Raw genomic sequence first — 540,144 nt, forward strand, 5'->3', positions numbered from 1 at the left:
GATACTCAATACATTGGTAACGTTGTAACTACGCCTCGTGCATGAAGCATTCACTGTGAACGAGAGATGAAATAAAGTATGAAACTGGCCGGTTGTTCCAGAACACAACCGCGATCCAACAATCCAGATCAAAAGCGATGATAAGAACGTCAACTGAGTCAGCCTGTCCCCGATGTTCTCATGATTTGCGAGTTCTAATCGTTGTAATTACGAGCCATCAATCAAAGAGACGTATGATAAACATGCGACTCTCGATTCTGACCAATAACTGGTCAACGTTGTCAATCTTAACGTACCGGCTGCGAATTCAGAAATTAGTTTGAGCGTGGGCGTAGTGTTTATGAATGTTCTGTAGTGCCTTTGATCTTCCAAGGTGTCACATTTACGGTATTTAATTATTGCTATATTTATGTTTCGTGCTCCAGTTTTGAAAAATAAAATTTTATAAATTTAAAATAGATGCCTGTTTTTCTTACCTATATCTTGTGCGTATAATGTACCTACAGTGATAACTGAAAGAAAAGAAAGAAAGTAATTTGATAAATCCGGTGTAGCAAGTTGATATAATTAGTTGATCAATCTAATTTTTATGTAATAGCATTCATGGATGGTCCTAACAAAGCTGACTAATTATCGTGGCGCGGCATGTCGTAAAACAGTGCATATTGACGGAATATAGAGAGGCCGGCACACAGTGCTTAATGACATTAATCACATTGATTTATTGTGGTTCCGAGTTATTACAGGCCGGGCGTAGGGGCTAGTGTGCGTGCGTCCACATAGAAACGATTCACTTGTCTATGTGAGCTTCTTGTGTAAATGTAATAATGTGACACATACAGTATGTTGCATACTTTTCTAATCAAGATTAAAAAAAAAACATATTTTTAATTTATTTTTGCTTGCAATGGCTGCTCTACTTATCTTTGAGTGAGCGCACTCATTAACACTAAATTGTAATACCAATCTAAAGTTCGTGCTCTTACAATTTACATCTCTCTCATTTATACGTTTTATCCTTACCTATATTTTAAGCTATGAGGCGTTTTGCAAAATAAATGTATTATATTCCTAAACAAGAACACCCTGGCTATCTATCGTGTCTCATTTCACGGACGTATCGGTTGTGTGCGTGTATGGCATTAGGCAACAATTTACGCTGTTTGCGGCGTGTTAATATTGATTGGCTCGCTTTATTTCGACTCGCGCGAATCTGTTCAAAACTAGCACATCTGATGACTTTAACTTTTGCTTCATTATTCTAATGTGTACTGCATATAATCCGTATGAAAAAAACTCCATACACTTCTATTTTTATATCTATAGAGACGTTATTATCCTGACTGAGCTCTCTAAATAATTGATGTGTTTTTAATATTAATCTATTGGACACACTGATTAACAGCCTGTTTCCCGTAATTGCAAAATGCAATGCTAATTTCAAATTAATTATTTATGGTTATTGGAACATCAGATTTGTATTTTGTATGTTGAACGCAGAACGATGCATATAAAGATACGATCTACAGCAATAACTCATGGTATGCAAGTTATATTATGAGCGTGTTTCTAGGTCCTTCAAAGTTACAATGTGCCACTTAGTCCATGGGAACCGTGGCAGTACGTACACTTTACGCATCGTGTTTACAAGGAAAGTCAACGTGCGGACTGCGATGACCACGTCTTCGAGTCGCGAACGAGCGCCTCCCAGCATATCAATCACGTTATTATAATTTCATAACGCAACGCTTGTCAACGTAAATAATACGCAAAATTTATGTTACGAGGTTCTCACCGTTCGACGGAGGCACAATGAATACTTAATACACCATCATTAATATAAAACAGAGAGCGTTCCACTCATATTCATTTGAGAACGTGGATATAAATTCAATTAAGCAGTTAGTATTTAGCGACGGACGCCAACGAAGTTTGTTATAACTTACGTCAAGATTGCAAGCAATAGTCGCCTCTAAGTGAATACATTACAGATCGTATTGCCGATTAGGAGTTTGATTTAAACCGTAATTAGTTATGGCGCTGGTACTCCACGCATCGACTTAAATGTAGTACTTACTCCTTTTAGTCGTGAGCGTGTACTTATTTGCATGAGGTGATTTGAATATTTTCATTGTATATTTCACCATTTCTTACTTCGATTTAAAAAGTAATTGAATATATTTTATAATATTAGCGATGGCTTACCATAAATAGTATACACCGCAGTGGAAAGAGGCACTTGTAAGGCTATAATATATATTGTAATATGAATCGGCTTAGACGGTAATGTTATTAATATGACTATTCTCGGTATATAAATTTATATCGTACTTCATCAATTCTTACCAGACTGAGAATGTTTCTAGTTAAGAATAACTAAGTATGTATAGAAAGAGAGAGGCTCGTGTCCAGTGATAGATTTTAACATTTTGTACCTACGTCATTTTCTATGTAGAGATAGAGTCACAAATAAATTTGCGTATTAGAGTTAAAATATCCGATTATTCTTAAGTATTGATTACCTACGCTTAATGTGTTTCTTTTTTATTATGACTTGGTTGCCGATACGATGTCTATTGCTATTTAAAACCTAAAATCTAAATGATTTAATTTTGCGAGCACTTTTTTATTTGAACACTTAGGATCCTAATTTAATACTTAAAATTGTTTACTCAGTGCAAAAGTAAAGCCAAAATAATTTAATAAAGTAGAAACAGGACTTCATATTTTGAGTGATTCCATATTGAGTGAAATATCTAATGTCGATATAAATATCAAATAGCGAATAGGGATCAACCCCAGCCATGGTAATGAATAATGATAGACGAGCGGATTGTCGGTCATCATTAGAGTTATTTTATTGGGATAATTAGGTAGCCCTGCAACACTAGATATTTTGTTATCGCTATTGTCGAAGCATAGCAATTTAACTTTTCGAACATTTTCATTATGTTCTGCAAAATATTTTACTGTCCGACTACAGCATAACAATAAAATGTCGTCGTTGAAATAACTTCATTAAAGAATGTTATAATTGACTTACAGTAGCTAGGTACATCTACCCTGAACACACTATAACTTATAGCAAAATGAATCGCGTGTATAAACATTCCATAATAATTTTATACTAGTCAAAGAATAGTATTAATGAATAAAAAACAGGTGATCCGGACGAGAACCTAGAATGCTAAAACTGCCCTATTTAATATTTCCAACAGGACGTTGATATTAATGTTGATAAACACGGACGGCCGACATCGCGGTCGGAAGTGGCTTCATCCATCATCCTCCCGCCCTGGATAAAAACGCTCGTTAGCCTCCCCCTCCCACCTCCTTCATACCCTACCTGCCTCTCTATTAATGTTCCACTCAAGTACCTCTATTACGGCTGTCATTTATTATATCCATTTTAGCGGATTGCCCGATCTCGTATTATTCATTAGGGAATGGTTGATTGCTATAAACGCGATATAGATTGACTTTTTTCTAAACCAAATAAAAGGGTCTTGCATTTATATATTGAACACGCGATTGATATGAATCCCTCAGCTGGCCTTATCGAAACCAAAGCGAAAGATGTGAATTTGTGTAGGTAAATCGCAAAGCCACAGTTCCCTTTCCCGCTGAACAGGAACTATATAAAACGTCAAAATAAATCTAAAGCCTCGAGGGTATTTTCCGAAAGGAAAGCGGAGATTGAAGAAGGGGTGACAACTCGAATCCTTGGAAGGCGAGAATCGCTTAAAAGTATGCGGAACCCGTCTCGCGTATTAAAATTATTATGAAACCACCGCGCCGCGATAAGGCGGGATGATACCGACTTAACACCCCTCCCCACCCCCCACCGCCCGCGCCACTATCGCATGCCACTCCGATGCCTTTCCAGTATATCTACATGAAAAGTTGCGTCTACGGCTTATACACAAGTTCGCCGTGTATAAGTGACAAAACTTTGTAACTTCGTGGCCTTATCTAAACATCTTCAATTGTTGGTAGGTATAAGTATTTTCACTTTTCTATTCAAGTATTCACCTAGAAGAAAGCAAAAGACTCGTTTCAACCCTTTAATATCTAGATATATGTACCCACATAAAAATCGTTTTCGGTTATTCATATTGAATTAACATCGAACTACTAATTCCTGAACTTCCAAAATCTTATTAAAATTCGTTTGAATGGTTAAGTTGAAACTTGAAACATTAACCAGATGGAGTTATTCAAACAATGCCAACGTCGAGTAACTTTATGCAGAAGCTGCAACCGTAGGTATGTCGGACAACAATTATAACTTTGGCCCTGGACGCGGCGGTACGTTCCTCTGCAACAAATAAAATATGTCCACGAAAACGCGCGAAGGGGTCGCAAAGGGAAATTTCGTGTACGAGACAAAGATAAGCTTAACCAGCACGAAATTATGAGCGTTTAACTGTTTCTAGCTGGAGAATCTGGCACGGGCGCTTCGCCGGCTCGCCAGCGCGCGTTATTTACGAGGGGGTGGCGCGCCCCACGCCGCCGCACCGAGATAGTGCCTACCCCGGAAGAGCGCCGTCGCCGCGGCCGTCGCGCGCCCCGCTGCCGCGCCGAACTGACCTCTTGAGCCGGCAGCACAAGCCACACTTCGTGCGACACGCAGCACGCTGCCATTACAACGCTACGGTTCTGCTGGCCCTGAGCGCTGCCATCGTTGTAGCTGTTGCACTCCGAGATACACCGACTTCACCTCTATTACCAACACTTTAAAGCGAAATACCGCCACTATCGCCCGAAGTCGCTCGAATACAACGAGCTCTAGCGTTTTCCAACGTTATAGGTAGTGAAGATGTCTAGTATTTCTTGTTTATGATAGCATAAATATGTTCGCTATGGTAGCTAAATTTATGCTACGATGTCAATGTAGTAGCGTATACTGCCATGTTACAAAAAAGGAAATATACTACTATCGTATATTGTTAACTTTTCTTGTTTTATTTTAAATTTAATTATGGAGTAGAAGTGTCGCCTTATTCAGATCAACAATACATTTCAATACTAAAAAAGATACCTGTGTCGTTTCAATGTAGTTACCATTACTTTACATTTATTATATCTTTTAAATTAAAACGGTGAAAACAGTCTATCTATATCAATTATTCTCAAGTGCATAAAAACACTCTAGAAATACTTTATAAATGAACAAACCTGTCAATGCAAAGTCATAAAGTTCCCTAAGTGAAAATAATAGAGAGTGAAAAGGAAAAAAACGTATGAAAGTGTCCAGGGCATTATTTGCCGCAGAACCATTAGGGTAGACTGGGTACGGTTGAAACAATTTCACTTAAAACGACCATAACTTTGCTGTTTATAACCCGAGCGATGAAAAATATACATTAAATAAAAGAGCATGTATCTGTCTACTAATAGGCGCTATGATTTTAGTTCCATGTGTATTATTTTTTAAAATAGATCAAATTAAAAAAATAAATCCGATTTGTTTCAACCGTCCCCATACCAGGGGCGGTTGAAACAGTGATTGGGGTCAGTTGAAAAATATGCGAATAATACAAAATATAGCATTAAAATATGTTTTATTGATTGTTTATTTTAAATCTAACAATAATTAAGTAACTCTTTTACAATAAGGTCTGCTCTCTAAATATGGTTACATAGAAACAAGACATAAGTAACTATTCCTCATCTTCTGATTATATCTCTTCTTGTATTTTATTTATTTTTTGCTTCTTCGGTGTTACTTTTACATTTTCCTCTATCAAATTTCTTTCTTTTTCCTCTATCCGATCGCTTCTTCACTTGCTTAGCTCTAGTTCGTTTCAATATTAATTCTTGCTTTTTTCTTATCTCTTCCTTATCTTGTGTGTCAGTGTAAATAGTAGATTTCCTAAGTTTTCAGCCTCTATTATTGTACCTTCTATTGTTATATCCTCTATTATATCCCATTTTTTTATTTTCTTGCTCGCCAGAGTCATCTCGCATTAGAATTTACCTTAGAAGCGAATAATTGTGCTTCTCTGCCACTTTTCGCAATGATCTCCGGTTTTCACTTCCTCATATGAGTCTTTGTACTTTGATAAGTCTATTTATCTTCCCGAAATCTCTCTTACACGTACTATCGGCATTTAAAAATACAAAAAATAATTAAAACAATGTTTCAACCGTACCCAAAAAAAATGTTTCAACCGTCCCCAACTCCTACTTTAGGTAAAATACAGTTATAGTAATTGTAACAACAATGATACACAAAAACTAGTCACAATGTCATATTCCACAAGATTCACTTCAAACAAAAACGCACACTTAATACTGTGACTAAAATAGATACGCCAATAATTGGAAAAATCTTCAAGCAAAAATACTTACTTTTGGTCATAAAAACACAATAGGGTCTTATAAAATCAGCTGAAGCGCACGGAGATCGACGCAACATTGTGGTTCGTATTTAGAATAGTTGTGCGCTTCATTTTCCCCTTGGACCCCTAACCCCCCCACCAACGGTTTGCGAGATATTCGTGTTGTTTCAACCGTCCTTTGTTTCAATCGTACCCAGTCTACCCTACTTTTGATATAAACAAAATAACAAAATATGAGCGTCCGGCCGTTGAGTGCCCCTGGCCACTTTTATATTTCATGAGCTAAGTTAACTGGAGACATTTTACCGCGACCATTTGCTTTTATCATAATATACAGTTGGTGTATTATTTTTCTGTGAAAATTTTAAGTGTGAATATGGCATACTTGGCGATTAATTCAAAAATGAATTAATAGTTGTAAGTACATATTTTGCATTTATACTGTGTGAGGATACATACGTAAAATTAATACATAGTTACTAATATTAAAATTTAAAATTTCACTATTATAAATAAGAAAATTTAATTATAGTTGTTTTCATTGACCCAAATGCTGAACTAGAAGTTCACATTCGAATTAGACCTCTTACTTACTTCTCAGACCTACGAAAATAAATAAAAATTGATCACAAAACACTACTTTAATTAAGTAGGTAATATTTTAGATAAGTACTGAGCTGATTATAATCTAATAGAATATTTTTATTATTGATCAATTTATATAAATATTTTAAACATTCTGAATACCTACACTAAAACAATGGAAAAAGGAAATATCTATCAAAGAACATGTGATAACAACAATGACAATACTACAAAAAAACGTAGTCGCGAAAGCGGTGACAATAACCCTTTAGAGGTCGAGGCGAGTAAACAGTAACAAGGCGTTAAGCTATGTCAATGCGGAGGGAAGCCCGCTAGAGCAGCGAGCGACGCAGGTCGGCGAACGAGACGCAACGCGAATTGCGGCTTCGTGCACGATCCGCTCACCGGATACCCGCACGACTGCCCGTCAATCACTGTCCAAATGTAATAACTTAATTTTGACAACTCCAGCCTCTGAATTCCACTGCAAAAATCACTTCATAACATCACATGAAACGCGAACGCCGCAAGCGCTCACCCACTTATTACCGCTTCAATATGCGTTCCTTCTGCCCGCGTAATTCTACTCGATCGACATACGGCTTCATCGCACAATGTATCATCTACGGTTTATGGCCGTGTAGGAATGTAACGTAAACCGCGTGAAAATGGCGATAGCTTTTCAGAGGGAGATATTAAAATGCATGGAAATAAATTCGGCGTCGCATTCGGTCGTACAGCTTTGGGGGTGCAGTAAAAATAAACAGCGACGCCATTAGAACTCACTTCCATATTCAAATTTATGAACGCGTCCGCAACGCCCGGCCGCCTCATGCCACCAGCTCGCCGACCGTTTATACCACTGATGTTAGGACGCGCGTATTGTTATTGTAGGTATTTGAAATTTTGAAGGATAATCTAGCTAAACATTCAATACTAAGCAATAATTAGGTACTAGAGTTTTTACTGTAACGGTTTTAAAAAGTAACAGTTTCGAGAACTATTAGGTAGGCAGGTACCTACAGGTGCTAAAAACATAACCATCTAATCTAATCATTTGTACATACATTAGTAACTTAAAATTTCTGCGCTTCTTGAAATTTAAATGTAGAGCCGTCCGCGTCTTGGTCACCAAAACATGTGAAATATTTCTACAAAACATATCTATACCTAAATCAATTTGGATTATAGTCACTTTGCTACGTAGATAAGGAAATTCCTGTATTCACACTTTATATACACTTTAGAGATTTCGTTGTAGGTAGAGCAAATATAAAGATTTCCATAATATTGTCAAAAAATATTCATCATAATTCCTAACTCAACGTGAAAAACATCATAAATAGAGTTAGCATTAATCGCATGACGAATGCTCTACCGACGAACAGTACCTACAGGGCACATGCTTTAGCTTAAATAAACATACGTTTTCAAAAATTTGTGTATTTAAATCGAATGCGACTTGTGTTACGGCTATTTCTGTTTAACAGCCGCACTGATGGATCTGAAATAACACCTTTACCGTTCACAGAACTCGCATTAATTCATAGGGGATTAGGTGTCATCATAAACAGGAATTATTTAGTCAACTGAGGTTAAAAACAACAACAGCTCACACTAATTACAAATGTAAGTCAAATTAATAGCTTGCAATGAACAAGACCAGTTTAATAGTTTTCTTTAATGAAAGAAATCGAAAATTGTGTATATCAATTTTGTAGAGAAGGTTTGGTACCTAATAACTAACTTAGGTACCTATACGTAGGTACCTACGTATTCACTGAGAATTATTTCTGTAAATTATTTATTTGAAGACCGAATTGTTTTACATATTTGTAAACCAAATCAATATCTTAGACAATTGATATCGACTTAGGTAAATACAATTCAATGTTAATTATTATTGAAAACTAATAAAATAATCTAAAATTTGTCAGGTGCTGAAATATTTCTAGGGCTCGATATATTCAATTTCATGCACCACCACATACTACGCTTCACATAAATGTATACATAACATTTGTAGCAGGCAATAAATGCACTAAAAAGTACACTAACTACAGGTATATTCACATCGCCACATTAAAGTCCCGAGCCGAAGCGATGAATATTCAATACAAACAGACAGATATAAAAAGTCAGTTGATGTTGATCGTTAATTAAAACTTTATTTAATTGATTTTATCAGATAGCATACACAATGTCGTCTTACTAACTCAACAGAATTTATCAATAAAAAGAAGCAGGCCGTTGTAATCAAGTACCTAAATGAAATTTAGAGTTCGTTTAAAAATAAACTATTTTGAAGTAAATATTTAATTTATATTTTGTGCCTTGTTTAAATAAATACACGTTATAACCATTAAAATACATTTATTAAAAAATGGAGATGAGGAGATTGTTCTCAATACTAATTAAAGATTTTTGTTGACATTTAACTCCTAAACAAACAAGATATTATGAAGTCTATTTATTGATAGCTCTACATGTTTGTTTTGCATGAATCTATTGCTGAATAGTGCATAAAAGTATCCTAGTAGGTACCTATTGGAATAATTTATCCATCTCAATAATATGCTAATGAACTTTTATCTAATCCCACTATCAATAAATAATTTGTACCCCCCCCCCCCTTTATTTACATTTCAAACTCCAGAAAGCGCTGACACGAACAATATAATATGTACCTACAAATTATAAATGTCATCAAGTAATGTTATAAGTTTAAATGGGAGGCAAAAGTTTTTAATAGGGCCAATTATAAAGCGGTAGCGAGTCACACGTCTCGACCCGATGACTGGCAGATTCGTCTAAATTGCTTCTATCACATTAATATTGGATTCGGCCCGCCCCGGGACTACCGTACGTACCTATATCTGTTTAATTTAAAGAACACAAAGCGATTGACATGGCTCCCGGCATCCGCTTTTTGATAAGTCGCAGTTTCAAAAATTAAAATCGATGTCGATTTAGCCAGAATCTAGTTAGTTGTCATTGTAGTATTCGACACAGCTGTCGTTGCTCATGACTCAGTGAAATGTTCGCTTTTCATTTTTACTATTTTAATTGGATAGATTTTCGATTTTGATATGGCTAATAAAAAGTAAAGAACTAATTATGAATCATAGTTAAATTATTATAAGCGAAATTAATTTCTTTCAGGTATTCATTCTATAATTAGAACTCTATGTAGTTAGGTAGAGTTTGAAAATTAGAAATAAATATCTAAATGAGCTTAAAGTTGTAAAGAATGTATCCATCTATCATTCAAAATATTATCTGGACTGGACTAAGATATTTTATGTGTGAGTGAAATTAATAAATTGGTAGGTAGGTACCTAACATTATTGCAAATAATATTTGTATATTATTCGATAACAAAAAATAATGATATTTTTCTAAATAGATACAGCACAATTAATTTATAAGTTTTTATTAGATAATGTGTGCTGTAAAACTTAGAGTATTTATATTTTTAATCTATATTTTTTTTAAACATAATTCAAGGAAACATTTAAAATAAATCAAAGAAACCCTTCATTAAATAACGCTGACAAAACATGATAACATTATTACGCTAGTACTGGATCACATACTACATTGCACCTATGTTGCCAATGAAAACAAATGTACTAATTCACAAACAAAGGATTATAACTTACAAAGTGTAGCTTCAATTAGCGAATGTGGGAGGCTTCGCGGGGCGAACGTCGGTCGCCATCTAGCGGGCGTCAACACCGCCCACCCGCGTCTGGAGCCCGCGGCCGCGGCCACATGTCACTTATGAATATGAGGCGTTATGATTATGAAATATGCCCCGCCCTGAATATTGAATATGGAGGAGGGAGAGCTCGGAACGCGTGCGAATGGGCGAAGTTTGATTTATGAGCCGGGCGCGGCCCCGCCTCCCTGTCATAACCGTATACCTGGTGCGCGCGCGCGCGGCCGCCCGCCGCCCGCCGCCTCGCGCTCAGTCCCGCGTCAGATGGCGAGAGGTGCGCTCCTCTGACCGTCCGCACCGCACTCCGAGTCCGCACGCCGCCGAGCCCGTCCGCGGCCGCGAAGTGAACTGTGTCCGGGGCGAGCGCTCCCTGCCATGCGCTGGCCGTGAGCCGCCAGCCAGCGCCTCTCAACATGCCGCGCGTGAAGCCCGCCTGCGTCCGCCGCGTCTCCATCGGTACTTACTTCTTCACTATCGACACCCAAACATCACCCGACTGAAGGACTGTGAAGTCTCCTTCGGGAGCATAAATCGTGTTACCGCTTTTCGGTTTTTGAAAGTTTCGTTTGTCATTTATTTATTAAAATGATTCAGTTAGCGACGATAAAATTTGGCATTCATCAAAAAGTGCGCAAAAAAATTCGGCCTCTGCGTGGTGAGTAAACAGTGTAGTGAATTGTTGAACCCGGTTATTTCTGATATTTAGCGTTAGGCGGCTACTGATGTATGTACGAGCTTTCTTCATTTTTTAATATGAATTAATTCGCTTTTATTTTATCATAAGCAGTCAATATTTCATTTTAACTTAAACGCTCTACCATTTTGGCTCTACCTTTTCCCGACCAAAAAGTATTACGGCAAAATTTGCATTCAAAACAATTTTAACTGAAAATAAAATCTTACCCTTTTATTTTCTTAGTTGATTTAATATGAGCCATTTTGGTAGCACTTAAATTCATATTAAAACGATGTATTTTTCTCTCCAATGAAATTAAAACAAATACGCTCTTCATAAAGAACAGTAGGTACCCACTGTAGCTATTCAAAAAAGTTTATAAAAGCCTTTTGTATGTTACTCATAAAAGTAACTAAATGCACACTTATGAATAAATTGCTTTTCTTTGTGGTTTCACCACACTCTTGTTGAAACTATATTATGCGCAAAAGCATTTGTAAGCTTTAACATTTTTCAAATCTTCGTAGAATTTTATTCAAACATAAGTATTTTATAAAATCTTAAATCTTATCATACATCATTAATGTCAAACATATGCCATAATAAAATAATACAACAAAGAAGCAATATTTACTCAAGATTTTGTAATAATGGAATTAAACGAGTCTTCTTGGACAAAAACCAATCAAAAATAAAACGTTAGAAGTTCTGCGGAAAGTTTACATTTGAGTGTCATAACCCCGAAAAAGTATCACGTTTTGATAAAAGCCTTAAGTGGCTGTATATTAGTCGAATGACAGGCCGTCAAATTTTTATATATGTGCCGCTACACTTCTTTATTGCTGTTCTATAAAAAATTTAGTGAGCTTTTTATCTTCCAATGATTGAAACAAGCTGCATAACTAGGTATATTCTCGAAGAAATATTTGATAACGAATTTGATGGCTCCAATATAAATTGAAAAAGCTACTAAGCGATCAGGTTCTAATCCGTATTTACTAAAATGAAATATTGATACTTATGTATATTGCGTCCATTTACCTTGAATGATGAATAATAATTACACTTAATGTATAAATTATAGACTTTCTGTAAGTGGATTAATTACCATCGTGTTTCAAATTATATAGTTTTATATATTCAAACGGCTATAATATTTATCGAGTAGGTATATAATCAACACATCATGAACCGAATCTATGATAGATCACTATTCAAATAAACAGGAAATCCTAATTTTAGCTTATAGTTAAACATCAACTGAAAAAGTGGCTTTGATTGAAACCGATTTAAATAGCTTCTGGACGATAAAGACACATGAATATATGGGCATATTATTTTTTGTCAATAGGTATAGTGGATATTGTCGAGCGGCATTATTTATTTTTAATGCAAAACGTTTTTTGCACTTCCCAGTAAGGCGCACGTCGCTGTCGCAAGCCAGCGCTTTGAGTCGCCGCGCTGGCCGCAAAGCTTACACCCAAATTGCGATAAACAGACACCACTAATCCTCCTTCTTACAAACTAACTATTAACCACACCGGTATCTCGATACAAATGAGACATTTAAGCCCTTACCGCAAGATTATCCCGGATTATTATGATGTTTTGTGTCGGTGCTCACTTTTCGCTCGCTTTTCAATGTAAACATTTACAAACGCTATCGATAAAATATAAGGGCCTGCGTAAAATCTATGCCTTCAGATAACTTTACTTTCTAATATAATAATTATGATGCGGACATCAAATGGACATTAAAAACTCTTTGGTGAAAGTTGAAAAATCTATACGATAAGCAAATTTATGCGTTTACGCATTAAATATTTTAATAACCTGATATTGAGTACTTGTGGTATCTTAAGTTAAATAAATTTTCTATATTCGAATATGATAACGGAGAAGACAATCAAGAAATCGAACGATACATTAAAAAAGCTCTTGATAGAGTCAAATTCTTATTAAATATTAGTGTGTTAGTAATTTGGTCATAATTCGTGTGTTTTTAAACAAAACAAATGGTTTATTATATAATTACATTAAATGCCGACAGCAATAGGTATTTAATCCTTATGTTTTAAATATCAGAAATTACCTATGCACTTGAAGCCAGTAAAGTGCTAGGATAATTTGATAATTAGTAATTACCAATTGTTGTACTAATTGTGTTAAGGTATAGGTACATTAGGTATTATAAATAATAAATTTTGATTAAAAATGTTGTAATTTTCAATTAGAATACAAAGTTATATATAATATAGGTATCTATATTTGAATCGTAACAATGGATGATTAGTGATGCTCCCAAACAAAGGTCGAATAGATCACCGTCACATTGAATTTCATATACCTACATAGTTATAGTTAATATTAATTACAATGACCACACTATTCTTCAAAATAAGATACCAAATTCTAGAATATCGCTTATTATCATTCGTGTCAAGTCATCAGTTCAAACGGTTGGGTAATTTAAACAATATTAATTAAACATTATTATTTGAATCTCATTTATTTTTTTCATTGTTTGTGTATTCTATTGTAAAGCTAATTTGACCCCAATATATACTGTCTATTGTTAAGGGACTCATATAAATGATAACTAACATGAATTTGTTTCCCTAACTTCAATCAGAAATGGAAAATGGAAAATATTAGTGTAAACAATCTGAACGATAAGGTTCCTATAGAAAATATAATGCAGTCGTTTGATATCCTGTATATAATATAACCTACATAGATATTATTTTACGATTGATATATAGATACCTAAAGGTTTGTCTTTTAAATATAGTAAAAGAGGGTAGTACTTTCACGGAGTTATTTGTTTTTGTATTAATTTATAGATAAGGTACCTATATGAATAAAACACACATATCAAATCAATCAAATCAAATCATTTATTTATTTCTCCTCACAATTCCCAGTCACATAAAATCTACATGCATACAAAAGGAGGAGCTGGTGTCTGAAATGGGTTTTAACAAATATACTTAAATAATAAATTATTATTAAAAAACAAATAATATGCCGTACATTTATAAAAGTAGGTACCTAGATATTCTAAAATGGTGTGTTATCTGCTCCCTTCGTTATTATAAATCCTTCTGAATTTAAAATCTATTAATAATATGTGTAGGTACCTACAGTGTACACATTCGGAATACATATAAAAACACTATTACTTACAGTTTATCGATACAGTATTAATGACATAAGATTAAAGCTCAATTTAATGCACCGTGATTTAACATAGAGTCGATAACAGGGATATATTCCATTTTTTTACATTTATATAATCCGTTAGAACATTAAAACGTTCAAAGTCTAATAAAGATTATCTCGTTTACAATGTGCATTACCTATACAATAGAACAATTTTATATTTATTAATTTCTCTACAGCCTATTTTTGTCAAGAAGCTGTTACCAACCATTTAGAACTGTCCAAATATATAAATATCCTATTAAAATATTTCAATGAATAGCGTATAGATCACATAATATTATCCTAGTAGATATATTCTGCTTATAAAAGATCAGTGTATCTATGTATGGAAATAAAAATATGGTGAGAAATGAGAATAATTTAACTTAAAAAAAATGGGTTATGAAAATCATAGTTACACGTGCCTATACAAAACATAAACGTTCACTTTACATTCACTTCCGTAACAACTTGTTACAACACAATATTAGCCAGTCAAAGATAATCATAAATTCAAACATAATAGAATAAATCCATACATCTATAATATTACCACATGTATAGTGTATACCTAGGATTTGATTTTGAAATAATAACTTTTGCAACGGGATAAATTGTGACAAAAATATAATATGATATCTTTCATATAAGTGGTCAGATATTAAATAAGTAAGAATATTAAAGTTTTTCATGCATTAAAATATATTTTTGTTCTTGATTATAAATTATCAACCATAAAGACAATAGGACCTATTAGGTATTCTTTGTATTTCGTAAAATAACATTATTTCAAAAACGCTACGCTACTAAAATTTAGCATACTGAATTAATTAGGTAGCTGGTAGGTACAATAAATAAAGTATGTTTAAATTTGGAAAAAAAAGTTCGAATACTTCGCGCTTTACTGACTTTTTTTAACTTTTAATGTTTTTTTTTTTTTTGGCTTTCTGCTATATTAGATACAGATAAACTGCGAGTCAATTAATATTTATCTACTATTATAATATTATTGACTATGTATATGTTCATTATCTAATAAGTGAATTATATAGTTTTACCAAATAATCCTATTTGGTAAAACTATACTCACATAAGCACCTCTGCAATTAATACCAAAAAAGTAATTTGCTAGCGATAACGTCCCGTAAATATAGGGCCTAAACTTAAAATTACTGAAAGATTTTTCTTGATTCTTGGCTATGGTTTAGAATTTAAATTTATAAATAGAAAAATGTTTTGAATTGAGAAATTTAAATAAATTAAGAATTTAATTTTCGATAATAAGCTCTACAATATAACATTGAGTGATTATCAATTATTGATGATTAGTAGAAGTCTGCCTACCGACAAATGTACTGAATAAAAAAAATGACAAAAATTATGAAGAAAATTATGAAGCGTTATACCTACTTACACCTATGCGAAATTAATATAAAGTATTGATATTTATTTATTTTGTATTCAAAACTTGCAAGGCTTAACACAGTAAATTTTAAAGATTCTTACATAAAAGAAAAACTTCGTCATTCAATTAATATAGTGATCATACAAATTCGTTACATAATTTATAATTATGTTTGAGGTAATCTCATGATTCCAATTGAATAGTTTTAGACGTATCTATTTTTATTTCCTTTATAAGCAGTTTAGTATTATTATATAGGTACTATAAAACTATCTTATTAATTATAGATGAAGGCAACGCGCCGCCTTGTTGTAAAAAATTAAAAACGTAGAAACAAGCCTTTCATTCTAAGGGGCTCTCTTATTCTGAAATTGAAATAAAGTCATAACTTGTAATCTAAGGTCATATCACATCACCTATACTTTTCAATCTATACCTACTAATATTATAAAACTGAAGAGTTTGTTTGTTTGGTTGTTTGTTTGATCGCACTAATCTCGGAAACTACTGGTCCGATTTGAAAAATTCTTTCGGTGTTAGATTGCTCATTTATCGAGGAAGGCTGTATATTATAGGCTATCACGCTATGACCAACAGGAGTGGAGCCACGGCCCACGGGGGTGAAACCGCGCGAAGCAGCTAGTCGTCAATAAATATAAAAGATGTGACAATTTTTGCTCTATCTAATCTAGAGTTTATTTTAATGTAGTTTGAGTTTATTTTAATGTAGTTTTAACAAAAATAAAGATTATACAACGACTTACGGAAATCATTTTTTTTAATTAAAACTAAAGATTAAAAGTCAGAATAGTAATAAGCTACCTCTTTGAGGCTTGAGCAAAGTGCGTAACGTATAAATTGAAGTACTTACTAAGAAAAAGAGCCTAGATTTCAATATAAATTACGCAAATATATGTCTTCACTATACATTTTATAATTTTATTACATGTAAGGTCGTTATCGTTTCTAGCTGTTCCAATTAATATAATTATTTTGTACATGTACCTGAAGTAGGTATCTACTACTTTCATGTGCGTCATCATCGTGTATTTTGTTATAATATGCAAAAACATATAATTAGTTAGATATACTTGGGTTTGTAATACATATTCGAATTAAAAAACAGCACCAGAATGTTTTACATCATCGCCTTGCCTTCGAGTTATTTACATAATACTGTGTGCCCAGATAGTTTTTGCATATTAAGTTCTAGTTTGGACTGTAAATGGTTATTCTAAATTAGTAGAGTTATGTCGAGCGTAAACAGTATGGTCTCGTTAATAAGGACGGTAATGTAAAGGCCTATATTCAACACATCATGACTGACAATATTCCCTTATGACCTTTCTTTCATTGAATAAATATATAATTATAAATAGTCGCCATAGTAGGACAATAAATATTTCTAATCGTTTCTATTTTTAGCCCTTTAATTTACTAGTTATACAAGTATTGTTATCGTCTAGTAGGCAATTTTATAACTACTCACTTTATAATGATAAATTGATTGCCAAATTTTACCACGTCGTTATAAAAATTCTGGATATTTATACATTAAAAAAGTACAGTATACTTACGTTTGGTATGTTTTTAAATTCCTAATACCTTATGTAAATAATTATGATTATCATAATAACTGTACATTAGTGTGATATTTTTTTATAAAAATTTTCATACCATGATATGAATTCACTTGATAGAAAACTTACGATATCGAATTTATATATATATAAATTATACTATTTTCCACGTTTCTGTTTCTAAAATAAATGGAACTTCATTAACATTAATTGTAAAGATAAAGAAAACGACATCAAATACGTAGGTTCTATCATTCATGAATAGAACTTTATAATATTACAGTTGCACATTTTCATATGTAACCTAAAATAGATATTCGTCGGAATCGCAACAATAACGATTTCTTTTTGTTTTAGGTGAAAGTTCGGGGTCGTGTTCTGAAGAAGAGATAAATAATGTTCTACCGGAAGATGGCAGAGACCGTCCAGAGACGCATATGTGTCCGCGATGTCAGGAACAGTTTGATAACTTTAACGATTTCTTATACCATAAGAGACTTTGCGATGAAAAAGCAATTCAGATGGGTGAAGAAAGAATGCACTCGGATCCCGAAGATATGGTTGTATCAGGGGACGAAGAAATGGATAGTCCTAACAAAAGACTAGAACAAGTAAGAAGGCATCGTCAAGATGCAGAAAACAATAATAGCCTCGAAGACGGAGAGGCTGAAGTACCTGAAGCTGATGTTCCACCAGTTGGATTACCCTTCTCGGTGGCTGGTCATGTAACGCTAGAAGCATTACAAAATACTAAAGTTGCAGTTGCACAGTTTGCGGCTACAGCTATGGCCAATAATGCAAACAATGAGGCTGCTTTACATGAGCTAGCAGTATTACAAAGTACGTTATTTACCCTGCAACATCAACAAGTTTTTCAACTCCAGTTAATAAGACAATTACAAAATCAGTTATCATTAACTAGAAGAAAAGATGATCAGCAGCCAAGTCCACCACCTTGTGAACAAGAACCGACCGCTCCATCGACGCCAGTTCGCTCACCGTCGCCGCCTCGTCCGCCACGGGAGCCATCTCCTGTTGAACCAGCTCCTCCTACTAGCCAAAGCTTGCCATCAACCCACTCGCACATTACGCCTAAGATGGAACCGATATCCATTCCTAAACCTCCGACCTCATCTCCACCTATGATGTCTCATCCACCCTATAGCTCCATTTCTTCATCATTAGCATCTTCAATAATCACAAACAACGATCCTCCACCGTCCCTAAATGAACCAAACACACTTGAAATGCTACAGAAGCGAGCACAAGAGGTACTTGATAACGCATCTCAAGGACTTCTAGCGAATAATTTAGCTGATGAACTGGCTTTCCGAAAGTCAGGAAAAATGTCACCGTATGATGGAAAAAGCGGAGGGAGAAATGAACCTTTCTTTAAGCACAGGTGCAGATACTGTGGAAAAGTGTTTGGAAGTGATTCGGCGCTTCAAATTCATATTCGATCACATACTGGAGAAAGGCCGTTTAAATGTAACGTATGCGGATCAAGATTCACTACAAAAGGAAATCTTAAAGTTCATTTCCAAAGGCACACGGCCAAATTCCCTCATGTTAAAATGAACCCGAACCCAGTGCCAGAACATTTAGACAAATATCATCCTCCGCTATTAGCGCAGCTGTCTCCGGGGCCTATACCTGGAATGCCACCACACCCTCTCCAGTTTCCACCAGGTGCGCCTGCACCTTTTCCGCCAAGCTTGCCATTATATAGACCAACGCATCATGACCTACTTCCTCCACGGCCACTTGGAGATAAACCACTGCCACCACATCCACTTTTTGCAATGCGGGAAGAACAAGATGCCCCTGCTGATTTAAGCAAACCTTCTGCACCCAGTCCTTCCCGGTCGACATCAGATATGTTTAAGTCAGAACCGCAAGACGAAGAAAGTCAACGAGATTCCAGTTTTGAAGAAACTGACCGAATATCACCTAAACGAGAGCCCGAAGAAAATGAGCCTGTTCAAGATACAGAACAAGAGCGATATCCATCCACCTCACCCTATGACGATTGCAGCATGGACTCAAAATATAGCAATGAAGATCAAATCGGCCGAGAAAGTCCACACGTGAAGCCGGACCCCGATCAACCGGAAAATTTATCAAGTAAGAATCAGTCGATATCTGGACCAATTTCAATAGCTACGGGACTTCGTACTTTTCCGTCTTATCCACTATTTCCCCACTCTCCTCCAAGTAGCATCTCCTCAGGTAGTGTAACTCCATTCCCAAATATTCCTAACAGTATAATTGACCCAGATCTCTCTCGCGACCCCATAATATACAATTCTCTTCTACCACGTCCTGGTAGCAACGACAATTCATGGGAAAGTTTGATAGAAATTACAAAAACTTCAGAAACATCTAAGTTGCAACAATTAGTCGATAATATTGATAATAAAGTATCAGATCCTAATGAATGCATAGTATGCCATCGCGTTCTTTCATGTAAAAGTGCACTACAGATGCACTATCGTACTCATACCGGTGAACGACCATTTCGATGCAAGTTGTGCGGTCGAGCTTTTACTACAAAAGGGAATTTGAAAACGCACATGGGCGTCCACCGAATTAAACCTCCCTCTCAAATGTTACACCAATGTCCAGTTTGTCACAGAAAGTTTACTGACCCAAACATTTTACATCAACACATTCGAATGCATACGGGCGATCGTTGCAATATTTCTTTTGACCAAGGCACCCGAGATACTTGCGATAGTCAATCATTCAGTAATAATGACTCCGATATCACAGACTATTCTCCATTTTGCAACATCCCTACTCCTACCTTTCCAACTCCCTCCACTCCTGGCGACCGAAGGGCGGACTCCCGCGGAACCGACGATGAGAGCGGCCGTGAAGAGCGCGAGCTTACTACTCGGGAGTTCGACGATGAATCTGAAATAAAGGATCGTCGAACTTCGCCGCTCTCCGTCTGCGCCACGGCGTCCGAATGCGAAATAAAAACCATCACCACAACGGCTTCCCTCCCATCGGCGACAGGTTCGGAGAGCGGGCGGAGTGCGCGAGCCTCGCCACCGTCGCCCTCGCCGTCGCCATCGGCCCTGTCGACGCCGCCGCGCCTGCCGCACCACTCGCCGCTGCCCTCGCCGCCCACGCCCCTGGCTGCGCTCGGTGCTCTCGGCGGATCGCCCTTCAGCCCGCTCGGACTTGCTTTTCCTCCCGCAGGTATGCGAAAGCGGGATCTTAAATAACCGTCCGCCCCGGTCGTCCACATTTCCATTCCCTACATATTGTCCTAATACTTTTTACTCTAATATTACCTTACCGGGTGCTTAAGGACATGATGGCTATGATTAACAAGTAATCTATCTATGTTTTAAATGAGATGCTCTTATTGTGACCCGGAAAATAACAATTAAAATGTTTTTCTTTTCCTTGTCTAGTGCGTGGTAATACGACGTGTACCATCTGCTACAAAACCTTTGCCTGCAACTCCGCATTGGAGATCCACTACCGAAGTCACACCAAAGAACGTCCGTTCAAGTGCACGGTCTGCGATAGAGGCTTTTCAACAAAGGTTAGTTTATTTTTATTCTGTAAATATATTTCTATACATATTTACTAAATTACCTACTAGATAGTCTATATTCTATATTTAAAAAAGTGGAATCAGAAAATTATATTATTCAAAACGAAATTCCTTATTTCTAATCGTATAAACTCCTATCGAGTATCTTTGGCTCGAAGCCAGTTCATACTTTATTGTTACACAAATAGCGACACATATCTACGCGTTTACGACGTTTCCTCTAATTTTCACAACATATATAATGCCTTATTGCCGAAAACAAACGTTTTCAACGTGTAAATGCTGTATATAAATGTTGCCATAATAATTGCATACGGGTTTTCACATTAAGATTATATTTACGCTAACTTATAAGATAAAGTCGTCCGTCCGCCCGGTTTACCAAAAACCAACTCAATGTTGGTGTACGAAACTGCATACTCCGGTTTCATTTCATCCAAGTTTCAGTGCATTAATTTTGCAGGCTGTAATTACAAGTCTCTAGTCGACGCCTCTAGCTCGCATAAGTTTCGGTCGTTATTCGTTGTCTTCCTCTCTCGAGCCCAGACTTGCTGAGTAATTGACGACCAACTTTACAAACTTGTAGGCTCGTTTATTCTGATTTAATCAAATCGTATTGTATTAACTTCCTTTTTGGTTCGATTATTTACTTATTGTATATTAGACCTTATTTATTGCGCAATTGAATGCATTTCTTAAGTGTGCTTAGGCCGATAAGCGTGTCTACATTTTAATTTATGGGCTAACAGCTCATAATTATAACTTAATTAAATATCTATAGCAATTGTGCAAGAATTATTTATTAAGGTACCTACCCATAGTAACTCTACAAAACTATTTAGGTAAACATAATTATAAAATACCTACAAATTACAATGTAGGTAAGTACATATTAATAATAATTTTGCGTTTTGATTTCTGGCATCACTTTATATACCTACTGATAGAAATTAGAAAAATGACTCAGATAGGCACGCTTAGGAATGCATATCTTTTTGTCTGACGTTTTCCTTATTCATAGGAATCATATTCGCCCTTATATCCTCATCACCTTAAATGGTGGTTGAATCCTTTAAACGGCTTTCATTACGGTCTATTTATGTCTTAGGTAAGAAACCACTCAACGGCATAACTTGACTTTCGCCGATTTACCGGCGAGCCGTGTTCACTTGACGCGCTCAGATATGCAACACTCGCTTTACATTAAAGCGCTATTCTAGATATTACATCACCTTTCTATTGTTATTTCCTCGATTCCCCGTAGGTATTGAATGTTACATTTGCTGCTTCAAGCCTCGGATTTATTTGTGTTATTTTGTACGTGTCTCAAGATAGATTAAATACTGTAGATATATTAAAAGGAAAACGTAGGCTTTTGTAAGAAATGCTTTTTGTAGTAAAGTTATTTCAGCCCAGATAAATTGATCGAATGATTGTAAGATATTATTATGTCATTATTGATTTGTTTTGGACCGAAGACAAAAAGATTAGGTAGGTATAAACTGTTTCAAGTATTTTGCTCTCCCCCAGCGATGATAATAAAGCAATATCAGATTAAAATAATTAATGCAATACTTAAGACGGTGCAAAGAATATTTCTGCTTTTATGGCAAATCAAGTTTTATAATCAGTTCGGCCAATATTTCAAGCATAAAGCTGCGCTGCGTCGCGGACCATCGTCGCCACAAAAATGATAAGTCATAAAAACAACGTCACGGAAAACGATCGGAATATTAATTCATGTCGTAAAATATTTATTGCTTATAAATCCTTGAGCCTTTACCTACGCCTCTTCTCATAAAAAGATTATTTATGCTTCACAAAATAACATTTTTTTCGTTGTTTCCCTAAGTGTCTATGCGGGCCTTATCAATAAAATGAGTCTAAAAGTTTATTTTATGATGGCGCCGCAAATTCACTCAGATACTATACTATATCTTTATCTGCGTACCTATTGTTGGAAATATCTAATAAAAATATCTAGAGTAATTTCACCCTGATAATATAACACATAATAATATACCTACTGCAAGTAACATTTCTTACATTGCCGAAATATACCTTTCGCAAAATTTCCCTAATTATATTAATTACAAAAACTTAAAGTATGCATAAAATATTTTAAATGTAGTGGCCACCCCGGTTTCATGCAGAATGGTTACGACGACTTCTCAGTAAACTTACACATAAACCGCTTACAAATATTTTATCAGAATTACCTACATAAAATTATTATAGCTCAATATTGTCTTGTTTGCGTTAAAACAATGTGATTTCACAAATAACAAATGGCAACTGATATTATTTTTAAATTACATTAAAACTTTAATATCTACTTATAGCTGGTTTTACTATAAAATAATATCATTTTTTAAATCATGACCCACTTCTTATTCTCTGATACAAACATCAAAATTTATGAAGATATAATTACGTTTTTATGATATTGTGCAACGTTGCATGCACAGTAAACATAACAAATAATTATTAAGTGCAAATTTGTCCGCATGATAAGATTGTACCTGTTATATTTTAATGCATACAACTGCAATAAAATATTAAATATATCGACTTTACCGTAGCGTAGCAGAATGTGAATGTCAGATCGGTTGTAGAGAATATCGGGAAACAAGCAGCGAGGCCTTATCGAATAGTGTCTGCTTACAAGCACATTTAAAATTACAATAAGTGTCGCCAACACCCGTACCGATGAAAGTTCACGCGCCAAACTATGTATTATCGATTATTCTGATCACCGTTGCCAGTTTATTGACTCCAAATACTCTTCTAACATTAAGACTATCTAAGTACAATGCAATTTTTCGAAAATACATGAAAATATGATGCGATGATCGAAAAGGAAAATAGGTATATTCATATTCACCAATAAATGCCCAGCCATAATGGAAGGAATGGATTGGATATCATAAATTATAATAATTAATAAGTCACTGTATTACAATACGTGATAGGTACTAGACCTACACATATTTTAGTTAATATTATGTAATACCTACATCACGAAACAAAATGTATCTATTTATGAGCATAATATTTTAAAAATCTTTATTAGTAGGTATAAAATTATGAATCAGCACTCAAGTCAAAATAGATAATTATTTTTATAAAACAGAGATAAGCCCGTATAATGACATTTTTATTGTCTTTTTTATGTCCCATGATATATTTATTCCCTTAAATTTTAAATATTATAATTCAAGATTCAAATTTTATTATTTTTATAACCAGTCATTCTAAGATTCTTCTAGATTACGAACCTTTTAATTAAAATTCGGTCTCTAGCGTCGCGTAACTCGTACTGATATTACATATTATGTACTAGCGCGCCATCTGTTACTGAATAGCTAAACTATTTCTTAAGAATTAAAGAAATTTTTAATTTAACTACCATTCTTTATCTATAATAATTGTAAATTATTAATTTAATTTATTGTAAATTAGAGGTACCTATGTAAAACCTAATTATTTTAATTCGAAATCAAAAGTTAATTTACAAGATAGGTAAGTAGTTACTCACGAATTAATTCATTTACAACTGATTTTAATTTTATTTAATATAGTATGAATAAATAGAATAGAATATACCTATATTCATACCTACAGGGTTTAAAGGTTTGAGCGTTTGGCATTGATAAATATTATTAAAATAACTTAAAATTTTTAAAGCATTTTAATGTAAATATTATATCTTCTCAATAATAATGAGTTAAGGAACATAAATCAAGACATCGTCAATGCATAAGAATTACCTAATTAATAACTACAAAGTTACAAAGTATCATGTGACCTCATTTTTAATGTTCATAAACTCTTATAAATCACTTTGTGTTAAATAATCCGGCGCTTCACTTTTTTACCGATTATTTTTTATTTTAATTGAATAACTACCTAACTACTTACCTAACTATATGTTTTATTGAAAAGATGAATAAAATTTAAGGGGACAACTGAATTTAGGTATAGATATTTTTTTGTTTACATAAAAAGGAATTCTAAACGTAGTAAGGGCAGTTAGATATGTATTTTACAAGTACCTACCTATTGCGCTATATTTTGAGTATTTTTACAAAAGTCGAGATTCATAACGAAAGGTAGAGATTTTGCTAACCCTCTGTGTGTACCTAGACATATTCTTCTCGTTGGTTCATAGATGATAATTTTAACTCTTTTTATTATCCAATTTATTGCTTGACTTTTCCCCCAATTAGAAACTTTATGTGAGCTGAGCGTGTGTGTAAATTTTGCGTGTATTTGTGGTTCCAGAGCAGTGGCGGTTGCCAATGCGGCAGGCGCGCGCGCGCTCCTCGCCCGCCACACGCCACTGCTTTGGACCTCTGGAACGCCTTCGTCTACCCGGTATGAGAGAGTGACGCCTGAGCGTGGCCTCTATAAAATCATTATTTTGCTTCTGCACTTAACCGCCCCAAAATTGCATTCATATTAAGCAGTGAGTGACGAAATCTCAGAACTAATCGTTGCTTCTTTCGATAGGGTAACATGAAGCAACACATGCTCACGCACAAGATTCGGGACATGCCACCGGGCTTCGACAAAAATGGAAGTGGTCCTACGGGAGCGACGAGCGAGGACGGCCGCGATCCGAGCCCCGAGAGGCGCTCCTCGCCCGACAAGATGGACTTGAAGCGGTCTCCGCCCGCGCACCCGCCGCCGCCGATGAATCACCCGCCCCCGATTGACATGCCGCCTTTACCAAAGAGACTAACAGGTAATTGTTATGATACAACTCGACGGAGCAAACGTTACATGAATTTAAATGCACTTCGTGTAACAATTTTGTCGATGGGGTAGATCTTTTGAAGTATTGAACAGATTTTAATGGAACTTGTTTCATAAGTTTATAGGAATAGGTATTAGACATTCAATAAACTAAGTTTTGGTAGATTTTCATCGGATATTTATTTTAAGAGCGAAGTTTATGTAGAGTAATATTAGTATTATGTAGGTGTTCCTTCCTTCCTTATAACTTATATGACTGTGTACCTTCCTTCCTAATAACTTATATGACTTATATCTTATTAATTGATAAACTCAATTTGAAATTGTTTAAAGACTTAGACCTTATAGTAAAGGTGCTATAAATGGTAACAATACTTATCGTAGGTAGGTATCATCAAATGATTTATTTTCGTCTGTAACATACAATAAAAGTTCAATCTAAATAAGTAGGCCGATACTTCACATTTATTTCACTTCGCCGTGTCCTCGCTATACTGACATGCTGGGAATATTCAGTGCTCTTTATTGGAATTAAATACCATACGTAGAATTGTTTGAATCCGTACAACTTAATAACGTGATTGAATGCAATATTGATCAAGAATGGTTTGTTTAAGTTCAAAATACTCAGATCATTGCTCTTTACCGTATAAAAATATAACACCCGACGCACTGTAAAAATAATAAGATGTTAAATTTCGTGTTTAACACAGACGCACACATGTCTAATTCGCTTACACATGCAAATAAAGATTAAACTCGAAATACATAAAATACATTGCAATGTAAACTGCTTGATTAGGACGAAATTTTGCATTCAGGGAAGACGTCGTTCAAACACTTATTATGAGGACAAGAAATTTTGCTCCTATGTCAATTACCTACATTACTACCTATATAGGTATAATATGTAGATAATGTGTACATTCTTTACCTGCATTCGGGTCTAGGGATAAATTAGCCATATTTATCCCTATATATTCATTGTAACCACATAAACCTTTATTCCCCAGTACCAAGTGCGCCAGTCCACCCACCGCCGTCAGCGTCGTCGAAGCATTTATGCGGAGTTTGCCGCAAGAACTTCTCGTCGTCGTCCGCTCTGCAGATCCACATGCGAACCCACACTGGGGACAAGCCCTTCCGATGCGCGGTCTGCCAGAAAGCGTTCACAACCAAAGGAAACCTCAAGGTGAATATTGTTTGAATATAGCTAAGTTTGTTTTGTTGTTGGTAATTTAAATTATTTTCAAACGTAATATTAGATATTATCATATTCAAAACAAGAATTTTATCAACGTAGATAGGAGATAGGTATGTACCTAAGTTGGAACTAATTTTATTGTATTTGTATTTATAGTTTATTTATTTATTTTTATTTATAAGCTTTATTGCACACAAACAGAAAATACAAATTTTACTTTTTAGTTTGTTCTTTCTACCGAACAACAGTTACAATTTTAAAACAAAAAATAACTCATCAATTAATTATAATAGTAGATTTTTAAATTAATGATTATCGTATGTAAATTAAACACGCTCCGAAATATAAAACATTTAATGTATATTCCAAAAACACAAATGTATTCGACATTCTAGAATATGAATTTAATTCCTTCCATACATATTTTATCGAACATGTCATGGGATCGAATAAATAGTTCATCACTATATACGCACTCAATTGTATAAAAGTTATTAGCTAGATATGACCACTCAAAAATGTTTACTGTGGCTTGGTGCCACAGTTAATCATTTATTTGCTGTACAATCAATAAATCAGCCATATAAATACCTTTATATATATTAAGGAAAAAGAACAATACACATAGAGCACAACACTATTTTCTCTCGAAAACATGTATATCATATCTAACCTACAAACAACTCTCTACGTACTTACACATTTAGCAAAAGTTCTTGAAAATAACCGTTTAAATTGATGCAGGTGCACATGGGCACGCACATGTGGAGCGGCGGCGCGTCGCGGCGCGGGCGGCGCATGTCGCTGGAGCTGCCGCCGCGCCCGCTGCACGAGCCGCACGACCTGCTGCGGCGCCCCGACCTCTTCTACCCCTACCTGCCCGCGCCTTTCCTTAACGGCATGCAGCAGAAGGTAAGCAGACCACTTTTACGTACTTATCTAATAGAGTAGGTAGCTGGTTATTGTCAAAGAATATAAAGCTGTTTCTATTAAAATTGAATCTTCTCATTTTATTGGATCAACTCTGTAGCAATCATTCAATCAAGTTAAATTTCCATTATCGTTTAATCATCCAAAAGGCCCAACTAAAACTATAATCTTTTTGTCCACAGCTGAATGAAATATCAGTCATACAACAGAGCGCTGGACAGAACGGCGTCGCTGGTAAATTCCCAGGCCTGCTCGGATTCGGTGCCTTCGGAGCCGGAAGGCCCGGCGCAGCATCGCCACTAGAGAGGCCGCCGTCATTGGAGAATGATGAGCGCCAAGCCGCTATGCGTGAACTTGCCGAACGAGGTCGGGAGCTGGCTGAGCGCAGTCGGCAAATGCGCGAGGAGAGCGAGCACTACCGCTCGCCGCCGGCGCACGCGCCGCACCCCCCGCCGCCCGCGCAGCCCTCCCCGCCCGCGCCGCACCACCCGCACTCGCACCCGCTAGCGTCGCTCCCGCCGCCCGCCCGGACCGAAGGCCTCACCGTTTGAAATGATATCGCCGAGTCGATATATCACTCTAATAAACCTATCGATCGACGATCGATCCGATAAGCCGTGCATCAGCCACTAGAACTCCTGCAATGCCCGATCACATTCCAAATAATCGACTCTCAAGTCTCAGCGGGCTACGAAGAATCTCTAACTTGCTAATGGCCATTGACCATACCGAGTATTCTCAATTATGTACAAAGATTAAACTTGAGTACTCAAAGTGAAGGACTGATATATGAAAAAAAAAATGTTTTATAATAGCGTAAGCTAACACGCTAAGTGTATCGATGTATGTATCGAGTCGTTATTCCAAGTGTTATTACGCCTAGTATTACTATAAGTAACTTATATGCAAGAGTACGGGCCTGGGGCAATCCGGGGCTCGTAAGAGTCCCACTATTATGTCATTACTCTGTGATAGTGCACATGAAGAGGCTGTGTCTTATGGACAGAAGTATGGAAACGGTATCAGATATATTGGATGCAGTCGAATGTGCTATAACATCAAAAGTAATTATAAATTATCCCAAAAATTAATTAAATTCATAAATCTATATATCGTAATAATTATGTAAATAAAATGTATAATATTTAGGTTCGTAAGTAAAATAGTTTAATTAATTATTATGCTATATCTATATTATGTCTCAACTGGAGTGCGATATGCATGATTTCTTTAATACCACATTCCAATGTGAAGAGATTCTTTAGTAAATTATTGAAGTGTATCAAATGCTGATGCATTATCAAATTTCAAGTAGGCAGCAAAGTATTTATAAGAATCTTCTTTGGCAACGAAAAATATCTGTATAAGATTTTATTGATGAATGCATTATTTAAAGGAATGTATACCTTATTAACTTATTCTCGCTCTAAGTACTCAATATATTTACTATATTTAATTACGGTAACAGAGGTTAATGACATATTCATATCATGTAAATTAAAAAGTATTTGCATTTGAGGTCTACATAGATTTAAGTGTTTTAGAGTCATAGCTATATTGCTTTAGGATATTTCGACATATCTTTGTAAAAATGTATGTTACTTATTTTCCATAATAATGAAAGTGTGAACTTCACAGACTGACCGTTTATTTACGAAATTTTGTTTCCAAAAATGTGCATTTCAATGTTTGTAACTAAAAGCCGAACTGTAATACGATTATTTATAATATTATTATGTTTCATAGTGATGTGTTTCGTACTTCTAAATAGATGTGTATAAATGTTCAGCTAAATTATTTATATTGTCAAATCATGCATACACTCTTAGAAATAAATGATTGTGAGGCGATAGGCCTCTACAACAATTTAGTTGTCTAGTATAAATTCTCATAGCACCTACAATTTAATTTTCATGTTGCGAATAGATATAGCGTAGCGTTAGCCATGAATATGATGTGTCATGTCCATGTCAGTATAAATAATCAATTGTAAATTATTAAATGTTTATGTAAATGTCCAGAAAGTATTCAAATTATTTAAAAAACAATTATTATACTAATTAATTTTCTTTTTTGTTCTCCTTCTACCTTATCCTTCGTTTTTATTTTGTTTTAACATCCCTATCACCATCAACACCTAATACTACACGAATATTCGTATCAACTAAGTTACTTGAACTAAAATGACAAAATAAAAGCCCAGATATACTTAATTAAAATTTTATTGAAAAGTTTTACAGTATTACACTATATTAGATAGCTATATAAGAATACGGTATATTTCGTGACTACATTCAAACTGCAACCAGCAAAAACATTAATTTTTAATGGTGGATGTTATCCAAATTAAATGAAGCTTTAAAAAATATTCTGATTAATCCATACTCAAAATACAAACATCCAGGGTGATCTTACACATTTACCTATTGACGTAAAGTAAAGAAACTAGGCTATCTTTTAAAAGATCGACAAAAATGTCCGAGCGGTGTTGTATCAAATATTCATTGAAATTAACACCTTATTCACAGGCAGTAATGTTGAAAGTCCATTATTAATATTGTATTTATTCTCACGCATAGGCAGAGTTTTACCTCGGACAATTTTTCGCTTGATTGTGAGTCTAGTAGTTTCTATTAGATAACTGATGCACAACTACACAGTTTTATTTCAGACAATTTTGAGTGATTGCGTCTAGTTTTTGTACGTCAATGCGTTTATCAAACAATCATTTACCCTGCTCATCAAAGCTTCAAAAAACTTTCACCAAACAACAGTAGAACGCATCACAAAACTACCAGGGCAGCATAAACAACTAGAAGTTGATAACACTAGCGAGTTTCTTGACTCTATTGAGCAGCAGGTCCCCCTCGCGTATGGTCGCCTGGTACAGCTGCGAGCGGTCCGCGTCCGCGCCGCGCCCCGAGCCTGTCACTACGCACCCGGCTACTGCGTCGATGCGGCATTGGAGTCGACCCGCTGCCGTGAAACTGGAATAGGGAAATTATTATGGACTTAATACTAGATAAAAAATTCATTTTAAGTAAAAAGAATATAGGAAAGTATAGGCAAATTATGATACACGAGTGACACAAGAAATCATCTAAATACATAAGTTAAAGAAGGTAGTGTTATGCGATTCAGCTAAAAAGGATTCTACGCTATTTTGTGACATCATGATATGTTCATTCAAAAGAAGAAATAATATTGTAATAATCTTAATTATGAAATAAAGTTTGCATTCATTGATTTTTATGTAAGAGTCAGAATATACAAATAAACCGTTGTTGAATTGTAAAAAATGACACTTAAATATGTTTTTCAAATAACATTTGGCACAAAGGTCATTGACGTTCCTATTCTTACTTGAATCACATAGTAAGAAAAACTATTATATTAACTATTTATTTGAGACAAACCGAGTACTTAAACAATTTTTTTTATACAGCAGATACCTCTTAATTTATATAGTAGTATTTTTGGCACAGAGCTTATCTTATATATAAAATTCCCGTATCACAATGTTGTTGTGGACCGATTCTCATGAAATTTTCTGTGCTTAACGGGTAAGTCTGAGAATCGGCCAACATCTATTTTTCATATGTACCACGGGCGAAGCCAGGGCGGACCGCTAGTATATTATATAACCACCAAAGTTTTTAAGAATGTTTGAATATTTGTTACTTTTTCACGCGAACCTTCACTGAACGGATTTTGTGGAGCTTATGGCCGTGTACGCGGTCCGTGCGCTGTTTGGCTCAAATATGTGATTTTTCAAACCAGATTGTCCATCAACCACTTATCTTACAAACATATGAATTACTAATAATTTTAGGAAATTTTATTGTCTATATAGTTAGTTAAGAGTTTTTTTCAATTAATACAGTATTTGTGAATACCATCAAGATAACTGAGCCGATGATTACTTGATTTCACTTTTAGTGTCAATTTCGAAGCTAAAAATATCTGAAATTGCTGACAGATCTAACACACATTTTTTTTTAACTAACTGCAAAAATCCTTATTAAAATAGTTAGTTAAAAGATTTTTTTAATTTGGACTCCTAACTTACGAAATTAAAATCCGAACAATGTGAATTTTTTTAGAAATTATAGTCGACAAAATGATTATTTTCACCAAGATATTTGACTTAGTTGAATATAATTTATACATATTGCAATAAAAGAACGTATTACTTATAAGATAAAATTTAAAAAATCAACTAAGGTACCTCTATTATTTTTCTACAATTTTTTTTAAAGAACTATAAAACACTGCGCGCGACCCGATTAAAATCAGTCGGCAGCGAGCCTTCCCAGAGTGAGGACATGTTGCTCGGCGCTCTCCTGTGGACCTATGCTGTTCATAGTAAAAGGATAGCGCAAGCCGCGATCTATCGTAATAGATCGCGGAGATTTTGACTTGCGTTAAATTGAATAAGCCCTCTTAAGTATGGATAGTAAAATTGACTTGATTAAAAGTATATTTTTTAAAATAGTGACATCTTTCTGCCCTCTGAATTAACTTATTCCACAACAAAAACAAAAAATAGGAGTGTTTTTTAAATAAGACTAAACATTAATCAATTACAATAACTTACAAATTTAAAAATATGTTTAATAAAAATGGAACAACAGGAATAGTTAAGTCTTGGCTTCTAACTATTCCTATTGTTCATTTTTTTTTTACTTATATTATAAATACTTGTATTATAATGTACATTAATAAATTTATTTCATTTCATTTCAACTTACGTAGAGATCTCCTCTTCAATAAACTCCCTCGTCACACCAAACGTGTCTGCAATATTGTCCAAACTGAGCGAGCGGTACGCACGAAGCAATTGCACGTACGCCTTGATGCGCGCCTCGCGAACGTAGTGCTGGTAGTGGGGTCGGAACACTGGGTCCACGCAGATCTGAGTTTCCACCTGGAATTGTAATACAAATAATAAAGGAACAGTATTAAATATGAAACTCCTCTAAAAGGAAACAAGTGCAAGTTTCATTAAATCAGTTCAATGCTTCAATTTCATGTTATAGTGATGAAAGCTATACATGTTTTTTTTTTATTAAAATGAAAGCAATCATAATCATAAAGGAAAATTGTAAAAAATTACTTTTCATTTGTGACTATGGCATGCCATCATAAAAAATTGTATAGTCAATCAAGGCACTTGTGAACAAAAAGCCCACGGGAACGGGAACTATGTGAGGATAGGAGTAAATTATTTTCATTATTAATAAATTAATTGGAAGTTGTTTGCAATCAATTGTGTGTATAATTATTTTACCGATTTACTCAAAGATAAGCATAAAAACACTACAAGACTCACCCAAGCGAGACTCTTCATGAAGTCAGCATACCGGCACTCATGCAGCGACTCCACCAGCTCCCTGAGCTCCGGGAACCTTGAACGTAGAGCTTGTACCGCTGCCCCTTGCTTCCGCAGCGCCGCTTGTAGCGCGTGACGCTCGAGAGCGAGCGCACACGCTAACACGCAGTATTGGATGATAGTGCCTGGAAGTTAATGGGCAATACTTAAGGGATATGGGGAAATACTTGTAACTAATAAATTATTTCATTATTTAAACTGTAAAGGAGCTATTAAAGTGTAACAATTTTTAGTCTTTAGTCAATTGATATTTGTGTTTAAGTCAGACATTGATTTGTTAAAGGACTGTTATCCCTATTGATAATTATTGTTAATGCAATCTAAATCTTGCGCTATACTATGGCTTGGCTTTCTTGCTTATTTATTGTCATCTAATCCATTACCTAAACTTTAATAGAAAACAACTTTTTAATTTTTTGCCTACTCTTCATGATTCAAATGACAGTAGTACAGCTAAATGAACAGGATAATAAATCATATCACAACATTATATCTAGCTTATACTCACCAAAATCAACAAGTTCATAAGATTCGAATGTAGACACACAATCAATGAATAGATCAGCAGCATGACTGTAGTCCCTCACTGCCAAACAGTAAATAGCTTCATATGCCTTTAGCTTATTCCTGGAACGCCAGTCACCACCTTTGTCTACTAGCTCATGGGCCTGTAAAAAGGTAAAAAAAGAATTAATATAAAAATAAAATATTTTTCGGAGGCTCAACTAAAAGCTAAAACTTTTTGCATTAACATTCTCTCCAAGACATATTTATATTTATTTTTGATGATTGTATTCTTCAAAACTAATTAAAAATTATTTGAATTACATGCAGCAAAAAGATTAAGAAAGGGAATATGAGATAATTTACATTAGTCTCTAATATTAAATTTGTTTTGTTAATCATAGAAGGATTTGCTTGTTACCAATCTTCTGTTTCATAAAATAGATCTTTAGTAAACATCAATCAATTTCTGCCAAAGCATGCTCACATTAATTTCTATTTGATAGAAATAAAAACAAAATTACAAGACGCATTATGTTTAACTAAATTTACCTTATTAATTGCCTTTCCCATATCCTTCACATTACAACCATGGAAATAAGCAATTCTGAACAAAGCAAATATAGCATCCAATCGCCTATTGGTTGTTAATGTTGAGTCTTCATATTTAGTTGTAGCTAAAGCTGTTGCATTTTCTTTGTCGCCAATTGAACAGAGGTAATCCAATCTGTAATGTTATGAAAAAGAGATGAGACGACATACTAATCTTACCCTATAGATAAATAATAAAATAATGCCAGGTTAAATTAACTTTGCACTTAAATCTATAAATATTCTCATAACTTCTGAAGCTGTAGGTATGCTCATTAAGTGCTGATGTAAAAAAATTAAAAAGTTATGGAAATTGTCAATTCAAAATCACGTATTTCTTGTATGATTTAGATCACATTATAAAATAAAGCATTCAAAGTGGAGAAATACTTACCGATCTTGCCAGACAGGAGTCTCTGAATCATCTTCTTGAAACTTAGAGAGCCTGTCTTCATTTTCTTTTGTCATTTGATCATACAGCTTCTGATCGAAATTCCATCCAAGATCCGAGCAAACCTCTTTATAATATGGTGCCATATGACCAGCCTTTATACCCTGAAGCAACTGTTCGCTTAATGCGGAATCATTCTTAAACTGTGGTAATGTTAACTTGAACTTAATTCCGGCTAATGCCATGTATTCCGGAGTTTTGCCCTCAGCTGAAAGCTCCATCTTAGTTTCTGGTCTTTTCTAACACGAATTATACAAGCACTTGAAATCTATTAACAGAAAATATTCTTATCACAATTATTGGATACAAATATTGTTATTAAACTGTACTTCTTCAAAATGTTACGAAAATATGGTTTGACAAAATGATGTGACAATTTTCAACCAATTCAATTTTGCTTTGATTTTGCTGATCCTCATACTTTTTGTACAGATTACAAACATAAAACGGACAGAAACCACAGACGCATAATAATATAACACTGAAAAAACGTGTGGATTTCTTAAATATTAAAGATAATGAAATAAAAGATCGGGTTTATATAGTACTATTTTTTTAATAATAAATCAAAATATAATAATAGTTTATAAATAATGTTAAATAAAAATAAGAAATAATTAATAATTAAAAATAAATTAATTAACAATGTTAATATAATAATTAACAATTTTATCAATTCTATACCTACCAAAATCTTCAAAAATCAATTTAGCGGTTAAAATATAATATCGTTACGTTACATACTTTACATTTACACTATAATACATTCGCATTCATAATATTAGAAAGTGTATGATACAAAACACACCACAAAATTATTTTTAATACATTTTTAAAAGAGTTTTAATTTTAAAGTTCAATAAATAATATGTTAAAAATATAGTTCTTCTTGTAAACTATCGAGTACAGCGTTGGTCAAGTCACATCATTACGATCACGTGGCGGCAGTGAGTTGCGCGAAGGGTGCGCGAGCGAGCCTGCGCGTGTCCACCTCCCACTTATCCTTCACCCCCGCGATGCTAGATTTGTTTTTAAAAAAATAAATACACTTCGATAGCACTCAATCACGACTACGAGCGCTCACGGCGGGAACGTCGTGTTGTTCCCACCTGTGCCTACTGTTCCCACTTCGTTGTTCGCACTCTATAGATAGTATATTTTAAACTATACTCTAAGCTGAGTAGTCTGTGCAGAATACAATTTGAAAATGTCGAAAATGTCTCTGTGTGGTCTATAGAGGGTCTATAATCTATATCACTTTATTTACTAATATTGACATTGACATTTGACAATAATGTCGTCAAACTTCAAATTCTATCGATAGTCATAAAAAATTGAATTGTTGTTTATTTCGTTTTATCAGTGCAAAAGTTTATATTTTCTTAAAAAAAAATAAAAGTCCAAATAAATTATAACAAAAGCAATATTACAATGAATTTAAGTGATCTTGTTAGTAGCAGCCATCAGTCTATAAAGATTGTACCTTCTATTGAAGATTCATTACAAGAGATGGGATTAGATGTTAATCTTGACGAACAAACTATTCTTTGGTTTAATCAACTACAATTAACTTGGATGACGTGGAGAAAAAGTCCAACTGTGGAAAACCACTTGAAATCCTTATACCAATTTGACAATCCATTTAGAATAGCACTAGTATGTATAATAAAGTGCCAAGAGTTTAAAGATTGTAAGCCTAAGACTCTTCCTTTTTATATAATTGAATCCTTACAAAAATGGTCTCAAATGAATAATAGAATACCTGATGAATCTTTAAAACTTCCAGCTTTTCATATAACAACATTACAAAGAAATCAATACTTCCTCAACAAAGTTGTAAAAACTTTTGATATAAAGACAATTAAACACAAAGTTCTACCACAAGTAATAGATATGATAAAGAATGACAATTGCAAACAAGCAACACAATTTGTAAGTGCTTTAGAATTATATGATGAAATACCAATAGAAGATTTGCTTTTTCCACTGATATTACAGGACAAAATTAACATTATTGATGAATATCTTGCTGAATCACCAAGTCAAGTCAGACCTCTATTAAAATTCTTGGATTCATTGCTTGATAAAAAGTGCAATATTAAAGATTATTTTCAAAAATTTATTGAAGATCATAAAGTTTATAATGTTAAACATGAGAAGTTACACCATAAACCCCTTGGAAAGTTAGTAGCCCGCATCTGTAATAAGTATAATGTTCCAATTGAGACATGTAAAAATTTGAGTAAAAATCGAACATCAGGAGGGCTAAGGTATTTAATTTATCAAAAATATGTAGAACACAATGTGAGTGCTTCAGTGTGGGATGATTTGGTCAAGGACTCATTAAAGAAAAGTGAAGGATGTGCTGAGGAATTTATAAACATGTTAATTGACTATGATCATAATGAAGCTTTGAAATGGGCAACATATTTAAATATACCCGAAGATAATCTACCTACAGCACTCCAAAACTTATCTGTTAAGGATGTTCCCATTGAAGAAGAAAACTGGGATGTTGTATCAGATCCAGCACAAAAATTTTATGAACTTTCCTTACCAGAAAACTGCATCATAATGATAGATACAACTGAAAAGTTCTATGATGTCATGAATCAATTAGAAAAATGCAATTTAGTCAGCATTGATTGTGAGTGGAAGCCATCATTTGGTGCAGCACAATCACAAGTTGCCCTTATTCAAGTAGCCACTCCAACATGCATTTATCTCATTGATACTATTATTTTCAATGATAAGCAGTATTCCAGCTTCTGGCACAGGTTCAATAAAGGTCTCTTAGAAAATGACGAGATTATAAAATTAGGGTTCGGTCTTGAACAAGATTTAAAGGAAATTAAAGCTTCCATTATTGGTTTGTATAATATCAAAATAAAAGGTGAAGGATTATTGGATTTATCCCTGCTTTGGAGAACACTTATTGATAGTGGCCTCTCATTTCCAAACACATGTGATATTGAAGGAAAAGGTCTAAGTTCACTGGTACAAATATGCTTTGGAGTACCACTGAAAAAAACTGAGCAATGTTCTAATTGGGAACTCAGACCACTAAGAAAGACACAGATACACTATGCAGCCCTTGATGCCTATGTATTATTAGATATTTATAGCTATCTCCAGAAATTGTCTAATGAATGTAATATAAATTTTGAAGAGGTTTGTAATGAAGTTATGTTGGATAAAAAAGCGAAAATTGTTAAGAAGCCAAAAGCTATTCATAAGTTGGAGGCAACTGCATGCACTTTTGTAAAAGAACCAAAACATTTAAAGTTGCTTGTGGAACCAGAATTATCACGTTTGGTGGCTTACCTAAGGTACTGTGGAATTGATACAGCAGTAATTTCAACATCAATGGTATGGCATGATTCAGTAGGTTTTGCTATGACTGAAGATCGTTGCATTGTCACAACTAAGTTGAAATTGACATCTACATCTAAGTTTCCCCAAAATTGTATTTTAGATGTAGGTAAAGGAACTGTTAAAGATCACTTACAAAGAATTTTCACATATTTTAATGTTTCTGTACATGAAAAAGATCTTTTTATGAGGTGTGTTTATTGCAATGGACTGGGTCTAAGACCATTGAATTGTGATGAGCTTTCAGATATATACAATAAATCTCAAACAAGTGTTGTGTCAACGGCTAGTTATAATCGTTTTAGAGATGATAGTTATGATGAGGATTATGACGATGCATTAGATAATTTTCTCAGTGAATCTGATGATGAAGAGCCTTGTATATATCCTCCACCAAAACAGAATACACCTTGCACTACCAGTAAAGGTGCCACTATAGATCTGAGTAGTATACAAAATGTTTATTCATTTGCACAAACACATAAGGACAAATCTATTACTCTTTGTGATGATTGTGGTAAACTTTATTGGGATGAAGATGACACATTCAAATGCATCAGGAAAGTAGTATTACAATTACTAAATCTTAGTGTTTAGACTTATTTTATACTATAATTAATTGCCAATAGCTGAATAGGTATGACCAGAACATCAGTTCATTAAAATAACTCAGTATTTTAATAATTTAGACTTAGATGTTTAACTGTATGTACTTGTTGACTTTATGATCGTAAAAGATAAGATAAGAAATATGAAATTAAGATTCTGTTCTTTTAATGTTTATAAGAATTTATAATAATTTTACAATTACAATCATAAAAAATGTGCAAATAAATCATAAGAGAAACTAACTTAGTGTTATAAAATCTTTATTTAATATTGATTGTAACAAAGTAAGGCGTTGCAATTATTATTTGTAATATTTTTTAAACATTGTTAATGTAATAAATAAGGCCACCATTGTGTATCTGAATGGACTATCAAATGATATCAAATATGAAAGTAAAAACGGTATCTAAATAGACATAGTTTACACTTGCACTTCCAAAAACCGATTTAAAATTAACTCTATCAAGCCATGATTTTATACAGAACATCTATAAAATTTTAAAGATCTGATTATACAATAAATTTACTTATGCATTTGTAGTTTGTACTAGTACAAAATCAATATCATTTATTAAAGTATTACTTTGATATTATTGTGTTTCTTTTTAAATTGTTCTATATCTTTTAAATCTAAATTATTTCCTTGTGTAATATTCAGTTCTTCCAACTGCAGTGATGGAAATCCATTCAATGTTGTTAATTTGTTGTTAGATAAATTAAGTTTCTGCAAATAATAAAATATTTTATAAAACATGTTTAGAATAAACAATTAGATAGTACTTATTTTTCATTAATGATCCTACTCACCTTGCAATGTTGTAATTTAATGAGACTTGGCAATACTTTAGAAGTCAAGTTTTGGTTTGAAAGGTCTACATCCTCGCAAAAGCTATAGTATTGCAAATGAGGTAAGCTGGTTAGATTTCTAAACGCAACATTATAATCAATGTTCATCTTCGTGTAATGTTCCGGAAGAAAAAATTCTATCAACCATTTAGATTTAAGGTCACTGTAATAACCTGCTCTTTGTTTATCGAGTTTCATTAACAAGTCCAAGTTGCCAATTATTTCTTTGTGATACACTTTTGAATCAATGCATTGCAAAAAGAAGGTAGTTGTTAGAAGAGTCCCTGGAAAATAAAAATGACAAATAAAAACATAGCACTTGATTACAGGAGTAAAATCTTATATATAAAATTCTCGTGTCACAATGTTAGTCTGCATACTCCTCCGAAACAACTGGACCGATTCTCATGAAATTTTCTGTGCATATCGGGTAAGTCTGAGAATCGGCCAACATCTATTTTTCATATGTACCACGGGCGAAGCCGGGGCGGACCGCTAGTTTTATATAAATATGTAGAGAGTGAAGAGTAATATAAAATAAAAATATACCAAATTATTTTCTTTATCATCTTAATCTATTATATTATAATCAAAAGAAAACATATCTAATTAAAATATCCTTACATCTGTTGTCAGGTTCTAGAATAAGTAACTGTCGACATGCATCTAACTGCTCATTCAGTTCTTCTAACACAGAAGCAGAGTACTTGTTTTGAAAGTTTATTTTATTCTTTCCTACATAATAGCATGGCTTGTACTCTTCAAGTTGTATAACTTCTTTTTCATCATTGCTTACATTATGCTCTAACTGAAAAGAAAAAAAAAAAACAAATTAGTAATAAATATAAATACAGAAAGACATTCAATTTCAGATTTAATTAAATCTCCAAACATACCTTTATAATTAATTTATCAGTAATAATTTGGTTGTGTTTAAAGATCCACAGGTCATCATTTTCACAGCCAGTACATGAAGACCATTCACCATTTACTTTTACATCATTAATAAATAAATTAATATTAGAATTTATATAATCTATAGAAACAGTGTGACTAAAGGCCACAGATGTCTTTGTTGCGGTTATAGTGCATACTACTACACTTGTAGTAATTTTAACAGCACCTGAAAAAAATTAAAGCATAATTTAAGTTACAGTACATAACATTAATAGAAATTGTTTTTAAAAAGTACACATAATATTATGTAGACTCTAGGAATTACCTAGTATAGTATTATATTATACTAGCTGCTCCGCGCGGTTTCATCCCCGTGGCTCCACTCATGTTGGTTGTAGCGTGATGATATATAGCCTATAGCCTTCCTCGATAAATGAGCTATCTAACACCAAAATAATTTTTCAAATCGGACCAGTAGTTCCCGAAATTAGCGCGTTCAAACAAACAAACAAAGAAACTCTTCAGCTTTATAATATTAGTATAGATGTGGCATTACTTTATTTTTTTTAACATAAATTATTAATTTTTTTTAAACTTTTTTTTTGTAAATTATAAGTATTTAATTAATAGCTATTATAATCAACCTACTGCTTAGTGCTTACCTAACAACCACCTTTGGTAAAACCAGGCACTTGTGTCGTCTGGGTCAGTAAATGCAGCACTTAGCACCATTTTTAATTCATGTTTATGATGACTATCTTGTATAGGTCTTCCTCCTAGAAAATAAAGAAGTATTTATGTTAGGTGAAGTGTTTACAATAATTGAACTAGATTCATTATAAATAGTAATCTTATGATAAATCCTATTTCTACTGTCACTTTGTGTAATGAACAAATCCGTTTTTAGAAACATACAGTGCAATAGGCATGACGACAGTATCCATAAATGACCGTATTAGTGTTTTTAAGGGAAAATGTATAATAAATAAATTCAATATAGTGACTTAAAAATCTTAAAAACACTAAGATTAATGAGATTATATAAAATAAAACATTGAAATTCTGCAGTTGGCCATTTTGACTAAAACACGCGTGACGTCACGCTTAAGTAAACAACTCACGTCAGATATATTTTGTTGTTATGAATATGTTGAGAATACGCATTTTTATTTATTTTCTATTGTTTCACGTATGCTTTATCGACTCAGAACAGCAATATAATTGCGAATTCACGAATACGTGGTTTCGGGGTTCTCCGCGTCAACTTTATACAATCATTTCTTATTATTTTCTCGCTTAAAATAATTACTAACACATTTTTGAGTATTATTTTAATGTGGATTCACACTGCAATACTGCACACCACTTATAAACTTTGAAATTCGTTTCTATAACACATATTAAATAAATATTTCTTTAATTTTCTTCGCAATGCATACAAATAATTACGTATTTACTAAAGAGTGACGTCACGCTTACGCCATGACACCTCCGAGCTGTTTTGGCACAGTTGATAAATATTTTTTGAAAAATGGCTTTTATCTTCGTAAAATTTAAGTATATTACTGAAATATAGGGTTTTTCTTGTATAGTAAACGTATACACACATAATGGAAGAGGATTTCAAAATCTTTCGTCATGCCTATTCATTTAAAAATACTATAATAAATATGTATTTGATTTTATTACCTTCCAAATCTGGATATAATTGCAGCAACATCTTACTTCTATAATGCCAAGCAGAATAATTTGAAAAGTTTTCATGTAATTTTTCTGTGGTATAATCAAATTCTTCTTTGAGAGATGGCTTACATTGACTAACAACAAATCTTCTATAATCCCAAGTATGAACTAAAATGGTACACAAATAGATTATATATTATGTACATAGTAAGTATACTTGAGACATGATAAAAAATAAGATGGTCTCATTTTGGTTACAACATTAGCCTTAATTACCAACATAAGAACAGAAATAAGTGTTAAGATTATTAGGAGTATCCAAATATTCCATTTCCAAGTTAAAGTAGTTAAGTAATACTTACAGTTTCTCTCATCTAATTTCAAGTAAGTATTGCATAAACCAAGCTCCTTCTTCCAATCTGGATCTGATCTAGTTGTAAGGACCCACTCTCTTTGATGCCAGGCACAATATGATTTTGGATTTATTTTTAAACAATACTCTGTGAGGCTTAATTCAGCATCATAAAGCTTTGAAATTTCTTCTTCAGTTTTATTATTCCTGAAAGGGAAAAAATATTTTCAATTATTTATCAAATGTTAACCTTAAGCCCAGTTTCTTAAGTGTAGTCTAATGAACAAGTTAGACTTATAGAATACTAACGGTCCGCCCTGGCTTTGCCCGTCGTAAATATTTCGCAATAAAAGGTAGCCTATGTTCTTTCTCAGGGTCTAAAGATTGTCTGTGCCAAATTTCATCAAAATCGGTTGAGAGGTTTAAGCGGGAAAGCGTAACAGACAGACAAACAGACAGAGTTACTTTCGCAGTTAGTAGGGATCTAACATAATATTAAATTAACAAATTGTTTGTAGCTTAACTACAATTTGTATTTCTTACCATTGATTATATCAATATATATAGTAATAGTAACACACTATAGTAATAGTTGTACTTTTAGCAAAACATACCTAAAGTCAGAAAGAATTTCTCTTCTTATATTCCATAAAGTGTAAATATCAGGATTTGAGCTTAAGACATTGCCAGTAAGATTTAACTGTTCCTCGTCCAGTTCTCCTTGTTTTCTCTACAATGTAATAAATAAATAAATTAACAAAAAGACATGTATAAAACCAAAGTTCACTGCTCGGCTACCTACTTTATATTGGATTTTTTGCATTGCATGTTTAAAAATTTTAAGCTTTTCTTGCCTTTCTCTCTCTTTCTTGGCCTTTTCTTCTTCTGTAGTACGAACCTTTATCCGTCCGTGCTAAAAAGTAAAGATTCATTCAAGAATAATTACTGTCTTAGTGTCTTATTCAATGAAGTAAGAAACATAAAAAGAGTATAAATAAACTAAGTACCATTTTCAATATTTTATTTATTTTAGTATTGTGAATAGTACGTGAACTGGATTCTAATTTCAAACAAACTAAGATTAATCTAATTAAATTGCAAGAGCCGTAAAAACATGGAATTCTAACAGATATTTAATCTGCTGACTTATAATACATAATATGCAATTGATTTTTATGTGTGTATTACAATGACAATATTGTATATAATAAAATATTATTATAATATTAAAGTTATATTAATAATATTCTGAAATTTAGACTTTTTAATTTATTTTAGTGACTGGCACTAACGTATCAAAATGACAAATGACAAACTACAGCTGACACCAGCAATGACTGAGCACAGAGTTTAGTATACGTACCACAGAGTACCTAAAAAGTATTTAAGTATTCATTGATTTCAATATTAAATTCCATCTTATTTATTAAGCTATTGCATAGCTTCTATCGCGGGCCTTGAGCGCGGGGACCGAATCCAGAAATTGCGTGACAAAAAATCCCACTCCGACAGGCACGGAGGTGTGGCTTGAAGGCATGCTATGCAATAGCTTTACCGCTGCAGTCCCCGAGTGCCACGCGTATTTTTTAATGTCTGATTGTCTACGAATGAGCAACAGCAAGCTTTTTACGTATTAAATGCAATGTGGAGGGGATTACTGCGCGTAGCTTAGAGTATATAATATTATATATTACAGTATAATATCTTCTTTAAATTACATAAAATTAAGTCGGGTTTTCCTTCCTGACGCTATAACTCCAGAACGCACCGCACCAACCGATTTCCACGTTTTTGCATTCGTTGGAAAGGTCTCAGGCTCCGTGAGGTTTGTGGGTTTATATAATAGCAAAGAAAAGGTGTCTCTGTTGGCGAAACGGAGTTTACCCAGTTTGCTAGAATGTATATATGTAGGTAGAATAAATACGAGCTTTTTCACTAATATTATTTGGTTTTCACATTATCCGATCCTTCGGCTATCGGCGTCTGACACCGATAGCCGCAGAATTCCCCTGGAGGGTAAGTAGGTACTTGAAATACTGAAGATAGCAAATTTTGCTGAAAATCTCTTTCAGCTATATAGACAAAGACAAGCAAACATGCCGAATCACAGAACAATGGTAGTTTTCCAATTACAGCACTAGAGCGCATTATGCGGCATAATGCTTAACGTAGAATGTTTCAACGACACTCGACAGCGACGCTTCGCACAATCGAGCACTCTTAAAGCACTATGTCTACCTAGGGCAAACGCTCCAACTAGGTGGGAACAATTTCGAGAGAGAAATCAACAGGAGGATACAGCTGGGTTGGGCAGCTTTTGGTAAACTGCGTCGAGTCTTCTCGTCGTCACTACCACAATGCCTCAAGACAAAGGTATTTAATCAGTGCGTCCTACCAGTCATGACCTACGGAGCCGAGACGTGGACCCTGACAGTACGACTGGTCCACCAACTCAAAGTCGCTCAGCGAGCTATGGAGAGAGCTATGCTCGGTATTTCTCTGAGGGACCAAGTCCGAAACGAAGTAATTCGCCAGAGAACAAAAGTAACCGACATAGCTCAACGAATTAGCAAGCTGAAGTGGCAGTGGGCCGGTCATATGTGCCGCAGAACGGACAACCGCTGGGGCACACATGTCTTAGAGTGGAGACCGCGACTCGGCAAACGTAGAGTAGGACGCCCTGCAACACGGTGGAGTGACGACGTCCGCAAGGTTGCCGGTCATAACTGGCGGCAAAGAGCCAACGACCGGGCTCAGTGGCGTGCATTAGGAGAGGCCTACGTCCAGCAGTGGACATCTAAAGGCTGATGATTGATTGATTGATGATTGAGTCGCATTATGCTCTATTATGTTATGTAATTGGAAAACACGGTATGTGTGCCGAATACAAGAAATAAATATTTAGCAATGAATCTTTGCCTTAATGAATTTTAAACTTAACCTGTATGTCAGAAAAGATTTGATTGACAGTTTGTTGACAGTTGATACATTGACACTTGAGATTTCAACAAACATCAATTTACTTTTTGGATTTTGACATTTTAATAGAAAAAGTCTTGAAAAAGTACCTACCTAGGTACCTAGTTTCACAAGACTGAGGGCACCATTTACAATTACAAAGATTTCTTTATAAACGAAACGGATATTTTATTTTGATCTTCATAAGATAAATGAAAAGAGTAAATAATGAATAATGCACCACAGTTTTCACTACGATGGAATAATTATGTTAGCCACGTTACAGAAGCTTTTAATACTTTACGGTTTGAGAATGATTTAGTGGATGTGACCTTATGTTGTGATGGTGGTAAAATTAAGGCTCATAAAATGCTGTTATCAGCATGTAGTAACTATTTCAAGCAGATATTTAAAGAGAATCCATGTCAACATCCTGTTATTATATTCAGAAATTTTAAATACGATGATCTTAACGCAATCATAAATTTTATGTATCACGGTGAAGTTAATATATTTCAAGAGCAGCTGGAATCATTTCTCATAACAGCAGAACTTCTAGAAGTTAAGGGTTTGACTGATAATTTAGAAGATGAAGGTTATAAGAATCAGCTAAAGATTTCTGACAGTGCTTCCTTGGATTTGACAAAATCGAGACCAGAGACATCAGTTGCGACATCTGTAGATGAACCTATAAATTTAGCAACTTTACATCCCAGCAGAGATGAAAATGTTCAAAGCAATCCACTGCCAATACCCACTGAACAGGATGATGATGGACTTGATTTACAATTGGACTCAAATAAAGAATTAGTTAACCCGAAAGTAAGACCTTCTGTCCCACCTGGAGATGAAATGCAAATTGACATTCAATCTACATCAGCTGAGGATTTATCAGAGAAAAATAATTCTGGTATGTATAAGTGTTCCATTTCATGTTATATTTGATCATATTATAAGCAAGCAGATTATAAAAACCATTCATCAATCAATAATTTAAAGTAGAGCATAAGCTTAGATATGTGTTAAATGTGATAACACTGATTATATATCAATCAGATTTCTATTAAGTATATAAATTACTAGATTTCCGCCCGCGTTTGCAAAGGAACACCCGCATAGTTCCCATTCTGTGAAAACTATCCTATGTGTTAATCCAAGTTACCCTCTATATGTGTGCTAAATTTCATTGTAATCGGTTCAGTAGTTTTTACGTGAAAGAGTAACAAACATCCATACATCCATACTTACAAACTTTCGCCTTTATAATATATATTAAGAATATTAAGACTAATTCAACACAAAATTTTCCCTTATCTCTCTCTCTCTCTCTTGTTAAAAACAGGCCATTAGTTCATCTCATAAGTTTATTATTAAAATACAAACCAAGTGAGTCTCTATATTATATTGGCTCACTATATTCAAAGGAGGCCTTCTGTTTTAATGTAATAAAACAAAGGGTTGTGTAACTATGTATTACATGACCACCACAAATATTTGTCTGTGTGTTTCAACCAAATGTTAAAAACTTCTTTTCTATTCAGGTTTTTTTAAATTGTATCCCCAATCACATATAAATCTTTACAATTTTGTTAATATTGACCCATGTTTATAGGCATAATAGGTGTTATCTTCCGAATTTTATCACGTTTTGATTCATTGGTATTGTTATCAATGTAATTTATTTATATAACAATAATTTTATTACATTGTTGTTTTGATAAGAATACCATAAACAAATATGCTGCTTGAAAATTTAACTTTTAGAGATGTTTAAAAATTGGATTCAACTAAGCTGTATTCACCATTTCTTTTAGTGTAGAAATATATAACATAATATGTATAAAATGGTTAGATTCAAAATAGATACAGACAGAACATAATATTATTATTGTAATGCCATTCAGGAGACTTGACCAGTCCAAAAGGCACACAATAAAATCAAAACTTTTAGTGAATTTTTTATAAACCACACTTAATTTTATGTTGTGTGTGACTAAATTCCAATGTAATCCTATCTACTGTTCAGTAAATAATATAATATTGTTATTTCAGAATCGGATCTAGCCAAGTTTCGCTGTCAATTATGTCCAAAAGGCTTTAAGCACCCTACTTCATTGACGCTACATAAAGATTCACATGCTGGTAAAACTCAATGTCCTGTTTGCCGACGCTCTTTTTCAAGATCTTATGATATGAGGAGTCATCTCCAAAGGATTCATCAAGGAAAACAACTGACAATAAAAGCAATTGCTGCAAAACAATTTCCTAACAATATTTAGTATATGGCAAAAAATGACTATATTGCACATAGTGCATTCGCCTATTAAATAAGCACACAATAATTTTTATAAGTAAATATAGAATATTTTATACATATTTACTTTTTATATGTCACAAATAAATTTGCTCAGCGTTGTAGCTTTGGCTATTTTTGTACTAGTCTATATTGTTTCAATATAATTGTTTAAAATATATTTTGTTGTTTAATTTATAAAATGAAGAATGCAGCTGTACCTTATTGTGTTTATGGCGAACGAAACGGATTTTGAATGTATACCGTATAACGGATCTTATATATATATAAATAGTTGAATTTTGAGGCGGGGGGTAGATGAGAAATCTTTTGCGACCCTCGAGTCCTCGGGAGAAAAAAGCGGGTTCAAATCCCGCCTGAATAATTTTCACGCAACTTAGGTAGTTTTAAATTGTGTAAGTAATCAAATAATGAAAATATTTAAATCTATACTACTCTGTGATACTACTAATATAAAGCTGACAAGAGTTTGTTTGTTTTTAAAAAAAAAAGGAAATAAAAAAAGACGGGTTGCACTCCGGGAGGTGTGCGTTACCCAGGCAAAATGTTTTGCTTTAGAGAGATGAGACTTAAACAAATAATTAGTGTATCATGAGGAGCAATTTGTTTACTAATAGCAAAATTTGTTTGAATTGTAGTTTTTAAGTTATTTAAGAAAAACAAATTTTGCTGGAGTAACGTTTGAAACGTTACCCAGGCAAAATCGTCTTTCAAAAATTAGTTTCAGCACGGAACCAAATACATGAATAGATAGCTTTTGTTGAGTAGTAAATGTTTATAAATAGCAAAATTTGTGTGTGGTATAGTTCTTTAGTTATTTAAGATTTTGCTGCGGTAACGTTTTGGGATTTCCCAGATCTCGAAAACGGCTCAACGCAGAAGTTTGAAAAAAATACCAATAAAAGACCTCAATTTGTTTAAATTTGTTTAATCATTAGTTTTTGATTTGGTTGACGTAAACCAATGTAATTAAATGGTTTCAAAAATCAGAAGAAGCGGGTTTACATGTAAACCAATACACTTATAACCAAATAAACAGCTGTAAAAAATACCCGTGGTTCGACGCTTGTTTACATCAGAAATATTAGATTTCATACTTTACACATTAAGAAGATAAAAACAAATTTGATTTATTTTAGACTGGTCGTACTTTAGCGATCAAATACGCAGTTCCCATAACATTAAGAAACATGGCATACTTTAAACAAATTAAAATGATTCCTGAAAATTCCTTCCTGTTAATTGCAGCTTTGAATTACGGCTCTAATGAAAGTTATCTCAAAAACAAGATTATGTCAGCAATTCTCTAATGAGCCGACCAAATTGAAAAGGTCACATAAAAGCGACCGCACCATACATAAGCGCAACCATCTGAAATGAACAGGATAATATAGATATTTTGTTAGTACAGTTGAATACAAAAGTTTTCTGGTCAGGTTAGTTAAAATAATAAAATGGTTAAGATTCATTATTTTTATTTAAAAAATCAGTCTCATACAAATTATATGTATTGCTTTGCCTTAGCATCAACATTTTTGAGTTTTGTTTACGACTTGCTTGAAAAAAATATTAATTTTTTCCGATTATCTCGTATTATTAAGTGTAATACTTAATAGAAAAGGGTAAGGGTAAAAGGTCTAATTGGAATATAACGTTTCCTATGGTCTAACTTGAATATTTTAATTTATTTTAATTTTGAAAATAAATCGTTTATTTTTTAATGATTTTTAATTATTTTTACTTCATACTGAAACACAACTGTACTGTAAAATAAAAACATTTAATACTCACATCGTTCAAAGACGTCGTCGTACACACACACATAAACCACAAGCACTTCTCTCCAAAACACTTGGTTCACGACTGATTGTTTCATTGGTTCGGTCGGAGCTAGCGTACCCATAGATAGAGCGTACTCAACTACTCACAGCTAAAGAGTAAGTAAGACAAGGCATATAGCTGTTGCGTTGCATTGCACACAGCGATGCGCGCTGCTCTGACTAGCATCAAGAACGTTAAAACGTTTTTAGCGTGGCTTTGCGTTGTGGTATCAAAATAAAACATTTGGTTTAACAGAAACAACAAATTAAGTACTAAAAATATAGCTACATGTATATATGTTTGTATTGTTTTAAATCACACTATAAATTATACACTATGATATTACACTTTTATTAACTAGTAAAAATTGTGTAATATGGTACTGCACTTAAAAAATATTAAAAAATCGGCTTCACGAATAACGTTTTTCTGCTTAACTGTACAAAACATCGGTTACCAAGCTGCTAATTTGCGAAGATTACCCGTACGTACGGTGCAGTCGCTTTTACGTGACCTTTTCAATTTGGTCGGCTTATTAGAGAATTGCTGACATATTCTTGTTTTTGAGATAACTTTCATTAGAGCCGTAATTCAAGGCTGAAATTAACAGGAAAGAATTTTCATGAATCATTTTAATTTGTTTAAAGTATGCCATGTTTCTTAATGTTATGGGAACTGCGTATTCGATCGCTAAAGTACGACCAGTCTAAAATAAATCAAATTTGTTTTTATCTTCTTAACGTGTAAAGTATGAAATCTAAAATGTCTGCTGTAAACAAGCGTCGAACCACGGGTATTTTTTACAGCTGTTTATTTGGTTATAAGTGTATTGGTTTACATGTAAACCCGCTTCTTCTGATTTTTGAAACCATTTAATTACATTGGTTTACGTCAACCAAATCAAAAACTAATGATTAAACAAATTTAAACAAATTAAGGTCTTTTATTGGTATTTTTTTCAAACTTCTGCGTTGAGCCGTTTTCGAGATCTGGGAAATCCCAAAACGTTACCGCAGCAAAATCTTAAATAACTAAAGAACTATACCACACACAAATTTTGCTATTTATAAACATTTACTACTCAACAAAAGCTATCTATTCATGTATTTGGTTCCGTGCTGAAACTAATTTTTGAAAGACGATTTTGCCTGGGTAACGTTTCAAACGTTACTCCAGCAAAATTTGTTTTTCTTAAATAACTTAAAAACTACAATTCAAACAAATTTTGCTATTAGTAAACAAATTGCTCCTCATGATACACTAATTATTTGTTTAAGTCTCATCTCTCTAAAGCAAAACATTTTGCCTGGGTAACGCACACCTCCGGGAGTGCCGGCAGAAGTGAAAACTTGATTATTAACGTTCAGCATGTTTGATATTTTGGAATGGTATCCGTCTTACGCATGGATATATAAGGGCTAAAAAAAAAAAAAACATCCGTCTAATGGCTGGTTCACACTTTGATTAGTGTGAGTGCAGGTGATTAGTGCGAGTGCAGGTGTGTAGTGCGAGTAGTGTCCAATTCAACTGCGAGTGCAGGTGATTAGTAGGAGTGCAGGTCAATGGTGCAATTCGCGACGCTACACACTACGCTAAACACTAAACACTAAACACTCGTGTCCAGACGTGTTTAGGCAGGCACACTGCGAGTGAGGGGGAAGGGAGGGCGCGCGGGACGTGGCTACTCGCAGTCCACTCGCAAAAAAATAGAACACGCTTCTATTCACTTTACTACACAGCCTACTAAACACTTGCACTAAACAGTCGCTGTCCACACGTAGTTACTAAACACCTGCACTAATCACCTGCACTCGCACTAATCAAAGTGTGAACCAGCCTTTACGCTTTTTCGATCAGGCCACGTGTCCTGACGCGAGTTTAAGATTTTATACCCAACGCCGCTAAAGAAGTTTTCACTTCAAAAATTCTTTCGTCCCGCGGTTTTACTAATAAAAATAAGAATAAAATATTTTATGTTATGAACTTGACTACAATATCTAGTATGTATAGGATTATAAACTTACCAACTATCAGTATGATTAGGTATAATAATCTAGTAAGGTACTGCACAAGGCGTTTGTAGAAAGATGAGTTCTGGGATAGATGGCGTTGAGTCAGTTGTACAAGTTGTATAATATATTATTAATAAACATTAAGAAGGTATACCTTGGTAGTATTAATACGAGTTACCTATTAATAAATTCAAATATTTACGCATCTTTTCAATCGAACGACGCGACGCCGACACGCGCGATTATAAATGCACAATTTTTTATCGTGAGCTAATGCATAGAACGTCTAACATAATATTATTAACCGTAAGTACGATTATCCGTTGTCGTATGATAGGTATGTCACCGTAAAATTGTGAAAACCGTTACATTATTGGTTATAATCTCGAGATAGATGCCCGTAAACAGTCGAAATTTGGTGAATCGTAACGTATACGTACTGTTTTTCCCTTAGAGTATATATTACAATAGTATAGAGCGAGTGTATTGCACAAATTGCTTATTGCACATCGTAGGCAGATGAGCTATAGATACTATATAGATGTGTGTGTGACAAATAGGGATGGGTAGGTATCAATTGCGTGTTGAACTGTCGATAAGTTATGTAAATAAATATGTATCATAAGTAAATTTTATGTTCAATAAGTTATTAAAGGAAAAATATACGAATAAAGTATAAATATGTAATTTTAAATTTGTCTACCAACTGAATAAAGTTTGTTTATTCCATTTGAATATTAAATATTATATATGAAATTTTCTTGTATTAATTATAAGTACTTTAAATAATTGGAATATCAGAAAAACGTGAGTACTTTTTAAATAATAAAGTTAATAAAATAAAAGATCAGGTTTAGTGCTATTTCTTTAATAATAAATCAAACCATAATAATAATGTTTTAAAAATGGTAAAAAATATTAAGAAATAATTAATAATTTAAAATGATAATATAGTTAATAAATAATATTAATAATTTTTTTATTTAATTTTATCCATTCTACTATCAAAATCTTCAAAATCAATTTAGCGGTTCAGAAAATATATCGTAACATTACATACTTTACATTTACATTCGCATTCATAATATTAGAAAGTGTATCATACTAAACACACCACAAATATATTTATAAACATTTTTAAAAGAGTTTTAAATTTTAAGTTAAATAAATAATTTGTTAAAATATAGTTCTTCTAGTAAACTTTATATCGAGTACAGCGTTGGTCAGGTCACATCACTATGATCACGTGGCGGCAGTGAGGCGCGCGAGCAAGCCTGCGCGTGTCCGCCTCTCACCTACCCTTCACGCCCGCGATGCTAGATTTATTTTCATAAAAATAAGTATAACAATCGACTTACTGATGGAATGTGATAGTGGATTTCAATTTTGTGTATTTTCTAGTATCGTTTTTGCAAGATAGAACAGCACATTTCACCATGTTTATTCGTAATATGAAAAAAAATCCAGAGCAACGCACTTCGTGAGCACTCAACCACGACTGCGAGCGCTCGCGGCGGGAACGTCGTGTTGTTCCCACCTGTGCCTACTGTTCCCACTTGGTTGTTCGCACTCTATAGATGGTATATATACTCTAAGGTTTTTCCCTTTAGTTTCTGTGATATCTGTGGTTTTTCCGGTAGATTATAAACTGTCGACACGAAACCGTTTAATTGTGAAATACACATTCGATAATTATTATGATGAGTTAGATTAGTTTCGGTTTATTTAAATACTAAGTACACATAACACAGAACCTAGCTACTACTTATTATACTGTGACAGTACCTAAACGAAGACCCAAAAAAATGGCGAAGACGCAAACTTCACCGATGCAGATGGTCGTTTGGGAAACCGGAAACAGGAAAAATAATATAATACTTTTCTGAAAAATAATGCATTAAATTGCAAGTAGGTAAATGTTATGTTATAGGCATAGAGATCTATCTGTGATCTGTGGTTATAGGCATTAATTTGTCAATTACAATCTCTTGAGTTAAGTAGGTAGGTAGGTACATTATTATAGTCCACAAATTTATGATACTTACTTTATTAAGTGGGTAACTATATGGTTTTTACAACGGCGACATTGTACATGGGAAAAACATAATACCTACGATATTATCATTGATATTATAGGCAAGTTATAGGCATTGTTATTAGTCTAAAGTTTTAGACTCTAAATCAAGGTGTGCTCGTACCTACTATGCGTAGGTAGGTATGATCGCATAAATTAATTCTACTTGTTTTTTATTTTTTTTTATTTCATTACGTCATTAGAGTCAACAGTTAGGTATAATACCTATAATATAGGTAGGTAAACAAGTCGGTAGTTGAATATTTATTTGATAGCTCGGTCCGTACTCCGTAATCAACCATTTTTTTTAATAATTAGGTAGGTAGTTAGTTATAATATAATAATTATTACAAACAATAGAATATAAAATAATAATTACATAGTTAGTTAGGTACAAGTTGTAAAAATGTACAATACCTAGGTATGTACAGCATGTGGTACCTACAGATAGGTTATAGTAACACAATAATTTATCTCTCACATTTTATAATCGTAGGCTTAAGCCTACGATTTCCATACTAGGTAACTTAAATCTTAATGATTTAAGACTAGGTACCTAGGTACTATTAGGATAAGAAAAGTAGATAGAGACAAATGGTCTCTGTGTATAATTATTTTTATAAAATAATCGGGTTGCTAATTGCTATACATTATTTCTTAGCAGTTAATTATTTTTCGAATTAAAGAAACCAGTAAGAACAGTAGATCGCGGCATTCTTATCCTATAGGTTTATTATAACTCTATAGCGTGCTGGAATAGGGGTGGCTTCGGCAAGGCGGGGGTGTTACGGGCGAAGTGCGCTCGATACGCGCGCGCTACAACTTCACTCATCCACCATCCAGTCGCATTCTGACGCCCCTCGCGCTTGGTTGCTGTCAGCCGTCGAATCGCTCGAAACGATCATACCGATCACAAATCATTATAAACTTTAACCATATGTATGTATTTCTGTGATAAGTGAAAAATGTTTTGATAAACCCTTGCTAATGGAATTACGTGCGAAAAAGAAAATCTAGAAAGGAAAAGTCGAAATTAATATTTTGTTTACATTTGGCACACATGTTTGTTGTATACCCATTAGCAAATTTAAATATGTAATTATATTGTGTCAAATCTAATTGCCATTGATTAAATTTGGGTGGTGGTTAATTATAAAATGAAAGTGTTCCTATGTGAAATGAAATAGGTATGATATAATCGGACTGCTAGATTCGTGTTTCTGGAGCTACATAAATTTTAATCAAGCAATTCATTTATTATAGTGCGAAACACTTACGTCCAGTGTAGTGTAGATTGGCAGAAATAGCTTACGCGTTCTTTATTAAAATATGTGAATATTTGATGGTGTGTCGTGAACAGGGGCGCATACAGTTTAGATTCGTTCGCGAAACGTCACGCGGCGGCGCAAAAGGGGGTATTGATCGGCGACGGCGGGTCGCGAGACGCCGGCGTTGCCGCCAGCCGCCTAAATAAAGCTCTGCATGTGTGCCGCCCTACGCCGAAGTCGTCGCCGACAACTCTGTCTTGCGCTTTTATTTGCCATTACACATTTCTCTCGGTCTCTTTTAACATTAGTTAAAGTTATTACCCACTTGTTTATAATCTTTACGTACTAGAAATAATAATATAAGTTATGACAAATACCTAGGTATGTAATAACATTTTAAGACAGTATTAAATTGAATACAATAGTAGGTAGGTACTTATGTATGATGCAATTATATACCTACGATCTTTCAAAGTTCACTTGTATTATAGTTAGGTACCTAGTAATATAAAGATGCTTGCGTGCCAAATGTAAACATAATTATATCTACATACCTACTTCGCATTTCACTGTTAGGCGTTAGCGAATAATATCAACACTTAGATAGGTATAATTTTAATATATCCAATGGGATTGCTTAGATATTTTTTTCTTTTTATAGGTGGAAATGTTGGGATAAGTTTGAAGTCTTCTAAAAGAGCAATGGGGCGCATAGTAGGGGCCCAAGGGGCACTGCTTTGTATCCTCTGCATAGTGCTAGAGTCTAGCGCGCTTATCCTCCTGCCGCACGATGTTCGCCCTGGTCACGCCGTACGCCATTTTGCCGGGAACCATTCGAGATATACCCTGCTCGATCCCGAGTACACTTCATTCTTCACGCTTTTGGACGATGGCCTACTAATGACTACAGCTGACCTTGGACCTCTTTTGAATCAACCATTGAATCTCGCTATATTGGAAAGTACTCCATATAGTAGTTCAGCTCATTCATTACATTTGTTTGTTATGGATCGAAAGAAAATGCTTAGTTTCTCTACTATTAATGGATTGCATGGAGAGATTCCAGAAAATGCACCTGAACGATCTGTAGTGGACCTGCCTCCGATACGAGCTACAGCTCTTGTTAATATTGGGCCCATAGCATATAAAATTATAAAAGGCAATGAAGATTCCATTTTTGCTCTACGAGAAAAGGATAACAATCAAAATTATAATCTAAAATCTGTAGTAACAGAAGGAGATGTAGAATTAGTTGCGCTTCGTACATTAGATGCTGAAACTAAGAATTCCTATAATATTGTTATCCAAGCCACCGATTTGCACGGAGCAAGTAAGGCTAGTTTACCAGTTTCAATCACGGTCTTAAATGAAAACGATCACGAGCCCTTATTTGAACAGGAAATATACTATTTCGCTGTAAATGGAACTCTAGACAAGAACCTTAATAATGGAACTGCACATTGGCAAAGATTTTCTAATATTGGTACAGTTCATGCCTACGATGCAGATGGCGATCGAGTTTACTATTCTATAAAGACACCTACAAATCTGGCTGTAATTGTACCTCAAACTGGCGAATTGATTCTTGCTGGCGAACCCGACAGCTATGAAGCAGAATTGTTGATACTTGCCCATGATACCGGTACTCCCTCTAGGAAAAGTAAGCCAGCTCAGGTATTCCTAGAGTTCATTATTCGTGAGCGAAAAGATTTACCTGCACTTCATCGAGAGAAACGACGTGTTACTAGAGCCGTTCGTCCTACGAAACGCATAGAATTCACAGAAGGTGACGGTGAAGTTGAGGGACGTGCAGTCTTTACGCTTGAAAAAGAAACTGATCGTGAAACATTTAAAATTCGTGATGAAAATCCGTGGGTTACAGTGGAACCTAGTGGTGTTGTAAAAGTTAAAAAGAAGTGGGACTTTGAGGAGCTCGGGCCCGAGAAGACAATCGACTTTTGGGTTACCATCACAAATGCTGGAAATGGAGGTAAGTTATTTTTATATTACTGTTTTTATTCGAATATTTCACTTTTCGTTTTCTTTATTATAGAACAAAATGAGGATGAAGTAAGGCCTTCGTCATTAATATTGCACTGATTCTTAGAGGAAGGAGAGATAATAATCAACATTTCTATGCCTATTTAATATTACGCGCTTGCTCAAGCTCCGTTCCTGGTTGACTCACAGAATGAACACAAAATAAAAAATGCGTTCCTATGTCACTATAGAAATCAAAATATTTTTTTCAATCGGTTAACTAACTAGGTAATTACTTTTTAAGTTTTTTTAGCAAACTTGCATACAATCAAATACTATTTTCTCTATATCATAGAAATGCGTCAGTAGGTACATATTTTTTTAATGTTATGAGCGAATCTTAATCAAGTAGGTAATAAAACTTTGCCAATATCAATCCAACCATCACAAAAATTAGTAGGGTTAAGCAGAATTTTTTTTTGTCTCGAATAGATTTCACATGCAATTAATAAGTGAATACTTACCTACTAACCTAAAAAATTTACTCACATACATCTCATATACGAGTGTAAATTTTTCAAATGTAATTGCACACCAAGTTCTAACATAACCCTTGAGCTTTAATAACTTACTCGTGACTAACACCTGTCGTATCGAATTGCCCACTCAACCGTTTTATTGTGCGTCAGGTTATAGAGTCCCTCTGCGACGCAATCTTCGGTGCATCCATCAGTCATTCATAATGATATACATTAGGTATTTAGGTCTATCGTATATTACGTATAATCTATTTTATTTATACAGTTTATATCTATTATATTAGTGAACGAGATGAGATTATGAATTATTGTTTAGTTTCATTTTTTAGATTTCATCGATCTAACTTTTTTGTGATACCATGTATGATACATGTATTTACGTACCTACTACCTACTAACTTCCCGCCCGCAATTAACATCATCTGAGATGCATGTCATTTCCTCGTACGATTTTCAATTCCCTAGGCCAACCCCCTTCTAGTTTAAATAACAATACAAAGATATGGCTTTATTAAAGATATAAAATTATTCCATAGGTTTTTTAACATCTTATAATTTTTCCGTCAATAAACTGATATATTCATAAGAGAAACATATTATAGGACCGAAAACTCTACTCTGTAATCTACATGTACTTTAAAATGAGATACAGTTTTATTTATGACAATATTATTGCAGAAACTAGAACGAGGCGAGAAAAGTTATTGCCAAGAAAGCTTAGTTTGTGAAGACGTTGATTATACACTCAAGTTTTAATGCGTTATTAAAAGTTCACTAAGGGCCTTGTTATGATAGACATTACTGTAAAGTAACTATTAGGGGTAATTTGTATTTGTATTTTGGCTTGAAATTTAGATATAATTTGCTTGTTTTAGTTTCTAAACTATGATAGACATAAGTTATGTTATTGGTGAAATGTAATTTTGGGTTAATATTTACCAGTAAATAATGTGACGACTATTTGATGACAAAAGCGTCTTTTGTATTAATTGTATAAATAATATAGTGTGTTCTAATCTTTTAATCGCAATAAGCTATAAATTACTTATTAATCTGTAATGATAACTACAACCACATTATAACCAAAGCAGAACAATTTTAAATACACGTTTACAATTAACCTACCTATATATTCAATATTCATTTACCTCATACAACGTAATCAAAATAATAGCAGCAGTCCGATTTTATTATATGGCTTCTTTAATAGCAATAGAATGTGACATTAATAGCGTGTCCCAGTTCTTTTGTATGAACAGTAGCACGAGACCACAGACAGGTGTGCTAGGAATTCCCATTAAAAGTCATAAATCTTAGCCGTGGAATGGATGCGACAGGTTGCGACCACCGTGCTGAATGCGTTGATAATCGGGGACCTGTCGCACGGCCTCAGTTTTGTCGATTCTTTACGCCAACCCCCATGATCACGATGCAATCGTGTCGTGGAATGCCACATTACTTTGTAACTAGAACGATAGCGTCGATACCTCACACTTAGAAACCAAACATTTTTAATTTATTTTAATATTACGTTAAAAAAGCTCGGGCGCGGGCTTAAACTCCGAAAGTTTAGTAATTATGAACCAGAGGGAACCCAATTTATCTAAGGGCTTAGTATAGGTCTAACCTAAATGTGTTAATGTTTGTTTAGCGAAGGACAAGGTCTAATTTTGTTTAAAAATACACGAGACCGAGCACATTATTAAATCCTGTGTTAGATACATATAAAATGTACATAAGATGTATTTGGTATTCATGATTAACGATTGTTATTGTGTCTTAGAAGCCCCGTATCGATTATTATTATGCATCTATAAAAACGCGTTGCCTAATTATACGTTCCCAGTAGATGATCCTTAGTGGGTGGCCGTCTTCGGGTTATTACTCTAATCTAACTCGGATATCAAATCTTTATTAACCTTCATTTTTCGAATGATGCGTCTTCACTAGTTCGAGGTTACATCTTATAATAGTGGTGATACAATCAACTAGAAAATAACGTTTAAAATGTAATAAAATGTCGTGTGCAATTCTAAAATAATCATATTCAACTATGTATTTAATTTTAAAAACTGTAGCTGTTAACATATTTTTTACGTATAGATAAAGTTTTAAACTACTAAAATAAAATTGCTTGTTGTTTCTTGCGACGCGGACGTAGATCTTTAACATTTAATTTTCAATTTCACAATTTCTCAAGTATTTCTATAAAATTAAATTGCTTTGAATTCAAAAGAATACACACAGAAATGTGCTTTTACTCAGAAAAATGACAAAGCGCTTCTTAGTACCTGGTATGCGACGCAATCTCATCAAAGTGCCTTTATGTATACGTATATACTACATATATCTATATAGGAAGATAATATACTGTTGGTAAATTAATCCTCTATTCGTGCCCTCTATCATCCTATACGCTCTTTGAGTTAGCGATCGACAAGTGCTTTGATCTTGTTTCAGAATCTCTTTCAATACATTTGCAGGTATGGCGTTATCTCGATTGTTTGCTCTATTTAAATTGATTTTTAATATTGATGAGACAGGTTATTGTAAGGCACTTTATGAACAAGCAATTAAGGCATACATATAATATAGGTCTACACGGTGTCTGTTTTTTTTTTCTGGTGTGCAATAAAACGTTTATTTTATGTATCCGCAATCTACATTTGAGTTTCACAATTGATGTTTAATTTTGATTTGCATCAAATATTTTATTAAATATACATTTTAATATACATATTCTATTCTACAATGCTACAATTTTCAAGATGAACGCTGTGTCCATTTTACATTCGTACAATTCAAACGATAAATACAATATTCGAGATCGCATCTTTTTATACCGTAAACAGTTGAGAATATCTGTTAACAGTTATACATATAATAATTTTGTTTCAACCATTGCTCTACTGAACCGATACATCAGTGTCATATCATGTGTAACATTTGAAACTATGTGGCAATGAAGGTTCGTAGTTCGGACACTGTGAATGCTCGCAAAACGGTTACGGTCCGTTTGTGCAGTACTGTTTGTTAAATTTACTCATTCATTCAATCAATGGCAATGGGTGCGGGCGTTGGTCGCACAATAATCGGTACGGGACAATTCCCCTCATTGTGACCACTGGCCGCAATTACGTATGCGCACTTCCTATGCTCGAGTCTCGACCCCGACCGACACATCTGGTGACCGATTTTTTGCTCTTATGCCTCTCGTTTAATTAGGATGCGCATCACAGCTAATTGTAGTTAACAGTCTAGATATGATACATATGCATGGGAACGGACTTCTATGTACTACACACGTGCACTGTATTTCGTAATTAAATTACTCACCCTTGCTATTTATCTGAATAAAACTACCCTCAATACGGCACTCTGGAGATTAGGAAAGTTGAGGGATTTTTCTTACTCATGTGTAGGTACCTAACGTGATCAATTGATTAATGTTCAGATGTGCGCTGTTTTTAATTTATTTTTATGAAAAGTGCACGCAAGATCCGTCATTCCCCAATCACGCTACTTATTGTTGTAAACATACGTTAAAAAAAACGTTTTTTGATGAAAATTAAATGAAAGAATGAAAAATCTAGGTTTAACTATCTATAGTTAAACCTAGAATTTAAAGAACCTAAACTCTAGTTTAGGTTCTTTAAAATTTAAAAAAAGGTAATTTAATCTTTATTTTTAGCGTTTTTAGTTTGCTCTTGAAAATAACAAAGGCTTTATATTTTTTGGTTTTTATGGCATTCAAATGCTTTATAAATATAAATTTATAAAGGATAGAAAAAAAATAATTATAAATTTATATTAATAACAAAGGCTACAAATTGTTACTAGCCCTGACCATCGTGAGAATGTTTGACCGCTCCATTTTTAACCCCATGCTCAAGTAGGTATTTGCTTAGCACACGGGACGTACTTATTGGTATAGTTAGGTTTCGAGTGTGCTTTTGCATTGTTTGCAGAGTACAAGTATTTTTAAAGTTTAAATTATGTAACATAGCTGTAAATATTTAATCAGTGATTATTACGCGACTCTACAATTTACTTTGAACGTAGTTACAAGAAAATTAAAGATAAATTAAAAACTATGTAGTATCAGTATCAAATTTCATGTCATGTCCGTTTTGTTTCATTGTTGTTTTGTAATTTCGTGAATTATTATAAGTTTATAAGACAAGCGTAGTTAGTGATGTTTAACATGATATCAGATGCAAATAGCTCACGCAAAGTGCGTGATTGTCGATCTATCCTCCCATCTTCAAGGCTTTCACTCTGATTATGGTTTGATTGCGGTCATTTGCTCGTCTCCCTAAATGCCAGTGAGAAGCTTTAACACGCCGAGTAAAACAACAGCTATGAACTAGCGATACATTGGTTGTTCACGATTCTTACACATGTTATATATTATATTATGCCTATTGCGTGATGTAGTCAAACCATTATGCCTTGTTATATACACGTAAAACTCCGACTGCTAGTGTTCAATTAGTACAGTTATAATTCTAGCCTAATTAATTTTACCTTTGTAGAGTATGTTGTTCAAGCGGTCTCTTGAGCTTTGAGCTTGCTTTGAGAGTGTTTACTAAACTATTATTATTTATTAATTTTGATTTTGATTACATCGAACTCAATATGAAATAATAACATTTATATTCACGATTGTTACGTAGGTTTATTGCTAGAATTAAAACATGTTCAGTTGGTTTTGAACAGTAGATGTTCGTAAGAAGTAATGGAGTACATCAAACTAAAGGACGTAAGTAAGTACTTATACGTGGGGGACACGAAATCGTGGTTTTTGCATGTACACCACTTAACATAGTATTGTTCTGTTTGCAATGGTAACTGGAGAGCTCTCCGCGACCCTGATTGGCATTCACTACACACGTCAATTCACCCCTTTTGCTCGATAGTAAGCATTCACGCCTAGATTGCAAGCTTCAAGAAAATACTCTCTAAACAACTTTTTAATTATAGCAATAAAGTTGATTTTATAACCTTCATCATAGTATGAAATGAAATTTTAGTACACATTAATTAGTTTCGCTTTTATAATTTGTTTGCCTTCATTTCAGACAAGTTTAAAGTTATTATATAGGTAATTACGGTGAGAGTATCATTTAGTTCCCGTCAAGTACACCTCTCTGAGATGCGCGGGGTCACAGAGGGCGTGCGTATTCGTCTACTTAGAAAGTTACAACCAAAACATTCGTCTGTCTAATTATAGACTGATTTAGCCTTACGTGTTGCTTTCAAAGCGTTTCAGAGATGTTTCATAGTAACACTGATGTACGTTACCGTTTTAAATGCTTTGAAAGTTTTTACTTGCGTAATTATTTTGAATAATATCATGTCTCCTTTAAAGCAGGACGTAATCTACCGCCCAAGCAAAAATGTAGGCCCTAAAGCTAAACGATATACGAGGGATGTCTTTGTTATAGGTAAACACATGGTATATTGCTTCGTCTATGTGATTTATTAGCACTAGCATGTGGTATTACGGGAAAATTGTTACGTACTTTATTAAGATTTAGTGCAGCTTTGGGCTTGCAAGCGCCGGTAGACCGTTCCTTTGGGAAATACTGTGGTAAATAATAATTAAACTTTGCTCCCTTGAATATATCGTGTCGATACAACTTATATGGGGCGATTGCATGCAACTTTATAATTGAGTAACCATTTATTCTGTTCGAATGGTATATATAGAGATAATATGCCTAATCGTTAGATAATCGGATAATTTTCCCCGATAAATATCAAATAGGTAATGTAGCATTGCAATTACCTTAACATTGAAGTAGGTTTCTACTAGGTAATGTTTGTGTTTTTGAATGATGGTTTTGATGGCAGGTTGATAAAAACGTATAACGGGTTCTTGTCGTGCGTCAACGATTTGCCTGGTTCGTGAGCAATGATTATAAACACTTCCGATTGCGAAAGTTGATGAGTGCTGCGATATAGCACTGTCAGTGGTCGTCACACTTTGGCGACGAATTAGAAGAATATACGGGCAAAATATCAAATATCTATACATTTAAACGTAACTAGGGATTCTGGGGAAAAATTTTTGTTCATGAATACTTTAAATATCTTCCTACCTTATTAAATATTAGTTAAGGCATAGTCTATGCCGCATAGAGTTATAATTTCAAATACCTATTTATTTTGAAATCATCGTTGTGCTACGCTTAATGATTCTACTTTGACTCGACAAATGAATATAAATTTTAGCTTCATTCCCGACCGTTTCCTTAGTTTTCTTATTAAAACACTTCCCGGCAGAAACTCAACTTCAATCTCAGACTCGGAGAAAATTGCACTTCATTTGCGTGCAAGATGCTGCTTCCGAAGCGAATTCGACGTTCTCACGGTTCAATCTTGTATCTTCACTACGCAATCCACAAAGCATTTTAAACACCGTACTGATTGATAGATTGGCATTCAAATATAATAGCGCCGACATTTTCTAATAGTAGAGACTAGAGAGTGTCTTATGCATTGAGCCTTATGTTTTACAAAGGTATATTCATGTTGTATTTTAGCCTGTCATCGTCGCTTTCAAATCTGAATTAAGTGTAGTCATTTACGATCCTGGACGTCATTGAAGAACAACAGGACGTATAATAAAATACGAGACCATGCATAGAATCGTGTTTAATCGACGGTGCTAGAGATGCAATTCGGATAGCTCGGCCTGTCAGCCTGTGTCGGAGAGAGAAAGAATGCACGTGCTGGGTTCTGACTGACGAGGCAGCTTTTGATATCATAATTAAGCCGTGATGGCCGGCGAGGGGATAATGTTTATCTTACGGCTATAAATGGAGATAATGATATATTCCGTTAATGACCGTCCTTTCTTATATTATAGCGATGTCCAACTTCTTAAATCTTATATTATTAACAGGTAAATTATCTTTTCTAAAACCTTATACGATAATGTATTGATTGTTTTATTATGCATTTCTTAATAATTGGCTATCCATTTAAAATCTGGTTTACAGAATAAGATGCACCTACTACTAGCTACGATATGATTAAAATTATATTATATTAGAAGTTTATTTTTATATTGTAACACTTACTATAAAAATCGGGGAAGCTGTGATAATTCACTCATCGCTGTTAAATGATACATTTTCAAAAAATAACTGCACTGTTTCAAGCGGATGCACGTGTGCGATGAATCCAGCTCCCTTATTTTGCCGGCTTTTTGTTCCCGACATTATGCGTATAGCTCTAACTTTGAGCCACGCCCGCACATCTCCATAACAAAACGAGTAAGAAATAATCTTTTGTTTTACGTAATCTTGATATGACAAATAATACCAAATCGCGTAAAAAATATTAAAATGAAATCTCGATCGCTATCTTTGTTTATTATTCTTAGAAATGGTACTGTGGGATCTGTTCCTCTTTTATTAGCTCGCCTTTACAGCTTTGTCGAAATATTTAGGTACGCACCATATTGAATGTGAAATTCCAAACAATGAGAGCGGTAGGGCCGGCCGGCGCATATGCGCGCCACACGTGCGCCATGCTCATAGATTACTTCGGATTGAATAAACAGACAAGTCATGGTTGGTTCATTCCCTTCCGATTTTTCTATGATGGTGTTTGATTTGTAATTATCAAATCAGTTTTATCGAAGTAACTATTAAAAAATAAATTATTGTATGTGGTAATTAATCAATTAAAAATAATGTAAATATCTGAACACAAATAATTTTTAAAATAATAATATTAAACCATGAATAAATACATCATCTAATGTGTAATGTGTTGCATACGTTCTTAAATCTAAATGATATAGTAGGTGCTTTAAGTAGGTAGTGTTATTTATCAGTCAATCGGCGCACATATAGGTATGATATTGAAAATGATAAATTGTTTGGCTGTTTGCCCTTTCCAATCCTTGGATATAATATTTGGTGTCAGTTTACAAAAAATGCAATTCTTATGTAATTTCAATTTGTAATCACGTTATCGAATGAACAGACGCTTACTTTATTTAATTTATCAATCCAATTATCACCACAGAACCAAAGTCATAATGTTCTGTTTCTATAAGTATTCTGCTAAATATGTGTTTAAGCATATACCTATACATTATGCATCTACTGTATGAACACCAACGGTATTTGATTGTTGGTTCAATACAACTTGTACATACGGTAGTTCAAATTAGAATAGAAAATACCAATAGAGCTTTACATGACAAAAGCTTAGGTACTTTGGAATAAATTAACTGTAAAATCGAACGGAGAAAGGCTTGTTGCCTTGTTTGTTTGTAATGTTATTTTTAAAGTTTAAATTTATGATTTATATAGGGTAACCTTTCATTATAGAGGAATAATACAGTACATTTAAAGCGATGTCCTAAATAAACAATAGCGGAATAGGATTTCAAAGACAAATCCGCAAATGCAGTGACACGTTAAAAAGGCTTTCCGGCTGCAGCAATCAGGTCAATAATCGATTGTTTTTATTCAGCTCGTATCCGCTGCACGAATTGTTTCACTGTTTAATAATTGGTTAAATGTCCTGCATTTCATTTGGGTTTCGATGTATTTGAAGTCATTCCTTTAAACGTGAAACAGACGTTAACAGCAGTGTGCGATGTTATACGGGGTCGGAGGCTATCGATCGAGACGCTCGTCGGCACGCGAGCTGAATATCGCGTTATATTCTGAAATGAGGTACTTATCCTCAAAGAATATATCGCTTAAAGGCTTTATTTTAAAATAATAGCTGGATCTATGGTACTTTTCAGGGCGTCACTTAATCTAAAAATGCTGGAGCAATTTTAAAGTAACTCTAGATGAAGCCAAAATAAAACTTTATTTGAATTGCACGGGCTTCGAGAGGTATTTGAACTTTAGTTTGATAGGTTTGAATTAACCTTTTAATCGGTTTACGTAGAGTTAATTTAAAAGTTTATATTTCTGTTCTATCTGCATATAGTTTTAGAATTGGTTAATGTTTAAATAATAATTGTAATGTTGGAATAGGTCTTACTTTTATCTATTGATATTTATCACAATATTTATTCATTTATGACTGTGGCTGGAGAAATTTTTGTTTTTGGGAATTTTTAACGTTAATATTAATAAAAAAGTTGAAGAATAATTTTTATATTTCAACCTTTTACTCGGATATTTTGTTCGGACACATTTTATGTGAATGATACAATGTAGTAGGTAAAGGTTAATATAAATTCTTATTTATTACGTGTTTCAAAATGGTTATAGTTAAAATTTTGCAGTATAATTTTCTGGTCGGCAGTTTTAATGAGAGCGATCGGCTACCGGAAGGAAACCACGGCTTGGTAACAGTGATACAGAAATTTAATAATAATGTGATACTCATACTTTATACTATATGCTGCATGTAGGTATATTATGGTGATTTTTAATTTTGAAATGGACATAATAATTTATTTTTAACAGTTCCATACAACAAGCTTAAATAATGATCTCTATTAAGAGCTTTTTGTATCTACAAATTTGCTGTAACAGGAGAATTATAAAAGTTATTTAAATGGTAAAGTGTAATATTTTTAATTTGGCCAATCAGTTAAGTTAATAAGTTTTATCATGTTTAATGTTTTCAATGTGCATTAATTGAGGAAGGTAAATAACATAACATGATGTAATCATTCTGAACACTGAAATTCGTATCAAAGTAGGAAAATACGCATTTACCATGTTATTTAAGCGCTGATTCGCGTGATTACGGTGTTGGATTTAGTTTCGTGCACCCTTGGACCGATTAATTAAGTTTCGAATCAAAATATTTTCTAACACGCCTCTCGTTTTTTGCTGTCATGCTGTGAACATTAATACAAATTGCCCTATAATTCACTCCTAAAAATATAAACGTACATTTTAAAATGTATTAAAAGTATTGGCCGTTGACGAAATCTATGGAAATTTTTGTTTTATATTTCAGGTTTTAAAGAGGGAAAGTAATTTCGGGCCCAATAACTTTTTTGTTATTTTACCTTAATAATTCTTTCTTGGTAATAGATTGTTTACGTTATAAATCGTAACAAATATCCACATTAAATAACTTGCTCGAGTAGACAAATTAAAACTTTATATCTACTTCAATTTCACAAATAGCGACGTGTCTCATAAAAGCTCTATTTGAGTTTACCGTTGCTACAATGTTTACGGGAAAAACGGCTTTGACTATATTGAAATAAAGCATTAAATAGGAATTAGATATTTTCCTTTTCCACAATTTATATTTAACTAGTGGTCCGGCCGGGCTTCGCCCGTGGTACATATTTCGCAATAAAAGGTAGCCTATGTCCTTTCTCGGGTATAAAAATATCTCCATACAAAATTTCATGCAAATTGGTTCAGTAGTTTAGGCGTGATTGACAGACAGACAGACAGAGTTACTTTCGCATTTATAATATTAGTATGGATTTATTCATGTTCAATTAATCCTTGAGGCTTATTTGTCGTGAAAGTGAAAAGATTTTAAGGGTTACTTGCCAATTTTCATTATTACTACACGTAATACGTGGTTATATTATATAATAATAATTTGAAATAATAGATACTCATGTAGAGACAGAGATAATCCTGAGGTAACAGATTCAGTGTTAACTATTATTTATGTACAATGTTTTATCTGACGAAAATAAGAATTTAGGAAGAGTAGTTACCACAGAACATATAAAGTAGTTACAGCCTTTATTTAATTTAATTTAATTTAAACTGCAATACAATACTACAATAGACGACTACTTGCCATGTCTTTCTTGAAACGAAAGCGAAATGAGGGCGTCGCTAACTACATCTACATGTCACTCGAACAAATAGTACAACACTGAACACACCAATGATTTCATCTGTCATACTTCTAAATATAACAGTGGTGTAAAACGTTTAGTATATACCGCGTTATAGGGTATTATGTTGTGGATAACATCAAATTGTTCCCACAATAGCTGAGATCGTGACCGCGCCGGCGATCGGGAGTGATGATAGCTCTCCATCTGCCACTCTAGGATCGTCTTCGTGAGTGGATTAATTGTAAATAAGATTATCTGTTTACTTATCTATTGTTTGGATGTGGCAATGCATGAAGTTGTAGGATGATATGATGTGAAGTTACATCACGGTATAGTCTCTGTATGTTGACCCATTTTAATAATTGAAGAATATTGTAGAGTGTGGGCAAATAAATATTCATAATACATTGCAAAAACAAGTAACAAAAATATCTATTCAATAAGAATCAACATAGGTATATGAATGAAATAAAACTTGTAATTCAGGGGAAATGTATCTTAAATTTTCACCCTACAAGTATCATTCAATTAAAGAAAATTACGCTAATCGACCTAAACACCTCGGAGTATTTACTCATCTTTTTAAGGTCGCCAGTCGTTAAAAAGAACAAAAGAGTCCTTTGAATATTATTCTACTTTTCCTCGTTAAAATTACTGTATAATTTTGCAATGAAAGCATCGTATTTCTTAGAGCATTGTGGAAGATTTACTGAGGAAACCGAGCAAGGGAAATGCAAAGAAATGAATCAAGCAAATTCCCGTGGGGTGCAAAGTTCCTACACGCGAACGTATTGACATTATCTCGTGCCATTTATTTAATGTAGGTTGACCGTTAAGCACGTCTTCAGGTAGTTACATAAGATGCTATCGAAGCCCCGAGGTGTGAAGCTGCGAGATACAAAAGCGGTTAACACAGTTCGTCGAATTTGAACTGGATGATAACAAAGTTAAGTGCTCGAGAACAGCTCTTCTATTAGACCGCACTGAAGATATATTAGAATGTTTACGCAAAGAACAATTGTTTCTGCATCGGAATGTTGAACAGTGTAATTATTCTAGAGTTAACATATTAAGCTTCGTATAGAGCAATAATAATTTGCTGAAATATAACAGTAATAGTAAACTTTTTCGACTTTATTTATTAAGTAGAGAATTACGGGAATTCAATTCTGAGAGCTTATAAAAATGAAGCGCTTAATTAATTAAAAATCAATTTTAATTTTATTCTATTAGTCAGTAATAAACCCTACCGTCTCGATATTCGCATTTTGTATTTTCTTTTTTTTAATTAAACGTTAGTAAAAATTCATTAACAAATTCCAGTCGTAGCGGCCGCTGAAAGTAAAAATAATGTTTACTTAAAACATTTTACGGATCAAATGTTCTGTACAAAACGGTAAGCACCTACGTTCAATCGCCGCGCATTTCCCATTTGTATGTAAATTAGTTCATTAGAGATTTACTGAATGTATGTATTATGTTTATACCATCTACAATCTCTCGTTTTATAAAACGTCTTTGTTCTTGTTCACTATTGTGTCGAATAAGTACCTAACTACTTAGAAGACAGAATAAGGACCTAGTAGAGACAATGCCTACAATCCCAATAAAGCTTTTTTTGACAGGCTCTAACAGCTTCCATTGCGTAGATACTACTTGTCCCTTTCATATAATAATTATGTACGATTATCATAATAGTTTTATGATTTAGGATTTCAAAATACTTGTCTATAATATTCCTAAATGATTTATAGTAGTTTATCTTCGTACAATAATTTGTTGTAGTACGAAATTCAACGACTTGTTTGTCTTACTGACTGAAAATAATTATTCATATGGTGAGCTATTAAATGTGAAGTGTAAGATGAGAGTTGATGAAGACTTATCAAATAACATCTTAATAATTCTTAGTAACACGTCTGTTAGCGTGTGATTATAAACCTTTGATGAATATGATTCAACATTACTGATTAAAGAATAAACAGTATGGTTCGCTCAAGCCAGTGTATGGGGATTACGTTGAGTAAATGTAAGTTATAATGAAATGGATTCCCCAGCCTCACTCCTTATGCCTTTGTGTTTCAAGGATTACCGTTTTCGAAGATAATTGAATACTCACGATTTCATAACAGCGATGCACGGAGGGAATTCTACCTAGTTATATTATAGATTTACCTTTATATTTACTTATGATATAAAAGCTAGATAGATATTGTCATGAAATAAATTAACCCTAGACTTTATTCGGCAATAACTGTTGATAATAGAGTAATAAAACGTACCAAGATATAAAGCAAATATCAAAATCTAGACAGAAGTGTGGGATAGGCACCACATGCTCAACTGTTTTAGTTTTGCAATTTAATTTTGTTTGTAAAAAAAGACCGTGAGCGTGCCGTGTGGCACATGTGTATCAGAAGTGAAACTTATTTGGCAATATTCAAAGATACCAAAATCGTCGCCGCGACCTTCAAATTTTGCTCTCAACGCGCCTAAAGAAGTTTCACTTCAAAAGTGACCTATGGAAATGTGACCAAGAATCACGATTCACGACGTTATTTTTGCTTTAGGTAGGTACCTATCTATTATTTATCTTCTTCCGAATAATTTCCTTCTTTAATCGTATTCATGATGTGCTCGTTGTATTCAAGGCTGTTTCAGAGCCCGTACTTAGGATACTTTTTGAATTATTCAAATCGGACATTTCATTCAGCCATGAATTTAAAAATGTTTGAGTAAACACGGTAAAAGCCGTAGGCATTTTTAAGGTTTACGCAGCGCGCTTAGGGGAGCACGCTATCGTTTAGATGGTCAATTTTTTTTATCCCCGATTAAAGCAGGTGAATCGGGGATGAGTGAGTAGTAAAATTACAAAGTACACAAATATCGAATTAATACATTAATTTGATCATAAAAAATTAAAATTGTATAACTACTTATTTCTGAAGAGCGTTTGTTTCAATAAGTATAAATTGACTTCGTGTTGAACTCACCATGTTCTACTTTAAAATGCCGCGCACGCGACACTTAATTTTATATTTACCTTAATTGAATCATATAAATTAGATCATTTCACGATAAAATTCCATTGAGTAAACTATAATTCAGGAAGTAGTATCCTATTATTGTCCGATTTCCCTAGCGATCTGATTGTTATGGTATCGATTCTAATAACAAACACACCATTTGCGTGCATGCTGCTAACGGCAAGCGCATACGGAAAAAATCCAATAGGATACATAAACACAATGTCGGAGATTCGTGTCAACGGCCGCTGCTTTGTTACCCCGCCCCGCGCGCTCCCGCCCCGCGCCGCCCTCGTCTCGGCGGGGAGGAACAAATCATAGGGTGGCTAGCCTTCGAAACAATATTTTCTCGTATAACGATAAGATATTAAGCCCTTTAAGACACATACGAACGTTAATATCCTTTATCGCGCTCTACACCTATTAATACCACATTTAATGACTTTATTCTGTTGATGGATTGCTCTTGGGTCTTTATTTTTTTACCATGCTATAAAGAGACTGTTAATTATTAATTTGATGTTCAACTGTCAGTTATTATTAATTTTGGTCATCATCATTTAAAGATACGTTTAATTAAAGTAGATAATTAGTTACCTAACCCCACGTAGGGCAGGTATGTTAACTATGAAGATTCTGTCACAGCAATTTGGTCGTATAATTGTTGTTACTTCAAAATACATAATATTATGTTTCTTAAACTTAGCTTTGCATGATACTAATTATTTTCTTAATTTCATCATTTAAATATAATATGAGTAATCTGGCATTCGTAATCAATTTAGGCATTTATATTAGGATCTTCAACTTTTGTAAAAACATTTGATTGAACCTTTTGATTGAGACATAAAAGTTTCGTGACTATACTACATCACGAGCGACCCTTGATGTAGATTTCCGACGTCTCACTTTTTTAACCAAACCTCACCATTCATTTCACACCCCGATCCTCTGATAGTCTTCCAATTTCAATTAGTCTATGGATAAGTACCTTCTGTTCCATTGAAACGTAGGGATCCCATTAAATATTATCTTTTTACGGCGAAAGTACTTCAAAACCCTTGAATTGAGGATGCTTCCCGACCTTTAATGTTTACCGACAAGTTCTAACCTTATGTTTGTTATAATTACGTTTATAGTACTTGAAGTCTCATACATAATACGCTTTTAATGAATAATAAAAAAAAAAATATTGAGAAGCTTTATCGACCGAACGCCATCACACAACGCACGCAGCTAAATAAAGTTATGCTCATGATATTATGCTCCTTAATTTACTTCAGAAATGCTTTTATTTATGTCACGAAATAAGAATAATTTGCCAATTTTCAGAAATCCAACCCATACAAAGCTCGCGCGGTCAAATTCATTACGAGTGATTAAGTACTGAAATTATTTATTGAATCTGTTTTGACTTCCAACTCATTAACAATAGGCCACTATAACTGTCGCGATCGATATAAAAGCGCGTCAGAAAGGCACGCTAAGTTAATCTTGTCATAAAATATCATTTCACAATAGAAATTGCACAAAGGGAATGCGTCGCGTTCTAAAAATGAATTATAGTACTTGTTCCGCAATGCAGTGGTTGCATGGGGTACTGGGGTAGCACGAGCGAGGTGGCCAGCATGTCGGTGCGACCCTATAGCGTGGTTGGTATAGCGTATGGGGCGCGAAATTGTAAAGAACCCATTATGTGTTATTTGCTTTGTAATAAAAATCAATTTTTAATCCAGATAATATAATTTGTTATAAATTGCAGGCGACTTCTACAAAACGGTAGTATGGTCAGCGAAATGAAAATAGAGGATTATTCTTTTCGTTTGTTTGAATTGTTAGATCAGATTTTGTTAGTTGAAATTTAGTTTTAATTTTTGGTATGTTCATAACATATGACAATTAGATAAACAAAGATGAGGTTAATCTAGGAAGTCCAAATTGAGATGATTCGAAAATATGAATTTATAATTCGTAAATTCCTAGGCTGCATATTGCACTAGTGAACACTTCAATTATTTAAATTCCGATCCCTGAACAATACAAATAATTAAGAAAAAGTGTTATCAACATTGGAAAACCGGGTCATCTTGAGTGCTAAAGATTGAGAACCGTTTTTTTAATTGTTTAACAGGAAATTTCCATTCAATAGAGCTGGCTCCTTTTGGCAGAGTAAACTGCTGAAGTTTGAAGTACCATGTCTTCAGTGCTGGTTCATTAAATTTGAAGATTTAAAAACTAAGCTATGTTCACAAGATCGCTAGAACGGCCATTAGCGAAGTGTCTAGCGAGTCGCAAGATTTATCAGAGGAGATTTGTTCGAATCTATGCACTATGTTGGGGGAGACAGGCGGGCGGATGTCGCCGATTTAGCTGACGGCGTGTTGCTTTTGGATAAATTGTTCTCGACAGTAAAATCGATAATAACGATGTTATCATTGGAAGACGCGACCCCCGCATGTTTGTCGGCGTTTGTTTCCGATGCGATATTGCAAAACTGTGGTAGGATTTTTCTTGGAAAGTGCGTTTGACCAAATTTTATCGTAATTCGCCCGTAGGAGATATAATATTATTGAATTAGTTAAAAGTAGTAACGTATAATTATGTAAATACATAATATTTTATTGTATATCATAAAATATTAGTGTAAAAATTGTAAAAGAAAATGTATTTAATGTGATTACCCTACCCGCATTATAAATTTAATTACGAATTATAGATCAGGCTGAGTCCTTAATCCTTTTTACGCTACAGACTACAATTAAGGCCACAATACGTACCTATATGTACAATAGTAACCAGGTTTTTATTCAGAGCTTCAGTGAGGGTTTCTATTATTCTTTTCAGTTATTGTTAAAGCTAGCTCAAAACACCTATCACGCTCGAGTATGACTCGCGCCTGCGAGTTTTGAATGGTTATTAAATATTTTACCTCTACTGAATTCGCGTAACATTATTCTGTGTCGAATATAAAATAGTTTGAAAGTTAGAAGAATAATTGGACGGTAAAAATTCAGTTTGCTAGACATTAATGGATTATATTGCATTCTCGCAGCTCGTGTTATGAAACAAAATAAATAAAACTGGTTAATAAATACGAAAAAAAATAAATAATTTTTAAAATATTTCACAAATTAATAATGAACAAGGTATACAATACATACTATTTGACGGGATAGCTATTATTCGAAGACAAAAAGGCAAAACTCATTATATACTTTTTACCTTACTTTTACGTTACAACTTCACACGATATAGCTTATTATGATAGCTTCGAAATGTGTTTTGTTTACTAGCTAGTTGTTTAATTATTTATGAAATCAAACAATAGATGTATATGCATTGGTAAAGCATATAATAGCAAATGTACAGTGTGAATCCTGTTCAATTTTCGATTCCAGCACAATATAGGATTTGTCAATTGCTACACAATGGTTTTAGAACTGAGGTATAAAACGATACATTGTATTTGAAATGGAATAAGTTTGAATGTTTTACCGTGATTTTGCTAACATAGGTATACCTATTCACTCAATTTGAAACGAAAGTCTTACAATCATTATCACATGAACATGATTAATGTTAGATTTAGAATCCAGTTAGTTCTCTAATGCAATAATAATTTTCCATTTAGAAAGCAAGGTGGAGGTGGAAAGCAAGGAACCATAAACTCTATAAATGGAACTTTTCATACCTGGCTTTTTAGTAAACTGGGTTATTGGGACAGTCTTTTAAATGAGAAAAAGGAGACAGGTAATCGGTATCTCGTATAGCTAACACTTTCTACAAAAGATATTAGATTTTTATATTCCTATACAGTAAAATCTTGGCTAGTTGTTGGTTATAATACGGTTAATGTATAGAGATTGTTTATTTTACGTTCCTTGAAACGAGGTTTATTACAGATCGTAGCCACGGCGCGGCTGTGGCTAACTTAATCCTTTTCTTGGTAAATTGCGCTTTTTAAATAAGCTTATCGGTAATATTCATTTTGTAGGTCCATGAACTGCTGCTTGATTAAAAATATATTTTCCCGTGAAACGAAATGATATGTGAGATGTAAAGAGTACGAATTTATTTATCTATTTATTTATTTACTAGCTGTGCCCGCGACTTCGTCCGCGTGGAATAGTGACTGCATAGTAGTTACTACTTATCTTAATTATTGAGTAAACACAGACTACCATAAATAATTAAAAGAACTGTAAGTAAAATTTATTACTAAACTGAGCTAAACAATACAAAAAAAAATGCCTTATTAATTTTCTACGTAAAATTTCTTTTAAATTATGTCATATTATTTTTAGGCACCAGGGGGGAGGGGAGCAAATTTCTTTTCCTTCCTTCCCTGTATGGATGTTTTTAACTATGTATCGTGCAGCAACTGATCAGCTTAATCGATACTCAGTTTTTATCAAATCCAGCACAAAATCCAAATCAGATCTTTCCTGAATCCTGTCTCACGCCTGTAGGTAGTAACTAAACCGTTTAGACCGTGCAATAAAAATTAAATAAAAAAAAAACAGCGCTACGAAGAAAAGTGCATACATAGAAAAAGGAATAAATAATTTCACAAACTTCCCGAAGATTTTTAAAAACAAATACCATTTTAAATATTTATAAAAAAAAACAAAGTCGTCGGGGCTGCCATGCCAACATCATCATAATATACCTCATTATCAAAATACATATATGGTACTTAATTTTAAAGATCGTCGGGAAGTTTGTAAAATAATTATTTATTCCTTTCGGTTTCTTATTTTCATGTAATATTTTCAAGTGAGCGAGACCTACCTCTACCTCCATATTACATTCCTACATCATATTGATATCTATAAGTTTGTTGCTCCTTGACATCTTTTAAGTTGGGCCGTAACCGTGCACAAATTGTAATGGACCACAGTGGCAAAAGAAGTGGTATACTTAGGAAAAAATATTGCCAAGGGCCAGGCCTATGTAGCTTTGAGTAGAGTTCAAAATTTCCAGGGTGTGGCTATCTTCTCGCTCCCATATCCCCTCTTCTTTCACAGACTTTCAACCCTTCCCTTTCCATCCCTAGTAAATGGCAGAACTGATTTTGATGTAAACCATATCTAATTGTACCTATATGTACACGTCATATCCTGTAGTTTGATGCTCCATTTGGTTTATTTATCCCCACTGTCACCCCTAAAAAGCCCTAAATGTAATAAACGGATGAACCGATTTCGATAAAATATGACTAATTGTAATTCACACGTTGCCCTTTCATAATTTGATATGCCGCTTGAGTATATTATTTGACCACATTATTCATTCCCACTTTCACCGCTGTAATCTAATAAATGGATAAACCGAATTGGATAAAAATATAACTAAGTGTACTTCACCCGTTATGCCCTTTCATATGATATGTCACTTGAGTATATTTTTGACAAATTCATTTTTTTATTACCACTTTTATACCTATATTAAATAAATAGATGAACCGATTTGTTACTGATAGGTCGTTTACTTTCATTTAATATATCACTTAGGTACTATATAGTTAGGTACTACTATATATATCACTCACATATTTGACAACTTTCGTTTTTTTCATTCACACATTTACCCCTATAATAATATACCTAGGTATAATAAATGGATGAACCGATTTTGATACACTTTATCTAAGAACCAGCGTCGGAAAATATGCTGCCTAACTAAAAAAACCGCATCTAATTCGGATTACCTGTTAGCGAGCTACGGTGGCACAAACAGACACACAGACACACATAGCGGTCAAACACTTATCACCCATCTTTTTGCGTCGGGGGTTAAAAATATAATACGACATAATTTAAAGGACATTTTATGTATAAAATTTACCTAGAAGTAAGAATAATTCTAATTTGACCAATGGGCACTTTCGATATGATCACTTGGACATTTACAGGAATAATAATTGTAACAGATAACTTACGTTTTATCGTACAGTGTATAGAATGCCTTAGCAAATGTTCGCCGTGAATACTTAAATGGTCATAACTTTTTTATTTACGAACCGATTGACATGAAATAAACACTAAATGTTAAATGAAGATTACCACAATATATTAGTGAAAACCCCATCTTAATCGGATAAGCCGTTTCTGAGATTAGCGTGCACGAACATACAGACAAACAGACAAACAGACAAACCGACAAACAGACAAACAGACAAAAATTTTTTTAACTACAGTTTTGGGTTTGGGATCGATTTAATAATAGCACCTGCTAATTTTTTTTTATATATTTTGATTGTACAGACACGACTTTTCTAGAATTTTATTATATGTATTGATGATGATGATGATGATCTAGACACGCGGCAGCGTGTCAAGCCGAGTTCAAGCGAAGAGAACTGGCGAGCAGCAGCCGTGTGTATATTTACACGAACCATTTCGAGCCACTTTTCACCCCCTTATAACTCGAAAACTATTTGAGTTAAATACACCAAATTTGGTACATATCAAGAAGACCTCAAGATAAACAAGAACCTTAAATTTCATAAATACAGATTAAATAGTTGCGTAGATATTGATATCCAAAAATCGCAATTTTTAAGACTGACTGACTTATAGACATATACAAAACCTAACCCACTTCCAGATGACCTAGAAAGTTCAAATTTTGTAATCAACTAGGTAATAGTGAGTGTACAAAGGAAAAAATCAGAAAATACTGAATTTATATGTATTTAATTTTTTTTTCAATGACATAAATTTTGTTTGTATGGAAAAATGGAAAAGTTTATAAAAATAGAAAATATTATATTCACCTTACTAGTCTTAAAAAATAGATCAAAACTAATCAGTGGCCGAAAAAAATTTTGAAATCCATCTATAAATGACTGAGATATAGATTATTGAAGTTTACATATTTTAGCACGAAACATCTGTAGATTCGATGCGCCTCTGACATCACACTCACTCGCGCTAGTATCGCTAGGGCGGATTACTTCGATTGCATGATTTCTTTATTCAAAACTGTTATTAAACGTAAAATAAAAGAAATTTGTAATAAAAATATTGCTCATACAGTTAAAAATAATATATAATTTTACATATTCACATTTATTTATTCTTTATTTATGAGTGTTTAGTTTAGTTTTAATTTCAGTGTAATGGAAGAAGGCTTCGTCGAAGGTCGAAATGATTTAATTTGCGTAATATTAATATAAGTGAAACATCTTTAGGCGCGTTTACAGTAGAATTTCAAGATCGCGTCATGGCAATATCGTAACGTCATGGAGTAAGGCGACGATTCTTCTACAACGATCTTTGCATCTTGGTAATAGTGTGTGTACAAATTCACGCTGGATGTTTAGAAAATCATGTAATCTTTTAAACAGAAAACGAGTTTAAAAAATTGCAGATAATGACGGGGCAATGTGCGCTGACATTCATAACATACAAGAAAATATAGAAAATAATACTAAACAAACCATACAGAGAAACCGCAAGAAAAAATAAAAAAAAATCGTATGTAAAAAGTATTATATTCATAAAGTAAATCAAATTTGCAGAGTAATTTTCTGTACAAAAAGTAATGATATCCCACCAAAAACATAAATGTAAAAATTGGAGCCGAGTTCAATCGTTGACTTAATTTGCCAAAAAAAGAAATGAGATCTAAATGTGTGCCAAGTGCTGCAGATAGTCCAGAAATTTATTTACAAAGATGTATTAAGTTCTTAGGTTGACTGAAAACTCAATTGTTTTATTTTCCCTTCGAGAACAATGTTTATTCCAAAATATAACTTTTTTAATTTGAATAATATAATTATTTTCACAAAGCAAACAACTAATGACCTATTGAACCCCATAATTTCATGAGGCTAGTTTTTAGAACCTCACATATAAACAGTAGGTATGTAAAACTAGCCTCATCAAATTATGGGGTTCAATAGGTCATTAGTTGTTTGCTTTGTGAAAATAATTATTTTATTCAAATTAAAAAAGTTATATTTTGGAATAAACATTGTTCTCGAAGGGAAAATAAAACAATTGAGTTTTCACTCAACCTAAGAACTTAATACATCTTTGTAAATAAATTTCTGGACTGTCTGCAGAACTTGGCAGACATTTAGATCTCATTTCTTTTTTTGGCAAATTAAGTCAACGATTGAACTCGGCTCCAATTTTTACATTTATGTTTTTGGTGGGATAACACTTTACTATGCTAGTTATACAAATTACATAAAACTAAAACTTATAGCTAAACTAGCACAGAGGGCGGCCTTATCACTAAAGAGTGCTCTTTGAATTTAAATAGTTTACTATTAAAAATTTGAGGTACCTACAGTTACTCTCTATCACAATTTACTTTCTACGGTAGTGAATTAACTCCTTAAAATAATATATTTTGATTTTCTTCGTATTTACTTTTAACCCATTGAGCCCCGAGCGGCCCGATCGGTCCACGACACAATAGATTTTCTATTGTGTCTGTGATTCCGGGGCCTCAGTTATTAAATGATATGACTAGAGAATGACGCTAATTTAATATATAATTCTACTATGCTTATATCAATGTGAGAAAAACGGTTAAGATTTTCTTACTTTCATTGGGCATTGTACGTCAAATTTCTTACAGGCTACAATAGGTACTCGCCAGGTGAATTATGTAAAACGGTTCCCTCTGCATATTTCGCAACGATATTGAGTAATTAGGCACTCATAATGTTCTGCACGACAGGGAGAATATTCAAAAAGGGTTCTTTGACTGATATCCCTTGTCGCTGCACTTATTGTACACCAAAACACCCCTTTGAGACGTCTGAGAGGACTCCTAACTTGATATCTTAATGTAGTGAAGGCGGTATTGCAACTGAACATAGATAGACATTATACGCAGTCAGTAATAAGATCATTAACGTCGTCCATTTGACGTCCTCTTTGTTGTTGCAATATCATATTTATTTATTATCTAGTAATTTTTTTCATTCATTCACAATGAATGTAAAACTACATAAAAATTTATACGGCGTATAAAGTGTAAAAGCTTTTATCGTCTCATCGTTCTAGTACGCTATAATGTAGCCGAGCTAAACGATTTGTTTTAGTCTCAGTCGGTCCAGGTTAGATCAACACCCCTCATATTTCGAGTATTTGCCTCGACGCGTCGCCCGGGGTGCATATGACAGTACAGACTTCACAGCTAGGGCACAGGTATATAGGGTCGGTGCTCCTTGATTACTTTCTTTTGAGCTTTAAAACATTTGATAGTAAATGGAAAGGGAACATTTGAATACGTCTAGATCGTGATTGCAATCATGTAGATTGTAGAATGGAAATACCAAATCGATCATTCAATGCACATATAAGACCGTATTACGATTGAAATGGCAAGTAGAGTTTAATCATTAAATTGCTATGTAGACTTACAGAGTATTTGTAAATAAAGGGAAAGTTTAAAGAAATGCTTTGTTCACAATAAATGCTTTGAGTGTTTCAAGCAATATTGAATAGTATACTATCGCAGACAATTATGGTTTATTGTAGCCGGCAGAGGAAGTTGAAACGATGTAAGAAACTTTTCTCACAAGTAAGCTTACGAGCGTGCTCAGAGGGCAGCTGATGAGTTTAGGAAGTTGTTCCGAGCGAGCCTTGTCGGAGTATTTCTAAAATGTTCACGTATGAACTTACTCTAGATAAAGGTATCTGTTATTCCATTAAAACGTGGTTGTAAACGATGCGAATATTGAACACGATCCAATAAATTTCTGTATGCATACCAAATATTATAATGGATAAGAACCATAAGAACACATTTTATGAGCCATGACCTATGGCATTGTTATCAATATATTAATACCTAATAATGCTTTTATCACAAAATCTTTGAATTATTTAAACACTCTGTGGAGTTGTTGTAGCATTCTAATTTTAATAAAAAATCTATCTTTAAAAATATGACTGCATTTATGGTTGAAAATGTCTTGAGTTTTTATCCGGGCAGTAATACATTGAGGAAGACGTACAGCTATAAATTATTACTACAGGAAAATGTATATAGGTTCTTTATGCATTTTCCGTCTACGTGAAGTTCTCGTTTAAGTTTACTACGCTTATTATTTATTTAGGGACGCTTTACGCTAAACTCCGCTACCGAAGGAAGCTCGCGGTCGCTCTGAGACGATTTTATTGATTTCAGCGCAGTCGGCACGCTAACTTTTGCATTCAATCCCTCGGTGTATAAATTGAGTTTCTCCTGAATTATAGACGTTCTATGGACCCTTGACTGTAATAAAAAATATAATCTCTGTATGTCGCTCATGTTGTATAAGTATTTCCATTTTATTTTTAACACGACTTGCATGTAAGGCAGCTGTAAAAAAGCTGTATACCTAGAGCTTTAAAATAATAATAATCCATTAGTTAAATGCAAAAATTACGTGCCGAGTTAAAATGCATTTTAAGGCTGCACGGGCTTTCTGTTGCACTTTTTTGTAAAAGCTTAACTGCCCTCCGCCGTCAACGACACTTCGTGAGCACGGCTAATGACCTAAATAGGATCATTAAGAGTAAGTCCTATACGTGACTGCAAATCTTATTAGTTTAAAAATCGAAGGAAAATGCTTTTAGCTGTCGTAGAAGCAGATACAGTATAGGAGTGATAGTATGCGATTGGGTTCGTATTGTTCGTATCGCACGTGCTCTTTACGACGCCGCTCGTGGGTTAGTGTGTTAAAAATAGAGTGAACCGGACATTGAACCGTGTAGTACCGGACATCGGTTTAATGAAAGTGTCCTATCGCTTTACGTGCGTGAATTCAGCGACGGATCCAATTCTCCTATACACCTTTTTCACACCCTACCTATAGGGGTTTGGGCGAAGATTAATACATTTCGCCGTTTCCCTCATTGTATCATTTTTCTTTCGTGCTATACCTACAAAATTAAATTATTAAATTAGTTTAGGACAGTTCTTTGGCATATTATGATAACATAAGCTGTTACATATTTTGCAAAATTAAATTGTAATACTGACATGATTTTAAAGAGCAACTATGGAGTTTCTTGCCGGTTCTTCTCCGTAGATGCTGTTTTCCGAATCGGTGCTAAATGTTAAAAATAATGAGGATTCAAAAGTGCTTCTAGAAGAAGTCTAATTGAATAAATAAATGTTTGAGTTTGAGTTTAAGTTTATATGGAAATTATATACTATTGGCTTGTATTTTTATGTATTACGGAGCTTTTATGAAGCTTCATGCGAACTAATGTCTTTTTTGTTACATGATGCTTATTCACAATAGGTGCTTCTGTTGAACCATTTCCGAGGATCATTGTATGGCTACTATTGTCCGAAATGTTTTGTTTACTATTCCTCGCGTGAGCGTGACCATTCAAATATCCTTTCATAAACCTACATAAATACATAATTATTGTTTGTTAATATAATAATATGGTGTATCATTTATATGCCGTTATTTAATTTGGTTAATTAATATTGTCAAATATTTCCAATTAAAGTTGTGAAAAGTTCAAAACTCATCCAATTATTTAAATTTTTGACGGTTTATTTCTGAAATTGGGATGAATGTTTAAGATTTAAAAATTGTATAATTTATAACGTTACAATATGGTGTGATGTTTTTTAAATATTTACCGCTAAGAGACCTTTTTAATATAAAATTTTCATATTCATTGCATTTAATATTCACTTGGTAATATAAGATATCGTATAAAATCCACATTCAATACTTTCGAATGTTTATTTTACGAGTAGATATATCAGTCAGCCCGCTTAGAATTTTTATATTTAGATCGAACGTTTGCACAATATATACCTGCGGGAATAGACTTGTAACTTACGGCATAAATACGGGAGCGAAAGGGAATGTTGATAGAAGCCTCAGTCGTTAGTAGCGAAGCCCTGCGCTGTATTAATTGCCCTTATTGAGCCCGTATTCCCCACAACAGCTACTCGTAAATGACTTGACAAATTGACCGCAACACGCAACCTCACTCTCACAGATTAACTTGATATACAGAATATTTCTACCAACATTTACCATTTAGAGCATTGATTATTATTATTAGACCCGACATAAATCTGGTTAATACTTTATTTGAATTAGTAGAATAAGTCAGGTTGAGGAAATCCAAAATTCAAATTCAACATTCCCCGAAATTCCGGCTAAAAATATCTCTGTCCTAGCCGTTCTCAAATCCACACGATGAATGTATAATTAACGAATACAATTAGGAAGCGTCATGCAATTTACCCTAAATTAACTATGTCATATGGAAATTAGCACTATGTGTTGAACAACGTATATTATATGGCGTCAATGTCGTTCATCTCCATAAAATTGGGTCATGCAATGCAATTGGCTTGTATTAATTTACCGAATAATATACACGACTGTTCCATTACGTCGAGAGTTACATTATTGAGTTATTTTAAATCATTTATAAATTTCATTGGAAGCGTAGCAATCAATTATCCGTTAACTTGATGCAATACGTTATTGATTATGAAGGAATAGTTAAAAATTATTTATGAAACAATAGAATATTCTTTTTCTTCAACTAAGTAGGTATTACAAACATTTATACGATACTCCATTGATTAGATATGACTAACTTTAATTCTAGGAACGTCACCCTCGAAGAAACCTTTTTCGGTTTCGAATTTAATGTTTCATAAATAATTTTTTAAGGAGGGAATTAAATTGAACGGGATAATTATTTCATAGAATGTGAATGTTTTTAATTTTTTTTAATGTCAAAGCACATATCGCTTTGGTTATACGGTATTCAAAATAAACATCAACATCCCGACTATTTGAGAATCACCTGAAAAGTAAACATAATATACAAACTAAAAATAGACCTTCCAATAAATCCTATACCACATGGGAGATGTAGGCCGTTGATTTTTAGATTGATTGGAATTTGATTTGCATTGCATATTGCCGTATCTCTGCAGACACGAAAATTGAAAAACCGTTTTGTTTCAAATGCCATGTGTGACGACTGACGGTTATTGTACAAGTTATAAAATGATTTCGTTCAATGACCGTGCAATGCGTTATAAACTCGTAAAGCAGTGACCAAATAAATAGTGGTAATTCCAGGAATAGCGGAGCTAATGGTACATAGATCATTCCGTTAAAACATTACCGTCTATCATGCCAAACAAATTGCTGTTATATTGTTAAATGCTTTAATATCTCATATTATACATGCTTAATACTATCATAACATTAGTAGATGTAAACCACAATTATTTTACGTTAATGATAATATTTTTTCTTCTTTTTCAGGTAAATATGGAATCTGGAGTGAACATTTGGTGACGGTATTAATATAACAAACAGTAAAATCGTCATTTATAATTATTACTAGAAAATATGTTTCAAAATTATTTAGCCAACACATGCTTAAAACTTTGACATTCAATTTAAAAAAGTAATCCATAGTTTGAGTTCGTGAATATTAATTTATTGGATACAGTATTTTATACCACGATTAGAAGTAGGTAGGTAATGTAGACATGGTTTTAGAATTTACTTGCTTACACTTTGAAAGTTTCTTATTATGAAATTATACTTTTCATTTGTAAAAAATAATTTTAGACAAAGAACGAGTTTCTCGTGGAAATGATTAATCTCTTCAGAAATTAGGACCAACTTCAAACGCCCTTTAATACTTTGCCGACTATGATAAACGCTGTAAAGCGCGACTGAAGTGGGAAGCAAATTATCTCAAATCTAACTCGGGCAGGTATTCTGATTTTGAAGATTTATTATCGTCGTAATTGAGAAAACGGAGTAGAATGTAGCGAGGGTAATAGGTTTATTTCCTTAACTTGCTACCAGTTGCCTTGATCCAATAGTCACTTATCCTTCTGACACTAAAAGCTCTCAATGGAATTAATTAAGATTTACGTACTAGGTATGTCCCGAATTTGTTTAAATGTAAAATAAAAGTATTTATATTTTACTATTTTTATTCTTATCTGTACAATATATTTCTTTTGAAGAAGGTAGGTATAGTTAGGTAGTTGGTTAAAACTTAGTACCTAGGTATTGTTTTGTTTGCTCATTAAGTAACTTAAACGTCGTCCTGCTGTAAATTTTAACCAAACTGTTCGCTCAGTTAACACAGTGCTCGTAGATCAGGCTTTCTATGTCGGAGCTGGATTCAACTTATCAAAGTTTCACGGTCCTATTGTCGAGCTGAACGCGGTGCGCCAACTACGTTACTCTGTTTTACAACTCAAATATTCATAATTCATACTTCCTTACCGCTGAATAGCGGTTTAATAAACCGCTAAATAAAAAGCAATAAAACTTTTCAGCACACGAAAATGCTCCAAAACTCAAGTCAAGCAGTATATTACTAATTTTATGTATGGAACGTTTTAGTAGTATATAATAGGCTTTGAATTTTACGATCGTAGTGAGTAGGCTGTCTAAGCAAGTAGGTATAGGGGAGCGGGGGGCACGTTGTTACAGGGGTAAGAAGTTACACGCATTTTTTACCGGGATTTTAAACTCTTTGGTAGACGTAAGTGGCCTCATTTGTTTCCTTATATCATAGTCTGTTGCAAAAAAACAATCAGTGACCCGCCGAGCGGCAAACTGTTAGGTTATGTGCACGTGTCTCGATTTCCATCAAATATGTAACAAATTCTTATACGAAATTTTTGATTCCTGCTGTCTATGTTTGTTATTTTCTAAATTCTTTTCACCTCGAATGTTCATAATGTATCGAGTTTTAATTTGTAATATCGTTTTATTCTGCTATTGACATCCATCAATGGCGGCTTTAATTTTAATAAAAAAACATACCATGGGGCAGGTTGTTACAATTTTTCGGGGTAGGTTGTTACATGTAACAACTTGCCTCAGACCTTGCATTATCGTTCATCTCATTGACTTTAGAAATTGCTGTACTAGGTACAACTAGTCAAGAAGTTCATGAATCTGCTGCGGCAGAAGTACTGCAGAATAAAACGAGCATTCGTAAAGCAAGCAAAATGTTTAATTTGAAAAGAAAAGTGTCTTGAAAATGTTAGATTTTAGTTTGACTGAAGTGACAAGTTAAAAAAGTATAAATAATTTATTACCTACATGTTGATATTTACCACAGAATATTTACTGACGAAGTTTTCTAATTCAGTAATAAAAAAGTGTTTTATAAAAGATTTAAGAAAGTTCCTGCCAAAGTTATGTGATTATTACTGTTAAAAGTTGGAAAATTACGATATAGATATTATAATTGCTCATAAATTTTATAAGACTGTTCAAAATAGTCTCATTTATTCATAACGTTTTGAAATAATAAAAAATAAATTATTTATTATTGTTCATTTTGTTTATTTACCTACTGTAACATCGTGCCCCGAAGCTGTAACAACTAGCCCCAAGTCAGGGGTAAGTTGTTCCAATCGACTTATTTCATTAATTCTCTATTAAAGGAAAAATTACGTAAGCTTTAATATTTTTCCAATGCTATTCTACTAGCCGAATAGACACACTAATGGTAAAAGCAATCAAATGTATACATTATTTGATAGATTTTGTAATATTAATAATTATCTAAAAATTGTAACAACGTGCCCCCCGCTCCCCTACTATAGCTTGAACGAATGTAAGTTCAGATTCTCTTATCGCAAGAGGCGCGTAGCCACGAGGAGAGCACGCGGCGCGTAGTACGCGCATGCGCGCTGCGTTGCCTGATGCCTCCACAAGTGCCGGTGGAGTGGGTCGCGAGTACCCCCCTACCCACCTGGTAACGTACCCCGCAATATTAAAACCAGCCGTATTTCAAAGGCTCCGACGACTGTCGCTTATGCTCCTGTTCGACAGTCATGGATTCCAAATTGAATTTGGAAATTAATTCGTTGGCTTGAATACAAATTGCATTATGGTTTAATTTAAATATGAGTTAATCAATTGTAGATTGAGTTAATATTGTAAAAAAAATCATGAGCGAATATCGCAATCGGCTAGGAATAATCTGTGTTACTATGTTGATAATGGTATTTGTAAAACAATTTACAACATACAACATCCAAAAATTACAACGTTTCATAAAAATATAGTATATCATGTTGCTTAGTGAGAAAAAAAATGTTTGAGAATATGCGATAATATCGCATCTAAAGCAATAACATCCAATGAAATAGGTAAGCATTTATTGCAGTGCAATTAAACTGAATGCGATGAAGTACGTAAAATTCCTTAGTACATAGCGGAAGCAGCTTTATAATAACTGAACTAAATAGCGCTACGAAAACATTCCTTCAGTTCACAACAGCCTTTTCGAGGAAGTGTTTTTATCTCATCAGCGAGGTCCGTACTATCAATGGAGCTGGCATGGAGCCAAAATATAGAGCATTTTGCTTGATGCACCCGAGTTTTACCGCCAGGCGCGATTTTCGCAAAAATCCCTATATCAAGATAGAGCGCGTCTAGTCCGCAGCTTCATGCGAGATAAAAACCGAGGTAGACTAGATAAATCAAATTTGATTTAAAATCTCCTCCACAAAATTGCGATTTCCTATACGCCGGGGTTTTAATTTTGATGCCACGATTTGGAATTAAAAATATTCGATATTCTTTCAATGATATCCCAAACAACTAAATGCAACTTAGTACCTACCCTTTACGAATAGTCATATCGACTTTGATTACAAGTTTTGTGTGCAATGTAAATCATTACCTTCTGTATGTCTTGAGTAAATTTTAGAGGAATAGACACAATTTAAAGACAGTACGTGCCTAAACATTCTTCTGGAATAAATAGAAAAACAATAACGTACGTGGCATTACGAGGTTTTGGCTGGCGGCCAGGTCGTGGAGACTTTTCTGCTAGTGTTTCAGACGACCTAAGTCATATTTTAATCGGACCCCGCTTATATAATGATTTAACAGTTTTATCTCAGATACATTTCATTCAATTTTTATTAAATGTTTGGATTCCTTTCCTGTTATCACTTTTTTTCCTTTTTCGTTTTAAATCGTTTGCCTAGAAGAAATCTCGCATTAGTGATAGGTACAAATGCTTCACACATTTTTCTATATTTATGTTTTCTAAATTTACCACTTATCGCAATTAAGTATTTTATTCATTCACACATAAAGTGCTCTTACACAAAACGTATGATTGTTTGATTATTTTTGTTTCACCAAGACTTAAGAAACTACCAAGAACAATTTCGGATGCCATAAGTGTATAGACAGTTTTTCTTCTGAAATACATTTACAGTCGCAATAGTTTGTTAGATAGAGTTATTGCTTTTGTCTCTCAACAGGAAGTTGGCAACGTAACACGATAAGTTGGAGTTTAAGACAATTCTAGCTGCCAAAGTGGTTCTATAAGATAAATTATACAATTAACAATGTATATCACGTACTTAGACAAGGCACCCTTCAGATAACCGTAGCTTTGAACGTTTTTTTCTGAAATACTTTTTTTATAATTATGATGATTTTATAAATTCTGAATGAAAACATACTATCACTGTCTAACTCCGATGCGGTATTGGATTGTAATACTACTGGGCATAAATGGTTCGTAAATAATTTTCAGTTTAATTTTTTTTTATAAACAATAATTGTATGTTACATTGTTATGTAAATAATCACGCATCAAATTACAAACATAGGTTTATTCGTTCAATAGCAACTATTGAATTATAGTGAATTTATTTCGTGCAACATATTTTGATTTATCAAAAAATATATAAATTCTGTACTGTAACTGTAATATTGACATTACCATGAGAACACAATACATTTAAATAAAATTATACTAAAATGGTAGTTATACGTTGAAACCTTTAGTGTTCTATTTATTTGTATGGGGCGTGTGTAAAAACTAACGCCGCCGGAACATGGGCTTACAGCAAAATTGTTGGATTTAGTTCGGGATATACGGAAAGCCCTTAGGGATAAGAATACTATACGAATTCAGAAGTAAAGCCGGGTGGTATTTATTTATCGATGATTATTGTACATGTGTTACGTTCTTTGGTGTTTAGTTACATTTCTTTCTTTCTAAACAGATCGCTAAACAGCTGTAATAATCAAATCAATTCAATTTAACATTGTTTAATTAACCTGTAAATTGTATAGTAACACATCAGTTAATGAATTTCACTTTGATTTAATTTTAATGTAATTACTGATATGTTACACATAGGTAGGTATACGACATTCTGAATGTTAGCACAATTATTCTTCTATCTTCAATTATTATGTATTTGGATAATTATTTATTTATCGTAATTCAATTCCAAATTATAATATCTTTGTGAAAAACAACTGTCAAATTGAGATGTTTAAGTGGCGATGTTACTGTTTAATTCGTAGATTTAAGATATTATATATATAAGTAGGTATAACAAATGCTTAAATTGTTCTAACCCTATTAAAATGCTGACAAATTATTAATATTTATGTTTTTTTCACGCTATCCAGTGGCTCTGAAGTGTAAGTATAACAAATAAAATAATCTTTATATCTTTAGTAATATGATCAAAATTTTTACATTTTAAAAACCTTCATGTTTCTAGTCAGTGTTTTTTTATTCCATTAAGTTTTACTATTTTATTGTCACGTAAAGGTAATGTACGACATTGATTATAAAAATCTAATTTAATTAAACGAGATCGTGCCTAGCTCTCGTTTCTGCCTGATAACTTAATCGGTAATGGAATCTCTCCAACGGAGTCTGTTTATTTGGATCAGCCGTCTAACGAGCGACTGTAAACACAATTGAAAGACTTAAGCTTTTCTAATAAGATAGCTCAGCTATAACCTATAACATGTATGAGATAAAAATACTAAAAATCTAAAGGTGGAATTTATAATTTTGTAGGAACAAACTTGCATTTTTGTGAAGTTTAATCATTTGCTTTTAAGGATTATTGAAGTCTGCAGAAGCGAGTAATCCACTATCGTAATTGGAAAAGTTATCTTCTGTTTTATGTTGGCTCTATTTTATCCCCGGACTCTTTTATATCTCATGTCATTGTTAGTTCTGTTGTTAAACTTGACTCAAAATACATCTGCAACATTGTGGAGCTTTTTACATGGATAAAATGAGTTGTAACTGGTCATAAAAATATTTTATCAACGAAGATTCTTAGCCACTATGATTAGCTCTATAAAGTAGAGGTTAGGTAGGTAATGTAACTACATATTATGAAGTTGGGTAATTATATTTTCTGTAAATAATCAAAGGTGATATTATGTACTTATCGTACTTATAGTAAAAAGAACAATATCGATTATTGTTCAAACAACCGAAAGCTCACTAGAATAGAAAGCAACATCAGAAAGGTTATCATTACTGGCTTTCGGAGTTAATTAAAACGAACGAGTTTATAAATAAAGTTCACACTAAATATATGCCATTAACCATTCCAGATACGGACAACCAGCGTGTAATAATCCACGTGAAGGATGTCAATGACGAACCTCCGTATTTTATCAATCGTCCGCTACCAATGCAAACGGTGGTACAACTCAACGCGGCACCGAATACCCCCGTCTTTACCCTGCAAGCCAGAGACCCGGATACTGACCACAATATTCACTACTTCATCGTAAGAGACAGAACAGGGGGCAGATTTGAAGTTGACGAGCGTTCGGGTGTGGTCCGCACCAGGGGAACGGATCCTTTCCAACTTGATATGGAATACGTCTTGTATGTCAAGGCCGAAGATCAGGTGAGATTCACTTTTATATGTATTTGAATAAGTTTTATTTTATATATTCTTACCACTATATTATGTCGATCATTTATGAGTCGCTTGAGTAACATTTGTGACTTGTATTTGGTTTCGATTGCAAATTAATGCAAAAAGTCGCTCAATAATAACAAAGTATTTTTTTATTGAATGAATAAGTTTTATTCTAAATTAAGTTTGGAATACTAAGAAATGTCTGCAAAGTTTCATACTTTGAGTTTATTCGAGGAATTGAATAGAATTATTTTTATGAACCAAATGGTAAAAATAATAGTTCAGAGTTCTTGAAAAGTTGTTTGAATTAATGAAATAGTAGGTATTAATGATATTCTTATGAGCTCTGAATATTGTTTCGTAATTTTACTTTATATTTCTCTACGTAAAATTTTCATCTGGAGGACTTTATATCTTGATGAAAAACATTTTGAAAACTAGAATTTTGTTTAAATAAACGAAATTATATTATAATGATATTATAGGTGTCTAATGTTTATTCAACAAATATAAGAGAGAGAGAAGAATGTTTAATAAAAATTAAAAAGAACTATCTTTGGTGAGATTGAGTACCTACACATCACCCGCTGTAAACTCTCCCAACCCTGGCGCAGGTCAAACACTAAAGAATTTATTGCGTGATAAATCCTTTACAAAGTTTTTTATTTCAAGAAGAAAGCAATATATCGAGGCTCCAAGTAATGACGGCCAATTTATATTAAAATTTTGCAGCCTTTTTTATTTTTTATTAAACTAAAAGTCTCGAAAATCAGTCAAATATTTATGCTATATGTGTTTCAACACATATTTCATACATGAAATGGAATGGAATGGAACATGGAAGCGCGTTCAATCTTAATTCTTAGACCACATCTCAGCTTAACATCAGGCGAGATTGTGGTCAAGCGCTTCCCTATTCCCAATAAAAAAAGTGTAAAATCATGTTGTAAGTATTCGGAACGTTTTAAAAGCGATCTAACTAAACTCCTTAAAATACCTAGCTTTAATTTTTATAAGAATTAGCTCTATTTGTAGTTTGAATTGTGATTACAGATCTTTTGCTTCTTATCGCCAATCATGCTTCCCACTGTAAGTGTAACCTCTCGTTGAATTACATTATTATTTTACCTTTCCGGTTTGAGAATAATTCAATTCATACGACATGATTATATACAAAAGAAAGTACCAACACAAAAATAAGTTCTTACATATACCTAGTCTGTTTTATTAATACTATTTAAATGAACTTTCAGAGCGGTCGAGTCGACGAGAGGCGGTTCCAATCAACCCCCGAGGAACGTCTTAGCATTGTAGGCGGTAAACGTGCCCCTCAGTTCTATTTACCGAGCTATGAAGCTGAGATAGCCGAGAATCAGAAGAAAGATTCTGAGTAAGTATGCGTGGGTTTTTGTTTAAACGTAAAGGAAGCAATTGATAAAATACCTAGAAGGTTACATTCTATTAAGTGAGCCACATTGTTTAAAAGCATATATTATTATTATAAACTAGATTTCCGCCCGCGGCTTCGCCCGCGTTTGCAAAGGAAAACCCGCATAGTTCCCGTTCGTAAAACTATCCTATGTGTTAATCCAAGTTACCCTCTATATGTGTGCTAAATTTCATTGTAATCGGTTCAGTAGTTTTTACGTGAAAGAGTAACAAACATCCATACATCTATACATCCATACAAACTTTCGCATTTATAATATTAGTAGGATTGTATATTGATATGATTTTAAAAGAGCAACTATGGAGTTGCTTCCCGGTTCTTCTCCATAGATGCCTACTGCTTTCCGAACAAAAAAAAATATAATGACGATTCAAAAGTGCTTCTAGAAGAAGTCTAATTGAATAAATAAATGAAGTTTGAGTTTATATGTATATCAATTTGTGCAAAGCTTTTGACTATCCTGTATTCGTTGGATTAGGTATACTAATTTAACTGTAAACTAAAATAATCTTAAACCGCCTTTCATTCGCCTTTGAAGCGACTTTGAGAGAAAACCAAGCTGGATTCAGAAAGGGCAGGTCATGTGTGGATCATATCAGTACGCTACGAATAATAGCCGAACAATGTACAGAATGGCAATCTGATGTCTTTTATATGTTTGTTGACTTCGAAAAAGCCTTCGATACAATAAGATGGTCCGCACTTTGGAAATCCCTTGAGAATAGAGGTTTGCCTACCAAAATCATAAATATCATTCGGTCTTTCTACACCAACAGCTCCTGCAGAGTTCTTCATAATGGCCAGCTTTCCAATCCCATCAAGCTTAATTCTGGAGTCAGACAAGGATGTCTTTTGTCGCCAATTATGTTCATTGTTCTTCTTGACGATGTACTGTGCGAAGCTACAGCGCACCGAACGGGTATTCCATGGGGTAACGGCAGTCAACTCCTAGATCTTGACTACGCAGATGATATTTGCTTAGTATCAAATAGCATAGAACACCTTAATATAAATGCATGCGCACTTCAATCTGCAGCAGCAAAAGTCGGATTGAGAATCAACACCCAAAAAACTGTTGTCATGAAAACTGCATTGACAAATGAACAGCTGCAAATATCATTAAATGGAAAATCAATTCGAGAAGTACCTACATTTTGCTATCTAGGAAGTATTCTGAGCCCTAACGGTGGTGCAGAGGTTGATATTGAAAATAGAATACAGAAAGCAAAAGCTGCCTTTGCACAGTTATCTCCGATTTGGAAATCAAGTGGCTTATCCCGTCAGCTTAAATTGCGAATCTTCGAGAGCAATGTGAAGTCGATACTGCTATATGGTTGTGAGACTTGGAAAGTAACACAAGCTATCTCCAACAGACTCCAGGTATGTCTGAACAAATGCTTAAGAAGTATATTACGAATTTTTTGGCCTGATACAATTTCCAATGAAGAACTCTGGAAAATAACCAACCAGCAACCTATAGACCAACAAATCTGCTACAGGAAGTGGGGGTGGATAGGACACTGCCTTAGGAGGCCGGATCAAAATATAGCAAAAACAGCTTTAGACTGGACGCCCCTGAACGGTCGTAGAAGAAAAGGTCGTCCCCCTGCATCGTGGAAGAGATCTGTGGTTGCTGAACTAAATAAAACCGGCCTGTCGTGGCAAGAAGTCAAAGCAAAAGCCCAAAATCGACGTGACTGGAAAAAGTTTACTGAGGCCCTATGCTCCACGAGGAGTTAAAGGAACAATCATCATCAATTTAACTGTAAAGCACTAATTAAAGAAAAAATCTACTGAATATTGATGTTGAATTAATGTTTATGTTACCGGAAATGTATGAAATCAAGGAATTGTATACAATTCCTAGGAAATGTGTACAATTCCGATACCATTTAGGAAATGTATAAAATATTGTTTAAAAAACTATTTAATGCATGCATATCCTAGGAAATGTATAATCTTCCTAGGAATTGTATACAATTCCAATATCGTATTAGGAAATGTGTAAAGTAAATGCTTTCTGTAATAAAACACGTTGTTATTTTTTCTATTATAGCTCTTATTGATACAATCGGGTAACAGTCATACCGTAAAATTGTAATAATAATATTATGTTCATATTATTATCATAGTAATAAACATTTTAAAAATCAAATATCTAAATTTTAACGTAAATATCACAAAATCAACTTATATTTATTCTTATAAAATCAAATTTTCATTTGGCAAGTGATTACCTACTTGACAAGTGACAGCGGGACGAGGGGACTGATTAGTCCCCTCGTCCCGCTGTCCTCGCGTATATTTGGCGCAGTCGGATTGTATAATTCGCCGTATTACATTACGGCTAGCTGTTTTAATATGCCGAAAATTCGTCTTTTTCCAAAATTCTACAAAAAGACGGTCGCGAACCGACGGAGCCCCACTTTGTGGGGCTCCTATTTCTGTGTAGTTTTAAAAAACACGAACCTAACCTAACCCACACCTTTATCCAAACCAAAAATTTCTGATTACGAATTATCGACATAGTTACTACAAAATGCCGACCGTTTGTAAACGGCCAGATTATATACAATTTGCCTGCGACATATCAATATCTTAAATGTTTTACATTTCCGATAGCTATTTAGGAAATGTATAGATTTCCTAGGAAATGTGTATAAAATAATTTATTTCACACATTTCCGTGCGATTTTAGGAATTATATACAATTCCTAGGAATTGTATACAATGATGGATTACATACATTTCCGGTAACATTTACATACCTAACGACATCTATGAATAATAAAAATTCGAACGGTTTAACGGGTTTTACTAGCGGTCCACCCCGGCTTCGCCCGTGGTATATATTTCGCAATAAAAGGTAGCCTATGTTCTTTCTCAGAATCTAAAGATTGTCTGTGCCAATTTTCATCAAAATCGGTCCAGTAGTTTATGCGTGAAAACCATACATACTAACCATACATAATTTCAAACCTTTCCTCTTTATAATATTAGTAGGTATAGACTATAGATACCTACATATAGTATGTTTATGCAATAAAGAATCATTGAAAACCTTTCTTTAACTTATTTTACTATTAAAACTTGGTTCCATAATATATTAATTGTGGTGCAATGAAACCATATACTCATCCAATATAATTCTCAATTTCAGTATCATATCCGTGAAAGCGAAATCGTTTGCCGATCGCGAAATTCGCTATACACTGAAAGCACAAGGACAAGGCGCGGGTACGTTCAACATTGGCCCCACTTCTGGTATCGTGAAACTGGCGAAGGAATTAGACTTTGAAGACTTGCGCCAGCCACATGTGTACTCATTGGTCGTCACTGCTACCGAAGATTCGGGCGGATTCTCTACGTCTGTTGAGGTAATTTATTGTAATTTATTACCTAAGATAAAAAATAACGCATTTCAATGTTCAGTACCATATTATAAGTATGTTGAGATACATCAATTTCTATTGTGATTACGCTATTTTGTACCTTTATAATAACTCATGATTCATCGTATTTTGATTCAAATACAATATTTAAAGTAAAAAAGAAAGATTATAGGACTATATACCTAGTGGTAATAGGCCACTTGATACTTGGTCTATTTTACAAGAATTAAAAGTTCTCACCACAATTCTCATTGTGCAATGTGCAGTTGGGCTTGTAATTGTTAATCAATTATCTTGTTAACCTATTCAGGGAATAATTACTAGTTAACAGTAAAATAAAAGTCCTTACAGTATTCGAACAGAAGTTAAACTATTCTTATTACAATTTCAGTTAACAATCCGTGTCACGGATGTGAATGACAACGCGCCAAAGTTTGAGCTGCCCGACTACCAAGCCCATAATGTTGATGAAGACATCCCGCTTGGAACCAGCATCCTCAAAGTGAAGGCAATGGACGCTGACTCCGGAAAGAACGCTGAGATCGAATATTTAGTTTCAGGTACGATTTATGAGTTTTTTTTTATAAGCTTTAAAGTATAATTAACCAATTGGTAAAAAATATTGTTATATTTGGCTTAAATATTTGGCATACAATTAACTTTATACAAAATGAACAGGTTTCGCACATCATCTATACTATAAAAATGAATCCCAAAATGTGTTGGTAAGCGCATAACTTGAGAACGGCTGAACCGTTTTCTATAATTCTTTTTTTATTATATTCCTTGAAGTACGAGGATGGTTCTTATATAGAGAAAACGTAAATGTGTACCACGGGCGAAGCCGGGGCGGACCGCTAGTAGGAAATAAAAGTATGGGAAATTGGCTCCGAGAAATATTTTTGTAATTGTTAAAAATTAACTTTCACGTCCTAAATACTGCATGAATCATACCAATTTGTGTGTAATTCATAAAACATACTTCACTCTATGAATCACTTAATGAATCAATGTAAAGTTGAACATTAATGATATTATTAAAATATTGGTAAAATCGTATTCTCAAACTGTAAACTGAATTCTAACACGATTAGAAATGGTTTGAAATTACTGCCGTCCTTTAACTAGAAAGCCGTTAAGCCAACGAAGTGAGTTTCGAGTAAATGACAAAAAAGACGGAAATCGTTATTTCTTAAAAATTATGACACTTAGAATAATTATTGAGAGATACATCGATCGACATTTAATTATATTATATATAAATAATAGTTTTTAACCAGACACTGTTATAATTTATTTTTAAATTAACTTTTTCTCGTTTAGCTCAGCATATTATCTGAAAATTTTAACTTTTTACTGGACAAGACGGCCGTTAACATACCATAGCGACTTTTTAACTAAGTAATTTAGCATTTTTATTTTTATTTTGTGATTTTTTTTTAATTTATTAATAAAATGCTTACCTAAAACGTCGTTAAGCTACTATGACTGCTTTTAAGCTATGACTTTCGCTTTAATTTATATTTCAATAACTTTATAATCAGCAGTTAAGGGCTTTTGGATGCTTTTGTACTACGATTCTATATAGTTGTACTAAATTATAACCTTACTTATGTTAAAAATTTGCTGCTGTCTGAATCTTTGCTCTCGGGAATTACATTCCCTAGGTCAACCAATGGATAGGAAAAGGATCAAAAGCTTTTAGGTTTAAGTATTAAAGATTTAAACACTATCTAAATTAATGGTTTTCGCGTCTGTCTGTGAGTAACAAGTATTTTATACTTTTACTAAATGACTTTTTTAATTTTTTGATAAAATTAACCTTTTTTTCACGTCATGTTCACGTTTATTTCATTACAGAGGCTCATTAAGGGGTTAAGATTGAGATAAATCGTCTCGCTTTTCTTTTTGGAACCGTATTTTCATTTAGAATTGCAATTATAACGTTATTTTAAAAATACTCTTCTGCGAAGCCATCACAAGAGTCAAGGATATGTGAGTACAAATAGGACAACAAACAATGTAAACAAATCATTTTCTGAAAAAATAATATTAAGACTTGTGCACGAGGCTTTTGAAAAAAAATCCCGGTTTCAATAGGTCTTCAAGCTCTTACATGTGGGATGCTCTTAATAAATAATGTAGAACCGCTTATCAAATGATTAGAAGACTCTTTCATCCACATTCAGAAAATATAATATACCAGAATATGTGGAAAATAGCAGGAGGTAGAAATAGAAAACTTTTTATTTGCTACCATGTAAAAAAATACAAATTTTAAAGAAAAGAAAAAATAGAAATAGTGGCAAAATGGACTCTCCGCCAGCGGGTCAAAGGTAGTATACTCATAACAATTTTTGTATCACCATCTCTAGTAGGTACATTGCTTGACAGTCGATTACTAATTCCACCCAAGGGGTAAATTATATCATTAATAAATAGTACAGACTGTCTATATATCCTCTTTCTCGGTTACAGAGACTAATCAGAGTCTAAACCAAGGTCTAAACTGATAATGATTGAAAGTTCGCACTGTCGTAACCATTACCTACCAAATTTTCGTAACTTTGACTTGTTATATTTTCCATAATTTAGCTGCTAGATTGTATAAAACTTAGTAAACCTGATCAGAAACAATAGGTCTTGTAAAAGAAAATCAAAAGCAATCGGTACTCTGCTTAGGAGCGACAACATTACAGCATCACACTCATCCCCAAAACGGATGCATCACCAGAATCGGATAACTGCCTTTTAGCTAAAAAATGAGGCTTAGCTGCTTTGTAGCTTAGCAAAAAAGTGTAATTAGAAGTTTTCCTAAATAAAGTTACTTAACTAAAAAAGCGTTAAGGGCGAGTAACTGCAAATAAGGTAAGGATTTCCATTGGAATCGTTATATGAAAGCATATCACAAAGCAGTTATAGTCAGTTTGCGTCCCTATAGTCAAGTATAATCTGATGACGTGCCTTTAGTCAAGTAAAAAGCTAAAAAATAATTATTAAATTTGGCGGTTAAGGTACTTTAAAGGAAATTTAGCGAAGTAGTGTTGGTTAGACGCTTTCAAGTTATGGAATCGCCGAAAATAGTGTTACTTAACGGCTCACAATATTTTCATATCTCTTTATCTATTAATGCTAGAGACATGATTCTTAGACAGAAAGATAGAGAATTTTGAACTTTGTCACCCTACATTTAAAACTGAAAATTGACCATTTGAGGGTTAACGGCTTTTTAGTTAAAGGACGGCAGATTATACGAGTAGCGCCACCTAGTGTTGAATGTGAACAGGCAACTTCATATTTTGAAGTTGCGCCGTGGTTATACCACTAAAACCTTACAATAGATGGCGTTAAAGTTGTATATTTAATAATGAAATAATATTTTTTTTTAGGTTTAATATTCACATTTCTTGCAAATAATATATCAATTCATTATTGTTGGTGTTTGTTTTGATATATAATGTAGAATTATTGCTCCTAAGACATCGAGAATTAGGTTATCATAACCTTCAAATAATGAGAGTATAAAATAATTTTACAGATGATCACTTCAGCGTTGATTCGAATGGCATAATCACAAACAACAAGCAGTTGGATGCCGACAACAACAATGCATATTATGAATTTGTTGTTACTGCCAAGGACAAGGGCGAACCAGCAAAAACGGGAACTGCAACCGTCAGAGTCTATACGAAAAATAAAAACGACGAAGAACCAAAATTTTCACAGCAAGTATACACACCTAACGTGGATGAAAATGCGGGCCCCAATACTTTAGTTACTACAGTTGTCGCTTCTGATAAGGATGGTGATAATGTACGCTTTGGATTTGTTGGGGGTGGTACTAGTTCTGGACAATTCGTAATTGAGGAAATAACAGGTGTCATACGATTGCACAATAAAGCCATATCATTAGATAGGGATAAGTACGAATTAAACGTAACGGCTATGGACGACGGGGCTTGTTGCGTTAATGGGGATGCAACTATACATACATCTACAGCCGTGGTCGTTGTTTTTATAACAGACGTCAACGATAATAAACCTATCTTCAAAGATTGTCCAACATACTTTCCGAAAGTAGAAGAAGGCGCTCCAAACGGCAGTCCTGTCATAAAAGTACATGCTACCGACGAAGACAAGGGCGTTAATGGTCAAGTAAAGTATTCTATAGTGCAACAGCCGAATCAAAAAGGTACGAAGTTCACAGTTGATGAAGAAACTGGTGAAGTATCCACCAACAAGGTTTTTGATCGAGAAGGGGATGACGGAAAATTTGTTTCTGTCACTGTGAAAGCTACCGATCAGGGAGATCCTTCCCTAGAAGGTGTCTGCTCATTTACCGTTGAAATCACAGATGTGAATGATAACCCACCACTATTCGACCGACAAGTAAGCTATTGTAAAAAGATATTGCATGTTTAGTACTTTAGTTATCACAATGCTTTATTGCACTTTATAGCGGGTTATACTTATGAAAATTTATTAACTATGTTATATTGCAGAAATACGTGGAGAATGTAAAACAGGATGCCAGTATAGGCACAAATATTTTAAGAGTGTCGGCATCTGATGAAGATGCTGATAACAACGGAGCTATCGTTTATACTTTAAGTGCTCCTTATAACCCAGCAGACATAGAATATTTTGAAATCCAACCTGAATCAGGGTGGATCGTTTTAAAGAAACCTCTGGACGTAAGTATATTTCACGATCGTACGAAAAGTGTGAATTTGTGGCGAGAACGACGGATGAAAGGGTCAACTTTACTATATTTGGTGGATGAGTGCTACCTAAAGCCCTAGGATTCAATTGGCACCTAATTTAAGTTTTTTACATGTAAATAGTTCTAAATTATACGCTGCTGTAAATTGCTGTGGAGAAGAGTAAATCCTGGCTATGAGGAGTAGTTGTCCATTGAACGTCGGCGGGCGGCGAGGCGCGGCCGGCGGCGCTTGTTCCTCTTGCAGCACAATTACTTTCATTTGCCGCCAGCGCCGGCTCAGCACTCAATCTTCGTTAAGATTTATTTCCGCACCACCATCTTGCATTAACTATCTTATCGATAAATACGACTTGTGTATAATATCTTTGACCGTAAAAACTGCTGTAAATATTTCACCATAAACCTGTGTTTAGTTCTAAAACATGTACAGTTTCTGTAAGAGCACTTCTGTATATTTCGCACTGACTAGTTTTGAATTATAGTTTTATTAATTAACCGATTGATTTGGGAAGCTTACGCTTTTAAAGATACCTATCATTATTGTATGTATGTACATGTTTTGTTACTAATGTCCGACACAGTAATGCATACCCTATAGCGGCAGTTCGAACCTGCTAGAAACTTTTTGGCGCGCTAGACGACTCTCATGCTATGTACCCACTATAACTTTAGTATATTCACCATAATATTGAATTTTTTACAGGATGCCAGTGTATTATATGACTTATTTTAATGTTAGATTTAACTGAGATGGTCAGATCGCCCTCGGGCAATTTGGCCATCTGACCAGTTGTGACATTATTTCTTCTGTGAAAGGGGCAACGTTTTCAAAAGCAAAATTTGTACAGTATACCGTAACGTCCACCGTTTGTAATATATTCATTACAATGAGTGTCGTTTTATTGTAGTCGTTACGAGGTCACCAAACCTTCTTATGACAACCTGACCTTTCCGCCATGTCTTGTATGCAGAGCCGCATGCATTGCCTGCTTTTTGTTAAGTTATTTAATTTTTTTTCGATTAGTTTAGTTGATTTATTGTAAAAAGTATTATTAATGTACAGTTTGTCTTTTTCCCTATTGTACAGACCGGAAATTGTATAATACGGTAAACATTATATTTTTCCGATTTATTTTCTTGCACCCTCTTACATTGGCTAATAAGCATTGTTACGTAAGCTAGCACGAACGAGACCTTTGCGTGGAAGAAGACGTCGCGAGAGGATTTCTACTTGTTAGTTAAATCTAGTTATTTCTACCTCTTATTTTAGTTTGGCTTCATGAATGTATGAACGATGATTGTATGAAAAAGATAATTTAATTTAAAAAAAGCAAAGCAATAAGTAATCAATCGTGAAAGTGGATGTTTTCTTTTCATTTATTTCTTTTAATTTAATTGTTTATTAGCAAGAACTACTTATGTGTTTATATTTGAGTTGTTTTATTTTTATTTGTCCCCGCTGACCTCTGACCCGTGTATCTGTAGCGGGACAGGTATCGACTTCGCGTGCGCGCCTCCGACAGAGGCGACCCGCCCTCCTCCGCAGACGTGGACGTTGAATTAGACGTGGTAGACAGGAACAATAAACCTCCCATCTGGGACGACATGTCCACGTATGGCCCCGTTCACATCAAAGAGAATGTCACAGTGGGTACCGTAGTGACCAGTGTGAAAGCCAGGTTGGTATAAGGCGCAGCGGGCCCGCGGGCCCGCCGCCCTTCCACTCCTTAACACTACTAACGACGTGGTTTTGTCTGTTTCCATCGACTCTTTCCCCAATAGCGAGAGACTTACAAGTTGGAGGCTATGGCTCAAGACAAGGGCTTCCCGCCCTTGTCCAGAACCGTGGAGGTCCAGATAGACGTAGTGGATCGCGCGAACAATCCCCCCGTGTGGGACCACACAGTGTACGGCCCCATCTACATTCGAGAGAATTTGCCCGTCGGTGCCAAAGTGGTGTCCGTTAAAGCAAGGTGCGTGTCTAACTGTTCGGCACGGGCACCGCACGCAGCCCCCCTTGCACGCAGTGTGGCCGCGGCGCCTTCTCGCCCTTCTGCCTGCCTGCTCCGCAACTATCAACATCGAATACATACTCTCTGCACCCTGTTCGATTATGCATTCGATTTTGACGGCAAAGTGCAGGTTATGGAAGCACGAGATACGCGCACGACCGTATTCAATATATTTTTCATTCGCCTCACATAATTGGTGACTTGTTAACCGTGTAATGTTCGATGTCCGTAAATTTTATATGCATTTCCACGATCACTTGTGAAACTTTCTGTACACCAGCGTGCATTACTAGCGGGCTCACTGCTTACATGGAATGGGGATTGAAATGTGCTCAAAAATATCTTTAGTTTGCAAAAGATTATGACTCGATTAGATATTTTTGAACATTTATCGGTAGGTATTTTAGTCATCTGTGTTCAGTGTAATTGCATGTAGGCTGGTAATTTACTGCATTTGAGTCGTAATGAAACTGTATTGCAGAGTAAAGTTTCTAATCCATAACTGATTTTTTTTGTTTTTTTTTCGTTATATTTTCTGAATTTAAGCACCAAATCAAAAATATTGAAAAATTTAATATAAAAAAATAGCTTAGATGGAGTAAAATTATTTTTTTTTTTGGTGAAAATACTTAGTCAGATATAAATTACTGCGTCCGGGTCTAAAATTTTACAAATACCTTTACGCTCAACATTTTTGTAATGTTTCAGACATTTCAATAAAGTCATGTTGCGTAAAATTTTTAATTAAAACATAATTATTTCAAACAGTGTTTTGATGTTATTTTTATGATGATATGATATATATTTATACAATATATATTTTTATATATTTAAATAAGAAACTTACCCAGCGATTTCGTCAATATTACCTACAGTGTCAATGCATTGCATATCATAGTGCATATATACCACACAGTGTTGGCCCATGGTTCACTTCTATTGTCTATCTGTTCATCCTAAACCACATTTTCAACTTACATGATAATTTAAGACGAAACCAATACTAAATCACATGACTAATACCTTTTATTTTACTTTTAACTACAACTTTATTCGTTTTCAATTAGTTGTTTCCAAAATTATTTGCCTAAATACAATTAAATTAATGACAAAATTGAGAACGAATAAGTAAAGGTAAGGTAAGTTACTTGCATCTGTGGGTACTAGTAGTTATATACTTTATTAATGGTTACTTGGCTACTACTACGCACAGAGTATGCAATCATTGTTTCGATGTATGGTATTTAAAAAATACAACATGCAAATATAAAATTTGCCATACAGGGAGTCCCGTCACCGATGTACTTTGTTCAATAGAACTACGCAAACGTAGATTGTAAAAAAACTTACCAGGGGCCTTAGCCAAACGTCAAAACGCCAAGGAATAGAATACGCTATCGAAAGAAATTGACATAAGTGTATGATGTTTTGCATAAGGATTCGGTCACCCTACCAACGACAACGACGACCACGAACAAAATTTTCATCCAGTCGCAATTAAATAAAATTGTGCAAAACACAATTAAAAATGAAATTAAAGAATTTCCTGTCGTATTGGTGTTTGGAAAAAAAAATTTTGAGATCAATGGATAAACAAACAGGTTTTTCATAGAAACGGTGGCTCCTAGAAAAAAATGTATTTAACCTTTTTTATAGATAATTAGATTATTTACAATTTTGGTTCAGGTGATTGTATGATAAACTTACCGTCTCGGCGAAAATCGCAAAAAACCCTATTTCTTTTTATTAATTGACCTCGAATTTTTTTATCCCTGAGTACCAGAATGACGGGAGATTTTAATATTGATTTTGAACAAATTTCGGCAAGATTGGAACTTTGGTTGTGGTCGTCTGCGTCGTTGGTAGTGTGATCGAACCATTACCAAAATGTCATGAGCTTATGTCAATAATTAGCGTTAGCAGTTTCTATTCCATGGCGTTACGTACGTTTGTCTAATCTTTAATTGTGTTTTGCACAATTTTATTTAATTGCGACTGGATGAAAATTTTGTTCGTGGTCGTCGTTGTCGTTGGTAGGGTGACCGAATCCTTATGCAAAACATCATACACTTATGTCAATTTCTTTCGATAGCGTATTCTATTCCTTGGCGTTTTGACGTTTGGCTAAGGCCCCAGGCCAACATTTTTATTTCGATTGTTAATAAATTCATCATTTCATTCATCCCCATACCGCATATAAGGGATATGCGGTATGAGGATGAATGTGGGCATTGGGTCTATGAAAACATATTAGACAACCTAAATGTGCGAGCGAGTCGAAGGTGGGCGGATTGCCAGTTAGGAGCTTACAGGTCGCGTCAAGTAAAAAGAACGCTGACGGTTAAGCTGCGCATTGGCGATTTATCGGTCTATTTGGTCTTATGAGGTGGTATAAGAATAACAAATAGGTAGTTGCGAAGCTACGATTCGCGAGCCTAGTTCAAAAATAAAATAATCGGCACATAGCTTACGTGCAAAACTCGATCCATGCGCAAACACACCCCATCACTTTCATCCAGCGTTCTTTTCACGTGACGCGTACTGTACATGACACCGTAGGACTATTAAACACCACTGGTTTACAATATAACTCGCGAGATTATAAATTTTCTTTAATCGTACCTACTAAAACATTTACAAGTTAATGCATTTTTCGTTAATTTATAATAGATAAGGATATGAAAGACTATAAGTTCTATTAAGCTTAGTACACTGGCGCCGGGACACCTTATTTATTATGACTGCAAAACTGATTACTAAAACCATTTCCTAACTTAATCATCAAAATGAGATACAAATATCTACTATTGTTGTTTAAAAAAATATGAGCTCATATTTCACCCACACTTAATCCTAACAATAAAACTATTATGTTGAGTGGCAATTAGAATAAAAAACTAACTACAGATGTATTACTAGATGTGGTATCATAATATTATTACTATTTCTTAATTAAACCGCCAGAAAATAAAGGATAAAAATAAAAGGTTTTCTGGCGGTAATCTAGGTGTTATTACACCAACATACTACCATAAATTGTTATATTGACTATTCTATAATGTGTTTGCATATTGTATTTATTTTGTACCTATAATAATATGGTACCGTTTTTGCTTCCCTGAGTAATATCATTATTAGTAACATTAGATATTATTTTTATTTGGAGTATTAAAGCATCAAGTATGATTAAAAAGAAAATTTTAGCCTCATATTATTTCATCTAATCTTATTCAATTACATTTTCATTGTAAGGCATTGTCATGTCCATAACTGATCTTATTTTATTCAGTTCGCATTGAATGTCGTATTGTGTTAGATAAATCCTTGGTATGGTTTCATCAGATATACTTTATTGTGTCGTATGTTTTTAGCTCTGGCATTGAAAACAACCCGACCGTGTTCTACCGCTTGATGCCGGGCTCGACGGCTCAGACGAACAAATTTCATACTTTCTACTTACAACAAAGAGCTGATAACGGATTCACGTGGGCTGACATTAAAGTGAACCATCCCCTAGACTACGAAAGCATTAAGGAATACAATCTTACTATTCGGGTTGAGGTAAAAATTGCTTGGTCATTGAAATAGATCCAATTTTGTCACACATTTATTTGAAAAGAGGAAATCTCTTTCAAATGTAACCTATTTATTAAGTTTGAGGTGAAAGGTTATGATTTATATCGTTAACCATAAAATAGTCGGACACACTGTAAGAAAAAATGCTTATATGCCTACATACATTTACCTTTTTGTGAATAGAACAATGGAGCTCAGCAGCTAGCTTCAGAAGCCACCGTGTACATCATGCTGGAGGACGTCAACGACGAGATCCCGCTGTTCACGGAGAGAGAACAGGAGACGGTGCTGGAAGGCGAGCCGATAGGGACCAAGGTCACACAAGTCAACGCTATAGACAAAGATGGGACTTTTCCTAACAACCAGGTAAGATTTTCCTACTCCTATGCGAATTCTTTTCTGTATTTTCTATGTAAATATATAATAGAAACAATTAGAAGATTATATTATGATCTCAAAATTTCGATATACCTAGAAATTTTTCGGGAATGTTTTGAAAATGGGTGATTTATAGATTTTTATGTGCTCTTTTCGTTTTCTACATTGCATTGCCACAACGACATATTCGAAAAATGACGTAAAGCAGTGTTTGGATGATAATTCGTAAGAAAAACAAACAAGGGAAAATTTCCAACTATTTATTTTCATACAATCTTTTTCGTGCAATCTACAGTTTCGGGGTCCGAACCGCAAAGTATTATCTAACGCGTGATTTGGCGGGATAACTCTTTTCCACAACACCACACATTCTTTTTATGTGGTTTTCTGCGTAATCCTTATTCACTCGTCATGTATCATATTCGGAAATTGAGTTCCATAAAATCAATCATTTTCAAAACTTACAAATAAATAACAATTTGTTGTAAAGATAAATTTGAACTAGAATAATAAATAGCATTACTAGAACCGATTTTTTGTCAATAATAATCAATTTACATTTTTAACTCTATTGCTCAAAAGTCAAAAGGTGCTGTGGAACTGGACGCGTTGAATTAACTAGCTGAGCGTTTATTTTGGTCTATATTGATTTCTGTTTGAGATGGAAACGTCCTAAAGTCGATTCTGGTATTAGACGGCGGCAGCCGCAGCACCCTCGCGGAGCTCGCTCGGCTCTTGGTGTGGTTTGGGTATAAACCTTACTTGCTCGTCCCTGCTTGCATCGCTTACCTATTTCTTATTATGATGAAAGGAATAAAAAGAAGATATGATTAAAAAATTGTTTTCTCGAAAAAAATTAATATCTTCTAGTTTTCCCTAGTTAGAACTACATGCCTTTCTTACTTCTAGGACACAAATCTTACGGAAAACCGCTTCAATTGCAACATAATATGTACACACATTAAAAGAAAAGTGTGTGATAGGTAAACATATTCTTCTGTGATCAGTGTGGATGAGATATTTCTGTGCGTGACAATTTCTTTTAAAGAAAATAGAATACGTATAATAATTATTTTCAGATGTACTTTTAAGTAGAACTTCGGTTACCGCTTTTATTCTTCTTCGTTTGTTTCTATATTTAAAAGATCGAACAATTTCTTAATAAAAATATATCTACCTCTTCATTTGTTACTTGATATATTTTTCTAATTGGAAATAGGAAAATACAACGAAAAATATAAATTAGGTACCCATTATAACGAATAATTTTATAGCGTCCGCCCGGGGTTCATCAGAGACCGGAAAATTTTCAAATAAAAATAGCTACCTACATAATAAAAAAATCTCTAATGAAGTTATTTTTTCCGGCATCTTTAATAATAATCGTTGTGTTTTGTCTAATAAATAAAAGTCAACGAATCTATATAACTTCTGGATGTGTTATGTTAGCGGATCTGTATTAGTTAATTGAAATTAATGTATGAAAATGAAGTTAAATACAATATCAGTGTTTTTATGATCAAGTCGCGGAACTGGGCTTAATCTTTCTCATATGTCTTTACCACTGTTGGTGAAAACTATTTATCTAATATCGTACATAAGAAATTCATTGCGTTTGCCTTTGGCGTTGGATTAAATTGTAGAGGTATAATGCTATACTTACGTATATACAAAGATTGGAAAATAAGTACCTAGTTTAAGAAAAAAATGGCATGTTTTAAAATCATGATCATGATGCTTTTAAATTCCCGATGAAGTTATTAAACTAGCACATCGTATACTGAGCTAATATTTGTTCAAGTATAACTTATGAATAATTTAAATGCACGCAGAATAACCATTCAATAAAATAGTTCGCAAGTTTACAATAACATTTTACTTGAGTTTATTTTCGGCGTACACCAGTGAAGTCAATCCTGGTTCCTACAAAGTTTATATATTTATTCAAAGTCCATCAATCCATCCCATCCATCTCTATTGTTAATACTGTTTTTGAAAAAACTATAGATGCTGTTCCGTAAACTGTTTTTTTTGTGCATTGGGTAACTTCGATAATAGATGATTGACAGTTTGTTTCCAATTTGATTATAGGCTCTATATATAATCACAGCCGACAAGAAATTACGAAAATAGGTTAATCCATCAAACTTATTCTATATTATTAAAACTCTCCACACTTACCACCAATCACCATATATATGACCTGTAGGTACGGAAGAACGAAATGGCAAAAATAATATATTTTATGAAAATAACTCTACCTAGAGAAAAAAACATATAATATACTAGCTTCCGCCCACGACTTTGTACGTGCATCCCCGTTTTTCCCCGTTCCCGCAAGAATTTCGGGAAATCCTTTCTTAGGGGACGCCTACGTTATGACATATACCTGCATGCCAAATTTCTGCCCGATACGTCCAGTGGTTTGGGCTGTGCGTTGATAGATCACTTTATCAGTCACCTTTGAGTTTCATATATATAGATTATGAAAAAGTTTATCCAGATACTAATATTATGTGTGCCTTTGCTAATGATTTCAATAGTGTAAGTATCTATTAAATGATATATTCGGTAAAGGATCTCAATAAGCTCGCAGGGTAAAACTTGAAGTTTCCGTAGTATGAACCACAGTATGAACAATCAATACGTACGTTCAACTATCTGCACCCAAATATCGTAGCAATCAATGGATTGGATTGCATAAGCCCCGCACTCCGTCTGATAACCACTATAAGCCCAGATTGCTCTATAAAAGCTACCTTTTTGAAAAGATCGTAAACGAGATTATGGTCGAAAAGTCTTTTTGAGACGGGTTCTTTAGACACAGTATATATAGTATCTTCCGGTATAATTCGATTACATCTTCATAACCGATATTTTAAGTTATTATCAAATAAAAATAAAGATATCTTTCAATGACCAGAATATTCAAATGGTCGAGAAATACCAACATCAGAATGTAAGGATAATTCCAAAGATGGGATGGAATTGATTAAACGACTTCAACGCGATTCCAAAAGAATTCACAAAGATCTGAACGTATTTAAATCCCCTTAAGCGCCTTACTCAAAACCAGATTTGCTTATATATTTACCGAATGCACTATACATATCTACTACGTGTGCGGTATCTCAAAGGATTTTGAATATTTAATTTTCATTCGCCTCCGCACTGACATAGTAGCTAATATTGATGGTACACGTCGGTTTTGCCGTAATTGGAATTACATGGGCATGTTTATTAGATTTAGTACATTCCATTGTTTAGTAAGATTAATACTGTATCTACCTATGTACACCGGCGTGATCAGCAAGCAATATATATGTTTATATTCCGTAATTAAGAATTATTTGATGATCTGTATCGGTATTTACGTGCTAATGAGTTTATTGTAGCACATGCAACACATTTACCAATTTCACAATAAAAGCTTCGTAGCTTTTATACTTATGTTTTTGATGAATCTCTCGGGAGTTGCATAGCGGTAACTTGAGTTAAATATGCAAACGGGAATGTAGATAGATGCATGATAATCTTTGTTTTGTCAGGTATACTACTACATCGTGGATTCCCCGAGGAACGAAGGCAAGGACTTCTTCGAAATCAGCATGCAGACAGGGGAGATCTTCACAAAGGTGGTGTTCGACAGGGAGAAGCAGGGCGCCTACGCGTTGGAGGTTGAGGCGCGCGACGGGGCTCCCTCGGCGCGACCGAATTCAGACAACCAACCAAATTCAGGTAAGTCCAACAATCGAACAACTTTAATACGCTATTTTTGAAGTTCCTGACTTTGGTAAAGTTTATACAAATGTTAACAAGTTTGGTACGCAAATAATATAATTTAAATGTTTGGGCGAGTTAATTGAAATTAATGACTTATCAAAATAAATAGGCACTTATGGTTACTCTATAAATACTATATTAACATGTGTTGTTATTACAAGTCGATGTACATGATTATTGATTACACAAGTTTTATATTTAACTCACCATAATTATTTATAGATGGTGCTACGGTGCTACGACAATCCCTTATTACCTTATTTCTTGTATTTTATATTAAAATCCCACCTTTATAAACGTAAAGTGTTAAAGTGAAGGTAAAATAGAATAGGTAGACATTTATAGAGGTCGGGGGCTGTCAACAAGAGGGAAAACCTTTCTTAAATGTTAGTAGTATATATAAAGCTTAAACGCCGACGAAAGGCCTTGGAGTTACAAGCTGTCAGGAACGCACCGGCCTCAGGCTTAATCACTTTGCGACCCGCATTCTAATGTCCATTTTTCCTTTAGTCAGCGTCATAAGACGACGAACACCTAGTGCGTTGAATTTCTGTGAGCGTTATTTAACTGTATGACCCTCATCGACGCAAATGTTGACAGATAAACGAGCGAGTAATATTTCGCACGATTTTCGACACTTTGGAGAATTGATTATATCGGTGCTAGTGACAGTATAAATTGTTCGCCTTAGGCTACCTCCTATTAGAGAGGCGAGCCGGCGACGTTCTACGGTATCGCGTCATCGTAAATCAAGTAGCGGTATAATAAACCGCCGCCTCTGGCATAATCCGACTAAGCTCCTCATCCTTGTATCTGTCTCACGTGCACAATAGCAAGCTTTGAATCAGCTCAACGCTTACTTAGCTCCCCGCAGTATACAATTTCCTTGATGCATCATGAATACCATGAATCTATACGACTCAATAAAACGCCAGCTAACTACTTTCCGATCGTAAAATCCATACCCGTTATCTTTGTTTATAGCTGCGAATACAAACACCGACCGTGCGTCCGTTCATGTTCGATGTGTATATTGATTATTTTACAATTGATTATTTATTACACGTAATTGTTTGGGAACACTAATTTACAGTTGTATTGTATGAGGTACATGCATATATTATATCCGGAGGGTGTTTAACGTGGTATATATGATGGATAGTTATAGCTAGCTTGCTACATCAGACATGCGTGTCTATTTATTTGCGAATAATTTGTCGTCGGGTTAGTTATGCGTCATGTTGGGCCTAAAAGCCACGTACCATTTCAGCATATTGCAGCACATTTGTGACCAGGAGCGCGTTCGGGCGCGTTTCGCATACTGATGAGAAATAGAGGATAATAGTAACCATTTTGGTCGGAAAGTAGGAAATAAAACTCAAACTAGTCTCCCTTCTGCTATTATATAGAATTAAGGCGAATAAAATCTTTTCAGTGCGTTTAGAAACTCTACATGAACATGAAACCGCATTTAGTTTCCTTTAGAGATAAAATTCATGGTTTTATTTTAATGTTTAATTAATGTTGTAATCACCAGAAATGTTCGTATTCATTGAATATAAATTCTGCAATGTAATCAATACTCCCACGTTATCCTAATTACAATTCTAATAGTTGATGCATTAATAAGAGCTCCCTCGTTAAGTGATTCAACGAAGTATCAGATATTGATATTGGTTTGGAGGATATATTATATTAAATCAAAGTTTATTATTATTGTTTTTCATTAACATTATTTGATATTTTCATATAACCTCTATAGATTGAGATGACTTTGACCTAAAATTTCTTTGTCTTCTTTATTTTATACTTTGACTTTTACGTTACTTTGACTCATTGTTTATAGGGAACTATGTGAGTCTCTGTATATAATTTTATTTAACTGCGTCGACTTCCATTCAATGATTTTGTGACTTTTATTCTACTCACGCTTTCAGCCTGTTTACGACTTGTCTAATTGACTGAATGAGATAGATGTCCGCTAGCCATTAAAATGTCTATTACGGTTTTTGTTTCTTTTTATATCCTATCGCATTGTCTTGTTATTTCTTTTATCGCGACCCTCTTAAAATTCTTATAATGAAAACTTTATGATCAGATCGTTAAGTTTAACAAAATATATAGATTAAGAAAAATGTGCAGTTATTTATATTACAAATCAAATTTGCATACGTATGTTAATTTTAAAGTTGGGTTGGATTATTATAATTTCTGTGAAACCGCTACCAGTATAGGTTATTATAACCGTTCCAACTTGAAAGTTTATCAGATATTAGTCCCAAATATCTAGATAACAAAGCTGAGTAAGTAAGGGGCCAGATTGTTTCTTTGGTAAAGTATTCGGCTGACTTCTATAATTGGTTTTGTTTTCTCATTTATAGGGATATGTCTCTGAGTAGGCTGTTTTGCGGAAATACAAAGCGTTCATTATTCAATTATAAAACACAAATTTACTTCATGTAACATTGAATTAGATGAAATACTTATGCATAATTACGAAATCCCCTAAAGAGTAGTAGCGCATTGTTAAACGAAATCACAATTGTAAAATGGAGCTATGTTTCTCCAAGTCGTCTATTTCAACTATTTCCAATTACTTGGGCTTAGGGAAGCACGATGTCGCCAAGTGACAAAGCAATATTCCCGTGGTCGGCGGGAACTTGGTGGCCTATATTTAACGCAGTGCCCTCGAGAATTTGCGATGAGGACGCGGCCGAGTGCACTGCTTGCTGAGGATTACTGTCACAAACTACTAAATATTGCTGTTTGCTGCTTAAGCTTAACCGGAACCGTCTCGCCGCAAGCGTTTCAAACAGATTTTTTACCTTTTGACTTCCATTTCCATGTAGCTTTATCCGGTTGAATTTTAACTTTCATCTCGCTGGATATTCCGAATAATATATAGGCAAAATAAAACAGTAAACAAGCTTTTACAAGCGATTTAGTGTTGTTCAAAATAGCAGTCTCATTCTTCTTGTTTGATCCTTTGTAAAGGATTTTAGGTGTCATTACAGCGGCCATTCACTAAATGAATTCCGGTAATTTATAAGCCTCTGAAGGCGTTAAAAGTGACAAATAACTGTTCAGAAGAGCGGAATTTTCTTAAAACGCCAGCTCGACAAGAGGGTTTATAGGCGCTATAACATCCACGATCCATCCGCCTTTGTTACATAAAAATCACCTAACACCATTCCTGGCATGAATGAGTTTTTTTTTGTATCCTCGTAAATGTAAATGAAATTATTTTTTATAGTTTGATATTGTTTTGATTTGTTATTTATTTATATCGTGTAAAATTATTTTCAATATTCTGTCAAAAATGGTGAGAGCCATCAACGGGCTGCAAGTTTAATTAAACAGAATACCGTCCGATGTACGGGTCGATCGTTCGCCTCTTTCCGACTGACAGTTCAATAAGGGACGCTAATTAAAAACGCTAATAACAATTAATTTGTGACAACAGTGTTAACGACAAAATTGCTTTGCCCTTTCTGTTAAGACAACATTATTATTTACGCAATTGTGAATGAAGAATTTAATACTTGCCTAAGTACTTTAATTAACAATGTTTTTCTTCTGCGTATTTAATATCCCATATAAAAAGCATCTTTGTGTTGTTTGTATTATTCGTCTTTAACATACTTTTGGAGTAATTACGTTCATTTCGAGTCGAATGGTGGAAGGCATTATCATTGTCAGTGTCGTGTCGTGTCGACTCGGTTAATTTTCCGGGCGTTACGTGATAGCATCGAGAAGAATATTCATTACTTTTATCATTTCTTTTAGGAAATATCTCTAATGATATTCGTACGAAACGGTTACAAGGTTACTGTAGGAACGGCAGAAGGAATTAGAATTGGGCGTGGTCTCGTGAGTAATGGAAGTTTGAGCTCGTATAAGGAGGGTCCACTTATGTCACGCGAAATGGTATGATTGATAATACTTACCGAAGTAAAAACAGTGGCCCTTTGTAACCCTAACAGATGTATTCAATACACATGATACTTGCCCTGGAGACATAAACACACAATGGTTTCCTTTTTTGTAATGAACTAATATTGGAATATCTGGGGAAATAAATTGCGTATTTTGTTTTTCTATCAGGCCGTGTATTTATAATCGGTATAAGGAAATAGCAAATATATTTTACTTGTTTTTGTTGTGAAAAGAAAAAAATCGAGTAGATATAAATTCTTTATACTATGGAAATGATATAAAAAAAGTATATCTTCTTACATCCACATTCTATGGTTCATATAATATAATAGTTCAGGATACATCGCCCATTTTTGCAAGTGACTACTATCAAGCTGATTTTTCGTTTGTAGCTTTATTTTGATGAGACACCGAATAATTTCGTTCTTTGAGAGATTTAATTTCAAATATTTGAGAACCATCAAATCAAAAATTTTTATCCTTGTTATCTCTGTTAGCTACCACAATCGAGACTTTCGTACACGAAATTATTGGGCGTCTCATCAAAATAAAGCTACAAACGGAAAATTAGCTTGATAGTAGTCACTTGCAAAAATGGGCGATGTATCCTGAACTATAAGTTAAGTTTGAACAAAACAAATATACAGGTATAAACCTTTGTAAATTGAAATGTTCGTTTAAATGATACGCCAGTATTTGAAGTGGGTTTATATTATAACATGTATTTTACTGCTCCAAATTTATGAACAATCTATTTATCCTGTAAAATATTATGTCGTTTTCTTGTTCGTATAGATTTTTGCGACGTCGTAATACCCAAAAAAGGTTGGGTAATGCTCGAAGTTTCAAGGCTTATTTAATTATTAAAGATGTAAATGGTGATTACTCAGTCGTGGTCGATAATGGTTTTTGTAAGACGGGAAAGTAGGTAACGATTATTCTTAGTTACACAAAAAACTTCGTAGTAAAAATAAGTCTGAGACCATTTCAGGACGAGTATTTTACTGATTTTTATTAGCAGCCAAAAATAATATTCTTTATGATTTACAAATTTATTTAATGCAACAATATGCTGATATCGTTTATATAATATTTTTATGTGCTTATTTCAATTAATATTTAAGCTAAAGGAACTTGCAATAAAGTCCAGTTGGTGCGCTTAAAGTTCTCTTTTTACAGTTCGGATACCTATGTGCCGCCTTCCCCTATTTTCCGGTTTTCTGTAGTCTATATTATGTTTTGATAGATGGTCTAGACGTTCGTGTTTTATTTTTAAATTCGCTTTTAAATCTCTCGTTTTGTATATTTTGTTATGAAAATAAATTTATCTAAAGCATTACTTTATTTGATTGCCGTTCCGTCATAGCGTAAACAGAAAAGTTTCTTAAATGTGTCTCGGTTGAGTCATCTTGAAATTATATCGCGTAGTCGGTATAAAATTTATATTATTCGAGTCGCTCCTTTGATGGAAAGTTTTATTATTGTTAAACCATTCGGGGACAAGTTCTCCCAGTTGTATTTGCAGAGCGCATGAACACCGAAGTACATTACTGGTTCAGGATTGGTTTAGCTGTGAAACCAATTCATTGTGCTGTTTTATCGACAACAACACGGTCTCACCTGTGTTATATCAATTGCCAGTTAGTACATATTTTATAAGTTGTAAAAATTGTTTTCATATTTCCATAGAGAAATTAATCAAAACAAATATTTATCCCGATGTATAGGATTGAAATGGGTTATTTTTTAAAATGTTTATAGATTCATACAAGAAGTAAACTAGGACAGTCAGTTAAAATTATATTATGATATTATGTTCATTTTATACGTTTTGAATGGTTTCATTAAGAGAATTACGTCCGCTCGACTCATTTCAGACATTCACCTAAAGCAGGGATCATAATAATATTTAACTCTTAAAATAAAACATAATTTTGGTGGATCAGAAAATTGGGTTTTAAGGAAACTGTTTTAAGGAACCTGAAAAAGTACTTCACGACTTTGTATGAGTATTAATTTTAATGGAATATTTAATCTCGGGCTTATATAATTATTAGCGGTGGGTTGTGCCAATTTTGAACGCGAAAGTTCCCCTACAGGATTGAGAGCTATATATTACTGGTATATAACATGATGGCTTGGTGATCCCAACTCTTATATTGTAAGTGGTAGATAAAATACCGTACATTAAATCTCAGTAGATAAAATAGATATATTGTTATCTGAAAAAAAAAAGATATACTCTTGAACAATTTGAAAGGTAATTCATATTATAAAGGTACATACTTTTATGCAAGCTGCTCATTTGAATACTCAATAATTTATATGCAGTATTGTATTAGCTTCAGTGACTCTGATTTTATAACAGTAAAACGTTAAAAAGAAATATATTTTAAATTAATAAAACGGATATAGGTTATCCTTCCGCGAGGAATAAAAGCTATTCATGTTTAATGAAACTTTATTCACGATCCACAATTCTACGATTTCTCAATAATTAAATCCGGCGAGTTTAATATAATTTTTCTCGCGAAGTTTTCAATATCGTAGATAAAAATCAGTTAATTTCATCGAATTTCACAGTCGACTGCCTACTGCAGCAGGTGTTGAAATATATAGGACACTCGACCGTCTTCAATTTGCCATTCCGCTAGCAGTTCCTACTCACGTACACTCGCGTAATACCCACCACTACTCGACCGATATAGTGCAACTTGAAATTGTTTCAGTACAATGCGAGCATGGACCGTAAATTGCACTTTTACCGCGCCGCTCACGTTTTATAAACGTTTCAATGTATACGTTAAACTGTTACCATCGTCTAAGAATTTCAACTCGCAGAATGTTAAAGAGACGGTGTGTGTATAAAAATCAGGTCAATGAGAGAAATGTATATCCGAGCTTCGTAGATAATTAACGTACCTTGCAGTCGCTTATGACCTAGAGCAATAATTATAAGTTTCTTGCCGGTACACAGTTTTCACGCTTAAGGATGACTCGAGCCCTAAGAAATTATTTAACGTTTATAAATTCGAGTAAAATAATTTTAATTAAGTATTACATTTTGAGTTGAAGACTATAGTGCTATAATTAGAAATAATGTTTTTAAAAACTACGTTTGAATTATATTACGTTAATTAACTTTTTTCTATAATGTCTACATAAATTAACTTTCCTCTAAATAAATTTACCGCTTGTAATCTTAGTATACATATTTAATCTAAAAGAACAAAAACTCGCCAGGAAAAATTAAACAAACCGTTGCGTTTAAAAGGCTAATTAAGTTTTTTCGTGAAATCTCTTTCACTAATGAAATTGACCAAATGAAAGTGCTTTCTCGAATCTAGACCGTCAGTGAATATTTGCGCAGAACGGCAGCGAACGGCAGCGATCCCGCAACACATTAATAAAGTAGACGCATGTTAGTTAGATAAATTAGACATGTCAATTAAGGAGAGGTATAAATGATGGTGATTGAATGAGTTCTTTAACATCTGGGTTGCTTTGTACTATGATATTAAGCCTGTATAGTGTATACCCATTGTTCAATGCATCGCTTGTTCACTAACGTTTTGCATTGTTTAAGCAATTTATGCTTAATTTATGCTGCTTGTAATAATTGAGAAGTAACAAAGAAATAATAACATATCTCGACAAAACAAGGAATATAGTAAGTCATATAAAGAATTGTACCTCATAATAGGATAGATTTCCCGTGGGGTTTTCATAAAAATAGATCAGCTATATAAATATACAAACGTTATGTAACGTAATTACTACGAATTCTATTATAGGCTGCTCAGTAAAAGTATGTAACTAATTAATTTTGTGGGTTTCGTCGACGTATTCGTTTTATTATATCTAGAATCTTTTGCCATTTTGATGTCGGATGGTTTTCAAGAACTTTACCAGCCATTTATATTATTTTAATTGAAACCTAGTTTTTAAATTCGTGAATACATATTATGTTAACAATAAGTTTTAGATTATTAAATCAGATTATGTTTGGTTAATTAAGTAAAAGTACTAGGTACATTAAAAACTTAATTAAGTGTATTGTTGCATTTTTACAATTACCAAGCGTCAATTTTACAATTTCACTCTATAAAAGCTGATATAATTTTGAACATGTATAAATATAAATGTATTGTTAACAGATACGCATGATTTGCTTTTTTATATTGTTTTCAAATCATAACAACGTTACGTAACATTACAATGAGTTTGACACTTAATTAATATGAATATAAATTCAAAATACAACAGCAGTATCATACTTAATTGAAACTAAATCAATACGGTAACGCTCTTAATCTGGATCACGGTGGCTCTTGGCACGCAAGCTCTCTCTGCGAAGAGCCAAATGCGACGTTGTTAATTCAGTTTTTAGATATTATTGTTCTGTAAAATGTGAAACTTATGATCTTTTGATGGCCCCTTTATTAATTTTTCCTTCCGTTTCGGAATTTTGATAGGATTAATCTGTTTGAAGTAACTATTCATCTAAAATTAAATTGTTTTTACGTCCAAATAAAAGTTGCATGCCTTCATGTGATATATGTTTGTAAGCCATATAAAATGGGGTTAAAAGTAAATCAATAAATCTAATTTGAATTTTTTATCTATGCCAGCTATTTCCAGTTCACTCCTGAAATATATTCGATATCTATATTTTTACAGTAAAATAACCGTATAACGTGAATTCTGCTAGCACTATGAGCATTTTATTGACAAACTAGTTAATATTTATGCATTTAAACTTTATCATTTTTTAGAATTATATTTTTAGAAGTATAGTATAGTATAGTATAGTAAGTATTATATTTTCAGCCGTTCTAATAAATAATGCTATCAAATGTTAGTAAAATAAAAAGAAAGAGGCTACTTGAAAGACGGAGCCACGCACAAACACTATGATTGAGTGATCTAAACAAATGTAGGTACTTAATAACCAAAAACAATTAATGTGAACATACCATAATCTCATAAATAAGCTTTAGATGTTCCAATCACATAGTAACTTTCGGTGAATGCCCCTGCATCGCTTTAGAATTTATGATCTTTGCTCGTTATGAGCGAGTTAGGCAATGTGCGACATGGCTGGCAATGCTATTTCACGACCGCCAGCGACGCTCTAATATTGCCCTGTACCGATTTATGATCTGGCCAGACCTTCCGATTGAGTCTACCCATAAACATAAAGTAGCATCTGTGAATACAAATCATATTTTTATTAATATTCTAGGGTACCTACCCTGTCACCGAGCATTCCCTTGGGGCCGAATGAAAATCAGTTCTGTGTTAAAAACAGCAAATCACTGAGTCGACCTTAATTTTTCGAGAGAAAGGACTGCCGCACTCGAAATAGTTCTTTATTCGAAAAAGTTTTTAGGTTTTCTTTAATTTAAATCTACGTATCATATGGTTGACTTTTTTGTTTTAATGTTTTGTGTGCGTTGTATTTTCTTATTCGAGAAAAAAAAAATACATAGTGATAAGAACTTAGTACGTAGACTTGTCATCCTACATTTATTTGATTGGAAAGAAGTCTTGTCACCATTAATATATTTGGTGTACTTGACTTTAAGTGTGTTCACTACGAATACTTCTTGGAATGCCTACATATAAGTAGATGTGTTTACAAAAATCTCTACTAATATAGTAGATACAATATAATAAAAACTATACAAACGAAAACACTCAGACATAGTTTGTCCTTCAAATAGATGTAAGTAGTCATATAGAATTATCTTCGAGAAATCTGGTTTCCTTCGTCGCCAATCTTCATACATGAGTATATTTTTATATAAAAAGGTCAATAAAAGCCTTTCTATACACAATCTTACCTTAGTAAAATGTAAAAAGAAGGTTACAGAGTGGTTGCTGACCCAGAATTATTCAGATACTGAACAGTACATAGTTCAAATAAAAATTTAGCAAATGCAACCACTATAATGGCCACTACATCCACTCACGCGCTTACACACTCATTCACACATACATTCACACACACACACACACACACACGCACACTCATACATACACACAAGCTCACACATGCATACAAACACGCACACTCATTCAAACACGCACGCACAACATATGAGTATATCTACTAAACTTGAGTTAAAATGTATAATTTAAATTTTATTTTGTATAATTTTGTATAAAAAATAGCTAAATTACCTAAATCATTATTTAAGTTAATATTATGCTATAGTTTTGTTATTATTGTGTCATTAAGGAAGGTGGACCCCAAAATACAGGCTGTCCTAGTTTGGGGTCCAAATGTTACATGTTTGTACCTAACCCACAAATCGATCAATAAATGATTTTTATTTTATTTTATTTATTTATTTAGAAATAAATGTATAAACGTACTATACTTACGTATACTATCCTTTTACTTATCAACTATTCTGACAAGATGTTGTTCTAGCAGCCTAGATTTCCAGTCACGAGTTTCTGTTTGAACGTTTAAAACTCATAATATCCCAAGTAAGCAGGTGTTCCAATAAACGCTGTCGCGGTTCTTTCAGCTCACGTTCCGCACTCGTAACACCAAGCCACTTCACGTATATGAAATACCGTCTTTATGATTACTTATTGTCGCAAATATAACATTCGCGCATCGCATTTAAGATTTTTCTGCCTTCTTTTTTCATTTCGCTCCGTACGAGAATACGTGTAGTTATTATTAGGCGTAACGGCTGTAAGACTCCGAAGCGATTCGCTCATTGTAAGAAATACTCAGTATAAGTAAAGGTTTATTGCCACTAAAAATCATAAATAATATGATTGCTGTAAGTGTTGGAAATATTATTATTAGTATTTTAAAAGTTTTTAGTACCCATTACGTATTGGATTTACACTGCAGTTGCGACATTAGGAACACTCGTGCCATATATGAGTGGTCAGGTCGAACATTGTGTACATTTTTAAACATCTTTAAATATTTATATGAACATACACTACTCACATATATAATGTGTTGAACTTTTAGGCACGCTTATTAAATTTTACCACTTTAATTTAATGAGAACAAGTTTTAACGTCGTATTTCGGTTGTTCCCGTATTCCTTATTTTTACTGTAATAATGTCAGAAATGAGAGCATCAGATATGTGGAGTTTGTTTCTCGTACATTTTCCGCTACGTAAATCTCGTGTTACAAATACGCTGAGGTAGATGTGTGCGTGATCTTAGTGACTCCATGTTTACCGCCTCTAACCTTCTTAAGTCTAGTGTAATCCTTTCAGCTTTTCAGGACACCTTGTTTTGTTTATTTCCATCTTATGAATGTGAAAGGGGGCTTATCTCCATAACATAAAATGTTATAGAATGAATTTTATACATTAAAAACGCTTCATTAAAACAATAATAAAAGAACTTTATGATTTCTTGCTAAAAAGGAAGTCTTTGTTCAAGAAAGAAGATTAAACGAAATATATTTTCTGTTTACGTATGCGCTTTTATTAACTTTTATTGGGACTGACATTTTACAAGCCTCAGGCAGTTTTAATATTACTTTTTGATGGTGTTCTTTCTCTTCGTTGCTGCTAATCATTTACGCGTTTATTCACTGGATATTTTTCACAAAAAAATAAATTTTTGTTTTCATAATGCACTTTATGTAATACGTTATACGGCACAGCTGTGCTCTGAACTTTGCGAAAGTTGACGTAGTAATCTCATTGTAACGTGCAACACGGAAAGTGTTGTTCTTTATTTTTAGGCTTTTCCCGTGTTGTTGGGAAAAAGATTCATTCTATTCGGTTAGACTATAGAGTATAGAGGATGAAGAGTAAAATGAAATAAACTTGTTACGCGGTGGAAATACAAAGGAATAGTTTGAAGTGAGGTCCCTGGTGGCAAATGCCGCCGACAGGTGTAGCGTGCGCCAATGTGCCCGTGACTACGCAACAATGAGACCATACAAATAATAATATGACTTTATTGTGCTATGCTCTGTCCGTGTTCTAGGAAAAACAATATCTTCTTTGTTCATTGTTCTTATAAAACGTAGGTGTTAGTTGGATAAGCTGAGATCTTTAGTATAAAGGTAGTGGAGGAGTAAAGAACATTTTGAAAACAACTTTGTTCAAAGAACTGAATTAATTTGCCTCAGCACCTCTTATGACTGGGCGTTTTCAATTTTATATTTCGTAAAGGCCGACTATGATAGCGTACAATGTTTACCAAACCGTCGGAACATATACAATATGCCGTAAATTGTTCCCATCCCCAACTCAGGTGTTATTTTACATGTTTTTACGAAGGGTTTTCCCATATTTCATAGTGTTATGTTCGTAATGGTTTTATTGAAAAATTTACATGATTAATTTATTTATTTATTGTATAATTATTGTTCTATATTGTTTTTCCATGTACGTTTTTATTATACCTCGCTAATGGATCTCTTATTTGTTTTAGGTAAGCAACTACTTATGGGATACGTAAGTATACATGAAAAGCATTGCATATATTGATCATTAAAGTCTTCAAGAATTCTAATGTAGGCCAATTTTTTTGACAGTGTAACCAGGCTTTACATTAAAAATCGCTTATTCCGTGGGTTAAATCGGGTCTCAATAAGACTCTAGCGGATTAAGTAAGAAAAAGTTTCTCCCGTTTGTCCAAGGGTGCGGTCACGAAATCTATATAGGTGATAAAAATAAATGGGGAAAAGCAGGAGGTTGGCACGGGGAAACGTTAACAGGTCGATTATGCGAAGCCATCAAGTGCGTACTCGGGCGGACCGGGACCTCGGGCCGCGTGCCTAATGACGGGTCACGCATTTAAATAGCCTGCTTCCGTGCCAATAACGTATATCTACGTATCTATGTATTCATATAAAATTCATTTCAAACATTTCACGAGCCATTCACGAGCTATTTGATTCATGGGCCAGTTACCGCTCTTGGCGTCAACGTAATTTGATCAATGACGGGTGCTGATTAATTTCAGACGTGTGTTACTCCATTATTGTCATTTAACTTTCACGAGAGACTTCATTCCACATACGGCCAATTTGAATTTCATGCGAAATCATTGGCCATCATTTTCAAGCTATCCTCCATTTTCATCACAATATTTACTGGAATAGTAAAAATTTCCGTACTTTTTCATTAGAAACTTCTTTTGCCGGAAGTTTTTTTTAGCAGATGAGAACGTACCGGGGTATTTTCTGCTGAAACTTAGTTTATTATGCTTGTTATTGTGGGCTTCATTTAACCGATGAACCGTGTCATCGTCTTAAAGAGAGCGAGTTGAATTTTGCAAATCACGACCCGAGAAAAATAATTAACTGCCTGACTCACCAGTCTGGCGTCTTTTGGAGTATCCGTAGTTTTAATGAGTTTTTCCTCAAAATGTCATTCTGAATGTTAGTTAAATAAATTAAAACGAATAGACGATACATTTAATTAAAAACACTGATTAAGATTATAATATACAAACGTACGTGCCTATACTCAATTGCAAACATTGTAAATAAACACGCGTAATTATTTTATCAGACCGCATTATTATCTTCTCCATACGTACAAAATAATTAAGCAGCTCATTTCGTAGCACGTTCAAGACGGTCTGAAATGATTCGCATTTCGGTTGAATCCTTTTAGCGAGTACATTAGTGTGCTTCTGTATAATTCGGTAACAGGGCAAGTTGCCGTCATTGTTTAGAGGCTGTAATTTATATTGCGCTTTGCGAATTAGCGCGTCCAACAACCACCAGCTCAGGTGCCGACCCCGATTACTAGCCGGATTTTCCTAACAACGACTTCCACGGAGACCGTATAATCTGTTGTATAATTTTCTTTGTTATTAAATTTAATAAAACATCCACGAATTAATTTTTATGACACGCTTTGTAGGGTTTTAAAGCTTTAACATTCTAGGACTAAGCGTGCATAATTAGTTCAATAGCGTTATCATGTCGTTGGTATATGAGAGAGGTTAAATGAATGCTATATTTTCATGTTCCCGTTATGAAAAATTTGCGCGTTGTGTTTGAGTCTTTTGCGGTATTCATGACGGGCGCAGCGGGGGTCAGACAACCATTTGTAACGAGTTTTAATCGTGATGAAATTAAGTTTTACGTTGAAAATGTTGACATTTTTTATTATTACGCGCATTGAAAGTACGAATATGCATCATGTTTCGATTCAAATATTAGAGAGATTTTGGTGGTAGATTTTTTAAAATTTTTTACTGATCATTTAACAATAAATATGTAGGTATACTTGTGTGCAAGTGCAAGACAATGTGCAAGAATAGATTGTTAAGGAAATTAAAATCAGTGTATATTTTCCTTTATTAGGGAATCGGGCAATAAATTATTAAGTTAATTTATATATAGGTACAATTTACTTCTAATTGGCAATATTCCTGCGACATAGTTTCGCTCTCATGCCTCACTGGCTTTGAATACATTTAACATAATATAAGACTATATACATACGCGCTGTTGGTATAGGTACCCATATAATTGAAAAATATACAATAATACGGAATACAGTTTCGGAGTTGTGAAAATGGATTCTAAAAAGAATTTCTTGGAATAGCACTGCAAACGAATTACTGTTCGATTTTCAATTGGGATTTCCTATCAAATTTGCCAGCTCGTTTCTGCTGAGCTTGGCATTTGTATTACGATCGATCGTGTAAAAAAGCCTGGTGCCTATTAACTTTGAATACAATGAAAACAGGCAATAAATAAAAATCAAATCTCTCAGATTGTTTATTAGATATACTATTACAATACTTTTTAATATATTTACTTACTGTTCTTTGGGAGATATTTTGATAACTGTGTCGACGCAAATGAAATTATTGCGGTCGTTGTAAGCCATGGTTTTGAAGAAATACGTATCGTAAAAAAAACTTGTTCCCAGAAAATTAGCGCTTATCTCATGCATATTTATAGCTACTTCGTAATGGCCCTGTCAACAAAATTGAATTCGTTTCCAACATTTCCTTTTATTTGCCTTTTTATAATCCAACTTGACCTCGTGGCGTTCCTTTACGGAAATCATGAATTTCCCGAACCGTTAAGCTTCAGTCATACACACGGCTTTTCATGTATTTAGAACTTTCATAAAGCACGGTTTTAATAAATAAAAAGAAACTTTGAATTTCTTAATCTAATAAATAAGCTTTTATCGTGCAAAATCGATCAAAGTATAGGAACAATTCATAAGTATAAGCAATGGGTACATTACCTTGAGTATAATGCAATTGGAAGACAAATTGAAGGCTTTCGTTAGTATGGGGCCAAGCACGAAATGCTGACAGGGTTTGTTCAAGTTATAGTTCCATAACTTTTTCATTGTATTATTGCCATGTTTTACTGTTCCCGTTGCAACTTTAGCCTACAACAGTCAAGTTTTATTTCTGAGGATTTAAAGGTTGTTTGTAACTACATTGAATGAGTTTATTCTTTAATAGTTCTATAATGAAAATATTATAGTGTAATTAAAAATATTTCATATAAAAAAATAAAAAAAATACCTTTGTTATAGCACAGTCCTTTGAAATATTTAATAAAAACACTATATTGGACATGTTCTTTAGGCTATCAATCCTGACATTGCCACAATTCGATTTTTTAGGACCCTTACATATTTCATACTTGTCCCAAGATGCCTTATATGGCCCCTAAAATAATAATGTCATATAAAAGTAATAAATATAAAGTAACCAAATCAAAAACAGATAAAATGAAAGTAGTACAAAGATTTCTTATTAATTTTACTACTCATTTCACACAACAAGACAAAAAATAGCTATTTTGCTTACTCACATAACGTTTTACATTACTTTGATTTAATATAATTTGAAATATACACGCAAATAATATCAAACTCGCACAACAATTTAAACTCATTTTCCGACTGGTATTGCACCCCAAAGCCTCTATTAAAGCCTTAAATGACTTGCTTTATGTATTTTTTATCTGTAATTAGTTTTTGTCAGAAAAACACAATTTCCTGTTTTGTTATAATCACTTCTTTTATCAGATGGCTATTTCCAGTTTAATCAATTTCGTTGTAACTTTATTTTCCGGATAAATATTCATGCTACGTTTTATTATATAAACCTACCATTATATAACAGAGTTATAAATACTTCAAGAATAATGTGAAAATTTATTAATATCATCGTAATAATATATTTAACCGATGTTTTTAACCGACTTCAAAAAAAGGAGGAGGTTATCAATTCGGCCGGTATGTTTTTTTTTTTTTTTATGTATGTACACCGATTACTCCGAGGTTTCTGAACCGATTTACGTGATTCTTTTTTTGTTCGATGCGGGATGGTGTCGAATTGGTCCCATAAAAATTTTATTCGGATAGGCCCAGTAGTTTTTATTTTATGAGTATTTTTGTCTGTAGGTATTTGTAAATTTTGCAAGTGTAAGTTTGAAGTCGGTTGTTTTTAACGCAGTTATCACTTGTTAATAATCGACACAGCTTAGTGTAGTTTTTGAAAACGTGAGTTCGTGATAAATAGGCAGCTCTAATGTAATGTTCTTAAATTTTATCATATAAAATTGTCTTGTTGCCTTCAAGAGGCATTAAATTTTCATAAGTATAATACAGTCAAATCAGGTAATCACATGGAACTGTAAGATTTCATTACAACCTAATTTAATTTAGTTAAGATAATTATTTAAGGTCATATTTGTTTTATAACATTTTAAAAAACACATAGGTACATGAATTCGAAGGGATTATCTATTTATGTCATAAATGGAGATAAGAGTAAAGCGAATCGGGTATTGTATAATTGTATTGTCAGAAATATGAGTAATTCTATACAACTATCCAATTTACGTAATAAGATATGAATAACTAATCACACCTACGATTATTTATGAAATGAGGGTAGATGGGGCGCTACGTCGATAAGGCAAAGGCAAAATTTCTGCGTCGGCGCCTTGACATTACGAACATAGGTGGATGCCTTATATAATTGGTTGACGTATAAAAACTAAAGTTCGAAAAATATGTAGAAAATGTAGAGGTATTGTAGGTTTATATATATCTAGTATTCTTGGAGAATATAATAATGATTAGTATTAAGTATTAATATCGTAGAGTTTCCTAGAGCTAAATTCTTCCATGAAATGGCGTTTAATTGCAGAGTAATGTAAGCGATATCTAAAGAAGCTTCGCTCCAGCTCGCTCGGATAATCCTTTGAACTCCTATCTATAATAGCAATTTATTCCGGAGAGAAAATATGTTCGACTGCTACTTTGATTATGGCGAGTCGTTAACTTATATTGCTTAAGCATTAATATTGTAAATATTAATGTTATCAAGTCGGTCGATACGGCGAGCGAAGCGATCATTAGTAGTGCATTTTATTTCGAACCTCGTTTGCGGCGCGAGTTCCGCGAGAGCTTAATGCGTTTCCCCATTACGTGTCACCTGCGCCATCAACTTTTTTACGCATTAATTTTTTGATGCTAATTGGAATGTTTATGTTAAATGTCTATGAAATTAATATCACAGTTTTTATTTATTTTATTCTCGGTAAAGCTACATTGTCTGGTTAGAGGGTGCGGGTGCACGGTGGTTATCTCTAAGCCCGTTCACACCATCGACCCCTGTTCTACGGCTTATATGGCCATATCTAGGCTTACTCTAAATTGCGATCAAATGAAGTGCGCATTTATTTGGCTTTGGAAATGGTGTCTTAAAACGTGTTAAATTCTTAATTTTCTATGTGTGTGTTCATTCCATTTAAACTAGATACATACACTGCAAGTATATTAAATAATTATCTTCTATATAGAACTTATAATCATATGCATACTTAAGATCGGACTTAAAGTTTGTTTAGTTTAAGACGCATAAGTTATTAAGAGCTTTGGTTTTGCATATAATTAGTTTAGCATACTCTATCTTAAATAACTAATACCATATTATATCAATACATAATATCAACCTTTAGGAATACAAATAATTGGCAACTTACATAACAAGTTAAAACTTATAAGGAATCTCAGAATACGTTCTAATACACCTTAAATTAGAATAATACCTATACCTTAACACGTTATTATTTTAGCCGCTGTAAAGTGTCAAAGCTTTAGCGTAGTAAATTGAGAAAAAAGGAGAAAAAATTAAATATAAAGATTTCAATCTCAATTAGACGTACTTTATCAGATGGTATAACATACATCTTCGTCGAGTTTGTTGAGTTTGCAACGAATTGTTTTACTCTGCTATTATTCAAGGCAAGATATCGTAGGCGGGGTGAAGTGACATCAGTACAAATTGCGGTTTTCGAAAACTAAACTTCGAATGTAGCTATTAAACAGAATAGCTCGCATGCCGACACAACTTGTTTCCTTGTTGTTATTTAACTGTAATATATCCGACTGGTTCCATTTCGCCGAAAAGATTTGTACCGGCACAAGCAGAAGTTAATCATTAGGACCTTTTCAATACACCCTTTTTGATTTTGATCGATCTTGTTTGCATTGTAACGACGAGTATTGATACGTGATCTGTTTCTTAGTAACATAACACGTGTATCCTTATGTCCATATATATAAAACCAACTAACTCATAGAATTTAATATTTATCTATTATACCGTGTAAAGTTCAAGTCCTATTAAAAATGAAGGTTAATAAAATGAATCCATTTTATAATTTAAAGCGCATTAAATTACCGTACACAATGAATAGTGTCATTTTTAATGGCAGTTCAGTTTCAGTAAACATGCACGTTTATTTTAACGTTGTTATTGTGAGTGTTCGGAGCAAACAACAAGAAATACAACAATGAGATCCACCATGAGCAGCGAGCGTTCTTTAATATTGTACAAACAATTTAGTTTGCGATTGTTTATGTAGCGAGAGAGTGGGATATAAGGAGTTGGCCCAGAGGCAGCGTTAAAGCACTTAAGAACGCTCGAAGTGTGATGAATGGGGGAGACGCTGGCTACGCTCGTCGGCTACTCCACTGCCCACCCACATGATTGATATCGCGTATTATACCATCAAATTAATAAATGAACTACCATTTCGTACATCAATGATAAATTAAAAGTAAACCGAAAGGGAGTAATGTTATTGGATATGTTTCAATAAATAACGCGCAGAGCTCCTTATTAAGATAATTTCGTGCTGGAAAATAACGATCCTCTTAATTTATTGAACTCCATGTTTACAGTTCATTGCTCAGTTTGATTGTAATGTGATATATAAGTCTATTCCAGACTTTCTCTTCGAGACGGCCAAAACAATTAAGATATTATAGTATAGATAATTATTAATACCCTGATTTGATCAGAAACTAAAATGCCTTTGATTTTTTTGCAACACTGATTTATTTTCTATCGTCTTCAGGTATCTAATAACATGAAATATATATTACATACACAAAGGAATGGGTTTGAAAACATGGTTTGTTATTCATTAGTATAAAAAAAAAATCGTGGTGAAAGATACGGATTTTATATTAAAACATAATGTTTATAAATAAATGTAGGTCGTTGTTTATACTATAGTAGATATTAACTTGTGTAGTACGTACTACTCAAGCGTACCCGGCGTCATGAATTGATATTAATTCGCAAAAAAGAGGAAATTTATGTTTGATATGAATATTTACGCTTGTAGAATGTTTTTAACTTTCTTTTCAGAAAACGTAACATTTTCGTACACATAATGATCATTCATTATAATATCGAAAATAATATGAGACGTTAAGAAGTTTTTTCAGTCATATTTATCTGAATCTTTCGAATATAAGTATCGAATAATAAAAATGAGTATTCTAGTCATGATATACATTTCCATCTGCGTAATATTTCCAAAATTCTTTAGAAAATGTTCAGTTGGAGGCGAATAAAAGAATGACAATAAGAACACCATGAATTTTAAAAATTAAGATATGTATTATTCTGGATTATTCTATTTTATCTTCACAGGAACATACCTACGTGAACTTAAAGAATGTGTTTGCGAGTGTTGATTAACTCATTAAGTGTGGAAAGGAAAAATAGGTGATGTGGACCTCTTCGCAAGTCTTCCCCTTGTGACGCAATCCCGTGTGTTTACCTTCGTTTTCGAGAGTTTGCCTTCTTTATTGATTCAGACTTTGATTGCCGCTGTCTGAAATATATGATTGATAAAATTTGATTTATTGTTTTATGTGAAACGTGAATTATTTTAAATTTTTCTTTTATTGCTGTAGATAACTAAAAAAAAATCACTCGTAGTTCCAATAAAAGAAAATGATAATAAAAATAAACTGCCAGCTAGTGAACTGTTATATTTAAAACGAACTTATAAAGATCCAAGTTTGTTTTTGAAGAGTTAGTGAAACAACTAATTTTATCTTGGCTTTTGAAGTATCGTAATTAATCTTAATGTACTGTTTTTATTGAATACTCTATAAACTATGAACCATTATCTCATCCGCCCAACATCCAACATTAATACAAACAAATCAAGGAGAATAAGGTTTAAAGACATTTATTCCCATTAAGACATTAAGTCACTTACATGAGAAACTTAAATTTTAAACATAGGTATTTATAAAAAATATCATTCGTTAGTTAAAAATTTAGAGTTAGTTACATACTATAAACATAAGTTTAGGTTAGGTACTCATTCATTGCATTCAAAGTTTGAGCGTGTGGTCTTCCAGGATGTGTTTCGCTAATTGTTTTTTGAATACAATGAATGAGTTTACACTTTTTAATTTGCTTGGCAATCCGTTATAGAAACGTGCTCCCTCGTATGTTGCCGTTCGCCTTCCATAATTCGTTCGGATCTTCGGGAGGGCAAGATAGCTAGCTCGTCTATTAGGATAGTTGCGATTTGATGTTGAGAATATTATATCTGTATTTATGTTTTATTATGAATAGAATATGATTACCTACTAACAATTGCTAGTTTTTTTTATATTATATTATCGTTTTCGAACTATTTGGCAATTTTCACCGTGTTCACAGATAAATAATTTTAACTAAATAACGCACTGAAAATTACAATGGGTTCCTGATTGGTCACCCCAATTTGGAAGGCATTCCGGTGCTAACCTCCGGAATGTCGAAATAATTCCCATTCCGACCGTACACCGATGTTAAGGGATATTATTGCATGTTCGTATATTATAATAGATGTGAATATATTTAGCTCTTCTTAGTAGATATATTATATCGTAATCAATACGTACGTAATTGAATAGGATTACTGACATAATTAATTACTATTATATACTGTGTATCAATTTAATCAAGAGTATAGATCGGTTTTCATGTTAGGTCAAGCAAACTATATTTGAAACTTGTAGTTGCTCCTTATTAAATTATAGAGTTAGTTATACAGTCCTTTGTAATTATTTAAAACTAAGTAAATAATCTTCAAAGATCAATTCCTTATCAAGTTTTAAGCGTTAATTATTCACTTTGAATCTTATCACGATTTACGACCATCTTTAGGAATGTACTAGGCGCCATTTCGGGTAATATTTTAAACGCGTTGTTACTTGGCTTGCATAAATCATGGTTGGCGATAATGGTTCCAAGATTGATCGGCGGCCTTTTTAAGTATGGCGAACTTGCAAGTGGTTGAGTGATGTCGGCCTGGTCGTTTTGTAAGCATTTCCTTTGCTATCGCCTGCTGCAGCCCAAATCGAATTTACATAATTAATCTGTGTTCAATGACAATGAATGTTGTTCGTTGATGTGGTTCCATTAATTATGATGAACACGTTTGTAACGCTTACGTTTTGCAAATCAGTAAAATGCTCCAGTGTTTAATTAATTTTCCATAAAGGTACAAGACTTTCGAAAATTTACTAAATTCGCGTTGATCCCGGCATTTCAACGGTTCGAAGGTAGTATGAACAATATTAAAATTCCGAGTTAGTTTCAAGACGAAATTGGGAAGGTTCTGTTTTCGCTATTTAAGGCCACGGGACGACAAAGAAATTTAGGTATAGGTATTTTAAAGTTTTTCGAACCTTGAAATGAAAAACTTCATAAATGATATTATATAACATTGCTATAGAAAAGAACAATGAAGTTAATAAAATAAGGAATATTATTTTGTTGAGTTTAATAGAAAGTGTGTAATAGAAAATGTTTTTAATACAATTTGTAATCTGAGTTCCTTCATGAGAAAATTTCTTTGAAATGATGTTTATCTGATTTCTTAGCGTTGTGTGTATCCTATAATGACTGTTGCTAATGCTGCCTTAATCTGAACTTTATACTCCCGTTCCCAGCGAATGTGATTATAAAAACCAATTTTCTAATTGAGCTGAGGATAACAGTGCCATTTTAAGATTATACAGCACTTAATCCTGAGTAGAGTATCACAATCCTTCTTAAGAAGCAATTTCATTTAAAATGCACTAGGACTAACAGTCGGCAGTTGGATTTCATTTCTTTTATATAATTTTCCCATATTCAAACCCGGAGTTAATAGTGACGTTTTTGTAAGTCTGTGGTTCTTGATGTAATTTAGTTAGAAGAAAGGCGAAACGGAGGTTTTGTTACCAGAACCCAACCGCTTATTTCGCGTATCAGTCGTAGCGAGGCGGGCGCTTCAATTAAGACTGGTTAAGTTTGTTTAAATGTTTGTGCCAGTTCGCCTTAAGAAAGTTTTTACTGTATACAACAAATTCAGATAGGCAGATATAGATATCTGTATAGATTGCGGTGAAAGAAAATTAGTTAATTCCGAAAAACGTGTGCTAATTTTAACAAACTCTGTCTTAACAAGTTTGGATACATTAAATATTTTGTTTAAATTCTCTTTAAAATTTTTGTGTCATATCTTTTATACCTGAAAATGTATGATATACATTAGATACGAATATGGCGATTTAAAGGATCTGTATTATGAGTAATGTACGTAGGCTCTTTTTAATTAAATAATTTGTAGGTCTCTATGAAATACTTTTTCGGAGGGTTATGTTCATGTTATGTTCGATTTATTCACGGTCACGACGAGACTCCGCTCGCTATAAAGGGCTCTAACGTAGGGACGAGAATTAATAGATAAATTCGATAAAATAAAGTGTCCATTATAAATAAAGTATTTCCTTTAACTTATACACATTAACAATAACTTATTACGATTTTATAGAACTAGTTTGTCGTATTACAAACAATGTATGAATTGTTGTTAGACATACAATCATACCAGAGTAAAATCGATCTTAAAGTTAAATTATAGGTACATTAAAATATCACATACGCAACTTTTTAAGAGAGCATTTTTTTAAATAGCATTTAGTATAAAAGGAAAAAATATTAATAAGATCATCGTAGCTCTTAAAAAATTATAATTAATAAAATTTTAAGACAACAAATTCTTAGTATGAAAAACAATTCTTATTAATCAGAGCATTTTGTATAATACGAATATGGCTACTTTAACAGAACTACTCATAAAATAGACGTTTAAAATTCTATTCCCAAGTCCGCTTTTAAATGGCAACATCAGGCAGAACGTATAGGTTCTACTTAAAATGGCCGAAAATCTGAAACAGATGTGAATTGCATAATAGGTATCTACGCCTGAAGCTACGCTGAAGAGAGATATGAGACTGCATAAAATCAATATTCTGAAGTTATGATCGTCGCATGTTAATTCCGACCGGAATAAAGAGAACTTTAAAGTGACCGAATAAGTCTAAAATGGCGTCGAATTTTTATACATGAATATTGTTGTGCCGCGCGGTTTTATCGGGTGGCAATAGAGAATATTTCTATAGCTCATGTTTTGTTCTCATACATAAGCTATATCACTACCAAGTATTAAAAAGCGTTCATTCATATAAAATTTACTCGCGTTTATAAAATTATAGTAGTATATACTTTCTATATAGAGCAGTGGTGGCTCAGTGGTGAGACCTCGGACTTCGAATCGATAAGTCCGTGGTTCGAGACCAGGCGAGCGCGCAGGAAATAAATTGATTTTTCAATTTATCTGCGCATGTTGTAACATCACCACTGCTCGAACGGTGAAGGAAAACATCGTGAGGAAACCGACATGTCGAAGAATTAAAAAGTTCGACGACATGTGTCATCCGCCAACCCGCACTTGGCCAGCGTGGTGGATTATGGCCTGTACCCTCATAGGAGGCCCGTGTCCCAGCAGTGGGAACGTATATGGGCTGATGATGATGATGATGATACTTTCTATATAGACCAGAGACTATATAAGTTCATGATGTAAATTAATTTATGAGCTTTTGATCATTTTGGACTTTTTGTATCGGTTGTTGAATGTGCATATCGATTCGGCGAGCTCAAATCCCCGGATCCGAAGAGATTTGGAGATCGGTGAGAGCGTTTACCTAATGCCATCGTCGATACTGCTCGTATCAGCGCAACAGATTTACGTTTCAGAGTTTGCATGGGTCAACTGGAGTTGCGACACGTCATATGCTCTAGCCCTACTTAAAACTTTGATCCTTCATTTGTGTTTGTTATAATATGCAATAGTTTCATCTTGTGTTTAGGGATTTTTGTCGTAACGTCGTCGTGTTGTAAGTTGTATGCCTATGAATAACAAGAAGAATATATTACGGCAATAATACGGTCATACGTTTGTACTTTCAATGAAAACTTTATAGAGTATGGCCGCCAAAAATTGTACATTCAAGAAAAAAAAAATGTCCTTGTCATTTTATATAGCACCAGATTTTTTTATATAGTAATTATGGTAGTTTTTAAATAGTTTCAGCTTCACTATGTTATATTTATCATTATATTAATAATTTAAATTAATTTTGAGTGCCTTTAACAAGCTCAATATTTTTTTTTTGAAATGCTTATTTTCCTTTCCATACTAAAATCATGTGTCCCACTTAGTCATCTCACACTTTGAAGTCACAAAATTATGCAAAAATCTATTGATACCTGTAAAATTTTGGTATTTTTAAATTATTCTGTAAACTTGTGGATAGTTTTAACAAGTTCTAATAAAAATAACATAAAAGAAATTAATATAAAACTCACTTAAAACTATGTCTCACTTTTTTTCACGAATGATACTTCACGCACGGTTACCATAAAATAACACCCTAAATAACTAGATATCCAAGCCACAAAAATATTTTTAAGTAGTGACAACACCGATTTACATGTTGGCTAACCTTTAGTAAAAAAATCGCCATTCTGTTACTGTCAAAGTTAATCGAAAGGTAGTCGGCATTTTTGCTTCGCAACATTTTAATAATTTTGAGTGAGAATTATGCAAGGTAAGAATACAAATTTACTATATTATTTAAATTATGTGTGTAGCTTTAGTGTTCTAGTAACAAATCAAACTATGCGGCGTCTTATTACTACAATACTTTGGCGAATAAAGGCTTTTTAGGTTATGTCCAACCATATTTTTATTCACGAATGATACCATGTGTTACTATTGTGTTACGTAACATCCGTGAGCGGCTCTTAGGGGTAGTACTCACTAGAGAATCTAAAGTTAAAAATTTACTTTTTTACATAAAGAGAACCCACTTCAAAAACTATCATTTTTCGGAAGTTAGTAACTTTTTTACTATAATAATTCGTATTCGTAATTAATATCATAAGTTGTGAATGATTTTTGCATTTGTAAGTATTATAGAAATACAAAATTTGAGAAATAAAACTTTTTCTTTAATATTTAAATTTGTTTTATTGAGTTTTAAAGTAATTTAATCAAATAATTTAATTAACAATATAAAACAGAAATGTAAAAAAAATCTCCTGCATTATTAGTTGTAATGTACACTAGGCTTAACAAAATCACGTATGTTACTATCAGTCACGTATGTTACGGTGTGTTACGATTTCACGACTGTTATTGTACAATATTTGGCGGCCATACTCTATATTCAATTTAGATTGCAAATCATTTGTTCCAAGTATATATCAAACGCGAAGGTTAATGTGTATACGCGGAATAATAATCTCAATAATCCTCAGTATAATATTCTCTGGAATATACGGCAGATTAATTTAATTATCAAAACTTAATTGTATGCATAATGTAGGTAATTACTTTCGTGTAATTTCTTTGCTTTTCCACCCTCAAAGCTTCCTTTGTAACTTCGCGGTTTGCTTTGTATTAAATGTCTTTAAAAAAATTATTTCATAATTCCGCTCTCAAAAGATTTTTCCCATAGAGAAGATTTGTGTCTTGAGAATTATTCATTAGAATAATTAGTCAGTAATAATATCAATGTTTTGTTGATTCGTATATTGCTCGAATTATTTATACGTAAATGAAGAAAATCTATATGAATCTAATATGTAAAAACAGCTCCTTTTAGAAGCGTGTAAATGTCTATCGTCTATTTAATGTTAGCATTTTAAGTAGGGAGTTTGGGGAGGCTTGGCCTCGTTTTCGCAAACATATCGCCCAAACTACGCACAGGTAGTGTCACGGCTCATTACTTTAAGATTACATTCGCTGAATCACTCTTAACAACATGCGTACGTATGAACTTTACATAAGTTTTAAGGGCTTAAAGGGAAGCACACCTACATTAAGATTCAATCTGTAAATTTTAACGTACCGTGAAAGGTTGAATCCACAATAGATTCCTTTCTAGTTACCATTATTTTACCGTCACGGCGGAACAGAAATAAGCGACGCAAAAACGCAAATGTAGCCCAAAAATTGTTCCTGAAAGCGATTTGAACGCAATTTAGATTCAGCAGACAGAGCAATAATTTTCATGACTAAAACATTGATTAGTGGAGCTAGGCGTGAACATTCGCCACACATTCGTAGCAAATCTGACTATAATTATGTAAACAGGTTGTCACGGGACGCTAATCCGTGTCGATTGAATGACACCTTTTGAAATTGCGAATTTGCTCGCATTTAGCTTCGTCACATAATATTACTTGTGTGAAATGTGGACGTAGCTCATAATATATGGTGGATTAAGAATTATTGCCGTTATGTGTTATGCGGTAATGGAGTATATACACTTGCATGTAGTCCTTCTTAATGACTGCAGTGGTGAACTATTAATATTAATTTCTAGGCAGCCATTTCTAATATTAATCATCGCTTTAAGGCTATTGACCTCAGCTTTCTTTGTTATTGAAGTTAATTTTTATTTTAATAATTTTACTGGTATTAATTTAAGTAATTATCATCGTCTTATAGAGTTGTAATTCAATATTAATTATTGTTTGTAGACAACCAAGTAAGGTTAACACAACGTTACGGGTATCATTTTCGTTACATAATATGAAATACATATTGCAATTGTGGTACTGTTATACAGATAGATTACGGTTAATACATATTTTTAAATATAACTTGGTTAAATGTGTATAATGGTATTCTACATCTATTTAATTGCATCGAAAAGCTATATCAGACGTATTTTCTGGTATGGGTAGACTAGGTACCAACTCCTTGGAGTTACGACAATTAATTACCATTTTTCACGTAATCTCAATTGAGATATCTTAATCTATCTGTACCCGAACAAGATTGCCAATGAACTAATGGGGCAGTGAATTGTGTCACGAGAGTTATCCTAATTATATATTTCCCGTTATTCGTTTATAATGTTTCTTATATGTTATCATATTTTCTCGTATAAATCGTAGAATTTTAATCCGTGTGTGTTATAACATGAAGGGCGGCTCAAAGTCAGACTTATTACGAAGTATATATTTTATAACCAAAGACAAAGTCACGAGTTCGATAAATAATTCCAGCATGAATTATTATTTGAATAAACAGCAAGCAACATTTTTATAGCACTAGTGATAGCACCATTTATCAACAACTCGAAAGGCTGGGTAATTATTGCTTTTTGTTTGCTCACATTTTGCTAGCTCCAGCAGGACAGTAGGTTATTTCGTTTGGCTCTTTTCGCGAATGATTTATTATATCGTTGAATATGCATGTCGGAATGAAAAATGATGGTAAACGTGAAACTGGATGGTGTGGTTGGATAGGTTGTGCGAGTGTCGCGGAACGGTCGCGGTGGCGTTGGCCCGCGCCGCACGTCACACGGCGGAAGTCGTTAGGAAGATAAATCGGGAATCGCAAGACCTCGTAATCCTTTTAAAATGTAAGACATGCTTCCCCTATAACGTGCGGTGCACTCGAGACTATTCTATTACCGCGTTTAAAGCCACAAGTGATATCCTTGGCAATAAATTAAAACAAACATGTATAGAGCGAACGAATCGTTTCAGTTTAAAAATAATGTGACTCCTTTTTTACGTTCAGACGATGGATTATATTGTAGTTGTTTTCGTATGTAAATTCTGTTCTTATCTTTAACGTGGGATAAACGGTTCATAAAAATAATATAATATGGCGCTTGCGAATATAAACACCCGCGCTTTACCTGAGAGCTTGATAGGTCGTTGCCATTAAATTTTCAGCCAATTTATATGCGGATTAACTTTGTTTTGTTTCAGTTAAATAGATTTTTTTTGTTTTGGCCAAGAACTAAACTAAGCCTGGCCTTTCTGTGTCAAGTATTTACGAAAAGTGTTTGAAGTAGAGGACAAGATGGAACTATATTGTTTTGAATTTTTATCTGCTTTTCGTTTCAGTCTCTATTTTATTTTATAAAAAGAAAGCTACACAGGCGATTGCACAGATAACGACAGCTTTAAGCATAAGTGCTATTCATTAAAATGGAATAAGATAAAAATATAAAATAAATTCACAGAGACCGGCTTGTGGTAATGGTTTGTAATCCGAAAAGTTCGACGTAAGTTTTATTTTTATTTTTAAATAATAAAGCTTAACACTTAGCACCACACGTGAATGAATGTGTGTGAATAAAACTCATTACATTGAAAGTTTTACATTACAATGTTTAAGTTCTCTTCCGCGTTAAATTAACAGAAGACATTTGCGAAGAACATTCGAGTCAGTTATACGTACATAGTTGGAAGAAAGGCATAAGTTTAATTTGAGAGGTGTTCGCACTGGCAATTTATTAATATAGGTAGTTATTTAAGTGGTGAGGTTAAGTTCAAAATGTGTATGTTACAGCTGTATTTTATGGAAATATTCTCATAGTAACTCCAATTTTATCAATTATTTTCTTAAAATTAGTCGATAACTTTATTTCAATTGTAAAGATTTATCTCGAGACAATTTTGCCGTAATTTTTTTAATTTTAATTTGGGTTTCTGTCCAATTTAACTGTGACCGAGATAATCGTTGTCTATTGTGGTCTATGAGGTCGCTAAGATTTCAAGTCAATCAGTTTCAAAAATCTTTTAATTTTTTTTTCTACAAAGTGTAACTATTTAATTAATCCCAGTGTGCGTGCCTCCGCACATTATTTTCTTCATAAGTATTCAGCCTGAAATTTCGCTAGACTAGAATGAAGAGCGTAATATACTACTTAATAGTTAGTTTATACAAATCTCCTTTCTGGTTTTATCTTTGTAAAATGAATAAATATAGTATTTACATCGAAACAAATGACCTTATCTATCATTTTTATCTTTAAATGACCATGATACAATAATATAATATTTTCCTCAATTAGACCTTAGAAAATACACGATACATAACGTTTCAAATTACATCTTAAAGTAAAAGTAAGCTTTCGGTCGGCACAAGTGGACTTTGAAACCGGACCCTTTTTTGCCACTGTTTATTTAGTTGGAAAAGTATTATAATCAATCGTAAATAACTACAAAAATATACACAAAGTATTGTTGTAAAGTAAATTACATAAGCCGTTACTAGTATAAGCGATATAAAAACCTTGAAATGTGTACACTAGTTTTTAAGGGTTCAATCAGATTTTATAAAGAATGTCTACATTGTTGATTATTTGCGCAAACAGGACTAGATCAATATATCGTGAAGACCCTTATGCGTAACTTCGTTATGTGGACTTAGGACTTCACAATCGTTTGAAGTTATTCCCTTTTCTAAGTTCCTGACGTAATGTTACGTTAATTAAATGCTCTATACGTACAAATAGTCGCCTTTACCATCCCTTACATGAAATAGATTACCTAAGTTCTATGTAAACCAAAATATATTACATTTTAATCTCTTATTTGTTTTTAGACACTCTCTTCATCCGAAAAGAAAGTAAGAAAACATTCAGGTATTAAGGCTTAAGTGAGCTTTGTATTCAGATCTTACATACTTGTGAAATAAGAATCTTATCCCACGTTTCGCATGAGCCAATTTTGGCTACAATACGTATACTGATACACGAATTGTTTTTATGCGTCACAATGCCGAAAGATTAGGCCGAATAGTTTGTTGTATGATAATCTTGTCATTCCCCTGTCGTAAATATCGTATACAGGCCAAGAAACATTTGAATTGCCATAAAAGGCATCTAGAATTCAGTTTGTTGTTTAGATTTGGTTTTATGTTACAACTCGTGGATGTTGTCAAGAAAATTACATTTACAAGTGAACTGCGAATATTTTTACACATGTATACATTTCATTGACCGCCTTCTTGGTACAGTGGTTGACGCGTGGGAGTAGAACCGAGGGGTCCTGGATTCAATTCCCGGTGGAGACGAAGAAAAAAAAATGTCTCGGTCTGGTAGGACACAGAAGGCTGATCACCTACTTGTCCCTAAAGAAAAATCGATCAGTGAAACAGATGTATGCATAATGCATCTGCCCCTTACCCCACTACGGGGACATGGGACTTCACTTATACATTTCATTGTTTTATATTGTGAACTAAGTTCAATTGCCATTATAAATACTTGAATTAATTATATCTGGATAACATTTTCCATCTGCAAGATTTTAAATACAATTAAAATAATATGTAATAGTATAAGCATTAATTCACTTGCTACTTTATCGGATAATACTAAGATCGGTGATACATATAGGTACGTTTTATGTAACACAACAAAAATCATAATAAATCCATATCACGTAGAGTTTATGATGTAGCATTGGCTTTATTTATTTCGTTAAATATACCAAGCAAATGACAACATTTTATCTTAAATAATTATTCATAGCACGTAAGCATGAATTTTGCAAGTAATAACAAATAAAAAACACGTAATATTTTCACAGTCGCCCATATATGTAGATTTAAAGCAGTGTCCAATCTATTCTGTTCACGTGTCGAAAAAGCTGTAGCATTTTAATTTTATACGATATCAGTGCCACTGCAAACCGACCCGCTTTCATAAAACCGTTTCGGCAGTTACCTCTGAAACGTCTAGTATGATAATTGCTCATACCGTAACTGTTTTCCGCTTCTTTACTACATAGTTTTCGCGATTAAATATCATCTTAGCTTATACTTTGAATGCAAATGAAAAGGATGCTTTATTATTTTGTATTTTTAAGCAATGATCTGCAGTTGTAGGTATTAATTTCATGATAATTGCAATTGTAATTCATATTGTTTTATTGCAAAACAATTGTAAAAAACTATGAGAATATGTTGCGTCCATTTGAATTTTTCCAGTCGTGGAAAACAGTTACTCGTCAATATGAAAAATGTTGTAATTTGTTAAAAGTTTTATTTTTTATTGTGAAGCTTTGTTTTAATAGAATCGCACATGGACATTGGACGTAATCTGCTGTTCACGCTCCGATTCCATTAAAACGTTTTGTTAACTTTGTTAACCATTGAAAGAAGAGCAGTATACAAATTGAAATTAGAGAAAGCATGTATGTATGAATGCAATCAAACGCCCCTAATAGATGACGGTATTGTTTTGGCCGGTTATTGTGCTTCTGTTGCCGAGACACGTACGGAATAAATTAAACTGCAATTTGGGGCCTTTAATATGGAGTATCGTAGCGCTATTGGCGTATCGAAGTGGGCTAGTGTGTCGATATGAGTGGTGTTCGGCTGAATACACACAGGTGGTTAGAGGTGTATTGCCGAGTTGCTGCCAATCGTAATGTAGCAGACCAATCGTGTGTTTCTATGTCTCCAGGGTTTTATTTAGCGATCGCGCTTTGCCTTGTTATGAACCTTATTTCAAGAATGTAACGAAGTAATTTCCTATTTGCAATTTCACTTCGATAACTTTGTTAATGCTAAATATTACGTTCGAGCTGCATCATAAACTTAAACGAAAAAGATATCGATCCGGACGGCTATTTTATTATATTGACTTTCCTTTACCGAGAAATGAGTCGACTGTGTATATTCCGCTGATAGCCTGCCCTAGAGCTATCTTTACGTTTATACCTACGAATGTGTTCGTAGCAAGAGCACAATGCATTCCTTGTTTGTTTCACGTAGCTCGTCTTTCATGGCTGAAGTACAGAAGTTCTCAGTGTGTGCATATATTATGTACCTGTAGCTCTCGCTAGAGTCATGAATATTGTTCGTATTTAGCTGATAGCCATCAATGCTTTGAATCACATAAGGTTCGTTTAGCTGTAAAGGATAGCCCGAAGCAATGCGTCAATAGAGCTCGTTTACACATACCAAGAGAGATTGCTCGTCTATCCACCAAGCAGTTTCTGAAATTTGACGCGAAATAGTTATGGCAAACTTTGTTGATTTGATGTATGAATTTCCAATATCACGTCAAGTTCATTTTCGAGTATTCAAATTAGATTTTGAGCCTTTAATTTTATAGTCTGTCGGTACGAGTATTACGTAAAATGTAGTGTAGTAGTAGTTGCATGAAATGTAGTTACGTATTTTTTTTTTTTCATTTTAATCGGACTGTTAAGACAGTGTACATAATATAGAGCTTCAATGATTAAAATCACAATAATAATTTAAAACATTTTAACAAGAATAATTTTTCATTACATAAATGTAATCAAATCTGGCGTTTAGAAATGGAAATATATTCCATATTGTGAAGCAGGACGTACCAAGTTCCAGTTTACTTACAATGCCGTTCAAGTTATTGTTCAGGAATAAAAGTCTTAATACATAAAATAGACGACAGTCTGCGGTAGGTACATCGGTACTATTCACAAATCGTTTTTATGTTCTCTGCATCTAGTTATCATAATTACATCTTGAATTTCTTTGATTTTAAATTCTTTTTCTTTGCCTTTATTATATTAAATACATATTTAAGAAACTATTTTAAGAACATTGAAGGTAATGCCAACAGGCTACCAACTGGTTGGAGTACCTAATACATGTGAATTATTCTGTTTGTGCAATAATAAAGTTATAAAAATTAGAGAGGCATTTAATTAATTTCAATAATTTTTATTGGACGCCACAAATAATATAAGTAAGCTGATGATCGATTATAAATAAAGGCTTCGTTACTATCCGTTTAACTTTCCAGCTTTACATTTAATGAATTATCTACTCCGAAATGAAACAAGGGCGGGTTGCTCGTAATAAATATTATTTTGCATCCGCCCTAGACATGATTCCACAGCCATGCGCAACAAAGACAGATGAACTATTTATTTCAACACTAGGTTTCCGCCCGCGGCTTCGCCCGCGCAGTCAAAGAAAAACCCGCATAGTTTCAATTCCCGTGGGATTTCCGGGATTGCCTCATTTTCCCGGGATAAAAAGTAGCCTATGTCCTTTCTCGGGTATCAAAATATCTCCATACCAAATTTCATGAAAATTGGTTTAGTAGTTTAGGCGTGATTGAGTAACAGACAGACAGACAGAGTTACATTCGCATTTATAATATTAGTATGGATAATTCAAAAATCAAAACAGTTACCAGCTATCAACGATCAACGTCATAATAGTACGATGTACTTATTCATAGAGCTTTCATTGTTTGCATTTTAAATGAGTTTTCATCATAATTACTTTTCAGTGTTCATAGCAAATTTTCCTTCTGGGAGTCGCCGGTCCATTCCTCAACGGAAACATCCTTTCCTAGTCTAATTATCCTTTTTTATTTGTTCAATATTCATTCGGATTTTCGTCGAGCAGACATTAAAATTCATAACTCAGCTATTATGCCCGTCAACATCTGGCGCCGCGACGAAGTTATTATCTTGAAGTCAGAGGAATGCATTAATTAATTTAGATGTAGCTATAGACGTCAAATGTCTCCCGGTACATGAGATATAATTAATCAGCGGATTTTTATAGCGATTCTCTCAGAAGCTTGACTTGCTTAAACTTTAAACAATTAACGTTTTATCCTACGAGTTGTGCTACGAGAATTTATGCAAACTTTATTAAAGCATCAAGGAAATTACAATGTCTTCCGATTCAACGAACAAAGCACACGAGGGATGAATTCAGAGGAAAATCAGAAATACGCAACATAAAATAATTATTGTGATATTTGCTGAGTGAAATACCTTGCTCAAATAGAACGTTGTTTACACGGAAGAGAGTACAATTGCTATGAAATGAAGTAGGTTATTAAGTGATATTAATTTATTATATAGTATTCGAACAACAATCAAGAGTGTGCGATTATATTGCCAAAGAAGATTGCCATGAAATAGTTACAAATGAAATTGTTTGTGTCGTTATATAGTTTGTTCTTATATTATTTCATTAACCTTGGGAATGTTGTTTGGATGTTTTTGATGTCTTTCTGAGAGACTTTTTTGATTTCCGTATACTTTATTCATTACATATTAATAAACAAAATTACCCCTACCTTGTTAAAATATTGTAATGTGTATCTACTTTCAAACAGGAATTGTCTAGCCTCTCTTAAGAATATATTTCTGTAAGTTTATTTTCAAAGACTTGCTTAGCTCGCTACTAAGCTTATTATGTTTCGATTCGGAGCTCGTTATATCCCATAAATTTCTGTTAGCTGTTCACACCCAGAATTGTCGCCAACTCGTAAACAGTTGGCGGTTTGAGCGAGGTGACCTCGTAAATAAGATGCTATATGAGACTATTCTACGACAATATGAGCTTGCCAGATACAAAAATATATTTTCCGCAAGTTTCTTATTTTCTAAATATTATTAACAGTTATCTTGGCGCCAGAAAATAGTATTTGAAACTTATTGTAAAAATCTGTTGCGAAGTGCCTCCACAATTTTCTAGAATTTTATTACCTACACATAAATTGAAGTTTTACCATTATTTTGAAAGTTGGTATTATCGTATCTTATCAGGAAACGTTATAAATAATAAATAAAACCCAGTATTATAATTATTTAAAACAGAATTTAAAGTAAAAATAGCAGCTTTTGTGTTAGGCCGTTGCAGCGGTAACAATTTATCCCGGCTGTCGCATTTTATTGAATTAAGTAACGGCTGGGATTATATAAGGAAAGATATAGTCAGGTTAATGGATTTGCACGCCGGTCAGGTATTATTGATTCTACATTTTACATAAAATTTGCTTTGGGTATAAAATGAATAAGGATTAACCTTCATTTTAATGTTTTATATCTATGATATTATATTCTATACGTACAAGATGCATATTATAAAGTAAAATTTTAGTTAGAAATAAATTATTCAATATGAATTATTTCAAACTAGGTCGCCGGCCGCGGCTTCGCCCGCGCAGTCAAAGAAAAACCCGCATAGTTCCCATTCCCGTGGGATTTCCGGGATTGCGTAATTTTCCCGGGATAAAAAGTAGCCTATGTCCTTTCTCGGTTATCAAAATATCTCCATACCAAATTTCATGAAAATTGGTTCAGTAGTTAAGGCGTGATTGAGTAACAGACAGAGTTACTTTCGCATTTATAATATTAAGTATGGATAATATATTATAACCTAAATAAATACTTTTGAAAATAATATACTATTATACAAAACCATACAAAGAGGGCCTTTAAGTTCTACACATTTTTCACAGAAATCAGGTTTTAATCCCTAAAGTGTTTTAATTTTATAAAATATTATCCACAAGCCCACGCTGAAAGTAACCTTTTTACGAGAAAAATTGTCTTAAACTATGGTGTAATGTTAAAATGTTTCATAGCTCCATTTTAAAGAAATTATCGCGTTGTTAACCTTATTTATAAGAAAAGCTTTTATAATTTATAAACATTTCCGAACAACAAATACTTGTTAAGAATTATGAATTTAAATCATATTAAAAAGTTCTGAGGAAGAAAAGGGTTTTGTATGTCTAAGCAAATTGTATTTAAAAACAAATCTTAATAAAAGTAGCAACTTGACGCTGCTCGAATTTTCTTCCTAATTAATGAAACGTTGTAAGCACGAATATCTTATTGAGCCAGCTAACCATTATAAAGTTTGGTATTTAGATAACAATGTACCGAATGAAATTACGTGAAGCAAAGATCGTTATAAACCCACAAAAGGGACTGAACTCTTGTTATTTGAGACTTAGTATTTTACATCGAACTTGTTTGTTCAATAAAAGACATATTTAAACAAGTTTCCTTCCAATTCTTTGTGAGATATGAGAAGGCGCAGCCATTTCTTGTAACTTTTCATCGCAAATTTCATTTCCTTCGGATGCCTGACATTCAATGCATTCTTCAACGCGATAAAGACTGAATTATGAAGTCTGTTCAGTTGTCGCATTACTGCAAATAATGTATATTATAGTACAAAATTGTTTCTTTTAAATAGAAGCGTAGTTTTATGCACTTTTTTATGTTTGGGTTATTTCAACTGATAATAATGAATACCAAACTTTTATTATTATAAATTAATTTTTAAAAGAAACATATAAGGCAAGTAAACAATTGTTTATCTCGAATACTATAAGCACATTTTATGTAAAACGTAAAAGTGGTCGTACGGAGCCATTAATCGGCGGCCGACTCGTACTTGATTGGTTTTTCGCTCCCGCTTCTCTTGAGATCCATTTTACATTTTTACCCCGCTTTTTTCTATCTAATTTAATACGAAACCGCGTATTTTTTGTTTACGCTACGCAGAGGGTCCGTCTTCCTGATATTTTACCTTTAAGCGATATGCTGAAATGGAATTGCAATTGGCTTCTTGCTTATAATTACTTCTAATTCCATCTAGTTACATCGTTAATGGGTTAAAACTTGATGATAATTATTATCTAAGTAGTAAAATACCGCTTCGATAGATTCAAGCTGGTTGGAGATATTGGGATTCACAATCTAAATATTGCAAGTATTTGAGTATACAATGTTAATAGATCAAGGATATTAACACAGAGATAGAAAAAGTACTCATCCTTATTCATAATCAGAGATTAAAATTTATGCTTTCGATAAAAGAGTGTATAATTTTTTAAATACTGTAGGAAAATAAACATGACTTTAAAATATAGTTAATATAATAAAATTTTAAAATGTGGTCAATAAAGAAAATATAAATTATCTATGCAAATATTATTAATATCAAAAATAAGATGTGAAAAGAACAAGCTTCGAATATTCGAGCGAATATGAAACTTTCACCAATGTTTTTAAAAGATGAAATTTCATTCATCAATCTTTTTTCTATTAGCAAAGAGATGAAAAAGCATACCTTTGACTGTAGCCAATTTATTGAATGACTTTTCAATTATATCTGTTTTGTTTGGTAAGCTCGAATTTGAATTATTAATAATGTACATTTATGTTTATTTAACTTACCTGTTTACTTTATCTCATTTCTGGTAATCATATTAGCATTTGTCAAATGATTTCATTTTTCATTTGAAATGATTCCTGTCACGGATTTATAATATGTCACATGAATTTTACACACGTTTTATTGATCTATTTTCGTTACAGTCATCCTATTTTCTTTCACAAACCATTTATTTTGTCTAAGTTTCCACTGTTGCTCGAACTCAAGAGGTAAGATCCATTTCAATGATCGTTTCAAGTAATCATTAAGAAACTGCGATACTCCGATCGGCAATTAATATTTATAATAATTAAAGTGAGATGTTTGCAAGAAGCGCTGACGACGTTAATTATGTATTCTCTAGAGTATCGTGGAATACTGTATTGAAACTGTACCGACGCGTCTTCGTTAGAGCAATATCAATTAAGGGCGCACTACGTGTCAGCGATAGCGGGGACGCGTGACCAGCCGCCATCTTCCGCCTCACGAACTTAAACTGCAATTTGCAAAATATGAAACGTGCTATTGCCTAAATAGGGCTTACCTAAACTAAGCCGAGAACACGACGTCATGTTTACTGTATATTAATTAAATCTACGTCTGCGAATTTACAATATATTGTGATACCTGTACGTTTTATGGTCCGGTCGTATGCAGTGGTTTGACGTTTTTATATGCGATTATGTAAATTGCGCAAAGACCATGTATTTAATTTTCATATCTACAAAGTGGTTTGTTTACGTGCATACGGTCGTTGGTATCTTGGAAGATTGTGCATAATAGATTATAATATTGCTGGTCCTCGAGTTAATTAATTTTATGTAATTGACATAAGACTAATGTAGGGCGACTCTTAAGACAATGTTATCTTTCGTGCTCTGCTCATTTATATTATCAAAACTATTGGTGGTATGGTATCTGTAGATTGATGAATGAAAAAGGTTTTTACTTTTAATATAACTGTAAGTTGGTAATATTTTTTTTAATAAATTAACTATTAATGCGATATGAAACATAATATTTGAATATATTTAAAACCTTTTACACTATCAATTTGTTTAAATTAAATAACTGATATATTCTGTTCATGATATGCAGATGTTGCTCTGTAGTTGTCATAAAATGCAAAAAATGTTGAAAAGTGTTATATGGGAATAAAATAGGATTTATATAACTCAGTTTTAGAACAGCAATCTGTTACGGAGGCATATGCACCAACAAAATATTTTTTTGTTGAGCTATCTATTGCCTCGTGTAAAAATCAAAAACGAGAGGATTTTATTTTAGATTTTTTGGGAACTAAAATGATTACGTGCGCTGTATTGTAATAAAAATAAAAAAAGTAACTGCGATCTAGACGATGCGATATAACTTTAATTCAATCACGTTAATAATAACGATGAAAGACTTCATTTGAAGATGAATATTAAGAAAACGCAATTTACATTACATACATATTTAATTTCTGTAGCATATTTCCCCAGTGGAAGTTAAATCCCTATGGTTTTTCTTTAAATATTTATGAAGGCGCCAAAGTCCGGCTTGCTTTAATACTTTGAAAATATTACCATATTCTTGTTATAAGCTCTTTCAAATAAATTGCCCATTGAAAAAGAGTCAACACAAGCGCATAAATAAAACTTCCTTAAGAGTATTAATAGTGAAAGAAAAGCGTACAAGAGTTGTTTTACAAAGTCGCTATTGTAAACCTTGAGAGCATAGTCGTCAATTTTATTGTTACGTGTAAAGATGTTCAGTGTTGTTCTTCAATTGTTCAAGTTGAGTAGCATTAAGCGGACTTTTGAAAAATGTATCGCAATATTAATAGTTCTGTGCCAGTTTAGTAGGCAATAGTAGTCTCCGGGTATAAAGATTAAACATAATTTTATAAATTAATTCCTGATACTGTACTACTACTGTACTGTATTTAATTATATTTATTTATTTAGTAATGGAATGTTTTCCTAAAATTGTATTTTCGATAATGGAAAGGCAAATGAGAGAAAAGAGAGGCTATCCTATCGTCTTTAAATTGTAATTTGAGCTGGACCTTGAAGAAAAGTGTAATTTAAGATGGGATTGCGGGGAAAACATAATTATGGATTTGGTTAACCAACCCCGTCGCTTAATACCTAACCTACTATTTTATATGTTAGCTTACAGAGAGGAAACAATGTGATTATCTCAATACTCTCCGGACCACTAACTACTTTTTAATTGTTTACGATAAATTTAGAAAATTTTGAGGCGGATTTATAACAGGATTCATTTATTATATAATTTGGCCCTTAGTTTATTACACTTCACAACTTCCTGTTCGTAACTAAAATAGATGTAAAGGGTTTTGTGACGAAAGGTTTGGTATAAAATCAATAAATTATTAGTATACTATTCTAGTAATCTCGAATGTTGGTGAAAAATGTTTGCGTTCAGAATATAAGATTAATTTTTTTTAAGATTAGCCAATGAGGCTTAAGGGATACTCAACATTTTCTGCTTTAGGGTTAAGATATGTAAAAAAAAAAATAGCTTCAACAGCGATAAATTCGTTTAAGCGCGATGATTTATCAGAACAGCGGAGCGCGTGCGATGTCATCGTCGCTACTTACTCTCATCGACATATCTATTTGATAGATGGTTAAAAATCGGTGAAACGATGAAATAATATCGATCTTTCCCCTGATTTAACATTGTATTTTGTTCGTAAGTTCTTTCAGTGTCGTCAGTTTGAATAGGATAATATATTATTGCTCATGACCACGGTTGAGATCAATATTTTATTGACAGAGAGCGGATGTTATCAGAGCTCGCACGCGCGACAGCTGCCGATGAAATGTTTTCAGCGTCTGTTTCGTTGACTTTCCTTTATTTATGATCCAGCTGAGCGGTGCCTATTACCGCTTTGTATACAGAGCATGTTTCATAAATGTTCTTCTGCTACTGTTTCTTCCTAAACATAATATTAAAGTAATTTATACATAAGAACAAGTATATTATGAGGATCTGGAAAGTTGTTATTGGACACTAGGGCAATAAAGCTAGAGAATGTAATAATATCAGCAAATTACCTTGATCATCTGTAGGATACTCTGTTGATTAATTCTGTTCATGGAACTAAAGCAATTTTAGCTTGCAAATAACTCAGTAACTGAACTAAATATTTGCTCAAATTTACTTTGTTATCCACGCTCTATCAGACATACGAGTATCTGTAGTTAATTGAGCCCCTTTCAATGTTTACTGTTTTTGTCTATCACACGGAAGAACTTATCCCATGTTTTCTCGTTGGCTTCCAATTTCCCAAAAAGTTTGCTCATTCTCGAATCTCGACCCGGTCGCTTCCTCTCCGAATTACGGACCCTGCATTGTACCCACGATGCGTATATAATGTCTCGTTTCCTCGTAAACTTTGAATCGTTCACTAGCGACATTTTTAATTAACTAATTGTTAATTGAAAAAGTTTTACTATGTAAGTATTTAGGTGGGAAGTAACATTCGACCTACTTTCTGGACAAAAACAATCTTCTATTGTTTGCAGCACTCGTAACATGTAAAATGTGACGTAGCTTCGGATAAAAAATAGCCATACACACAAATATTTTTTCTCTCAAGTCACACGCGACGTGTCTGTTAATCATATTAGAAGGGAAAGTTAAGCGTACAGCCTTATAGCCTTACAGCAGTATCACACTGCTTGTTTGTTCCATTTTCTTTGATAAGTTTTATACCCTTGAAGATATTTAAATTAGCTTTACGTCGCTGCCAGTCGATACTGTACTAGCTCTATTAAATGTTACTGTGATGGCGAAGGCTTTGAAGCCACTAGACGTTAATTTGATAGAATAAATAATTTAAACTCAACCTTAACATGATTATTTTACAAACTGGCACGCTACAGCAAATTCTTGCTTCTTTTTGCTATATAAAGTTTAGTTGAAATTAAAACGAAGTTAGACTACAGTCTCGGCAATAAATATTGTAAAGTACGTGGCTATTCGCGACATTCGGATTTCTACCTTCCCTTATCTGACGGGGTTAAACGTAAAGTTTCGGGACTTAGGTAATTATCTCAGAATGGAATTACCGAATGGGTTGCGAGATTACGATTAATCCAAAATACGGCAGTCGCGAGTCAGTTTGTAGTTCCGGACGGGCACTGAGCCACGGACGGCTTGCTTTCCTTCGCTGCTCGTTAACGAAACAATAAATAATGATTTGGACGTCTGCACTATTTCAGGCTTTTGTTCGCCTATCATATTTCCCCGTCGGCATCAGGCGGGTGACGCTTCATCGTTTTTCCGTTTCTGATAGTAAAGATAGATACAATATCCGACTCCGTTTCTTGCAGCTATTTTATCAACAAACGTATCATTATGTAAGAAATTCTATTCTCTGCTTCAAAGAACTACTATTAATTTACAATGTTTTTGTTGCAGGTATGCATTCTATTTAATATAACTACATTCAACGGTGAGTACCAGCCCTTATTATAAATCTAGTATATCAATTCATCATCAATGAGTGATGATTCGACATTGGAAATAATTAACAAGCATGTTTGTAAACAATAAGCAAACGCTTGAGGACAAATTGTAAAAGTTAGTCTCGACAAAGGTTCGTAAAATAATTTTATTTATTACCATCAATGATATTGTCGGAGCTAACAATTAAATTATAAATGTTCCAGTGGAAATGTTTGTCTCTTCATGCCGGCGGTCATTTTAGTTGGAAAATTATCTAATTAAAAGCTTTACCTCTAATAGCCTTGTCTATTTTTAAAACGAGGAGTTTGTTCATTGTGATTGTTGTTTCTCAAATATATATATAAGTACTGCATAAACCAGCTAACAGTCGCTACTATCAATTTTGTTAGTTTTACTTGTAATAATATATGAAATGCCCAGCTCGCTTTCCAAGTGCGACAAAAGAGTTTTGAAGACTCCAATGGTATATGTCTGTCCGGTACTGTAAAAAGCGTAAAGAGCATTGTTTTCACCTTCGTAAAGGAAATGTCCAGCTCTGTCAAGCGTCGCTTGGGTCTAATGGAACGGTATTTACACTACTAGGGGGCTTTTACGGCACGGACAATACAAATACCACTACAGGTGTACAACAAAAGTGCTAGTTTTAATGACATTTATTTGAGCAACAGACCGCTTACGCAATCACACCAACGAAGGTTTCAGTAATTATACACTCAAAAGTATTGCACATACGTAAATTCGGATAATTGATTATTTATAGCTTTAATAGTCAGGAAAACAGAATATGAAACTTTAAATTTACAATTAAATTCTATAAAATATATCTGAAAATAAATGTGCTGAAATTACTTGAAAAAACTTTAGTTGTACAAGATACACGCATTTCCTACTTGACGTAACCAGCTTTGGCACATTTAAATTATCTCTCAATAAAATCAATTTTAATCTAAAGAAATGTGGATTAATTAAAAATCTCGTTTGTAACCGCATTGTCGTTCATATTATACATTGAATTTTTACTAAGCTAACATTATTCCCAGGAATATAGTATAGGTAGCTCATTCATTTTACCATAAAGGTAATATATTTCAATCAAAAAGTCATTTCGCCCGATTTTAGTGTTGATAGTGTGAAATTCACTTAATACCAAATATTAACAAAGCTTTAAAATATAGCGCATGTTATGTCAGTAATTTTGAATGTTCGAACGGCTCGGTCGTCCGTCGTTGCACATAAATATTTCGTGAATTTTCGTGGATAAAAGCGTCAACATTATTACCTATTTACACAATAATGTTACGAGATTGGATTACATAACACTTCAGTTATTTCGTATTTTTAATGTTTGTTATCGCGAAATATTTTGGTCGTGATCGTTGGCGTATACGTAGATCGCAGAGGGTTTTAATAATGGTTGCGAATAGTAACAATATGTACGACGTATTAAAATGAAAATCAACATATAATTTATTTTAAGCCATGCAAACATTGCTCAATTTGCGGGAGCATCTCGGCATTAAAATAAAGTGGTATCTTGTGTGCGATCAAGCCGCACTTAAACCTGTCAACGTAATCATGCTAATCCGTTTAAGCCTTGTCTACAAATGTTCACTTACCTTTGCGATGTTCTGTGTAGTGTGTTGGCTGTTAAATGGAAAGGTTTTAATATATGTACTTCGTTTCAAGATAAGCAACCTCCTTTCTGAATACATATTTTAGAAGCTTTCATACATAAGAGCTTCGAATATGAATTGGGTTGACTATTTCATATTATGAACAACAATAGTAATACAACGAACAAAAATAAACATAATCAATGTACGAGATAAATAGAAGCAACATTAGGTACTCTCAAAGACGACTCTTTATAAATAAAAAAAAAAATCTCGTTTAAGACTCTTTATCTTTTTGAAGCGCACTTAATAAACTTTAATTGATTAATACACCAATTGTGTATTTCATAAAATACATTCGTGTAAGTTATTACTTTAATACGTATGAATCTCTGTGATTAATTGCGTTATGAATTCACTGTATATAATTTAACTTCTCGGTATATAAATATTAATAATTTGCAGTTACCCAACATGAAGTTAAGGATGAACTTTCAGGGTTATTAGAGGGGAACTCACATATTTAACTTTGTTTATTAGTGATAGAACAACATAGTTTTATTCCAACAACTGTACGATTTCTCAAGGGGACTAGATATAATTTGTTATTGTTTTATGTCCTTTTATTTTGTACTTGTGTATTTGTACGTTTAATAATAATTTGGAATCATAACAGTGGATGAAAGCAAATTATACACCAATATATTATTTATCAAACAGAATTTTTATACAAATATTGACTTATCCAAAAATATAATGTAGATTTATGATAATGTTAATTCCTGTACTTGAAATATCCGATGGTTTTTTATCTAGAAATAAATACAGATTAAAATAAAGTCTTTTAAAAGCAAAACTGAAATGTATCACGGAATGTAGAATATTAATTTTGTCGAATCATTATGATATGCTATGCGCTTCTTCTCGGCTTTTTTAATCCCGCCACCAACCATATTTTTCATCTTCAACGGAGTGAAGCAAAAGGCTATATATAATAATTTAGTTCCATGTTCAAATAAAAGTGTCTAGAATGTCTAAAAGTCTAGAGAAAAGAGCAAAAGGCGTTACGAGAGGTCGTAATAGTACTTTACTGTCATCAATTTTTTGCGTCGCCGACTATGGCTCGACTTTTTATATTATTCACTGCAATGAAATTTTAAACACGACCCAATTAGGGTGCTTCGTAATGATATGATAATATTTAATTAAAATAAGTATGTCAATCAATAGCAATGTCGGATTTCGAATTAAGAAGGGAACGTACGGAATAATAGTAAGCAATCATACTCGGTATGTATGAGAGAAGTTGGTCTTTATTGGTCTAATATTAAGTATGTGCAATAGAAAGGAAATGATAGTAAGTAGGCTTGATATCGGTGCGTGAAGCGTCATTGCGCCTGGGCGATGGGCGGGCGGGACGCGCGACGGCCAGTGACACACCAGCCCGCGAAGGCAACACGCGCCCGCACCCCGACGTACCGCAACAACCCGCGATCTTGAGTGCCCGATATTTGTGTGCCCATACGATTTTTTGTTTGTGAGAGTGCGCTATGCTAGTTTGTGATTAAATTGGATTCTACCTTGAAAAGTATGTATGGTGTGAAAGTTCGGATTTCAACTTCTAATTAAAAGCTTTAAGGGCTTTTCTGTACATTTAAACTTTTTTCTTGTTAAACGAATAGATCGTTTTTCACGAATCTAATAACGCAGATGCTGTTTTGAAAATTTTTAAGCGAAATGTTTAGAAGGTTAAAAACTTACTAAAGAAGCGAACGTGTTCAACTATAGGTAAAGATACGTTTTAATCGTTTATTGGATATTGGCGCGCGGGTCGTGCGTTACATTACAAATTAAAATATACAGCTTAATTCAATAAATTTAAATGTATTGGCAAAAATTAGTTTAGAATCTACAAAAAGAAATTTTGTAGTTTCGTTGCCATTTTTGTTTACAGAAAATAGTACGTAAATTTTATCGTACACACTAATAATTAAACGTTTATAAGAGCATAGCAAAGCACAAAAAACTCAATGAAACTCAATTTTTGCATTTAGTCTACATCGTAACAGTTAAGCGAAAAATACGAAAAGTAATTTTAACGAAACACGCTACAAAAACTTAATTTCGTTGCCAGGGATTTTCCTGAGCAGTTATTAAGTGTGACACACTAGTATATTGGCAAGTCGTCATAATATCACTGCAGATGACGCCCCGCCGGTTCGCAGCGAATATAAATTAAAGATATGCCACCTGAAAATGCTAATGCAAGTGAAAACTTTTAAAGGAACTTCAAGCAGAATCTCTGGCACCTACTGCAAATGTTTTCTCTCAGTTATTCAAATAAATATGCGCAATTTACGTGAATTTATTTAGAGCAGATTCGCGTTTATGAATAGGAAGTACTTATGTTGGATTAAATTTTTGTCACACAAGCAGTGTATAAACGGAATATAAGAATATTTACAGGGTTTATACGTTCACATTTCGTTGGCAGAAAAGATCAGATTTCTGAATGACTGACTTACTACGAATACGAGTTTAAATCTCTTTTGAAGCCTTCGCAACAGCGGTGAGGTGCCTCGGCGACTCCGTGTTTATTCAATATTTTCAGTTATATTTGTTTAGGTATATGCCTACACAACTTAAAAACTATTGAAATTGATAAATGCCGTTAGGACAATAATTAGTTAAAAGGACGACGCGACGGTTATTCAACGTACTAAACATTTAGTTTACTTTTTGATTTAACTGGAATAAATGTATGTTTTAAGTTGGAGGCGATATTCACTACTTTTTTTTTGTACAAGGATAACAAGCAATGTAGGTAACGCTTTTATTATAAAAATGTACTGTTTCCGCCAGTAAATAAAAGTTTTAACTTCAGTTACACGTTTCTCATTAGACGCACCGAAGCCAGCTAGCTTCGATAATGGCTTTGTTGTATCGAAAGTAATATTTTTGTATAATTTTGTTACATTATTCTCAAATTGGCTCTCTTAGAAATCGACAATACATAATTTTGTAAATCTTAAAAGCTTTTCGAGATAATATAATGAATTCGCGGAACTTCCCGTTACGCTGAAAGTATGTGATGTATTCGAATGACTTTCCGATTCAAGGCAGTTCCGTACAATACGCATTAATTTTTCTTGTTAACACGAGGGCGCATGTTTTGACGAATATCGCTATTGAATTAATTGGATGTTTGCTTGAATTGCGAATTGATTGGTTTCAATAAACTAACGAATGAGCACATTCACGCGCCGCCCACGCTCGTCACTGATCGGATCGGGACATTAATAGCTATTTGTCATGCGTCAACTGTTGATTGATATATGATTACTTAATTACGTATCAAGTACATCCTTGCGTGTTACTTTGGTTAATCATGCAATGGTGTAAATGCTGCGGTAGTCATAAAATCCAAGTGTTTGACATATCTTTTATATTATATATTCAATTTAAACGTTGCACAATATCTGATATTACATTTTTCCACATTAGAAAGCGAGCATTGTTGACCCATTGCTTATTCGATTTGATAAAGCTCTAATTCTCTTTAAATAGTGTTATTCTCGTGTAAAAGATTTTCTAAATGCAATTTTAAGAATTCAATATGTGTCAAAGTTGGAGCTCGGTAAGTCCATATTGACAGAATGAAATCTGAACATGTCACTCTTTAAAATTCCCGAAGGATCTGCTTTGAAACGAGCCATATTGGTGTCAACGTAACGTTATTTGGATATTAACTGCAATTTCATCTCGTCGAGATAACGTTTTGTTGTTCCTTGACAAATGAAATTTGCACATTTGTGGTTTATGTAGCTGGACAATGCAAACCAAACCATAGTAATTGAGATTTGATTAAATTACTACTATAATATATATTTATTTAAATCTCATGATAGTGCTCTATTTGCAAAATGTAAATTGCTATTATTTGTATCATTTCTGAATCTTAGATATATTTTAACGTGAATTACATCTGCAGGATTAATAAACCTTTAACCCTTAGCTGGTATCGCCTTTTTTGGCAACACTACCGGTATCGTGGGTCAAATTCTACCCATACCAAACAATCTGTTGTAGAACGTAGATTTTTTATTATTTGTATAAAATATGGTTAGATAAGAAATAAAAAAATATTTTTTTACAAAATAACCTTATTTAATTTTAGAATATAAAAAAAAATATCATGTTTTACACACATTTGTAAATAACCTAATTTTTTGGCACTTTTTGGTTAATGTGAACTTAAAACATAAAAAAAAAATAGAAATGTTAGAAAAACTTTAACTAAAATATATTTATGGCACTTCTCATATCTTTATTATAACAAAAAAACAAATTGCTTCTGAAATCAGCATAAAATAAAAAAAATGACAACCAAAACCAAAATGACTTCTACCATCAACTATCATCCTCATCTTCTTCACTCTCATCTCTCGTATTTTCGTTCCTCGTATATTTTCTATTATTCTCGTATCTCCTCTTCGTTTTCATCGTCGTCAGAACTTACTCTAAATACACTGTCTTCTAAGCAACTAACAGATTAGGGATTGTCTCGATCGCTGATGATTTCGTCGTCACAAAGTTGGTTTACATTTGGTATTCTTTTATTTTTCAATTCCAAATCATCACTTAAGTCGTTCATCCACTCCTCGATTTGTATGTGGTTCAAAAATCCCTCCAATGTAGTACAAATAAACAATAAAACCAAAAAAGTAAGTAATTACACTCAGTGAAAAAAGTTACTTATTTGGTGTCGTGGGTCGAACGTGACCCAGAAAGCTACTTACCTCCGCTCCTAAGATAGTCACAGTTCTGCACATCCACCCCCCGCTGCAGCTAGCGACGCACTGAGAATACTTAGAAGCGCACAGTCGTTGCATAAATATTTAAAGAATTATAACCGAAAATGTTCGCTTCTGGGTCAAATTTGACCCACGATACCTGCTAAGGGTTAACTCAGTGTATTGAAACAGTCTATTAGCTACCTTTCAATTATAGAGATGGTACATTTCAATAACAGACGAAAATACAAATGACATATTGGTTCTTGTTATCTTTTCATCTGGTCGCAATCTTTTGTAAATGTCAGATTTTGGGACAATTTACATGATATAATAGTACGACGGAATTACTTAGTCAAAGGAAACAAAGGGCATTGTTATCCACATAAATGTGAAATCGCTTTTCAGAATAGAGGATTTTGATATAAAAGGGTCCTTATCGGTTTTTATGCGAACCGGTAAACAAAAAACCTGATTCTGACTCGTTCGTCTGATATAATTGAATTGGATGTTATTACTCTAATAAGATGGCATTGTAACAATTGTAAGCTAATCATACAAGAAATATACGTACAACAATTTCAAATTCAGTTCACGTTATATCAACGTAAGGCAGAAAATTCGTCACAGTGGAATAAATAGATCGTTTTTACTTACAAAGCCAATGCTTTCCAGAATAAGATTCTAGCGTACACCAAAAACTAGCAAGCATTTTCTGTAAGGAAATTGGTTTGCATTTTATACTTCCATTTAAAGGAAAACAATATAATAGCAACGTTGTGCATAATATTATACGTAAAGATAATAATGAAAAAAAAAAAAAACTACATTCTATCCATAAGTAAGTAGAGTGCACAAGTTTGTAACGATGTTAAGAACATAATATAAGTTTGGTCGTAAAGTGTAACAGCTGCATGGGAAAGTAATGATTCCTTCGAATTGAGCTAAAGTGAGATATTGAAGGCCTCTTCGGGTAAAAAAATAGGAAAGGTCAACCAAATAGAACATCGTTTTGCAAGAACGACTTGAGTATAATATTGCTATATATAATTTGGTTTATCGCTTTATATGGTATGGATTTCTCAGACAAGGAATATTCAATTGTTTACTTAACTACTTTTAACTACTTATATTCGTGAATGAATGACAAAGATTTTTATTGTTCTAAGACCAAATCGTTTAAGAGAGATGCCCATTATAATCAATTTTCCAACCTTTCAAACTCAAACTTAAAACTCAAATTAAATATGTTCGAAGTAAATCCAGCGAATAACGTGATTTTCCATTGAAATAATTTTATTTTAAAAGTGATTACTTGGATAATTATACGAACTTTTTTAACAATGGCCTAATTCTTGTTTCCCCTTTACGTGATGTAAGAACAGAAGTTAACCACAAATCTCAATGCATTGCTCAGAGTTGCTTTTCGAGGTTTGTCGAGTTGCAATTTAGAGGTTTGTTTCGTCGTGGCTATTGTAAAAGGTTAAAAAGTGAAACAGTAGATCACAAATTGACTTTAGTGTACAAAGGATTGGAAAAATTTCGCTCCAAAACTTCGTACCTTCTATTCGTAAAATTAAACATGGAATCAACAACAAACAATATCAATAACGAGCGCAATATAAGTTTTTGTAGTTTTAGGCCTATAAGTTGCTTGTATACAGATTTGACGTTGTTATTTGCTCTAATAGAAACTGGACACATATCTATTGCAATGGTTATTGCTATATACATAAAGTATCAGTAATTAGTAGCCATTCAGAGGCACAATGGTTCACATGCAGTCTTTGTGGAGAAACAATACGATCCTATAATTACAATGGTTGGGACTTTTGTTCCTAGAACGGATACTACATGTGTTGAAAATAGTGGCTCTATTTATCACAATTTTCACACACTGATTTTTATTAAAAATTCCATCGTAGGGGAGATTGAAAATAGTTTTTTGTGCGTTAGTGCTGTTAAACGAAAGCTAAGCAATTCGTAGGTTGAATACATAATCTATACATATAATAAATCTGTAGAAGGGTCAATTCTGTACATTGAAAATATTGAAAAAATAACTAGCAGGGGGTGTTACTGGATCGATACCAAACCCAAATATGTGATTAAAAAAATTTTTGTCTGTCTGTCTGTCTGTCTGTCTGTCTGTCTGTCTGTCTGTCTGTCTGTCTGTCTGTCTGTCTGTCTGTCTGTCTGTCTGTCTGTCTGTCTGTCTGTCTGTCTGTATGTGAAGACATCACGTGAAAACTACCGGTTCGATTTCGATGAAACTTGGTATAATTATACCTTATTATCCTGGGCGTAAAATAGGATACTTTTAATCCTGGAAAAATACGTAGAAAAAAAATTAATCTCAATTTTTCAGTTATCCATAGACGTTGTTCTGTAGTAGGTACCGCGAACACACGTTGCGTGTTATTATAGACCTAGCCGTATTTGGGTCCAATAGATATTTATAAGATGTCATTTTCCGAGTTACTCAAAATGGAGAAATAAACCATCCACGCAAAGACCGACATCCGCGCGGACGGAGTCGCGGGCGGAAGCTAGTATTTTATAAAAGATTGCGACCTACAATTCAATTACATAGAAATTCTTTTAATGTTTAAACGGTCCATGCAATTTCGTAACCAACGGAACTTTTTATATGCTTGTAATAATAGCGGAAATTCAAAATCTAAGTGCTGTTCTAACAATAAACCGGCAGATATTATTTAGTATACTTTTTATTTCAGTATACTTTTTAGGCTCTCTATAAATGTTGTTTGCGTACCTATATTTCTTCGTAGGAAAGCAGAGAATATGATTTAGGATTTATTGTAAGCATATTTTACTTGTTACATATTTCATCATGTCATGTTGCGACCGAAATCGTGACAGGGTTATGAAGTTTTATTAGGGCGTGCATATATAGTTTGGTTCTCGCTTCGAACATACTTGTACATTTAGTATAATATAAAATTCAATGCCGATCAATGTACATACGAAATAATACCTAGTTTCCAATAAAATACCTTTGAACTTCAAGTCACTTTGTTGTTAGTTTTCTATTTCGGTTGTTTATCTATTACAAAATTGTAATTTCAAATTGTGATAAAATAATATCTTAATATAATTTGTATACATTTCCATTTAAGAATCAGTAATTGAATTCTATTTCTATTATACGAGCATGCTATTTGCTCGGATAAACATCGTTCTGACCTTAACTAACTTAGAGTTCAGTAGAATATTGAGAAAATATTTTATAAATAACCAAGTTTCTGGAATCTACTGCAGTTTGTTAGATTTCTATATACATTTATATGCAGAAATTAGTCACTTTCCAGTTGTCATTACCTACAGAAATCTATCGAAGTAAGAAAACAATATAATAGGTAACACAATCGAAGATACAATTTAACAAAGTCCAAATAGCGTTGATTACAAACACATCAGTATATGTAAAGTCGTTAAATAATCACGTCCCACGCTGTATATTCGTAATCTAATAATTTATCTGTGGTAATTAGGTAAAGTGCAGGCTCTGCTGACACGTAAGTTGTGTTATGTGAGACGCTCATTTCCAGGTATGAGAGTAATGTGTATTCTACAAAGGCTTGTTTTCCCTTAGCTACTGCCTAGAATCTAATTAGAATTGAGTACTGTTAACTGAGCACACTATCTAAATTATGTACAGGCCTGTAAAATATGTTGCAAGATTTTGTGATAGCTGATAGTGGAAATTTAAAGCGCAATTGTGGAAACGGTTGTCCAACATTTCTGTTTAAAGAAAGTGCGATAATAGACGAAGATTTTAACTGACTTCAAAAAAAGCAGGAGGTTATCAATTCGGCCGGTATATTTTTATCTAGATATAAAATAATCTGTATAAATAAGAAAAAGTAAACAAAGCTTTTCTGGAACATTCGATAGTAACTGTGATACAACTAAACTAAAAAACATCATAAAAAGACAAAAGTTTTTGTCTAGACAAAACGTCCCTCGGGTCACCGTGTATGAATTAATTATGGAAATCTATAATAACATTGCGCTTGTGTCACGTTCGATCCGAAGTCGAGTATTATAGCCAAGCTATTTGTAGTTAAGCGGAATATCTATTTGACAAACAATAATTAAGTCTGTGTGCCGAAACTTTGCCCGATGTTATGTTATACAGGATCATGTATCGTATATCATTTCCTTTATATTGTTATATCCTGTAACTTCAGTTATTTACCTAATCACTGATATATTATGCTGAAATATTAATAATAAAATTTATCCTTTTTGGATTGACTGCGTTTAAAACTTTTGTTGGCAGACTTTTTTAGTAGGTACAAAACCCTCAGTTTATGTTGAACTTTTATTGGTTCCTCAAACGAATGAAACGTATCGGCCCCGCTATGTTGAGGAACTATAATTGTTTGGAGTTTCCGTTTCGTCGATCTACTAACTCTCTGGCATTATTGAACTTGTAGGTACGTGCAGTTTGCTACAACTACAACCAGTATATATTCATTAAGTCCGTACGTTCAATAAAATTAACATACGATTTCTGGATTAAATGCATATTCCGTTTATACTAATATACGGGATTGGAACTCGGATTAAGCTCCGTTTTGGGGATATAACACTTATATCAATATTAAGTATACCAAGATAGACTTTATTATTTTATCAATAATTGTTTCATGTTTAATTCATTGTATTATTAAGAGCTTAAATAAACTTCGTTTTAACATCAAACGTTTAAAGATTTATGTTCGATAGGGAAGAGAGCTTCCTTTGTGATTTGTGAAATCGCCTAATATCGCCGTGTTCTATCTATTCGAGCGTAATGGTATCTCTGTCCTGAAATCCGAATTGATGAAATTCCCATTTAAAATTATTATTCTAAAGATTTAACTCGCGTGCTTATTTAAATTATTGCATCGTCCAATACCTTCTGCAATAATAGAAAGAAATTTGATTTTTGCTTCTTTATTATCGTTGATTGTAATATGTAGGTAGTTGGTGGAAGGTTAAAGGTGAGGAAATATTTGTGTGGCTCAGCCGTATTTTGTCATATCAGAGTCAAATCGCTTATCTTATATATAAAAATGAATCGCAAAATATGTTGGTAAGCGCATAACTCGAGAACGGCTGAACCGATTTCGATAATTATTTTTTTATTATATTCCTTGAAGTACGAGGATGGTTCTTATGTAGAGAAAACGTAAACGTGTACCACGGGCGAAGCCGGGGCGGACCGCTAGTTATTAGATATTATTGGTCGTCTTTGGTTAACAGTAATAATATCAACCCATATTAGTTTGTGGAATAATTATTATGTGTCAAGTTCTGAAATTATAATGAATGAAAATATAGTACTAGAATTTTGTCAGTATACCTTTGTGTAAAGTAAAATTAAAATGAAGTCTTATTTTCGCAAAACCGGCGCCACAACTGTGTGACAATTAAAAGTACGTACACATGTGACTCCTAAAAACTGTTCTCGTTTTTGGTTCAGGGGATTTATTATTCGAGCGGAAGATAACTTTGTTCTGTGTTCGTAACTAGCTTTTTCGTTATACGCCTAAGCTGTGTTGAGGTGTTGTCGTATTAAGGACCGTCTTGATAGTCTCTGTTTTGTTTTCTTTAATGCTCTGCTTACATAGGATCGGTCTAAATTATTCAGAAACGCTATATATATATTGTATTAACACGTATCAATTTATTAACAGTCAGCTTTGGCTTTGTCTTGTTAACAATCTATACTAATATTAAAAAGCTGGAGAGTTTGTTTGTTTGAACGCGCTAATCTCAGGAACTACTGGACCGATTTGAAATATTCTTCCGGTGTTAGATAGCCCATTTATCGAGGAAAGCTATAGGCTATCATCACGTTAAGGCCAATAGGAGCGGAGCAATGCGGGTGAAACCGTGGAGCACAGCTAGTATTATATAAAAGTTAGATAAGACGATAGGATATAAAATTATAACCTAATAATGAATTAATTTTAAATTTTATTAACATGCAACGAAGCTCAAACATTAATAATAATCTGCGACTTTAAAACCCATTTCATAAGTAATGACCCACTCAAGTTATCATGTTAGTCGGGAAGTATATTAATAAGCTATTAAGTATTAATTATACATATTATACATATTACATGTTTGCATCGAAGATGGACATATAATATTGTAATAATAATTGTGTCAAGTTTCACCTTTTTCTCGTCTTTATGTCTCAACTACATAAAAAATTATAAAATTTTTCTTCGAGAAATAAACTTTAAGGTTTAAAGACATTTATTCCCATTAAGACATAAAGTCACTTACATGAGAAACTTAAATTTTAAACATAGGTATTTATAAAAAATATCATTCGTTAGATAAAAATTTAGAGTAAGTTACATACTATAAACATAAGTTTAGGTTAGGTACTCATTCATTGCATTCAAAGTTTGAGCGTGTGGTCTTCCAGGATGTGTTTCGCTAATTGTTTTTTGAATACAATGAATGAGTTTACACTTTTTAATTTGCTTGGCAATCCGTTATAGAAACGTGCTCCTTCGTATGTTGCCGTTCGCCTTCCATAATTCGTTCGGATCTTCGGGAGGGCAAGATAGCTAGCTCGTCTATTAGGATAGTGGCGATTTGATGTTGAGAATATTATATTTGTATTTATGTTTTTATGTAGCGCTTTGTGGATGAACATACACGTATTATAAAAGTATAATTGTTTTAAATTCATTATTTTAGTATCGTCGTAGATTTTATTTGTAGAAGTTAAAAAAGGATATTTAAAAATGGTTTTAATAATTTTATTTTGTAAAATTTGTAGTGGCGCTAATTTATTTTTGTAAGCGCTACCCCATACTTCTATTAAATACATTAGGTGAGGTTTGACTAACGTGTTGTAGATGGTGTGGCGTAATTTATGAGGAATGCAAGAAGTGATATTACGCAGAGATCTAAGAAGTGCTGATAATTTATTTTTTAGGTGGTCGATGTGATAATTCCATTTTAGAGAGCTGTCGATTCGCAAACCTAGGTATTTCTCGTGGGTTTTATGTTCTAATACAACACCATTAATTTTAAGCTTAAACTTTACATTATATAGAATTGGTTTTCGTAAATAGATTTCATTCTTCAATTTTTGAAAATTATCGAAATAACTTATAACATGAAATCTTATTTGGAGAATACTGTAGCCATCTGGTAAAAATTTATATTATTAATTCGTCCCACGTACATTCGAAGGAAAATTAGAGGCCGAAACATTATCATCATTTCAGATATTATTTTGTGAAGTCTAGTCAACCATTTTATGTAAGTAGAGTGTCTTTAATGGATGTCTGTATTTTATCGACAAAACCCTCTATTTTATTTCGATTCTAAAGTATATTTTATAAGATAAGCGATATAAGACTTCTTGAAAAATTCAAGTGCATTTAGTGAAGTCTAAAGTGCGAAACCATTAGTGCTTAAGTTACGTAATCGTTTTAATGTACCGAGCTTAGTCAATATTATAATCTTATAGTTGTGAACTAATAGTTTATGTTACATGTTTCTTTTAATGGATAATGCAGGATTTCAGTCCTTGAATAATTAAATAACTAAATGGAAGAGATAGGTTGCTAATCTGCGTTATGTATTGTTTTTTTGTATAATATTGCATGAATTTTGCAAACAAATTTGTTCTTTGGAACTTCAGAAGTAATATACTCATGTGCAGATAAAATATTTTAATACAATATTAAAAAAGTTTATATACAAAATTTTTTCATCACAAAATATTGTGTTAGATAAAAGAGATAATGTGAAAAATATTCATTGTAGTTTTATTCGCATAATTCAGATTTAGAGAATTTCCATTTACTTCACGCAAATACTACAAGGCGGATCATAATGGATTTTTGAAGTGTATTCTCGTATCCAGAGATGGTTTTATATGCACTATCACTCAACAAATATGACTAGTTTCATGACTCAATTTATTCTTCTTACATGAAATTGTAGAGAAACGAAAGCGGGTCTCTAATGTCTTTTAAGAATTAAAATACATATTCAATACCTTCTCATTCATATTCCTGATGTTGGGCTTCCTTACTCAATATTATGTTCGCAATATTGTGATTCTCAAATAAGAATATTGTAGCGGCTTTATATATTTAGGATAGCGGAAATTAAACACCGGATTGACAACCTCTTTATATTTGAGCCAATTTAAGACTGAAGTACAATTAGTGACACAATACATATTAATGTTATATGATGCATGACCTAATACGTAAGCTGTAATGTGCTGACGGCACATAGCTTTCCCCTAAATTTGAAAAAAAATTATACATTGAAAAAATTTTTTTTAACATTACTTAATTAATATTACTTGTATAATATAATAATCATCACAAACATAAAAAATAATCTTTATACATCAATAAGCATGAACTTTAAATTTCTAATCACAAAATTGTCTAAAAAAATTGCAAAAGGTATATAATATAATAAAATGTGTATATAAAAGTGTATAGCAAAAAACAACATTATACAGTTAAAAATGTAAATAAAACAATAGAAATAAATGTAAAAATAAATTTGAAAAGTTAATATAAACATAATGCATTGATATAAAAAATAAAATAAACATGTACTTCTAATTACAATTTAAATCTTACGACAGGTTTAACAATGCGACCTGATCGTGTTACAGTCGGCAAGTTGTTTACATTAGGCGCTTGCGCTACCGTATTCGGACTATAATTGTCATCAATGTTTATTATAAAGGCTGGTTTAAGTCGATCAATACTAATTATGTTCTCTTTGTCTGCCTGTAATATTTTGAAATATTTATCATTTCTTTCCAAAACTTTGTAAGGTCCTTGATATGGAGGTGTCAGCGATTTAACCATTTTGTCACAACGTACAAATACATGTGTGCATTTTTGCAATTCCGGGTGAACAAATATATTGCGTTTACTGGACTCTCTTTTAGGAACTGACGATATGTTGTGTATTTTCTCACGCAGTTGGCTAAGGAATGTTTCACTCTCGGAAATATTAGGCTTTTGCAGCTGGAAAAAATCTCCGGGTAATCTTATTGCTTCACCATAAACCATTTCGGCGGCACTTGTCTGAGTGTCGTCTCGTAGACTCGCCCTTAGTCCAAACAAAACAGATGGTAATTGTCCAACCCAGTCGACTGTATTACCTCTACACATAAGAGCTGTTTTTAATACTCTGTGCCATCTTTCTATAGCACCGTTCGCTTGCGGGTGATATGCACAAGTCCTTATCTTTTTAATACCCATTCGCTTTGATAAATTTGTAAATAAGCTTGACTCGAATTGTCGTCCTTGATCGGTAGTTATCCGTATAGGACATCCAAACCGACATATCCATCCTGTATAGACAATTTCAGCTACAGTCTCTGCTGTAATATCTTTTATGGGAAAAGCTTCTGGCCATGAAGTACTTCTGTCGATCATGGTTAGAATGTATCGATAACCATTACAATATTGTAAAGGACCGACGATATCGATATGTAAATGCTCAAATCGGTCGCTTTTCGTAAAAGTTCCAGTAGGTGAAATAGTATGCCTATGTACTTTGGAACGTTGACACTCTATACATGCACGTGTCCAATTGGTAACATCTTTGTTTATAGATGTCCATATAAATCTGTCTCGCAAGAGTCTTCGTGTCGTACGTATGCTAGGATGACTAATTCCATGTATGGCGTTGTAAGCCGATATACGAAATTCTTCGGGCAAATATGGTCTTGCGTTCTGCATAGTTACATCACAATACACTGGCATGTTACTAGGTGGTAAAATTATCTTTTTAAAGTTTAGATTTTTCGATTGTAGTAATAATTTGAGTTCCTCGTCATTTTCTTGTGCTTTAGCTAGTTTTTCATAATCGATGGGCGATGGCATATCTATTGTAGCTATCCTTGATAAAGCGTCAGCCACTACATTTTCTGATCCGCTTATATGCTCGATCGATGTACAAAATTGCAGTATGAAATCGAGATGACGTAATCTTCGCGGCGTATCATTTTTGCTGATTGTATTATTTTTGAATGTATGAATTAAAGGCTTGTGATCAGTATACACGGTTAATGGTCTGCCTTCGACCATATATCTAAAATGTTTTATAGCCATGTATATAGCTAGCAACTCTCGATCGAATGTACTATAGCGCTGTTGCGCTTCGCTTAATTTTTGTGAAAAAAATCCGAGAGGCTTCCATGAGTTTCCTTCTCTCTGTTGAAGTACTGCACCGGCACATGTGCTAGAACAATCAGTCATAATAGCAATAGACGCGTTTGCAGCGGGAAATGACAATGTAACGGCACTTTGAAGGTTTTGTTTACATTGCTCGAAGGCTGCCGATGCTTCATCAGTCCATTGTATCGGACTTTTATCTTTCTTACCGGAGTTATGAATATATTGATTAAGCTTTGACTGTATTTCTGCAGCATGAGGTAAATGACGTCTATAGAAATTTAGCATTCCTAGAAATCGTCTTAATTCTTCGACTGTCTGTGGTTTTGGGTATTCTTTTATGACCTTGACCTTATCTTCCAATGGTTTTAATCCTTGTTGTGAAATGTTAAATCCCAAAAAACTTAATTCCGTTTTGCCGAATTCACATTTTGATAAGTTGATAGTGATTCCAAATTCATTCAAACGTTCGAAAACCATTCGTAAGTGATTTGTATGGCTCTGGTGTCCTGATGATGCAATGATGACGTCATCGATGTAGGAAAATAAAAATGGAACATTTTCCTCGCTTTTCTCGCCATTACTATTTTCGGAATTAGTTGGAAAGTGAAGGTCACGGAACACAACGTTGTTTAAAAATCGTTGGAATGTCTGCGCTGCATTTTTCAGACCAAAAGTCATTCTTTTGAATTCATATAAACCAAAGGGTGTAGTTATAGCTGTTTTCTCAATATCTGATTCGGCGACACCAATATTATGATAGGCACGTTGCAAATCTAGCCTTGAAAATATAGTTTTTCCTGCCAATAGGTATGTACAGTCTTGTATACGCGGTATGGGATATCTGTCCGGCTTAGTTATAGCATTTAAGCGTCGATAATCTCCACAGGGTCTAATATCTCCGTTCTTTTTCATTACCACATGTAAAGGACTGGCCCAGCAACTTTTTGAAGGTTGACAAATCCCCATCTCTTGCATTCGCTGAAATTCTGCGCGAACTTTATTGTATTTGTCAGGCGGTAGAGGTCGCGGTCGCGAAAATACGGGTGGGCCGCTTGTTTCGATGTGATGGACTATAGAATGTCGTGGAGTCTCTATGAAACGCATTGGCTTAGTTATGTTCGGAAATTGCGATAACAGATCACTATATTTATGATTAAAGTCGATTGTGTTCACTGGTATATGTTGACTCAAAGTTACTGAACCGATTGCACATAAGTTTGTAACTGTATCAATTAATTTTTGACGATGAATGTCCACTAAAAGTTTGTAATGTCCTAAAAAATCAGCACCTAATATTGCTTGTTTCACTTCAGCTATAATAAAAGTCCACCGGTAAGGTCTACGTAATTTTAAATCTAATGTAAGTGTCTTTACACCATAAGTCTTTATAACGCTTCCGTTAGCAGCGTATAACTCGTAATTATCGCACTTCGGTCGCCTATGCAGAGTTTTAGTCACAGGTATCACTGATATATTTGCTCCCGTGTCAATTAAAAAATTTAGTCCCGATGTTCTATCGGTAATGTTAAGGCGGTGCGATGGCTTAATAGTGCAAATCTCCGCCTGCGATTGCACTCTTTTTAGTTTTCCTGCTGTTTAGTTTTTTTATTCCAAGCACACGGCTCTATACATTTGTTAGCTCTATAATAAAATCGCGCGTGGTAATAACAAAGACTGTCGGCGCTCCGCGGCTCACGCCGTATCATGTTACGTCCCCGGGATCTTGAACTAGAGCGATTTCGATAGTTATAATTTCGTTTTTTATGTTGCAATCTATGAATGTTCTGTAATTGCATCACTTGCAGAGTCAATTGAGCTATTTGTTCTTGCAGCACGGTAACGGTATCAGCTGACGTCGACGGTTTGCTACTAACCTCCGATATTTGATTAGGTCTTATATTTTCCATAATTTTATCTGCAATCGTAGCTAAATTTTCCAAATCTTTTACGTCGGTGACGGCGAGGACGGAGCGTACTGCGGCTGGAAGATGACCTTGCCACATGATACTCAGCGTTTCATCAGGAATTTTTCCGCGGGCCAAATCTCGCATGCGCCTCAAGAGTTGAGAGGGTTTTTCGTCGCCAAGGTCGATTTCGCTCAAAAGTTTTTGGAGTTGCCGGTTTTCTGATTCTTCATACACTGCTAATAATCTTGCTTTTAAGGTGTCATATTTCTTCGTTTGGGGCTGCTGAAGTAATATGTCGCTTACTTGTTGAATGACGTCTTTTCCCAATTTCGTGACGACTAAGTTAAATTTCGCCTCGTCGCTTAGTTTTTGAGGTGTTAAGATGGCTTCACACTGCACAAACCATAAGCGAGCTTGATCGCACCAAAACTCCGGTATTCTAGATGATACTGTTACTGTTGCTAACTCGGACGCTGGGTTTGCTGACGGAGCTCTATTTTCAGTTGTCATTTTTATATTCTTATGGCTTCGTGTAAAGTCCGGGGTCACGAAATACGTTATCAGGTTGTCGTCTTGTCAGGCGTTGTTGTTTGTCAGGTGTTGTTGTCGGGTGTTGTTGTCGGGTGTTGTTGTCGGGGTCACCAAATTGTAGCGGCTTTATATATTTAGGATAGCGGAAATTAAACACCGGATTGACAACCTCTTTATATTTGAGCCAATTTAAGACTGAAGTACAATTAGTGACACAATACATATTAATGTTATATGATGCATGACCTAATACGTAAGCTGTAATGTGCTGACGGCACAAATATCATAAACTTTGTATTTGAAAATGTAGCTTACTCTATAGTTTATGATCTTCGAGACTTTAATTTAAATTTCCTATTCATACTCCATCCAAGCTGTCGCATTGTGTATAGGAACTCAGGACGTGCTTGCAGGATTAAGATAAAGTAGAACCTAGCCTTAATTAGGTTTTTAGCCATTCTTACTCGGTTGAAACAAAAAGGTTCCGTCTGTTGTTAGTTGAAATTGTGTATCAATATAAATTGAATTAGGAATATAAACCTTTTATAGAACAAACTTTATTACTCATATCAATTCAAGTGGGTGAGAATGTTTCACGTATATTCTATATTTTTCATGAATATTATGATTGGATTTTAGCTATTGTAATCGAACCTTCATAGTGTGGGTATAGGTAGTTATGTACTTGCAGGGGTAATAATACCCTTTACTGGACAAATTGGAATTGAACGAATAAATTGCAAACTACATTATTATACGTATTTTTCTTTTGCCTATCGGTATAATATAATAATAATTGTATATCAACACATGCTACAAGACACGACAATCTCGTTTTAATAAATACATAGATTTATAATTAGTCAAACGGGTTGGATGTTTTTTCTTATTATTACAAAAAATATAAGTTCTGCTTACAAAAACACGGAACAAACGAGTAAAGAGCATTTTAAAAGATTGCTAAGCTAATTACACAGTACTTGATGTTCATATAAAATAAAAGTGTACAAATTGCGAAAGCGGAATTAAATGTAACGACGATATTAATTAGGTGCAGTTCTGTTTGAGCAACTCGATGGAAGGAAGCCTTAAAAGAACCACCTTGAATTGATAAAGTCATAAATATGAAGCTGATTGCCTTTTTTTTAAAGAAAATTGTTTTACCTTCGCTTGCACCGGCATTACACAGTCTTTAATCATTTCATATAGAATCTACGCTTTATTACTAATGATATGAACCAACAGGAAATTAAATGTCCGATACGGACAGCGGCTAAATGAAATTCGTTACTAAATAACGTGAGCTATATGTACACATTAGTTCGCAATGTGACCTAAATAAAGACTGGGTTTTCACAACCATATTTATTTTTCTCGTATATTTAAGAATCATAGTATGAGACAGAGATTCCACTTTTTTAACTTTTCATATGAACTCTTTGAAATGTCTAATAAACGTTTCGTTTCTCTGGTCGCTCTATTACGTCTGTATGTGATGGTCCTTAGTCTTGGCTTTTAAGTGCCGCTCCACTTCCCACTTTTATATAGCAACTTATGGAAAGTTCCCGACTCTTCAAAAGTTCAGTTCGAGTGGTATTACATACAAGAGCTTATGAATTTGTCTCGTGTTGTCTGTCGCCGGTCGACTTTTCAGAACATTGTCACTCGCGAATCGCAAACAATTCTCCCGTGTTATTTTTAAATTCAATTTTCAATTGATTTCTTTTCGTCAATTTCGTTGATTTGTATTGTTCGAAATTGGTTTATCCAGCTACACAGTGATTGCATCAGCGATTCGAGTTACTGAACCGAGAGTTGAAAAATTTATACTTAAATGGGTGTATTTTTCGTAAAAGTTTTTACACCAATTTCAGAAGATAAACATAAAAATATTGACGTTAATTTGCACAAATATTTTCATTGTCGAACTATGAATTTTAATGCTCGTTTTTCATCTCATTTAGAAACGACTTTTAGTCTAATGTGCCATTAATGTAAAAATAAGAAAGGAGAAGTTGCGATAAGTTTTTCTTTATTCAAATAAATTCAATTAAATAAAACTGCCTGTATTGTCCAGGAAGCTGAATTGTTAGTACCTCAGGACAACTTTAAGGACAGTTGCAGTTTTTGGAATATTTTCCAGAACTTCGCCCAGCTTCACAAAGTTAGTCATGTTAACTGAGAGAATCTATATTTTCACAGTCCGAATTTGCACATCCCGTCCAAAACCAGTTTAATGGCCAAGCTAGGAAATCGTAAAATGTGTTGTCTATTTTCCAAGTCTTTGCTTACTCAGCTCTAATTTATTTCTCCGCCGACTATATTTACGCCGAAGATAACGTTTATTTTGTTACAATAAATGTAGCTAATGGCACTGACGGACCATGAGACGACTCGTAACAAACGTATATACGTTACGTATATATTCCCCTATATATCAAGTTTATTCTCTATATAGAGAATGATGCAAAAATTATTTGAATATTTATTTTTCATGTAGTTGCTATGCGTGGAAACTTAAGTTTGAATGCACATATTGAATGAAAAGCAGTCGGATCGTACGACTATAATGCGGGAACCTTGTCACCGGTTTTGCAATACATGCACTCATAGTTTTATGATAGATACGAAAGTGAAAAATACTTTAAATATTGAAAAATGTTATCTGAATTAATGGAAGCTAGAAAGAGAACTTTGTAAGTCCGCTCTACATTATAAAAATGCTTGTTATTAGAAAAAATAGTTACTAAATTATTTGTTTCTATAACACAAAAACAACGATCGTGCGGAAATAATTTCACTTCTCTTTTTAGGCTTATTCAACTACACGATAAACCTGTCACATATTTAATTCAATCTATCCACTATCGGTTTATATTCTCTACAACACTTTAATGTTTCCTAGAATACAACAGTAAATACACGAACCTCGTTCAATACAACTATATTAAATCGATTATAAATAAACTTGAACATTTCCGGGTTGACAATATTCAATATTATGCATTTAAATTAATGTCGATGCAGGCGTTCATACTTGTATGTCAATCACAAAGCGAGCGCAGTACGGAGACGCAGGCGGAGTTACCCAAATTAAATTTACGAGTTGTATAGATGCACACTTGTGAATGTAATGTTTCGTTCAGGAACTCGTCGAACTATAGAAGAATCCTATTGAATTTATTGAACTTTTTATTGCATTCACAATCGTTCCAGTTATTGTGATATTTGTTCCATAGTTTTATATAGCGGCTTACTAAAGAAACTCGATATTTTCTTAGATATTGAGTGAATATGTTTTCGGAAACCTATCCCATTTAACTTTAAAGCTAAAATAGTGTAGCGTTAGCAACAGAACTGCACAACCATGTTACATTACAGGTACGCTGAAAATGCGCGGTGGTTTTATGTAAATCTTTTCACGGAAATTTCGTTGGCGCTTTTATAGTCCACGTCACTGACGTCATTCTGGATTATTCAGCGCCATTTATTTTCATTTATGTCTGTGTTAAATGACCACATATTATGATAAATATCCAAAGCAGTGCAGCGATGTTTATAAACATGCATTGAATTTGAGCATAACTTTTGGCAGTGAAATTAATGCAATAAACTATTCTGTTAGTGAATGGAAAATTAGAACAACGCGTTTCTTTATTAAGCAGGTGATGTCCGGAGCTAGCGTGAGATTTTAATGTCAATTTAAACGAGTAAAAGCCAGTAAACTTTACTTATTAAACTTTGTACAACTCACAATCAGCTAGCAGTTGTTGTGAGAACATGTTAAATATTTTCCGAGTTGGTTATCCTCTCAACGTGGCAGGTGAAGGAAATTAGCATAATACTGTGCAACCATAGATCCCGTGTTTTAGCCCACTGGTAAACTTACTAAAATAGTATGTCCACGTGCCTCAAATTAAAGTATGTTGAATGAAATGGTGGTATTATAGTATTACTTCTACGTAACGAATAATTGTAAAAATTATATTTTATTTAAGTACTTACAAAGATTATCTCATTACCAGTAGTAGATAGGTATTATGATGTTTTTGCATAGATACATAGTATAAGGGTACTAGTATTGTTGACTTTCAAAATTGTTAGTATTCAGGATCAAACAATTTATTAAATAACATAATAACTTATAAGTAAATAAGAAAAAATATCTTTTATCGAAATTCAATCGAAATTGCAATAACTTTAATATTATGACAGGATTTACTCAAATGATTCAAATGTTTAAGTAAAATATTTGTTGAAAATAGTTTAATATTTTTTGTTTTTAAATTTTCCAATAGATTTGTTGTTGCTTTGTACGATTACCATATTACAAAATATATACTGTACAAACTCCACTGAAGAATATTACATTACAAAAATAAAGTAAGAAAAATACTCATTAGTATTATCTACGTAATCTCTTTCCGAGACAAACAGGCAATTAGAGATACAACATAAATAAACGGTACAAATAAATCCCAACCTCACAAGGGAGTAAAACAAAACACAACGTAATGTATTTATAACCTAACACGCTTTGAAAACACTTTGTGATTTCTGACTGTTATATCTGACGAGCCTACTCGTGTTAGAAATTGCGCCAGTCTTAAATTCGTTGTGGAACAGGGCGTGCTTATTACGGACGAAGTAAGTTCAATCTCTTTTATCGCGGCATTATAGCGAGGAGAATTGAACGCAGCGCCGTATCCACGGAAATCTCGACGCGCGCGACCACTCTACCGTAAAATTATGTTAAACTTCTTCGTTCCTATATCGATGTCAGTCTTTCTATGGTATCCTATTTCATTACTATCCTTGAATATAACTCGCAGTCATAAACCAGTCTTAGTCAGTTTTATCTTCCATTTTTCGCAAGCGACAATAATGTTGTATGTACGTATATAGTCGTATAGAATACAATTGCAGAAGTATTATTAGGACAATCAAAAATAGTTCTTAATTGCGTATTCATCGTGATTTTGCAGTATTGCAGTGTTCTTGTTAACAATGAGGACCGAATTCACACAGAAACTACAGTATCGTAATTACGCGTCATTCTGCTAAACGAAAAACCATCTGACGCTGAAAATGCCTGTAGCATACCATTTCATTGCGATCAACCCAGTGGTGTTACGTTGGAGTGTGCTTTAGTCAAAACACAATAATTGATCCTATGAACATTTTGTTTGTATTTCGGTAGGTGAGCATTACGAGATCCAACAAAATATTTGTTTTATTAAAATAAATTAAAATAACGGAACGATCGTTATCTCCTGTTCTCTGAATTCACTAGATTGGTTATAAATAATTATTATAGGTAAGTAAATTTTGTTAGTTGTAATAAAGTAGTTTCAGAAACGTTGTAACATTAAAACAAGCTATAACAATATCGTTATTTCTAATGACGTTACCAAATTAAAATAAATGGTTGCGACTTTATTTCACTTTTCATAAAACAGAAAAATATTTAAGGACGGTTTCAATGTTTTTTGTTGAAAAAGTCGGCGCTAATTGAAAGAAATGAATTTAATTACCGTCTTTTATTTCCTTAGCCTAAAGGACTTAAGTATGTTTTTAAAAGAAATCTAATTTTCTTCGTGAAACATTCCCCATTGTAAACAAGTAAAGAGCGAATACATTTATTAAAATGAAATATTGATGATAATACTTTTCATTTACTAAATACGTAATTTATAGAATATAATATACATACATGATGTTTTATAAAAGCTAGCAAGCTAACATTATACTAACGGTACGGCAATGTCGCAAGAGGTATGTTGTGATGTATATAATACAATTTATTTCGAGAACCGCGATAAAAAGGCCACAAATCATCGTAGAAGCGTGTCCTGGTTGAGGCATTTTTGCATGCTAGGTTGCATATTTCATGCTATTCTACAGAGCTTTTAAATATATTCAAAAGTAATGTTTTGAATTATATCAATTCCACGTCAAGATAAGTTGAAGTTTACTTTATGAAATTGAAACACTTTACTTATTATTAATTCACGGTGTCTTTTGAAATTAAGAATAGTTCGATACGATATTGTGGAATTTAAAAGATTTTTATCGTGATAAATTTTCTTGTGATGCTTTACAAATGACCATACGCCATTATCAATCTATGATGCAAGTATTAACTCAAATCAACAATAAGCGATGACTGGGGAAAAATTTTTTGGTAAAATCAGTCACCTGGTGTAACTATTGAGTCCAATGAACTATTCAAGTCTCTTCCGTAAATGTTATCAAGCCTAGCTAGAGAGGAAAATGGTGAAAAATCGCGTCCATAAAAGGCCGTGTGTAACATATTTGAAACATGTTAAATCAGTTTTTAGATCAACTCGGCAACTTTGTTGATGTTATGGTAAAAACATTTTGTGAAAATAATATTAATTCTGAATTTAGGCAGTGTATAAGGGATTATATTAATATGCGGTTTATTCATTACTGTTATCAGATACTCTGTTTTGAATGGTTTACAGCGAACGGCCAAAACAATGAAAGATAATACTATTGTAAAGATTATAATTACATGCAATTTATAAAAAATATATCCAATCTCTTGTGTAGGTTACATTATCTTGGTTAAAACGTAATTCAAAATAACACTGCTCGATAAAAACAATGCATTATTTTGTTACAACGTTCCCAACGCGCTGGGAAGTGATACTTATGTAAAAATCTTTCCTTCCCATTTGAAGTGAAATATTATTATGAATGAGTAGACGTGTGTAACTTATTGCCCTACATTATGCTCATAGTGTCGATTCAAAAGCTATTTGCGCGTATCAATGAAGAATAAAATCCAACCGATCGTGAAAATAGTGTGAGACCACCAGCTCTTTTACGCAAAATGGCGTGGCTGGGCCGACCACGATAAATTATCCATTGTTAGACTCCCAATCCAACAAGAGCCGTTTTTGTTCAATTCTTCGTCTCGTCGTCAATGGAAAATTTATTGCCTCCTCTGGTGAATTCTAAATATGGCCGATTATATCAGAGAAGTTAAATGTTTTGCGCGTTCAAGTGAAGATGGTAATTTTCATTTTTATTTTTCCTCGTAGCGGCCAACGATTTTTCCTGTACCCTGTTTTTTATTTAATACCATTTATGAAATATTTGATCTTTTTATAAACTGATTCCTACCGATTTTTATGAAGTAATTTTTGTCGAATAATGAGAGATAACAGAGCGGTATTTGAAATTAAGTAATAATCAAGATATAGATACGCTTTTAGATGAAAACTCAACTAAAATAAGAACATAATTAAAATTTTTGATATCCCGCCTAATGCACGATTTCTTTTTCTATTTAAAATATTCTCAGTTTCAAAATCTTCAATAGTTGGCTGCATGCATGCTGGTGTATGCAACACTGTTATAGGAAGGCACGGAAATACATTTGTCGTCCTCTATAAGCCTTGTCCGTGATCAATCATATTCACAAAATAGGCTTGCAAATACATCTCATACAAAGGTTTCAAGCACTTCGGAAATCAAAGCAACAACCCTATTCATACACTGAAAGGGTACACGGTAAATTGTATTAAGTTCTAAACGAGGCTGTTACCTTTGGATTCTCGATTTCACGATGTTGTGACACACGTCATTCGGTTGACCTCACACGTTCCTTCTATCCTCCTTTGCTTGTCTGTTTAGGGGAAAATAAAACACCATCTATCATTCATTTCCTTTACGAACCCTTTCCGCACAGAAAATGTGTACGTTTTTGTTTATACAGTAATTTTGCTTTCGTAACTTAGACTAAATGTTTCTATTGATATAAAATATTTATTACTTTCCACGAAAATATATTAATTAACATTTCGTTTTGCTGTCGATTCATGTTTTTGACATTATTTATTAAACAAACCACAACGCATGATGCAGTTGTAATACAAACCAAACACCAAATATTATGTTACTAATCAAACGAGTAATATAATATTGAATTAGACCTGACCGCACAACAATAGTTTAAAATTTACAGTGAAAATACACGTTTATAATTTGGTTGCAGTAATCATGCGGAGGGCTAGCTAAACAAAACTTCTATATGCAAGCTTACTAAATATAGTCACACACAATTAATAAACTGTCAGAAGCAGTAATCGCTAAAGCAACCCTCTTGATACTTAATGATTTATTAATGACTTTAATCCAAATAATGGATTCGTAGCTAAATTAATGTTAAACCAATTAACAGCTTTGTACCATACGCGTCATGTACCTAATTAGGATTATATTGAAAACCAAATTATGTCAAACTTAAAACATATTTGTTGATTATGAAAGTTCATTTGTTCATACGTTGAAACATATATCCATTATCAATTTTAAGAGCTCACAGCTTCCTCACAGTCACCGGCTTTACAGTCTTGAACTTCACTAAGTTTTTTTTTTTTTTTCATATCTGAACATAAGAGAAGCAACTTTAATTAGTATGCGAATGCATGTGCCGTACCTCGGAGTTTCTTTGTTCCTGGAAGTAGAACGAAGGTTGTTTTTATAAAAGGTCAAAATGAAACGATCTAGTTTAAATATAAACAAAAAACGTCATTGAAATTTTCGTATTTTGTCTGCTTCTTTTATGTTATGAAAATGTAATAGAGAGATGCATAAATTTTTAAATGATAGTATAATAATAAATAAAGGTAAATTAACAAAAAAACCGGCCAAGTGCGAGTCGGGCTCGCGCACAAAGGGTTCCGTAGCAGCAAATATAATAAATTACAGTTAAATCAACCTATCTCAAAAACTATAAGAGATACTTTGATCAAACCAAAAATCGTTGAAAGAGTTAATTAGCATGCATCACCTCTATTTTTTTTAGAATTTTATACCCCGTAGTTATAAAAATAGAGGGGGGGGGACATACTTTTTACGACTTTGAGAGCTGATATCTCAAAAACCGTTCACTTTAAGAAAAATGTTTTTTAGAAAACTTTATATCATTTTAAAAGACCTTTCCATTGATACCCCACACGGGTATGTACATCGAAAAAAAAAATTTCATCCCTCAGTTACATGTATGGGGGGCCCCACCCCCAATTCTTTTTTTTACTATTTAGTGTCATATTTTTGTAGCGGTTCATACAACACATATTCCCATCAAATTTCATCACTGTAGTACTTATAGTTTCCGAGTAAATCGGCTGTGACAGACGGACAGACGGACAGACGGACAGACGGACATGACGAAACTATAAGGGTTCCGTTTTTGCCATTTTGGCTACGGAACCCTAAAAACGAGAGCAATTTCTAGTTTTTGCTACAGTTTAGAATAAAATCTAAAAGCAAACGTGTGCAAAATGAAGTAACCAACCGACAATCCAAAAATACGAACGACGTTCGTACTACTAAGTGCTACGAATTAAGAATAATTCGTAGCAGTTTCCTTTATATTTTACATTTTCACTATCGGCTCAATTAATGTAAATTAAAAAAAACATTTCCTTGAAATAAGAATTACATAGTATGTAGATACAAAATTGTCGCATGGACTAAATCTGAATTGTTTACCAACTGTTATGAATGTCCACTGGATCGAAAAATTTATCCAAACTTTTGATAAGGTTCTGACCTACATTTCCAAATCACCAAACTATTAAATAAATTCAATATAATAGTTATAAATAACATTATATGTAACAGGTAACTTCTACAAGTGTTTTGTTCTATGAATATTGTACTAAATATAAAAGAGTACTACATAAAATTCGGCCAACTTTTTCAGTTTCGTAAACTGCAACCAAATATACTTATAGTTTATGTTGAGAGTTATGAAGATCAAGTTTTATCAATTTAGTAATATGAAACAATAAATGTTCATGATAACTTGTGCTGATTTGAGATATAAAGTATATTATAGTCATTAAAATCAAGGCGTAGTAGGCGCAAGATGTATTAAAAATACAATCATTAAAGAAATTCGAATAAACCTTTATTGTATGGCAATCAAACCTCATTCGATTTTCGAGATAATCTATTCTAAGGAGTTCGGAAATAAAATGTAATGGGTGGTCCCTTGGCACTATTATGAATATAAAAAGTATACTTACCTTACCTTAAGCATGGAGATTAAAGTCATGTAAAAAGATTTACCCTCGTAGTGTGCGCTTGATATTCTATTTATATTATATCGATAGAGATAGACAATGAAAAGTCATGCAATGATTCTTTGATTCGTCATCACAGAGCCCTATTGATGCTGAGAAGAATTATATTTATTTTTTTGCAAGATATATTTTCGTTTGAAAGCTCTTTGAAAATCCATAAAAAGTATACGAATACCATTTACGTTAGGAATTGAGTAATTTTATGTATTTTTACGTTTTTAAAATCTCTGAGAAGACAAATGTTGTTTGAAAAGTTAGGATGAAATCAAAAGTTGGAAAAAATACGCACAAAACTTGAATAATATCGCGGACATATGAAAATTGTTATAATTGAAATAAAATAATCTAGTTTCGCGGTACAACAACAAGATCCCTCATAAAAATCAAACTTAGAATTGAATGATGTTTACGTTGTAGTGGTCTCGGGCGGAATTTTGTTTTGAAAATAGTCTGAAAACGCAGGACACATTTATGTCGTCCCTGCTGCCGTGTGCTATCGCCGAGGCTTTATTGCAGTTTCCGTGTGATAAATATCTAGCATAGCAAGCTTGTGTGCACTGTTGATATACGATATGTAGGAAAAACTTTGTTTTTACCTATCTAGAGACTGTATTTATACCTGCCCATACATAACCTTACTCGAAATAGAATGTTATGATAATATTATAATATTTTTTTATTTTATGGAAACAAATAGTTTAGCATTATCACTTTTTAAAAAAAAAACCAGTGTTTTTTTTTTAAATCTTCACTTGATATTTTCTCTTTTTAGTGTCATTCAACGCGTAACATGATGATACTAGCCAATTTATTTTCCCTGTTATTTCGAGACGCGAGGAATAAAATAAATTAAATGTAGAAATATTTACCATAATTTATAGCAGTTCATAAACGTTATCAGAATACGGTATTTAATTTTAATTGAAAATGAAATATTGCCATTAATTAATATCTCACTTTGAATATGCTGGGTGTGTTTTGCCCACAGGTTTTGCCGATAATATTAAATACAGATGTGTGATTATATTTCAATATTAGAAGCTCTACAATCATATATAAAATGTTTTGATATAAATGTTATGTAATTGGATTTATTCTATAAGGAAGAAAGATATCAAGGTACATTTTAGGAACATTTAAACCTGTTCTAAGGGTCAACCACATATCATTCTGTGACGGAGGACTCCTAAAACACTGCAAAAGCGTTCATAAATTATTGCAGAATACTTAACCATTTATTTCTGTATTTTGCGGTAAGCTACGCCTTAGAAGTAGGATGAAAACTTCACACGGCGCGTTGTATAACGAGATTACTCTAATAGATTTTGTCGTCCACTTTACAGTCCTCGGCCACAACTATTTTCTAATTAAACCAGTATTCATTTCAAACGGTTTTCCGTTATTTGATACATGATGTTGTTAAAGCAGATTTAATTAATGTTGAAATTCAGTAATAAACTTTAAAAATAGCTAGAAGGTTTTAGTTAGTTAGGGTGAAATCAAAAGCACTTGTAACGCTAGTTTGGCGTCGCGAGGTCTCCGCTTAGTTGAAGGGTTTTTCATGCTACGCCACTTCAGACGACCCAACCTTATTTGTATTTTGTTCACGAACTTTTCGAATATATTACTCCGTATAGATGTGAAAGGAACTGATTTAAAAGGACCCATTCAATAAAGCTCGAAGTGCTCGAATAATTCTATATTCCCTGTATGATTGGGTTAGAGAAACATAATACAGACGTTTAAAGAATATCCATTCGTCCATATGACTAGTAAAATCTTGTATAGTTTGAAACGTTAATTCATAGCGAAGGGTAATATTTCCAGGCCATCTGGTAATAAAACAAAGGCTACTTTTAAAACAATTCAATTTAGAAGCTTTGAATCCTTATGCATTTCAAAGCTAGCGGCCGCAAATTAAAACATCCCCACAATACATTATGTTAATTGAATCTTTTACTTTGGTCGTAGCTGTTTTAAAATGGTTTAAAAACTTACGCTCTTTGTTACAAAAGCATTATGAAACATTAAAATAGCCGGAATTATATGCAAAGCATTTATTCTAACGAATAGTTCTGTACTGCTTAACTAAACAGTGGCTACCTACTTTATTATAAATTTTCATATACATTTCAAGCGATATTTGCATTTAAGCTACGGCTTCATTAACGCAAAATGAAGCTGGCGTTTTATAAAGTGAAATGTCGGTACGAGCGTACTCGTGTGTTGTCGATTTGTCTATGAAAACAAAAGATAAAAATTTGCATTTTAACTAACCGATAACTGGGTCACTAGTACTGCAGCCGTCGTTTCTTATATACTCTCAACCGTTAAGTAGGGAGGGTATTTTTCTTAATAATGGCCACGAGTCACGATTAAGAGCACTATGTCTTTTGTCCTGTCTACTGAGCTTAACTTTTTGTCGTTTCGATGTCTTAACTCAGTTGCCATTTGTCTTCAATCTTGGCTTATCTTAAGTTGAATTTAAAATGTGGACAATTTGTATTATGTAAGCGCGATCATCGCAGTCCAGAAATTAGTAAATATAACGTGTTATTGTGCGGAATGAGAGTGCATCGAATAATATCAGCGCTATCTCGTATAAATCACGAAGCGAAGCTTGCATTTATTGCGAAGCGTAAATTAAAAAAGTTACTCCAATTTCACATGAGTTATTGTACATGTTCCCCGCCGTCTCCTAGGGAATAGGTACCTACACACCGTCACCGACCGACGTTCTGTACTTTCCACCGATATTAACTTGTACAATCTAATAATGGACTCGTAGGAAACTTTGTTTTTAGTTAAACGTGTCGCGTCCTCTGAAGATCTTGTTGACTTAATAACTATGGTATCATCGTCTCGGCAATATCTTGATGTCAGTACAGAAATAATTAATTCAGTGTTGTTGAGTGCTCGGTGGCGTTGCGTTGTGTGTGATGGCTGGTGAAATTAATTGGACCCAGGAATGTGACTGATGGCTAACTCTCCAGACCTGGGCTTGCTCGCCGCTAGCCTTCTACGGCTTATCATTGGTAAGTAGGTCTCACTCAATATTGCAGCCGAACACTTTTAACTTCCAAAATTACATTCTACGGTTAAGGAACTTTAATGAAATTAATATTTGAGAGCCGACACGACCTCGTCGCACCGGTAAATGTTATCAATATTAAATAACATCGTTTAAACTTGTTCAACTCAACGAATTCTAATATATATTGTTACAAGAGCAAGTATACTTTGCGATCATTTATCAAAAAATAAACCAGGAGTTAAATTGCATGTACCGTAGTACTAGTAACAAAATTGCTTGTAGAAAAATGGCTCTGGCGAAATACACATTTTATTTGTATCGTTTGCGCAGTTTGTCCAGTATTTGTAAACCGGGGAGAAATTGTCTCTGACTTTCTTATAGTTATGTAGAATAGTGACGGAGTGAAAGCAGTTGCTTCTTTGCTTTTACAAGTTTTAATCTTCCTAATGCGTCGTCTGATGCGCACACTTAACAAATGATAGCGCTCGCCTATTTTCCAGCACAACGTTTAGGTTTAATTTGCTGTTTACACTTCTAAATTGTTATTGTGAAAAATTGGAAGTGCAATTTTTGGATTGGAAGAGTTTTGAACATAAGCTAGTTAGTATTTTAAAAATAATACCATTGTATGAGCATAGTAAAAAATCCCTTTTAGCCTCTTAGATTATAACTTACTCTACCATATCATTAAGAGTTATTTAAAAACTTTATGGTATGGCTTTTGGTTTTATTACATTACCAATTTACGTAATTTACTTATTTATAAATATTGCTCCGGAAAAACAGCAATAAATACGGCAGTTTAATGTAAACTATAATTTTAAAATTGGACATCGTATCGCTTAAATCAATGACCATAAATATACTTTATGCTGTCCATGTTCATTGTTCTCCGTTCTCTGTTCGTTGTAAATATTTAAATCACTTCAATATTTTATTTTATTCAACGCACGTGCTTAATTTTATAAGCTTTAGCGTTAATGGGGTTAACAATATAAAACCGTGCGCCGACTATATGACCTAGGCTTGTTTATAATTTTTTTTTTTTGCATATTTTTTATTTTAATGGTAGGAAAATGGTTCATGACATATTATAATATATTGAATATATGATATATTGAATTAATCTCGCTTAATAACGAATTGTTCTAATGTTTGTATGTAATTTATAGTATGTTTTTATACGGCATTAGACTTTAATTAATCTATTAGTACCTAAATTTGAAGCTGAGCAATAAAAATATGTCGTATTCTCTACAAATTCACTGATTAATTATTTGAGAAATTTTATTGTCGTCGACAACATTTATAAAGATGTTATAAATCCTGTCTGCGAAAACAAAATTTTGTATCAACATCTATTAAACACCTTCCTCTGTTTATTTGTGTTCAACAATAAAATTGAATAAATAACAATTGCGTCAATTCCAATCTAGAATTTTCCGTACGTCCTTTTGTGTTTGTTTTAATTATAGAACAATAAATCCGTTTTACCGATGAACCGACCGTTATAAATATATTGTACCTCTACAAAACAAGGAGTACGGGCTTATAATATCTAATGTTGCATTTTTATGTATTATTTATAAATTATAAGCCGGCACATTCTCTCCAGAGACAGAATAAAACCGATATCACGGAGAGTCAATTTATCATAACTTTATTGTGGGTTCGTAGTGTATTATTTATAAACTGAACATTATTTCTAAGGTACTTTTATATTTGAGCTTGTTATATCGTTTCAATTTATGCCCCTTTTCAATTCTAAGTTTTCCAATTAATCAATTATCGTTTATTTCAGATGTATCAACACTTGAACTGTATCTCTATTATTAACTGCAAAATTTGTCATTTCATTGTTGTATTATAGGCTCTTGCTATATTAACAGTACTTCAGGTTTGAATTTAAAGTTAAACGTTTCTAGAGCAGTTAATACTTATACAAACAAAAATTTACAGTAAAGTATTCACACTTTCAGTAATTTTATTTTAGTTCTTACAGGAACACGTGTATGTACTTAGATCGACCTACGTTACGCTTCAAGCACTCATTGGAATACTGCCAAATTACTACGAATGATAAATAATAATACATTAGCTAAGACATTAAATACGTAGTGCTACTTACGGAGATAGAATTTAATACCTTTTTTTTTTCAGATAAAAATACAAATTGTGAAAACATTCAGCACAGCACAATACATTCTTTTGTATTTTTTTTTCAAAAAGTATTGATACTTTAGTGCTTATTTTGTTCTTAGAATTAATGAATTTATCTCCATTGTGTTACTAAAATAACACAAATGTAATAATGAAAAACGTAGCTTCATTCCAAATGATCTCTACCAATAAGACCGCTTTAAGCTAATTTTTGTTGAACCTTTTTGTTCTTAGAATTAATAAGCTATACAAATGATAATAAAAAATAATCAGTAAAGCCAAACGTATGTAAGATATCGATCTAAGCCTATCTAATATCCTCATTTCACTAGGTTCCTCACTAGGTTATTTGCGCTTAACTTCCTGTTATGCCGGACGTATATTGCTCCGTAATAAATTATTTAGCCGTTACAGTAATGTAAGCAATAACTAAGGGCAGATAAACGCAGGTTATCGTTAACTAAACCCCGGAACGTGTGCTCCAGATAATTGCTACCGTAATTTACCTCATGCCACCATCAAATAAACTGCCAAACTCAGTATATGCGAAACTTTAAAGTTAATTATTAACTTCGCTTCATAATTCATATTGAACTTAGGACTAGGACGTTAGTTGGAATATGTGTGTGTAATAGTTCGATTGAATTCTTGGAGGACTCTTTCAATTATTTAGTCTGTGTATAACGGTTTAATTATTTATAATAAATGCGGCGTGCGGAGATTCCGCCTTGATTCAATTATGAATGTTTATACGTATATTCATCCCCAATAATTATGAAAATAAATAACACGCCTTTTACAATTAAAAGATCTGTTGCACACCATTTTTCTGTAATGAGAAAATTTAACGAAGGAACATATGGAAAGTCTGTCTGTATAAATGTAATAACTAAAATTTGTTTTAAAATATAAATCGTGCAAATTGTAAGGTTTAATATTAGCTGAGTCCGAATTGTTCGTAGCATAATTGCTTAGTCATCGGAGGAAAGATCTTAAGTCTCTTTTGTTCTTTCTCTTAATCCTATCTACCTCACTTGCTTTAAAAGAGGTTTTCCCATCCATAGCTTACGTAAGCGTGACTATAAAGAAAGTTATCAAATACTAGTTTTCCGTAGAACTTTTTCTTTACAACTTATGGCTCTCCTAAGGCCGGGATAATCGTCGTAGTTAAATAGTTTTCAACTTTATTTGGAAGGTGGACATTTTAAAGATTAAGCAATTGCAAGTGACTAAAACTAGTCTGTCAATAATTTGTTTATGTAATAGGTACTTATATCATTCCCTTCTGTACTCCATTTTGAACGTATAAAGGTTTAAATAAACACAAATGGGTAGTAAACAATATGCAGTGAAGGTATGCGAGGAAGGCATTGTCCTGTGACGTCGGCATATGTCAAGAGCTTGTGCCGCCCTCGACCTCTGCTACCGAGACCTTTTAACATTTCAAAATCTTGCAAGCTTTTCATTACACAGCATACACCACGAACCTTGTTGCTTTGAATTTCCTTCTCTTTGTTAGTTTTAAAGCTGGTTATGCGCTGTTCATTTGATGGATTAGGTAGTGGTTTAATATCGGGTTGTTTGTATTTGATTTATAAGGAAAGGTGAATTTTCTAAGTTTCATACAAGAAAAGTATTTTCTTGAATTAGTAGAGCAGTATTCTTTGTATTAGCACAGATTACTAAACAGTTATATAAGTACATATTAGCAACAGATAAAAAAGTGAAAATGAGTTAGTTATAATTTATTTGTATTGAACTTTTACGCAATGCTTTTGAACAAAGAAATAAACATGCATTTTTCCGTTAAAATTACTCTGCGACGAGTACAGCAAAATTCTTCAACAGTATGTAGATTATAAAAATGTGGTTCATGTTCAAAAGTATTGTACCAAATGCTTCATCAGTACAATTTTGTACACAAAGGGGATGATAGCATCCTGTCAAAGAGAGTGTAATTTGGCTCCTTTGTGTTTCGGCTAAGAGCCGTGTGTGTGGCAATCGTCATTGACTGTACCAAACATGGGTCCGTCCTGCCGTTGGCGTAAAGTAATTCGATATTTAATATGGGTACATAATGCTCCCCAGCCGGCCCTCCGCAGACCGGTCGGTCAATCGCATGCGGAATGCTGATGTTCCCCGTGTCCCTCCTAACTCAGAAACTTTTTTCTTCATGAGCGACTTCTGTTAAAAATCACCTGCATAATTTATATCCTCCACAGATTTATTAGATTCCACTGAGGCAATCAGTTCTCCTGTAACTTTAGTTTTCACATTTAATCGCGTTTCTTAGAATTTATTACGATAATGTTTTAATGTCATTTTATGATTTTCTATTTTATGAGGGTGCTTGTGGATTAATTTATTACGTTATGAACATTTTATTGCCTACTGGCTTCAAACAACTATAGGAAAACCAAAATTAGGTTGTGTGTACTTTGTATCGAATTTTGGTATTATAATAAATCTTTATTTAATGAAAACAAGTATAACATAAAGTACAACAGGGTAACATAGCGTGTTAAAATATTTATTACTTTTTAAAGTATTAAAATTCCTGGAACTCGCAATTTTCCTATAATTTCATAACATTCTGAGAATTTGTTTCATTTCGTTAAATTACTTTATTCAGCCATCTTAAAATTTATTTTTAATAATATCCTAAATAAAAAGGGTAGGTATATGTAATTTTTTTCATTTTACATGAAATTTATGTGAACTTTGGTTTCATTTCTGTCACGGATTATTCAATTGGCAACTCATTGAATATTCTCAATACAGCGTTGACGTGATGGTCAAGTCAAACTCATAACCCAAAACTTAGCCTATCGGTTGAGCGCTCCACATTAAATAGCTCAGAATGTTGAAGTATCGCAGCTGACTTGGTAGTGCTAAGTTTAGAATGCTTTAGTGGCAGCTCTAGAAGTCTACTCTAACGTACACAGTGTTAGATTTCAGTAATTAAACGTACGAATCCGGAACGCAAACTTGCTATATGGTTGCTGAGGCATTAGATAATATATGTAAATTATTGTGTTTGCTTATCTTTCCCTCAAGTGTTCATGATCAGTCGTCTGTGTATTATTTTATGTTGCTGTTAAAGTATTCTAATTCCATATTCACTGTCTAAGTTTAGGCGGAATTTAAGACCTCTCATTTGTTCTTTAATTCTACCAATCCTGAAAATTGTGATTTAACCATACGAAGGGAGTATAATGATTCTCACTTGCGGAAGATAATAAGTTAATTAGGTATAGTAGGTAATTGCCAATAATTGTAGCTCTGATCGAATTAAATGTATAAAATAAAGATGAAAGGAGTTCTAGAAAGTGCGTTGGCCTTTGTGGTTTAAATAATATCGTTTATATTAAAATAACATTAATTTGCAATCTGAGAAACAACAACGATGAAGATCTGATGATAAATTTATTCATACGAATAAATTAGTTTTAGGCTTGAACCGAGATGTGTTTCGGCCGCAATTTAATTAGGTAATTATAAGTTGTTGGTCTAACTTTAATGGCGGCGTGACAAACACAGTGCGGGGTTGTTGTGGGATATTTCATGTTAATTGCTGAACCACAGCCGGCGGACAGCGCGGTCAGCATTGTGTCCACCTCACACCTGTCTACACCAGAAACCAGAAAACCGTGTTCCCCGGTAATCCGATTAACGTTCTCAACCGAGGGTGAAAACTTAGGATTCAATGTAAAGTTGTCATACGAAACCCGCTTACGTTTGGCTGATATTTTCAAAAGGCTTTTAAGCTGCTAACCTACTTAGGATACTCTGTTGTCAATTTTCAATAGCCGTTTGACTATAGCATTAGATACTGTAAACTCCTTATGGATCGAGTATCGGTTGACTTATTTACTTGATACAGTTTATTTTCGTGTTACAGTTAAGTCAGTTTATTAAATAATATACCTACTGTTTTAACAAGATGTTATTTAAACATTCATACCGTATTACATAATAGTGTACCTACTGTAAAGAACGATATATTCCATTCAATTTAAATAATGTAATAATTGGTTAAATTTAAAATTGAATTCCATTTTAAAGACTAAGCGAACGTTAACAAAACTCAAGGTAAATTAAACTGATTGCGTCGACTAAGTACATTTTACAAAAAAATGCATCATAATTACGCGAGTATTATGAAGGCATACCTACTGGAATAAAGTAGTAGAACGCGCAGTTAGACGAAATTCACTTAGGATTTGCGGTAAAAAGCTCAGGTTTTTCTGTTTCTAAGCACCTATTACTCGCAGTCAGCGCTCCGTAAAAGACTGAGTATATCGACTCTATTGAATAAATCTTTGAGTGCATAAAGTTGAGCATACATGTGATTTATCGTTCTTAAATATATTTCTATCAAAAATAGCTTTTCATAATATGAAGCAAACTTCATATTATATTTTGGTCGAAAATTAAAAATCAAACGCAGGAAGGATAATGAAGATTCAAACCTTTATCAGAGTGTTTGTGACATCAAAGCGATTATTTTCAGAGTTCCATTAAGCAGCGGAAATGTATTACATTCTTATAGAAAACAAAAATAAAAATGTTCTTTGATCGTTAATATTGCTCGTGATTTTGTTGTATAATTTGAAATTTAGCCTAGTCAGTATTTTATAATATAAAATTACTACATTTTTCTTTTCATTAGCGCCATCTACACATTTATTTCAAAATTAGTGTCGCTAAGTCGTAAAATGTGCTGCCATCTATAAGTTTTAACTAGAATTCTCGCTCCAAGAGTTTCCTCCACCCTCCGTTAGATGGCGTTGTTGCCATGGTGGCGCCACTGTTACTGAAACCAAGCTGGACAGAGATTGCTCCTAAATTTACACCACAAGCTTTTGCAAGCGTTTTGTCTACCCTCGAATAGATGGCGCTTGTGTTGTTTTACGTATCCCACTCGTATTCCTAAACAGAACGTGAATACTATGTACAATATAAAGTATTAAAAAATTAGTTTTTCATTTAAATTTCTAATAATTTACCTAGAAAAGAAGCAAGGAACATGAAAACTCTGAATGCTTTATATTAGTTGATGAACGTGTAATTACAATTCACTACTGTATTTACTTGTATATTTTTTTTAAATATTCCAACAAAATATACTTAAGTATTGTTAATTTATAAATATTTACTTTTAGCTTTTTGCTTGCGGTTCCGCTCGTGTACACTTCACATTGTTACTATGCACGCCAAGGTCTGAGTGTTATTTCAAACTGGTCATTATATTCTTTCTTCGAGGTTCCATCAAGTAATTAATGAAAAACATCTTTATTCGTTCAGTGGTTAAGGCGTGAAAATTCAACAAAACAAAATATTATGTATTTGTGTTTTATTGAAATAGTAATATAAGAATTTCTTCAACGCAGAATGAAATTATATATATAATTATATATATATAAAATGAATGAAAATGGAATTCTTTGAGGCACACAAGCTAAATAGGTACCTCATATTTATGTGATATATGAAAGCCAAATACAATTGAAGGGTACGATCTACACTTGGAATAATTTTCTTTTTGTCAGTGGCTTGAAATGAATCGTCGCGTACCTACATAATATAATCACATAATAATAATTAGTACATAGGTACCTAACTATCGTCTATAGTTAATGAAAGTTCAAGTCTTATAATTAATATTTAATGTTTGGTTAGATCTAGTTATTATCATTTTTAGCACTTTGTAGGTACATCTTTTGAAGTTTACTAGGTAATCGTCAATGTAACCGTATTCTGAATCAGTTATAGTGTTAAATAAGTTACGTATAATGTACCTATATTATAGGTAATGCTAATGTAGTTCCAAGAAGGAAAAACAAAACAACGAATAAACAATACTTTTTATGCTAATTGAAATTGAATTGCGTAAGGGTTAAGAATATTGTTCTTTCTTTTCAGGTAAGCAAATTTTGGCATCCCTCGAAGGTTTCGAGGAAATTTGATAGCCTCGAGCTTATGTATCGCAAAGTTAAATACACAGAAGACGGAGGTTTGTATAAATACAATATAAGTTTATTTTCTGAATATACAACTTGTTTGTGACTAGTTTTTGTCAACAGGTTTATTTTGTAAACTCCAGACGAAAGGAAAAGTTATTGTTTTAAATTTGATTGCTTTGAATATTGTTTTAATAAATGTGTAGATTGTTATTCTTAACGAATAGCTGTAACTAATTGATTGAAGGTTTAGTTACAATCTTCCATTCTCATAATTTTTATTAGTGAAAGTAACCTTTTCTGTAAAGATTTCCTGTATATTATTATCTCATTATTGTATACGGCTTTTTAAACAAAGAATGAATGTCATTTAGAATTTCATAAAGCCTTGATACACAAATGACCATATCCGCTAGGGCTAACTTCAATTTAGCACTTGTTGTCAATGCCTAAGAAAGTGTTCTCATTAAAATTAATTACTAAAGCCTTAAGTGACACAGTGCTGAATTGTAACGCTCTTTTTTAAGACCGTGCTGCTAAAAAAGGTGCCGTCTACGTCATAGGACAGGCGCACCCTGTGGACAAACCTTGCTAATTATTATAGAAGTTTCGATTAGTACAGTTTATTTTTTCATAAAAAGGTCACAGACAATATCTTACTTTTTGATCAAACCATTAAAGCGCGCTAATTCCCAAATCATGTAAATAACTGTCATATCGTCCGATTTATAGTCGTATAATAACGTTGGCCAATAGATCAGGTCAGTTCATTCGATTTTGGGGTTTGACTGTTTAATATAAGGTCGAGAATGATTTAAACTGCGTGAAGGGAGCGTAGCTATAGGCGGCAGATAATGGGTAGGTTGACGTTGAAACGCGGGGTTGCGTTTCGATTGTTGCGGCCGGACGCAGCTACCATTTCCGTATTCCACATCCCACTATTCACGTATTGAGCGTACAACACTCGTTACCGTCTATACCGGTAATTATTATCCAACGCAAAGAATGAATCGAAATTTAATTTTCCCGACGCGCAGCCGGCGACCATTTAATGGCAAAATATTTCAGATAAGGCTATGTATCACGTATAGGACGCATTATGTGGAATCCGGTTTAATTTGGATTCATTTTTCTATATACATACGTACGTTTTATCCTTTTGTTACAATTTTCTTTTACAAAAATGATAAATGACTTTTAATTTCACTTACTTAGCTAATTGCTATCAGAAAAATAAAATAAGATTTCACTGAATTATTGATCACAGCTTATAATACATGTTTCAATTTTTAATTGGAAAATGTTCAGTAATATAATTTAAAATAATAAAAAACAGAATTAATAACGTACACACAGACTCATAGGTAATTTTAATTAGATGTCATCTTCACGTATAATTTATGCTTCAGACTGATTAGATAGAGAACATTCATTTTGAACTATTAAGTAGATATTTTAGTTACAACAAATAAGGGCTAAGAATTCTGAAGAAAGTTTTTATTAAAGTGAAAGTTTAAACGTGAAAAGTTTGTATAATTGCAGCGAGTATGTTACTGTCAACTGGGACAAATATCTTGTTCTTTTGTTTAGTATATTTTTATTTAATTTCTTTGTACCTAATTACTCTCTCACATACGACACTACGTTATTTCTTTACATATTATCTACACTTTTCTACAATGTCTGTGTAAGTCTGTTCACCAATTTGAATGTTAGTGGAAACTTAAGTGTATTAAAAGTTTACGGGCAAATACATGGACGCCTATTTCAGCACAATAGTATTTGGGGGCTTGCGGTCTTTCCTGTATAATTACAGGTATGCATTGTGCGAGACGACGGCCGCAGTACGTGCCGCTTGCCGGAGTAATTCGCACACGTACAGAAACGGAAAAGAGGCGAAAATAAAGCGCTCATCTGAAAATGGTATTATGCACATTCCGCTCGCAAATACACTCGTCCTCGTTATATTTGATGTTTAATGAGTTCAACTCTTCTATGATTTTAGATGTTCTAAATTTGTTGGAAATTCGTAAGTGCGTGTATTTTGGTAATGTACGCTAAATCTCGGATAGATTTCACATTCCATTTTGTGTCGAAATGACGAGATGAAGAAATGACGCCTCTATTTAAATTGATTTTGCTTTAGCGAACATCTTTGTATATAGCATCTGGTAAAAGATATTTGTTTCCCTTTGTCTTTGTGTTATTCAAGCCAATTCTCAAAAACCATACAAGGGACTATTGAGCGACAGTTGTTGATTGCCATCTGTTACCAATGGCGCAGTCTTTCCACTTCTAAAAGATGAAACAATATACCTCTATGATAGATGAAACTCTATATTACAAGAAAACATGGAATAAATGAAATAGAGAATTGGTTATATTTTTCAGGATGTAGATCAAAAATGTTTATTGAGCAAGCGTTAATTAACATTTTAATCTGCTTATTGTTATTTGAAATTGAAATATTCTTATTTACACAAATATAATTTATAGTTTTACGAGTTGCATTATTAAAATATCTAGTAGCTAGTGCATACGGTATTGATTTTTCAACAGTCTATTATAATACAACACTACATACGATAACAAAGCCATCAATTTTACTATGTCAACCGTTGTGGACCGCTTATCACAATGTTTATAAAAAACAACCAAAGTCTATGAAAACAACAGTTTATAGCGAATCTGTGGAATTTCTGACTGTATTTTTCTTATATTCGACGTATGGTCAGTTAATATCTGCTTTAATGTGTAGATACGTCAATAAGCATCATTTGAAGCCAATTAGTTACTTTGTATTGCTACTTCGTATAAAGATGTTTTCAAAAAGAAGTAATATTTTCACTAGCACGTAAACTGAATATCATAATGTTAAGTAGTTTGAAATAAAAAACGAAAGGGTAGCAGCTAATTCCTTGTTTTAGCAGAGTTAATTTTTAAAACTTATAAAACTTTTTAGTATCTCCGTCCTGGCGAAGTCGAAACAGCTTACCTACATGCCGCATTTTCCGGCGAGGCAACAATAAGAGAAATATAAACAAATGCTTTTCTGTTTGTTCGCGTTGGGTCGTTGACAAAGCATTCGTTAAAGTATGTGCTTACTCGCAGAGTATCTTATGTGCCTGCATGAAAGAAACCAGTCATGTGAAAAAAAGGAAAAACATTGTTATCTGGAAGGAACTGTTTTTGAATAAGCATGAAATATGTTTTCCGCTTACATACTCGTTTATTACATGTAATTTGTTGTTCGCCATTTCGCGGTGCCAGGTCACTTTTCATTATATATATTTAATTAAAATTTATTTGAAACATTTGACTGCTAAACCTAAATTACTGTAATTGATACAGACTATCGAGTATTTAGACTATCGATACTAAAATAATGAATTTAAAACAATTATACTTTTATAATACGTGTATGTTCATCCACAAAGCGCTACATAAAAACATAAATACAAATATAATATTCTCAACATCAAATCGCCACTATCCTAATAGACGAGCTAGCTATCTTGCCCTCCCGAAGATCCGAACGAATTATGGAAGGCGAACGGCAACATACGAGGGAGCACGTTTCTATAACGGATTGCCAAGCAAATTAAAAAGTGTAAACTCATTCATTGTATTCAAAAAACAATTAGCGAAACACATCCTGGAAGACCACACGCTCAAACTTTGAATGCAATGAATGAGTACCTCACCTAAACTTATGTTTATAGTATGTAACTTACTCTAAATTTTTAATTAACTAACGAATGATATTTTTTATAAATACCTATGTTTTAAATTTAAGTTTCTCATGTAAGTGACTTAATGTCTTAATGGGAATAAATGTCTTTAAACCTTAAACCTTTTAATTCTGAAACTCAATCTCCAATTATTATTTTGTAGATTTTTCGTTTAACATTTTCGAGATATTTGTGGTGTAATGTTAATATATTTCGCTAAAATCACGCAATATGACAACGAGCAGAGGGCGCGCTACGGCCGGCCTCAGCCATTATGATGAGTTAGTGTGCTTATCTGTGACAGTTTTAAATTCCGTTAGAGTCAACTCTGCGTATCAGATGGTGCTACATCACGCTGTCGTTTTATATTTTGGTCTCTCGTTGAAGTACCCTGTGCAAAATACGCATTTGCTAGGCAACAAGCAATTTTAATTAATAAATGGCTTCCACTCTCTGGGTTTATAATATATAAGCGGTGCCTCCACAATAATGCGAATGCATTGGCGCTTGCTTAAAAGCTCTATTTAAAAAATTCTGATCATTATTAAACTAATCTTTATAAAACTGGTATTAAAGCTAAAGTTCGCTATGGATAATATTAAGTAGGTATATATTTTAACCCAAGAAGATAAAATAAAAATATCAAGATTTCGTTGTCTAGGACATATCGTATTGTCTATCCATATTGACATGGCAATAATTTTTTACCCTGAACGTTACGTAAAACAACATTATATATCGTGTTTTCGTGGAAGAATGTTGTTTTCTATATCAAATTATTAAGCTGATATTCTATTATGATATCTATCGGATTCTTAATTCCAAATAAACTATTTAGGAATAATTGTTAGAGGAAGTCTAGTTTTAATGTTTATTTGATACATTTACTTTCAGCAAACAAAAGAAAATAAAGAAAAAATATTTATCCAGAAATAAGGAGCGACGTGAGTCTTGAAATTCAATATAATATATTTGTTAACTTAATCTGAAGTGAATAACCAACAGCCAATGAAACATTGCAAATCTAATCTAGATAGTTAGAGAGCACTTTATCCTCCACAAATATTATGCTCTGCTGGTGCATTAGTCTATGTGAATCTTACATGAGTATTAACTTTAACAGTTCTCGTAACGTGCGATATCGCATATGAGCAGTTAGACCGAATAAAGTTACATGGTCAGAATATAAAATCTAACAGCCAGCTAGCTACATGGTCTAATTTCACTGATGGGTACATTTAGCGTTATCAAACAGCGATGCTATAATTCACCCGGACCTCGTTTGCCTCGCAATTCCCACTGTCTCGAACCGTTGCAATATTCCAAACGAAACGTTGTCCCTCTGTTGATTTTTTTGATTAAGCGCATTAAAATGTCGCATTCACTTTGTACTTCATTTGGTAGTCGTTCGAGTTATTAGAAAATTTCACATTTTTACGCTGAAGCGTTTACGTGTTGAATTTTTTTTTCTTTAATTTTCATAATTGAGTCTATTTTGTTCAAAATATAATTATAAAGAAAACTTAATCTCTCGTCTAGATTTATAAAGTTAAACTAGTTCACACGTGTGGTGTCAACAAAAGTTTCATAAACAGAGAAACTTGCTTTATGCATATGAAATTAGTTTAATCTTGGTTTGGTATATTTTTTAAGATTTATATTATATAAACTTATCGCAAAATATTTCAATCAACAATTCTATTATACTTATATAAAAAATACGTTGTCAAATAGCAAGTGATTGTTGTTCAAGTTTGTTTTAATGAAACATCATTCCTCGAAATAATTAAATAATTAACATAACAAAGTTAGATTACCCATGTTAGCCAACTCTACCACTTTTTACTACTGCGTATTCACATACAAATAACAAATTACAAATAGGGGTAAACAACAAAAATGTTCATCCAGAATTTATATTTCACAAAGGCATTTGTTTCTACTATACAAATAATTTTTGCAAGCGGTACAATATTTGTACCTTGTTTCATGAGATTATCCGATTTTACGATCTTATGCGAAGGTGAGCTTGTTAATAAATTATGTCGAGATCCGGATGTGATCGCATATAGACTCCTAAAGGGGAGCTCGATGTTATGAGAAGCGCCTCAATTTCCCGGCAGGGGGCAGCAAATTTCCTCCCGTTCGTCAAACGCAGCCGGCAGTCCCGAGATGCCTTTCTTAGCTTCCTTTTTGACCATCTGTACAAATAAAAAGAAAAATAAGTTTGGGACAATCATTTTCCCTAATTCTCCGTTTTCCGGTTTTCCAAACAGGCGAAGATATAATTCGATATTATTTGTTAATTTTAAATTAAAACATGAACGAAAATTGCTATGTTAATTTGAAATTACTCGCAAACTTGAAAATGGTTGTTGAAAACGTTGAAACTCTAGAGCGTGTAGTCATTAATCACTATATTTGACATAGTTCTAGGTCTTACCGTTTAATGCATGCTGTATACTGAGGGTCTAATTGCTTCGCTGAGTGAATAGCACCGTCACTGCTGTATGTTGGCACTTAGTTCCACACATCAGCTTGCTACGTAGCATGACGGCGCCATCACTAAAACAAATTGCTTATTCGAACACAGCTTACCTTGCGGAGCCTAAATCTTAAGAATATTATATGATTTATTTGTACTATAATGTCGTCAGCGTCGTTGGAAATAGATTAGGCAATACATTTTATATTTGTGAAAGCTGGTGCCATGGTAGTTCTATAACAATTTCAAATGTCTACGATCATATATTTTGATCGTGTTCATATCAAAGGTAAACTAAACGTAGCAAAAACAAAAAATTACATTAATATAGTAAATTTGGTACAAACATCAAGAACCCGTCCTGCTATAATTCACATGCATTTTTGAACATATAAATATATTGATGGAATAAAAATTTAAATGAACTCCGCCTTTGATTTTGAATTAGGTCAATGATTCAATAGAATAAGTTCACAGACGAAATTTTTTATCGTAGCTTTAAAGGGTGAGTAAGTATAAAAAACTTCAGGAAAAAATTACATTTGAGCAAATTTGTTCAAGTGCTTCGGCCGCTTCCGGTTTATTTTATTTACGTTATACCAAAATAGCAAATTCGAAAATACAAAGCCTTTATGTTTTTTATTGTGGTTATTATAATAACGTATTAATATAAAATTTATGTTAATTCTAGTTGTTGAAAATAAATTATATGTGCATAATATAATGTAAAAGAGTAAAAATACTAAATCATCAGTAGTAGGTATAGATAGACTCCATTAAACGACAGTTAGCAAATGAGTTCTTTTGTCAGTTTGGTGGTCGAGTTAATATGTAATTTAATTAGTGTTACAATAGTATTAGTAAATTCGAAGGCATTTGATTCGTGTGCGTAATCGCTTACATTTGAATCTGTTACATATTAGTGTTATTTTAGTCGTGAGAATCTGTAAATGGCTTATTGTGATTATTATAATATGTGACTACTTTTTAAGAATACAGCTGTAGATTCTCCTAAAATATAAATAAATAAAAAAAAATATAAATAAAATCATTTGCGTCTGCTATTAACAATGGGAATATTTTATACTTATAGAGTTACGGGCGCGATACGAAATTAATAAACGCCTCTACCGATTTATTGCTCGAAGCTCTCAAACGGGTTTAATTAATAGAGATCTTATGTAATGAAGGAGGCGATATTTAGCATTGAATTGTTTACTCGAAAGCTTTGGGCATTATTATTTACCACTAGTTTCATATATCAATTTGCCGTTTTACCATTATTTCACAACGTAAGTACTGCTACGTCGAATAATTATTTAAAGACCCATTTATTTTATACATTTAGTCATTATGTCACATTAATGCTAATTGCATAATCAAAGTTTAAATGTAAAAACTTTGAAATCGTTCTTAAGCCGCGGTGGTTAGAAGGAAAATGTCCCAACTGCGCATTTCAAATACGTAGACAGCTTGTGGTGAAATTCAGTCATTTTAACTGAGGTTTGAATCGTTGATGTTCTTTTCCGTAGACTGAAAATAGTGGAAATAGGATTTGCAGAATGTAATGGCTGTGGGCAATGTTCGCGCTAACGACTAATGTGTTGGAAAAAAAGAGGCCTGGAATGTAGAATTTTTTTGCGTGTTTCACCTTTGCAATAGTTTGAATAGTATACTCAAAGTAGGAAACAATTAAGTATATATCTATCTTTGAATGAACTAAACGTTGGTAAACGCATTTGTGAACTATTAAATGGATTATATTATTAATTTCTAAGTATTCATATCTTTAGTAATTATACTGTAGTCCACATTAAAATCTGGCCACTTTTATGAATCCTGGCTTAGTTAAGTTTTGTTGTTTCTAACCAATATTTTCGATTACAGTATTACGACACTGATATCAAAAATTTTACTTAAAACAATTAAAATGCAACATATTGAATTCAATATGTACATGATTAAACAATGCAATCAGTTTCTATTACAAAGTCTATTTACATAGTGATATACTATGCATGTACGATACACAACATTGTGATATTCAATATTAACAGTAGTTGTATCTTATTAATGGTAGATTGAACAGATGTTACCATTGTAAGCCTTGCTTATGTAACTGTAGCAATTATAATAATATTCGCCAATCCATTATGTCGTAAAAACAAAGTTTTTAGATTAATGCGGATATCGGTTAAAACTCAGTTACATACATCGGGTGCCTTCTAACTTTGTTGTTGTTTTAAACGAACACAAGAATGCTTTTTAGGTGTAAAATTATTTGGCTTAATGCAGACAATTGGGGTGTATCTTAAATTATTGTTAGTTATTCATTTTATTCATTTAGTTATATATACATTGTGTAGTTAATGGCATAAAAGATAGGCCCATCAAGATTAATAAAAACCACACAAAGAAAACACTAAGAATACTAGCATACTGTTTACATGGTTGGAACCATACCAGTACATCGGTGCGTGCGTGATAGTGAGTCATTTGCTAAAGCCAAAGTTTTGTGTCAGCCATGCTGGTGACATTTACGGGTATCGATCGGGAAGACAGCTCATTATTACGCGAACATTGATTGATGTCCGTCTATTAGCCTTAATGAGGCACAGCCTGCGCACATTTGCCCTGCGAGCCGCAATCCCATTGCCTACAATCGTGTGTATCATCACTCTCCATGGAGCGTTTATAGTACCATTATGTACACGCTAATGACAATCTCTAGCTATTTGACCTACAATTTTCAACAAATCATTTTTATAGCCACACCAATTATCACTGATATAATACAAAGCGAGCGATTTGTGAACCGTATTCTGACTTTATTACCATACATAAGCATCGATGAATGTTATAATGTTTTAAATCAATAATATTGAAAAGGGATAGTGAAATATCTGTGTATGGTACAGTAATCCATAGAATGATGATTTACGTGCCATTTCTGCCTGACAGGAGTTATAAAACTTTATTAATATTACCTATAGTTTGAAAAGGGTCCGCTTGGCGACGGAATCGATTGTCAGAGGTCTAACAGTTGAAGGAGACCTTGAATAGTAATTGACTTAATCTTATTCACTAGGAAACTTGTGATAATATTATGAATTGCGATTTGAAAACTCCTGCAAAAGATGAGGATAAAGTAATCTAACAGGAGCAGAACTAAAGTAATAGCAATAGTAGCTGCTCCTTTTTAGGTTGCGAATTTCAGTTTTGCTGAGAGTTAAAGTAATATTCTGTGCAATCTTGTTCATAAAAGAAAGTTTTTCCTTACATACGTCTTGCACTTAGAACCGCATTTCCGACTTCAACTGTAATTGCATTTTATTTTTAAAAAGCTATATTAACCTTTTTAAATCCTATTTCGTATTTTAGACTGTTTGCAAACAATTGTAGAAAATAACACAATAAATATGCACTTACGCAATTTATATAATCTTCATAAGTTTTATGCCCAAGAAAATTATACATTAGTCTGTTCCAAGTCAAATTAGACGACTAATTTTGGCAGAAATATTAGGGTTCTATTATTTAAGCACTGCGCAAAACACGCGAAACGATATTTAATATTCTAAAATTACCGCAATAATAAATGCCGGTCTAATTAATTGAAATTTCGATAGGCTCAATTATTTGAATAGCTTGAGTTATATTCGTTAAATAATTTATATAAAATATGTAAAGAAGATTAAATATTAACCCCTATAAACCCTTTCACGTCTCATTAACCAAAGGATGTCTTACATAATCACGAGGGAAACTAGACAAGAGAACAAGGAAATTTGTCAAACAAAATAATGTGGAGGAGTTGGGAAATTCAATCAAGCGTCATTTTTTTTCGGTCTCGAGTATCATTAGGTAAAGTAACGACGCGTGGCTCACGAGTACATAGTAATATCCACGACGTTCGCGGCCCGGCGTCTTCTTTTATCCTACATATCCCACATATTAAATTATCGCCAAATGTTACGCTTCTGATTCATTCCCACGCGATCCGACTCATACAATTTCAATATTAGATAAGAATCTCTTAACTACACCGAATGCTCCTCCATATTATTACACCGCCTGAAGCGTCGATCAGAAATTTAACGATACATATTGTACTATGTATTTTTGTTTGAGTTAAACATTTGATTAAATTACGTATTTATGTAACCTTATACACGTTTAAAACGATAAACATATACCTACCTATTTGTGTTTTAGATTAATTACGATTAATTCATTATTATTGGTTTAATTAGGTATAATTAATCGTCGTTAAAATCTAAAAACGTGGTTTGGATATAAAAATAGAATACTTAGAAAAGACGTCAAGCGCGAGATAACGTTTTAATAGGGATGCTAAAAATAACAACTTTATAAAACCAATAAAAATAGAAATATCACAAACAACATTAAGATCGTGTTGGTCTACTCTAAAGTAAGCCATCCGTGATAATACGGTTTTACACTTAGCGTTTGTACAGTGGCCAGTGCATCAGAGCTCAGAGCGCAGCAGACATTCGCAGTAACCGCATCATGCATATCGCAGACCGAGTTTTCATTTCCAACTCCTCGACGTTGTTCCTGCGACCGATGTTAGACAATCCAATTTTCTATTTCCAGACGAAAACTCTGGCCCGATGTACAAGAACCATTTACTGGCACCGTTGACACACGGAAAGGTTCAATGTGCATTGTTTTGACTCACTCGATAACATCTGACAGCGCTGGGTATATGTGAATATGCTCTGTGCTTGTTGCTCTATTATTTCACATGCTTTGTTACCTTGGGTCATGCCAAAATACGTCTTTCCCGAATGCAAGACGATCAACCGACGAATAGGGTCCAAATAAAATTCTTACAAACTTTGTTTTGTTATAGATCAGCACGTAACACATTCAGGCTTTTTACCTAGAACTTAAATGATTTCAAACATAAATATAAAATGTCATCGTTTTTTTTTTCATTGTTACATTAATAAGCAGTATTTAAAGTAGACATTCTTTTTCGCGTTTCGGAGGTTGCCCTTTCTCCTATGATTGTTGGAATAAGTAATAGCCAGTATAATCATATTATAGCACATAACAGTAATTAATTAAAATGTTACTAATATTTCTTCTCCTTGTTAGAAAACAACCTACTGACTGGCACTATAATAAAAAGGACAAAAATCAAGAAATTTTTACTATTTACAGACCCTTTATAATAAAATCAGAACCGTAAAAGTGAAGGGATGAAGTTAGAATAAGTATATCATTTAGAAGTCCGTCCACATTAGTTCCGGAGTCCGCTGCGGCTGGAGAATGTATCGACGGAAGGCCTCCATACATCACGTTTTATGTGTGACAAATAGTCTCCAGTTAGGTGAAATTGCTTTTCGATCCACTCTGACAAATAACGTCAGGTCAGTGACGCGTGACCTTAGATGTTTTCGTGAGAATCACAATTTGCGTACAATCGGCGCGGATTTGGCTCGTTTTCTTTTGTGTATGCGTGAAACGCTCGTATCGTTCTTTTGTTTGCACTTCAAACTACTTACGGGAAGACGACGAATTATGTTTCGTTATTCAGAGAACAGAACCCTTTTTCTAAAGCCATAAAACCAACGCGTGACTTTTCTTCACAAGTTTTTATTTACCCTTAGGGGGCCCTCATATCAAAATCGGCATACTTATGGAATGATGTATTGCTTTTTGTACAACATTTTTTTTTCAGACACGGTAAGGAAACAAACATCCAAGATATTTTTTTGAATACTTGCACCACTAACATTCAAGAATATCCTAATTGATTTAATTCGGTAATTGGAATAGCGTCGTTGGACACCCGAAGCAGTTGTATTTTACAATGGTGGTTTCCTTGCTTACTGAGTTACAGTCGCTGCGTTGTCGCTGTTCTATTGTACTCGGTCCAAGTCTGGGATAATATACGAATCTTTTATTCAAGCGCCCTGGCCCCAAAGAAAAGCAAGAAATACACAAAGATGGACTGGGCTCTCATTGTATCACTTTCAATAGAAACTTCACGTTGCCATTATGTTTAACAATTACGATGGCATCTTGTTTATTAAAGTCAATACATTTAAGTAACAGCTCAATGTACAGTTATATATTATAGGGCAACATTGCTTATGACTAATATACAATGACTGTCGTAGTGCGAAGTTTGATTTTCCTCCAAAGTTCTCTGGAGTAAAGTTCGGCTAAAGTGACTTCACCACTTCTTCATTGTGCCATCTCACTTATAGTGACCAAAGCTGTTCATTTGTTCGATTTTTTCTTTTTCATTCAAAGAAAATCGCTTTAGCTCAGTAAATATATTATCATTGAAATTTAGAAATAGATTTTTACAGCTAAATCAAGATAATTATATTTAAAAGGTAAAGACAAATTCATAATCGATATATATATATATAATGAAACGCGTTGTCACGGCATCACGTGTGAACGGCTGAACCAATTCCGATAATTCTTTTTTTATTATTATATTCCTTGAAGTACGAGGATGGTTCTAATGTTGAGAAAACGTAAATATGTACCACGGGCGAAGCCGGGGCCGCCCGCTAGTTCAAAATAAAGATACAAAAGGTGGGAAAATAATTTCCAAGTATCGTTTGTTAAAAGAAACGATTATTCTGGATTATAATCGTTCTGGAGCTTTTATACTATGATAAATGATTTATATTAGTTCTGCGGATATATACGGAGACAAAGAGTTATTCGAAATCCTCATAAAATATAAAACTATTAAAGCTATGTTCAAAGGATATTTTTTGTACAGACAATAATATATTATTGCTGCTTTTAATATAATACTTTTTATGCTCAATAAGATAAAGGTTAAAGTTTTTCTTATAGTCGTAGCTTTTACTCACGGCTATAACATTGATAATAGTGTTTAGTAAATTGTTTCTGTTGTCCCTTATTGCCTGCTTCGTATTCAGGTCCGCATGGGGAAAGGTTCCTGACTACAATAAAATTTTATCTATGTAGAAAAATGACTGATTCATTGTTTTCCGAGAAATGTCGAACCTTATTGCGTTAGTAATAGAATAATAACTGTTACTGCCCGTGTAACAAATCTGATATCTTATTAATTATATAATACACTGGAAGTAGCTTTATTAAAATAGTTGTCCTTGGACGGCGGGGATACTGAAGGACGCTCTTATTAATTTTCGCTGACTACGAACGTTTTGTAGCGTTAATAAGTGGGTTAAGCCAACTAAAAGGTCGATGATAAAACAGACAAGTGTCATTTCTGTCCTCAAGAAACCCTGAACCGAGTCGCCGGCAATGTGGATGGCAGAAGTTTAATGAGCTGTATGCTTAACGGTAACCAACTTGCAAACTCCTATTTGCTGTATCGACTTACTTGGCTATACAATTAAATTTGTTAAGCGTTGTCGTTCTGCGCTGTCTACATAATAGCTTTGTTAAATCAAGTTTACCTGCCTGTACGTTTCAATTTATTCAACCGTTGTAGCAATACAAAATGAACAATTTTATCTTTCACGATTAGTACATTTGTTAGTATATACTTTTAACGAAACGTATTTAAAAGTTTATATATTAGAACATGTGTTACTTGTATCTTTAATTTACTGTGCTATTTTGAATTATTGAACGAGTAATTTCATCCAAACCTCATCAATCATAAGCATTATCTAGCAATACCATATATCTGCGATAGTATGATAAGCTGGTGTATGCATCTACCGTTACCTCTAAAGATTAATAGGCAATGCTCTCAGGCAGTAATGGACCGTAAATAGCAGAAATGAGGGCTATAGGTAATGTTTTAGTCTCCGAAAACATGATCGCTTTAAAATGTCATTCATTAATTAAAAGTGAATATTGATATAAAAACATTAATTTCATTAATTCATGCTCATTAATGCATTATCTTTATAATTTAAAACTAAAAAGAGGCTTTTTATTATTTAAATCTGGTTTAAACACAAAAGAACTAACAAAAATGTATTCTCATTGCACAGTTAAAAGTTTAAAAAAGCTTTGTGGTCTGTCTACGTCGCTTCGCTGGACTAAAACTATTATTATCTTAGTATTAGTAGAGATACTCTAATTAAAGACCTTTTCTCTGTTATGTATGGATGATACAAGTAATTGCGAACTATTCTGCTTGTATTCGGGGAAAAAGCTAATTAAATTACTATGAAGTTTGTGTTAGTTACTAGACGATCAAACGAATGTAGCCATGACAAAGAAACTGCTTTATAAGTAGGACTCTAATAATAATTAATCAATAAATTAAAAATAATCTATTTCAATTATGGAGTCCACCTACTATAATAGAATAGAAGCAGAAATGCCATTGCATACTCGTTGCGTAGGAACTCTCGGCATAGCTTAATAGCGCCTAATGAAATTATTATTCATGGCACGTCTCCACAATTATCTCCGTGTGTCTACGTCCATCAATATTTCACAGCGGTTTATTAACCTGACACAATCCTATTTCATACGCCCGAAAAACTATTTCTATATGAATGTAAATGTTAAGTAGTTACAATATGAACATTTTCATTTGTGTAATTCCGCTATCCAGCGTTTGTGCTTAGATGCATTTAATTTTCACTAGTTTGTTCCGAAACGCAGCTTATACTGCTTTATTTGCAGCCGTTTCACTTTGATTCTTATTTTATTTTGCATTTCTATTTGCATTATTTAATTCAGTTGTGAAGTTTGCTTTCTTTCTTTCTTATATTATTTATTCATTGGCCTAATGGTAGGTACTTTTATAAAGGTTTCAATGAAAACAAATGTAAAAAATAAATTGAAACTCGAACAAATTCGATTCTTTCTCGAAAATCAGTCAATTAATTTTCATCAATAGGATGATATTTTGCATATAATTAAAATAGTTCCTGAGCTTTCAATTTAAGTGTATCAGATACAGTAATAGCCTTTAATCGTAATAATAATCACAATGTTGTGTGGCGTATAAATGTGGTATAAATACTTATCTCTAACATCGCTGTTGTGTAATGGGGAGTCGGAAATCGGAAGAGAGTTGGCGGCGACCCTCCTAACCCGACTTCCCTACTTTTAACACTTGGCAGGCTCCGAAGCGACGCTTCTTTGTTAGGATAAACTATGTTATCTTGGATGGACAGACTGCCCAAATTACATTGTGATGTGTATGAAAGCCACATATTTTATTTATGTTCGCATTTTCAGTTTTAGATAAACTAAAATTTAGAAGTTACGTTCGCTACGTTACTTATAAACAGAGTTAAAGGACGTGAACTATTATGAGAATATTCTTTTTATTATCTGAATTAAAATTGCCTCCGGGCATGCATACTATCAAATATTAAGTAAATATTTTGTATAATTACGTCATGTATCGGGATGCTTAACGATCCATCGGATTATTCGTAGCATGAAGCATAATGCTCTTAGACGTCAAGAAGGCTTTGCTGAGTGGTTATTTAGTTCTCGATGTATCATCATTATTGCTTAAGCGTGTCGTCCGCTTATGAGCGTATATTGATATTTATAGCTTAAGCCGTAACTGCACTATAAACTTGAGGTTAGCGCCGATTAGTGGCGGACTGATGGCGGCGCGACGCCATGACGGAAGGCGTATAGGTACTTCAATTTTATGAAAGTACCATTTATTCAGAACATTTCCACACAATAGAACCGGAAAGTCTATACAGAGCTGACTGTTTGCACAACACATAAAGCAAAAGCAAAAGAACTTGCGCAAACATATAAAATTTCTTTCGCAAATGGATACATATTATTATATATAAATTTTCCGTTGTTTCGTACTTGAGTATAATATGAAAAGAAAATCTAGTTTTCAAAGTAAATAAAGCTAATGAATTTATAAGACAAAATGAAAAAAACAATATGACTTGACTTGACGATAATTATAGGTACTTAATGAAACAAAATAAACTTTATTATTCACTACAAAAGTTTCGAATTTTGTCTAATGGATCTACTGTATACATATATTATATTGAAAAATCACTTCAAAAGACGTTCAGAAGTGTAATACAAAATCGTTGTAAGATGCAAAAACTTTCTTGAGATTTATTAGTAGCCATTTAGAGTGCGCCCTCGTGACTGTGACTTATATACACTATTAAATCTACGACTATATAGCACTATATTTTGAGTGGCCCTTATGTATAAATTTAAAATCCACAATATTCAAGAATCGATTCAGACTTCAATTAGATTCAGAGGATTCAATTAGATATGTAACGGTGGTTAATTTGCGAGTGATTCGCGAGCGCAATAAATATAAATGAGTTTAAACATATTATCTAGAGTCGGCATCACGGGTTACATACGGAGTTAAGCACATTAATTAACAGGAACTTTATTTCGGATCTAGCTATATTTTTTCGTGTTTGCGCGTCCTGGACGGGCTGTTTGTATTACCTCCGTTTACGAAGTGTTGTTGATCTTGTTAATTAATCGTTTTGTATGCAAACTGGGATTCCGGAAAGTTTTCGTTAAAAAATTTCTAAAAATTGAAATGAGTCGGAAAATGGAGATGATTATCAAAAATAATTTGTTCTATACAATATTGCGTTAAAGGAAAGTTCGTTTATTTATTTTCTGTTTTAACCCAACAATACTACTATTTGTTATTTCAAATTTTTCTGCAAGAAATTAGTTTCTTATTATTCCTTTGTTGAGATTTTCCAAGAAATTTTGTCTAGTAAAGGTTGTTATTCTTTATTAAATTAATGAAAGAAAGCTTAACATCGATGCTTCAAACTGTAAATTAAAAAATTAAAAAAAAAATGAATCAATATTCGAGTGATCCATCACAAAGACTCAAAATGAAGACTCACCATCAAAACCTTTTCTTATTTTTACATTTAGAATTTAAGTAAAATGTACGTTAAATTAACGATATGCGGTTCCTCCTACTTGTATAAATTGTGGCGCAAATCGTTCTATAATTTATAGCATGCACGAGAACTAATAATATAACTAATAACTCGAACATTTAAGCTAATTGTAAAATGAGAAATGACGTTGTTAGAGCCTATTTGTCGTATATCCATCTGACTGTGTAAAAATGAATATCGTTTAAAAAATAATGTCTAACAAGTGCTGTTCAAATTCAGCTCGCAGCTAAGAGTATTAAGAAGATATTGTCGTTTAAAGCGCTCCCGTACTTTTGTAGTAAACGAACTAACTCGAAGTGGACTTAGTTAAGGTGAAAATGTATTGGATTTTTGTCTAACGCTTAGAACTTGGTTGGCATTGATGCAATTTCTATTCACATATACATGATTTTCAATCAACACTGAGTGTATAAAGTAATGACTTGAATATCATTAAATCATTATTGTTATAGGTGAATAATAGATCCATACTAGCAGTGTTTTGGCAGATACTTAGGAAGGTCAACTGAGAATGTATTTGATTTAAATACAAAATTACGTAATGTTGATATAAAATTACTTAGTTTTGAAAACTCAAACTTCGTATAAAATTTTATTTTAAGGAAGCCTTAATCAGCTACCAAATATCATCAAAACTATTCAGTTTTCCAATATCACAGTCAACTGTCAAAGGCAAATTTGGATAGTTACGAAAAACTATTATTAACCGACGTGAAAGATTATTTGAACTAAATAAATTCATAAATCATTATAAACTTCTCATAGTAATAGTTAAATCTCGCGTATTAATTCGAGAGACTACTGATCCGAAAGGTACAAATTAATGATTGCGCAGTCGGTAATACTCCGACCTGACTCGACTCCTGGTTTTAATACAAGCTTCGGTCTCGCGAATTAAATTTTGCTTTTGATAACTTAATGATGAAAGATAATTAACTGTTATATTAAAACCAAATCTAGGTAAAACGAAAACAATGAATACTCGAAATTGAATGTAGAATGGAAATATAAAAGGAGGAACACGAAAAAATATTGCCACATACTGAAACTGCCGATGCAGCTTACTGTTATTTATGTCACACCATTAAATATGTTACGACGTGCTTAAATTTAATACCACGAGAGGTTCCTCTATCTATTTCCTAGTGTATGCAGCTTTAATGCATATTCAAGTAGGGTCATTGCGCCTGTTCGCGTCCACCTGCCTATTCGCGTCCATTTTGCGGATATCTTTTAGAAAATTCACGAAAATAAGTATACTTTATGTAAAATTATAATAAGAAAAATTTCCGATAATACCTCAATATATAAGAGACATGCACACATATTCAAAATATGCCTGCGCACCGCCTATCCTATTAAAAAAAAATATTTAATTTTGGGTATTAAACGAAATAACTAAAACGCGCAGGATTTTGAGAAAAAAATAGTGCGCAGCGTCTCGTTTGACGGTAAGTATCTTATTGTTAAATGTGAATTTTTGAATATGTAACTGTTTCTTTGCTTTGCTAACAAAACATGGAATAGTATGGATTATAAATCAGCTTATTTCTTTTACAATTAATAGCTAAAATAAGGTGGACGCGAATTACTACACCGAATTTGTACAACTTCCATTTTGCGTCCACGGTGGGCGCAAACTATACCTATAGTGCATAACGATAGAACATATTGCGTCCACATTGTTTTTCATGACGTAGCAATAAATTGTTTGTTAAAATATGTAATTTAAAATAGATTGTAAATTTTTCACTTAAGACCACAAGTTGATAATTTAAATTTTCATTCAAATTAGCAAATTTTTATGCTATTTTTTCATTTTAAAATGGGTAATCTAAGAATGCGACTAGTATTTTTGAGAATGAGAGTGTATTAGTCTGTGGTTAAGAAAATAATATAAACAAAAAAGAAATTTAATTCATTAGAAACTAAAAAATAGGGTAGGTAGGTAATCTTATAGAACTGATGATTATTTATTTACATAACGTAACTTTGTTTTTTGTTAATTTTTGGTTCTAATAATGATGAGAAGATAAGTATAAATAAGTTTTTCCAGTTTCCTTACACAGTGAATTATATTAATAATAATGTTGATTTTAGGGTTCCGAACCTCAAAAGGAAAAACCGGAATCCTTGTAGGATCACTTTGATATCCGTCCGTCTGTATGTCCGTCTGCCGGTCTTTCTGTCAAGACCCTTTTTCTCAGTAACGCGTGGAGGTATAAAGCTGAAATTTATATTGAATATTCAAGTCTACGGTCCCTTGAAGCAGTGAAAAAATCAAACTTATAAGCCAAAGCAATCAAAAGATACAGCCGTTTATGCTGCAAATTTTCGCAAATTTCGACATTCGCAAGGGAATCAAAACCTACAGGGTACTTTACGTGAACACAGACACTTGAAGTTTGGTACGAAGCAACGTTTTATAGCACAAATAAGGGAAACATTGAAAAAATAATCATTTATAGTTAAAACATATGAAAAAAGACAGGTTAATACGGAACCCTTGGTATGCGAGTCCCACTCGCATTTGGCCGGTTTTTATTAAATAACTATATTCGTAAATAAATGATTTATTAAAATCTAATTTTTATTTGCATTTATCTGATAAAATATCACCCAATACACTCTTTATTCCTTTTCTAAGCTGGTGGACGCGAACTGGTCCACGGGTGGACGCAAACTGGAATTTTTGGACGCGAACTGGGTAAAACGCCTAATTCTGCTATTTGTCTAGATAAATAAAAACCACATGATATTTCCAACATAATTGAAATTAAATCTTAAAATAGACTATGTAATGAACACGTTACATAAATTTTGCGTTGAAATTTGTTCTGGAACATTTTTATTTTCTCCTTCAAACTTTCCAACTGCACTAAGTGGACGCGAACAGGCGCAATTACCCTATTTTGTACGAATTTTTTGTGTATCAACACAACGTTCCAAAGAAAACTTGCAATTCTATAATATAAATGATTGTTTTCGAAGTCTTGTCAGAATCCCCGGAGAAATTACTCATTAGCAAGTTTTACAAAAGTTTGCTTTTGTATAGTTTATTTTTTGTGTTATATTTTACTGTAATATCGTGAATTCAAACCTTTGCTCATTTAGAGCGTAATTTTCGTTTTACTTTTTCGTGCCGACTCAATAGGTATTCAAATCTAGAATTTATTTTTAGAAAAAACTTCTATTTGATTTCTGGTTGAACAATATTTGACGATACTAACTGCGCTTTTTACGCTAGACTAATTCTTTGTGCACAACCATCCAAGTGCCATACTATATTTTGATCAGTGTTAAAGATGTATTTTTCTAGAAATTTCGTGGATCAAAATAAAAATATAATTATAATATGGGCACTTTCCTATCTTTAAAAAATAATAATCAAACAAATGATCTTGCGTGTATGTTTTTTCTAACTCCTTTATTCTCTGTGTTTTTCGTAGAACAGCAAGATAAGTATTTTAATGTTTTATCTCAATTTCAACCCTTAACTAACATCATAGTTAAGTGACTATATTAGAAGTTTATTTGTTTATAACATGATGTTTTGGTATTTGAAAACGTTGCAGATCGTTTGGCACAGCGCTAGGCGGGGTTGTTGGGGCTAGGGGCGGGCTCGGCGACGCGGCAGTCGCTCCGCGTTCCGTCGCCGACCGCCCGGCTCTCGCGCTTCCCTCCGTACTTCTATTCCCTTCAATGTCAAACCTGCCGAAACTCACAAAAGTGAAATCCCAATTTCAGTGCTGTGCAGTTATACAATTAGTGTGTGGCATGTAAGCGGTGTGGTATCGTAATCGCAGTCGATGCTTTAAGTGCGCCATGCGGTGAAAAACCGCTCTCTGGTGCTTGCACACGCGGATATGGTGGACCCCTTGAAAATATTTTGGGTTTTGACGAACAGCACTTACTTAGGTAAAATTGGATAATTTATTATTGAGAAACGTATGTCTGTAATAATTATGTAAGTCGAATTTATGTCGCAAATCTTCTGCGAAGTTCTCGTATCTGTATGTGTTATTTACGTCTGCTTTTACGACCCATTCCACACTCGATGTTAGACTTTCCCACAGTCCTCACCTCCCCCGTACTTTGTTCACAGGAAAACGGAATAAATTAATCTTTATAAACAGCTCTAACTCGTATAGCAAATAGTGTATTTTTATCTAAGTAGAGAAAGTTATGATTTTTTTCTGAAATAAATATATAGGCAACTTCTTGTGGTCGTCTTATCTTTATATTTCTTGATAATTACCATGCTTAATTTAAGATGTAAGCTGTGTCTTTAAAATACACTTAGCAGTAGAAAAAGAAAAAGTAGAATTAAATGTATTTTGTTTAACTTTAAAATCAACAAAGCATATTATTCTTCAAAGACAGTTTATATCTACAAATATACGTATCTTGGTTTCTGTATATATAATGAATTGCAGCCATTAAAGCTAATGTCCTACGCAACTGCCAAAAGTATTGTAACGAATGCCTGAATATAAAACTCATACTTTGCCAATTTTTCTCGTTTCAGAGAGTTTTAGAGAGGCTTTCATTTTTAATTGACCAACTGTTATAAATAAGTAGGTACCTGCTGACGCTGGACTTAAAGCCATTTTCTTTTAAAAGTTTTGTTTCATTAATTTTTCCCAAAATAACAATAAAAAATTAAACAAAGTGATAAATATGAGATTTCCAATATTGCTTGCGTTAAATTTCTTTCAATTTGTGTACGTGAGTAAAATAGTTATCATCTTGTGTTTAACATACACGTGCCCTTCTCGAATTAACTTGTTCAAAATAAATATAATATGTTATTTATACTCTTATTAGTTTACAATGCAAATAGAAAGCTAAACTTAAGTGGCATTATATCCACAGAGATTTGAGTGAATGATCTTTAAAGTAATTGAAGTGTTTATTACACACTTTTATTGTATGTCGTTAAAGTGAAGATGGGATCCGTATTTCATGCAATTGGCATTTATATTTTTAGAATAAATGTATAGCATTCAAATGTTTTTATATAAACCTTTGTTATAGGTAACATCAATCAGAGATTTTTCGAACAGGATAAAATAACATATTATGTTCGAGTTCCTTGTTGGAAAAATATACATAATACTCGTTCATATTTGACGACGCGGTTGGCGCAGTGGTAAAGTAACTGCCTACTGAGCCGACGGTCCCGGGTTCGATCCCCGGTCAGGGCAAATATTTGTGTGATGAACTCAATTATTTGTTCTTGGGTCTGGGTGTTATTATCTATATATGTATTTATTAAATATTATATTTATCGTCGCCTAGTACCCACAACACAAGCCTTAATTGAGCTTACTGTGGGACTAGGTCGATTTGTGTAATAATGTCCTATAATATTTATTATATTTAATATTTATATCTATTTTTCTGACGATCCTTTATGCTATTGGCGTAATACAACAAAGAAAAAAATATATAACAATGGGTAATCGTTAAACTTATATTTTACATATTGTGATAAATCATTAAAGGGTATTTGCATGTTTATTCAGCTTTGTCTATTTACAAAATATAAATCTATAACAGTTCCATTGAAAATATAATTGTGCGAAAATTCGCATATTATCGTATGAGGATCTCCAGCAACACTTTTGTTTAAAGTCACAGTGTATCATTGACATAAACTTTAGCATATATTAACTTGTAAGGAACTTGATATGTTACAAGCATCATACTTGTTTGTGTCAAAACTTTAATGGAGTATTTTGTGACTAGAGATCTCGCTTCGCCACCGCTTTACGCGAATTTCTTGACGATTGTCACAAGATATGAGCAGATACAAAGAAAGTACATTTACATCTGTAACATTATATAACAAGGGAATAAAGTTCGTTATGTAATAAATTGCAAATATATAAAGTGTATGCTCATATATTACGTCAAAAATGTAAGTCAATGGTTTGATAAATTTAAACCGTAATTACCTTTTAATTAATCCAGCTGCGGGCATTTATGGTCTCTATTGTACTTTGAAATAGTAAACATTTTATTTTACATTAATGTAAGAACAAATTAATGAAGTTAAATAACATAACCTTTTTAATATTAAAGTAAACTAATAAGTTATTCCAATTTAATATTAATATTCTGTTTTTGTAAACATAAGAAAACACTGGAGTAACAATTTGGCATCGCAACTTGGGATAAATTATTTTAACTGAAAGAACAAGGCTTGAAAAGTATGATAATTTTCGAAATAGAGCGAGCCTCTAAGGTATTCATGAAACTCTTGAAAAGTTTCAATAAAATCGGTCCAATGAATTCCACGTAATACCTGCTTAGAATCTCGCAAACATTGTCACGTTAGATATTTATATTTATGACAACTAAGGGATACAATTAAAACACGTATCGCATATAAATTTCAAGAATAAATCGTGTCCGTTATTGGAAGTGTTCGTAACGCTAGCGACTCTCTAGCGTATTGCATAGATAAAAGTAAAATATAGATACAAATCTGTTTTGCTGGAAAATGACAAATGCAATATCAATACAACTGTGACCGAGTGGATGCAATGTCGCGTCAGTGCAATAAGGGCGCACCTGGGGCCAGACAGATTGGCGACACGGCGTCCGCAGCGAGATACAGATGAGACAATAACTCAATCTGAGCTGTTGCACTCCGGCTGCCGTAACTGCGGCCGTCATTCCGACACGACGATCCTCTTCATACAGCTTAGTTACCTCCCTCGTGTCTTCGAAAACAACGTTCGTTCGCAACCTTCGACTCACATGATAGATTGCTCCGCTATCGAGTAATTCGTGAACAGAACCTACAGTCTCACACCATTTCTCATCTCGTCAGTCCCTCGGTAGGAATCACGCGAAAGCTCTCGGGTCTTCTTTTATTCATTTCAGAGTAATCTTCGAAATCGGTGTGCCGTTCCGAGTGCTTTATGAATAAATATTTTTAATAAAATGTGGATCGACACTCTCGTTTACACTGTCATTTAAAATTAAACACGTTTGCATTTCTCAAAAATGTTTTACATCGTAGTGAATTTTATCAGGTAACGATATTTTATGCAAAATAATATTTTCTACTGATTGCATGCTGTTAAACTTGAAAACTAAAGTGGAATAATAAATTATTTATATTCGTTTAATGAAAAGCCTGTTGTTATAAATACTTTATTAATGTAATGATAAGAACATTTATGCTGTCGAGAAACAAGGATTTCACAATAATCGATTTAGATTTTTCTGAGTTTGTCTACTTCTAAGTTTGTGGTATATTTTATTCAATTCAGTGGTTTGTGGAAAATGTATTTACGATATTAAAGTTAGAGTTTTTGGAACACACAAAATAACCGCCACCCTGAATTTGTATATTTACCCTTTCCCTTTGACTCTATTGGGTATTAAATAAAGATATTTACATTTACTCCTTTACGGCTGTTTTGATATAAAACAAGAATTTATTATATCGCTTTCTTTGGATGCTACTTTATCCCTTTTTCCGTAAGGCTTCAAAGGTTGTTTTTGTATGAGAAAAATAATTAATTAGACTTGAGCTGACCTTACAAATCTTTAAAATAAATTAGAGTGTACTATGGTATAATGACGGAGGTGTTAATAATGTTGTTATTATATAAATACCAAAACATACGAATGTTTATGGAAAGTTTATTCTAATAATAACAAGAGCTCTCAGAGCGTCATCATTTCTCTGAGAAATAGAGCGAATAATGTAATGTATGATAATTATATTTGCTTACCGTAAACAGAATATTCTGTAAACAAATTCCAAGCTTTCTGGTACATTAATGGTTGGAAATTCTTCTCGTTATCGCAAACACAAAAATGTATTTTGATGACGAAAGCCATTTCCAGTTGCACTCCACACAGATACGGCACTTCAACCACAGAGTAAAGTTACTTAGTCTAATTTATAGTTGTTCTAGCTTCTGTTGTTTATTATTTTGCCACTTCCACGCGGTCATCGCTTCTCGAACAATTATTATCTATCCTGAGTATTGGAGAGAAATTTGTCTTATGTTTTGCTGAGAGTAAATAACACAACGTTTTAATATACTCATAAAATTATTGATATAGATTATATAGATCGATGCGAACCAAAGTGAATCAAATAGCATTTTAGTTCAATTGTGTAATGAAATAGAAACATTTGGTTTCCACTTGAAATTCGAATGATTACATACACATGATTATATGGAACTATCCGCTATTTTTCCTGCATGTGAAGTGGTTGCGGTTTGGTTGGAAATTTGAACATTAAATTCAATTACACGTATTCCAAACTAAAGCATCAAGTGGTAGCTCTGAAATCATTATCACGGAAGAGGGTCAAGAGCGTCCATTGCACACAAATTCAGGGAGTTTATTTTTCATGACCGTTGTAGGTGACTACATGGCAACACTCGTGCTCGGGCTTGTTTATTTAATTCCCCGCTAACTAAACTGTTTAGGGTCGTATCCGTAAGTTGCCACAAACACAATTAAGGATACCTTTCCGATGTGATCTCTTTTGACCTTACCGTAAGCTGTATATCATGTACTTAGTTTGAGTACAAATTGGATATTTAGTTAAAATAATAAGGGAAATGTCTGAACTCTCTTTATTTACAATAAATGTTAGTATTACATAAAAAAGGGTATTAGGTTAAAAGGTTATTTTTTAAACATTTCTATCAGAAGATAATAAAATCGTTATAACTCAATACGATCAAATATAAAATTATTGTTTCACAATAGCTAAATTCAGAATATTTTTTTTGAATAACGGGGAAATATTGAATGCTTTAAAATTACAGTTGTCTTTAGTGTGAAACAGACCATTCATATATTTTATGGATATTCTAAGCTATACACTGGTTATGAAATTCCTCTGAGTCGAAATCTAAAAGTTGATGTCATTGGGTACGATTTGAGACGTATATAAAGAAGTATATTTACTAAAATGTGGCATAAAACAAGAAAATATATTTTAGGTTAAATTCTATGTCTCGAAGAAAATTATTAATTCACCATGAAATAGCAATTATTTTAATACTACCGTGCAAAATTACTTTGGAGATACCTTTCCATGTTTTCCTCGATCGATTTGGTTCAGTAAAAGTTTTAATGTCTATTTTTTGTAATAAGTAGTCAAGAACAAAGTAAAACAGCTATTATGACAATTTTGCTTTAATAAGTTGTTTGGAAGTAAGCCAAACCTAGGTATTGTTTACAATTAATAATATACCCAACGGTCTCGCTAACTGCTGTACTTCTAGAGGAAGGTAACATTACTGACTGACCGACCTGACCGATTGGCTTGGTTGGTAGTGGCAATGCCTTCCAAGCCAGAGGTCGTGGGTTCGATTCCCACCCGGGACAAATATTTGTGTGATGAAAATAGATGTTTGCTCTGTGTCTGGGTGTTGAATATCTATATATAAGTATTTATTTATAATTATATTTATTATACGTACGGTTACTTACATATTTTGTAAAATTAAATTGTAATACTGAAATGATTTAAAAGAGCAACTATGGAGTTTCTTGCCGATTCTTCTCCATAGATACTGCTTTCCGAATCGGTGGTAAATGATAAAAATATGTATTGACGTTTCAAAAGTGCTTCTCGAAGAAGTCTAATTGAATAAATAAATGTTTGAGTTTGAGTTTGAGTTTATGTATGTATGTTTATCAGCCATCTGGTTTCCATAATACAAGCGAAAGCTTAGTATGGGATCAGATCGTGCCGTGTGTGAAAAATTGTCCTGAAAATATGTATATATGTATTATGTATGTAACTACTAAACTAAATACTGTCATGTGTACTAAATACTGTCATTTTCGAATAAGGTCATCGAGTTCAATAAAATAGTTAAGATATTAAACTTTCTTGCTCTCGGTTAAGTTGTAGCGTTGTTATTTAAACAGAAATAGTTCTTTCACTGTTAAGAAACATCAAGTCTTGATATAAACATATAACTGAGATAAGCTAGATCCGCTATTACTCACTCGAGTCTAAGAAGGAAATCTCGTTTAGAATTCTGCTAACTATATTCATCCCTCGGGCCACACTCGTATCAATACAATGACATCTCTATAATGTTGCTATGAACCCATATCTATTGACACCAATATATTTTGTGATTGAAAAAATACACTTATCGAAACCGGAAAACTGAGTGAACATTTTATTTGTCATACCAAAGTGTTATGATCACGAATACACTCTGAATTTTGTGTATATTGTGTTTGAAATCACCAGCATAAATTAACAGGACGCGAGTCACAATAACAAATTAGCATACATTGTATAGGAATAAACCTTATCTGTGGAGCCCAATTCATTTAATTATTAAGTTCAATCCAATCCTATTCACCAATTAACAGTCACTTTAGAATATACAAGCAAGTTCAAAAATATGAACATTTTAAAACAGAGTGAGAATTATTATAGTTATAAATTTTTAACAAAGTCGCAAAATTTTATAATACAGCACAAAATAATAGCGCTTAAGCTGCACCAAGCAAGAAAATGATAAAACGTTCTAAAACCTCCATAAATTTGTCTTATTGGACGATATAAGCGTAGTCCAGTATCATGCTTCTATTGGGATTTCGGATATATACAGTGGAGACATATCAGAATGACCGACCTTATACACCGCAACACCCTGCTGGGAAATATACGTGATTTGTGATATCTTCACTTTCGTTGATAAGCTTTTTATTCAAACCTTTAATAAGTTATTACGTGTTTCGAGAAAGATTCTCGTGAAGCACTCTTTGTTTTATGCGCGCATTGTAGATAACATTGCATTTTCCTGGTGTAAACTGAGTAAAAAAGTTGTTCTTATAACGTCATAAATGTATTGTTTTCACTTTGTCTACTTATAACTTTATTATTTCTAATTAATAAGCTACCCTAGTATTGCACATACCACGTAATTGTTTTTTATTGTATTATGATTATCCCACTAGTTGTCTGGTTGAGCTCAATTTATAGTGATAGAACCTTTATTAAAATTAAAATTAACCTGTTATATGGCTGGATGTTTTATTAAATTAAAAAGTATTGATTTATTGATTAATAATTTACTTAAAAACTGAAACAAAGCTAGTGAACAATTCTAGTACAAAAATATTTGAAGTTATGAATACCTTTCAATCAACATTTACAATACATATCGTCAGTCACAAATATTTCTAAAATAAAAAATGTATTTTTGTTATTTTGGAATAGAATAAAAATATACTGTGTATTGTATAATGCTATCCATATCATATTCACGTATATTAATTAATACCCGCTGTATTATGTTTGCTATGTTATACAAATAGCGTTAAGACGAGATTGCAAACTTGTAAAAACATGTATATTTTCAAATGAAAGAAAATACATTTCACAAAAACAGGCACGTTCATAAATTTTCAAGTAAAAATCAACACTTATTCTCTGCCTGCCTGCCGGCTTTGTTGCTGTCTGAGAAAAGCATCGGCTGTTAAAAACTAATTACCGACTTCCCTGTTTCGTTGACGTGCAACGAAAATAAAGCTATTGTTTTCTTGTAAAGTTTTCAGACACAGACATAAATCTTCAACACAGGATATCGATATCCTGAATCAAACATTAAGTTTTCAATCGCGTTCAGTGAAAGAGAAGAATCCCCATTTATCTCAGAAAGAACGTAGGGATCTGATAAGTCGATCAGGCGAGAGCTCTGCTGGGCTTAACGTATTCAAGTGAGATGCACGTACGTTCCGTACGGAAGCGAAGATTTGCTCGGACTAAACGGATGATACTTCATACTGTGTTCATACGTAGGCTGTTAGGCTCAGTGACGTCATGATAATATGTCGGCATTAAGTCGGCAATAAGATCGCACTTGGCCCCGGGACGTTTCTGCACGTAATTCCATTAAGCGGAGTAGATGTTGTGCATTTTGTTATATCCATTATAGAGAGCTCTCATGAATTTGTGTTTGTGGATTATGCGCATGCTAATATATTACATATTAGATTAGAGATGGTTGTTCTTAACAGATATTATATCATGCTAATAGTGTATTTAAAAATAATGTTACTCAAAAATATCTTGTGTTCAGGAACTTTAGTTAAAATAAAATAAATATTAATAAAAGCAATGATGGTCATAAAATAAAGCACAATAAAATCTGGAGGAAACCCTATCAAAGGACGGTTCTTTTGAGAAAATGGAAAAATCCCTAATACATGAATAAAACAATTTTTTGTCGATATACAATTTTATTAAAGTAGATTTCTGTGGCCGACGAGGAGTCGCTGCACACGGAAAATGTAAGTGCGTTAAGATCGTTGTATCAGAAGAGAGTACAAAATAACGTAGAATTTCATGATGTAACACTCAGGTTTGTGAGAAAATTTCTCTTAAAATGACTAGAAGAAAAATATCTTTAGTGGCGTGAGATAAAATGAGGACGCAAGCAAAAAAAACTTAGAGGAATATTTTTCAATCGATGAAGCATTTATGGCGTATTCAACCTTGACTTAATAAATTATATGAAATCATAATAAGAAAAAGATAGTGGAATTTAATGTTCAACAATGCCCGTAAATATATTAAAATATATACTTATAATAAATCTTGCCACTTTTGGCTGGCTGGGAAATATGAAGACATAAATTTCGTATGTGTTGTTTAATGGAAACAGACTCGTTTATGTATTCCTGTATGCTAAAAGGCAGTGGAATATTAAATGAGAGAAGCCGAGTTGTCCGCGTCAATTTTTACGAGAGTTTCCACAGTTTTCTAACAAAATTGTTGGACCTCGGACCGCGCTGTCCCTTGGTTTGTCAAAAAGTTGCCCGCGGCGTCGTTACGCTGCTCTTTATGCGCTGATTAGTTTTTATGGACGACCAATTCAACAATAAAACTTGAAACTTTTTCCTGGAGATAAACAAATTGGAACAACGATCATTAGAAAACTTTGTGTTTACATTTCGAGAAGAAATGTTGCAAATCAAAACGAATGATAAAAGTTTATATTTGCATGTCCTGTATTTAGTACAAAAGTATCTTAGTTGACCGCCTTACACCAAATTCTCATATTTTATTATAAATAAATTTCAAGTTTTTAAGTCGATACCTAATAGTGTTATCGCTGAAAAGATTGTATAATTCAAAGCACAACTTTGAAGTCTGTAAAGTGAAATATTCTATTTCTATTGAATTAAATAATATTTCGTCTCGTTTTATTTTACATGATATGCTAATTAAAACCTCATCGAATCAACACACATTCAGTATAAACGTTTATTCTAAGAAAGCCTTTCTAATTATGTGCTAATGTTCTTGGAGGATAAATTATTTCACCGCGGCCCGAAACCAAGCGTAGAAGTTTTATGACACCAACATGTGGGTCGGATTAAGGCAGAAAAACCACAAAGTGTTTGTATATTAAAGCGGGAAGAAATTTTCTCGAAGGGTTCCTAATTTATCATCCGCAGCTCAGCTGTGATAAAATCTTTTAATAGAGAAATTTTCATACTGCTTAGTTTCCATGGCCTTGAATACTAGCTAACCTTTTAAGCGTTAATGCAAAATAATTTACAGGAGTGCTTGCAAATGAATATAATTGTTAATAGCTTTACTGGATGAGATTTAATGTACTCAACTTAAAAGCTCACATTTCTTCTTATATCTGTTTTATATTTGACTTGACCTGGCAAGAGCAAATACAGAGAAGACTGTAGAAACTGCTTCCCGAATAAGTGGTAAATAATAAAATGTATTTTGTGGATTGAAAAGCGCTTCTATAAGAAGTCTTGTTGAAAGAATAAAATTTTGAGTTTGAGTTTGAATAAATCTTTCTCGAAATATGCTTTTCGAGAAAACGATTATTATAGTTTATATCCATGTATATTGCTATAATATAACACCACAACAACACAATATTTGTTTTTGTTTCAAAGTTATTTTGACATAATAATTATTTATTAAAATACAAGTGTCTATCAATAGATTCACAGACTAAATATTTGTTAAATTAGCACACCAAATACACAAGCTGATATCTATCATAATCGTGCATTCAGCGGAAATGAAAATCATTCACACATCGTATTTATTCTACAAAGACCACAGTAATATCCAATTATTTTCAAAATTATTATGGATGGATTGCCAACGGGTATGTGAAATTGAGCTGTATCGCTTTAGCCACAATATTCAAATGTTTCATGTGCCATATTGAATCAGGTGGCACAATAATAACCGAGTTGGTTCATGGCACTGTGCTCTAAGTTGATTCTGGCTTCAGAAGTTTGTACAGTGAACTTTATCTTAGGATATCTCTTGAAGCGGTGTCGACTGAAGTAGGTGAAACTAATGCGAACTTATTCAGGAAATAAATGTTATATTTATCTTATGCTGATTGAATGAATGCTTTTTCTTCGAGTCTGCTTGATTAAATTTTGTTAGAATAAGTTTTTATAGTATTTACGAACGCTATCGGTATAATGCAGTCTCAGCTATGCTCATCGATCGTTCATACAATGCGAGTGACACTCGTACACTATTTCTGGAACACTGAACTTTTCCACTGCTTTAACCTCTACGACTTATTGTTGAGAACCCTTTGCATATCATTATATTTATATCCACGCTGAATTTAAGGTAGAAATAAGAATAACACAATTTTAAACGAATAGCAATAAAATAACGACTCCATAAATCTTTGGTATTGTGTTTCTGACATAAATTCATGTCGCAACGTTTTACGGCTTTCAAAGTTTGACCATTGTTATTTCTTTTCAGTGACGAAGTTCATCCGAATTGGAATTGCGGACAAAAATGACAACCCGCCCTACTTCGATAAGGAGCTGTACGAGGCTGAGGTCGATGAAAATGAAGATATACAGCACACAGTCCTCACCGTCACCGCCAAAGATCACGACGAATGTAAGTCTTTACTATTATATACCTAATATTTCAAGCAACGTAAGATCACTTCATTTAATAGAATTAAATATTTAAATGAATATAATGTAAAAGGAAGAGCATTGCAATGTCGTTGGAATTTAAATTGAAAATTAGTTAAATAAGATAAAATATATGCTAGCTCTTTTTGCTAACACAACGTAATATATTATTTTCTTAATCTTACAGTTCTTATGTTACAAAAAAGCTGTTTTTTTGCTAAATTCTATAGAGATAACTAGTTAGGAAATAATACTCCTGTATTTTAATGAGAACAATAATTGAATGATTAGTTGAATAATTGGACTTAAAGTAATAACACGTAAATTCAGAATAAATTACAAGCGTATAATGTTAGTATTATGCCGTGTGTATTCACGTGAATATCGACAAGTCAACATAACAAACACAACGCACGAACTCGATCTGATATCTCTGGATACGTAGGTGTTGCCCTATTTCTGTTTAGTCGCTCATGCAGCTTACGAAAATCGAGCATATGCAATGACCCAATCTTTAGTTGGGTTGACAGTTTTGTTATAATGGAGAAGTGTGCCAGGCGTTCATTGAAAAGCAGATCAGTGGTGACAATGGATTTGCGTCTGTCGCTTCGGAGTTTGACCGCAATGTTTATCAGATTTAGTTATAGTCTATTAAATTTCCGTCTTAATTTATGACGATAATAAATCCTGTAAATGTCTATCATCTGAAAGCTTCCTAATTATTCCTCGTTCTCTTTTGTTATAATGATGAGCGTAGCAGCGATGTTTTAAACTTTAATTACTTTCATATTTAGGATTTCTTCTTTGTTGTTGTTTTATAATTACAAGAGCGAAGCGTGACCTAGACGTATCCGAACTCGAAAGCTAAAGAGGAAATCATTAAAAGGTGTTTATTGATAAAACACCTTGTACGACTTCGTTTTCAATGGTCTTTGTGAACGTATAATACCTTTTGTGTTTCCCCTGTGGCTTTGTTCGCTTCTTTTTCAATCCATATTCAAATTGATTAAATTGCTTTTGATGTACAAATAGCCTAATTCAGTATCGGTAACAGTTCCATCGCCGTGAGTAAATAATCGAGTTACGTAAAATAAATAAGTGAATATTCTGGAACGATACGCATATAAATAGGATTCGTGATATAATACGTAAGGGTCGCATGATTAACCTTCATATTGTCCGCGTTGTTACTGGAGTTCTTTCTTCCATGCATCATGTTATAATGTTTCCGAAGAAATATACAAAAATCAACTTGCCTCTATATTTAATAGAACACTATTGGAAATTTAGTTATTAAAACAGAATCAATGTCTTATAGATTTATCCATAAGCTTTATTTTTGGATATCTTAATAATCAAATTCATTGAATACATCAACTGCATATAATTACACTATACTTATGTTTATACTCAGCTCAGTTTATTCTCAATATTAATGCAAAGTTCCAAGTAGTGGAGCATCGTCATCGACGTGTGAATGTGCCAGTTTGGCGCATACATCTTGTTCAAAGTTTCCTGTGAGAACACATAATATATTATAACTCAAGTATTTATATAGACCGCACGAGTTACTGAGAAATCCGAAGTGTGATCGATGAGTTTACATAGTCACGGTAACTAGGAAAACCACTTTTCACAACTTTAAGTTTTTCATGGGTATATTAGCATGCGTTTGTAGGAAATCAATTTATATAAGAAATAATATATATACCTATTACATAATAGATTTGCATACATTGCTTGCCATGCTTATCTCTGAAGGTCTTACAGAAATTAAATAATGACACTGACACTATATGAATTATTTATATCCAAAAGACTTCATTAAGATGCTAACTTGTTTAAATTTGCAACATTCTTGCAGTTATTGAATGTTATTTTATGATTAATCGTTGCTGTTGTAGAAATGTATATAGGGTAGTTAAATGTTCCGTGTTGCATCGTAAATCTATTGACACCGGTAATATAAGGCCATTAATTTTCACAGCACGTGTAATGAATTTTAGTTTCTTTTTTAACATCGTTTTTCCGAGAGTTTTAGAGATTAATCTCGGAAAAAGTAGTAACTGCAATTGAGCAAAAACATAACATTAATTATTTGTAAACTCATTTACTTAGCTTTAAATGTAAGCATATTAATAGTGTTTTTGTATTTAAAAAAATAATCATATCTTATTCGTTAATTTCTGTGTGTGCTCTAGATACACAATAAAGGAATTTAAAGTAACAACAAATACCTTACAAAAATAAGAAATTTCATTACCATGTTGAGAGCTTAAGAAGATTCGAATAGAAATGTACAAGAGTTCTCACTACGCTCAGTGCTTGTGTCGAAGCAGATTTCCCCAGTCTTGTTATGTTTCCCATTTTCAATTTAAATACATTGTAATGCATTTACGTAATTCTTATAAGAATTCAAGAAGCCTTCTCAAGTATAAATTGTAATAGATCATTGTCTATCGTAGAAAAGAAAAGAAATAGAAACTTCCTTATTAAAAGGAGCTTAAATGATCTTTGCAATATAATTGGCTGACTTGTAAAGGGGATCACTTTTTCGTTACACTTTATTAAGTGATTGTTTCTCCTATTAATCACTTGAGCCCCACCCGGCGAAATTAACGAGGGAAAGAGATTTATTTATACGAAATTACAAAACAAAGTAAATAGATTTTCTGTATTTTTAGCGGCTATATCCTGTTTCGACGAAGTAAATTAATTAAGCAACAATTTCGGTAGTGTTCATCGTGCAACTTGTTAAACTATTAAATTGTTGCCGTTACTCGCTGCGCTAGATATTTGCTTAAGTCTCCATTTAACCGCATCCTGTATCGCAAGTTTGCAGGAGAATGTATGTGCTATCTACCTCAGCCCTCTCAGAAACATTCGCACTAATGTAATGGATTAGCTGGCTTTTGAATTATTTACCTAATCTACTGCTGGAGAAGCGTTGTATTCGATAGAATGGCAGTACTCGTCTTGAGTAGTTATGAGTAACTAATAGCTTTCATCAAATTTCCATGATAGTATGTTTGATTAGTTACTCTCAGTAGCTTATGTTTGATTAGTTACTCTCAGTAGCTTTCTATACAAAATGTAGTTACGATTGTAATATAATAGCTGTTAAATTAATACTACATAGTACACATATACTTAGTAACCTTGTTACTGTAATAATAGTTTATTTTTATATCAGTTTTGCTCTACCATCTCTTAAGCTATCTACAATGTTGCATTCGCAAGTAATATTATTAAAATAATAAAATAAAAAGTTACTTTAGTGTGCGATGTAGCACGGCTATTTCCATTGAAAATTAAATGACTTAGACATCACAAGAAAACTTTGCAAAAGAGTTTTCGGCTTATCAAAGAACAATGTACATAAATTTGGCCGCCCTTTAAAATTAATAAGTAGCTACTAAATTATTACAAAGTACCTAAGCTTAAAGGTCTATAAATTAGCAAAGTGAAGGTCCTCAATGGGTGTAGCTCCTTGAATAATTACTTATCTATCGTATCGCAGTACTTAATGGGGCATCTGAAAGCGAGTGGCGATATCTAAATTGGTCTAACTGCTTAGGATAATATAATTGCTCAGTCGTTAGTCACACGACATCGGAATACATATTAGGTATGTAGCGCGTAATCCGGTACCATAGTGACGTTCTATAATCTAATTATTGCTAGAAAATGTATTTTAATAAACATAACGTTACTTTGGAAATTATGTACTACTGATTAAAAATTGGGCGTAATTTCAGGAACATATTTCATGAAAAACAACATAAATTAAACAGTTCACGAGTCATCTGTTTCGGAACTGAAAAAAAAAGACCTGGAAAAGAAAAATTATAAAACTTTACCAGCTGAATAATTCCATGATTTACGTAAAATTGGATTGCAGAGAGGATTTCTTTAAAAACGACTGGCATTCCTAACTAGTCTTTGAGAAAACTTTATTATCACTATAACGCTCTTCTTGGAATTGAAGTTTTATAATAAAGAGATAACTTACCCTTTACCTGCTATTTTGTTTTTTAAGGATAGAATAGAATATTTTCATTTGATGGCCAAAGCTCTTACGGCTAGTCCAATAAAGCCTCGTGAACAGCAGACTTATCAAAAATATTACTGACTTAGTAAAAGTGTTATCAACAATATTGTTAACCTACAAACAACTTTATTGTTTTAATTAAATCCTTTATTTTAATATAAATAATTGAACGTAATAAAGTACAAAGGGTAGTCTCACCGCCTACAGCGAAATCAACCGGACGTATAATTATTTAAAGTTAAAACATTTTCAATGTAGCTTTTTCGTATTTATCAATTTCAATGGTTAGCCAAACGATTAGGGACAATTTTATAATGCTTTATAATGCTTTTAGGGCCTTATAATATAACTAGCTTTCCGCCCGCAGCTTCGCCCGGGCACTCAAAGAAAAACCCGCATAGTTTCCGTTTCCGTGGGATTTCCGGGATTGCGTCATTTTCCCGGGATAAAAAGTAACTTATGTCCTTTCTCGGGCATCAAAATATCTCCATACCAAATTTCATGAAAATTGTTTTTTTTTTATTATTAGGTTAGAATTCTTAAATTTAATATGTTTTATTTTAACAGAAACAACATTTCGTAAACATTTTGTGTATTATTTTTTACACAATATGTATTACATTAGTAAAGCAGTATATTATTTTATGAGAGCCCACAATGTTAATTGATGTAATTTTACAATTGAAAGCTTTTTATCTGGTGCATGTTAAATTGCAATTGTATTTGATTAAATTGCCGCAATTCAATCAGCTCTATTGTAGCAATTACAAGGTTATGTGCGATATTCAATAATTACATACATAATATGTATACGTTTCGCAATTAGATGTATAAACAGCACAGAGTAATCGTCTGAATAAGATTTATTTTACACGATATCAAAACTATTTCAAACGATACGATTTCAAATATGTAAATTTCCGATGCTTCTAAATTTCGACAACATAATAGAAATTATCAAAATAAATAAATAATGAGAAGTATGAAATAATATTTACCCACAACAAACGTTTGTCATTGTAGTCAATTATGTAATAAGTATGTGGTTGTACGATAATGAGATCCCTAGTTTTTAGGCGGTAGTTACGTAGTAAATAATGGCACATGTGCAATTAGGCGGTTCAGCGCGTTATTAATTCTGCCTCAGGCACATTAATAACTCCGTTTAATTGAAGACGTCACGGCTTCCTTGCACGATTATGCGCAACGCGTAGCTTTTCATCGCGCCTAATGGATAAAACCACGACAACTCATCATAATAAAGCACCAAACAACGTCTGATTTATTGTTATTACTAGTAATCTTCTTAATGTAGATTTGGCTACAAAGTTTTTCTTTAATTTATTTTATTACAAGCGATTTGACGCCCTCGATAGAGAAGCCGCAATAACTTGCTAATGGATAACTTATTTTATTGAGTATAATGGTGTACTCCTAGAAATAATATTATTATAATATGACTCGTATCTCTATGAAGTAGGTACTAACCTCTAATTGTACCGCGAAGTAATAAGCGCGCATACACGCCAGTCTCACGATAAGAGCGGGTCCCTTGTGAACCTTTAATATTGTGCTCGGTGTAGAATTTCCGAGAATATAGTGAAAATCGTACATAATTAATTGAACATAGACGTATACATATTGAGGTCAACTAATTCGTGGTGGAGACCACTCATGTGGAGGGTAGTTCACCATTAATTGCGGCTGCGATGACTCGTTCCCGCGTCGATCTGAGTGATTGTCTCGTTAATTCATTGTGACGCGGCGGCTGATCAGCGTTTTAGCTTTGTCTTATGAGTACCACTCGAATCAATATACGCAATCAATTCCAAATTTTGATGAGACGCGCCTTGATATCGCGTCGACTGGCTTGAAACCTGAAAATCCGTGAAATTAAATTCTGTTGCTGTGCTGTGTTTAATTGTTAATTCCAACTGTTTAGCAATGTTAGCTCTTATTAATTTTTAGAATAAAGATTACTACATTGTTGTCGGAGATCCCAGAACTTTTGTTTGTTCTGATGCTAAACTGAAATGTTTAATTATTACTTACCTATTTCGCACATCTTTTAATATAAATATGAACTTGTTATATAAACAAACTAAATTGCTGCGTTCTAATCATTTTGATTCTATCTCTATTCCACGTAGCTTTTTACCACAGCCGACTGATTTATCAACGACATCGGTCGAACATTGCTGCTAAATAATAGTCAGAGAACCCTAGTCCGCAATTTTGGGATGGCCATTCGGAGCTTTCACGTTTAGATTCCCTTGACTTTGATACTTGTTCAGTGATTTTCTCTTTTACATGTCAAACAAAAGAATCTCTGTACATTTTAATACTATTCGTGATGCTTTAAGACTGTTATAATATTATCGAAAATAAATAATATTTTATTACGTCTAAGCTTCTTTAATGAAGCTACAATCCCATTAAATATAATTTATGCGAGGTATTTCATGTCTAGACGTTAACTTATTAATGAAAATTGCGGAGTAAAATTCCAGACCTTAAAATACATAATATTGGCGAGATCGAGTAATTTTCTTTTGAAATTTTCATAAAAGAAAGCAGCTACTGTAAGATTTGTAACTTAATTGCGTTTAAAATACAAACTATATTCTGAGGTACTCATATTTTTTCTTGAAAAATATTAATTTGTATAATAAAGGATAAGGAACAGCGTCTACATGCTTGTAATACATTAATATATTATATGTATACATTTACTGGCTTAACGTTATCCCAATATGAAGCTTTTTGTCGATGACGTCACAAAAACACGAGCAAGCGAGTGCCCTTTGACACTTGACAAATTACGTTATGATTTTGTTGTCGAGCAAAGTGAACAGCTTGAAAGTTTTAACTTATTTACCTACGCGTGTTATGCTAAGTGATAAAGTTTGCAGTTTTCTGCTGCATGCTCCCTTGGATGATTTCTTTTGTCTTAATGGAATAACTTATTAACAAACTTCTGTTTTTAAGTTACGATGCAACGCGTTTCTGGATGTGAATAATGTTTCTCTTAAAACTGAACATTTTGTGCTCGTATTTTTGTAATTATCGATACTAGAAACTTTATTTTTTCATGTAGCTACCTACTCTTTTATGAGAATTGATAACAATGTAAAAAATTATGTTTTTATTGGAGACGAATGATGTGTCAATACAAAAAGCTCATAAAAAGTTTACCAATCACGATTGTTTATATTTAACTCTTTATCGTGTCCGTTTCCAATAATTGACATGACTGAAATCGTTTGTTTTTATAGGATGAATAATGCCAATAATACATATCAAATAGTAGCTTAATACATCATATTTTATCACATTAGTTATGTATCAGATATCGATAAACCGTTCGGTTTGTGTAATAAATTTCCTTTGTGTGAAAATATAATATATTTTACTGTTGCGCGTTATTTCAAAGAGTGAAATCTTTTACATTGAAAAATACATAGAGGATGTTTCGTTTGAATATTGATAGATCTCGTAATTTTTGAAAAGCTTTTCTAACTTTTCTTCGATTCAATCATTCAACGTCTATAGGTTCTTTAAATTCAACATCTTTGCAAATTGGCAATCCGATACTGAATCATCTTCTCGGTATCAAAGTCAAGATTCTTATTAACTTTTTTTGTATTTATAACAATTTCAAGTCGTTAAAAAAAATAAGATGATTTGATTCTTTAACAATGGAGTATGCACAACACAATGCTGACTACCCGTCCGATTAGGGCCCTTCTGGCCTCCTCCACTCAAGCGACAGCTCAAGCCGAGGTTCGTGGTCCCCGTCAAGGGGGGACGCCCTTGTGCATGTCGCTACCAGGGTGAACCTTCAGTTCACCCCCGCGTCCGCGTTAAAATGTAGTAGCCCTTCTGGCTAACATTGAGAAACACCTTACAAAAAAAAAAAAAAAAAATGCTGACTAATAACCATGCACATAGCACAAACTGTATCTAACAATATAGCAATTGCTTTACTAGTGACAAATATTTCTATTACTAGCGGTCCGCCCCGGCTTCGCCCGTGGTACATGTTTACGTTTTCTCTACATAAGATCCATCCTCGTACTTCAAGAAATATAATAAAAAATTTTTTATCGAAATCGGTTCAGCCGTTCTCGAGTTATGCGCTTACCTACACATTTTGCGATTCATTTTTATATAGAGGTATAAGAAGATTACTGAACAACATTGTTAAGTATATTTATTAATATTCTAAATACGAATTCAAAGACTTCATTCCTAGAAGATATGATGTTGTTATTAAACGATATTATATTATTTCCAGAATATTTATATTAAGATATTATTAAAAACAAAAACATTTATTCAGCGCAAGAGGCACTTAGAAAACAGTTTGAGATGATTAAATATCCAAGAATTCTAAATAGTTTTCTCATTCTTCAATTCCGCAATAAATATTTGTTCTATATCTGAAACGCTCAGTTAACGAGACCGCAATTTCTCAAATTACATAGTTACGTAATATATCCACACTTCATTATGGAGATATGAGGAGGAATAGAGCTCTAGCGGATGCTTGCCTCCTAGTAGTCTATAGTTTTCTAACTAGAAATATAATTAGGATTTTAATGAAGAACTCAAGTACTAATTTAACGCAATTTGGTATAACTTTTGAATGAATTCTGAATTATTTAGTTATTACATTTATCAGGAATTGTGCCTTCCTTGTTAAATCGTAAATTTGAAAGTAAGTGGAAAAGGTACCAACAATCATTTAATCATTTCTCATCTTAGTCTATGCATGTTACCATGGCTACAGGCTTCCTGTGAGGATTCTGGCCAAGTACTCAGTTATTCACTTGTATAAATATATTAAACAGAAGTCATTTGTAGTAGGCACTATTATATCACATAATATATCAAGGGTCAACTCGTTCACGTGTAATAAATTTATCCAGCGCAGCGCAAATCAGAAATGCTATAAAGTAGCGAACTCGCCTTTACGATGCTGATACAAATAAACCCTTTTATTTATGAAAATAAATTTTACTTTCTGGTTATTCTAAACGAATGTCCCGTTTCATTTCATGCATTTATTTAAATTTGAAACATAACATAAGATTACATTGTACAATCTCAGTCATATCTTCATTGCGAAGAATTTTCAGCTTTCTCCAACATTTTTTAATACATTATGCAGGATTCATTCAATGCTTTAACTACTTAATTACAATTTTATACAATTATTCTTCCGCCACTAGCACCAAATCTTATAAAATTTTATGTAGTTGCAATAAAATCTTCTTTTTGAATAAACATTCCGGGTTGGAGCTGTGACAAATTACCGCAGCTTGCCATCAAAAGCCAAAACGAACGCTGGATAAAATAATTCTTTTCAACGACGTCGAATGGGCTCAACTTGCAACCTAATTATTCATACCACGTTTAAATCCCTTTTGTTGTCAGACTTTGACAAAATATGTATTTAATTTGCATATTCCAGTGTATCTTTATTATCCGAAAGTGTAATTTATCGAAATTTTCGGTTTGGGTATTGTAGTTATGTATCATATAAAATACTGTTTGAACTGTCTGGAAATAAATAAACGAGTATTTCTCTTCTTTCTCAAATCAAATACAATCTTGTCTTGAGTCTTTTGCAAAAACACTGTTAGCTTCAAAATATTTAGGATTGGTTTGTCTATAGCGCACGAAGTAGATCGAAGGTTCTAACAAAAACTAATTAAACTGAACATCGGCATGTGTAGCCTCGAGAAGTAATGAATAGTGGAGGACCGGAGAATCCACCTCCGCCTCCGGCTACCGTGTAAAAAAACAGCTTTAATTAAAGCACTGTGATCTTTGAACAGTAAGCTTGATTTTAATTGAAATCGCATCCTAAGAATCTATAAATAGATGTGTTATTGCAATGTTATAAAATACCACTGAAGTATTCTAACTATATCTATATATTTAGAAGAGTGCGCAGTAAATAACACAACCATAAAAGTTTACAGTCAGTTCAAGATGTGAACGTGATGTACTCAGTAAACCGATTTAACACTCGAAGTAGTAAAGATGGGGAAAATCGTTCTTTCAGCAGTTATATAAACTTGTACACAAGATGAGCTGACATCGGCGGACGGCACAATTGCTGACTGCGTATGTGTTTGTCCCACATATCTTGTGCATGTTACTGTTAGGCGCTATGCCAGTTTCTTATAGCCATTTTGCCAATTCATACCGTTCCTTACATATCCATCATTTATAAGTATATAGATTACAAGTATAACAAGTGATAACTGCGTTAAAAACAACCGTAACAAAACCAAACCAAAACATACCGGCCGAATTGATAACCTCCTCCTTTTTTTTGAAGTCGTTTAAAAATAGCTGTAGTACAATAGTGCATATACACTCATAATTTTGTAAAAAAGTAAAAATATATATCCATTATTCAACATCTTTTTAACGGAATATAACAATAGCCAATTGAGGACGAGTATCAAAGATTTCTTAGAACCCACACACCACGATACAAATGGAAAAATGCTCAGCAAGAGATAAAACTTGAATAATACTTTAAAACATTGTCAAAGCTACTCCAGACTTATTTCATCTTTTATTTATGTTACCGTACGTATCATATCTTTTCCAACTGAATAAAAAAGCTGATAATAGTTTAAAAGAATGTTTCATTGTACTTAAACATTGTGTAAGTATGAAACAAGGCTATGTCTGCGTAATCAAGTTGTGAAAACACAAACAGAAAACGAAGAAACAATCGTCTCAGTGAATATTTCAACACAATCTTTTTCATCTTAAATATAAAATAACTTATTTCTTAAAGACTAATTTGTTATTCAAACACAACCAAGCGAGGATTAATCACCTAAATTGCTTAACAGGGTTTAATATAGTACTTAATTATAAATCTAAGACAAAATATAGTCCAATTTTGTGCGTCTTTAGAAAACTGTTATCTACCTCCTACCCCGTTAAGTCGCAAATATTTAGGTATAGTGGAAGCGTGCCAAGTCTCAATACCAGCTCCATTTACACTACTGGGTCAATAATGAACTCTTGAAAACTCAAACGCCCCGTGCTAGTCGTATCGTATCATTTGCATATTCAAGAATATTCAAAGACGTTCCATAAATCAAGGTTATTAAACCAATTTTACAAAACCCAATACTATGAATATACAGGGTGTAATCGTTAAGTGTGCACAGGCGATTATTCCGTAACTATTACAGATATCAAAAAACTTTAAACTGATATCGAAAGTATTTAACCTAATGAGTAAAATGGCCATAATAAATTTTTAAAAATAAAACGAGAAATATCTAAAAAATTAACTTGAAACCCTCCCATACATTTAGTATGAGATACGAATATCCCATGTACATGGGTTGATCCAAAAGTAATGATAATCAATATTAAACAAGGTCATTACGGTAATAATAATTATGTAGTTCTCTAGATAGTCTTCTAACTAGAAAATATACTTCAATATTTATTTTCTAAAACTTAAAAAAAAAAACTTTGACTTCATCCACAAAAACCCCTCCACGCGGCCATCACATCGCTGTCGTCTTAATAATGTACTTATTGCTAAGAAAGTGTTTCTTGTGCCGAGGAAAGAGATAAAAATAAATAGGAGCTAGATCTAAAAAATAGGGTAGGTGTTCAAGCATTTGGAATGCCGATTTTTGAATGGCAGCCATCGCAACTGACGCTTTGTGATCTGGTGCGTTGTCTTGGTGAAACAGCGTTCAGGTCCGCAGTTTGCCATGTCTCTTTTCCTTACTAACCTACCGCAATCTTTTAATTTGGTCTGTTTAGTAAGAGCCCAATAAAGTGGCTACCTTTTTAAAATATTCCACCATAAATTATTCCTTCAGCGTCCCAAAAAACTACCGCTTTAATCTAACCTACTGATTTTCAATTTCTTCATCGTCACTTTGGAAGCTCGCATCCAGGACATTGATTGTTTTTTGGTTTCAGCATAAACATGGTGAACTCGGGTAACGTCCATGATCACAAAACGTGACAAAAAATTATCCTGATATCATTAAAAATTTAGAAATTTACCCTCTACATGCCGAATCGTTGTTTCTTCTTTTCGTCGGGAAACATTCTGGCACGCACGGTTCACATTCAAATTAATGTAAATAATTGGAAACGTGGCCTGTTGATATGATTTTTTTGTGATTCTTAATACTTAGTGAATACATGAGCAAGCAAAAAACATTTATTTTATATTTTTATGTGCACAGAAAATACCCAATTATTATTACTTTTGGATCAACCTAGTACATTTAATATGAAAGATTTTAGCTTTTTCTTTCTTTTTTTGGTTTTCTCCTTTAATAACTTCGCAAATTTGAAGGGAAGTTCATTTAGAAACTGAAAATAGAGCTCCTCATTGTATTGCACAATGAGGACATCACTTCGAAAATCTGCTATGAATACAAAATGTATGGGAAATAAAATGTATGGGAGCGTTTAATGTAACATTTTTGGCTATTTCTCGTTTTATTTTTAAAAATTTATTATGGCCATTTTACTCATTAGGTTAAGTACTTTCGATATCAGTTTAAAGTTTTTTGGTATCTGCAATAGTTACGGAATAATCGCTTGTGCACACTTAACGATTACACCCTGTATATAGATATTTGCTAGCCAAAACAACTTATATATTTCGAATAAAATGCTGTGATTTAATTTCTCCGTTTATTCCAAATATTGATTATCATTTGTTTGTATTGCATAAAAAATATATTACCTATGAAAATTCTGATAGATAAATAAAAAATGCGCTGCTGTTTATCGCTCCTGGCAGTGTTGTTTTAATATTCCAAGAGCTGACTACATTTTTATATTAAAATTTTTACCATTATTAAAAATTATGCTGTAAAGTTTATATTAGTAACATTAATATTTATATTATTCTTGAGTTACTTTGAAGGCTCAAATAAATTGACGATTGTACGGTAGTCTTATACTTTGTCAGTAAATTACTTCCAAGAAGGTATGTTACATGTTTTTATAGAACAAACAGTTGTATATCATCATATACCATTATCAGTTCGTAATGCGATGTCGCTGTTATGTCCCGGCTCAAAGAGCGTGTTTCTGGAGGCAATTCTCCTACATCTAGATTGTATATAGATTCAACCAGAAATACATAATAATAGCACAGCGAATGTTTTACCAACAGAAATTACTGTGTAATTGCTTAATCGTATAAATAATAAAATGTACGAGCATTTATTTCGAAAATAAGATGGAAATCAATCACCCAATTACTGTATGTTTACGGTACGTACACTGTGAAGTAACGATGTGTGTATCTGTACATAATATACTACGTAGAGAGATATCACAATTAATTATGTCCGTACTTATCAGGTTGATTAAGGTGTTCTAGTCTATAATTAGTATATACTCATTATTCTTGCTTTCGTCCTCTATATAGGTCACTATGTCAGGGACGTATCTTATAACTTTTATACGTATTTTTTAACAAGCCTTTAATATGATTCAAGTATAATGAACTTGTTATAACGGTTATACTTGATAATTTAGTACAAGAATGTCAGGGTTCTGAAGGAAATGAAGATAGCTCGTCAGGAATACTGAAACTCCCAATAATATTGTGCAATAATGGTCCATTTGACATAGCGTCGCTTGGTATTATAATAACTTGATCTTTAGATGTAAGGAGAATAGTAATAAATTCGGTCCCTCGTCAATTCGACGTATGTGTGGCAAAAGCATTATTCCGGCCGGCTCGGACGTACTGACCATGCATATTCATGTACCCTATCCGGAGGCGCGTATTAATTTGCATCCTGATCCAACAACCATTTCAGTATCATTGTCCATTTTCGTTTCTTCGCTAAAAATTTTCACCCGAGTGAAGGCGAGACGGTTCAATGACACATGAAATCGAAGTTTCCGCATAAAATAACGTGAATAAACCCGATATTTGAATTTAAATTTTAAAGCGAACGTAAGGAAATACGTTCTTCTTTTGTCGTGCAAAATTTTGTTAGTCATTATTCTAGGTGTATAAATATAAAAAGGAAAATGCTGACAAAAGTTTTCTGCTAAGAAAACGCTTATCTCTGTTTTGTGTGATTTTAGTCAATAGACAAATATATACGGTCGGGTATTGGAAGTGGTCGAACGACGCACGTGCCGGAAATTGTCTTGTAGTTTCTTACTTCTAAACCAGTGCTCTGTGTAATTTAGTGTCCTTGTGTCTAGTTATTATATAAAGGAAACCACGCCCAAGGTTACCGAGACGGCTGTAGCTATCAAATGTGTACGTGACCAGCTAAGCAGAACTAGCAGAATTATGTCCTAGAAACAGCTGATGCGTCGTGTTTATGAGCCGTGTAACCTAGCTCTTTATGTTTTCACTCAGTTCTCGTAACACTGTATTTTCTTGATTGTTCTGTCCATCACAAGAAGTTCATAATTGTGTTTGTTATAAATTACTTACAAGTAGATACTAAATGTGTTTTTATTCCATTTAATAAGATCTTATTTCACTTTTAAGATATTTATATTTAAAAAAAAAATATCAGATGGCATGGAGGTGGGCGGTGGCACTGGACCAAAATAATGAACAATGGAGAGCACAAATCACATGAAGCTCAAGACTTGAATTATGATTTTATCAAATACTATCCTGATCTGCATTGTCTTACAAAGATAGCTATATTCTCCTAGCAATGAATTATTGAAATAAGATGATATAGCGTGTTTCAAATGAGAAAATCGAATGAAAACATTTTAATAAGAAGGGTTCGTAAAACCTTCTCAATTTATTACTGTAAATAACGATTTTTACATTGCAAATTAATAAAACTGTATTCCGAAAGTAGATTTACTTTGCACATACTTGAATTTTATGTTTTTATTGGCCATTGGGGTGTAAAGTATAATGAGCTGACACGTTGTGTGCAGTAATTCTTACCACACACTAATTCCCAGTAGAACGATGAAGCAGCTTTATTCTAAGTCGTTTCACTATCTACAAACTGTTGAAGGTCCGTGCCAAAAGCATTGTATGAATAAACTTTACACGGGTATGAAGTAATAAGGTTAATCCCGTCTCATGATTATTTTCAACATTTTTCACATGGTAACCCACATTCGTATGACAACGAGGGTTTCGAACTTAGCGTTTGTTTTTGTAATATTCGTAGGTACACTATTTTTCGTATTGTGGAATATTTAAAACGTATAAATTATTTTGCCAGCGTTTGTGTTTGCATTTCAAATAAAAATTCACTGCCAAATCATTTTAAGAATACATTTACTTATTCAATTGCTATTTTCAATGGCATTTAACACGTAGACAATTACACGAATTTACATTCAAGAAGAGAGGAGGGGGCTTGACAATGAATAAAATTAAAATGGTATGTTGTTTTCAATTATCTTAAATCGAGTATTGAAAAGAATTGTAACACATTATAGCTATTTATTTTACATGATAACAAAATTATTCATCATCATCTTGCCAGTTCTTATATGACGCAAAAGCGTGGCTATTTTTATATCGTGCATTAATCTTTATTGCATATAAATAAAAGTAATGTCAAATACAAATAACATAAAAGCATATATTCGAAGTCTGTGCCAAAATTCGTATAATAACTACACATGATATGCACTAGAACTGAAATTTAAAAACAGACTAGTTTGTTACTTTTGTGATGGGAACTTTTTGTTTAAGTGTTTTTATTGTTTATATACTCAACGGGTGTTATCTCGCATATGTATAGGAAATAAACGTTTAATTTTGTTCTCAATGCATTGTATCGTAATGAGAACAAAATTAAACGTATGCATTGAAACCATTAAATAATGTGCACTGTTGGGCAATGAGGTTATTGTAGAAGAAACAGGTTCAAACAAATCGATTATATTTCGCGAAAAATGTATTTACCTACTAGTCACTAGTGTATCGTGTTTTCTTTCTACTATGTCATAAAAATAAACGTTATTAAGTTAAATAGTTAGTATAACGTTTGAACATTTTTAAGCAATAGAAAATTATCATAAGGCGGATGTTATGCAGTGTTAGTTAAAAGAAGTAGGCACTCATAGTGAGACTAAATATAAGGGAGTAAAATTTTCGTACCTAGTTTTTTTAATGTAGTAAGTTTGATAACAGATAATATCTATACTAATAATATAAAGCCGAGGAGTTTATTTGTTTGTTTGTTTGAACACGCTAATCTTAGGAACTACTTTTCCGATTTGAAAAATTATTTCTGTGTTAAATAGCCTATTTATCGAGGAAGGTTATTAGACATATCATCAATGCGGGTGAACCGCGGGGCACAGTTAGTATTTGATAATTTAATTAGGTATCAAAACTCTTTCTACTGTCTAAGATTCTAATATTATCATCGTTTATGCGCTTTTTATTAATAAATTCGTTAATAAAATTGGAGCGAAGCTGTTAGAAGTTCCATATCCGATTAAAATTAATATCAAGTCGTCATTTGCTTCCGCTCACTGATTCGTCCTTACCTAATTAAAAGTAATGAAATTGATGTTATAAATTTCTATGGACAATTATAGGGGCCATTTAGTTCTGGGGATAAGATATTCTAAATTGTATATATTAGAAATTAATTGACTATTAATGTCTGGCTTTTATCTTCGTTGGTATAGTTACTAACCTTTTACAAACCAATTTGTTCCAATCGGTCAACATTTTGAGAAAACCCGCATGTCTGAGAAGCAAAAAGTTCGGCGATAAGTGACATATGCCAGCCAACAGTTGGCAAACGTGATAGATTATAGCCTGGATCCCTGATAGTAAACCTTTGTCGCTGTCGTGGAAGCAAAAATGGACTGATTACGAATCTTGAGAACTTATAACAAGTTAATAAACTAAACCTAAGTAAACAATTAAAAACAAAAAAAAAGTAAATAACACCAAAAAGGTTTCAAAAACTTCATTTTTTATTTTAATCAGTTTAAAAAAAGAAATAAAAACAAATGTAACCAAGAAGGTTTTATGAACCTTCGTTATTTTTATTTTAAACATTTAAAAATAAAACTAAATGGAACCAAAAAGGTTTTGAAAACGTATCAGTTCTAATCCTGGGTTATATGGCGTGCACGGAACATCTGAAACTGAAACTTTAAACTTTAATCCATTTCGGCCCAATCCATATCCGCAGCAAGTTAGTTCAAAATATCCAATTTAAGTCTAATGGATGTTTTGGAAATTTGATGAATTGATTCCTGTGTCTATAGAGAAAATGAAAGGAAGAAATATATTACGCAAACCCGTGTATAAGGAAAAGTAGACAATGATGTAGTGAAAAGTAAAAGTAAAAATAAGGAAATTACTACGTTTGTTTCCTCCTTGGTCTCCTATTATTAAAAGAGATCAATACGTTATATTAAGTTAATAAATTACAATTAGTTATATTTTTAGTCTTATTATCAATTAAATGTTACATTTTTTAAGTATAAGATTTAAAATGGGATAACGAATTTTTTTTTGAAATCTAGTACAGATTTCAAAATAAGTTAAACAGCTCGACTCATTAAGAAAATGAGATACAATGTAATTTTTGTCATGAAAACATTTCATTTTGTCCACTTGAATCATTTTATGAATACTGCCCAATCTTTATCGCTAATTGTTGGTTAATTATCCGTGACAAGGCCTTAAGCAATTCAAAATTTAACTGCTTTATGAGCCATTGTGAAACTTTTAACCATCCGTCAGAAGTTTATGAAATATTTAAATTCAATAACAATCTTAAGTTTTACTTTAAATCGTAAAATCTAACCTTTGAACCAATCTGTCTAGTTATGACTGATTTTCTACAATTTTGAATAAAAATATAAAGTTGATGTTTATAAGACTCTCCTATGTTACTGGTATCAAGTCTCAATTAGTTTATGTCCTTATCAAGTATGAGCTTATGCCGAGTCATCAAAATCTGAATAATGATAATAATAAGCATAACAGACGGAGAGTAAAAAAATAACAATATAATATCTACGTTTTCATTAAAGATATCGTAAACAACTGTCTTACAAAATTAAGTAGAGCAGTATTAATAATATTTATCTAATCAATCTGCTCTAGACAGACTATTGTTCTAAATGGTAAGCGTCTACTCGTTTACCGCTCCTCATGTATAATAAAAATATAATATTTCCTCCCTAATTTCTTGGATAATACAAATTCCCATACAAACACGCATTACCATTAATCTATCCCGTAATATTACACATAATATTTTCATGTTACAAGGCTCACAATACACGAATGAAGGTAGTTGTCGTATATAATCCAGTCGTTTAATTAAAACACAGTCCGACTGTAATAAGTTTCGAGAGGTTCTCGCTTAATTATTACAAAGCTAATTATGTCATTTTCAATGAGAACAGCTATTGCTTTATCAAAATAACAGCGAACACTAGTTAGCGTCGTGAATCCAGTTGTGAATAAATGGTGTACTTTTTAGAGAATCGTTCCCCGAATAATGTTCCGTCCAATTTCAGAAATTACATAATTTATCCATTCCAACTGAGGAATTGTGTTATTCCTTGGCACTCGACCATGCTTAAGTAATCATTATGATTCTTTACACTAATTAACCAGCTCTGTCTGAAATATAAAAACGAAGTAAGTGATTTTTCTAGAAATTCAGTTTCATTACTTCTTAAACGTGATTCTTATTTCATCGTTTCATACGGTTTAGTGATTTTCCTCAATAAGTCAATAACAATGAGACAACTTTGTATAGCAACGTATTTGATATAATCCCAACGTGTTTGAATATTCCTTTCAATAATCGAGAGATTATTACATATACCAACGATATGTCGTTTGTTTTAATTGTTTGACTACGATAACTATGAAACTATTAGTTTGATTTAACCATAATATAACTGAGCTTAATTTGTAATCAATGATGCAGCGAATGGATATGTTTGACAGGGTTTTGATTTTATACAAAACATACAGCCGAATGCGTGCTCATTATTTTATCGGCAAAATATTTAGTGTTATGATAAGCGTATATTATTAATGTAAATGAATATCTAAATAGGCTATTTATTATAATACAGGTTATATTCCCCTGAGGTTATATTCACATGGTCAGTTTTATTTATATTCTGTTGTCATTTTATGTAAAAATGAAAATAATTGTAATAATTTTAGTTAATACGGCACGGCATATTATTCTGACATTAAAACCTTTTTGTTCACAATTTATATAAATCTTTTTCCCTCGTAACTTATTTAGACCCTTCCCTAGTACGAGATATACCTACTAAAGAATTCAGTTCTGCTGTAGAAAAGTATGAATTAATTAGTAAGCCGCTACTACCTACGTGAAAGCTCTTATTGGAACATGTAAACAACTTTACAATATAACTATGTCGGAAGCGAGTTTAAACCCGAGAATTTCTTTGATACGCTGGTATCAAGTGTACTTCAAGTAAAATTAATTAATAGTGAATATCCCGCACGCGGCTCCGCTTAGATCTTAACGGCTCTTGTTTTGAGGCTTCTGTTATACCGTATCTTTAACAATTTATTTGACACTAGCACTCGACTTAATAAATATTAACAGTTTGTACGCTATTAAAACGAAAGTACCTATTTAGAAATTACGTACCTACATTATGTTAATTAAAAACTGTTTGAATAAGCAAAATTTTTAACAGCTTGCCGTGCTTGTAATATCTGTCGTATCTTTCATAATTAATTGAATAAAGTAAATTTGCATACTAGCTCCCGGCCTTAATTAAAATATTCATAGTTTATTGAACAAACTATAAATTTAGAGAAAAACAAATCTTTCGAAAAGTTTACATTCAAATTCGCACTAAAATACCAAATTATACATTTCTTTCTCTATCATAATAGCGCCATGAATATAAAATTACATGTACGAAGTATACAACGTTAACGTATTAACCTATATTGGAGCCAGAAAAATTATTTCCATTCAATAAATTATGAAAGACTGCAGTAATTGTAGGAGAAAGTTAATTAAAAAGAATAAAAAGCTCATCTCTTCTGCACCATATTGTTTCATAGCGAAAAAGGGTTCTATCAAATAGCAACTATAAATTATTGGGCACGATATTGGCTTCAGAATTGAAGTGGTCATTTTAAGAATTTATTGTGCTATATAGTTCATATTTCATTCCCTTTTGTGTCACGTTGTAGACGATTTTAGGGTTGAGCTAGCGCTTGAGCTGACGCTTGGAAATCCGGGCGAGACGAACCGTCTGCGTGAAATATTGCTTAGTCTAATGAGACTTGACTAGCCGTTTTATATGTATTTTATACGTGACAGTCGACCAAGCATGAATCGGGTCACTTTCACACCTCGTCTACCTCTTACAAAAAATCTGCGAAAAATATCCTAGCGTTGAATTACATAACTGCCCAAGCTGATCTTGAATTTGAACGTACGATAAAGTTTACTTCAATAGTGAATAACATTTTTATTTCAGAGTTACTCATACCTGTAGAGATGACTTTGAAAGAATTGTTAAAACATCCATTATTCAGATAACCTATTTTTCAAATGTTAACCTGGAGTTCCTGCAAGTTTCTTGACATCATGACAAGACATCCTACAATTATTGCTGTGCGATGCTAATTATGAGTCAAGATTTTTTGTTACATATATATTATATAAAAAATAAAATAAAATAGGTACATGATAGAAAAAATTTGCCTCTTATCTACCTTCATTTATATAAGACAATTAATTCTATACATTCCATTATTTACAATTTATATATTTTATACATATATCAATTATTCGTTGTTCTCGACAGTGTCCTATGTATGTTTACGAGTTGATTTAAGGTGTAGTCATTTAATCGTTTAACAAAATCAGCCTTTTCAGAAATATTCATTTATAACGCGCATTATTCACGTTCAATTAATTACGCCGTAATATTTAATATGAAGTAATATGAATACGTTTGCCACCACAAACTTATTCATAAAGATAAATAATTAATGAATGGCTTTCGGGATTAATTATATAATAATTTTATAATTATCATAACAATTTATAATGCGATGCAAGTAATAGCACGTTCATGTGCAAATTAAAATCGAAATAATTAATTTTTCACTATGTTTTCTTTTCACGCTTGTACATTTCACGGTATTTGCTTTATTATAATCTTGTTAACTAATAACACATTAGGACTTAGGAGCATTATATGAAAGCTCTCTTCATAAATATAAATAATAACACTTTTCAAGCTTTTTTCCTAACTAGTTGCTCCTATATGGATTTGACATTGGGGAATTTCGTACATTGTGACGACAATACATAGGGGCTGTTATAGAAAGAAAACAACCTTGGCGAAACACACTTCCAAACTTATTTATACTAACGAAATGAATATTTAGTAAAACATTTTTATTCTACGAGAAAATGTACATGCTACATTTTATTGCTGCTAAATAAACATAAATAAGTCGAAAATCCTTTACTGCAATAATATTGGTATTCAAAACTAAAAGCTTCGAGACAACACACTTTATACCCCAATTCACCTCAGCTTAATACCGCAGGTGAATTGGCTGGGATCCAGAACCAACACTATTCTACAACTTAGAATCTATCCCTTTTAGTTATTTACGAGATGTGCGACTTTCACACAGTCCATTTTAATCGAATAATCTTTAAAATATTTTAGATCCAACCGTGATACAATTTGGAATTATTCCATTAATCTCAAGTTGCCACGGCGAAGCTCAAAGGAAACGTTATTAGAAATCTATGAATGTGAAACGATGTGTTTACGAGTCACACATCGAATTATTATTTCAGCTCCGATTATTTATATTGGCAAAAAAGATAAAATACAAACGCGCATAACGGTTCTAGCTAAATTTAATAATACTTAAATCGTGTTTAATCAGTTTTCTGAAATATGTACCTGCGCGACCGGTGTCGGTACACCATAATTTATGTTAGAGAACACACATTTTATATTCAACAGAATATTTCTGAACCAATTTTGAGAACGACCTTGCCCCAGAATTATTTTATCGGTCGACGAGTGAAATTGTTAACTTTTACTTTTGGGTAAATAATAAATTCGAAAATAATTTAAGAAGTATAATTTTACGTTTTCTTTGAACCTGCTTTCACACTTATAAAAAATAATGACGCAATTTAAAAAAAATGCTAATAATATTTATTTTGATTAAATAAATTGGAAATTGTTTACAAATATAAAAGAAAAGTATGTTTTAAAGAAGAACTGTTTGAAAATGCCAGAAAAAGATTTTCATACTAGTTATGTGACAACCCTACGCTATATGTAATGTGAAGCGCTGACGGTGTGCTTTCGTTCGTGAGAACGTTTTATTCCTTTAAATTATAATATTAGAATTAAAACACATTGTGAAGCATCGTGCTCATAATAACACGTATATAATTGTAATCTTACTTTTTAATTAAAATAATTTAAGATATATAATTCTTTTTATTAATTCACTGGAAAGTGAATTTAACTTACTTACTTTTTATTATTCAAAACAACTTTCGATATCAACGACAATAACACCTCGCAAGTTAAAAACATCAAGCCGTTTGCACAGAACTATTAAAGTAAAATATTCAAACATTTGTCGCTGTTGCATATCAACAATACTAAGCCATTAGTTCAGATTATTTAATATCGATAACGCAATCCGAATTCTAAATCAATAGTCGTTGTCATTCAACTGCATGCGACCTAAATAAGACCATTCAGCCCCGATGTCATCATTTTCATATAGTGAATTAATTGCGGGAAAACTCAGTCGATTGGATAAAGGAGTTACATGTTAAGTGCTAAACTACGATAAAGCAGGAGACAGTGCACTTAGCTTACGAGCGCTTGCTGGTAATGAGAAGTGACATGCATTCAAAGCATTCGCTATACCACAGTCTCGGTTTAAATGGATGCATTTTCCGCGCCAACAAACAACAACATTGGTGTTCGAACAATGTTCTTGATGTTCCAATATGAGAAATACAAAGTTTAAGCCCCAGAAATTTTTCATAAGAACTTCTTTATGAATATAATATTATCGGATTTCTTTTGTAATGCACTTAAAATGCAAAGCTGAAATGCTATGCAATTTTAAAGCTGGGGTTGCTTTGTGCTTAGTCACGTTAAATACACTACTATAATCGTTTTTGTTGTGTAAAAAGCGTTACATTATAATTCAATTTAGCAAGCGCAAAGTTGACGACGTAAAATGATATTTACATTCTAGCAACAATATAGCGGTCTAGGAACATTATCTCCCTTTTGTAGAGTGAATAGCTAATATTCCACTTTATTTGTAAAATCTGAGTTATATGGTGATTTTATGTCCTGCTTTTATGCTAGATCTACCCTACAAGTAGGTACAAACTTATCCGTAATAACTTCAACAATATATCGGGTAATAAACGTAAAAACTGATTATATTTGTCATTTTTATTGCGTTAAAAAGATACTACATTGTTGAATATTATGCAAATTCAAGCTTATTTATTGCTATTTGATATTCATTGGTATTTCTCGTATTCGGTTGATGTTTTTGAAAACTTATTTTTGTTGTTACAATTCGTCATGGTTCTTTATTCCTTTATTACCTTGTTTTTGAAGTTACATTTTCCTCATTTCCCAGTCGCCTTTGAAGATGCTATCTTTGATTTTAGGGCAGCATTTGAATTTGTTTTAAAATTACGTTTCAAAATCTCTCGAAACATATTTTTTTAAATTGCATTAATCACGTTTTACATTTGTGTTTTTACACCAACATCCATTTCATTTTTCTCGCAAAGTATAAGTAAGTATGTATTAATATTAAGCTTACACTCGCATCTGTGGCACATTCTAATACATATACATTTTCTAAACCGTCGCAGATCTCTTAATAGGAAAACTGTGTACTTGTGAAAAAACCACTCATCCTCCTTTTTATATTATTCTTTACATGAAACATTATATCAGACAGTATTTCACTCCAAATGTGTTTATATAACTTATAAAGCAAAATAACTATAGTGAAATTACATAACATTAAAAAGTAGTGGGTGGATAAAGTAATAAGTCTTTGGAACTTACCTTAACCGAAATAACAGCAACTTTTCAAACACTATTTATTATAATACAAGCTAAGCGATACACCCTTTGTACGAGGTGCATTCCCAGCAAAACTCCATCGGCCAAAGAAAGTATGAGAGCGCAGTCGATGTATTGCAATATTGAACATAACTCTATCCAACATTGCTATGCGATTAGAATTTAGGAATTTAGTTACGGTCGTGGACACAATTTGCACACGAGCCATGATTGTTTCCGCGGCGAATACCACGTGATAGGCGTAAAACTCGAATGTAATGGCAGCCCGACACGTTCCGATCCCAAATTGTTTAATAACTACCCTCACGCCTACATACATTTGTAAATTAAACTTGCAACAATTTAATTAGGTTATCTGTCCGGTTATAACTTGATATATTCTTCTTTGTTTGTTTGTATAACTCGATTTAGTTAAATTCAAACATTTGTTCGTGTAATCGTTTCTGTTCTTGTTTATCTTTCGATGATATCGTTGTAGAGAACTTTACTTTTATTCTATTTAAATCTATACATATTATAATAAATCTGTAGAAGGGTCAATTCTGTACATTGAAAATATTGAAAAAATAAATAGCAGGGGGTGTTACTGGATCGATACCAAGCCCAAATATGTGTTTAATAAAATTTTTGTCTGTCTGTCTGTCTGTATGTTCAGGCATCACGTGAAAACTAACGGTTCGATTTCGATGAAACCTGGTATAATTATACCTTATTATCCTGGGCATAAAATAGTATACTTTTTATCCCGGAAAAATACGTAGAAAAAAAATCTTAATTTTTCTTAATTTTTCCGCGCGGACGGAGTCGCGGGCGGAAGCTAGTTTTAAATAAGAATTTATATAGTGTCCAGCACTTTAATAATTAGATATTAAATTGATTAACAAATTCTTCTTTACGCCAACATTTCTATTTTAATATTCGTAAACCATACCGCTATTAAAAAGCAGTTCAGAGAGGCCATCAATTTATATTAAAATATTACGTTTTGTGTTTCGTTTTATAAATATTTATATTAAAATATTTATCTTTGAAAATGAATTTTAATTTTCCCTTAGATTCAAGCCACGTCTGAAACTCTGGATAATCTTGATTTATACGTAAACTAAATCCGTCCATTAATGTTCCGTCCTAAACTCCAAAAGTATCTTATTTCAATTTAATTGCAGACGATCCGCGGGTTCATATGTTGAACTTCTACAAAATTATGTTAATTTTCGTCGGCAGCTGTACCTATACCACATACACTAGTGTGTGTGATCCTAGGTACTAAATATGTTTATGTATGCACAGAGTAATTCTCTATTGAGATTTGAACTCGGAACTAGCTTTCACATACATATAATTTGGGTGCTATTGTTTACCAAACTAAACTTTCCAATGCAAATATAACTGATGAATTGTACACAAATTCAACTCAGTAATGAGATATGTAATCAGCAAAGTGCGTTACCTAATACATGTTTGTCCATAGTAATTTGCAAGGAAATGTGTGTTTACTGGGATTGCTTTTGTCGGTGCGACAATATTATTAATATTAATGCAATATACGAATGTATTCGTACTCGTTTAACACTTCTAAAGTCATGAATTATTCACGAAAAAGTAAGTTGGTGCGCTGTTACCATAAACAACCAGAAATAGGTATGAATAATGTACTTCTATATAATATATTGCCTATGAATACTGACAGATATAAACATAGGTACCTACATATTACAGGTATCGATGTGTCACACTTTTACGACATAAACAATATGTTACAATATAAACAAGTTGTAACTTTACCGGTTTAACTATGATTTACTGCAGTCGTACTAGGGTTTCATGTGCTTATTTCACGGTTAATTAATTCTCAACCAAGAACATTAAGAACCTTAACATTTACCTTAAGGTGGTTAACCTGAACATTAAGAAATAGCGAAGACAAACATTAAAAACAGGAAAGGCTTGCCATTTAAAAAGCGAAAATAAACTAGAAAGTGACAATTTAATTTGAACAAAGCTTTACTAGCTTTCCACTGAAAAGGAATGTGAGATACAATAAAAAGTAATGATGCGTACGGAAGCCGGATTGTAATGATGCTCCTTTCCCTGTAGGTACATTGCCACATGGCTCATTAATCCAATTCCCCCGAAAGTGAACCAAAGAGTAGTTGATGCAAATGCGATGAGCCGATCATATTTAAATTTTCCCAATGGCACCAGCCCAATGTACATAAATCAAAGGAACCTTCGTTCACACTTCCCCTTGAATTTAAATAGGCTCCCATGCACTATCTGCTGATTTACGGCCTACTTCAGGAATGGTTTTTCTTTGATTTATTTCGCGACCCGCACGAAACTTATTGGGACACGTCTGATATTTATAACATTCCCAGAGAGCGCAACTCAATTAGCAGAAGAAAGGATACGTGTATATCTTCGGACAAATTATGGTAATCGTATTCGCCGGTACGTATTAACGGCTTTCTACGCGAATTGCGACTTATTTAAACGGCTATTAACAGCTCTCTGTGTAACGCGAAGAGATTTACGTGAAAACCCTTGCATTACACAGGTGATTTCATTCATTATTCTTCATTTGAGTGAACTTAATTAATTCAATTAAGGCCTTCAGGAACACTTTTGGGATAATTGTGAGTTCTCATGATTTCACTAACTTGATACCTTTCGTTTTCAAATTGTTCATTAAATTCAACGTGTAATAAAAAAGAAAATAATAATAAAGCGTAAAACAGTATCAGAATAATTATTATACTTTGCTAATTTGCTCTCATAACATGTACAGGCTGTTTTTACAATATAATTTTTATAAAATATTTTCGTGTAATAATAATTTATCTAGAACTACCAATTACCGTATTAACGTCAATTATGAAGGAATATTAGGTGCTTTTTAGTAATTATATTGTCTAATGGAGCTGGGAAATAATTTTTGATCTATGCTTTGTCAGACAAAAGGTTTAAATATCAGTTCCTACACAGTTCCTACAATAATCAAATCCATATGCATAATAACAAATTTTCAACCTAGATAAAGCCCGAAATGACAAACGTTATTTCAATCGTAATTTCAATATTAGCCATTAAGCAGTTGATTTCTCTCTATAAATATGTACCTACCTATCTAGCTTTTGTGACGATGATATAATTTTTAAATGAATATCTAATAAACAAACGAAATCTTTTTCAATTGTACTATATAAAGTGCAGAAATAAAAATCGAAGTCGAAGACCGAAGTCGAACACAACAGACGCCCAAATATCCGGATGTATTTGCGGAATATTGTGCGAGCTGGAAACCGAGTAGCGCGAGGGGCTCTGCAAATAGTGGCATATCCCTGTAATATCTCTCGTATGTGAAACGGTCTATAAAATCTAAATAAACATTTTGCGGTCAGTTGAAAACTGAGCAATTCAAAAAATTCGCGAGTGAGTTTAGTGTTCCTGCGCGAATTCATCACTTATGTAACGACATGAAAACATCGGTGTATGTTACCCCAAAGCTCCTGGCTCGCGTCCAACTAACTGTTATTTTGACTATTTGGCAAAAAGCTGCTTTGTAAAACGTTTAAATCAACAGGTCAAAATAAATCGGAATTCAACTTAATGTTACACAAATTTGCGTGCTTCACTCAATCAAAATATTATGAGTTGGAGCTAGGGTCTCGTATTGGGAAATATGAGCCTAAAACAACGAATTAATATTCTCCTTGAACCTTGGATTAAATAAACTGTTATGGCGCTTTGTCTTATCTTGATTTTGGGTTAAGTTTACGTTTCGCCATGTATTTTATGTATGGAATCCTAGTTCAGCACCTTTGCGTTGGGTCGCTAATAGCCTCTGTTATAGAGGTAGGTATAAAGTGTGGATAACGTATTTAATTAATGGTTGAAAGTTTATTTATGATGGTTGTAATTTTATTTTTCAATCATATATTTGAAAAAAATGAACCAAGTAAAATAGAAAAGACTTCCCGTATTTCTGTTAATTATCATTTACCTAAAGTGCACTATCAATAACTATAACCTCTTTTAGTGTCAAAGTGAATATTAAAACATTTATCTCGTATAACTCCATTTATTCCAAACTATATCGCATTTTCCCGGATTCAATACCTATAAAATATCAATACAATCCTAAAAAGCACTATAGAAAAATATTTTTCTGCTATTGAAACAATATCCTTTTTTATTAACACAAAAATGAAACTCTACGTGACCTTTCGATATAGGTTTTAAAAGGAAATTTATATTTAACGAAATAACCATTTACTTTAATATTTTTCATATAAAAGGCATTTTGAAATATTAATAAACCATAACTTTAAAGAGAATTTAGTACATTTTCTTACCATTGATATGGAATTGTTCATAACATTAATAAAACAAAGCGTCGTAAATTGCAAAGAACGAAAGAATTATTTAACAGAATCTAACGAACCATATTCGGTCCGTCAGCCAACATCCGCTTCCAAAATAGCTCCCCTGACTCAGCGGCATAGTCCATAACAAAACCAGGAAACACTTATTTTTACTCTTTCATATCCCACTTTGCCAAGTTGACAATAAAGCCACCGCTTATTACAGCTATGCGAGCAAAAATGCTACAACGGCTGATTTTTATTGTTTTCGAAATATATTTTAGGTCTGAGAAATATTTTTACAAGCTAATAGATTGGCAATAATGGGCAATGTATACGAAAATAAATGAATTTTTGGTAAAGCTACAAAACTCAATGTGTATGAAACATATTTCGCGTGGTTGGATTAAATATTGGGGTTGTCAAGCTCATGAAATATAGATAGTATGTTGGATTATGAACATTAATATTAACTCCTTTGTTTCCATCAAATGTTACTTAGTATTAATGGGATACCGAATTATGCGTGGAGATTGGGTGATTTCAAGCTAACTATGTTAAGTCCAATATTAGCATGAAAACACAATATTTCATCGATGCCGGCTTGTTTATATCCTTCTTAAGCCACTATACTTTTAATAACCTTATTATTCTGGTAGCTATTTGAGCTCAGCTTTTTCCCTCAGCAAAGTAATAAAGTGTATATAAGATTTAGTTAACAAAGAATAATATAATGATGAAAGATGCTGATGAAAGATCACTGTTAAAGGCATTTTTCTTTTATTACTCTATATGAAGGTAAGGTTATAAAAGGCTTCACAGAAACATTATATAATATACGTAGGTACCTATTGTATATATTCACAGAATCCTACCTTTCATTGCGGATTTCAGTAAAAAATACGGTCGTTAAACGTTACCAGTACCTATGTATAAAACTTCCCGTTGTATTGCAGTTTCAACGTAACAGAAACTAAACTTACTTCGGCAACGTTCAAACTATTTATCTTATTTTGCGGTATCGCCTTGCACACAGAAGAACATAGAATAGTCGTAATCTTAAATAGCTCAAAATAATTTTCAATGTATAAGTAGGTATATTTTTATTTTTCATAATCAATGCGACATAAATGTTACGAACAAACTTATAAGACTTTAGATATTAAAATAAAACTAATATAAAGTAATTCATGTGTATGAAGAATCACTGAAGTAGAGCTTGAAAAGAAGTGTGATTTACAGCGAGGACCACCGCTCGTGCATTATTGAAAACGTGCCTTGTTGAAAGAAAAATCGCGTTTTGACGTCCCCTGTAAGATTTATGACTTTCATTCATTCCACTGTAATAAATGGCAATTAGACTCATCCTTTATGAGCTGCTTGAATTGATTATATAAGACCTCGATTTAGATAAAGAAAAAGTGTTGATGTTAAATAATAAAATATATAACAGTACTCTAAACGAAACTTAAAAACAGTACAATTATTATCTATAAAGCACACAGTCATAATAGAATCGTACGTAACGTTATACAGCCATAAACGCTTATTAATCACCTAATATAAGATATAGACGTATCATCCAATAAATCATTTGTCCGCATAATTTCCTGATAAATGCCTGCTGCTAACATTGATAGAAGATAATGGAGAGTCGAAAGCGATTGGTCGGGGACTATAACAAAAGATGCCTTGTTATCACCCATTAGTGCTGTCATTAGACTGCCTCGTTGGAAGTGCACTCACACTTATATAGCCACTTCAAGGGAAGTCGTGTTATCATTACAGAAGCCACTAACATCTATGCACTTTATTGATCATGTTTTAATGCTCTAACCACGAAGATTCGAGCGTATTCACTCAATCGCTGACTTGAAAGCTATTTTCCTAATGTGAATGTGTTTGAGAACTTCAAGCCTGTTGATCTTGTATAACCTACTCGCTTTAAGTTTCTGCTTTGCTTACGGCAACGCCTAGAACTAAAGTCATAAATATCAATTTATTCCGGATGAAAACTTTATTCACAAATGTCTTAAACTATACGCTTCGTTGTGGTTGTGTTAAACGGAATGAAATTCAACTATGAAGGGAGGCAAGAGGGTGTGCTTCTTTATACGCCAATTAGTCTGAGAATACAGTGCTCATTCATTACAAACCGTGCGTTGACGATAAGTCGCTGCGTACACAATATCGCTACTCAGTACATACATTGCGTACGCAATTATATTAACTTTATTACACCCACCAGGGTCTTGAGTTAAACGGCACGATATAAAATTTGCATAACGTATTTAAAATTACATTAGATTTGGAAGACGTCAGTGAAGCTCTTTGTTAAAGTACAAATGTTATTGTTAAAGTACAAATGTTATTAAATTGAAAACTTATCTCCTTCAGATTGTCGTTTGAGTGTTAATAAAGCTTAAAAATATTTATCTGTTTGTTCTGTCATATTTTTGTTGTAAAATATTTATAGACTGGTTTGTAAGATAAAAATATCGTTCATAATCGAGCAGATCTTATCATTATTATAGGTAATCGTTGGCGGAATCCAGAACCTTCATACATTACCGGACCTTATCTAGAAATCCCGAACATTTCTAGTAGTGGAAATCCGATTACTATTTAACCAAGATACACGGAAAGTGTGTGGTCCCCGCTCATTCCTAACCACCTAAAGTCACCTTCTTTCTGGCTTCTAATTTTCAAACTCCAATAAGGAACTTTGTTAAAGTAATCACAACAAATGAATTATTTTCCTTCTTTTGTAACATACCCATTACGGTGTTGCCCAAATCTTTCTCTAAATAACTTATTTCCTTGCGGAATGAATAATGCATGTGTGAATCTGAATGAAAGGAAATAAGAACAGTTTATGAACAAACAATAATTATAGTGGAGAATTTTAGTTTAGTTGACATATTTTGTGCATCACACATTTATAGAGGATTGTAGAATGAGATTATGTGCTATATTTTTATCAATCTTTTAAAAGTTAATGTATCCATACATAGTCTAACCAGGCACAGATACCATGCCAACGATCATATTACTTCTGACAGTTAAGTCGTAAATCTGAAAAGAATTCAATTTTTCACGACCCACTCAATACGAGAATGTAGGTACTCACGTCGTTTAAAGAAAGCGCTATAATATTTCAAACCGATTTTGTGCGCTGAAGCGTTAAGTTTTTCAAGTTATTTAAGGATCTCGTATACTTAAGATTTCTTCTCATATTTTCAGTATTGAGAGCTTTGTGAATGTCAATGTTTAAGATAAATGGCGGTCTTAAATAAAAATCTCGAGAATATTCTTTATTTAAACAATAAAAATGCAGACAGTTTGAATTTAGTTCTTAATGCTGCATAACAACGTTGCACTCGGATTAATGATTTTTATAACTAGCGTAATTGGGACAATTTCTATTTGAAATTATTTTTTCAGTAAAATAACATCCATTGTCAATTATATAATTATTATACAGAACTTTTGTTACAGCATCGCGTATTCGATACGAGATCACGAGCGGGAACATAGGCGGTGCTTTCGCCGTCAAGAACATGACTGGCGCCATCTATGTAGCGGGGGCGCTCGACTATGAAACTAGGAAAAGGGTGAGTATCGGAAAGTTTTCAATTTGCATAGTAATTTATTGTTTTTCAGCGCACAGATATATTTCAAAGCGTTGATCGCAGATGCGCTATAAATTTAAAACGTACAAATTAAGCAATACGTATGTATTTTTTTATAAATATATAAGGTAAAATCCTAAAGAAATCACTGAATAGACAATAGACATACCATAGGATTCGAGAAAGGAATTCTTTTATTCGCCAGCAAAACAATGTTGTTTAAATGCGCATCGCATCGCTAGAATTTATCGGGTTCCGTTAAACAAATTAAAAATTATCCAACAAACGCTAAGAACTAATTTTGCAGTGAACTGAGCGGGTTAAATTGTGAAACAAAGTGTTTGCCCGTTGGCGAGGTGGTCCGGACTAGCGGGCGAGTCGTGCGCTCGGCAATACCCAGCTATCATAAGATCCCTCTTTGTTATCCCAGAAGAAGTTTCGTCGAACTTTCCGCGAGATAAATAATTTAATCTTTAATACCCATTTAAGCAAGCCGGCTCAGAGCTCCTACCAAAGGCCGGATTGCTATTAAATTGCAGATCCTCACAGAGCTTAAATGGATGTAAACCATTTTATTTTCCAGGCTTCTTTTCGCTTTTATCCCGGTATAAATACAAAATAAATGCCTACAATTTTGTCGGTCGCGACAATATTACATTTTTCACAGCAGGTGTAATAAATGAAAGATATATACGATAATGAAATCTAAACTTTTATTACAAGTAATATACTTTTTGAAATAAAAATATACAGACTAACATACACTACGACAGCAGCAGCAACTGTTGTAATGATGCAAATGAAGAATAAACCCCTTATATTTTGTTCAGTGTAATTATATTCACCATTTAATATTAATGATATTGAAATGCATTAAAATTTAAATTCACTTAAGCATAAACGAGTTGCTACAGTAAGTCTAATTATTATGAAGTCTGAATCCGTTTTTATTTTCATATGTTTTCCTTTTAGAATAGGTGTTTTAGAATTCAAAGTGTTTTATGGCAGGGAATGGTAGAAAACGACAGTTCTAACTTTTGAAACGCGTGAGATGACTTTTGAAACAAACATTTCCTGCATTGCCGAGGAAATTACTGAGCGACACTGACAGATGATACCAATAACTTGCCCGGGCCCAGCCACAATGCTTGCACAACCACTCTTTCGTTCAACATGACGTGGCCTGAGTACTAAACATTTAATAAGACGTATCACTCGAATCACTACCAGATTTCTACGTGTATCTTTCGGAATATTGAATTCTAAAATTCAAAAATATTTACTTAATTTCTTGACAGAAAAAGTTATAATTACCAGCAACTGAACATGTTAACGTAACTTACGAATCAAAAGAAAATTCAAAGTAATCAAACCTCTGTGAAGCGTTTTTCGAGTTCGTTTTACGTAATTTTACTCAAATAAACTTTTTTAATTACTTCGTTAATCATAATTAAGATTAGTCATTATGAAAGTTAAATAAGTTTTAATTATATCTATATATACCCTACCTTATATTTAAATTTGAATAGTATACCGATGTAATATTTTAACTTAGTAAACTATAGATAGTTATATTGTTACTAACAAATTTCACCCATTGCTGCCGTAAATACACGTGGACAGTACGAGCTGAAGTTAGCCGCATCAGACAACCTGAAGGAAAACTACACCACAGTTGTGATTCATGTGAAGGATGTCAACGATAATCCCCCCGTGTTCGAGAGACCCACATATCGAACCCAAATCACAGAAGAAGACGACCGCAATCTTCCCAAACGTGTGCTACAGGTCCGCTTAGTGACGATAGACGGCCTCATTCGATTCTTGATAGCACCGTTCATCATTATTTTTCGGAACGTTAAGCTTTAAAAAGAATCGTATGAGGTTATATTTCTCATGCGTGGGTTGAAATAGATGTTTGTTCGTTTTGCATGGCATGAATTTTTCGAAACCTTACTTTTTGTTGTAGTATCGTTCGACAGCTAGTGTGTTCTTTTTTTAGCAATTGCATCCACGCAATTTTTCCATGTGCAAAACAACAGAGCGTCCTCGAATGGCGCTGCAGCGTTTATTATGTTACGTTTTGTATTATTTCTTGGTTGTTAAATCCACTACGAGCATAAACATTTTATAAAAGAAAATCTGAAAATACTCTTTTTCGCTGAAACATAAGCGCTCGATATTGAAATTACCATCGGACTATATTGGATCGAACGCGACAATTCCGCCATATCTAGTGATATTCATTGAGCCGCGTGATATTCTCTTTTACTATAAAGAGTTTTAACAATCGCTTTGATTCCCCACACCATTCCCCACACGCTCGAGAACCGTACATTTAAATACATCGGACTTCAATGTAAAAATGAAAAGTGCGAGCCTGGATTTCGTTAGCAACAAATGTGTTACATAGGTATTATGTTATTTTGGAAAGTTGTACCTAGTTTTAATCTTTAGTTGACTGAATAAACAGGAAATAAGACATTTTATATCTACAGGTAGAATTTATTTATGTCTAACCAACTATTAATTCTTTATAAGAGGGATCATTGCAACTAAAATGTGTACTGTATTGTGTCAACAATCCTTGCCTATTTTCTTTCTAATACTTATATTCTAATACACTAAACATTAAAAGATAGACTTCAAAAATATTATATGACTCTATTTATATGTAAAACATATGTTTAATCAATATAAATATCCTGCAGAGTTTTAATACGAACTCTAACTTCGATGTTTGCCGACATCAATATTCAAAAGCAAAGTTTAGCATTCATGCTCTAGTGTGCTCCTCTGTTTGACTTTAATATTTAAGCTTATACAGTAAATTACCGTGTTTATGTATGTAACATAACCCTTTGTTTTATTAAAATAAAATAACATTATACTTCAATTACATTTGATTTGTTCGACGTTAAATAAATAAAAGCGATTTAGCGTCGCGTTTAAAGGTCGTTCATCAACAACATTTGCGTATCAAGGATTAGGGATATTTTTAACCCTACATAAATATTCAAAAGAGACGTACAATTAAATTATTTAAGTAGCTACATTACTATGGAATACAAATGGATCCTAATTGATTTAAAAATAATATGGATATTTAATATCGAATTTTGTATTTTGCTTTAGCCTAAAACAATTCTCACAAATAGCAAATAGATTAGCGTCTTGGACGAAAATAGAACACGTACAAAAATATTTTAAATGGAATCAAAATGGAACACATTCCCGTATTATATTTCTATGTTCACGGTACTACGCCACACACACGAATCAAGTAATCCTCAACAAACATTGGGCTAGATAGAGCACGTTTCTTTAACACACATGGACAGTAGGACATTCAAACTTTGACACAAATAGGATCAAATAAGATCAGACACATGAAAGAAGAAAGACTAGTATTGCATGAGCATGTTGGCTAATGCGTGCGTGTGCGCAGTACGAGTTGACGCTGGTGGCGTCCGACGGGCGGAACGAGAACTCGACGCGCGTGGTGGTCCACGTCCTAGATATCAACGACCTCCCGCCCCGGTTCACCCGCAGTGCCTATGTCACCCAGGCCCTCGAGGAAACCGGACCCTACCCCCACTCCCTTATACAGGTTTTGTTTTGTTTTATTTTTATTTTGATTTTATATTTCGCAGAGTACTGGTATTATATTTAATGGTTAGTGGGATTGGTTAAAAATTAAACATTTTTGTATATTATAAGAAAGGTTTCTATGTACATATTACAAGATACTTGTAAATAAGGGACTAATAAAATGAGTAGTTGAATTTATAGCGGAAAATGGAGATTTTTTTTTCTAAACAAAAGAATAACATTACTTTAACTTATCAAATGGGCGAGGTTCTAGATTAACCCATTGTTAAACATTTATTTTTATACGGTTATGTAGTTTTACAAGGTACCAATTTTATTATTAGACTGTATACAGGGTTAGTTTTCAATGACCGGCCAAATTTTCAGAAATGGTTCAGAATCGATAACATTTTCGATCTAATGAAAAAAAAAAACGTTTTTTTTTTTAATTAGATTTCATTCCTGTCCGCCACTAAAAAGCGAACGTGTGGACATTACAAAAGCACAATTCAGTTCAACAAACTAGATAGGTAGAAGCACACACATAAATTTGGCGATGCGCGCACGCACACAAGTGCATTGATTATCGCGTGTTTACGATTTAGGAAATTTTTAAGACATTTTCAAATGAATGCTATTATTATTTTTTTTTTATTCGACAATAATATTTCAAATGTACCTTTGGTTTAATATCTAGATCTTAATTTTTTAGCTGGTCATTGAAAACTAACCCTGTATAACCGAGAAAAGTCTCTGCGAAATATTTTATTTCTGTGACACTTGTCATCAGAATTTATGTTTATTTATTCTTTATTTTCAAGTTATTATTTTCTTAAATACAACTGTTTTTAAAAAATCTAGAACCGTGTAACATGTGTCCCATTATTATTTATTCACTCCCCTTCCGTATCTGAAATTCTAACAAAACTTTTCGCTCTATTATAGCTTGCGGTGATTTATAGATTACTAACTGTATCTTAGGATTCATTTCTCCTATAAAGTACATTCAAAGTATATATTTAATCTTATCCTGTAAAAAGTTTTCTTTTAATCCAAGTAAAATACTTAGAATGGGTGAATGTGGTAAGTATGCATAAAATTGCGTGGATTGGTGCTTCATTGTGTAGTTAGAAGGTTTTATTTTTTTTTTATTTCAATGTCTTTGATGCATGATTTATGTAGAAGCATCTACTTCAATGTTGAAGTCAACTGAATCTCTTTGTTTATCTCGTTTATTTAATTAACAGCGTTCGCGAGTACCTTTTTAAACTCTTTCTTGAAAATGAAACGAATCACTGAACTGAGATTAAATATTTCATGAAAGAAACTTTTAAATAAATTTGACTATAGAAATGGAAATGGAATCACAATAATTTGTAAAAGGTTTCAGCTTTTGAAATGTGACCTTAACTTGTGGAACAACAATAATGATTTGATGTTAAGAAGCCCACGAAAATATTTGTATAATATCTTCACAATTTGTTCACAATTGCAAAATATCTGTCTATTTTCACACTCGTTTGAGTGTCAGACCTTTTTATATTTTAGCGAGATTCACAAATGATCCGCGTAATTACGCTAACGTCGACCCTCGTCATTTCTCCGGCTCTAGCTAGTCCGACATAATTGGAGAGTCCGACACCGGATCCCATACATTTAACGGCAATATTCGGCCAATGTACTTAATGGATCCTTAATTGATAATTATCTTGATTGCAAATAGATATAACAAAGCGTAATATTATTTTCCACAATCAATTTGGAGCAAAATAAATTTGTAAGGCAAAATGCTGCAAAACATTTTGCAGCATTCTGCATTGACTAATTTAGTAAAGTGTTGTTCCTTTGTGAATTATATCTGTTACCTAATAACATAAGTGAATAATCTTATTTGTTTGATCATTAACAAAAGTTTTCAAACCAATTATTTGCATTTTGTATTTCTATTTGTCAGTTAGGTAATTTAAGTAAACGAAGTAAACATTTCAAACATTTCGCTTTTTTTAAACGATTTTTATGTTTTTGTGATGATTAACCGTAGCGTAAGGATAACTCATAAAATAAATTATTTCCGCCCAAACAGGTCACTGCAACTGATGGAGATAAGGATAGACAACAAAATATAGTTTATTTTCTAACGGGACAAGGGATTGATCCAGATAATCCTTCAAATAGTAAATTCGACATTAATAGGACAACGGGAGAGATATTCGTCTTAAAGGTAAATTAAATTTATTATAGAGAATTGAAATTTCCTAAAAAAAGGAAATTGTTGTATCAATAATAATTTAGATAAGTTGAATACATTTAAGCTTTTACTTGCAGCCTTTAGATCGTGATCAACCTAATGGACGACCTCAATGGAGATTTACTGTTTTCGCTCAAGATGAAGGAGGCGAGGGCCTAGTCGGCTACGCTGATGTTCAAGTTAATCTTAAAGATATTAATGATAATGCACCCATTTTCCCACAAGGCGTATATTTCGGTAATGTTACTGAAAATGGAACGGCCGGAATGGTTGTTATGACTATGACAGCTATTGATTATGATGATCCCGCTGAAAGTAATAATGCAAAACTGTGGTATTCTATTGAGAAAAATGTAATCGAAGAAGAAACTGGTTCTCCAATATTTGAAATCGAACCTGAAACGGGCGTTATTAAAACGGCTGTTTGTTGCTTAGACCGAGAAAGGACACCTGATTATTCAATACAAATAGTTGCGTCAGATGGAGGGGGGTTAAAAGGCACTGGTACAGCATCAATACGAGTTAAAGACATAAACGATATGCCTCCGCAATTCACGAAAGATGAATGGTTTACAGAAGTTGATGAAACCGATGGCACAAACCTTCCTGAAATGCCTATTCTGACTGTAACTGTGCATGATGAAGATGAGACGAATAAATTTCAATATAAGGTTATTGAAAACAGTGGATATGGCGCTGATAAGTTTACTATGGTTAGAAATAACGACGGTACCGGATCTTTAAAAATCGTACAACCTTTGGACTATGAAGATCAATTACAAAGTAATGGATTCAGATTTAGAATACAAGTAAACGATAAAGGTGAAGATAACGACAATGATAAATATCATGTAGCTTATTCATGGGTGGTCGTTAAATTAAGAGATATAAATGACAATAAGCCACAATTTGATAGAGCTAACATTGAAGTATCAGTTTACGAAAATGCTGAAGTTGGTAAAAGTTTAGAAACATTTAAAGCAACTGATCCAGATCAAGGTGGTAAAAGTAAGGTTTCTTACGCTATCGATAGATCATCAGATAGAAAACGACAATTTTCAATAAATCAAGAAGGAACCGTTAGCATACAACGTTCATTGGATAGAGAAGATACACCTCGGCATCAAGTTAAAATATTAGCTATTGACGACGGGTTACCGCCTCGAACGGCTACAGCTACTTTAACCGTTATCGTTCAAGACATCAACGATAATGCACCTACGTTCTTGAAGGATTATAGGCCTGTTTTAACCGAACATATAACCCCTAAAAAAGTAGCTGAAATTTTAGCTACGGATGATGACGATCGATCTAAAAGTAATGGTCCACCATTCCAGTTCAGGTTAGATCCAGGTGCTGATGATATTATAAGAGCTTCATTTAAAGTAGAACAGGATCAAAAGGGTGCCAATGGCGATGGCATGGCAATTGTGTCATCGTTGAGATCTTTCGATAGAGAACAACAAAAAGAGTATCTTATTCCTATTATTATTAAGGACCATGGAAACCCAGCTATGACTGGAACCAGCACCTTGACTGTTGTGATTGGTGATGTTAATGACAACAAAATGCAACCTGGATCAAAGGAAATTCTTGTTTACAATTATCAAGGACAAGCTCCTGATACTGAGATTGGACGAGTTTATGTATATGATCTCGACGATTGGGATCTACCAGATAAAAAATTCTTCTGGGAAAGTTCTGAACATCCTAACTTTACACTTAATGAAGAAACAGGAATGATACAAATGAAACATAAAACAAGAGAAGGCAGATATCATTTAAAATTCAAAGTATACGATCGAAAACATACACAAACCGACGTTCCTGCAAATGTAACTGTATATGTAAAAGAAATATCACACGATGCACTAGTCAATTCAGGCTCAATACGAATATCAGGTATATCTGATGAAGATTTTATTCGAGTTTGGAATTATAAGACTTTAAGTGTATCTCGAAGTAAATTAGACATTTTTAAGGATAAATTAGCCGATTTACTTAATACCGAACGAGAGAACATTGACATTTTTAGTGTTCAACTAAGGAAGAAGCATCCTCCGGTTACTGACATTCGTTTCGCAGCTCACGGCGCTCACTACTATAAGCCAATCCGGCTCAATGGAATAGTTTTAATGCACAGAGAAGAAATTGAAAGAGCAGTGGGAATAAACATTACGATGGTTGGAATTGATGAATGTCTTTATGAAAATCATGCATGTGAAGGATCTTGTACCAATGTATTAGATATTAGTAATTTACCTTACATGGTGAACGCAAATAAAACGGCTCTCGTGGGAGTACGCGTTGATGTTATTGCAGAATGCACGTGTGGTGCGAGAAACTTTACGCAAGCAGAAACATGTCGTAACTCTCCTTGCTATAATGGAGGCAGATGTATAGAAGGAAAATATGGATTAACATGTTCTTGCCCTCCGGGTTACACTGGTCCTCGATGTCAACAAACATCACGAAGCTTTAGAGGTACTGGATGGGCGTGGTATCCTTCATTGGAAATGTGTGATAGCTCTCATTTGAGTTTTGAATTCATAACTAGAAAATCTGAAGGTGTATTGATATATAATGGACCAATTGTACCTCCTGAGCCTGAAGAAATAATGGTATCTGATTTCATATCAGTTGAATTAGAAAGGGGAAATCCTCGATTACTAATCGATTTTGGTTCCGGCACGTTAGAACTCAGAGTTAAAACTAAAAAGCCCCTAGATGACGGTGAATGGCATCGGTTGGATATATTCTGGGACACAGAAAACGTAAGAATGATAGTTGATTACTGTAAATCTGCAGACATACAGGAAATGGAAGATGGTACACCTCCAGAATTTGATGATTCAACTTGCCAAGCTACGGGAACAATTCCACCATTTAATGAATACCTAAATGTAAATGCACCATTACAAGTTGGTGGATTATACATAGAACACTTCGATCCAACTCATTATCATTGGCAATATATGCCTATTGGTAAAGGTTTTGATGGATGCATAAGAAATCTAATACACAATAGTAAATTATATGATTTGGCACATCCTGGTTTATCTAGAAACTCAGTTGCTGGCTGCCCTCAAACCGAAGAGATTTGTAATCAAGCAGATACAACGTCCAGGTGTTGGGAACACGGAACGTGTGTTGGTAGTTTTTCAGAAGCCAGATGTCAATGTCAACCTGGTTGGACTGGACCTTCTTGTAACTTACCCACAACGCCGACTAGCTTTAGACCTCAAAGTTATGTAAAGTTTGCTCTTAGTTTTGAACCAGATCGATTTAGCACACAGATTCAACTTCGATTCCGAACAAGAGAACCTCACGGAGAACTATTTAGAGTGAGTGACCAACACAATCGAGAGTATGGTATTCTTGAAGTAAAAGAGTCGCGTTTACACTTTAGGTACAATTTGAACTCGTTACGAACTGAAGAACGCGATGTTTGGCTAAATTCTATTGCTGTAGACGATGGTCAATGGCACATAGCAAGAGTAAGCAGATATGGCAGTGCTGCTACTTTGGAAATAGATGGAGGTGAAGGTCGCCGATATAATGAGACATTCACTTTCGAAGGCCATCAATGGCTATTGGTAGACAAACAAGAGGGTGTTTATGCAGGCGGCAAAGCAGAATATACTGGTGTAAGGACATTTGAAGTGTATGCTGATTTCCAAAAAGGTTGTTTAGATGATATACGCTTGGAAGGAAAGCACCTACCACTTCCCCCGGCTATGAATGGCACGCAGTGGGGACAAGCGACGATGGCGCGAAATTTGGACCGCAACTGTCCTTCCAACAGTCCTTGCATCAATGTGCATTGCACAGAACCTTTCGTCTGCGTGGACCTCTGGAATGAATATGAATGCACGTGAGTATTATTCATTCACTCAATGACTATAAATTAAATATAAAATTTTGAAGATAATTAATACATATTTCCTGATAATTGTTTATAATAGATATTTCCTTTCATAAAATTCTTACGATTGATACTTTATTTGTTTTTAAATAATTAAATGTTTCTTTTATTTGTTAAATATGCCAAACGCGCACTGAGATATTTTAGACATTGGGCAGATATTATATTATATTATTATGTTTTGCCTACTTAAATATTATATGTACTTTGCTTTATAAAATATAAACTGACTAATCAACTAACCATTCAATGCTTAATAATACTAATTTATAAGCTTATATTATGAATACATTGTCTTGATATTGTTATTAAACAAATCGCCTTACATATATTATAAGCATAATACTATCGTGTATATTATAATTATTTAACATTTATCATAATGGTGTTTAGTTGCGGTGAGGGTTTGGTTTTGTCGTCGGACGGTAAAGGTTGCGTAGACAAGAATGAATGTCTCTACTTCCCGTGCCGCAACGGCGGTTCTTGTGTCAACCGAGAGCCCGGCTACCGCTGCCATTGTCCGGAAGGATTTTGGGGCGAAAACTGTGAACTCGTTCAAGAGGGCCGCACGCTCAAACTCAGCATGGGCGCCCTCGCGGCGATTCTCGTCTGCCTACTAATTATCATGAGTGAGCACCTAATTAGCCGCGCTTTCAGCGTCTGATCATCCTTCACCAATTCACAACAGCACTCATATTTGTGTATATTTATTATAGTATTTAGTTTCATTATTATTTGCACTTTTAAAATGAAAGACTATTATATTAGAATTAAACGTTGTATTTCTTTTCTATTGAAAACGTTCATAATTTATGTTGTTCATTCAAAGTGATTCAATTTGAAAGTGCATCCATATTCCATATGTATGTATGTATGATCGCATAGCTAGTCGTGTAGTAGTGCATGGAGGGCTCAGTGCGGGTGCGGTGCGCTCGAGGGCGGAGGTAACGCGCGCTGTGTGTAGGTGCCCCGGGGGCTCCGCGCGCGCGAGCGGCACGTGCGTGAACGTGAACGAGTGCCTGGCGAGCCCGTGCCTCAACGGCGGCACGTGCGTCGACCGCGAGCCGGCGCGCCGCTACGACTGCATATGCTCGTTCGGCTACACCGGCCACGACTGCGAACTAGAGCTCCTGGCGTCCGGAATCATCATGCCCTCCAGAGATTTCATTATAGCTATCATTGTCTGTTTATTTTTGCTTTTAGGTGAGCACTTTTTTTTTGCATGTTTAATACCATACCATTGTCTCTCATCTAGTGTTCACTTTTATTTACCGTTTTTCATGTTACCGCTAGTTGTTGTAGTACGAAAGGTAAGATGAAAATAACACTTGATTATAGTAGCTCTATGTTATTCCATCATTTAGGCTAAATTACATGAACAACAACAAAAACAGACCCATAATGTGATATCGACCATATAAAATCATTATATAAAGGACCCATATTAAATGGAGTGAAATGTAAGGTACAGGAAATTGCGAAATGCCCCGCTCCACCCACTCTTTGTTTTCGCTTGCAATTTGCTATAATCTTTATAAACTTTAACTAAAATGAAATTCCCGTCAAAAACTTAAAGGCGTCACAAGTTGAACTTTGATTAAAAACTTGGGAACTAACTCGAGTAAATTTTTCCCAGTTCTGGTGTTAGTGTTCGTCGTGTACAATCGGCGGCGGGAAGCCCACATCAAGTACCCGGGGCCGGACGACGACGTTCGCGAGAATATAATAAACTACGACGACGAGGGGGGCGGCGAGGACGACATGACAGCTTTTGATATCACTCCGCTGCAGATTCCCATCGGGGGACCGCTCCCCGATCACGTTCCCGCTAAATTACCCTGTGAGTACATGTCGATTTCTTGGTTATTTGATGTGTGTTCACAAAATATACGTGTTAATATTATCGCTTGTGAAACTTGATTTTGGTTCTTAGTTTTAAGATATGTTCAATAGGAATAGATATCTACATAATTCAACTTCTGCACAATAAGTATAACTTATACTAACCTAATTGTACACATATTACAACTACAGTAAATTTCACAATAATACAGTTATTTCAATAGTTTTCATGAAAAAGAGTATAAATTTATTTAGACCCAAACTTATTCGAAAACTGACCAAATATGTGAAAATACTGAAGAGGGTTCTATTGTAAGATTCATTTTGCGGAAGGCGGCGATCGATCATACGTAAATCCCGTAATTTGTTGCCAACCAGTTCATGACTTCGAATATCTGTAGGTATTTTATCATAAACGTGCTCCAGAGAGCTCAACTTTTAGTTAACAGCAATAATAAAATTAAATGTTTGCTCTGAAATTATGACGTGCCGAAATTCAAATGATAAATTAAATTCTTGTAAATACGAATAAATCAGATTAAAATTGGAGTTTTCTATTTTTATTAAAAAAAACAAACATTAAAAAATTGTCAGAACTTTTTAAGAACGTACAATCATAAATCTTACTTTTTAAAAACTGACACAACAATTTATCACCGAGGAAATTAGTAGCCTTCCAAAGAAAAATAGAAATTGCGATCTTATTACGCGGACTTTACGCTTGCTCTGAAAATCGCTATCAGTTTAAAATTAAAAAAAAATCTATAATTTATGTTTATTTACCCGAAAAAGCAAAATAGAATGGAATTTAACAGTTTACATAATGTAGGAACTCATCAAGCTTATTAATATGAGTAGAAATTTGTCAATTTAATGTTCGCGAATTTCATTTAATATTCGTATAAAATTCCTTATCATTAGAGTTTCAACATTTCATTAACCAGTCGTCAATTACGAAAGAGAGCGCAGAATGCTCGCAAAATATGTCGGCGTGCTAATATTAATAAATTTTTATCTTATATTATTCTTGCCGCTGAACCGTGAATGACAAGGACGAAATCCCGGCAATGACACTGGTGCTTTTATAAAAATCCCTTGGAATTTTCTTTACGCTTGCGAAAGTAACAATCTTTCTTTTTATTTTTATTTCATTCTGTTTGAAATTCTCATTTGAAGTATTGTTATCACTTATTTAATGACAAACGTAAGTACCAACTCCAAGCGAAGATTTTTAATACTAAGTGCTGCCTTTTAATAGTTGAAGTTTATTAACTACTACAGCTTTTCTGTGTATAAAATATATATATATATATTATGTAATATGTTTACTTTAAAAGTTTAGGTACGTATGAGAAAGGTAACGTTAAAATTGTTCAAGGATTAAAATTAAGTCGTGCAACAATTTAAATAACTACTGCTCATAATTAAAGTCCAAATAGGGCAAGGTTTTAAAATACAATTTAAAAATAATTGGGTTTTTATTGAACATCGACATAGTAATACAATCCCGGAACTCATTACCCATACCGTACCCTTTTTAACGGCATATTACATTTGTCAACTGAAACTGATTGACAAGCCTTTACGAAATTCTCTCGATTTTATCATATTATGTTTTTTATATTAATTGGTAAATTACTTCATTATATCCTCATAATTTGTATGGAACTAGGTTTGTAGGATAGGTATAAAAGGAAAATATCGGAGTAATTTAAAAGAAAATGTACTTTATTAAATCCTTATCTTTCTATTTTCGTAGACATTTTTCTATCAGTTTTGATTACAAAGTTTATTTTCTTTTATTACTGGTCTCTTTATCTCATAGACTTATTGTGAGCGGAACAAATTATGTAACATTATTCGGTCTTCCCCAATTAAAATATAACCCAAACATAAAACCCTATAATGCACAACAACACAAAATACGTATTTCGGGATTCAGGCTTGTAATGAAATCTGGGGCTTAAATACGAGATAAGGCTGTTAATTATTAAAACGATTTCAGAAGTAAAGTAATTGTAAAGTGTGCGCTGAATTTCGTGGTTAAGCCAATTTTATAGAACTTTACCGTCTTCCATCTAAAACGTTCGTCGAGACGCAAATTACATAGTTGTACTTCAAGCTTGGATTTATGTGATAAAGTTGCAAGTTTTTAACGTCAGGCGTGTGCCGGAAATGGAAGAGGCTTTGTTAGGAACTTGATTTATGCTATAACAATACCCTATATTGTATCCATGAATAAATATGAATAAATAATAATTCTAAGTAACAAATACGTTTAAAGATTTGAGGACATGTCTTTAAACATGTTTTAAAGAAGAAAGGAAAAAAAATAAGTAGTCACAGTGGAACGAATGGATCTTAAATCTTTTCAAATTATTAAATGAATTTTATTTTATTTATTATTTATTTATTAACCGATTAAAATTGTGTCTCCCTGCAAGCAGCTAGCTGCTAATAGTTGTATTCTTCTCTCAGTCAATCCGTCAACAAGATCGATCTGTAACCACGGTCCATCTGTTTAGATCCGCTAATGAGCGTCGGGCTTGGAGTCGGTCCCATGGGTGTCGGAGTGGCGCCTCCCATCGGGGTCCCGATGCCGGGCGAGACCAACGTGGGCATGTTCATCGAGGAGCACAAGCGAAGGGCCGACAGCGACCCCAACGCGCCGCCCTTTGACGACCTGCGGAATTATGCGTATGAGGGCGGCGGCAGCACGGCTGGATCCTTGTCGTCTCTTGCTTCTGGTATGTGTATAACTAATTATTTATATAAAATATAGAATAAGTTCTACAAATCTACAAATGAAAAAAAACGGAAAACCTTGCCAAGTTATATTCTACGTTATATTTAGAGAGTTTGATTAACCTCGCTTAATTTAAATTTTTCTCCATGAAAATGCTTATAATATAATTTTTTATTTAATTTAGATAGCAAATTTTTAAATTATTTGTTAAATTTATTCAAATCCCATTAAAGTTCTTGGAAAACCTATCCCTGAATAAGTAACTATAACTTATATTAAAATAATAATATTCATTGTTAATCTATGATTTCTTAAGTAACTTGTTAAACTGCTAGTTTCCCGTTACCAAAGAAAGAACTCTCGACCTGATAGATTGCGGAAAATTGATCACCTCCTTATGTGGGCGAAATAATTGACTAATGATCGAAAGTATGTCCATGTCACTAGGGACAAAGGACTGCTGGCTTAAAATTCATTTTATCAAGTGGAAATTTAAGCGAGACAAGGCGTCGCTTTGTAAACACTTTATTTGATACTCGTGAGTGTTTTAGATTACACCTTTCAAAAGATTGAACTTGATAGATACGTTACTTTGTTACGCATTGTTAAAATACTGATAAATCTTTTGTTCTAATCTCAGCGTAATCTACTTTAAAGACGATTCGGAATTAAACATTTTCCATTCCATAATATGAATTAAAAATTACCGTTTTCTCAATTCCACTTGTTTTAACTTCTTATTGCAACCGCCAAGCGCTCGTACAATGGTGGCAGTTAGCGACTGAAGCAATACGCCAACAAATACCGCTAAAGACCTGATTATGAATTCGTTTGATAAGTCGCTTGCTCATTACTGCCGCTTGTCTAAAACGTTGCTCTTTGCAGTACCTTTTTATATTGTTTATTTTTTAAACGTAAATAAGTTTTCCTCCTTCTTATTACTATTTAGAGATGGAAGAGCAAGAAGTTCACTGTAATTCATAAATATCTAATTGTGGATGAAGTAGCATTATTTTTATTACCTAAAAATTTTTTAGTCCGTCCTAAAAATTGTTAGTAGTTTAGTTATCTGGTACTTGTACCTAGAGAGTTTTCCGGTAATTTCAAATTTTTGAAGCATTTGGGTGCAAGAGATGCTCCTTTCGAATTTCTATTTTGCCATCTCGTAGATATATTTTAAATTCGCACCACCATTTGTTTAACCGACTGACTGGACTGGAAGATTATAATGAGAATTCACTGATATATTTTTTTTATTATTTTATGCACTGAATAATCGAGTTATTTTTGTTGACAGGTACTGATGATGAGACACACGAGTACGACTATCTGGGCGCCTGGGGTCCGCGCTTCGACAAGCTCGCCGACCTGTACGGCCCCGATCTGGACGAACAACTGTAGGTTCGGTTAAACGTAAACCGCGCGCATTATATCGCGCAAATTTAGTCAATTGTCTCCCACGTTTCTAACTTAACTTAATAAGACACTTTTAAGCTATCTTGGGAGAGACACCACCCGCGTCTTTTTGTTTATGTTTACAGGCTAGGCAAATATATGATACGCACCTAAAGTGTGGGCTGTGCTCACGAACATTTTAGTTTATTAATATTTAATTAATAGACGTGTTAGCTTAAGAGCGTCTCGTTTGGGGCGTATTGCGTCGTTTTGAGACAAAACGTGTATCTTCACCAAATATTTGATATAAGTTTATTCGAGTTAGCCATAAATATTATGAGTCAGTATTTTATTGGAAGTTATCGATGTAAGTGGATTTATGCAGGAGGGCCATAAGTGAACCGTGGGTGTTTGTAGATAGTGTGCTATAAATGTGAATAATTTATACGAGTATTTTGTAAGTCCGCAGCTTTACGTGATATATCTTAACTTACGGCCCTTCCGTTACGAATCGTTATACCTACTATAAAAATATATGTTATATTTTATATTAATGATTAATAATAATATTTAAAAAATTCGTCCGAACGGACGTCGAGTTTATAATGCTCATTCAATACGTGGATCGATCGCCGGGGGATGTACATATAAATATTTAATAAAATTCTACCCCCAACTTAGTCTAATATGAATCGATCGATCTCTATTCGAAATCTCTTCGTAAGTGTACAATAACTGGTGTTCCTCTCCTAAAGTCTCCATGTAGAGTAGTTGATAAATTTTAGATACCCACGTGCGTCACGTGCCGCGTGCGGGCATCGGCTCGGTAAATAATAATAATAATATGTACGTAGTTTTGATAGAGGAGAGTTTTCTGTCGGCTCGGAGAGAGTGGGCGCGAGGTAGTGGGGCGCGCGGGAGTGAGCGAGCGGGACGCGCGATGTGCGAGCGAGTGCGTGCGAGCGAGAGCGCGGCGTCGGCTCCGACGAGCGCCGAATGAATGGGACAGTGCCAATTTATTAGCATTATTATCGATGCAGCTAATGAACATAGCGATAAGTGTTTGCACTTTATTTATTCATATATTTACGTATAAATTTAGTCGCACCTAGGAAAATATCAATAACTTACTAAGAGTGTTGTGCTAGATTTATGTTATCGATTTTGACGTGAGATAGTCCCCGGAACCGTTAGAAGTCACTAATTTAAATCTAATTTTTAAGAATTTATAGTATAATAATTAAATTTATTGAAGGTTTCGCAAATACTGTCTCACCTCGACATCGAATTAGGATCAGTGTAAATTTTAGAATATACTGAATTACGTCTTATGTTAAAATGACTGATTTTTATTATGCGTTTGAAAGCCTAAGATTATGTAGATTCGGTTATTTCATTACATATAGACTTCGAATACCTACTGTAAGAACACTCTAGTTTGCACTCAAAATGAATATTCAAGTCTCAATAATAAAGCAATTCTCGTTAATTACTATTTGTGTAAGTAGACGTTAATAGTTAGTCCGAGATTGATATTCTAGGTTTTATTGTTCTTTTATAATATCATTACACTGCCAGTAATCATATATAGACGAATTACGATAGAGTTTGGTCCGATTTTATATTTCTGTCGTATACATAATATGATATTGTATATTAATTTTTTGAACTTTTTTATAATGAACGTGATACTTTCTCCTCAATCGACAGTGACGTGCCACTCGATGCACAAAACCTTGATATTTCTTTGAATAAGCTCTGCGTTGTCTCCGATGTGTGTACCTTTACAATTTAATACGTTTTTACCAAAGATATATAGATAATCGCTGTAAATATTCCACGCTCGGTGTATTCTGTCATGTTACCGACGAAATTATCGTTGTTACATTTAAAGCAAAAACATTTGTGATCGAAATTTATGCATCATGAGTAACGTTTCGCCGCAGCTGCTACTCGACATGTTACCGCTTTCTACTAAAGATAGGTACACATGAAAATAGCACTTTATATTTCACTGCATTTTGGTGATTATTAAAATACTGTATGTACACTAATTAAGACGGCAGAGCACACAATCCCAGTACAAACAATGAGGGCGAGACCCACACCACACCGTAATCGGTGCACGTAATTTTATTTTAGACATTAATTACATAGTTATGTTTTGTTTCAACTGTGATTATTTAGTTGTACAACTCTGAAAATTACATAAAAGAATGAATAAAGTATGAAAAATGTAATCTGTTTTATTTATTCCTTTTTATCCTTCCTTCCTTCTCTGCACACTATCATGTTATATGTAGAGTCACACAATTTTAAAAATAACACAGTATTTAATTGTATGAAATTTGAACCGACCTAAAATGAGTTAGAAAGTTAAACTATGAAATTAAATTTTAGCCCAAAGCGTTTGTTCAAGCGTTCATTTCCACATACTCTAGCATCGTATTGATCAAACTTTGCTTGAAAAATGTTTCAAGGTGAAATAAATGAGTTCTATATCCAGTTTTCTATCATAAAACTTACCTATTACATATTCTTAGAACCTAAGAAGCATACAACTCACGTAATAAAACAGAAATGTAGTGAAAACATATCTGAGCGAAATGAATTAAATCGCAAACATAAATAAATATGAGGTCTGGAACATAAACAAAATAAATGAAAACCATTACATCTTTCATGATAAGAGAACACTGCGAGCTTCGTTAAGAGTTCGTTCATATTCATAAATGATATGGAAGAAATCTCTCCTAGGAGAAGATTTATAAAGACGATTTTAGCACAAAAGGCCTTTTAACTGAACGAAAAACATTCGAGTTTTCGTGTGAATTTTTGTGGATTTCACATACTTATGTACTTACCTATAGAGGTATAATGGTGAATTAAATTAAATATTCCACGAATTAATACGAAGCATGCATTATTTCAAAGGTAATTTATATTAATAACGCTGAATATTTCCATAAAGATAAATTAATATGAGTATCTACTAAAGTGCAAATAAATATTGGAGAGTTAAGTAATATGAAAATTGATATTATGGTGACGTACTATGAAAATGCTTTATAGCGGCTGCGTCAGGGGGCTTATAAAATGAAGGTATATTCAAACATAGGTAATAGCCATTATAATCATATTAAATTATTTTTTTTAAATCAATTGAATAATTTTGCAAATAAATCATAAGAATAACTTCATGTTTTGTATTTATTTTCTGTAAATGCTAAACGGACAATTTCGAACCGTATGCTCAAGAAAAAGCTTACGAAACTGACTTTTTGTGTATCGTTAAAATAAACAAATTCATCAATACATATCCCTATTTTAATTTACAAGTCACTAAGTAATAATTTTTACTGCTAAAAGACATCTATAATATGAAAAATGAATCGCAAAATGTGTTGGTAAGCGCATAACTCAAGAACGGCTGAACGGATTTCGATAATTCTTTTTTTATTATATTCCTTGTAGTACGAGGATGGTTCTTATGTAGAGAAAACGTAAATATGTACCACGGGCGAAGCCGGGGCGGGCCGCTAGTATAATATAAAAATGCTGAATTGTAGGAAGTTCACTGAAGAATTTGCTTTCCAAAATTTCGAGAGCTTTATCAGCAGAACAAATAAGATTTTAATATTGTCCGTTTACTCCACGAAGTTGATTTATCTAATGTGATTAATAGGAACAGTTTCATTTTAATTATTCGAATGCACGAATGTATCTACACATAATGTATTAAATTTTAAAAGATGCTAGCGAGAGTCGAATCTTGAACTGCGAGTTCAATTATCATTATTGAGGTTTATCATCAATCAATAATATAATAAAATTGTAGAAAAGTGATGTCTGTACAATGAAAATATTATGTAAAAAAATAGGTGTAATTATTAAATCGCTTTAAAAAAATTTGGTCTGTTTGTCCGTATGTTTGTGCACGCTAATCTCAGAAACGGTATATTAGGCATATTACGTAAGTTATACGCTACATTTATTCCTTGGGTGTTTGTGAGTCTGTCTGTACCACCGTAGCTCGCTAATGGGTAATACGAATTAGATGCGGTTTTTTTTTTTTTTTTTGTTAGGCAGCATATTTTTCGACGCTGGTTCTTTCATATAGTGTCAAAATCGGTTCATCCATTTATTTATGGAATAATCCTTTATGGAATTAAAATTGTATTGATGATATATATGCACATGTACCTAATTTGTGAGCCTGTTGTGAAATCCAGAAGTCAAATGTTTTACCATTTGACAATTTTCGTGGCACATAGAAATTGGATGCAAACTTGCGTAAGCTTATATCGATTTTTGGTTGTGTAGTTCCAAATACGACTAACAAATGTGGCAAATAACGTGAACTGAAACATATTAAAGCATGTGCAAAATGAAACGCTGGCGTACGTGATATACCCGACAATATTGATGCACGACGAGATACGAATGAATATTGCCCGGGAAACAGATGGTAATGCGAATTAATTTTATTTGTTCAATGTCAACTGATTACATACCTACTTGAGTATGCCTTTGAAAGCAGCCAATTCAATATACCTACATAACTTTTGTCAACTAATGTCACGTTAACTTTATCCCATATAATTTAATTACAAGTCTCGCTGTTGCGTTGCAGTAAAGCTTTTACGTTTAAGAATAAGCCATTAAATTATTGTTACGTCATCTATAGAAAACAGAATTATAATATCGTTAAACCGCGTTCGTGTCGTAAATCGTAATGCAATCGGTTACTCGAGAAAGGTAGGTAGGAAAGGTGGTATTATCTACTAATTTAAGAAAAGAAATAAATTGTTGCCCATGTTTTTCTCAAAGAGACCTTTATTCAACCTAGTCAAAATATTTGTCATAGGTAGGTATCTACCTAGAAAATTGCTGAGCAATCAATAAAATCTCGTTATGCGAATCTTAATTTATTCCTATGGTCGTAGAAAATTGCTAACACCGCTAGTTTGTAATAAAATCATATGCGCTAGAAGTTAGAACACTGCATATAGTTACTGGCCGTTTTAGAAATGTGATTATTGCGGACATGTTGGCTAAATGATCGTTCCTAAATTAAGGCTTGGCAAACTAGGTTTGGCGTGTTGATGTATAATCTGGAATTACTAAATAGGGAAAATACAATTCACTTAGCGACGCCATTGTACAGGTAATAGGTATTATTTAATTGTTTCACATATTCGCCTTTATTATTTATTTTACTGCATTGGTGAATCAACGCGTTTAAATGCTTAAAATATTGAGTTATAACAACGTTCATTACAGATAAATTCAATGAACCGTGGTATTTTTGAACTAAAGATTTTTCGTTTCACGGCGGAAAAAATGTTCAGCATAACGTATAATTATTGTTAACTATACATAAACCACTTCAATTTACCAAATCATTTATTTCATCAAGCCGTTTAATTTAATTTTAAATCGTGATTGGTTAAGTTTTGTTGCATTCAAATAGCTGTTTAAAATAAGCCGTAATGAAACCGCCTGCATTTAATGCGTAACCACATTCGAATGAGCAAATGCCTACTCGTGTCTGTAATTTTGCGGACACTATTATTATCAATCTTTGTCACACGTTTTTATTATTTATTATCGCCTGTAAACATGAATTATTTTAATAATATGAAACCACAACAATTGCAGCCTCATTGCTTTTACCAACTTTTTCTCCTATTGCAATAAGTACCTATAGGTAGGTAGTAGACAGAAGGTAGGTACAAATATGTAGAAATTAATTCTATAGTTAATAGATTATACTTTTTGTTATAGAAAACTATCAATAGGTATGATGTTCTATCGATCTTAAGAAACACGAGGTGAAATTTCTTTTTCGCTCGTTGAACCTGTCACGAGCGAAGCACAATCGAATAGCTGATAAAATCGCATAGCTGAAGAAAATTATGCAGATAACGTGAAAAATCTATAAACGAAAACTTTTATGTATTTTCGTAGTCGACTTGAGGGAATCATATGGTGCGTTCCTTGTGCCTCAAAGCCGTACTTCAATGTAGCGCTTAATGTTTCTGACTCTGTGCTTGAAGAGTGCGCAAGTGATGTTTGAGTTGTGTGTAATTATATAAAACACCGAAGCTTTCAGTTCGTCTGTTCCAATTTCCATACACGAGCACTGAGAAACTAGTGGCTTCTAGCGGCACGTATCGCTAAGGTTGGTTAGTTACGATTTGTGCATGATGCAAATCACAACTAAGCATTCTGTTTCAACACCAACACGCTTTTTGGGTGCAATATATAGGTATGCAGTACCTTTACTACAAGTAGGTAGGTAGTAGGTACCATATTGATAATATGGACGTTTACGTTTGCGATACGTACCTATATTTTGTCAACTTTGTTATTATTAAAAAAATATATGCATTTTATTCTTATATCTATTATATTTTACACATTATATCACAAGAGGAAGGTCGGCGTTTTAACTACTCTTATACCTTTTATATCCAGAGGCACATCAAGAGCGGGTCACTATAAAAATAATACTAGAAAAAAACCCTTTGCTTATCCCAAATTTTATATATTACCGTTCAGCACACATTATGTGCACTTAGCTCCAATCATGTCGGTAGAAATTGTGTAACCTGTAATTGCGAGTGGTTGCCGCAGTAATCGCTTACCTCAAAGAGAAACCTAGATTACCTACGTTCGCGAATGTTTCCCAACTGCTGGCTAATTAGGTTTTGTTCTCTACGTGAGGATTATTATTAAATTAAACTATAAAGTAAACAAATATGTCATTGTAATAATGCTATTATAGATGAGACTGAAGTTGCTGAGTTAGACTCTGAAGACTTGAATAGACAGCCTTGACCGGAACGAGTCCACTTCAGAAGACCATAATAATATAATAAGGGATTGCGTAATATTTTTAATGAAAGAATAGGTAGGTAAGCGAAAGTTAAGGTACCTATCTCAGAAATAAACATTCTTCAATTTGATTGATATAGGTAGTTCATAAATTTACGAATTCAGCTTTTCACTAGATTTTAGTATAGGTTTACAAGGTACTTAAGTATTTATTTTAAATAAATCATCTGACCAAGATTTCATTTCAATTTAAATCACTCAAATAAATTTTACTTGTGTGTTTATGTCTGCATTTCTTTAATTTGACTTTTTTTTAATAAAGTGCTGCTCAGTGCTCGCTATACCTAGTTCTCATTTAGAAATACATCATACCTATAGTATGACTTCTAACCGATAAACTAACAAAATTCACAAGATTTTGTGATAAGTAACCAATAATTAAAAAAACAAAATACAATACCTCCTTTATACTTCAAATGATATCATATTTTATAACAATTTGGCTTAAATGGAAATACCTAACTAAAAGTTCACACATTTTGACTGCACGTGATTTCAATTATACTTTTTAATTACACAAATTGATGTGCGTTAAGCCTGTAAATTTAATCTGGGGCTGTTGAATATGAGCAATTTATTGCAACATACTAAAAAGTTATCCCGCGCGATGATCGTAGATTAACTTTTATGTATTAACTCCAAGCCTTAATCAATCACAAAGCATCGTGTTATCTGATAGTATTTTTTTAAAAATTGCAATGCATTTTTATATTTAGTAAAATGACACAGGACACAGAAATATTATGTCAGGCATTACATCCAACATGGGTATGTACCATGTATATACATATTTGATATTAATATCGACAAAGCAGCTTTAATATCGTTTACTACCTAAGCACAGAATACAATCTTTCCGCCCGCGGCGTCGCCCGCGTTTTCAAAGAAAAACCCGTAAAGTCCCCGTTCTCGTTGAATTTCCGGGATAAACCCTATATGTGTTACTAAAAGTTACCCTCTATATTACTTGCTCTGTGCTCTTTATGTGTGCTAAATTTCATCAGTACCTAGTATTTGCGCGAAAGAGTAACAAACATACTTAAATACACACACATATGTATGTACATCCATCCTCACCAACTTTCGCATTTATAATATAAGTAGGATACCTATATTTACTCCTGTTTTCCACGAGCAATGCATATATACTAAAAATTACCGCAAATTGGTTATCAAAAAAGACGAATGGCGTCACAATAGGCTGTCCATTGTTTTTCTTCCGCAGAGCCGAGTGCCGGAGCGCTTCGCACATGACCTAGTAACGTGAAAAATGCCTACCTAAGCACAGAATACAAATTCTGAAATAATATTATGCATTTTTAAACGAAGTTCATTCTTTTAGTATGGACTAAAATGTTTATATCGCATATGGTCATATTATAAACTCTTTGTTGTCCCTTCGTTATGTTTATAATAAATGCGATAAACATTTTTTACAAATACTAGCCGCACGCACTTGTTCACCAGGATATAGGAAATCGGGAAAAAGTAACTTTCTACTAAATAAATAATAGGTTTTCTAATACGCTCCTCCTTTATACGTTAGTTATGTGAACAAACAAAATATTACTTTTTCTCTTTATAATATAGTCAACATTAGAATCTGGTATTTCATTTGCTCTATGTAGACGCGATATTATTTTTTGACGATCCTGTGAGATTTCACGCATGCAGTACCTATACTCTCAGACTATGTAAATTAACAGTCAAAACCTTGGTCACAACTCGAAACACAGCAAATATCAACATGACAGTGTCCATGCTAGTTGTTTTTTGGATGATTTTACCATTGCTAGACAAAACAAAATATTGTGTTATGCACATCATATTTGGTATGTTACGTCACCGACCCAAAAACTGAACAAACGTCTAGGTAAAACACTTCCTTCCAATCCAATCGCATTAACGAGCTTGCCATTTTTTCCGCGGATCTTGATTGCTTTAACCCAGTTAAGACGGAATTTTGCACGATTTCATGGAAAATTGTTTTCGGCTACTTAAGTACTAAGTACGTTATTATTACAATCTTTACATCTTAGTAAGTACCTACTTATTTGATGGAATGTTCTTTAAATAATTTTTTATTCGGTAATTTTTGTTATTCGTTTCTCAACATGCAGCAGGTATAGCTTAATAATTAATATAGGTATCATTATAATGCGTAACTACCGATTGATGTTCCTAAATTGCTGACACCCAGTTCGGCTCGATCATAACAAGGCTGATTATTATCAACATTCCCACCACGTTCGAGACAGTTCAGAGAAGTTAATGCAATTTGGGAGAAGCGTACTGAAGTTTGCATCTAAATCACACTCACTTGAGGATGCAACCTTATCTGATGTTTATGCAAACATATTGCTATTATCACTGACTTCACGTCACCAGTTGTAGGTAGTAACTTGTTAAAGTACTTATAAATATGAAATATGATTAATTTTCTTTGAAAACCATCCCAGGTTAATTACCATAGCCCGTAGCTATGACACCAGTCACCATTTAAATGATATGTATAATTGTAATTGTGCATACCATATAGCTGGAGGTGGATAGCCAAATCCCTCATCTATACCTGGTCGTAATCTTACCGTTTTTCTCTATTCTATTTCGAAGACTCGCCCGTGGACTAATTTTACTATTGTGAATGCTGATCTTTATGGGAGCGAGCTGACGAATGTCACAACAATGTCGGTTTGTACTCTCACAGAAAATATTTTTCACTGAAAACATTCATGGCCTAGATTCCAGTATATTTTAATAATAAATATAGCTTAATTCAATGAATTTTCACAGACATTGTTCATTTTACGCAGAAATTAGTATTTCAATAGCCATTCAATAACCCATTTGGCGTCGACAGCTATTTTGTTTGCCAACATGTTTAGCATGTACCTATATCTCCTTATTATAAATTTAATGAAGCGTCGCGTTGTTCCCTTACAATTGATTAACATGGACTAAATTTTCTTGTGCGATAAAGTTAAAAGAAAAAATCTTTACACCGGATTTGTTCAAGTTTGCACCTAGTGAAATATTTAAGATGGGTTAAATCAAAAAAGTAGGTACAATCCTTCTATACTGAATTAAGGCTAGCGAGAACGTTTATCAAACAGTTGTGAGTTGTGACCTCTCGTAGTTTAATTAAATTTTTAATTTATTGTGAAGGCGTATGGCGCGACCGAGGCGCTTGCTGCTAGCAATTTCGCTTATCTATCTCATTTCTTATGTTTTGTCGGAGTTTAAATTTATAGTAATATAAGATTTGGCCTAAATTATTAAATCATACTTTTAACGTAGATACAACATAGTTAAGTAATGCTGTTTATTTTATCTAGAGCTCAAAACAATCCTTAAACGTTTAAACGCTCAATTTAGATACAATTACATGAACAAGGCATAACAAAATTAAAGAGCAAGCTTATATTGAAAAATAATCGTTCTTTTGTCTTCCCCTACTGTCGTTCACAGTAAATTGAGCCGAAATCATCCTTTAGTTTGTAAATAAAAACAGCTAAAGTATGCAACATCAGTCACTCGCCCTCTGTATTCTGTAAGCAAGGCAAGATTGATGACACTTTGATAAAGCGAAAGGATAACGACACCAAGTAAATACATATAGGTATATCTATAAGTAAATGGCTATGCAGATAACATGTATTGTTATTTTTTAAATATTATGTTCCAAGATGAACATGACAAAAACATGCGTAGACTGAAAATAATTACAGTGTGTATTTTTATTGGTAGGTAAATTTTCATGCACAGGCACAGCTCCAATCGATATGAATATTTTCAATAAAATTCCTCATCACTTGCCATTATAGATAGATACTCAATACTTTGGTAGCTAAGTAAAATTACTCAAACAATTTCACGAATGAATGAAATCAACCGCATTCAGACGCAGCTACGTAGGTTCTTTAGCGAGGAACTAAAATTTCATTTTAAAGTACCTAAAGCCTTGTAAAAATTTCCCTTTGTCGTTGACGGAATTGTAAGCTACTACAATGCTGTACTGAAAATTGGGAAATGCGAATTGCATTCGTTCTTTTGTAGGTATATTGCTATGTACATTTCAGCAAGCAATGGTGCTAGTGTGGACTAGTCCACTACATAAGTGATTAAGCCTATAATTATTAGGTACTTGAATTTGAACATAGGACCTACTGCGTGTTGGTTTTACAAACAACAATAAAGGTAGTTACTTTTAGTCTTTCATAGATAGCTAGTAACTAAATAAATGACATTATTTTTTTTACGCAAGATACCTACTGCCAACACGTCCTAAGCTAAGTAGGTAACATAGGTATAGGTAGGTATATATTTGTAACGAATAAACATACTTTATCCCTTTTCGGTAACACAAACAGATCATACTTTATGAAATACTCGTGTCGTGTTCACACAATGTTTTACCAGGATATCAGTAAAGAACGACCAACTGATATTATAAATATCAGTGTGTATTATGTTTTTGTACTTCTATAAATATTTTACTAATTATTTTTGCACTCAATAAAATATTGATGAAAATAATGTTATATGACTTTCAATCGACTTTTTAACACATCAATTGCTGCTTCACAGCTGAATCAATTTACCTTATAAATTTTCAAGGGATAGAAAAATTTCGATCACGAGGCGGGATTCGAAGTTTTACCTTTTTTTGTTAACGGGAAGGAAATCTTCAAAATATAGACTATGTATATATAAGGTATATATCTACAAAATATATTCTATGGCTTCTCCTCCATTGACACATTTCAAATGTGGTAAGGAGGAGCATAAATATGTTAGGTATTTTATGGTTAGTTAGAGGCAGCTCAATACCCCCTTGGACAGCCCTCGGTCCTTTGTTACCCATTTAGCTGTAAATACAACAGGACAGGTAACAAAATTCAATTCGGAATTCAGAGAAATTTACTGGGTCAAATTTCACCTTCTAAAGCCTACATTTAAAAAACAAATCATCTGATGATCGTGACGTTATGACCACACTTTAGCGCTGACTCCTTATAAGTTGATTGATATAAGAATGAAATTTACCTCGGTTTTTAACCGACTCCAAAAAAAAGGAGGAGGTTATCAATTCGGCCGGTATGTTTTTTTATGTACCTATGTACACCGATTACTCCGAGGTTTCTGAACCGATTTACGTGATTCTTTTTTTGTTCGATGCGGGATGGTGTCGAATTGGTCCCATAAAATTTTTGTCTGTATTTGTAAATGTTGCAAGTGCAAGTTTGAAGTCGGTTGTTTTTAACGCAGTTATCACTTGTACCTAATAAACAGATAGACTCAAACTTTGAGACATAGGTATTATATTCATATCCGTATAAATATTGTTGCCAAAATAAAGCTCGGAAAGGGTGAAATAGGGCATGGTTTGTTTGTGAAACAGCTTCTACGCGAAACGTGAACTTCAGTAAGTAGACCGTAAGGTAATATTAGTAGGAGCATTATTTACGTAAAAATTCATAGTAGTTAGGTATTTTTAAACCATTATCACTATAAAAATAATCTGATAGCGAAGTATTAATCTGGAAAAGGGTTTATTGTATGGAACAGATTATTTATTTTTAATCATTACCTACCTACCTGTACACCCATATAACACACGATATAGGTAGGTAATACAAACGATACTCAATGATACAAGGAACATAATAATCCATCAATATGGATTGATCAGGCACAACTGAAACAATTGTGTTGGCTCATTTTCTCAACCTCGTCATTTATCTTTGATAGACGAGCGACGTAACAATGTAAGCCGTCTGTCTACCAGCATGTTCCTATTCTTATACTTTCTTTTATTTTGGAGATAAGTTTATTATGAAACGAAATAATGTTAAGTAGTTTGTAGTTTAATACCTTTATAAATTTTTATATCCTAACGTGTTACGTGGAGACAAAATTAACAAAACAAGGAACTTCACGTTTATATACCTACCTACCTACTATAATTAAAAACATTCTTAATTCACAGCCAGATAAGCTTGGTTAAAGTAGGTAGGTACGTCTATTAAACTCTCCAGACAAATAGAATATATTTAAGCCATATTTTAGTACGTGCTTGTAACTTTTGGATAAAGTTTGATTTAAGCATAAAGTTTTCATCTTGTGCGCAAACTAAGCATGTACAGGAACTTAGTCATGAAATTTTGGCACCGTTAACATATGTTACAAAAAATTGATACACTTGAAATTTTTACGAAACTTCCTATGAAATCAGACCTGTTTTATCTATTTGTAAAATACATACATACCTAGGTACACAATACACATATATCACAGAAAAAATATAAGCAAGTATATATAATATAATACCTACTAGGTATTTGACTAAGCTTGACTGTGTTACTTAGTAATGGTAGATATGAAACCCAACTTTCGAGAATTTGGCTAGGTACAAGGTAGAGGCGCCATAATTAAAGGCCCGCCTCATTTGGTTGAAAATTAACTAAGTTTATTTGAAAAGAATATAATACTAACTAATAACTATGTACATATATTCTAACGCTGCGGCAATATATTTTCCTTTTATTAATCATCTTTTATATTAGTTATAAAATATATTATATACTTAGTTATAGTACTTAGTTATAAAAATTAAAATATAACGGTACCTATCGTATTTTAATAACCAATAACTAAGTAAGTAGGTATATATAATATAGTAGGTAATATTTATTTTATAATAATTAATAAGTACTTATTATAAAGTACTGAATAGTGAATAAACAAATATGTAATTTACGTATGAGTATGACATATGCAATAGGTACCTATGTTATATAGAGATAAATATTATAATAGGTACTAGCTTTCCACCCGCGGCATTGCCCGCGCAGTCAATGAAAAACCCGCATAGTTCCCGTTCCCGTGGGATTTCCGGAATAAAACCTATCCTATGTCCCGGGGTAAAAAGTACCTAGCCTATGTCCTTTCTCGGGTATCAAAATATCTCTATACAAAATTTCCTGCAAATTGGTTCAGTAGTTAAGGCGTGATTGAGTAACAGACAGACAGAGTTACTTTCGCATTTACAAAAATATAGACAAAAAAAAAATGAAACTAACAGCCTGTGTTTTGTAGATATAAAATATGTATGTAGGTATATTGCCTGTGTAAAGTCGTAAATCGAACACCGCTCCAGTTTTGTGTATCACTGAAACCCTGACTGCTCTTGTCAAAATGTCGGCGCGTTAATCGTTATACAGTTGCACTTTTGTCTGAAACACATAGCCGTAAAAAAATTTAAAACAAAATATCAGTGAAAAATGCGCATGGTAGTTACAATGTTTCGTTTATAAAAGTTCCACATAAAATTATAGTAACTAGGTACCTATTATTTTAATGGCCTATTATTTTATCCCTCTTAATTAACGATAGGTATGCTCCTTGGTAATAATTAATTATGACCAATAGATCTCATTATATTTTTGGTGCAGATAAAATGTTATTTTAATCTTCATCTTTGATTGAGAGGTAGGTAATTAATAAGCATAAAGATATGCTTTAACAGAAAATGCAAATGCAATGCAAATCCGGCAATGTAAAAGCAATTTTAATAAAATGCAAACAATGATGATGAAAAAATTATCCAGCTTAAGCACTTTACAAGACTGTTTAAGAAATAAACAATGAAATTGGCAAGATTACCTCCCCCAATTTAGAATAAGGAAAAACCATTTTCTTTCAGCGCCATCTATCAACAATTCACCCAAGCACTATGCCAGTCCAAAAGCTACCAAAAAACACAGCAAAAAAGGACACTGTATTTCATTTGAACCAGCAAATAAGTTTTATCATCTCGTAAGTATTTCTCTATTTGATATTTTAGTTTTATATCATTCAAATGCTTAGTATTATAATATTATAATAAATGTGGAAATTTAATTTAAAAATAAAATGTGTCACAATCAGGAAAATAATAAAGGCCTTATAGATTTTGGTTGTTTATTTTTCAGGAAGCAAACGATTCACAGCATTGGTGGGATACAGAGGTCTTAAATACTGGGCCGAAACACTCATTTTCCTGAAATGCTGATTTTTTTTTATTAGTAGAAAGTACAACAGCATATACGTAAGTACCCAAATATAAAAATGGGAAAACAACGATACAAATACATCGCTTCGGCAGTAGTATAATTTATTTAGTCAAGCGAGTTCTTTTTGTATTTATTATAAACTATTAACTAGTTACACACCTTACTAAATCACAATTTCTAATTATGTCAAAAATTAATTATCACATTTATAACATCATGTACACAGTAAAAAAATATTCTCATACTTCTACTAGTACAAAATAAAGCTGCATATCATCGCAATTGTTGCTTTCAATTGTCCTCGTTTATACAATGTGAAATATGGATTCGCTGTTTTAACACTAAATGTACTTATACATTGCTTACAAAAATCTGGACAAAGAAATAGAATTCAAAATGCCTACAGCTAACATACCACACCTTATTAAAATAAATATTCTATTAGGCCTTCCCAGACCGTCCGATATTTTGCTTATTTCAGAGGCTGATTTAGGTCACACTACGCCCTAGATTCATAGATTTTATTGACTATAGAACAATACCAGTGAATTTATCAATAGCGCTCGAAATAAAAAAAAGTAATTGAAATGTGAATATTACTATTCAATTAGGAATCTGTGTGCGATTAACTAAATAACAAACACATTTTACGCTTAAATCAAACCGAAATTACTCTTATTTTGTCTTTTAATCGTGACAATATTAATTCAGCGCTGGCCATTAATTTAATTAAAATAAAAAAGAAAGTTCTTTAACTACGCTAATATTTAATTCAAGATATCAAACAATAATGAGCCCAAACACATTAACATAAGATAATTACAAATTCCCTAAAAAATTTGACACTCTTATTAAACAATAATTTAAGTAGAAAACACAAGCTTAATTGTATCTATTTTAGTAATTAAGTAGACTATATCTAGACATCCATGGTATATGTATCCGCAAAACTTCAACAGACGAAAATAATTTTCTTATTGACCCTTTGAGACTAAAGTGAGAATAAGTGGATATTTTACCACTATAAAAAATACCGTAGCGTTCTGTAGGATGTTATGAGGTAGACCTAATTCTGCCTCTGTCGCATTAATTTATCCACACTATGTTTTTCTGAAAAACAATCAATTTTGAAGAAAATCTAAATGTGAGTTCAACCGTCCGAAAGAAATCTTCTTTTTCTTCCGTAAGATTCAACGCATTAGTTATTCACGCCATAAAAGTGAACACGACCTACATATTTTACGCCGAATTATACTAGCCACTTGACCCGAGAGACGGTCGGAGAGGACTAAGCTGTGCTAACATTGAAACCGAAGCAAAGAAACATAATACGTGGTATGTTCGAAACAAGCACTAGAAGATGCGAGATCCGAATGATATGCAGTTTCTAAAAGCTATTTAACTTGGCGAGAGTGAATCCACTGCACGACTACAGAAGTACTTATGATAAAAATATTAAGTTAACCTTGCTATTTCTATCTAACCTTTAAACGGTTTTAAATATTACAATAGAATTGTTAAGATATAAAAAACACAATAGTTATCTGGACATACAACCTTCATAAGTAGTGATAATTTTTTTATACAATAACAGTCCTCGCGGTTTAGCTTAAAACGTTAAAATTGCAAAATCATTTTCCAAGTTCCGAACACTTAATCATTACTTTTTTTTTTTTTTGATTTACAAAATTATTTTATGTACAGTATTTTAAATCATTGTGCACACAATATACATTGGGATACTTTTGCAATATCTATATAACTATACGTAGGTCCGAAAAAAACACTTAATAAAACGCCAGGCGATTACTTTGTAATAAATATAAACCATTTGGATCGAATCGGCCACAACCACCCGCACCCACCTATGCGTGTGACTCGTTTGACTCGATTAAAAAAATATCATTATGCGAAAACAATTACAACCCTTACAATTTGAACTGTTCTCAACAACGGGGAGATTAGAAATGCAGAATTGTGATTTGTGACAGTGATCATAGATAAACAATCGATAACACTATATGGGACGCTCTATTACAAAGTAATTTACAAATATCGAATCTCTAAACAATATCTAATTATATAAACTGAACTATTTACAGCGTACGATCGCGCCGTACGACGTTTCATCCCTCTTAAATATTTATAATTATTTACAATGACTATTTATAAACACTAATTAAATTAATTTTATAAGAGCATTGCATTTCCATGAGCTTGATCAAAGTATACTATTGTTCAATACACAAACGGATCCAAATACATACTCACATGTATGCTCAGTCACAAAAGACATAAGTATTTCACTTTGCACAAGTTATTCCTCCAAACCTATTGAACAAACAGTCCTGTGTATTTGATTGCTGATTCTGTAGATCCAATTTCTTAAATCCATATCTAATATAGTCAGTCTTGGGTCAAAGGAAACAAATTCGCTATAATAACAATGTAATCACAATTATTGCATTTTGAACTGTATATTAAATAGTTTAGAAGGCTGTCAAGCGAAAGATTTGAACTTATGTGCTCATACTTATCACTTATTACGTACGTTGATATGAGTAGACGAGCAGATATACTTCGGGAATTCCATTTATTTGCACAATTTTGGATACTATATTTTTCAACATAATTAACAAAATTGATAAATATTTATGAGCTAATTTAAAAATCAATATAAAATACACTTAAAAAAACTAGATTTAGTTAAAAGAACTATGTGTGCGTAAAACGTTATAAATATAAAACGACGTGAGTTTATGTTTCTATTATATTTTTCTTAATAATTTTGTTACGAAATATGTTATGGCACTTTATAAATATAATAAAAAAATGTCACTTCAAAAATTTTAAATATTTTCAAAAAATTTCAATTTCCCAATAATAATTATAAAATTCGTAACACAACTGTGATACCGTTTTAAGAATTTATTTCACCGGTTCAGTCGTTACTAATACCCGATTTGACATGGAATTCCCAAACGATTCTGAGGTTGGTCATAATCACTCTGTAACTGCACTTTTAATTCTACGGACTGATCGTTCATTAACAGACTAATTATTAGGTATATATGTTTAAACTTTGTACTTTTTCGAAAGTATTCTTATTTACTCTAATACCGATTTACTGGGCCTAAAAACAATCAAAAGTGCAATCACTTATAAATATAAATGAAACGATTCATCGTCCGAGCGCGTCCGCCTCGAAGCGCGTCGAGTGACGTCACCGTGGAACATTCGATCCGGGATCGAAACCGTCCGTCTTATATTACAGGGGAGTGCGGCGCCGCGGCGGGCCCGGGCCGGCGCCTACTTGTCGGCGGCCTCGGGCGGGGGCGCGCCGCCGAAGTCGAGCTGGTAGCCGCCCGCGCGCGTCATCTCCTCCATGCTCGGCTCCTTGCACTCGTGGCCCGCGTGGCCGGCGGCGCCGCAGTTCCAGCACGAGAGCTTCGGCGGCGCGTACAGCACGGGCACGAAGCCGGCGTACGGCGCCGGCGCGGGGTACGGCGGCGGCTCGCCGTTGGCGAAGGGCGGCGGCGGCGGGCGGTAGGCGGGCGGCGGCGTCGGGTACGGGTAGGGGCGCGGGTAGGGGATGAAGGGCACGGGCGGGCCGGGCGCGGGCGGCGCGGGCGCGGAGGGCGCGGGGCGGCGCGGCGCGGGCGCGGGCGTGCCCGGCGGGGACGACGCGGCGCTCGACCCGCTGTCGGACGACGAGCGCGCGGGCGGGCAGTACGCGCCGGCGCGCCGCCGCACCCCGTTCAGCTTCTCCAGCGACCGGTACTGGTGGTGCACCGCGCTGATCTCGCGCAGCCGCTCCTCGCCGATCGTATGTCTTAACTGTAAAATAATAGTCACGTTGCAAGATTCTACGCCATTGGGTATCTATTATGAAATTAATGGAATACTTTATAAGAGTAATAGAAATAACACAAAATTTCAAGTTTTCCCAGTACTTACAAAATTTACACAGAGTAATATACACTCACCGGCACGGAATCTTGGCCACTGCAAATTTTTGCGTAAAATAACACTATTTCTTTTCTACTACAAAATTCAATAAAAATTTAATCAAAACTAGTTACTTTAATGTTTTTACTAACTTTTAGTAATAATTGGAAGTTAATAAGAAGTACTACCGAGTAGATATGAATTAAACAAGAATTTACGCTTTTCCTGTGAAATTTAAATGATTTCTTAAAAAATGCTAAAAAATTAGAAATAACGTTTCCATAAAAAAAAATTGAACCTTTTAATAAAGGGTGTTTCCTTCTCTTGCCTTAAACACTGTTTGCATCCAGTCTGGCATACTCTAGAATACATTTTTGGAGACCACTTGAGCTATAGTGTACCAAACGGCCCCAGCTGTATTTCTAAGCTCATCTAACATTAGTGCTGGGTTGGAATCGAACTTTATGTTTCTTTTAAGCATGTCCCAGATGTGTTCTATTGGATTATACCTGGCGCGGCCTAAGATGATCCCTATGACAGTTCGTCTTAGTGATTGCTCGTATGATGGATCGTGTCGATACTTTACTATTTTATAGGCAAAGGCGTGGTTTGCATTCAGCCACCTCGGTAAACATGTTTTTACAAATATTATAAAATGAATTTTTAACGTCTATTATGTAAACGAAACGGTAAGTACTTAAAACGAAAGTTTTCCAAAACATAAAAATACACCTTATCATTTTCTCGTAATTTTTAACCCATTTAACACAGTGTATATTATTTTATCATGAAAATGGAATCCCCCATTTAATTTTTCTAAAAAACTTATATTATCATAGGTAAGTAAATTAAAGCGAACGGTAATTATTAATTAAGTATGCTGCGATCTTCTGTTCCATTCAATAGTGAATGAACTATAGCTTAAGTATGGAAAAAATGTGAACTCGTTTCCATTATCGAAATTTGTTTATCGATACTTTCCGCACTAGTCGATAAATGCCAACGATGTAAGTTTTGAAGGACGTAAACGTAAAGTCAGATTGATATAATTTCTCGTAAATGATAAGAATTGTTATAATTCCAACGGAATATCATTGTAATAGGATAAAGCTACGTAAAAATTAATAAATGCTATTTTTAGACGCCTCCAATACGTTTCTAATTTAATGGTGACGCCATTACAAGTTTGTCTCTTGAGAATAACTGTCAGTGTCATAGGGATCATCTTAGGCCGCGCCGGGTATAAGATCCGGGCTACGAGCTGGCCACTCCAATTTTTCAATAATAACCTCTTGAAGGTACTCTTATACGTATCGTACGACACGCGGACGTGCGTTATAGTGTATAAGTAGCAAATTTTCTTCACTGATAAACCTGTAATAGGGCTGAACATGTTCCTGGAGAATTTCCTCGATGTACCTGATCAAATTTAAGCCATTATCTACGATAAATAACTCCGTGCGAGCATCGGAACTTATACCTCCCCATACCATTATTGACCCTCCATGAAAAATCGCATTTTGAGTGTGGTGATGTGTGAAAACCTCTCTTATCGTCTCCTCTATACTGACTGTTGGCTATCAGAAGCTCGTAAAGTACCTTAGCAGCCATCTGTGAACACCCCACGAGCGCACTGGCTGTGGGTCCAGTTTTCATGTTCTCGTGCAAAACGAAGACGTGCTTCTCTGTGATGTCTGAGGAGTTCTGGACGGCGTGCTGGTCTGCAAACCTTCAAATTAACTTCTTTCATTAGTCTTCTCACCGATTGCTCACTCACATTTATTATCCTGGTGTTTAAGAGCCGGTGGCGTATCCTAAAAACTGTCAGAAAGCCATTTCTGAGTATCTCTCGAACAATAAACGGGTCTTCTCGAGCTGATGCGCACCTCACACCTTCATTTCCTGGTCTGCACATGTGGCTGCCAGTCTCCTGGTATCTTCTCCATGCATAGTGCATTGCTGAACGAGGTACATACTGTACATTAGGTACTTTACGTTGCGGCAGTCATTGGTCTAACATTGTGATGGCCTGAGTAGGTTGTTCAGATGTTAATGGCATTTTTTATTGTTTGTTATGATCATTGACTATAGTACAACAATAACAATATCTTAAAACGGCATAAACGATATCAAAAAAAATTTAAAACGAACAATTCGTAACTTCGGCTTAACCGCACAAATCACAAATTACGAGTAACTCTTAAAAAATGGTAAAAGATTGTTCTCAAACTCAATGATTTCTTACCATAAAATTAAACAAATAATATGTTAACATATCTGCATACAAAAAAATCGTGAAAAACACTTCAAACTTTTTTTATCGGCAAATTTGTAAGTGGCCAAGATTCCGTGCCGCTGAGTGTATAACACATTTGGCAAATAGCAACTAGTTATGTTGATAACTATATGTGCGCTAAATTTCATTATAATCGGTTCAGTAGTATAAGCGTGAAAGAATAACAAACATACACATATATCCATCTTCAAAAGCTTTCGCATTTATAATATTAGTAGAAAGATTAAGTAAAAGCGATCTCACCTCGCCAACAGCCAAAGTGTCGAAGTTGGCGGCTAGATGCGCTATAGGCGGGTCAGTGGGCAGCGGCGGCGAGCGGTCGCGCGACAGGCGGCGCCGCGAGCGGGGAGACGCCGCGCGGCTGTCGCCCGGCGACGACACCAGCGGGGACGGCGGCGCACCCGGCGCACCGAAATTTAACACCTGGAACCATAGTTTATGTTAGAATTTTTTTTACATAATTAAAGCGTTTTGTTTTTGCATTGCATTTATTATTTTAAAAATATATCATATTACGTAGGTATCTTACTAAGCGTTTTGTTTTTAAATTGCATGTATTATTTCAAACAGATGTTAGACATTTTGATGGGGATACAATTTTTATGTAAAAGTTATGTGAACACATTATAATAAATATGTTTATAATCCATTAGTCTTTTATTTCTTAAAAAAAATACTCATTCAAAATTAAATAACACACACAAACAAAAATAAAAGTTAAATTTTCTTTATATTTATGAAATAAAAATAAAATTAAAAATTAATTTAAGTTGCAAATTTAAGCATACCTATCTAAAATAAAAAGTTAAAAGCTATAATATTTTGTTACTAGTTTGGCTATAAATAAATTATGTTAAATTATGAGCAACTTAAATCTGTTTTCATACACATAAAAACTTTCACTTACTTTACTTAGTATAAAATGTGTACAAGTTAATTGTTATTATGTACACTAAAGCCATACTAAACTGCTTTTAATTTATTTGCAATCAAACGGTAATTTTTTAGATCCTATTAAATAAGGTTTCAGTCATATGTTAAGACAGCTAATCTTGGGAAAATTTTAAAATACAAATTTAGAGAGGCCTATATTATAATATTATGAGGAACTACTGAACCTATTTCAAACATTACTTCACCATTGTACAATGTACATGTTTGTGATTGTTCAGTGCTATAGACTATAATATAAGTACCGTGGGTGAAACCCAGGCAGTCAGCTTGTGTTAAATATATAAATTGATTTTTTTTGTTGTTTTGAAAAAATATATCTTTTTACATTAAATATTTTCAAAAACACATTAAATAATGTTGTTTACCTATGCAATATTATCAGACAAAAATATCACTTGTTTTATTGGCTTAATAATTACCTCTATAGGTTGATTCAGTGGTGACACAATAATATTTGCTGGCCAAGTATGCTGTCCCATATATTCTCCTATATTATACTGTGGTATAGGTAATCCTGGTGGTGGGTGAGGCACATCAGACAGCATGGGCAGACCTCCGCCACTAGTTATCACTGTCGGAGAGTTAATTTCTTGCACTGCATCTGTACTGGGAGCCTGAAATGTGCATCATGGTTATGAGATATATTTTATCTGTAATTGTTTTACCATCTCTGTCTAAATTTATAGGCTAATATTAAATACTGATTTACAAACTTATTAAGTGACATTGTTATTTGAGCTTGAGGAGGGTTTAAATACAATGTTATTAACAACTAGCTGTTTTCTGCAACTTCGTACGACTGGTCAAAATAGCAGCAGTCTAAATCATAGTGACCATCTACATGCCAAATTTCAACCTTGGTCCAGTAGTTTACGCAGTGTGTTGATAGATCAGTCAGATTTATAATCAATTGTTTACCTTTGCATTTAAAATATTATTTGAAAAATTACAATTATTGTATTTTAGTTTAGAACTTGAAAACTATGTAAACAAATTTCAATAAACATTATTTTCTATTAGATTCTTATATGTGTCGTGGTCATATCGTAGATTTGATCATTTCATGATATGACTGGCCATTTCACGAAATGGTCGCATATCGTGAAATGGCCAACATAGTTTGGTCAGATCGTTAAATCGTCAACGTTTCACGATTTGGTCATCCACATTTGGCCAGATCGTATAAAATATAAAGAGTCCATAAAATATTAAAAAAATTCAGAATAACTATATTCTAAAAACTTGTTTAATGTCATTTAAGTTAGTGCCGCGGCAGCGGCCGGCAAATGCCAGAAGCGAATCGTTTTTGCAATAGAAAACAGTTTGGTTAGGTTAGGTTAGACTTTGATAAACAACGCACGAGCCGAGCGAGCAAAGCGAGCGTGCCGCGGCAGCGGCCGGCGAGTGCCAGAAGCGGATCGCTTTTTAAAAAACAAACAATTATAATAATATAGTAGTAGTTTCTTAAATTATTTTATTTAAGTCGCATTTTTTCTTAAATACATATAAGATATCCACATTTTCCATAGTACTCGTACCTCTTCGTCGTAAATTCTTTGCTATGACTTTCTTCATAATATTGTTCTTAAACGAATTATGAAGTTTTTAACTGCGAATAATTTAATTTTCGCCAGCGGCCGCCATCTTATCACATAAACACAGAGCTTGCAGCGCCTCTACCAACGATTAATGTAACTATTTTACGATATGATCAAATAATTTTGATCATTTCATGAAAAAACCGTGCGTTAATTGGCCATATCGTGAAACGATTTCTTATCATTGATCTGCCCAAACCACATCATGATGTGGCCAAACTAAATTGGCCATTTCACGATATGCGACCATTTCGTGAAATGGCCACTCATATCATGAAATGATCAAATCTACGATATGACCACGACATATGCATTGTCCTAAAACAATTTGTAATTTTCATAAATATGAAACATAACAAATCTATATTTTGTGACAATTATTTAAAAACAATAATCCCATACCATACAAAATATTGAAAACCATAAGATTTTAGAAGATTTAGTTCGGCAATATCACTCTTTTATCAATGAAAGGTTATCAAACTTGAGATAGCTTGATTTTACAAGATTTTAACTGACATTAACTTCAGTAAAATATTAAACAGTATAAATTCTTGTAAATAGTCAGCTCCCTCTGTGTTATTTCCTATTAAATTATAATTTTCATAACTTGATAATATTTTCAAATTAATAAGGAAATCCTTATAAGAAAACTAAACCAATTGCAAACATTAAGAAATAATTGAAACTTGAGGGTTCATATGCACTGCCCGATCAATTGTGGATTTTATGAAATGAAATTGTCCATAATATGAATACTAAACTGAATTCAACTCATTCATGAACACACAATATGTGTCCCGTTGACATTGCAACAATAACAAAATCAATATCAGTGAAAAGTACAATTGAGTTTGAGATGAATACACATGCACTTAAATCAAATAGACTTTAACAGGACACAAACAATAATACTGACCTGAACCCCTGAAGTCTTTACAAACATGATCCCAGGCGGTGGCCCCATATTTGTCATATTAGGTGGTGGAACAGACATGTTAGGTGTGATACTAGGCTGAGTATGGCAACTGCTCACTGGTGCAACATTTATATGTTCTTGTTGCTCTTGATACTGTATCCGCTGATCTTCCAGTTTTAATTTTTCTAATATGTCACCAAAATGTGACTTTTGGTCAAAAGTAAAGGCTGGGTGATGAAGTGCCATTGTATATAGTAGCAAAATTTCTTCGAGTAGATCACCATATAAACCTTTCAGAAGGCCACTTTGCTCTAAATTTACCATAGCATTATACAATGTGGTAGCACAAGCGAAGTTACAAGATCTCAGTAAAGAGACATATAGAGCCATTTTTCGCCGCGTCCTAGAGTCTGTGTCTGCTCCCCCAATATCTGCGGCAAGATCTGTCGGGTTATTGGCTCTGAGTTCTGCACCACGCAACTCCTGAAAGTCTCGTTTTCCGAGTTCTTCCAAGTATGTCCCAATGAAACGTAGTTCGAATGGCAAGCACATATTTAGTAATGTACACATTGCATCTATACGTTTATAGCTTTCCAATTCTTTAAACCATGATACCACGTCCTCTTTGCAAACCATTTCCAGAACACATTGAAATTTTATGAGAAGAATCAACCGGTCCCTTGTGGCCGTGGCGCCTCCGTTTTTTATAATTTTTGGCACACAATATTTTTGTGGTGAGGTGGTATAAATCGAAATTTTTTCGATTGTAACATTAGTAATTAAAATCTTTAAACCTTTTATCACTATTTCCTCAGTACAGTATATTGGTTAAGCAACTACGAGCATTGCTAGTAGTTTTGTCTTGTCTATTATTTATGGTAAAGATGGCAATTATCAATCGCAGTGATATATTATAATAAGGTGATAAATAATGTAACGTGAAATAGGAACGTAAAATATCGTTGTTAGTTTTATTTTTTTTTATTGATCTAGATAATATTAAAATAAAAGTTTATTGATTTAATAAATAAGATACTCAATAAAAAATTATCATAAGTCATAAAATGTACGTAACTAAGTTTTGTATTGTAAACTGTTTATTGAACTTTTATTTGCAGCTATCTGCTATAGGCCCAATAAGAAAAAATAATGTTTTTTTTTAATAATAATTTAAACCCTTTCACATAATATTAAACATTTTGAAGAGAGGAAAAGTTATCTTTTTGGAAATTAATTTGAGATTGTCGAGGAAACCGGAAAATAGCAATTAAAAATAACAGTGATTTTCAGTTTCAAATCACCTTTTTGTTAGGTATCTCTTTAATTTATGGAAAGGGGATAGAACCATGGATAGACTGTAGAAATGAAACGAAAAGCTGTTATTAAAAGCTGTTATATACAATTTAATGATCTAAGTATACATTGCATTTAATTTATTTGTAAATACTTTATTATCATAAATAAATAGGTAAATAAAAACATTAAAACTCAAATCACAGACAAAATAATTTAAAATCCACGATATTACATTATCTGGGGGTTCTGAAATTTTGATTATGAACATACGAACATTGTTCAATAAAATATTTTCTATAATAATATGAATTGAAGTTATAAAATAAAATCCATCAATAACATCTTCAAATATAAATAATCACATATATAATGTATTCGAATTTTCAGCAAGTCTGTAAACATCGAGGTAGTTAGAGAACCAAAATCTAATATATAAAAATCAATGCCACTTTTCGTTGTAATTCCATAACTCGAGAACGGCTGAACCGATTTCGATAATTCTTTTTTTATTATATTCCTTGAAGTACGAGGATGGTTCTTATGTAGAGAAAACGTTAATATGTACCACGGGCGAAGCCGGGGCGGACCGCTAGTAAATAATAATAAATGATCACAAGTAAACCTTGTATCCGATTTCTGAATTGCAATTGTTTCGTATCTACTGTGGTCTGTGTGCGTACCTCGGTCCCAAGAAGCTTATATCTAATACACTGGAGATTGCACTATGACCATTAACTTGAAACAAGAAACTATGACATTCAATGACGTCAGTCATGTTTTTTGTCTCTTTCTGTCGAGTGACCACGCTGGTTTGTAAATTCAGGATTTTTCAAAATAGAAAAAACTAAAAATCATGGTCTATAAATAATAACGACATATTATATTTTTAACAGTATTTATATTATAATATTATGGTCATACTTTATAGGTAGGTACATACAATTTTAATTGGTATAGAATGATAGTTATAAATAATTTTTGGCTACAAAGCTTGGATATGAACCGATATATAGCATTAACATCCTTTGTGAATAGAGGAAAGTTGTGTTTTGCATCAGATGCTGTTTACCAAATTGTTAGCTACTCAGATCTTCTTTTTAAACGCGTTGCTTCAACGGGTCAATTTCAAGCCAGAATCATCAAAGAAAAACTGTTTATAGCAGCCTTGCACAAATTTCAGCTAACTTTACAAAGTTTATTTTTAAAAAGGTATTTTTTTCTGGGTCGTAATCCTCAGTAACCTTGATGGGCACATATATTTCTTTTTATTTTACTTTTTGGAAAGCTGAAATACGTAAAACAAAAAAATATGAGGTAAGTTAAAAAAGTATAAATTTCAATGTAAAAACGAACAATCTTATTACTACATGTGAGTGCAATACCGATGTCATGTGTTGTTTCATTACTAGTAACAATCTTTAAAATGGTGTTCTAAATTTTCATCATAATATTGTTATTACAATATAATATTCTCTTCGCTATCCATAAAAACTCGTCATCATGGTTACTTTACTTGTTAAATCTGTTTATTGAAAACTTGTTGAAAAATGATAAAGTATTAGGGAAATAACAAATTTAACATGACTGCTTACTAAAATGATGCTAAATTAGACAATTTTTGCCATTGAAATGATTCTAAACAGGTAAATGCAGGAGTATTGAGGAATATTGTAAATAACGTAAATATACACTTGCCTGTGAAATTCTATGCCAGAATTTGGTGTCCAAACACTTCTGCAATTTTGCACAATACAATGCATTCTTTATATTCGGAAAATATTCATTAAATAAGCAACAATATTAACTTAAATATTCGAAGCGACGCAATTTTTTTGACACACATGCCATATTGACAAAGTGAGAGTTGCTACAATTATTATGGTGACTACCCATAATCAGGGAGTATCGCTTTTTAATAATTGGTTCAGATACTTAGTTTATTTAGCATAAAATATAATAATTGTCTCATCCAACAATGCTTCTGAATGACGTTGTTGGCAATTTATCAACAAACTCATGTACAAAAACTAACCTTTTGCACAGAATATTACAGCATACATAGTAGCCTTGGGAAAACTTCGTATTAACAGTGGCAATACCAAGTTAGGTGTGAAAGTGATAAAAAACATGAACTGGGCAATATTTTCTTGTTACACGTCAATGTTCATACCGAAATCTCCAGTGTATTAGATATAAGCTTCTTGCTCGGTCCTCGTATATATTTTAATACTCTATGGCGTACCTACTGACTCGGCATATTTTTGACGTTTGCTGAATGAAGAAAGAATTCTGTATTTTTAAGGCGAATTTGTTTACCGTCGTGTTTTAATTAAAATTATAAATTCATTTTAAATGAATAATGGCTCCTGTTGAGCAGGATGTTGAAATGAAAAACGTGGATAGTCCAGCGGCGGCAAGTGACGGTGATACTAACGAAGTAAAGAAAGATGCTGATGTTCTTACTGTTCAAGATTTAAGGGAACATGTCAGGCAAATCGATAAAGCAGTGTCATCCAAAGAGCCCAGGTTTGCTTTACGAGTATTAAGATCTCTTCCAGGTACGAGAAGGAAACTAAACGGAAACGTATTACGAGCAATTATCAATCAGCTTTATCCAGCGGGCGCTGAAAAAGATACATTGATTTCCTTTGTTGAAAACCCACTACCTGGTGCTGTTGAGATCGAAGCACCTCGGGCTAGAAGTGCATCTAAGCCTCCTGCACCTGAAGTTGATGTGTACATTCATCTTCTGGTGTTAGTACGTATGCTTGATACAAATAGGTTGGAAGAAGCCACAGATTGTTCTCAACAACTAATTACGAAGGTAACAGCTCAAAATAGACGAACACTCGATCTCATTGCAGCTAAATGCTATTTTTACCATTCCCGGGTGTTTGAGTTAAATAACAAACTAGACCTTATAAGGGGTCTCCTTCATGCTCGCTTACGGACCTCTACCTTACGTAATGACTATGAAGGTCAAGCTGTTCTTATAAATTGTCTATTAAGAAATTATCTCCATTATGCTTTGTATGATCAAGCAGATAAGTTGGTGAGCAAATCTGTTTTCCCTGAAAATGCAAGCAACAATGAGTGGGCTCGTTTTCTTTACTATCTTGGCAGAATAAAGGCTGCTCGTCTTGAGTACAGTGATGCTCATAAACATCTTGTCCAGGCTTTGAGGAAAGCTCCTCAAACTGCTGCTGTTGGTTTTCGTCAAACAGTGCAAAAACTCGCTATTGTCGTTGAGTTGCTTTTAGGAGATATCCCTGAAAGGGCTATCTTTAGACAGGCACAACTAAGAAAAGCTTTGGCACCTTACTTCCAACTAACTCAAGCTGTAAGACTGGGAAATTTACAACGATTCGGCGAAGTATTGGAGAACTATGGGCCTCAGTTCCGTACAGATCATACATTCACTTTGATTTTGAGACTGCGACAGAATGTCATTAAGACTGCAATTCGTTCCATTGGTTTGTCTTACTCCCGCATTTCACCTAAAGATATTGCCCGTAAACTAGGTCTGGACTCCGCTGAAGATGCTGAGTTTATAGTGGCAAAAGCTATTCGAGATGGTGTTATTGAGGCAACCATTGACCCTGAAAAGGGTTATATGAGTAATAAGGAAAGTTCTGACTTATACTGCACTAGGGAGCCACAATTGGCATTCCACCAGCGTATATCTTTCTGTTTGGAGTTACATAACCAGAGTGTCAAGGCAATGAGATATCCTCCCAAATCTTATGGAAAGGAGTTGGAAAGTGCCGAAGAAAGAAGGGAGAGAGAGCAGCAAGATCTTGAGCTGGCCAAGGAAATGGCTGAAGAAGATGATGATGGTTTCCCTTGAATACTTCAAATATAATTCTTTTATGTATTTTATGTAGTTCGCATTCATAATAAATTGTAATAACACTACATAATGTAATTATTGTTTTTTCTATCCTCTTAATTAAAATATTTTTGTATAGTGAATACAATTATTATTAAAAGTTAAATTCCTCACTTAATTTGTGATTTTATAATTAGTATACAATATAAATTCTTACAATTTTTTCACTGATTACAAAAGCTTGTAATGCCATCTGCCTCTTTATTTTCCCTAATAAAATTCTCATATTAAATTTCAATATTTATTGTCTTAAAATTCTCTAAAAACCCACCCTTGTTTTGTTCCTTTTCCTTCTTGAATTTTATATTCTATTTTATTATTAAAAATTAATTATTAGTTTGTTCTTATTAAGTATTTATATTTTTTAAATGTTTATTAAATATTAACTTTGTACAGAACAGTAAAAACAAAGTTAAACAGTTTGTTTAAAACGCTAACTTAGTTTCTCTGTCTACAGTTTTACACCATACCAGCACTATTACGGTGCTTTTCCACTAGAGATCAATACCGCTCAATAAGTACATACATCCTTTTTTCGGCAGGTAAATAAAACTGCCTAGCAACAACAAAACTGTTTGATCAATTTATTGTCAGTGTGTTTGTTTTGTTGGCAAATATTAATTTTAAACTAATTACAGTTGATTAATTAACTTAGTTAAAGCATCAAAATGGTTGAATTTACATCATCTCAATTGGAAAAGCTTGCAGAGCTTTTAAGGCCTCCAGAACCAGACGTATTGCAAGGAGAAGATCTGCCTGCCACAGGTAATAATTATTTCTATTTTTTTTAATATCCTGAAAAGACTCGTTTAGACTTAGAGCTTTATAAACTAAAGGATTCGAAAATATACTCAACCCTAAAACCTAAATTGATAGATGCAGTTACGTAACTATATCGATACATATAATAAGTACCTAACTGTATTTATCGTGAATTTATTATATCGAGGTTTCTTAACATTTTCCTTAGCCTATGAAATAACATCATCAAGAGACAAAGTTAAGCAAATTGATGCAAAGCAAACTCCAAAAACAATTGAAGAGTATGAAGCGCAAGAAGCCGAGGAAGCTGAACAATTAGGCTGCGTTGGCGCTGGTATTGCAGACAGAAAAGTACCAGCGTATACAATGAACTATCAGCAGTCTGTGACAGCGGAGGATGTTTTCCTTCAGGTACCTAACTACCTACCTAAAAATATTTCATCCTTCACATATCCTACAGATTAAAAAAAATTAGCGGTAGGTTAACGCGACGGATTCGTACCATCAGTCCTATACCCTATAGTTCCTGATATTGGCGAATTCAAACAAACAAAACGCACCGGTAAGTAGATGCCTTGTAAAATTACCTATATATCTCACCTTTTTCAACCATCAATAGCAATCCTCTAATTCAGGGTTCCCGTAAGGGTGGAATAGGACATGGCTTTAAGTTTTGTTTTGATTAAAAATAGCTATGATCTTTTCGAAGATAGGTACCTTTTACCTATAATATAATGGTAAATCAAACTTCTTCCAAATCTAAACGGCCCAACGGCCATTTTGCAATGATCGTAGTTCGTACGTATGCACAAATTACTGTGCAAATTACATAAAATTATGTACCTACGTTGTATCGTTCATTATATTATTAGGAATTAGGAATTAGGGTTGTATCTAAGAGGGTTGTATGCTTCATATACAGGGTGTAATCGTTAAGTGTGCACAGGCGATTATTCCGTAACTATTGCAGATATCAAAAAACTTTAAACTGATATCGAAAGTATTTAACCTAATGAGTAAAATGGCCATAATAAATTTTTAAAAATAAAACGAGAAATATCTAATAAATAAACTTGAAACCCTCCCATACATTTAGTATGGATACGAATATCCCATGTACATGGGTTGATCCAAAAGTAATGATTATCAATATTAAAAAAGGTCATTACAGTTATAATAATTATGTAGTTCTCTAGATAGTCTTCTAACTAGAAAATATACTTCAATATTTTTTTTCCTAAACTTAAAAAAAAAAACTTTGACTTCATCCACAAAAACCCCTCCACGTGGCCATCACTTCGCTGTCGTCTTAAAATAATTTATTGCTAAGAAAGTGTTTCTTGTGCCGAGGAAAGAGATAAAAGTAAATAGGAGCTAGATCTAAAAAATAGGGTAGGTGTTCAAGCATTTGGAATGCCGATTTTTTAATGGCAGCCATCGCAACTGACGCTTTGTGATCTGGTGCGTTGTCTTGGTGAAACAGCGTTCAGGTCCGCAGTTTGCCATGTCTCTTTTCCTTACTAACCTACCGCAATCTTTTAATTTGGTCTGTTTAGTAAGAGCCCAATAAAGTGGCTACCTTTTTAAAATATTCCACCGTAATTATTCCTTCAGCGTCCCAAAAAACTACCGCTTTAATCTAACCTACTGATTTTCACTTTGAATTTCTTCATCGTCACTTTGGAAGCTCGCATCCAGGACATTGATTGTTTTTTGGTTTCAGCATTAACATGGTGAACTTGGGTAACGTCCGTGATCATAAAACGTGACAAAAAATTATCCTGATATCATTAAAAATTTAGAAATTTACCCTTTACATGTCGAATCATTGTTTCTTCTTTTCGTCGGGTAACATTCTGGCACGCACGGTTCACATTCAAATTAATGTAAATAATTGGAAACGTGGCCTGTTGATATGATTTTTTTGTGATTACTTAGTGAATACATGAGCAAGCAAAAAACATTTATTTTATATTTTTATGTGCACAGGAAATACCCAATTATCATTACTTTTGGATCAACCTAGTGCATTTAATATGAAAGATTTTAGCTTTTTCTTTCTTTTTTTGGTTTTCTGCTTTAATTACTTCGCAAATTTGAAGGTAAGTTCATTTAGAAAGGTAAATAGAGCTCCTCATCGTATTGCACAACGAGGACATCACTTCGAAAATCTGCTATGAATACAAAATGTATGGGAAATAAAATGTATGGTAGCGTTTAATGTAACATTTTTGAATATTTCTCGTTTTATTTTTAAAAATTTATTATGGCCATTTTAGTTACTCATTAGGTTAAGTACTTTCGATATCAGTTTAAAGTTTTTTGGTATCTGCAATAGTTACGGAATAATCGCTTGTGCACACTTAACGATTACACCCTGTATACCTATGATATTATATTTTAAAAGAACTTATTTATATCTTGATTGGTTACGGGATTGCGCAATTGATACAAAGAAAAGAAAATTTTCATATTATGCAATTACCGTTCAGCGTTCTTATATAGGTTTCATTACAATTACAACTTACAATAACTTACATTAAACAGTTGTAATTTAAGTTACTATATAGAATATAAAAATCGATCATGAAGTAGCTACCTACTACTTACTAGGTAGGATACGAACCCGCGTCCTGCTGCTGTTTAAAAAAATCTATTTTTTTATTATTTTCAAATATTATCTACCTGTCATGTCGTGATAACGATCGAAACCGCAGGCGAAGAATTATAATTTTTTAAAGCTGTAAAATACCTACATTAGGAGGTACGTAAGAATATTCATTAATTTCTTTAATAATGATGATTATGAAACTAAACCAAAATTGAAAATAATATAAATAAGCATCTAAATTAACTCCAATATCTTCAAGGTCAACGGACAACGTAGAATAATTATTTCATATCTATTTCAGATTGGTCCTAAAACGACTTCATCAGCGAGTTGTGAAAACTTAATCGTAAGAATTAAGATGCCGGGCGATAAAAAGGAAAATATCGATCTCTCAGTGGATACAACCTCTGTTACTGTGAGTTCTTCGCAGTACCACCTAAGGCTGCCTCTACCCCACGGCATCAACCCAGATATCTCTAAAGCAAACTGGGATACTTCGGAAGAAACTTTAGTCTTAACTCTTAAACTCGACAGGGAATTTGATTTTGTTAATTTTTAGGTAATTGGAACACTGGTACATAACCTAAATGGACGAATAAATGTATTTGAAAGCAATTGTAGTTTAATTGGGATCGCTAATTGTGAGTTGTGTATCGGGTTAACTATTCTGTTGGTTATTGAGAATAATCACTGCTCAATCAAGCGTCAAGGCGCCAATTTATAAGAACACCGTGTCAAAGCTCATTGTAATTAAATGATTTACAGCGTGAGAATATCAATTTGCGCATAGGTACTATTTTTGGCAAAGAATCTTTACTAAATTCTCGTGCAAATGCTACATATGTGTCGTCTAAGTGTTGTTTATCGATGCGTACATTAGTTTCGGTTGGACTAATCAACGTAATGAGAAAATAATAAGGTGGCACCCATTTAATTGAATGTTAAATTTCCTGTAGCGCGCAAAGTTCATTTTTATTTTCAGGTAGTTAAAAGAACGTCATTTGTGTTTCTAATGGTTTTTATTTATAATTAATTATATTGTTAAGCGCATTCTATGCGGTATAGGTATTTAAGAAAAAAATTACGTGAATTATAATTTAGCGGATAGTCAATGAGTGGTCACTCGTCGTTTGCCCATTTATTTCAATTCCTACTCTCGCGAGACATGGCCGGCACCGAGTCTAATTCTTAAATGATTAAATTTATACTACGCGTAATAATATTATATTGGTGTATTGTTTACACATATGTAACATTTTTTAATAAAAATGATTCTGTGAAAACAATTGTATAAAAGTGCGTTATTTTTATTGTTTTGATAAACCGCTGCAACTACATTTGTTTTAAAGGTAAGTACCATTTTTTTCATAGGTAATTAATTAATTTGGCATAAATGTTTCTTTTCCATTACCTTATTAATTAAATTAAAATAAGATAGGTATACACATTCCAGCTATTATAAAATTAGCAGCTGAAGAAAATTTTGCTGCTTTTTTATTTACCCAATTAAATTAAAATAACATATTTGTGTGCCCATAGCCTTAAAAATATTTCATGCATAAATATTTTAGAATTATCGATTTCTCAGGGAATTTAGTGTGAAGTTGTTAAAAATATCTACTTGGGTATTTAGGTACCTTTTCTTAAAGCGAGATGTTTGTGTCATGGAGCTTTTTATTCATTAATAAATAATTATACCTACCTACTTTTATGGTTAATTATTTGGTATGAATCGTTACATTAATTAGTAATTAAATACCTATATTATCTATAATTGTTTTTATCAATATACCTACCTGTGCTATTGTGAATAACAACATACTGTGTAAATATTATCCTAACTAATAATACGACCATGTTTGATACTGAACTAATGTTTACCTTTACTCAAGAATAAAAGAGTGCTTTTTGTATATTTGCGTAAACCAGCTGCAATAAAGCCCCTTTACATATCAATTTTATTCAAAGGAAGGTAAGTTATTTTACCTATTTTCTTCCATTACGTAGGTACTTAACTATGTTTATATTATTATTTTTTGCATACCTTAAAATTCAATAGAGTTGTTAGTCTAGAAAATTGCTTAATCTTTAAGCATTTTTTTTAAATAAATGTCCACTAGGTACTCATAAGGTACTCATTTAAATTCTGAAGCGTGTTGGCATAGAATACCTACATAATAGTGATAGAGCCCGCGTACCTATATCTCCCATAAGCCATAGCGGTAGTTACCTACTTCTGAAGGTATTCGATTATGATGAAGTTAAAAAAAAAACGTATAAAAAAATAAGAATACCTATAGAGCAGATTTAATGTAGTTACTTACCTTTGTCGGTTTAAATTCATGATTTATCTTCTAGTAGTTATTTCTTCTAACAAAGTTATTAGCTTGTTATTAGACATAATTTTGGTTTATTTAAATTGTGGGTAGGTAATAAATAAAAATTGAGATATGGGCGCTCATCAGATCAATACAGTGATGTGCATAAATACAGGTAAAATAGTTTGACACATTGACAAATGAGGTCCTTTACACTTGGAGGAAAGTTGTAAGACCCCGAGCATTATCATACTCCGCCTTGAAGATATCTTGCATTCGTAAAGAATAGTAAATACTTAGGTTCAATTGTATTTTACCTCTGTTAATGTCCATATCTGCACCTCAATCTAGAATGAATATCAAAACTTTTATTTTACAATTTAAAAATATTAAAGCAACATGTAGTTACTTAATAAGAAAATATAAACTCTCAAATATAAATATTGTTTCAGCAAGCATAACATCAGAAGTAGATTAAACATGATTGCTAGGAAATTACTATGGATAAATATCTTTGTAATATTTAACTCCATCGTATTGCAAAGCGTCAGGACGTGGACGGATCAACGTAAGTAATTTTTTTTACAATTTGATGGTGCAAGGGTTTAAGAAATTTAGTAAAACTGTAAAAGTACCTTTTACAAGATCGAGCATTTCGCCTATACCTAGGTAAGTTTATCAGAGCATTTTTTATCGATAACTGAACTACCCTCAGCCTAAACTTACCTGAATGAAAAAAAAAATTATAATAAACTAGGTAGTTAATGTGTTTTTTTAGAAATTATAAAATGCGATTGAAATGATCATTCAAATTTCAGAACTATTTCCGTCAAGCAAAATACCAGAAGATGGATTGAGTCCTCGCCGTTCTGTTGTTCGAAGAAAAATAGTGCTCTATCATAACTTCTTTCGAACAAAAGTAAGGCCGACAGCATCTAATATGCTTTTAATGGTAAGTGTATTTATCTTGTTATTATTACTCTAATATAATTTTGATTGACTACATCGTATGAATAAGTCATTTCCCGTCGTGTATGTCTTTCTGTCCCGATGTATAGGTATGCTTAGATCTTAGAGAATAGGTATGCTACATATTTTGATGCGTTTTTTTCTTTTGTTAATTTTTATATAATACGGGAGCAGCTACGACTGAAGTTCATTACCTGATATATATAAATAATAAAATCATTTTTACAGTCGTGGCACCCCCTGGCAGCCCGTCAAGCTCAGAACTACGCTGAACGCTGTGTATTCCTGCAACACAACGACGCCTCAGAGAATACTGTCCCATATTTAGGTTCTTGCGGACAGAACCTTTTTGTAGCATCACAAAAGACTCCGTGGTACGTAAATTCAATTAGGAACCTAATATGTAATTTTAATGCAATTAGATCTCGTTTAACAGAGCTCAGAATTTTTTTAATTGTCAAATACCGAGATTTATTGAAATAAAGATACACATCTGAAAACGCAATTAGCGGGATCATACAAATAAGATATTTCATTTTATGTATTAAAATTGCTTAAATTGTGTACAATTATAAAGCTATATAACTACGCTAAGGTTGTAATAAAATCACTTTAATTATAACACTTCCTTGCATGTCAGGGTCTTAGTTTTTTGCAGTCACACAAATAAGATAATGAGTGATTTGTTGTCTTATGGTCGAATAAGATGGTATGCGCTTACATTTTTTGCTGAATTGGTTTGTTTCCTCATCCGTTCGTTATACAATGTATGCTGCCTTAAAGTCACGATCTTAACCTCCACATTGTCAGATAATAGGAAATTCGTGAACATCTAATTACAGATTTCACAGACTGACATGGTATATAATGACGCCCTTTGTGTCTAAGCTTGAAATTTATACTTGAAAATGCTTAATTATGTGATATTGAGCACGCAAACCAGTAGTGTAGATCTCTTTAAAACGAACAGTTATATGTCATATCATTTAACTGCTTGTATTAAATTAAACCAGGTGAGTAATATGTTATGCCAATTTTGGTATTTAGGTAACAGATTTAGGTACGTTACGCATGTCGTAGTGAATTTGTATCGCTATGAAACAGATGAAGGTGGTAAGGTAATGTATCCTTAGTACTATTTGCTTGATATTGTGGTTGATTGTAACTGTAGATGCAGTCTGTGCTGAAATCATGGTCAGTAAGTTACTCTATCTTGTACGTATATTGATATATTATATCCTTATAATACTCCTGCATCGAACCTTTATATTATAAGCGCGCCTCCATTGTCGCAATACGCGGAATTGAAATAAAATATTCACATTGTTGCAGCACGAAACTATTGTCTGGGAATGTTTTGTAAACAATAAGATATTTTACAATTGATTATGTCAAGATCAGTAAATGTACTGTTTCCTAACAGTCTGTTACATTTTGGTCATCGGGCGGACAGAAATATTTTTAATTACTTACTTATATTATTAAGCTATTGCATAGCTTCTATTTTAATGGTTCTAACGAAAAATTCTTATTAAGAAAGAATGTAAAAGCAAAAAGACACCCTTAAATATTTTGACAAAATTAATAAGGAAAATTAAATGGTAAGGTATTATGGAAAATAACTGGTAGTTTCTTAGTTTCAACCCCTTTCTGGTTTTTTTAGTACATACTTGTCACTTGGCCATGCTGACTCATTATAAACATAAATGCATTTGACGCCTATTTAAACCTTTCATTATACATAAAATAAAGCCAACATGTAAAACAAATTCTTATACATTTATAACATTTTCTTTACAACGTCTTTCGCTGTATCGACTAAATCAATGCTGAACCAATTCGACATGATACTATAATAACTAACCTCTTTTCAGGTTTTTCGCAATCAAGACATGGTTCCTAGAATATCAAAATTTCACATATGGAGCACCAGTGCGGAATCTCAAAGCAGTTGGGCATTACACCCAAATGGTTTGGGCGACTAGTCACAAAGTTGGTTGTGGCGTCGCACACTGCCCTGGAGGACCTTGGGGCCATTTCTATAACTACGTGTGTCATTATTGCCCAGCGTAAGTTTTTCTTAAACATGTCCTATTATTAAATGGATAAATCAACACTTATAGATGTAATTTTCATGTATTTACCTAAATTAAAAACATGATATTTAAACATTCACTCAAATTAATACTCAAATAGAAGAAACAACGCAAAAAAATAGAATATATTATATAATAATAAAGTATACTTATATTCTCGTTAGGAGTTACACAGATTTTCAGAGTATGAAATAACATATTATGTTAGGTACATTACGTTTAAAAAGTTAAAGAATTTTATAAAACGTGAATTTACTTTTTAAGAATTGAGCTTTGGTGAATAATATCTAATTGTATTTGAACTTTTACTTAAATGAGTAATTGTGGTTTGAATGTCTTATGAGTCGTTATGTGGTCAACGCCTATAAATATAAAACTATTGGTTACATTGTTTCTTGCCGTAAGGTAACTACAGTGCCGTCTTTACCATAGGGGCACAGGGGGCCAGTGCCCAGGGCCCCCCATCGTCAGGGGGCCCCCCTGGAGGAGATATAGGACTGACAATTTTTCTCACATAAATCTCAAAATATTTTATTAAAAAGCAATACAGCTTTTTAATGCCAGAACGTCAGATCATTTTCAGATTTATTCGAATCAAAACATCTATGTTATTACATGGAATAATTCGAGTGATTCGAACACCATTATAATTAACTTATCAGACATTTACTCGAATTATTTATTTACTTATTAACGTAATATAATATATTTTTACTTGAATTATTTTGAGATTTATGTAAATTACTAACAAGTCTAAGTTTACAGAATAGCATACAAGGGCGTTGTGACAAAACTTTAATCTCTGGGCCTCTAGACAAGTGGCAGAAACGCTAGAGAATAGAATCCACTATTGATACTAATTGATATAAGCTTATGACGTTTTGCTAATGTTTCGGTCACACTACCAAGGACAACGACGACCACGACCAAAATTCCCATCCAGCCGAAATTTGGTGAAATTATTAAAAACACAATCTATACTATGTTTTTTTGTTTGAACGCGCTAATCTCGGGAACTACTGGTCCGATTTGAAAAATTATTTCGGTGCTAAATAGCCCACTTCTATGGCAAGATTATAAGATACCAAAATCGTTGAATTACTCCATGACGTTACGGTATTGTTATGATGCGACCTTGAAATTTTACTCTCAACGCGCCTAAAGAAGTTTCACTTCAAAAATATTATATTAAAATTTCCCGACCTTCTGTTACTACGAAAAAATTTTTTCCTAAAAGTCAAAATAGGTTTTTCGTGATTTTTACCGAAACGGTAAGTTTTATCATATAACCACTTTTACCCAAATTGTAGATCATAAAATTATCTATACAAAAGAATCAATACATTATTTTCCTAAGATGTAGCTTCCTACCATTTTCTAAGATATAACGATTTATAAACTCATCCCATCCTTATAATATGCACACGTTTCTTAAATCACTTCACACCTAAATGATTTTATGATTCAGTATAAATCGCGAAATCACCTATTTTTTTATTTATTTATAACCTGGACTGGAATATGTTTTTTAATTCACGTACCGGAATGACAGTTAATTTTGAATTTTATTTTTAGTAATCCTTATTCCTTTGAACAATTTTACTAATTTTCTGCTGGATATGAAATTTTGTAGTTTTAAAGGTCCTAGAATTTAGTGAACTCTGTTCACACCGGACCATTTCTATACGAATAGATGACAAGCGTTTTGACTTTTGCCATTTGCCTAGGCTTTGAATAAATTATGTTAATAACGCACGCAATAATTTTGATCAATATGAAACGGCTACGAAAGAAAAAATCCAGATGCAAATTAAACAGATAAATTTGAATGAGAGAAAGGTATAAATTTATAAAGAATAGAAAAAATTCGATCACGAGGCGGGACTCGAACCCGCATCCTTCGCGCCATTCCGGGGCGGATGCTTGACCAACTCAGCCACTCGTGACCCGCCGGAGCAATCGAATTTATTCTATTCCTTCAGTTTTATGTGTCTTAAGGGACACACCGCACGCCATCTATTGAGATGATTTAACAACCATCTCAACCAATATGAAGCACTTTTCAGTGAATACAATATTGTAACGATGGAACACGACCTTTTTTGTTGAATTTATATTTTATTTATAAAGCATTTGAGTGCCATAAAACCTAAAATATAAATTCAAAGAGAAAGGTAATTTGAAAAAGTAATTCATAAAATATTTCTTAATTAAATTTAATTAAAGTCAACTTTGGAGCGCCATTACAACAGCAGCATCATCATCATCATCATCATCATCAGCCCATATACGTTCCCACTGCTGGGACTCGGGCCTCCTATGAGGGTACAGGCCATAATCCACCACGCTGGCCAAGTGCGTGTTGGCGGATGACACATGTCGTCGAACTTTTTAATTCTTCGACATGTCGGTTTCCTCACGATGTTTTCCTTCACCGTTCGAGCAGTGGTGATGTTACAAAATGCGCAGATTAATTGAAAAATCAATTTATTTCTTGCACGCTCGCCTGGTCTCGAACCCCGGACTTATCGATTCGAAGTCCGAGGTCTCACCACTGAGCCACCACTGCTCTACAACATGCTCTACAACAACAGTAGCGTTTCAAATGAATTATATAAAAAAAAATAAGGAAAAAAAGTTTCCTCAAAAGACCATATTATAATACAAGATTGGTCAGAAGTAACTTTTTTGTAAAATGTATAAAAAAATGGAGCAAAAATTTTACATAGAAATTTTCTTTAAGTTTTCTTATTACTTCTTTAAGTTTCGATTTAGGGCAAAAACATATATAATTGTGGGAAAAAATTTGCGTACCTAGTTTGATTTCTTTATATTTCAAAGGGCCCCCAATTCTTGTGTGCCCAAGGGCCCCGGCATAGTCTAAGACGGCCCTGGGTAACTACTACTATATTAATTATAATATTAGGTACCTATAGAGCACTTTGGAATGCTACCTTAAGATAGAATTCATTTTATTCGCAAGAAGTTATCATATACATGGTGGATATTTTCTATGGGCTTAAATACTGGAGTTAGCAAATATACGTATAACTTCTGCCACGTTATTGCTTTGATTGTTTATCAGGCGTTTAATTTTACGACTACATATTGGAGTTTGATTTATTATGTCTACTTAGACGAGATTATTTTAAAGGTCTCTTTCGCTCATGTACCTACATCGAAGTTTTTTTCATCTTTTGCTAAAATACTGTATTTTTCCATAACCAGACTACCTAGTGTATATGCTTGTTTGAATTTTAATGGTTTTTTAGCATAATGATAGATCTATATACAATGCTGCGTTTTTATGGCATCTTAGCATGGAATATTAATTCTTCAAATGCAAATAGTAATAATTATTATTAGTATTAAACTTAGTTATTCTATATGCGTTGTCTTCAATATGTCTCGAGTAGATACCTGTTTCGCGAGTACGGTTCGAAGTTAGCAAATACTTACAATAAAGTATATTTAAATTCAATTTACCTACTGGCATGCCGTGACTACGTATTCACTTGGACACTTTAACTAAATAAATATCAATAATGCATTTGTAAAGCATAAAGCAAATTGTGCATTAAATAATATTACTAACAGATATAATCCTTAACATCTCGTTTATGTGCTTTAATTTGCTATGAACCTGAGGCATTCAGATGGAATCTTAGTAACTGTGAAACATTTATTAAGATAATGGTTTGCGAGAAAATCTTTACGACTGTTATTCAAGTCACGATGTCAATAAACGATTGCAAAGCAGATGTGATGTGATGTATGTCGTTAGCAAACTAACTTTGTCCTAAATCTCTAACGATATGCGAAATTGATGTAGGTACTTGTATGTGAATATAGTACAGCTACATGCACTTTCTTCGTTAGGGTTAAATGAGGATGAAAATTGGCGAACAATTCAATACATGTTATTTCTGAATCTACCAATAAGGTAGAGTTTTGATTAATGATTTTTCTTTTGCGGTATAATTTAACGTATGGCAAGCCTTTATTCCGGCTCAACCAGCACACATGGCACAGTCATTACATTAATAGGATTTAGAACAAGCCAAACTGGGAGTTGCGGATTGTATTTAGGTACTAACTACTACTGCTGATTCAAAATTATGAACATGGTGTAAATTGTGTTCCTAGTGTTCCTCATGCAACGGTCTCATGGTTTTATTTCTGCGAGTGCAAATACAAGAATATCGTGTAGGTACTTACACCAATTCTGAAAATAAGAACATCCTCAATCATATCATTGTAATTTTTTTTGCTGAAATGATTTCTTACAAAACAATTTTTTACAGTGGCAACGTTAACACAATTATACAGTACCCCTACAAAGTCGGTAAGCCGTGCGAAGACTGTCCAGAAAGCTGTGTATCAGATGCTCTTTGCACTAACTCCTGCCCTGTCAAAGATTATTTCTCAAATTGTAGAGAACTCGTCGGAATCGCTGGCGTATGCCAACAGGGCACCTGCAATGCTACATGCACTTGTGGCAATACAAGACTATATAGGAATCACCCTTGGTAAACTACCATTAAACTGAATACCAGCATTAGTGATAAGTTCAACTATTCGTTAGCTTTAAGATCCAATGTACAAACTTATTTTTAGGTATAATGATTATTGATTATTGTTTGAATATTTAATAAATATATTTTATTTCATATCGTCTTTTAGTGGTTTTCTATTTTTCAATTTTACCCATGTACCATGTCATTGTAATTATCGTTTCACCCTTTCCAGTTTCTAAAACCTTTTTAATGATTATTAACATTAATTAAGCAAGTATTGCCTTTAACTTCGAGTGGTTATGATCAATTTTTTGGATAGATTATAAATGTATCTTTATATTCAAGATTTCGCGAAAACATTACATCATTATACTTTTAAAAGCGAACCGTTACATTTCTTCAGTGACGCAACATACAGTCCTGTATAAAAAAACAAAGGGATCATGGTCCTCGTACTAAACAGGTGAGTCAGCAGGTGGGGTGTCTGCCGACGCGGAACCAACACTGCTTACTTCACCTTAATTCCCGTCCCATTTCACTATTGTCATATGTGTTTAAATACGTTATATTAGAACACATTTTTCTTCAAAAAAGATGAACAACCGTTTACTTAAAGTGCTAGCACGAATTACTTGCTATTCGATCTGCATGGTTGAATTATTTTGCATACAGTATTCCCGAGTGACCGAACAACATGTTTCCCACCCCCACCTTGCTCGACCTAATTATAATGCAGCGGCGGACTCCGGTCTACGGGCCGACATTACGGCAGTGGCCTCCGCGCTTCACGTCCATCTGCCGCGCCATGGTCTGCGACGATGGGCTTCACGGCTCATCGCCCGCACTCCCGCGCAAGTCGCTTCGGAGACTTGCATCCACGAGGGGTTTCAAAACACACTCGGACTATACCTGGATACGCGTATTTGAGGGTCTCGAACCGTTCGCAGTAGACGCTCCAAGCAAATTAGTGAGAGTGTCTACCAATACCAGTGTGGAAGAAGTTAATAAGAAACTGGGCTTTAGTGAAGAATTAACGCTGTGGTTACAAATTGGTGGTGAAAAGTCGAAACGTCTAGAATTAAACGAGTGTCCATTAAAAATTCAAGAAGAGTTTCTAAAAAAGCTTGGATGGAGTTCAGAAGCACGTCGGTTACGGTTTGCAGTAGACCCTGAAATGAGACATAGCATGCGTTGGTGTGCCGGTCCAGCCTCTCGATCAAGTGGAATGTTTCAATCTGGTACAGTGCATGTTCTTAAAGGTCACGTATTTCCACAATGGAAACCACGTCCTGCGCAAATAGTTGGATCGCAACTGCATATTTTTGGTTAGTATTATGGCTCTTCTATCTCTACCCAACTATAGGACTTGGTTCTTGTTGGAAGAGTAACTAAAATTCTGTTTATTTTTAGGGACGTCATGGGAAATGATCGAATTGAGTGGTGGCAGCATCGAATTTTGCCATCCTAAAGCACAGAGATTAGTTATATGCATTAAGCCTCGTTGCCAAGGGAGCAACTTGGTTGATGGAGGAACAAATCATCTGTTTCTCGGGTTTAGCACCGTATGGGAAAGAAATATGTGGTTCTGCTGGTTAAAAGAGGTATGTACCCTACCAAAATATAGCTTTAGTTATCCGTATCGAGATCCTTCATGAATTTAAAAAGTAGCACATGTGTTATCACACATTTATTTATCGCCTAATTCATTCGTGGTCTATAAAAGCAAACTTTCATTAAACAAAAGAAGGGGAAAGGTGCATAATAAGTCACTACTCTCACTAATCTTATGTAACATAATATATAAACTTAATACATATATTTCAAACATTAACCGTACGTAACAATCCAAAATAATAACACTTGGATATAGAACTGAATGCTTTAATCATATAAACGTGTAAGTAATTATTTCAAAAAGTTTTTATAACAGATAATAACTATATAATAACACTATACTAAGCTTTCATATATTAGAATTGGTTTCAATTTGAAAGCCAACAAGCAGTGCTCTAGATAGGAACGTTTATTTCAATTATTTGCATTTCATTTCGGTCACGTTGTGGGGTAGGAGTGGATGATTGGGAATTTGATTCCGGTACACTTCTCAAACTAACGAACCGTCCGCATCGTTTACAAATTACCTACCTACTAGAAATCTTTTCAGTTACCGACTTTTTGACATTTCAATGTTTATTTTCATAGGGCTGTGCATATGAGATTTTGTTATTTACTTATTTACAAACATATATTTTTCTTTTCATAATTTAATTCTTAGTGCTTTTATATATGCGATTTTGAATAAAAAAATGATTTGCCAAACTTTGAAAGGAGATTTTAGTGTTTACGCCAGAAACAATAGATATAACCATACGAACAACCTATCAGAGTGAGTTGATCTCATCCGATCCCGACATCCGAAAATGAAAAATAAAATTTAACAAACTTGAAAATGATTTATGAGTCGTCACGAATCTCGATACATAAAACATTGCGTGCGCATTACCCTGTAAGAAATGTCACGCTCGAAATAAAGAACACAGTAAGCGGAGCAGGCGCCGCACACCGAGAGCAGTCAAAACGGTCCTTAGCATTTACTAGACGTGCTTTATTCTATCGGCGAATCGAATCGCGTATTCCTCACACAAAAAATTCACACCGTGCAAAAAATACACCGCTGAAGCGATTCTCACTTGTACAAAAAGTCAAATATAGAATGTCCGAAGAACTGCACAAGGCCACTCATAAGTCACATAACAAGCAAGCACAGCCGTGACCGGAATAACAAAAACGGATAGGAGTTATTAGATAGTCTTTGGGAATAACAATGGTTTTGAGTTCGACGGCCTCAATGTATTTACGCTTAAAGCTGTATAATCTAACCACAAATGCGGCTGTATTGTAAAACTTTAATTTCGCCCATATCATTATCAAAATGATAGTCGAAGAAGAAGAATTTGATAGTTTGGATGTGTTCTGTCAACAAAGTGAAGATGTTTTCTTGGATAGCTTGGAACCTTCTATTTACAAGGAGAAGTATAACTCGGTGCGTGAAACAGTTTACTAACGAAACCGAATACATGAATATTATTCACAATGTGTTTAATTCATTAGCATAGTAAATTGGTGCACATTAAACGGATGCAACAGTTGATAACACTTCACTTCATACATGAATTCGGTCAATACTATTTACACTCATTTGTCTCAACTGCATACATAAAAACTCCCATTCTGGTAGTTATTAAAGTTAAAACAAGTACTTATTACTATTTTATTACGAGTGGTAAATGGTAACTATGTTGTGACGATTCATAAGTGCTTCTAGAAGTAAGTTAGCCTATGCTTTCTTGCTTTTAGAATAAGTGCTTCTAATTGAATGAATAAATGATTGAGTTTGTGCTGAACAAGTCCTTTTAACTAAACATTACAAAACGTTTCACAGGCTACCCAAAGCACGCAACCTCCAAATGTATTGGATCTCAGTGGTGGAGGCAAATCCTGCCTGGGACGGGCTCTAGCGCAGCACAGCTCTGAGGGATTTGCCCTTCGAGTTCTGCGCATGCGCGGGAACAGCTTGCACAGCCTGCCTCCACAGACATGCTCGCTCCAGGCACTAACACATCTTGATATAAGTGATAACAAGATTACAGAGTTACCCAATGAAATATGTCGACTTTCACAGTAAGTTTTTACTTTTTGTATTTTCTTGTTTCATAGTTTAATTAAAACAATGAGTAAATTGATCGATTTTCATGATTTTTATTCGGAAGAATTGAGAATAAATCGTAAGAAAAAATTTATAGTAAAAATTTATATCTATAGTTATCATAATCTAATTTTATTTAAAAACCTGTGAGATTTAAGCAGCTGCAGCGGTAAAATTGTTAATGTAAGACTAAAATAATCTAAAAGTAAATTATCACTACAACACAATTTATCATAAAAGCGAACACTATTGATTTATTATACACATGGAGTATTCTAGTAGACGGTAACATACTCCGTACATAGCTATTATGTATTCTGTTCCTTAACGCTCGGCCAGCAGACCGTAGCACTTACCTCTCGTGGCAATCTGTGTGTTCGAACGTTCTTATAAATGCAGAATTGAATGGTATCTATTCCATTGATGAGCACAATAAGGGAACGGAACTACGAGTACCTTTTAAACACATATCACTTTCTCTATAGATATTATACATTGAAATGAAGATGGCCGTGGTGTAAAACCTTTCAAAGCCCTTACCTGTGCTAGAATATTATATGAGCTAGTGAAAATTTTCTATTTAAGTAGGTACTTTAAGACTGATACAATTTTGCTTCCTATGGTCATGTTAGTAGGTGTAAAGACATGTAGAAGAGGTTGATAAGTATTAATTTTATAATTTGATCCTACATAATAGCCCTCTTATCCAAACTTTGTGCAAAACTCCAACGTACTGTTTCAAAATTGGGATCTCAAGGTTTATAGGTCAGTATCATAATCGTTCGTAATCTTACATCACTTACATTAAACGCTTGTGAGATGCTAATTGACGGCACGATTTCCGTTGTGTGCCAATTTTTTTATATGAGCGCCCGTGCGTCGGGGACTAGGCTATCTACATCAATGCAGCCAACCGTAGAGTTACGTTCACTTGCCGTCGCAACCCTCCTTATTGATGTCCTTGTTTACGTTTGAAACAGTTATCAGTGGTATCAGCTTGTTTTATTGTTAACTTAGTATGAATAGTTGGATTATCGTTATTAATCGTAGACCAATCTTTGAGAGAGTTGAGTGATGACAATGTACTTATATCAGATGGAACAACTCTCTGTTTTGATGAAATTTTATAAATCCATGTTAAACTAGTGGTCTAAGATTCGCTTGTGCTTATCGCTATAGCCCGTAGTACTCTATAGGTTCTCGTACAATTGAAATAATTTTTGAATAGTAGTTCCTGGGATTAGCGCAATCAAACAATCAAACTCTTCATCTTTTAATTATTAGTATAGACTTAAGATTCAACTTAAAATTACAACTAAATATACCATCCGCAGCCAAGTCTTTTTTTTTATTTTTTCATAATTGTGCACTTATAAATAAACATTAATCATTAACAAAGAACTTCCGCAATGATTATTTCTAGAAACGCAATTTAAAACATTTGTAAAACATAAATTAAATTAGTTAAGTATTTAAATAAAAAATTAGATGTATAACTATTATCCTAAAAAAATTATGCACAGTGCTGAAGGAAAGAAGATGCAATTCTTAGTCCTTTTTCATATTTTCTATTCTTCTATCGTGTCAACGATAATATTTTTTTTAATTTGTTGAAACTGACGCGACGCGGACGGTGTGAAATATGGTGGTTTGAGAAACTATAATGAGATAATTTTCCGAAAGACTCAAACCACTCGGTCTGAAACTTTGAACATGTGTAGATATTCCATGTAAACTATTAGGGTATACATTTTATGCATATCCTAATCAATAAAGATGCAACAGAGGGAAGGTAAGAAAATTAACAACTAGAAGTTTTAGCAAACATGCACAGAAAATTAGAGGAACCGGTTGCATAATTAGGGAAACATGATCGATTGCATTGAATCATAGATAAGCAATACTACAATGAGCGTAATGTAACATCGATTGTGTATCCCGGTATTGCGTTTTATTACCAAAGACATGTGGGCAGTGGGGCGGCGCGGCGCACGCGCAAACTGCGGTCAGTCTTGCCGCCTTCTCATATCGTACATACGTAAATAAAGTTCAGTGTTACCTTAATTTGTGAATTTTTATTTTAATCAAAATATATAAGCGTAGTAAAAGTGAAGGTTTTGTGCGTAAAGGTATTTGTATAAATATTCATATTTTGTACTAAATAAGTAATGTCGTTATGTTTATTTATTTGGTGAAATTGTTTTCTTGAATATCATGTCTATTATAATACTTAATTGTGGTTACGTGAGCTTGGTTACGAAAATTGGTTATTTTTCAGAATCTTGAATTATATTATAGTTGTTGTATTTCACTAAGACCCGCATGCGACTTCGCGTAATAGATAGGTAGAGACCCACTTAATATGCCAAATTAAGCCAATATTTAAAGATATAATCTGTGAAAGCTGAATTAAATTAAAGAGAGTAATTTTTTGCGTGAATCATGCACCAATTTCCAGATATATAGGCAGAAAAACATAACATTTACATAGGTACCATGCTCTAATAGAGGGCAATCTCGTGTACAATGAATTGACCCATATTGCCCTAATTATTATATATAGATAACTAGGTATATTATAATATATTGTACACATTCAGTATTTCTTATTTCAAAACGTTTCCTTTCTGATATCAAATTCCACAAATTAGTATCGTGGCATTGATGGTTGGGCAAAGAAATGTTTGAAGGAGATGCATTGTTTATACATATTATAATCTGAGAATATAAAATATTTATGATTACAATAAATTGTTTTTAAACTAATGTCTTTAGACTAGATGTGATTTCAATAGATTATAACAATGGCACGCTTATATAAAATACAATTGTATATAATTCATATAGATCTCGAATGTTGTGAGGTCAATTAAAATCTTAATTTCTTTATTCACGGTTAATGACTTTTTAGACCAAATAAGCATATTGCCACTCTCTGAACGAAAACTGTATTTATTTGTAGGTACTTCGCCATCTTTATTTAATTTGAAACTCGTTTGTGTATTAGGTGAATTATATCGATATGTAATAATAATTATTGCGTAAAGACAAACTTATCCAATTAAAATATAATAATCTACATGCTTATGAACAAAAAATCTTGTCAATTATTTGTAATCAAATCGAGCTATATCGTAATTGGTTTAAATTAACTAATAATTATTTTTATGCATAAATATATTTCGAAATATTATACGTTAATAATACTATACGCAGGTTATCCGGTTTTAAAAAGCAAAAAAGTCTTCCTTTATATGCAAAGTATGAAATTCGATATGAATAACAATCAACATTCGTATTTCGTTGTTACTATAATTATGAAATTAGCATATCGATAACTACACTTTTCAGCTCTATTTAAATTAAGTATAGGTACCGACCTAAGTAGCCTACTATGTAGATAAGTATCATTTCCTATAGGTTAGGTTTAATGTTTGCCTGGCAAAGGTTTAATGTACTGATATGATATAATGTCATTGTCATTGTCCTGATATCTGTACTTTATCGAATACTAGCTACTTGTCCTGACTGCGCCAGATTTGACCCGATATAAAAAGCCTATGTTACTCAGTAAAGCCCACGTAAAGCCCTTTCTAGAGGCAAATATTATAAAGTTGTTTTTGAGTTTATTCGCTACATATACGGAACTCTTTTCCATCTTCATAGTTAAATTGTTTAGTTTTGTACTTAATACATACCTAATGAAGCATTTACCTTTTCAGACTCGAAGAGCTTCAAGCTAGCGACAATGAATTGAAATCTTTAGACTGCGTTCTACGACTTCCCCGATTGAGAATAATTGTTGCTGCACGAAATATGATTACTAATTTTGGGGTAAGATTAAAAATTTAAATTATAGGACTTCCTTATTAGAATTTTATTACATTTTTTATTAAATAATTATTAAAAAATTCGTAAAATTTATTGAACTTAATAGTTAATACAAGTTAATACTTAAAAAAAATTACGCTTGTTCACAATCCATCGAACATTTAAAGTCTAAACTATTGAAACATGTTTGTTGCCTACTATGCTTAGCATGTTTGTTGATTCTTTGTGACTAGAATATCCTGACAGCAGTTGATAGGTGGTATGTGGAATTTGATGAACGCAAAGAGGATGTAATTATTAACGCTATCTCAACTGTTTTGTACATATATTCAATTGTTTTAAAGCTTTAAAATGTTGATTGAAGATTAATCAAAGCGATAATCAGAAATACCTTCAGAATTTCCGTAAAGTTTGAGGTCTTTTGTCTTCCTCAGGGGCGAGGACAGACTAACATTACTTTACTTACAATGTTAAATTGTTACATATTTGTAATTATTTTGTTATTTTAATGTGAATAATGCAATTTTCAGATAAATACTAGATCGAGTCCTGGCGATGAAAATAAATGCGATCACCGAGCACCACTTACAAATGTCGATCTTCGCCATAACAGGCTGAAAGGCAGCGTCATTTTGGGCAATTATGAGGTACGTACCGTAATTTACGTACGTACCTACTTACGTACGTACGTACCTACGTACGTACGTACGTACGTACTTAAATTTATCTATGCAAATAAAAAAATATAAGTACGTATAAAACGTAAATACGTAGCCTTAATTTAATCTATGCGTATTTAATTCATCATCACTACATAGTATAAAACAAAGTCGTTTTCTCTGTCCATATCGGATTTAAGTGCGATTTTTTTTTAATAGATAGAGCGATTCTTGACGGAGGTTTTAGTATGTAAATTTATTATGTTTTAGACAAAGCGGGCGAAGCCGCGGGCGGAAAGCTAGTATCTTATATATTTGACTAATCGTAGCTTTAGATATTTTACGTAAAATGAAACTAACCTACTGAAAAAAAAATATGAAAACGAAAGCATCTAATCTTTATTCTATTTGAAATAAAACAATGTACCTAAATATAAATTATATGTCAAATAAAAAGTTAAAACTAAAGTATATTTTAATAAAATTTTGTAGTCGAGCGGTCAGCGTCTGACGTAATAGTAATTTTTATCCTGTATCAGCCCGCATAATTTTAGATCATTATTAACATTCTTTATTATTTCAACCATACCTGTACTCGATTGATAATAATAGTCAAAAATGTCCTACATTCCAGCATTTGGTGACATTAGATGTGTCGTACAATGCGGTAGAAGTGCTAGTGTTGTCGTCCCTACGCGGGCTCCGGGAACTATACGCGTCTCACAATGCGATACAACACATGGCTCTGCACGGCGCATCACTACGGGTTCTACGAGCGCCATTTAATCGTGAGTTGATATTTTTATAGTGCTAGCTAATAACTAGGTGTTGTCTTTATTTTTTAATTTGGCTTGTTCCTTATAATCAATTAAATATTGGAATTATTCTAAACCTAGTAAATTATGGAAAAATTAATATTTATAAAATTCTACTTACCAAGTATACTTTAAATTGACCTATGCTTTTGAAGCATGGTATTTGTATTATATGTAAATGACCGGTGTGAATTACATACTTAAGTACCTAATATTATATTTTCCCCGTGACTACGCTCGCTGTAAAGTGTTCGAAAGGTCAGGAAAATAATATAATGAATAAATCGCGTTTAAAATCCGTAAAAAGTCTTTAATTTCTAAATTATTGTTAGGTACCTAGATAATTCATTCACTGTTTTGTTTATTCTTTCACAGATTTGGAGAGTTTGACAACAGCTGTCCCACCGATAAACTTAGTAGAAATTGATTTATCTCACAACAGATTAACCTCACTGCCACAATGGCTAAGCGGTTGTTCCGATTTAACAAAACTGTACGCGAGCAACAATAATCTCTCCTCACTTCCTGAACATTTGTTCTGTAGTGAACTATCAAGTCTTAGCCATTTACATTTAGCCCATAATAAAATATCAACCATACCTTCGATGCCCAGGTTAAGATCGCCATTGAAAGAACTACTATTACACGATAATTGTATACAAGCGCTTCCAGAGAACTTTTTCTCAGTTTGTGATCGATTAGCAGTACTAAATCTATCAAATAATAGATTGAGTAGACTGCCACGAATCAGAGGTGTGTCTTCACACTGCCTAGAGAGGCTATATCTAACCGCAAACTGCTTAAATGATGATGCAATCGATGTTATAATCACATTTCGAGGACTGAAAATATTACATATGGCATACAATTGCCTAACGAGTTTGCCGGAAAGCTTTTTCAACTTCTGGCCAGAAATAGAAGAATTTGTTGTATCTGGAAATTCCCTTACAAAACTCCCCGATAGTTTACCTCAGCTAAACAGCATAAGAGTTGTGCGTGCACATTCGAATAGATTACGTTCAGTACCTATGTTTGCGTGCAGTGCTTCCGTAAAAGTCTTAGATTTCGCACACAATGAATTAGATAGTATTGATTTAAGACTCCTTGCACCGAAACAGTTAAAATTCCTAGATATTTCTTGTAACAAGAAACTTCAGGTGGATGCTTCACAGTTTAATGCTTATAAATCCCAACGTCCGTTAAGTTTAGTGGATGTTACAGGACGCAATACCACGGCATGGTCTCAAAAAAGTGCTTATCATGAAGAACTAAATGGTACTACTCCTTGGGTCACAGGATTCTCAGAATGTCCAAATAAGTCTCTTCAGTTATCGTGTGCACAAATAAGGCTGCCATCATTTTGTAATAGAGAAGGATTATTTGCTGTTATAGACGGTGAAAATGATACAGAAGTAACCAAAATACTACAAACTTGTTTACCTGGTTTACTTTTAGAGGAAAAGTCTATTAAAGAAACTGTAAATGAATATATGAAATACGTTGTACTATCTGCTCATAGGGAATTAAAAGAGAAGGGTCAAAGAAAAGGTGCTTGTCTTATAATGTGTCATTTGACGCCAATAAATACTCCTGATAGTGCATTTGGTCATACTGCAAGAACTTATAATATGAAATTGGCAAATGTAGGTGACACAAAAGCTGTCTTAAGTCGAAGAACCGGACCTCTTTCGTTAGGTTCAGAAAATAATAAGCGACTCGGTTATTCAACTCGCTATCCGAACTCAGTTCCGGATCCAGATGTTATACAAACTGTGATAAAGGAAGATGACGAATTTCTTATACTAGCCAATGGAAAGTTTTGGAGTGCTGTTACAGTGGATGCTGCAATTAATGAAGTAAGGGCGGAACGTAATCCTGTTTTAGCAGCAAAAAGATTACAAGATTTAGCTCAAAGCTATGGCACTGAAGATTGCATATCCGTAGTTATTGTTAGATTCGACACAGTGCGCTCGGACGTCGATTTACTTATGAGAGAGTTGCGACAAACAATCAATACAACGAAGCCTGTGTGCCGTTCAGATTGTTGTTGTTCTCGGTTAGAACCGTGTTGTCATTCAATATCTCCACCTAAATCGAACAGTGATCGCTCATCGCCTAGCGGACAAAGTGATAGACCCATTAGCGAAGCAATAAGTCAACAACATTATGCGAGCGTTAGATCTCATGCCAAAGCGACAGACAGAAAACCTCGGGGCGGTGTCGCTAGAGCTATTCGCGTTCGTGTAGAGGAAGATAAAGAGGAAAATAGGAAGCATGAGGAAATACCAAACTCCGAGGAGCAATTTAAGTGTTGGGAATATATGCTTGAACAAAATACACAAATGATATTCGATAAAGAATTAGACAATCTATCTAAAGGAATTAAATCTGTTAACGGCAGTTTGAAAACCGTAAAAGGGTTATCAGGAAGTAGTCCTCAGCTCCACGTAGCTGGCAAGCAATCGAAACTTCCATTCCTCTCAAAACACTTCGGAAGCGCAAGATCTTTTGGTGCTTCTCTGAAACCAGAATTTCGTTTCGGATCTGGTCGAATGCCAAACTGTGGACCAAACGCTGCTTATTTTGGTTCACTTCAACGGCTCATGCCATATCATTTAGAATATGATTTTGCTGTGATACAAGAGAAATCTGCCCAATCTCAGGATTCTTTAGATTTAGAGGGACGAATGCAGCAATATTGGGGCGTAGCCACCACAGAACTCTAGAAATATATTATGTAAATTATATCTTGTTTTTCCTGTAAATAAAACTTGCCTTAATTTAGCACAATATGGTTTATTATTTACATATACATTAATATAACATAAATGATATATCTCTCGACTAGATTCTTTGCACAAAATGTTATATCTATGGACTTACAATAGTGAGCTAGTCTTAGATTTTTTTAATTACATTTTTCTATTTACAATAATTGTGACACATGTGATACAGTTGTAATAATTTACATAATCAAAGTACTATTAAATATTCTAACTTAACATTTATAATATCTAGTTTATAATGTCAATGATACAAACAAGGTAAGGGTACTAATTTGTACCTAACTTACTATTACTGATAAAACGTGACAACAGATTTAATCCCTAAGTAAATTAAAACATTCTGATAAAAACTTTACATAATACCTCTATACACTTAATTATTTACACAAAATTTTGAATTTAAACTGTAAAACTATAGATAGTGTTTGATTAACAATTGGCTGTCGTACAGAGTACTATTTACAATGATAAGGTATATCCGTTTCACGATTTACGTTGTCTATTTCACGTCTATTTCATATCAGAATTTAAGTTATTTCTATATGACTGTAAATGGAATGGTATTGGAATGTTCATTACTGGCTTAAATCCATTAATTTACTTGATATTAGACTATTGGGGAGTCAAGTCACAGTTCACGTTTAACAACGAGTTCGAGCGGTTGTAGGGCGATCGGTGGGCAGGGCGCGGGGAGCGGCGGGGGCGCGAGGTGCGCGTGCGCCGGCGGCGGCCGCCGCTAGGGGTAGCCGCGCGGAGAGTAGTGGTGCGGCTCCCCGAGCCACGAGTCCGGGGAGGGGGGGAAGTCCGGGTACCCCCCAGCGGCTGGTGATGACGAGCTGCTCATGTCTGATGCTCCTCCGGTGCCAGTGCCGAGACCACCGCCCATGGCTTGACCTAAGCATAGTTGTTAATCGTGATTTTGTGACTTTGAAATAGAAAATGTGTGATGTCCAAAGTTAGCTTTTATTAATTCCAACTACTATGACGGTATTTTCATTATTAACTTATTAAATTAAGTTATAAATAATACCATTGATATAATTAATCAAGGCGAACGAAGAGAGCTCTATCCACAGGCTCTATCCCACAATATTTTTTTGCAAAAGTATTTTTCTGGTACAGTTTACTGAGAAACACTTGTTTAGGCTTTGACATGGCATTTTTAAATCATGTCTAGATATGATGTTATCAATCATAAAATACATAAAATATTAATTTGCACGCAAAAAATTGAAAGTTTGATAATTAGGGTAGAAAACTTCGCGAACCTTCTTAAAGCATTACTTTTTGCTAGTAATTATTATTAATAAATAATTAATCAAATTCTACCGGCTACCTCTAACTTTAAAGGTACCTAAGAATTATTTATTCAACTGAATTGATATTCTGTCCAATCATACTTACCAATCTAATTATTTAAAGTGGTTTAAAGCAAAATAATCATAGTAGGTACCTAATACTTACGACTTAGTTGAAACACGATTAATCTACCATGCCATGAATCTATATGTTATATAGTTATGTAGATATATTATCATTAGTCATTACTTAAAGGCTAAAGTAGATTAAGTAACATTAACATTAGTATATACGAATCTCCTCTATGTATATAGCAAAAGTAAATAATTGGGTCGTACCTAGGTCCTAACTATTGTTTTTATAACATTAATTAATATTTTACAAAATTACCAATCGAAACTAAACAACAACAAATAAAACCGTTAATGGGGATACTTTCATTAATTCGCTCTGTAAACCGTACACCAAATAATAACACATTAAAATGATTACAAAGTACATAGAGTGCATACCGATATTGGTGTAGACGAGGTGGTCAGGGGGGTAGTGGTAGTGCGCGTGGGGGGGTGAATGCGCGCGCAGGTACGGCGGCGTGGCCCCGAACCGCGCGCCCCCTCCCACGCCGCCCGCGGGCGAACTGTCCTCACCCCCCATAGCTGCCGTGCTATAGCTATCGTTGCTCAGTTCTGTTTTACAAAATGCGGTTTACTATGACCCCCGTATTAGAATGGGAAATAATGGTACTTATGGAATTAAGTGATTAAAGATTAGAGATAATAAACGCTGGAATTTGTAACATCTTTTAATATGGGATGCAATGATGCAAAATTTATTTTCATTCGTTGTATTAATTTTTGTATTGTTTTAATTTAGGAAAGAAAAAATATTTTCCTTACGTGGGCTTTATACTCATCTAAATAATACATTAATAGAATAAAAATTTTCTATATAAATACGTAAGTACTTTTAATATAACTGATACTTACCATGATGACTAAATGAATCCAAGTCAATTTTCAGTTCATCTTTGTCGAGTAAACGATCGTGTCTGGGAGAGCCGCCGCCTGAACCTTTCATAGATCTGAAGTATTGTGACCATCGTGTGCGACCGGCATCTTTCTTTAGCCTCTTTTCTTTTGCTCTTCTATAAATAGAAATATAATTTTATATGGTGCAATGTAAATCACAGGCTTAGAAAAAACTAAAGTTAATTAATAAAATTCAAGAGGTTTTAAAACTGCTGATAGGTATATTTTAGACACGAAACTGCTTTGTAGTACTGCGTTGAGACCTCCTCTAATACTAAAATGACATGTTTATTTACTCTTATTTGCAGATACTCAACACAGTCCGATTACTTTCAATTATGGAAAATAAAAGCGATGTAAGCGAGTAATATAAACAGTAGGTACGACCCTATTCTGGTCGTAAGTTTTGCGTGCGTTATTACGTAGCGGGGAGCCGCTCGTCGTGGCGAGCTTTTAACAAAGAGCTCGTTTAATTAAAGTGCCTCCACCCAGTCCATGGGGACGTGCTGCGATATAATCGTACTGGATTATTGGAACAACGCCCTGTATTACCTACTTCATGTCATCGTTAAAGTAATAACTTCGATACACTATTTGTACCTATGACCAGCTATCAATTGACGTCTTGTGGCTTTAATTAATTGATCTATCTGACTTGTATTATTACATTGTTGTTCTTGAATTGCGTGTTTAGATTAATCATAAGCAATTTCCTTATTCTTAGCTTATTTGCCACGTTTTATATAGGTAGCTAACTAGCCATTACTTCGTATTTAAAATCAATTAACGTCATGAAACTTTATTGGTAAGTATGTAACGATTAGTAAAATATAATTGAATTTACAACTTAGTATTTAATCTACTTTATAGACGACTAGAGTTAGGTAAATGATAAAGTAGTGGGCATTGTGATAACGGGTGCAGTTTTACGAGGCGAGGCCAAAGCGCAGGGCGTGACGGCTGCCGTGACTGAAGGCAGTCGCGCACGAAAAAACATACCGTGCAGAACTATACCTACACTGTTACTGTTGTACGTCTAATTTATTACTTAAACAATAAATATATTTTAATTGCCCTTGAATTTACGATAGATTCAACTGAAATGCCGTCTTTTTATGGTCGATAAAAATAAGACATTCGCAAGGCAGAGATGAACACAACTACGTACATTATTTGAATTGAATTTATTTGTAAAAGCCATTTACTATTGTGAGTCAATACAAGTTTAAATAAAATAGCCAAGGACATTCTTTCATATAGCAAGGTCGCTGGATATATAATAGCTACCTATTTAACATTGAATCTGTAGCTCTATTGTAATTCACGGTGCACTTTATCTACCAAAACATTTAGGTACTTAATTCAATTCGTCTTCGTTGTAATAGTCACAGTTGACTTAATTTCAAAATGATATCATTAAATTGTTTTATCGGACCACATTTATATTATGTATCGTTACTTCGACTCTAACCAGTCATAAATTTTAATCTTTGTTTCATCTCGTTAAGCCGTAGAGCATTTAGAAACATAAACGCTAAATAAAAAAGTTTATGCCTAAAAAGAGTTGTGCATGTATCTTAATCGATTATTTATAATAGAAATCGATTTGTCACAAAAAATCAATGATGAAACACTAAACATTTACTCGTAAATTGATTTTACGCTTTTTTGACGTACTTAATCTTAGTACCTACATGACTATATATTTTGTGTAGGTATAAGTACCTACAATATAACAAGGCCCCTTATGGACCATTATAACTTTTAAATAAATATTCAAATGGACCGTTATAACATTAAAATAATATTCAAAAAGATAATTGTTTTCATGAACAAGTATTATATTTATTATATTATTTGCATAAGAATCTCTAAAACTTACCTATTTTGAAACCAGACTTGCACTACTCTCATATCCAGGCCCGTATCTTGCGCTAGTTGTTCCCTCACATGCCTCGCTGGTTTGGGACTACTGCTGTATGCACTTTTAAGGGTTTCTAACTGCTTTGCTGTTATCGTTGTTCGTGGTCGCTTGCTGGCTGCATCTCCGTCTAGAGAACCTTCACCTGTTTAACAGTGACTTTATTAATTTTAGTTCTCATAAAAAGAAAATAGCATAAGTACGAAGCTGCACTTTAAATAGATGTAAGTATCTTGATTGTATGCATTTTATAAAACGCCCGAGTCCAATAAAAGTAAGTTTTTTTGTTGTAGTAGTGTACGTGCGTAAATGAAAAGGTCAACAACATTGAGAACATACATAGAAAAACAGGAGGAATAAAGAAGGCGCTGAAAGAAATGAATCACAAAAAGGACTGGATTCCAAATATGAAAAATAAAAACAATGCAAAGACCACTAAAAGACTAGAAATACTAGGTATCGCTACGGAATATTGTCAAAATTTATACAAAAGCAATATAAAGGAACAAAGAATAAAGGTATATAACTCAGAAAACCAAGAAGAGATTAAACCAATTTTGAAGGAAGAAACAATAAAATCTATCGAAACACAAAAAGTAGATAAAGCACCTGGATCAGACTTAATCACAAATGAAATACTAAAAACTACATTACCAGTGTTAGCACCAATACTTACAGATTTATTCAATGAAATCCTCGAAACGGAAATCATTCCGGAGGACTGGACCAAATCGACAATTATACTGTTACATAAGAAGGGAGACAAAGGTGATATAAAAAACTATAGACCGATCAGCTTAATGTCAAATATTTATAAAATATTTTCTAAAATAATATTAAACAGAATTACCAATACACTAGATGAAAACCAACCTAAGGAACAAGCTGGTTTCCGAAGTAAATTCTCAACCTTAGATCACATACATACTCTACGACAGGTTTTACAGAAATATAGAGAATATAACAAAACATATTACATTGGATTCGTTGATTTTAACAAAGCGTTCGATACCTTGGAACATGAATTTATATGGGACGCTCTAAAGAAACAAGGGATACATGCAAAATATATAAGAATAATTAAAAACGTATACACAGCGAGCACAGCACAAATTAAACTTGAATCTACTGGCAACGAATTTCCTATTCAAAGAGGTGTACGCCAAGGAGATCCTATATCACCGAAGTTATTTTCAGCAGTGCTGGAGATGATTTTCAGAAATCTTGACTGGACCGAAAATGGCCTCAATATAAATGGAGAAAATCTCAACCACCTGCGCTTCGCGGACGATTTAGTCAAGGGCGGATCCAGCTTTAGTGCCAGGGGGGGGTCACATAGTCGTGGTCAATTTACAAAAGCTATATTTTGATAATCTAATTGATACGTAGATTAAAAAAAAACGGTCAAGTGCGAGTCGGATTCGCGAACCAAGGGTTCCGTACAAACATTTTTAATTTTAAATTTATGCTTTTTGCAAATTTTCCTTTATCTGTGTTATAAGACGTAACTTTCTACAAAATATCAAGATTTTGTGTTCATGGGAAGTACCCTGTAGGTTTTGATTCCCGGCGACACTTGAGAATGTTGATAAGCATGAAATGTATGTTTTAGCTATGTGGCCACACTTTATGGGCTATGTGGCCTGAATTAAATGAATTTTATTTATTATTATTTATTTAGCAATTTTTCATCCATCTGTGCTGACATTGCTTTTAACCAAATTTCAAGACTCGTGTTCACGGGAAGTACCTACTACAATATAGATTTTGATTCCCTTGCCGATAATGTCGAAATTTGCGATAATTTTCAGCATAAACGGCTGCATCTTTTGATTGCGTTGGCTTATAAGTTTGATTTTTTCACAGCTTTAAGGAACCGTAGATTTGATTATTCGGTATAAATTTTAGATTGATACCTCCACGCGTTCTTGAGAAAAAGGGTCTTGACAGGCAGACAAACTTGAAAATTGTTCAAGATATATTTAATTAAAAAATATATTTTTTTTTGCAATTATTCCTGTATCTGTACTATAAGATGTTATTTCGTACCTAATTTCAAGATTCTGAGTTTACGGAAAGTACCCTGTAGGTTTTGCGTTTTGATACCCTTGCGAATGTCGAAATTTGCGAAATTTTTCGGCATTTACGGCTGTATCTTCTGATTCGTTGACATAGAAGTTTGATTTTATTATAGCTTAAAGGTAACATAGACTTGAGTTTTTGGCATGAATATCAATTTAATACATGTAAGCGTTCATGAGTAACAGGGTTGTTATAAGTTTAATTTTTTTTTTAATATTTTTTTTTATAATAATCTAAGTAAAAATTCGTGTTTTTCGCAATTAGTAAACAAAGTCGTTTTTTCTGTGCCTATGTCCCTTTGTATGATTAAATCTTTAAAACTACGCAACGAATTTTTACGCGGTTTTTTTAAAGATAGAGTGATTCAAGAGGAATAGTATATAATTTATAAGGTTTTAGACAAAGCGGGCGAAGCCGCGGGCTAGCTAGTCTGCGTTATAAGATGGTACATTGTACTACATTTCATGACTCTGTGTACTCGGGAACTACCCTGTAGGCTTTGATTTCCTAGGGAGTGTCGAATTTTGCGAAAAATTTCAGCATTTACAGCTGCATCTTTTGATTGCATTGGCTTATACGTTTGAATTTTTCACAGCATCAAGGGACCGTAGACCGTAGGATTTCGACATTAGCAAAGGATACCTGCAGGGAGCACCCGCCACCCTGTCCCGTAAACACAAAGTCTTGAAATTGAGTTAAAAAGTATCGTCTTATAGCACAGATGTAGGAATAACTGCAAAAACCCTAATTATTTAATTAAATAAAATAAAAATATATTTTTTTAAATAATTTTAAACTAACAATCCCTTTACTCATGAAGGTCTACATGTATTAAATTGTTATTCACATCAGAACTCAGGTCTATAATAACTTAAATCTGTTATTTAATTCAAATTCTATGTCAACGCAATCTTAAGAAAAAGCAAATAGAGCCTCATACCTATTCTGTAACTAGCAACTACTTGCAAGGGAATCAAAACCTACAAGGTACTTCCCGTGAACACAGTCTTGAAATTTGGATAAAAGCAACGACTTATAGCACAAGATAAAGAAAAAATTGCTTTAAATAAAATCGTAAGATACAACCTATTAAAAAAATAGGTTTGCTCGGAGCCCTCGGAGCGGTCGAGTCCGACTCACACTTGGCCGATTTTTTGTAGTAATTTTCTATTGTTTATTAAAAAAAAAAGCTATTTTATGTCTTATCCACGAACTGGGATATTTCGATATTTGAGGTTTTGTGTGAAAAGTGTGCAAAAGTTGTAGTAAAAAAATTAATAACCTACTATAACTTTACTCCGCAGTTATACTTAGGTTTTTTCAAAAATCGATAAACCTGTTTTTTGCCCTTGAATCACGACCACAGGTCGACCCTAATTAACTTTTCCTCTAATTTTTGTTATATTCTCTTCCGTTTGTAATTGATTTACCTAATTGTTTTATATTACTTTTATGTAAAGTCAATAAAACATCATGTTGAACAGTATTAAGTTGTAAATTTAAAAAAGAGTATATTAAATTAGTGGTCCACTTAGGTCGAGGACCTAGCCCAGGGGGGGGTCATGACCCCGTGACCCCCCACCTGGATCCGCGCTTGGATTTAGTTTTATTATCAGAAGATGCAGGAACCCTGGGTGTAATGATGCAGCAACTATCGGATGAAAGTGCTAAGGCAGGACTGACAATGAACTTAACTAAGACCAAAATTATGACGAATTCTCAACGAACAGTAACAAACGAACGAATAACAGTAAACAATGAAGAAATAGAATTTGTAAATGAATATATATATTTGGGCCAACTTATATCGACAGTGGATTGCATGAATAAAGAAATAGAACGAAGAATTAATAATACTTGGAAACGGTTTTGGTCTCTACGGGAAATAATGAAGAATAAAGATATGCCTATGAAAGGAAAAAAGAAAGTGTACGAAATATGCATTATGCCATGCTTACTTTACGGGTGCCAGACATGGGCGTTAACAGATTTACAGGAACATAAATTAAAAGTCTGCCAAAATTCAATGGAACGTGTATTCTGGGTATAAAACTAAAAGATAGAGTGAAATTAGAAGAAATTAAAAATAAAACTAAATTTAAACATGCACTCACAACCTACAGACAGCTGAAATGGCGTTGGACAGGACATATGTTTAGAGAAAGTAGAGAGAAATGGACTAAGTTAGTAACGGAATGGTATCCAAGAGATAGCAAAAGGAATAGAGGTAGACAAAGCAAAAGATGGGAAGATGAATTTAAGAAAATAGCTGGTCCTGTATGGACCCGCTTAGCAAAAGATAGAAATATATGGAAATCTTTAGAGGAGGCCTTTGTCGACAGACAAGCTGTTCCTTAAACACCCTGTTGCCGATTTTATAAATAAAAATTAGAATAAGTAGAATTAACTTAGTTTTTAAGAAATTGGCATGTAATAATTTAAGAAAATAACAGCAATAAAGGCTATTTTATTTTATTTATTTATTTATTTAGTGTACGTGCAACCGGACAATCCATAATGGGATAGGTATACCTACTGGCTACTACTGAAACACTGATCAAGGGAAATCTACTTCTAGGGCAACGTACAACGAACCTTTAGCCCTCGCGGCTTCATAGTCCGGCTTGCACACGAGCTTCCCGTCTTCCATCAAGTAGAATTCATCACCAGTGTTGAGCGTCCTCGCACAGGCTGCACACGCGAAGCACCGCAGATGGTAGACATGGGACTGCGCCCGCCGCACCACCTGTGTCGGCGGGATGCCTTGGCCGCAGCCTGCGCATTTTGTGCCAAACCGCCTGGGACAACAGCCGCAATCAAAACAACATTATCAACGTGAAACGCATTATAAATAGTTAACAATACATTTTAGACTTTTCGTAAATAATTGACTAATTAACTTCAGCCAGTGGCTTTATCAATATTAGACGGATACAAGTAAACTTAGCGCCAGACTAAAAATACTCATTTCTTTCCCTTCACAACTTGTTTACTATTACATGTTACAACTGTGTTGAATAAGTAGCATTTTCGTTGTGAAACTTAATAGGTCTGAAAATCAATCGTTTTTATATAAAAGAGTAACAAATATAGGTATTTAAGTACTGCTAAGTGCTATCTGCTCGTTGTTTTTTAAGTTTATAATAGAGACAACCAAAACTATACACTCCAATTACGTTATCTACCAATCTATTAAAAAAACAACTAATATACAGAGGCTTACTTGAAGAAGTCTTCAGTGCAGTACAACTGGTTGTTCCTTGCAAAGCATTTCCCGGATAACATTGCCCTGCACTCAACACAGCGAAGACACCCAGCGTGCCACGTCCGGTCTGACACCTTCAGCACGTACCGGTCTACTATCATCTCGTGACAGCCACCGCATTTTGGAATACTGGCTGTTGACAAGGTGATGCTATTTTAAAAATGTATCGTGCTTTATCTTAGAGGTAAGAAGAGGCAGGAAGATGAGAAATAGGCAGCAATAGTGAGAATTAGTAGATTCGCATTTGTGTTTTGGGCAAAATTAGTATAAGTTGCAATTTAGGTAGGTAGGTACTAAAAGAAGTTACTCATTTAGTCATCTAGATATTGTTTTGAGAAGCAAATAGATAATACAATTATGTATTTGCTAGTCTACTGGTTCTGAAAGCAGTTTCTACATAGATAGTAGGTATACTTAGTTATTAGTCATAGTTTACCTATACCTAGGTAAAAGTATACCTATTCACCATTTGTAGATATTATCTATACATATAATAAATCTGTAGAAGGGTCAATTCTGTAGGTACATTGAAAATATTGAAAAAATAAATAGCAGGGGGTGTTACTGGATCGATACCAAACCCAAATATGTGATTAAAAAAATTTTTGTCTGTCTGTCTGTCTGTCTGTCTGTCTGTCTGTCTGTCTGTCTGTCTGTCTGTATGTGAAGGCATCACGTGAAAACTAGCGGTTCGATTTCGATGAAACTTGGTATAATTATACCTTATTATCCTGGGCGTAAAATAGGATACTTTTTATCCTGGAAAAATACGTAGAAAAAAATTAATCTTAATTTTTCAGTTTTATCCATAGACGTTGTTCCGTAGAACCGCGAACACACGTTGCGTATTATTATAGGCCTAGCCGTATTTGGGAATTGGGTCCAATAGATATTTATAAGATGTTATTGACAGAGGTACTGAAAATGGAGAAATAACCATCCACGCGAAGACCGACATCCGCGCGGACGGAGTCGCGGGCGGAAGCTAGTAATGAAATAGTTTTCTTTCTTAGTGTCAATTCTTTTTTAATTTACCTATAACTAGACTGGATTCTAATTATTATGATGAAGTAATAAATGTTGTTCCTTTTTTGCGTAGGTATGTAAATAACTTGTCATTAAACGCAAAAAAAATCTTTCAAAAGAGGACCCCCCGTTAATATATTATATTTTTTAATTTTTAGTATTTGTTGTTATATCGGCATCGGAAAACATCATTTGTGAAAATTTCACCCTGCTAGCTATCACGGTTTATGAGATTATAGCCTGGAGACAGAGAGACAACGAAGTCTCAGTAATAGAGTCCCGTTTTACTGTTTCGGTACGGAACCCTAAAAAGTGTCAGAAGTGAAACTTCTTTGGCAAGATTGAAAGATACAAAAATTGTCGCCTTGCTCACGTCATGTACCTACCTAGTCACTATAATTTACTATAAAATACATATTATACCTACTCTCAATGCGCTTAAAGAAATTTCACAAAAACTGACTGATCTCGTATAAAGTGATAAGAAAATAAAGGTCAATAATTATTCTTCATTTACAGCTTTACCGCAAAAAACTTTAATTAAAAATCAAACCAATCCTGCTTATTGAATACCTATGTAAGTAAATTATTTAAATCAAAGCTCAAACGTGTAAATTTAGAGACGACGAAAAAAAGTAGAGTGAAATAACTAATTACAATCAAACAATAAAAACAATTGAATGAATCTTTTTGATTTCATATTATGATACTAAGTATAGGTAGTTACTTATATCAAAAAGCTTTCAAAGTCAAGTGCATGTGAGTACATGACGATTATATCAAATATACTAAACTTGTAGAAAATAGTGAATGTTCAAAAGAAATCAGTTTGTGCACTAGGTACCCAGTGCACAAACTGATTTATTTATTTTATTATTTATTATTATTTATTACTTATTCATACAACTATAAACTTATTACTTACTTATTTTAAACAACTACTTATAAAAAAAATGTTATATTAAATAAATAAAGCACAACTCTAGAAATCATTTATTTTTATTTAATGGCAAATGCTGTTTGAATTAGGTAGGTACTAGGTATTATTATGATGAAGCTTTTTGTGATGTAAGCTTTTGATGCTCGAAGTTACCTAAGATGCCCAACATAGAGGATATAACCAGCCCACATAGTCCTAAAAACCAGCCGCCGCCTGTATACCTATGATTTAAACACCTTCACACAAGAAGAATATCTGTAAATCGATATACATAATCTGTAAACCGAAAACAAAACTATTTTCTACTGAGTTTCTCAGATATATCAAATGATAAAACGATGCATTTAAGATGCAATACCTCCATTTATAAATCATTTATTATAAAATGTAAACAAAAGTTTATTGTTACCATTGTTACATTTAGCAGAGACATTAAAATCTGTTTCACAATTATTTATGAATCCAATAAAGATCCTGCGGTGTATGAGTATCTAATCCCTTAATAATTAAGGAGAAAGTTAAGAAGAGCTATAATATTGTAGTTCTATCTATTAATAATACCTATACTTATTTTACATTCAGATTGTGTTATAGGTGCCTAATTATTATTGGGCCTATTTCATATTTAACTATAGTATAATATAGTAGGTACTAGGTAAGTACCTTTATGCTGAATTATAGTTCTTGTATAATACTCTTTTAGTCTCAGGCGGTGTCTGTAAGTAGGTAGGTACCTAAATAAGAGAAACCAAGATCGTTGTTCTTGTGATATTTTTAATTGATATAACAAGCAAACTAATAAATTATTGAAATTTATAGTGAAAAAAATGAATTCGTTATAGGCAGGGCCGGACCGTGAACTTGTGGGGCCCTGGGCTGAAACTAACCAGGGGCCTTTTTTTTGGAAATGTTCATATTTTCTTAATACTTACTTTCGCAATTTTTTTATTTTAACATAATCAAATTTGATTTTAAATCGTTTCATTAGTTCAGGAGTCTATCGAGGACAAACAAAGTGACACGTAATTTTTTTTATACATATTAAGATATTAAAAAAATAATAAAATAATGTTATTCATCCATACTAATATTATATGTACGAAAGTAACTCGCGAAAGTAACTCGTCTGTCTGTCTGTTACTCAATTGCATGAAATTTGGTATAGAGATATTTTGATACCCGAGAAAGGACAAAGGCTACCTTTTATTGCGAAATATGTACCACGGGCGAAGCCGGGGCGGAACACTAGTTTATTATAAATTAGTAAAAGAATTAAATTGAAAACAGTTATGTTATTTAAATAATAATTTAGAAATGAACCTTTCTGCATTTTTGTGCTGCAAATTCTTTTATTAATATTATTATAACTAGTTATATAAATATAGTTATAATCCAGTCATTATAGTAAGTTCACCTCGGAATTCGAGATACCCAGCTGTAAGTCTGTAAAAGTTGTCTCAGAACCTACATATGGTAGGGTGTAAGCAACTATTAAATTTCAAGGTCACAAAAATCGGTTGTATGCGCTTTCTTTGGAAACATCTCATTTCCTGTGGGTTTTTTGCTATTTGTATTTATTATCAATATTGTAGAATACAAAATTCTCTACAAATTTTGTTTAAAATTTTTTTTATATGGTGAATCGTTTTCGACATAGAAGGCGGAGAGCGCGTGGTCACAGCATCACTTCAGGTCAACCGGTGCCTCCGGTCGAAAACGCGCCATATATAGTTGATGAACCATCGATAAATCAATGATGTAAATATTTGTCAATTTTAGTAACTATTATATTATATTTAATCATTTTTTCCTCTTGTCCACTTTTTATTCAGTATAACTTTAATTAATTACACTTAACTGCCCATGTAATTGTAGAATTGTTAATGAAAATATAGGAATTATATTTGAATTTTAACCTAATTAATTTGAATTTTAAACTTCTTATATTATGATGAAAAAAAAAAACAAATAAATTATGTGATTATGAATTAATATTTTTATTAAAGACTCATTGAACACATTTATTTTTATTGAAAGTAAAAAAATGGAATAAAGGGTACAAAAATTACAATTTATAATTATAATCCTAATTCCTCTTCATCGTCGTCTTCTGGCTGCTGGTAAATTTCAAACTGGTCTTCATCATCGTCTTCAACGACATTCGTCTCAAGTTCTTCCATGATTTCGGGGTCAAAGGTTCCATCTTCGTTAATGTCGCTCTGATATGGTAGAGCATTGAGACAAGCTTGCCCATTACATTGGCCACAAGCTAAAGAGCATTGCAAGCCCGCTTTCCTGCATCCGCGTAAACGGTTCACCGTATACAATTTTTTTTTTTTAATTTGTAGAGAATTTTATATTCTACAATATTGATAAATGATAATAAATACAAATAGCAAAAAACCCATAAGAAATGAGATATTTCCAAAGAAAGCGCATACAACCGATTTTTGTGACCTTTGACCTTGAAATTTAATAGTTGCTTACACCCTACCATATAGATTTTGAAACAACTTTTAGGGTGTCAATATACAAGTATTTACAGACTTACCGCTGGGTATCTCGAATTCCGAGATTCTTTTCGCAACGCATTTCGTTAAAAAATCACAAATGTTTATAAGTATATAAATTTTTAATAGTACGTTGATAGTTATAATCTGTATTACTAAAAAAAAGTATTTGAATGAACGAGTACAAATAAATATTAATTTATCGAAAAAAAAAATGTCATTATTAATAATAGTCCATTGAATGAGTCCCTCCAAGGGGGGTCTAGAGTGCGTGGGTTAGTAACGTAAGATGTTTCTTCGGAAACATGTCAAGAGTCCCTAGGTAATAAACATACTAAAACCCCGGGACACTAGGAGGAGCCCCGGAGTGGGGGGAGGGGGGAAAAGGTCCATTTTTTTCATTTTTCGCTTAAATCTCAAAAACGGTACATGTTAGAGAAAAACTTTCAAGGAAAAGTTGAAAGGGCATAAAATTATCTACAAGTTGTACCATAATATTTTTTTTTCTATTCGCAGCCGTTTTCGAGCTACATCCCATGAAATGTGAAAAATTCGAAAGCTTTTTATTTTACCTAACTACTCTAATAAATTCAATACCTCCTAAACGCCTCCATGGTGGAATCTGTTTTTTTTATCAATGATAGACCTAATTGTGAGAAATCTATCTGTACCGGTCACAAGTTGCACTTTTGAGTTTTTTGGAAGAAAAAAAAAAGGTCAAGTTCAGTAACTCAAACTACCATAATATAATATTTTGACAATCGATTCCTCCTAAAGGCTTCCATGGAGGAATGTGTTTATTTTACCAATCATAGACCTAATTAAGAGCAATCCATCAGTACCGGTCACAAGTTGCACATTTGAGTTTTTTGGAAGAAAAAAAATAAAAAGTTCAAGTATCGTAACTACCCTAATAAAATTCAATTCCCCGTAAAGGCCTCCGTGGTGGAATCTGGTATTTTTATCAATGATAGACCTAATTATGAGCAATCCATCTGTACCGGTCACAAGTTGCACTTTTGAGTTTTTTGGAAGAAAAAAAAATAAAAAGATCAAGTTCAGTAACTCAAACTACCCTAATATAATATTTTGACAATCGATTCCTCCTAAAGGCTTCCATGGAGGAATGTGTTTATTTTACTAATTACAGACCTAATTAAGAGCAATCTATCAATACCGGTCACAAGTTGCACATTTGAGTTTTTTGGAAGAAAAAAAATAAAAAGATCAAGTTCAGTAACTCAAACTACCCTAATATAATATTTTGACAATCGATTCCTCCTAAAGGCTTCCATGGAGGAATGTGTTTATTTTACCAAGTATAGACCTAATTAAGAGCAATCTATCAGTACCGGTCACAAGTTGCACATTTGAGTTTTTTGGAAGAAAAAAAATAAAAAGTTCAAGTATCGTAACTACCCTAATAAAATTCAATTCCCCGTAAAGGCCTCCGTGGTGGATTCTGGTATTTTTATCAATGATAGACCTAATTATGAGAAATCTATCTGTACCGGTCACAAGTTGCACTTTTGAGTTTTTTGGAAGAAAAAAATAAAAAGATCAAGTTCAGTAACTCAAACTACCCTAATATAATACATATTTTGACAATCGATTCCTCCTAAAGGCTTCCATGGAGGAATGTGTTTATTTTCCCAATTATAGAACTAATTAAGAGCAATCTATCAGACCCGGTCACAAGTTGCACATTTGAGTTTTTTTGGAAGAAAGAAATATTTTTTGATCGTATGGGGAAATTGTTTGAGCCAAAATCATTTTTTACTGCGTGTAACTCAGAAACGGTAGGATATAGGAAAAAATGATTTAGGTACAACTTGTAGATAATTTAATGGCCTTTCAACTTTTCCTTGAAAGTTTTTCTCTAACATGTACCGTTTTTGAGATTTAAGCGAAAAATGAAAAAAATGGACCTTTTCCCTCCTCCCCCCACTCCGGGGCTCCTCCTAGTGTCCCGGGGTTTTAGTATGTTTATTAGCTAGGGACTCTTGACATGTTTCCGAAGAAACATCTTACGTTACTAACTCACGCACTCTAGAACTTTTTATTCAATGGACTATAAAAATTATTTCGGTGTTAGATAGCCCATTTAAAGTGGAAGGATTATCATCAGGCTTAGACCAACAGGATCTGAGCCACGTGAGTGAAATCGCGGGGCGCAGCTAGTTATTATTATGTATACCTACCTATATGAAATAACTAAATAGTTTCAATAAATGAGATTTATTTTGTATAAGTTGAAAATCAACATGCAAACATCCTTTTACATGTTAGCGAAAGTTATTGAAGTAGGTATGCGATTTTCATCTTTTTTTTTCGAAAACCGACTACAGATTTTTTTTTTTAATTATAGCCCATTGTTTTTATCCCCCGATATGGGGGCCCTTTTAACCTCGGGGCCCTGGGCTGCAGCCCATAAAGCCCATGGGTAGATCCGGCCCTGGTTATAGGCATATCTCTATAAGGCTTATCGACCTAGACAAGCCTTAGGTATGTAAATAGGTAGAGTTCGTGTCCATAAAAACTAAAAAGGTATTAATTCCTAAAGTATTACATTTATTAATCTTTTTTATTTTACGGATATTTTATCGATTTACGATAAATATAGTAAATGGGATTTATTTGCCTTGTATTAATTATTTAGCAAACAGAAATTATTTATTCAATATTATGCTTTTTTGATACAATAAATAGATAAGTATCTAATCATATATATGGGATACTCTATGTCAATAATAATATTAATTAGTGCCATAAAATTAAAATTATCTTAAAATCATAATTTTCATAATAAACGCGCTAAAGTGCCTATGTCTGTTAGTTTTTATATTGTACCTATACATATATAGGGATATAAGTAGGTATATGAAGACACACCCGGTAACTTTTATGAACGCATCTATTGAATTTTCCTATTGTATAGGAGCTGTTTACGTCAATATGTTTTGTTTTGTAAACAGAGATGTATTTTTAATAGATACAACAACCTTTTGAACTATTAACAGTAGGTACCTACACTGTACACCACAACAAGCAATGAGAGCATTTTAAACGTGAATCGCTACCCAGACTCTACCATTGCAATTCTGTATCAGCTGTTATTTTAATACAATTTACTATCATAACGTATCGATTATTATTGATAAAAACGACGATTAATCTAGATACTAAAAAGCACATAACTTGTTTCAAATTCACTCACAAAAATGTTCACACAGCACACTCACAACGTGATCTACATACATAGGAACACTTCAGGCAGATGTTCGAGCTGTATCGGCGGCACTCGCATGTCGAGCTCTTCCTCCGTGCCCGGGTACATCATGGGAGCCAGCATGCTACGCGACCGCCCTCGACCACTGCGTCCGACGCACTGACGCCACCCTTCCTCGCAACCCCAACCCTCTTATCAGCACCGCGACACCATTGGCTAAGGCGCCTCTAATGATAACGAGCACCACGCCCAACGACCAATCCAAGCAGCCAGCACCACCCATCGATCGATTAAAGAAAATTCGCATTTCCGCGCGAGTAATATTCCGACGTTCTGCACTTGAAGTGCTTTGTAGGCGAATCCAGATCTTTCGTATTTTTCTGATCATACTTTTCCAATTAACTCTTTCTGGGCAATACGGTTTCATTGTAAGACGCTATGATTTATTTTCTTAGAAATGTTGAATAATATTTACGAAGGTACCAATTACATATCTATGTACGTACCTATGTACCTACGGTATCATAATATGTAAGTAGGTACCTAGTTTTTATAGATCTGCTGTTATATTGGTCTATTTTTGTAGAGTCACTGTATGGTGACACTAAATAAAAGAGGCATAGTTTATTAATTTATTTTATGAATGTTAACATATTATATCTTAATATCGATTTTATATGCATGATATCTACGCTCCACAGTCATTTTTCAGAATTTATTATGTAACTTAGGTACCAATATTATAATCTATTGCATTCTACTTCACCAAGCATACACACAGTAGGTACATATGTTATTCTCAGATGTTCTTAAGCTACATGCGGTTAAATAAAGTTTATCCTGTAAAAAGGTTTACAATAAACCATTAACACGTCCACCGAGCAGCGCAAACATTAAAATTGAATGTAAGTATTTGCGATCGTACAATATTTCATACAAAACCTGGTCGTAAATATTGAGCATAAATCTCTAACTCAATCCAGTCTAGGCCTTGGTCAAGCGTAACCTGCGTGGTACAATGAATTATACAAGTGAACGCGAGGGCAGCCGCGTGTGCAACTTTATGACCTCATAAATCACATACTTTACCGTCTCTCTACCCTTAGCTTTACGTCATTTGTACCCCAGACACTAAAATCTACTGGATACAGGCAAAATACCTACTTTCGCTGTGGATAGTGCGATGTATTTCATATAATGCTTATTCAAATAAGTAGGTAATTTTGAACAAAATAAATAATATGGATTGATATACTTTCACAGCTTATCAATTACGATATTTAGCGAAGTGGATACGACTCTACAAGAGTCTTAATCTAATTCAAAACACAAACTATTATTGCATGACACTAATGTAGTTTTCTACGGTTTAGAAAATTTTTGAAATGTTCAAACCTTGTTCAAACATTGACTAGAGAATTTTATGATATTACTTATATGGCATAAAGCTGTTGAACTAAAAACTGTGACTACTATCTAAGTAAGTATGCCAAAATTCGCATAATCACAAATCTAGGTAAAATCGAATCTTTAATCTTGTTTTATCATCACAACATTATTTATCTGGGAAAATAAAGATTTATTTGATTACTGGGACTCAAGCTGTTTTTTGACTCTATTTTTTTTTACATGAAAGAGATTCAGGATAATGGCATAACGACTATGTTTATTTCTTATATCCTATTGATCTGATTCTTCAAGTAACCATAACAAATTTAACACTTCCTAGACATTCTACTGTAAGAGATGTTCGATGTAGAGTTCTCATATTTTATGGTGGAATATGAAACAAATAAAAAATAATTTAAATTCATATTATTCTAAATCAATAATTTTATTAAACAGTTTTGATTTTCATGATAAGGTATATTATAAAAATAATTATTGATAATAATTAATCGTGGAATGGAATAACTACCTACTTGATTTTTTCGTGCAAGAACATTAAACAATGACAACCTACATTAAAAATATGAAAAATATTGCTGGAATCGTAAAGTAGTCAGTAGATATAGTTTACTAACCTACCTTTTTCCTGTTAGGAAAAAAAACTGAATTACACAACACACACAAAATCATTGATAGGTATACCATATATATATATATATGTTACAGGAAATGTATGTAATCCGTCATTGTATACAATTCCTAGGAAATGTATACAATTCCTAAAATCGTACGGAAAATGGAAATGTGTGAAATAAATTATTTTATACACATTTCCTAGGAAATCTATACATTTCCTAAATAACTATCGGAAATGTAAAACATTTAAGATATTGATATGTTGGTCTTCTTTTGCCTTTAAAAATATTATTTAATCGTTCAGTCACCGAAGGAGTCTTTCCGAAACGTTGGAAAGAAGCCTTAATTGTACCGATCCATAAAAAGAATTCTAAAAAAGAAATAACTAACTATAGGGGTATTTCATTGCTTAACATATTCTCAAAATTGCTTGAAAAACTAGTATATAAAAGTATTTACAAACATGCTCTGAATTATATTCCACATAATCAACACGGTTTTATAAAATCACGAAATGTCTTAACAAACTTATTGGATCTTACCCACTATCTCAACATCAATATGAGTGACAACGTGCAGGTTGATGTAATATATACAGACTTTGAGAAGGCATTTGACAGAGTAAATTACGATGTTCTAATAGGCAAGCTTTCAGACGTTAATATTAAAGGTAACCTACTAAGATGAATAGATTCTTACATAAGAAATCGTTGTCAAGCCGTTGTAGTTGGTGGTTATAGGTCTAACTTTGTAGATATCCCTTCAGGTGTGCCCCAGGGTTCGCACATGGGGCCTTTGCTGTACAATATCTATCTTTATGATATAGATAAATGCTTTAATAGTTCTAAATTTCTTTTATATGCGGACGATAAAAAGATATTTACTAAAATAGCTAGCTTAGATGATTGTCTATCACTTCAAAACGACCTTAACAGATTAACAAACTACTATAACATGAATAAGATATCCGTTAATATTAATAAATGCCAAAAAATAACTTTCTCTAGAAATAAAAAAAATATTATAAATTTTGAATATTCAATCTGCAACGAAAAAATTCCATCCACAAATACAGTAAGGGATTTGGGCGTGATACTGGATGAGAAACTCACGTACAGCGATCACATTGACTACGTCACAAAAAAGGCTTTTGCTAATTTAGGGTTAGTTTTGCGCACAGCTGAACCTTTTGATGATATACGATGCTTAAAGGTCTTATACTTCGCTTATGTTCAGAGTATCCTTGAGTTCGCATGTGTAATATGGCGACCAATCTACAAATGCTATATCCATAGGCTAGAAAAGATACAAAAAATATTTTTTAAGAAATTAAATTTTAAATCTAAACATTTCCCTGCAAGCTACGAGCAAGCTTGCCTACATTACAATATTAACGCTCTATCGGACAGAAGAGATCTAATCGACGTAATGTTCTTGTTTGATATTTTAAATAATAAATTTGACTGTATCTCTATTTTGAATCCTTTAAATTTTCGGGTTCCAAGTCAAGGCACTCGTCAAAAAAATTTGTTCTTAGTGCCCTCAACATCTACAAACTATCTTAAAAATTCTCCATATTTCAGACTCCCCGAAGTATACAATAATAAATTTTGCTCAGCTGATATATTTAGTTTGTCACGTCCTAGATTTAAAAGTGCAATTCTTCAGATTATCAATAATTTGAATAAGTAACACACACACACACAAACACACACACTCACTCACACATCTTCTCATTCACTCACACAGTCATATTATTAGGCTCATTTTTATTTTTGTTTTTTTCTCAACTTTAATGTTATTTTGTTGATATTGCTTGTTTACTAGAAGTCACATTTATTATTTATTTTTTATTATTTTTTATGTACGTTTTATGTTTCATCAAGAACAATTGTACTTTTGTTAAAGAAAAAGAAAACAAGTATTGTTCCCAACAAGAAAACAATTAATTAGTTTACCTCTTGTTGTCACACAATTGGACTATTACTGGTGTGCCTTGTAATTGGCGTTTTTATATGTAATTTGTATAATTTATCTTAATAACAGCTGTAAGGTGCCTTTTATGAATAAAATAAAAATAAAATAAATAAATAAATGTCGCAGGCAAGGGTTGGACTAAAGCAAAAGGGGCGCAGGACTTAAAAAATTTTTGATGGAGTTGGTGTCATTATAACACCTATTTATTATTGTTTTATCGTAAAGATTACGCTTATATAAGCATGTTTTATAGGTACAACTTTTCTCTAAAATCAAAAATAGCCGAGATATTCGCCCTCAAAGTTAGGTTAGGTTTAGGTTAGGTTAGCCGTTAGGTTAGGTTAGGTTAGGTTTGTTAAAAAAAAACTACACAGAAATAGTTCAGACGATAGTTCATAATCCATTTGTCTAGATACCCTAGGTAGAGCAGGATCCAAGGAGATGTTCGTTTGCAAAAATAGCGGACCTAAATCTGACTTCTGATATATATTATATACATCCCAGACATCCTATAGACAGATGTTGCCAACCAGTTTTGTGGTCCCCCTCTCCCCACCCCGGTAATTAAATATGGCACACAAAGAAAAAAATAAAAATTTCCAAAACATGCCGTGTGGGGTATCAAATGAAAGAGCTTATTGAGAAGATCACGAATATATAGTATACTATAACATTTCTTACACTTTCTCTAAGATTTTTTAGAAAATTTACGAAAATGCTCCATTTTTGAGTTAACTTTTAACCACTATAGATTGAAAACTCATGAATATATTTTTTAAATTATTATTTTAAATATTTAACAATAGTCCATTGTTTACGATTCAATAGTTTGTAATAAGTGAGCTATATGTATGTGGTGGATTTGATGACCCCACAAAATGTCGTTGTCACGTAAAACTTTCGCCCGTATACCGACTTTACAGGCAACCAATTTTTTTAGCTAGGTGGGAATTTCGGGGACGATTATCTTTGCCTTGTTGAAGTGAAGCTTCTGTAAATTTCAAGGTCGCAACATAGCAATACCGTCACGTCATGGAGTAGGCGACGATTTTGGTATCTTTGAATCTGCAAAAGAAGTTTCACAAACGAGCAGACGAGTCATCCGATGGTAAATGATCATCGTCGCCCACTTGCACCCACAATACCAGGGGTATGGCGAGTGTGTTGCCGGCCTTTAAGGTAGGTGTACGCTCTTTTCTTGAAGGTCCCCAAATCGTAACTCATTGGAAACACTGCCCGTGGGAGCTGATTCCAAATTTCGGTAGCACGAGGCAAAAAACTTCTTCTAAAGCGAACAGTCGTTGATCGCCAGCTGTCCAGATGGTATGGATGGAATTTCAGCTTATGACGTGACGTACGATGGTGGAATTCAGCAGCAGGCAGTGTACCAAACAGTTCTTCAGAGCACTCCCCATGATAAATGCGGTAGAAGACGCATAAGGAAGCGACTTCTCTACGCAGTGCCAAAGAATCAAGCCGATCGGTTAGACATGGCTCGCCAACGAGTCGCACAGCTCTCCGTTGAATTTGGTCAAATGGAAGGAGATACTGTTGAGGTGCACCGGCCCAGAGATGGGAGCAGTATTCCATATGCGGGCTGACTTGCGCCTTATAAAGGTTAAGGCGATGGCTCGGAGTGAAATACTGCCCCGCTCTACAGAGTACACCTAGTTTCTGCGAAGCTAACTTAGCATTACCTTCCAGATGACAGGAGAACTGCACATCACTCGAGATTTCGAGTCCAAGAATTCCGATAGCTGTGGCTTTTAGAGGAGTACTTTGAAAAACGGGAGTCAAAGCCTAGCCAAAAACTAGCCTTACCTAATATCTTATTTTAATTTTATTTTATTTCTGTCAATTGTCATTCAAATCATTCAAGAAAATATAGTAATGTGGGGTGTGTCTATCAGTAGTATAGTTGTCCAAATAAAGCTCCAAGAATAGAAAAGAGCACTTCACTTTACATCATCATAGACTGCGAAAATTAGTAAAACTAAGGTAGTAAAAGGTGAGGGAAGCTTTTGATGACTGTGCATAAAAAAAAATTACTAAATCTGTTTATAGTCTACCGACTAGAAGAGCACGGGAGGCCTGTGAACTGCGATGAGGATTTAGGGATGGATTGTTGTAATTGATATTAACAAAAATTATTATTATAAGTAAGTAAATGATTTCACAATTTTACACATACCTAAGGCTTTGTACACATAACAACAAAAGCTTTTACACGTAACACATAAGATGCAACTTATTCAATATATTTCTATGCAGTTTTATCCAAACATCGTGTTCAAATTTACGTGCGCATCGTGTAGTCACATTTTATATCATAATTGTAAGGGGTAGGTCGCGTGCGCCGTCCCCAGAGTCGCGGCGCGTGCGCCCGAGCTTCGGTAATTTAGGGTTGTCCAACCTTGCATTGCTGGAGCTTCTTACCATTGATAATCTTCAAAACGGATGCGACAGCCTTGCATTCAAGTGGAATCTGTTAAGCCATATCCTTAAAGGGTTAATAATCGCGATATGTTCATTACTAGAGCTGGGACGTGTATCAAATCAAAAAAATTTATCCTTGTTATCTCTGTTAGCTACCACAATCGAGTTTCGTACACGAAACTATTGGGCGTCTCATCAAAATAAAGCTACTCACGGAAAATTAGCTTGATAGTAGTCACTTTCAAAAATGGGCGATAGATCCTGAACTACAATGTTTTTTTTATATTTCAGAACGTGCTTATAACTCATGGTGATGACTTTAAACTAGGTGTTCTAATAGACATATTTTTTACATTTAACCTACTTATACCAATATAATCTCTATATAGGTATCTAAAATAGGTACGAATAGAGGGTCATCCGATATATTTGTCAACATGATTATTATTTGTACAACGAAACATAAGTACTCAAATAAAACAAATTTCACGACTATCCCACGGACACGTATTTGTCCCATAAGTTTGGTTTCCCCAAAGGATTTTTCCGTACAGCGCGTGTCGCACCCTACATTTTGATATTAAGTTACTATGAGAAATTGTTATCGTATGTGACCATCTCAAACAATTACATCCCCTTTAGGAAACCTACATGATTTAGAAATACAAATTACCCACTCTTCAGTTTTCTATGGTATCCAACAATTATCTACAATCAATTTGAGCAGAGTAAAGGGAGAAATACGGAAAGTAATAAATGGAATAAGACATTATTGCAATGTCATGAACAAACAAAACCAATAAAAAGTTTACGAAAGTTCCCATTTAATTGAACATCAACGAAGAAAAATGTTCTTGTATTGACGAGAAGAAAGCGTTTTTCGTATGAGCAGAAATCTGAACCATTTGCATAAACCGAATAAATAATAATTACGTCCGTATGACAGTAAGGATCTCCCGCCTGTTTCAAAAGGGCTATAACTTGATAATGTCTCCGTTATCTGATTAGGATGGAACCGAAAAATTATATCGTCCTGTAATTAAATTAAAATCCAATTTAGAGATACGCCACAGGCGGCACGCGTGACGGCCGACACTTTTATGCCAGTTGAACCTGTAGGGGTGCTTTAGATTTATAAAATGAGTAAAATATGTCGAGGATTTTGTATTCGTTCAATTGAAGTTACATTGCAATATCAACAACGAAAAAATTTGTTTCAATTCTCAGTTAGACATTATTGCGCGCATAAATGTTATAGGCAACTGCAAAGATGAAATCTTTAGGAAGACAAGATGAAGACATTGTGAATTGTAAATAAAATATTTAGGAACATAAAACAATTATACATCTCTGAAAATGAAAGAGAGAGATTTTTTACAGTATTTTAAAATTCATAGCAGTATTAAAATCGATAATAATTGTTTAAATCAACCACAATCATTGGTTACATAGATACTTCCTTTATATTAAGGACTACTTTGCACAACTGACAAGTGTATAATAATAATTAATATATTTAATGAATAAATTGAAATTTTAACAATAAAATTAATTTTTACTCTTCTCTAACTCTATAATATAATAAACACAGCAAAATAAACAACGAAACCATAAAATCAAAACTAATAAAACAAACACGACGATCTGTCGTCGCCCCTTCAAAACGCGAGTCACCCCACTTATTAAAATTAATAAGTGGGCCCTCGTCTGCATTAATCATTGCACTATGTCAATAACGGTATTATATATTTGACAAACATCTCTAACCAAACTGTGGTTTTATAAAAGCGAGCCTCGTGACCGCATCGCTCGGGAAGCTTTTAAACTTACATTTTACAAAACTTGATGTTGAGCAAAATAAAAGCTATAAAGATGTCACAGCGAGCCAAAATAATCAAAGAACGCGAAACACCTTCGGATATATTTTTATATTTAATAATAACACCTGCTATTTTTTACATATTTTAATTGTACAGACATCACTTTTCTACAATTTTAATATATGTATTGATGTAGGCACTCATAACGTAAAATATATTTTCGCCATTCTAAAATAAGAAATATAGACCTTTTTAAAAATGATGTCTGCAAATCTGTACAACTTAGTATTATGAAGCTTTTATAGATTAAAAGCTTTTTTGGAATAGACTAATTAAACAGGCTCGTTTCAGGAATTGAAAATTTATTTTTATGTTGGATACTCCAACTATCGAGGAAGGCTCTAACTCCATGCTTGTTTTTAGTGACGCCGCGCGGTACTACCTACACTTAGTTGAAATAGGTGCCTATCTATAAAAGCAATTTTAGTTGAATGAAAAATGCTCTTGGTCTCTTGATTTCTCAGTTGTTATCATTGTGAACATCTTTGGATTTTATCGATTTTAAGATCAAAAATTAAGATTCAGATGTGAGCAAGTAGTAAAAAACTCAAGTCACATGAGAAAAGTTGCTAACAATACGTGTAAAATATTATTACAGTGTATAAACCATTTTAAGTCATGGCAAGAAATAATGCAAAATTAGCTTTTTTAGGATATCTTTGAAGACAGATGTAAGGCGTTTATAATGTAGGTAGGTAATTAAACAAATTCGTCAAAATACAAAACTTTCATTGGAAACAAGTTCAGAAATGCGATACAAATGTTTAACAAAGTAAAAATAAATAGTGAAATCATTTCGGGGGCAGTAATTAAAGGAGAAAGCTTTTACTTTTACAAAAGCCAGTCTTAAGTCAAAAAATATTTTTTGGACATCTGTAGTAACCACTTTAACGCACAATATTAAAAGTTATCCGTAACTACACTTATATTATTTTTATGGTACTTAATATCTTAAAAATAAAATACGTATTTTTTGCAAAATCAATAAAGTAGATGCGATTAATTATTATTGCATAGTTTTTGTTAATACAAATCACTATTTATTTAGAATATTTCTGATATGAACAAAAAAATCAAATCCGGTCATGAATAAGTTGGTCCATAGAGTTTCTGTGATCTGTGAGTTGGTCCAACACATAGACAGTGCCAAAGAAACCATGGAATATTTTTTCCATATTTATACTATGTGCATGTGTGTAATTTAGACGTGCTATTGAGGTTTTTTTTTTTTTTTTTTTTTTTTTTATGCTATAGGATAGCAACCGAGCAGACGCGTCGCCTGGTGTTAAGCGATACACGCCGCCCATAAGCATCCACTCCACTGGGAAGTGGATGTGTTGCTATCCTCATAGGGATTTGGAAGGATTTAGGGAGAAGGGGCGAGGATAGGAGGGAATGAGGATAGGGAAGGAGAGGATGGGTAGGGGATGGGAAGGGATGTGGGCCTCCGGACCCCTCACTCACCGTACGGAACGCGACAGTAAACTGTCACTATGGCGCCGATATTCTGTGAGGGTGTGGTACCTTCCCCGGTGCGAGCGTGGCCCAATTCGTGCCGAAGCATGTTCGACTCCCACTTCCGAAAGGTAGAGCATTGACACTCAAAGTCTATAATATATACTTACCTAAGTACTTCAAACACACAAAAATATAAAGGCAGGTATTACATTGAATACAATTTTATATTGTGAGTCTCAGATGTAAATAAAAACGATCAGAGGTTCACAGTCGTGATCATCTTACATAAGTATTTATATTTTTGATTGTTCGTTGTAACTTGTTTTAAACAAGTGGTTCGAATTCTTTATTATCGTCACGCTCTTCTATATATATAAAACTGTCACCTTTGAGTTGATACAAGTGATCTATCAACGCACAGCCCAAACCACTGGACGTATCGGGCTGAAATTTGGCATGCAGGTAGATGTTAGGACGTACGCATCCACTAAGAAAGGATTTCCCGAAATTCTTGCGGGAACGGGGAAAAACGGGGATGCACGTACGAAGTCGTAGGCGGAAGCTAGTATAATATATATACCTATTAGTATTAGGAAAGAATGGAATTAATTTAAGTATAACATAATTATATAGGTTTCCTACCCACCTACTTATATGTAGGTATACTTAAACCAACTTGAAGCTAAGAAGTGTAATATGGTTTACGATACATCAAATTAGAGAAACTTATCCATCAGGAACGTACCTTGGCCGGCTCAAACCGGCAAACCCTCGGGGCCAATAATTTCATATTTTAATTCAAAAAAAATCCCCGGCTTATCAGTAAAGTTTTTTGATGAGCTTCTAATTTATCTACCAAAGATTGTGTAACCTTCAGTTCAGTAGGATTGTGACGTTTAAATCCACTGTAATACCACGTAATACGTACAGATTTTTTATTATTTAAATTAAAAAAATAAACGTATTTCTCACAATGTACTGTAATTGTGGGAATCATAGAACAGGCTTTGAACTGTGGTCGGAAAAGTTCGTCAAAATATGATGTAATAAGTTATAACTAGTCATTCATATTTAAAGTTTGACATTAAATATCTATATTTAGACACTAATTTGACAAAAACTTATAATCATGTATTTTCCTCAAAATCGAGGTACCTACCTTTAGTTAGGTACTATGATTATTTTTAAATATACTTAACGTACATCGATATTGTTGTCCTTTATCCTCTCCTTCAGCAATCAATATTGAGGGCTGCAATTATTAAACGTGTTAACTATTTTAAAGTTAGCTCGAGTGCCCTTATGCTTTGATCTAGTATAATTCTTGTTTATTCATCAATTCAGACCGCGGTCGGTGGAAGGGGCGCTTGTTTACGTACAAATATTTTCCAAAAGCGTGTATTTATTTAACAATCATAATATCAGACATGAAAGCGAGTTGAATTGTGCATAATTTTACTCAGTGGGCATGTGAGTTTGTCATAATTAGATTGCCGCAACTGCAGTAAAACGCTGGGAATAAGGTTTCAACGGAAAGTGGTCGACATTGTTTTTTATGTAAACGGGTTTTCGCCGGTTAATGAGGTACACATTAAGAAGAAAGCGACGTGACGCAAGCGTGTCGAAGTTGCGATGAATGCGCGGTGTTCGGTGGCTGAAATTGAATCTCATATGCATGCTGCTCCTACCAGCATGCATTTAGTTATGCTTCCTTGCAATTTTAATGCCAGGCCCAAAAATGAATTCCAACAAATATTTAAAACTGCTAATTGTGGTTTTAAAGGCAGCAGAAATATCTGATGTGAATGGCATTGACTCAAAGTAAACATGGCATTTTCAATACTTAGTTAATAATCTCCAAAAAAGCTCTGTCACGTGTTACCTATATTATGTGTTAGATGAATTTAACTTTTTACATCATTTTTTAAACTTTTTACATCATTTTTAAATTAATTTAATTTATATTCAAAAATCAATAATATTACCAGTAAGTATATTTAAATAACATCAAGTTGACTTTACACAGCTATCTCTACCGCTTTTTATCAGTATACACTGTATTTTTTATACCGAGCCAACGTTGGAAGCCCTCGGGCCCCGGGTGGAGCGGTTGTTTTCGGCCTGCCTTGAGCGGGGACAATTTCCCCGTAGGTGGAAGACAGGGAATTTGGTCCTGCTAAGAAAGGAGGGGCGCCCGCGCGATTCGCCCTCAGCGTACAGGCCTATTGTATTGCTTGACGAGGTGAGCAAGCTTTTTGAGCGCGTTTTCGCAGCTCGCCTCGTCAACCATTTGGAGGGAGTGGGACCAGACCTCAGCGGAAACCAGTTCGGCTTTCGCCGTGGTCGGTCCACACTCGACGCGATATCTCGCGTGAGAGCCACCGCAGAAGATGCGGCTGCTAGTGGAGAAGTCCTCCTGGCGGTGTCTTTGGACATCGCCAACGCGTTTAACACCTTGCCGTGGGGCAGTATCCTGCAAGCTCTCCACTATCATCGCGTGCCGGGCTATATGGTGCGACTGCTGCGGTCATACCTCTCAGATAGGACTGTTGCGTATCCAACCCGCGATGGATGGAGTGAGAGGGAAGTGTCGTGCGGTGTCCCACAGGGGTCGGTCCTCGGGCCTCTCCTGTGGAACATCGGGTACGACTGGGTCCTGCGCGCCACTAACCTCCCAGGTGTTAGCGTAACTTGTTACGCCGACGATACTCTGGTGACTGCGCGTGGGGCCACATACGAGGAGGCAGCTTTATTAGCTACCACGGGAGTTGAGCAGGTGGTGTGCCGCATCCGGCGGTTGGGTCTAGAGGTGGCGCTGGAGAAATCCGAAGCCATCTTCTTTCCCGGTCGCCGGAGGCTACATAGCGCGGGCTCAGAGATTCGGGTCGGTGGGGTAGCTATCAGGGTCACCACCACCATGAGATACCTAGGCATCGTGATGGATAGCCGATGGAGGTTCACGGAGCACTTCCGTCGCCTCGCCCCCCGTCTTGTAGGGGCGGCCGGGGCACTGGGAAGTTTGCTGCCAAACCTTAGAGGCGCTGGGGGTGGGTGTCGTCGGCTATACACTGGCGTAATCCGCTCCATGGCCCTCTACGGGGCCCCTATCTGGGCAGACACCCTGAGCGCCCGTACCAGACCCCTCTTGCGGAGGCCGCAGCGGGTCATGGCGCTCAGAGTAGTTAGGGCATACCGCACGGTGTCTTTTGAGGCTGCCTGCGTAATGGCCGGAACGCCGCCATGGGATCTGGACGCCGAGATGCTAGCGGACGTGTATCGGCGCGTCTCGGCGTCTAGGTCACATGGGGTGAATCCTTCCTATGAGGAAGTAGAGGAGTGGAGGGCTGAGGCTGTCGAGCGGCGGTTCCGGGAGTGGGAACGCCGGCTCGAAGATCCCAGCGCGGGTGAGAGGACGGTCGCGGCCATACGTCCAGTCCTCCAAGAGTGGTGCGACAGGCGGCACGGGGCCATAACCTTCCGCCTTACACAGATACTGTCCGGGCACGGCTGCTTCGGGCGGTACCTGTGTAAAGTCGCGAGGAGGGAGCCCAGCATGGTCTGCCACTGGTGTGCCTGCCCGGAGGACACGGCAGATCACACTCTTGCCGTGTGCCCCGCGTGGGCCGAGCCCCGTGCTCGCTTAGTCGCGATTATCGGGCCGGATCTCTCTCTACCCTCCGTTGTTCGTGCAATGGTGGATGGCGACAGATCCTGGCGTGCGGTGATCGCATTCTCGGAGAACGTGATCTCACAGAAAGAGGAGGCAGAGCGGGTGCGCGAGAGGGATCCTCACGCGGACCCGATCCGGCGCAGACGTCTTATTGGGCGTCGTCGCCGTGTTCCGGCCGCTTTACACGGTCGTAACGTGCCTCCTTGATGAAGGGCGCCGGGCGGTGGAACGGGGAATGTAATCCATCGTCCGGTTCGGTGAGGCGGCTTGAGACGTGTTCCGCTCATGCCGCCAACGGGAGGGAAGAGCAGGCAAACCATCTTTCCTGTTCTTGGCTTGCGCCTGGCCTAGAGATGGGCTGCCGCCGAGGGGGTCGCGGAAGAATTCTAACAAATACCCGCGGCCCCATCATTAAAGCGGCTCGACGGAACACAGTGGGGTTTTAGTCGGTAGGAATCCGACATAACCCACGGCTCCTTCCCCGGGGGCAGTGGGTATCTTTGGAAGATTTCCCCACTATAAAAAAAAAAAAAAAAGGTGAGCCGGCTACTATTAAAATAAAGGAGTACTTTTGTGGAAAGGAAAATTTGTTGCCACACCATTTTAATCGACGATCAATCTTCCATGTGTTTATGGGTGCCTACACCGTAGTTCAAACTCAAACTCAAACTCAAACATTTATTTATTCAATTAGACTTCTTCGAGAAGCACTTTTGAAACGTCAATACATATTTTTAACATTTACCACCGATTCAGAGTTTCGAGTTCGAGATTCGAGTTACTCCATTAATCTTCTAATATATAAAAATCAATGCCACTTTTCGTTGTAATTCCATAACTCGAGAACGGCTGAACCGATTTCGATAATTCTTTTTTTATTATATTCCTTGAAGTACGAGGATGGTTCTTATGTAGAGAAAACGTTAATATGTACCACGGGCGAAGCCGGGGCGGACCGCTAGTCTAATATATAAAAATCAATGCCACTTTTCGTTGTAATTCCATAACTCGAGAACGGCTGAACCGATTTCGATAATTCTTTTTTTATTATATTCCTTGAAGTACGAGGATGGTTCTTATGTAGAGAAAACGTTAATATGTACCACGGGCGTAGCCGGGGCGGACCGCTAGTCTTATATGAAAAAGAACTGTGTATTCTTCATCATCTTTTTTGTGAGTAAAAAATAGTACCTATACTCTACTTTTTATTAAAAAAATAAAAAGAAATTAGCCTCAACTAGTTAGTATTTAATAAATTAATCATTTTGAGATTGAGCCTTTTAAAATAAGCCACATGATTTCAACTGGAAATTGCGAGTTGCGACTAAATAAGCTGCTTATTGATTATGATACTCTGGTTTAAACAAAACATTATGCTAAATAAATGTATAAACATAATAACAATACAATCACAGGTAATTTTAGTGTGTTGACCTGATCGTCTTGCCCTTGTAACCTTTTGGTTGTCGAAGAATCGCGTGCTATGTAGTTAGTTATTAGTTATTACAGTACTAAGGTCATTTTACTGTTTTTCCTAATTATATTACTCATTCTGCATACAAGGCGCATTTGTGGCATTATCTTGTGAATTTAGTAAATTGACGTTCATATGTATATTGTATAGGAATACCTAAATGGAACAGTTTTCCAGTCTTTGTGTATTTACGCTTAAATTTATACTAGACACCCGGTTTGGTTGAAATTTTGAAGTTCCTACACACATACGAAACTGTAATATGTAAATTTAACGATGTGATTATAATTTATAAATTCTTCTAGATCTTAACAAAAATTCACCTCTTCTCGGTCCAAGGATTTACGCGTCAACATTTTAATGAGCAGATTCCGGATACAATTACAAATAATTAGCTAATTCGTAAAATACTACCGTACCTATTTGTCAACAAATTGGTTATTTTTTTACTAAAATTAACAAACGGTGAAAGAAAAACTTCCTCCTAAAAAAGGATTGCTCTACAAATGATAATGTATTTCGCTATATTGCTTAGCTCTAGAACCAAAATATTATTCATGCTCGATACAAAATGATATACAAATTGCAAACCGCAACCGGTAGGAAATCATAAAAGCAAGGTACGTGCAAATCAGGATGGGTCAGCTGTTAGGGAGATGGACGCGTGCCGTACGAGTCCGAAGCCCTACGCTCGCGTGACGTCAGCCCCATCTGCCCGACAGATGGCGCCGCGCCCTGACCGCTCCGAGCGAGATAATATCATAACACGCTAACATTACGGTAGTACAAATCAACTATATCATGTGCCCCACACGATCAATTCCAGATAACACTAATTAATAACCAAAACATGTAAAAATGGGAGCCAATGTTGCGTTTGGGTTCGGCTATTCTTTGACTTATTGTTCATCGTGTTATTTATTGACTGATAGCAATCTAAAATTTGCAAAAATATATAGAAATCGTTTAAAGTACCTATTTTTACGTGAATTACTCTCTAATAAAATACCATCTAAAACAACTATATTTTAGTTTTGCGAGTGAGAGAATTTTCATAAACATTATTTTATTTTCTTATTATTATTATTCCACCTTTCCAAAACTTGTCTAGAACAATCTGCTTAGCATTATTTTAAACTAATTGGATCCCTTTTGTTGAAAGAACTTATGATTGGCACTTAGCATAATAAAAGCAAATAGCTCTTATCCACCCTTCGGTAAACCGCAGCTAGTTGAGCCGAAAAACTTCACCGACTTATAGCATGTCATGTTGAAGAAAATCGAATACAATAATAAAATTCACAAACATACCTTTATTTCCTTTACTAAGACCTAAGGACATAAAGAAGGAGGGTGAAAAATAATTTTATTTTGATAATGTATTTAGAAATATAACATGTTTCGTCCTAAAAGCTAGAAACTCATTAAAAAAGGTAGAGCTATTTAAATACAACTTTCATATCGACGAAAAATACGGATATATATAAAGTATCATTGAACGAAAACACAATTGGCTCGTTATTTAATTTCAAAACACATCACGCAACAATAAAAAGTCTCACGTAAACAGAATGTACAGAAAAAGTATAATATATTATAGATAAAACAATGAACTTTCGCACGAGTCGGTCAGGTTGATTTAGCGTGGCTGCTGTGAATCAAAGTAGTCTTGCTTGTGGTGGAGTTGTAATTGAATTTGGTGAACAATACGTTACCCACCGAATCTCGCTACAGGCACCTGTTATTCGTTTTATTTAGGCCGTTTGTTACATGTTGTATAATAAGGATAGTTTTATTTTCCTTCACACGCTCTACGTATTTCACAAATCATTTTGATCAACTATTAAACTATTTAGGTACGTAGAGGCTTTTACAAGTTTTACAATTGGCGTAATATATTGGCGGCGACATAATAATTCTTATTATGTATGTAGAGTAAAATTTTATCAATTTGACTCTACAGTATATTCTGCAATAAACGTTGAGGGAAAAGATGCAGTTCACATAATATAATAATAGGCAAAAGTCGCAATTATTTTTGAGATCAGTTTAATTAACAATAGGTACCGTTTAAATAACAATTTCAGTCTAAGAAAATGCTAAATGTTATCTATAGACGTTAAATTATTTTCTCATAACAATTGCCTATTTGAATAATTGCATTTTATACCTACTAATAATAACCGGATGAAGTTATGTGAGTATAATATTACCTATACTTAAAATCTTTACATTAATCTTTTAATCAGATCTTGTCTTCGGTTATATTCATAGAACATTTTAACATGAACATTGCAAACATTACAAGATATAGATAAATAATAGATTAAATATAACTCACAGTGAATTAATGATTTGACGCATTTTGGAATCAGTATCCACCAAATATTGTTGTAATTAAATCTGATAAAATATTCTAGAACAAACATCATCATTCATCATACAAGCATGTTAAAATATCATAAACTAGTTTACACAACATCAAAAATATCGCTATGAAAACTTGGTCGCGTGCCGGGAACGTTTTTAAACCACGAGAAAAAACAAAAGAGCAATCTCTCACAAGTATCATTTTCACCCGTCGGCAGATCAATGTAAGCTGCGCGTGATAATTGAATCGAGAGGGTCAGACCGACCCCGGGGTCGGTATTAGTGATACATTTGATTCGTATGTGGCTTCCCGGCGATGCTATTGTTATCTGGATAAGCATGCATCACTATAGTAATTTAAAAGCTAACATTACGGGATATGTTTAATTACCTTTATGATTAATTAATTATTCAGTGAATGTTGATTTTCTGCTTGAAAGTTTGGATAAATAATTTTGAGTAGAGCAAAGATCAGAATTCGAGTGAAAAGATCTATAGAGCTATTATAGCTTATATCAAAGTAGTTTAAACAATCAATAAATTCTATTAATCTATTTCTAAATCAATCAAATTGAAAGTTAATTCGATTAAAAAGAATCAATAATCAAAAAGTATTAATTTAGAAAAAATATGCAATAAGTAGATAAAAATTTTCAAGTCATATTTGATATTTGTACTAATCAATAAAACATACTCTGTAACCAGCTATCCTTTCACAGCGGGAGGATACAGTTTGTTTTGCTCCTGCCCAGAGGGGGTCATTACTAAACTCCATTACGCTTTTTGTACCAAGTGTTTTGGCGGTATAACAAGGGTGAAAACGACCCTACAAAACGAATGACATGCTCTAAACAGCCTCCGTTCTTTATTATCCAAGGCGAAGAATGAAATAATTTCTATAGATATGATGAATTACTTTTATTGCCATAAAATACATTTGTTTTATTTGTAGGTTAAGATCAATCATGATTATAAAGATAACTTTAATTAGGACTTTAAAAAATTATAATTATAACTTTAGAGCTACCTAATTAACGTTTCAACATTATTTAATTACAGTCTCCTTTATTTTCTGCAATATTTTTGTATTATATTTTAAATAAATAGATACATACGAAACAAAACATTTATGCAAAATGTTTCTTAGAAACGACTACCTATACCTGGGTACGTGTTGATAGTATAAAATGAAAGTAAGTACCTATATAATGTACCTAATGATCTAACGAAGATTTCTTCCTACATTATTAATCTGAGAACTAATCTAATGTAATGAGGGGTTTTTGCCTCTCTTGATAGGGCAATATTTACTTTAATTAAGTATCTAGTCCGTAATGACCAAAAAGAAAGGTTTCTTTTCAATTTTCTTGATATCATAATTGTATTTTTAAGATATAAAACTTTTTATACTGACTGGTGTATAAAATATTATTATTTATTATGTACAATCTGAAAAAATTGTACATGTAGGAAAATAAATTTATTAAGTGATATAATGAGAGGGCCAAATCGGGTATGCAATAACATAACATTTATATGCTCTAATACATTAAAATAAGCACAATGAATAGTCATCAATCTTAAAAGGGTAGGTCTATAAAGCGAGTGCAATGGTAATGCGCGCGGCATATGGCACCATGTGATTGCTAACTGTATGATCGTTTCGCTTCGATGCCGCTCAATGGTCCCGCGGCCAAGTGACCCACTTCGACCTTTAGACGCGTATCATCGAGATAACATCGAGCCTCGAGTGGACACCTCCATAGCCCTCATTGTACTAAGCACTTCAGAGTTTTGGTAACAAATGTCGAAGCTTCTTTGAGCTTTTGATGTAACAACTAACAAATTGCCCGCATTTCTTTCATGATTAGAAATACAATTGTCGTTTAGCAGTTTGTTTTTCAGATCATAAACTGAGATAGCAAATCAAAATTATTTTCAGTTTGCAAAATGAATATTCAAAAGAATTAATGTATAGTATGTAAGGGCATGTGTAGAACGGCTCTGCGACAGGATAGTAATGGTTTCGCGGGGACGTCGCAGGAGGGCTGTAGGGAGTGCTAAGTGCCGGGAGGCCACATGTCGCTCTCGACGCGCTAATCTCCAGGATTTGCCATCCAATGTCCCTCGCAGTCATCCGTCTCGCTTTCCATTATACACAACAATACATCCGTCTCATTCGCCTCATTGAATATTATTGCTCTATGGGGATTTTGAAAATATGGAGCCGTTTAGCGAAAGCCGTACATTGTATCCATTGGAATTATTCATATGCGGATCGTTGCATTTATCACTTAATGGTATTAGCTATTAGATCGTTTAATCGCTCGATTTGCGACTTTATTGCTATACTCAGCTTTTGCATATCGTAAATGTATTCACTTAGAGAATTTAGCATTTAATACCCTGATTTACGTAAAACGCTGCTCGAACATTTTCTTTCAATAAACTTACAATAAACTCCTGTGAAACTACAAAGTAAGCCTATTAGGTAGGTACTGCTTTAAATCTTATAGGAAAATATAATTTGAGTTACATGCAGTATCAATAAAGATATTAGAAATAGGAAAAAAAAATTAGTCATTTAATAACCTATAAAAAAATACGTAAAAAAATTATAAAGTAATATAGAGCTGTATTTGAATTTTCCCAAACATTAGATATATATTAGCAACGGCTAGTGCGAGTGGTCTTCTTCAAATAGGTAGAGTGATGATAGAGGGTGAAATTGGAATACAATATAAACAGGTTATTTCCAATAAATACTACAACTAAATATTTTAAAATTCATCGTCAAATACATTGAATGCATCACGTGCTGTCAACGCACCATGCGGTACATAACACATGGCGACTTCTGTTAAGGTGGTTTAAACTTTATAAAAACGCTATAGCTCATAATACGGTGCCAGAAGAACTATTTTGCTGTCTCTAACGATATTAATGGTGCAGTGGATTGCATTGTAGGGACTCTGACTTGTCATTGCTTCCCTCGCAAGTCGCAACCCTAAAATCATTCCATTCTATCTAGCCGGACGGGTAGACAGGTTAACTTTTGTTGTTCCACAAAAGCGGTGCATTACCGTCCGATTGTTGGCACAAATGTTGGGTATTACAAAGCATTTTATGTTGACTTACCAATGATTATTTCGAGTTTTTGCTCATTATTCCTTTCCGGTGCTTTATTTATCAAATATCTATTCAATAATCAAATTCAATTGATATAATTCTAGCTTTGGTTCCAGTTTTCTATATAAGAGTGAAATTAGACAAAAATGCCTTTGCTGCTTATGTGATCTAACTTTGAAGGTGTTGTTCGTAATTTCAGTATCGAAATATTTCATTTTTATTTCAATAGTATTTTGACTCTACATATGCATACAACACAAATCGATATCTGTTATAGCTCACGATTTTCATGGCATTAAATATAAAAGGAGCTTTCGGGGCAACAAATTCAAATTTAAATTTCAGATTCAAATCGATCGAGCTTAATTTTAAGAATGTTAAAAAATATCTGGATATTTTTTTTTATACCTATATTTTTGTTGCTGGCAACACTTGATCATTTAGATATCAGATAATTACAGGGAAATTGCAAATCATTCATAAATAAGTTATACAAATTGTAGAGTAATATGATTTTAAATTTTATTCGAAAATGTACATACCTACCACATATTGAATCAAAACATTTTATGCAGAACAAATCAGCATGCTTTTTATCTGAATTCCGAATCATAGTTAAAATTAGCACACAAATGAATCGTCAATTAATTATAATTATTTTCCCGCTTAAGAGTATATACCTAACTACCTAAGAACGGTATAATTTATTCAGAAAACAACTACTAATACTGAGAGAACTTTTTCGATTCAATTAACCAATCCAAAAAGTATAAATAATATCCAAAATTCATGTAAACAAAGGAAACAAAATTATTTCTTTGCTGAAGGAAAGTCAATAGAGGTTTTGAGGCATTGCCCTCGGTTCGCGCAGGTTTCAGACGCGCTGGGAGGGGCGGTGCCTAGGGACCACCGTACTCTTCTTGATTACTGAACACCCTGCCTCCCTACCCCCATATATTATAACATGGATGCACAACAGCTATACAAATTATATCACAATTTTTATTGGACATGCCATATGCAACCAGCAACAGGCATGATTGAAGTAGATACCTACACAAATATTTGAATATTGTTTTTATTTTGAGATAAGAATAAATTAATAAAACATTTTTATCGTTTTAAAAGGATGCAAAATATTTAATTCCATCACATGTATGATGTAATGCAATGTGATTTGCATTCATTTTTATTATTGAATTATCCTTCATCTCTATATATTCGTAACTAAAAGTGAATAATATAATTTACATTTATATACCTACGACGAGTAATATAAAGCGGAATGTTCCAAAAATATTTTCCGTCTTGGAAGCAAATACACAGGTAGTGGGATGAGGGCCGAGATTTCTGCATAAAACATGCAAGACTCCACGCCCCGAGCTCGTAAAAATACATATTCTATCAGAAGGGTCTGCGCTTTTAATACTCCACTGTAATGAGCAACAGAGGTCGACTATCTCCTTAATTTTCCTCTCTAATACCTCATTTAGGTAAATTGTTTAACGTAACAATGTAAAGTGAGTCTTCGTTGCTTGTTTAAGCGATGAAATTATTATCATCATCGTTTTTCTTATAGTAAAAAAACATTTTCGTTGGATTTTAAGTAGATTAAGACCATTATGGTATATGAGTTATTGTACAACAAAAAAACTTGGTAAATAAAAGAGTAATTTATTCTAATCGCGTGTCATACAGATTTGAACATAAGTGGTTCAAAGCCTTTGCTGCTTATGTGATCTAACTTTGAAGGTGTTATTCGTAAAATCGAAATATTTCATTTTTATTTCAATAGTAGGTATTTTAACTCTACATATGCACACAACACAAATCGATATCTGTTATAGCTATGAATTCAATGAAGATAGTTTAACTTTTGCACCAGATGTTACCTAATAATTGCTCTATCTATACAAAGGTCTTTAACTTTAGGTAATATTTTGAGCTTATATTACCTTACCATACCTTAATTGAACGAAGCAATTTCACAAATTAGAAATCAAAAACCAGCTACCTATAAGTAAGTACGCAATTATCCACACAAAGCTCCCCTCACCATCTGCTCTATAGTCTATACGACACACGCATAATGTTTTCATATGAATTTATTTTGGTCATCCTTCTATAGAATGAGTAGATAAAAATCACAATCAGCGATATCTAATTGCCTTTACACGCTAATTAGTTCCATTATTTAATTATCATTACATAAACAATGAAACAATTGCAATAAGGACGTAATAAATTTTCCATTAAAAACAATAACAGTAGCAAAACATCACATCTGAAAGGAAATGTGTGTGCTATGTGATGCTTTTCTGTCTGCAATCTATAAAGAAAAATATTAGTTTTCTTTTTGTTTGTTGGGTGGGTATATTTTTTTATTAAAGGACTTTGGAACACTTAAATACACGTGAGATTGATAAAAAACATTTGTTCTTTGTCCATACATTGTTCGCCTAAGAATCCACAGTCATGAAAAATAAAGGACAAGTATTTATTAAGGTTGGAAATGACAAGTATTTGTATGTAAGGGTCATGTCAATGGTCATTTCTGATGATAACTTTTGAAAACTTATATCTAGAAAATATTAATTTTACTACATATTGTGTAGTATTGTACTTATGCACGTCTACTTAATTTAATTATCATATTTGCTTGATATTATGTTTGGGGTTTTTTAAAATGGAAATAGAAGAATGGTGGTATTGTGAGCTGTTACGTTGACCAAATTACTGGGATCTATTTACTTTCTTTACGTATGCAAGTGCAAAGGCCAAAATAATAAAAAAATGTGTGTGTTCCATCTGTCGATTGTGATAGGAAGGAATAGCGTAAGCTAAAAATCTCGCCACGAGGCACGATGAAGGTCCTTGATTGATTAAAACGTTAACAAAGGGATAAAGTTGATCACTCCGCTTTGTACTGCGAAGCCCTTTATATTCGAGTAATCAAAGAATACGCCCTATACAAAATCATTCATTTAAAATATGACTTTCACGGTTTCTACTTATTACGTTTCCTATTTGTCTTTTTTCTTTTTACATAATTATAATGACAGAATTTTAGGTGTATTTTTTATTTTCAAATTACACATTCTGATCAAAAGTATCAAAAGTATTTAGATTAAAAATCACATTTAAACTGTAGGTATATTAAAAAAAATATTTACTAGGAGTGTTTAAATGTTCAATGAGTACATTGTGGAGAGTAGCTAGAGCTGTACCGAATGCGCGCATTTGTAATAGATATTATAGTATAATACCTAAAAAACACTCAAAACGCGTTGCAATTTTTAATTTTGAACTACTTTCTAATAATTTTGTTGAGTGATTATTTAATTTCTGTAACAAATTTATCCCAAAATTGGAGATCCCTACTATATAAGTCGTATTTTAATTATCTAATTACTAATGGATATTCTGATATTAAAATGATTATAAAATAATCCAAATTATAACAGGAAGAATTAATCTAAGGTGAAACAAGGTAAATATCGATCACAAGTTAGTAGCAGCTTTCCGCCAGATGTCGCCCCCTGCGGCGTGTGTGATGAGCCCATGGAAACTAATTATAACTACCCTCTTTTGTTTTAGTAGTGTTGTTTAGTAGTTATTGATATTTGAATAATTTATCATAATAAATATGAAACCTTTTAACATTTTTGCAGAATGTAGAGTTACCTAAAGTTGTCTCCTTCGATATATTATGTATAAAATATTTTAATTATTAAAATTGTGATAACTGAACCAGCTAGTTTTCATTTACCTCATAATGATGATGGTTTGATACGTTATAAATAATTTGCAAGCAAGCAAATATATCTCAGTAATCGAATAAACAATCAACCTGCTAGACCTAAGATTGAAATTGTGAAGTTGTTTCATTTTCAGTATTATTCGTTAACATATGAAAAGTATAAAATACAAAATTCTACCTTTTCTATATAAACGAAAACACAAATAGATACAAATAAAATAAGAATCGATTCATGAAAATAAACAGTTTGAAGTGTTGAAAATTGATAGTAGCTTGCTAATATGATAAAACCACGCTAGCTACTAGTTATTATTCTGTGGTTAAGTACAAATTGCAACGCAATCCTTTTTTACCTACTTAATCTAGAACTATGTTAATTATGCTACATACCTTCCAACTTCTAAACAGTTTGAGCTGTCGTGAAATATTATCTACTACTACTAGCTTACCACCCGCGGCTTCGCCCGCTTTGTCTAAAACCTAATAAATTATATACTAAAACCTTCCTCTTGAATCACTCTATCTATTAAAAAACACCGCATCAAAATCCGTTGCGTAATTTAAAGATTTAAGCATACAAAGGGATATATAGGGACAGAGAAAGATACTATGTAGGTAGTGATAATATATTTGCCAATATTTTTCTTTCATAATTTTTCTTCTTCTTACCTTAAGTACTGGATATTTTACAACAATTGCACAAACCGATATTTATTAAATTCAATAGTAAAAGACATAAAGAAGTATTTGAGCTTATCTTAAATTAACATACAAACATAAGAGCCATAAACAAAAGATTACCTGGGAAAGAAAGTGATAATTTAATGCATTATCATTTAATTCTCATACTAAAGCAGGAAGGAAGCGATTCGCCGCGCACGCGCCGCCACGTGGCCGCTTCCGCCGCTAATGCGCTCGTATAATAAGAGACGTCACCTTTCTTCACACATTACACTAACTATTCCGGTAATCAGTTGTTACTGGTTTCCGAATGTAGAAAGGTTGATATGGATGATCAATTAAAAGTCTAAATAAAAGGTAGGATTATTACATAGAATATAGATAAAGAAATAAAAAAAATATCACAAATACACCTACATATTGATATGTAATGATTAATTACTGAAAAATATATAATTTAGCACGACTAGGTACCTACTATTTTTATAATTGCTTATTCTTCATGTATAAAATAAAAATTATTCAAATAATAAATAATATTATGAAAGATTAGAATAAAACCAACAAATTCATAAATTTTGCAAGGAAAAAATTACACATTAATATAATTTTAAATTTTTGTTTCAGACTAATAAAAAAGGTAAAATAGGGAATTCCTAATTGCACATTTTTAATGCGAGTAATAAATATAGAAACTAAAAATTTGCATTTTCCCACGTTCTATAGTGTATAATTATTCCAAGTACAATTTGGTTAAATTCGTATTATAAAAGTATAACAATACCCAAACAATACAAAGGGTTTTATTAAAAATAATGACCGCTTTCGCCGCTAGCGATTAAACTCTCCCTATAAATCATAACTTCGGATAGGTATGCAATATGATGGGGTTCTAAAACCATAATAATAGTGGTTAAATCTGAATTCAGAAGCAATCTTTATCAGTTCCCCAGTTGGACGTATGTACCTACCCACCTACTACTTATCGATACTTCGTGATTATCTTTCTGTGATATTGTATTTATTTTTAACCGACTTCAAAAAAAAGGAGGAGGTTATCAATTCGGCCGGTATATTTTTTTTTTTTTTTTATGTATGTACACCGATTACTCCGAGGTTTCTGAACCGATTTACGTGATTCTTTTTTTGTTCGATGCGGGATGGTGTCGAATTGGTCCCATAAAAATTTTATTCGGATAGGCCCAGTAGTTTTTATTTTATGAGCATTTTTGTCTGTAGGTATTTGTAAATTTTGCAAGTGCAAGTTTGAAGTCGGTTGTTTTTAACGCAGTTATCACTTGTATTTTATTTATTTTATTTCTTTATTTATATCAGGCAGCATTGCCCATATATTGTTAGTAGTACTTATTCTAGTGTTAGTAAAACTACATATACTTATTTTTAGATTTTAGAGTTATTAGCCATATTGTATAAAAGGGAATGTAATTCTTTAGAAAAGATTTTCGTCTATGTCTATGACATAAAATAACATAACCCAAATATGTACCTACAAAATTAAGCCTTATGTTTAGCACATTTTAATTAAAATGTGGCTCTAAGCTTTATCGCTACATAGTATAAAACAAAGTCGCTTTCTCTGTCCCTTTGTATGCTTAAATCTTTAAAACTACCCAACGGATTTTGATGCGGTTTCTTTTAATAGTGATTCAAGAGAAAGGTTTTAGTATATAATTTATTAGGTTTGAGACCAAGCGGGCGAAGCCGCGGGCAGTAAGCTAGTATAATTATAAAAAATAACTCTAGGTTTGATATATTTTATCAGATAAATCTCCCAAGGTTTTACTCTACGCAACCATGGCAAACATATAGACAAAACATAAAAAGAGAATACAAAAATAATTTAGTTAAGTGCGACAATATCGAAATAATAGCCCGCGTTAAAATCAAAAGGACTCATCGGCGCTCGTGACTAAGTCGGTAAGAGCACTTAACTTGATTACATGCGTTTGAAGGCCTGCTGGGCGCGTAAAAAGTATGTATAAAGTATAAACAAAACTTAATGTTGAGGGATGTGGTATGGCGCGTGGCGTGGGTGGCGTCACCACTTGCAACCAGAACACGCGCCGATAATTTCAACTTACCGTATTGAAACTGGTACACGCTTTGTGCTTGTACTTAATTATAGTGATAGAACGTTTATAACGATGAATTCTATCATTGTACTGCTATGGTAATACATAATATGTAGTTTAAAAATTAACAAGAAAATTTTCACTTGAATATCAAACTTAATCCCTTGTGTCCACCAATAAAAATATATTAATAGTGGAAAAAATAGACATATAATACTTATGTAATATTTTATAGTCAACTTTTACCTGTAATGGACAAATTATGAATAGACATACACGGTAGATAGGTAGATATGTATAAAAATCCCTGTTACATTTTACAACAACAATTCAGTATGACCAAAAAAGCGTAATATTATTGCATAATATTAGGTAATATAGAGTATATATATAGGTGTATTTTTATGACTTTGAGTCTCTCATGATTATAAATTGATTGTTCTCATATTGATTTACAATATCTACCAATGTTAAGACTGATATGTAGTAACTACCTAATATATTAATTAGCTGTTTCTTTGAATTATATAGGCAAATACATAGATTAATAAAACAATAGATAATAAAGTCAATCTCAAGAATAATCATTTTTGAACGTTTTGAATCACTACAAAAACTACACATATCTATTATATCTATCTCATTATATTTATTATATTTTAAATGCATTGTTTTTGTTAAATTGAATTCATTCTAATTAAGTAGGTATAATTAATTACCTGCGATCTAATGAGAACCTAATGCTAACTATTCCAATTCACTCTTCCAAATTTTACAACGCCTCTTTCAGTGTAAAAGCTGTGCAACTTTGGAATGCTTTACCCACTAGTATTCGGAAAGCACAAACGCTGGAGTCTTTTAAAAAATTGGTAAAGGATCATTATTTGCAAAGCTGCTAATCTTCACTGTTATTATTATTTTTTTTTTTCTTTGTTTTGTTTTTGTTTTTATCTGCTTTTATTTTTCTTTTAAATGCACTCCCCTTTATAATTGTGTGTGTGTGTGTTTTGTTTTTATTATCTTTGCCTCAATTTATGTGTGTTTTTTTTTTTTTTGTAATTATTGTTATCTTTTTTCCTTTTAACCTATTACGCTGATATGTTGTCTTCTTTTTTTGTTTCTGTGTACACTATCTTCCCAATTTTGTAATTGTATTAACTTTCTGCTTTTATTTTTTGGTTGCTTGGAAGAAATTGCTGTTAAGCAATAAAGCCGCCAATTGCTTAGTATAATATCCTGATTTTGTCAAACTTTGTGTGTGCAATAAAGAGTATATAAATAAATAAATAAATAAATAAATATAAGTCAGTCAACAAATATTGTAAAAAAATACGAACGACAATAAAAAGCTCTACAACCCATTACTAGGTAGTATTGCTGCTGCATTTCTTGAGAACTAATACGCATACCTTCAAGCGCCTTGTTTCTCGCAAGCAATGCTAGGAGTACATCAGGCTGCGGCGGGTCCAATGGGTGCATAACCTCCAACGACGCAGCCATAGAAGCGATCCGCCGATCTCTTTCTGATTCCACTTCACCGAATCCCGATTCCATGAATTCACAACACTACGTCCTATAATCACAAAGTAAACATTCAACTCCGCGATTCACCATTCCGCAAAGAGGCCTGGCATGTACGGGCTCCCAGTCACAGTCGAAGCACTTAGAAGCAGCAGGCGTCTCGGCGGAGAAAAGCCGAGCCCACGTGGCGGCGCCGCCCACGCCCGCCTCTGCGCCGCTCTCGCCACGCCGCCCTCCCATTGAGAAGTCATTTTTTACCCCCTGTATCTGATAAACCCTCGGGCGAGGGGTACCGCGGGGCTCCCCCGCCCCGAACTAATTTTCCCGAATCGTATGACACACCCCCGGTGCTTACATCCATCTACAATATTAGTACACGTTATCCCGTTCGCGAGGGCATTTCGTTTCTATTCAACTGGCATCGTAGCGTTGTAAAGAAAAAATGTTATAATTGCATAACATAAAGACGATAAGCTTCAAAAATATTACAGGCTTAAGATTACTGGCTTCTCCAGGATGCCATGTTTTTGACAGATCTTATTTTAATGAAAATAATGTTGTTAAGTTCATTACGGAGGCGGATTAGTTCGATTAAAATAAAATCACAGATTTTTAACAATTCCGTATATTTTACCCCATTTTCAATAAAATTATTAGTGCCAAACTGCCAAATATCTACCACATAGGTATTTCCGCTTGCTTATCAGGTTTTTCCTGATTAGAAAGCAAGGGCCAGATGGTTGAATGTTGAATAAAGATATATAGAATTCATTTAAAATGAGTAGATACTAATAAACTAATACCTGACAACACTTTTGGAAATCAAATATAAAATTTAAGACGGGATAGAACAGAAAAGAAAATAAATGTAAAGAAAATGCAGTACTTCATTTTTCATTAACTTTCATGTTTAGGTACGACTCTTCAAAAATAGTTAAATTTCTTTCTACTCCTATTTTTTGTAAGTACCTATGTACCTATGTATGAAGCCTCAAAATGTCTTATGTGATTATAGAAGTTTACAATTTCCTTGTGATAAAATATTTTTAGATAATTAATTACACGCAATGTCAACTTATTGTTTAGCACTACTAGTAGGAACCGTGAAATTATCAGTGTTATTTTAAAATATTTCATAACCTCCTATAACAATAAAGACTTTCTCTATTTTAAAACGTCAAACAAATAATCAATTTAATAATACAGACAACAGTATATTGTACCTTATTAAAATAGTTTTCCTTAAGCTAGCAGGAAAATACACATCGCCGATACTAGGTACCTATAGCCACGTTCTGATACTCTCTTTATTCAGCAATTGTGTGGCAATAGATACATCAGAAAACGATTGTAATAGGTTATAGTAGACATCTTGGTAGACATAAAACAAACCTTCACAATCATTATAATTATCTCGCATTAAAAATATATTACCATGACTTTTCCTGTAAATGTCGTTTTTATGATGTCTATCTACGTGTCAATAACTTTTATTACTATTTGTATTTTTAATAAGATTTGTGAAGATATTTTTAACAAGATTTTGTAGTAAAATATGCACAGCTGTAACTTTTATAATTTAGATAATGTATTTAAAAGATTTAAGGTAGTAGAATTTCCAATATCATTTGTAGGGCTGTCCACATCGCAAGTGTTGGACGTCGAAAATGATTTAACTACTTGCGCCTTTCTGAAGACTTTATATGAAGGGAAGCTCTTGGTCTGTATACAATTTATTCAATACCTACATTTATTTGACTACACTTTACTAATAAATAATAAGTACCTATTGATTGTCCACAGAAATTTGACGAAGCCCGTGAAATATCAGCGTCTCATAGAGCTTTTACCATAATTTCTAATGATGATCATTCTATAGAAATAACTTTTACACCAAAAACCGAATGTATATCCAAAGCAAAAAGAAGTAGAGAATTCGACAACAGATTTGTTTTTGACCTACGATTAATTAAAGTAGATGGAAGCCGCTGCTGTTATAATGAATTGCATTCAGAAATCGGCAGATACTATATTAGTGGTCAATTTGAATTTTGCAAAATAAGTCATACACCTGAAACAGTTAATTTTGGAGATGTGGTGATCAACACACGAACAACTAAAACTATAAGAATTTGGAATGAGTCTAATCAAATGTCTGCCAGGATGATGTACAAAAGAGTAACAGGTTTTGAAGTAACCCCACAAAGTTTTAGTATTCCACCGAATTCTTCTAGGAAAATAACAGTTTCAATAAAGCCTACTTGCCTCAAATTGAGCAACAAAATTACTTTTGAAATTAGAAACCCCCATGACAAGTATGAGAAACCATTACACGATGAAGAGGAAACCGATACAAATTTTATAGAATATACAGTAAAATTCAAATTAAATGTCATTTACCAAAAAATAACAATAAAGACAAAGTTAGAATCGCTTCATAAATTGCACGATGTTAACCCAGCTTACACGTATACAGGTGCTGAATTAGAACAGCATTTACAACGTAAAAATGTTGCTTTTAAACATTTACAAATATCAAAGTCATCCTATGCTAAAAAACCAATTTATGAAAAATTTACTACGGGAAAAGAAAGATGCTATTCATATACTTCAACGAAACCGATTCCTAATGACGGAAATTTCTGTAAACAAACTAAGGAAGATATTCTTCCATATGATTTATTCGGCATCGTCTTCTCGCCTTTTTGTATTAATTTTGGCAGAGTTGGATTACTTACTTATGGAGAACACGATTTAATTGTTCAAAATAAAACGAAGCATGAATTCTGTATCGATTTTTTAAAAGACAGCTGTGTCCTCTATGGACACGAACGAAAGAGATCTTTAAAAATAAAACTCCGTCCGCATAATGATAAAGTAATAACGATCCATTGCTTAGGATCTTTTGAAGGAAACCTTAACGGAACGTTTGATTATATAATTAGTCAGAAATACTACAGAAAACACCCTTACAGTCTCCAAGTGGGAAACCCTGGTCTTATGATCTATGATAAATGTATAAAATTTGGGATGGTAACCGCTGAAAGCTTTGTAACGTCGGTACCAATTAAAATATACAATCATTATAATACTCCTGTTAATTTTAAATGGAATGAATTTCATTCAGATACCCCATTCGAAATATCACCTACGTCTGGAACAATACCTGAACATTCCTGTAAGATTTGTGATGTAACATATGTGTGTAAAGCCACAAAAACTAAAAGTCACGAAGTGGATCTTGTATCGGAAGGGAATTACACAAAAATAATACCGGTGGAGCTAAATGTTATCACAAGAAAACTGACAATAAAGTTTTTACAATTAGCCGTAGTTTTCAAAGACATTGCTTTAAACGTAGAGACAACAGAGATGGTTAAACTCGAGAATTCATCTCGAGAGATTGCCTTATTTCATGTAGTAGAGCCATTAATACCCGGTTTAAAAATAGAACCCATGTGTGGCATCATCCGCCCTAAAATGTTACTAAACTTTAAAATTACAGTAAAAATACCTTGCATTTTAGAGTTTTCATTCGATATATATGTTAAAATAAATAACAAAGAGAATGTTATTCTACCAGTGAGTGGTAATGTTGTTGAACCGAAAATCTTAATTCATCCAAAAAATATATTTATGTCCAGGGTTCCGTGCGATATGATCACATATGTTCCCGTTACGTTTCAAAATTTAAGCACATTACTTACATTTATAGAAATACTAGATACCGGCGATGAAAATATATTTAATGTGTATACGGCAATAGGAAATGAAAAAAAGAGACTATTTGAATTTTCAATTGAAGGAGGACAGACGAAAATTGTTTTTATTAAAATATGTGATGTTTTTCGACGAGAATATGAAATGTATATACCGTTCAAAATAAATGGAATACTAGGTCCACCCTGCGAAGATACTTCGTCAACAGAACTTCGTTATTACATCGGTGATCATGAAAAGTACGTATTTTTTCAAAGAGCACAGATTTCAAATACCCCTTTGTTTTATAACATCTTTTTTTATAATGATAAGAAAATAAGAAGAAGGTTTTATGTATTATTTTTTTTTGCAGACATGTATAAAATAAAGATGAATAACTTACTACGAAATTTCTTTCCACAGATATTATGAAAATAATTCGAAGGTAAAATTGAAACCAGTTAACAAAGACATAAGTTACTGCAGATTGACTGGTGTTATTACTGTGCCATGGATTAATTTTTCAGTAGATAAATTTGAACTTAATTGTGGTACAAATAAAAACGCAAGCTTAGACTTTACAATGACCAACGTGTCTAAGTACAATTTATATGTTACTATCTTAACATCGAAGTTGTCTCCAAATTTTACACTAGATTTACATACAGCTGACAACCAGTCAATAATTAACGAAACCCATATAAAATTCGAATTGGATCGAGGAATGATAGCAAATTTTACATTAAGCTTTCACCCAAAATGCCATGGAAGATTTGTATCTGTAGCATTGCTATATCTGGATAAGCAAATGACGATACCGTACTATAATTTAACTTTTATTGGAAAAAAACAGACACCTGATATGGTTCCAAGCACTCACAGAATTATTTTTCCTCCGTGCCACCCTAGCGAAGTTATATCTCGAAATATAACCCTTCGAATAGAATCAAACTCAAATATCGAAGACTTTTCCTGTTGTTCTAAAGAAGAACCAAATATTATAGTAAAACTGATAGATTCCAACAATATACAAGAAAACGATAAGTATTACACCGTTGTTTCCGTGAAAATTACAGCAAGCTGTAAAGTATCTTATGCAAGAAATATGACACTTAACTTTAGCCATATCAGTGGTTCATGTTGTGATGTTGAAGTCAGTTTTTGTTTTACATATTGTCCTTTGACATTACATACAAACAATTTTGTTAAACCGAATGAAAATCCTTATCCCTTTTATCCACTTGATACACAAACTGAACTTTATGGATACATGGAGGCGTGTACAAATTTTCTTGAGAAATGGATGTATCAACAAGGATTCAGAAGAGATTTATATCCCATAATTCCGGATACATTTCACGCTATTTCTTCAGCCTTATCATCTCAAGGTGGAGGTACAAAAACTAAGGGAATAAATGTGTCCTATCTAAATTTTGTCAAAAGAATCGCAGGACCATTGATGAAACACGTTCGGAAAATTACGTAAGTGTTCAAACTAATCAAAACTTATTAACTAATTAATAATGACTCATTGTAATAGATTCTTCTTCTTATTCTTATTATTAATTTTAAAAATAGTTCATCAGCCGCATCCCCGTCTTGGTACTGCGGTATATGAGCAATGAGTATACAACTGGCCTGATTACCGCTAAACACTAACTAAAAAAATGTCTGATAGGACTATCTGTAAAGAAGATGCAGCAAAATGCTCCCAAGAGAGTTGGTGGCATAAATTATACACTCATAAACACTAGAAATAGACTGACTTTTATTATTTTAAGTTTGATTTTCTTATTGACAATACATAATAACGAATTATAAATTCCTCCATTCCTCCATTCTTTGTGTTTCCATTTGTACGGACTACGTAGGTACTTGCAATCAATTATTATTCGAACAATTGATCCAATATTACAATTCCCACAATATGTAGGTAATTAAATCGTTTTAAACTCTAATTTCGTATTTTCAGTGTAACTGGTGTCGATGAAAACTTTAAAAATATAAAGGAAATTCACGACACTTATCGTGAAATAATAAGTTTACTAAGATGCCGGGGTGCGAATTTATGGGTTTTACAAGCCAAATTTTTATTGAGTTACGAACAATTCATAATTTACTCTGAAAATGTTACGGCAAAATGCAATGCTGATATCATTCTAACGCAGGAGTTAATATCAGATGTTACTCTATTCAATAGACTAAACAAACAGAGCTGGATTGATTTTATTTTACAAAGTTATAAAGTTTTTGTAATGGATAGCTGTTTTTTCGATTGTGTTTGCGTTAGTTCGCAACCACGAGATGTCGTAAAAGTTATTATTGATTGGTTTAATGAAAATATTTCACACCAACATGCTACTTTGCGAGGAAAAGATAAACCAGTAAAAACCATAACAAACATAACTACTGATCTTTCGGACGGTGTTGCATTTATATCAGTTATTTTGACATTCTGTCCATTCATGGCTAATCATTTTACACTGTTTTGTGAGATAAATAATGCCGATTCTAATAGTTGCATTATTAATAACGCATGTCTTGTTATTGAAGCCTTGAACCTTCTGAGACTTTATTTTCCAATAAGTACTAAAGATTTCTTACAGCCCAATTATTTACTCATGTTATTTTTGTCAATTCACTTATATGTTACGTTACCCATGTTCACGCCTAGAGATACTGTAAAATTTTATCCCCCTCTTCACAGAAGCTCTACTCGACAAGTTGCTATAAATCCCTCAAGTCAGGAATCATTAATTTTCAATCATATTATCCTTCAGAATACAAAGAATAATTTTACCGTTGAAAAGGCATCTCCACCTGATAATGGTAAAAAAATGTTTCTCAGCGTGAAATATAATGCTAATTTTACGGAAAAAGAAACAGCTATTCTTCTTGTGCATGGCTATAATAAAACAAGAATATTTGACACTTACATAGTATTTATACTACATGGCTACATAGGTTTATTGAACCCAATTAGGAAGTGTAAAGTCACAGGTCCCTTGTATCGGCCGAACAGAGTAGATGTTCTGGTAGCTTCACCTTTTGCCGTAACGGCAACGTTTAAACTATATCTAACTGATATTGAACCTACAATTCCAATTGAGTACAAGGAGGAAGTCAAACCAAGGTTCTTTATACGACGCCTAAATCTTATAGACAAAGAGATTTCTCTCACAGGAATGCCTAAAGAGAGTGGACAGGAAGTGCAAGAACATAAATTGTATTTTCAAATTATATGTTTAAGTACTCAACTTGGCAACTCGTGGGTTTGGTTTAAAAGTGAAATTGGCGAATTTTATATTAAAATAACCACTCAAGCACGGTGGGATTTAGCAATTGACACCTTACAAGCTAAAGTAAGAACCTGGCCCATGGACCCATGCAGCTGTGGCGAGGCCTGTGAATGTTATAGAACAACAGTTTTAACGATCCCACATAAAAATGAATTAATGCTAAAATCACTACGTTATTCATTACTCGAACACGCCTCGGAAACTATGATGCAAGTTTATGACCAACTAATAGGTGTGTATTTAAAAGTCTGTTTATTATAGTATAATGTCGTTTGTAGGTACTATATTATGCACATTGTTTACAAGTATTTTTTTTCCAGAGACGGCTACTGGTAAAATAATTTTGAGTATGTTACTTAGTGAAGGCGGAACAAATATATCAGATGTGCAACACATATTACGCAGTGAAAGCTCATATAGAATCACATCCCGCGCTCTGTTACCGCGTTTGGATCGTGTCACTTTATTGCAACACACAAACGCTATCCTCATACTACCAATAACAATTCCAGCCCAAGATAAGTCGGAAAAATACTCAGTTACTCTTACTTCCGACTGCGGTATGGACATCCGCACATACAGAATACTTTTCATTGAGTCGTCACCAAGTGAATAATTGTTTTTATATAAAGCGTAGATAACATTCACAGAAAAATTCAAGCTATGTATAAACAATAGTGCGTATCTCCATTGTTTGCATTATACCTTCTATGTGTATTGCGTGTTTAATTTTTATATCTACTTATACCTAGCTATGAAGTTATTAAAAATTAAAACGAGCAGACATGGACCTAGGTAACGGAAGAGATTACTGAGGTTTTCACTATACATATAATATCGATACTCATACTGATATCACAGTATTACAATATTATTTCCTATTGATATCCTGCTAATTAAGATTCTTAATTGTTAAATTTAAAATTCATATTATGTTGATGAAGTAGCAAAGTTCAACATTTAATTTGAAATTCGAATAGTACCTACATATTATAGATATTGATTTTGTTTAAATTAATAATAATTCTAGTTACGATGGTGAAAGTAACTCAAAATTTTCAACAAATTCTGTAAACTGACCTTCAATGTACCTATATTGAATATTTTCGTATCTGGGTATCGGTAAAGGCAGTTAATAAAATAAATTACAGATATACAGTTGCATAATAATGCACTAGTTATTATTAGGAAATAACGTTCTTTTATAAATATTATGTACCTAGTAATTGTACTACGATTGATTTTTTTTTTAATATCCGTGTTCTTATAAAAAATGAATTTGTTTGTCGACTAACAATCTAATTCGATGACGAAAACAGCATAATATATACTAGCGTAAATAATTCGTATTATTGCTATTAGATTTTACTCTTGAAAATACATTTTTGACCTTGATAAAGCAGTTTTATTTTTGCACGATTAATAACATATTTTTACTCAAAAACAACTTCCTGACGATTTGAAAAAAGTATAAGCACGACAAATTCTACTTATATAAATATATTGCTTACAGATAGTTAGCTAAAGTGACTACCTGTTAAAATGGCTAGAATAACAAGCCATGTAGAGCATAGATAGAGCCCTGTAGAGACTAGAGATAGATAAAGATTTTTCTTTTTACTTCTATTTTACGTTTAGTTTTAGCAAAAAAACTATGAACTCACTAATCCTGCGGTGGGATCTTATACTAGACAGCCTAAAACTTATTAAATACAAAATACATGTTATTTAATCCTTAAAATAGTTAACTACGTAATATATTATGTTACGTACTTTGTAATATCATCAACAGACAGAACTGTAGCATAGGATATAATTAAACCGACGCGACGTTCCCTAAAACGTTTCCAAAAATGAGATACCGTCCTATTATTATCAGAAGGTTCTCAATTCAGCATCATAAATCTCTATTTTTACATAATGAATATCTATACTTATACTATAAACTAGCTTCCACCCGCGACTCCGTCCGCGCGTCCGCGCGGATGTCGGTCTTCGCGTGGATGGTTATTTCTCCATTTTGAGTATCTCTGTCAATAACATCATATATCATATAAATATCTATTGGACCCAATTCCCAAATACGGCTAGGCCTATAATAATACGCAACGTGTGTTCGCGGTTCTACGGACCAACGTCTATGGATAAAACTGAAAAATTAAGATTAATTTTTTTCTACGTATTTTTCCAGGATAAAAAATATCCTATTTTACGCCCAGGATAATAAGGTATAATTATACCAAGTTTCATCGAAATCGAACCGCTAGTTTTCACGTGATGCCTTCACATACAGACAGACAGACAGACAGACAGACAGACAGACAAAAATTTTTTTAATCACATATTTGGGTTTGGTATCGATCCAGTAACACCCCCTGCTATTTATTTTTTCAATATTTTCAATGTACAGAATTGACCCTTCTACAGATTTATTATATGTATAGATGCGAAAGTAACTCTGTCTGTCTGTCTGTTACTCAATCACGCCTTAACTACTGAACCAATTTGCATGAAATATAGTATAGAGATATTTTGAAACCCGAGAAAGGACATAGGATAGGTTTTATCCCGGGAATCCTACGGGAACGGGGTTTTCTTTGAAAACGCGGGCGAAGCCGCGGGCTGAAAGCTAGTATAACATAAATCATAATAATTGTTTTACATATCTTTTACGTCTCTACTTTTCTTATGATTGGAAGCCAAAAATACCTACACTGTTTAATCTCACGATATACGATAAGGAAGCATTCTTTGTCGCGTTGCAAATATTGTATAGGAAATGAATAGAGGGGTTACTGGTACGGTACCGCGCCACCTGTCGCCTTGACAAAACAATTTATTACGCTTCACCGAGCTGTACTTTTCATATCATTTATTTGATAATACTAGGTTCTGGGAGCACGAAATCTATTATAGGTAATATATTTTGTTCTTAATTAATTATAATGAGTTATCTAGAAATCAAATAAAAATCAGGAAATTAATGTTAAGAAAAAATATGCTGTAACATTAAGCATATTTTCATCAGCTACCCGTTTCAGGATTTGGAGCATAGCATGTTGAAGAGAAAGTAAAATTACCAGAAACAATTTCTTTTATATTTTGTTGCGTTTTTATCAAGTATTCAATAATTTAAACAAATCGAACGTTGTTTACGATATTTCGCCAGCCTACATCGCTGCATCGCCAATTAAACAATACTTTCTCCACTACCTAAACTTCCAAAACCCTAAATGCATGAGGCTTCTGTCAATAGCATGGTGTTTTTGGCACAACTACAATAGTAATTTTGAACGAACTGTTTAAGTAGTAACATATTCACTTTGTATTGAGTTTGAAAAAGTCCCACCTTACTACAACTGCATTGCAACGTGCAATTTAGGCTGAATCTGAATAATTGCAATTTCAATTTCCCGGCCGACTAGAGCCCTTCTGGCCTCCTCCACTCAAGCGACAACCCAAGCCGAGGTTCGACATCCCCGTCAAGGGGGGACGCCCTTGCGCATGTCGCATATTGAGAGACACCACACAAAAAAAATCTATTCAATTTACACCAAATTAAATTGCCATCTAGAAGGAAAGAATTCCAAATTATTTTTTATGATATGTATCTATCAAAAAATTAATATTGTAAAAACAAAATAATCTGCCATCAGATTAATTTAACATTATGAATACATAAGTATTATATTTCTATATTTTTGCGTTTAACAAAAAAAGATGTCTACACATTGACGTCGACGCTGGTGCTCACGTAGAAACGCTTCGGTCTGTCTACAACGCCAGTGGTAGAAAGCTGGGCGGTGAGTATAAATCTGCATCTCGTGGAGAATCACGACCATTGTCTCGTTATCCGTCCCATCGGCCTCAAGTGCCCCCTACTTATATGACCTACAATAAATTCTCTTATTTGCCTGTTTGACGTTCTGTGTAACAGTGCAGTGCAATGGATTCCCAGCAGTTTCGGGAGTTTGGAAAAGCTGCTATAGATTTTGTAGCTGACTTTTATGATAACATTCGTGACAGGTGAGTTGTTTTTCTTGTAATAAATAGTTATAAACATTATTTCTTTTGTAATCTAGCAAATATCAATTATAAAAATAATAATTATAAACAGAACTTAATAACAGTAGCTGGTACATAATATGATAAATATGATGGTACAACATGATGGTACAATTTTCTTACTTGACAACACAACATGGAACATTTTTCTGAAAATAAACCAACTCCAAAAATTTAAATTTGTTCTAATGATATCACTTCCTCTATCTTCAATTTATTTCCGCCTTTTAGTTTTTCATCATATTAAACTCATCATCAAACCTATACTATAATATTTATATTGTTACGAAATAATAACTAAAGTTTTATAAATATCGATAGTTTGATAATTTTGGAAACATTAAAAAAAGCGTTGTAAATACCACGAATACTGAAATTCGCTCAAAAACCGATACCTGCAAAATATAAAAAGTAATACTTTCATAATAAACTAACTCATAAAAATATATGTATCTATACATATTATAATAATACTAGTTGACCTGGCAAACGTTGTCCTGCCTTACTATTCTCACGTAGGGATATGAAAAATAGATGTTGGCCGATTTTCAGATCTACCCAATCGGCACACATAATTTCATAAGAATCAGTCCAACCGTTTCGGAGTAATGTAACTTACATTGTGATACGAGAATTTATTGAAGTGAAACTTCTTTATCGGGATTGGAAAAAAATTTTGTCTAACATTTTTCCGTTACGCGCCATATTTTTCTTATCCCTACCACGCGTGATTCGACGTATTTCTGTAAAGTTGCGTATAGTCAATTATTTTTTGAAAAATAAAGTCATAAAGAAGTTTCACTTCTTGCGTGTGTACAGTGTACACTAGTACACGCACACATTTTTTTAATATAGAGATAGAGTGGTTTAAGTCGCTTAACGCTTTAGATGACTCTATCTACTATTACCAGCTTCTGAAAAATTATCATATATAACTATTTAATATATTATATTTTTTTAACTATAAAATATGTAGTAGGTTCTTAATTCTTATTCACTTACTTCTTATAATATCCATAGAATAATATCTAATATCCTAATTGTGGTCGCCCAGTTGCAGTGGTCGAATTTGATAGTAGGTACATAATATTTGGTAGGTATGAGTAAATTTTTTTCTATTGGAATGATGTATGTTTTCCATTATTTATAAAAATACGTAAGTAATTAGCATTCTGCACCACTTTCCTATACAAACGATAAGTGAGCCAAATTTCTTACTCAATTTAATAGAGTATGAAATTTGGCTCATTTATCGTATACGGTATAATAGAGTATATTACTAAATAATATTATATAATATAATTCTATTACAAAAATAACAATCGTTTTTATCACAATACACTAGAGATATAATACCTAAGTACACCAACACATGCAATGTCATTGCAACATGCGATGGATTTTTACTGGACCTATTCTTATAACCTCTGGGATGCGGTCATTACATGAACCAAGTATTCCATCAATTAAAATATAATTGTTATACTGATTACACAATACAATTGTGAACATAGCATATAATAAAAGGCAATTTTTTCCTTCGATCTCTATTGTTTGTTTTATGCAAAATAATTATTAAGTATTAGCTACTGTTGTTAATTATTTACCTAAAGTGTGTCATGATTACCAACATGATGATTAATTTTCTTGAAAATATTGCAATGGCAAAATAAACAAAAGGTATTCCTGTATTGTTGTAGATATCTATATTTAGAAATATATAAACTTTATGATAATTTACACTATTATTAATAATTTATAGGGATGTTCTACCATCGGTGGAACCAGGACATTTACTAAAAAAGTTGCCAGAAAATGCGCCTGAGCAACCTGAAGATTGGCAAACCGTTTTTAAAGATTTCACCAACACTGTAGTGCCAGGGGTAAGAAAAATATTTATTAAAATTTATTAATATAGCACATTCTAACGACGTTGTTACATAAAAAAGTTTGTTTATTTTTAGACCACGTTATGGCATTCACCGCAGTTCCATGGATTTTATCCTACTGGTACTTCATTTCCTAGCATCATTGGCGGACTACTAAGTGATGGCCTTGGAGTCGTGGGATTAACCTGGGTATGTAAAAATGCATTTCAATTATAACTAATAAGATTTTAATTTCTACTTAAAAATAAGAGCTATTATATAAAACTATTGTATACTTTTGCGTCACAGATGGCGAGTCCTGCTTGCACAGAATTAGAAGTGGTAACTATGAACTGGCTTGGAAAACTATTCGGTTTGCCGGAAGAATTTTTGAACTGCTCTTCAGGTCCAGGAGGCGGTGTAATTCAGGTAAAATATTAAGTTAAACCCTTGTGCAATTTTTTGGTACCGCGTATTGTGTTTTTAATATCTATAACCTCTACTAAACGCAATATATTTCAGGGCTCTGCAAGTGAAGCTACCATTGTGTGTCTATTGGCTGCAAAGGATAAAATGACCCGACGACTCAAGAAACTGAATCCGGAAATAGATGAAGAGCTCACTAAAATTAAGTTTGTCGCTTATACGTCCGATCAATGCAATTCATCGGTTGAAAAGGCTGGGGTTCTTGGATCGATGAAAATGCGGCTTTTGAAAGCTGATGCCTCTGGAAGGTTGCGTGGGGAAACACTCAAAAAAGCATTCGAAGAAGACAAAGCTAAGGGTCTCATACCGTGTTATGTTGTTGCAAATTTAGGAACAACTGGCACATGTGCTTTTGATCCTCTATACGAGCTCGGTCCTGTATGTCAAGAAGAAAACGTTTGGTTACATGTTGATGCAGCATATGCTGGTGCAGCTTTTATTTGCCCAGAGTATAGAGATTTAATGAAGGGTGTAGAATACGCTGACTCTTTTGATGTAAATGCTCATAAATGGCTGTTGGTTAACTTTGATTGTTCAGCGTTATGGGTAAAAGATTCGTACGATCTTATTAATGCATTTGATGTACAAAGAATTTACTTAGACGACGTTAAAGCGAAAGTAAAAATCCCAGACTATCGTCACTGGCAGATGCAATTGGGCCGCCGCTTCAGAGCTTTAAAGCTGTGGATGGTCTTAAAAATTTATGGTGCTGAAGGTTTACGGGCCCATATTAGAAATCAGATTAGTCTAGCACAACATTTTGCTAAATTAGTTCGAGCTGATGATAGGTTTATTGTTGAACCTGAACCAGCTATGGGCTTGGTGTGCTTTAGGCTCGTGGAAGGCGATATTTTAACCAAGAAATTATTAGACAATTTAATACAAAAGAAACAAATATTTATGGTTGCTGCTTCGTACAAGAATCGATTCATCATACGTTTAGTTATTTGTTCTCAGTTCACGAATAAAGATGACATAGAAGTGAGCTGGAAACTAATAAAAGATGAAACTGATAAACTAATTCCTAATGATAAAGTACACAGTAAATCACAGTCTATTTCATCTATAAATCACATTCAAAATATCAGTATTTGTGAAAAGTCTAAATAAGTTTATTATATATGAAAGTGTGCTTAGCTTAGGTATATGGAAGCAACAATATCTGCTTACTGTAAATAAAAATTATCCCTAGTAATTATATAAGGTTTTTTTTAGCTTATTTGAAAAGGTTTGAGTAGATACTTTTTGTACTGAATATGATAATAATTAATTTAAAGAAAAAATAAATAAAACATAAACGTGTTAACTTTTTTATTTCATTTCATCATTTTTATAGAAAAATACATCCCGTCTTGTATGACTTCAATAATGTTATTTTAGTATCTAAGTGATATATTTATTATTTTAATTATATACAACTACACTTGCTCTTCATACAGAGGCCGTAAGAATATCCTTTATCTAAGCAATGCTCCTGACAGACCTGATCTTCTATAGGTTCCTCTTCATTATATTCACATGACACAAAGGTTGGATAGGTGTTAACTGAAAATGAACATTAAAAAAATTACAATTAATTTAAGTAGTTTATTTATTTATTTTTATTGTGCTGCCAACATAATATATATTAAAAGGTACATTAAACTTATACTAATACAATATACAACACAGAAGGCTTCCTTATTAGGTAATAACTACTTGTTATATCTCTTCAAATTGGTGAAACAATAGCAGTGCATTCAAATGCTTATAATAAATATTATTTATAGAGGCAGAGTAAGCAAAATAATTTTAGTTTTTGTATCACTATAGCTTTCAAACTTAGATTACACTTTCAAATAACTGCCACTCCATTTACGTTAAAATGACTTTAAAATGTTTTTAAAATGACCGCCTCCTTGGTGCAGTGGTTGACGCGTGAGTACAGCACCGAAGCGTCCTGGGTTCGATTCCCGGTGGAGACGAAGAAAAAAAAATGTCTCGGTCTGGTAGGACACAGAAGGCTGATCACCTCCTTGTTCCTAAAGAAAATCGATCAGTGAAACAGATGTATAATGCATCTGCCCCTTACCCCACTAGGGGACAAGGGACTTCACTTTTCACTTTTTCGTGTACGTTAAAGTTTCGATGCAAATATAAGATTTAATATGTATGTATTTCTTACGCAATTTTTAGTAAAGGTTGCATAAAATGAATACGTACCACTTTCTTGAGAAGGGTCTTTCACTTTTGGTGAAATTTCGTCCTGTTTTTCGAAGACTGGCTCCGTTTTAATTACACTGCTATCTCTTGGAAATGCATTTACATCATGTACCAATAAAAAGGCGATGCCAAAAAACAAAATACTAATTCCTTTTAAATGCATCTTGGTAAGATTTTTTTAAACTTTCACAAAACGTCCTATAATCTGTGCGCACCAACACGGAATGAATTATTGAAGATACGCTAATACAAGACAAAAGCAGTACAAATATTGCTACTTATACGTGCCTATACGCAATCCTTGGTAATTAATGACGAATACCAATGAGTCTGCGCATATTTAAGGTCAAACTGGTAACAGGGTTTAACTGTAGATTTACACGAAACTGTGAGTCACATATGATTAAGTAGGTAATAAGACTAATGGCTAATGATTGTAATTTGTAATGTTATCTATTGTAAACAAATATTAATTGACACATTGTTTTTCTTGCTAATTAAATAAATTGGATTTTTTTTTTTTATATTCTATCACGGAATTAAAATTTATGTATTTATATTTATGTATATAAAATAGGTAATACCTTTTATAATATATTTACTTAAATAATAAAGCTGTACCTTTATAATTTTTTTATTAAATTGGTTGCACGAGCCAGTTTCCCTCGCGCGTCGCGTCCGCGTCATTCGGTGCAAAAAACACCGATATCGACTTGAAATAGACATCTACGCTAATTAGTAATAATTACTGGCAATAATTTTTTTAATGCGCTAATTGTTGGATTGGTAGGTCAGGTACCTAGGTGATCACCCACAGTGATCACCGAGTGATATAGGCGATAGAACCTACCTATTTATCATGTATAAGTACCTACCTCAGAATATAAAATAGTACCTACTTGTTTGTACTTCGAGTAAAGCCGAGCCAGGCTCAAGGCTGACTGATAGTACTTATAGGTAATAATTAAAAGAAACCAGTAAATACCTAGTAGTAAATAATATTAATAACAAAATATTATGGTTGCGATTAGATGACGTCATTTAAAGATAAAAATATTGCATATCAATGGAACTCTCAGTGTCGCGAGTTCTACTTTTCTTTATTAGTCGATTGTTATCACCATTCGTCGTTAAGTATAGCTACATATTTCTTCACATTTGATAAATCTCTTCAATAATGAGTAAGTATAATATAAGACGCTTAGATAAGACGTTTTGTGCTTCTTTGTGTATACCTGGTGCAAACATGATAAGCCTTAAAAAAAATATTTGTTAAACGTAAGAAAAATATTTGTTGAATACATTGAGCTATTGTTACTACGTAGTTAAATATTAATAATTTTGCCATTGTGTTATAAACCTAATTACAATCCCTTGATTTTTTTTTTTTTTAATATTTAATGGCCTGGTTACGAGACCTTTAAGCCAAACAATCCCTTGAACCTGTGCGAAGTCGGATCGAGTTAGTAAGATACTTGGCAATGAAAACAAAAAAAAAATCATTATAATGCATTGTATTCATATTATATTTTATAAAAAAAAAAACTAAACCACCTTCAAAATGAGTAGTAGGTACCTACTGTTTTAAAAAAAGAATCATCAAAATCGGTGCACCCCTGGTTCACCCCGTCGAAAGTTCTGTAAATTTCAACAAGGTTGAAATCCAATGTTATATATTTTCCCTCTACTACCTAATAATATTATTATTGTATACTTAGTTAAATATGAAAATATTTTTTTTGAATTTATATTTTTATTTATTTATTTATTTATTTATTTCTGATTCCTTACAGCTATTTTTACAATAATTACATAATAATTGAACAATACGCCAATGAGAAGGAATTCCATTAATAGAATTATAAGAAAAAACATGTGACAAAGAAAATTGAGAATGTAGGAGGAAAAGATATAGTTACGTTAAAATAATAAACAAAATACGTTTGTGATGAGTGTAGGTGTAGGAATGGTGTGTAGTCTGTTATGAGTGAATGAGTGTGTGAGTGAGAGCATATATGTATATAATTTAAGTAACTAATAATTACATACTTAAACCTATAGTTATTATAATTTATTGGAAAGTGATTGCTTTTTTAAAATTTGAGCGGGACGTCTTAAATATGTCTACATTAGAAAATTTCTTATAATATATATCTGGCAAACGAAAAAGAGTAGTGTTGCAGATGCCTGGTTGACGCAAGTGGTACTCTGAATAAGTGTGTGTGTCTAGTGCAGAGCGATGGCGCCTGAATAGATATATCGCTGAGAATATTCGGGCAGTCCAACTTATTATTTATAATGTCATAAAAGAGCATCATATCAATAATATCCCTTCGCTGTTCTAAGGTATGTAATTTGTGGAGAGCACAAGATTCGAGATAATCAGCTGGATTGGCATGACATAAAAAATTTTGTTTTTTTACAAAGATTTTTTGAATTTTTTCTAGCCGTTCAATATGACAACGATAAATTGGACGCCAAATGGAACTCGCAAATTCGAGCACACTACGTACATACGCGAAATATAGTACCTTTAAACATAGAATGTCATTAAATGCATCACTAGTGCGAAGTATGAATCCTAGATTTTTATAAGCTTTTTGCATGACACTCGACATGATCATTATGTGACAGTTTTGTGTCGTGGATAACACCCAAGTCCCAATTTTTTTGGTTTTTATGGCATTCAAATGCTTTATAAATATAAATTTATAAAGAATAGAAAAAATTCGATCACGGTGTGTCCCTTCAGACACATAAAACTGAAAGAATAGAATAAATTCGATTGCTCAGGCGGGTCACGAGTGGCTGAGTTGGTTAGGCATCCGCCCCGGAATGGCGCGAAGGATCCGGGTTCGAGTCCCGCCTCGTGATCGAATTTTTTCTATTCTTTATAAATTTATATAATTTTTTTTTCAATCATTTATTTCTGGGCTTTTGAACGAATATTCATGGCAGCCCCATTGCAACAATCAACTTACAAACTAAACACATAATTAACATTTCTAAATAAAACAAAGAGAACGCCTAGGAGCCAGCCAGCGCTATAAGTTGCAAGAAAATCTCCCACCATGCCATACACGGAGTAGGTGATCAGCCTTCTGTGTCTTGCCAGACCGAGACATTTTCATTTCTTCATCTCCACCGGGAATCGAACCCAGGACCCCTCGGTGTTACGCTCACGCGTCAACCACTGTTGACTGTACCAAGGAGGCGGTCTGGCCAAGGCCACTGTTTATAACTTTATAGATAATCTGTCATCTTGTATAATTGTTAAAACCTTAGGTTAAAACAATTTTTTCGTTTTCAGGTTCCCAGAAGTATACCTATAGGTAGGTAGGTGTGGTAGGTATATTTACGTATCAACTCCACTTCGCCTCCAGCATATCCCAAGTTTCACTCCTCAGAACCCATCCCAACCCCGGAAAGAAGTCCGTCCTGTGCAATAGTTCGGGTCGAGAGAGATCTATCAGTTCCTTCTTGCCGTTGTCGTTCCATGCTGAAATGAACCTGGATGGCGGGGGGTAAAGTTAAAGTGACGGTAGTTAAAGTGACGAGAGGTAAAGTGACGGGAGTTAAAGTTAAAGTGAAAGTTAAAGTCAAAATTATTTCGATATAGGGAATAGATACTTATAGATAGTAAAGGGAAACTTTAAATTTATTTTAAAATAACGAATGACAAAAGTAACGGGTGGTAAAGTGACGGAAGTTAAAGTGACGGGAGTTAATGTGGCGGGAGGTAAAGTGACGGAAGCTAAAGTGACGGTAGGTAAAGTGTCGGAAGTTAAAATTACGGGAGGTAAAGTGACGAAAGTTAAAGTGACGCTAGTTAAAGTGGCGGGAGTTATAGTGACGTGAGTTAAAGTGACGGGAGGTAAAGTGACGGGAGTTAAAGTGAAAGTTAATGTCAAAATTATTTCGATTTAGGGAATAGATACTTATAGATAATAAAGTGACGGGATGTAAAGTGACGCGAGTTAAAGTGACGGGAGTTAATGTGGCGGGAGGTAAAGTGACGCGAGTTAAAGTGGCGGGAGTTAAAGTTAAAGTGAAAGTTAAAGTAAAAATTATTTCGACTTAGGGAATAGAAACTTATACATAGATAGTAAAGGGAAACTTTAAATTTATTTTAAAATAACGAATGACAAAAGTGACCGGTGGTAAAGTGACGGAATTTAAAGTGACGGGAGTTAATGTGGCGGGAGGTAAAGTGACGGAAGCTAAAGTGACGGTAGGTAAGATGACGGAAGTTAAAATGATGGGAGGTAAAGTGACGAAAGTTAAAGTGACGGCAGGTAAAGTGACGGGTAGGGCATGCACAACACAGGATCACAACGCAACACAGGACAGAACCGGGTCTGAATAATATGAAACCCGGTTCTCCCGGTTCCGACCAAAATATTAAAATTATATTTTGCTGCATTATTATAACAAATTTATCCTATCTGGCAACGTCAGACTCACTTGCATTGCGAATTTTCGTGCCACGCCTCAAGCGTAGCTCTGATTGGTTGTCTAACCTTAGATGCTATAGGTCACCTAGTTAGTTGTATTACCAAAAAAATTGGCTTCGAAAATGACAAAAATTAGGCTACAGAAATATTTTTATTATGCCTCCTCCACATTACTCGCGAAGTTAAACGAGGTTAGACGAATAGAATAATGTAGAGAGGCAGTTCGGCTTACTTCGTGCAACTTTACCTCGCCGGGCTCGCCTCGGCCGACTTCCGTTTGTTGTCGGTTTTTGCGCCCGAGTCAAAAGGCACGAAGTTACCCGAAGTTCGTTCTGAATATGAACGTAACTATGCGCTTCTCGCGAAGTTGAACGAGTGTGTAGTGTACATTATTCTATTCATCTAACCTCGTTCAACTTCGCAAGTAATGTGGAGGAGGCATTAAAGAGGCATTAGGATGGACTTACCGGAGTTTGATATGTACCTATCGACTCAGTTATAGGTATACCTATTCTATATTTTTATGACAACTTGACATTAGAAAATTTTGAAAATTGAATCGATTTTTCAATGACAGTGACAGTTGGCATTTGTGAAATGTGAATTGTGTGAGTCTTATAATCAACTTATAATTTATATAAAACATTCAATTGCAGAAAAGGAGTAATATAATAACACAGTAGTTTGAGGACGACATTAAATTCGTATAATAGTGATTATACACAATAATATCATTCACAACTTTGTACATACATTTTAGTCGTAATTACAAATATTTCGAATAACATGGTATACCTCCATTTCCCTTCAAATCTAACTGAAGAAGAGTTAATGCTACAAGCAAAATATCAAAAACTTAAAAAAAAGAAAAAAGCTCTCCAAGCCTTGAAAGCTCCGAAGCAAGAACCAGAAAAACCAATCCTACCTAAACGACCCACTGAAGCTAGGGACGCTCGGGAAATTGCTAGGAAACTCATTAAAAGCGGTGCAATTCCCGCGATCAAGAGTCCACCGCCGCAACCGCAAAATGTCACCTTTAAAAGACCCCGAGCAGGTAAATTTTTGACTGTTATGGATGTGTACATACTGGTTTGTAAGATATACTTTCGTATTTTGGATAGAACAAATGTCATAGTATGATGTCATTTATCTTAATGTGATAACACATTTCAAATCGCCTTAGTGCCTGAAATATGTTTGTAAAATTGTGGAATTTGCTCATTATTTATTATTATGTGATTAAACTTTAGGAAGAGAAAGAAAACTAAGTGGCTCAACAGGAGTTACTGGTGGTGTAGCATCATACCAGCCATTTAGTGCTTCACAGGAACCTCCACCACCTGAAGAAAAGCCTGCTCCACGAGTCAAATACTTATATGATTCATTTGTCACTGCTCGAGAGAAGTATGCAAAGTTAATTAACTAATTTTTTATTTGAATTCAGGCACTTTTTAAACTGTTAAAAGTGATAATGTTTTAGCATTAGAGTAATAGTTATCAAATTTTAAAATAATAATGCAGATAAGGTTATGAAAATCTTTGTATTAAATATAATTGTTGTAATCTATTTATTTCATTGATTATGTTCCCTAGCAATATCTTTCTTTGTAGTGGAATAATTTGCTTTACAGTTTGGCTAAAGTGTGTTAAGGTCTAGTGTTAATGAACACTATTATAAAAAAATTGCCTAAAATAATACATATTTCCTAAAAATTTTCAGGGAAGAAAAAGGCCCACATGTCATTGTGGGAGCTGAAGCTCCTCCTCCTACTGGAAATAAAAGCAGTACTTTACAAATTGCTGGCACAGGCATTACTGAAGAAGTATTGAGACGCAGACTGGCATCATTTGAACCATTCACATTTATACAAGAGCCAGATGATGAAAAGTAAGTACACTTATATAAAGAATATTTTATTTTATCTAAATTATGTACATTCATGTGCATACAATAAGAATGTCTTGTGATAATAATTATTTTTTATTTTACAGGGTATTTGTGACGTTTGACACTCCAGAAATAGCAAACCAAGGACAATGCACTTTAGATGGCTGTGAGGAGGGCTGGCGCATTACATTTGCTAAGAAGCCACCGCAACCCAAAGGCTCATGGACTCCATCATCAACACCCCGTAATCAACCTCCTCCAAAGGATTTTAAGAGATCTCTTGTAACATATGATGATATATTCGAATAAATATGTAATCAATTATTGTTGTGGTATAATTTTCGTATTTGCGTGTATTATAATATAAGATTACAAGGTATCCCCATTCAAATCAGTTTATCTACGCGTACTTTGTGCCTACTCACTCGTAGTCGTACTGTACGCTTATGTACGATATGGGATTGAAACGAAATAGGTAAACATAGTTAAGTCAAGATAATTATTACTCTTTCGTGAAAACCAATTTCTAAATCTGTTGTTCTGATTCTGTGTTTTTACGATTAATTTGCGCTCGTATTTCGTAATCATTTGTGGTGGTAATAATATTTTATATTTTTATTATGGCAATCAACTTTGTCAAAATGTCACTATGTTCTCAATTCATATATTTTGTCATTGTCATCTGCGCACATGACAGTCGGTATGTACTATGTATAACAAGATACATACGACTTCGAAAACACATCTAAAAATTAAAAAATAGTAAAAATGTTTCGAGTAATAATTAAAAGTGTGGTACCGGGCTTCACAAAATCTGGAGTTAATAGGAGACCTCAACAAGAGATAGCGCTTCGTACAATCTTACAAGGAACAAGATCCTTATCAAACTCCGGTAAACAATGCTCAAAATATAGTGATGCAATTTAACATAATTACCAAATCTAATATTGATTCTTTTTTTAGTTGACGCTGATAAGTTTTCACTAAAGCATGAGGAAATCGGAAGACCATTATATTTCGACGCACAAGCTACAACACCAATGGTATGTTAAATAAAATAACCTCACAGTTATTTATTTTCGTTTCGGATCGTTTAGTTAGCTATTACCTTTATCATGTTTATATTACGCATAATTATTTGTTTCCTCCTGCATATTTACTCTAAAATTGTATGATTTATAGGATCCCAGAGTTTTGGATGCTATGTTGCCTTATCTTGTAAGCTACCATGGTAATCCTCATTCAAGAACCCATGCCTATGGATGGGAGAGTGAAGCTGCTGTTGAGAAAGCAAGAGAACAAGTTGCAAATTTGATTGGTGCTGATCCTAAAGAAATAATATTTACTTCTGGAGCAACAGAATCAAATAATATTTCAATCAAAGGAGTAGCAAGATTCTATGCACCAAGAAAAAAGCATGTTGTTACTACACAGATTGTGAGTGATGTATAAAATACACTACTTGTTAAATGATAAGTGAAAGTTTAATAATAATAAATAAATCATTTATTTGTACCATTTTGAGTTACAAAATGTTTGTGTATGTATTTTCTTTCATTCAGATCTAGGAGTGATTGAAGAGAGAGAGAAAACAAAACATTCAAAAGTTGTTTAAAGTGTTATACATGTTTCAATAGAATGTAAATAATGTTACAATAATTGCACTTGAGAAAACACAATTTATATGTAATAAAAAATTATTACATGACATTGAGGAAAAAGAAAAACCATGAAATCTTCTTAGAAAAATAATTACTCATCATTCATGCAATCATTTAAATTGAATAAGAATTTTGTTGTGTATCTTTTTTTACAGAATTTCATCATTATTACATTAATAAATGAAACTAAGATGGTCCTCCATCTTACATACAAAATTATGATATTTTTCCTTACAACTTTAAGATTTTAATTAATAATAAAAATTAAAAATTTTGTTGTTTAAATGATTGGTATTAATACATTGATATTACATTGCAGGAACATAAGTGTGTACTAGATTCATGTCGAGTATTAGAAGGAGAAGGATTTAAAGTTACATATTTACCTGTTGGCACAAATGGTATTATAAAGTTAGAAGATTTAGAGGCTGCTATTACTCCAGAAACGAGTTTGGTCTCTATCATGACTGTTAATAATGAGATTGGTAAGATTTTCATTTTATGTGAATGATAACATTAATAAGGCATTGTGCAAAAGTTAAATCAATTTAAATTTTCAGGAGTTAAACAGCCTATTGCTGATATAGGAGCAATATGTAAGAAAAATAAGATATTCTTTCACACTGACGCAGCACAAGCAATGGGAAAAATACCTCTTGATGTGAATCTAATGAATATTGACTTGATGTCCATATCTGGCCATAAAATTTATGGTCCAAAGGGTGTAGGCGCTTTGTACATTAGACGCAGACCTCGGGTTCGTGTTGAACCCATCCAAAGTGGTGGAGGACAGGAAAGAGGAATGAGGAGTGGCACAGTACCAACCCCACTAGTTGTTGGACTAGGTAAATACTATGTATATACTTTATATAAAATCAGAGGAATTGTACAACTCTTACTACTACAGATATAGACTATTACACCAAAATATTGTGTGGATTGAATCCACATTATTTCACTAGCTTCTTGTGTAATATTTGTTATTCCTGTATCAAAATTGAATATGTTTGTTATTATAATTCACACACTCACCTTAACATATTAGACAAACACAGTAGAGGTACTTTGCTATATGTGAACATTGTGCTACATACAAAACTGTTTTTACTTATTTCAGTAAGCAAATTTATTTAAATGAATGTATCTTACAGTATGTTATATACTGTTACCAGTAGATTTATTTACAAGTTGGCTAGGCTGAATCATAAGATGGCAAATGAACATATTTCTATAGTAAATGGACATAGCTTATTCTTCTCTTTCTTTTCTATCTATCAAAATTTAAAATAATAATTTATGTTTATTAGATTTTATAATGAGTAATAAATGAGTAAATGCTAATTATTATTATACTTAATCAGAATAAGTGAATCAAATTCTAAATAATTCACTTGATAAATAAATGTTATATTGCATAATATTACAACAAATAATTCAGGTGCTGCATGTGAAATCTCTCAACGTGAAATGGCGTATGATCATGCGTGGATGGAACAACTGGCAAAAAGATTCCTCGACAAGATAAACGCAAAGTTGACACATGTGATAAGAAATGGTGATGAGGAACAATCATATCCTGGATGTATTAATTTGTCATTTGCATATGTTGAAGGTAGTTATTGTTAGAAATTTTTACAGATAAATAAACTTTGACACACATGCACATAGTACAATTTTAAAACTTTCTTTTACATCTACATATTTGAAAAGTAATCAAAAAGGTTTAAGAAATGTTCAATATTGCGTTATTTTTTTTTTTAAATGAACATTAATAATTGTGTCATGTATAATTTCTTTTCAGGCGAATCCTTACTGATGGCTTTAAAAGACATTGCATTGTCAAGTGGATCAGCATGCACATCAGCATCTCTGGAACCATCATATGTATTAAGAGCGATTGGAGCAGATGAAGATTTAGCACATAGCTCAATCAGGTTGGATTCTTTTTTCTAATTAAATGTATGAAAAAATATTCATCATGCTGCAAAATTCCCTTAGAATTTAATTAAAGACTTAAGGTTAACATCTATGGCAACATCTAAGCAATCAAGGTCTAAAATCTATACGAGTACATTCTCGTATATACAAAAAACGTAATTTCTCCAGATGAAGCGATGTTGTAATATTTTGTATGAGAACTACGTCTTCTATATACTGGCGTGAAAATGCAGGCGTGACTTTTATTTTTTTTATCTTAAATTCATTTTAATTATGAATGAAAAAGTGATCGACAGCCTGATTTTTAATCACAGACTTTTCATTAGGTATAAACTATGGAATTTACTATCATCTTCTGAAAATTGACATAAAGCATCTGATAAGATTATATTATCACTTTTTAATTCTATCACAATCAAACAATATTCCTCTAATTCCTCATACATAAAATCCCACAATTTATTTTTCTACAGATTTGGCCTGGGAAGATTCACAACAATCGATGAAGTAGATTACACAGCAGAAAAAACAATTCGACATGTTGCGCGTCTTCGGGAGATGAGTCCTCTATGGGAGATGGTGCAGGAGGGTGTTGACATCAAAACAATTCAATGGTCTCAACATTAAGTACACATTAGTAACTCTTGTATGCATATAAAGACGACTGACTCGTATGAATGACTTTGTGATATTTTAAATTATAACCTCGATAAGGTTTCATATTTTTGTTAGATGCTGATGTATTATATTATTAAACGTAAATTTTTGTTCCTGCATCAGATGAAAGGAAACTACTGAATTTATTATCAAACTACATGATTTATGTTCTGTTATATTCATTCAATTTTTATTTCAAACAGAGTATTACTATGTGTGATTGTGTGACTAAAAATAATGGCTACTGAAATGAAATTCCCAAATATTATGTCAAATTTAATTAGAGCCATTTAAATAATTACACTAAAATACAATACGAAGCACATCAATTTTGTCATGATACATTATTGATTATATAAGAAAACCCTTCGCAACACAGCTTTCAAACATAACAAACAGGTAATAAGGATTTCAGATTGTATTTTTTAGATCTGACATTATATAAGAATTGTTATTGATATTTCATGTTTTATTGTGTTTTTAAATTATTGTTTTGGAATAGATGGAAGCTAATTTAACCAAAAATATAAAATACCCATATAAAATTAGCATTACCTGTTTACACATTTACCATGACCTTCCACCTCTCATGTAATTTAAATAAATGACATCATCACAGCTTGTGTAAAATTATAAAATTAAAGCACTGGATTCTTACTAAATGTTACTTGTTTAAGTTCAAATTTAAATTTATTAGTTTGTTACTTAAACAAATGTATAGAGGTATTGTTATATTCTATGATTCAATAAATAAACTACATAAGTAGAAATTATGTAAAATAAAATGTTTTAAAGCATTACAATCTTTCAATTATTATGATTTACACCTACTAAGTTACATGAAAAAATGTAATAAATGTTTTTTGTATTATAAAATATAAGATACAATGCACATTTGTTAAATACACATCACTTTGTATCTGCACCTGATTCTAAGCATAATACTGAAATACAACCTTTAAGAAAATACTAATAATCACTGTAATTTTATAGACAACCTTAATAACCTTAAAATAAATGTTAAAATAACATGTGATTGTTAAATATTCATCTTAGCAAGGACAAATTTTAAAGCAGTTGACAAAATGTGTTGCATGTAAACATCTATTCTCACAGCAATTTTACTACAAAAATCTTTATAAAAGGTACAATAGAGATTCAAATAAAGTCTCAATGCAGTCAGCAACTACACGATGGCTCATCTTGAGGTTCAGGCTGTGAAATTTTAAAACTGTTGTGGTCTAATGCTTGTAATTCAATTCTTGATCGATTTGACTCCACAAGCTGCAATGCAATGTCACTGAACATTTCTTCTAGACCTTTTCCAGTTTTACAAGATGTTTTATAAATACTACTAATAAGGTTGTGACACTGTTCACTGTAACAAAAATAAATTATATGTGGTATTACAATTGATTTGTAATTATTACAATTTAATTAATTTTTACAATTATTACAATTTTACTTAAAGAATAAACCATACTTGTTTCTCTATAAGTTATAAAAAAAACTTACCAAAAAGCTTCAATATCAGCATCAGTGACTTGAGGAGAGCTACCCTCAAGGTCAGATTTGTTTCCACAGAGGTAAATTTTGGCATTCTCTGCATAAGTTACAATGTCCAACAAATGTTGACTTAGTACATGAAATGATGAGATGTTGTCCAAAGAGAATACTAAAATTGCAGCTTCTGCAAACTTATAGTAGCTGGATGTGACTGAAGCTATTCTTTCCATTCCACCAGTATCCCATAACTGTAACTATAAGGTATGGAATTATATAAAAAAATATATTTAAATTGGCATTGATATATTTCTTTATACTAATTAAATTAGGAAATAACCTTGACTTCCTTGTCCCCAACTTGATACAATTTTTCAAAATGGTCTAATCCTAAGGTCGATCTTCGGTCTGAATTTGGGAGGAAAGTGTTATTAATAAATCGACGAAATATAGAGCTTTTCCCTACTCCATATTCGCCGCATAAAATAACTTTCAGAACAGGAGTTTTCACTATAGCCATAATTAGGAGAAATTATTTATTATTTCTTCGAGTTACTACATCGGAGTCAGTGTGATACGAATTTTTAGGTAGTATTTCAAGTGTACTAAATACTTAATAACAACTTTTCCTGAAGTTTCCTCAATGAAATATTTAGATGTTTTTGTTCTAAATATGGTATATTTCACAATCTTGCATTAAATTATTATTAAAATAATCTCTTCAATGATCGTAGGTACATCAATAGATTTTTTGGTGGGCACTGGGCAAGTGTCAGGCAAGTGTCATTTGTCACCACACTCCACAGTATATCACTTGTCACCACAGAATGTTGACGAATGATTAGGTACCTATTCAGTAAATTCGTGGTAAATGTACTTTTTACCTTAGACTTTTTACTGAATTAAAAAAATATAATATATATAAAATAATCGTTAATTTTAAAATATTTTCCTAACTGGGTACAAATGAATCTGATCTACGATTTCGACTGAAACTAACATCCATAAATTTTTATAAACTTTCGCATTTATATTTTACAAAATATTATATTAAGTACTTTTACTGTATGTATTGTGTAATACGTGGTATTTTCTAAAATATAATATGACTAATATTAATACCTACTATTTCATTCCAATCACTATATTATCACGATTAGGCCCTATTATGCCGTATTCAGAAAGAAAGCTGGAAACATATAAGCGCTTACCGGCGCTTTTCAGCGCTGGTTCGTTCTACACAAAGGAAGCAGGTTGAAGCAGGCCAAGACAAAATATGACAGCACCCAGCACTGACCAGCGCGTGTTGTAGCTTGTCGGCGCCGTTCAGCGGTTAAGTATAGGTACAAAGAGTATACAATTTATTAGGTTTTTGGGTAAAACGAGCGAAGCCGCGGACGGAAAGTTGTTTAGACACGTTATACGTAGGTTTAATTATAAACAACTAGGTTTCCGCCCGCGGCTTCGCCCGCGCAGTCAAAGAAAAACCCGCATAGTTCCCGTTCCCGTGGGATTTCCGGGATTTCGTCATTTTCCCGGGATAAAAAGTAGCCTATGTCCTTTCTCGGGTATCAAAATATCTCCATAACAAATTTCATGAAAATTGGTTCAGTAGTTTAGGCGTGATTGAGTAACAGACAGACAGAGTTACTTTCGCATTTATAATAATAAAGTGTGGATAAACGACACACGACGAAAATGAAATTAATCATTATAAATTCGACATGGTTGCTAGAATATACATAGTAAAATTAAGGAACAACTTGTAAATTTTACTATCTTACGAAGATCTTACGTTACTGTAATCACGTACACGCGCGTACATATTATATAGTGAATATACCTACATAGGTACTCGTATGGTTTAATGCTCTAAGCTCGTAAATGATCGACGAATGGAGATTATACCAATGACTAAGGAATCCTATTTATTGCTCTTAGTACCTACCAGCTCCTACCAGATTATACGAAAGTAAGTTGGCAACACAGTTGTATGTATTGTCTGAATTCTGAATTCTGAGGTGACAAGTGTTTACCTTACCTAGGTACTTTATTAATATTTTCTTCGATATTTTAACTTTTTGTATAATATATACAGTGTGGTCGCTGATTATTTACTATGTTTTGTATATATTTTGTGTAATAGTCAAGTGCTGTGTGTGGTGCGGTCAAATAATAACTAAGAATCACATAGTTACTCTACTAACAATTGCGGCATAGGTATTTGTAATCGATGGAGGATTTGCAAACCTCTCATTTAGCCGCTGCATTAATGTCTGGTAGTGGACAATATGCAAATAGTACACCGTCAGAATTACCAGCATCCGTTGGCGCCAATACAGATAAAGAAGAACAGAAAGATAAAACAAATGAAGTCCGAAAAGAACCTCATGAAGAAGAAAAAGAAGAGAAGGATGATATTGCTAGTGGAGAAGAGTTTACTGATGAGGTACTGTTAATAATTGTATTACGGGCTTGCTTTGTTTTGAACTTTTCATTTATATTTATTTGATAGTATCTCTAAGTACCAAATGGCGTAAGAAGATTTTAACATATTATTCCAACTTATCTAGATTACTATTAAAGTACAGTAAAGTACATTGGGCGAAAAGAAACCGATGAATAAATAAATATAATCAGCCAGAACTTTTTTTTTAATAAATTTGAAATAGGAATAAATACAAAACAGAATGCAAATATGTAGGTATATACATTCTGATTGTAATAAATGTGACTTGTCATGAATTCATTGTTATAATTTATTGCTGACGCTAGATAAACAGGAATCTGTATTATTAACATAGAGTTGGGTTATCTAGTTTATACTGTACTGGCTTTTCGCCCGCACATTCGCACCCATTTTCAAAGTAAGTGTTTATCCAAGTTACCCTTTATATGTGTGCTTAATTTCATTGTAATCGGTTCTGTAGTATTTGGGTGAAAGAGTAACAAACCCACACATACACATCCATCCTCACAAACTCGCATTTATAATATTAGTAGAATTTGCTTTAATTCTTCTTATACTCATTATTTCACAAAATTATCGTTTTAGGAGTCTGAAGCACAAACGGGCAGTAAGTCCATGCCTGGAAGAGGTGTCACCCTGCAGATGCTTTTGGAAGATAAAATGCTAGAGCCAGGAATTGCAGCTATGACAATTGAGTATTTGGTAACTATTTTTTATACCTTAATTGCAAATGTGTTCTTTTGAATATAATTTTTTTTTAAATTAATGTATGAATAATTATCATTAATTGTAGGGCCAAAAATTTGTTGGTGATTTGCAAGCTGATGGTAAAATAAAGTCACATGAAACAGAAACAATATTTTGTTCCCCATCAGCATGGGCCATACACTGTAAGAGAATAATAAATCCCGATAAAAGATCTGGATGTGGATGGGCCTCGGTTAAGTATAAAGGAAAGAAATTAGATACAATCAAAGCAACATATCTTCGCAAGAAACAATTGCAAAGAGAAAATATGCATAGTGATGGTAAGACTTCTTAAAGTAGAATAGAGAAAGTAGGTAGTTTTTGTTTTTGTTAAACCTATCATACAACTTTATCATCATCATTTTAATTACAGAGGAGACAGAAATGGAAGTTGAAAGCCCACCTGAACCCCCTCCACAAAGAGTTGTTATGAAGCACAATACAGTTCCAAATAGAATGATGCAACAGTAAGTAGACATTTATTTCATTTGTATGATAAATATAATGTTTCATTTCTCTGAACTATATTGTTTGAATTGAAAGATGAATATGTATAGCAAAATTAAAAATATTTGCCTGTTTATTTAAGGATTTTTGTATCTTAATAATTAATGTAATTTGAATGTACTGACTGACTTAAATAATTACATTTTAGTGATGCAAATATGCTGATTGAAGCTGTTTCATTTTCAACTGCTGGAAAAGTGCAACCGTTTTTAGTATCTGTAAGCTCCAATGCAAGCCTTGTTCTTGATACACATTGCCATTTGAAAAAAGAAGAAGTATATGGGTATCTTGCTGGCACATGGGATATGAACACACATAGTAAGATATTTTGTTTTGTGCTAAATTTAAGATTTAAGTAATTTAATTTAATTTAATAATGTGAATAAATGCAAAAAAAAAAAATTAATTAAAGAAAATTGGTATGTCTACCAATAACTGAATATTAATAAATTGGTATGTCTACCAATAACTGAATATAACGTATTCATTAATTTCAGATATAGTTATTACACACACATTTCCATGTTTGATTAGTAAAAGTGATAGCAAGCCACGAGTGCTGGTTGAATTTGAAATACAAATGGAAATAGAGAAACTTGGTCTTACACTGCTTGGATGGTACCATTCACACCCCACTAACCCAGCTATGCCAAGTCTAAGAGATTGTGATAATCAACTTGAGTACCAAATCAAGATGCGTGGACCTTCTGAAATATCTTATACACCATGCCTTGGTGTTATTTGTTGTAAGTTCATTAATATAAAAATAAATATGCATATTTTGTTTATTGTGAAAGAATAGAAATAATAGAATATTAATCTATTATTTCTATTATCTATTCATATCCAGTTGCTGTAATTATTTTTTTATTTTTTTAGCGCCATATAATCCAGAGAGCCCAGTTTTGGAGTCATCTTTGACGTTTTTCTGGGTAATGCCACCATCAGAACAGAGGCCGACTGAATATCCGCGACCATTATTATTGCAATACAATATGATTCACGATAGTCATCTCTCAACACATGCAATGGAGCAAATAAAAAGGAGCATTAAATATTATTTCACTCACGCTGATGAAACTTTCGTCAATTTCAAAGACAATTTCAAACCGGATATAACTTTTCTAGATAAGTTAAAATGCACGTTAACACCAAAATTTCCGCGGGAACAAAGTGACGGTTTGCTTTGGCATTTTATTAAAGGTGAATTGGGTTGCGCATCTGAAAATGACGACAAAATGGATTTAGATGCTTTATTGGCAGTGCCGCAACCAATCCCTGCATCTAAACCTAGCCAGACATCATCCATTCCTAATTTTCCTTCTGTCAGTACTTTGCAGCAAATGGTTAGTAGGCCAGCAGGTGTGCCGCCGATAAACGTATCTTCTGCGATAGGTTCTCTATCTCCGCATAAATTTGAATCGCCTTTAAATATTCCAGTCTTGCCAACATCGTCTAAGTCGTCAAAGTCTTCTACACCTTTGCCACCGTCATATCATACTGGCTTGGATATGTTAACAAACATGGCATTAGGTTTAGGCCCATCTAACCTACCGTTATCTTTAGGTGCCACCGGCCTCGATAGTTTAGCGGCAGCTAACAGTATGTTAACAGGTTTGGGTACGAATTTAGCGACAGGATTATCTGGTTCTAAGTTGCCTGAACTGCCTTCATACGCTGCCTCGTTACAAAGTCTCACAAGTGGCATTGGTAACTATGAAAAAACATCGACAAGTACTTCGACAAGTTGTACTACTTCTGCAGCACCCATTCCTGCTAGTGTTGCGTCGAATTTAATGATGAGTTCCGCCGATATTGCTAACGCACTATTTTCAGCGAGTAAATACTCTAGTGCAGGAATATTAGGTATACCGGATCCTATGTCGAAGTCTACCCTAGCCGCTAATAACATGTTCTTATCTCCATCATTATTGAAAATGCAGGAATCTCTTTTGAAGCCTCTTTCTACCAGTAGTCCAATATCCACAAAGGTTGGTTTAGATCAAAGTCCGCTTATGAAATCTCCGCACGATTTATTAAAAGGAAATAAGGATGCATATCTTCCTCCTGATTTTGGATCTTCTGGAAAAGTAAAAGATAATATTTTATTGGATCCAATGAAACAACCTGAAGCTAGTTCATCCTCAAAAGACACAACGAAATCAATGGCTTTAGAGACATCTGCTACAGATTTCAGTATGTCTTCACGGCTTGGCAGTGATTCGTATCTCAATCAAATGTTGGAACTAACGAAGAAAACTACTATACCAGACTATGCAGCCGATTACAGTCAAGTTAGAAAACATACAGAAGAAGATGTGCAGCCCATACCTTTATCGTCACACTCTTATCCAGCAACCACTAGTATTGCGGATTCAATGACTCACGTAGGTTTAAGTAATTACAGTAAGATGGATGATCCTATGGATTTCTGTAAAACGCAAGATTATAGTATGAATCGAAATTCCAATGAATCTCAAAATTAAGTTTGTAATGTAAAACATTGAAATTGAATTGTATTTCTTGAATCTTGATTGATACAACTTTTTGTTGTCTATTATTTAGAAAAAGCATGACAAAAAAGAAGTATTCTTAGCGAAGTATTAAGACTGATGAATGAAAATATGTGTGAGTGTACTAGTGTACACACGTAAGAAGTGGAACTTCTTTATGACCTTATTTTTTTTTTAAATAATTTACTATATGCAACTTTACAGAAATACGTCGAATCACGCGTGGTAGGGTTAAGTAAAAGATGGCTCGTAACGGAAAAATGTTACACTAAATTTTTTTCCAACCTCGATAAAGAAGTTTCACTTCAAAATGAAATTAGATAAATTCATTCCTAATAGTCTTTTAATAAATAACGCATTAAAAGTATTAAATCTCTTCAAGGTGTTGAACTTATAATTGGTAGGAATATTTATTTGTGTACCGTGATTCTGCATTTAAAAAGTGTGTAATAAAGTAAGTGTCAATTTAAATAATCTTTTTTATTATTAATTATCTCTAACTAATATTTCGGACAAATATTACCTCCTTAGCAATTACTTCCTTACCAAAAATAAATAAATGCTTTCAATATTATTTTACAGGATTTTTCAAAGTAACCTGTTGAACTATCCATTCTTACTTTTCTTTTTGAAAAGGCCTTGTACAAGGATAATTCTAGTAGCATTCGTGATAAATAATGATAACTGATAAAAATATAACATTTAATATTCATTAAGTAGGTATATTATGATTATTTTCGGATACTAGCATCTGTAGCCTTGTCGTGAATATATTATGTACCTATTTCTTTTTGGGTACATATATATTTTTATTATAAGTTCGTATGATTGTTCCAATAATATTTTCTCCTTATCATATATTAAATCTATTTTAAAATATAAATAGTTTTGATACTAATTGCATGTTATATTCTTAGTTCTTACTATTACATCATATTATTATATAAATAATCATACGATTTAATAAATACATAGTTAGGATGCATTAAAAAAATAAAGGATCAATACGTAAAGCCGCTTCCTTAATATTTTAGAAATCACGATCACCAATCTCTTTTAATAGCCGATAAACAAATAATCAACTGATAATTATTATAATGACGTTTTTGATACGGGGAATTTCAATCGGACCAAGCATACTTGAATATATCAAGCTTGTAAAGTGAGGTGATTACAGTGTTATTGTGAAGTGCTGAAATAAAAATATTTAAATTTTAACAGTTATGAGAAAGCAATGTTGTGATATAGTTATCAAGGGTGAGTACTTACCTATTATTGCTTGTTAAACCATTAATAGATACGGCTCGATGATTGATAAATCTATTTTATTGTACTGTGTGTATTCCTCCAAACTAATGATGTTGTATTTAAAGTAAATGTGATGAATTTCTAAGAATGAACAGTATGTACTTTTAATAAGTGTGTTAAGTTCATAGGGTCATAGGTGCAGCAATCTGTATTTCATTTTACACGATAAAGTAATAAATACATAATACATAAATTATATATATTTTGTAATGTAACATAAATTATTTTGTTACTTGTGAGAAATTTATCACATATGGGATAGTTATGTATTTTTTTAGCAAATTCATTAATCAACTTTTTGCGTTTAATTGTATTTGCGACACTGAAATATGTTGTACTTATGTTGTCCAATTTGTTGTGCCTAACTAGCTTTTCGATTATCATAAGATAAACATTTTTTCTTATCAAATAATCACGAAAAATCATCTAAATTATTCAAATCACAACGAAGACATGATAATACGTATATTTAATTTTTCCATATTTCCAGGTAAATACTAATGGCTGCAAGAAAGTCAGGATACAAAGGTATTCCAGATGACAGTGACCTCTCCGATTCGGAGTTTCAGCCGCTTTATGACGACAATGATGAATTAGAGTGTGTATATGTTTCTTTTGTTTATGAAAACTTATTATTGAAGTTAAACTTCTGTAGGCGCGTTGAAAGTAGAATTTCCAGGTCGCTATAAGTATATTAAGAAGAGCTGGAACGTCAACACATTTACACATTGCACATGTTAGGCCGGGAGATACTGACACAAAATTTCGGGTCATTTGTAACAGGATGGCGGTCTAGAGGGGTCTTACTTATCCGACGAGTGTGACTTACGCCCACGCGACTAGTCCGCCGGTACCAGCGTTCTGACCATCATTTTTCTTTTAGTCATTGCGTAATAAGACCTCTGTAGAACCGCCATTCTGTTACAAATGACCCGAAATTTTGTGTCAGTATCTCCCGGCCTATGTATGTGTCATATTTTGCAATTGTTTATAAATACAGGGTGATGTAATTGGTGTAGTACGAATATCTAAAAATCTATGAAGAATTTTGTGATACAGTAAATGGAAGAATTATAATATGTTTAGTGACGTTTGGAGAAAGACGCGAGAACATGAGGAAAAATATATTCAATTAGAACCAAAAGTATATAATTACACTGACTCATTTATAATAACATTAAGAAATTCCGACGGCGAAACATCGAGTTCTTCGAGCGATGAAAGTTTCAGTGAAGTAGAAGATTACGATTATGATTAAATAGATTCTTCTTCTTCTCTATAGATACTGCTTTCTGAATTGTTGGTAAATGTTAAAACTGTTAAACTGTTATGACGATTCAAAAGTGCTTCTAGAAGAAGTCTAATAGTATACATATATGTTTGAGTTTGAGTTTAAAACCAATAGTGTGAAAATTATACAATAAACATGTAACATATATTTGTTAGCGCGTATTGGTAGGTATTACGTACTTACTACAAAATATATAATGTGGAGGAAGGAAGGTGGAATTCCTCCATCGAAAAAGGGAGGATCCTCGACCAGTCAACTCGACTGGCCGGCCGTAAAGGTCCCGATGGATGATGTCGGAAAGTTGTATATATAGCTCTGTAGCGAAAACATTTCGCTTGCGCGATTCAGAGCGAGGTGTCGCTACAATAATATTTCTTAGATATTTTTACTCGACCAAAGTCAGGACAAGACTGCTCCGCAACTGCAGAAGACGTCCGTTATTTAAATCATTATCAAAACAACCATCCGTGTGTTGGCAATTGGGAGTGAGCGCACGTGTTATTTGTATTGTTTTTATGACCTGAAATTTAATTATTATTTGATAATTGAATGATTATTAATACTTTTATCCAATTGATTATTTTTAGAATAAATAATTAAGTTCATCAATTGATTTACTTTTAAATTATAATTTTACAGGTAAATTATGAGAGCTTTCATAATTATATTTGCATATATTTATCTACAACGCACCCATTTTACAATTCAAGTCTAAAATGAAACTAGAGTCGCATTTATTTTTGAACATACTGTTAGTGAAATTGCATAAGTGTGAGTACTGTGAACATGCCAGCTTTCCTTAATTGACCGATACATGACAATACCGTCATGGAGTAAGGCGACGATTTTGTTATCTTTGAATCTTGCCAAAGTAGTTTCACTTCTGACACGTGTATTTGGCACACACGCTGTTTATATTTATAATAATATAGTATATTTATAAGTGTTTATAAGTGTTTTTATAAGTGTTCTATGATTTGCAGTCAACGGACAGCCCAAGAAACAAAAGGTTGGAATCTATTCAGAGATGTCCCTGTCAAAAAAGAGAGTGGGTCTATGACCTCTACTGTTTGGGTTGATAGAAGCGTGAAAATATTAAAGCTTCTTGCCTACATTCTGGTTTTTGCTGTTGTATTAGGCTCCGCTGTCGTCGCCAAAGGAACATTACTCTTTATCACATCGCAACTCAAAAAAGGACGTCAAATTACTCACTGTAACAGAGCCTTAGGTATTTTTATGATCATCCACATAGCTTGATTTTTTTTTCAAGTTTTGCTTATTATATAGTACTTAAAAATAATTCCTTTAATTTTTAGCTTTGGATAGACAATTTTTAACAGTTTTGACACTAGAAGAGCGAATAACATGGCTTTGGGCAGCGCTCATAGTTTTTGCAGTTCCAGAACTAGGAGCGTTTATGAGATCAGTGCGAATATGTTTTTTCAAAACTGCAAAGAAGCCGACACCTGTGGTTTTCTTCGTGGTAAATATTTCATTTTTTCGTATAATACACTGTAATAATATGATGTTCAAGTTTTCTTTTCATTCATGACATTATTTCAGGCTTTCTTAATAGAAACATTACAGACCGTCGGTATTGCCACACTTTTACTTATCATATTACCTGAATTGGATGTTGTAAAGGGAACAATGTTGATGAATGCTCTTTGTGTAATACCTGGAATTCTGAATGCATTCACGCGAGATCCATCCAACTCTCGGTACTATATCGTAATCATTTTGGATGTATTGTCTGTGTCTGCCCAAGTCACAGCGTTTGTTGTTTGGCCTCTATTGGACGGTACCCCGATTCTTTGGACTATACCTATGGCTTGCATATTTATTTCTTTAGGCTGGTGGGAAAACTTTATTGGGCATATCGATAGACATGTTGCAGGTATAATATGATTCATAATTATGTTTTAAAGATTGTTGATTAGTTAATGATTATAGGTAATGATGATTTATTAACATGCTACTTTATTGCAGTTATATTTTTATACATATGTGAAATACGCGATGACCTAAAAAAGACTCGATACTTTACACAAAGAATACTTTCCATATGGAAAATAGTTGTGTTTATGATTTGCATTATGATCTCAATGGAAATTCAAGGAGACGATTCAAAAACTTTCTTTTCTCATGTTACCAAAGCCTTCGGAGTACGCGAATATTATGTGCATGAGGTGACTATTTTGAATTATTAAGAATTATTTGAACTTGTTATACTTATTCGTTTAAATTTACTTAGATAGATTTATTACTATTACAGGTGCAAGCTGTTCTCCAAAATTCCGTTGAAGGCTTGGACCGTACTATAATTGCCGGCAGTTTCATACTTCCAGCCTATTGGGCTACGTCGTTGTGGGTCGCTCTTATTCAAGTTGTCGCTGCCTATGTCTGTTTTGGAGCTGCAAAATTTGCATGCAAGATTCTGATACAAAAGTTCAGTTTCACGTTTTCATTAGGGCTCGTTGGGCCTGTCGCTGTCAATTTGCTTATTTATTTCTGTGCAGCGAGAAATGCTAATCCATGCGTTTTTCACGACACCATTCCCGATTATTTGAGCTTCGTTATTCCACCTGGTGAGTTATCCAAAATATATAAGTAATAATAAATAACCTGTATGAAAATTGGAATAAAATATCTAATCCGTGCTCCTTTTTGTAGTGTACTTTTTAAAACATTATATAAGTCGTGAAATGACTTGGATATGGCTTCTCTGGCTTGCGTCCCAAGCGTGGATAACGATTCATACCTGGACACCTCGATGCGAACGGTTAGCGGCTACTGACAAGCTTTTTGCTAAACCCTGGTATACGGGAGTGCTTATTGACCAGTCGTTACTTTTGAACCGGACTATGGATGAAGAAACCGATATATCTGTAGAGGTATGTTGAATATTGTTTTTAATTTCAAATTTCTTTATATATTCACAGGATTAAAGCATCTTTCTACTAAATTTTAACTGGTTTGATAATTATGTCTTGATAAAATTTAATAGAATTAATATTTGCATCGTTTGCTTTCATCGGCGTAGTTTTTGATCTTGAACTAGTCGAATGACACTGATGGTTTACGAAGGCTATTACGATAAGATAGATAATATCGAACGTATATGAAATTATGTGCGAGATAGCATAACTTATGAGTTTTTATTATAACTCCGAAATTATTGCTAAAACCATGTTTAAAGTTTTATGATAATCAACATATCTACGTACATGAATGCGAATTTAGTTCTCAGTTTGAAAAGAGATTTAATAATTGTGACTTCTCTTCAAATAAAATTTCATATTTTTAGTTTTAACATGCATATTATGCTAGTGATGACGTGCAATCATTGCTTTTAAATTAAAGAAAGTTTTTTGGACTATGGAATTTTTTCAGGAACTAAAAGAATTAAAAGAAGATGCTTCCATAACAAGTTCAGTCGATGAACCCAGAGATGTCAAACCTTCAGACTGTATAACTAGGTAAAAATCGGTCCATTAATTCATTCGAGTAAAATATAAAATGAATAATAAATATTTCAAATAAGTTCAACTTACTTTACTCCATGTTTTAATGTTGTGCAGAATTTACATTTGCGCTACCATGTGGCACGAGACGAAAGAGGAGATGATGGAATTCTTGAAATCAATCTTTCGACTGGACGAAGATCAGAGTGCACGTAGAGTCGCTCAGAAATATCTTGGTATTATCGATCCGGACTATTATGAACTTGAAGGTATGTTTCTTTATAAATAACTTTTCAAACTTGGCAATATTGTTACCTTTTTCGTTAATTATTAAAATCAATCAAGTGCTAGTCAGATGCGACTTAGGTATCCGAACAAATAACCTACATCCGTGGCCAATAGTTGTAAGCCAACTTTTATTTTTAAGTCTATAACCCGGTACATGTTTCATATTATAGCTAACATATATTTGGATGACGCGTTCGAAATATCGGATCACAGCGCGGAAGATTCTCAAGTCAATCGTTTCGTGAGAACTTTAGTGGAAACTATAGATGAAGCAGCTTCCGAAGTGCATTTGACAAATGTAAGGCTTCGCCCACCGAAGAAATATCCCACTCCATACGGAGGCAGGCTAGTGTGGACATTGCCTGGAAAAAATAAAATGATATGCCATTTGAAGGACAAGTCTAAGATAAGACATAAGAAAAGGTGGTCTCAGGTTGGTGGTTTAGCCATTTTATTTAACCTTTTGTAAATTTTTTTGGTGTAAAAATTGAAATTTGAAGTGAATTGAAGTTTAAGTCTGTACTGTAATGTCTAGCTACGCTATTAATTTACTATTTTATACTCCCACATTTTAAAAAATGAACCGTTTTTCATTTGACTAAAATTAAATGGTAGGTTACAAATTATACTTTTAACTAATAATTTTAGTTCAGTTATTTTAAATTCCACAATTATATTTAAACTTCTACTGTTTTTTGTGAAATGATATGTTTAGTAGTACAGTATTATATCCTACCTACATCGTAGCGTTATTTCCTGTTTACGCTGCAACACAAAGACAATCAAAGGATTGCTACACTTATGTGTCATTATTCATTATCATTAGAGCATTAAAAGTATCAGATTTTTATGACTTCGATAAGGACTAAAATAAAAGACTAATTAATATTACTGATTTTTCCATATAGTGAATATATTTGATTATAATTATACATTGTTATGATGTGGAATACACTGCAGACTAAAATTAAAACCTTGTCATAAATATTCGAGTCGATATTTTCATATTAAGTATTTGTTGTTGATCATCAGATACTAAGAAAGACATATCTACGAATTTCCGTTTAAGACGCTTATTTTCGAATTATGACATATTTTTGTGATAATATGGATGTATGATAATTTCCATTCCTATAATCATTACTTATCACTAGATTATTTATGAGCAATCAATTTTGAATTTCTATAGAAGTATTATAGTTTATTTTTAAATAATGTGCATTACTGCAACACACTTTGTTAATTGCGTAAAACACTTATCATAAGTGCTCTTTAAAGGCAAAGGTATGATAATAAAACAATTTGTAACATATAGGCTCAATGCATTAACCTTAACCTTATCGTTTATCTTGATCTTGGCCCTAATATTTCATTTATTGCAATACCTACCTATTTAGTATTTTAGCTTTCTCTTTGTTTATTTTATGTTGATATCAATAAATTATCATATTACGCGGATTACCTACTCCCCGAATATTGGTTGTAAATTATAATTATGGCTTTTTATCTTTTCTATATACAATATTGGCTTGGTGCTACAAAATATTCTTGAATTTATGGTACCTATAGAAAGTGCCTAAATTTCGAAAATTGTAAATATAATCAGAATGAAATTTAAAGAAACAACATCTTTTTATTGTTTTGTAGGTCATGTACATGTATTATTTACTCGGCCATCGCTTAATGGATTTGCCACTGTCCGTGGACCGGAAAGAAGTGATAGCAGAAAACACGTACCTACTTGCGTTGGACGGTGACATAGATTTCAAGCCGTGTGCGGCGACGCTGCTCGTTGATTTGATGAAAAAGGACAAAAATTTGGGAGCAGCATGCGGTCGAATTCATCCAGTCGGATCTGGTAATAAATTTAAAATGAATTTGATATTCACAGATTAGTTAATCCTTTATCCTAAAAAGGTTTACTGTTTATAAGCTTACCTACCCACACAATATTTTACGTTTTTCCTGTAAAATTGAAGATATTTTTTACAGGTTTCATGGCGTGGTACCAAATATTTGAATATGCCATCGGTCATTGGCTACAAAAATCAACTGAGCATATGATTGGCTGCGTCCTTTGCAGTCCCGGGTGCTTCTCGCTTTTCAGGGGAAAAGCGCTTATGGATGATAATGTTATGAGGAAATACACCCTCACCGCGAGTGAGGCTCGACACTTCGTACAGTACGATCAAGGTATGTATTTTATAAAGATTACAACATATATCAATTATTTATAAGTAATTGTAAATAGTGCAATATGAGTAATACATTGAAGTAATGGTAATTTTAATTATTGCAATATAGTCTTCAAAATACTCTTGTTGAATGTTGATATTTTGATCTATTTAATTTCTATCTAAATAAGCTAATTTGTTATAATAGTTTATTTGATCAGACACAATGAACGAATGAACGAATTCGGATTTATTTAACAGGAGAGAAAAAAAGGTTTCGTAACTACTTTCTTTCTACCCTCAAGTTTTTAGTTATTAGAAATAAAATAAATACGGGAGACATTACACAACTTTACCGTAAATATTTACTAATCATTCTAAAAAAATGTAGTAGAAAATTAACTTTACCCCAGGTGAAGATAGATGGCTCTGCACTCTATTACTCCAAAGGGGATATCGAGTAGAATACTCAGCCGCCTCCGATGCGTACACGCATTGTCCTGAACGTTTTGATGAATTCTTCAACCAACGACGACGATGGGTACCCTCCACTATGGCGAACATTCTAGATCTGCTAACCGACGCTAAACATACCGTCAGGGTCAATGACAATATATCTATGCTGTATATCGCTTATCAGGTATGTAGAATGCAGCGTGTTTAAATTGCATGAATTATTTTTGAGATAAAAAGCCTATATATGAAGGATAGTTTGTAAATTTGGAGAAAACTATGTTCGCAGTCAAAACATGCATTTTTTAAACAATCAAAATTGACAGAACAAAACCAAAAGATATCTAACTTGGATTAGAAAATCAGTAAAATGTTTACATATTATTAATTAAGATTATAAGTGTTCATGACCTACTTATATCTAAATATTTTAATAACCGACTTATATCTTAATCCAACATAACCAACAACAAATCCATAAATATTATTATCTAATCTAGGAAAGATTTATAATAATATATATAAATTTTCGGAAATATTTTAGGAATGTTTCAGTTCTAGATACTCATTGAATAATTATGAAAAAGTTTTCTTTTGTTTAGATTTTTTTTACAATATGTTATTTAAATTTGAAACAAATTCTTTTGTTTCTTTAACGAAAACAACTGATGCATATTTCTCATTGATAACTCTCATAATCAATAATAAAAATACCTAATTTATTTAAAATTTATTGTTATACTTAACACAAAATTTTAAATTAGGTATTTTATTACAGTAGTATTCAAAGAGTTTATAGGAAAGGTCTAAATAAACCATTGATCTCCCAGACCTATTACTTCAAAAGTAATCGAGCACTTATTCAGAAATGCACTTTTTTCAGAGTATGTTAATGTCAGGTACCATTTTTGGGCCAGGAACGATATTCCTTATGATGATTGGTGCTATTAATGCGATTACGGGACTGAGTAACTTACAAGCATTGATTCTGAATGCCGTGCCAGTATTTTTATTCATCCTCGTGTGCATGACATGCAAATCTGATACTCAAGTAGGTATCTTATTAGTTTTAGGACGATTTGAACTATAAGGGGCGATTTTTCAATCCTTGGTTAAAAATTATTCATCGAATATAATATTATACAACCATTTCAAAAATGTGTCACTTGTCCGTTTTTTGGCATTTTACAGGTAACATCTGTGTATTATTGTGTAATGTTTTATTGGAAGGATAAGATTTAACTATGGATTGAAAAATCAGCCCTAAATTAATTATTTAGTTATCCGGACTCCATTTCCCATTTGCGATACATGTTTGAACAAATCAATTGATATAAAAATTTAATTAATGAATGTAAACATTTTCTTTCAGCTAAAACTGGCCAATCTCATAACATGTCTTTACGCTATGATAATGATGATTGTTATAATCGGTATCGCACTGCAGATAGTAGAGGATGGATGGTTAGCGCCATCTAGTATTTTCTTTGTGGCAACATTCGGTATTTTCTTTGTGACTGGCGCACTACATCCACAAGAAATATCTTGTTTATTATACCTTGGAATTTATTATATTACAATCCCTAGTATGTACATGTTGTTGATCATATATTCGCTATGCAATCTTAACAACGTCTCGTGGGGTACCCGAGAAGTAGCGCAGAAGAAGACATTGAAGGTCAGTAGTTTGGTAGTTATACTTCTTAACTTTAATTTAAAGAATTCATTTTTTTAACAATAACCATACGAAAATTAACATTATCACAATCCCGCTCAATAAATGTCCGAAGCAAAACTCTATCGTGTGAAGGAAGAAATTTCTAATGAGCGATACAATAGACTCTGAACATTATTGCAACGAAATAAGGTGTTAATTTCAATGATAATAGGATAATACTTTTAAATAGGTTATTTTGCGTAATAGTATGTCAAGGATGAACTGTGGATTTTTAGGAATTAGAAATGGAGAAGAAAGCAGCTGAGGAAGCCAAGAAAAAAATGGACAATCAAAGTGTATTGCGCTGGTTCGGAAAATCTGAAGAAACGACTGGTTCATTAGAATTCAGTATATCCGGTCTCTTCAAAATTTTATGTTGTACAAACCCGAAAGACCACAAAGAGGATTTACATTTGTTACAAATTTCCAACACCCTTGAGAAGATTGAAAAGAGATTGGATGCTTTGTAAGTTTCATGAGATAATTATTGTGTAGCAAATTTAAAATGTTACAAATGATTTTCAAAAATTATTTTTACATATTACTTATAAATTATTCATGAATGAAAGTTTATAAGCAAGTCTGTTACTTCAATACTATACTGAATTGCTTCAAAATTATGCATTCGAAATTGATTTCTCATATTGTCCATTATAAATAGACCTTGTGTTTGATATTCTCTTTTTATTCTATTTCTTTTTGTGTTCTAGAGGTGCTCCACCTGAAATGGATAATCGTCCTCGACGCCGATCTTCTATGGTAATTCGAAACGATACGCTCTCTATGTTACCAGAATATGCTGATAGTGAAGACTCTGTTGAAATACCTAGGGTAATTTTTGGCTCTTAAACATAATATAGATTTTTATAATTGATATTTTCGTGTTGGCTGAATATAATAATGATAACTGCTTGGTATTGGTCTAATATTTAAGGGTTTCTATTTTAAAGGATTAGGAGTAAACTAAATATAATATAAAATTTTATGCGAAATTGATAATTGCTTTTTAATATAATTGTATTGTGAATTATTACGGAATTTTTAGGAAGAAAGAGATGATTTGATTAATCCGTATTGGATAGAAGATCCAAACCTTCAGAAAGGTGAAGTGGACTTTTTGACAACAGCAGAGACGGAGTTCTGGAAAGATCTCATAGACGCTTATTTGAGACCGATTGATGAAAATAAAGAAGAAAAGGTAAAAATAATAATTGTATATATACAAAAAGAGTTTTTCATTGCTTCTTCAAATATTAGATTAAAATATGTTCAAAATGTACATAGATAAGTAACAATTTTGTTCCTGACTTCAAATAACATGAATATTATAAACCCTTACTGTAAAAGTAACTCTTCGCACAAAATTCTTAATTTTATATTTCTCTATTACTACAGGAACGGATAACAACAGAGTTAAAGAATCTGCGCGATAACATGGTGTTCGCATTTCTGATGCTCAACGCACTGTTCGTGCTCATTATATTTATACTCCAATTAAACCAGAATCAACTGCATATTAAATGGCCTTTTGGACAGAAAGTGCATATAGAATACCATAGAGACCGAAATCTAGTAAGTATTATTGTTCATTTTATTTAAAATTGTATATTCTGTATTACACAAACACTACAGTACACTCATTTTGGTAACATTGTATATCTCCATAATACACGGGTATCGCCGTAAGGATGATACCCGGTCCTTTGGAAGGCTTACGTGGGGACACAGGTCCAACACGCAGAGGCCCTTTAGAGAATTTAATGTGTTGTAGGACACCAGCCGCAGCCTGCCCATGGCTGCACTATAGAGATTCAACCCTGGGCAGTCCGCGGCCAATGTAGGACTATTGCAGAAAAATGGAAATGAATAAAACTGGGTTATGGAAGGGGGTGTTAGATGGACTGGTATATTGGGTCTATGGGGACTATGGACGTCTGCCTTTTCAATCTTAAAAATTGAAAATTATGGCAGACGGTGACTCGCCAGTTCGGTCGATGGGCTCCCAAAAAGGTTACCGATAATGGCAACAAGGGGGCAACATAAGCTGAACGGCTTAAATAAACGGCTAGGGGTGTAGAGAGGTGCGGCACCGGATTCACCATCGAGAGCCAGCGGGCCCGGAGCGGGTTTCCCCGCTATTACGCCATTAGACACTTCCACCCCCGAGCATATAGCTCTAGCGGCTCCACTCTGGACGGCCAACAAAGGCGAGCCAGAGGTGGGGGATCCTGAACCTCGTCATTGTTCACTCCGAACTGCCACCGGGACAGCCCCAGAGGTGAGGACAGGGACCTCCCCCGGGAGGTCGCTACTCCCCGACACCTCGCCACAAGGTGCCCTGCGGGGTGACTGACTGCACGGCTGGGATATCTATTGTAGATATGCCAACCGGGGGCGATGGGGTCGTCACATCCCTACGCCTACATTGTATATTATTATTATTATTTTTGGAAGTGAAACTTCTTTATGTCGTGATTGCATTGGACAGTCACGACATGGAGTAAATCGACGATTTTGGTATCTTATTATCTTGCCGGAGAAGTTTCACTTTTGACACGTGTGTATGTCGCACGCTCTTTTGTGAAATCTAAATATGCAAACATATATATTATTTTATTGGCAAAGACAAAATCAGGTACGGAAATAAATTTGTCTAAGGTCAAGTCTTCAATTCAACTAAGGCAAAACCGATTCCCTTTTTTGCTGTGCCATTTTGATAATATTCATGGGATTAATTATTATTTAAAAAAGAGTGTGTGTATTTATGTACACGCGTTAGAAGTTATACTTCTTTGGCGTATGGAAAAAATACTAGAATATACAACTTGAACATAGTTATCAATTTTCATACCACCTAGAACTAACTTCATGCTGTTAAATTTAGGTGTCGGTGTGCGCGCGCATCGTAAAAATTCACTATCATCATTTTTCTCCATCGCGCCAAAAGAAGTATAACTTCAACAAAAATGTTCAAAGCATCCGATTATGTTTTACATAGAAGTTATAACGTTTTAGGTGGAAATCGACCGTGAATATTTGATGTTGGAGCCGATAGGTTCTCTGTTGATCATTTTCTTCGGGTCGGTGATGATCATACAGTTTCTGGGAATGCTCTTGCATCGACTGGGAACGCTCACTCACTTGCTGTCAACCGTGTCACTTAACTGGTACTTCACTAAGAGTGTGAGTTATTTTTAAAGATTGCAATATATTATAATACTAGCGGTCCGCCCCGGCTTCGCCCGTGGTATATATTTACGTTTTCTCTACATAAGAACCATCCTCGTACTTCAAGGAATATAATAAAAAAAGAATTAACGAAATCGGTTCAGGCGTTCTCAAGTTATGCGCTTACACATTTTGGGATTCATTTTTATATTATAGATTTTGTAGAATGTTTTAAGTCGTTGGCGATTAGTTCTTTTTGGATAGGTCTATGCGATAAGTGACCTTGTATGATATAGTTTTAAATCAGAAATTTCCTTATATTAGACCTGAAATATATTAAAACCCAAAATCTACAGATTTAAAAATCTCTTCACAATGGCGTCATAGACGAGAGGATTGATATATAAAGTTTTTTTTAAATAAGTCCCCTTTATTAGGTTGGAAATATCTTTAAAATATTATAAAGATTATCATTATTTTTAGCCCAATGATATTCAAGGCGACGCTTTATTCGAAAAACGAGCAGTGGAAATCGCGAAAGACTTGCAGAAACTCAACGTGGATGACTTGGAGAAGCGAGGAGTTGACGATTCTACAGTGTCTAGACGGAAAACGCTTCACAATCTCGAACGAGCCCGGGATAATAGACATAGTGTTATCAATTTGGATGCTAACTTCAAGCGGCGACTGACTATACTGCAGAATAATGATAATTGTGAGTTACTTTTTATAAATAAATGTTTCATAGCAGTGTTCGCAAATATTAAAATTATTATTCTGTGATGTAAGTAAACAAAGTGTTACCACTTACCATCATTATACAGATAGCATTACATAAAACGTACCAAAAGTAATAAATTGTAATATCAACCTTATTCCGATGAATTAAAGTCTAATTTACCAAGCACCAAATCTCCACCCAGGGTAGAAAACATTTTTTTGTTTATGATTGGCGATTGCGTATCTTTTAGAGTTGCTGTTAGAAATCGCATTTTAAAGCCAAATGTAATATTCAAAATGGCGTTTGTGATTATTTAATATTTATTTGTGTGTATCAATTTTAAAATTTATATAATACAATTTACAATACCAAACCATTCAGGTATTATTACTACGTATAGAGAGGACTCCACGAACAAAATCTGTGCCACAAGCGCGGCGGCGCGGGGCGGCTAGTAATTCGAATACACTTTGTAGATATTCTGCCTCTTATTACTTATAAATTAAAACCAATTAATGTAACAAATAAATATTGTTAATATTTTATTAAAAAAATATGAATAAACTTATCAATAAAAACCAATCAATGTAACAAAAAAAAATTGAATTTGAATTAAAAAAAAAAAATGGTTTGAGACGATTGACTCTAACTCGTGTTACAAAAAGTGTAGTAGCGATGTCCTCTCTAATACGTAGTATATAGTAACTCAATGTACTAAACTCATTGTGATAATATTACTACGTATGGAGAAGACACCACGAACAAAATCTTTGCGCCATTTTTTTGCTCTAAGTTTTAAAAATTATTATCTAGTTAGGTTCTTACCGATGAAAGTTATTCCTTTGCACTTTTCCGTATTATTTGTGCAATATCGTAACACACACGAAGGCATATTTGATGCGTTTCACTTTAAAACAAATAAAAAATGAGTGTGCAGTTAAGCCATATGGCGTATGTTGAGCGGAACATATGTGATGTAGGCGGTGTCGTCTCCATATGTATATCTCAATGATTGGCGATTGCGTATCTATTTGCTGTTAGGAATCGCATTCTAAAGCCAAATGTAATACCTATTCAAAATGGCGTTTGCGATTATTTAAAAATTATTTGTGTGTATTAATTTTAAAATATAAATATATTACAATTTACAATACTAAACTATCTTTTTTGAAATTTGTGTGTATTAATTATTTTTAAAATTGAAATATATTACAGTACTAAACTATATTATTTTTTGAACAGACACGCTGTCCCGTCTCCCGTCGCTGGGCGGGGACCCCACCACGCGGCGCGCCACGCTGCGCGCGCTGATGACGCGGCGCGACTCAGTGCTGGCGGAGCGGCGCCGCTCGCAACTACAGCCGCGCGACTCACACTACATGTACGACGAGCCGCTGCTTGACGTGAGTGTACTCCTCCTCCTTAAGGCCTGTATCGGGTAGAATTCCCTTTTAAGGTGACTAGTAGAGCAAAACGCGAGTTTGCTGGTAAATTATAATGCTTTAAATTATATGATTAACTGCAGTAAAAAATCTCAGATAAATATATGATATTCTTCAGGAGATAAACTAGCTAGATAGAAAAAAATCACAAAGGTACCTCTAAAAAAATCTTTTGATGCTTAAAAACCATACTAAACTACATGCAATCATTCTGTTTTTTCGGCAAATAATTCTACAAGCAACATACTAAGATAATACTGTGTTATTTTTTTAGTCCAATCAATAGATTTCGTGTAAATCGCAAATTCTTATTCCCAAACCAAAAACGTACGCATGTGTGCGTGAACGCCAATGTACCGACACTACCGGCCGAGGCCCGTTCGTAATGATGCGCGTATGGCGTCGGGCTGCAGCTGTGGCGCGGCGTGTGTGTGTGAGTGGAATGAAATGCTTACTCAGGGCAGCGCCTTAATACCGAAAATTAACTCTAGTTATAACCGTTTTTCTTCTTAGATTCTTATTGTACATATCTAAAAAATTTTTTTATTAAAGTTTCGAATATGATAAAGGGCATGGTTGTTTTAATTTGTTTATATTTTTACAATCAGGTTTTTTGGAAAAAAATCATGAACTGAGGTCGATTTTTGGACTTCAAACCAAAACGCTAAGTCAATATAACGTCAATTATTGTAGTTTTTTTTACAGTGTGTTTATGAAATTGAAACACAGGGCATGGTTGTTTTTAATTTTGATTCCATATCCAAATACCTTTTTAATAATTTTTATTCGTACTTTTACTACGGTAGATTCGCGCCGGTCCCCCGATCCCGCCTTGTAAATCACCTAGCAAGGTCGCTAGCCCCTATTAAGGCCTTAAGTCGAATTCCTCACTGCTGAGGGTCGTGATCATTTTGGAGTTGTGATTTCTTAGTTATTTTACGCAATTTGTCTCGATCTTCTGCGATGTGGATAGCTTCAGGTACGCTGGTTTCTACGGTCGTTTTAATTTGGCCCGACCGGCGCATTGGCCTGCGGTCTTTTCCCTTCTACCCTGCTAGTGAGAAGGACTATTGGTACTAAGTGATCCAACGTAAAATAGGAGCACCACTAAACTTTGTGTCAAATGTTATTATAAATACGATTTACTTAGAAACCTTTTTGCATACATTGGTAACGGCTTATTTTTATTTTACCCGTATCTTACATAAAATTTATATATAAAACTAATTAATGACTGTAACGTAGCAATATAGTGCTAAGTCGGACCTATTCTTAGGCTCAATTCGCATTAAAAGAGTTGGTGAGCAGCGGCGGTGAGAGCAAGTAGCACAGAGACTAGACTTTGCTAGGAGGTTTGCCAAGATTGTATTTTTATATTTTTAAATGTCAGTAATTATCTAATTATTATTTTTTTTCAATATTTATTAATATACACCTTGTATTCAGATTAATCATTCAAATTCTCTGTTCAAATTCTACAATTTATTTATTTAACTATATTTCTTTTAGTAACGCTTTTGAATCATTATAATACACACAAATGATTAAAAAGCAACGGCTAGTAAGTCTGTAATCGCCTTATTTTAACACATTTTTTTTACATATAAAACAATAATGATACTCTAACTACTATTAAGGGAACTATTAAGGGAGTAGGGACATTCAATAGATCCATCTTCCATATTTTCTATATACCTTTGCATAATTTCGGAACTATTTCTTTAAACTACAACTAAACTCTGTAATGCAATGAGGAATTATATTATTAAATCAACCATCTCGTGTTATATGCTCTAGAAAGCCGGAACAGTAATTTTAATTTTATTTTTGTTCCTTGTCTCATAAAAATGTCTATCACCTATTCTCGTGCATAAGTCAGAGTTATCGTGTACAAAGTATATGTATTTACATTATTAAACTGCACTAACAATTTAATAACATACTTATCCTGACGGCTAATAATTGGTTGTCTGTTAATTTCATTCACTATGTAAGTATCTGTTTATTTAGTAGCAGAACATTTATTATCTCAAGTGTAAACGAAGTTCAACGAATCAGCTTCTGTATTCTTTTCACTCATATTCTTACACTTTTCTTTTAGTTTATGAATTAACTAAATGACATGACTGAAGTTTTGTATTCGGAGATTTAGATAAGAAAATAGAAGAGAAAATCTAGTTGAATAAATATATTTTTCAATCGTATAGACCTAAGTATCTAATAAACTAATAATTCTCTAGATAAACATGGTCGGTCGAGCTAGCATGCCCTTCAACAAAGGCTACGAGCCGGCCCTCGACAGCGAAGAGGACACGCCCCTACCGCCCAGACGCAGTACTGTGAGATTTCGGGAACGCGAGAGTTACATGTGATGACGATACGGCATTATTTATTGGTGGGATCTGCTACGAATTAAAGATTTGATAGGAAGTGTAAGAAGAAAAGAGAATGGTGGCTTTGAGGCTAGGTCAGGAAGTATAAGTGAGACAAAATATGTAAGAGAAAAACTTTAACAATACCGCGGGATTAGTTTCATTCATTTTCCGCAAATACATGATTAACATATAGATTTTTTTTATAAAATATATTATATCGTAATAAAATTTTCGATAAGTCGTTAATGGTGCAAAGAATAAAAAAAAGGCAAAGAATACATTTACTAACAATAATAATAACAAATATGTAAATTTTTTGAATCATCTTTAAAATGTGGTTGCTACTTCGGTAACTCATTCATTTCATTCATTCGTTCATTTAGTTTGCCGAATTTTATAAGCAGGGAAACTAAAAGTAATATTAATATCTAGATATTCGTCTTTAACTGTTGTAATATTTCACAATATGGACCTTGTACTGATTTTATAAATAATTTAATTGTTAATTTAATAACCTACTTTTTACTAGAAAAAGTAAATCATATGCGTTCTCAACATATCATTCAGATTTATAAAACCTCATTCACTGTTTACGAAAGAAATCTTTGAAAGAAAAATAATTCTAAGAGTGCACTTACGCTTCCTGTTTTATTCTTTATTCGCAGGGGATTTAAATTTGTGAAAAAGCAAACTATATTTTGAGTATTTGAAAGAGCTATCTTTTGAATTGTATTTTTTTTATATAAAACAAATGATGCAAGCCTTTATTTCCTGTGATGTTTTGATAAAATAAATTATTGAATTATAAGTGTTTTTTTTTTCATTTCTCCCTTTTTTATATTCCTTTATTTAACTTAGAAAAGAAATTATGCAGTATCTAAATTTTTATACCGATTTAATAACAGTTGGTTGCTCTTATAGCCTATACAAACTGATATTAGTTTTTTTATTAAAAAGTTAATAAAAAAAGCTTTCAGTCTTTGTTCTCTTAAAAACTATGCTCATTTATTTTCCCTAAAAAATAGGTAAATTTTAACCTCGTATCGTCGTATTTCATAAAATATGACACTGAAAAATAATCTCCAATACTACATGACTAAACTTTGAATAAGGAAAAACGCATGCAAACCATTTTACTCGTTTATAGTTCCCGAAAATTGGTCAATAAAGCGCATTATTTGGCAAAAGAAGTTGAGTCAGTCAAGTGAGAAGTGAGAAGTGACAGGTCGCGAGGGCTTAGCGCGCGAGTCGCGGGCAGTGAGCGCGCGGCGACCCGACCACGCACCCGCGCACCATGCGCTACGACACCGCCTCGCGAGTGCACTCTCACCACATAAACATTATTCAGTGACACCCTTTACGGATTTCTCTTCCTTCTACCAGCTTCAAGGTAAGTGTTTAACTACATAATCAATAAAAAAGAAGCTTCTCTTATAGCTTGACCTTTCTTCGAGGCTATCAGCTGCGAAAGTACAGCCAATTTGCATAATACCTTCTCAAATCAAACAAGGAACGTGGAAGAAAAACTGTTGTTCTAACACCAAGTTTCGCTTTCGAAAGTGCGAATCCGTGACTTAGTGTACGAAATCGTGATATAATTCAGCTAAGTAGGTTAAATATGAAAGACGTTTACGACATTACACTTTATAGCACACTTATTATTTAACATATTTCTTTCTTCACTAACGCCAATGCGATGCGATTTAAGTTTATCCTTAATATAGAATCAGGTGGTAGACCGTGCAATGCCAAACAAAAGTGAATGTAGGTTGTAAAGTTGATTCGACATAACGAGCGATATAAGTAAGAGTCAGAACCTTGTGATTATTGGAATTTAACTACCGTAATAATTGAAAGATTAATATGAAGTACCTATCGCTTAATTTTTATTTTATCATTTCTATTATTGCTGCATCAGCATCTAATTGGTGTTGATTCAGAAGTCCACTAATCACAAAAGAAATTAAGGTTATTTAAAGTGACATTAGTGAAACACGCTTTCTTGTACAGCACCCAAATGTGTTTATCTCAAATTTTAAGAGCCATAATAACGCAGACGGTATGTAAATTGATGCATATTTTAACATTTGGATTTTTGAAGCTTTGAACGTGGCAACCCTAAGACCTCGCAAGCATCCGGTTCCGACAGAGGGTCGTTCTTATTCGAAACAATTTTACGTTTCCTTAATTAAAAAATTACGTAATTAATACAAAAACAATGCATTGCGTATTAGCTTTTACCAAACGATTACGCTTCAAGAACAAGTTAACCTTTAATTATGCTTATGGCATTCATTAGATTTAATGTGATGTTGTAATTTCTAATTACTAGTCGCTTCAAACTACATACTTAACAATAATTGTGCGTACCTTCCATGTCCCCAAACAAACTTATGTAATTTGTAAACAAAGATACATTACAGTTGGTGCGATCGGAGTTGTCGTTAACAAAGCTCATTGCGCCGCGTAGGTATTACTCAACGCTTTACTAAAATAATAAAATAGTAACGAGGCCAAGTCTGTGCATAAAATAGTTTTTGGAAACGGTTATTGTTACGTGTTATGTTCATTAAACAGTTACACGCATACCAACATTTCTGAACCAAAAGGCTGGGGAATTGATTTGATATGATTTTAATGTGTTATATTAAAGAACTGGAAATAGTTTCCTAATATATAATTTCTAGAAGTCACTTGGCAGATAAATATTAATTCTATAGCGAAAGTTTTGAGCTCTTTGGTGTATTTGAATATAAAACTTATATGGGAATTAATATTAGCCAAATTTTATGACCAACCCAAGGTATTTAAGTGATATATTTGCGTCAAAATACTCTTAAGAATTTAAATTAATAATAATTATAAATGTAAATGTAGCTTCCTCGAAGCATTTATATTTGATTCATCTTGTGTTTTATAATTAAGGTCAAAGGATGATCAAATTGTCTATAAAAATTAGACCTCGCCTCATCAATCAGGGTGAACCAATAAAGATCAATATTAAAAGCGGCAGCCTTTAAACCTGTATCGTACGAGGTTTGTTTGTAATAAACGTAGTATTGAGTCACAGTTGCAAATTTTCTATATCGAGAAAAATGTGTTTTTCCAATGAGAATATCCATAACAATAGGCTCAAAAGTGAAATCCATTTGGATAGATTTGTCACAGGAACAGACACGGCTACAGCTAAGTGAAAGAAATATTAAAATGAACTAATTTCATAACGTTACAAAAGATACTTAACATGCACGAATTGTTGAGGATATTGCAGTTTCGCGTGTAATTACCTACTAATACGGTAATCGAGTTACCTGAAATTACAAGACAAGATAAGCGTTAAATACGAGGATTTAACTTGTTTAACAAATTGAGAATTTATTATCCCATAAATTAGAGTTATTATTTAAAATATGGGATTAAAAATAATATGTTTATTGCTTTAAAATATTGATATTGGGTGTTGATTATATTATATTCATTTCTACGTATTGACGATCTACGGCCCTAACTGCCGCCACCTACAAAAGACATCAACGCACGTATTTAGTTCACTTCAGTGTTGGTATTATCTTTCGTATTAATAATTTAAATTATAGTTATTCTATTAATAAATAAGAGGTATGGTAATTTAATGATTTAATTGACGTAATTTACTTTACGGTTATCGATTAATTGGTAATACAGAGTTGAAACATCCTACGATATAGAAAATATTTAAATACAAAATTAATAGATCTTTAGCTATAAATATATAAAAACATACATTTTCCATTCGATAATGATACGAGGAACATAATACATGCATATTACAGATACTTTAGACAAACTTGAATGTCATGCAATGTCTTTCAGCTTGTGCCTTGAAGACGCATTCAAGCGCTGCGGAAAGGTTACTGTAGGTATGTGAGCATGTTGTAAGGATATAATTATATTGAAACGCGATTTTCACGTTCAATTTGATTTTTACGATGTTAATCGAATTATGAAAAAAATGTGAGTGAACATTTTCTTGGCATTATATCAAGTTTTTCTCTTTTAATTTAATAAAAATGGCGATGATTGACATTGTATGTGGTATTATGTACCTATTGTGGTGTCATTAGGTATCAGATATTTACATGTTTCCTTGACCGAAGCAGAGATAGGCAACAAATACAAACAAAACTAATGACTTCATCCAATCCATTTAAAATATCAAATCCATTAAGACGTTATTGTCTTATTTTAGTCTAACATAACGTAGTAAATATTTCTCATATTAAATACCAACAAATTAAAACGTGTACATATATATTTTTTATCCAGTAATTTCAAGAAATACATAAAATAACTTTACCATAAATAAGGAGTACGTATGTACCTATCTGTAAAAAAGCTCTTAAGGATTTTGCAAATAAATTCGCAAAGAATAAAGCATGAGAGGAATGCAAGGTATTGCGTGAGGTTGTGTTATGGAGTAAGGGGGGAGGCGCGAGGGGGGGGCAGGCCGTCAATAGTGAAAGTAAGCACCAGTTAGTTAGCAGTAAGCTAACTCTACTTATCTACCAAGGCAGTTTGGAATTACGTTCCCTTTTAATATGATATACAGTAATAGATACAGTATAGGTACTAATTAAATAAACGCTTATAAAAATTGTTCATGAGAAGACATCGTGATGAACAGCATAATGAAATCATTAGGTATAGTTTAGGTACCTAGAAAAAAAATCATAATATTATGTATTAGTAATTTAGCAGTAGTAGTATTGCCTAAAGAAGTTAGACAAATGGCAACGTATACAACTATTTACGTCGTATAATTTTGCTATGTATAAAGCATTGACGTCTAATCGAAACGTGGAACAAAAAATATTGTTTATTTTTTTTACAATTCTGATTGGCTTATGCGGTAGTCGTGAGTCATTTTGGTAAATAGTTCCCACATGAACAATACATATAGTTGAGCGTATATTCTTAGGTCTAAGGTAGATCTTTGGTTTTATATTAAAGTAGTTCAACACCAAGGTAGGTTTATTGTTGAATGGGCGCGGAAGTCGCTGACCTTGCGGCCGTCGGCGCGGACGCAGCCCTCGCTTCCACAGCCTACTATTAAGAACAATAAAACCAATATCATTGCATTCAAAGATATATTCTATTACTTTTGAATGTAGCTATTTAATCGATGACAAGTCCTAATAACGATTTTACTAAATAAAAGAGAAAAAGTAATTTCTTAACCTCTTGTCATATACGCTTACCAATTCATAGTTTCAATAATTAATAACCCATGCCGCTGGTCTTATAATTAATTATGGATTTAAAAAAACCAATTGCAAAAGTTTCAAATTGATTAACTACCTAAGTATTAGGTAAAACCACAGTTAAAACTCTTGAAAAACCTAAAATTTGTTCAATATATTAAATCTAGTGAATCGGCTCTACTAGGTACTCAAAGATTAAACTAAAGAATCAATACTAATTATAAGTGTTTCATGGTAACGTTATAATAAACGTAGGTATCTACTTATTTTCAAGCATATAGAAATGAATACACAAAGTATTTGCAAGGGATAAACGACCTGCGAGGAATGCGCGATCTTTATGTAAAATATGATTCACGCCATTGATATCTTAGATCACTGTAAGAAAATCTTTTTCAACTATTGTGTAGTTTATATAAATATTACTTACATTTAATATTTCTTACTGTCGCTTTTTGAGCTCAGTCTGCACGTTTCCTAATGTAAGTAATGAAAAGTATCCATATTTTTTAAATACAAAATGAATGATAATTAACATTATTTGTAAATATTCATTGCAATGTAAGCAACTTTAAAATACTATGATATTTTGTGAATATTTTAGCAATTCTCGATCCTCAAACAGCAAAACAAAATATAAGTAGAAGTCATTGAAAAACCGGTCTAACTCGCAATAATATTAAATCGAATAAGTTTTATGTATTATGTTATTTTCATGCATGAATAATAGTTGAAAGCTAGTAGGTATTTGGTACTCGCTTATCCCAGATTTGCCAAAAAATAATCATAGAAATCTAAATAACAAGACATCAGTAAAGATGCAGCTTTTTAAATCATACAATAAATTTTATAATTTGTCGGGCATTTTTTGAGTGAAATCGTAACAAACATTTTTTTTTATTATTAAAATTACCAATTTTCTTGAATACCTACTCTCTAAAATAGATTAATCTATTAATCGGTCAGGTAGATGAGTAATTTTAGATTTGCTTTTTGCGCGGTTTTATTCTTGTAAAATAAAAGGTTCGAGAAGGTCACCTGCCCGTCGCTAACTTTTTTTCTATTTTATTTTTATGACTAGCTGTACCCGCGACTTCGTCCGCGTGGAACAGTGACTGCGGGCAGCATATTTTGAATTACAAACAGATTGTGTAGCTGAAAATCTACTCTACAGTAATGCTTCCCTATAAACGATGTTTGACGTATGGCCATCGGGGACGAAAGCATACAGGCTCCTAGGATTGCTAACCCGTGACAGAGCTACATATAGCTGACCGTGCGAGAAACAGCTGATACTAAGATCTACACCAACAACTTTAAGCGTCTGACCTTGGGCTTTATTGATTGTCATCGCAAAACATAGGCTCACCGGAAATTGCACTCGTTTAAAACTGAATGGAAAATTATTTGGTATCAGTGGAATCCGAGGAATGAAAACAGTTTCACCGATACCGCATCCTGTTAAAATTTCTGCTTCTATTATATTTTGTTTTAAATTGCACACTTTTAATCTCGTACCGTTACAGAGTTTAGGAGGGCTTAAATTTCTGAGGAGAATTATGGGTAAGCCTACTTTTAATTTAATCTTATGTGCTGGTAGTCCAGGAGCACTGAGGGATTCTAAAAATTCTACTGGGTAGTTTGTAGATTCTCCTTCTTCCATAACTCTGTTAATGGAGACATACTCAACATAATCCCCCGGAACAGAGCTCAAAATTTCAGCGTTTATTGTTGCAGCTTGGTCATTTCGTGGTGTCAAAATAGCTCTTTCACAAAGCCAGGAATTTGCGCGAGATGGTATTTGCGTTGCGCTTCCATACACAGATGATATGAGGTCTAGCCTTGACGAAACTTTGCAGCATAGGTTTTCATTAAGAGCAACTTTACCTTGTTCCTGCGGATACACACCGTTACCGATATCTAGCAGCAAATCTGAAAACTCTTGAGCATTTTCGTTGCCTCCAATTTGCGCTCGCATATTTAATGTCAAATGCAAAGGGATAATGTAATGCCACAGTCGAGAACTCTTTAGACAGGCTCTCACTTCATCAGCCCTTGTTCCACGTGGTATTACTGGGAGAGTTTGACGAAAATCGCCACAAAAAAGCATAGTAATGCCACCCATGGGTAAGTCGTTTCGCTTGATGTCACGCAACGTTCTATCCACTGCTTCTACTGCTTTTCTATTTGCCATTGTTGACTCATCCCATATAATAAGACAACAATCGCGTAAAACTTTCGCCTTATCGCTGTTTCTTGAAATATTACAAATAGGGCTTTCTGTGCGGTCTAAGTCAATAGGAATTTTAAACATTGTATGAGCAGTTTTCCCACCTGGCAACAATGTGGCTGCTATTCCTGATGAAGCGACAGCAAGCGCGATTCTACCTTGGCTTCGTACCTTCGCCAAAATAACTTTCGTAAGAAATGTCTTACCAGTTCCACCGGGAGCATCTACGAATAACATTTCTCCCAAAGCATTATCAACGCTGCGGCACACCCGATCAAATATCATCCGCTGTTCATCAGTTAGTCTCGACAGATCAGTTTGTAAAATTTCGGCCAAGTCAACTGGATCATAGTTGTTTTCCATCACGTAATCTCTATTAATACGTTCTCCGCTAAATGACGCCTCCGGCATGCCATATTGAGAAATAGGATTACCACCAATAGATGTAACTATTTCCTGAATAGCCAACAAACAACGATTCAATTGACTTTCACGTAATCTCTCCTCGATTGGGTTATCATTAAGTTGTACGTGCCTGAAAAAATCCTCAGCTAATTTATTTTGATACTTATTCCATAACTGTGCACTATCAGAAAGTGCACAAAACACCAGCATGACTGCAAACAAATGTCGCAACCGCTGAGGACTTTCGCTAATACTTGCTTCTGACAAAGCATCATCCCAATGTTGATCCCCATCCAGTAAGTGACGTGCCCGGCACGCGGCTTGGTATGTAGGGTGTACAATATTGTCAAGCTTTCGGAGATCGGCAAACGAAGTAGGCCCTCGGACAACGTGTAGAAGTAGGCGAAGGTAAAAGCATTCGGAGTTATTCGGATGAACTGTATAAACCCTACCAATGACATGATCTTTAAAAATACCTGGTTCACCTGCTACAGCTGTTCCACGTCTTCTGCGGTTAAACATACCCTCTTGTTTATTGAAAGTATAATACGACGGAACTTCGCTGTATAAGAGAGACCTAGAAAATGCGTCTGTTTCGCAAAGATTGAAGAAGGCGAGCAGAGTGGTTCTTCTTGGGTTGTGTAAGCGCTCCGTTACATTTTCAGGATTGAAATATATTCTTTGTCCACCTTCAAGATGAACGTCAAGATGGATGACGGGTGGATATCTCTCGTGAATTGAAAAACTTAAAATACGCCAAACTGCCTCAGAGGAGCTTATATAGCGGCCCGACTGAAACCTCGTAACTTCATCGTTATCATTATTAGTGAACCCCACAGTTGCTTGGTCAGAGCCCTTATTCACATATTTACAAATATATTTGATGGATTCGACACTGTTACAGGCCTCGACGTTTATGTGAGCTTGAAAGGTTCTTGATAGTACCGGTGAATAAGGTACCACCCATCTATTATCTACATCTATTTCCTGACCATGTAATCTTATTTTTGCTGTGAAGCCTCCTTGTTGTGGTGATTTTCGGCGGTATAGTGGATATCCATTTTCTCCCGATATTGTGTGTTCTGTAAGTGCCCGAGGATATCTTTTAGAGCAATGACCTTCTTGCATACAGGGAGAATTTCTGTTTAATGTGCCGCATGGTCCGTGTATCATATGAGTCTTCACAATATCGAATAACATAGGATCTTGGGTCTTATCGGGAAATTCAGCACTTATAACACTATCAATAGTATCAGGTCTAAGTTTTTCTTCTAACCACAGCAGAATGTGGGCATGTGGCAACCCCCGTTTCTGCCACTCAACACTGTACATAAAACACATTGATGGCCCGAAAACCTTTTGTTTTGTAATTAGGTCGATCATGAGCTTGAGTTTAAGATGAAACACCCGGGCTATTATGTCATGGCGATCATGTGGCACCTGGCCATCAAAAAGCCCTTCTGAAATTTCATTCCACTTTGGGTTAGTGGTAAAGGTGATGAAAAGGTCAGGTCGACCGTATTTGCGAACATAGCAAAAGGCGTCTTGGGTTCGCTCATGCATATAACGTGGACCTCCTATAAAGCTTGACGGTAAGATAACTAATCGTCCCATGTTCTCCACGTTATTATCTTGCTGCATTGCGTCTCGCAAATGCACATAATCCTCAGCACGCAATCGTGTCTGGTTAGTGCGTATATAAATTAACCTCTCCGTCTCTATTTTTGCGTACATATCGACGATGAATTGGCTGAAAAGTCCTCGAAATCGTTGCAAATAATTAAAACAATTCCGTCTTATTTGTATCTGGTATGAATAAAACTGTAAGGCTGATATTTTTTTATTATAATTTGTTATTCTAGTATTTGGATTAACTTGATAGAGTCCGAAATTGTACCCATCCTCGCCATGGAAATATATCAATGGATATTGCAGGGCATCATAAGCTCTATGGGTTTCGTAAATTCGTTGTAAGCGATCATCATGAGTACGCAATACTATGTCACGTCTGTCACATTCCTGATCGACTAAGATTACTGCAACTTCGTCTGCAACAGGAGCATTGTACCTTCCACGATGTTCTTCCGCAGGACGTCTATCAGCCTTAATTATTACTTTATAATTATTGTTATTTTGGCCTTGTGGGATAGAATCTATCGCGGCTTTGAAACTTCTGACATACGGATTTACTTGATGTAACATATTTTGAAGTTGAGATATGAGGTTGATGTTCAATTGAGGAAAGTTATCATGTCGGATATGAGCCTGTTCATTGTAATTTGATACAAAATAAATTTGAAGAAATTTTGGCTCATTTTGCGGAAGTAAAGATCCAATAAGGTGATAAACCTGGCCCTGCACCTTAAACGTTGGCATGAAAGGGCCCTCTGTAATTTGTTTGGCCCCAAAGGATGTCATTTGGAATGCACTATTATATAAACGGCTATTGTCCAAAAAATGTTTGGACTGAGGATGTTCCCCATTCAGTAAAGCTTTCATAATGTCTGGAGGATCATGGAAATTTTCAATGAGCACTTTGCCACCTGAACAGCATATGCCATTTGGTTCTTTTTGCCATTTGAAAGCATTACAAAATGCACAACATACCACCATACCTCCTATAATGGCGAATTCAGAGTAATCAATTCTGGGTGAATACGAATACCCTGATTTCTCTTTGTTCGCCCATGGAAGGTTTTCTATCTCCGTCCCACTTTCTGGGCTTGACACCATTCTAATGATCGTATGTGCAACTCGATCAGCATTTAGCCGAGACTGGCGTTCGTCTGCAGTTTCTTGTTGCCGAATATCCCTCACTCGTTCCCTCTCAATTAATAAATAATTTTCTTCACTCTGACGGCTTTGCTCATAGCTTTCTCTAGCTCGTTGCAATCTTTCTCGATGTTCATCATCATTTTCATGAAGTCTGTTAGTGTTGTGTCGCTCTCGATCAGCTGTTAATCGATATTCACGATCGATACTACTTTCCAGCTCCCTAGACCGCAAAGTTCGTTCTCTTTGAGAGCTTAGGCGAATTTCCCTATCTGTGAAAGTCTCAGATTCACGCGATAGTGCATGAGCTTCACGGTCGGCAGATAGACGTACTTGTCGTTCGTCCTGTGTTTCCTGAGATCGAGCATTTGCTGTTCGAACCCTCTGAGAACTCAGGCGAATTTCCCTATCTGTGAAAGTCTCAGATTCACGCGATAGTGCATGAGCTTCACGGTTGCCAGATAGACGTACTTGTCGTTCGTCCTGTGTTTCCTGAGATCGAGCATTTGCTGTTCGAACCCTCTGAGAACTCAGGCGAATTTCCCTATCTGTGAAAGTCTCAGATTCACGCGATAGTGCATGAGCTTCACGGTCGGCAGATAGACGTAGTTCTCGTTCGTCCTGTGTCTCCTGAGATCGAGCATTTGCTGTTCGAACCCTCTGAGAACTTAGGCGAATTTCCCTATCTGTAAAAGTCTCAGACTCACGCGATAGAGCGTGGGCCTCGCGATCAGTAGATAAACGTGCCTCTCGGTGTTCGCTAATCTCCCTATTTCGAATTGTCATTATTCGAGAACGATTTGAACTCAGTCGAGATTCTCGCTGAGTGGAAGTTTCTGCAGCACGAAACCTAGCCTGATGTTCCTGAGATGCAGAGAGCCTCGCTTCACGATCTTCCTCAGATTCCTGTGATCGAATTAATCGTATCCTTTTAGCATTTCTGCTACATTGGGAAAGGTTGGACTTTCTTCGAGGCATTATTTTACAATATAATAGTAGTTACTAAACACAAAATGATTTAGTAAATACGTACTACCATAAACAATTGAATTATACAAACTTACAGAATATTATGCAGATCAAAAATAACATAAACAAAACAAATGTGAGTAAAATGAATTACTAAGCTGAGCAAAAAAAAAAATTAAAAAAAGAAATGCCTAACCTATACCAAATATATGTATTTATAAACCCTAAATAAATTTAAAACATAAAGAAAATCAAGATAAAAACCTACAAACTTTAAAAAAGAAATACCTAACCTATACCAAATATTTATTAAATTTATTAAAAAAAACTCAAACTAAAATTAAGATATAGAAAATCAATAAAATAACTAACCTATAAACCCTAAAAAAGAAATACCTAACCTATACCAAAAATAACCTATACCTAACCTATACCTTTACCAAATCGAAATATGCAAACATCCAGTATTCAAATGAATCACAACAATCGAATACAACTATTAGATTATACGCTCCAGAATAGGTGTGTTCACTACGAATACCCGAATTCATAAATGGCAACCGCGCGGCTCTCGGCGCTCTTTATATACCCACGGACGCGCTGTACAATAGGTAGAATGCCTTAACAAATGTTCGCCGTGATTATTTAAATGGTCATAACTTTTTTATTTATGAACCGATTGACATGAAATAAAAACTAAATGTTAAATGAAGCTTATCACAATATATTTGTGAAAACCGCATCTAAATCGGTTAAGCCGTTTCAGAGATCAACGTGCCCAATCATACACAGATAACATTAACATACACACAACAGACAAAAAAAAATTAACTTCAGTTTTGGGTTCGGGAACGATTTAACAATAATTCCTGCTAATTTTTTTTACATATTTTCATTGGACAGACATCACTTTTCTACAATTTTATTATTTGTATAGACTGAGCTAAAAAACTTAGATAAAAAATTTCAGGGTGTGGGCTCCCGCGCCCATATCCTTCTACTTTCACAACTTTCAACTTTTACCTTTCACCCCTAGTAAATGGCAAAACCGATTGTGTTGTAAAGCATGTCTAATAATTGTACAATGTACACGTCATATCCTTTGATGCTTCATTTGGATTAATTATTTATTCCCACTATCACCCCTATGGTGCCCTATAGATAAAAATATATATATATATATAATTATTGTTATATGTAATAAACGGATGAACCAATTTTAATAAAACATGACTAATTATTGTAATTCACACGTCATGCCCTTTCATTTGATATGCCGCTTGAGTATATTATTTGACCACATTCGATTATTCATTCCCATTTTTACCTCTATATATATATAATGGATGGATGAACCGATTTTGATACACTATATCTAAGAACCAGCGTCGGAAAATAGGCTGCCTAACAAAAAAACGGCATCTAATTCGTATTACCCGTTAGCGAGCTACGGTGGCACAGACAGACACACAAACACACATAGCGGTCATAACACCCCTCTTTTGCGTCGGGAGTTAAAAATATAATACCTACGACATAATTTAAAGGACATTTTATGCAGGAAATTTACCTAGAAGTAACAATAATGTTATTTGTGCAGGTTTTAGTCTTATGAGCAAAAATCTAAATAAAGGTCTTTTGAACCCCTTCCCCCCTACTACACCCTCAGCTTTCCCCCATTTGGGGACTTTCGATATGATCATCTGGACATTTCAAGGAATAACTGTAGCGTATAACTTACGTAATAAAGTTGTTCATGTATTCTTATCGTACACAATAGAATGCCTTAGCAAATGTTCGCCGTCCTTCCTTAAATGGTCATAACTTTTTTATTTATAAACCGATTGACATGGAATAAACACTAAATGTTAAATGAAGATTACCAAAACATATTAGTGAAAGCCGCATTTAAATCGGATAAGCCGTTTCTGAGATTAGCGTGTTCAAACATACAGACAAACAGACAAACGGACAAACAGACAAACAGACAAAAAAAAATTTAACGACAGTTTTGGGTTTGGGATCGATTTAGTAATAACCCCTGCTATTTTTTTTTTACATATTTTCATTGTACAGACACCACTTTTCTAGAATTTTATTATATGTATTGATTATAAAAATTAAATTCACATTCTTCAATATATCTTTTTAATTTTTTTATGTTTAATAATAAGGTTTCACTACTAAACTTTCAGAGCTACACCGACAATGGCGACTTCCGGAGGGAAGTCTCGGCGGGAGGAGACCAGCGACAATTCAGACGACGAACTCTTGCCGCTCGCTAATGACACTTATGGCGGCAGGTACGTGACTACTATCCTCCTAATCATCATCATCATCATCATCAGCCCATATACGTTCCCACTGCTGGGACACGGGCCTCCTATGAGGGTACAGGCCATAATCCACCACGCTGGCCAAGTGCGGGTTGGCGGTTGACACATGTCGTCGAACTTTTTAATTCTTCGACATGTCGGTTTCCTCACGATGTTTTCCTTCACCGTTCGAGCAGTGGCGATGTTACAACATGCGCAGATAAATTGAAAAATCAATTTATTTCCTGCGCGCTCGCCTGGTCTCGAACCACGGACTTATCGATTCGAAGTCCGAGGTCTCACCACTGAGCCACCACTGCTCCTAATATTCCTACTTTATAGTAGGATAGTAGCATAACTTTCACATTTATAATAATACTAGCCGTCCGCCCCGGCTTCGCCCGTGGTACCTACATGTTTAAACTATCCTATCTCTCAAGTTGGATCGAAATGCACATGGTGTGCGAATTTTATTATAATCGGTTAAGTGGTTCAGGAGTCTATTGAGGACAAACATTGTGACACGAGATTTATATATATTAAGATTATTAAGTTTGTAAGGATGTGTATGTGTGTGTTTTTAACTTTTTCACGTAAATATTACTAAACCGATTACAATGAAATTTAGCACACATATAGAGGGTAACTTGGATTAACACATAGGCTAGGTTTCATCCCGGAAATCCCACGGAAACGATAGATATGCGGGTTTTTCTTTGAAAACACGGGCGAAGCTGCGGGCGAAAAGCTAGTTTATTATAATCTTAATAGACATTGATTTTATTTCATGCATTTGTACTAAAAGAAAGTCTCAAAGTCATGGTTACTAAGCTCATTGCAAAAAGAAATCTACGCAGTCGAGGTCGATTTCGAGCAATTATCGACGCAGAATTGTATCTACGGATGTGTTATATAAACTAAGAATGAATATAAGCCTAATGAATGAAAGTTATTACGTTATCTTCTTAGTGGATACTTTTATAAATGGCATGATATCATCGTACTTCGTATAACTGTGACGACACACTTAAAGAAGCTGTGTGAGTAAGCTTTTGCAAATATTGTAACGGAAAAATCGATATTATATCAATTTTATTACATAAAACTTTAACGATATTCTATAAAAAAAAACTAAACATCTTTCAATATTAATAAATTAAGAGGAAGATAAGCGTTGTCTTTTTGTCTGCACTACATGATTCTTTACTTTCAAAACACGCCGTCTACAGCATAATGTACAAGTGTGTCGTAATCGCATCATCAGAAGGCATGGCATCTGATTCTAAACCAGCCGTTTTTAGGTTATCTTATAAAACCTAAACATTTATATATACTTAATATTTAATGTTTATAATACATTGAACACTAGACCTAAATTTTTTAATGTTCAAAACATATCTCTATGTTGAAATCTAATCATCATCTTCAAAAACTGTCACTTATGTTTTGTAAGATTAGTGTTTCTAATAATATTTCACACAAAGAACACAATAATTAATTATTAGTGGCCTAGCGATTGGTCAGCGGCAGCCGGCCCGGAACCCGCTCAAATGCCAAGGTTGTCAACTCTGACGACACAACTTTCGATCGAGTGCGCTACATTTTTGCGCCCCACTTGTTTCCTGCGTTGAACTTACCGTTTAAGAAAATAGTTATGCACTACTTGGAACTAATGTAAATGAGAACCAGATGCTATATCTTACAGACTTAGAAACAATTTATCTAAAGGCACTCTTATTCAGTAAATTTCAATACTTTATATCAAAATGCGTCATGGAATGAGTCATATAGTTTTTACGAAAATAAGATGTAATATCTTTATTGAGGAACATTTACCAAAATGCTATAAGTACTATGAAATCTACCTTCTTAAAACTAGTCTGCCATTAAAACAAGCTCGTGAAGCACACTGGCTGGGCACGGGGTCGATCGTGTTAAGAATATTTGATGACAACGGGTTTATTCTAGCTGTTGAGAATGAATTTAGAATTAAAAATAAGCATATTAATATATTCCTATAAATACATATCTTCGCTCTGTTTAAAGTAAACATGAAAATCAAATAGCAAATAAGAGCACGATTATTGGTACATATTGCGCAAGCGCAAAGAAATTCGGTAAAAGTGAAGAGAGTATGCACTTATGTATGGGCCTGGTCAACGACCGGACTTCGTGTTTCAAGCCCAGATAGTACTTTGCATACTAAAGTTATGTGTATTGACCAACATGACGTATCTATTTTTAATTTAATATCGTTTATAACACGAATATTTTTCTTCGCTTTAATTTCTTATTGAATTGAGTGGATATAAATTAATATTGCTCGGAAAATAGGTACATTTATATAAATATGTAGCTATAGTGAAATGTAAAGAAACCAAAAACTATTACGTTCTTATTTCGCAATTTATAAATTACGTTATTACTTTTAATTATTTTGTATCTTATAAAAATTTTAAACACACGACTCAAAAGATTAATAAATATATTAGCAAGCTCGCAACATAAAGCTCTAAGCCAAGCTTAGTGAGTGGATTTGTACCGGAATGACATTGAGAAGCCTTTTGTAACAAAGGTATTCATATGAGCTTGTAGACGAGAACTTATGCCAGTCTAGATCGTGAGCGAGAAAAGGTCATATTTTTATTACGTTTTCATATTTTTTTGATACGAGGAATCTTAGATTTTGTTATTGTTTTTACATTAACATTTAACACTATCGTTGTTAATTTAAGAATTGCATCTGTTTGCTCTCTCAATTATTAAGACTGTCGGGGATTCGATGCTAGACGATCGAGTAAAAATGTTTAATGATGATGATTTTACTAGTAATTTGCGCCTATTAATAAATACATTATACAAGTATATACGTGTCTGGTTGTGTAGGTATTGTAAAAAAAAACATTCAAATGTTATTTACATTGCGCATTATACCTACACTTGAAATAAATGTCAATTTGTGTAGGTATAACATTATATTCTGAATTGCATAATGTATATGCTGCATTTCAAGTTTCAACCGACTTCAAAAAAGGAGGAGATTTTCGATATGACTATATTTTTTTGACGTTTTTTACCTCAGAACTTTCAACTGGGCGAATTGATTTAGATTTTTTTTTATTTGCAATTTGGTGGCTATTAGATATCTCGCCATTTTCTTTTGTAACGATTTATTATTGGATCACTGCATCCTAAAGTAGGTACCTAACCAATGAAAGTGATAAAAGTTTATGTAGAATACTACAGTACCTACCATCTATAAAACCAGCAGATTTTGGAGCAGGTAGAATCCAACCATAAAATTACGGCCATAACTTATAAGAATCCAAGCAGATCACCTTCATTTATTCTCGAGAACAAATAAAACATAGAACCCAGTTATTATAAAACTGAATTATGCTAACAGGAAACTTAGTTAATTATAGGTATATTGTTGTAACATAATATAATATTATTGGAATAAATATAATTTATTGTAATTAATAAAAACATAGAATACTTTCATTTCACATGCGTCCGTATTAATAATTAGCGAAGCGCGATATAATTTCACGTGCCCACTGCCGCAGAACGAAGAAATTGCACAGTGGTCTTCTTTCACGCGAGATGAGGACATATCTTTTTATTGAACATTTTTATTTTTATAACGATATAAGTATGAAAAATGATTTTATAGGTTCAGAACTTTACTATTCAAGACATTATAGCGTTTGCCTACAACACAGTAAATCATAAACTTTGTGTAGGTATTATTTTTTAATTATTTCTTTGAATGTTTGTCTTTTCTGTTGTTAAAATAAAATACAATTTGTGTTTTATTAGTACGAATAAACAAACGCCCTCAGTCCTCACTAATCCGTTTTACGAGTGCACTGACCGTCGTCCATTTTGAGATTTTCCTATTAGAGATAACTCGTTTAACATTTTGGTGCAAACACAGATAGAAGATAATCTTTACTGCTTTTTAGCTAGATCTTTAGCCATAAAAAGATACAATATAAAAATGTATTTTATATAGGAAAATTAACTTTAACATTATATAAGTACTACCTACTAAAATAAAATAGACAAAATGTGTCTAAAGATATTTTTATAAGCATTGATGTTTTTAAATGTCTCTTGATAATTTTAGCATTGATTGTTTTCGAGTGTACAAAATTGCGAATATGAAAAATTAATATTCAAGATTTGTCCGATGGACAACGTTAGCCACCGTTTGTCTTGGTGGCCACGCGCCGCCTCCACCAGTCGGTACAACGATCGCACCGTTTGCTGTCCTCGATCAAATTAACTATGATTTATTAAATTATACTTCGGGATACTTTATACCATAGAAAATTTAATCGATTTAATTCGACAGTGTTCTATATGTGTGTTGTAAACGATATGTGAGAAATAGAAAATGAGTGAGCACGACCGTAAAATTTATTATGAGAGACATGATCTGGAAGAACCTGTGTATATAGCGAACAATAATAACTCGATTTACAGCAACTATTGTAGCATTTACAGGTATCCTTCTGTTTATAAGTATTTATATAATTCATTTATTAATTTAAGCTGAATTTGTTATGAATATTTCATTGCACGTAGGTATACGCTCACACATTAACTCAGTTATAAGTAAACTTGGTAAAGCAAGTTATTTTAGAAATAAAATTATTATAACAGTAAACTTAAACAGCGAATTATGTTTTTATGCGCTTATAAACAGTAGAAGAAAGCGGCGTGTGGGATATTTAAACAGGAAGACTCTAGTACTCGTAATGTCGACAACTTTCTATTGTAACATTTAGCACGAATTGATGGTGACGTCGATAAATGAAAATGAATGATTGATATAAAAATGAATGTGTGTGCTAGTTATGATTTTTAGATCTTTATAACTAAGAATTCTTATACGATTTTATGAACGAGCATTTAATTAAAAAATATATACTGAAACGTTTGAACGTCCATAGGGTTCATAACCAAACTCCTCTGTAACTTATAGTGCGAATTTTTTTAACAATCGGTGCTAGTACGCTCTCAAACTTTTTTTATCCCCCCAAGTGATAAGGATGTTGGCATAACGTTTTAAGCGTCAGCTAGTAAATAAATAAAATAAGTAAATAATTCACAATAATGAATACTATCGGTATTGTTCTGTATGTCATGCAAATAACATTCTTCAGTACCTACTCAACTAAATATAAGCATTTCAAGATTGTGCGTTGAATACCAATAAGGAGATGGTTTGAATGAGACATTTGATAACCAAAATATATTCGCAATTTTGTATCCACCTTCAATGCAATTGTAGTATAGAAAATTGGAGTAGACGAATTGTCAGTCGTTATATTCGCAACGTATAATTTATGATACCCTAACGGCTCATATCTTACGTAAGTCCCCTGTCACAACGCCGCCTGTACTATGTCGAAACCGGTATGCATTGTAACTCACAATTTGTAACATTGGCTACCTAAATTAGAGCAAACACAAAACTATTGAACAATTAATGCTAGCTATGGGACATTAATGTGAAATAATGAGTAAAAACTGACAATTTTTCGTCTACATGATGTCTGAAACTTGTATTAAATACAGCAGTATTAGTCATTAACTACATACCTGTGTTTACAAATCGTGACATGACATACAAAGAATTTTTAGAATGTAATAAGTATTAATTATTTATTTATTAGAAGAGATAGTCGAGTCATCAACATAAAGAATTCTACGTATTTCCGAGCTTTATATCTAGAAATGAAACTCGTTTTGATCAATTTGTTCAATTCTATTTTAATGTTGTGTAAATAAACCTTTATTTCGAAATATATGAACTATGTGTTTTATTTAATTTATAATTTTTCGTTTTTCAGCCAAAGAACAGTACAAGAAACGAAAGGATGGGACGTATTCAGAGAATTTCCTCCGAAGCAGGACAGTGGGTCTATGGAGAGTCAAAAATGCCTAGAGTTCACAGTCAGGGTCCTCAAAATATTAGCGTATGCTGTTACTTTTATAGTAGTACTTGCTTCTGGAGTCATTGCAAAAGGACTTGTACTTTTTATGACCTCGCAATTAAAAAAAGATAGGAGATTAGCTTATTGTAATAGAAATTTAGGTAAGAATTTTAACATTTTTGTTATCTTAAATTTAAACAAAGTTAACTAAAATTATACTAATTGAATATTGGTATTTTTCAGGTAGGGATAAACAATTTGTAGTTAGTTTACCGGACGAAGAACGAGTGGCGTGGATGTGGGTGATTCTGGCAGTTTTCGCTATTCCGGAAGTTGGAACTCTCATTAGATCAGTCAGAATATGTTTCTTCAAATCAGTAAAGAAACCGAAGAGCATACACTTCGTAGTGGTAAGAATAAATTACGCATATACTTTCATTTTTCTATGCTGATTAGATTAAATTATTCACTTCGTATCATCTTATGAATTCTTTCTCTTTTAAGTGTATTAATTATTCAAAATCTCACGTGTTGTGTTCTATTTTCAGGTGTTCATAGCGGAATCGCTTCATACGATAGGCTTGGCGTTACTAGTTTTCAAAGTACTGCCAGAGATAGATGTCGTAAAGGGAGCGATGATAACGAATTGCATGTGCATAGTGCCAGCTATACTCGGCTTACTGTCCCGCAACTCGCGAGATTCGAAACGCTTTGTGAAAGTTATAGTCGACATAGCCGCCATTGTCGCGCAAGTGACTGGCTTTATTGTGTGGCCGCTGCTCGAGAACAAACCGGTGCTATGGCTGATTCCGATTTCGGCTTTGTGTATATCTCTGGGTTGGTGGGAAAATTACGTGACCCGACAGAGTCCGATTGGTAAGATCGAACGCAACAATACCTTTACAACTGATTGTTTCCAAACGTTGCATAAATAGACTTAATTATGGTTTCGCTTCGCAGGTATCATAAAAAGTTTAGGCCGAGTGAAGGAGGAATTGAACCAAACACGCTATTATACGTACAGATTTGTATCCGTGTGGAAAATTATTCTATTCTCTGTTTGCATATTAATGTGCATTTGGATGGATGGTGATAATCCGGCAATGTTCTTCCAGTTGTTCAATGAGGGTTTTGGACCACATAATATCGTCGTTGAAGAGGTAATTTAGCTTCTAAGTATCACTTTTTACAATATCTTTTATAGATCTAACTTCATAAATAAAGATTCGATCAATTTTTACGATCTCAAAAAACAATTTAACAAAGACAATAACTTCCGTGTATAAAATTTCATATCTAAGATTTCCATTTTATTTCTAGGTACAAGTTCAACTAGGAGGAACAATAATTCCAGACTTGGCAAATGCAACATTAACAGGCGACTCCGTAGAAGTAGCGGCTGTATACAAATCAGCATTTTATGTTCTACTGATACAAGTTTTCGCCGCTTACTTCTGTTACATTTTCGGAAAGTTTGCGTGCAAAATTCTTATCCAAGGTTTCAGTTATGCCTTCCCGATCAATTTGGTTATACCAGTTGTGGTGAACTTCCTGATCGCAGCATGTGGCTTACGAAATGGCGACACCTGTATATTCCATGGCACTATACCCGATTACTTGTTCTTTGAAAGTCCACCAGGTAAAGTTTTAATCATAATTGAAATACCATTTCCATTAAACATAAAAAATCTATAAATAAATCGAATTTAAAACCTTATTTGAAAGAATATAAATTAATACCTTGTTAAAAGCGAATTTTAATGACTTGATTTACAACTATAATAACAAATTGTTCTCAATTTCAGTTTTCAGTCTCAGTGATTTTATATCCCGTCAAATGGCGTGGGTTTGGTTATTATGGCTTCTATCCCAAACTTGGATAAGTATTCACATTTGGACTCCAAAAGCGGAACGTTTGGCATCTACTGAAAAACTGTTCGTACTTCCCATGTACAATGGTTTATTGATTGATCAAAGCATGGCGTTTAATAGAAAACGTGACGATCAAAAAGATGTTAAAACTGAGGTATGATTTATTCCACACATAACCTACAATTAATTATTCGAAATAACGATAAATCTAATGATTTTTCCCGTTTTCAGGATCTAGCTGAAATAGAAAAGGAGAAAGGTGATGAATACTACGAAACTATATCAGTTCACACGGACAATACTGGATCATCTCCCAAGACCGTGAAGTCATCAGACTCGATCACCAGGATATACGCATGCGCTACTATGTGGCACGAAACGAGAGACGAGATGATGGAGTTCTTGAAGTCTATCCTTCGGTTGGATGAAGATCAGTGTGCAAGACGTGTCGCACAGAAGTACTTAAGAGTAGTTGACCCAGATTACTACGAATTCGAAAGTGAGTTCTTTTTAAAATATATATTTAGTAAAATACCTCTTATATTTTATTTCAAATGGATTTAAAACGTAATTGTATTTTTATCAAAGTACTTTTTTTTAATTCAAATCTTAATAAGTGAGTTGAGTGTTTTGCATCATACTTCTTTTGTAACGAATTAATAAATTTAAACTTGTTCATAATTATGTAACACATAACTCATATAACCTGTATAATATTTCAGCGCATATTTTCTTGGACGACGCCTTCGAAATCTCTGATCACAGTGACGATGATTCGCAAGTAAATAGATTCGTGAAACTTTTTGTGGACACAATTGATGAAGCAGCTTCTGAAGTACATCAGACGATTATACGTGTACGACCACCCAAGAAATATCCTGCACCATACGGAGGTAGATTGACATGGGTTCTTCCTGGAAAAACGAAAATGATTTGCCATTTGAAGGATAAGTCGAAAATTCGTCACAAGAAACGTTGGTCACAGGTGACAATTTAAACTCTCAAAATAGTATGTAGTTAAAATATTTTCATGAAATATTAAATACCAAATTAATTCCAGGTGATGTACATGTACTACCTTTTGGGATACCGTCTAATGGAGCTGCCGATATCCGTTGACCGTAAAGAAACAATGGCCGAGAATACGTACTTGCTAACGCTTGATGGAGATATTGATTTCCAGCCTCACGCTGTCCGTTTGCTTATCGATTTAATGAAGAAGAATAAGAACTTAGGTGCAGCTTGCGGTCGTATTCATCCTGTCGGATCAGGTACTACATACAAATAAAAAAGTGAAGTCCCATGTCCCCGTAGTGGGGTAAGGGGCAGATGCATTATGCATACATCTGTTTCACTGATCGATTTTTCTTTAGGGACAAGTAGGTGATCAGCCTTCTGTGTCCTACCAGACCGAGACATTGTTTTTTTTTTCTTCGTCTCCACCGGGAATCGAACCCAGGACCCCTCGGTTCTACGCTCACGCGTCAACCACTGTACCAAGGAGGTGGTCACATACAAATAGATTCATCTTATTATATTTTCATACTGCTAGAGTTAACTCAATAGTAATATATTTATATATTTTTACAGGACCTATGGTGTGGTATCAATTGTTCGAGTACGCTATTGGTCATTGGCTGCAAAAGGCGACAGAACACATGATTGGCTGCGTACTCTGTAGTCCTGGATGCTTCTCTCTGTTCAGAGGAAAAGCTTTGATGGACGATAACGTTATGAAGAAATATACACTACGACCCGAAGAAGCTAGACACTTCGTGCAGTACGATCAAGGTAAGTTTTCTATATTCTATAGTATTGGCATTGTATTCATACTAATAGTTGATCCTTGGTAACGATTAATATTTTTAATTTCAGGGGAGGACCGTTGGCTTTGTACACTACTTCTACAGCGAGGTTATCGTGTCGAGTATTCAGCTGCTTCAGACGCGTACACGCATTGTCCCGAAGGATTTAGCGAGTTTTACAATCAACGTCGTCGATGGGTACCTTCTACTATTGCTAACATCATGGACTTGCTTGCGGACTACAAACACACGATCAAAATTAACGACAACATTTCTTCGCCTTACATTGCATACCAGGTAAAGTTTCTTTATAACTAGATAGATAGAATGAGAGAGACCTATTTTATATAATAAAGAGCTTAATGTTATTTTAAATGACTTTTTCAGATGATGTTGATGGGTGGTACAATTCTTGGACCCGGAACTATATTCCTTATGTTGGTGGGTGCCTTCGTGGCTGCTTTTAGAATCGACAATTGGACCTCTTTCGAATACAACTTATACCCGATATTGCTGTTTATGTTCGTTTGCTTCACGATGAAGTCAGATATTCAGGTACGTGACAAATATCCTACTTAAATCATACATAAAATATTTTATTAATTAAAAGTATAATTAATCACAGATCAACTTGTTATAATAATTGTTTAATTTAAATTTCAGTTGCTGGTTGCACAAATTCTTTCAACTGCATATGCTATGATAATGATGGCTGTAATCGTCGGTACTGCGCTTCAATTAGGCGAGGACGGTATAGGGTCGCCATCTGCTATTTTCTTGATATCGCTCTCGAGTTCATTCTTTATAGCTGCCTGTTTACATCCCCAAGAATTTTGGTGTGTTGTACCGGGCACTATTTATCTTCTTTCTATACCTTCCATGTACTTGCTACTTATTTTATATTCTATTATCAACCTTAATGTCGTATCCTGGGGTACTCGAGAAATTCAACAGAAGAAAACTAAAAAGGTAAACCTTTCACCTCTATTATTCTATATTCTCTATATGATGTTTTTTAGAATTATTATCTTTATCTATAAATATTTTAATGCTTTATTCCAGGAAATTGAAGCCGAAAAGAAAGCAGCAGAAGAAGCCAAAAAGAACGCAAAACAGAAGTCATTGCTCGGCTTCCTTCCGGGTATGAACAGTGAAGAAGAAGAGGGCTCCATCGAATTTTCTTTCGCAGGCTTATTTAAATGTTTGCTGTGCACACATCCTAAGAGCAACGAAGAAAAAGTACAACTTCTGCACATCTCGTCAACACTCGAAAAATTGGAAAAGAAGTTGGAAAATGTAGAAAGGTAAGCTGCAATACTGATATCACTACGAAAATATTTAGCAAGGATATGACGTTATAATTGTTTATAAATTTCTAGAGCAATCGATCCACATGGCCAATCGAGAGGACGGAAATTATCTGTCGGGCTCAGAGGAAGCACGAACGGCGATCCACTGGTAACGGTTGCAGAAGGCGAAGAAGACCATGATTCTGATTCAGAAACAGATACTATGTCTACTGTACCAAGAGTATGTAATCTATACAATATAATGTCATAAATACTTTATCTATAACCTTAGATTTATAACTGTTTTGTTTATTGCTATTATTTATTTCAGGAAAAACGTGACGACCTAATCAATCCATACTGGATAGAAGATCCCGATTTGAAGAAAGGCGAAGTTGATTTCCTAAATCAACAAGAATTAGCGTTTTGGAAAGAGCTTATTGACAAATATATTTATCCTATTGATGCTAATAAAGAAGAACAGGTACATTTCCTTTCAAATGCTTTGTGACCGAAAAAAATAAACATCAATAAGTTACGATATGTTTATAGCAGAGTATAAATAAATTTCATCATGTAGTCGATCATGAACCGAAAAATATATTCATCACATTTGGTCAAATTGTGCTTTTTAATAGTGAAAATGTTGACGAAGCCAAGATACTAATACATATTTCCTTTCAGTTTTACTCTAGTTATTTTTAAATATTATATGTTTGTAATTCCCAAAATTTTAGGCTCGTATATCCAAGGAACTGAAAGAGTTGAGAGACACGTCTGTATTTAATTTCTTTATGGTCAATGCTCTTTTTGTCCTTATTGTATTTTTGCTACAATTGAACAAGGACAACCTTCATATTAAATGGCCCCTCGGAGTTAAAACTAATATAACATATGATGAGGCCACGCAAGAGGTAACGTGAAGAACGCCCGATGATCAGCGATCGGCCTTCAATGATGACATGGGACTATGACTCCGCGTTTTTAAATCTCCTTTTGCAGGACCCGATCCCCACGACGATAGTCACCATCTCAGTCACCATTGAAAGTTGATACTATTAATGCTTTTTTATGTAATTTTACAGGCTCGAATTGCACGTGATTTGTTAGAGCTTCGCAATAAATCAGTTTTTGCGTTTGTCATGTTCAATGCTTTATTTATATTGATAGTATTTTTATTACAACTCAACAAAGATCAACTCCACGTGATTTGGCCTTTGGGAGTAAAGACAAACATAACGTACATCGAGGAAACAGGCGAGGTATAGCCAAATTTTTCAAAGTTTGTGTGTCTACGCAAGTCTAACGACCTTTCTCTAACCGGTCTCTTTCGGGATGGCACACCCAGCATGAAGATCCAGTTATCTTCTACACCGAAAACTAAACAATTAAGTGTCACTTAATAAATGATCACATTCTTCCTAAAATCCAAGGCCTTTAAGCATTCCATACTTTGGTGAAGTATGGAACAGAATCGATACAACGAAAATGTATTTTTCCTGAATTCTGATCTGAAAGGCCACAAGATAAACCTTTATTAATCGCACTACCCAATACCTTGTACTGTCACCTTTGGTCTGTTTTCTTTGGTGGTGGAATTTCTTCCATTAAATTTCGCGTGTGTGTTAACACGGTCTATGGTACCCTGAGAATGTTCATTCCTACACGATGGTGTTTTGTTTAACATAGCAAATATTTAAATTTATTTTCTCTTTGTAATTCATAACAATATTTTTGAATTGTACTCTTTGTAAAAATAAAAGTATAAATTAAGTATATTATTGGATTATATTATAATCATCTCAAAGGAATACGGACTACGGCAAATACATATGCACCCACCCGTGTTGTATGATAATATTAAGTTGATTTCGATTTTTAACCACTCTTATCTGTTTGTGAGTTATTTGTAACTCGAGTTGTTGTATATAAAAATGTGCATTTTGGAAGTAATTTAAAAGCGCAGTGGAAATGGTGCTAATATATATCTGCTTAATAATTATTGCTTGCGAAAAATTGACACGCAAAATCAGCAATTAACATTGTTTTAATTATTCTAGGTGCTCATTTCAAAAGAATATTTGCAACTTGAACCGATTGGTTTGGTCTTCGTGTTCTTCTTTGCCTTAATTTTGGTTATTCAATTTTCGGCTATGTTGTTCCATAGATTCGGAACAATATCACACATATTAGCATCGACAGAATTAAACTGGTTCTGTACTAAAAAGGTAACCTTTTAACATTTTCTAATAGTTAACTGTAATAGAGGGAGTTTGTAATTTTAATTTGGCTCATATATTTTACAGTCTGAAGACCTATCACAAGATGCATTGCTGGATAAGAATGCTATAGCAATAGTGAAAGATTTACAAAAGCTCAACGGACTAGACGATGAGTATGATAACGATTCAGGATCGGGTCCGCAAAATGTGGGTAGGAGGAAAACGATACACAATTTAGAAAAAGCGCGGCAGAAGAAGAGAAATATTGGAACATTGGACGTTGCATTCAAGAAGCGTTTCTTCAATATGAATGCAAACGATGGTCCAGGTACGCAATCAGAAAGCATAAAAATGAATCAAATATACGTATATATTTTACCATAAAAAATATCAATGATATTGTGTTTTTAGGTACACCAGTATTGAATAGGAAGATGACCCTGCGCAGAGAAACATTGAAAGCCTTGGAAACAAGAAGAAATTCTGTTATGGCTGAAAGAAGGAAATCACAAATGCAAACACTAGGCGCTAATAATGAATATGGAGTAACAGGAATAGTATGTTTAAACAATTTAAGAAAATGTGTTACACGTCATATGACATCTTTGCCTTAGATCGTCAATCCTGTAATGAAGCGAAACTATTTCTATAAAATAATGGCCGTAGGAGTCATATCTGGGGAAGAACTACTAGCTCAAGATACCAAGGTCTCCTCAAGGATACAAATAATTTTCTGATGGCTATACTGTTACGACTTTTGAAAGCGTACAATTTATTATTTAGTAGTTACCTGCAAAAAGTGTTACAATAATAATGCATGCAATTTTTAATTTCAGTTGAACAACAACCACGGTGTTGGACCACGCCACCGAACTTCGACGGCCAACATTTCAGTGAAAGACGTTTTCGGAGAACCAAATGGTGGAATGGTCAACAGAGGTTACGAGACCACCCTAGGGGATGAAGACGACAGCAATTCTATGAGATTGCAGCCGAGACAGAACCAAGTCTCATTCCAAACAAGATTTCAGTGAACATCAACTGTAGGGTAGACGATAGCAAACCATAACGTTCTATCAGACGCATCTAAATATGTATATGTATTTCTTTTATCTTACTGAAATATGTTCTGTTCCAAAAGTTTGCTATCACTACTAACGGAAGATGCTAAATTACGAAATATATCAACGCCTAGTTAATGCAATCGTGGATACTCATTTTAGAATAGTTACTATTTACTGAAATTAATTCTTAGGACATTATGACTACTTGTGATATTTTAAGAGATTTGTCTGAATTTTTTTATGACATAGAAACACAATTACATAATAATTGTGTCGATTCTGAATTATTATTTTATATTAAATGTATAAGAATGTACACTGCCACATGAACTTTACAATGAATAATTTTTATATGACATATCTAAATAAATAAAATAATTTTGAAAGTTGTTCTTTTATTTTATTAATATTTCAATGTGCTTCCGTTGTACATAGTTTCAAATTATTCCATGTTTTGAGCAACTAGACTGATCAGACTCAGTTTATATCACTCTGTATTTTCATATAGATGAAATTTATATTGAATTGCATTGTTGCTTACCACATTGACTTTTTGTATTACCAAAACGACTGTTAATTTTTTAAATTAAAAGCAAATGACGTAAACTACAGTGTGCGATAAAGCAAAGTAGACAATGTTATAAATCTAATGAAAATAAACCATTGATTGAGGGTCTTTTCCTCTAGTGTAGATGTTACATCTTACAATCTGTTTACAAATAAAGTGGCTTAGTTTTCTAAAAATGATACAAATTCTGTGAGTTTGAAAAGCTGGTCTTCACTGGAAGTATGCAATGGTGCGGGCTGGACTGGAGGCGCTGGGTTCACAGTGACCCCATCATCATTTATCTCCCACTTTCGATCCCTGCATATTTGTAGAACTGCTTCCTTGCTCAAGCCAGTCATTGAGACAACAGTCTCTATAGAAATGGAACTGTATGACCGTCCTATCAAAGTGAATGCTGTTTCACGAACTTTTTCTGTAAGATAATTTAAATTGTATAAGATTCTATATTAGTGTATAAAAATGTTATTCTATTGGATAATTTGGATTTAAAAGTCTTTACTGAAATTTTGTTTTCAACAACACCTTAGGTATTATGTAAATGGCAGTAATTAATAAAGCAATCTATGGAAGATCCTGGTAAAGGTAGTTCTTATGTTTATTATGTCATTATAACAAACTGCTATGATCGTAAAAGTTATAAACCTATGAAATTATATTGCATCTTTTTAAATGTCACACAATATTATTAATATTGTTTTCAACCTACCTGTAACCTAGCATATACCAGACCACAACCTATTTTTTTTCTTTAAAAATGAAAGCAAAATTATGTAGTAATTTGTGTCAAAGGGCAGCTAACTTCATACCAATTTACATATTCTGATTTATAACAGAATTATTAGCCTTATTTAATATTCTTAAATATGTATTTTACCTTCTAATGCCCTCATTATAGTAGCAACTGGTTCAACCCAATGGTACGCAGCAAGGGCTTGGTAAGTTCGCGGCAGATCTTTTTTCCACATTTTCTGTCCAACTGTCCATACGGCTGCTAATTCTGGATTGCTTGATGTTATGTTCTGAGGTATTCTTTTCCATAGAAATTTTGCATTACATCTACAAAACAATTATTATAATCACTTCAAACTATGATCAAAATAGCAATTACTTACCATTATTATCTAAGCATCTTTTTGATAGGTATCAACCAACTTTTGAAATTTAGAAATATACTCCAATGTATGAAATAAAATTAAGTCACAGTAATTTAAAAAGAAAATTAGAAATAAGATTAAGAACCATTTTTTTTTGTGTTATTTAGATACTTACAGATCATTCTGATATAAATATATTGCTAGTAATTGTGCATAATTGGCTGCTGAAGTAACTCCGTTAGGGGCCTGCAAATTGATAAAAAATCTACTTTATTTTTGTATTTATTGGTTCTTAAAAGCGTAATAACTTATTTGGATATTAATATCTACTACTTCTGCCTAGATGTGTGATAATGTTAACTCACCTCAAGCTCCTGTTTTTCTAAATCTAAACAAAGCTTATCAAAGTTCGTAATCATAATTTTAATATTTAGCACTTCTGGGGCAGTATAGAATTAAAATGATGATAAACACAATGCTTTATTTAAATCTGTAATGTTAATTGTTATCCAAAATAAAAAATTCGGCACCAAACCCGAGGAATATAGGTACACAAAAACATATGTCAGACACGATCTGTCATATGTCACTTGTCAGCTACAGGCTGTCATACTCGTCTGTCATAAGCTTTTTTATTAAGATATATAATAGCCTGGTAACGAGACCTTTAGGCTAATATCATATGCTGTAGCCGCGCGCCGGTAGCACAAAGATCTGGTCAGATTACAACTAAATATACCTACAATAGTTTTCGGAAGAACGAGAACCGAAAGATAGTTCCACACTGAAAGAAGAAACGAATCGCCTAGTGCGTAGGTGGGATGAAAATGAAAAGCCGAGTCACCCAATGAATTTTGTAACACGCCTAGCAGTAGTTACGCTGCCGCGTGCCAGTTGTAAGAAAAAAGAAGCATGCTTCCACTTCCCACTGCAAAAATAATTTCATTAGATTAGTGTACGGATGCCTTTCCACCTGAGATGTGCTATGCTGTTGTTGCTGCAGATAGATGCGTATTATCGACCAATCATATTCATTATTACACATAGCGTAGCACAGTTGGAAACGGTCTCAGTTAAGACATGCTTTTTATCCTGGATAAAAAAAAGATTCGTGCTATGAATGTGTGCTATAGATGCGTGCTATGGTTGCGTGCTATGGATGTGTGCTATAGACGCGTGCTCTGGATACGTGCTATGTGTAGAGCGCCTACTATCAATAGGTACATCGAGATGCGCATCTAACTCTCACTGCTACATAGCTTAGCATTGGTGGAAACGGTCACATACCTAGCTTCATAGCTCTTACATTTTCGTAGCAAAGCAACAAAGTATATCTCTGATGGAACTGGCCACCCACAGCTACCCAACTTATTTACAAAATCCGTCACTGATTTAGTGAATATTGTACCTAACCACTTCTTAAGTCTAGTATGTAGATATGAGTGAATTTTTGTCATCTAGTTACCTATGTATCTATTCTATCAAATCATCATCATCATCATCATCAGCTCATATAAGTTCCCACTGCTGCAGGGATACGGGCCTCCTGTGAGAGTATCTATAATCTATCAAATAAAAAATCTAAAAATAAAAACAGCTTTGAATAGAATTTGCCTAACTATTTCCTTTTTGTCCATTTACCTACCATTAAAAATAAAGAAAATAAAACGCTTTATATTAAATAAAAGTATTTTAAACACTATACTTTTCTATGATTGACTCATGTACTTCGTCATCGTGTGCTTTGTTTACTACAGCAATGCATACCTATTTTCATTTAATGGGTAACCAGGTAGTTTACTACCGATAAAGCTTTCCATAATAAATATTTATACTTTTTAAAATATTACTTAAGGGTATCAGCCATAGGTATCAGCAGTAGGTCCTCCTCTACTTATATCACCTAGGTATATCACCTTCTGGCGGTTCTGCTCAAGTACCTACTTGAATACCTATCATATAATTATACTATTTCACAGTAATGTTGCATAGACTTGAGTTGTGACCTGGTTTTTATAATTGAATTTCACGGCTATTGATCGAGGGCTTGGGCGGGCTTGCTCTAGTCAACTTGTCTGCTCGCTTGCATCACAAATCACAATGTTGATGGACTGACTGACACGCTGAGTCACTCCACAATATTGTCGCTTATAATGCTAATTTTCTCGCTAAACACGTACCAATTTGCATCTTAATGCTCTTTGTGTTACCGAAGGCTTAGATATTTGTTTCAGGTTTATATTTAATGATGGCTGATGCATAATTTGATAGTAAGGAAATTAGCATAAAACTATTGTGAGTGAAGAAAGTCTTTGAATAAGTATCTATAGGTACCAAAATATATCTAAGTATTATCGTTTCAGTACTTACACCTAAAGCAATGAAAGCACCCATTAAAAAATATTAAAAACATTGTACTTTTCTATCGATTTTATAATTGACCAAAACATAGGTATATCTAATAATGGAAAAATACCCAAGCAAATGATTAAAAGCCAACCTTGGGAGACTTTCAAAATTTGTTAAAATGAATGCAAGAATTAGATAATGATTTTGATTATTCTGTCTTTTTTAAAATGCATATAAAGCTATACCTATACTATACCTACCTATAAATCAGGCTTATTTATAGATAGGGGCCTAAAAACTCTGCTATAAGCACCAATCACCATATAAATACCTATGCAATGAAAATTATATGTTTTTGGAAACACAATCAGGTGTATGACGAATAGGTATATATACCTAGCATGAATAATTATTAAAGTTATCTCAGTATACTTATATCTTAATTAATGAGTGGCTAAACTAAAAATTGTTTCGTACGATGAAATAAAACTGCCGGATGGCAAAGCATAATTTACAGCTTTATTACTAATGCTGAGTCATTCATTTTGAAATAGGTCTGCTCTACTCGTAATAAGGAATTGACCTATCTAATAGTAGGTACCTACCTAATTATTTTGCACAAGGTGCTTTGAAGAACTCGTCACTTTCACTTATTATTTGATTGTCCAATGAAAATGTTGTCACGCTCTGTCGGTAACCAATGGGCATGTCTAGCGCCCCGCCTTGAGGGATAGGCGGGCGTTGGTCCAAATAACCGCTGTCGTGTGCTTCTGTGTTTGGTCTAAGGTTTGGTCCCACGGTCAAGAATTGTATACAATTCACATTTGCCGAAGCATACAAATCTGTAGGTTGCACATTATATATTCAGTATTCAATTATTTTGCCTGTAGAATAGTAGCATAGGTCATTAAGATTACTATTAGGTACCTACGTACTATCGCGCTGTAGGTAAGCTTCACTATGCAAATTTCCATCTACAATTTCAGCGTCTTTTTGTCTTTTTATACTTAATTATTACAATTTGGCAAATACGGAAATAATAGATTAGCAGAGCACGCTCAGCTTCTACAGAAAAATAATAGAGAAATAAAATAAAAAAATCCATATTAAGTAACTAGATAAGTACTAATTACCTACTATGTAAAAAATATTCATTTTAATTACAGAGTCATAAAATAAAAATATCATTCATCTATTACAATCTGTACGAAACTTTGTAAGTAGGTACCTATAGGTAGGTATTATTATGGTGCTCAATGCTCATGGAGTCTATAATATATTTAGGTACCTTTACCAACAACAGCATAGGTACCTTTTGGTGTGTGGGTGGTGGTGTTAAGTATCAGATCATAAAATTAGTTTGGAATAATTTTCTCGTTCACCCAATATATATTTTCTCCTGGTTCTTTTTAAAGACAGATCCAGTAGACTAAGTTATGGCATACTCATCCATGCATAGAGATAATTATTCTATAAATTAATACCTAAACGCGGCTGGTTGTTTCATGTTTGGCTAATCTGTAAACATGTGTTTACAAAATTGTTTTGTATCAATATTAGCATTTGTAATGTTGTAGTTGGCCGGGTACGACAGAAATATCGCAACACTGTCAGATTGCCGGTTGGCCCGAGTGACCCGAGGCAAGAGGTCGACACTCGGCCCTCGCGTTGGCCACTGAGCCGACAGCGCTGTGCAAAATCGCTAATTATATTCAATCGCTTTTTCGCTTCAAACTATTGTTGAGGAACAATTTTGCCATATAAAGTGGCTCAGGAAACATTACGATGCCATGTACCTAGGAACTTAAACAATATTGAATTTAAATAGAAAATTTGAAAAATAGCTACAATATTGGATAGAGTAGATAAGCATTTATTCACATAGGTTTACCTACGTTTTATAAATATCTTATCGGCATACTAATTTGATTTATAATTTCAACCCTGTACCTATGTTCATTGTTCATAATATGAACGATGCCTGTTATTAATCAAGCTCATTTCCAGTCAGAAGGGGGACCCTCGATACCTAGTTAGTAGAAGGAATACTTATTAGTATCTCACCAAGGTATCTAATTACAAGTCGGGTCTAAGTACCTCTTCGGAAACAAGCTAAATGAATTTGCATGTTGGGTAAAGATAAGCAAATTAATTTAGTAGTTACCGGTTTATGGGTCATCTGAACGAGTCACAGCGAAACTTGCAATGAAGAAAGATTTTGCAGAAAATATATAATTGCAAAATAATTGTAGTATGTGTTTGCGCTGGGTGAAATTTTTTAAATGGCCCAAAATTCGCACACAAAGGTTTCAATGCGTTCAAAACTTAATGGGCACTAATTAATACAATTAGCTCACGGCAAATTGCACATAAGACTGAAATAATGAGCGTAAATTGAGGCGACTTTACACTTCTGATTTATTGTCTTGCACTTGCTTGGATTCGTCGAAAGAGAAAACGGACCAGAGTTCAGAAAATATTACGAGCGGAATACGAAATTGATAATGAATATTCATAAAAACTTAATCACAGGCCTCTGTTGTCTTTCCAGAAATAATAAAATACTAGGTATTTTATGATATTTTATACCTATCTACGGTAAGGCAACATTTGAACCACATCCTGATTTATAAGAAAAATATCTACAAAAAAACTTGTTTATCCATTTTCCATAACACAAACGCAAATATAGGTACGTAAGAAAATAGAATTTATAGGTAATAGGACTACCTAATTATAACATAGATTGTGATGTAAATGATACATTTATTGATATCTATTTAGTTTAAAACAGCAATTTTAATATTTAATATCTCATTAAAAATATTTTCGTAACTAATAGCCATGTTATCGTATAATATAACTAGTCAAATTTCGATTCACTTCCAGTGTTACGCCTAGGCGAACCATCTGTCTCATTAATTTCGATGCCGCTTTAATGGTGCTTTCACCAGCAATCAAATTACCATAAATAAAGAGTACGCTATACTAGAAATATTTAGTATGTTCCCTGTAGGTTATGTTATGATTAATTTTCATTAACAAATATGTTTAATTATTATTAGGTTCCAATAATCTTTAATATATATAAATCTCGTGTCACAATGTTTGTCCTCAATGGACTCCTAAACCACTTAACCGATTTTAATAAAATTCGCACACCATGTGCAGTTCGATCCAACTTGAGAGATAGGATAGTTTAAATCTCAAATCGTTTTAGAGAAAGCGGGCGAAGCCGCTGGCGTTAAGCTAGTTAAATTATAAGTAACAATTTTGAAAGTTCCTATAAAGTATATAAACAATAAACATAAATCAGGATGAAAAGTACCTAGTGCACGAAATTATATTATATGATAATATTGTATGTAGATATAATTGTATTAATATTTCGTAGCAGAAAAAACACTTGGTAAGTATAGGTAGGTACCAAAATATTAAATAATAGAAGCAGGTTAAGAAAATTATTTCCCTATTTCATATATGAATTTATTATCCAACAACCTATATAGACAATCAAACATTGTCCTATATATCCAACAGGGACGTTTTTTTAAGTTGTTATTACCTCCATTACTCGAGTCTGGCTTCATATGATTTTCACTTATAATACCACAAGAGCTTCAAAATTATCGGGTATTTTCCGATAGGTTCGTTGCAAACAAATGAAGGAGTCAAGTTTTTAGTCAAGGATAAAAAATCACGAGCGCGAAGCGCGAGTGATTTTTCCTGAAAAACTTGACGACTTTATTTGTTTGCAGGGAACCTTGAGGGAAATGCCAGATAATTTTGAAGCTCGTGTGGTATTCGGGAGATTATTTTTCCGTCCCAAATGTCGGCCAATATAATTTCACAATTGAATTCAACCTGTCAGTTTGACGTCAACGACCAGAGAAAATTTTCAAAAAATTATCAGTATAATACCATGTAGGTTGTACCACGTGACGTCGAATGGTGCAATTCTATTGGTCGATATTTGGGTCAGAAAAATAATCTAAATTAATTTGAATAAAAAATGAAGAGTAAGAAACTAAATGAGGCCTCCATTTTTTTTCTTTTAAAGCGTATGATGAATTGTAACTTTTTAAATATTTATTTATTTTAAATTTGTTCAGGGCTATAGTTGACGAAGATGGACATTGGACACCCACTATAAATACTATTGCATATATATTTTATTATTTATTATCAATCAGTTTATAATTCAACACCAGCGTCCCACATGAGCCAGCTCGTTATTGGACAAGTATTTATCATCGTTAACAATGTGTTGTAATGCACATGAAGGTTATATGTCTATTTATCTCCAAAACTTAAATGATAAAAAATAAAATGACCGTCAAATGATGGAGCATTTGTATGCGCAAACAGTCACCATTAAGGTTTGACAGTTTGAGCGATCGGCGAGGCAGCTCCCCGCAAGATCGTCGACACTGTTTCTAAACAATGGTCCATAACACTATCTGCCATCAAAACAAAAATGCCGCTTAATTGGATCCGCAAAACATTGTCCACCTTGAACTGATGCTTTAATATAATTTAAGTGGTAGTCAATTAGGTATAAATGATAATATTTAGATAGGTTATAGGAACATATAATATAAAAAGCTCTGCCAAAAGCTGTAGTAATAATGTGAACCCAGCCGAGACACTAATGGGCAATTATGATTATTTCAGAAGGCAGAAAAATTACTCTACATAATTGGTGATTAGATCATACATAATAGGTATACATCAAAATCGAAAAGTTATTCTTAGTACCAAAATAATTTATTAATGTTATTTACTTGTTAAACTTTGTTTGCTGTATTCTGCCCGTTGACGTTTATGCTCTGCGTCTGTTTTCATTTCTCTTTATACTCATTCTATAATACACACACCGGCACAATTAGCGGAACAGAAACAGAATACGCGAGAACATCGTCTGGGATTTGAACGAATGGCAGCAGGTTCTCTTTACTGATGAGTGCAGAGTTCTTTTAAAACAGATCGATGGGAGACAGCAAATATGGAGACACAGAATAGAACGCCAAATATAGTCTAATTTTGAACACACAGTGGCTTATGGTGGCGGCTCGATTATGGTTTGGGGAGGGATATGTTTGAGAGCTCGCACGGAGTTAGTGATAGTCACAGGAGGGACCATGACAGCAGATAAATACATCAGAGACATTTAAGAAGAACATGTTGTACCATTTGCCCCATTTATTGGTGACGACTTTATTCTAATGCAAGATAATGCTCGTGCTCATAGTGCACAATCGGTACAGGCATATCTGAGCTACGTAGGTATACCGGTGATGCAGTGGCCAGCAAATTCCCCCGATATGAATCCGATAAAGCATGTCTGGGACTTGCTAAAAAGAAGGGTTAAATCCAGAATGCCACCCCCAACAATCTGTATGAACTTGGAAACGCATTACTTGAGGAGTGAGAGCGGTTGCCTCAAGAAATCATCGATAACATAATCTGTAGCAAGCCCAGACGAATGGAAACCGTAATCAGAGCAAGAGGGGGAAACACTCGTTATTAATTTTACTTTAATTTTATTGTCAAATCATTGTGCCGGTGTGTATATATTAATATACACACCGATAGGACGATAGGACGATTTTGGCAGTTGGTTTGAACAGACGTCTAAAATGTTGTACACCTAGCCAAACAAGTTTAAATATTTATTTAAAAATGAGTGATAAAGAAATTATAATTAATGAAGTACTATGTTATATTTGTAATCGAATAGATGTTATTGATGAACAAGCAATAACTCAAATATGTACGTCGAGTTTTTCGGAAAAAGAAATAGAAAGTGCGAAGGCGGTTATTTGTGAGAATTTGGGAACAAGAATCACTACAAGAAAGGGCGAAACAAGGTCAGTCAAAAATGTCCAGGACATTATTAAGATTTTAAAAGACACCGAACCCGATAACTTACCGATTTTTGTAGCAAAAGATTTACACAAAATTCCACCAGTAACGTTCGATCACTTAGATGACACTAAAATTTTAAAAGAGCTAACTTCCCTAAGATCGGAAGTTTCGTTTATGAAAATGAACATGGTTGTAAAAAATGAAATATCTAAAATTCAAAACGATATGGTCACAATAAAAACGGAAATTTTTAATCAACGCAAACCTTTGTGCAGTACTGTACAACAATCATATGATTCGTTAAAAAATGTACAGAATACTGAAGGTAGTCCGAAGGAAGTAATTTCACCGTTACCTGCACCAGAAATAATAAAATCGACTCAGTCTGATGTACGCATGAATGAAATGGCACGAAGGAGGCATGGCTTAGTGGACGCTAACATAAAGGCCGGTTCACACAGTTATCGTGATGCGGTGACCATTCCGGAAGAAAATATAAATAAACAAAAATCTAAAAATCTAGTAGATGCCGATGGCTTTCAATTTGTCACAAAAAGAAAAAATTATTTAAAAAATCGAAATATGAGAGGGAAGGGGGACGCTGACGACTTATTGCCGGCAGTACCGAGTACATCTGCACTGTATATATCGCGGGTACGCTCGGATATTTCAGCCGATAAACTAAAAGAATACATAAAAAAGAAAGGCGAAAATATTATAAAAATTGAGCACCTGAAGTCGTATATGAATCAAACAAGTTTTAATACGTTTGTTGTTACTATAGAAGCGCAGAAATTAAATGTATTTCTAAATGAAGATTTTTGGCCTCCTGGCATTGTGTACAGAAAATATATATATAAAAGATATAATAAATTGCCCAATAATGCTAGTGAAAATGATAATCGTGATATAAATAATTAATATGGCTGTAACCTTAAAACTATCATCTTTTAATTGTAAATCGGCAAAAAGATCTGCTGAGCACATTCGTGAATTGTGTTATAGTTCCGATATAATTGCACTTCAAGAAACTTGGCTTTTGCCAAGTGATATTGGATTGTTAAGTCAAATCCATGAGGACTTCTCATTCCATGGAATTTCAGCCGTTGATATGTCCGCGGGTATTTTGCGTGGCAGACCTTATGGTGGTGTAGCTTTGATGTGGCGAAAGAATCTATTTCAACAGACTAAAATAATTGATGTGGCAGATGACAACTCTCGCATAGTGGCAATAGAATTTCAGCTGCAAAACATATCATTTATCGTGATGAGTGTGTACATGCCTTGTGATTGTAGCGATAATTTGCCGGAGTTTACGAGTACATTAAGTGCGATGAATGCTATCGTCGAGAATAGTTGTGTACAATTAGTGTATATGTTAGGGGATTATAATGCGCACCCTGATGCATTGTTTGGGCATGAACTTTTGGCTTTTTGTGAGGAGGTAGACTGGCGATGCTCGGATATAGAAATGTTAGATAGTCAATCGTCCTACACGTTCTTAAGTGAGGCGCACGGAACGTTGAGGTGGCTAGACCATTGCGTGTGTACTAGGCTGGCCTCAAATACAATTGAAAAGTGTAGTATTCTGTACGACGTAACATGGTCAGATCATTATCCCTTGTTAATATTTTGTAAATTAGACGTGAGTATTCCACCAAAGGTAATAGTGTCAAGTAAGGATATAGAATGTAATAAGATAGTTTGGGGTAATAGAACTTTAAAACAAATTGAAGTATATGGTAAATATTGTGAAAGTAAATTTAAAACCATAAACCTGCAGTTAAAATGTCAAAGTCACAACTCACATTGTTTCATAAAAGATCATTCTGAATATTTAGTATCTATGTATAATAATATTATCAACATTTTGAAGGAAGGTGCGGCTTATAGTTATATAAATAATAAGGTTATTAATAAAAAGCGTATCCTAGGGTGGAACGATCACGTCAAAGAGTTACACAAAAAGGCCAGAATATATTTTAAGATGTGGATTTCATGTAGTAAGCCTCGTTGTGGTTCAGTGTACGAACAAATGCGATCTTCGCGAAATAGATTTAGGGCAGCTTTAAAAAAGTGTCAAAAAAATGAAGAACAGGTTAAGTTTGATTTATTAGCTAAACATCACAGTAATCAAAATTTTGTTAAATTTTGGCAAATTACAAATACGTGTCATCAAAATAGGGTTGTTTCTAGTACAATAGGATGTGAGAGTGATTGCACAAAAATTGCAAATAGTTTTAAAGACCATTTTCTTGTACAACCGCTATTGAACGTCAAAGAATGTGAAACAGAGTGTGGTGACCTGATTGATATAGAAATCACAGAAAAAGATGTAATAAGATCATTTAAACATCTCAAAAGAGGAAAATCATCAGGTCATGATAGTCTGAACATTGAGCATCTGTTATATGCTGGACCGACTTTTGTAAAGTTGTTAAGTTATCTGTTTGGCCATTTTATTAAGCATAGCGTATTGCCGGAGTGTTTAATGATGACCACGGTTGTCCCAATTGTAAAAAGTAAGTTGTGTGACCTTTCTGACATGGGTAATTATAGACCGGTATCAGTGGCCACTGTGTTATCAAAGGTTTTTGAATTTATTTTATTGGGCTACATAGAAAAGACTGTAAAAATTAATGATCGTCAATTTGGCTTTAGACAAAATTTATCTACGGATCTTGCGATATTTGCATTGAAAAGTTGCGTTAACTATTATAAATCTAGAAAAACTTCTGTGTATGCGTGTTTTCTAGATTTAAGCAAGGCATATGATAGAGTGGTGTACAATAAGTTATGGGACAAAATGTTTAACGCGGGTGTACCTTATTAGGTACACCCGCGTTAAACATTTTGTCCCAATGTTTATTCGTATTATTCGTATACTATTGTATTATTCGTATCCTGAAATATTGGTATCAGCACCAAAAGAATGTTGTAAAGTGGCAGCGGTCATATTCAGATACATACATATTGAACTGTGGTGTAAGACAGGGCGGACTGACTTCTCCGATCCTATTCAATCTGTATGTCAACGCGCTGATCGAGGAGCTGAGTTCAGCCCATGCCGGCTGTCATATCGGCGGGTTTAATGTCAATAACATAAGTTACGCGGACGACATGGTGCTCCTTAGCCCCTCGATCAAGGGTCTTAGAGTACTGGTAGATATATGTCAAAATTTTGCTAGCGAACACGGGTTAATGTACAATGAGAAGAAAAGTAATGTCTTGGTATTTCGCTCAGGAAAGGGTCCCGATAACATCCCACCTATTTATTTGAACGGAACGAAACTAGCAATTGTAGAAAATTTTAAATATTTAGGTCACTTTGTCACCAGTACTCTAAGCGACGAAGTTGACATAGAGAGAGAAAGGCGAGGTTTAGCTGTACGATCTAATATGATTATAAGAAGATTTAAGCAGTGCAGTAGAAATGTTAAAAAGCTTCTTTTTACCTCGTATTGTCAGTCTTTTTATACGAGCAACCTCTGGGTTAATTATACGCGTAGGACCATGAACATTCTAAGAGTTCAATATAACAATGCTTTTAGGATGTTTATGGGCCTGCCGCGTTACTGTAGTGCTTCCTTAATGTTTGCATTATATAGAGTAAATGACTTTTATGCAATTATGAGAAAAAAGATTTTTTCTATTAGAGACCGTATACGTAAAAATTCAAATATTGTGTTAAAGGTGTTAAATTATTCGGATAATATCATTAGTAAGCATTGGATATGTAAATTAAGCTGTAGTAATAAACGTATGTAGGTAATAGGTAATTGTAATACTAACACTAGGATAAGATTTTACTAACACTTTATGGGCTATGTGGCCTGAATTAAATGAATTTTATTTATTTATTATTTATTTATTATTAAAGCTTCTTTTAAAATGCGAACAATTTAATTAATCTCTATATAAGCTAAAATAAGAAAATTTAGAAAAATTGGTCGTTAGAACGCAATGGTCGCTAAATTTTTCAGGTTTCTCATTGCACTGAAGTCTGAATTACTGATTACATTAGAGTTTCGATGTCTTCCTGCGTCTTCTTTACGAGTCAGTCTGTCGTCTCTTGTATATTTGGAATCGACTCTAGTCTCTAACATATTATTATTAAAGCTCTTCAGATATTTATGAAATTTGTTGCAGAGATTGAGTAGGTTATAGTAACTCTGTTCTCTATATAGTTATACATGTATAAGTATTTAAATAATAACAAATATATTTAAACCGACGAAGAAAAATAATAAAAAGTGAATCTTTCAATTTTAGATGAACATTTTTAAATGTTATTAAAAAATGGAAGGTCGTTATGAATATTCGCTCCACTCGCTCGTATGACAATATTGTGACGAAAAAAGTAGCTTATAAAGTTTTTATATAAGCTTTTGCCTTACCTTAATTTTCACCTCATTAATTTTATTTATATGCTCTCAGGTCAATCCATCGATGTGTCGGAAAAAGTGCGACAACAATTTCTTATTGATTAAATCGATGTCGGTCATATATTCGAATTATTTTAATGATATGGCGATTTTTTAAGGTAACACGTAAATGTCACGAGAGCAATTTTAACTTGCATTGATATGATACTCTTTTGAACTGAGGAAGTATGTTAAGAAAATCAAAGGTTAATAAACAAGGCAATTATAAACCATGGAAGAATGTACCTGTAGTTATTCATGTAGGTAATTGATAGTATTTCTACGTACGGCTAGTGTCGTTCCTTTTATTTTGTTTATTGTGTTTGTAACTTGTCAACCTCTGAATATCATCGGCATATTGATCCCAAGACCATAATATAATGTTATGGTCTTTAAATCTTAAACTCCTCTAAAGTGCCGCAAATCACATTTCATTGATGTGTACGTTGTTGGAAACCTTAAAACGTGGCGTGAAATGGCCAGTTAGTGAGTAATATCATGTTATTTGGAGGCGACGAGGGCGAAGGCGGTCGTGACGATCCGTTCCCAGTGCTCGGGCTCGGTCACGAGTCGCTCTGCTGACCCTACCAACTCTGCTTTCCTTCTTAACGATTCGCAATACCAACCGACTCACTCTATACATATCTCTTACGATTTATCTCGATTCAAACAAACTTATGCAATGTAAAACCTGTGTTACGTAGTTCTGTTTGTAACAGCTGTCGCGTACGATAATAAGATCTTGGATATCTTAATATCTGATATTAATGTATATTATAAATTTTACGGAACGTGAATACTTTAGATGAAACTTCGTTGCAAACTTAACTAGGCGCATTAAAGTAATGCTTGCATATTATGCGAATGCAATTTTATTAACGTTTTAGTGAAGGTGGTCATGCACGCCTGGGAAACTGCAAAATTAGTAATGAACAAGCGTGTAATTTTAGTTCGCACTTGTTGCATAAAGTAATTGGTTATTGCAGACTCCCGTTTTATTTTAGAGACGTGACATGACGACCTTTGCCATCAGTTGCAAATAATTAAATGAGTAGTTCTCATGTCTTAATCTGCCAGGTGAGTAAAACGATTGTTTTGCAGGGTTAGGTACTAAGCGTAGGTTAGGTGCGCCGGTTTAATCAGGTAAAACGCATTTTATTGAGTCGTGTTCTTATACCCCTTTGGTAGGGTATGGAGAACTTTCATACCTATCATTTGTTCAACATCAAGGATCGTTTATCGCTATCGCAGCTAAAAAGCTGTAAATATAATGATTTATGCCTATAATATAATAAATAATAACCCACATTAATGGTGATAAGCTCAATCCTAGTTGAGTGCACAAAGCTCACAGTTAAATAAACTTTGAGTTGTAAAGTTCGTTTACTATTTATTTTTACAAATTAAATGTGATAGTTGTTGGTAAAATAAACTGCTTCATTACGCTATTCAATACTAAAATAGTATCGGAGAACAGTGGAGTTACACCCCTAATATAAAGGCATTTGATTGACGAAAAAAGCTCGTGGAAAAGTTTCAGTTCAGAAATTAAGAGAGAAGAAAGAATTTGTATTTATTAATAGATCTAATGCTAATGATCAGAAGATTCAAAGACTTATTTTTGAAAAAAAGTCAAAATGGGGAAAGTTAGCTTGTATATAAGTGCGTCATACAAATAGGTTAATGTAGAGTTACAAAAGCTATTTCTATCAAAACATTTTCTTGTTGCTTAATCATATTATTGTAAAAAACACAGAACAGTGTAAAAAATATCAACAAGGTGCAATTAAAATATGTCAATTAAGCGTTAACCAAAAAATTTTAATTATTGCGTGCTGTCAACTCTTTGTGAAACGTCAAACGACATTCTTCATTTGTCATGGTTGTAAATAAGAAAGTTTATTGTAAGTAAACGACGAGTCTGTAAAGATTATTAGCTTACAAGCGTTGAATAACAAGTCGCATTCACGAGAAGTGTAGACAAGATCGGATGTTTTCTTTACAACCGAGTCGTTTAATGCCAATTACAACATGATTGATAACAGAATATGCATAACTGTTTGTTAGTAATTATAATGCAAACCTATATTTTAGTCACATATTACTTTGATTTATACAGTGTGCACAAGTGTGTATAATATATCTACATACATTTCTAACGACAAAAACAATAGATAACAGATGATTTTTATAAATTTTTCCTTAGGTACCTACCTAATGTAAATTTTTATGATACCATATTTAATGAGTATATGCATCGAATTTATAAATGAATCGTGTGAATAAATTAATTCCAATGTCAACATAAAAATGTTTATACATAAAATAGATGACCCAGGACATGACTTCATCACATTCCGATTCTGTGTCCCGTAAATTAAGCTCGCATTTGACGCTAATAAAGTACCGTGAGAGACTACTACGAGTCGGCGCCGCAATGCATTTGCGCTTGTATTTTAGATTATCGTATTATAATTGAGAGACGTTTTAATAAATGCTTGAAGATAATAATAAATCGTTATCATTCTAGGGACATTAAAAACAAATTTTCATCAGTATTTACCTCTATTACTGTTACATAATTTACTGAGGCGGCTGATTGCTGGTTGGAAACAAAATCCAATAACACGTTTGAATAATAAATAATATTTTATTATAACAATAGAATGTAACGAAAATGAATAATTCAGAGAATGGCCTATGATGATTGGCTGAGACAAAACAAGATTTGCTAACGTTACCTACTTTATTGGAAAGTAGAAGTGAAAATCGAAAAATGAAAAGCTTCCTTTGCGAGTTACTTTATATTAATTTTACAAAAAGTTTTACAACCTCCAAAATTTCCAAGTTAATGTTTTTTATGTATTTTCATTTCCATTATTGCACAACCAATCATTTAGAGATAGACATCAGGTAAGTTATAATTATAAACGTGTACAGGTAACACCTATTTACTTAGTTAGCGATCTTTCACACAGTAACCGATTCCGAGCACGCCTCTTATATTTTATTATGGAACTCTACCATTATATTATCGCAAAGATCATGTTCCTAAATTACATTTAGACTGCTCTTTAGAAATCTGGAAAATGAAAACTATTTGTTTATAAGTTTAATCAAACATATAATTTGGTTGTTAGTCCTCAAAGCTAATGTACCTATTGGATCATTTAAATATTTATATTATCCAAAACCAAGGACACCCTCTTTCCTAAATTATCGTCTGGGTGGGTAAGTATGCTAATGATCAGAAGAAGCGTAATAAATAAGACATCGCTGTATAATTTCCGAAACAAAATTGCATGTCATTCGAAGGCGGGGTAAAGTCATGCGTAATTATAATTTCATGATTTATATTAACTTTTTCCGTAATAAACCCCACTTTAATGTGTTTTCCCTGTCGAAAATCGGTGCAGATTGTGCAATTGCAATGTGAATAATTTGAATTTTGCGGTCGGTACCTACCGTGACGATGGTCATTTTAAGTTTGCGAATTTCAAAATGCTTTTAAGGGGCGTGCGTGATATTTTGGAACTCGATAATGCATTTTTGCAAGCGGTCCGGGCGCGTTGTTACGCAAGGATGCCCGGAGAACTGGTCCGACCGGCTTCAGATCTGGGCCAGAGCCATCTCTCTGCTAAGATATTACCTACTAATAGATATTGAGCACCCACCGCTAGCTTCTCGGCCGAGTCGACGCCCAACGTGTTCAATTTGCTTTTATATTTGATTATACGAGCTGCAGCATAGTGCAGCACTTACTTCAATTTCCCATATTTGCAATTCATTTCATTTGCGCCTTAGGGTATATGGAATTATTTACAATAATTATTAGACAACACGGAATATAAATACTTATGTTGGTTTAATTTTTTTTGTACAATTTAGTAATAGTACACCGTAAATGTAATATTAACGGTTTTTCGCTTTCTTTCTCTATTGCTTTATAAAAGTATAATAATAAAATTATATTGAAATTGAAATCGTGAAATAAACCTTCATCCAAATAAATCGAAATGGTAAAGCCGGTGATCGGTTGCGCGTGCGTCGGCCACTGCCTATCCGATATTGATTTGTATTATATTACAAAATCAATTGCTCTTATTGTTTATTAAGGTGCGTCTATAGTAACATTCTGAACGGATATAAAATAAATTGATGCAAGGATTTAAATACAATATTTAAATATTATAGTGAAACTAAATATACTTATTACTTACATTAACTATTCAGAAAAATGATTCAGTGATATAATGTTTAAAGTGTAATATCTAAGAGATTCGATTTAATTTTCAATTATTAATAGTACTGTACTGGCGCCAATTACTATAAGGAATGTCTTGTCGCATATGGTGATGTATGTCCACATACAGTTAGCTTCCTCTCCGATAAATCTAATTTATTGGGAGCTCGTGCAATCATGCGCGTGTAGCCAGTAAACACAGAGTTTATCTCGGTAAATAACTAGACAGCGGAAGATTCATTAGGCGTCGATCCATGTCGGCTTGCGCTGTAATCGAAGCAATTGTTCTCTTGAGGAAATTCAATTATTAGGCGATGGAGTTGCAAGAAAATATACGGCCAACCCGCTGCGTCCCAGCGTCGCAGGCAGTCAGAAATAATTGCTCGCGATTTATCTCTTACCTGACTGTAATTAAATACTTTATAATTGAATGAACGTTGGCCGGTCGTCGGTCTGATCAATAAATTGTTAACAACACCCTATCGTCCTGCCGTGCGATATTGCGGTTTCGTGCTTCGTGCTTGTTGTAATTTTGATCGAAATAGGCCGCGAGGGTTGTTGGCTCTCACGCTCTAATAACGAGTGACGTATTGCACAATGACTTTCTGACATTATCTTATTTTACATAAAAGAGCCTTTTATTGCAGTCTTATAAAGTTAGTTAGGTAGGTACTTACTATAGTGATACTTGAATTATTAGAATTTTTTTAATTAAATAAAGTTTTTCACTTATGTAAAGTCACACCTTCTATTTTTATTTATTTTTTAATAAAAGTTATAAGGAATCGAGTATTTTTTCCTAGTGCAATCGGTGTTATATTTGATGCTTTATTGCATTTGATACAGTTGCACGATACAGATTTATTCGTACTAGAAAGTGCATTCGTGATCCTCTATAATACACTATAATAACGTTGTACGGAACATGCCTTATAAGCTGAAAGCTACTCAATACGACACTACACACGCTGTAACATAAGAGTTCGACAAGCCTCGAGGCAGCATGTAAGCGGTTGGGAATACAGAAAACGTGCTTCTAACGGTAAATTTATATGTAACGTATTGCGTTAAAATCGTACTACCATATAAATTTTGCGATTGTCTGTTGTCATTAAATATTCCATGAAATAAATCAAAGTGTTATCAGAGTTCGTCGAAGGAGTTACATCGCCGGGGCTACGGGAAATAATTTAGAGGTATCGATAGGCCTGATTATAGAGACAAAACAGGAACGATGTGTTCGTTTTGCATTTGCTTATCTCGAACAGATACGGATAAACAACCTCATAGACGCAGTTTGTGTTTTTAATTCCCAGAGATATATCTCATGTGTTTCTACTTGGTCGCCAATGGTTCCTTGTTCAATTATGCTCAAATTTAGTACCATGGCTTTCATACCCACTATTAAAATAGCATTAGTTTGTTAAATTATATTGTTATATCTATTGTTATAAGTAGATATTGTATTTTTTGCTGAAATAAATAATTTTGCATTTTCATTTTCAATCGTATTGGTATTAGGCAAGTTGTTAACAAATATATATCTACTTATAGGCTAGTAGGTAGTAATATTACTTAAAGCAGATGTCCTGAAATTTGTCAGTAAATACCTCTAAATATATTTTTCTCTTATTCTATAAGTAGGTAGCCTACTCTATTCCTAAAACAATGAACATGAAAAAATATGGGTTGTTTTGAAAAAATCTATCTGTAAGCGATAAGGCCACCCATTGTAGTTACATCATTAAAATAGACTTTATTCTGTTATAAATGCTCTGTTTTCTGTATTTGCAATAAAGATTATTTATTCATGGAACTAAAAAGGTAAAAACCTTAACGATAGTTTAATAGATGGGCATTTTATTGTATAATTTGTTTTAATTGTTGTAGTCAGTTTGGAGTAATAGATACCACCTGTGTTACAATCGATAATAATTATGATTATACACTTATACAGTCGTTTTAGGTAGTAAAAAGTTTTCAGACATTTGCTAAAAAAGGCGATAGAAAGAAATCGTTAAAGATAGGGAAAGATACATATTTATACCAAATTTTAAATTGCAATTGTAGAGCATTGTAGTGCAAAAAAATTGTAGAGCAACCGCAATGAAGTTTTTATACCTATTGGATTTCTTTTTACGTGAGGACCTTATACGTTTTGAAAGACTTTCTTTGGATTTAATTTGAAATGCGATTCAAAAAATTCATTTGGAATTGAGTTAGTTTTCCCTCCTGTTTAATGAAAAAGAAATGTCTTTTTCATGTAATAACTCCATAAATTGAAATACAAAATGGCGGTAGCTGAAAACCTTTAACAATAGATTTAGTATCACTCTATGCATCATGGGGCAACGTCATAAATTCTTGCATACATCAGAACCGTGAGGTGTCTCAGAAGTTTCGGGTGCCATTTTATCAACGATAATAATTACGATGTGCGAATATTGCGGTTCTTTAGATTATACTTTGACAAATCACGACTTTGCAATTCCAATGCAGCAGATTTAATGTATGGGCGGCAGTTTGCATTCTAACCGCGACCCGGCGGGCAACCTCTTTCCTAATGCATGCTTATTTGAGCTTTTTAACCTTTCATCTATTGTAGGGTTTAAGCATTAGACTATAAACATTAAGCTGTTAGTTATAATTGTTATATCCCAGCTAATTGCGTTTACTCACCCACTCGCGTTCAGGAGATGCGGATGATAACGGAGATAAGTAACCGATAACCTATAAACCTTATAGAAATAAGTAACAATTTCTAAAGCCTGGTACACTTTTATGCTACACAAAGTAGGTTAATTACCCACTTGATGATGAATGTATCATCTTTACCGTCATTAAATTGAATTAACATACATATCGTAAACGTATAAGTCGCGTAAAATCACTATATACGTACATATTTCAAAAGACTCATAAACCGTTTGAGATAATCACAACAATAGATTTTCATGGCGATAAATTGCATTGACCTGCCAAAATGCAAGTAATTTCGATATACCTACACCTGGCTATATTGAACAGCAATTTATTAAGAGCTCTAATCATAAATGTTTTACCATTTTGCGAATTAGTTTGGCACGAAATAAACATAATTATACTGCGCATAGCGATATTAATTTAACAAAGCATTTTATAAGTACTCGAGATTAACTATTCATTTGCTAATGAATGCAGGTTCGGCGTACCTTTACGGAGTTAATCGTATCTAGATGCAAGTCGTGTCGCAACGATGAATTTAAGCTTCTTGAATGGGGTCGACTTCAGGCGTCGAGCGGATCGAGAGGGTTATAGAAGGGTTGCGTAATTTAATAGAAGGTCTCTAGGGGTAAGCTGGCGGGGCGGGGCGGTGAAAGGGCTGGGCGGGGCTTCGTGCGCGGCACCGCCTATTGCATTTCACCACCACGATACAACGCGGCGTTCCTCGTGCGTCCTACTTCCCTCGACAGGTTCGCTCTTGGTGTTCCATTGTGTGCCAATATCCTCGAACAATGCTCTTGTGAAACACATAGATAAGATTCACGTACCGCTCGCCGCGAATCTAGGGTAATTGTAACAATCATCGATGAATAATTTAATCAGATTTTTATATTAGAGTGCTGAATATTAACTATTATATTATATTCTATGTTTTACAAAACGATCTACAAATCCATCAAACGTACATATCACAATTAATCGAAGCGAAAATTAACGTTTAATGAGTAATCTAATACCACTAATACCTACCAACCATTTTAATAAGAATGTAATTGAAGATAATAACTTTATTAATTGCATAGTATTTTCTTTGCTGTTTCGCGTTGGTATGTTAATCATGCTATTATAGTAATATTTTCTGCTTAGATTGTCTTAATGCGTCAGACAAACTAATTATTTAGAATTGAATTAATTGAGTACTTACAAGGTATACCTAAATATGTGTTTAAAAACTCTACCCTAGATCTATTCAATACTTAATATACTTATGTGTGCAATCTTACAGCTATTTTAGTATAGTAGCTAGGTAAGGTAATTGCGTTGAAAGGCTTCAATTTGAAACGCGTTTGTGGCTAAATAAGACGTCTTTGCCAAGAAGTAAAGAGGCTACATTACTGCTATTGAAGCCGTAGGGCTTGCGTTATGTTTCCCTCCAGTTGATCTATTGTGATTTGAGAAATTATTCCGAAATTTATAAATTTGTCGAAACCAACAAATAAACCATTGTAAGTACATAATTCAATACAATTGAAGTCGAAGAAGTAGCTAACCGTTATAATACATTTTAAGATATAGGTAATTAAGGCAAAATTAAAGGATAGTGTAGAGTGTAGACTGTAGAGTCACGTCATGACGGTATCTCTATTGTTTATAGGTACATTCAAGTTGAGTCACAAGTACGTCACCCCGTTTTAATTACTCTATTAGTTGTTAACCAATAGTTGTACTTTACTAGGTATCTAATTTAAAATTCAACAACAAGATCTAATTGAACTGGGCGTACCGTAGCACGAGCTGTGCGCCATTCATGTCGTCATATTGTAGCCGTTATCTGTTGTTCAGCTTTCTGCATACGTTAACAAAAATATGCTTACAGATATATTAGAATTAATAATGTATTACAAGGTAGTATTTTTAGTTTAGCGTTTATTTTAATGGTTAAATTCGACAAATTCAACCGCCTATTGCAACAATGAGGAAATATTTAATGCGGAATGGATCCATTGAAAAATATATTCTTTCAAGAGTGTGTTTCTTCTGTTTAAGTGTTTGTATTAAAGAAAATAATTGCAGACATTTTTAAATTCATATCTCTATAGGAGCTCCCAGATCTCATAGGTGAGTTGAATAGACAAACCCTTAAACTTGTACTTAAATGGTCCACATAACTACATTTAAGAAGCTTTAAAATAAAAAATAAATAAAATAAAATATCCTTTATTGAATTATTATGTACATTAATGGACGACTAAGATCCGTTAGACAAAAATAAAATACAAGAATTTTTTATTATTAATCCTGCTATACTTATATAATTCGAAAGAACTATCATATGAATATTAAATGAGTTACCCAATAACATATTAGTATCATCAATAGGCATGGCGTCTTCAGTGTCACGATGTTCAACATTAGAGCTTATATTTTCGCGGCGATGTCACAAATCTCAGAAGGTCAGTGAACCGAAACCCCATTGTTTAGCGTTGCGTCAACGTATCGTCTGCCTCGAGCTACATTGAATTGAATTTGTACCATACTATTGTTACAGCTATTGCGTGACTAATTTATTTTATATATAATTATGTTACAATCACTGAAACAATGTTTTGCATATATACAAAACAAAGCAATCTATTATGTGCTGCAGTAAACTGGAATGTAAATTGAAAACTTTATAATAATAAATAACTTACAACAGAAGTAGCGCGTTTGATTACCTGTTATTATAAGATTATCTTTAAAAGATGTTTTAATGGTATAATTTAGTTGTATATTTTAATTGTTTATGGAAATATATTTCAAATATTTAAATCATTATAGATTAAAAATAACTTGCCTATTTATGATGGACTGGATTCCAGCAGTGCGTACAAAAAGAAGCAATGTTGATGGTAATTAAGATAGAATGACAATTATTTCAAAAGCGGTTGTAAATCCTGATTTAAATTGATATGTTTGTACTTTATCATACAATCATCCCAAATAAATTAGTTTCAGATTATTTATCTTGAAATAACTTTATGACCTTGTATCGACACGGCGCGACAGTCACCCTCGAACAAAGGCAGTTTATCTCAGGGATTCTTCCTAAATGGATATACTAAATGCTTAAACGAGACGCACAATTGGGCACGAAATGACAATAAGAGCAAAGTTCACCATAGTTCAGGACTTGGCAAGAATGCAGGGGCGCAGTCGCGGGGTGAACATTTGCTAGGTGCTGATACAAACTGTACAAAATCACGATTGTTACTTTATATTGACGTTTCGCAGATAAGCACACTCCGGCTGGTAATCTTTTATTAAGTGTGATTTTATGTTTTTAACGCTCAAATTACGCAACTCCTTGACCTCCTTAAACAGGGCGATACCATGTGTTATCAATTTTGTAAGTAGCCTTTATAATGTAAATGGTGATAATTTAAAGTGACGAAATTTTACACTAAATTACTGTGTAAGCAAATAAAGTTTTACGACTTCGCATTTTTAAATTATTGCAATACAATTGGCACTATAGCACACGTTTCTTTACGAATATGAGCGATATGGAGACAATAGGCCCATATGAAGGTGGGGTCAGTGTTGTGTATTGGCGAAAGTGGTAGAATGTATCAAAGTGTTCATGCATGACCCACAGGTCAGCCGCACACACTCTGACACATGTCAATTAAGGCCTCTCCGCCGCCGGCCCCAGATTGAGAGCTTGAACAAGTTTGTAGAAAAGCTTCGTAAGAGAGATTGATTCATTACTTCATAAAAGACGGATTGCCAATCTATGAATTATTTATGTTTGCGTTCTGGCTCTATATCCAGTATCCACTCAAAGGCAATACGCAAACGCTACTAAAATAGTGTTCGTGAGGATCATTATGCTATTTTGATGATAGTTTGATAAAAATAAAAGGTCAAGAGTAATTTACGGAATGTATGCATTGAAACTGACAATTAGTGTAATACAAATACACGATTAGTGTGCCACAGAATGATATACAGCTGTATCGTTATTTTCCAAGTATGTCTGGGCAATTTACCGCCTCTGAGATCGATCAGCTCTCATTATTGGGAGAGATCGGACGTGTTCAAACATCGATTTCGTGTCTTTAATATAGCACCTAGGTCTGACCTCACGCATCTACGAGGTGTAATATTTAATTAGGTATTGCTTCTAAGTACTTACATCAATTATTATGGGTATCTAATATGGACGTAGTTTATATCTATATTATTAAATAATTTGAACTAAATAGCCTACTTTTTAATTTAAAAGAGTTAGAGTTTAGAACAAAATTATATACGTGGGAATATTATATTTGAGTCTTGAAATAACAAATTGATTTATTAACACTTGTACAGGGCTATTATTATCGTTGTCACGGTGGCTGAGGTTAGATATCTTATAACAAATGGGTAATAATGTCAATATAAATTTACCTGCGCTAATCAAAAGCTCATTTATGATGAAATAAAACTTTATGATAGTGGTTTCTTAACTATTTGTCTATGCATTTTACTTTTGAAGAATCAGTAATATATCTACTTCTATAACTTTTATTTTGTAATATTTAATACTTTTTGATACATTGTGAACTTCACATATACTAAAAATAATTATAAATTTGTATGCTACAAATATTGATTTATGTTATATAATAAAGATCTGCTATTTGTTAATTTCATCTCATTAAATACATTTATTACTGTGTTGTCTGTCAATTAACTATACAATATGTGGGTATATCATGTTACAATGTAAATGTTACATTATAGTAATATGTAAATAAATGATGTAATATCGAATCCCGACCTTGTTAGTTTAAAACCGACTATTAAATCTTAGCTCAACACTCGGCAGCATTGAAAGCTTTAGATTAAAACATAAATATGCAAATGAACTGATAGTCACTGAAACATATTTCGATATCGATAATAATTTAACACTATAATTAAATGAGCCTAGATTATTTCATGATTAATGTGAGAAACTGTTTTAAACAATTGCATATTTTGGATAAAGTTTGAGCAACTGTGCTATAACATTGTAATTCTTTGGTTACATAATTTTAAAACAGCATTTTGCAGTGGAATGTTTTACTTGGAAACTATAAATAATTGCTAAAATTTAGTAAGTTTGTTTGCAATAGTGTTGCCCAAATGCAAGAACAAGACGAGACTTAGCCAGTCTTGGTCTTGGTCTTGCGCCAATACACCTGGTCTTGGTCTTGGTCTTGGTCTTGCGCCAATACACCTGGTCTTGGTCTTGGTCTTGGTCTTGCGCTCCCAGTCTTGGTCTTGGTCTTGGTCTTGCAGCAAGAGTCTTGCAAGTCTTGCAAAAAGTTTACTTTAAATCTTAGAAAAACGTATTTCAATTGGAACATTGTGAGCTTGAATTAACATAGCCATGGTAAAGATCAAGCAGATTAATAAATAACTGAAGATTTGATAAGAAATTCGAAAATCAAAGTCCTAGCTGCAAGACGCAAGAGTCTTGCAGGCTAAGTCTTGTTCTTGCTCAAGTCTTGCACGGTCAGTCTTGGTCTTGGTCTTGCTAAAAATACGCGGTCTTGTTCTTGGTCTTGGTCTTGCAAAAACGCAAGACCAAGACCAAGACTGCAAGACCAAGACTGAATTTGGGCAACACTAGTTTGCAATCATACCTCGTTTATATACCTATGTAACTATATTTATGTACTCTATAAGATCTATGCGAATTTATAAATAGCATCTCTGTAATCTGTTGGTAAAATATTTAATTAATAAAATAAATAAAATTATGAGACCGCTTACAAACCTATTTAACGGAAATAGGTTTCAGGACAGTTAAGTAATCAACTCGTAAAATTGTTATTGTATTGTTATTTGTCATACTTAAATTGCAGGTTAATCGACCACTCAATGTGTAAAATTTGATAGCGTCGCCAAGACATGATTCAGATGCTGTTCAAACGTGTTTCTTTATATTTATTTGTGAACGAATCAGGTTCTCGCCTGTTTTAATTCTTACAATTTATTGTTACAGCAGTTTTTCATGTTCAATGACAATTTTAGTATTTTAAAATTAAAGCATTTAAACACGATTTTTATATAAAGTGCTCATACAAAATTATATTTAAGTTTAGGTGGACGGTAGACCCTGTGCAATATTTATTTCAAACTTCTTAATACCAACTTAATTACTTTTTGAGAAAAGTAGAATTGCATAAAAATGGACTTAATTTTATATAGATATCAATAATAATACGTCACAAAACCAACCAAACATTAGTTCTATATACTTAAGAGAATTAAACAATGATTATGAAAGCTTGATTCTCTATTCAGGCAATGCCACCGTGAAACTTATAATAGAATTAATTCATTTTCTTAGAAGCTACGGTATGTTAGATATCTTGAGAGCTTCGAACAGATTTATGGCTGATTTGATGTGTGTTTGATCGATAAGGTATCTTTACGTAACCATTATAGTTGACTTCAGCTTGACCCGCGCCCTAAACAAGTTGAGATTGATTCTTAATCATTTATAATGAGGAGAACCAACTGCCTAGCAATAAACTGTTTTAATGATAAACATTCAATGTGATATTTAATTTGATTTAATGCGTAAAGTATAAATCAGAAAGTTTACCTAATATTCAAATGTATTAAATTACATTACCTAAGATATATTTGTATACCTGAATATACTCCTTAAGAGTTTATAATAACAATTTTCGAAGAAGGATACTATTATTTTTCATCGGTGCTCTGCCTAAAGTAGAGCTAAGAGCATACAAAAATGCTTACATTATATGCAACGGAAAATGTAACGGAAAGCGCTAAACGCCAAAGCTTGCGCCAAATTACCAGTTGTATGCGTTTGTAGACGACCGCACCGGCACGTTCGCTCATAGCACGTGATAGTGGCCAATTATTTTCTGTTTATCTCTAATTACGCATGCACTGCTAACGTCTTATCGTCAATCTGCCCTTCGGCCCAAGATTCCATCGCTTTCGCTAATCAGACCTTAATCCGTTTACAGAGACCATCATCGCTCGATCCAAACGGAACTCCGCGATTTGAAGATCGGAGCAATCAATAATATAAAACGGAATATCCTTGAATGTGGTCTGTGTTCCGTGTTCTCACGTCAGCGATATATGTCAGAATTGTATTCTGAAGCTTAGCCATTACCTACTATTTATGCCTACCGGATTAATAGGATTTATGTCTTGAAAAATAAGCTTCTAGTATAGAGGTATAATATTTCCTTCTGTAATTTATTGAGCGATTTTATGAATTGTGAAATAACTTTTGTGTAATAAGTTATTACTGCTATCCATGTAGAGTTATGTTTAAGAAAATTTAGGAAGAATAAAACAAACGTAGGTACGTAGGTAGATATAGTTAGACACACCTTGTAAAAAGGATATTATCAAAATATCAATCATGACTAGGCACATATAAATTTACATAAACTGGAAAAAAAATTCTCTATAATTAAATCATTTCAGTCGGTTGTTGTCCAAGTGCTCCACCCGTATGTTATATTTATGCGTATGTAAATTAAAGCTCAGATTATTGAGTCAATGTTGACAGGGTAGGATTCGTGCATGATCCATTCACGGGAGCGGTCGGACAGTATTAATTTATCGACAAGTCGTGCGAACGGAATGACGTGCTTTTCGGCGTGCATTTACGGTGAAATTGGGGTGCATTAACGTAACAAGGTCAACGCCTGCATCGGATGTGGTCTGATACGTTGGAAATATATGATGGCGAATGAAAATTATATACGTAAAATAAAACATGCATTATGGCAGGATATAAAACATAGATACCTACATTTAAAATTTCGAATTTATATTATTGTTTAATTTATACTAGGTCTTAATTTGTGATAATCATATCTGTATAAAATCTTGTTTTTATTGCAATGAAGAATGACAACTGCATTCTGAATTGTTATTTAATTTACAGAACTATATATTTATCAAAAACATTCTAGAACAATTATGTTTCTATTATGATTTTTATGATGTCTATGATGCATAATCTATGATACCTATACTATACTGACTATACATGAACTCCATTACATTGTAACAAGTTACAACTCACAAGTAGGTACTAATAACGTCAAATTACAACATAAAGGCGCGTTTTCGTTGTTGGTTACGCATTAGTAAATATTAAAGTAGCAATTGAAAACTATGTATTATTTTAGTACAATCAAACGATAATTGTATTTCAATTGACCTCCATTATCTACACTAAAATGCATAATCGTAGATCTAGATGTAATGTGGGATATAATAACACTCGAATCCAGGTGTAGGTTATGCGTAGGCGTAGAGTTACCATTATATCAAAGTATTTAAGATACAAAATTAGGTGTTTATTAGACAGTATTAGTGTATTAAATGTACCTATATATATATACGGCTGAAACCCAATTAATTGTTTGCAATTTGATTTATGAGTCTGTGTGAGGTCTGAGTAAGAGCTAGACTTGAAGGCTAGGCATGATAGATAAGATTAGTGGGATCAATTACGTAGTTCTCACGGACGGCTACTGGCTTTGCCGCGATTGTAATGACGCACATTCGAATACAGCCATTCATCTATTTTATATTCAAATGAAATAATTTATTTGCCATTACATGATTTTCTTAAGGATGCGGAAGAATTTGTTTTGTTAACAAAATGTTAATATTGGGTGTTTCCGCAATTATTGTAGATCTATATATTTTAAATTGAAAATATTAATTGCGATGTAAATATTTCTGTATGATGAATTTATAATAACAATATTTGTATATTATTATACTTAATAGAAATAAGTCATATCGAAAATTAGAGTAGGTATTATTGTTAAACTTATAACAACGGTTTAAAAAATCGGGTCAAATGTGGTACAAATTATGCCTCAGTATGATTCAGTCCCATTCTGTGAAATAACGTACATACTTGCATTGGCTATCTTAGGATGGTAATCCTCATCGCGGATGTAGGAAATTTATGTATGGATCTTGCTAGTTGCTACTCACTGTATAAAAATGACATATAAACACACATCTAAGGATATATTGTAATATTTTATTACATAAAACCATTTTATAGTACGCAAGATGATACTTCCAAGTTCCAACCCTTTTACGCTTATAGTCTTCAACACCTTATATATTTTCCGTATAGGTATCTTCTTATGTGAATGCTATTTCAATATGTTAAATATAGTTATACATATATAAATATCTATGTTACTAACCTTATTCATTTTTTAAGATATGCAGGCCTAACATGAATGGTCCTAAGGATATTAAACCTGGCTGTATTATGTAACAGTTTCATTTTAAGTACATAACATAAAAGTATCTAAAATATAGATATTCATTGTTAAAAGTGACAATTTGTGGTTTTTATTTAATGACCCCTAGGACAAGACTGATGGGAAAAGACAAGTTGGCTTCACAAAAACTTGGTGTGCTCTGTAGAGCGGGGCAGTATTTCACGTCGCACCATCGCCTCAAGCTATATAAGGCGCAAGTTAGGCCGCACATGGAATACTGCTCCCACATCTGGGCCGGGGCACCCCAACAATACCTCCTTCCATTTGACCGCATTCAAAGGAGAGCTGTACGACTTGTTAACGAGCCAAGTCTCACCGATCGGCTCGATACTTTGGCGTTGCGAAGAGATGTCGCTTCTTTATGCGTTCTCTATCGCATTTACTATGGCGAGTGCTCTGAAGAGTTGTTTGGAACATTACCCGCCGCCGAGTTCCACCACCGTACAGCACGACATCGTCAACAATACCACCCTCACCACCTTGACTGTTGGCAATCTACAACTGTGCGCTTTAAAAGGTCTTTCTTCCCGCGCACTACAGACATCTGGAACAAACTCCCTCATGCGGCTTTTCCAAACGGCTATGAACTGGGGACCTTCAAGAAAAGAGCATATTCCTACCTGAAAGGCCGGCAACATACTCACAGTGTCTCTGGCACTGTGGGTGCATATGGGCGACGTGGAGCACTTACCACCAGGTGACGCGTCTGCTCTGTTGCCTCCTATTGCATAAAAAAAAAAAAAAATAAAATAAAAAAAATGGGGATCTTATATTATACTAGCTTTCCGCCCGCGGCTTCGCCCGCGTTTTCAAAGAAAAACCCGTTCCCGTAGGATTTCCGGGATAAAACCTATCCTATGTCCTTTCTCGGTTATCAAAACATCTATATACCAAATTTCATGCAAATTGGTTCAGTAGTTAAGGCGTGATTGAGTAACAGACAGACAGACAGACAGAGTTACTTTCGCATTTATAATATTAGTATGGATTATTATCTTTCAATATTTCACAAGACTGGCACTGAAACGTTACTCTATGTAAAGCTCTACAGTGGCTCTATATAAAAGAAAAAATAAAATTACTCAATATAAACTGTCTATCATAGATATTAAAACTATTTATATATATGATATAAGAAGTAAAAGAGTCATTTTCCAACGGTGGCTATTTAATCTATACCTAGAACTATGAGCGTAATCGAAGTGACCGTAACACATTCATTTTAGCGGTTAGACTCAACGTCACGAGCGCGAGCTCCCACGATATTAAGATAAGATTAAGGTGACTGATGCATACGACACTAGGTACATATTATAACATTATAGATCAGCAACTAAAATTAAAATGACTAGACAAAATGGCCCATTTATACGGATTAAACATTCTTCATACAATTCGCAGAAATGACTAGAGCTTCTGAGAATGCGTTAGTAACCGCAAATGTAACGCTTTTAGTGAGACTGATACTTGCGAAATCATTCTGTTGCGCGTGCGGCCGTGCAAGTGATAAAAACCCATTCTTTAAAGCGCTAATTAATTTTCATTAATCATAATTTATAGTTTTTGTTCAATGCACATTAAACTATTTTTTGCTGGTTATGTTAAGTATGTACTTTATTGAACCTAGTTTTTTGATATCAAATAACACCTATCTTAATTGCTATGTTGTATATTTGTTGACAATTAAATAGTGAATAGTTATTTCTCTGTGATTTTTAAGCATTCACAAATAAGTACCTAGTAGAAATAAAAATTTGAAACCACTGCGCTAATATCCTAGAAAACGTTCGCAGAAGATACAGCTAAATTATCTTCAGATGCAGATTATTTCGTAAGCAGCAAGTCATATTTCATAATGACTTAATATCGTAATATAACTAAATACATTTAAATATAACGTTAAAAATTTTCCTCATAAAGTAATAGATATGAGTACCTACAACAAACACTTAACCTCGTTGCATCGATGATGCAAATTCGGCTGAGAAATCGTCCCGTTTCGCACACTTTCATAACAATCCAGTGATTGATTACATAAATTTGAATACTGGCGCTGTTAAAACCAAATTAAATTCATCTGCGGCGTTGGCTAAAAGACGAGGCAACGTCTGATAAATTACCGAAATAATGATTAAATGAGTGTTGCGCACCGAATATCCAAATGTAATGTCCTGTTCGGAATCTGTTATTATGCATTATGTGTATTTTATTGAAAGAAGATTGATCAGGTTAAGAATAAAGAGACTCACGGAAGACGTACGCAGAATATTTTAATTAATTGGCGTTATTATTATTTAAACATAGTCACTCATAATAACCTTATTATCAGAAAAGGTATGTAATTTACATAAACAGTGTACATGTTACGATGCTTCTTGATTCACGTTGCTTTACCTATAGTAGTGTTGCCCAAATGCAAGAACAAGACGAGACTTAGCCAGTCTTGGTCTTGGTCTTGCGCCAATACATCTGGTCTTGGTCTTGGTCTTGGTCTTGCGCCAATACACCTGGTCTTGGTCTTGGTCTTGGTCTTGCGCTCCCAGTCTTGGTCTTGGTCTTGGTCTTGCAGCAAGAGTCTTGCAAGTCTTGCAATTACCTATTAGTCTATTACTATTTATTAAAGTTTACTTTAAATCTTAGAAAAACGTATTAGAATTGGAACATTGTGAGCTTGAATTATCATAGCCATAGTAAAGATCAAGCAGATTAATAAATAACTAGTAATGCGCATAGGTCCAGTTTTTCTTTGATACAGTTTTTTGCGTCTCATAGAATTCCTAAGCGTACCTACCTAGTTATACACCGAACTGTTACACCTAACTACTCAGTGAAATAGCGCTAAGTCCTAGCTGCAAGACGCAAGAGTCTTGCAGGCTATGTCTTGTTCTTGCTCAAGTCTTGCACGGTCAGTCTTGGTCTTGGTCTTGCTAAAAATACGCGGTCTTGTTCTTGGTCTTGGTCTTGCAAAAACGCAAGACGCAAGACCAAGACTGCAAGACCAAGACTGAATTTGGGCAACACTAACCTATAGGTATTGGTGCGAAGAAATAATTGTCTTATTTAGCAAAAAAATATAATCTTTTGCAAAATTTTGATAAATATTTAAAAGACACAATAAATACGTCAAAAACAGTATATACATTTTCTTAATTTTTACACGATATTTTAAAAATATAACAACCACAATATACCGTTTCAGTCATTTCAAGTCGACAACGTAGTTCAACTTACACGATTAACATCGTTGATTGCGTTTTTGTCCACATAAAATAATTTTATAGTAACAAGTTAGCGTTAACGCTGTTATTGCAGCTAAGTATATAAATACACAACATTATAAAGCGCGGTTAGTTACAGGACATCACAAATTAGTGGCAGTCACTGGAGCGTGTAGAGCGGCCACAACGAGTCCTTATTACTGTAATTAACTTCATATAAAACCGCCTCAAATTATTTTAATGCTTATTAAACACGTGTGCTGAAGCGGTGAGTTTTGGTTTACCGTCTGGCCGGTAGGGCTATTATCGCCATTGATTCTGTGGTCACATTAACGTAGAATATTGGCAGGTGTATTGTGAGTTAGTTGGTTCTCATGATGGTTATTAAATTTATGTATTGTACACTAAGTTGTGGTTTGGATTTCCTTCTCTATCAGATTTTCACGATTGGCAACTGGCATCACCCTGGGCCCAATAAAACTTCTTAATGCTTTTGAAAAATTATATTAGGTACTTTTTGTCTTACGCAAAGCACAAAGTTGTGTTAGTTATTATAATTTGCAATCATATATCAGTTTCGTCATCAGAACCACAATAGAATGTCATAATTTCCTCATTAAAAGCTCGCACAATCTCTGAGCTTTTTATAAGAAATGTGTATATTTAGGAATACATCATTCTAATTAGGCTGTGAGTTTGTTTGTATAAAAAAGAACATAAGTTTAATTTATGGCAGAATATTTTAAATATTATTGAGGTGTTGGTTGCGAAATATAGGTACATTAAAATTTTGGAGTGATTACAGATAAGTTTGGTTTCATGGAGTAAAAATTCTTTCAAAACATCTTTGTCCGACAATGAATACATCGTAAAAATTAATATGCTATCCTTAATTGCAGCTTACGTAGCCCAACTACCTCGTTCGAATTATCAGAATGAAAACGACACGAATTTTGTAGGAAGTTTCATAAGTTGCAGCCAAGCAATTACATCTTAAAACATTTTTATCTGCAAACGTAAATGATTGATGCGATGCATTTAACTTTGCAAATGAAAGCTTGCGATTAATGGTTTTGCATTCACTAAACTTTAATAAGGTCATCGGAAGCTAAGAGGTATTAATATCTACTTTTTAAATACGTCGTGACAATAGATGTAGACTGCATAACAGTATTTTTATTTAGTTTTTCTTTAATGAACATGCTGTATATAACTAGATATTTTATAATTTTATAATGTGCAAATGTATTGCACAATATTACAGATAAAATATATTCGCGCTTAAAATAATACGACCTTCTTATGCAGCCTATCACCATACATCATTTTTATTGGTTTATAGTGTTGTTTAAATTATTAAAATAGGTAAGAATAAATAATTACAGAACGCAGTTTTGTTTTTTATTTTGATAAATACTTCTCAAATATAAATATAATATTATGTTGAATGTACCTATAATTATATCGACCGGCCCGCGAAGGCGCAAAAAAAACCGAAATTTACTTTAAATTATTTATTGTAAAAAAAAAATTACATAATAAATTACTCCTAACTTAATCTACGTCCCTCCCGTTCGATGTTAGAACTAAGAGTGCTCGTCCTCCTCGGCGGGGTAGCTGCAGCGTCGCGGTGGCGATGATTGCCGCAACACTCTCTGGAAGCGCAGGTGTGCGCGATGTCGCAATTCCTAACAGGTGCAGCTTCTTGGGTGGCCCCATGCATCTTCTAATCTTATATGTAGGTACATAACACCTCCCTCCTGAAGTTCAGCGATTATTGGCGGGCAAGGCTCGTTAATATCGCTGAAATTTCACCCTCCGCCGATTGATGTTCTATTTCTTCTTTTTGATTACCATGAACACTCGTAGTAATAGGCTTTGATGTACGCAGTCTCCGTACGACGTACCATGTCACTAGTGCAACTGCACTCGTTATTAATATAACATATATCGGTATTATGGAAGGCTGCATATAGAGAATCTCGTATCCGTTGTTAGTACTGATAGGCATTTCCATTGATATAGCTCTGTTACTAGCGTGTAATTTATCCAAATTTATCGAATTCAACTTCAGAACTTCTTCATCTGTATTATATTGGCTGGAATCTGGCAGGTTTGCAATTTTCATTATCTGTCCTTTGATATGGTCTTCTCGATTGACTATCTTGAAAGCCTCCGTTTGAAGAATGCAGTTTTTGGGTATTGTGGCTTAGTAGCTTCCTTTAATGACGTCATATTGATCTTGCGAGCATGATAAGTGGATTTTTGATGGCTTGGGGAAACTGATGACGTAGTGGGCGTCGTCTAATTTTTCTAGTGCGGGCGCTCCGAGCTCCACAGGCGTGAAGAGACAAGATGCGACGACTCGTTGCGTGGTAATAAGGTGATACACGCAGTCATTTTTGGATCGATGATGGTTCAGCTTGTCCTCACATAGATACCCTAGGCCAGACTTCGGGCATTCTGCCTCCATGTACATAAAATCCTCGTTGTGAATTGCCACAAAAGGATAGGGTGGAATTAGGACTTTACTATCTTTATTAGGAACTATGGATAATTTAAATAATTCAAAGGTAGCAGGAAGGACAACCGGGAACATAAAAACTATAACTATATTCCTATTACTATAATAATAGCCTAGTTTAACTAAATCAAAATATTCTCTATAATTAACTTGAGGGATTTGCTCTTTACCATAAAATTTGTGTAATTTATTTAGCATTTCTTTTAGAGAATTTGAATTGAACATAAGATGATGCGTACTTTTCGCACGAATAAAACCTAATAAATTTTCTAATCTATGTAATTCTTCAGATATATCATCTATATTATCTGATAAAATCGCTACGCGTTGAATTAAATCTATGTATAGAGTAACGTTTAAATTATTGGCCTTTAAATCATTTATAGCTATTTCAATTTTTTCCTGATTTTTAATTAAGTTGTTTAAAATATCAGATTGTTGTTCTATCCAATCTTTACTGAGGCTTATATGATTATTCATTTCTGTGACCAATTTATTCTCATTATTTTGTAATAATTTAATTGCGGTATCATATTTAATTGCATCTGTATAGTCTAGATTACCAGAAATACTTTTTATAACTGAACCTAAACCATCTATGAGACCTCTCTTTATGCGATTGGGTTCAAAAGTTTCCAACTGATTTGACAATTTAATAATCTTATAATGCAAGTGTTCAATATGTGAATTATAAAGCGAAAATAATTTATCGTGCAAATTAGGCGTTAATGAATTTAATTGATCCTTTACTATGGTTATACTATCACGAATATCCTTTAAATTAATAATTTGCAAAAATGAATGATAATGAGTGACAATTCTAGCAGTTCCAATATTAAATGGTAATATACCAGGTCCGTCATCCAAGCTAGTCAGGGTGGGATCTTCTGCTTGAATCTGGCACAGGATCAGAGGAAGGATTCTGTAACAATTTAGGTACCCTCTTAAGCCTAGATTTAGCAACAGCGCCATATTTCTTCTTAGTATAGATATGAATAGGTAAATCAGCCAGTACAGTATCGTGCGTAAAACGCGGTGCGGTCTTTTGTCGACTAGCCCTAGGATTTCTTACAAAAATTTGTTGATCTGGATAATACTGTATTTCGGGTTCGCGGTTCCTATTAATGTTTTCTGTAATTTGAGTACGGCGTTCCAAAGACGATTCATTAATAATTTTGAATACTTTTTGCATACTATCGCGATGTTCTTGCATATATTGCTGTAAGACATTTTCTGATAGATCGATATCTACAGGATCGCGGGGATCTAAATGACCGGTTATAATGTCAAGAGGCCTGCACTTCGTAAAACTGTGGATCGAACTATTATAGGCAAGAACAGCATACGGCATTAAGTTAATGATTAATTCACCACGTCGTTCAAGTTTTAGTAAACGTATGTGTTCTAATAAAGTTGAGTGAAGCCGTTCTACCATACCATTTTCGTTAGGTGCATGAGCTAATAACTTATGGTGATTTATTCTATGAAGCCTTACAAATTCACTGAATATTTGGTTCGTGAACTCAGGACCTCGATCCGTTACGACAGTCATAGGTAAGCCATGATGTGTACCAAACGTCAAAAGAGCCTGAACTACGCTTATTGCGGTTGCGTCCTTTAAACAATATGCTTGAGCATACTTAGAGAATGCATCTATTATAGTGAGATATTTCTGAGAATCAATACTAAGTAAATCGAGATGTATTATTTCAAAAGGTTTTGTAGGAGGAACTACGATTCGAAATTTTGGATTTACTGGAATTCTATCATATTTCCCTTGACCACATATGCTACACTCATTAATATATTTAGTTACTGCTTCCTTCATTTTAGGCCAAAAGTATTTCCTAGATAAAGATAAATGAGTTTCGTTAATTCCGCGATGGTTAGTTTTGCCTTCATGATAATTTCGTAGTATTTCCTGTTGCTTAAAGTAATCTTTGACATTTTGCAATTCTAATTTTGTAAGAACTAAATCCATACATGAACTTTTAAAATTACTCTGTATTATTGGAACTATAGTACACATAGCATCAGGGGGATGAACTAGAATTGCAGTTTTTATCATAGGATCTACATATTTTTTAATTAGTGAAACTATTTCGCTATCAATATTCGCTTTGTTAACATTAATATCTATCTTAGTATGATTTTCAAAAGGTTTTGAAATTATAGGCTTACTCGGTACTCTATCTATTAAAGTAATAACTATCTGTCTCTTAAATTTATTCAACGGGTGATCTGTTATAGGTATATCTAGAATTGGGTTCTCCGCGTCAGTATGAACTGTGACGGTGTCGGAATTTGCTGTAAGAGTACTTGATTTCGAATGTGCAGTAATCGTACTTGAATTTGAATTAACAGTAATTGTATCTGAACTTCTTCTTATTAACGAAGGTGTTGTTTCTGTTGGATTAACCGCTAAAGAATCTGTTTCCTCATTGTTAATTTGAATACGCGATAAAGCATCGGCGTTACAATTTTGCTTTCCCTGCTTATAAATTACGGTGTAATCGTATTCGCTAAGTTTGAGCCTCCAACGTGTGAGACGGGAATTAGGTTCCTTTAAATTCATGACCCATTGAAGGGGCCTATGATCAGTTATAATTTTAAACTTGCGGCCAAAAAGGTAAGGACGGAAATATTTCGTTGCCCAGACAATTGCTAATAATTCCTTCTCAATCGTACTATAATTAATTTCGCTACTATTAAGTGTACGTGAAGCGTACGCAATTGGTTTATCGGAACCAACGGGGCCTTGCGAGAGTACAGCACCGATGGCTAAATTCGACGCATCAGTCGTAAGAATAAATTCTTTATTGAAATCAGGATACTGGAGAATTGGATCGTTCATTAATAATGTTTTACACCTATCGAAACATTCAATGTAATCTTTAGAAAATGTTATCTTTGAACCCTTTTTTAAGCATTGTGTCATGGGCTTCGTGATTTTAGCGAAATCTGGTATGAATTTCCGATAATAACCTAATAGACCTAGAAATCGTTTAATATCGGTTGGAGTTTTCGGAAGGGGATACTTTTGGATGGCAGATATCTTATCTGGGTTAGGTTTTATCCCATCTTTGCTAATAATGTGACCTAGATACGCGGTTTCGAGTTTAAGAAATTCCGATTTATCCATTTGTATTTTAAAGTTGGATTCACGCAATTTCTGAAACACTTTCCCAAGATTAATGATATGCTCCTGTAAAGAAGTGCTAAATACTATTATATCATCTAGGTAGACTAGGCAAATAGAATTTTGCAATTCTCTCAGTACATTATCCATTACTCTTTGAAAAGTAGACGGACTATTCTTTAGACCCATGGGCATTCTTAAGAATTCAAAATGACCATGTTCTACACTAAAAGCGGTTTTTGGAATGTCAGCTGGGTTCATTTCTACTTGATAAAACCCACTTGCTAAATCTAACGTTGTGAAGTATTGACAGTTACCCAATTTATGTAAGACATCTGTAATATTAGGAATCGGATATTTGTCATCCAAAGTTTTCTCATTTAACTTTCTAAAATCAACAACTAAACGCCATTTAACTTTGCCGGATGCATCTGCCTTTTTAGGTACCACCCAAATAGGAGAGCTCCATGCTGAATCTGATGGTCTAATAATACCCTGTTCTAACATCTTACTTATCTGATTCTGTACTTCCTGTCTATGAATAAATGGATAGCGATAACTTTTCGTATAAACCGGTATTTCATCCTTAGTTCTAATAGAATGCTTAATTTTATTCGTAAATGTTAAGGTTTCTCCTTCTATATAAAATACATCCGCATACTGTGAACATAATGACTCTAAATTTAAACGTTCCTCATTATTTAAGTGATCAGTACGCAAGCGAGATAATACCTGTTTCACACGGTCGGACGAACGTTTGGTGCGCGTGCACTCGTTATTATAAACCTCGGCACATACTGGTCGATCCATTGAAAAAATTACGTCATTACGGGTTGGATTAGAAATTTCCACGATAGCGCGATTGCTTTTCGCCTTCGTTAAACATTCAGAAATATGACAATTACATATAATTTGTTCCGGTATAATAGCGTCTCCATTCTCAACATCTATAGGTAATCTAACTAATTTACTACTTCCTGCGGGTATGACGTCCTCATAAAGATTAGCGTTCCGTGAGTCATATACTAATAACCGATTCGTAGCATTGCAAGTATTTAAAGTTTTAGTTTTATAATTAATTGATGCTTCCCATTTATCTAACAAATCTGAACCTATTAAGCCGTCGAAATAATTGTGAAATTTATAAACGAAAAATGTAATATCGTCAGGGTCATTAAATTCAGGAAAACTAGGTAATGTTATAGAATAATTACTACGAGTTACAGCATGAACATTACTTACTTCAAAGGGGTCATAATTAAGAGTAACGTCAGGAAAATATCTCTGTACTGCATCAGGGCTAAGAAAAGATTGGTTAGCTCCAGTATCAATTAACAATTTAAGTGGAGGATTATGAATTTGAATATAAGGAAGCTGACGTTGCGTGTGTAGATTTAATTCTATTTTGGTTTTTCTAATTTTGGTGGATTCTGAAAATCCTGATCGTGTTCTGAACGTACGTCACACGTTTCATCAGAATTTTCAGGTGCGTCTGTCTGTTCGTAATGTACATAAGGTTCATATTCCGTACAGTAATATTCATTATTATAATAGTTATCCTCATAAGGATATAAATCGGTACAGTAATATTTTTCGTTATCTATATATTCATTATGATTCATCTCCCTAGTCTTAAAGTAATTACTCGGGGGTGGATTACCAAATTTTGACCAATCATGAGCGCGTGCAAAAGGTGTTGGTGGTAAAGTCTTTGTAACGTAATGGCTAACGCCACTCATAGGATGCGGTTTCGGTTGCGCGGGATGTTTAGGCTGTAATCTGAACGTATTGCTCTGCGGGTTATAGTTAGGGGGTGCAGCGCGGAAAATTTGCATAGTACGAGTAGGACGTGCTGGTCCCTGTGGTTGATTAAAATTTCGATTAAAATTTGGTGGCTTAAATTGCGGTCTGAACGAATGTAAAGGCTGTAGTTTAGAAGAGATAGGTTCACTAAAATCATTATGTCTATAAAACGGTTCATTCGAGTACGGCATTCTAAAGGGTACGTGGGGTTTCCTATCAAAAGTTTCATTACGTTGTTGAAGGTATAAAGTGCTTTGTTCTTCATTCACGTATTCTAATGCTTTTTCAATGGTTGCGGGGCGCATGCAACGTATACGTGAGCCTAACGGATCTCGTAGGCCACGTAGGAAAGCCTGTAGTGTTAATTTTTGATACAGGTCCCTTTTTGCCTCACGAGTAGTAACGACTGTTTCATGTAATGCTATATACGTCATTAAAGTACTAAAAAGATGTTGACATTTTTCGTAAAACTCTTGAGGAGAGCTACGACCTTGCGTTAATAAGGCTAAATCGTTATAAAGGGCGGTCTCATCTCTATGGTCAGAAAAGTTATTAACTAATACGCTTTTGATACCGTGCCAAGTAGTAGGTATACCGTTTGCATTAATAACTCGGGCTGCAGGCCCAGTGATTTTATTTAAAATACCATTACATAACGCGGCAGTTTTTAAAGTATTTCCGGGATCTTTTTCTATAAATTCCTCAGCCAATTGGTCACTTAAATGTATAAATCTTGTTAAAACGTTAACATTACCATCGAATTCTGGCAAAAGCCTAAGTGCATTAAAAATTTTATCTAAATCTGACATTTTAGATATCTGTATTTCCTATACTTATAATATAAAATATATTAAATTTAATTAAATTTATTAACTTCGTTAAACTAATATAAAAAAAATAATAATCTTTACCTAATTAATATATCTGAATTATGAAATGAATTAATTCGCAAAATTTGAAAATTAATTAATTCGTAATTAATTAATATTTAAACTTATTAATCTTTTATCAACCTAATATCTATATTTGAATTTTACAATTTGATTTTGTAAAATTCGAAAATTAATTCGCGATGAATTAATATTTTAAACCTACGCGCTACAGTTCCTCGGTTCCCGTGAATGGGTAATCTAGGAAAACTTACAAATCTAGGAATGGCAAGTCACTAAGAGAATTAGTGTACTTACAGGATTTTCATTTCGGCCTTTCTTGCAGTATCAATGTTCGGATACCCTTCGCGTTGCGGCGGCCAATAGATGTAGGTTCTTGGTCCCCGTCGTCGTCCCTCCGATGGAATGGCAATTCTCGATGCTTGTAGTTTCGCGTTCCGAGAGACGGCTCTCGAGGATCATCCACAAGACTGCGCCAATTATATCGACCGGCCCGCGAAGGCGCAAAAAAAACCGAAATTTACTTTAAATTATTTATTGTAAAAAAAAAATTACATAATAAATTACTCCTAACTTAATCTACGTCCCTCCCGTTCGATGTTAGAACTAAGAGTGCTCGTCCTCCTCGGCGGGGTAGCTGCAGCGTCGCGGTGGCGATGATTGCCGCAACACTCTCTGGAAGCGCAGGTGTGCGCGATGTCGCAATTCCTAACAGGTGCAGCTTCTTGGGTGGCCCCATGCATCTTCTAATCTTATATGTAGGTACATAACACTATCATAAATTTGTAATTGTAAATATTACAGAATACAATCATTGTCTGTCACGACAACAAATCTAAAATACAAATAAACACAATCATTGAAAACACATCATAGGTTTTCATTAGATAATTAGATAATCATGTACTTGCCAGGTTTATGTGGCGTTCAAAATTGACGGAGTTTTACGAGATCCGAGATTAGCGCTCATTTGCATTGACACGAATAGTCCTATCGGCACAAATAACACGATTGCGCCTCTAATGATGTACTTTGTTACCTCGGGGTGAGTTAATTAAGTGAGTACTATCAATGCTCGTAACTTTCATTGGCGTTCACCATGTTAATGCATTTGTACGACATACGAGAGTTTCACAAACAAGAAGGCGGTACAAGGTACCTATTTTCGAGAGAGATTTTAGATTTAGATGATATTAAATTAACTCTCTAAAATGTTTTACTTCATATTACAATAAAACTTTGTTTAATTATACATACAACAAACAATAAGTTTACACATATTTTTGTCGAAATATAAGTAAGTGAGAACTTATGATGAGCTTTTTCAAAGAAAGAGAACATTGACCGAAATTCTTTTACTTCTAAGTTGTTATCTTAATTTCTTTATTTTAATGAAACTCAATTCCAAAAATATATTTTATGTTCCCTAATACCACCAAAGTCAAAGACTAACAGAAGAATAATAACAATAAACATCAAACGAAAGGGAAATGGGAGAGTCATTTTCACGGAAACTTATCTATACGTAAATAATTTAAGTAGGCTCTTGCAATATATTTACTCGTAGCATATAAACGTGGGCTGAAAACAAACACTCGAGGCTACTAATGGCTAAGAGATACACCGAGTGGCAAATTTGTTAGTCAAGCAACGTGTTGCGGAACATTGTAATTTGAGGCGGCTTGCAGCAAACACCATGGATGTTGTAAATACTCGTAATGAACAGAAGCGCCTAATATACGACTTACTCAATCTTGTGTATAGAATATTAACGCCACTATCCGATAAAATATCGAATAAATATCCCTGCATCATTTGAATATGCCCATTACTAAAAGATAGGCTTGACTGTGTTAATGTCTGGCTAGCTTATTACATCTAAGTTTTAATTGGACTTGTCTATTATTAAAATTAGTATGATAAGTGATAAAGAAATATTTTCTCAGAGTAAACAAAGAATTAAGAGAGATAAATTAAAAAAGTTCTTGCAAAAATATCAGTCAGCCGTTTGAGATTTTCTATGGTTACAGTAACATAATGAACTAAATGAAACAAAATAGCGATAAAAATAGTATACCAAACTGAAAGAAAAGAACCTTATTCACCGAAAATTAAAAAGTTATTTTAATATGTCATGTTATATTTTGTGCAGAGTGCATTGTTTCGTTACTAATAACAAGTTTCGTAGACTTGCGCTTAGCCCGCGGCAGTCACTCTATAACGGTACCTTTTCAAACTTTTTTGTGTATCTATGTTACCGGAAATGTATGTAATCCGTCATTGTATACAATTCCTAGGAAATGTATGTAATTCCTAAAATCGCACGGAAATGTGTGAAATAAATTATTTTATACACATTGCCTAGGAAATCTATACATTTCCTAAATAGCAATCGGAAATGTAAAACATCTAAGATATTGGAAGGTACGCGGGTCGATGGGGGGAGGGCCGAAAATTCGTAATCAGAATTTTTGGTTTGGATAAGGGGGCGGGTTACGTTAGGTTCGTGTTTTTTAAAACTAGCTGATAGAAATAGGAGCCCCACTTCATGGGGCTCCGTCGGCTCACGACCTTTTTTTGTAGAATTTTGGAAAAAGACGAATTTCGGCATATTACAAAATGCCGGGCGTTTGTAATACGGCGGATTATACAATCCGACTGGGACGTGTACAAGGGGACAGCAGGACGAGGGGACTGATTACTTACCAAATGAAAATTTGATTTGATTGAATATAAGTTGATTTAAGAAATGTTAATTAGTAAGATGATATGAACATATTATTATTATTTTACGGTAAGACTGTTACCCGATACAGTGTTTTATTACAGAAATCATTTATTTTATACATTTCCTAATACGATATTGGAATTGTATACAATTCCCAGGAAGATTATACATTTCCTAGGATATCTATGCATTAAATAGTTTATTAAACAATATTTTATACATTTCCTAAATGGTATCGGAATTGTACACATTTCCTAGGATTTGTATACAATTCCTTGATTTTATACATTTCCGGTAACATCTACACAAAATTACTAGTATGTTTTTATTTTATTTTACTAATAATACAAAACTATCGTCACATTAATGACAAATAAATCGTAGCAAATTAAGCGTGATTTTCTCACCATACATCGTTATGACCTACCTCAAACTGGTAGAATTTATCCATATTATTTCAATCAATGGTTCATTTATATTGTTATTTTATGTTAATACTACTTATTAAAAAATATGAAGTGATCATTAAGCTTGTCAATTTTTTTTGTCTACAAATAAGCGAGTGTAACCTCAAAGCAATGTTGTAAATAATTATAATATGTATTTAGAAATATAGTAATCGTTTTTATAATATTAATTGTGGTACATAGTTTTATACTACATAATTTACGAACTCAAGTGTAGTTTGGTTAGATAATACTTAAATATGTTTTTTTTCACAAACACGGTTTGCGTAAGAATCTAATTTAAAAAAGAGGAAATTTAAATTGAATGGTTGTATTTGGCTTTTGGTGTTCTTGTATTTCAACCATTCGAAATCGACTCGTTTCTGAATTTAAAAACCAGATATACTTAATAAATGATCAGACTGGCAATGAAATTGAAGTTGATTTATTTAAAATTGTTAATGCATAAAAATTAGAAACATGTTGAAAATGCTAACTAATGACGACTAGATTCTCGCTGACAGGTTTACTCTTTCTTCATCATACACAAGATACGTTTATGCAATAAACAATTGCCGTTAAATGGTCAGGTGTATGGCTTAGAATTATACAAGGATCGATTATAGTGAACTAGTAATTTTGCAGCAACAAGCACGCTTCCCTAGACCGGCCTTAAGCCAATGCCGTTACTAGGAATTATGAGCTGTTGTCGCACTTTTACACCTGCCTATGAAACCGTTTTAGCAATTGCACTAATTGTCCTACGATATAGACTTTATTAACTTGGCTTTTTGTATTAAAATAAATGATCGATTTTAATTAATTTTATAATGTTGCTCTATCGTGGAATACTTATCGAGGTATTTTATTTTAATATTGATGAAGAATAATGTAACAATGGTCGTGTCAATTTTGATAACTAGCGGCTAGTTACGTAGATAGGAAGAGCAGGTTCGAGTTGGCCGTAATTGACGACAGGAGGAACAAGACGATTATCACAATCGTAGTTCCAGTCTATAATTGGAAACATCAAGCATCCTACAATTTCGCATTCGCGTGCCATCGCATAACGGACGCACACCTGATGATTGCGCACTCTTAATTAACACAATGCCAGCAGATGAGCGCCTATCGTTGAGATATTCGTGCACGACAACGCTTCTTTATCGTGCTTATTATAATATAGAGTACACTCAATATTTATTTCCAGTTTTTATACTTATACTTACCTACATGCCATTCTGAAACATTTATTATATTTCCTTAGTGGTTAAAGGTAAATATACTTATTTAACATAAGAGACGTTTATTTATTTGTAACAATGTTCCACTGTAATTTCATGATAAGTCGTAAAACGCTTTATTTAAAGCTTAAGTTACATTACGCGTATCATATTTTATTGTAGATTATTACTCTTTTGTAAGTTTATTACGTAACAGTGCTTACAATATTAGTAGTTAGGTACTCTAATAAAAGCTCAAATTCTTAAACTTTGTTACGTACAACATGTATTGTAACTTTAGAGACCTTCTAATGAATTTTTTGTAAAGATTGTTGTTCATTTGGTTATGAAATACAACTTATAATGTTTTCTTACCTGTTATATTAAATATCTTTGAAACTACATAAAATTATACTTAAAAATGTACCTGGCGCAATTAAAATTCATTATGGACGTTTGCATTTTTACATAAAGTATTATTAGCTTACATTTTAGTTACTCCGGATGTCATTAGTTATAAGCTAATCTTTATGCAGATATTCAACGGTGCAAATGCTAATTTAGCATCTATTGCATGAGCAACTACTTGAGTGCGACAGCGTGCGTACATAAATAAAGTGCATCAACATATATTTGGCTAATGAAGGCGTTGTGTAAGGTTCATGTGTGGCTGCGGTACGAGTACGAGCCTTCGCATTCTGGCGGGACATCGGGCGCGCCAAACGGCAAAGCACTGTCTAATTACGCGCGCTCCAGCTAATTTGACGCGTGAGTACCGCGTAATGAATAGTATCGCACACGTTCATCGGGCCACGTTGTAGACTACCTCAAGCTCGATCCTAGACGCGCCCGTCTACACGATATTGATGGCGGAAGCGAAAATAGAGGTAAAATTTCGATTTATTAATTTATAATACAAAATTAATAAGTTAATTTATACGAATATTATAAGCGAATGCTATAATTAATCAATTGGGACAAGTATCGCGCATTTCCGCAAGTCGTAAGATTTACGACTTTTTGCCGTAAAAAAGACTAATTCGATTTATTTTCAGTTGCTAGCTGTCTGCCTGTCTAATTTATTTAGTCCAATATTAATCGCTTCAAGCTGTTCAAGTAGCGATTGGAAATGGATTCTTGTACTACGAAGAAGGAACAGTAATTAAAATGAGTCAGTAGGTAAACAGCGCAATTTTTTTTTGTTGCTTTTATCTCCGCTTTTGATTTGGGCCTACACTTTATTTTATTTTATTATTATATGATTGTAGTCAAATATGAATAAAAATGCTCATTTTCTCTAACATTGTCATAAAATGTGAAAATGTGTTAATGAATTATGAATAACTTTAAAACAGTTTTTGTGTTGCACTGAAAGGTTTTATTTGATTTTTCCTATTCTAAGGTCTTTATTTTGACTCATATATACCTATAGTACGTACGATGAGTTACTTTGGAAAAAAAATAAGCTACCTACTATATTATAATAAATATTATAGCTGTAGTAAATTATAATATTAAGATCTAAATATGAAAAAAATATGTTTAATTAAAGGAAGAACAACTTTGTATTTAATGTATTTACACAAAAGATAATACATGATTTTCCAGAGGCAATCAATTTTGTCAAGCATTAACATTTAAGTTACAAAACAAGTATAATTCATGTATTTAACATAATCCTAGCGGCAATTTAAATAAATTTAATCGTGAACGTTAGGTATTAACTGCGTGTAAAGTAATGTAAGAAGTCTAAATGCTTTTAGCTTCGAAGCAAACCATGATTCAGACAGTAGTGACAACCGGTGACACCGTATAAATAATGACCCAAATAACAAGTGTTGATAATTATTAAAAAAACAAAATACCCGACTGCACACTAAAAAAAGAGTAAAAATCCTATATTAATTACTCCCGTGATTGAAATGAATCTAATGATACCGCATACATATTTTTTTAAAGGGAAATTTAGAAAAAATATTATTATGTCTTTATCCCGTGGGACTTTTAGGATAAAATGTATCCTATGACACTCCCGTAATCAAGACAAATCTAACGATACCTCATACATCAAAATCCATCAAGCCGTTTAGGCTACAGGTGGTCACAAAGGAAAAGACATACATACATACTTACATACACTCGAAAAACATTACCCTCCTTCTTTGGCAGTCGGGTAAAAAACGGAGCACTTATCGCACAATTTGTCTCAAGTCCGAAATGCTTTTTGGTTGCGTTCGCCAGACTATAATAATCGTAACAGATAATAAGTGCACAAATCTCAGTGGCCTTTATGTAAGTTGTTTCAAAACAACTAAATGTAAAAAGTAGAGCCAAACAAAAGAAGATTCATTAGAATTATTTCTATACGAATATATTGCACGAATGAGATATGTATTCTATAAATTTAATATTTCTCATAATGTTTCCCATCATAAATAAATTGTAAATACTGAAAACAAAGCTTTTATGTAAAACGTGAAGCGATTCAATTACCGCAAAATATTATTACAACCCTCAGAATGTTGATAGAAGCTGATATTAAATGCCATAGTATCACGCTTATATTGATTTCTAAAAGTGATTTCGCATGACATGACTTTATTGGTGTACACGATTCTGTAAATATTGTAGTTATAAATATTAATATCGTGCCTCTACAACGCATTATTTCACAACACACACGGATAGGTCGTGTCAAAGTACGGAATATATTTTAAAGGACTGGATTCGTTATATAAGAAGGAATCATGATTCCGTATAAATTTAGACCGTTGTGAAATGTTGTCTATGTCCAAGTCTGAAGATTTACAAGAACGGTCATTTGATCGCTGTTAATTATTCGAACGAGGACTCACGATCCCACCTTCTTAAAAGGCTTTGAGCCGTATCATTTGTTTGTGAGCATAGTGGGCCGATAGCCATACAATTGCTTTTATTTTTCTATTAAAATAAAAATGTATTAACATATAAATACATATAATATTATATATAAAGGTATAAATAACTGTATAATTAATAATTAATTAAACGAATAACTTAAGTCATGTTATCAATCTATGAAATCATGTTTCTCTGATCCTCTACTGAAATGGTAGGTACCTACATGTGGGTACTACATCTACATTTATTTAAAATTAAAAGACTAAAAATAATCTGTCCAATTTTATGAAATCACTCTATATGGACGAGAGGACGTCACTTTTAAAATTTTATAATTATAAGTGAAGCATCTAGACACCAAGAATTACTGGACTTCACGTTATTCAAGTATTTAATGTTTGGACATTCATTTAAACGGAAAGAAAATTATAATAATTTCACTTAATTACACCATTTATTCCGTGGCGAGGCCGCGCGGTCACACTTTGTCTTACGATCGCTCTTTAGCGCTCGTCCTGTTACCTACCTTCATATTTATAAACAGAACGATAAACGCCTGTGAAAAATTAAAAGCATTTCCGTGTTACGTTTTCTTTATTTTATTGCTTTTTATTGATATTTGTTTTTGTCAAGCCGAGATTAATGAAGCTAATAATTGTTCTCAAATTCGTAAGCTAAATAAATAGTGAAAAGAGGTATTTTTGTTGGGTGGTTTACAAAAACCGACGGGTGAACAATTAAATTATAAAAAAATATGCTGGTAAAAATAAAAACGTAATTTTATTTAATGTTAACCATATTCATTTTTTTTGTAAAGATAATCGATGTGTCTAATACGCTACTCTATCTGCTTTATTGTATTAATCCATACTAATATTATAAATGCGAAAGTAACTCTGTCTGTCTGTCTGTTACTCAATCACGCCTAAACTACTGAACCAATTTTCATGAAATTGGGTATGGAGATATTTTGATACCCGAGATACATAGGCTTCTTTTTATCCCGGGAAAATGACGCAATCCCGGAAATCCCACGGGAACGCGAACTATGCGGGTTTTTCTTTGACTGCGCGGGCGAAGCCGCGGCCGGAAACCTAGTTTTTAATAAGACTTATTCAAGACTATATTCAAAAGCCATCTTGCATAGAGGTATAAGAGTTTACACAAAACGTTTAGGCTCAAATTCTGACATTTACTTATTCAATGAGACTGCTTCTTTAAAATCATTTTAGAATCATCATAACATAGTTTTACCGTTTTCCACCGGTTCGTAATGCAGCTTCTGCAGAGAAGAGAATAAAGGTTTATTAACTTTATATAAATTATATGAGAAAAAATCTGTCCTACATAGTTCTTATGTGTTGAATTTGGGATTAAATTAATTTTTTATTAGACAAGAAGTCATAAAAAGTTAAATTTAGTATTCTTGAGACTGCCCTGCAATTCCTACAATCATCATAAGCGATTTTTGCGAGAGCACGTTGCAATTCATAAATTCTGAAGTTTATTACAGTTTATCCTTCAAGAGGGGAGACTAGATTGAATTGTATATAAATAATATTATTTATTTTTATAAAAAATAATTCTACAGGTATATTTTAAAAGATTTGGAGGTATTTTAACTCAATATAACAGAAGAGCCACTGAAAGAGTAAAAAATTCATACCAAATGAGAGCCAAATCTTGGTAGTACCTGTGGTAGTACGAATCACTTACGAGAGCTTTCGACGTAAAGGCTGCATAAACTTTTGAGATATAGGTAACAAAATAATGTATGACGGAATTGTTTATAATATAGTCTGTCTGTCTCGTAAAGATTAGAACAGATTGTATATTAAATTAATGTTTAAAAAATAATCGATTGTAGTAAGTTTTTAGCGATTAACATTTTAACTATATTGGATATTAAGAGCATTTATGAGTATTATTTGTGAATATTATTTGCATATACTATACTCTCTTATAAATATAAAGATCACAAAAAATGATATGGTTCCTTAAAAACAAACCCATTACAATTTGGCCTTTCGCCCTCAATCAATAAGATAACTTCGGTAAGATAATCATTTGCTGTTATTACGGCAGTATGGCCTTATTTACGAAGGTTGTCAATTTGCTAACAATAAATTTCTTGTGAATTGTTTCACTTGTTTCCTATATTTTACTTCAGTATCAATGTTTTATATTAAAGGAAATACATTCTATATGTCAAAAATTATGCTCTATAAAACGAATATTCACTCTTCCTTTTCACAGGAAAGTAAAGAATACCTATAGTCTCAACTCCGTCTTTGCCCAATTTCCAAAAAAAAGTGTCACATAAGTATTATACAACAAATGCTTAAATAATGTGTAAATTCTGATTTGTATATTACGATAATTTTAGATAGATAGCTAGGTATACATATAAATTTATTATCAACAAATTTAAGCCTTCACAATAAAGTATTTAATTATCTTGAAAACTGCTACCGTTATTATAATGCAGCGTTAAAATGTATAATAATGAATGCATTAAAAGGCTTATGTATTATATTTTTATCATAATTAGTTTTTACATATTCAGTCAAGCTCAAAATACTACGAAGCTATGATTAATTCAAAGGCTTAAAGACTGATTAAATCGCCTCAACCGATGCTACTATTAATTTCTTATGATGCTTATCAGCGTAATTCAGAGTCGGGCAATGATGATTCTCACGTTACAAATATTGCTTGCTATTCTATCATATATCAGATAAGACACTTCAATAGAAAATTAACTGTAAGCCATTTGAATAGGACGACTCACGATAAGCTCGGAATTTATTTATTAAAATTTAAATGTATCCAAATATGGTCTTGATTGATTAATTCATAATTGCTTACAATTGTAATTGAGTCGCAATAAATCTAATACTACATGGACTATGAAACTAAATTGAGTCTAATTTAAGGAAAACTGAATCGGAAAATCTTTTTGAATCGATTTAAATTTGCCTACATTTAGTATTTTGTTTTGTATATCGATTATGTTATTCTCGTGTTAACCCATTGACCACCGAGCGGCCCGATCGGGAATAGACACAATAGATTTTCTATTGTGTCTGTTATTCCTGTTATTCAAAATTTGATGTTACAAGTCTATTACGATAAACTTTACAATACTGAACCAAAAATAAAATCAGATTCCTAGAAGGTAAAACGTCAAGATAAAATATTACACTACTTTAAGTTCAAGCTGCCACTTAATTTTTGGAGAGCAATTGTAAATATTTTGTAATAAAATTGTTTTCACCGAACCAATTGGAGGTGAAATGTGAATCAAGATGATTGTCAACGTCGAATTTAATTGGTCACTTAAAGCGACACTTCCGTAATATCATACGACTCACTACATCACCTTTGTATGCAATAAAGGTGATGTCTTGAGTTTGTCCAAGGAAGTAATTACACTTGACCGATTTAACATTGTCTCTTATACATATGCATATTATTATTATGTTTATAACAGGCTTTTCGCATTCAAATCTTAATAATATTTCGCATCTATATGCTTATAAAAAGCAAATTTAATCCAAGTGCCATTGCATTATTGGATGTAAATAGAGCGAGTATATGCTCCTTTCGCTCAGTGGACCAGCGACATGAATAATAGAACTCTGCTATGTGTACAAACATGGCAAGGCCAGGCTCGCCATCGCACGGCCGGCACGGATCCACAATCACCTCTAAATCCTTGACCCATCCAGAAGAGGCTACTCAAATAGAATGCATCGTAGCTGTCACCGTACTTAGATAAATAGGTATTTAAAACACCGCTCTCCGTGGGAACCGTGAGGCCTGGACCGCGATAACCCCGCGCCGTGTTAGCGCCCGCCAGCTCCACTTACAGAAACTAAGTCGCGAATCAAACAATGAGTTTTATAATCGAAGCATTTGGTTGCTTAATTTGGATTCAACAGCTATCTGAGTTTCTATCTGTGCTTTTATTTTCAACCGATATAAAAGTGGTACAAAATTGAACTCTAAGACCTTCAAGTTATGGACGTTTTTAAAAATTGCTTGCTCGTTGGTTGCGAATTAAACTCTATTGATAAGCGTATTAAGTTCTAAACTCCGTTGACGACTACAAAACGGCGCACGAGTGTAGAGGCTGCACGCTGCGAGATGTCATCTCGATCTCCTGCTGTGACCCGCGAACAATATTGTCTCTACTAAGTGTATTGTGAATTTTAAAATCAATTCATATTCATTGTAGGATTGTAAAATACAAAATGCGGAAGAATTATGAATTAAAAAATGAACATAACAAGTTAATACTTGTCAAATAATATATTATGTACTAATTTATCACAGTTTATATTCTAAATTTTTTAAGATTTTTTTTTATATTTCATGATTTAATTTTAAAACACTGAACTATAAAAAATACGAGACATGCAGACAACACGTAGTTTAATGGATTTTATAATTAAGATTCCAATAAAGTTATTAATTGACTTTGGTCCAGACTTGAAAGTGATACAAACAGGTTATCTGACCGAAACAAATTTACGATAACACGGTTTATCAAAAACGGCTATTGATCTAATCAATATGGCGATATTTTATAACATCAATTATATCAAGTTGTGAATCTTTATATGCACCTGAATTAATTAGTTAATTTTTATTAGTTAACAAAACGTATACAATCATGTATCTGGAAGGAAACTTTATGAAAAGCTTAAACTAGAAACTATCTATATCAAAACTAAAATAGCTCTCCACAGTAATAATTACAAAGAATCACGTCCCAATATCGTGATAACAGCTTCATAACTTGTTTATTTGAAGAACCAAAACATAAATTATTGAATATTTTTGATACACTCGTAACATCGAGGGGGAAACGTGACGAGATGCAATATTAAGATACAACACCATAGAAAGCACATCATAAACGTTAACGAGTTCGCTCGATTACAATCTTTTTAATATTATCGGCGGCATTTATTACCCTGCAAATGGCTTTTGAAATTTATACATGCATTAAATTGAAACACAATATTAATGACACAATACAATTGTTATAAATGGCTACTGTTAATAAAATATAAGAATTGTTATTAGGTGCAAAGAAAGTCCTTTTCACATAAACGCTATAAAACTCGAACATCACATTAAAATCACCTCTCACCGACGCAATCCCACGATCTGTTGTATTTATTAATAGATAGATATCTCAAAATGGAGAGGTGCTTCGTATTTTGCATAACGCTTTGAAATTTTATAGCAAATGCGTAAGGCTCTATAATAAACTGTACACATCTTGCTTGCGCATCTTCGTTTGAATACTAAAATATTACTGAAAATGTATTTAAATGATTAAGTAGGATCATCAATTTGCTATCAGCATCTATACAATAGACAATAGAAATTATAATTAAATATTTACCAAAGATTATGTATGAATAGATAATATCTTATATGTATTATGGATTTTTAGGAGAATTAATGCAATCCAAAACGAGTTGTTTAATGTGTAAGAAAAATACATAAATCTTTTGTTGTCCAATTGGATCTACTTCCTGCATGGACCGGTCGCGGGCCGCGGCGCGCCGAGCTCCACCAAAACGGCGCGCGGTGTTCTGATATTCTTTTTATTCATGAATAAAAATAGAGCAAAAAATCGTCGTTGTTTTTGTACCCGACGACCTTGCATTTGAGTGGCTTATATCCACAACCAATAAACAGGAAAGCTTAATGGATCGCAACCGTTAAAACCAAGACAATATATGCACTCGCTATTAATTTTCCCAAAAATAACACTTCCTAGACCAGTTCGTGTACCTACACGTGATGCGATATTTCACTGTTAGACCTTTGCGATTTTACTTTTACTTTTGTTCAATAACGTTCGAGATGAATATTTATGAGAAACACATCAGTCATCTCGCGCCGTCTGTATTTTTATTTTATTACATATATTTATTAATAGCCTTCGAGATCGAGATAAGTATTTGCACAGTAAACAGTTGTAGTTGAATTACGTTGTATTATTTTGCATAAAACATGGTCCTTGTATCGACAACGTTGTATATTATACTCTAACCTTAATAATTAGGTATATAAATCAATTGTAGCCCAATAAAAGATAAAACTAGTTAATTAAATATCATGATTCTTATATAATTAAAATTTTGCAATTCTGAAAGCTGGTCTCGAATTTATATTTCATATGAATACGAATATGATAATGAATGGCTCATTTAAGCCTATTATCGATGAACGTTATATGAATCACTCGGAAGAAGAGCTTTGGGCTCGTACAAAGAGCTATGAAAAAATAATATAGAAGCTTTATATTTTTTAAATCATATTTTTTTTTATTACACCTTTATATTTGTAGACCGATTATTACATTGTATGGTATCTTATTAAAATATTTAGTCGTCGAATATGTACATATTTGGATTTTCCCAATTTACGTTCATTGCATTGATACAAGTTGAATAAACAAGCAAGCACGAATATGCCGAATTCGTACTTCCAAGGTAAAAGATCTTTCATACTTCACTAGATCTTTAACTAATTTACCGTATCCAAAGTTTAATCCAGAGGTTGGCTACAAAGGCCTAGCGGCTGTAAGCAATGCGTCTACTTTCCGCTAGAAAGTCGTTTATCAATTCAATTGTCTGCACCACGCCCGCGCCCGTCATGGACAGACAGAACTGCCCATCTCATTGTTATCATCATTATGGAACACCTTTCATGTTAATAGAATTTCCTAACGTTATCTGGAGATGCTTATTATAAATTACTAGGAACGATTCGACGAATTTTATAGAACGGTATCGGTGAATTATCGAATGGATTATTTCTGTATATGACTAATACAAAATTGAGATGATTATTGTACAGTTAACAGCTATTAATATATAATTATATTACACTAGCTTTCCACCCGCGGCATCGCCCGCGCATTCAAAGAAAAACCCGCATAGTTCCCGTTCCCGTGGGATTTCCGGGATAAAACCTATCCTATGTCCTTTCTCGGGTATCAAAATATCGCTATACCAAATTTCATGCAAATTGGTTCAGTAGTTAAGGCGTGATTGAGTAACATACAGACAGACAGACAGAGTTACTTTCGCATTTATAATATTAGTATGGATTTACATTATATCAAAATAGCGTACATTTTATTCCAAAACTTAACGTATGAGCTACCGACTCATATTATCCTAATGCCTTACGTATAACCTATCGACACATTTAAATTTTCAAACTTTATTTATTATTGAAGAAAATACCGTTGTAGTTTATTATAAAATATGGAAAGTGCATACGATGTAACGTTAATGTTATTTTATTAAACCACGAAGACAGGTGCTAAGAAACAACTAGTAGATTCCATTCGTCGAGATAGGGAAAGGTAAATATTTCATGAAATTTTATTTATTCTAAGAATACATAAGAGAATTCACCTTTCGCGAATTAAAAATCGATAACAATTGCAATAAATTCAACTCAGTAATACAAACAAGACCTTCGCTTTTTGATATTACCGCGTCAAATCGGCTTGTTATCATAAACATCAAGACAATACAAAGCTATACATCCTGACAACTTCGATATCTGAAGGTCTATTTTTGCTTTGACTAAGACAAGGTTGCTCGCATCAAGACGAGGCCGAAATATTAAATAACAAACATTGATGTGAAGTACTGCGGCCATCTGACAATACTAAAATATAAATCCGGCCATTGCACGTGGCTGTTCTTATGACTGTAATTAAAATTAGCAACAATAAAACTTAAATGATATATTTACAGGAATTAATTTGCCTTCCGCGTTATCTGCATTGCTTTTAAGGTTTACGTTGATACACTGTGAAGCTTATTATTTGGTACGACAGCTAGATTACTGGTCTATTAAAGATGCAACTAATTGTGAAATGAGCCGGTTATGTGTTTAAAATTTCATAGAAGGATATGGGAAAGATTACAAAATTTTACCTTTAAAATACGTAATGTTTTATTTTATAACGTATTTGGTTTGTCAATATGATTGCGTAGCGCTTGACAAATTACAGCGTTGAAGTCTTTTATACTGCAGAGACGTTTTTTCTCAATATAATAATATTGTGAATCTTATTTTTATATTACTTAAGTTTTATAATTCATTATCTAGTCAAAATCTTTCATAATAGATATACAAATGACGCAATTTTTGTTTATTATTTCATATACATATTTGTTTTTCTTATCATTTGGATTTAATAGCCTGTTATGTACGAATATGAATTAATGAGGATATTAAAAATGGATGAACAGGCAACAGCACACCCAAGTAGACATGGAACCAGTCCGTTGTGAAGTGACCGTTCTTTGTCCGGATCGTCCTAGACAGCCCCGCCACTGCATTCATGCATAATAAATAATTACGGTGATCAGCGGCAGGTGGACGCGCACGCGCATCGCGACGCGCGCATAGAAATAGAAAGGCACATTGCAGTAATTATTTAGTACAGTTATCCCTAATGAGTCATTTTGCGAAAGCTGTTGTGTAAATAAGCGTCTCCTGCGGTTCTAGCCGGGTGCGCGCGCGCACGCGTCGGCACGCCGTCCGCCGCACCGCCTCCCACCGTCCCTCTACAACATACTATTTTTCATGTATTTATTTTGCACGTAACCAACCTTTCATTTAACATTTGAGTTATATTATCACTTACATTTATATAATAAACATTTTAAATTTACTGTCTACATTTAATGTAATGAGTTCCATTACTCCATATAAATAGATACACTTTTTACGATATTTATGTATCATATATCAAGTAGTTTAATTATTCTATTCACCTTCATTTGGGACAACTGTACTGGATTGACAAGTTACACGGAATGCTTCAAAAGAGCGATTTGCATACCGGCTCGAGCTATCGCTGCAGTAATCTAGCTTAGATGGTGATGAATCGTTTACTCGACGTTAAATAGTTGAGAGGCGAATAGATGGTGAGATTATTAAAGTTATTATGTAAAGTGAAGGAGCTATCCGCACCTCGCTAAACGGCGTTCGGGAGAAGAATAAAGGGGTTGTGTTAGACAAAAGCGGAGGTCGCGTAGCGCGGCGAGCGTGCGGCTCCCGGCAGCGGGTCAGAGGTTAAGCGATACTTTATTTTGAATAATTTATATGTCTTAGCGCGATAGACGGCGTGCTCTCCGCCTTGTACTGTTTATGGTAATGCTGGATATCGCGCATTGCAAATTCGCTGAATGTGTTGCCGGCGCAACGGGTCGCGGGCGATAAGCGCTCCCAGGAATGTACTTCTTAGTCCTTAGAAATACCTGTGTTTCTGGATAAAGATTTTACATTCAATTTACCTTCCACATATTTGTAATGAATATTAACAGCGAGCCGTGAAGCGTTTTAAACATACCATCATGAATATTTATGACTACACTTTATATACCTACATTAAATGATCTTTAATTAAATTGGGATTAATTATTTTATTTCCTACGGCAAGGCGACAATATGTATCACGCCAAAAACACGAAAACAAGATAAAAAAGAAATAATTAAAATTAAAGGTTCGCTTCCATCCAGGGAGAGACAAGTTGGACGCGGTACACAATTGAGAGTTTAAATTCACTTTTAAGAAACTGTCATTAATCAAAATTAATGGAGTTATTATCGCACTGGAACTTTCAAAAAATATTTATTGCGAACATAAATCAGTTTTAAGGGCCATAACGAAGCACTGCAGCGAGCTTTCTAGGACGAGGCAGCTTGCAAATTGCACTACAATAATAATTACCAGTATGAATCGCTACTCATGTCATTTTGTATTTCATTTAAACTCAAGAGCTTGAGCAAATTTCACAGGACAGAATAATAATACTTCACTACAGAGTAAAAAAAGTTGTTTTCTGTTGTATGTTTGTCTGAACTGCTTAAAAACTGATAAAGTATTAGGTATTATTTCAATGACAAAACACAAGGTGCAAAACGCATAAATGTTATCAAATAACAAATGTCTTACAGTTACAAAATAAAACATCATTCATTTTATTTTACATCTCCATAATAAAAAATAAAAAAGATTACACAAATGTTTATATTATACGGTAATAATAAATGATGGATTGCCGATGCAACTTCTATTACAAGGCGGCAATAGCGTTCATTCAGTCAAAATGCTTTATCGCAACAATCTTTGCTATTTTGCATATCGAGGCGAAAAGAGAGACAGATGTTTCGTAATTTTTATACTAGTGATTTATAGGTGCTTTAGATAACACGCCGATAGCGTTTGAGCGGAGGAAAGTTGCTTAATTCAAAGAGCGAACAATATGATGTGATATTTTTAATAGATAATGATGTTGATGGACGACAACAGTCCGCTAGCTCGCTCCGTAGGCGCTGCTCTGGTGGGGCGCGACTCGAGCGTGCGCTCGCCGTGGGAAATATTTTGGATCGCGGCTATACTTCACTTTTGCAATAATTAGATACTGTCACTGTTTAGTACAGCATAAATATTCATAGCATTCGATAAATTAGCGAACAGTTATAGATCTGTCAATAACACATTATGTAAACACGGACATTAATTATCAATCGATATAGATAGAGAATATCGATTAATAATCATTTGAATGAATATTCACCTTAACATTCATTGATTTTAATAAAATGATACAGAATAAATTAGAAAATTACTTTGTTTTATTATATATAGTACTTTACCTCTATGTAATATTTTTACAGGTAGTCAATTATCAAAAATGGATGCAAAGAATGATAATATCGTGAAACATTACGAAAGTGACGGATGCCTCGAGTGAGTCGGGTTTGATTATAATTGGCAGTATATTAACAAACAAAGTGGTACCAGAGGCGACCTGTCAGCTTATTTATGTTCCAGTTCGCAGCTGACCTGTGCGTCAACAACTTAACGAAAGCTCACGCAGGTCGAGACACTTTCTACAGTCTCTGTACCGATATTTTCGTTATCGATCACATCCATAATTCCTCTGACTTTTTTGATTCATCTACCGAATTGGGGTCAGTGTTATACATCAACTGAGTTTTAATTAACTATATTTAATGAAAATATCAAAAAGTTTTACAATGTAATCAATGATATTGATTTAAAATTATACACAACGACGGTTTTTTTGATAATGTTGCTTCGGGCGGCTTAAATCGATTAAATATTTATGTGTATACGCATTATGTAAGCTACAGTAAATCAAAATATGTTTTGTCGAATGTATTCTTGTATCTTAATTCTTTTTAATACAGTATTAATCTTTTATATTAATTTGAAAAGCATTTGGGCACTTTCAATTTAAATAATAATTATTACAGTAAAAATAATTCGACGGTTAATGTGTTTTATAACATCGATAAAGTGATGACAAGTGGAAATAAATTTCAGACAACTGTTTATTACACATAACAAAGATTTATTGCTTACATATTTAAAATATTATATTTACTCAAAATTATTTTATTGGTGAGGTATTATAGAAGTTACGGTGTATTTTATAGTGGAATGTTTGAAGAAAAAAACTCGTTCTAATAAAATAAGTCATGAAATCGATTTGTACAATTAATTTGGTAATAGATTCACGGATCTAGTAATCCACTTTAAATGGCCTCTATTAGGTAGCGCCGCGCCGTTACCAAACTTTTATTTTCGGTAATAACATTTGCATTTCTGTAACGACATCAGCGTCAGTAACTTATACATATTTATAAGCATAATTTATGGGTTTGTTTATATTAAATCTTGAAAGTTTCAACTGATCTCAATAAATGTAATTGTACTATTGTTTTCACCGAATTTCTTGTTAGTGTATAAGGTTTCGTGAGCAGAGTAATCAACGTAACGTACGATAATTTATGTAATTACATGGGAAGTTTATCTTATTATTTTAGCTGAAAGTACTTCTCGTTTTTAATACGTTATAAAGTTCCAAGCTATATGACAAGATGAGAGAGAAGAGTGTGTTCTGGTTTTTAAATTATAATTTTAAGTAAAATGCTGATGGCTCTTTTTTAATAAATGCAAAATAAAAATACTTGAAATTGAACTAAATGTTTTATTTATACTTATAGATAAATATATTATCGAATTGAAAATAAAATTAAACTAGTTAAGTATAATAATTTGCACCTCTAGAAAAAATATAACATGAGCTATAGGTATGTTTTCAAAACATATTATTTGATTATTTTTTATATTGTTGCGAAGATTTTTGCAAGCCTGAAATATTCGCATGAAACCGGTATAACAATCACTCGAACGATGAGTGAGAGACTGAAGGACAAACTCAAGGCAAAACTAACGAAAAAAGCTAATGACATCCATAACGGATGATAGTCATTTGTGCAACAAGATTATCGTTTTATAAATGTTTATATTTGGGTGTGCGCTTGTCATTTGCGTTTTTATACAAGGAGAAGTAGGTATAAAAACTGAAAATATCTGCCGCGCCGAAGAGTCGATACAAGAATAAGTTGCGATCACAGAGAAAAATAAATACGTAACCTAGACACTAGACCCTTTATGTTTCTTTCCATGTTTCAACTTTCATAGGAAATAATATAAACTCCATGAATATATAAAGCAATATTTTATGAGTATTTTCCAAAATTTGGGGCAATTCAGAAGCATATGTTTGCTTTTATTTATGTAATTCTACCGGCTCTTACCTTCAAAAAAGAGTAATATAAAATCAGTGCATTCCAATATTAAGTTTTATTTTATTTCCAGTGCCTTGAACTTATATAATATAATATATTATATGTATTATGCTCGTTTCGCTTTAATGATTGAAGAATAAACTAAAAAAATACAATAAAATGGTGGATTGAACTTTTCTTTCTTGAGTTGCTCCTTTTTATAAATAAGAACTTTCTTCTTGCTTCTAGAGCAACTTTTCAAAACAGATCCATAAACAATATAACCTCTAAGCCATTTCATTACTTACAAGGTACCTAACGGTGCTGTTCACCGATGTTGCATGTTCATTCTAACTCAAAAAAATAAACTGATGTTTTAATTTAAGTGCCTTTTGTTCATTATAAATACTTTACTTTTGTGTAAGTATGAGAATTAATTAAACCCAGAACTGTCATTTATACATTTCACATTTGAAATTTTACATTAAAATCACCCATTTGTAAAAAATAAATATAAATGAATTACATATACTTTAACCTTTATGGTTCCGAACTCTGTCCAAACGATAACGGGTTAAAGGTATTAACTCGATCTTTTCGATTATTTAATTACATTAAATAACGTGCATAACCATGTGAATAGTCCACCCATAAATATCACGCCAAACTTATAACAGTTATGTTTACCCATCCATGTCGGTGTTACTTCTTCGAAAGCAGATAAAGTGGGTATAAATCATTGTTAGCAAAACAACAAGTAAAGATAAGCGCGACTATGAAATACGAGTCGTGTCGGTGTCGTTTAGCGGACAAGAAGACAAGAACATAGTAACGTTTCGCAAATTATGCTCTTACGAACATCGTAGCACCGGCTGCGAAGCGCAACGTTTATTTCTAACATTTGTAAACAATGTACAACTTCCTCCAAGTACTCCATGTCTCCCTAGGCGTACCGCAAAATCTCTGTAACCAATTACCTTCAGTGACCTCTTTGAACGTTACCACTTTAACGAAATGGACGCTATAAATTTAACGAATAAATTCTTTTAGCCATTACGCAATGCAATTTCACCAAAGTAATGTAGGTCAATCTGATATAAAGGGGCTATTGAAGAATGAAACCAATAGCATTAATCGCGGTATGCAAAAAGACCTCGGCCCCAGAGCTTGCGACAGCAGTTCAACCACCATATTGTATTCGCTCGAATCATACGTTTGCAAAGAAATGGTCAATAAATTTGTCCTGTCAATAAAGATATCGATCAAAATTACAGGTTTCCGTTGTTTTAACAAATATGAGTCGATCGCTGGCGCAGAACGCTCGGGGTGGCCGCGTGCCTCTTCCGCGGAATTAAGTAATGGTATGCCTATGTAACAATTATTTTGCTTGTTCACGAAACTTGGAACGGTTTCGTTAATTATTAACAATTTAAACTTACCGTCGGAAATATTTCAATTTTCTTTAATAGTTTACCTAGGTATGTACCACCTACCTACACGCTGAGCCAGTATCAGTTTGGAATATATCACGATTACCAGAGTAATCAATATAAATTGTAATCAATTTATAAGTTATCAATAAGATAGGTTTAAAGACATTTATTCCCATTAAGACATTAAGTCACTTACATGAGAAACTTAAATTTAAAACATAGGTATTTATAAAAAATATCATTCGTTAGTTAATTAAAAATTTAGAGTAAGTTACATACTATAAACATAAGTTTAGGTGAGGTACTCATTCATTGCATTCAAAGTTTGAGCGTGTGGTCTTCCAGGATGTGTTTCGCTAATTGTTTTTTGAATACAATGAATGAGTTTACAGTTTTTAATTTGCTTGGCAATCCGTTATAGAAACGTGCTCCCTCGTATGTTGCCGTTCGCCTTCCATAATTCGTTCGGATCTTCGGGAGGGCAAGATAGCTAGCTCGTCTATTAGGATAGTGGCGATTTGATGTTGAGAATATTATATTTGTATTTATGTTTTTATGTAGCGCTTTGTGGATGAACATACACGTATTATAAAAGTATAATTGTTTTAAATTCATTATTTTAGTATCGTCGTAGATTTTATTTGTAGAAGTTAAAAAAGGATATTTAAAAATGGTTTTAAGATAACGATACCTACTACCACTTTCAGCTTCACAATTTACTTATCAACAAAAATACGAAACTACATAAATACGGACGTGATAATATGGTAAAGGTTCTTTAAAATGCCTGACAAAGTTGAACTCTGAGACAGAAGCGAGATTAAAAATACGTACAATATTTTGAATTTCTTTTAGCTCTTACGCAGTCGTCATTGAACTTTTGCTCCCAATGTGACACGAATAATTATGGCGATCGAAAAGAAGTTAATTTTTTAATAATGAAGTACGAGAAAGTCATGGCAGGTCATTTTTCATACTGTTACAATAATTAAACTTTTTGACATTTTAAACTTGTAGTTTTTGTTAAAATTTTCCATTCTTTATGTGTTATTTGTTAATCTGTCCGTGAGTTAAAAAAATGAACTACTTTTTCAACAATAATTCTTCAAACAATAACAATAGATAGGTAGTTAATGGGGCGGAAAGGTTTGAAAATTAAGAGATTTAAAAAATAAGTTTTAGTAGGTACCTATGCGCTTAATCAAATTAAGTGCAGTTTATTTATACTTAGTAACATTCGATTAAAATATAACAAAGAATCTCATTCGAAATGTAGATAAAGGTGATCCTACGTGGTTTACTCCCGATGAAGTTGACACAGGTCTCATTAACGCCTTGCGTAAACTCGAAAGCGGCCCTTAGGGCACTTGTTGCCAGAGACAAGCGACGCAAATTACTTTGGCACCGTTTGACGGCAGGAAATTTCATTACCAAGAGCACATATCATTATTATCTTGCCGACAATCTACATATTTTACTTGGTAAGTAATAAATGCGCGGGTAGTTTCACTTTCAGACACTGGTTTTCGAAAATGACCCGACTTGCGGCTCTCGCGAAGGGCGTGTTACAGTTTTAAGTGAATTTCTTTTTGACCTCTTGCTCCAAGGCGCTCGTAATTATATAAAACTGCATGACATGTAATTTCACGAAAATAACATAAAATGACATTTATATTGATAACGCATAAGAAACTTGCAAATTCTTGAATATGTGGTGGGATTAATTTATTTTAAGCGTGGAAATTTTCACTAGTCGCTATCACATTTGTGTTTTTATTAAAGTTAATACTACTTATAGTTAACTTTTATAAAAACACGATCTTCGATATAAAATAAGGAGGTAATTGAAATAATTATTCATGTGCTAAATTTCATATACTTACTATCTTATGAGATATAAATTCGATCAATATACGAATATATTTAAATCATCTTCATAAACAATCAAAACTAGCAAGTTCGGTGGTTTTCAGGTATTGCCAATACTTAATGTAAGTAGTTTGAACTACAGAAACTTTAAGAGGAGGTTTACATGCTTTTCTTATAATAATGTTTTTCTTTTTTATATGAATGTACTTTTTAATAACGTTATATTTTTGAACTATAAGAAATAAACCACTATGAAATAAAAATCCAATTAAACGCAATAAAGAGAGCGTAGTTTAATATAATTTTTATTTTCACGAATTGGCAAAATCTCCGTTCAGCGTAACTGTTTCGTCCGCGTAAGTAGTAAAAAATTCTTATTACCTGACCACCAAGGACTGACAAAGTAATGACAGAGCCACGCCTCCATAATCACCCTTGATTTTACTCCACATCACACCTTAAAATCATTTTGTGAAATTTCATGTTCGGATGCCATCCACTCGCTCGCACGTTTATTCACTATATCAGCTAAGCATATCATTATCTCATTCACACTGTAATTATGAAACCAGGTTGACTTGGAGTGATTTACAAGAATTTCATAGGGTTAAAAGATCAATAATCAAGCCAAATAAAGTTTAATTGACTTTACTTTTATAAACGCGCTCGTGTAATTCGATACTGCATCGAATATTGCTGTATAAAAATACAGTTGATTTTTTTCAATTATTTACTGGTTTCCCAATTAATTATTGAATAAAACAGTAGATACCTATTTTATATTAAAAATAATTCACCGCTTAATATTAATTACACAAATGAAAGAAATCTTGTAGAAATACCTACCTGTGGATTGGAATCTGGCTTTATGTTACATAAAAAAGAAACGATAATTTTTTTAGATATTCGGTTTCCCTGACATGAAAACGTTATTTTTAAAATATTTAAGTTGTAAAAATTGTTTTCAAATAACATGTAGCATCTTAGTTATAAGTGAAGCTTATAAGTACTTCACTTTAACTTCACCATTAAAAATTGTATAAAAAATTCAGTAGTTTTTACATGATGGGCGTACATACAAACATATTAACAACTAATCAGACAAACCGAATAACTGCTTACTAACTATTTCATTGGTATCTATATACGTAACAAATTGCCTCTCATACAAATAATATTAAATTATAAACGTGTAATAATGTTGCACTTATATAATTTAAACATAAAGCAATAAGCCGGATTTAATTGGTAGACAAATTAATTATACGATTTCGTATATACGTTGTTCTGTAATATCAGATAGGATGCTGTCATCGAAGCCTTGCCGCGTGAATAATTTTGGATCACCGTAATTATTCCACGATGCCGAAAAATCGCACCACTGATACGAGAAATTCGAACGTAATGCTTTAAAATATGCTTAAAGGATCTGTAGCCGCCGAATACGAAAAAACATTATCATCACGTAGCATAAGAGAATTGTGAAAATTATTACATGCTTTTGAGTAGGTAAATTGAAATAATTTTATCTATTTGATATTTGATTCTAGATGAGATTTACATCAGATTACATTTGCTTGATTACAGATAATAATTAGACTTGGTTCATTATCTGCAATAATAATCAATCCACGAAATATTTATTTAAATAGAGAAGTACTTTATGTGAAGTTGTATGGATTTGAAGTTTGCTGTATTTTATGTTATTAAAGTTATTTACAACAGAGCTAATTAGCTTTCATTATAATGTTTTAAGCAGAAATAAAATAATTAACTCTCCTACTATGAGAACACGGAGATACAGCTGAATATATCTTATGTAAACCTGTATCGAAAATCGATTAACCATATTTTTTGTCCACAATATGATCGCGTGGTGTACTTTAATTAGTGTGAGGTGTCGATTCGAAAATTCAGTACACTCATTCTTACATTTTCGCAAATCATACTTATTATTTCAATTACGATAACCACAGGTTCAGGTTGAAGTTTCTTTTGAGTTACTTTTAAGTATATATTGCAATTTATTTGTAGAATATAATAAAGAAATTTGCAATATAACCAAAGTAGTAGGTACATGCTTTTACTGACTGAAATCTCGATTTAGAATTTTTGCTCTACTCTTCTCTGTGCAGGAATTTTTTTTGAGTTGTAATAATTAATTTGTTAATTTATAGAATCTTTGTTAATTCATAGAAAACTCAAGTAGTAATGGCGGACAGCGAAGTCCTGGGCGGTGTGATGGCGCGGACGGTATCAGTAGCTCCATCTCACGCCCTGTTACCACGTTTCTCACCTCAAGTTCGCCAGCACTGAAGTGTTATCAAGTACGATCGCACCACTCATCTATTAGCCGAGCCAACCCACTAAACCAAATGCCGATGACCTATACAACCCTTGACTTCTGCAAAAAAACAGGAACGCGTGCCTCGCCTATTAACCGTTAATGCTATTTCCACCTGTTCTACTATTTAATTTGATTGCATTTTTTTACAAACAATATTAATGTCATGTGTGCATGTAACTACTGTTTATGAAAGGAGGCAATTAACTCATAAATAAAGTCTTAAAAGACATGGAATTATTTGAGAAAAATAACAACTGTAAAAACAATTATTGACAGTTCTAATTATATTACATCTTACCACATCTTACTTCTCTAACAGGATCAGTTTAAATCAGCGTAAACTGAATGAGAATTTCTATATGCCATTATTTGACTTAGTCACTGGGAATCTGGCATTTAATTTGCGCAAATATCTAACATGATCAGTGAAGCAGCAATATCTAGATTGCTAAGCCGTTTTATTGGTCTAATCCTAATTCAGTTTTTATGAGTCTAGATCTAGACTGGCCTCCTGTTTGACGAGCTAAAAATCCCAGACAAATTTACTTTCACCAGCTAATTGTTTATAATGGTACAGTCATTTAGTTAGATAATAAAATGTCAACATGTCTACCTACGTCTGGATTGTATTTCAGTTTGTCAGAATTTAATGGTATAATTGTTTGCTGCACACACTTAGCTGTATTTTAATAATTATCCTGCACTTAAGCCACATCAACAAGACAATCAATTGATTACTGTAAACACTTAGATCGTTCTCCATATTTGTAACTGGTATATTAATATGTGGCGCAATGGTCGTATAGTATTAAATGGAGAACATGTTTTAAGTAAACATATTATACACATTGAAAACAATTTGTATGAGTAGTAATAAGAAATATCTGAATAAGAATTAACGTATGCCAGTATTAAAAATATATTTTATGTACATGACCTTCATAAATATTAAATAACTTAAGTGTTATCATTAGCGATAAATAATATTGTCATCGGTAAATTTAACCATCATAATATGGTTGACAGCGTAAAAATAGATTTAACAAATAATGATGAGCCTACTCATACATGCTCGATGATTCTGAGAAAAAGTATGAATAAAATCCGGTTGTCGTGAACAAACATAACCGCAAGTATTCACATATTGATTTAACGTAACTCCTTTGCTTAATTTTATCAGTTACTTCAATATGTTTATGAATGAAGTAGAAATGTTGTTAGTGGTTTAATTTCAATTTGAGCAAATACGTCATTTATCCCCTTTTCTTATGAACTGTTTACCTACCATTGAAGTACGTAACACCTTACATTTAGATTGTCCAGATAAAAACTTCAGGCTATTTACAACTATGCAATGCGGCTGCCAAGACTTCAGGTGCCAGTTAAATTATAGTGTCTGATTATAGTATTTGATTAAAAAAGTACCGTGTTCATTATTTGTTATCAAAGAATTTTGTGCAGTTCAGTCATGTCTCTCGACTTTATAGAATTATTGGCTTCCAGATAAGTAGATTTGAGTAGCAGCTTAATTTCATTCGGTCTAAATGTACTAGACATCACAATGCATCAGCGCTGCGATAAAGTGAAGGGCACTCGGAATTCTCGGATTATTTTAGCTTGTCTTTTTCAATGTCAGCGTTTAAAATAATTGCATCACAATTTAATGGTAGACCGTAGAAGCTCTTAAATAGTACGCTGCAAAATTTTCCTAGAAATTTACACATTTTACACGAGGGAGTGGTTTAAGGATACGATTATTACGTTTTCCTCATAAAATAATGGTTTTCTGGGAACACAGGCAGGAATAAATAAATTTTGAAAAAATACAAACTTTAAACCACATTCAACAAACCAAATATAACGCACAAGGTCATAAGTTAAAATTATTTTTTATTAAAATTGAGCCTTTATGAATATATAAATACTTACATTTATTAATTTATGCGATATTAAAAACGAATAAGGCAATAAGCCAACTTTAATAAAAAAAGTTTACATGGTACTTACTAAGGAAACATTATTTTTATTTATTAAAAAAAAAACCCTTATACTTGAATACATAAATCAAAATAAGATAATATTGTAACAAATAACTTATTTCGTTAAAATTTTAATTTTCCAACTAAACTTGTCGAAACTTAGCGGGAGGTCCCGGTCGAGGAGTTTTCCGGTGCTTTGAATGGATCGCTATATCAGTTACAGAAATGAGCATTTTCCAAAAATTATAAAAGCATCGCTTATATTCCTTATTTATTTAAAACCTATAAAAAAATTGTAGTAGTCGTGTACTTGTTGGTGATAAAGCGGTGCCTTTCTAATTTTTGTGGTTAGAGATCTTCGTTGTTTTTAATAGATTTTTATACAATATTTATTTTTTAATATTCATTAGGTAGATTTAACATTTGCAAGATTGAAGATCGCAATGCGCAATTGTTAGTGACCATGGTTGTGCGCCTGAGGGTGTGGGTTAGATGCCCACTACAAAAAAATTGTTGCGTGGTGGACATAATATTTTTCGTTTTTCAATTCTAAATTAGTTTGCGTGTAGATAGGAGTATGCAAAATCACAAGACTATTTAATAGGTTATTTTATTATGCGAGTTGCATATCTTATTATTTTCAAATTTTTAATGGTCATACATATTCAAAACTTTTAAGTTTTAAAGCTAATAAATGAATGTATTAAGGATGGACAATCGGTTTTATTATAACATCAATAACGATAACGTTGGATCGATCGTGACTTGCCGAACGTCCTCGATCTCTAAGAGTCAAACGTATAATTAACGTACCTATTATTCTTATTTTATCACATTTTACCAAATTTTACGAGCAAGCACTTCATGCGTACTTTATAATAAATACATTTATTGATTGTTACATATTAGATACTAACAGTCAAACGTAGTTGAAAATTATATGAAAATTCGAATAAATATAGAGAAATTAAACAATAACGTCTAAGAGAAAGCGTGGAGGATATAAAATAAAAAATGACCCAAAATAACTTGATATAGAAGTCATTTTTTAGTCAGTTTAATTAACAATATGTATTGCAATTTAAGCAAAACTCTTTACGCTTACTCTTTGCAACAATCTAATTTTATTCCACAATAATTATTACACTGCAAATTCTAATTACATGCGATGTCAATGTGCCAACTCCGCTATTAAAGGAAAAAGAAGATGAATCACATCGATTATTATCGATCAACGCAACATAGTGCATCGTGAGTGACAGCGCTTGAGGCAATACTATGTAACTTTCGTATACTTATATGTTATTTCATTATATTCATATTTTTCAAAAGCTTCAGACTCGATTATGTGTAAAGGAAATAATAATATGTTATATAATATTCCAACCAAACTTTATGTACCGAAAGCCGTGATATATACCTATCTGGTTAACTCGGTATATTGGTATTGTGTTGAAAAAATATTTTCTCCGTTATTTTTGCCGAACGCTTTTGACTAATCCTTTTTGAATACCATATATAAATATTTATTAAGATTATTTAATCTTTCTTAAAGGGCACTTTTTTATCAAACAATGGGTTGTTTGATAAAAAAGTGCACTTGTGTTATAGAGGAAAACTTTCACTTAATAGATCGGCAGTTAAGAAAGGTTTTTTTTTATTTTTCCTGTACGTATAAGAGGGTAAATTGTTTGTAGGACATTTTGCCAGCTTTGAGATCAAGTTACTAATGGAGTTCAAGTCAAGAGTACCTAGGTGATTTCCGTCAATCAAAACAATACATTCATTTGGCCATGAGAATTTAGGAATCTCCATGTACGGTATTATAATAAACAATAATACAACTATAATAATAACATGTTGATGAATCCGCAAGGACGCCCACGACCTCGTCAAGAGGCACGATATGGAACATCGCGGGGTTTAAACTGACATAACCCGAGGCTTTTTCCCTAGGATTTCCCCGCCTACGAAAAAAGCTTCCTTTTCTACAGAACTAATTATAAAAGCTTATTTGTGTTTTTATTATTAAAACTTTATTTTTAAATTGGTAAACAACCGACTAAGTACATATTTTAAACATCTATTCATAGTATTATTTAGGCCTGTTCATGCCCTTCTCTTCTATGAAAATAAATGTGTATTGTTGTCGATATAATCATCGAAGTATTCGTTTCGGTGACATTGAATGCTTCACGGAATTAGATTGGAATCAGATAGGCCCGGATGTTCCAACAATATTATTTTAAAATTGCTACGTTTGAGATGCAAACCCAAATGTTACGAAACATAGAGATAGAGAACCGTCATATTTGGTACGGCGAAGAATAAAGCTTTGTTGTTTAAATGTCTAGTGAGAGCGTATTTAATTAATATTTACAAGTCATGTTTGTGCTTTTGCAATACACATTATGGATACACTAATATAATAATAATAAATTAATAACATTTAACGATTCTAAACAATGTGCATTTAACTATGTAGAGTAAAATGCTTGCAGCAAGCTTGTTATGACAATTTGTAGAATAGCAAACCGTAGTTAATTTAATGCGTCATTCATTTCGTAGTGAATGTTTGAGGTGTAGATTTCGGATGAGAACCGCCCGAGGCTCGCGTGGTTCATTCGCTTGTAAAAATAACAATAGAGAATCACTTTATGCGCTACAGCCCGTCGCACTCGTTATTAGAATGTTACTGATCATTTTGGAAGTTTAATTTACAAACTAGACTTTGACCTGTCTTTATTGGGTACATTTTATGCTATGATATTATATGTGTAGGATGTAGATACTGGAACTATATTAATTTATTATAGGTATCTAATGTTTGTTTTCTATAGTTTTATATAATATGAAAAATCATGTTGAAGGGAATGGCGAATAAATTCCTGTTAAATATAATAAAGTTATTTTTAGTAGGAGGAAATTTTTTTGTGTCTGGTATTAGTTAATTCTCATAGCTTTTGAGAACTAATACAAAAAATACAAGTGTATTGCATAAATATTAAATAGTAATTCAATTACCTGTCTTTATCATTACCCACAGACCTCAACACGTTAGACACTTTGATTAAGTTGTTGCATGTAAGCTCTTACCACACTCGTGAAATAAACTTCATTTTATTAAACTTTCGAAACAAAGATGCTCAGTCTTTTCACATATAATATGTATAAGTAATAATTAGAATTTAGAGGCTAGAATTAAATGTTACTGATCGGTAGATAACTTTTATTTATGATGTAGAAACAATATTTTGTACTTTATGTGGAGACCGAAAAGTAAGTAATCAATGCACTATCCTATAAATAAAACATAAAAAATTCAACATATTGTATTTTAATAGAATATGACATGTATTTAATAAGTCATTAAAAGTATTTTTACGTAATAATAGACTTTTTTACTGCCCATTTAACTATAAACTTAGCTTACGAAGAATTGAGAACTAATTAATTCGAGAATGACAGGTTAAATTCGGTGATATGCTCTTTAAAACCACATTAGCCATATTTGGCGTTACATAATATGCATAATTTTGTTGTATATTCCACTGAATCTGCTTACTCACGAATCTCGTCAATATCGATTTAACAGGACCGATATTGCAATACTTTTTTATCACGTCATCTTTTGATACGAGTAATTTTGCTGCCCACCCTGGTGCAGGCTTTTTGTGCGTACAAGTTATTTTAAATTAAAAACAGTGATATGTCTAAAATGACAAGATATTGACACAGAGAATGGACAGTCACGTTAATTAACTGAAGCGAGAGAACGCAATACAAATCGGTACAGGCTGGGTGTAGCATTAACTGAATTGGATTTAACCATTGAAAAAATTAGATTGAGAATCATAGATTAAAAATAATGCTAACAATTATCAATAAAGGCAGCACTTACCGGGAAACGTAACATATTCACGAAACATATTCAAAATGTTATTTTCATACACACAAATCAATTAATGTTAAAAGAATTCGCGCGTCGCCTGTAAAATTTCCACTAAGTAATGATTTTCTTTACGGGAAAATTGACGATCAGCCTACCTATCTACATACCTTCTAGGGAAAAATTTGGGTTCAAATACATATACATTAATATTACCTACATATTTTGTTGTTGTTTAAATTAGAAACTGTACATGTCCAGTTACTTATAATAAGTCTAAGAAATTTTATGTTTTGTTAGGCTTATGAAGGATATTTGTGATATGCAAAATTGAAATTGCGTGTAAATTAATATTACTGTGTATATTCGAAATCAGATTAATAAATAATAAAGTAAAACCTTTTCGTACTTACCTGAAATCTTATGCTTTTTAAAGACGTTTAAATATGAGAAACGTATAGGAACATGTGGACATGATATAAAGGAGCTGTTTGCGTCCGAGTAGACATCGCTTTTTTAAATATGGCCTATGTTAGTCAGGGATGATTTGGTTTAAATTGAAATCGTATAATATAATTATATTAATAGTAAAATATTTTTTAGTGGCTATAAATTTCGAAACAAGATTTTTCCATTATATGATTATATCTTTTAGACGCAGATTAGTACAACATGAGGCAGAACATCATATATTATTTATTTGTCCATAAAGCATCGTTAAACGTGATCAAACAATCATTTATTTTGTAATGTTATTATAAAAAGATATTGTACTAATCATAATACACTTTTTCGTGCTGGTCATCAATCTTCATTTCCGCGTGTAACAGGCGCCTTGCGATTTATTTTATATAAAGGCGAGTGAAAGTTGTGTCATTACGGTTCATCTAAAAGGGAATCATGGAGACTTTTCTAGTAACTATAGTCAGGTGGATTGAGGAAAACAAAAACACAGTATTGAAAAACGCGTTTAATTTTAGAAATGATCTCTAATTCTAATTACCTTAATCGTATGCGGTATGATGTATGGTGTAGGTGTAGGATATAATATAAAAAAAAACTATTTACATAAAAATACTAATTTTATACATTTGAAATGGTAGGCAGACGTAGATATTTTTTAAATGTTTTATTTACAAATTACCTACGTACCTAACAATCTACATGCACATGGAATAACCCATTTAACTAGAAAAGTTTTACTTAATAAATGGTTACTCACAAAAAATAACACTACGGAGCGAAAACGTAAACCCAATGACTCAGATAATATCCTTTTGTTAACCGAACACAATTATTTTGCAGTTGCGAGCGGCGCGATGCTATGTCGGCGCGGCCCGTGCCGGAGCGCCTTTCACCGCGGGTCGTAGGTCAGGGCGCGCTCAGGTGCTCCGCCCTCGGCCGCATTGCCTTCCCCCGGCCCCGCACCGCCGCACCCCCGCGCACCTCTCTTCACCACCCTCCGCCCCGCACTAACGGCCCGCCACCATTGCCCTATTCAGCTGTCGTCGCTCCGGCTACATCGTCGCCGCTGGGAACAACGGCGCTTATGAATTATTCCATCGCTCCGCTCCTTGAAAACAATTACAAAACAATACAAATTCATATCGTAAATTTCAAAGCCCTTTGTAAGCTTTAAACGCTACATGGCTTTTACTTGTTCAGCGCTACGATAATTGGCTGCGTAGATAGCCTTCCATAAACAAACAGAAGGAATTATTTTCGTTGCATTATTGAGGTTCACAAACTTTTATAAATATTTGAAATAAAAAAAAGCTTAAGGCATGACAGACACGCGTTTAGCAAATAAGTTTAGAAATCTTCACGTCACTCAACGACATTAACACGATAATTTCCTGTTACTAAAGATAATGAGCGATTCAATTTATGTAAGTGTAGTGTGTTGCGTATGGTTCGTATGGCGTGCTAGGTGCATCGTTAGGTTAATTCGGCCGCAGCGGCGGAAGCCGGGTACGGCGAGCTTTCGGCGGTTCCCACGGCACCCCCCTCCCGCGCGCGCCCCCCGCCGCCCGCACCCCGGCGAGACCCCCGAGAGCTGTTACACAATGAGAGGTGAACGCGGATCTAAGCAATCGCTTAACCTCGCCCACTGCGCCTCCATACCAGTGCACTATCGATGTGCTTTTGATTACACTACGAAAGCTAAACTCTCATAATGTACAGCGTTTAATGTACCGATTCTGTAATGCGCGATATTTGTGGCTTTAGCTTTACTGTTCTAAACTGCTCAATAAACGTACCTACTTGTGAAATTCGTGAGTAAATTGCTAGTTACGTACACAAATAAGTATCTAAAATTACAATGTGAGCTCAAGGCGTAATAATTCTGTAATATTTACTGATTTGTGAACACAATTAATGCACCTCTTAAAAGCGACCGATCCTATTTAACATTACAGTTACGAAAATATGATAGTAATCTATATATATAAAACTCAAAGGTGACTGATATAGTGATCTATCAACGCACAGCCCAAACCACTGGACGTATCGGGCTGAAATTTGGCATGCAGGTAGATGTCATAACGTAGGTGTCCCCTAAGAAAGGATTTCCCGAAATTCTTGCGGGAACGGGGAAAAACGGGGATGCACGTACAAAGTCGTGGGCGGAAGCTAGTATTATATATATGTATGAGGATGACACAGGGACACTTGAAATAAATATGTCTCTAAGGTATATTTGCTAAATAATATGTTTATGTTAAGATTTTTTATATCATTAAATATGTTATCTAAGTAGATTAGATATGGCCTAAAACAAAAGAGGTCTACCTAATACCTATTAGGCAAATAGGGTAAGGGTAGATATAGGTATCTAAACAAATATTTATTTGTACACACTATATGAACATGGTCACTTAATCTAAAACAAAGATCTTACGCAAGCATGAAGATGGCACACGCAAAACTGGACAAAAGAATGGATTACGCAAATCCACGTCCACAAGTATTGATTACTGTTCAATTAGAAAAATTAACTGTCACATAAGTCAAAATCGCGTTACGTGTAACGCCGCGGGCGGCGGGCGGGCGGTCACACTGATGAACACTTTCGATTCCGGCAGGCCGCTGGGGTCACGAACGATCTTTTTGTCCAGCACTAGAGATGCACGCGACGTACATGATTATATTCGACGCGCATAATTATGCTGTCACATCGTCACTTGATGGGTGGTGAAAGCGAACCATACTTGTAATAATAGAGGAAAAATAGACGTTAATGAGAAATCGTGAACGATCTCGACTGAATCGGATTTTATTAAAACGAATTTTATGGGATTTTTATTATCGTAATACATGGCCATAACGCCACATAATATTTAAGTTTATAGGTGTGCGCCTAGGTATATTTAAATTTTAAATAACACATTATTAAATAATTCTATTTAGGTACATAAATTTAATATTTAAATTAAATGGCCGTTGAAGTTTGTTAATTAGCATGCTACGAAATTAAAGAAACGGAAATCGATCACATTTGAATTTTTTTAAATCGTATTAAATATGAAAACGTGTCAGGGCACAACTACTTGCGTTGCGGAAAAAATGACCCAAATGTTATAATTGAGGTAAAGCAAAGGCAATATTTGTGCAGAAAATGTTTAATTAGGTACAATCGAGCAGTCGGTGGAGGCATAAACGAATCAGTTCCGGTTGTGGAATGGCCCGGTCCTCCTTGAGCGCCACTGGGTTCGACCGCTACACTCTTATAGATCATCGCTTTTATTATACCAGTCCGCATTAAGTCTCTCTGCAACATCCATCGCCAATTTATATTCAAATGTATAGAGTTGTTCATTGTTTCTTTAACTTTCGCTTTCATTGGCAATTTTATTTTATATGAATTTTGTTTTTGAATTGATCTACCAGCTGATAACATGGAGGGACTTTTAACTAAGTCAAATAAAAATTGAATCCCTCTACAGCTGTTAACTTTTTAAAATGTATTTAATGGAGGTATAAGGGTCAAACAAGTTGAAAAAAAAGGATTTTGTGTTAACACACAGAATGTACAAAGTTTCGAAGAAAATCATTTAAAATCATTGTGTTTTTTGATGTTTAAAATCAAATGTGAATACATTAAAACCTAACAACCATCTCTGGCAAATAATTGAAATAATTACACATATTATACAGGATTCCACGTTCGTAGTATTCCAGGTACAGATGTAAAATTCCTTACGCAAATATGCTCTGTTGTATCCGATACATACTTCATTCCAATATTATTATTACTAAGATGAGCGTTCAATGCTCCGATATCGCAATAAAAAAATAGGTAAGTATACTATTCGACATAATTTTATCTGTTGCATTGTGAAAATCTTAATGAGAGTAAGTATCGTTTGTTGTTAAATACTACTACTACTACTTACTACCTGATTCTTTGACAGTGATAACTTTTATTCGTTTTTTGCAGAATGCCTGAAATATAGAGAGTCAACATCCATTACGAAAATGGGCACAAATAACTCCCATTATTTAATAAATTTGTGTGTCATGCAATTATGTATGAATAAATGTGCGGAAGTAAATTGTAATAATCACTGACTTTTAAATAAATTGCAAACAAACGAGGTAGTTAATCTATAAAAAATAAACAGAACACTTCCTCTAAGTGCATTATAATAACACTGATAACAATGAGTCGATAGGAAAATATTTTAATGTATTTAATTCTTCACACGTGCTTGCAGTAAAAAGGCTTTGTTCGTTGAGTCTTTGGTGTTACTCACGTATTTTCTTTATTTAATCTGTAAAATACATATCTAAACAATAACGTCACAATATTATAGTTGTGAGAAAAAAATATGATCAAGCTCGCTTATAAGTTTTTATAGCGCGCTGGCTAATCTAGCCACTAGAATGTAATGCCAATAAATTTACAAGCACAATTTTACAAGAATAAGGATGGAATCTTATGGAATTAAATATTGAAAAACACAACATATGAAAACCTTTTTGAGGACGTCAAGAATTAATGTTCAAGCACGTAAATGTATCTGCTTCCATCTATTGCTTGATTGAACCAAACTTAACATTTGTGGCTAAATTTATTAAATCAAATTAAGTGTAAACAGTGCTGGTCGATGCCCAAGAGATGAGATTGTTATAAGAACGTTATTTTTTTTTCCTGGACCAAAGTGAAAAAAATTTAAAAGTAATGTCAACCAAATTTTCAATTTAATATTTTAAATTAATTTTATTGTTTAGCCTTCTCATGTGATTGGAATTTTTAAAGCATACATATATACATAGAGCCATTGTTAACCTCGTTTAGTATAAAATACATATTTTACTATACCTACATGAAATCATCACATTAAAATCTATATATATATATATTTTTTATTAAGACAATATCTTGATATAACAATACAAAGTGGTTATTTAAATAAATATCCTCTTAATGCCTCTTGTAATAAATTCGCTATGTCTAAGCGACAAGACATTAATATATGCACTGCCACACCTAATATGCAAATAAATAAATATCACTCAAAACGATCACAAACTATAATATAACATAACTGAGAAATTATAATCAAATAATAGAAATATTATTTAAGAAATGATAGAGATTTAAATTATTCATATTTCAGTATTTGAAGTGAAACTTCTTTATCGGGGTTGGAAAAAAATTTAGCGTAACATTTTTTTGTTACGCGTGACATTTTTACGATACGCTTTTCTTATCCCTACCACGCGTGGTAAATTATTTTTTGAAAAATAAGGTCATAAAGAAGTTTTACTTCTTACGTGTGTACACTAAGTACACGCACACATTTTTTTATTTTAGGTGGTTTCAGTATTATTTTTAATTTCGGATAGGATTTATTATTTAATAGTTAATAGACACATTTGAATACGTATTATATTTTATGCTTATCTATATATTATAATAAATAAGTATAATTATTTATATAAAATAAATCAACAAACTGTATTGTGTAATAAGTAGGTAATAAAAAAAAGTTTATGACTAAGGTTGATAAAATACAATAAAAATATGATCCGCATGAGACCTGCGTAACCTGCGGATCAATCGTGTCTATCTCATACATTTATTTATGAGATATCGTAATAGAAAAGTAAGATTGATAACATATGAATCGCTATTAGCTACTTCCTTTGCAGACAATAGCGTATGAATGGCCGATATATATTATGCAACATAGTTATCGATGAAGTCACAGAATTTATCTGATATGTTTCAAATATATTGCACGTCACTATAATATATACGAAGGTACTAAGCGAGAGATCTATTAAATAAAAATAGATTCATAAATCAACTGATCAAATTAGGAGCAGCATGCGACAGCGTGGGCGGGATACAGCCAAGACAGTCGTTTGAATTCAAACATCTTGCATACTGTTCTGGTTTCTTATTTATGGATACGGGCAAACACATTAAAGCTATCGAAGAGTCATCATTGTTAGATAATTGACTACTGTTCCTAATATCTAATACCTTTGTATGTATGGTTACGTTTGTAATCTACGAACTGCATTTGATTTGTATAACATTACGCACACTAATAAGAATAAGATTTTATGAATATGAAGAATTAACACCTACAATTGTATGAAGATTTTTTGAGATTTTCATTGCTTTATTTGACAAATTATCCGTTATCCTACGATAACGCATATCTGGGGGCACGGTAGTGTCCCCGCCAAGACGAGCCAAGCGAACAAGCGACGGGCACTACCTACCTTTTCTCGAAGCGCTTCGACGTTTTTTTGAACCCTCATAACTTGGGTTTGGATTATGCTAGATCAACAAAATTTTCGGGATATATTGTCAATAGCGGACTTATTGAACATATTAAGTTTTAATGACATTAGCTTTTATACTTCAGATTTTATTTATATCTAAAAAACGCTAATTTCGTCACTGACTCACTGATGATCATCAAAATTCTTATGGTATTTCCTAATGTCCTAGAAAGCTGAAATTTTGTATGTAAGCTAGTATTAGCACACAAACAACAAAAAAATTATAAAACTTGTAACTTTCATCCCCCATCCCCTTAAACTAGGGGATGGGAGATTGTATGAGACCTGTAATTTTAAATTAAATTTTGATGACGCTAGAGGTCTAATCTAATAATCTAAAACTTCGTTCCCCTAGATATATATATGTTTGTTAAAAAAAAAATTAAAAGTTTAATCGACATATAAAATTTTGTTACAAACAACTTACAAAAAGAAATGAAATCCCACCAAAAACATTTTCATGTAAAATGTTGCCAAGACGAGCCCATATGACTCGCACTGTCAAAAAGTTATCAGATCTCATGTTGAGCCAAGCTTCTAACACTACACGCCCTAACTCTACAAGGCCTAACTTCACAAACTCTACACCTTAGTCAAAATATGTGGCTTGGCCGTTCGTTACTACAAGAACTATTGTATAACACAAAAGTTATGAACAGTGAATTAATTTTTCACCTTACGCCGATGTGAATGTAGCGAAATGGCCAAGCCACATATTTTGACTAAGGTGTAGAGTTTCTGATGTTAGGCCTTGTAGAGTTAGGGCGTGTAGTGTTAGAAGCTTGGCTCTACATGAGATCTGATAACTTTTTGACAGTGCGAGTCATATGGGCTCGTCTTGGCAACATTTTACATGAAAATGTTTTTGGTGGGATTATAATTAGGACAAACTGCATCTCCCTAAAAATGTGTTGAATAGAAGGTAGTCTTTCTACTCAATACAGCTGCAGCAGGGCAAAACATACAATAACAAAAGTAAAATAAAACGTTCCAAATCTACTCTATTTATAAAAATACCTGTTAATGAATAGTAGTTATGAAAAAATTCAATGCTAATAATAAGTTTAATACCCACTGTGTTTATTGCGCCTTAAAAGATTGTATAAATACAGCCCAAGACAGTAAAATAAAAAGTGTGTGAATATATTATATAGAGCGAAATTCAAGCCAGGTGACCAGGTCCTATAAAAATCTAGTCCAACCTATTCCCTTTAAAATAGAAACATTTTAGACGAATACTTATTTTATTTGTAAACATCGATGTTTATTATACTTTCACTTGCGGTTAAAGTATTTAAACTCGGTTGAGATATTGCTACTGCGAGAAGACTAATGGTCGATTGTAATTACAGCGCAATGGGTGTCTCACTTTAATAACTATTTGTCACTATTTCATTCCCATACAATAACCGGACACGACATCATCTTGCTATGATTTATAACATAATTAATGGTATCCGTATCATGTTGATGGCACGTCACACCTGATCATATGAGAAATATGTTCTAGCTTGCTAGTCGATACCAAAGCGCAATTCTCATAAATTATTCGTCATACTTCATAACAATATAAAAATGACAACGTGACCAGTCATAAAAACGACACTACAATCAACAGAAAGTAATAAAATCCAAGTGTTGTTGCAAATCATTAACGCCTGTACATTATTTCAATTTCTTTTTATGCCTTAATACAAGTGCATTGCGTAAGATGATATCTAACAAAATATTATGCGACGCAGTGGTTTCAAAATGCAACAAGAGATAGGTAATATTTTTATTGTTTTTGTTTTGAACCTATAATTCGAAAATTAACGTTCATAATCTATCTACACAAACAAGTCGTATTTGTTCAGAATTTTAATTTTATATGTGTCGTCATTAACATTTCAATAAGCTTCTGCGTGCGAGATAGAAATACACGTCGAAGGTTTAACCGCAATCGAGCGGACCCCGAAAAAGGATATATGAAAAACAACCTTCCGTCAGTCGCGCCCGACACTGCATACCATTATATCATCAGATTTCACTCGTTGTTAAACAAAATTACATTACATAACTGGGTTTTTACTATCTTTACATTCAATTTTTACTTCCTAGCCATCTATCTATATACCTGTATTTTTCTATCGCACTAATAAAAAAATATGTTTATCTATTTATTTCGTAACTACATATATACATATATCTAATCTAAATTTTTCCTTTTAGAGTAGGTAGGTATTATCTATATTTAGAAGTGAGAATTGTATCTGAATATACTAGATAGGTAATATTTACGCGTCATTTCTCAATCAAGAAAACATTGGAATAGGACAAAAATGAATACACAAAAACTAAAAAATATGATTTAAAAATAACAATTCTTATACAATTTTATGAATTGACGCATCAGTATATTCTTCTAAGTTTATTTGTGGTCTGTAAATAAAAAAAGCTAAATAAAAATGTACCGTTAGGTAATACACACAAGAAAAATATTTTGTTTATAAACTATGTATTTATAAACAAAATCTTTGGGACCACGTGGACGAATTCATAAAAACGGTTTGTGTAAATTTGTATGTTACAACAGTCAAACTTACCTTATCTATTTATGTACCTAATTTTATAATTTATGTATATTGATATAAATTATTTACATATAACTTTGTAATTTTGACCTAAATTTATATCAATGCAACAAACTAATAATCGTATATCCCACAATTTAGTTATGATATGAAGCCCATTCATGTGTGATAAAATCAATCGCTTTCTGATAACTGCAAAACCACATTCCTACGTGTGGTACTTATTAAATTACACCTCTTTCAATTTACTGACATATCATTTATATTATTGCACTTAGATATATTTAATTAAAAATAAACTGTCTGTGTAAATATCCAATTAAGTCACTATTTACCAATGCTTTATCATACTATCAGATAAGGAATTAATTCCAAATATTATTATTACCTATATTGATCATTTATTTGTATTGATAAGGTCGATAAACCACATTCAAAAACCAGAAGTAACAACCCTATCCAGTAATAGTTATTCACATACTATTCTCATATTTTAATCATAAGCCGTATAGACGATTAGTCTATAAATTATCGCACGAAATAAGCCAAAGGTAGAAACTATGATTTCACACAACCAGGTAATATTTACTTCATTTATGGTAAGGCGACGGTGTCTGCCCAGTGTCCATCTACTAGACATGCTTATGAGTCGTGTCAAAGGGTCATCGACTGGCTCCCAATCGCTATGACATCAGCTTTACTAGTGATTACAAAATACTGATACATGCTCACGTAACTCGACAAGTGTGCTAGGCTCTACCGCATCTCTGCAAATTTGTACAGCGAATTATTGATGACGAATCTTTTTCTCAGCGGTCAAAGCTAGCATAAGGAAAAATATGTTATAAAAATAAATGTCGCTTTCATTTCAACTTTATACAATAAGCGACTGATTTTGATGTAATTGCTGATTGATTGTATTTAGAAAAAATATCCAAATCGTTATCTTCACTCATATCTATAAATTTAATTATATTTTGTTTTTAATTTATGATTAAAATATAGATTAATCTTCATTTAACACGAAAGTGTGCCATTTTTTTAACAGCAATTCATGACATCGAACTAGGAAACCGGACAAATATATAAAACCTTCAGTATAAATCAACATGATGCCTCCATATTTATTCAATGGAAGACAATAATTAGAATTGGTTATAAGCTAACGGCCACAGCTATAAATAAAATTGTATGTTACCTGCTCAAGTATATTTACTTACATTATTCATAAACAGTTATTAAAACATATATTGAAACATACTATATGATATATTGTAATAGCAACTCAGCCTTTAGGCTACAGTTTTACAGGCAACATAATCATAGAACTTAAAAAGCAATCAATCCCTTCTCTTTGGCAACACGGGCAAATTGTATCTTCAATGACTCGTAAAATCTCGTGGCTCTCACTCGTTTTGATATTATGAAATATTTTTAACGATGCTTGACTAATAATAATTATTATTAATATACAGCATTGAACAATTCTACAAACATTTCTACATTTGTATGCTCTTCTCTAACTGTATAGGAGCTTAATGTAGAGCGCAAATAATTCTTTAAATTTAAATTATATTCATTTAAATACTGTACCTACTGCTTATATATAAAGTGTTAATAAATAAACCTAGAAGTTGTAAAAATACCAGCATCATTTAAAATGAGATAAGATAGTTACGGGTAAAAAATACATTAAAATAAATGCAGATATATCCTTGAGAGGATATTTTGTAATATAATGAGCGGTCCAATTCTAGACTTTTAGTATAAAATGTCCACCACGTAACCTCTAAATGTACGATTAATATGTAAATTTTCTCGCGTGTTGGGCAAAACTTGTCTTGAGACATATAACATCCAGATCGTCTGTATCTATGCTAAAAATAATTTAGTTTATCAACGAAATATTTTATATGCAGGCTGTTGAGATCTACTTTCATTTAACCTTGCTTTTTTATGGGACAAGCCAGCCCGCCTCCCGTGTATTGTGCCGTCAAGTACTTATGCATAGTTATCCGCTATTTAAACTTGATTAAGACGACTAATAAAAATAATACCTTCGTGACTTCCATTAAATATTTAGACAGATATTAAGTATTTAATAAAAAAAGTAAATAGAAATTTCATTACAAGAGCGCTTTAATAATTAGGTAGTATGAATTTCTTATGTAGGTAATCAAAGATTTTTTCCTGAAAAAATCTACTATCGGTCCGTATTTATATCAAAATAATGTATTTAATATTAAAATATTTAGAAAGTAACGATTAAAACTATAGTCTAATATGCACACAAATAAAATGAGAGCCTGCTAGGCCAGAACGTGTAGGCAGATTTGTCTCACAATCACGCGACAAGCTTCCATATTTATTTAGCCAGTGTCAAGTAACTTACCGGTTTCACAGAGTGGGCCGCTGCTGCTTCAAAGTAATGCTAATTTGAATAGAATCTGTTACAAACATCTTACATTGTTGATCAGTAGGCAAATAAAATTAAAAACTATGTTACACATCAAACCAGGATCTAAAAATGCATCCCGCAATTCTCTTTTCATTTAATCCAAAACTTTATTCTCTTTAACTTATCAGACAAGGAAAAATCGCATTAATATTTTAAATTTATCATGTTACGTTAAAAATAAATAATATTTGATGGAATTCCATAAACAAATAACTAAAGCTATTAAAATAAAAATAAAACATATCAATAATCAAGTTAACAATTATTGGTAAATTATGTTATGTATAACTTGAAAAACTTATTTGATTAAATGGGACCTACAACTTATCTGGAATTAACGTTGTGTCATTAATATAACTTTATTTTTATATTTTTACAATGGCGCAATATATTGCCAGCAGCTGTTTACTAAAATATAAAATAATACCTTCTTGAAGTAAGAGATACAGGGCAACCTTGAGGTAAAGTGGATTGTTCCGGGTTCTTCCAGCCAACCGGTTGCCGCGTCTCTGCTACGAGCTGCACTCACTTATGCCTTGCATTATATTACATAGTACTTTCAATATCAGAGTAATAAAATATAACATGATGTAAAATACATATACCTCATGTACATGGTGGGCTTATATTCATTATTTTAGTCCAAAAGTAATTCGTCAAAACAAAGCTTCTATTTTTAATAGAAGCTTTGTTGTAGAATTTATGGATTTTACCTAGTTATTCCAAAATTAGGTCTAAAAAGGCACAAACATATTTGCATACTTTATTTTTTAAATATGCACCTATTCACATTCTCAAGAGCTTTAAAGTTTTAAAACCCTGCACTAATAATAAACCTATAAAAGCTT

The 540,144-nt window shown here is 33.5% G+C and overlaps 25 protein-coding genes and 1 long non-coding RNA gene across 43 annotated transcripts; 17 read left to right on the forward strand and 9 right to left on the reverse strand.

Moving 5' to 3' along the window:
- The first annotated feature begins 10,928 nt into the window (after positions 1-10,928).
- Positions 10,929-30,042, forward strand: LOC123706495 (homeotic protein spalt-major-like). Of its 4 annotated transcripts, XM_045655810.1 has the most exons (9): positions 11,130-11,305; positions 17,873-19,639; positions 20,537-20,722; positions 20,941-21,074; positions 25,371-25,463; positions 25,599-25,833; positions 26,858-27,036; positions 27,793-27,960; positions 28,161-30,042. In XM_045655810.1, the coding sequence occupies exons 1-9, from the start codon at positions 11,236-11,238 to the stop codon at positions 28,527-28,529; spliced, it is 3,201 nt and encodes a 1,066-aa protein (XP_045511766.1). In that variant the 5' UTR covers positions 11,130-11,235; the 3' UTR covers positions 28,530-30,042. The 4 variants fall into 4 exon arrangements, with proteins under 4 accessions (XP_045511765.1, XP_045511766.1, XP_045511767.1 ...); XM_045655809.1 differs by lacking the exon at positions 11,130-11,305 and adding an exon at positions 10,929-11,106 and having other exon boundaries at positions 17,873-20,722; XM_045655811.1 differs by lacking the exon at positions 25,371-25,463 and having other exon boundaries at positions 11,131-11,305.
- A 142-nt stretch (positions 30,043-30,184) lies between these two features.
- On the reverse strand, positions 30,185-35,309 carry LOC123706499 (26S proteasome non-ATPase regulatory subunit 6). Its single transcript, XM_045655814.1, has 6 exons — positions 34,860-35,309; positions 34,427-34,601; positions 33,879-34,038; positions 33,311-33,495; positions 32,730-32,905; positions 30,185-30,965 (listed from the first exon to the last, which is right to left on the reverse strand). Exons 1-6 carry the CDS (start codon positions 35,135-35,137, stop codon positions 30,791-30,793), a joined length of 1,149 nt encoding a protein of 382 aa, XP_045511770.1. The 5' UTR covers positions 35,138-35,309; the 3' UTR covers positions 30,185-30,790.
- A 902-nt stretch (positions 35,310-36,211) lies between these two features.
- On the forward strand, positions 36,212-39,485 carry LOC123705882 (exonuclease mut-7 homolog). The gene has a single exon (XM_045654962.1). It carries the CDS (start codon positions 36,348-36,350, stop codon positions 38,883-38,885), a length of 2,538 nt encoding a protein of 845 aa, XP_045510918.1. The 5' UTR covers positions 36,212-36,347; the 3' UTR covers positions 38,886-39,485.
- On the reverse strand, positions 39,141-43,953 carry LOC123705883 (geranylgeranyl transferase type-2 subunit alpha). Its single transcript, XM_045654963.1, has 10 exons — positions 43,683-43,953; positions 43,478-43,588; positions 43,290-43,405; positions 42,686-42,882; positions 42,330-42,491; positions 41,303-41,416; positions 40,640-40,866; positions 40,368-40,551; positions 39,705-40,027; positions 39,141-39,621 (listed from the first exon to the last, which is right to left on the reverse strand). Exons 1-10 carry the CDS (start codon positions 43,683-43,685, stop codon positions 39,469-39,471), a joined length of 1,590 nt encoding a protein of 529 aa, XP_045510919.1. The 5' UTR covers positions 43,686-43,953; the 3' UTR covers positions 39,141-39,468.
- Positions 43,954-45,722: 1,769 nt separating this feature from the next.
- On the forward strand, positions 45,723-48,107 carry LOC123705884 (zinc finger and BTB domain-containing protein 14-like). The gene is made up of 2 exons (XM_045654964.1): positions 45,723-46,543; positions 47,686-48,107. The coding sequence occupies exons 1-2, from the start codon at positions 45,862-45,864 to the stop codon at positions 47,910-47,912; spliced, it is 909 nt and encodes a 302-aa protein (XP_045510920.1). The 5' UTR covers positions 45,723-45,861; the 3' UTR covers positions 47,913-48,107.
- Positions 48,108-48,859: 752 nt separating this feature from the next.
- Positions 48,860-51,084, reverse strand: LOC123706264. Its single transcript, XR_006753390.1, has 2 exons — positions 49,739-51,084; positions 48,860-49,318 (listed from the first exon to the last, which is right to left on the reverse strand). It is a non-coding gene; the product is annotated as an uncharacterized LOC123706264 (long non-coding RNA).
- Positions 51,085-54,704: 3,620 nt separating this feature from the next.
- LOC123706450 (neural-cadherin) lies at positions 54,705-274,908 on the forward strand. Of its 4 annotated transcripts, none has more exons than XM_045655729.1 (22): positions 54,705-54,793; positions 55,784-57,112; positions 89,917-89,928; positions 90,868-91,169; positions 92,438-92,574; positions 95,795-96,011; positions 96,418-96,586; positions 99,565-100,415; positions 100,529-100,720; positions 102,235-102,428; positions 106,133-106,322; positions 106,521-106,703; positions 110,264-110,453; positions 224,572-224,715; positions 256,791-256,906; positions 258,548-258,712; positions 262,599-262,736; positions 262,841-266,637; positions 267,082-267,317; positions 268,325-268,528; positions 271,056-271,277; positions 272,574-274,908. In XM_045655729.1, the coding sequence occupies exons 2-22, from the start codon at positions 55,825-55,827 to the stop codon at positions 272,675-272,677; spliced, it is 9,051 nt and encodes a 3,016-aa protein (XP_045511685.1). In that variant the 5' UTR covers positions 54,705-54,793; positions 55,784-55,824; the 3' UTR covers positions 272,678-274,908. The 4 variants fall into 4 exon arrangements, with proteins under 4 accessions (XP_045511685.1, XP_045511684.1, XP_045511686.1 ...); XM_045655728.1 differs by lacking the exon at positions 267,082-267,317 and adding an exon at positions 267,653-267,891; XM_045655730.1 differs by lacking the exons at positions 102,235-102,428; positions 267,082-267,317 and adding exons at positions 102,532-102,722; positions 267,653-267,891.
- A 15,318-nt stretch (positions 274,909-290,226) lies between these two features.
- On the reverse strand, positions 290,227-298,192 carry LOC123706059 (formin-like protein 20). Its single transcript, XM_045655188.1, has 4 exons — positions 297,341-298,192; positions 295,243-295,437; positions 294,113-294,292; positions 290,227-291,462 (listed from the first exon to the last, which is right to left on the reverse strand). Exons 1-4 carry the CDS (start codon positions 297,974-297,976, stop codon positions 290,935-290,937), a joined length of 1,539 nt encoding a protein of 512 aa, XP_045511144.1. The 5' UTR covers positions 297,977-298,192; the 3' UTR covers positions 290,227-290,934.
- A 2,684-nt stretch (positions 298,193-300,876) lies between these two features.
- LOC123706223 (probable 26S proteasome non-ATPase regulatory subunit 3) lies at positions 300,877-302,561 on the forward strand. Its single transcript, XM_045655396.1, has one exon. It carries the CDS (start codon positions 300,996-300,998, stop codon positions 302,481-302,483), a length of 1,488 nt encoding a protein of 495 aa, XP_045511352.1. The 5' UTR covers positions 300,877-300,995; the 3' UTR covers positions 302,484-302,561.
- Positions 302,562-302,806: 245 nt separating this feature from the next.
- Positions 302,807-306,504, forward strand: LOC123706224 (dynein axonemal assembly factor 6). Of its 3 annotated transcripts, XM_045655398.1 has the most exons (4): positions 302,807-303,067; positions 303,164-303,290; positions 303,496-303,698; positions 306,200-306,504. In XM_045655398.1, exons 2-4 carry the CDS (start codon positions 303,194-303,196, stop codon positions 306,455-306,457), a joined length of 558 nt encoding a protein of 185 aa, XP_045511354.1. In that variant the 5' UTR covers positions 302,807-303,067; positions 303,164-303,193; the 3' UTR covers positions 306,458-306,504. The 3 variants fall into 3 exon arrangements, with proteins under 3 accessions (XP_045511354.1, XP_045511353.1, XP_045511355.1); XM_045655397.1 differs by having other exon boundaries at positions 302,807-303,290; XM_045655399.1 differs by having other exon boundaries at positions 302,807-303,290; positions 303,568-303,698.
- Positions 306,505-307,022: 518 nt separating this feature from the next.
- LOC123705867 (cysteine-rich venom protein LEI1-like) lies at positions 307,023-315,951 on the forward strand. Of its 2 annotated transcripts, XM_045654930.1 has the most exons (7): positions 307,023-307,247; positions 307,809-307,870; positions 308,669-308,784; positions 309,035-309,168; positions 309,414-309,559; positions 311,060-311,254; positions 315,586-315,951. In XM_045654930.1, the coding sequence occupies exons 3-7, from the start codon at positions 308,697-308,699 to the stop codon at positions 315,812-315,814; spliced, it is 792 nt and encodes a 263-aa protein (XP_045510886.1). In that variant the 5' UTR covers positions 307,023-307,247; positions 307,809-307,870; positions 308,669-308,696; the 3' UTR covers positions 315,815-315,951. The 2 variants fall into 2 exon arrangements, with proteins under 2 accessions (XP_045510886.1, XP_045510885.1); XM_045654929.1 differs by lacking the exon at positions 307,809-307,870.
- A 245-nt stretch (positions 315,952-316,196) lies between these two features.
- Positions 316,197-327,599, forward strand: LOC123705868 (protein phosphatase PHLPP-like protein). 3 transcript variants are annotated; one of them, XM_045654932.1, is made up of 7 exons: positions 316,197-317,123; positions 317,209-317,399; positions 319,241-319,479; positions 323,227-323,338; positions 323,866-323,982; positions 324,629-324,782; positions 325,185-327,599. In XM_045654932.1, the coding sequence occupies exons 1-7, from the start codon at positions 316,493-316,495 to the stop codon at positions 327,533-327,535; spliced, it is 3,795 nt and encodes a 1,264-aa protein (XP_045510888.1). In that variant the 5' UTR covers positions 316,197-316,492; the 3' UTR covers positions 327,536-327,599. The 3 variants fall into 3 exon arrangements, with proteins under 3 accessions (XP_045510888.1, XP_045510889.1, XP_045510890.1); XM_045654933.1 differs by having other exon boundaries at positions 316,197-317,036; XM_045654934.1 differs by lacking the exons at positions 316,197-317,123; positions 317,209-317,399 and adding an exon at positions 318,259-318,841.
- Positions 327,600-327,969: 370 nt separating this feature from the next.
- Positions 327,970-373,454, reverse strand: LOC123705869 (LIM/homeobox protein Lhx3). Of its 4 annotated transcripts, none has more exons than XM_045654936.1 (7): positions 373,258-373,454; positions 337,149-337,323; positions 336,521-336,723; positions 331,805-331,988; positions 329,881-330,038; positions 329,407-329,580; positions 327,970-328,489 (listed from the first exon to the last, which is right to left on the reverse strand). In XM_045654936.1, the coding sequence occupies exons 1-7, from the start codon at positions 373,400-373,402 to the stop codon at positions 328,332-328,334; spliced, it is 1,197 nt and encodes a 398-aa protein (XP_045510892.1). In that variant the 5' UTR covers positions 373,403-373,454; the 3' UTR covers positions 327,970-328,331. The 4 variants fall into 4 exon arrangements, with proteins under 4 accessions (XP_045510892.1, XP_045510891.1, XP_045510893.1 ...); XM_045654935.1 differs by having other exon boundaries at positions 336,521-336,729; XM_045654937.1 differs by lacking the exon at positions 373,258-373,454 and adding an exon at positions 344,925-345,045 and having other exon boundaries at positions 336,521-336,729.
- Positions 373,455-375,447: 1,993 nt separating this feature from the next.
- Positions 375,448-379,028, forward strand: LOC123706444. The gene is made up of 3 exons (XM_045655719.1): positions 375,448-377,328; positions 377,492-378,550; positions 378,647-379,028. Exons 1-3 carry the CDS (start codon positions 375,521-375,523, stop codon positions 378,684-378,686), a joined length of 2,907 nt encoding a protein of 968 aa, XP_045511675.1. The 5' UTR covers positions 375,448-375,520; the 3' UTR covers positions 378,687-379,028.
- Positions 379,029-379,143: 115 nt separating this feature from the next.
- Positions 379,144-381,258, forward strand: LOC123706445 (cilia- and flagella-associated protein 47-like). Its single transcript, XM_045655720.1, has 2 exons — positions 379,144-380,599; positions 380,688-381,258. Exons 1-2 carry the CDS (start codon positions 379,324-379,326, stop codon positions 380,981-380,983), a joined length of 1,572 nt encoding a protein of 523 aa, XP_045511676.1. The 5' UTR covers positions 379,144-379,323; the 3' UTR covers positions 380,984-381,258.
- Positions 381,259-384,187: 2,929 nt separating this feature from the next.
- On the forward strand, positions 384,188-388,092 carry LOC123705880 (3,4-dihydroxyphenylacetaldehyde synthase-like). Its single transcript, XM_045654960.1, has 5 exons — positions 384,188-384,393; positions 386,195-386,315; positions 386,397-386,510; positions 386,610-386,729; positions 386,823-388,092. Exons 1-5 carry the CDS (start codon positions 384,314-384,316, stop codon positions 387,894-387,896), a joined length of 1,509 nt encoding a protein of 502 aa, XP_045510916.1. The 5' UTR covers positions 384,188-384,313; the 3' UTR covers positions 387,897-388,092.
- A 5,981-nt stretch (positions 388,093-394,073) lies between these two features.
- Positions 394,074-395,654, forward strand: LOC123705924 (negative elongation factor E). Its single transcript, XM_045655024.1, has 4 exons — positions 394,074-394,496; positions 394,693-394,846; positions 395,163-395,330; positions 395,435-395,654. Exons 1-4 carry the CDS (start codon positions 394,229-394,231, stop codon positions 395,637-395,639), a joined length of 795 nt encoding a protein of 264 aa, XP_045510980.1. The 5' UTR covers positions 394,074-394,228; the 3' UTR covers positions 395,640-395,654.
- A 367-nt stretch (positions 395,655-396,021) lies between these two features.
- LOC123705923 (cysteine desulfurase, mitochondrial) lies at positions 396,022-400,383 on the forward strand. Its single transcript, XM_045655023.1, has 8 exons — positions 396,022-396,222; positions 396,294-396,373; positions 396,513-396,767; positions 397,311-397,476; positions 397,552-397,836; positions 398,430-398,603; positions 398,793-398,925; positions 399,403-400,383. The coding sequence occupies exons 1-8, from the start codon at positions 396,099-396,101 to the stop codon at positions 399,554-399,556; spliced, it is 1,371 nt and encodes a 456-aa protein (XP_045510979.1). The 5' UTR covers positions 396,022-396,098; the 3' UTR covers positions 399,557-400,383.
- LOC123705925 (ras-related protein Rab-14) lies at positions 399,850-401,859 on the reverse strand. Its single transcript, XM_045655025.1, has 3 exons — positions 401,430-401,859; positions 401,102-401,346; positions 399,850-400,964 (listed from the first exon to the last, which is right to left on the reverse strand). Exons 1-3 carry the CDS (start codon positions 401,607-401,609, stop codon positions 400,766-400,768), a joined length of 624 nt encoding a protein of 207 aa, XP_045510981.1. The 5' UTR covers positions 401,610-401,859; the 3' UTR covers positions 399,850-400,765.
- A 1,255-nt stretch (positions 401,860-403,114) lies between these two features.
- On the forward strand, positions 403,115-407,797 carry LOC123705807 (MPN domain-containing protein CG4751). The gene is made up of 7 exons (XM_045654834.1): positions 403,115-403,538; positions 404,145-404,261; positions 404,353-404,587; positions 404,680-404,773; positions 404,962-405,131; positions 405,311-405,559; positions 405,693-407,797. The coding sequence occupies exons 1-7, from the start codon at positions 403,323-403,325 to the stop codon at positions 407,297-407,299; spliced, it is 2,688 nt and encodes an 895-aa protein (XP_045510790.1). The 5' UTR covers positions 403,115-403,322; the 3' UTR covers positions 407,300-407,797.
- A 509-nt stretch (positions 407,798-408,306) lies between these two features.
- Positions 408,307-426,001, forward strand: LOC123705808 (chitin synthase chs-2-like). Of its 3 annotated transcripts, none has more exons than XM_045654838.1 (24): positions 408,307-408,583; positions 409,125-409,232; positions 410,909-411,153; positions 411,242-411,408; positions 411,489-411,822; positions 411,915-412,114; positions 412,201-412,513; positions 412,599-412,819; positions 413,319-413,404; positions 413,507-413,658; positions 413,848-414,110; positions 415,325-415,535; positions 415,670-415,870; positions 416,265-416,491; positions 417,188-417,355; positions 417,677-417,982; positions 418,258-418,487; positions 418,732-418,852; positions 419,067-419,219; positions 419,417-419,593; positions 421,037-421,204; positions 421,673-421,904; positions 423,153-423,313; positions 425,593-426,001. In XM_045654838.1, exons 2-24 carry the CDS (start codon positions 409,135-409,137, stop codon positions 425,722-425,724), a joined length of 4,566 nt encoding a protein of 1,521 aa, XP_045510794.1. In that variant the 5' UTR covers positions 408,307-408,583; positions 409,125-409,134; the 3' UTR covers positions 425,725-426,001. The 3 variants fall into 3 exon arrangements, with proteins under 3 accessions (XP_045510794.1, XP_045510793.1, XP_045510792.1); XM_045654837.1 differs by lacking the exon at positions 408,307-408,583 and adding an exon at positions 408,616-408,728; XM_045654836.1 differs by lacking the exon at positions 408,307-408,583 and having other exon boundaries at positions 408,904-409,232.
- A 988-nt stretch (positions 426,002-426,989) lies between these two features.
- Positions 426,990-454,244, forward strand: LOC123705773 (chitin synthase chs-2). Of its 2 annotated transcripts, none has more exons than XM_045654778.1 (23): positions 426,990-427,117; positions 439,539-439,646; positions 445,523-445,767; positions 445,850-446,016; positions 446,155-446,482; positions 446,567-446,766; positions 446,927-447,245; positions 447,412-447,632; positions 447,710-447,977; positions 448,201-448,463; positions 448,539-448,749; positions 449,069-449,269; positions 449,354-449,580; positions 449,671-449,838; positions 449,947-450,252; positions 450,346-450,587; positions 450,663-450,813; positions 450,904-451,056; positions 451,310-451,486; positions 452,633-452,800; positions 452,879-453,122; positions 453,206-453,351; positions 453,631-454,244. In XM_045654778.1, the coding sequence occupies exons 2-23, from the start codon at positions 439,552-439,554 to the stop codon at positions 453,826-453,828; spliced, it is 4,698 nt and encodes a 1,565-aa protein (XP_045510734.1). In that variant the 5' UTR covers positions 426,990-427,117; positions 439,539-439,551; the 3' UTR covers positions 453,829-454,244. The 2 variants fall into 2 exon arrangements, with proteins under 2 accessions (XP_045510734.1, XP_045510733.1); XM_045654777.1 differs by lacking the exon at positions 451,310-451,486 and adding an exon at positions 451,658-451,834.
- LOC123705982 lies at positions 432,136-437,352 on the reverse strand. Its single transcript, XM_045655104.1, has one exon. It carries the CDS (start codon positions 437,350-437,352, stop codon positions 432,136-432,138), a length of 5,217 nt encoding a protein of 1,738 aa, XP_045511060.1.
- LOC123705775 (COP9 signalosome complex subunit 8) lies at positions 454,237-456,088 on the reverse strand. The gene is made up of 4 exons (XM_045654779.1): positions 455,886-456,088; positions 455,696-455,766; positions 455,301-455,482; positions 454,237-454,838 (listed from the first exon to the last, which is right to left on the reverse strand). The coding sequence occupies exons 1-4, from the start codon at positions 455,937-455,939 to the stop codon at positions 454,588-454,590; spliced, it is 558 nt and encodes a 185-aa protein (XP_045510735.1). The 5' UTR covers positions 455,940-456,088; the 3' UTR covers positions 454,237-454,587.
- Positions 456,089-484,531: 28,443 nt separating this feature from the next.
- On the forward strand, positions 484,532-485,134 carry LOC123705984. Its single transcript, XM_045655105.1, has one exon. It carries the CDS (start codon positions 484,532-484,534, stop codon positions 485,132-485,134), a length of 603 nt encoding a protein of 200 aa, XP_045511061.1.
- A 4,443-nt stretch (positions 485,135-489,577) lies between these two features.
- On the reverse strand, positions 489,578-496,745 carry LOC123706091. The gene is made up of 2 exons (XM_045655234.1): positions 496,305-496,745; positions 489,578-491,097 (listed from the first exon to the last, which is right to left on the reverse strand). The coding sequence occupies exons 1-2, from the start codon at positions 496,313-496,315 to the stop codon at positions 489,861-489,863; spliced, it is 1,248 nt and encodes a 415-aa protein (XP_045511190.1). The 5' UTR covers positions 496,316-496,745; the 3' UTR covers positions 489,578-489,860.
- Positions 496,746-540,144: the final 43,399 nt, after the last annotated feature.

This window comes from Colias croceus, chromosome 3 (genome assembly GCF_905220415.1).
Source record: "Colias croceus chromosome 3, ilColCroc2.1".
In the NCBI taxonomy this organism is placed as follows: Eukaryota; Metazoa; Arthropoda; class Insecta; order Lepidoptera; family Pieridae; genus Colias; species Colias croceus.

What these genes read in the sequence shown, in the direction of transcription:
- LOC123705773 (XM_045654778.1), top strand. Translation starts at nt 439,552, where the DNA reads ATGGCGACTTCCGGAGGGAAGTCTCGGCGGGAGGAGACCAGCGACAAT. An exon ending in AATGACACTTATGGCGGCAG is followed by an intron (nt 439,647 to 445,522) that starts GTACGTGACTAC and finishes TTCGTTTTTCAG; the next exon opens with CCAAAGAACAGTACAAGAAA. An exon ending in GAATGCAAACGATGGTCCAG is followed by an intron (nt 453,123 to 453,205) that starts GTACGCAATCAG and finishes TTGTGTTTTTAG; the next exon opens with GTACACCAGTATTGAATAGG.
- LOC123706224 (XM_045655397.1), top strand. Translation starts at nt 303,194, where the DNA reads ATGGTTGAATTTACATCATCTCAATTGGAAAAGCTTGCAGAGCTTTTA. An exon ending in AGAAGATCTGCCTGCCACAG is followed by an intron (nt 303,291 to 303,495) that starts GTAATAATTATT and finishes CATTTTCCTTAG; the next exon opens with CCTATGAAATAACATCATCA. An exon ending in CGGAGGATGTTTTCCTTCAG is followed by an intron (nt 303,699 to 306,199) that starts GTACCTAACTAC and finishes TATCTATTTCAG; the next exon opens with ATTGGTCCTAAAACGACTTC.
- LOC123706059 (XM_045655188.1), bottom strand. Translation starts at nt 297,976, where the DNA reads ATGGTTTGCAAAGAGGACGTGGTATCATGGTTTAAAGAATTGGAAAGC. An exon ending in TAAAGACTTCAGGGGTTCAG is followed by an intron (nt 295,438 to 297,340) that starts GTCAGTATTATT and finishes TGCACATTTCAG; the next exon opens with GCTCCCAGTACAGATGCAGT. An exon ending in CACTGAATCAACCTATAGAG is followed by an intron (nt 294,293 to 295,242) that starts GTAATTATTAAG and finishes CTATGGTTCCAG; the next exon opens with GTGTTAAATTTCGGTGCGCC.
- LOC123705884 (XM_045654964.1), top strand. Translation starts at nt 45,862, where the DNA reads ATGAATAATGCACCACAGTTTTCACTACGATGGAATAATTATGTTAGC. An exon ending in ATCAGAGAAAAATAATTCTG is followed by an intron (nt 46,544 to 47,685) that starts GTATGTATAAGT and finishes TTGTTATTTCAG; the next exon opens with AATCGGATCTAGCCAAGTTT.
- LOC123705808 (XM_045654838.1), top strand. Translation starts at nt 409,135, where the DNA reads ATGGCTGCAAGAAAGTCAGGATACAAAGGTATTCCAGATGACAGTGAC. An exon ending in GACGACAATGATGAATTAGA is followed by an intron (nt 409,233 to 410,908) that starts GTGTGTATATGT and finishes TATGATTTGCAG; the next exon opens with TCAACGGACAGCCCAAGAAA. An exon ending in AAACCGATATATCTGTAGAG is followed by an intron (nt 412,820 to 413,318) that starts GTATGTTGAATA and finishes GAATTTTTTCAG; the next exon opens with GAACTAAAAGAATTAAAAGA.
- LOC123706223 (XM_045655396.1), top strand. Translation starts at nt 300,996, where the DNA reads ATGGCTCCTGTTGAGCAGGATGTTGAAATGAAAAACGTGGATAGTCCA.
- LOC123705924 (XM_045655024.1), top strand. Translation starts at nt 394,229, where the DNA reads ATGGTATACCTCCATTTCCCTTCAAATCTAACTGAAGAAGAGTTAATG. An exon ending in CTTTAAAAGACCCCGAGCAG is followed by an intron (nt 394,497 to 394,692) that starts GTAAATTTTTGA and finishes ATTAAACTTTAG; the next exon opens with GAAGAGAAAGAAAACTAAGT. An exon ending in CAAGAGCCAGATGATGAAAA is followed by an intron (nt 395,331 to 395,434) that starts GTAAGTACACTT and finishes TTTATTTTACAG; the next exon opens with GGTATTTGTGACGTTTGACA.
- LOC123705775 (XM_045654779.1), bottom strand. Translation starts at nt 455,939, where the DNA reads ATGATTACGAACTTTGATAAGCTTTGTTTAGATTTAGAAAAACAGGAG. An exon ending in TATTTATATCAGAATGATCT is followed by an intron (nt 455,483 to 455,695) that starts GTAAGTATCTAA and finishes ATTGTTTTGTAG; the next exon opens with ATGTAATGCAAAATTTCTAT. An exon ending in TATAATGAGGGCATTAGAAG is followed by an intron (nt 454,839 to 455,300) that starts GTAAAATACATA and finishes ATTATCTTACAG; the next exon opens with AAAAAGTTCGTGAAACAGCA.
- LOC123705807 (XM_045654834.1), top strand. Translation starts at nt 403,323, where the DNA reads ATGGAGGATTTGCAAACCTCTCATTTAGCCGCTGCATTAATGTCTGGT. An exon ending in ATGGGATATGAACACACATA is followed by an intron (nt 405,132 to 405,310) that starts GTAAGATATTTT and finishes CATTAATTTCAG; the next exon opens with ATATAGTTATTACACACACA. An exon ending in ATGCCTTGGTGTTATTTGTT is followed by an intron (nt 405,560 to 405,692) that starts GTAAGTTCATTA and finishes TTATTTTTTTAG; the next exon opens with CGCCATATAATCCAGAGAGC.
- LOC123706445 (XM_045655720.1), top strand. Translation starts at nt 379,324, where the DNA reads ATGGATAGCTGTTTTTTCGATTGTGTTTGCGTTAGTTCGCAACCACGA. An exon ending in AGTTTATGACCAACTAATAG is followed by an intron (nt 380,600 to 380,687) that starts GTGTGTATTTAA and finishes TTTTTTTTCCAG; the next exon opens with AGACGGCTACTGGTAAAATA.
- LOC123705984 (XM_045655105.1), top strand. Translation starts at nt 484,532, where the DNA reads ATGGGAAAAGACAAGTTGGCTTCACAAAAACTTGGTGTGCTCTGTAGA.
- LOC123705868 (XM_045654932.1), top strand. Translation starts at nt 316,493, where the DNA reads ATGTTTCCCACCCCCACCTTGCTCGACCTAATTATAATGCAGCGGCGG. An exon ending in ATCGCAACTGCATATTTTTG is followed by an intron (nt 317,124 to 317,208) that starts GTTAGTATTATG and finishes GTTTATTTTTAG; the next exon opens with GGACGTCATGGGAAATGATC. An exon ending in ATATGATTACTAATTTTGGG is followed by an intron (nt 323,339 to 323,865) that starts GTAAGATTAAAA and finishes TGCAATTTTCAG; the next exon opens with ATAAATACTAGATCGAGTCC.
- LOC123705925 (XM_045655025.1), bottom strand. Translation starts at nt 401,609, where the DNA reads ATGGCTATAGTGAAAACTCCTGTTCTGAAAGTTATTTTATGCGGCGAA. An exon ending in TTGGGGACAAGGAAGTCAAG is followed by an intron (nt 401,347 to 401,429) that starts GTTATTTCCTAA and finishes CATACCTTATAG; the next exon opens with TTACAGTTATGGGATACTGG. An exon ending in GCTGATATTGAAGCTTTTTG is followed by an intron (nt 400,965 to 401,101) that starts GTAAGTTTTTTT and finishes TTTTTGTTACAG; the next exon opens with TGAACAGTGTCACAACCTTA.
- LOC123705880 (XM_045654960.1), top strand. Translation starts at nt 384,314, where the DNA reads ATGGATTCCCAGCAGTTTCGGGAGTTTGGAAAAGCTGCTATAGATTTT. An exon ending in CCAACACTGTAGTGCCAGGG is followed by an intron (nt 386,316 to 386,396) that starts GTAAGAAAAATA and finishes GTTTATTTTTAG; the next exon opens with ACCACGTTATGGCATTCACC. An exon ending in GAGTCGTGGGATTAACCTGG is followed by an intron (nt 386,511 to 386,609) that starts GTATGTAAAAAT and finishes TTTGCGTCACAG; the next exon opens with ATGGCGAGTCCTGCTTGCAC.
- LOC123706450 (XM_045655728.1), top strand. Translation starts at nt 55,825, where the DNA reads ATGGGGCGCATAGTAGGGGCCCAAGGGGCACTGCTTTGTATCCTCTGC. An exon ending in ATGTCAAGGCCGAAGATCAG is followed by an intron (nt 91,170 to 92,437) that starts GTGAGATTCACT and finishes ATGAACTTTCAG; the next exon opens with AGCGGTCGAGTCGACGAGAG. An exon ending in GAGAGATATTCGTCTTAAAG is followed by an intron (nt 262,737 to 262,840) that starts GTAAATTAAATT and finishes TTTTACTTGCAG; the next exon opens with CCTTTAGATCGTGATCAACC.
- LOC123705923 (XM_045655023.1), top strand. Translation starts at nt 396,099, where the DNA reads ATGTTTCGAGTAATAATTAAAAGTGTGGTACCGGGCTTCACAAAATCT. An exon ending in ATGTTGTTACTACACAGATT is followed by an intron (nt 396,768 to 397,310) that starts GTGAGTGATGTA and finishes ATTACATTGCAG; the next exon opens with GAACATAAGTGTGTACTAGA. An exon ending in CCCACTAGTTGTTGGACTAG is followed by an intron (nt 397,837 to 398,429) that starts GTAAATACTATG and finishes CAAATAATTCAG; the next exon opens with GTGCTGCATGTGAAATCTCT.
- LOC123706499 (XM_045655814.1), bottom strand. Translation starts at nt 35,137, where the DNA reads ATGGAGCTTTCAGCTGAGGGCAAAACTCCGGAATACATGGCATTAGCC. An exon ending in ACTCCTGTCTGGCAAGATCG is followed by an intron (nt 34,602 to 34,859) that starts GTAAGTATTTCT and finishes ATAACATTACAG; the next exon opens with ATTGGATTACCTCTGTTCAA. An exon ending in TTATGAACTTGTTGATTTTG is followed by an intron (nt 33,496 to 33,878) that starts GTGAGTATAAGC and finishes ATTAACTTCCAG; the next exon opens with GCACTATCATCCAATACTGC.
- LOC123706495 (XM_045655809.1), top strand. Translation starts at nt 11,064, where the DNA reads ATGCCGCGCGTGAAGCCCGCCTGCGTCCGCCGCGTCTCCATCG. An exon ending in GGAACGCCTTCGTCTACCCG is followed by an intron (nt 25,464 to 25,598) that starts GTATGAGAGAGT and finishes TTCTTTCGATAG; the next exon opens with GGTAACATGAAGCAACACAT. An exon ending in TTTACCAAAGAGACTAACAG is followed by an intron (nt 25,834 to 26,857) that starts GTAATTGTTATG and finishes TTTATTCCCCAG; the next exon opens with TACCAAGTGCGCCAGTCCAC.
- LOC123705982 (XM_045655104.1), bottom strand. Translation starts at nt 437,352, where the DNA reads ATGCCTCGAAGAAAGTCCAACCTTTCCCAATGTAGCAGAAATGCTAAA.
- LOC123706444 (XM_045655719.1), top strand. Translation starts at nt 375,521, where the DNA reads ATGTCTGCCAGGATGATGTACAAAAGAGTAACAGGTTTTGAAGTAACC. An exon ending in TACATCGGTGATCATGAAAA is followed by an intron (nt 377,329 to 377,491) that starts GTACGTATTTTT and finishes TTCTTTCCACAG; the next exon opens with ATATTATGAAAATAATTCGA. An exon ending in AAACACGTTCGGAAAATTAC is followed by an intron (nt 378,551 to 378,646) that starts GTAAGTGTTCAA and finishes TTTTAAAAATAG; the next exon opens with TTCATCAGCCGCATCCCCGT.
- LOC123705867 (XM_045654930.1), top strand. Translation starts at nt 308,697, where the DNA reads ATGATTGCTAGGAAATTACTATGGATAAATATCTTTGTAATATTTAAC. An exon ending in GCATCACAAAAGACTCCGTG is followed by an intron (nt 309,560 to 311,059) that starts GTACGTAAATTC and finishes ACCTCTTTTCAG; the next exon opens with GTTTTTCGCAATCAAGACAT. An exon ending in GTGTGTCATTATTGCCCAGC is followed by an intron (nt 311,255 to 315,585) that starts GTAAGTTTTTCT and finishes AATTTTTTACAG; the next exon opens with TGGCAACGTTAACACAATTA.
- LOC123705869 (XM_045654935.1), bottom strand. Translation starts at nt 373,402, where the DNA reads ATGGAATCGGGATTCGGTGAAGTGGAATCAGAAAGAGATCGGCGGATC. An exon ending in CAAGTCTGGTTTCAAAATAG is followed by an intron (nt 330,039 to 331,804) that starts GTAAGTTTTAGA and finishes TTCTATTTATAG; the next exon opens with AAGAGCAAAAGAAAAGAGGC. An exon ending in CCTCGTCTACACCAATATCG is followed by an intron (nt 328,490 to 329,406) that starts GTATGCACTCTA and finishes AACTATGCTTAG; the next exon opens with GTCAAGCCATGGGCGGTGGT.
- LOC123705883 (XM_045654963.1), bottom strand. An exon ending in GAAATTCTTTCTGACTTTAG is followed by an intron (nt 42,883 to 43,289) that starts GTATGTTTTGCT and finishes TTTCCCTTTCAG; the next exon opens with GAATAATAAAACTGAAGAAG. An exon ending in GAAATTAGATGAGAGAAACT is followed by an intron (nt 42,492 to 42,685) that starts GTAAGTATTACT and finishes GTACCATTTTAG; the next exon opens with TTCATACTTGGGATTATAGA.
- LOC123705882 (XM_045654962.1), top strand. Translation starts at nt 36,348, where the DNA reads ATGAATTTAAGTGATCTTGTTAGTAGCAGCCATCAGTCTATAAAGATT.